The sequence below is a fragment of the Aegilops tauschii genome, chromosome 1 (assembly GCF_002575655.3).
Source record: "Aegilops tauschii subsp. strangulata cultivar AL8/78 chromosome 1, Aet v6.0, whole genome shotgun sequence".
Classification (NCBI taxonomy): Eukaryota; Viridiplantae; Streptophyta; class Magnoliopsida; order Poales; family Poaceae; genus Aegilops; species Aegilops tauschii.
In genome coordinates this window covers 245,130,941-245,707,656 of record NC_053035.3, presented here as the reverse complement: position 1 = coordinate 245,707,656, position 576,716 = coordinate 245,130,941, and the positions used below count along the sequence as shown (strand labels likewise).

At 44.5% G+C, this 576,716-nt stretch overlaps 1 protein-coding gene across 1 annotated transcript; it reads right to left on the bottom strand.

The window, feature by feature from the left end:
• Positions 1 to 379,442: 379,442 nt before the first annotated feature.
• On the bottom strand, positions 379,443 to 381,170 carry LOC109734614 (remorin). The gene is made up of 5 exons (XM_020293817.4): positions 380,554 to 381,170; positions 380,417 to 380,461; positions 380,224 to 380,311; positions 379,963 to 380,044; positions 379,443 to 379,862 (listed from the first exon to the last, which is right to left on the bottom strand). Exons 1-5 carry the CDS (start codon positions 380,672 to 380,674, stop codon positions 379,665 to 379,667), a joined length of 534 nt encoding a protein of 177 aa, XP_020149406.1. The 5' UTR covers positions 380,675 to 381,170; the 3' UTR covers positions 379,443 to 379,664.
• Positions 381,171 to 576,716: the final 195,546 nt, after the last annotated feature.

The window sequence follows — 576,716 nt, the reverse complement described above, 5'->3', positions numbered from 1 at the left end:
GTTGTTTCTTGGAGTTCTTGGAGTCTCTGGAGTGCGTTCTTGAGCTTTTTGGCCTTTTGGGAACTGCTGGACAATACAACGCCACGGTCACAACAGAACGAGCTGCACGAAAATTCACCACAGTGAGGCATAGACCGAAACCTAGCTTGCTTCGCGGATTCGCGGCGGCAGGGACGGCGACCGGCGTCGGGCCGTGGGCGCGTGTCGACCGGTGCTGCTGCTGCGCCGCTGGCGGGTGGCCGGTCGGGCGGTCGGCGGTCATCCTCACATCCTGTTGGAGGCTTGGAGCTCTCGCCTTTGACTCGAGGTCTGAGCCTCTCGGCCTCTCGCCTCTTTATGTTGATAACCGGAGTAGTCCTAGTGTAAATTGAGCTAGCTCTAGTGTTAATGCGTATGCATATTACTGGTTGCTCTTGTTGCGCTGTCAGGTGAAAGCAGTTCTCCTGTAATCCCGAGTTTCAGTCATATGGTTCTGAACTTCTGATATTAGCATATATGCTTTCTTCTGAACTGGGTGGATGTTGGTTGGCATATAGTATGAGTAGTTCTTATCTTCCTTTTTAAATTCCTTTGAAGTGGTGCTCTGTACTGACCAATGATGATACTAGTTATTTGCTACTGCTCCTAATGCTCTAGTAGAAGAGGCTGCTGAAGGGCACACTCAAGAACAGGGGACTGCTCCAGAACAAGAAGCATGTGCAAGTCTGGTGTAGACAAACAAGGTAATTACCATGTATGTTTTCGACATTTTCATAGTTGTTACAATATGTGAATTTGCAATGTTTGCATTACACTTAAATTGTGAGCTTTGCGCAGAATTTTTTTTAGTGGCACCCCCCGTGGTGTAATCCTAGATCCGCCACTGTACAGAGTGATTTGACATGCCGCCTGAAAGTACTAGTTGTGAATATTGGATATCTGTAGCATTACATTTTGAACCTAATTTTGGTCTGCTAACTCTAGCTTGCTTTTCCATGTTAATCAGAATGTGGTGAATGTTTGTAATAAAAAACATGTCACTCCTTGAGTGACAGCTTTTATGGGGTGTAGAAAAGAATGACTAAAGAAAATGCACTTTGTAGATGTTCTATATGTCGTGGAACTTTGACCCTACCATTTTTTTGACATGGTATCTTGGAGTGTCTATTTTGTACATATAATATATTGTACGATTCTACAGCTGTTATTAGTAATTCTGTTATAGAGTATCTTGGTGTATTCGAGGGTGGTTTTTGAAATCCTATTGATAATATTTTTCAAGGAACTCGAGGCAAATGTCCCGGTTTCGAAGAAGCAGAAAATGAAGAAGTAAGTTGTCTAACCATTTGATCTGTCTTGGTTTGCTTGACTCTAATTGTGTAGCTTTTGCATCAATTCATTTGGATCCAATGTTGCCTCGTGTAAAGAATAAACCATGTATCTTGCTTCAGCTTTTATTTTTGAACTAGGACAAAATATTCTAAGAGAACTTCCACATTCACTCATGGAAATGTATGATAATAAAGTATGCTGTATCATTGGTTTCAGACATCTGGACGAGAAGAAAAAGAAGTGCAAGGCTGGTAAGGTCGAGACCCATCTTGAATTCCCTGGACGTGAAAAGGTTAAATTTGGTGAAGTTGTCGAAGCTCCACCAAAGTTATCATTCCCAAAGGTGCCTTCTCTACTCAAAACCTTTTATGTTATTAGATTTGGTCGGATTCATATGAAGGGTTGACTGAACTTTTGAAGGACGCCCCATATACTTCAGTGCTTGTATGTTTGTCTTAGATTCTTATGGTCTGATCTCTACCAATATGAATTTGTCTGTTGGCATTTGTTGTTACCAAATGGATCACTTTTCAGCCATTTAGAAATGAGAAGTTGACTTCTTGTAAATGTGAATTTGGTGTACAGGATTTGACAACAAAAAATAATGTTATATGATGAATGAATGATATTTTTAACAACCAAGGTGATGTTTGACATTGAGCTTTCTTATTCTTGCAGCACACTGTTAATAGTACTATTTCGTTGAATTGATGCAATTTGCGTACTAACAAGTTTTCACTTTCCCGGCATGGGCGCAGAGGTGATCGACGCTGACAAGCGCGGCCCGGTGGCGCTGTGCTCTTCAACCACTCAGAGTCGGACTTCGACGTGAAGCCCGGTGGCCACGTCGCACAGATGATCGTCCAGGTGATTTCGACGCCGGAGGTCGCCGACGTGGAGGACCTCGACGCCACCGTCCGTGAGAGGGAGGATTCGTGTCCACCGGCATCTGAACTCCTAGCCTTGTAGATACATCTAGAGAGGTGGTCTGTTTAGGTTGGTGGTAGACCACTAGGGAAGGTACCCACCTTACGATGATGGTTGTGTGTGTCTGATGTTAAATGGAATCTTGAGATGGTTGTATGAGTTGGTTTGGTTTGCACTGGCCGTATTACCATTCATGAGTACTACATCTAATTTTTATTTTTTTAATTCCTAAATTGTTAGTAGTAGCGTGGGTCAAAAGTGAGGGCTACTAGTAGTTAGGTTAGTAGTAGCGTGGGTTTTAGGTTAGTAGTAGCGCGGGTGCATACGCGCTACTACTAACTTTTTAGCTGTAGCGTGGGGTAAAAAACGCGCTATTGCTAAAAATTAGATGTAGCGCCGTAGTAGTAGCGCGGGAACCCACGCTACTGGTAGTGTTTTTCCCAGTAGTGTCTGGGACTCCGAACTACCTTCGGTACATCAAAACACATAAACTCATAATATCGATCGTCATCGAACGTTAAGCGTGCGGATCTACGGATTTGAGAACTATGTAGACATAACCGAGACTCATCTCCGGTCAACAACCAATAGCGGAATCAGGATGCTCATATTGGTTCCTACATATTCTACGAAGATCTTTATCGGTCAAACCGCATAACAATATATGTTGTTCCCTTTGTCATCGGTATGTTACTTGCCCGAGATTCGATCATCGGTATCTCAATACCTAGTTCAATCTCGTTACCGGCAAGTCTCTTTACTCGTTTCGTAATGCATCATCCCGTAACTAACTCATTAGTCACATTGTTTGCAAGGCTTATAGTGATGTGCATTACCGAGAGGGCCCAGAGATACCTCTCCGACAATCGGAGTGACAAATCTTAATCTCGATCTATGCCAACTCAACAAACACCATCGGAGACACCCGTAGAGCATCTTTATAATCACCCAGTTACGTTGTGACGTTTGATAGCACACTAAGTGTTCCTCTGGTATTCGGGAGTTGCATAATCTCATAGTCATAGGAACATGTATAAGTCATGAAGAAAGTAATAGCAATAAACTAAACGATCATAGTGCTATGCTAACGCATGGGTCAAGTCAATCACATCATTCTCTAATGATGTGATCCCGTTCATCAAATGACAATTCTTTGTGCATGGCTAGGAAACATAACCATCTTTGAATAACGAGCTAGTCAAGTAGAGGCATACTAGTGACACTCTGTTTGTCTATGTATTCACAGATGTACTAAGTTTTTGGTTAATACAATTCTAGCATGAATAATAAACATTTATCATGATATAAGGAAATATAAATAACAACTTTATTATTGCCTCTAGGGCATATTTCCTTTGGTCTCCCACTTGCACTAGAGTCAATAATCTAGATTACATTGTAATGATTCTAACACCCATGGAGTCTTGGTGCTGAACATGTTTTGCTCGTGAGAGAGGCTTAGTCAACGGGTCTGCAACATTCAGATCCGTATGTATCTTGCAAATCTCGATGTCTCCCTCCTTGACTTGGTCGTGGATGGAATTGAAGCGTCTTTTGATGTGCTTGGTTCTCTTGTGAAATCTGGATTCCTTTGCCAAGGCAATTGCACCAGTGTTGTCACAAAAGATTTTCATTGGACCCGATGCACTAGGTATGACACCTAGATCTGATATGAACTCCTTCATCCAGACTCCTTCATTTGCTGCTTCCGAAGCAGTTATGTACTCCGCTTCACACGTAGATCCCGCCACGACGCTCTGCTTGGAACTGCACCAGCTCCACCATTCAATAAAAATACGTATCCGGTTTGTGACTTAGAGTCATCCGGATTAGTGTCAAATCTTGCATCGACGTAACCGTTTACGATGAGCTCTTTGTCACCTCCATAAACGAGAAACATATCCTTAGTCCTTTTCAGGTATTTCAGGATGTTCTTGACCGCTGTCCAGTGATCCACTCCTGGATTACTTTGGTACCTCCCTGCTAAACTAATAGCAAGGCACACATCAGGTCTGGTACACATCATTGCATACATGATAGAACCTATGGCTGAAGCATAGGGAATGACTTTCATTTTCTCTCTATCTTCTGCAGTGGTCGGGCATTGAGTCTGACTCAACTTCACACCTTGCAACACAGGCAAGAACCCTTTCTTTGCTTGATCCATTTTGAACTTCTTCAAAACTTTATCAAGGTATGTGCTTTGTGAAAGTCCAATTAAGCGTCTTGATCTATCTCTATAGATCTTGATGCCCAATATATAAGCAGCTTCATCGAGGTCTTTCATTGAAAAAATCATATTCAAGTATCCTTTTATGCTATTCAGAAATCCAGTATCATTTCCGATCAACAATATGTCATCTACATATAATATCAGAAATGCTACAGAGCTCCCACTCACTTTCTTGTGAATACAGGCTTCTCCAAAAGTCTGTATAAAACCATACACTTTGATCACACTATCAAAGCGTATATTCCAACTCCGAGATGCTTGCACCAGTCCATAAATGGATCGTGGAGCTTACACACTTTGTTAGCACCTTTTGGATTGACAAAACCTTCTGGTTGCATCATATACAACTCTTCTTTAAGATATCCATTAAGGAATGCAATTTTGACATCCATTTGCCAAAATTCATAATCATAAAATGCGGCAATTGCTAACATGATTCGGACGGACTTAAGCATCGCTACGGGTGAGAAGGTCTCATCATAGTCAACTCCTTGAACTTTTCGAAAACCTTCCACAACAAGTCAGCTTTGTAGATAGTAATATTACCGTCAGCGTCAGTCTTCTTCTTGAAGATCCATCTATTCTCTATGGCTTGCCTATCATCGGGCAAGTCAACCAAAGTCCATACTTTGTTCTCATACATGGATCCCATCTCAGATTTTATGGCCTCAAGCCATTTTGCGGAATCTGGGCTCATCATCGCTACCTCATAGTTCGTAGGTTCATCATGGTCAAGTAACATGACCTCCAGAACAGGATTACCGTACCACTCTGGTGCGGATCTTACTCTGGTTGACCTATGAGGTTCGATAGTAACTTGATCAGAAGTTTCGTGATCATCATCATTAGCTTCCTCACTTACTACTGTAGGAATCATTGGAACTGATTTCTGTGATGAACTACTTTCCAATAAGGGAGGAGGTACTGTTACCTCATCAAGTTCTACTTTCCTCCCACTCACTTCTTTCGATAGAAACTCCTTCTCTAGAAAGGATCCATTCTTAGCAACGAATATCTTGCCTTCGGATCTGTGATAGAAGGTGTACCCAACAGTCTCTTTTGGGTATCCTATGAAGACACATTTCTCCGATTTGGGTTCGAGCTTATCAGGTTGAAGCTTTTTCACATAAGCATCGCAACCCCAAACTTTAAGAAACGACAACTTGGGTTTCTTGCCAAACCACAGTTCACATGGTGTCGTCTCAACGGATTTAGATGGTGCCCTATTTAACGTGAATGCAGCCATCTCTAAAGCATAACCCCAAAACGATAGTGGTAAATCAGTAAGAGACATCATAGATCGCACCATATCTAATAAAGTACGATTACGACGTTCGGACACACCATTACGCTGTGGTGTTCCGGGTGGCATGAGTTGCTAAACTATTCCGCATTGTTTCAAATGAAGACCAAACTCGTAACTCAAATATTCTCCTCCACGATCAGATCGTAGAAACTTTATTTTCTTGTTACGATGATTTTCCACTTCACTCTGAAATTCTTTGAACTTTTCAAATGTTTCAGACTTATGTTTCACCAAGTAGATATACCCATATCTGCTGAAATCATCTGTGAAGGTCAGAAAATAACGATACCCGCCGTGAGCATCAATACTCATCGGACCGCATGCATCAGTATGTATTATTTCCAACAAGTCTGTTGCTCGCTCCATTGTTCCGGAGAACGGAGTTTGAGTCATCTTGCCCATGAGGCATGGTTCGCAAGCATTAAGTGATTCATAATCAAGTGATTCCAAAAGCCCATCAGCATGGAGTTTCTTCATGCGCTTTACACCAATATGACCTAAACGGTAGTGCTACAAATAAGTTGCACTATCATTATTAAACTTATATCTTTTGGCTTCAATACTATGAACATGTGTATCACTACTATCAAGATTTAGTAAAAATAGACCACTCATCAAGGGTGCATGACCATAAAAGATATTATTCATATAAATAGAACAACCATTATTCTTTGATTTAAATGAATAACCATTTCGCATCAAACAAGATCCAGATACAATGTTCATGCTTAACGCTGGCACCAAATAACAATTATTCAGGTCTAAAACTAATCCCGAAGGTAGATGTAGAGGTAGCGTGCCGACGGTGATCACATCGACTTTGGAACCATTTCCCACGCACATCATCACCTCGTCCTTAGCCAATCTTCACTTAATCCGTAGCCCCTATTTCGAGTTGCAAATATTTGCAACAGAACCAGTATCAAATACCCAGGCGCTACTGCGAGCATTAGTAAGGTACACATCAATAACATGTATATCAAATATATCTTTCACTTTGCCATCCTTCTTTTCCGCCAAATACTTGGGGCAGTTCCGCTTCAAGTGACCAGTCCCTTTGCAGTAGAAGCACTCAGTCTCAGGCTTAGGTCCAGACTTGGGCTTCTTCACTTGAGCAGAAACTTTTTTGCCGTTCTCCTTGAAGTTCCCCTTCTTCCCTTTGCCCTTCTTCTTGAAACTGGTGGTCTTATTGACCATCAACACTTGATGCTCCTTCTTGATTTCTACCTCCGCAGCCTTTAGCATTGCGAAGAGCTCGGAAATCATCTTATCCATCCCTTGTATATTATAGTTCATCATGAAGCTCTTGCAGCTTGGTGGCAGTGATTGAAGAACTCTGTCAATGACACTATCAACTGGAAGATTAACTCCCAGCCGAGCCAAGTGATTGTGGTACCCAGACATTCTGAGTATATGCTCACTGACAGAACTATTCTCCTCCATTTTGCAGTTGTAGAACTTATTGGAGACTTCATATCTCTCAATCCGGGCATTTGCTTGAAATATTAACTTCAACTCCTGGAACATCTCATATGCTCCATGACGTTCAAAACGTCATTGAAGTCCCTGTTCTAAGCCATAAAGCATGGCACACTGAACTATCGAGTAGTCATCAGCTTTGTTCTGCCAGGTGTTCACAACATCTGGTGTTGCTCCTGCAGCGGGTTTGGCACCCAACGGTGCTTCCAGGATGTAATTCTTCTATGCAGCAATGAGGATAATCCTCAAGTTACGAACCCAGTCCGTGTAATTGCTACCATCATCTTTCAACTTAGCTTTCTCTAGGAACGCATTAAAATTCAACGAAACAACAACACGGGCCATTTATCTACAACAACATAGACATGCAAAATACTATCAGGTACTAAGTTCATGATAAATTAAAGTTCAATTAATCATATTACTTAAGAACTCCCACTTAGATAGACATCCCTCTAATCTTCTAAGTGATCATGTGATCCATATCAACTAAACCATGTCCGATCATCACGTGAGATGGAGTAGTTTTCAATGGTGAACATCACTATGTTGATCATATCTACTATATGATTCATGCTCGACCTTTCGGTCTCAGTGTTCCGAGGCCATATCTGCATATGCTAGGCTCGTCAAGTTTAACCCGAGTATTCTGCATGTGCAAAATTGGCTTGCACCCGTTGTATGTGAACGTAGAGCTTATCACACCCGATCATCACGTGGTGTCTCGGCACGACGAACTGTAGCAACGGTGCATACTCAGGGAGAACACTTATACCTTGAAATTTAGTGAGAGATCATCTTATAATGCTACCGCCGTACTAAGCAAAATAAGATGCATAAAGGATAAACATCACATGCAATCAATATAAGTGATATGATATGGCCATCATCATCTTGTGCCTTTGATCTCCATCTCCAAAGCACCGTCATGATCACCATTGTCACCGGCTTGACACCTTGATCTCCATCGAAGCATCGTTGTCGTCTCGCCAACTATTGCTTCTACGACTATCGCTACTGCTTAGTGATAAAGTAAAGCAATTACATGGCGATTGCATTTCATACAATAAAGCGACAACCATATGGCTCCTGCCAGTTGCCGTTAACTGTGTTACAAAACATGATCATCTCATACAACAATTTATATAATCACGTCTTGACCATATCACATCACAACATGCCCTGAAAAAACAAGTTAGACGTCCTCTACTTTGTTGTTGCAAGTTTTACGTGGCTGCTACGGGCTTAGCAAGAACCGTTCTTACCTACGCATCAAAACCACAACGATTTTTCGTCAAGTTTGTTGTTTTAACCTTCAACAAGGACCGGGCGTAGTCACACTCGATTCAACTAAAGTTGAAGAAACAGACACCCACTAGCCACCTGTGCGCGAAGCACGTCGGTAGAACCAGTCTCGCGTAAGCGTACGCGTAATGTCGGTTTGAGCCGCTTCATCCAACAATACCGCCGAATCAAAGTATGACATGCTGGTAAGCAGTATGACTATTGTCGCCCACAACTCTTTGTGTTCTACTCGTGCATATAACATCTACGCATAGACCTGGCTCGGACGCCACTGTTGGGGAACGCAGTAATTTCAAAAAAAATCCTACGATCATGCAAGATCTATCTAGGTGATGCATAGCAACGAGAGGGGAGAGTGTTGTCCACGTACCCTTGTAGACTAAAAGCGGAAGCGTTATGACAACGCGGTTGATGTAGTCGTACGTCTTCATGATCCGACCGATCCTAGCACCGAAGGTACGACACCTCCGCGATCTGCACACGTTCAGCTCGGTGACGTCCCACGAACACTAGATCCAGCTGAAAGTGCGTTATATCGACTAGAGGGGGGTGAATAGGCGATTTTTATGAATTCTTCACTGAGAAATTTGCGGGTGAGGAAATTCCTTAGCGAAGAACTACTTGCAGCGGAATAAGTACTCAGAAGTAAACATAACAGAACACAAGCATGGTCATCATGATGAAATGAAGACAAGCACTGAGTAAGCGTAAACACAGGATAAACAGGATGAAGACAAATAGACTGAAGAAATTGAACTGAGGAAATTGAGAAAGTCTTCAGTCAAAGTCTTCAATCACAGATTTGAATAAGTGCACAACACAGTTATGAGGAAATGAAAGAGTTGAGGAAATAGAACCAGTAGGCTTGGTGAAGACAATGATTTGGTAGACCAGTTCCAACTACTGTCTCAGTTGTACATCAGGTTGGAGCGGCTAGGTATTTAAACCTGAGGACACACGGTCCTCACCGTATTCTCCTTGAGCTAAGGTCACACAGACCTCGCCCAATCACTCGTGGTAAGTCTTCAGGTGACTTCCAAACCTTCACAAACTCGGTCACTCGGCGATCCACAATTCCTCTTGAATGCTCTAGACCATGACGCCTAACCGTCTGGAAGAAGCAGAGTCTTAAAAGGTAACAAGCGTCGGATCCACGCATGATCAATCTCTTCAGTGATGCTCAATCAATTTGGGTTTGTAGGTGTTTGGGTTTGGGTTTTCCTCACTCGATGATTTTCGCTCAAAGTCCTCGGAGGATGGGATGCTCTCAAATGACAAGTGTCAGTTTCTCTCGGAGCAGCCAACCAGCTAGTGGTTGTAGGGGCGGCTATTTATAGCCTAGGGAGCAGCCCGACATGATAAGACATAAATGCCCTTCAATGATATGACCGTTAGGTGGGTAGATATTTTGGGACAGCTGGCGCGTACCACATCAACGGTCGGAATTTTAGGCTCAAATTCCTCAGGGCTATCATGTTCCTCACTGTGTAGGCAATCCGCACTGGCGACTTCCTAACTCCTTAGTCAGAACAAATTCCTCAGAGACCAGAAGAACTTCGTCTCTGTCACTGAAGAATATGACTGAACTGTATGAGATTTCCAATGGCTTCACTCGAAGGGATTGGTAGGTGTAGGATTTTGAGTTGAGCATCACATGGAAATTTTTCCTTAGTATTTCCTCGACCCCCTTTAACAGTACGGTGTTTCCTATGACTCAAGAAGGAGAAAATGAAACTACGAAAACAAAAGTCTTCACGCTTCATGTTCCTCGAATGAATACCAAGTCTTCAAGATTACACCAATTTCTTCACTTTCAAAGTCTTCAGAAATCCAAAGTCTTCAGTCGAAGAACTTCATTTTTAGGGGTCGACTTTCTCTGTAAATATCAAACTCCTCATAGACTTATAGACCTGTCTACACTCATAAACACATTAGTCCCTTAACCTATAAGTTTTCAATACACCAAAATCACAAAGGGGCACTAGGTGCACTTACAATCTCCCCCTTTTTGGTGATTGATGACAATATAGGTTAAGTTTTCAACGGGGATAAACATATGAAGTGTAAATACTGATATTGAGGAATTTGATTGCAAGATATAGAAGAACTCCCCCTGAAGATGTGCATAGTGAGGAATTTGCTTTTGAAGCAATGCACACTTGAAGAGTTGAATCATGGAGATCTCCCCCTATATCTTGTAATTCATACACGCATTTGACATAGTATATGAAGAATTTGAAATGCATGATGAAATATGGTGACTGATGTAATTCAGCATGCGTGCATTAACATGAGAGGATTAAGCATGCAGAAAATCACAACAAAAGTATCAGGCCACCATAGAGTTTAAGTTTACAACTCGATCCAGCAAAGTTTCAGAAGAACGAGAGTTGTAACTTAGCAAAAAAAACCCATATATGATAGACCCGCTTGAAGACTAACTCAAATTTCTTCCCCTTTGTCATCGAATGACCAAAAGGATCGAAAATGAGGACTAACGCCCCTGAAGAATATCAAGTTGATGAAGGAGCGCCAGCGTTGTTGGGGTCGTTTGTTGATGTAGGGCCTGCCGCAGTGTCGTCCAAGTCTTCATGCTCATCGGTTTCATGCGATGAAGAATAGGAGCTGGCCACCAAGGAAGGAACCTTGACTTTCTTGTATTTCTTTGGTGGAGGTGCAGACCAGTCAAAGTCTTCCTTGAGACCCATGTTCTTCAGATCTTCTTCACCATATACATGTGACAGAATAGCCCAGGTGCGATCGAAGACTTCATGGAGGTAGTAATGGTTTTTCTTCACTGCATTATGAGTAGCAGTCATGTTGTGAAGAATTGAACCAAACTGACGCTTAACCCATTTATGGTTTCGATCCAACTTCTGGTGAAGACTTAGCAGAAGCTCACGGTCAGTCATCACACGAGGAGCAGTAGCTTGAGGATTTGGCTTGGATGCATGGGCAGCAGAATCATGAGTGGCAGAGTCATCATTGGTGGAATAAGATGCAGCCTTGCGAAATTGACCATCCAATGGACGAATGCCTTCATCTATAACAGCTGGTGCCTTGCCCATTTCATCAGCTGAGGAATAGGTCCACTTGAGGACTTCAATTGGGGGCAAGTAGCTGAGGTGATTCTGAAAATCAGCCTTGTAGTTGAGTGAAGACCTTGTTCTGAGGAATCTCATGATCCAGGGAGCATAAGGCTTCAGCTCAAACGGAGAAAGTGCAACATTTGTCAGAGTCCTCATGAAGAAATCGTGATAATTAACAGGAATGCCATGAATGATGTTGAAAACCAGATTCTTCATGATGCCGACAATTTCCTCATTAGATGAGTCGTGGCCTTTGATTGGACTCATAGTCTTCGTCAGAATGCGATAGACTGTCCTTGGTACATACTGCAATTCCTTCACGAGGAATTTTGTCCTTGAGGCTTGACCAGGTTTCAATGGCTTCATCAGCACTTGCATATAGTGATCAGTAAGCTCAGGCTCTTGGTACATGCAACGAGCTCCTTCAGGTGGAGGACTGACGGGCAGGGCGTGAAGTAATTCAGAGGCCAGTGCTTTGTAGTGAGTGTTTTCGGTCATCCAATCCAAAACCCAGGAGTTCACATCGTCAGCATCTCCTGTGATGTGCAATGTTGCGTAAAATTGAAGAATGAGTTCTTCATTCCAATCAACTATGTCTGTGCAAAAGTTGAGGAGGCCTGTGTCATGAAGCACACTGAGGACAGGTGTGAAGCATGGCAGTGATTCCATGTCCACATGAGGAATATGCTCGTGGTCGAAGACTTTGTCCTTGTTGAAGAGCACTGAGGAATAGAAGTTGGCCTGGCTGGCGGTCCAGAAGCGCTTCCTTCTAAGACGAGCAGAATCGTAGGGATTGTAGTCAGTGAAGAACACGTGCTCGCCGAAGAAATCATCAGCCTTGAATTTCTGCTTCATTGAGAATGGATCCTTTGGCTTGGGTTGAGGAGTGTCAGTCAATTGCATTATCACCTCAGGAATCGCAATCTCAGGTTCTTCAGGCTGAGGAATTTCAGCTTCTACTCCAGTGACAGCCTGGGTCTTCAATTCTTCATTTAAATTTTCTTCAGCACTAGTGGCTTGAATTTCTTCATGGACAGACGGTGTGGCATGTGGTTCATCAGATCCCATTTGAACTGTAGTTACTGGGGACTGAGGAATTTGTTGCAATGGTGTGAAGAGTGGAGAGTTGGGGTGCTGACTTTCCCAAAAGTCATCATTTAGCACGGGTGTGGTACATCCAATGTCCACACCTTCATCTTCCATTTCTTCAACACCGGCCTCTTCAGCAGTAAACTAAGGCATAGGCGAGGAGACAACTGGTGTTGAAGGGATTTCATCCACTTCAATTTCTTCATCCATCTGCTCTGACGAAGTAGCAGAAGAATTTTCTTCATCGGATTCGCTAGGAATCACATATTCTTCATCATAAGGAACAATGTCCTTTGATGGCATGGTTGAGATAGGAACAGCATCAATGGGGTTTGCAAATGAGCTGGTCAGAGACTTCATCTTCTTCGGAGCTGAAGAATCTGATGAAGTTGATGCCTTCCTTTTCTTCACTGCTGCACGCTCTGCAGCCTTAGTCTTCTTCACATCTGAAGCAGATGGAAGGATCGGAGTTGGGGTAGGCGCAGGAGGAGCAGAGGAATGTGGTTGATTTTCTTTAGGCACAACTAATGCACTTGCCCTGACCTCTTCATTTTCTTCAGGCGCACCACTAGTGGATGCCCTGGCAATTTCATCAGCGGCTGGAATGCAGTCATTAGCCCTGGAACTCACATTTTCTTCAGCAGCCTGAATGTCATCAGCGGTGCTGGCATGTTCTTCAGTCGGCTGAGCAGGTGCTTCAGCCTGAGGAATTTCTTGTTGCAATGGAGCAGCAACATTTGGAGTGAACTTTTCCGTCAGCTTCACAAAACGGACTTTGGCTCCAAGCCAGTCAGCGTGGTATACATCAAATTCATCACTGAGTTTCTTGATCTTAGATTGAATGTTGACAAGTTCTTCAGTTGTCATAGAGACAACGTGTTTCTTCAGAAAACGCTCCTTCTTGTACTGCGCTTTCTTGATCTGCCTGGCCTTTTCAAATTTCCATTTTTCTTCTTGTATGAAGGCAGTCAACATATGACTTTGGCCAGGAGTCAACTTGAAATCAGGCATAGGAGTGTTTGGGTCCTTGTGCCAGAGGTCAATGTAGTCGAGGATCAACTTTGGATCCAAAAGCAGTGGCACATTTGTGCCCTTGGCTCTAGCGGCCCTGACTTGCCTATCCCTGATGATTTCGGCAAGTTCCTCATCATCAGCTTCGTCTTCATCCGACGACACTTGGAAGGCGACCTGCTTTTTGTGAGGACTTGGGCGCGAACCTCGTCCAGTAGTGGCCTTTGTCTTCAGCAGAGAGGGTCCCGTTGAAGAATTTGGTGCAGCTGATGAACTAGCAGAAGCTCCTGAGGCAATAGAGATGCCTATCGTCCTTTAGCACGTGGAAAGATGCACAGGTGCAGAGGATTTGGTCGGAGCAGCTGAGGACTTTGGCGGAGGAGCTGGGGATTTGGGAGGAGCAGGAGCAGCGTGAGGAATTGGCCGTGAGGGCTTTGAGGATTCTGGCCGTGAGGGCATTGCTGAGGTACTTGGCCATGAGGGCATTGAAGAAGAAGCACTTGGCTTGTGAGCAGGCTTCTTTGACATGGCCTTCTTAGGCTTGATAGAGGCCTCAGCAGCAGCAGCAGCAGAGTCTTCGTTGAATTTCCTCACAGCTTCCTTAGCCTGTTTGGCCAACTTGGCCTGGCGCTTGGCCCATTCTTCAGGATAGTCCTCACCGCGCTTGAGGCTGGTGGGATCAGCTATTTGGCCAGGTGCCAATGGAGGTCTTGAGCATGGAGGGGTAACAGCGAATTTCTTCATGTATTTGGGAGTAACATATCTGTACTCCCTCCACTCTCTTGCCCATCTCCTCTCTATCTTCTGAATGCGCACCTTGCGCTGATTTTTATCTTCCTCAGGGGGTGTGTAGTACCCAGCATAGATGTCCTCAGGGATTTCAAAAGCAGTGTTGACCTCAGGCCTCTTTCCTCCTTTCTGTGGTTATTTCCATCAGCCATTTTCTTCAGCTGAGGAATTTGAACAATGGAATTCTCTGAAGATGTATGCAACTTTTCTTCGAGGAACGCTGCAAATGAGTTAAGTTGATGAGAACCTAGTGATTCAGCAGCGGACATGAGTACCTATGAACAGAGTATAGTTGTGAGGAATTTGGAGAGGTCATATGCGTTCTCAGAAGGTTTTGTAAAAACAACAAGTTTGAGGAATTTGACCAGATGAGTCTTGAAGAATTTCACTAAGGTTCTTTGTCTTAGGTTCCAGAGTTGTACAGATAAAAAATCCACACAATTGAGGAATCTTGAAGAAAAACATAGCTTAGAGAAATGAATCAAGAACAGATGACATGTGACGTGTTTAGTGTGTGAAGAATTTGAAGAATAAACACCTTTGAAGATTTTGTAGGAATTATTTGAATCAAAGAGGGCAGTAAAAGTAACTTTTAATTACCCTGGACGAAGAACACGACAAACTAGGATGTGGAGATGTGAAGTTCGTCAGTGCAGATCTTCCACGCCCTAACTTGGCGGAGGAAGACAGCTACGGCGGCGGCAGAGTGAAGAAATCCGCGGCCGGCGCGAGTACGACGGCGACGAGGTCGAGGCAGTGAAGCTCTTCCTCACCGGCGACGATGAAGTAGCGGCTGCGCTAGGGTTTGAGAAGCTCGAGCTGGAGAGAGGTCGAGCGGAGTAAAGGAAGTGAGGAAGGGGAGGGGGGTATTTATAGCCACGGTGAAAAACTGTTCGCCCGAAGAATTTGGATGAACGTGCCCCTGACGCTTCTCATTCGCTTGACATGTGTCACCCACGTACTGAGAAGTGGAGATCGTGGGTGAATAGATAAGTATTTCGTGGGATGCAGAACGGTTTGAGTGGCAAAGCCGAAAGTATGGATAAGATAAGTTTTAACGTTCCGTTCGCAAATTCTTCAGCTGACAAGGACAAAGTGAAGATTTTGAACGAGTTTCAAATAGAACGCACATGAAGAATTTGTGAATAGATTGGGTTGAGTTTAGCATAGAGGGGGTAGGGTCCGATCACATTCACTTAGCAAAAAAAACAACTTAAAGAATTAACCATAAGTGAATGCTGTAGAGGACATAAACTCATATATATATATGTATATATATATATAGTCAATGAAGAAAAAAGACAGAAACAGTGAAGACAATGCAAAGTTGAAGAATATGAACAACTCAGGAATTTCAACACTAAAGAAAAAAAACTCAAATTGAGATTTTCAACTTTTGGTGGTGGCGTGACCCACCGTATAAGAATGATGATTTCAGACACCGCGTACAATTGTCGTAGGGTTCTGAGAATCAAATTCTTCGTTAATCTCTTCACACTTAGAGTGTTATTTTTCATTGATTGAAGAAAAAATGTTTCTTCATGTGTTGCACATCTAAGTCATCAATTTTGCATAAGTGTTAGGATGAGTGTCCTTTTCAAAGAATATTCAAAGATTCTAAGATATTTAGCTCACACCACAACTTGCTAAATCTCTTCTCATCCAAGGGCTTTGTGAAGATATCGGCTAGCTGTTCTTCAGTCTTCACATGCTCAATAGAGATGTCGCCCTTCAACACATGATTGCGAAGAAAATGATGACGAATCTAAATGTGCTTTGTCTTCGAGTGCTGAACTGAGTTGTGAGCAATCTTGATGGCACTCTCATTGTCACAGTAGAGAGGCACATTCTTCACGTTGACGCCGTAGTCCTTGAGAGTTTGCTTCATCCACAGAAATTGAGCACAGCAAGAACCAGCAGCAATGTACTCAGCTTCAGCAGTAGACAGTGATACGCAGTTCTGTTTCTTCGAGGACCAACAGACCAAAGATCTTCCGAGGAAATGGCATGTGCCAGATGTTGACTTGCGGTCCACACGATCACCAGCATAGTCAGAGTCAGAATATCCAATGAGATCAAAAGCCGAGCCCTTGGGGTACCATAATCCAAGTGTTGGTGTGTGAGCTAGATATCGAAGAATATGCTTCACAGCCTTATGGTGTAATTCCTTCGGTGTAGCTTGAAATCGGGCACACATGAAAACACTAAGCATAATATCTGGCCTAGATGCACATAAATACAATAAAGAACCAATCATGGAGCGGTATACCTTATGATCGAAGTCAATACCATTTTCATCAGTGCACAGATGGCCATTTGTGGGCATAGGAATTTTGACGCCTTTGCAATCTTGCATGCCGAATTTCCTCAGTACATCCTTGAGGTATTTCTCCTGAGATATGAATATGCCATTGCGCTGTTGAGGAATTTCAAGACCTAAGAAGAATTTCAATTCTCCCATCATAGACATTTGATATTCTTCACTCATCATATAGGCAAATTCATCACTATAATGTTGGTCAGTACAACCAAAGATAATATCATCAACATATATTTGGCACACAAACAATTCACCATCATAAGATTTAGTGAAAAAAGTAGGGTCGAGTGAACCGGGTTTGAAGCCTTTCTTCATGAGGAATTCCTTCAAAGTATCATACCACGCCCGAGGGGCCTGCTTGAGGCCATAGAGGGCCTTATTGAGTTTGAAGACTTTGTCAGGATTCTTTGGATCTTCAAAACCTGGGGGTTGAGCAACATATACTTCTTCCTCAAGCTTACCATTGAGGAATGCACTTTTCACATCCATTTGATATAGAGTGATATCATGATGGTTAGCATAAGCAAGTAATATGCGAATAGCCTCATGTCTAGCAACGGGTGCAAAAGTTTCATCGAAATCAATTCCTTCAACCTGTGTGTAGCCTTGAGCTACAAGCCGTGCCTTATTCCTCACCACAAGGCCATTTTCATCTTGCTTTTTGCGGTAGATCCACTTTGTGCCAATGATATTGTGCTTGCGAGGATCTGGACGTTTGACCAGTTCCCAGATGTTGTTGAGCTCGAACTGAGGTAATTCTTCTTGCATAGCTTGAATCAACTCAGGCTCCATAAATGCTTCATCTACCTTACTGGGCTTTGTGATAGAGACAAAAGCAAAGTGCCCACAAAAGTTAGACAAATGGGAAGCTTTTGACCGTGTGAGAGGACCTGGTGCTTCAATGTCATCGATGATCTTTTCAACTTGCACTTCTCTTGCAACGCGAGGATGAGCTGGTTGTCGTCGAGGAATTTGATCATCATTTTCTTCAGCACCATTTTCTTCAGGTGCATTAGCTCGACGTTCTTCACGTTTTGGAATGAATTCTTCAGCAGATTCTTCGGTAGGAATGACATCCTCAGTAGCCTTGAACTTGATAGTTTCCTCAGGTGTTGGTTCATCTATCACAGAAGGTAGGTGCTCTCTTTGCGAGCCATTAGTTTCATCGAACCGCACATCTACAGTTTCAACAACCTTGTGAAGAACATTGTTGAAGACTCTGTAGGTGTGCGAGTCCTTTCCGTAACCAAGCACAAAACCTACATGTGCTTTCGGTGCAAATTTGGAGTTGTGATGAGGATCTCTAATCCAACATTTAGCACCGAAGACTTTGAAATAACTCACATTGGGTTTCTTGTCAGTGAGGAGTTCATAGGCAGTCTTCTTGAAGAATTTGTGAAGATATACTATGTTGATGATGTGGCAAGCAATATCAATTGCATCAATCCAGAAACGACGAGGCGTTTTGTATTCATCAAGCATAGTGCGAGCCATCTCAGCAAGAGTCCTATTCTTGCGCTCCACGATGCCATTCTGCTGAGGAGTATAAGGAGCAGATAACTCATGAGTAATACCAAGTTCATCAAGATAGTCATCAAGACCAGAATTCTTGAACTCAGTTCCATTGTCACTTCTGATGTGCTTGATCTTCACACCAAAGTTGGTTGAAGCCCTCGAGGAAGATCGTTTGAAGACTTCCTGCACTTCATGTTTGTAAGTAACAATGTGTACCCATGTGTAACGAGAGTAATCATCAACAATAACAAAGCCATATGAGATGCATCATTTGAAACTGCAGAATAATGATTAGGACCAAAGAGATCCATGTGAAGCAATTCAAATGGTCGAGTAGTAGTCATGATAGTCTTCGCTGGATGCTTAGCCTTTGTCATCTTTCCAGCTTCACAGGCTCCGCATAAGTGATCCTTGAGGAATTTGACATTCTCAATGCCAATGACATGCTTCTTCTTAGCAAGCGTGTGCAAATTCCTCATGCCTGCATGACCAAGTCATCGATGCCAGAGCCAGCCTTATGAAGCTTTTGCAAGTAGGCACACGGCTGGTTGTGGTCCTGTAGAGAAATCAACAATATACAAGTCTCCTCTCCTAAAGCCTTCGAAGACTTTGGAATTGTCAGCTTCCATAACCACAACACAATGATACTTGCCAAAGACAACAACCATATCAAGATCGCAAAGCATTGAGACAGACATGAGGTTGTATCCTAAGGACTCGACAAGCATGACTTTGTCCATGTGTCGATCCTTTGAGATCGCAACCTTACGTAGACCCAATACCTGACTTTTGCCTTTGTCATCGAAGATGATATGCTTCAGATGCAATGGAGATAAGGGAGCATCCATCAATAGATTCTTGTCACCAGTCATGTGATTTGTACATCCACTATCGAGGACCCACTCAGTGGCTTTGGGTTGATCATCCTGCAGATGAATTAGTGCAGCTTACGAACTCATATACTTCATCAGTGAAGAATATGTCATCAATTCATCCGATCAATTTCATCAAGTAATAGAACAGATAAAGCAGTATGAGGACGTGAGAAATGAAAGTTCATTTCTTCATGATTAGCCTGCGTCCTTTCAGGCATTTTTCAGGTCTCCAGCAAATTCTTCAGACGTTCACGCACGTCTGGAGACCTGACCCTGGAGAAGAGATTAGTTCTTTTTCTTCACCACCCACATCTTAAGGGGTGGCAAAGAGTTCATCACTCTGCGAGCTTCATATGAGAAAGGTGGCATAGAAGCCAATCCATTTCGTTTCACATAAGAGGAGTTAGGGTAAGCATATGAATAAGCAGAGAAATTCTTCGAGGACTTATGAACATAATGATTAGAAGAATAATGCTCATATTCATAGCCCTTAGCTCTTCCCTGCGAAATATAGTTGTTAGCACGATGATATTCATATGACGACTTTGATCCTTTTGAGGAATTCAGTCCGTATGAGGACTTGGATCCATATGAAGAATTTGATCCATATGAATAATTTGATCCGGGGTTCCTATTTTTCACAGGTGGTGTCATGAGGACATTCACCTGGAGACTTTCAAGGCACCTTTTGGGAACCCGGATTTTCTTCATAGGGGAACCGTTCCTCAGTTAGTGTTGTAAGTGCATCTAGTGCCCCTTAGTGATTTTGGTGTATTGAAGACTTATAGGTTAAGGGACTAATGTGTTTATGAGTGTACACAGGTCTATAAGTCTATGAGGAGTTTGATATTTACAGAGAAAGTCGACCCCTAAAAATGAAGTTCTTCGACTGAAGACTTCGGATTTCTGAAGACTTTCTAAAGACTTTGAAAGTGAAGAAATTGGTGTAACCTTGAAGACTTGGTATTCATTCGAGGAACATGAAGCGTGAAGACTTTTGTTTTTGTAGTTTCATTTTCTCTTTCTTGAGTCATAGGAAACACCGTACTGTTAAAGGGGGTCGAAGAAATACTAAGGAAAATTTTCCATGTGATGCTCAACTCAAAATCCTACACCTACCAATCCCTTCGAGTGAAACCATTGGAAATCTCATATAGTTCAGTCATATTCTTCAGTGACAGAGATGAAGTTCTTCTGGTCTCTGAGGAATTTGTTCTAACTGAGGAGTTAGGAATTCGCCAGTGCTGATTGCCTACACAGTGAGGAACATGATAGCCCTGAGGAATTTGAGCCTAAAATTCCGACCGTTGCTGTGCTACGCGCCAGCTGTCCCAAAATATCTACCCACCTAACGGTCATATCAATGAAGGGCATTTATGTCTTATCATGTCGGGCTGCTCCCTAGGCTATAAATAGCCGCCCCTACAACCATTAGCTGGTTGACTGCTCCGAGAGAAACTGACACTTGTCATTTGAGAGCATCCCATCCTCCGAGGACTTTGAGCGAAAATCATTGAGTGAGGAAAACCGAAACCCAAACACCTACAAACCCAAAGTGATTGAGCATCACTGAAGAGATTGATCCTGCGTGGATCCGACGCTTGTTACCTTTGAAGACTGTGCTTCTTCCAGACGGTTAGGCGTCATGGTCTAGAGCATTCAAGAGGAATTGTGGATCGCCGAGTGACCGAGTTTGTGAAGGTTTGGAAGTCACCTGAAGACTTACCACGAGTGATTGGGTGAGGTCTATGTGACCTTAGCTCAAGGAGAATACAGTGAGCACTGTGTGTCCTCAGGTTTAAATACCTAGCCGCTCCAACCAGATGTACAACTGAGACATCAGTTGGAACTGGTCTACCAAATCATTGTCTTCACCAAGCTTACTGGTTCTATTTCCTCAACTCTTTCATTTCCTCATTACAGTTGTTGTGTGCTTGTTCATATCTGTGTTTGAAGACTTTGACTGAAGACTTTCTCAATTTCCTCAGTTCAATTTCTTCAGTCTGTTTGTCTTCATCCTGTTTTATCCTATGTTTACGCTTTTTGTACTATGTGCTTGTCTTCATTTCATCATGATGACCATGCTTGTGTTCTGTTATGTTTACTTCTGAGTACTTATTCCGCTGCAAGTAGTTCTTCGCTAAGGAATTTCCTCACCCGCAAATTCCTCAGTGAAGAATTCATAAAAATCGCCTATTCACCCCCCTCTAGTCGATATAACGCACTTTCAATTGGTATCAGAGCATGGTACTCCCTTGTTCTGTGTGATTTTGGTTTAACCGCCTCGAGTTTTAGTTATGTCGACCATAGGTATGATCAAGGTCTCTGCTGGGTGTCCTACCTTCGATGGGACGGACTACCCCTACTGGAAGAATAAGATGCGAATGCATCTTGAGGCAATTGATAATGATCTCTGGTATGTTGTGGAAAATGGTGTTCCCTCAGTCACACCTTCTCCGAATGCTGCTGATGTGAAGAGATTCAAGCAACTCGATTCTCAAGCGAAGAATATCATATGTGGCCATCTGAGCAAAGGACAGTATGGAAGAGTGAGTGCTTTGGAAACTGCTAAGCTTATCTGGGATAGGCTATCCAAAGTGAATGAAGGAGTCTCAACACAACGTGACTCTCAAGTTGATGTTCTTCGCAATCTCTTCAACCGCTTCAAAAGACTCGACAATGAAAATGTTCAACAAACCTTCGATCGCCTCACTGACATCTCAAATGAGCTTCAAGCACTTGGTGCCACTGACATCACCGACCATGAGGTGGTGAAGAAATTGCTGAGATCGCTTGATTCCTCATTTGATACTCTGGCATTGATGATGAAAGAACATGCTGATTACAAGTCACTTGATCCCGCTGATATCCTCGAGAGGCTAAATACTCATGAGTTCCAGCTTGCCGAAAAGAGAGATCTCTATGGTTCGAGCTATGGCAGATCACGTGCACTGAAGGCCAAGGCAGTTTCTGAGTCTGAAGATGAAGACTCTAGCAGCAGCCTTGGTGATCCTAAAGAACTAAGCCATGAACTAGCAGTGCTCGTGAAGAAATTCTAGAAGTTCTCAAGACGTGGTCACTTTGGAAGACCCTCAAGGAGCAATGATTCCTCGTCCAGTGACTACAAGAAGAGGCTTTGTCACAACTGCAAGAAACCTGGACACTACATTCAAGATTGTCCTCAGTGGGAAAAGGAATCAAAGAAGAAGAAATACAAGGATTACAGTTCTGATGATGCAAAGAAAAAGAAGAAATCCTCAAAGTCTTCTACATCAAAATCCTCAAAGTCTTCATCTCACAAGAAGAGCAGCTCCAAGAATGCTCGGGCATTCATTGGCAAAGAAATGGACTCTGAGGCTCAATCTGAAGAAAATGAGGAAGAGGAGGCGTCTGAGGAGTCCGAATCCGGTGTGGCGAGCCTAGCTCTCGCTACTGCATTTGTCAGCAAGTCTATGTTGAACTCTGAAGAAAATGACCTCACCAACAAGGCTGATGAAGACAATGATGACTACGCTCCCACCTGTTGCTTCATGGCAAAGGGTGCCAAGGTACTCAAATATACCTCCTCTGAATCAAGAGAGAATGAATATGATGAAAACCTCAAGCCCAGCTATTCTAAACTGGCCAAAATTGCTGTGAAACAATAAAGGGCTTTTGAAAAGGTTCAAAACATGCTAGACAAAAGTGATGATATGTTGGGTGAAGAAATGGATCGCACTAAAACCTTGACTGAAAATCTTCAGAGACTTCAGACTAGGTTTGACAACCTTCAAGGTCATCATAACACTCTCTTATCTGATCATGAGAAGCTTTCTTATGAATTTCTTCAAAGAAAGCAAGATCTTGAGAAGCTAAGAGTGAGTTATGAAGATCTTTAGAAGGAGCGCGATTCATTACTTGCTCAACAAATCAGCGCTTCTCAGAAGAATTTGTTCCTGTTTGAAATGCATTGAACGTGAATCTACTAATTCTTCACCTGAATGTTCAAATGCTTCTAATGTTACAAATTCTTCACCTGCCTCTGCTATCACTAATTCTTCATCTGAGGACATTGCTAGTATCACTGATGATGCAGGGCTGAAGGAATTGTACATGACAAGCATGCACAAAAGCCTCAAAGGGCATCAAACTCTTTGTGATGTGCTTAAAAAGCAGATCCTCAACAAGAACCCTAGGAAAGAGGGTATTGCCTTTGAGAGGAAATTCAATGCTGATGGTACATATTGGAAGCCTGAGCAGTACCCCAAAACCTCATGGGTTGCTGCAAAGGGACCTCCAATTGATCCATCTAATCTATCTGGCTTTACATGTGAATCTTCTCATTCTTCTGATGAGTCATTTGACTCCAACTATAAACTGTTCAAAAATCAGAATGGTGAAGTATTTGCTAGATATGTTGGCACTAACTGCAGGAACGGTTCCCCTATGAAGAAAATCTGGGTTCCCAAAAGGTGCCTTGAAAGTCTTCAGGTGAATGTCCTCATGACACCACCTGTGAAGAATAGGAACCCCAGATCAAATTCTTCATATGGACCAAATTCTTCATATGGATCCAAGTCCTCATACGGATCGAATTCCTCACGTGGATCATATTCCTCAAAAGGATCAAAGTCCTCATATGAATATCATCGTGCTAACAACTCTGTTTCGCAGGGAAGAGCTAAGGGCTATGAATATGAGCATTATTCCTCTAATCATTATGTTCATAAGTCCTCGAAGAATTTCTCTGCTTATTCATATGCTTAGCGTAACTCCTCTTATGTGAAACGAAATGGATTGGCTTCTATGCCACCTTTCTCGTATGGAGCTCGCAGAGTGATGAACTCTTTGCCACCCCTTCAGATGTGGGTGGTGAAGAAAAATAACTAATCTCTTCTGCAGGGTCAGGTCTCCAGACGTGCGTGAACGTCTGAAGAATTTGCTGGAGACCTGAAAAATGCCTGAAAGGACGCAGGCTAATCATGAAGAAATGAACTTTCATTTCTCACGTCCTCATACTGCTTTATCTGTTCAATTACTTGATGAAATTGATCTGATGAATTGATGTCATATTCTTCATTGATGAAGTATATGAGTTTGTAAGCTGCACTAATTCATCTGCAGGATGATCAACCCAAAGCCACTGAGTGGGTCCTCGATAGTGGATGTACAAATCACATGACTGGTGACAAGAATCTATTGATGGATGCTCCCTTATCTCCATCGCATCTGAAGCATATCATCTTCGCTGACAAAGACAAAAGTCAGGTATTGGGTCTAGGTAAGGTTGCGATCTCAAAGGATCGACACGTGGACTAGTCATGCTTGTCGAGTCTTAGGATACAACCTCATGTCTGTCTCAATGCTTTGCGATCTTGATATGGTTGTTGTCTTTGGCAAGTATTGTTGTGTTGTGATCATGGAAGCTGACAATTCCAAAGTCTTCGAAGGCTTTAGGAGAGGAGACTTGTATATTGTTGATTTCTCTACAGGACCACAACCAGCCGTGTGCCTACTTGCAAAAGCTTCAGAAGGCTGGCTCTGGCATCAACGACTTGGTCATGCAGGCATGAGGAATTTGCACACGCTTGCGAAGAAGAAGCATGTCATTGGCATTGAAAATGTCAAATTCCTCAAGGATCACTTATGCGGAGCCTGTGAAGCTGGAAAGATGACAAAGGCTAAGCATCCATCGAAGACTATCATGAACACTACTCGACCATTTGAATTACTTCACATGGATCTCTTCGGTCCTAAACATTATTCTGCAGTTTCAAATGATGCATCTCAATATGGCTTTGTTATTGTTGATGATTACTCTCGTTACACATGGGTACACATTGTTACTTACAAACATGAAGTGCAGGAAGTCTTCAAACGATTTTCCTCGAGGGCTTCAACCAACTTTGGTGTGAAGATCAAGCACATCAAAAGTGACAATAGAACTGAGTTCAAGAACTCTGGTCTTGATGACTATCTTGATGAACTTGGTATTACTCATGAGTTATCTGCTCCTTATACTCCTCAGCAGAATGGCGTCGTGGAGCGCAAGAACAGGACTCTTGCTGAGATGGCTCGCACTATGCTTGATGAATACAAAACGCCTCGTCGTTTCTGGATTGATGCAATTGATACTGCTTGCCACATCATCAACATAGTGTATCTTCACAAATTCTTCAAGAAGACTGCCTATGAACTCCTCACTGACAAGAAACCCAATGTGAGTTATTTCAAAGTCTTCGGTGCTAAATGTTAGATTAGAGATCCTCATCACAACTCCAAATTTGCACCGAAAGCACATGAAGGTTTTATGCTTGGTTACGGAAAGGACTCGCACACCTACAGAGTCTTCAACAACGTTCTTCACAAGGTTGTTGAAACTGTAGATGCGCGGTTCGATGAAACTAATGGCTCACAAAGAGAGCACCTACCTTCTGTGATAGATGAACCAACATCTGAGGAAACTATCAAGTTCAAGGCTACTGAGGATGTCATTCCTACGGAAGAATCTGCTGAAGAATTCATTCCAGAACGTGAAGAACATCGAGCTAATGCACATGAAGAAAATGGTGCTAAAGAAAATGCTGATCAAATTCCTCGACGACAACCAACTCATCCTCGCGTTGCAAGAGAATTGCAAGTTGAAAAGATCATCGATGACATTGAAGCACCATGTCCTCTCACACGCTCAAAAGCTTCCCATTTGTCTAACTTTTGTGGGCACTTTGCTTTTGCCTCTATCACAGAGCCCACTAAGGTAGATGAAGCATTTATGAAGCCCGAGTGGATTCAAGCTATGCAAGAAGAATTACATCAGTTCGAGCTCAACCACGTCTAGGAACTGGTCAAACGTCCAGATCCTCGCAAGCACAATATCATTGGCACAAAGTGGATCTACCGCAACAAGCAAGATGAAAATGGCCTTGTGGTTTTGAAGATCCAAAGAATCCTGACAAAGTCTTCAAACTCAATAAGGCCCTCTATGGCCTCAAGCAGGCCCCTTGGGCGTGGTATGATACTTTGAAGGAATTCCTCATGAAGGAAGGCTTCAAACCCGGTTCACTCGACCCGACTCTTTTCACTAAATCTTATGATGGTGAACTGTTTGTGTGCCAAATATATGTTGATGATATTATCTTTGGCTGTACTGACCAACGTTATAGTGATGAATTTGCCTATATGATGAGTGAAGAATATCAAATGTCTATGATGGGAGAATTGAAATTCTTCTTAGGTCTTCAAATTCGTCAACAGCGCAATGGCATATTCATATCTCATGAGAAATACCTCAAGGATGTACTGAGGAAATTCGGCATGCAAGATTGCAAAGGCGTCAAAATTCCTATGCCCACAAATGGCCATCTGTGCACTGATGAAAATGGTATTGACTTCGATCATAAGGTATACCGCTCCATGATTGGTTCTTTATTGTATTTATGTGCATCTAGGCTAGATATTATGCTTAGTGTTTGGATGTGTGCCCGATTTCAAGCTACACCGAAGGAATCACACCATAAGGCTGTGAAGCATATTCTTCGATATCTAGCTCACACACCAACACTTGGATTATGGTACCCCAAGGGCTCGGCTTTTGATCTCATTGGATATTCTGAATCTGACTATGCTGGTGATCGTGTGGACCGCAAGTCAACATCTGGCACATCCATTTCCTCGGACGATCTTTGGTCTGTTGGTCCTCGAAGAAACAGAACTGCGTATCACTGTCTACTGCTGAAGCTGAGTACATTGCTGCTGGTTCTTGCTGTGCTCAATTTCTGTGGATGAAGCAAACTCTCAAGGACTACGGCGTCAACGTGAAGAATGTGCCTCTCTACTGTGACAATGAGAGTGCCATCAAGATTGCTCACAACTCAGTTCAGCACTCGAAGACAAAGCACATTCAGATTCGTCATCATTTTCTTCGCAATCATGTGTTGAAGGGCGACATCTCTATTGAGCATGTGAAGACTGAAGAACAGCTAGCCGATATCTTCACAAAGCCCTTGGATGAGAAGAGATTTAGCAAGTTGTGGTGTGAGCTAAATATCTTAGAATCTTTGAATATTCTTTGAAAAGGACACTCATCCTAACACTTATGCAAAATTGATGACTTAGATGTGCAACACATGAAGAAACATTTTTTCTTCAATCAATGAAAAATAACACTCTAAGTGTGAAGAGATTAACGAAGAATTTGATTCTCAGAACCCTACGACAATTGTACGCGGTGTCTGAAATCATCATTCTTATACGGTGGGTCACGCCACCACCAAAAGTTGAAAATCTTCGATTTGGTTTTTCCTCAGTGTTGAAATTCCTCAGTTGTTCATGTTCTTCAACTTTGCATTGTCTTCACTGTTTCCGTCGTTTTTCTTCATTGGATATATATATATATATATGAGTTTATGTCCTCTACAACATTCACTTATGGCTAATTTTTCAAGTTGGTTTTTCTGCTTAGTGAATGTGATCGGAACCTTCCCCCTCTATGCTAAACTCAACCCAATCTATTCACAAATTCTTCATGTGCGTTCTATTTGAAACTCGTTCAAAATCTTCACTGTGTCCTTGTCAGCTGAACAATTTGCGAACGGAATGTTAAAACTTATCTAATCCAAAACTTTCGGCTTTGCCGCTCAAACCGTTCCGCATTCCACGAAATACTTATCTATTCACCCACGATCTCCACTTCTCAGTACATGGGTGACACATGTCAAGCGAATGAGAAGGGTCAGGGGCACGTTCGTCCAAATTCTTCAGGCAAACAGTTTTTCACCGTGGCTACAAATACCCCCTCCCCTTCCTCACTTCTCTTTTACTCCGCTCGATCTCACTCCCGCTCAAGCTTCTCAAACCCTAGCACCGCCGCTACTTCATTGTCGCCGGTGAGGGAGAGCTTCACTGCCTCGACCTCGTCGCCGTCATACTCGCGCCGGCCACGGATTTCTTCACTCCGCCGCCGCCGTAGCTGTCTTCCTCTGCCGAGTTAGGGTGTGGAAGATCTGCACTGACGAACTTCACGTCTCCACTTCCCAGTTCGTCGTGTTCTTTGTCTAGGTTAATTAAAAGTTACTTTTACTGCCCTCTGTAATTCAAATGATTTCTACAAAATCCTCAAAGGTGTTTATTCTTCAAATTCTTCACACACTAAACACCTCACATGTCATCTGTTCTTTATCCATTTCTCTAAGCTATATTTTTCTTCAAGATTCCTCAATTGTGTGGATCTTCGATCTATGCAACTCTGGAACCTAAGACAAAGAACACTTAGTGAAATTCTTCAAGACTCATCTGGTCAAATTCCTCAAACTTGTTCTTTTTACAAAACATTCTAAGAACGCATATGACCTCTCCAAATTCCTCGCAACTATACTCTGTTCACAGGTACTCATCTCCGCTGCTGAATCACTAGGTTCTCATCAACTTAACTCATTTGCAGCGTTCCTCGAAGAAAAGTTGCATACATCTTCAGAGAATTCCATTGTTCAAATTCCTCATCTGAAGAAAATGGCTAATGGAAAGAAGCCACAGAAGGGAGGAAAAAGGCCTGAGGTCAATACTGCTTTTGAGATCCCTGATGATATATACAAGGATTATTGCACTCCTGATGAGGCCAAGTTTGGTAAGGAGGACAAAAATCAGCGCAAAGTGCGCATCCAAAGGATAGAGAGGAGATGGGCAAGAGAGTGGAGGAAGTACCCAAGTACATGAAGAAATTCGCTGTTACCCCTCCATGCTCAAGACCTCCATTGGCACCTGGCCAAATAGCTGATCCCACCAGCCTCAAGCGCAGTGAGGACTATCCTGAAGAATGGGCCAAGCGCCAGGCCAAGTTGGCCAAACAGGCTAAGGAAGCAGTGAGGAAATTCAACGAAGACTCTGCTGCTGCTGCTGCTGAGGCCTTTGTCAAGCCTAAGAAGGCCATGTCAAATAAGCCTGCTCACAAGCCAAGTGCTTCTTCTTCAATGCCCTCACGGCCAAGTACCTCAGCAATGCCCTCACGGCCAGAATCCTCAAAGCCCTCACGGCCAATTCCTCACGCTCCTCCTGCTCCTCCAAAATCCTCAGCTCCTCCGCCAAAGTCCTCAGCTGCTCCGACCAAATCCTCTGCACCCGTGCATCTTGCCACGTGCCAAAGGACTACAGGCATCTCTATTGCCTCAGGAGCTTCTGCTAGTTTCTCAGCTGCACCAAATTCTTCAACGGGACCCTCTCTGCTGAAGACAAAGGCCACTGCTGGACGAGGTTCGCGCCCAAGTCCTCACAAAAGGCAGGTCGCCTTCCATGTGTCGTCTGATGAAGACGAAGCTGATGATGAGGAACTTGCCGAAATCATCAGAGAGAGGCAGGTCAGGGCCGCTAGAGCCAAGGGCACAAATGTGCCTCTGCTTTTGGATCCAAAGTTGATCCTCGACTACATTGATCTCTGGCACAAGGACCCAAACACTCCTATGCCTGATTTCAAGTTGACTCCTGGCCAAAGTCATATGCTGACTGCCTTCATACAAGAAGAAAAATGGAAATTTGAAAAGGCCAGGCAGATCAAGAAAGCGCAGTACAAGAAGGAGCGTTTTCTGAAGAAACACATTGTCTCTATGGCAACTGAAGAACTTGTCAACATTCAATCTGAGATCAAGAAACTCAGTGATGAATTTGATGTATACCACGCTGACTGGCTTGGAGCCAAAGTCCGTTTTGTGAAGATAACAGAAAAGTTCACTCCAAATGTTGCTGCTCCATTGCAACAAGAAATTCCTCAGGCTGAAGCATCTGCTCAGCCGACTGAAGAACATGCCAGCACCGCTGATGACATTCAGGGTGCTGAAGAAAATGTGAGTTCCTGGGCTGATGACTGCATTCCAGCCGCTGATGAAATTGCCACGGCATCCACTAGTGGTGCGTCTGAAGAAAATGAAGAGGTCAGGGCAACTGCATCAGTTGTGCCTGAAGAAAATCAACCATATTCCTCTGCTCCTCCTGCGCCTACCCCAACTCCGATCCTTCCATCTGCTTCAGATGTGAAGAAGACTAAGGCTGCAGAGCGTGCAGCAGTGAAGAAAAGGAAGGCATCAACTTCATCAGATTCTTCAGCTCCGAAGAATATGAAGTCTCTGACCAGCTCATTTGCAAACCCCATTGATATTGTTCCTATCTCAACCATGCCATCAAAGGACATTGTTCCTTATGATGAAGAATATGTGATTCCTAGCGAATCTGATGAAGAAAATCCTTTTGCTGCTTCGTTAGAGCAGATGGATGAAGAAATTGAAGTGGATGAAATCCTTCAACACTAGTTGTCTCCTCGCCTATGCCTCAGTTTACTGCTGAAGAGGCCGGCGTTGAAGAAATGGAAGATGAAGATGTGGACATTGGCTGTACCACACCCGTGCTAAAGGATGACTTTTGGGAAAGTCAGCACCCCAACTCTCCACTCTTCACACCATTGCAACAAATTCCTCAGTCCCCGGTAACTACAGTTCAAATGGGATCTGATGAACCACATGCCACACCGTCTGTCCATGAAGAAATTCAAGCCACTAGTGCTGAAGAAATAAATGAAGAATTGAAGACCCAGGCTGTCACTGGAGTAGAAGCTGAAATTCCTCAGCCTGAAGAACATGAGATTGTGATTCCTGAGGTGATAATGCAATTGACTGACACTCCTCAGCCCAAGCCAAAGGATCCATTCTCAAAGAAGCAAAAATTCAAGGCTGATGATTTCTTCGGCGAGCACGTGTTCTTCACTGACTACAATCCCTACGATTCTGCTCGTCTTAGAAGGAAGCGCTTTTGGACCACCAGCCAGGCCAACTTCTATTCCTCAGTGCTCTTCAACAAGGACAAAGTCTTCGACCACGAGCATATTCCTCATGTGGACATGGAATCACTGCCATGCTTCACACCTGTCCTCAGTGTGCTTCATGACACAGGCCTCCTCAACTTTTGCACAGACATAGTTGATTGGAATGAAGAACTCATTCTTCAATTCTACACAACATTGCACATCACAGGAGATGCTGACGATGTGTACTCCTGGGTTTTGGACTGGATGACCGAAAACACTCACTACAAAGCACCGGCCTCTGAATTACTTCACGCTCTGCCCATCAGTCCTCCACCTGAAGGAGCTCGTTGCATGTACCAAGAGCATGAGCTTACTGATCACTATATGCAAGTGCTGATGAAGCCATTGAAACTTGGTCAAGCCTCAAGGACAAAATTCCTCGTAAAGGAATTGCAGTATGTACCAAGGACAGTCTATCGCATTCTAACGAAGACTATGAGTCCAATCAAAGGCCACGACTCATCTGATGAGGAAATTGTCGGCATCATGAAGAAACTGGTTTTCAACATCATTCATGGCATTCATGTCAATTATCACGATTTCTTCATGAGGACTCTGGCAAATGTTGCACTTTCTCCGTTTGAGCTGAAGCCTTATGCTCCCTGTATCATGAGATTCCTTAGAACAAGGTCTTCACTCAACTACAAGGCTGATTTTCAGAATCACCTTAGCTACTTGCCCCCAATTGAAGTCCTCAAGCGGACCTATTTCTCAGCTGACGAAAAGGGCAAGGCACCAGCTGTTATAGATGAAGGCATTCGTCCATTGGATGGTCAATTTTGCAAGGCTGCATCTTATTCCACCAATGATGACTCTGCCACTCATGATTCTGCTGCCCATGCATCCAAGCCAAATCCTCAAGCTACTGCTCCTCGTGTGATGACTCACCGTGAGCTTCTACTAAGTCTTCACCAGAAGGTGGATCGAAAACCATAAATGGGTTAAGCGTCAGTTTGGTTCAATTCTTCACAACATGACTGCTACTCATAATGCAGTGAAGAAAAATCATTACTACCTCCATGAAGTCTTCGATCGCACTTGGGCTATTCTGTCACATGTATATGGTGAAGAAGATCTGAAGAACATGGGTCTCAAGGAAGACTTTGACTGGTCTGCACCTCCACCGAAGAAATACAAGAAAGTCAAGGTTCCTTCCTTAGTGGCCAGCTCCTATTCTTCACCGCGCGAAACCGATGAGCATGAAGACTTGGATGACACTGCGGCAGGCCCTACATCAACAAACGACCCCAACAACGCTGGCGCTCCTTCATCAACTTGATATTCTTCAGGGGCGTTAGTCCTCATTTTTGATCCTTTTGGTCATTCGATGACAAAGGGGGATAAATTTGAGTTAGTCTTCAAGCAGGTCTATCATATATGGGCCTTTTTTGCTAAGTTACAACTCTCGTTCTTCTGAAACTTTGCTGGATCGAGTTGTAAACTTAAACTCTATGGTGGCCTGATACTTTTGCTGTGATTTTCTGCATGCTTTTTCCTCGCATGTTAATGCACGCATGCTTAATTACATCAGTCACCATATTTCATCATGCATTTCAAATTCTTCATATACTATGTCAAATGTGTGTATGAATTACAAGATATAGGGGGAGATCTCCATGATTCAACTCTTCAAGTGTGCATTGCTTCAAAAGCAAATTCCTCACTATGCACATCTTCAGGGGGAGTTCTTATATATCTTGCAATCAAATTCCTCAATATCAGTATTTACACTTCATATGTTTATCCCCGTTGAAAACTTAACCTATATTGTCATCAATCACCAAAAAGGGGGAGATTGTAAGTGCACCTAGTGCCCCTTTGTGATTTTGGTGTATTGAAAACTTATAGGTTAAGGGACTAATGTGTTTATGAGTGTAGGCAGGTCTATAAGTCTATGAGGAGTTTGATATTTACAGAGAAAGTCGACCCCTAAAAATGAAGTTCTTCGACTGAAGACTTTGGATTTCTGAAGACTTTCTGAAGACTTTGAAAGTGAAGAAATTGGTGTAACCTTGAAGACTTGGTATTCATTTGAGGAACATGAAGCGTGAAGAATTTTGTTTTCGTAGTTTCATTTTCTCTTTCTTTAGTTATAGGAAACACCGTACTGTTAAAGGGGGTCGAGGAAATACTAAGGAAAAATTTCCATGTGATGCTCAACTCAAAATCCTACACCTACCAATCCCTTCGAGTGAAGCCATTGGAAATCTCATACAGTTTAGTCATATTCTTCAGTGACAGAGACGAAGTTCTTCTGGTCTCTGAGGAATTTGTTCTGACTGAGGAGTTAGGAAGTCGCCAGTGCGGATTGCCTACACAGTGAGGAACATGATAGCCCTGAGGAATTTGAGCCTAAAATTCCGACCATTGATGTGGTACGCGCCAGCTGTCCCAAAATATCTACCCACCTAACGGTCATATCATTGAAGGACATTTATGTCTTATCATGTCGGGCTGCTCCCTAGGCTATAAATAGCCGCCCCTACAACCACTAGCTGGTTGGCTGCTCCGAGAGAAACTGACACTTGTCATTTGAGAGCATCCCATCCTTCGAGGACTTTGAGCGAAAATCATCGAGTGAGGAAAACCCAAACCCAAACACCTACAAACCCAAAGTGATTGAGCATCACTAAAGAGATTGATCCTGCGTGCATTCGACGCTTGTTACCTTTGAAGACTGTGCTTCTTCTAGACGGTTAGGCGTCATGGTCTAGGGCATCCAAGAGGAATTGTGGATCGCCGAGTGACCGAGTTTGTGAAGGTTTGGAAATCACCTAAAGACTTACCACGAGTGATTGGGTGAGTTCTGTGTGACCTTAGCTCAAGGAGAATACGGTGAGGACTGTGTGTCCTCAGGTTTAAATACCTAGCCGCTCCAACCAGATGTACAACTGAGACAGCAGTTGGAACTGGTCTACCAAATCATTGTCTTTACCAAGCTTACTAGTTCTATTTCCTCAACTCTTTCATTTCCTCATTACAGTTGTTATGTGCTTGTTCATATCTATGTTTGAAGACTTTGACTGAAGACTTTCTCAATTTCCTCAATTCAATTTCTTCAGTCTGTTTGTCTTCATCCTGTTTTATCCTGTGTTTACGCTTTTTGTACTCTGTGCTTGTCTTCATTTCATCATGATGACCATGCTTGTGTTCTGTTATGTTTACTTCTGAGTACTTATTACGCTGCAAGTAGTTCTTCGCTAAGGAATTTCCTCACCCGCAAATTCCTTAGTGAAGAATTCATAAATATCGCCTATTCACCCCCCTCTAGTCGATATAACGCACTTTCAAGTGCCAACATATCTAGAAAATACTTCACCATTCTGATTTTTGAACAGTTGATAGTTGGATTCAAATGACTCATCAGAAGAATGAGAAGATTCACATGTAAAGCCAGATAGATTAGATGGATCAACTGGAGGTCCCTTTGCAGCAACCCATGAGGTTTTGGGGTACTGCTCAGGCTTCCAATATGTACCATCAGCATTGAATTTCCTCTCAAAGGCAATACCCTCTTTCCTAGGGTTTCTGTTGAGGATCTGATTTTTAAGCACATCACAGAGAGTCTGATGCCCTTTGAGGCTTTTGTACATGCCTGTCATGTACAATTCCTTTAGCCCTGCATCGTTAGTGATACTAGCAATGTCCTCAGATGAGGAATTAGTGATAGCAGAGGCAAGTGAGGAATTTGTAACATTTGAAGCATTTGAACATTCAGGTGAAGAATTAGTAGATTCATGTTCAATGCATTTCAAACATGGAGGAACAAATTCTTCCTGAGAAGCGCTGATTTGTTGAGCAAGTAATGAATCGCGCTCCTTCTGAAGATCTTCATAACTCACTCTTAGCTTTTCAAGATCTTGCTTTCTTTGAAGAAATTCATAAGAAAGCTTTTCATGATCAGATAAGAGAGTGTTATGATGACCTTGAAGGTTGTCAAATCTAGTCTGAAGTCTTTAAAGATTTTCAGTCAAGGTTTTAGTGCGATCCATTTCTTCTCCCAACATATCATCACTTTTGTCTAACATGTTTTGAACCTTTTCAAAAGCCCTTTGTTGTTTCACAGCAATTTTGGCCAGTTTAGAATAGCTGGGCTTGAGGTTTTCATCAGATTCATTCTCACTTGATTCAGAGGAGGTATAGTTGAGTACCTTGGCACCCTTTGCCATAAGCAATAGGTGGGAGCGTAGTCATCATTGTCTTCATCAGCCTTGTTGGTGTGGTCATTTTCTTCAGAGTTGAAGATAGACTTGCTGACAAATGCAGTAGCGAGAGCTAGGCCCGCCACACCGGATTCAGACTCCTCAGATGCCTCCTCTTCCTCATTTTCTTCAGATTCAGCCTCAGAGTCCATTTCCTTGCCAATGAATGCCCGAGCCTTCTTGGAGCTGCTCTTCTTGTGAGATGAAGACTTTGAGGATTTTGATGCAGAAGACTTTGAGGATTTCTTCTTTTTCTTCGCATCATCAGAACTGTAATCCTTGTATTTCTTCTTCTTTGATTCCTTTTCCCACTGAGGACAATCTTGAATGTAGTGTCCAGGTTTCTTGCATTTGTGACAAAGCCTCTTCTTGTAGTCACTGGACGAGGAATCATTGCTCCTTGAGGGTCTTCCAAAGCGACCACGTCTTGAGAACTTCTGGAATTTCTTCACGAGGAGTGCTAGTTCATGGCTCAGTTCTTCAGGATCACCAAGGCTGCTGCTAGAGTCTTCATCTTCAGACTCAGAAACTGCCTTGGCCTTCAGTGCACGTGATCTGCCATAGCTCGAACCATAGGGATCTCTCTTTTCAGTAAGCTGGAACTCATGAGTATTTAGCCTCTCGAGGATATCAGCGGGATCAAGTGACTTGTAATCAGCACGTTCTTGTATCATCAATGCCAGAGTATCAAATGAGGAATCAAACGATCTCAGCAATTTCTTCACCACCTCATGGTCGGTGATGTCAGTGGCACCAAGTGCTTGAAGCTCATTTGAGATGTCAGTGAGGCGATCGAAGGTTTGTTGAACATTTTCATTGTCGAGTCTTTTGAAGCGGTTGAAGAGATTGCGAAGAATGTCAACTTGAGAGTCACGCTGTGTTGAGACTCCTTCATTCACTTTGGACGGCCTATCCCAGATAAGCTTAGCAGTTTCCAAAGCACTTACTCTTCCATACTGTCCTTTGCTCAGATGGCCACATATGATATTCTTTGCTTGAGAATCGAGTTGCTTGAATCTCTTCACATCAGCAGCATTCAGAGAAGGTGTGACTGAGGGAACACCATTTTCCACAACATACCAGAGATCGTTATCAATTGCCTCAAGATGCATTCACATCTTATTCTTCCAGTAGGGGTAGTCCGTCCCATCGAAGGTAGGACACCCAGCAGAGACCTTGATCATACCTGCGGTCGACATAACTAAAACTCCAGGCGGTTAAACCAAAATCACACAAAACAAGGGAGTACCTTGCTCTGATACCAATTGAAAGTGCGTTATATCGACTAGAGGGGGGTGAATAGGCGATTTTTATGAATTCTTCACTCAGGAATTTGCGGGTGAGGAAATTCCTTAGCGAAGAACTACTTGAAGCGGAATAAGTACTCAGAAGTAAACATAACAGAACACAAGCATGGTCATCATGATGAAATGAAGACAAGCACATAGTACAAAAAGCGTAAACACAGGATAAAACAGGATGAAGACAAACAGACTGAAGAAATTGAACTGAGGAAATTGAGAAAGTCTTCAGTCAAAGTCTTCAAACACAGATATGAACAAGCACACAACAACTGTAATGAGGAAATGAAAGAGTTGAGGAAATAGAACCAGTAAGCTTGGTGAAGACAATGATTTGGTAGACCAGTTCCAACTGCTGTCTCAGTTGTACATCTGGTTGGAGCGGCTAGAGATTTAAACCTAAGGACACACAGTCCTCACTGTATTCTCCTTGAGCTAAGGTCACACAGACCTCGCCCAATCACTCGTGGTAAGTCTTTAGGTGATTTCCAAACCTTCACAAACTCAATCACTCGGCGATCCACAATTCCTCTTGAATGCTCTAGACCATGACGCCTAACCGTCTGGAAGAAGCACAGTCTTCAAAGGTAACAAGCGTCGGATCCGCGCAGGATCAATCTCTTCAGTGATGCTCAATCACTTTGGGTTTGTAGGTGTTTGGGTTTGGGTTTTCTCACTCAATGATTTTAGGCTCAAATTCCTCAGGGCTATCATGTTCCTCACTGTGTAGGCAATCCGCACTGGCGAATTCCTAACTCCTCAGTCAGAACAAATTCCTCAGAGACCAGAAGAACTTCGTCTCTGTCACTGAAGAATATGACTGAACTGTATGAGATTTCCAATGGCTTCACTCGAAGGGATTGGTAGGTGTAGGATTTTGAGTTGAGCATCACATGGAAATTTTTCCTTAGTATTTCCTCGACCCCCTTTAACAGTACGGTGTTTCCTATGACTCAAGAAAGAGAAAATGAAACTACGAAAACAAAAGTCTTCACACTTCATGTTCCTCGAATGAATACCAAGTCTTCAAGGTTACACCAATTTCTTCACTTTCAAAGTCTTCAGAAAGTCTTCAGTCGAAGAACTTCATTTTAAGGGGTCGACTTTCTCTATGAATATCAAACTCCTCATAGACTTATAGACCTGTGTACACTCATAAACACATTAGTCCCTTAACCTATAAGTCTTCAATACACCAAAATCACTAAGGGGCACTAGATGCACTTACACCAGCTGAGGTCGAGGGAGAGTTTCGTCAGCACGACGGCGTGATGATGGTGATGATGAAGTTACCGTCGCAGGGCTTCGCCTAAGCACTATGACCGAGGTGGAAATCTGTGGAGGGGGGCACCGCACACGGCTAAACAATCAACTTGTGTGTCTTGGGTGCCCCCTCCCCCGTATAAAAAGGAGTGGAGGAGTGTAGGGCCGGCCCTCTCATGGCGCGCCCAAGGGGGGAGTCCTACTCCCAGTAGGAGTAGGTTCCCCCCCTTCCCTAGTTGGAGTAGGAGAAGAAGGAAGAGGGAGAGGGAGAGAAGGAAAGGGGGCCGGCACCCCTCCCAATTCGCACTGGGCTTGGGGGGGGGGGGCGCCCCCACCTTGGCTGCCTCCTCCTCTCTTCCACCATGGCCCATTAAGGCCCATTAACTCCTTGGGGGGTTCCGGTAACCCCCCGGTACTCCGATACATGCCCAAACTTATCCGAAACCATGCCGGTGTCCAAACATAGCCTTCCAATATATCAATCTTTATGTCTTGACCATTTCGAGACTCCTCGTCATGTCCGTGATCACATCCGGGACTCCGAACTACCTTCGGTACATCAAAACACATAAACTCATAATACCGATCGTCATCGAACGTTAAGCGTGCGGACCCTACGGGTTCGAGAACTATGTAGACATGACCGAGACTCATCTCCGGTCAATAACCAATAGCGGAACCTGGATGCTCATATTGGTTCCTACATATTCTACGAAGATCTTTATCGGTCAAACTGCATAACAATATATGTTGTTCCCTTTGTCATCGGTATCTTACTTGCCCGAGATTCGATCATCGGTATCTCAATACCTAGTTCAATCTCATTACCGGCAAGTCTCTTTACTCGTTCCATAATGCATCATCCCGTAACTAACTCATTAGTCACATTGCTTGCAAGGCTTATAGTGATGTGCATTACCGAGAGGGCCCAGAGATACCTCTCCGACAATCGGAGTGACAAATCCTAATCTCGATCTATGCCAACTCAACAAACACCATCGGAGACACCTGTAGAGCATCTTTATAATCACCCAGTTACGTTGTAACATTTGATAGCATACTAAGTGTTCCTCCAGTATTTAGGAGTTGCATAATCTCATAGTCATAGGAACATGTATAAGTCATGAAGAAAGCAATAGCAATAAATTGAACGATCATAGTGCTATGCTAACGGATGGGTCAAGTCAATCAAATCATTCTCTAATGATGTGATTCCGTTCATCAAATGACAACTCTTTGTCCATGGCTAGGAAACATAACCATCTTTGATTAACGAGCTAGTCAAGTAGAGGCATACTAGTGACACTCTGTTTTCTATGTATTCCCACATGTACTAAGTTTCCGGTTAATACAATTCTAGCATGAATAATAAACATTTATCATGATATAAGGAAATATAAATAACAACTTTATTATTGCGTCTAGGGCATATTTCCTTCAGGGAACGACAGTGGAGGTAGGCTTGACGCCGAAGAGCGGGCACACGACCGGGGTGAGCACGGCGGCGCCGAAGAGGGTTCTGCTGTGGATCTAGGGGAGGGGGGAGCCGGCGAAGTAGATTGGGTGGATTAGTTGAGTGAAGCATGGGCGGACGGGGGGGTGGGGTGTTGGCAGCCTAGGTGAAAAGGGTGAAAAATATCCCCGGTCGCCGCACGCATGGAATGGCCTATGCAAACAGTTGCCTTTAAGTGCTCATGTGCACAAACAAAATAATTCCATTTGAAATGAAGACGTACTAATTTTGAAATGAAGACGTGAGTTCATCATTTCGCCTCTAAATTTTCCCACGTAAACCAATCACAATTTTACCATGCGTTTGATTTGCTGCGCATTTCAGGTCTCGTGTGCTATATGTAAGACATTTTTTGGCATTTACTGTGCATGTTGGCATATAAATCAATTCCTAGCCGGACTGCATTTCCTGTCGAAAGGGATGAGGATTGCCGTTCGATCTGGGAGCATCCAACGGTGCAGACGTACGATCCGTGGGGTTTGGAATCTGGCCAATCAGAACGCATGACTCAGATCACGCGCGCAACGAGGGGGGGGGGCATCGGCCATGGTTTGGTAGGCACACGACTTTCGTGTGTGAACCATGTGCTATTTGAAAATAATAATTGGAAGGGGATATTTGAAAACATGTACATGTGTTGTCGAAAGGGATGAGGATCGCCGTTCGATCAAGGAGAATCCAACGATGCAGACGTACGATCCGTAGGGTTTGGGTTCTGGCCAATCAGAAAGCACGACTCAGATCGCGCGCGTGGCAGAGGGGTGGGGGGGGGGTGCATCGGCCACGGTTTAGTGGACACACGGCTTTCGTGAGTGAACCATGTGCTCTTTTAAAACATCTACATTACCTAACATCATATTTTTGTTCGAATGAAAACATGAGTTCATCGTTTCGCCTCCAATTTTTTTCCACGGCAAGAAATCACGAGTATAGTGGAGAGTGTCATATACTAGTATCATGAATATACAATATATATGATACTAGTGTATGATACTACCTTTAATTAATTATAGCGCATAGTATAATACATAGAGTATAGTATCATATATAGATCATATTTATTGCCATGCATGACACAAATTAGTATCACATTTAACATGATACGGTATCTACCTATATGTTACTCTAACCCTCTTTATATATATTTAATTCTTTGCCACATCAGAATACTTGCTATTTCCAAGTGCATGACATCGTCGGCTATGATACCACCACTATGGCCAGCCTTATATAGTGGGGAGTATCATATACTATATATATATATAGTATCATGCATATGATACTAGTGTATGATACTACGTACGTACCTTCATAGTGCATATATAGTATCATAGAGTAGTAATAGCTCCCTCTGTAAACTAATATAAGAGCGTTTATATTACTAAAATAGTGACCTAAATGCTCTTATATTAGTTTACGGAGGGAGTATATATCATAGATGACCGTATTTATGGCCATGCATGACACAAAGTAGTATAGCATTTATTATATATATATGTTATGGTATCTACCTATGTTACTGCTTCTTTGCCACACATCATCATATTTTCTATTCCCGAGTGCATGATACCGGCTATGATACCCCCACTATGGCCACCCTAATAAGGCTGGTCGTAATATGAGAGAATCAAGTGGTATGATGCATGCCAACTAGACTTTTTGGATGATGTGGCACACAGTTAAATGATGAAAGAGAGGGTGTGGTATCATATCATGATACCGTATCATATTAAATGTTGTACTAATTTGTGTCATGCATGGTAATTAATAAGGAACCTAAGATACTAACTTATGATACTATGCATGCGCGCATTACGGAGGTATCTCTCTCCTCATGAACTTATTGCCACATAAGCAAGTTTGCTAAGTTGGAGTCGATGTTACTGCTGAAGTTACTCCCACTGTGGCTAGTCTGATACTAGCTAGTCGTCTATGATATACTAGCTACCTCTCTAAGAGCATGGTTAATAATACAGCCAAGGGTCGGCTATAAGAAGTTGCCATGTCATATACAGCCAACCTCTCAGCGGGCATGTACAATAATAAGTTTTATATACGCACTAGTTTATCAATAGTCGGCCCACCTTACATCCTCACAAAGTGTCTTGGGTCTCGTGTTGCAACTGTCTCTACTAAGAAAGATCCCGCTTCTCTTCTCTTTCCTCCAACTAATGAGCACATATATATTATTCTATTCCTTATAGCCTGCTTAGACTACCCACAGTGGGAGTAACATATATAGGTAGTAACATCACACGTATCTAGATAAAATAGATGATGTGGCAAGCAATAAATGAAGAAAGAGAGGAAAGTGGTAACATAGCTAGTTAGACTGGCCACAATGGGTAGTAACATAAACTAGTAACATGCACATGTTACTAGTCTATGTTACTACCTCTATAGTGGGGAGTAACATATGTGTGTGGTAACATGCAACACTTCATTTATTAGGCTATAGACTCATTTTGCCTTGATATGTGTGATGTTACTCATACTACTAGTAAGACATCTTCCAATGCAGAGGTGCTTAGATGAGGTGCTAAGTGCATTAAATACCTTAGCAACTCAAATCCCCAATGCATATGTGCTTAACTTATTGTTGCTAAGCACACTTTATTTAATGAGTTGGCACCTAAAGTCTTTCATGCATTGGTCAAATTATTTCATTTAAGTGGTTTGCCTAGGTTCTCGTGCTTGGCATTGGTTCTTCCTGGTGTCACCAAAATGCTCTCTCCCCTCCTTAAATGTTGTGCCATGTCATTTTTTTCTTATGTGGCATGCTTAGCACCTGTCCACGGTGGAGCACTGGGAAAGGCCTAACTAGCTATGTTACCACTTTCCTCCATTTCTTCATTTATTACTTGCCACATCATCTATTTTATCTAGATATGTGTGATGTTACTACCTATGTTACTCCCACTGTGGGTATCTAGTCTGGCCACAATGGGTAGGAACATAGAATGTTACTAGTCTATGTTACTACCTCTATAGTGGGGAGTAACATATGTGTGGTAACATGCAACACTTCATTTATTAGGCTATAGACTCATTTTGCCTTGATATGTGTGATGTTAATTACTGATACTACTATGTTACCACTTTCCTCCATTTCTTCATTTATTGCTTGCCACATCATTTTTGATCTAGATATGTGTGATGTTACTACCTATGTTACTCCCACTGTGGGTAGTCTTACTAGTAGTATGAGTAGCATCATACATCTCAAGGGAAGATGAGTCTATAGCCTAATAAATGAAGTGTTTCATGTTACTACACATATGTTACTCCCCACTATAGAGGTAGTAACATAGACTAGTAACATTCTATGTTACTACCCATTGTGGCTAGTCTTATGTCACTCTATTATGTACTTGCTCTAATGCATAGTATCATAGAGTAGCTAGTATCATATGTAGTACTTTTTTTGTATTGTCATGCATGACACATAGTAGCATAGCATTTATTATGATACAGTTTCATGATATGATACTTAACCCTCTCTTTCTTCATTTAATTAATTCTATGACAGCTCATCAAAATTGCCTAGTTGGCATTCATGATACTAGCTATGATACCCCCTTACTATCAGCCTAGCAAAGGTGTACAGATCATTTGTGCGTCGCTTTGTGAGTTTTCATCCTTTTGTTTGAGAAGCCGGGAGAAGTTTCAAACATTTCGGCCGCGAGGTGTGGCCACTGGCGTAGGCCTAGTTGGTATTTTAATTACAGGAAATTCAGATGGAGTTCGGACATCATCAAAATCGATGTGTGCCTGTGGCGTCCTCTCACGCCCCCGTGGAAAAAATTTGGTAAAGTTTGGCACAAGTTTTGATGACCTCTCCTTCCAAACCGGAGCATCTCACATGAAGGATCATGGTTTTCCAAAAGGAGACGTGCAATTCAAACTCATGTGGCCGGTGACTTCATCGTTTGGCCTCATAAAAATTTCCATGGTACGCAATCACCATTATACCACGGGTTTGATTTTCTGGCGCATTTCAGGTATCGTTAGCTATATTTAAGACATTTTTTGAGATTAATGTGCATTTTGTGCACAAAAATAAAATTACAACCGGAAATGCATGTGCTGTCGAAAGGGATGAGGATCGTCGTTCGATCTCGGAGCATCCAACGGTGCAGACGTACGATCCGTGGGGTTTGGGTTCTGGCCAATCAGAAAGCACGACATAGATCGTGGGCGGGGTGGCGGGGTTTGGTCGGCACACGGCTTTCATCAACGAACCGTGTGCTATTCGCAAACCAGATTGCATATTTTTGTTCACACATATTGTAGTGAGATCAATTGAGTGTTCTACCTCTATGATATAATAATAATAATAATAATAACAAAAAATAGTTCATATTCATTGCCTGAGCTGACAACATATCAAGGTCAACATATTAACGGTTCTTACATCAACAGAAAACCGGGCATAACTCACAAATTCAGTACACGCGACAGTTCTAAATTGAACGAATTAAGTTGCAGGGTAGGCATAAAGACTAGTCTTACGGCTTAATTCCCATGTACATGGGGGAACTGGGATCATTAAGTTGACCCCGAATGAACTTGGGGTTTTTGATGATTTTACGCTGCTCTATTACACGGGTGCGTGATTCCTTGGTTCGCAACTCATCAAATTCATCGTACTCGTCCTCATTGGCAACATCATCGACACCCAGTACCCTTCTCTTCCCATGCATCGCTAAATGGCCGTTCTTATGCAAGGGGTCTTCCACAAAGAAAATCTGGGTAGCATCTCTGACAAGAATGAATGGGTCCACGTGATATGCCATCGTTATCCTGTTAACACAGGTCTTCCTGTACTCATCAATCCTTACCTGACCAAGAGGGATCCATGCGCACCTGAATAATGCCACCTTAACTTTCACATAGTCAAACTCCCAAATCTCTTTGATGGTTCCATAGTATACCCTTTTATCAGCTTCATTTACAGTCATGCATTCTATTCGAACAGAGCTATTCTGATACGAGGTCTTCTTATCATGTTCCTCAGTGTAGAACATGTATCCATTTATGTCATATGCTTGGTACGTCAACACCGTAGGTGATGGCTTTTGTGCCAACCACGTAGCAATGTCATCGATGGATCCTTGTGCCAAATGATTCTTCAGCCATTCGGCGTACTTCTTAGTGTGCTCCTTCATTTCCACTTCTGATGAAGGCACCATTGGTAAGAAGCTTTGGCGTATCTCCGCCAAGTGTTCTTCGGCATAAGCGATGAGAACTGGGCTGTTAAGCAGTACCGTCAAATGGGCTTTCTCTGCCAATTCTCCGGGTGCAGCCATTTGCGTGCCAGCAAGGACCGGCTTACCTTTCAGCCTTCCCTCGTGGCGAGAGAGGGGCAAACCTGTAGGTCTTTGTTTCATGTATTCGGTGCAAAACTCAACCACCTCCCCCGCGGTATAACCTTGTAGGATGCTTGCCTCTGGATGGTTTCGGTTTCGCCAAAAGCGCTTCAGTATTCCCATGAACCGCTCGAAGGGATACATGTTGCGAAGAAACACAGGACCGCAATACTTTATCTCGTCGACAAGGTGCACAGTGAGATGGACCATGACATCAAAGAATGACGGTGGGAAAAACATCTCTAGGTTGGACAATATTCTTGCAATATCATCTTGCATATGATACAACTCTTCAGGATTTACAACTTTCGGCCATAGTTGGTTGAAGAACTCACAGAGGTCAATGAGTGTGTTTCTTATATCTTTGTCCATCGGATTCCTGATGGCCACCGGGAGGATTTGTGTCAACATTACGTGGCAATCATGTGACTTCATGTGTCCCAACTTCATTTTACCTGAGCTCACATCCATGAGATTTCTGATGTTTGCGCAGTAGGAAGAGGGTGTCTTAACTGACAACAAATAGGTGAAGAACTGTGTTGCTTCTTTTGTACTGAAATTGTAACTCTGGCGAGCTTTGATGAATTTGTCATCATCTTCTGCTTCACTCTTGCGTTGTGATTGACCAGCAAGCATATCGAGCCGTGAACCGTCACCATCCTTTATTTTAACTTTAATCTTGAGCAGAGTACCAAGGATGCTTTCACATACGTTCTTCTCTACGTGCATGACATCGATGCAGTGACGTACATGTAGAATCTCCCAGTAAGGTAATTTCCAGAACACCGATTTCTTCTTAAACACTTGATCCTTGGGTGTTAGTTTCACCGTCAAAGGGTGGTTCTTGCCAAGCACAACATTATTTTTTTAGCCATGTTGTGGACCACCTCCCCGTCATAGGGTCTTGGGGCCGCTCCTGCCTCTATCGTATGCTACCTCTTGAGCATGCGTTGGTTTTCCCTTGAAGAGGAAATGGTGATGCAGCAAAGTAGCATAAGTATTTTCCTCAGTTTTTGAGAACCAAGGTATCAATCCAGTAGGAGGTTACACGCAAGTCACCTTGTACCTGCACAAACAAATAAGAACCTTGCAACCAACGCGATAAAGGGGTTGTCAATCCCTTCACGGCCACTTGCAATAGTGAGATCTGATAGAGATAATAAGATAAATATTTTTGGTATTTTTATGATATAGATTGGAAAGTAAAGATTGCAAAATAAACGGCAGCAGAAATAGCAAATTGATAGGAAAATAATATGATGAAAGATAGACCCGGGGGCCATAGGTTTCACTAGTGGCTTCTCTCAAGATAGCAAATTCTATGGTGGGTGAACAAATTACTGTCGAGCAATTGATAGAAAATCGCATAGTTATGAGAATATCTAGGCATGATCATGTATATAGGCATCACGTCTGCGACAAGTAGACCAAAACAATTCTGCATCTACTACTATTACTCCACACATCGACCGCTATCCAGCATGCATCTAGAGTATTAAGTTCATAAGAACAGAGTAACACATTAGGTAAGATGACATGATGTAGAGGGATAACTCAAGCAATATGATATAAGCCCCATCTTTTTATCCTTGATGGCAACAATACAATACGTGCCTTGCTGCCCCTGCTATCACTGGGAAAGGACACCGCAAGATTGAACCCAAAGCTAAGCACTTCTCCCATTGCAAGAAAGATCAATCTAGTAGGCCAAACCAAACTGATAATTCGAAGAGACTTGCAAAGATATCAAATCATACATATAAGAATTCAGAGAAGAACCAAATATTGTTCATAGATAATCTTGATCATAAACCCACAATTCATCAGATCTTTACAAACACACCGCAAAAAGAATTACATCGAATAGATCTCGAAGAGAATCGAGGAGAACTTTGTATTGAGATCCAAAGAGAGAGAAGAAGCCATCTAGCTAATAACTATGGACCCGAAGGTCTGTGGTAAACTACTCACACATCATCGGAGAGGCTATGGTGTTGATGTAGAAGCCCTCCGTGATCGATTCCCCCTCTGGCGGAGCACCGGAAAAGGCCCCAAGATGGGATCTCACGGGTATAGAAGGTTGCGGTGGTGGAAATAGGGTTTCGTGGTGCTCTCGGATGTTTTCAGGGTATATGAGTATATATAGGCGAAGGAAGTAGGTCGGTGGAGCCACGAGGGTGGGGGGTGCGCCTACCCCCCGTGGGCGCACCTCCCTACCTCATGGCTGCCTCGTTGCTTCCTTGACGTCCACTCCAAGTCTCCTGGAGTGCGTTTGTTCCAAAAATAACTCTCCTGAAGGTTTCATTCCGTTTGATTCCGTTCTATATTCCTTTTCTACAAAACACTGAAATAGGCAAAAAAAACATCAATTTGCACTGGGCCTTCGGTTAATAGGTTAGTCCCAAAAATAATATAAAAGTGCATAATAAAGCCCATTAAACATCCAAAACAGATAATAGAATACCATGGAACAATAAAAAATTATAGATACGTTGGAGACGTATCAAGCATCCCCAATCTTAATTCTTGCTCGTCCTCGAGTAGGAAAATGATAAAAACAGAATTTTTGATGTGGAATGCTACCTAGCATAATTCTCAATGTAATTTTATTTATTGTGGCATGAATGTTCAGATCCGAAAGGTTCAAGATAAAAGTTTAATATTGACATAAAAATAATAATACTTCAAGCATACTAACAAAGCAATCATGTCTTCTCAAAATAACATGGCCAAAGAAAGTTATCCCTACAAAATCATATAGTCTGGTTATGCTCTATCTTCATCACACAAAATATTTAAATCATGCACAACCCCAATGACAAGCCAAGCAATTGTTTCATACTTTTGATGTTCTCAAACTTTTTCAATCTTCACGCAATACATGAGCGTGAGCCATGGACATAGCACTATATGTGGAATAGAAGGGTGGTTGTGGAGAAGACAAAAAGGAGAAGATAGTCTCACATCAACTAGGCGTATCAACGGGCTATGGAGATGCCCATCAATAGATATCAATGTGAGTGAGTAGGGATTGCCATGCAACGGATGCACTAGAGCTATAAGTGTATGAAAGCTCAACAAAAGAAACTAAGTGGGTGTGCATCCAACTCGCTTGCTCACGAATTCCTAGGGCATTTTGAGGAAGCCCATCATTGGAATATACAAGCCAAGTTCTATAATGTAAAATTCCCACTAGTATATGAAAGTGACAACATAGGAGACTCTCTATCATGAAGATCCTGGTGCTACTTTGAAGCACAAGTGTGGTAAAAGGATAGTAACATTGTCCCTTCTCTCTTTTTCTCTATTTTTTTTATTTGGCCCTCTCTTTTTTCCCTTTTTTTATATGACCTCTTTTTTTTTTCTTTTTTTTCACCGGAGTCTCATCCCGACTTGTGGGGGAATCATAGTCTCCATCATCCTTTCCTCACTTGGGACAATGCTCTAATAATAATGATCATCACACTTTTATTTACTTACAACTCAAAATTACAACTCAATACTTAGAACAAAATATGACTCTATGTGAATGCCTCTGGCGGTGTACCGGGATATGCAATGAATCAAGAGTGACATGTATGAATGAATTATGAAGGTGGGTTTGCCACAAATATGATATCAACTACATGATCGTGCAAAGCAATATGACAATGATGAAACGTGTCATAACAAACGGAACGGTGGTAAGTTGCATGGCAATATATCTCGGAATGGCTAGGAAATGCCATGATAGGTAGATATGGTGGCTGTTTTGAGGAAGGTATATGGTGAGTGTATGATACCGGCGAAAGGTGCGCGGTATTAGAGAGGCTAGCAATGGTGGAAGGGTGAGAGTGCGTATAATCCATGGACTCAACATTAGTCATAAAGAACTCACATACTTATTGCAAAAATCTATTAGTTATTGAAATGAAGTACTACGCGCATGCTCCTAGGGGTATATATTGGTAGGAAAAGACCATCGCATCCCCGACCGCCACTCATAAGGAAGACAATCAATAAATAAATTATGCTCCGACTTCATCACATAACGGTTCACCATACGTGCATGCTACGGGAATCACAAACTTTAGAATAAGTATTTCTCAAATTCACAACTACTCAACTAGCATGACTCTAATATCACCATCTTCATATCTCAAAACAATTATCAAGTATCAAACTTCTCATAGTATTCGATGCACTTTATTTAATAGTTTTTATTATACCTATCTTGGATGTTCATCATATTAGGACTAATTTTATAGCCAAAGCAAATTACCATGCTGTTCTATAGGACTCTCAAAACAATATAAGTTAAGCATGAGAGATCAATAATTTCTATAAAATAAAACCACCACCGTGCTCTAAAAGATATAAGTGAAGTACTGGAGCAAAATTATCTAGCTCAAAAGATATAAGTGAAGCACAAAGAGTATTCTAATAAATTCCGATTCATGTGTGTCTCCCCAAAAGGTGTGTACAGCAAGGATGATTGTGGTAAACTAAAAAGCAAAGACTCAAATCATACAAGACGCTCCAAGCAAAACACATATCATGTGGTGAATAAAAATATAGCCTCAAGTAAAGTTACCGATAGACGAAGACGAAAGAGGGGATGCCTTCCGGGGTATCCCCAAGCTTAGGCTTTTGGTTGTCCTCGAATTTGACCTTGGGGTGCCTTGGGCATCCCCAAGATTTGGCTCTTGCCACTCCTTATTCCATAATCCATCAAATCTTTACCCAAAAACTTGAAAACTTCACAACACAAAACTCAACAGGAAATCTCATGAGCTCTGTTAGTATAAGAAAACAAATCACCACTTTAAGGTACTGTAATGAACTCATTATTTATTTATATTGGTGTTAATACTACTGTATTCCAACTTCTCTATGGTTCATACCCCCCGATACTATCCATAGATTCATTAAAATAAGCAAACAACACATGAAAAACAGAATCTGTCAAAAACAGAACAGTCTGTAGTAATCTGTATCAAACGTATACTTATGTAACTCCAAAAATTCTGAAATAAATTGGTGGACGTGATTAACTTGTCTATTAATCATCTGCAAAAAGAATCAACCTAAAATCACTCTCCAGTAAAAATGGCAGCTAATCTCGTGAGCGCTAAAGTTTCTGTTTTTTACAGCAAGATCATAAAGACTTCACCCAAGTCTTCCCAAAGGTTCTACTTGGCACAAACACTAATTTAAAACATAAAACCACATCTAAACAGAAGCTAGATGAATTATTTATACTAAACATAAACAAAAAGCAAGAAACAAAAATAAAATCGGGTTGCCTCCCAACAAGCGCTATCGTTTAACGCCCCTAGCTAGGCATGATAATTTTGATGATGCTCACATGAAAGACAAGAATTGAAGCACAAAGAGAGCATCATATAGCATATGAAAAACACATCTAAGTCTAACATACTACCTATGCATAGGCATCTTATAGGCAAATAAATTATCAAGACAAGCAAAAACTAGCATATGCAAGAAAGAAGTGAGAAACAATAACAATCTCAACATAACGAGAGGTAATTTAGTAACATGAAAATTTTTACAACCATATTTTCCTCTCTCATAATAATTATATGTGGGATTATATTCAAACTCAACAATATAGCTCTCACATAAAATTTTCTCTACATGATCCACATGCATGCAAAGTTGACACTCTTCCAAAATAGTGGGAATATCATTAACTAAAGTCATGACCTCTCTAAACCCACTTTTATCAAAAACTTCATAAGATTGAACATTATCCAAATATGTGGGATCCAAAGTTGACACTATTACAAACCCACTTTCAGTATTATTGCAAACATTATTATCAATCTCATATTCATCATGAGGCTTAAATAAATTTTCAAGATCATAAGAAGAATCACCCCAATCATGATCATTGCAACAAGTAGAGGATATAGCAAAACTAGCATCCCCAAGCTTAGGATTTTGCATATTATTAGCACAACTGACATTAATAGAATTTATAATACCATCATTGCAATCATGCTTTTCATCGAAGGAACTATCAAGTATGGGTGCAATAGCAACGATCTCATGTTTAACATAAGGAACTATAGCAAATTCATCTTCATAAATATTGGCATCATGGACACAAGAATAGAAAGCATCATGTTCAACAAGGGATATTTCAATCAAATCATCGGAATCATAATTATCTATAGATTCATGCATATCATTATTTTCTTCCAAAGCAACGGTCACTCTCTCAATAAATTCTTTGACATAGACATTATGAGCATAGTTTTCATAGCAATATTTAAGTATGTCAAAATTTTCAAATTCATAGAGAGTATATCATACTTTTCAATCAAAGAAGCAACTTCATAAGCACCCTTAAAAGCAACAAATTCTTCAATTTGTTCGATATCATAGTAACTATAAACACCCTTTGCATAAGAAGATAAGATTTCATTATCATTAAACCCACATAGGTAGGGAAGGTGTTTTTTAGGGTTCTTAGAGCAACAAGTAAAATCATAAATTTCACAAAGATTCCAAGCATAACACAGCAATATGTTTATTTGATCCCATAAGAGTCTCCCCTTTTCAGACAAACGGCGACACACAAAATGAGCATGCTCATCTAAAGATTTCCCATCAACTAGGCTAGTTGGGATTTCAGCACGAGCGCATAAGGATCGAAGATGATCCAAGTAGAACACTTTAAGTGGATCCATATCAATAGATTTTTAGCAGGCAAAGATGCAAGCAAATAGAAGGCACATGGAAACACTAACAAAGATACATACGGGAAGAAGGCAAAGAAAAGGCAAAGGTGAAGTGGGGGAGAGGAAAACGAGAGGCAAATGGCAAATAATGTAATGCGAGGGATAAGAGTTTGTGATGGGTACTTGGTATGTCTTGACTTGAGCGTAGATCTCCCCGGCAACGGTGCCAGAAATGGCTAGTTGCTGGGAGATCGAATCTTGACTTGACTTGGCGTAAGCCTCCCCAGCAACGGCGCCAAAAATCCTTCTTGCTACCTCTTGAGCACTGCGTTGGTTTTCCCTTGAAGAGGAAAGGGTGATGCAGCAAAGTAGCATAAGTATTTCCCCCAGTTTTTGAGAACCAAGGTATCAATCCAGTAGGAGGCCACGCACGAGTCCCTCGCACCTACACAAACAAATAAATCCTCGCAACCAACGCGATAAGGGGGTGTCAATCCCTACACGGTCACTTACGAGAGTGAGATCTGATAGATATGATAAGATAATATTTTTGGTATTTTTATGATAAAGATGCAAAGTAAAATAGAAGCAAAATAAAAGGCAACGGAAATAGCTTGTTGATGGGAGATTAATATGATGGAAAATAGACCCGGGGGCCATAGGTTTCACTAGTGGCTTCTCCCAAGAGCATAAGTATTACGGTGGGTGAACAAATTACTGTTGAGCAATTGACAGAATTGAGCATAGTTATGAGAATATCTAGGTATGCTCATGTATATAGGCATCACGTCCGAGACAAGTAGACCGACTCCTGCCTGCATCTACTACTATTACTCCACACATCGACCGCTATCCAGCATGCATCTAGAGTATTAAGTTCATAAGAACAGAGTAACGCTTTAAGCAAGATGACATGATGTAGAGGGATAAACTCATGCAATATGATATAAACCCCATCTTGTTATCCTCGATGGCAACAATACATTACGTGCCTTGCTGCCCCTACTGTCACTGGGAAAGGACACCGCAAGATTGAACCCAAAGCTAAGCACTTCTCCCATTGCAAGAAAGATCAATCTAGTAGGCCAAACCAAACTGATAGTTCAAAGAGACTTGCAAAGATAACCAATCATACATAAAAGAATTCAGATAAGATTCAAATATTGTTCATAGATAAACTTGATCATAAACCCACAATTCACCGGTCTCAACAAACACACCGCAAAAGAAGATTACATCGAATAGATCTCCACGAGAGAGGGGGAGAACATTGTATTGAGATCCAAAAAGAGAGAAGAAGCCATCTAGCTAATAACTATGGACCCGAAGGTCTGAGGTAAACTACTCACACATCATCGGAGAGGCTATGGTGTTGATGTAGAAGCCCTCCGTGATCGATGCCCCCTCCGGCGGAGCTCCGGAACAGGCCCCAAGATGGGATCTCACGGGTACAGAAAGTTGCGGCGGTGGAATTAGGTTTTGGCTCCGTATCTGGTAGTTTGGGGGTACGTAGGTATATATAGGAGGAAGGAGTACATCGGTGGAGCAACAGGGGGCCCACGAGGGTGGAGGGCGCGCCTGGGGGGGGGGGGGGTAGGCGCGCCCCCTACCTCGTGCCCTCCTGGTTGATGTCTTGACGTAGGGTCCAAGTCCTCTGGATCACGTTCGTTCCGAAAATCACGTTCCCGAAGGTTTCATTTCGTTTGGACTGTTTGATATTCTTTTTCTGCGAAACTCTGAAATAGGCAAAAAACAGCAATTCTGGGCTGGGCCTCTGGTTAATAGGTTAGTCCCAAAAATAATATAAAAGTGTATAATAAAGCCCAATAATGTCCAAAACAGAATATAATATAGCATGGAACAATAAAAAACTATAGATACGTTGGAGACGTATCAAGCATCCCCAAGCTTAATTCCTGCTCGTCCTCGAGTAGGTAAATGATAAAAACAGATTTTTTTATGTGGAATGCTACTTGGCATAATTTCAATATAATTCTTCTTATTGTGGCATGAATGTTCAGATTTGATATGATTCAAGATAAAAGTTTAATGTTGACATAAAAACAATAATACTTCAAGCATACTAACTAAGCAATTATGTCTTATCAAAATAACATAGCCAAAGCAAGTTATCCCTACAAAATCATATAGTCTGGCTATGCTCCATCTTCCCCACACAAAATATTCATATCATGTACGACCCCGGTTTTGGCCAAGCAATTGGTTCATACTTTTAACGCGCTTCAGTCTTTTCAACTCTTACACAATACATGAGCGCAAGCCATGGATATAGCACTATGGTGGAATAAGGTATAATGGTAGGGGTTATGTGGGAAGACAAAAAAGGAGAAAGTGTCACATCAATGAGGCTAATCAACGGGCTATGGAGATGCCCATCAATTGATGTTAATGCGAGGAGTAGGGATTGCCATGCAACGGATGCACTAGAGCTATAAGTGTATGAAAGCTCAAAAAGAAACTAAGTGGGTGTCCATCCAACTTGCTTGCTCACGAAGACCTCGGGCATTTGAGGAAGCCCATCATTGGAATATACAAGCCAAGTTCTATAATAAAATTTCCCACTAGTATATGAAAGTGACAAAATGAGAGACTCTCTATTATGAAGATCACGGTGCTACTTTGAAGCACAAGTGTGGTAAAAGGATAGTAACATTGTCCCTTCTCTCTTTTTCTCTCATCATTTTTTTCTTCTTTTTTTTTTCTTTGGACCTTTTCTCTTTTTTATGGCCTCTTTTTTTATTTAGTCCGGAGTCTCATCCCGACTTGTGGGGGAATCATAGTCTCCATCATCCTTTCCTCACTTGGGACAATGCTCTAATAATGATGATCATCACACTTTTATTTACTTACAACTCATGAATTACAACTCAATACTTAGAACAAAATATGACTCTATATGAATGCCTCCGGCGGTGTACCGGGATATGCAATGAACCAAGAGCGACATGTATGAAAGAATTATGAACGGTGGCTTTGCCACAAATACAATGTCAACTACATGATCATGCAAAGCAATATGACAATAATGGAGTATGTCATGATAAATGAAACGGTGGAAAGTTGCATGGCAATGTATCTCGGAATGGCTATGGAAATGCCGTGATAGGTAGGTATGGTGGCTGTTTTGAGGAAGATATAAGGAGGTTTATGTGTGATAGAGCATATCATATCACGGGGTTTGGATGCACCAGCGAAGTTTGCACCAACTCTCAAGGTGAGAAAGGGCAATGCGCGGTACCGAAGAGGCTAGAAAATTGCGGAAAGGTAAGTGTGCGTATAATCCATGGACTCACATTAGTCATAAAGAACTCATATACTTATTGCAAAAATTTATTAGCCCTCGAAGCAAAGTACTACTACACATGCTCCTAGGGGAAGGTTGGTAGGAGTTAACCATCGCGCGATCCCGACCGCCACACAAAGGAAGACAATCAACAAATACTTCATGCTCCGACTTCGTTACATAACGGTTCACCATATGTGCATGCTACGAGAATCACAAACTCCAACACATGTATTTTTCAATTCCACAATTACTCAACTAGCACAACTATGATATTACTACCTTTATATCTCAAAACAATTATCAAGCATCAAATTTCTCATGATATTAATTAAAGAAAATTGCCATGCTATTTTAAGACTCTCAAAATAGTATAAGTGAAGCATGAGAGATCAATAGTTTCTATAAAACAAATCCACCACCGTGCTCTAAAGGATATAAGTGAAGCACTAGAGCAAAAACTATATAGCTCAAAAAATATAAGTGAAGCACATAGAGTATTCTAATAAATTCCGAATCAAGTGTGACTCTCTCAAAAGGTGTGTACAGCAAGGATGACTGTGGTAAACCAACAAATAAAGACTCAAATAATACAAGACGCTCCAAGCAAAACACATATCATGTGGTGAATAAAAAATAGCTCCAAGTAAAGTTACCTATGAAAGTAGACGAAAGAGGGGATGCCTTCCGGGGCATCCCAAGCTTTGGCTTTTAGGTGTCCTTAGATTATCTTGGGGTTCCATGGGCATCCCCAAGCTTAGTCTCTTGCCACTCCTTGTTCCATAATCCATCAAATCTTTCACCCAAAACTTGAAAACTTCACAACACAAAACTCAGCAGAAAATCTCGTAAGCTCGGTTAGCGAAAGAAAACAAAAGACCACTTCAAGGTACTGTAATGAACTCATTCTTTACTTATATTGGTGTTAAACCTACTGTATTCCAACTTCTCTATGGTTTATAAACTATTTTACTAGCCATAGATTCACCAAAATAAGCAAACAACACACGAAAAACAGAATCTGTCAAAAAACAGAACAGTCTGTAGTAATATGTAACTAACACAAACTTCTGGAACTCCAAAAATTCAGAAAAAATAGGACGACCTAGACAATTTGTTTTTTGATCAGCAGAAATTGGAATCAATATTTTATCACATTCTGGTGATTTTTAACAATTATTTTCGTGAACAGAAAGTTTCTGGAATTTACAGCAAGATCAAATAACTATCATCCAAGAAGATCCTATAGGTTAAACTTGGCACAAACACTAATTAAAACATAAAAACACATCTAACCAGAGGCTAGATCAAATATTTGTTCCTAAACAGAAGCAAAAAGCAAAAGACTAAAAATAAAATTGGGTTGCCTCCCAACAAGCGCTATCGTTTAACGCCCCTAGCTAGGCATAAAAGCAAGGATAGATCTAGGTATTGCCATCTTTGGTAAGCAATCCATAAGTGGCTCTCATAATAGATTCATAAGGTAATTTTATTTTCTTTCTAGGGAAGTGTTCCTTGCCTTTCTTTAATGGACATTGGAATCTAATATTCCCTTCCTTCATATCAATAATTGCACCAATCATTCTAAGGAAAGGTCTACCAAGAATAATAGGACATGAAGGATTGCAATCTATGTCAAGAACAATAAAGTCTACGGTCACATAGTTCCTATTTGTAACAATAAGAACATCATTAATTCTTCCCATAGGTTTCTTAATAGTGGAATCCACAAGGTGCAAGTTTAAAGAGCAATCATCAAATTCACGGAAACCTAATAAATCACATAAAGTTTTTGGAATTGTGGAAACACTAGCACCCAAATCACACAAAGCATAGCATTCATGATCTTTAATTTTAATTTTAATAGTAGGTTCCCACTCATCATAAAGTTTTCTAGGGATAGAAACTTCCAACTCAAGTTTTTCTTCGTAAGATTGCATCAAAGCATCAACGATATGTTTGGTAAAGGCTTTATTTTGACTATAAGCATGAGGAGAATTTAGCACGGATTGCAATAAGGAAATACAATCTATCAAAGAGCAATTATCATAATTAAATTCCTTGAAATCCAAAATAGTGGGTTCATTAATATCTAATGTTTTGATCTCTTCAATCCCACTTTTATCAATTTTAGCATCAAGATCTAAAAACTTCGCATTTCTGGAATGCCTTCTAGGTAAAGGTGGATCATATTCAGTCCCATCATTATCAAGATTCATATTGAAAAACAAAGATTTAATAGGGGACACATCAATAACTTTTAGATCTTCATCTTTATTTTCATAGAAATTTGAAGAACACGCTTTCACAAAGCAATCTCTCTTAGCACGCATCCTAGCGGTTCTTTCTTTGCACTCATCAATGGAAATTCTCATGGCTTTGAGAGACTCATTGATATCATGCTTAGGAGGAATAGATCTAAATTTTAAAGAATCAACATCAAGAGAAATTCTATCAACGTTCCTAGCCAATTCATCAACTTTAAGCAATTTTTCTTCAAGCAAAGCATTGAAATTCTTTTGCGAATTCATAAATTCCTTAACACTAGTCTCAAATTCAGAAGGCATCTTATTAAAGTTTCCATAAGAATTGTTGTAGGAATTACCATAATTATTAGAGGAATTACTAGGATAAGGCCTAGGATTAAAGTTTCCTCTATACGCGTTGTTACCAAAATTATTCCTACCAACAAAATTCACATCCATAGGTTCATTATTATTCTCAATCAAACTAGACAAAGGCATATCATTAGGATCAGAAGAAACACCCTTAGTAGCAAATAATTTCATAAGTTCATCCATCTTTCCACTCAAAACATTAATTTCTTCTATCGCATGCACTTTTTTATTAGTGGATCTTTCAGTGTGCCATTGAGAATAATTAACCATAATATTATCTAGGAGTTTAGTAGCTTCTCCTAAAGTGATTTCCATAAAAGTGCCTCCTGCGGCCGAATCTAAAAGATTTCTAGAAGCAAAATTCAATCCGGCATAATTTTTTTGTATAATCATCCACAAATTCAAACCATGCGTAGGGCAATTACGTATCATTAATTTCATCCTCTCCCAAGCTTGTGAAACATGTTCATGATCAAGTTGCTTAAAATTCATAATATCGTTTCTAAGAGAGATGATCTTAGCGGGAGGAAAATATTTAGAGATAAAAGCATCTTTGCACTTATTCGAAGAATCAATACTATTTTTAGGCAAATATGAAAACCAAGCTTTAGCACGATCTCTAAGCGAAAAAGGAAATAGCTTCAATTTAATAATATCATTGTCCACATCTTTCTTCTTTTGCATATCACACAAATCAACGAAGCTATTTAGATGGGTAGCGGCATCTTCACTAGGAAGGCCGGCGAATTGATCTTTCATGACAAGATTCAACAAAGCAGCATTGATTTCACAAGATTCAGTATCGGTAAGAGGAGCAATACGAGTGCTAAGAAAATCATTGTTGTTGGTATTGGTGAAGTCACACAACTTAGCATTATATTGAGCCATCGTGACAAACAAGCAATCCAACGCACGAGCAAACAAGAAGCGAGCGAAAAAGGCGAACTGAAAAGAAAGGGCGAATAAAACGACAAGGGTGAAGTGGGGGAGAGGAAACCGAGAGGCAAATGGCAAATAATGTAATGCGGGAGATAAGGGTTTGTGATGGGTACTTGGTATGTTGACTTTTACGTAGACTCCCCGACAACGGCGCCAAAAATCCTTCTTGCTACCTCTTGAGCACTGCGTTGGTTTTCCCTTGAAGAGGAAAGGGTGATGCAGCAAAGTAGCGTAAGTATTTCCCTCAGTTTTTGAGAACCAAGGTATCAATCCAGTAGGAGGCCACACACGAGTCCCTCGCACCTACACAAACAAATAAATCCTCGCAACCAACGTGATAAGGGGTTGTCAATCCCTACACGGTCACTTACGAGAGTGAGATCTGATAGATATGATAAGATAATATTTTTGGTATTTTTATGATGAAGATGCAAAGTAAAATAGAAGCGAAATAAAAGGCAACGGAAATAGCTTGTTGATGGGAGATTAATATGATGGAAAATAGACCCGGGGGCCATAGTGTGACGACCGGATGATTAGACTACAGTAATTCCCTACAAATGATGCCATGTCACCTCAGTTACTGTTGATAATCTCGCGTTAGTTCGAAACCAGTTTGTATTCAAATTCAAAATCAAGCAAACAATAAAAGTTTTCAAATGTCAAAACTAAAATGTTCTAAAAGTGACAAATAAATCATATGTAATATTGGTGGAGGAACCAAGTCTTTATAAAATGTTTAAATGCACTAAACTAATTAAATTAGTAGCTAAAACCATTAATTAAATGCCTTTTGTATTTTGTAAAATATTAAACTATATTATTTTGGGATGAAACTTTTTGTGGTTGTGACATAATTTGTAACAACAATTTAGGTGCCACTTTGGTATTTTATTGAAACTAAAATAAATTGGAAGTTAAAAGAAAACAGAAAATAAAATAAATAAAAAAGATAAAGATAAAACAAAAAAACAAAAGGAACCCCCCTCACTGGGCTACGGCCCAGCAGGCCACCAGGCTGTCTGGCTGGCCCAACTGGCCACCCACTCCCCCATAACCCCCCGCTAGCCTGGAACCCTAACCGACACCCCACTCCCCCCTCGGTCCACTCCTCCCTCTCCCCCCGATCTGGATCGGGGGTAACCGGCCCCGACACCGCCACCCGTCGCCCCCATCGCTACGCCGCCGACTGCTGCCATGCTCCGCGCGCCCACCTGCGCTGTCGTCTCGCATGGCCACCACCTCCACCCCGAGCGTCCGCATGTGGCCCGCACCCCGCTATCCCCACGTTGGACACCGCCGCGTCGTCGTCGTCAGTGCATCCCCGTCGCACCTCGCCGCCCCGTCGTCGCCGGTGCTCCCCGTTGCCTGCCTCTTTGTCTACCTCCCCGCTGGACTACATCGCCCCTCGCCGCTGCCCGAAGGCCTCCCCATCGCCGGACCACCCGCCGTCGCTGCTCGTCGCCACCGCCTAGAGCTCCTCTGCCTCGTCTATCGCCCCTTCCTCGTCTCCCCCTCGACGGCTCCACCGAGCCACGCCGATCCCCTGCCCGCCAATGCCGGTGAGGGCCACGCCCTCCCCTTTCTCCCCTGTCCTACACGCGCACCGGCGCCGTCCTTCGTCGCGCCAGCGCGTGCTCACCGCGTCTTTAGCCGCGCCCGATGACCCTCCTGCGGCTCTCTGCACCCCGCGCGTGCCCGCAACCGCCGCGTGTGGCCGTCCCTGCCCGACTGCGCTCCGCGCCGCACCGGGCGCGTCCTGTGCTCCCCTGCCGCGGTGCACGCAAACGGGCGCCCACGCCCGCACGCCCGGCACCCGCCCCGGTTTGGCCTGGGCCTATGACATCCAGGCCCCATGCCCTGGAAAACAAAAAGAAAAGAAAAGAATTAAAATATAATTGATTAATTAGTGAATTAATTAGGCTTAATTAAACTAACCACCTAATTAGATTAATTAATCTGTTTAGTTAAACTAATTGAACTTAGTTATCTAATGTGTCTATGACATAGGGACCCACTAGTCAGGTTGACCAGTCAACAGTCAAACTTTGACTGCTGACTGGGCTGCTGACTCAGCCCCTTGTCCCCACCAGTCAGCCACATTGTACACCTCTGGGTACACTTAGGTGTACCCATAGCATTTAACATTTAATTTTCGAATTAAAATAATTTAGAAAATGAATTAAAACTTTAAAAATTAATATAAAATAATCCGTAGTTCGGATGAGAAAACTTTGTACATGAAAGTTGCTCAGAACGACGAGACGAATCCGGATACGCGGCCCGTTCGTCCGCCACACATCCCTAGCATAGCAAAGACGCAACTTTCCCCCTCCGGTTCATTTGTGTGAAAACGCGAAACACCGGGGATACTTTCCCGGATGTTTCCCCCTTTCGCCGGTATCACCTACTACCGCGTTAGGGCACACCTAACACCGCTCATTGTCATGTCATGCATCGTCATGCTTATGTTTGCATTGCATTTACTGTTTCTTCCCCCTCTTCTCTCCGGTATACTACGAGACCGACGCTGCTACTGCCCAGTTCGACTACGGAGTTGACGACCCCTCCTTCTTGCCAGAGCAACCAGGCAAGCCCCCCCCCTTGATCACCAGATATCGCCTATTCTTCTCTATACTGCTTGCATTAGAGTAGTGTAGCATGTTACTGCTTTCGGTTAATCCTATTCTGCTGCATAGCCTGTCATTGTTGCTACAGTTGTTACCCTTACCTGCTATCCTACTGCTTAGTATAGGATGCTAGTGTTCCATCAGTGGCCCTACACTCTTGTCCGTCTGCCATGCTATACTACTGGGCCGTGATCACTTCGGGAGGTGATCATGGGTATATACTATATACTTTATATACATGACACATGTGGTGACTAAAGTCGGGTCAACTCGTTGAGTACCCGCAAGTGATTCTGATGAGGGGGCTGAAAGGACAGTTGGCTCCATCCCGGTAGAGGTGGGCCTGGGTTCCTGACGGCCCTCGACTGTTACTTTGTGGCGGAGCGACAGGGCAGGTTGAGACCACCTAGGAGAGAGGTGGGCCTGGCCCTGGTCGGTGTCCGCGGATACTTAAAAATAACACGCTTAACGAGTTCTTGGTATTTGATCCGAGTCTGGCCATTTGGTCTATACGCACTAACCAACTACGCGGGAACAGTTATGCGCACTCGACGTCGTGGTATCAGCCGAAGCCTTCGTGACGTCAGCGACTGAGCGGCGCGCGCCGGATTGGAACGTAAGCCTGCTCTTGTATTAAGGGGGCTAGTTCTGCTTCCGGCCGCGTACGCAACGTGCAGGTGTGCAATGGGCAATGGGCCCAGACCCCTGCACGCATAGGATTTAGACCGGCGTGCTGACCTCTCTGTTGTGCCTAGGTAGGGCTGCGACGTGTTGATCTTCCGCGGCCGGGCATGACCCAGAAAAGTGTGTCCGGCCAAATGGGATCGAGCGTGTTGGGTTATGTGGTGCACCCCTGCAGGGAAGTTTATCTATTCGAATAGCCGTGTCCCTCGGTAAAAGGATGACCCGGAGTTGTACCTTGACCTTATGACAACTAGAACCGGATACTTAATAAAACACACCCTTCCAAGTGCCAGATATAACCCGGTGATCGTTCTCTAACAGGGCGACGAGGAGGGGATCGCCGGGTAGGTTTATGCTATGCGATGCTACTTGGTGAACTTACATCTACTCTCTGTTGGGGAACGTAGTAATTTCAAAAAATTTCCTACGCACACGCAAGATCATGGTGATGCATAGCAACGAGAGGGAAGAGTGTTGTCCACGTACCCTCGTAGACCGAAAGCGGAAGTGTTAACACAACGCGGTTGATGTAGTCGTACGTCTTCATGATCCGACCGATCAAGTACCGAACGCACGGCACCTCCGAGTTCAACACATGTTCAGCTCGATGACGTCCCTCGAACTCCGATCCAGCCGAGTGTTGAGGGAGAGTTTCGTCAGCACGACGGCGTGGTGACGATGATGATGTTCTACCGATGCAGGGCTTCGCCTAAGCACCGCTACGATATTATCGAGGTGTAATATGGTGGAGGGGGGCACCGCACACGGCTAAGAGATCAATGATCCATTGTTGTGTCTTTGGGGTGCCCCCTGCCCCCGTATATAAAGGATCAAAGGGGGGAGGTGCGGCCAGCCTTGGGGCGCGCCAGGAGGAGTCCTACTCCCACCGGGAGTAGGACTCCCCCCTCTTCCTAGTTGGATTAGGACTTGGGAGGGGGGAAAGAGGAGAGGGAGAAGAAGGAAGGGGGGCTGCCCCCCTTCTCCTTGTCCTATTCGGACTAGGGGGAGGGGCGCGCGGCCCAGCCCTAGCCGCCTCTCCTCTCTTCCACCTAGGCCCACTAAGGCCCATTATGTTGCCGGGGGTCCGGTAACCTCCACGTACTCTAGAAAAATCCCGATTTCACCCGGAACACTTCCGATATCCAAACATAGGCTTCCAATATATCAATCTTTATGTCTCGACCATTTCGAGACTCCTCGTCATGTCCGTGATCACATCTGGGACTCCGAACAACCTTCGGTACATCAAAACATATAAACTCATAATATAACTGTCATCGAAACGTTAAGTGTGCGGACCCTACGGGTTCGAGAACTATGTAGACATGACCGAGACACGTCTGCGGTTAATAACCAATAGCGGAACCTGGATGCTCATATTGGCTCCCACATATTCTATGAAGATCTTTATCGGTCAGACCGCATAACAACATATGTTGTTCCCTTTGTCATCGGTATGTTACTTGCCCGAGATTCGATCGTCGATATCTCAATACCTAGTTCAATCTCATTTCCGGCAAGTCTCTTTACTTGTTCCGTAATACATCATCTCGCAACAAACTCATTAGTTGCAATGCTTGCAAGGCTTAAGTGATGTGCATTACCGAGAGGGCCCAGAGATACCTCTCCGACAATCGGAGTGACAAATCCTAATCTCGAAATACGCCAACCCAACAAGTACCTTCGGAGACACCTGTAGAGCACCTTTATAATCACCCAGTTACGTTGTGACGTTTGGTAGCACACAAAGTGTTCCTCCGGTAAACGGGAGTTGCATAATCTCATAGTCATAGGAACATGTATAAGTCATGAAGACAGCAATAGCAACATACTAAATGATCGAGTGCTAAGCTAATGAAATGGGTCAAGTCAATCACATCATTCTCCTAATGATGTGATCCCGTTAATCAAATGACAACTCATGTCAATGGCTAGGAAACATAACCATCTTTGATCAACGAGCTAGTCAATTAGAGGCATACTAGTTACACTCTGTTTGTCTATGTATTCACACAAGTATTATGTGTCCGGTTAATACAATTCTAGCATGAATAATAAACATTTATCATGATATAAGGAAATAAATAATAACTTTATTATTGCCTCTAGGGCATATTTCCTTCAGTCTCCCACTTGCACTAGAGTCAATAATCTAGATTACACAGTAATGATTCTTACACCCATGGAGCCTTGGTGCTGATCATGTTTTGCTCGTGGAAGAGGCTTAGTCAACGGGTCTGCAACATTCAGATCCGTATGTATCTTGCAAATTTTTATGTCTCCCACCTGGACTAAATCCCGGATGGAATTGAAGCGTCTTTTGATGTGCTTGGTTCTCTTGTGAAATCTGGATTCCTTTGCTAAGGCAATTGCACCAGTATTGTCACAAAAGATTTTCATTGGACCCGATGCACTAGGTATGACACCTAGATCGGATATGAACTCCTTCATTTGCTGCTTCCGAAGCAGCTATGTACTCCGCTTCATACGTAGATCCTGCCACGACGCTTTGTTTAGAACTGCACCAACTGACAGCTCCACCATTCAATGTAAGCACGTATCCGGTTTGCGATTCAGAATCGTCCAGATCAGTGTCAAAGCTTGCATCGACGTAACCATTTATGATGAGCTCTTTGTCACCTCCATAAACGAGAAACATATCCTTAGTCCTTTTCAGGTATTTCAGGATGTTCTTGACCGCTGTCCAGTGATCCACTCCTGGATTACTTTGGTACCTTCCTGCCAGACTTATAGCAAGGCACACATCAGGTCTGGTACACAGCATTGCATACATGATAGAGCCTATGGCTGAAGCATAGGGAACATCTTTCATCTTCTCTCTATCTTCTGAAGTGGTCGGGCATTGAGTCTTACTCAACTTCACACCTTGTAACACAGGCAAGAACCCTTTCTTTGCTTGATCCATTTTGAACTTCTTCAAAACTTTTTCAAGGTATGTGCTTTGTGAAAGTCCAATTAAGCCTCTTGATCTATCTCTATAGATCTTGATGCCCAATATATACGTAGCTTCACCGAGGTCTTTCATTGAAAAACTCTTATTCAAGTATCCCTTTATGCTATCCAGAAGTTCTATATCATTTCCAATCAGCAATATGTCATCCACATATAATATCAGAAATGCTACAGAGCTCCCACTCACTTTCTTGTAAATACAGGCTTCTCCAAAAGTCTGTATAAAACCAAATGCTTTGATCACACTATCAAAGCGTTTATTCCAACTCCGAGAGGCTTGCACCAGTCCATAAATGGATCGCTGGAGCTTGCACGCTTTGTTAGCTCCCTTTGGATCGACAAAACCTTCCGGTTGCATCATATACAACTCTTCTTCCAGAAATCCATTCAGGAATGAAGTTTTGACATCCATTTGCCAAATTTCATAATCATAAAATGCGGCAATTGCTAACATGATTCGGACAGACTTAAGCATCGCTACGGGTGAGAAGGTCTCATCGTAGTCAATCCCTTGAACTTGTCGAAAACCTTTCGCAACAAGTCGAGCTTTATAGACAGTAACATTACCGTCAGCGTCAGTCTTCTTCTTGAAGATCCATTTATTTTAAATGGCTTGCCGATCATCGGGCAAGTCAACCAAAGTCCATACTTTGTTCTCATACATGGATCCCATCTCGGATTTCATGGCCTCAAGCCATTTTGCGGAATCTGGGCTCATCATCGCTTCTTCATAGTTTGTAGGTTCGTCATGGTCTAGTAACATAACCTCCAGAACAGGATTACCGTACCACTCTGGTGCGGATCTTACTCTGGTTGACCTACGAGGTTCAGTAACAACTTTATCTGAAGTTCCATGATCATCATCATTAACTTCCTCACTAATTGGTGTAGGCGTCACAGGAACCGGTTTTTGTGATGAACTATTTTCCAATAAGGGAGCAGGTACTGTTACCTCATCAAGTTCTACTTTCCTCCCACTCACTTCTTTCGAGAGAAACTCCTTCTCTAGAAAGGATCCATGCTTAGCAACGAATGTCTTGCCTTCGGATCTGTGATAGAAGGTGTACCCAACAGTCTCCTTTGGGTATCCTATGAAGACACATTTCTCCGATTTAGGTTCGAGCTTATCAGGTTGAAGCTTCTTCACATAAGCATCGCAGCCCCAAACTTTAAGAAACGACAACTTTGGGTTCTTGCCAAACCACAGTTCATAAGGCGTCGTCCCAACGGATTTGGATGGTGCCCTATTTAACGTGAATGCAGCCGTCTCTAAAGCATAACCCCAAAACGATAGCGGTAAATCAGTAAGAGACATCATAGATCGCACCATATCTAGTAAAGTACGATTATGACGTTCGTACACACCATTACGCCGTGGTGTTCCGGGTGGCGTGAGTTGCGAAACTATTCCACATTGTTTCAAATGTAGACCAAACTCGTAACTCAAATATTCTCCTCCACTATCTGATCGTAGATACTTTATTTTCTTGTTACGATGATTTTCAACTTCACTCTGAAATTCTTTGAACTTTTCAAATGTTTCAGACTTATGTTTCATTAAGTAGATATGCCCATATCTGCTTAAATCATCTGTGAAGGTGAGAAATAACGATATCCGCCATGAGCCTCAATATTCATCGGACCACATACATCTGTATGTATGATTTCCAACAAATCTGTTGCTCTCTCCATAGTTCCGGAGAACAGCGTTTTAGTCATCTTGCCATGAGGCACGGTTCGCAAGTACCAAGTGATTCATAATCAAGTGATTCCAAAAGTCCATCAGTATGGAGTTTCTTCATGCGCTTTACACCGATATGACCTAAACGGCAGTGCCACAAATAAGTTGCACTATCATTATCAACTCTGCATCTTTTGGCTTCGACATTATGAATATGTGTATCACTACTATCGAGATTCATTAAAAATAGACCACTCTTCAAGGGTGCATGACCATAAAAGATATTACTCATATAAACAGAACAACCATTATTCCCTGATTTAAATGAATAACCGTCTCGCATCAAACAAGATCCAGATATAATGTTCATGCTCAACGCTGGCACCAAATAACAATTATTTAGGTCTAATACTAATCCCGAAGGTAGATGTAGAGGTAGCGTGCCGACGGCGATCACATCGACTTTGGAACCGTTTCCCACGCGCATCGTCACGTCGTCCTTGGCCAGTGTTCGCTTAATCCGTAGTCCCTGTTTCGAGTTGCAAATTTTAGCAACAGAACCAGTATCAAATACCCAGGTGCTACTACGAGCTCTAGTAAGGTACACATCAATAACATGTATATCACATATACCTTTGTTCACCTTGCCATCCTTCTTATCCGCCAAATACTTGGGGCAGTTCCGTTTCCAGTGACCAGTCTGCTTGCAGTAGAAGCACCCAGTCTCAGGCTTAGGTCCAGACTTGGGTTTCTTCTCCTGAACAGCAACTTGCTTGCTGTTCTTCTTGAAGTTCCCCTTCTTCTTCCCTTTGCCCTTTTTCTTGAAACTAGTGGTCTTATTGACCATCAACACTTGATGCTCCTTTTTTGATTTCTACCTCCGCAGCCTTTAGCATTGCGAAGAGCTCGGGAATCGTCTTATCCATCCCTTGCATGTTATAGTTCATCACGAAGCTCTTGTAGCTTGGTGGCAGTGATTGAAGAATTCTGTCAATGACGCTATCATCCGGAAGATTAACTCCCAGTTGAATCAAGTGATTGTTATACCCAGACATTTTGAGTATATGCTCACTGACATAACTATTCTCTTCCATCTTGCAGCTGTAGAACTTATTGGAGACTTCATATCTCTCAATCCGGGCATTTGCTTGAAATATTAACTTCAACTCCTGGAACATCTCATATGCTCCATGACGTTCAAAACGCCGTTGAAGACCCGGTTCTAAGCCGTAAAGCATGGCACACTGAACTATCGAGTAGTCATCAGCTTTGCTCTGCCAGACGTTCATAACATCTGGTGTTGCTCCTGCAGCAGGCCTGGCACCCAGCGGTGTTTCCAGGACGTAATTCTTCTGTGCAGCAATGAGGATAATCCTCAAGTTACGGACCCAGTCCGTGTAATTGCTACCATCATCTTTCAACTTTGCTTTCTCAAGGAACGCATTAAAATTCAACGGAACAACAGCACGGGCCATCTATCTACAATCAACATAGACAAGCAAGATACTATCAGGTACTAAGTTCATGATAAATTTAAGTTCAATTAATCATATTACTTAAGAACTCCCACTTAGATAGACATCCCTCTAATCATCTAAGTGATCACGTGATCCAAATCAACTAAACCATAACCGATCATCACGTGAAATGGAGTAGTTTTCAATGGTGAACATCACTATGTTGATCATATCTATTATATGATTCACGCTCGACCTTTCGGTCTCAGTGTTCCGAGGCCATATCTGCATATGCTAGGCTCGTCAAGTTTAACCTGTGTATTCTGCGTGTGCAAAACTGGCTTGCACCCGTTGTAGATGGACGTAGAGCTTATCACACCTGATCATCACGTGGTGTCTGGGCACGACGAACTTTGGCAATGGTGCATACTCAGGGAGAACACTTTTATCTTGAAATTTAGTGAGAGATCATCTTATAATGCTACCGTCAATCAAAGCAAGATAAGATGCATAAAAGATAAACATCACATGCAATCAATATAAGTGATATGATATGGCCATCATCATCTTGTGCTTGGGATCTCCATCTCCGAAGCACCGTCATGATCCCCATCGTCACCGGCGCGACACCTTGATCTCCTTCGTGGCATCGTTGTCGTCTCGCCAACTATTGCTTCTACGACTATCGCTACCGCTTAGTGATAAAATAAAGCAATTACCTGGCGATTGCATTGCATACAATAAAGCGACAACCATATGGCTCCTGCCAGTTGCCGATAACTCGGCTACCAAACATGATCATCTCATACAATAAAATATAGCATCATGTCTTGACCATATCACATCACAACATGCCCTGCAAAAACAAGTTAGACGTCCTCTACTTTGTTGTTGCAAGTTTTACGTGGCTGGTACTAGGCTTAGCAAGAACCGTTCTTACCTACGCATCAAAACTACAATGATAGTTTGTCAAGTTGGTGCTATTTTAACCTTCGCAAGGACCGGGCGTAGCCACACTAAGTTCAACTAAAGTTGGAGAAACTGACACCCGCCAGCCACCTCTGTGCAAAGCACGTCGGAAGAACCAGTCTCGCGTAAGCGTACGCGTAATGTCGGTCCGGGCCGCTTCATCCAACAATACCGCCGAACCAAAGTATGACATGCTAGTAAGCAGTATGACTTATATCGCCCACAACTCACTTGTGTTCTACTCGTGCATATGACATCTACGCATAAAACCAGGCTCGGATGCCACTGTTGGGGAACGTAGTAATTTCAAAAAAAATCCTACGCACACACAAGATCATGGTGATGCATAGCAACGAGAGGGGAGAGTGTTGTCCACGCACCCTCATAGACCGAAAGCGGAAGCGTTAACACAACGCGGTTGATGTAGTCGTACGTCTTCACGATCCGACCGATCAAGTACCAAACGCACGGCACCTCCGAGTTCAGCACACGTTCAGCTCGATGACGTCCCTCGAACTCTGATCCAGCCGAGTGTTGAGGGAGAATTTCGTCAGCACGACGGCGTGGTGACGATGATGATGTTCTACCGACGCAGGGCTTCGCCTAAGCACCGCTACGATATTATCGAGGTGTAATATGGTGGAGGGGGGCACCGCACACGGCTAAGAGATCAATGATCAATTGTTGTGTCTTTGGGGTGCCCCCTGCCCCCGTATATAAAGGATCAAAGGGGGGAGGTGCGGCCAGCCTTGGGGCGCACCAAGAGGAGTCCTACTCCCACCGGGAGTAGGACTCCCCCCTTTTCCTAGTTGGATTAGGACTTGGGAGGGGGGAAATAGGAGAGGGAGAAGAAGGAAGGGGGGGGGGGGGCGCCGCCCCTTCTCCTTGTCCTATTCGGACTAGGGGGGAGGGGCGTGCGGCCCAGCCCTAGCCGCCTCTCCTCTCTTCCACCTAGGCCCACTAAGGCCCATTATGTTGCCGGGGGGTTCCGGTAACCTCCCGGTACTCCGGAAAAATCCCGATTTCACCCGGAACACTTCCGATATCCAAACATAGGCTTCCAATATATCAATCTTTATGTCTCGACCATTTCGAGACTCCTCGTCATGTCCGTGATCACATCCGGGACTCCGAACAACCTTCGGTACATCAAAACATATAAACTCATAATATAACTGTCATCGAAACATTAAGCGTGCGGACCCTACGGGTTCGAGAACTATGTAGACATGACCGATACACGTCTCCGGTCAATAACCAATAGCGGAACCTGGATGCTCATATTGGCTCCCACATATTCTACGAAGATCTTTATCGGTCAGACCGCATAACAACATACGTTGTTCCCTTTGTCATCGGTATGTTACTTGCCCGAGATTCGATCGTCGGTATCTCAATACCTAGTTCAATGTCGTTTCCGGCAAGTCTCTTTACTCGTTCCGTAATACATCATCTCGCAACAAACTCATTAGTTGCAATGCTTGCAAGGCTTAAGTGATGTGCATTACCGACAGGGCCCAGAGATACCTCTCCGACAATCGGAGTGACAAATCCTAATCTCGAAATACGCCAACCCAACAAGTACCTTCGGAGACACCTGTAGAGCACCTTTATAATCACCCAGTTATGTTGTGACATTTGGTAGCACACAAAGTGTTCCTCCGGTAAACGGGAGTTGCATAATCTCATAGTCATAGGAACATGTATAAGTCATGAAGAAAGCAATAGCAACATACTAAATGATCGAGTGCTAAGCTAATGAAATGGGTCAAGTCAATCACATCATTCTCCTAATGATGTGATCCCGTTAATCAAATGACAACTCATGTCAATGGCTAGGAAACATAACCATCTTTGATCAACGAGCTAGTCAATTAGAGGCATACTAGTGACACTCTGTTTGTCTATGTATTCACACAAGTATTATGTTTCCGGTTAATACAATTCTAGCATGAATAATAAACATTTATCATGATATAAGGAAATAAATAATAACTTTATTATTGCCTCTAGGGCATATTTCCTTCACTCTCTTCTACGTGCTGCAAGATGGAGGTGGCCTGAAGCGTAGCCTTCGACAGGATTAGCTATCCCCCGCTTATTCTGGCATTCTGCAGTTCAGTCCACCGATATGGCCCTTTACACATATACCCATGCATATGTAGTGTAGCTCCTTGCTTGCGAGTACTTTGGATGAGTACTCATGGTTGCTTTTCTCCCTCTTTTCCCCTTTTCCTTTCTACCTGGTTGTCGCAACCAGATGCCGGAGCCCAGGAGCTAGACGCCACCGTCGACGACGACTCCTACTACACCGGAGGTGCGTACTACTACGTGCAGCCCGCTGACGACGACCAGGAGTAGTTTAGGAGGATCCCAGGAGGAGGCCTGCGCCTCTTTCGATCTGTATACCAGTTTGTGCTAGCCTTCTTAAGGCAAACTTGTTTAACTTATGTCTGTACTCAGATATGTTGCTTCCGCTGACTCGTCTATGATCGAGCACTTGTATTCGAGGCCTCGAGGCCCCTGGCTTGTATTCTGATGCTTGTATGACTTATTTATGTTGTAGAGTTGTGTTGTGATATCTTCCCGTGAGTCCCTGATCTTGATCATACACATTTGCGTGCATGATTAGTGTATGATTGAATCGGGGCGCCACAAGTTGGTATCAGAGCCAACTGCCTGTAGGAATCCCCCTTCCAAACTCCTTGGCCGAAGTTGAGTCTAGTCAGTGAAAACTGTTTTACTAACATGGCTGTGTGGCTTACGGGCCCACGTCGCCATTGGGTGGTATTAGGATCTTTTACTCCTCGATCTTTACTCTGGGACTCTGATCTCTCTCCTATTCGGGTTAAATGAATTTTGCTAAATCTAACATTAGGATCTCGTTATCACTTTCACCCGGAGCCCCTTATTACTGATGATCGTCTGCTGCACGTGAAGACCCTGAAGACACTCTCCGCTGTTAACCCGAGAACTTGTGTTCATCGCTTTTGCAATTCCCTTCCATCGATAAACTCCTATGGATAACCACGTATACTCGCCATTCACACAATGTTTCCCAGTTGATCTTGTTATTACAAGGTACCCCGAAATTCTCTCTGTTGTTCCGAGAATCCTTTGAGCTTACTGCCTTCCTTTTCTTTGTCACCTGAATACCCCTACAGATAATTCTCGCACTTACCGAGTATCCGCTCATCCCCAGTTGATTCAAGTATTTCACAAAAGTGTTCAAAATACCATTCGATCTTCCGAAAATCCTCAGGAGCCTTTTTGCTCTTGAAATTCTTGCTTACTTGCATTATGATTAATCTTAAGTCTAGTAATCTTGTTGACATCCATTGTCATTATCATTTTGAGTCCGTTAATTCAATTTGTTGCGAATGCTCTCAATCCTCAAACAGATCCTATAATTCATCCTTCCGACTCAGACGTCATTTTAAACATGAGCTGGTTCTCGCCAATCAAATTGTCGTCGATTGTGCCCCTAAGTCTATTGAACTTATTCATCCTTGATCAGAGCGTCTGCTTCTGATCCTTCGCTTTGTAAATCATAATTCCTTTACAATTGAGCTCTAAGTTATTCAGTTGTTTCTATAATCCAATGTCTTTGCATTGATTCTTCCTCTGGTTGCGTGCCGATACTCACATCAGATCCTTTTGTGGACCACCAGATCCTTTGTTGGATTTTATCCGACAATGTCCTTCATATTCAATAACCTTGTGAGCCTTTCCTAGGATACATAATGTCTTTGCAAAATTGTATCCTCTACGTTCTCAACCATGCTCTGCTTTTGAGCTAGTGATAATTACTCTCGAAGTTTGCGGTATATGTTCCTAAGAGGCCTCGATGGGTTGGACATATGCTTTCTCTAATCTGTGTGAACCCGGAAACTACTACGGGTCATACTCTACTGGTGTTATGTCAGATAAAATTTCAACACACAACTTCGTTGAAGGCGAGAAGTGAATGAAAGGTTATGCATTAAAGAAGTGGGAGTCGACCTTGAACTTTGTGTTCATGCCCATGGAAACGATGTAAATCTTATCATGGAAGCTTCTCGTAAAATAGTTACCCCCTTGTTATAAGTTCTTGTATCCGTGGTTTGATCATTTACAAATGTGGTTCTGACCATACTGTTCCCCTTGATTCAATTTCTCAGACAAGTTAAACCACTTGTCCTCTGCAGATCATTGCACCTGTCCAACCTTTACTTTGATCTATCGTCGAGTATTACCCCCTGGTATCTCAAGATAAACACAAAACATCATAACTTCTTATGAGTTCTTCATCAAGTACTACATTCTCACTGATTCCAATTTTTCATGGGCTCTCAGTTATTAAACACTCAAAGACACCGATAACTGAACCGAGTCCGCACTACGGTTCAACAACTTTAGTAATCTTCTTTACTTACGAGTTTGTACCCAAACACGTCATTCCTAGCCTGATTGGCTATATCATTATCGTGCTAAATTTTAAACTGTGCCACCCGGTCCTTCTTCCCGGAGCACAACTTTCGCCGGTGAGCAAAGCTTACGTCGATCTTCCCCATAATACCATTTCACCTTGAGCAGCAAGCTTGATTTCGAATTTGTGTCATACCCGTGGTTCCAATATCCTTTCGCTTCATCATTCCTTTGACTTGATGTCATCGCCAATCGATTACATCTTCATGAAATCTCTCGACAAATGTGTCATGATCATCATCGGCATTCTGAGCTCTTCCAGGATAGCAATTGAATTCATGATGAGAAATACCATCCTTGCCCCCGATGATTTGTGCTATCATTGACCACTTTATTGCCTTCCGTTCAACACAAACTTGTTCGTGTTTTGTGTTGTACTTTGAGTTCCTTGCTATCCAGCTTATGTTGTGTTCTACCTTTGAGTATTACCACCTTTTATGTCAAGAATGTCGTGGGAATTTTACCACCTCTTGAGAATTCTTGATACAAGTGATACTTCTCACCATCACCATTCCTTCTTGGTCCCCGTGTTGTTTCCAACCGAAGAAAAACCGACAGTTGAACTTGGATGTGTGATTTTAAAACTTCTAGCGACCCTATTGCTTTGAAGTTAATGGTCGACATTTCATTCTTAGACCATTGGTTATCGAATCACCATTCTAAACATTGATCATGCTACATAGGCCCATATTTTGGGTGCACCTTTTCAACCAATGTTTAATTGTGTATGGTTTCCTCGAGCATACATCATTATATCATTTGATCTGACAAATTTTATCTACTTGTTCGTATACTGGTGGGAATCCATCTTTTGGAAATATCAATTCATTGCCGCTGAGTTCATCAGCCACCTCCTCATCCTCTCCTTGGTTTAATGATGAACTCATGATTCGGAATTTGCTTCCATAGTTCATTTCCTGAGAATCTTACAATGTCATCTCGTCACTTTGTGATGCACCTTTTCTTCTCAGACATCCTGAGTCTGAGGTATCCTGACACCAATCAGATCTAAATCTCGGTCAGATATGATGGTTGGGACATATTTCCAAGAGTTATAACATTGGTCCTTATATATCGGTAAGGTGATGTCATGCCTAGCACACCTGGCCGGAGGATCTATTGTTTTCAGTTTCCTATTTAGCAAGGTTAACCATTCTTCCATGAGGAAATCGTAAGACTTATTCTATATGTTGTTCCTGATGAATCCTTTGTGTATCCAAGTTCGATCTTTGCTTGAAGACCATGTCAATACTATCTCGAAGCATGTCTGTGGTACTCCGATTTTCAATAAGAACATTTGAACCACAATGCTAAACTTTTCTTTATCAATTATCCAAACACCGTTGTATGGGTAATGTCATGATATTTCTCTCCCCTCTCCTAAAGGGTTTTCTATGTTATATCCTATCATGGATATCATGCTCTGCTTGTCCTTGGGAAGGATATACCCCTGAACTATGTGTTTAAACACATTTTCCTTTCCATTGTTCTGTTTAATCTGATAATCATATTTTCCTTTCCATTGTTTGGTTTAACCTTTCTTGTGATCTATATGATCTAAGTAGTAATATTCTCCTGCTTATGTAAACTCGGTGTACAATTCTGTCAGCAAGACCCTGTTACTATTGTTGATGACATTCCGGTAGCCACCGATGGACGAGAACTTGCTATTGGTCCGCCTCGTTCAACGAGTAGGAAAATAGTTCTCTTCGCCCCTCGCCCTTGGTACCGACGTTGTTGCCGACATAATTGACAGGCTACCCTTTGACATGCCTTGCTGTCATGACCGAGCAAGATGTCACCGCTCCTTCTACTTTTAACCCACATGGTGGGCCCATAACCCACAGTTCCATAGGATCGAAACCCGACTCTCCTGTACATCCCTGTTTTGAAGTTATCCCTTGCGCTTCGTTTCATATGTAATTTGCGAGCCACCTTCCTAGTGATCAATTCTGGTATCAGACACAATACTTATTCCCGTTGCTCTAAACCCCTTTCACACTCTGTTTCAGGCAATGAACGATTGCCTATCCGCTTGAAACTTCTTATTGCACCGTCTTACTTTGCTCTCGATGTGTTTCATTTGTTCAACTCGAGAGATACTCATAGGTCCATTTTTCTGGAATACCCACCCTTTATTCTTTCGTAAGTATGATGGAGTTTTCGAAGGAAGGATGCCGACTTCATCATGATGACATGAAGCAGAGAAATGGAGACATCAACATAATGGATCGACCTCTTCGAAGAGAGCAACCAAGACCGAGAAGACACGATAGAATTTCGTAGCCAAATCTTCCCCCCTTAGTCTACCTCTTAAATCTCGGGACGAGATTTCTTGTAGTGGAGGAGAATTGTGACGCCTGGATGATTAGACTACAGTAATTCCCTACTAATGATGCCATGTCACCTTAGTTACTGTTGATAATCTCGCGTTAGTTCGAAACCAGTTGGTATTCAAAATCAAGCAAACAATAAAAGTTTTCAAATGTCAAAACTAAAATGTTCTAAAAGTGACAAATAAATCATATGTAATATTGGTGGAGGAACCAAGTCTTTATAAAATGATTAAATGCACTAAACTATTTAAATCAGTAGCTAAAACCATTAATTAAATGCCTTTTGTATTTTGTAAAATAGTAAACTATATTATTTTGGGATGAAACTTTTTGTGGTTGTGACATAATTTGTAACAACAATTTAGGTGCCACTTTGGTATTTTATTGAAACTAAAATAAATTGGAAGTTAAAAGAAAACAGAAAATAAAATAAATAAAAAAGATAAAGATAAAACAAAAAAAACAAAAGGAACCCTCCCTCACTGGGCTACGGCCCAGCAGGCTACCAGGCTGTCTGGCTGGCCCAACTAGCCACCCACTCCCCCCATAACCCCCCCGCTAGCCTGGAACCCTAACCGACACCCCACTCCCCCCTCGGTCCACTCCTCCCTCTCCCCCCGATCTGGATCGTGGGTAACCGGCCCCGACACTGCCACCCGTCGCCCCCATTGCTACGCCGCCGACTGCTGCCATGCTCCGCGCGCCCACCTGCGCTGTCGTCCCGCACGGCCACCACCTCCACCCCGAGCGTCCGCATGTGGCCCGCACCCCGCTATCCCCATGTTGGACACTGTCGCGTCGTCGTCGTCTTCAGTGCATCCCCGTTGCACCTCGCCGCCCCGTCGTCGCCGGTGCTCCCCGTCGCCCGCCTCTTCGGCTGCCTCCCTGTTGGACTACATCGCCCCTCGCCGCTGCCCGAAGGCCTCCCCATCGCCGGACCACCCGCCGTCGCTGCTCGTCGCCACCGCCTGGAGCTCCCCTGCCTCGTCTATCGCCCCTTCCTCGTCTCCCCCTCGACGGCTCCATCGAGCCACGCCGATCCCCTGCCCGCCAACGCCGGTGAGGGCCACGCCCTCCCCTTTCTCCCCTGTCCTGCACGCACACCGGCGCCGTCCTTCGTCACGCCAGCGCGTGCTCACCGCGTCTTTAGCCGCGCCCGGTGACCCCCCCAGCGGCTCTCTGCACCCCACGCGTGCCCGCAACCGCCGCGTGTGGCCGTCCCTGCCCGACTGCGCTCCGCGCCGCACCGGGCGTGTCCGGTGCTCCCCTGCCGCGATGCACGCAAACGGGCACCCACGCCCACACGCCCGGCACCCGCCCCGGTTTGGCCTGGGCCTATGACAGCCAGGCCCCACGCCCTGGAAAACAAAAAGAAAAGAATTAAAATATAATTGATTAATTAGTAATTAATCAGGCTTAATTAAACTAACCACCTAATTAGATTAATTAATCTGTTTAGTTAAACTAATTGAACTTAGTTATCTAATGTGTCTATGACATGGGGACCCACTGGTCAGGTTGACCAGTCAACAGTCAAACATTGGCTGCTGACTGGGCTGCTGATTCAGCCCCTTGTCCCCACCAGTCAGCCACATTGTACACCTCTAGGTACACTTAGGTGTACCCATAGCATTTAACATTTAATTTTTGAATTAAAATAATTTAGAAAATGAATTAAAACTTTAAAAATTAATATAAAATAATCCGTAGTTCGGATGAGAAAACTTTGTACATGAAAGTTGCTCAGAACGACGAGACGAATCCGGATACGCAGCCCGTTCGTCCGCCACACATCCCTAGCATAGCAAAGATGCAACTTTCCCCCTCCGGTTCATCTGTACGAAAACGCGAAACACCGGGGATACTTTGCCGGATGTTTCCCCCTTTCGCCGGTATCACCTACTACCGCGTTAGGGCACACCTAACACCGCTCATTATCATGTCATGCATCGTCATGCTTATGTTTGCATTGCATTTACTATTTCTTCCCCCTCTTCTCTCCGGTAGACTACGAGACCGACGCTGCTGCTGCCCAGTTCGACTACGGAGTTGACGACCCCTCCTTCTTGCCAGAGCAACCAGGCAAGCCCCCCCTTGATCACCAGATATTGCCTATTCTTCTCTATACTGCTTGCATTAGAGTAGTGTAGCATGTTACTGCTTTCGGCTAATCCTATTCTGCTGCATAGCCTGTCATTGTTGCTACAGTTGTTACCCTTACCTGCTATCCTACTGCTTAGTATAGGATGCTAGTGTTCCATTAGTGGCCCTACACTCTTGTCCGTCTGCCATGCTATACTACTGGGACGTGATCACTTCGGGAGGTGATCACGGGTATATACTATATACTTTATATACATGACACATGTGGTGACTAAAGTCGGGTCAGCTCGTTGAGTACCCGCAAGTGATTCTAATGAGGGGCCTGAAAGGACAGGTGGCTCCATCCCGGTAGAGGTGGGCCTGGGTTCCTGACGGCCCCCGACTGTTACTTTGTGGCGGAGCGACAGGGCAGGTTGAGACCACCTAGGAGAGAGGTGGGCCTAGCCCTGGTTGGCATCCGCGGATACTTAAAAATAACACGCTTAACGAGTTCTTGGTATTTGATCTGAGTCTGGCCATTTGGTCTATACGCACTAACCAACTACGCGGGAACAGTTATGGGCACTCGACGTCGTGTCATCAGCCGAAGCCTTCGTGACGTCAGCGACTGAGCGGCGCGCGCCGGATTGGAACGTAAGCCTGCTCTTGTATTAAGGGGGCTAGTTCTGCTTCCGGCCGCGTACGCAACATGCAGGTGTGCAATGGGCGATGGGCCCAGATCCCTGCGCGCATAAGATTTAGACCGGCGTGCTGGCCTCTGCGTTGTGCCTAGGTAGGGCTACGACGTGTTGATCTTCCGCGGCCGGGCATGACCCAGAAAAGTGTGTCCGGCCAAATGGGATCGAGCGTGTTGGGCTATGTGGTGCACCCCTGCAGGGAAGTTTATCTATTCGAATAGCCGTGTCCCTCGGTAAAAGGATGACCCGGAGTTGTACCTTGACCTTATGACAACTAGAACCGGATACTTAATAAAACACACCCTTCCAAGTGCCAGATATAACCCGATGATCGCTCTCTAATAGGGCGACGAGGAGGGGACCGCCGGGTAGGTTTATGCTATGCGATGCTACTTGGTGAACTTACCATCTACTCTCTTCTACATGCTGCAAGATGGAGGTGGCCTGAAGCGTAGCCTTCGACAGGATTAGCTATGCCCCTCATATTCTGGCATTCTGCAGTTCAGTCCACCGACATGGCCCTTTACATATATACCCATGCATATGTAGTGTAGTTCCTTGCTTGCGAGTACTTTGGATGAGTAATCATGGTTGCTTTTCTCCCTCTTTTCCCCTTTTCCTTTCTACCTGGTTGTCGCAACCAGATACCGGAGCCCAGGAGCTAGACGCCACCGTCGACGACGACTCCTACTACACCGGAGGTGCCTACTACTACGTGCAGCCCGCTGACGACGACCAGGAGTAGTTTAGGAGGATCCCAGGCAGGAGGCCTGCGTCTCTTTTGATCTGTATCCCAGTTTGTGCTAGCCTTCTTAAGGCAAACTTGTTTAACTTATGTGTGTACTCAGATATTGTTGCTTCCGCTCACTCGTCTATGATCGACCACTTGTATTCGAGCCCTCGAGGCCCCTGGCTTGTATTATGATGCTTGTATGACTTATTTATGTTGTAGAGTTGTGTTGTGATATCTTCCCGTGAGTCCCTGATCTTGATCGTACACATTTGCGTGCATGATTAGTGTACGATTCAATCGGGGGCGCCACATATATGTTTCACTAGTGGCTTCTCCCAAGAGCATAAGTATTACGGTGGGTGAACAAATTACTGTTGAGCAATTGACAAAATTGAGCATAGTTATGAGAATATCTAGGTATGATCATGTATATAGGCATCACGTCCGAGACAAGTAGACCGACTCCTGCCTGCATCTACTACTTTTACTCCACACATCGACCGCTATCCAGCATGCATCTAGAGTATTAAATTCATAAGAACAGAGTAACGCTTTAAGCAAGATGACATGATGTAGAGGGATAAACTCATGCAATATGATATAAACCCCATCTTGTTATCCTCGATGGCAACAATACAATACGTGCCTTGCTGCCCCTACTGTCACTGGGAAAGGACACCACAAGATTGAACCCAAAGCTAAGCACTTCTCCCATTGCAAGAAAGATCAATCTAGTAGGCCAAACCAAACTGATAGTTTGAAGAGACTTGCAAAGATAACCAATCATACATAAAAGAATTCAGAGAAGATTCAGATATTGTTCATAGATAAACTTGATCATAAACCCACAATTCATCGGTCTCAACAAACACACCACAAAAGAAGATTACATCGAATAGATCTCCACGAGAGAGGGGGAGAACATTGTATTGAGATCCAAAAAGAGAGAAGAAGCCATCCAGCTAATAACTATGGACCCGAAGGTCTGAGGTAAACTACTCACACATCATCGGAGAGGCTATGGTGTTGATGTAGAAGCCCTCCGTGATCGATGCCCCTCCGACGGAGCTCCGGAACAGGCCCCGAGATGGGATCTCACGGGTACAGAAAGTTGCGGCAGTGGAATTAGGTTTTTGGCTCCATATCTGGTAGTTTGGGGGTACGTAGGTATATATAGGAGGAAGGAGTACGTCGGTGGAGCAACAGGGGCCCCACGAGGGTGGAGGGCACGCCTGGGGGGGGGGGGTAGGCGCGCCCCCCTACCTCGTGCCCTCCTGGTTGATGTCTTGACGTAGGGTCCAAGTCCTCTGGATCACGTTCGTTCCGAAAATCATGTTCCCGAAGGTTTCATTCCGTTTGGACTCCGTTTGATATTCTTTTTTCGAAACTCTAAATAGGCAAAAAAAACAGCAATTCTGGGCTGGGCCTCCGGTTAATAGTTTAGTCCCAAAAATAATATAAAAGTGTATAATAAAGCCCAATAATGTCCAAAGCAGAATATAATATAGCATGGAACACTAAAAAATTATAGATACGTTGGAGACGTATCACTACCTCTTGAGCATGCGTTGGTTTTCCCTTGAAGAGGAAAGGGTGATGCAGCAAAGTAGCGTAAGTATTTCCCTCAGTTTTTGAGAACCAAGGTATCCATCCAGCAGGAAGTTACACGCAAGTCGCCTTGTACCTGCACAAACAAATAAGAACCTTGCAACCAACGCGATAAAGGGGTTGTCAATCCCTTCACGGCCACTTGCAAAAGTGAGATCTGATAGAGATAATAGGATAAATATTTTTAGTATTTTTATGATATAGATTGGAAAGTAAAGATTGCAAAATAAACGGCAGCAGAAATAGCAAATTGATGGGAAAATAATATGATGAAAGATAGACCCGGTGGCCATAATATGATGAAAGATAGACCCGGTGGCCATAGGTTTTAGTAGTGGCTTCTCTCAAGATAGCAAATTCTACGGTGGGTGAACAAATTACTGTCGAGCAATTGATAGAAAAGCGCATAGTTATGAGAATATCTAGGCATGATCATGTATATACGCATCACGTCCGCGACAAGTAGACCGAAACGATTCTGCATCTACTACTATTACTCCACACATCGACCGCTATCCAGCATGCATCTAGAGTATTAAGTTCATAAGAACAGAGTAACGCATTAGGCAAGATGACATGATGTAGAGGGATAAACTCAAGCAATATGATATAAACCCCATCTTTTTATCCTCGATGGCAACAATACAATACGTGCCTTGCTGCCCCTGCAGTCACTGGGAAAGGACACCGCAAGATTGAACCCAAAGCTAAGCACTTCTCCCATTGCAAGAAAGATCAATCTAGTAGGCCAAACGAAACTGAGAATTCGAAGAGACTTGAAAAGATATCAAATCATACATATAAGAATTCAGAGAATAACCAAATATTGTTCACAGATAATCTTGATCATAAACCCACAATTCATCAGATCTCGGCAAACACACCGCAAAAAGAATTACATCGAATAGATCTCCAAGAGAATCGAGGAGAACTTTGTATTGAGATCCAAAGAGAGAGAAGAAGCCATCTAGCTAATAACTATGGACCCGAAGGTCTGTGGTAAACTACTCACACATCATCGGAGAGGCTATGGTGTTGATGTAGAAGCCCTTCGTGATCGATTCCCCCTCTGGCAGAGCGCCGGAAAAGGCCCCAAGATGGGATCTCATGGGTACAGAAGGTTGTGGCGGTGGAAATAGGGTTTCGTGGTGCTCTCGGATGTTTTCAGGGTATATGAGTATATATAGGCGAAGGAAGTAGGTCGGTGGAGCCACGAGGGGCCCACGAGGGTGGGGGGCGCGCCTACCCCCCTGGGCGCGCCTCCCTACCTCGTGGCCGCCTCGTTGCTTCCTTGACGTCCACTCCAAGTCTCCTGGATTGCATTTGTACCAAAAATAACTCTCCCAAAGGTTTCATTCCGTTTGGATTCCGTTTGATATTCCTTTTCTGTGAAACACTAAAATAGGCAAAAAAAACAACAATTTGCACTGGGCCTACGGTTAATAGGTTAGTCCCAAAAATAATATAAAAGTGCATAATAAAGCCCATTAAACATCCAAAACAGATAATATAATAGCATGGAACAATAAAAAATTATAGATGCGTTGGAGACGTATCACCGTACCATCAAATTCAGCTTTCATCTTTCGGTATGGGTGAGTTTTTGTAAGAACCTATGATGACGCAGATACACTATTTTGCGCGAGTTGGGAAGTCTTCTGCTAGCTATCCTATCCATGCATGTGACACACCCTACATCTCCCCTGTTTTCTGCCCTGATGTGTTGCCTAATGCCGGCATATCTTGAATGGTGTGCACCAGCATCGCACGTAGATCAAAAATCTCCTTTCTGTAAGCATCATAACATTTTACAGCAGACGCATCTATCCACACTGTCAGCAGTTCTTCTACCAGTAGCTGAAAGTATATGTCGATGTCATTTCCAGGTTGCTTCGGGCCTTGGATAATCATTGACATCATAATGTATTTTTTCTTCATACCCAACCAAGGAGCTAGGTTATATATGCACAGAAGCACTGGCCATGTGCTGTGATTGGTGCTCATATCGCCAAAAGGATTCATCCCGTCAGTACACTCCCCGAGCCTTATACTTCTAGGATCCTTGGCAAAATTTTCAAACTTTTTGTCGATTAATTCCCACTGAGCCCCATCTTTTGGGTGCCTCATAAACCTATCCGCAATTCGCTCATCATGATGCCACCACAACCTCTTTGCCTCTCTAGGGTTTGCAAACAAACGCCTCAACCTTGGAACTAAAGGCAAGTACCAAACAACCTTGAACGGGATTCTTGTCTTGATCTCGTCGCCCAATTTGTACTTGTCCTTTGCTCTCCTGCGCTTGTATCGTGCATGCTTGCATGTGGGACATGCACGCAAATCTTTGTACTCACCACGGTACATGATACGTCTCCAACGTATCTACTTTTCCAAACACTTTTGCCCTTGTTTTGGACTCTAACTTGCATGATTTGAATGAAGCTAACCTGGACTGACGCTATTTTCAGCAGAACTGCCATGTTGTTATTTTTGTGCAGAAATAAAAGTTCTCGGAATGACCTAAAAATCCACGGAGACATGTTTTGGAATTAATTAAAAATATTGGCGAAAGAATCAGCATCAGGGGGTCCACACCTTGTCCACGAGGGTGAAGGGCGCGCCCCCCTTGGGGCGCGCCCCCTGCCTCGTGGCTCCCCTGGGACTCCACCGACCTCAACTCCAACTCCATATATTCACTTTCCGAGAGAAAAAAATCATAGAGAAGGATTCATCGCGTTTTACGATACGGAGCCGCTGCCAAGCCCTAATATTCCTCAGGAGGGCTGATCTGGAGTCCGTTCGGGGCTCCGGAGAGGGGAATCCGTTGCCATCATCATCATCAACCATCCTCCATCACCAATTTCATGATGCTCACCGCCGTGCCTGAGTAATCCCATCGTAGGCTTGCTGGACGGTGATGGGTTGGATGAGATTTACCATGTAATCGAGTTAGTTTTGTTAGGGTTTGATCCCTAATATCCATTATGTTCTAAGATTGATGTTGCTATGACTTTGCTATGCTTAATGCTTGTCACTAGGGCCCGAGTGCCATGATTACAGATCTGAACCTATTGCGTTTTCATGAATATATGTGAGTTCTTGATCCTATCTTGCAAGTCAATAGTCACCAACTATGTGTTATGATCCGGCAACCCCGAAGTGACAATAATCAGGACCACTCCCGGTGATGACCGTAGTTTGAGGAGTTCATGTATTCACTAAGTGTTAATGCTTTGGTCCGGTACTCTATTAAAAGGAGGCCTTAATATCCCTTAGTTTCCAATAGGACCCCGCTGTCACGGGAGGGTAGGACAAAAGATGTCATGCAAGTTCTCTTCCATAAGCATGTATGACTATATTCGGAATACATGCCTACATTACATAGATGAACTGGAGCTAGTTCTGTGTCACCCTATGTTTTAACTGTTGCATGAGGAATCGCATCCGACATAATTATCCATCATTGATCCATTTCCTACGAGCTTTTCACATATTGATCTTTGCTTAGTTACTTTTCCGTTGCCACTGTTACGACTGCTACAAAAACTACTGCTGTTACTTTTGCCACTGTTACCGTTACTTCCATAGTACTTTGCTACTAAATATTTTGCTGCAGATATTAAGTCTTTTAGGTGTGGTTGAATTGACAAATCAACTGCTAATACTTCAGAATATTCTTTGGCTCCCCTTGTGTCGAATCAATAAATTTGGGTTGAATACTCTACCCTCGAAAACTGTTGCGATCCCCTATACTTGTGGGTTATCAAGACAATTTTCTGGTTGTGTGCGTAGTCCCCAGGATATGATTTATTACTTCTCTGCTAAATATTTCCCCGCTCATAAGAAACAAGCTGCCTTAAGGGAAACATATAATTTGTGCAAATTGAAGAAGAGAGTCTCCCACAAGCTTGGGGGGGGGGGGTTCTCCGATTACTTAATGCTTTGCCTGATTATCCTTTCAAGAAAAATGAAATACTTGATATCTTTTATAATGGACTAACCGATGCTTCCAGAGACCACCTGGATAGTTATGCTGGTTGTGTTTTCAGGGAATGAACTGTTGAGCAAGCTGAATTGCTATTGAATAATATATTGAGTAATGATAATGATTGGACACTTCCTGAACCAACTCCTAAGCCAACTCCGAAGAAAAGGGGTATTCTATTTCTCAGTCCTGAAGATATGCAAGAGGCAAAGAAATCTATGAAAGAAAAGGGTATTAAAGCTGAAGATGTTAAGAATTTACCACCTATTGAAGAAATACATGGTCTTAATAACCCGACACAGGTAGTAAAGGTAAATTCTCTCTATAGATTTGATGAAGCTGATATTCCTCGTAATAAGCCTACTAGCCAATGCTTGGATGAGTTTGATAATTTTATTGTTAAACAAGAAAACTTCAATGCTTATGTTGGTAGACAATTTAAATGTAATGCTTATATGGTTGAACACTTGAGTGATTATATGTCTAGAGTTAAAGGTGACCTTAAACTTATTAGTAAACATGCTTCTATGGTTACCACTCAGGTAGAACAAGTTCTTAAAGCACAAGATGATTTGCTGAATGAATTAAATAATAAGAAAAATGATAATGCTGTTAGAGTTATGGCTAGAGGGGGTAGAATGACTCAGGAACCTTTGTATCCTGAGGGACACCCTAAGAGAGTTGAGCAAGATTCTCAGAGACCTAATGTTGATGCACCTAGTCCTTCTAAGAAGAAGAACAATAAAAATGATAGGACTTTGCAAGCCTCTAGTGAACCTGTTGTTGACACACTTGCGAATCCTAATGATATTTCTATTTCTGATGCTGAAACACAATCTGGTAATGAACATGAACCTAGTGATAATGATGATGTTCATGTTAATTGTCAACCTAGCAATAACAATGATGTAGAGATTGAACCTGCTTTTGATCTTGATAACCCACAATCAAAGAATCAACGTTATGATAAGAGAGACTTCGTTGCTAGGAAGCACGGTAAAGAAAGTGAACCATGGGTTCAGAAACCCATGCCTTTTCCTCCTAAACCATCCAAGAAAAGGGATGATGAGGATTTTGAGCGCTTTGCTGAAATGATTAGACCTATCTTTTTGCGTATGCGTTTGACTGACATGCTTAAAATGAATCCTTATGCTAAGTATACAAACAATATTGTTACAAATAAAAGAAAGATACCGGAAGTTGAAATTTCCACCATGCTTGCGAATTATACTTTTAAAGGTGGAATGCCAAAGAAACTAGGAGATCCAGGAGTACCAACTATACCATGCTCCATTAAAAGAAACTATGTTAAAATAGATTTATGTGATCTTGGAGCCGGTGTTAGTGTTATGCCTCTCTCTTTATATCGTAGACTTGATTTGAATAAGTTGACACCTACTAAAATATCTTTGCGAATGGCCGATAAATCAACTGCTATACCTGTCAGTATTTGTGAGGATGTGCCTGTTGTGGTTGCAAACGTTACTATTTTAACGGACTTTTTTTTTTGAAGGAGAACGACAGTGGGAGAGGCTCCCACTGACTTTGTATTACTCACAAAGGAACAATTACATATGTGTTACAAAGGGTTTTGTGCCCCCCCGGCCATGCTAGCTATCCACGGTCTTAGTTGCCCAAGTTTACAATGTAAGTAGACAGGAAAGGATGAAGATCCTCCCAGCAGTTATGTGTTAGCAGCTCTAAGAGATGCTTGAATCTAGCTAGCCATGCTCCATGGGAGTGCTGAATCCCTCTAAAGTGTTGATTCTTTCTCTCCATCCAAAGACTCCAAGCAGCCAAGAGAAAGATATCCATGAAAGAGAGGTTGTCTCCAATTACCCCTACCTCCATGCAAAAGAGCCAGTCTGTTGTCAGCTATCGGCCATGTCACTCCAACTACATCCCAGCAGTGTTGACTAAAGGGGCAATTGAAGAACAGATGTTCCACCGTTTCCTCTGGAGGGTTTTGACAGAACATGCATGCATAGTTGCCCCCCACGACAACAAAATGTCTGCGTTTGAGCATATTCCTGGTATTCAGACGATCAACTAGGAGTAGCCACCCAAACATCTTGAATTTGATCGGGCTTTTAGCTTTCCAGAGCCATCCAAACGCCTCATCTGCCACAACCTGTTTGTAGCAGTGATTATATAACTTCTTGGACGAAAAACGCCCAAGCAAGCATTCCCAGACATCACAGTTATCGGCGGCCAGCCGATTTTGCGGCAACCCCTCCTGGATCTCTTTGATTTCTTCTCTCGCCTGGGTCGAGAGAGGTAGACTAAAAATCGTGGATGGGTCAGTTGCAGTAAGAACCTTAGCAATGGAGTCGTCCTCATTCAAACAAAATGAAAAGCCTCGTGGGTATATTTTAACGAACTTTGTTATTCTTGATATTCCCAAGGACGATAGTATGTCGATTATCCTTGGTAGACCCTTTTTGAATACTGTAGGGGCTGTTATTGATTGCAACAAAGGCAATGTCACTTTTCATGTTAATGGTAATGAGCATACGGTACACTTTCCGAGGAAACAACCTCAAGTCCACCGTATCAATTCTATTGCAAAAATTTCAACGATTACTACTGGAGGTTTTGAATTCCCTCTTCCTACTGTCAAGAAGAAATATGATATTCTTATTGTTGGGGACATGCATATCCCCATTAAGGTAACCTAGTGTTATTCAAAAATTCTCCCGTTTCATGTTATTCGGAAAGAGTTTGTTAACAAGACTTCATCAACCTTGTTAGTGGATTCCTTTTGATGAGTACGAGATGGATGAAGTTAGAAAGCACAATTCTCTGTACCCTCCTTTTACTTTCTGTTGTTTAGATTAAATAAAGCAAAAATAGTATTTTCTGTCTATTTTCTGAATTATCCTTGTAGTAAAAATACCCCGAAAATAAAAGTTCTCGAAATGTCTTGAAAATGAAATATGAGTTTTTGTAGAATATTTAAGAATTTCTGGCACTGAGAACACACCGGGGGGCCAACCATTTGGCCACGAGGGCACAGGGCGCGCCCACCCCCTGGGGCGCGCCCACTGCCTCGTGGGCCCCACATGGACCCCCTCTAGTTATTCCAGCACCCACTCACTTCGTCTTCCTCTAGAAAAAAATCCTCCCATAGCTCAAACCCGTGTTCTAGCTCATCTTGCTACCATTTTCGATCTCTTTGCTCAAAGCTCCATTGGCCAAACTATTTTGGGGGATTGTTCTTCTGCGAGGAGGTTTAAATTTACATCCTCGCGCAATTCTCTGAAGGAAATATGCCCTAGAGGCAATAATAAAGTTATTATTTATTTCCTCATATCATGATAAATGTTTATTATTCATGCTAGAATTGTATTAACCGGAAACATAATACATGTGTGAATACATAGACAAACATAGTGTCACTAGTATGCCTCTACTTGACTAGCTCGTTAATCGAAGATGGTTGAGTTTCCTAGCCATGGACATGAGTTGTCATTTGATTAACAGGATCACATCATTAGGAGAATGATGTGATTGACTTGACCCATTCCGTTAGCTTAGCACTCGATCGTTTAGTATGTTGCTATTGCTTTCTTCATGACTTATACATGTTCCTATGACTATGAGATTATGCAACTCCCGTTTACTGGAGGAACACTCTGTGTGCTACCAAACGTCACAACGTAATTGGGTGATTATAAAGGTGCTCTACAGGTGTCTCCGAAGGTACTTTTTGAGTTGGCGTATTTCTAGATTAGATTTGTCACTCCGATTGTCGGAGAGGTATCTCTGGGCCCTCTCGGTAATGCACATCACTATAGCCTTGCAAGCAATGTGACTAATGAGTTAGTTGCGAGATGATGCATTACGGAACGAGTAAAGAGACTTGCCGGTAACGAGATTGAACTAGGTATTGAGATACCGACGATCGAATCTCGGGCAAGTAACATACCAATGACAAAGGGAACAACGTATGTTGTTATGCGGTTTGACCGATAAAGATCTTCATAGAATATGTAGGAGCCAATATGAACATCCAAGTTCCGCTATTGGTTATTGACCGGAGACGTGTCTCGGTCATGTGTACATAGTTCTCGAACTCGTAGGGTCCGCACGCTTAAAGTTTGGCGACGATCGGTATTATGAGTTTTTGTGTTTTGATGTACCGAAGGTATTTCGGAGTCCCGGATATGATCACGGACATGACGAGGAGTCTCGAAATGGTCGAGATGTAAAGATCGATATATTGGACGACTATATTCGGACACCGGAAGTGTTCCGAGTGGTTTCAGAGAAAAAACCGGAGTACCGGGGGGTTACCGGAACCCCCCGGGGAGTTAATTGGGCCTTATGGGCCTTAGTGGGAGAAGAGGAGGGGCGGCCAGGGCAGCCGCGTGCCCCCTCCCCCTCTAGTCCGAATTGGACAAGGAGGGGGGCGCCCCCCTTTTTCCTTCTCCTCCTCTCTCCCTTCCTTCCCTCTCCTACTCCAACAAGGAAAAGGAGGAGTCCTACTCCCGGTGGGAGTAGGACTCCCCCCTTGGCGCACCCTCCTCCTGGCCAGCCGCCTCCCCCTTGCTCATTTACATACGGGGGCAGGGGGCACCTCTAGACACACAAGTTGATCTATTGATCTATTCCAGCCGTGTGCGTAGCCCCCCTCCACCATATTCCACCTCGGTCATATCGTAGCGGTGCTTAGGCGAAGCCCTGCGTCGGTAGCAACATCATCACCGTCATCACGCCGTCGTGCTGACGGAACTCTCCCGTGAAGCTCTGCTGGATCGGAGTTCGCGGGACGTCATCGAGCTGAACGTGTGCTGAACTCGGAGGTGTCGTACGTTCGGTACTTGGATCGGTCGGATCGTGAAGACGTACGACTACATCAACCGCGTTGTGCTACCGCTACCGCTTTCGGTCTACGAGGGTACGTGGACAACACTATCCCCTCTCATTGCTATGCATCACCATGATCCTGTGTGCGCATAGGATTTTTTTTGAAATTACTACGTTCCCCAATAGTGGTATCCGAGCCAGGTTTTATGCGTAGATGTTATATGCACGAGTAGAACACAAGTGAGTTGTGGGCGATACAAGTCATACTGCTTACCAGCATGTCATACCTTGGTTCGGCGGTATTGTTGGATGAAGCGGCCCAGACCGACATTACGCGTACGCTTACGCGAGACTGGTTCTACCGACGTGCTTTGCACACAGGTGGCTGGCGGGTGTCAGTTTCTCCAACTTTAGTTGAACCGAGTGTGGCTACGCCTGGTCCTTGAGAAGGTTAAAACAACACTAACTTGACGAACTATCGTTGTGGTTTTGATGCGTAGGTAAGAACGGTTCTTGCTCAGCCCGTAGCAGCCACGTAAAACTTGCAACAACAAAGTAGAGGACGTCTAACTTGTTTTTGCAGGGCATGATGTGATGTGATATGGTCAAGACATGATGCTATATTTTATTGTATGAGATGATCATGTTTTGTAACCGAGTTATCGGCAACTGGCAGGAGCCATATGGTTGTCGCTTTATTGTATGCAATGCAATCGCCCTGTAATGCTTTACTTTATCACTAAGCGGTAGCGATAGTCGTAGAATCATAAGTTGGCGAGACGACAACGATGCTACGATGGAGATCAAGGTGTCGCGCCGATGACGATGGTGATCATGACGGTGCTTCGGAGATGGAGATCACAAGCACAAGATGATGATGGCCATATCATATCACCTATATTGATTGCATGTGATGTTTATCCTTTATGCATCTTCTTTTGCTTTTATTGATGGTAGCATTATAAGATGATCTCGCACTAAATTTCAAGATAAAAGTGTTCTCCCTGAGTATGCACCGTTGCCAAAGTTCGTTGTGCTGAGACACAACGTGATGGTCGGGTGTGATAAGCTCTACGTTCATCTACAACGGGTGCAAGCCAGTTTTGCACACGCAGAATACTAGGGTTAAAATTGACGAGCCTAGCATATGCAGATATGGCCTCGGAACACTGAGACCGAAATGTCGAGCGTGAATCATATAGTAGATATGATCAACATAGTGATGTTCACCATTGAAAACTACTCCATTTCACGTGATGATCGGACATGGTTTAGTTGATTTGGATCACGTGATCACTTAGATGATTAGAGGGATGTCTATCTAAGTGGGAGTTCTTAAGTAATATGATTAATTGAACTTAAATTTATCATGAACTTAGTACCTGATAGTATTTTGCTTGTCTATGTTGATTCTAGATAGATGGCCCGTGCTGTTGTTCCGTTGAATTTTAATGCGTTCCTTGAGAAAGCAAAGTTGAAAGATGATGGTAGCAATTACACGGACTTGGTCCGTAACTTGAGGATTATCCTCATTGCTGCACAGAAGAATTACGTCCTGGAAGCACCGCTGGGTGCCAGGCCTGCTGCAGATGCAACTGACGACGTTAAGAACGTCTGGCAGAGCAAAGCTGATGACTACTCGATAGTTTAGTGTGCCATGCTTTACGGCTTAGAACCGGGACTTCAACGACGTTTTGAACGTCATGGAGCATATGAGATGTTCCAGAATTGAAGTTAATATTTCAAGCAAATGCCCGGATTGAGAGATATGAAATCTCCAATAAGTTCTACAGCTGCAAGATGGAGGAGAATAGTTCTGTCAGTGAACATATACTCAAAATGTCTGGGTATAACAATCACTTGATTCAATTGGGAGTTAATCTTCCGGATGATAGTGTCATTGACAGAATTCTTCAATCACTGCCACCAAGCTACAAGAGCTTCGTGATGAACTATAATATGCAAGGGATGGATAAGACAATTCCCGAGCTCTTCGCAATGCTAAAGGCTGCGGACGTAGAAATCAAGAAGGAGCATCAAGTGTTGATGGTCAACAAGACCACTAGTTTCAAGAAAAAGGGTAAAGGGAAGAAGAAGGGGAACTTCAAGAAGAACGACAAACAAGTTGCTACTCAAGAGAAGAAACCCAAATCTGGACCTAAGCCTGAGACTGAGTGCTTCTACTACAAGCAGACTGGTCACTGGAAGCGGAACTGCCCCAAGTATTTGGCGGATAAGAAGGATGGCAAGGTGAACAAAGGTATATGTGATATACATGTTATTGTTGTGTACCTTACTAGAGCTTGCAGTAGCACCTGGGTATTTGATACTGGTTCTGTTGCTAATATTTGCAACTCGAAACAGGGACTACGGATTAAGCGAAGACTGGCTAAGGGCGAGGTGACGATGCGCGTGGGAAATGGTTCCAAAGTCGTTGTGATCGCCGTCGACACGCTACCTCTACATCTACCTTCGGGATTAGTTTTAGACCTAAATAATTGTTATTTGGTGCCAGCGTTAAGCATGAACATTATATATGGATCTTGTTTGATGCGAGACGGTTATTCATTTAAATCTGAGAATAATGGTTGTTCTATTTATATGAGTAATATCTTTTATGGTCATGCACCCTTGAAAAGTGGTCTATTTTTGTTGAATCTCGATAGTAGTCATACACATATTCATAATGTTGAAGCCAAAAGATGCAGAGTTGATAATGATAGTGTGACGCCCGGGTAATTGAGCTACAGTAAAACCCTGCTAATGATGCCACGTCACCACGATCACTGTTGCTAATCTCACATCACTTCATAACCGATCAAAATTCTAATTTGAAATAGGGGCCAACAACACAATTTTTGAAACATTAAAACTAAAATGTTCATCATGTGGCCAATAATCCCAAACTAGTTTTGATGGTGGAACCAACCTTTTGCAAAGTGTTTAAATGCCCTGAACTAATTAAAAACAATGGCTAAAATAATAATTTATTTGCTTTTGAAAATATAAAAATATTAAACTAAATAGTTTTGGGTCCAAACTAGGTTTGGCAGTGGCCTACTTTGATAATACTAATTTAGGTGCTAACTTGGTAATTTAAAGAAACTAAACTAACAAAAGTAAAATAAAAGAAAATAGTAAAAAAGGAAAAGGAACAAAAACAGAAAACAAACAAACAAAAAAACAAAAGACCCCCCCCCCCCCGCTGGGCCTCTTGGCCCAGCTGGCCACCCCACGCGGCCCAGCCGGCCGGATAACCCCACTCCTATACCCAAACCCTAGTGCACATCCCCTCCCCTCGATCTCCCACGATCCCCTCTCTCCCTCGGTCGCTCCTCCCCCCTCTCCCGATCCCATCTGGATCGGGCCAACCGCCCCGCACTCGCCCGACACCGCATCGACGCCACCTCGCCACGACTTCGCCCCGCCGTACCCGGCCGCGGTCGTCGCTGCTCCCGGCGAGCCGCCCCACGCTGCCGCCACCAACGGGCCCCCCCTTGCTGGTCCGCATCATTCTAGATCGAGGCAACCGCCTCGACCTTGCCGCCGGACACCGCTCGCCGGAGCCGCTCCGCGTCGCCTCGCCTCCTCACCTCTCCCTCGTCGGCTTCGTCGAGCCTCGCCGCCCCGTCCGCGACCATGCCGGCGCCGCTTCCCCGCCGGACTGCGTCGTCCTCACCCCCGCCGCGCCGGACTGCCCCATCCCCGCCTCTCCTTCGTCGGTCCTCCCCGCGCCTCGCCGCCCTCTTCTCTTCAACGGGGGTGAGCTCCCCGTCGGGCCCCGTCCGTCTTCCCCCCTCCGTCCCAACGCCGTGGCCGCGCTCCCTCGCCGCAGACCGCGCTCACCGCGAGCCCCTGCGCCCGCCGTGTCCGTACCCCCACCCTCGCTCGCGAGCTCCGCCACTGCCGCTCGTCCGCGCGACCGCTTCTCTGCAGCCGTCACGGTCGTGCTCACCGCCGGCGACTTCGGCAGCCTTGGCACGAACCGTGGGCACCACCCCACTCGCCTCTCTGGGGGCGTTCTAACATGCCTAGCCGCGTGCCCTCCCGACGCTGGAGTTGGCTGGACGGCCAACGCCACCGTGCTCCAGCTAACCGCCGGCCTAACCGGCTTAATTAGGGCGCTAATCACCTTTCCCCTCTCACTATCAAGCGGGCCCCGCCCCAGAACAGTTTATAAAAAAGAGAGACAAAATAATAATAATAATATAATTAGTTAATTAATTAATTAGTTAACTAAGTTAATTAACTTAATTAATTGTGATTAATTAACCTAACCATTTAACTAATCTAGTTAATCCTGATTAGTTAGTCTCAATCTATGACAAACGGGACCCACCCGCCAGCTTGACTGGTCAAAGGTCAAAGCTGACCGCTAATGTCATGCTAACGTCATAAATGCGTTAGAATTAAATTAATTCTATTAATTCTAGAAAATGATTAAACCCTTTTTAAATTAATATAAAATAAATCGTAGCTCGGATGGAAAAAACTTTGTACATGAAAGTTGCTCAGAACGACGAGACGAATCCGGATACGTAGCCCGTTCATCCGCCACACATCCCTAGCATAACGAACATGCAACTTTCCCCCTCCGATTCATCTCTCCGAAAACGCGAAACACCAGGGATACTTTCCCGGATGTTTCCTCCCTTCGTCGGTATCACCTCCTACTGCGTTAGGGCATACCTAGCACCGTGTATTGCCTCGTTATGTTTTGTGATGCTTTGTTTGCTCTGTATTTACTGTTTCTTCCCCCTCTTCTTCCCCGGTAGACCCCGAGACCGACGCTGATGCCACCGAGTACGACTACATCACCGACGACCCCTCCTTCTCGTCTGAGCAACCAGGCAAGCCCCCCCTGATCACCAGATATCGCCTATTCTTCTCTATACAGCTTGCATTAGAGTAGTGTAGCATGTTACTGCTTTCGGTTAATCCTATTCTGTTGCATAGCCTTTCATTGTTGCTACAGTTGTTACCCTTACCTGCTATCCTACTGCTTAGTATAGGATGCTAGTGTTCCATCATTGGCCCTACACTCTTGTCCGTCTGCCATGCTATACTACTGGGCCGTGACAACTTTGGGAGGTGATCACGGATATATACTATATACTTTATATACATGACGCAAGTGATTCTGATGAGGGGGCTGAAAGGACAGGTGGCTCCATCCCGGTAGAGGTGGGCCTGGGTTCCTGACGGCCCCCGACTGTTACTTTGTGGCGGAGCGACAGGGCAGGTTGAGACCACCTAGGAGAGAGGTGGGCCTGGCCCTGGTCGGCGTTCGCGGATACTTAACACGCTTAACGAGATCTTGGTATTTGATCTGAGTCTGGCCATTTGGTCTATACGCACTAACCAACTACGTGGGAACAGTTATGGGCACTCGACGTCGTGGTACCAGCCGAAGCCTTCGTGATGTCAGCGATGGAGCGGCGTGCGCCGGATTGGACTGGAACGCCTGCTAGGCTAGGTCTGCTTCCGGCCGCCCTCGCAACGTGCAGGTGTGCACTGGGCGATGGGCCCAGACCCCTGCGCCATAGGATTTAGACCGGCGTGCTGACCTCTCTGTTGTGCCTAGGTAGGGCTGCGACTTGTTGATCTTCCGCGGCCGGGCATGACCCAAAAAAGTGTGTCCGGCCAAATGGGATCGAGCGTGTTGGGTTATGTGGTGCACCCCTGCAGGGAAGTTTATCTATTCGAATAGCCGCGTCCCTCGGTAAAAGGACGACCGAGAGTTGTACCTTGACCTTATGACAACTAGAACCGGATACTTAATAAAACACACCCTTCCAAGTACCGGATATAACCCGGTGATCACTCTCTAACAGGGCGACGAGGAGGGGATCGCCGGGTAGGATTATGCTATGCGACGCTACTTGGTGAACTTACCATCTACTCTCTTCTACATGCTGCAAGATGGAGGTGGCCAGAAGCATAGTCTTCGACATGATTAGCTATCCCCCTCTTATTCTAGCATTCTGCAGTTCGGTCCACCGTTATGGCCCTTTACACATATACCCATGCATATGTAGTGTAGCTCCTTGCTTGCGAGTACTTTGGATGAGTACTCACGGTTGCTTTCTCCCTCTTTCTCCCCCTTTCCCTTCTACCTGGTTGTCGCAACCAGATGCCGGAGCCCAGGAGCCAGACGCCACCGTCGACGACGACTCCTACCACCCCGGAGGTGCCTACTACTACGTTCAGGCTGCTGACGACGACCAGGAGTAGTTTAGGAGGATCCCAGGCAGGAGGCCTGCGCCTCTTTCGATCTGTATCCCAGTTTGTGCTAGCCTTCTTAAGGCAAACTTGTTTAACTTATGTCTGTACTCAGATATTGTTGCTTCTGCTAACTCGTCTATGATCGAGCACTTGTATTCGAGCCCTCGAGGCCCCTGGCTTGTATTATGATGCTTGTATGACTTATTTTATTTTTAGAGTTGTGTTGTGATATCTTCCCATGAGTCCCTGATCTTGATCGTACATGTTTGCGTGTATGATTAGTGTATGATTGAATCGGGGGCGTCACAAGTTGGTATCAGAGCCAACTGCCTATAGGAATCCCTTCCACACTCCTTGGCCGAAGTCGAGTCTAGTCATTGCAAAACTTTTACTAACATGGCTGTGCGGCTTACGGGCCCACGTCGCCATTGGGTGGTATTAGGATCTTTTACTCCTCGGTCTTTACTCTGGGACTCTGAGCTCTCTTCTATTCGGGTTAAATGATTTTGCTAAAAACAAAACTAACTTTAGGTTCTCGAAAGTACTTTCTCCCGGAGAGTCCCTCACTTCAGATGATCGCCTGCTGCACTAGAAGATTCCGGAGTTACCCTGTGATGTTCTCTCGAGACTTTGTGCCCCTCGTTTTTGCAATTCCCTATCACCGAAATATCCCTATGGATAAATACATACATATGTCGTTCTTACTTTTGTTCCCAGTTGATCTTGTCATTACAAGATACCCTGAAATTCCCTCTATTGATCCGTGAATACTTTGTGCCTACTGCCTTGCAGTTCCTGCCACATGAATACCCTCTACGGATGATTCCTCGCACTTACCGAGTATCCGCTCTTCCCCCGTTGTTTATATGATTTACAAGACACATTGAAATACTATCTGATCTTTTGATAATCCTCTGCCCGCTATTACTCGGCAAATACTTGTCTGCTTGCATTATGGTTGCGTTCCATATGACTAGCAATATTCATTAGTATCCTTTGTCATTATCATTAGAGTCCCTTGATTCAATATGTTGCGAATTCTCGCAGTCCTCAATCAGATCCTAGAATTCATCCTTCCGGCTCAGACGTCATATTAAACATGAGTTGGATCTCGACCAATGAAATTGCCATCGATTGTACCCTTAAGCCTACTCGACCTATCCATCCTTGATCAGAGTGTTTGCTTCTGATCCCTTGATTTGGAGCTCATAATTCCTTTGCATTGGAGCTTTGAATTAGTCGGTTGTTTTGATAATCCGATCTCCTTGCTTTCTTTCTTCTGCTGGTTGAGTACCGATGCTCACATCAGGTCTCTTGTGGACCACCAGAACCTTTATGGGATTTTATCCGACGACGTCCTTCATATTCAATAACTTTGTGAGTATTTTCTCGGATACATAATGCCTTTGGTAAATTGTATCCTCTGCTTTGTCAACCATGCTCTACTTTTGAGCTAGTGATAATTACTCTCGAAGCTTGTGGCATATGTTTCTAAGTTGCCCTGATGGGTTGAACCTATGCCTTCGTTAATCTGTGTGAACCCGAAAGTTTTCCAAGGTTCATACTCCTCTGGTAATTCACCAGGTAGGTCTTTGCACTCAAATTATTTTTAATAGAGCAGTGAATGAAAGGTTATGCATTGCAGAAGTGGGAGTCGACCTTGAAAATTTGTGTTCATGCCCACGGACACGATGTGGAACTTATCATGAAAGCTTCTTGCAAGAATATTTAATCATTCGAATAATTCTTCTGGTGTAGTAAATTGGATACCTTGCAGTTATGGTTTCAACCATTCTAACCTTACTCAATACATCTGAAAGGAAACCATTCCATTGCCTCGTCTATCATGACAAGATTAAAGTATCTGCTATTGCAAGTCTACACTCCAGTTCAGTTTCTATGCTGATCTTCCCTTGAGTAGTACCCTCAAGTATCTCGAGAATACCACAGAACTACATAACTTCTTGTGAGTTCTTCATCAACTAATATTCTGGCCGATTCCATTTTTCCAACGGGTTCTGAGTTGTTAGAACCCCTCAAGGACACCGACAACTGAATCGACTTCGCACTGCGATTCAACAACTCTAAGTAATTTTCATTGCTTACGAGTTTAATAAATCTTCAAGTCATTCCCTAGCCTGATCGGCTATATCATTATTGTGCTAAATTTTAACCGTGCTACCTAGTCCTTCTGTCCGGAGCACAATTTTCGACGATGAGCTAACCTTACGTCGATCTTCCTCCTCATATAATTTTGCCTTAAAAACAGCAAGCTTGATTTTGAGTTTGTGTCGTATCTGTGGCTCCAATAATCTTTTGTTGCATCAGTCCTTTTGCGTGATGCAGTCGTTGTTCAATTGCTTCTTCGTGGATCCTCTCGACAACAAATTGTCGTGATCATCATCAACATTTTGACTCCTTCCAGGATATCAATGGAATTCTAGATGATAAGTGCCATCCTCGTTCCTTAGTAATTTGAGTTACCATCAACACCATCCTTACCTTCCTTTCATCACAAACTTGTTCATGTTATGGATGCAACTTGCTATCCAGCTTGTATTATGATCTACCTTGTAGTATTACTGCGTTTTTGTCAAGGATGTGGTGAGAATCTCACCACCTCTTGAGAATTCTCGATATAAGTGATACTTCACCATCACCATTCTTTTCTTGGTCCCCGTGTTGTTTCTAACCGGAAAACCGACAATTGAACTATGCTGTGCGACTTCAAAATTCTAGCAACCCTATTGCTTTGAAGTTAATGGTCGACATTTCATTCTTAGACCATTGGCTATTGAATCACCATTCTGACATTGGTCGTGCAACCCAGCCCATATTTCGGGTGCACCTTTCAACCAATGTTTAACTATGTATGTTTCCCTCGAGCATACATCATTATATCATTTGATCTGACTAATGTTATCTCCTTGTTCACATAATTGTGGAAATCCATCTTTTGGAAATCTCAATGGATTGTCGCTGAGTCAATCAGTCACCTCCTCACCTCTCCTTGATTTAATGATGAACCCTTGTTCGGAACTCGCTTCCATAATTCATCTCCGAGAATCTTCGATGTCGTTTCGACAATTTGTGTTGCACCTTTCTTCTCAGGCATCCCGAGTCTGAGTTATCCTGACACCAATCAGATCTGAATCTCGGTCAGATATGATGGTCGGAACATATTTCCAAGAGTTATAACATTGGTCTATTTATGACCCGGTAAGGTGATGTCATGCCTAACACACCTGGCCGGAGGACCTATTGTTATAAGTTTTCCTTTTTAGCAAGGTTAGCTATTCTTCCATGAGGAAATTGTAAGACTTACTCTATAAGTTGTTCCTGATGGATCCTTTGTGTATCCATAGCCTGATCTTACCTAATGACCATGTCAATGCTATCTCGAAGCATGTCTGTGGTACTCCGATCTTCAATAAAAACATTTGAAGCACAATGCTAAATTTTCGTTATCAATTATTCAAACACCGTTGTTTGGGTAATGTCATGAACTTCCTCTTCCCTAACCTAAATGGTTCTCTTCTAACCATTGTCCTTGGGAAGGATATACCCCGAAAAATGTGTGTATACACATTTTCCTTTCCATTGTTCTGTTTAAACCTGATAATCATTTTTCCTTTCGATTGGTTTGTTTAAACCTTCTTGTGATCTATATAATGTAAGCAGTAATATTTCCCTGCTTATGTAAACACCTGGTTGTACCACTCTGTCAGTAAGACCCTGTTACTATTGTTGATGACATCCCGGTAGCCACCGATGGACGAGAACTTTGCCTATTGGTCCACCTCGTTTCAACGAGCGTGAAAATGGTTCTCTTCGTCCCTCGCCCTTGGTACCGACGTTGTTGCCGACATAATCGACAGGCTACCCTCTGACCTGCCTTGCTATCATGACCATGCAAGATGTCACCGCTCTTTCTACTTTTAACCCACATGGTGGGCACATAACCCACAGTTCCACATGATCGAAACCTGACTCTCCTGTACACCCCCTGTTTCCATAGTTGTTCCTCGCGCGTGACCTCGTATGTAATTCACGAGCCACCTTCCTAGTGACCTATACTGGTATCAGACGCAATACTTATTCTTGTTGCTCTGAACCCCTTTTCACACTCTGTTTCACGCAACGAACGATTGCCTGCCTGCTCAAAACTCCCCATGATACCTCCTTACTTTGCTCTCGATATTTTCTTAAAGTTTCAATTTGAGAGTTACTTTCTGCCACCTTCCTCGATGTTATCAACCAGATAGTCAACCTTGCATAGGTCCGTTCTTCCGGAATACCCACCCTTTATTCTTTCGTTAGTATGATGGAGTTCCTGAAGGAAGGACGACAACTTCATCATGATGACCTGAAGGAGAGAAATGAAGACATCAACATAGTGGATTGACCTCTTCGAGAAAAGCAACCAAGACCGAGAAGATCCGTTAGAATTTCGTAACCAAACTTTCCCCCTTACTCTACCTCTTAAATCTCGGGGCGAGATTTCTTGTAGTGGAGGAGAATTGTGACGCCCGGGTAATTGAGCTACAGTAAAACCCTGCTAATGATGCCACGTCACCACGATCACTGTTGCTAATCTCACATCACTTCATAACCGATCAAAATTCTAATTTGAAATAGGGGCCAACAACACAATTTTTGAAACATTAAAACTAAAATGTTCATCATGTGGCCAATAATCCCTAACTAGTTTTGATGGTGGAACCAACCTTTTACAAAATGTTTAAATGCCCTGAACTAATCAAAAACAATGGCTAAAATAATCATTTATTTGCTTTTGAAAATATAAAAATATTAAACTAAATAATATTGGGTCCAAACTAGGTTTGGCAGTGGCCTACTTTGATAATACTAATTTAGGTGCTAACTTGGTAATTTAAAGAAACTAAACTAACAAAAGTAAAATAAAAGAAAACAGTAAAAAATAAAAAATAAAAAGGAACAAAAAAAAAACAAAAAAAAAACAAAAGACCCCGCGCTGGGCCTCTTGGCCCAGCTGGCCACCCACGCGGCCCAGCCGGCCCACCCCGGCCGGATAACCCCACTCCTATACCCAAACCCTAGCGCACATCCCCTCCCCTCGATCTCCCACGATCCCCTCTCTCCCTCGGTCACTCCTCCCCCTCTCCCGATCCCATCAGGATCGGGCCAACCGCCCCACACTCGCCCGACACCGCATCGGCGCCACCTCGCCACGACTTCGCCCCGCCGTACCCGGCCGCGGTCGTCGCTGCTCCCGGCGAGCCGCCCCGCGCCGCCGCCACCGACGCCCCCCCTTGCTGGCCCGATTCGTTCTAGATCGAGGCAACCGCCTCGACCTCGCCGCCGGACACCGCTCGCCGGAGCCGCTCCGCGTTGCCTCGCCTCCTCACCTCTCCCTCGTCGGCTTCGTCGAGCCTCACCGCCCCGTCCGCGACCATGCCGGCGCCGCCTCCTCGCCAGACTGCGTCGTCCTCACCCCCGCCACGCTGGACTGCCCCATCCCCGCCTCTCCTTCGTCGGTCCTTCCCGTGCCTCGCCGCCCTCTTCTCTTCAACGGGAGTGAGCTCCCCGTCGGGCCCCGTCCGTCTTCCCCTCCGTCAAAACGCCGTGGCCGGGCTCGCTCGCCGTAGACCGCGCTCACCGCGAGCCCCTGCGCCCGCCGTGTCCGTACCCCCACCCTCGCTCGCGAGCTCCGCCACTGTCGCTCGTCCGCGCGGCTGCTTCTCTGCAGCCGTCGCGGTCGTGCTCACCGCCGGCAACTTCGGCGGCCTTGGCACGAACCGTCGGCACTACCCCACTCGCCTCTCTGGGGGCGTTCTAACATGCCTAGCCGCGCGCCCTCCCGACGCTGGAGTTGGCCGGACGGCCAACGCCGCCGTGCTCCAGCTAACCGCCGGCCTAACCGGCTTAATTAGGGCGCTAATGACCTTTCCCCTCTCACTGTCAAGCGGGCCCCGCCCCAGAACAGTTTATAAAAAAAGAGAGACAAAATAATAATAATAATATAATATAATTAATTAATTAGTTAACTAAGTTAATTAACTTAATTAATTGTGATTAATTAACCTAACCATTTAACTAATCCAGTTAATCCTGATTAGTTAGTCTCATTCTATGACAAACGGGATCCACCCGCCAGCTTGACTGGTCAAAGGTCAAAGCTGACCGCTGATGTCATGCTGACGTCATAAATGCGTTAGAATTAAATTAATTCTATTAATTCTAGAAAATGATTAAACCCTTTTTAAATTAATATAAAATAAACCGTAGCTCGGATGGAAAAAACTTTGTACATGAAAGTTGCTCAGAACGACGAGACGAATCCGGATACGTAGCCCGTTCATCCGCCACACATCCCTAGCATAGAGAACATGCAACTTTCCCCCTCCGATTCATCTGTCCGAAAACGCGAAACACCGGGGATACTTTCCCGGATGTTTCCTCCCTTCGTCGGTATCACCTCCTACTGCGTTAGGGCATACCTAGCACAGTGTATTGCCTCGTTATGTTTTGTGATGCTTTGTTTGCTCCGTATTTACTGTTTCTTCCCCCTCTTCTTCCCCGGTAGACCCCGAGACCGGCGCTGATGCCACCGAGTACGACTACATCACCGACGACCCCTCCTTCTCGTCTGAGCAACCAGGCAAGCCCCCCTGATCACCAGATATCGCCTATTCTTCTCTATACAGCTTGCATTAGAGTAGTGTAGCATGTTACTGCTTTCGGTTAATCCTATTCTGCTGCATAGCCTGTCATTGTTGCTACAGTTGTTACCCTTACCTGCTATCCTACTGCTTAGTATAGGATGCTAGTGTTCCATCATTGGCCCTACACTCTTGTCCGTCTGCCATGCTATACTACTGGGCCGTGATCACTTCCGGAGGTGATTACGGGTATATACTATATACTTTATATACATGACACATGTGATGACTAAAGTCGGGTCAGCTCGTTGAGTACCCGCAAGTGATTCTGATGAGGGGGCTGAAAGGACAGGTGGCTCCATCCCGGTAGAGGTGGGCCTGGGTTCCTGACGGCCCCCGACTGTTACTTTGTGGCGGAGCGACAAGGCAGGTTGAGACCACCTAGGAGAGAGGTGGGCCTGGCCCTGGTCGGCGTTCGCGGATACTTCACACGCTTACCGAGATCTTGGTATTTGATCTGAGTCTGGCCATTTGGTCTATACGCACTAACCAACTACGCGGGAATAGTTATGGGCACTCGACGTCGTGGTATCAGCCGAAGCCTTCGTGACGTCAGCGACGGAGTGGCGCACGCCGGATTGGACTGGAACGCCTGCTAGGCTAGGTCTGCTTCCGGCCGCCCTCGCAACGTGCAGGTGTGCAATGGGCAATGGGCCCAGACCCCTGCGCCATAGGATTTAGACCGGCGTGCTGACCTCTCTGTTGTGCCTAGGTAGGGCTGCGATGTGTTGATCTTCCGCGGCCGGGCATGACCCAGAAAAGTGTGTCCGGCCAAATGGGATCGAGCGTGTTGGGTTATGTGGTGCACCCCTGCAGGGAAGTTTATCTATTCAAATAGCGGTGTCCCTCGGTAAAAGGACGACCCGGAGTTGTACCTTGACCTTATGACAACTAGAACCGGATACTTAATAAAACACCCCCTTCCAAGTACCAAATATAACCCGGTGATCGCTCTCTAACAGGGTGACGAGGACGGGATCGCCAGGTAGGATTATGCTATGCGATGCTACTTGGTGAACTTACCATCTACTCTCTTCTACATGCTGCAAGATGGAGGTGGCCAGAGGCGTAGTCTTCGACAAGATTAGCTATCCCCCTCTTATTCTGGCATTCTGCAGTTTAGTCCACCGTTATGGCCCTTTACACATATACCCATGCATATGTAGTGTAGCTCCTTGCTTGCGAGTACTTTGGATGAGTACTCACGGTTGCTTTCTCCCTCTTTTCCCCCTTTCCCTTCGACCTGGTTGTCGCAACCAGATGCCGGAGCCCAGGAGCCAGACGCCACCGTCGACGACGACTCCTACTACCCCGGAGGTGCCTACTACTACGTTCAGGCCGCTCACGACGACCAGGAGTAGTTTAGGAGGATCCCGGGCAGGAGGCCTGCACCTCTTTCGATCTGTTTCCCAGTTTGTGCTAGCCTTCTTAAGGCAAACTAGTTTAACTATGTCTGTACTCAGATATTGTTGCTTCCGCTGACTCGTCTATGATCGAGCACTTGTATTCGAGCCCTCGAGGCCCCTAGCTTGTATTATGATGCTTGTATGACTTATTTTATTTTTAGAGTTGTGTTGTGATATCTTCCCGTGTGTCCCTGATCTTGATCGTACACGTTTGCATGTATGATTAGTGTATGATTGAATCGGGGGCTTCACAGATAGTGTAACTTATTTGTGGCACTGCCGTTTGGGTCATAATTGTGTAAAGCGCATGAAGAAACTCCATACTGATAGACTTTTGGAATCACTTGGTACTTGCGAACCATGCCTTATGGGCAAGATGACTAAAACGCCGTTCTCCGGAACAATGGAGCGAGCAACAGATTTGTTGGAGATCATACATACTGATGTATGTGGTACGAATGTTGAGGCTAGTGGTGGGTATCATTATTTTCTCACCTTCACAGATGATTTGAGCAGATATGGGTATATCTACTTAATGAAACATAAGTCTGAAACATTTGAAAAGTTCAAAGAATTTCAGAGTGAAGTGGAAAATCATCGTAACAAGAAAATAAAGTTTCTACGATCTGATCGTGGAGGAGAATATTTGAGTTACGAGCTTGGTCTACATTTGAAACAATGCGGAATAGTTTGGCAACTCACGCCACCCGGAACACCACAACGTAATGGTGTGTACGAACGTTGTAATCGTACTTTACTAGATATGGTGCGATCTATGATGTCTCTTACTGATTTACCGCTATCGTTTTGGAGTTATGCTTTAGAGACGGCTGCATTCACGTTAAATAGGGCACCATCGAAATCCGTTGAGATGACGCCTTATGAACTGTGGTTTGGCAAGAAACCAAAGTTGTCGTTTCTTAAAGTTTGGGGCTGCGATGCTTATGTGGAAAAGCTTCAACCTGATAAGCTCGAACCCAAATCGGAGAAATGTGTCTTCATAGGATACCCAAAGGAAACTGTTGGGTACACCTTCTATCACAGATCCAAAGGCAAGACATTCGTTGCTAAGAATGGATCCTTTCTAGAGAAGGAGTTTCACTCGAAAGAAGTGAGTGGGAGGAAAGTAGAACTTGATGAGGTAACTGTACCTGCTCCCTTAATGGAAAGTAGTTCATCACAGAAACCGGTTCCTGTGACACCTACACCAATTAGTGAGGAAGCTAATGATATTGATCATGAAACTTCAGATCAAGTTACTACTGAACCTCGTAGGTCAACCAGAGTAAGATCCGCACCAGAGTGGTACGGTAATCCTATTCTGGAGGTCATGTTACTTGACCAAGGCAAACCTACGAACTATGAAGAAGCGATGGTGAGCCCAGATTGCGCAAAATGGCTTGAGGCCATGAAATCTGAGATGGGATCCATGTATGAGAACAAAGTGTGGACTTTGGTTGACTTGCCCGATGATCGGCAAGCCATTGAGAATAAATGGATCTTCAAGAAGAAGACTGACGCTGACGGTAATGTTACTGTCTATAAAGCTCGACTTGTTGCGAAAGGTTTTCGACAAGTTCAAGGGATTGACTACGATGATACTTTCTCACCCGTAGCGATGCTTAAGTCTGTCCGAATCTTGTTAGCAATTGCCTCATTTTATGATTATGAAATTTGGCAAATGGATGTAAAAACTACATTCCTGAATGGATTTCTGGAAGAAGAGTTGTATATGATGCAACGAGAAGGTTTTGTCGATCCAAGGGGAGCTAAGAAAGTGTGCAAGCTCCAGTGATCCATTTATGGACTGGTGCAAGCCTCTCGGAGTTGGAATAAACGTTTTGATAGTGTGATCAAAGCATATGGTTTTATACAGACTTTTGGAGAAGCCTGTATTTACAAGAAAGTGAGTGGGAGCTCTGTAGCATTTCTGATATTATATGTGGATGACATATTGCTAATTGGAAATGATATAGAATTTCTGGATAGCATAAAAGGATACTTGAATAAGAGTTTTTCAATGAAAGACCTCGGTGAAGCTGCTTACATATTAGGCATCAAGATCTATAGAGATAGATCAAGACGCTTGATAGGACTTTCACAAAGCACATACCTTGACAAAGTTTTGAAGAAGTTCAAAATGGATCAAGCAAAGAAAGGGTTCTTGCCTGTGTTACAAGGTGTGAAGTTGAGTCAGACTCAATGCCCGACCACTGCAGAAGATAGAGAGAAAATGAAAGATGTTCCCTATGCTTCAGCAATAGGCTCTATCATGTATGCAATGCTGTGTACTAGACCTGATGTGTGTCTTGCTATTAGCCTAGCAGGGAGGTACCATAGTAATCCAGGAGTGGATCACTAGACAACGGTCAAGAACATCCTGAAATACCTGAAAAGGACTAAGGATATGTTTCTCATTTATGGAGGTGACAAAGAGCTAGTCATAAATGGTTACGTTGATGCAAGCTTTGACACTGATCCGGACGATTCTAAATCACAAACCGGATACGTATTTAGATTGAACGATGGAGCTGTCAGTTGGTGCAGTTCTAAACAAAGCGTCATGGTGGGATCTACATGTGAAGCGGAGTACATAGCTTCACCATTGAGGTAACCTAGTGTTATTCGAAAATTCTCCCATTTCATGTTATTCGGAAAGAGTTTGTTAACAAGACTTGATCAACCTTGTTAGTGGATTCCTTTTGATGAGCACGAGATGGATGAAGTTAGAAATCACAATTCTCTGTACCCTCCTTTTATGTTCTGTTATTTAGATTAAATAAAGCAAAAATAGTATTTTCTGTCTATTTTCTGAATTATCCTTGCAGTAAAAATACCCCAAAAATAAAAGTTCTCGAAATGTCCTGAAAATGAAATATGAGTTTTTGTAGAATATTTAAGAATTTCTGACACTGAGAACACACCGGGGGGCCCGCCATTTGGCCACGAGGGCACAGGGCGCGCCCACCCCCTGGGGCGCGCCGCCTGCCTTGTGGGCCCCACATGGACCCCTCTAGTTATTCCAGCACCCACTCACTTCGTCTTCCTCTAGAAAAAAATCCTCCCATAGCTCAAACCCGTGTTCTAGCTCATCTTGCTACCATTTTCAATCTCTTTGCTCAAAGCTCCATTCACAAAACTGTTTTGGGGGATTGTTCTTTGGTATGTGACTCCTCCAAAGGTCCAATTAGTTTTTGTTCTAGTGCTTTATTTATTGCAAATTTTTGCTGCCAAGGTGACCCTATTCGTGAGCTTGCATGTCAAATTTATATGGTCAATAGTAGTTTTAATGCATGATATAGCCTCTAGGCACCTGTGGGAGTAGTTGCTATCAATCTTGTTGAGTTTGGTTCACTTTTATTTTGAGTCACTAAAATTTCAGAGAAAGAAAAATGCATAGGAAAATGTACCAAGGTGGTTCCTCAAGGAAGCAAGGACCAAGGCTCGCGATATGTGAGCCAGACAATGAACCACCGAGGGAAGCTCAAGTGCGGCCTTGTGAATGGACGTCAGGGGAGTTTATGGTCCAGGCAGGCATCAAGGATGAATTTGACGCGTATGTGCGTAATGCTGATCTTGAGGACTTCGTGTCAAATAAGTGCCTACAGTACCACTACCTAACTGATTCCTCTGCGAGGAGGTTTAAATTTACATCCTCGCGCAATTCTATGAAGGAAATATGCCCTAGAGGCAATAATAAAGTTATTATTTATTTCCCCATATCATGATAAATGTTTATTGTTCATGCTAGAATTGTATTAACCGGAAACATAATACATGTGTGAATACATAGACCAACATAGTGTCACTAGTATGCCTCTACTTGACTAGCTCGTTAATCGAAGATGGTTGAGTTTCCTAGCCATGGACATGAGTTGCATTTGATTAACGGGATCACATCATTAGGAGAATGATGTGATTGACTTGACCCATTCCGTTAGCTTAGCACTCGGTCGTTTAGTATGTTTCTATTGCTTTCTTCATGACTTATACATGTTCCTATGACTATGAGATTATGCAACTCCCGTTTACCGGAGGAACACTTTGTGTGCTACCAAACGTCACAACGTATCTGGATGATTATAAAGGTGCTCTACAGGTGTCTCCGAAGGTACTTGTTGAGTTGGCGTATTTCGAGATTAGGATTTGTCACTCCGATTGTCGGAGAGGTATCTCTGGGCCTCTCGGTAATGCACATCACTATAAGCCTTGCAAGCGATGTGACTAATGAGTTTGTTGCGAGATGATGCATTACGGAACGAGTAAAGAGACTTGCCGGTAACGAGATTTAACTAGGTATTGAGATACCGACGATCGAATGTCGGGCAAGTAACGTACCGATGACAAAGGGAACAACATATGTTGTTATGCGGTTTGACCGATAAAGATCTTCGTAGAATATGTAGGAGCCAATATGAGCATCTAGGTTCCGCTATTGGTTATTGACCGGATACGTGTCTCAGTCATGTCTACATAGTTCTCGAACCCGAGGGTCCGCATGCTTAAAGTTTGGTGACGATCGGTATTATGAGTTTTTGTGTTTTGATGTACCGAAGGTAGTTCGGAGTCCCGGATATGATCACGGACATGACGAGGAGTCTCGAAATGGTCGAGAGGTAAAGATTGATAGATTGGACGACTATATTCGGATACCAGAAGTGTTCCGAGTGGTTTCGGAGAAAAACCGGAGTACCGGGGGGTTACCGGAACCCCCCGGGGAGTTAATTGGGCCTTAGTGGGAGAAGAGGAGGGGCGGCCAGGGGAGCCGCGCGCCCCTCCCCCTCTAGTCCGAATTGGACAGGGAGGGGGGCGGCGCCCCCCTTTTTCCTTCTCCTCCTCTCTCCCTTCCTTCCCTCTCCTACTCCAACAAGGAAAAGGAGGAGTCCTACTCCCGGTGGGAGTAGGACTCCCCCTTGGCGCGCCCTCCTCCTGGCCGGCCGCCTCCCCCTTGCTCCTTTATATACGGGGCAAGGGGCACCTCTAGACACACAAGTTGATCTGTTGATCTATTCCAGCCGTGTGCGGTGCCCCCCTCCACCATATTGCACCTCGGTCATATCGTAGCGGTGCTTAGGCGAAGCCCTGCGTCGGTAGCAACATCATCACCGTCATCACGCCGTCGTGCTGATGTAACTCTCCCGTGAAGCTCTGCTGGATCGGAGTTCGCGGGACGTCATCGAGCTGAACGTGTGCTGAACTCGGAGGTGTCGTACGTTCGGTACTTGGATCGGTCGGATCGTGAAGACGTATGACTACATCAACCGCGTTGTGCTAACGCTTCCGCTTTCGGTCTACGAGGGTATGTGGACAACACTCTCCCCTCTCGTTGCTATGCATCACCATGATCCTGTGTGTGCGTAGGAATTTTTTTGAAATTACTACGTTCCACAACATTCTCACACTGTTTTATTTGATCTTTATGATAAATCATATACCATGGACCTAGAATATTTTAATACTGCTTGTAAACTCCCGCAGTGGGGCAATGTTAGTGAATCTCGCAAATCTAAATATAAAGACTTTCTTGCTAGTATCACTGTGGGGGAATCTAGGGAAATCACACAAGCTACCATATGGAGCATTCATTTCCCTTCCATACATTATTTTGCTCTCTTTATAGGTAGATGCATTAACGGTAAAGATGAGGCTTGTCACTTGTGCGTTCCAGATCTTAGTGTCCTCAAGAGTGCGGTATTAGGTGATAAACAATATAACTTGAGGGCCATTGTTGCATGAAGGTTGCATCTTAACGGTACAAGTGGAGATTTGTTTGGTGGAATTTATGCAACTCGTGTAGCTAATTATCTTGGTGTACCCATACATGGAAATGATATGGAGTTGCCTCCTGCTTATCTAGATTATAGTGCTATGGTTCGCCATCAGTTTCTTGAGAGGAATGAACAGTTCTTCTAGTACCGACTAATCTTTGACAGACAGCGCACTGTCCATGTTGCCCTCCCTGCTCCTACTTTCTTTAACTTTCAGGCAAAAAGGAGATATGTTATAACCAAGGAGGAGGCGAATGAGTATAAGAGGAAGACGAAGGCAGCTCGCCTCCAAGCTGCAGCTCTTCAGGCAGTAGCTGCTACATCTCAGTACAACCCCAGCTACGACTTTGGATATCCGCCAGGCCAGCAGTGGCCATAGACCAACTTAGGCATAAAAGCCTAAGCTTGTGGCAGTACGTATTTCTCACTGACATTAGATTCATGATCACACACTCATTCTAGTTGTCGGTTCTCATACTTTTTCATTGTACTATCCATGCTAGTTTATTTTATTTTCTAAGCCTTCTTCTTGTGTGTTCGAAAAACCTTAAGAAAAACCAAAAAAAATTAGTTGTAGCTTTTAGCTAGTTTACTTTCTATGCCTGTAGTAGTAGTAATTAAAAGAAAACCCAAAAAGATTTCTCGTTCTTCTTTTGCTCGTTGGGAGCTTTCCCATGTAAATAGTTTTATTTCTTTTCTTATTCTTTGGGGGTCGAGAGGAGAAGACCATGATGAAAATGTTGAGTGGCTCTCATATGCATTATTGTTGATTTAACCAAGAGCCCATATTACCTTGTCTTCTCCCTTGTATTAAATGCTTGCAGATTCCAGCTTAGTCCAATGCACGTGCACTATTATTATTATTATCCACATCATCCGGTCGTGCGAGTGAAAGGAAATAATGACGATATATGATGGACTGAGTGAGATGAGAGAAGCTGGTATGAACACGACCTATCTTGTTTTTGTAAATATGATTAGTTCATTGTTCCTGATTCAACCTATTATGAATGAAACATGTTTGCAATGACAATTAGAGATTATAGTTGCTCATGCCATGCTTAATTAGCTAGGAGTTTATAATGGTTTACCTTGCGTGCCAACATGCTACTAAAATGGCTGTGATGTAGTATGATAGGGTGGTATCCTCCTTTGAACGATTCGAGTGGCTTGACTTGGCACATGTTCACGCATGTAGTTGAAACAAAATCAACATAGCCTCCACGATATTTATGTTCATGGTGATTTATATCCTACTCATGCTTGCACTCATTGTTGATTAATCTTAATGCATGTTCATGACTGTTGTCGCTCTCTAGTTGGTCGGTTCCTAGTCTCTTTCTAGCCTTCACTTGTACTAAGCGGGAATACTTCTTGTGCATCCACTTCCATAAACCCCGAAGTTATTCCATATGAGTCCACCATACCTTCCTATATGCGGTATTTACCTGTCGTTCCAAGTAAATTTGTATGTGCCTGATACGTCTCCAACGTATCTATAATTTATGAAGTATTCATTCTATTATATCATCTGTTTTGGATGTTTATGGGCCTTACTAAACACTTTTATATTATTTTTTGGGACTAACCTATTAACCGGAGGCCCAGCCCAAATTGCTGTTTTCTTGCCTATTTCAGTGTTTCAGAGAAAAAGAATATCAAACGGAGTGCAAACGGAATGAAACCTTCGGGAGAGTTATTTTTGGAACGGAAGCAATCCAGGAGACTTGGAGTAGACGTCAGGGAAGCTTCGAGGAAGCCACGAGGCAGGGAGGCGCGCCCTACCCCCTGGACGCGCCCCCACCCTCGTGGGCCCCTCGTGGCTCCCCTGACCGACTTCTTTCGCCTATATATGTCCATGTACCCTAAAAACATCGGGGAACAGAATAGATCGGGAGTTCCGCCGCCGCAAGCCTCTGTAGCCACCAAAAACCAATCGGGACCCTGTTCCGGCACCCTGCCGGAGTGGGGATCCCTCACCGGTGGCCATCTTCATCATCCCGGCGCTCTCCATGACGAGGAGGGACTAGTTCACCCTCGGGGCTGAGGGTATGTACCAGTAGCTATGTGTTTGATCTCTCTCTCTCTCGTGTTCTTGAGGTGATACGATCTTGATGTATCGCGAGCTTTGCTATTATAGTTGGATCTTATGATGTTTCTCCCCCTCTATTCTCTTGCAATCGATTGAGTTTTTCCTTTGAAGTTATCTTATCGGATTGAGTCTTTAAGGATTTGAGACACTTGATGTATGTCTTGCATGTGCGTATCTGTGGTGACAATGGGATATCACGTGATTCACTTGATGTATGTTTTGGTGATCAACTTGCGGGTTCCGTAACATTGTGAACTTATGCATAGGGGTTGGCACACGTTTTCGTCTTGACTCTCTGGTAGAAACTTTGGGGCACTCTTTGAAGTACTTTGTGTCTTAAGGTGACATTGGAGTATCTAGGTGACATTAGGGTTTTGGTTGATTTGTGTCTTAAGGTGTTATTCTAGTACGAACTCTATGATAGATCGAACGGAAAGAATAGCTTCATGTTATTTGACTACAGACTCTTGAATAGATCGATCAGAAAGGATAACTTTGAGGTGGTTTCGTACCCTACCACAATCTCTTCGTTTGTTCTCCGCTATTAGTGACTTTGGAGTGACTCTTTGTTGCATGTTGAGGGATAGTTATATGATCCAATTATGTTATTATTGTTGAGAGAACTTGCACTAGTGAAAGTATGAACCCTAGGCCTTGTTTCCTATCATTGAAATACCGTTTACGCTCACTTTTATCATTAGTTAGCTTGCTGTTTTTATACTTTCAGATTACAAAAACCTATATCGACCATCCATATTGCACTTGTATACCATCTCTTCGCCGAACTAGTCCACCTATACAATTTACCATTGTATTGGGTGTGTTGGGGACACAAGAGACTCTTTGTTATTTGGTTGCAGGGTTGTTTGAGAGAGACCATCTTCATCCTACGCCTCCCACGGATTGATAAACCTTAGGTCATCCACTTGAGGGAAATTTGCTACTGTCCTACAAACCTCTGCACTTGGAGGCCCAACAACGTCTACAAGAAGAAGGTTGTGTAGTAGACATCAAGCTCTTTTCTGGCGCCGTTGCCGGGGAGGTGAGTGCTTGAAGGTATATCTTTAGATCTTGCAATCGAATCTTTTAGTTTCTTGTTTTATCACTAGTTTGGTTTATAAAAGAAAATTACAAAAAATGGAATTGAGGGTGCCTCATATGCTTCATATTTTTAATGTCTTCCATGAAAATAAGGATTCCGATAATTGTGCTCAATTGCTAGAGGAAGAATGCATTAGAATGTTTGGCACTAAATCTTTGTATGATGATCATGATTGCAATGTTGTTAGTATGAATTCTTTGAATACCCATGATGCTAATGATATTCAAAGCCACAAGCTTGGGGATGGTATGTTTGATGAAGATGATATGTTTAGTCCCCTAAGTTTTGATGAGCAAATTTATTATGATGAAAGCATGCCTCCTATTTATGATGATTATTGTGATGACATGTATGCTATTAAGAATAAAGATAACCCTGAAACTTGTCATCATGATTTTAATTTTCAATTGGATTATGCGTCACATGATAGTTATTTTGTTGAGTTTGCTCCCACTACTATTCATGAGAAGAAGTTTGCTTATGTGGAGAGTAATAAAAACTCTATGCTTGTGCATCATGAAAATAATGCTTTATGTGATGGTTATATTGTTGAATTCATTCATGATGCTACTGAAAATTATTATGAGGGAGGAATATATGCTTGTAGGAATTGCAATAATATCAAGTTTCCTCTCTATGTGCTTAAAGTTTTAAAGTTATGCTTGTTTTGCCTTCCTATGCTAGTTGATTATTGTTCCCATAAGTTGTTTGCTCACAAAATCCCTATGCATAGGAAGTGGGTTAGACTTAAATGTGCTAGTCATATTCTTCATGATGCTCTCTTTATGTTTCAATTCTTATCTTTTATGTGAGCATCATTGAAATCATCATGCCTAGCTAGGGGCGTTAAACGTTAGCGCTTGTTGTGAGGCAACCCAATTTTATTTTTGTTCCTTGCTTTTTGCTCCTGTTTAGCAATAAATAAGTCATCTAGCCTCTGGTTATATGTGGTTTTATGTTTTAATTAGTGTTTGTGCCAAGTAGAACCTTTGGGAAGACTTGGGTGAAGTCTTTATGACCATGCTTAAAAAAAACAGAAACTTTAGCGCTTACGAGATTAGCTGCCATTTTTTTACTGGAGAGTGATTTTGGGTTGATTATTTTTGCAGATGATTAATAGATAAATTCATCAGGTCCAACAATTTGTTTCATTATTTTTAGAGTTCCATAAGTATATGTTTGATACAGATTACTACAGACTGTTCTGTTTTTGACAGATTCTGTTTTCTATGTGTTGTTTGCTTATTTTGATGAATCTATGAGTAGTATCGGAGGGTATGAACCATAGAGAAGTTGGAATACAGTAGATATTACACCAATATGAATTTAGAATGAGTTCACAACAGTACCTAAGTGGTGGTTTTATTTTCTTATACTAACGGAGCTTACGAGTTTTCTGTTGAGTTTTGTGTTGTGAAGTTTTCAAGTTTTGGGTAAAGATTCGATGGACTATGGAATAAGGAGTGGCAAGAGCCTAAGCTTGGGGGTTCCCAAGGGACCCCAAGGTAATATTCAAGGACAACCAAGAGCCTAAGATTGGGGATGCCCCGGATGGCATCCCCTCTTTTGTCTTCGTTTATCGGTAACTTTACTTGGAGCTATATTTTTATTCACCACATGATATGTGTTTTGCTTGGAGCGTCAATTTATTTTGTTAGGATTTGCTTGCTGTTATTTAGAATGATGTTTTGCATCTTTTATTTCAATAAAAGTGGCATTGATAGCCTTTACTATGCTTATTTTACAAGTCTACATGTTGCTGTTTGAAAACAGAAAGTTCATCGCTGTTGCAAAAATTCCCTAGAAAAGTCAGAATGTGATAAAATATTGAAACCTTTTGCATAATAAGGTATGATAAATTTACTACAGTGGGAATTTTCTTTCATAATTTTTGGAGCTAGGGAAGTATGGATCTTGCTGCATTCTTTACAGACTGTCCTGTTTAGGCAGATTGCTGTTATGTTTGCATTGTTTGCATATGTTTGCTTCTTTAATGATTCTATTGAGGATAGGACTACTAAATATGCAGAGGCATTTAGTATGCAATGTTGAATAATAATTTTAGTGATTTTCTACAGTATAGTATGATAAGGTTTTTGGATTGGTTTATACTAACTTATCTCACGAGTCCTCGTTGAGTTTTGTGTGGATGAAGCTTTTGAGATTTAGGGAGACCGTGATATGAGAGGAATTAAGGAGACACAAAGTTCAAAATTGGGGATGCCCAAGGCATCCCAAGATAATATTTCAAGAAGTCTCAAGCTTCTAAGCTTGGGGATGCCCCGGTTGGCATCCCACCTTTCTTCTTTGACAACTATCGGTTAGTATCGTTGATCCTAAGTTTTTGCTTCTTCAGATGATGTTTGCTATTCTTAGATGTCATTTTATTTTGTTTTTCTTGCTTTTTGAATAAAGTATCAAGATCTGAAACTATTAAATGGGAGAGTCTTCACATAGCTAAATAATTATTTAACTACTCATTGATCTTCACTTATATCTTTCGGAGTAGTTTGTTATTCATTCACGTACTTCACATATATCCTATGAGTAAATAGTTGAATGATTTGAATATCATAAATCTGAAATTATATATGTTTCATATGATTATCCCATGGGGAGTAATGACTTCGCATATAAGAAGTAGAGGTGGTAAATTTGTTGAAGTTTAGCAAACATTGTATTGGTCACTTGAACAATTCATGAAAGAATATTGAGGGAAGAGAGATTTCACATATAAATATACTATCTTGGACATCTTTTGTAATTGTGAGCACTCATTAAAATATGACATGCTAAAAGGTTGATGTTGGACAAGGAAGACAACGTAATGGGTTATGTTTTCTTATATCTTAAATAAAGTATATTGTCATGGATCATCCAACATGTTGAGCTTGCCTTTCTCCCTCATGCTAGCCAATTCTTTGCACCAAGTAGTGATACTACTTGTGCTTCCAAACATCCCTTAAACCAGTATTGCCATGAGAGTCCACCATACCTACCTATGGATTGAGTAAGATCCTTCAAGTAAGTTGTCATCGGTGCATGCAATACAAATTGCTTTCTAAATATGTATGATCTATTAGTGTGGAGAAAATAAGCTTTATACGATCTTGTGATGTGGAAGCAATAAAAGCGACAGACTGCATAATAAAGGTCCCTATCACAAGTGGCAATATAAAGTGACGTTCTTTCGCATTAAGATTTTGTGCATCGAACTATAAAAGCGCATGACAACTCTGCTTCCCTCTGTGAAGGGCCTATCTTTTATTCTTGTCTTATACCTTATGAAAGAGTCATGGTGATCTTCACCTTTCCTTTTTACATTTTATCCTTTGGCAAGCACATTGTGTTGGAAAGATCCTGATATATATATATATCCAATTGGATGTAAGGCATCATGAACTATTATTGTTGACATTACCCTTGAGGTAAAAGGTTGGGAGGCGAATCTATAAGACCCTATCTTTCTCTGTGTCTGATTAAAACTTTGAACCCATAAATATCGCGTGAGTGTTAGAAATTGTGGAAGACTAAATGATAGTTGAGTATGTGAAGTTTGCTGAATCAAAGCTCTGACATAGACCCTTCCTGAAAATAATATGAATTGCAATGGTTTGATGACTAATAACACGGTTTGTTAGTTTTCAAGAAAGTTTATGATCTATACTTTAACATGTGAATAGTTTGTTACTTGATCATGAAAAGTTTTATGAGATGAGCTACTGTTATGACATATGATGATGCTAGAAAAGGTGATTGAAATTATCATTGATCAAACTTGTGCACCTGCTAGCATTCACACTTCATAAATTATTTCTTTGACCATTTACCTACTCTAGGACGAGCAGGAATTAAGCTTGGGGATGCTGATACGTCTCCAATGTATCTATAATTTATGAAGTATTCATGCTATTATATCATCTGTTTTGGATGTTTATGGGCCTTACTAAACACTTTTATATTATTTTTTGGGACTAACCTATTAACCGGAGGCCCAACCCAAATTGCTGTTTTCTTGCCTATTTCAGTGTTTCGAAGAAAAGGAATATCAAACGGAGTCCAAACGGAATGAAACCTTCGGGAGAGTTATTTTTGGAACGGAAGCAATCCAGGAGACTTGGAGTAGGCGTCATGGAAGCTTCGAGGAGGCCATGAGGCAGCGAGACGCGCCCTACCCCCTGGGCGCGCCCCCACCCTCGTGGGCCCCTCATGGCTCCCCTGACCGACTTCTTTCGCCTATATATGTCCATATACCCTAAAAACATCGGGGAACATAATAGATCGGGAATTCCGCCGCCGCAAGCCTCTGTAGCCACCAAAAACCAATCGGGACCCTGTTCCGGCACCCTGCCGGAGGGGGGATCCCTCACCGGTGGCCATCTTCACCATCCCGGCGCTCTCCATGACGAGGAGGGACTAGTTCACCCTCGGGGCTGAGGGTATGTACCAGTAGCTATGTTTTTGATCTCTCTCTCTCTCTCGTGTTCTTGAGGTGATACGATCTTGATGTATCGCGAGCTTTGCTATTATAGTTGGATCTTATGATGTTTCTCCCCCTCTACTCTCTTGTAATGGATTGAGTTTTCCCTTTGAAGTTATCTTATCGGATTGAGTCTTTAAGGATTTGAGAACACTTGATGTATGTCTTGCATGTGCGTATCTGTGGTGACAATGGGATATCACGTGATTCACTTGATGTATGTTTTGGTGATCAACTTGCGGGTTCTGTAACATTGTGAACTTATGCATAGGGGTTGGCACACGTTTTCGTTTTGACTCTCCGGTAGAAACTTTGGGGCACTCTTTGAAGTACTTTGTGTTGGTTTGAATAGATGAATCTGAGATTGTGTGATGCATATCGTATAATCATACCCACGGATACTTGAGGTGACATTGGAGTATCTAGGTGACATTAGGGTTTTCGTTGATTTGTGTCTTAAGGTGTTATTCTAGTACGAACTCTATGATAGATCGAACGGAAAGAATAGCTTCATGTTATTTGACTACGGACTCTTGAATAGTGTGACGCCCCCGATTCAATCGTACACTAATCATGCACGCAAACGTGTACGATCAAGATCAGGGACTCACGGGAAGATATCACAACACAACTCTAAAACATAAATAAGTCATACAAGCATCATAATACAAGCCACGGGCCTCGAGGGCTCGAATACAAGTGCTCGATCATAGACGAGTCAGCGGAAGCAACAATATCTGAGTACAGACATAAGTTAAACAAGTTTGCCTTAAGAAGGCTAGCACACACGGGGATACAGATCGAAAGAGGCGCAGGCCTCCTGCCTAGGATCCTCCTAACTACTCCTGGTCATCGTCAGCGGGCTGCACGTAGTAGTAGGCACCTCCGGGGTAGTAGGAGTCATCGTTGACGGTGGCGTCTGGCTCCTGGGCTCCAGCATCTGGTTGCGACAACCAGGTAGAAAGGAAAGGGGGAAAAGAGGGAGAAAAGCAACCGTGAGTACTCATCCAAAGTACTCGCAAGCAAGGAGCTATACTACATATGCATGGGTATATGTGTAAAGGGCCATATCGGTGGACTGAACTGCAGAATGCCAGAATAAGAGGGGGATAGCTAATCCTGTCGAAGACTACGCTTCTGGCAGCCTTCATCTTGCAGCATGTAGAAGAGAGTAGATTGAAGTCCTCCAAGTAGCATCGCATAGCATAATCCTACCCGGTGATCCCCTCCTCGTCGCCCTGTTAGAGAGCAATCACCGGGTTATATCTGGCACTTGGAAGGGTGTGTTTTATTAAGTATCCAGTTCTAGTTGTCATAAGGTCAAGGTACAACTCCGGGTCGTCCTTTTACCGAGGGACACGGCTATTCGAATAGATAAACTTCAATGCAGGGATGCACCACATAACCCAACACGCTCGATCCCATTTGGCCGGACACACTTTCCTGGGTCATGCCCGGCCTCGGAAGATCAACACGTCGCAGCCCCACCTAGTCTCAACAGAGAGGTCAGCACGCCGGTCTAAATCCTATGCGCGGAGGGGTCTGGGCCCATCGCCCATTGCACACCTACACGTTGCGTACGCGGCCGGAAGCAGACCTAGCCCCCTTAATACAAGCGCGAGCTTACGGTCCAATGCGGCGCGCGCCACTCAGTCGCTGACGTCAAAAAGAGCTTCGGCTGATACCACGACGCCGAGTGCCCATAACTGTTCCCGCGTAGTTGGTTAGTGCGTATAGACCAAATGGCCAGACTCGGATCAAATACCAAGATCTCGTTAAGCGTGTTAAGTATCTGCGAACGCCGACCAGGGCCAGGCCCACCTCTCTCCTAGGTGATCTCAACCTGCCCTGTTGCTCCGCCACAAAGTAACAGTCGGGGGCCATCAGGAACCCAGGCCCACCTCTACCGGGATGGAGCCACCTGTCCTTTCAGCCCCCTCATCAGAACCACTTGCGGGTACTCAACGAGCTGACCCGACTTTAGTCACCACATGTGTCATGTATATAAAGTATATAGTATATACCCGTGATCACCTCCCGAAGTGATCACGGCCCACTAGTATAGCATGGCAGACGGACAAGAGTGTAGGGCCACTGATGGAACACTAGCATCCTATACTAAGCATGTAGGATTGCGGGTAAAGGTAACAACAGTAGTAGCAAAGACAGGCTATGCATCAGAATAGGATTAATCGGAAAGCAGTAATATGCTACACTACTCTAATGCAAGCAGTATAGAGAAGAATAGGCGATATCTGGTGATCAAGGGGGGGCTTGCCTGGTTGCTCTGCAGACAAAAAAGGACCCTCGAAGGTGAAGTAGTCGATCACTAGTTCAACCGCGGTCTCGGGGTCTACCGGAAAGAAGTAACGAAGGGGGAACACAATAAATAACAGAGCAATCAAAGCATCACAAAGCATAACATGGCAATACGCGGTGCTAGGAATGACCTAACGCAGTATTAGGTGCTACCGGCGAAGGGGGGAAACATCTGGGAAAGTATTCCCGGTGTTTCGCGTTTTCGGGCAGATGATCCGGAGGAAAAAAGTTGCATGTTCACTATGCTAGGGACATGTGGCGAACGAACGGACCACGTATTCGGATTCGTCTCGTCGTTCTGAGCAACTTTCATATATAAAATATTTTAATCTGACTTACGGTTTATTTTCTATTAATTTTCAAAGTTTTAAATCATTTTCTATAATTTTCTTATTTGTTTTTTTATTTCGAAAATCAGCAGTTAAAAACTGGGTGCACCCGGTGTAGTGCACCAGAGGTGCACCAGTGAAGCTGACCAGTGGGTCCCTGTTGACTTGGGTCAACTGCCCAGTCAGCTGGTCAAGTGGGCCAGTTGACTAGTCAACTAGGGCCGCGGGGCCCATTGTCAGTGGCATAGGGGGGCACGCCCCGCCACATCAGCATGGGATGCGTGGGTGCATCTGCAGCGGGCGCTGGCGGCTGAAGGTGGCTCGGGGAGCGGCGGCCGGCGGCTGTGGAGGCCACCAGCGAGCTGCCCACGTTCGCGCGCGTCTGGAGGGGAGAACGGGGGCCGCCGGGTTGCCGGTAGGTGGACGACGGCGTCGCCGTTCGAGGAGGTAGCGGGGGCAGTGGCCGGCGCTGGCGCAGGGGGCAGCAAGCGGCGCGGGGTGCAGGGGAGGGCTGCCGCGGCCGCAGGGGCGAGGCGCGCCCCGGGCGTGCGCGAGCTTGAGGGAAAGCAGCAGGGGGGTGGCCGGAGCTGGGGCTGCCGGAGTAGGCGCCGACGATGGGTGAAGCGAACGCCGGCATTCGGGTGAAGAAGGAATGACAACAGCAGCACGCAAACGAGCGGAGTAAGGAGCTAGCGAGGGCCTACGCGTCGCGGCAAGGCTACGGTCGCGCGTGCATGGCCATTCGGTCATGGAGCTACGCCGGTGACCAAAGGAGGCGGCGCGCGCTCGGCCACGATGGAGACGACGGCTACGGCCACGGACCTACGAGGGGAAGAGGGCGGAGGGGACGGGGAGCTCACAACGGGCCTGTAGGTGTGCACAGCGTGCTCATGGGAGGCTCGGTGTGACCGGAATTCCACGGCAGCGACGATGGAGGTCCCAGGTTGAAGAAGGGGTCGTCGGCGTCGATGCAGGCGCTCCAGACGGGCGCTAGGTGGCGGAGTCGAAGCAGAGGACGGTGGAGGTGCTGCAGGGCTGGTCGGAGGTACTCGGGGAAGGCGGTGGCCGCGACTACGCGGCGGCCATGGCCACAGTGGCGCTCGGCAAGGAGGGGGTCGAGCGGCGTCTCAGAGAGAAGGGGAAGGGGAAGAGAGGGGAGTGGGGGAGCTACGGTTCAATAGAGGGGGCAGCGGGGTATCCTTATCCATGCTCAGGGCCGACGGATGGTCGACGCGTGGAGATCGGCGCGGGAACGGACGCGCGAGCTCCAGCGCGATGGGGAGGAGCAGAAGGTTGAAGAAGGGCCGAGCGACTTGGGCTAGGCCGTACTGTGCCGGGCAGGCCGTTAGGTGCACAGTGCACTTCGGCCTTTTACTTTCTTTTCTCTTACCTTTTGAATTCTGTGTTTTCTTTTATTTATTACTGTTATAAATTTTATTTAAAAGCAAATGACTTCTATGAAATATGAAACTTGGCCCATATTTAGAGATGCACATATTTACAGTGCCACCAAGTTTGGGAATGAGTTAAAGTAGTTAGCATTTTTTGATAAATTAAAAAGCAATTAAAATATTGTTTTGGCCCCTGTTTTAGTTATTTAGGGTATTTTAATATTTTATTAAAAGTTGGTTTCACCATCACAATTACCTATGATTTATCCGATACCTTTAGAACATTTTAGTTTCAATGTTTGAAAACGTTTGTCGTTTGCCTTTATTTTAAACTGGATCTCCGAATCGGTTTTGAACTAACGCGAGATTAACAACAGCAACTGAGGTGATGTGGCATCATCAGCAGAGGTTTACTGTAGCTTAATTATCCGGGCGTCACAAATAGATCGATCAGAAAGGATAACTTTGAGGTGGTTTCGTACCCTACAATCATCTCTTCGTTTGTTCTCCGCTATTAGTGACTTTGGAGTGACTCTTTGTTGCATGTTGAGGGATAGTTATATGATCCAATTATGTTATTATGGTTGAGAGAACTTGCACTAGTGAAAGTAAGAACCCTAGGCCTTGTTTCCTATCATTACAATACCGTTTACGCTCACTTTTATCATTAGTTACCTTGCTGTTTTTATATTTTCAGATTAGAAAAACCTATATCTACCATCCATATTGCACTTGTATCACCATCTCTTCGCCGAACTAGTGCACCTATACAATTTACCATTGTATTGGGTGTGTTGGGGACACAAGAGACTCTTTGTTATTTGGTTGCAGGGTTGTTTGAGAGAGACCATCTTCATCCTACGCCTCCCACGGATTGATAAACCTTAGGTCATCCACTTGAGGGAAATTTGCTACTGTCTTACAAACCTCCGCACTTGGAGGCCCAACAACGTCTACAAGAAGAAGGTTGCGTAGTAGACATCAGTGCCAAACTCTAAACCTTCAAATGAAATTCTGTTTTGTATGCTCGAATAGCTCATGTATCAACTAGGGCTGTCTATATCTTCCATGTTAGGTGGGTTATTCTCACGATGAGTGGACTCCGCTCATCACTCACGAGAAAATGACCGGTAACTGGGATGCCCAGTCCCATGCTCAAATCAAATCAAAATAATTGCAAGCAAAACTCCCCCAGGATTGTTGTTAGTTGGACGACACCCGTTGTTTCGGGCAAGCCATGGATTGATGTTTGTTGGTGGTGGGGGAGTATAAACTTTACCATTCTGTTTGGGAACCGCCTATAATGTGTGTAGCATGGAAGATATCGAGATCTCTTGGTTGTTATGTTGACAATGAAAGTATGCCACTCAAAATATTATTTATCTCTGTTTCGAAACTCGAGCTCTGGCACCTCTGCAAATCCCTGCTTCCCTCTACGAAGGGCCTATCTATTTACTTTTATGTTGAGTCATCATCCTCTTATTAAAAAGCACCAGTTGGAGAGCACCGCTGTCATTCGCATTCAATGCTATACATTGAGTATGACTGTGAGTAGATCTCTTTTACCATGAATTACAATGTCTAGTCAGTCCTTGATCTTCAGGGGTGCTCTGCATTTATGTTTTGCGGTCTCAGAAAGGGCCAGCGAGATACCATCTTGTTATATCATGTTATGATTCTTTTGAGAAAGTGTTGTCATCTGAGATTTATTATTATTGCTCGCTAGTTGATTACGCCATTGATATGAGTAAACATGAGACCTAAATGTTATTGTGAATATGGTTAGTTCATAATCTTAGCTGAAAACTTGAATGCTGGCTTTACATATTTGCAACAACAAGATCAAATGGAGTTTGTAAAAGTTTTTCTTTATCACTTTCAGTTTGTCAACTGAATTGCTTGAGGACAAGCAAAGATTTAAGCTTGGGGGAGTTGATACACTAGTACAGCGAGCTCCTAAACAAACGGTTTTTAACCCCTTTCCGCGACGACATTTGGAACCGTCGCCAAGTGAGTGTCGGCGATAGGGGGTCCTTCCCACACGACGCAGAAACCGTCAGGGATATGCCCTCCTGGCACACACGTTGGGCAAAATGAGGTCGTGTGCGACCGACGAGCGCTCAAATATGGAAATACGTACAGTAGAGCTAAAAAAATACAATTATACAGCGAAATTATTTCTGGTCGCAAGTATGCCGGTGTACGAAAGTAGGGGCTCTCTTTTATACCCCTTTACTTGTGCATGGGCAGTCAGAGCCACACCTGCGGCCACACCTAGCAGGGCAGAAGAGGGGAGCAGAAATACAAGACTACCAGAGCAGCGCCAAGACAGAGGCGCAAGAAGGTCAAGCAACAAGATGGGCTTTCCCCCAGCAAGACCCTTGTCGGGGCGGCCTACGCAGCCCCGGCAAGAGTCTTGCCGGGGCAGCTCACCCAACGCCAGCATCTCAGCCACCCTTGAAGCCTGAGGGTTCCGACACCATCGACAACATTCGAACCAAGGCTCGGGAAGCACCTGCATGGTGGCATGCAAATCTTTGTGAAGACAAAGAGCTTACGAAGCCCAGATGAGAACTAGAAGGCAAGACAACCGCGAGGCTCCTTGCCGAGGATGCCCACGAGGAGGGCACCTTGCCGAAGGTACCCGCAAGGCCCCGGCAAGGCTCTTGCCGAGGGCGCTCACAAGGCCCCGGCAAGACTCTTGCCGAGAATATCCACAGGACCGCGGCAAGGCCTTGCCGCCCCATCGCCGCCCCAGCTCAGCGACCGACCCACCAACTAAAGCAAGTACCCACGTGGCAGTACGTGGCTCCTAATCCAACTAGTCAAGAACCTGCGTGGTGGCATGCAGATCTTTGTGAAGACCCTACCACCATGCCAGCTCAGCAGCCTGCCAGCCTACATGGCGCTGCATGCCTCGTTGGTCTGGACGCGTGTCGGAGCAAGGCGGAGCGGCGACGGACGGGATGGGCCTCGTTACCATCCCCGATAAAGCAAGTGGATGATGTCTACTACGCAACCTTCTTCTTGTAGACGTTGTTGGGCCTCCAAGTGCAGAGGTTTGTAGGACAGTAGCAAATTTTCCTCAAGTGGGTGACCTAAGGTTTATCAATCCGTGGGAGGCGTAGGATGAAGATGGTCTCTCTCAAACAACCCTGCAACCAAATAACAAAGAGTCTCTTGTGTCCCCAACACACCCAATACAATGGTAAATTGTATAGGTGCACTAGTTCGGCAAAGAGATGGTGACACACTTGCAATATGGATGGTAGATATATGTTTTTGTAATATGAAAATATAAAAACAGCAAGGTAACTAATAATAAAAGTGAGCACGAACGGTATTGCAATGTGTAGAAACAAGGCCTAGGGTTCATACTTTCACTAGTGCAAGTTCTCTCAACAATAATAACATAATTGGATCATATAACTATCCCTCAACATGCAACAAAGAGTCACTCCGAACTCACTAATAGCGGAGAACAAACGAAGAGATTATTGTAGGGTACGAAACCACCTCAAAGTTAATCCTTTCTGATCGATCTATTCAAGAGTCCGTAGTAAAATAACACGAAGCTATTCTTTCCGTTCGATCTATCCTAGAGTTCGTACTAGAATAACACCTTAAGACACAAATCAACCAAAACCCTAATGTCACCTAGATACTCCAATGTCACCTCAAGTATCCGCGGGTATGATTATACGATATGCATCACACAATCTTAGATTCATCTATTCAACCAACACAAAAAACTTCATAGAGTGCCCCAAAGTTTCTACCGCAGAGTCAAGACGAAAACGTGTGCCAACCCCTATGCATAAGTTCAAAAGGTCACTGAACCCGCAAGTTGATCACCAAAACATACATCAAGTGAATCAATAGAATACCCCATTGTCACCACGGGTATGCCATGCAAGACATACATCAAGTGTTCTCAAATCCTTAAAGACTCAATCCGATAAGATAACTTCCAAGGGAAAACTCAATCCATTACAAGAGAGTAGAGGGGGAGAAACATCATAAGATCCAACTATAATAGCAAAGCTCGCGGTACATCAAGATCGTGCAAAATCAAGAACACGAGAGAGAGAGAGAGATCAAACATATAGCTACTGGCACATACCCTCAGCCCCGAGGGTGAACTACTCCCTCCTTGTGATGGAGGGCGCCGAGATGATGAAGATGGCCACCGGTGAGGGATTCCACCCTCCGGCAGGGTGCCGGAACGGGTCTAGATTGGTTTTCGGTGGCTACAGAGGCTTGCGGCGGCGAAACTCCCGATATGGGTTTTCTTTCGGGGGTTTCTATATTTATAGGATTTTTGGCATTGGGAACAAGTCAGGGGGGTCTCCGAGGCGGCCACGAGGTAGGGGGCGCGCCCAGGGGGGTAGGGCGCGCCCCCCGCCCTCGTGGAGTGCCTCGGGACTCTTCTGGCCCATCTCCGATACTCTGTGGGCTTCTTTTGGTCCGAACATAATCTCCGTCAATTTTCAGGTCAATTGGACTCCGTTTGGTTTTCCTTTTCTGCGATACTCAAAAACAAGGAGAAAATAGAAACTGCACTGGGCTCTAGGTTAATAGGTTAGTCCCAAAAATCATATAAAATAGCATATAAATGCAGATAAAACATCCTAGATGGATAATATAATAGCATGGAACAATCAAAAATTATAGATACGTTGGAGACGTATCAGTGGACACCTAAGTAGCGCATTTAATGCGCTTTGTCCTGTAATGATAGGCGATAAGCTTGTACTCTGTACATACCTTTCCACCTCCTGTGTGCCACTGTGGCAACCCCTTTGACTATAAAAGGAGGCCCGATGCGTACTGAGGGAGGATTCAGATCTTTTGGACTAGACACACCCTGTAGCTAGTTCAAGAACTCAAGAACACTCAAATATACACCAAAGAAGGACAAGGGTATTACGCATCCTCGCGGCCCGAACCTAGGCAAATCTCGCTGTGCTAGCTACTAGACCCGCTCTTTGCACAACCCCGCGCCCGCCAACCGTAGAAGGGATTCCCGTGATCCCATAGGTGTCGTTTCCCACCGACATCTTTGGTGTGCCAGGTAGGGGGCGCAGTTGTGAGAATCCGGCCTAGCAGTTAGTACAACAGTTCTTCATCACCATGGCTCCCCAACACATCCAATACAATGGTAAATTGTATAGGTGCACTAGTTCGGCGAAGAGATGGTGATACAAGTGCAATATGGATGGTAGATATAGGTTTTTGTAATCTGAAAATATAAAAACAGCAAGGTAACTAATAATAAAAGTGAGCACAAACGGTATTGCAATGTGTAGAAACAAGGCCTAGGGTTCATACTTTCACTAGTGCAAGTTCTCTCAACAATAATAACATAATTGGATCATATAAATATCCCCCAACATGCAACAAAGAGTCACTCCAAAGTCACTAATAGCGGAGAACAAACGAAGAGATGATTGTAGGGTACGAAACCACCTCAAAGTTATCCTTTCTGATCGATCTATTTAAGAGTCCGTAGTAAAATACATCAAGATCGTGCAAAATCAAGGACACGAGAGAGAGAGAGAGAGAGAGAGAGAGAGAGAGATCAAACATATAGCTACTGGCACATACCCTCAGCCCCGAGGGTGAACTACTCCCTCCTTGTGATGGAGGGCGCCGAGATGATGAAGATGGCCACCGGTGAGGGATTCCACCCTCCGGCAGGTTGCCGGAACGGGTCTAGATTGGTTTTCGGTGGCTACAGAGGCTTGCGGCGGCGGAACTCCCGATCTAGATTTCTTTTCGGGGGTTTCTATATTTATAAGGATTTTTGGCGTCGGGAACAAGTCAGGGGGGTCTCCGAGGCGGCCACGAGGTAGGGGGCGCACCCAGAGGGGTAGGGCGCGCCCCCTCCCTCGTGGTTGCCTCGGGACTCTTCTGGCCCATCTCTGATACTCCGTCGGCTTCTTCTGGTCCAAAAATAATCTCCGTCAATTTTCAGGTCAATTGGACTCCGTTTGGTTTTCCTTTTCTGCGATACTCAAAAACAAGGAAAAAACGGAAACTGGCACTGGGCTCTAGGTTAATAGGTTAGTCACAAAAATCATATAAAATAGCATATAAATGCACATAAAACATCCTAGATGGATAATATAATAGCATGGAACAATAAAAAATTATAGATACATTGGAGACGTATCAGCATCCCCAAGCTTAATTCCTGCTCGTCCTCGAGTAGGTAAATGATAAAAACAGAATTTTTGATGTGGAATGCTACCTGACATATTTATCAATGCAATCTTCTCTATTGTGGCAAGAATATTAAGATCCATAAGATTCAAGACAAAAGTTTATTATTGACGTGAAAACAATAATACTTCAAGCATACTAACCAAGCAATTATGTCTTATCAAAATAAAATAGCCAAAGAAAGCTCATCCCTACAAAATCATATAGTATGGCTATGCTCTATCTTCATCACACAAAATATTTAAATCATGCACAACCCCAATGACAAGCCAAGCAATTGTTTCATACTTTTGATGTTCTCAAACTTTTTCAACTTTCACGCAATACATGAGCGTGAGCCATGGACATAGCACTATAGGTAGAATAGAATGGTGGTTGTCGAGAAGACAAAAAGGAGAAGATAGTCTCACATCAACTAGGCGTATCAACGGGCTATGGAGATGCCCATCAATAGATATCAATGTGAGTGAGTAGGGATTTCCATGCAACGGATGCACTAGAGCTATAAGTGTATGAAAGCTCAACATAAGAAACTAAGTGGGTGTGCATCCAACTCGCTTGCTCACGAAGACCTAGGGCAATTTGAGGAAGCCCATCATTGGAATATACAAGCCAAGTTCTATAATGTAAAATTCCCACCAGTATATGAAAGACACAACATAGGAGACTCTCTATCATGAAGATCATGGGGCTACTTTGAAGCACAAGTGTGGTAAAGGGGTAGTAGCATTGCCCCTTCTCTCTTTTTCTCTCATTTTTTTTGTTTTTTTGTTTTTTTGGTTGGCTTCTTTGGCCTCTTTTATTTTTTTTCGTCCGGAGTCTCATCCCGACTTATGGGGGAATCATAGTATCCATCATCCTTTCCTCACATGGGACAATGCTCTAATTATGAAGATCATCACACTTTTATTTACTTACAACTCAAGAATTACAACTCGATACTAAGAACAAATATGACTCTATGTGAATGCCTCCGGTGGTGTACCGAGATATGCAATGAATCAAGAGTGACATGTATGAATGATGAATGGTGGCCTTGCCACAAATACAATGTCAACTACATGATCATGCAAAGCAATATGACAATGATGAAGCGTGTCATAATAAATAGAACGGTGGAAAGTTGCATGGCAATATATCTCGGAATGGCTATGGAAATGCCATAATAGGTAGGTATGGTGGCTGTTTTGAGGAAGGTATATGGTGGGTATATGATACCGGCGAAAGTTGCGCGGTATTAGAGAGGCTAGCAATGGTGGAAGGGTGAGAGTGCGTATAATCCATGGACTCAACATTAGTCATAAAGAACTCATATACTTATTGCAAAAATCTATTAGTTACCGAAACGATGTACTACACGCATGCTCCTAGGGGGATAGATTGGTAGGAAAAGACCATCGCTCGTCCCCGACCGCCACTCATAAGGAAGACAATCAATAAATAAATCATGCTCCGACTTCATCACATAGCGGTTCACCATACGTGCATGCTATGGGAATCACAAACTTTAACACAAGTATCTCTCAAATTCACAACTACTCAACTAGCATGACTCTAATATCAGCATCTTCATATCTCAAAACAATCATAAGGAATCAAACTTCTCATAGTATTCAATGCACTTCATATGAAAGTTTTTATTATATCCCTCTTGGATGCCCATCATATTAGGACTAAATTCATAACCAAAGCAAATTACCATGCTGTTTAAGACTCTCAAAATAATATAAGTGAAGCATGAGAGTTCATCTATTTCTTCAAAATAAAACCACCGCCGTGCTCTAAAAAGATATAAGTGAAGCACTAGAGGAAATGACAAACTACTCCAAAAGATATAAGTGAAGATCAATGAGTAGTCGAATAATTATGAAACTATGTGAAGACTCTCTAAAATTTAAGAATTTTAGATCTTGGTAGTTTATTCAAACAGCAAGCAAAACAAAATAAAATAAAATGACGCTCCAAGCAAAAAACATATCATGTGGTGAATAAAAATATAGCTCCAAGTAAAGTTACCGATGAACGAAGACGAAAGAGGGGATGCCATTCGGGGCATCCCCAAGCTTAGGCTCTTGCCACTCCTTATTCCATAGTCAATCGAATCTTTACCCAAAACTTGAAAACTTCACAACACAAAACTCAACAGAAAACTCGTAAGCTCCGTTAGTATAAGAAAATAAATCACCACTTAGGTACTGTTCTGAACTCATTCTAAATTGATATTGGTGTAATATCTACTTTATTACAACTTCTCTATGGTTCATACCCTCCGATACTACTCATAGATTCATCAAAATAAGCATACAACACATAGAAAAAAGAATCTGTTAAAAAGAGAACAGTCTGTAGTAATCTGTATCATTCGAATACTTCTGTAACTCCAAAAATTCTGGAATAAATTGGTGGACCTGAGGAATTTGTCTATTAATCATATGCTAAAAGAATCAACCTAAAAGAACACTTCAGTAAAAAATGGCAGCTAATCTCGTGAGCGCTAAAGTTTCTGTTTTTTACAGCAAGATCATAAAGACTTCACCCAAGTCTTCCCAAAGGTTCTACTTGTCACAAACACAAATTAAAACATTAAAACACATCTAAACAGATGCTAGATGAATTATTTATTACTAAACAGGATCAAAAGTCAAAGAACAAAAAAAATTGGGTTGCCTCCCAACAAGCGCTATTTTTTAACGCCCCTAGCTAGGCATGATGATTTCAATGATGCTCACATAAAAGATAAGAATTGAAACATAAAGAGAGCATCATGAATAATATGACTAGCACATTTAAGTCTAACCCACCTCCTATGCATAGGGATTTTGTGAGCAAACAACTTATGGGAACAATAATCAACTAGCATAGGAAGGCAAAACAAGCATAACTTCAAAACTTTAAGCACATAGAGAGGAAACTTGATATTATTGCAATATGTGGAAGCATATGATCCTCTCTCATAATAATTTTCAGTAGAATCATCAATTAATTAAACTATATAACCATCACATGAAGCATTCTTTCATGATCCACTTGCATAGAAATTTTACTACTCTCCACATAAGCAAACTTCTTCTCATGAATAGTAGTGGGAGCAAACTCAACAAAATAACTATCATGTGAAGCATAATCCAATTGAAAATTAAAATCATGATGACAAGTTTCATGGTTATCTTTATTCTTTTTAGCATACGTGTCATCACAATAATCATTATAAATAGGAGGCATGCTTTCATCATAATAATTTTCTCATCAAAACTTGGGGGACTAAACATATCATCTTCATCAAACGTAGCATCCCCAAGCTTGTGGCTTTGCATATCATTAGCATCATGGGTATTCAAGGAATTCATACTAACAACATTGCAATCATGCTCATCATTCAAAGATTTAGTGCCAAACATTTTAATGCATTCTTCTTCTAACATTTTGGCACAATTATCGGAATCCTTATTTTCATGAAAGATATTAAAAAGATGAAGCATATGAGGCACCCTCAATCCCATTTTTAGTTTTCTTTTATAAACTAAACTAGTGATAAAACAAGAAACTAAAAGATTTGATTGCAAGATCTCAAGATATTGTTGGAAATATGCCCTAGAGGCAATAATAAATGGTTATTATTATATTTCTTTGATCATGATTATTGTCTATTGTTCATGCTATAATTGTATTATCCGGAAATCGTAATACATGTGTGAATACATAGACCACAAGGTGTCCCTAGTAAGCCTTTAGTTGACTAGCTCGTTGATCAACAGATAGTCATGGTTTCCTGACTATGGACATTGGATGTCGTTGATAACGGGATCACATCATTAGGAGAATGATGTGATGGACAAGACCCAATCCTAAGCATAGCATAAACGATCGTGTAGTCTCGTTTGCTAGAGCTTTTCCAATGTCAAGTATCTTTTCCTTAGACCATGAGATCGTGCAACTCCCGGATACCGTAGGAGTGCTTTGGGTGCACCAAACGTCACAACGTAACTGGGTGACTATAAAGGTACACTACGGGTATCTCCGAAAGTGTTTGTTGGGTTGGCACAGATCGAGACTGGGATTTGTCACTCCGTATGACGGAGAGGTTTCTCTGGGCCCACTCGGTAATGCATCATCATGATGAGCTCAATGTGACTAAGGCATTAGTCACGGGATCATGCATTGCGGTACGAGTAAAGAGACTTGCCGGTAACGAGATTGAACAAGGTATTGGGATACCGACGATCGAATCTCGGGCAAGTAACATACCGATTGACAAAGGGAATTGTATACGGGATTGATTGAATCCTCGACATCGTGGTTCATCCGATGAGTTCATCGTGGAACATGTGGGAGCCAACATGGGTATCCAGATCCCGCTGTTGGTTATTGACCGGAGAGGCGTCTCGGTCATGTCTGCATGTCTCCCGAACCCGTAGGGTCTACACACTTAAGGTTCGGTGACGCTAGGGTTGTAGAGATATGAGTATGCGGAAACCCGAAAGTTGTTCGGAGTCCCGGATGAGATCCCGGACGTCACGAGGAGTTCCGGAATGGTCCGGAGGTGAAGAATTATATATAGGAAGTCCAGTTTCGGCCACCGGGAAAGTTTCGGGGGTTATCAGTATTGTACCGGGACCACCGGAAGGGTCCCGGGGGTCCACCGGTTGGGGCCACCTATCCCGGAGGGCCCCATGGGCTGAAGTGGGAAGGGAACCAGCCCATAGTGGGCTGGGGCGCCCCCATGGGCCTCCCCCCTGCGCCTAGGGTTGGAAACCCTAGGGTGGGGGGGGGCCCACTTGACTTGGGGGGTAAGTTACCCCCCTGGCCGCCGCCCCCATCCAGATGGGATCCTGGCGGGCGCCCCCCCCCTCCCAGGGGGCCTATATAAAGGGGGGGAGGGAGGGCAGCAACATAACAGCCTTGGGCGCCTCCCTCATCCCCTGCTACACCTCTCCCTCTCGCAGAAGCTCGGCGAAGCCCTGCCGAGACCCGCTACATCCACCACCACGCCGTCGTGCTGCTGGATCTCCGTCAACCTCTCCTTCCCTTGCTGGATCAAGAAGGAGGAGACTTCGCTGCACCATACGTGTGTTGAACGCGGAGGTGCCATCCGTTCGGCACTCGGTCATCGGTGATTTGAATCACGACGAGTACGACTCCGTCATCCACGTTCGTTGGAACGCTTCCGCTCGCGATCTACAAGGGTATGTAGATGCACTCCTTTCCCCTCATTGCTAGTATACTCCATAGATGGATCTTGGTGAGCGTAGGAAAATTTTAAAATTCTGCTACGATTCCCAACAGTGGTATCAGAGCCAGGCCTATGCGTAGTTACTATGCACGAGTAGAACACAAAGCAGTTGTGGGCGTTGATGTTGCCAATTCTTCTTGCCGCTACTAGTCGTATCTTGTTTCGGCGGCATTGTAGGATGAAGCGGCCCGGACCGACCTTACACGTACGCTTACGTGAGACAGGTTCCACCGACTGACATGCACTAGTTGCATAAGGTGGCTAGCGGGTGTCTGTCTCTCCTACTTTAGTCGGAACGGATTCGATGAAAAGGGTCCTTATGAAGGGTAAATAGAAATTGGCAAATCACATTGTGGTCATACGTAGGTAAGAAACGTTCTTGCTAGAAACCTACAAGCCACATAAAAACTTGCATCTACAATTAGAGGACGTCTAACTTGTTTTTGCAGCATGGGTTATGTGATGTGATATGGCCAGAAGATGTGATGAATGATATATGTGATGTATGAGATGATCATATTCTTGTAATAGGAATCACGACTTGCATGTCAATGAGTATGACAACCGGCAGGAGCCATAGGAGTTGTCTTTATTATTTGTATGACCTGCGTGTCATTGAATAACGCCATGTAAATTACTTTACTTTGTTGCTAAACGCGTTAGCCATAGAAGTAGAAGTAATCGTTGGTGTGACGACTTCATGAAGACACAATGATGGAGATCATGATGATGGAGATCATGGTGTCATGCCGGTGACGAAGATGATCATGGTGCCCCGAAGATGGAGATCAAAGGAGCATAATGATATTGGCCATATCATGTCACTATTTGATTGCATGTGATGTTTATCATGTTTTTGCATCTTATTTGCTTAGAACGACGGTAGTAAGTAAGATGATCCCTTATGATAATTTCAAGAAAGTGTTCACCCTAACTGTGCACCGTTGCGAAGGTTCGTTTTTTCGAAGCACCACGTGATGATCGGGTGTGATAGATTCTAACATTCGCATACAACGGGTGTTGACGAGCCTAGCATGTACAGACATGGCCTCGGAACACACGCAATACACTTAGGTTAACTTGACGAGCCTAGCATGTACATACATGGCCTCGGAACACGGAGGACCGAAAGGTCGAGCATGAGTCGTATAGAAGATACGATCAACATGGAGATGTTCACCGATCTTGACTAGTCCGTCTCACGTGATGATCAGACACGGCCTAGTTAACTCGGATCATGTTACACTTAGATGACTAGAGGGATATCTATCTGAGTGGGAGTTCATTGAATAATTTGATTAGATGAACTTAATTATCATGAACTTAGTCTAAAATCTTTACACTATGTCTTGTAGATCAAATGGCCCACGTTGTCCTCAATTTCAACGCGTTCCTAGAGAAAACCAAGCTGAAAGATGATGGCAGCAACTATACGGACTGGGTCTGGAACCTGAGGATCATCCTCATAGCAGCCAAGAAAGATTATGTCCTAGAAGCACCGCTAGGTGAAGCACCAATCCCAGAGAACCAAGACGTTATGAACGCTTGGCAGCAGCGTGCTGATGATTACTCCCTCGTTCAGTGCGGCATGCTTTACAGCTTAGAACCGGGTCTCCAAAAGCGTTTTGAGAAACATGGAGCATATGAGATGTTCGAGGAGCTGAAAATGGTTTTCCAAGCTCATGCCCGGGTCGAGAGATATGAAGTCTCCGACAAGTTCTTCAGCTGTAAAACGGAGGAGAATAGTTCTGTTAGTGAGCACATACTCAGAATGTCTGGGTTGCACAACCGCTTGTCTCAGCTGGGAGTTAATCTCCCGGATGATGCGGTCATTGACAGAATCCTTCAGTCGCTTCCACCAAGCTACAAGAGCTTTGTGATGAACTTCAATATGCAGGGGATGGAAAAGACCATTCCCGAAGTATATTCAATGCTGAAATCAGCGGAGGTGGAGATCAGAAAAGAACATCAAGTGTTGATGGTGAATAAAACCACTAAGTTCAAGAAGGGCAAGGGTAAGAAGAACTTCAAGAAGGACGGCAAGGGAGTTGCCGCGCCCGGTAAGCCAGTTACTGGGAAGAAGTCAAAGAATGGACCCAAGCCTGAAACTGAGTGCTTTTATTGCAAGGGAAGTGGTCACTGGAAGCGGAACTGCCCCAAATACTTAGCGGACAAGAAGGCCGGCAACGCAAAAGGTATATGTGATATACATGTAATTGATGTGTACCTTACCAGTACTCGTAGTAGCTCCTGGGTATTTGATACCGGTGCGGTTGCTCATATTTGTAACTCAAAACAGGAACTACGGAATAAACGGAGACTGGCGAAGGACGAGGTGACGATGCGCGTCGGGAATGGTTCCAAGGTCGATGTGATCTCCGTCGGCACGCTACCTCTGCATCTACCTACGGGATTAGTTTTAAACCTCAATAATTGTTATTTAGTGCCAGCTTTGAGCATGAACATTGTATCTAGATCTCGTTTAATTCGAGATGGCTACTCATTTAAATCCGAGAATAATGGTTGTTCTATTTATATGAGAGATATGTTTTATGGTCATGCCCCGCTGGTTAATTTTTTATTCTTGATGAATCTCGAACGTGATGTTACACATATTCATAGTGTGAATACCAAAAGATGTAAAGTTGATAACGATAGTCCCACATACTTGTGGCACTGCCGCCTTGGTCACATTGGTGTCAAGCGCATGAAGAAGCTCCATGCAGATGGACTTTTGGAGTCTCTTGATTACGAATCATTTGACACGTGCAAACCATGCCTCATGGGTAAGATGACCAAGACTCCGTTCTCCTGAACAATGGAGCGAGCAACCAACTTGTTGGAAATCATACATACCGATGTGTGCGGTCCAATGAGTGTTGAGGCTCGCGGAGGATATCGTTATGTTCTCACTCTCACTGATGACTTAAGTAGATATGGGTATGTCTACCTAATGAAACACAAGTCTGAAACCTTTGAAAAGTTCAAGGAATTTCAGAGTGAAGTTGAGAATCAACGTGACAGGAAAATAAAATTCTTACGATCAGATCGTGGTGGAGAATATTTAAGTCACGAGTTTGGTACACACTTAAGGAAATGTGGAATCGTTTCACAACTCACGCCGCCTGGAACACCTCAGCGAAACGGTGTGTCCGAACATCGTAATCGCACTCTATTGGATATGGTGCGATCTATGATGTCTCTTACCGATTTACCGCTCTCATTTTGGGGCTATGCTTTAGAGACTGCCGCATTCACTTTAAATAGGGCTCCGTCGAAATCCGTTGAGACGACACCGTATGAATTATGGTTTGGGAAGAAACCTAAGCTGTCGTTTCTAAAAGTTTGGGGATGCGATGCTTATGTCAAGAAAGTTCAACCTGAAAAGCTCGAACCCAAGTCGGAGAAATGCGTCTTCATAGGATACCCTAAGGAAACTATTGGGTATACCTTCTACCTCAGATCCGAAGGTAAGACCTTCGTTGCCAAGAACGGGTCCTTTCTGGAGAAAGAGTTTCTCTCGAAGGAAGTAAGTGGGAGGAAAGTGGAACTTGATGAGGTGATAGTCACCCCTTCCGTACCGGAAAGTAGCACAGCGCGGGAAGATGTTCCTGTGGTGCCTACACCGACTGGGGAGGAAGTTAATGATGATGATCATGAAGCTTCGGATCAAGTTACTACTGAACTTCGTAGGTCCACAAGGACACGTTCCGCACCAGAGTGGTACGGCAACCCTGTCCTGGAAATCATGTTGTTAGACAACGGTGAACCTTCGAACTATGAAGAAGCGATGGCGGGCCCGGATTCCGACAAATGGCTAGAAGCCATGAAATCCGAGATAGGATCCATGTATGAAAACGAAGTATGGACTTTGACTGACTTGCCCGATGATCGGCGAGCCATAGAAAACAAATGGATCTTTAAGAAGAAGACAGACGCGGATGGTAATGTGACCATCTACAAGGCTCGACTTGTCGCTAAGGGTTATCGACAAGTTCAAGGGGTTGACTACGATGAGACTTTCTCACCCGTAGCGAAGCTGAAGTCCGTCCGAATCATGTTAGCAATTGCCGCATACTATGATTATGAGATATGGCAGATGGACGTCAAAACGGCATTCCTTAACGGCTTCCTTAAGGAAGAGTTGTATATGATGCAGCCAGAAGGTTTTGTCGATCCTAAGAATGCTAACAAAGTATGCAAGCTCCAGCGCTCAATCTATGGGCTGGTGCAAGCATCTCGGAGTTGGAACATTCGCTTTGATGAGATGATCAAAGCGTTTGGGGTTTACACAGACTTATGGAGAAGCCTGTGTTTACAAGAAAGTGAGTGGGAGCTCTGTAGCATTTCTCATATTATATGTGGATGACATACTATTGATGGGAAATGATATAGAATTCTTGGAAAGTATAAAGGCCTATTTGAATAAGTGTTTTTCAATGAAGGACCTTGGAGAAGCTGCTTATATATTAGGAATCAAGATCTATAGAGATAGATCAAGACGCCTCATTGGTCTTTCACAGAGTACATACCTTGACAAGATATTGAAGAAGTTCAATATAGATCAGTCCAAGAAGGGGTTCTTGCCTGTATTGCAAGGTGTGCAATTGAGCACGGCTCAATGCCCGACCACGGCAGAAGATAGAGAAAAGATGAGTGTCATCCCCTATGCCTCGGCCATAGGGTCTATTATGTATGCCATGCTGTGTACCAGACCTGATGTAAACCTTGCCGTAAGTTTGGTAGGAAGGTACCAAAGTAATCCCGGCATGGAACACTGGACAGCGGTCAAGAATATCCTGAAGTACCTGAAGAGGACTAAGGATATGTTTCTCGTTTATGGAGGTGACGAAGAGCTCGTCGTAAAGGATTACGTCGACGCTAGCTTCGACACAGATCTGGATGACTCGAAGTCACCAACCGGATACGTGTATATTTTGAATGGAGGAGCAGTAAGCTGGTGCAGTTGCAAGCAAATCGTCGTGGCGGGATCTACATGTGAAGCGGAGTGCATGGCGGCCTCGGAGGCAGCACAGGAAGCAGTCTGGATGAAGGAGTTCATTACCGACCTAGGGGTGATTCCCAATGCGTCGGGCCCGATGACTCTCTTCTGTGACAACACTGGAGCCATTGCCCTTGTGAAGGAGCCCAGGTTTCACAGGAAGACCAGGCATATCAAGCGTCGCTTCAACTCCATTCGTGAAAGTGTTCAAAATGGAGACATAGATATTTGTAAAGTACATACGGACCTGAATGTAGCAGATCCGTTGACTAAACCTCTCCCTAGGGAAAAACATGATCAACACCAGGACGCAATGGGTGTTCGATTCATCACAATGTAACTAGATTATTGACTCTAGTGAAAGTGGGAGACTGTTGGAAATATGCCCTAGAGGCAATAATAAATGGTTATTATTATATTTCTTTGTTCATGATTATTGTCTATTGTTCATGCTATAATTGTATTATCCGGAAATCGTAATACATGTGTGAATACATAGACCACAAGGTGTCCCTAGTAAGCCTCTAGTTGACTAGCTCGTTGATCAACAGATAGTCATGGTTTCCTGACTATGGACATTGGATGTCGTTGATAACGGGATCACATCATTAGGAGAATGATGTGATGGACAAGACCCAATCCTAAGCATAGCATAAAAGATCGTGTAGTTTCGTTTGCTAGAGCTTTTCCAATGTCAAGTATCTTTTCCTTAGACCATGAGATCGTGCAACTCCCGGATACCGTAGGAGTGCTTTGGGTGCACCAAACGTCACAACGTAACTGGGTGACTATAAAGGAACACTACGGGTATCTCCGAAAGTGTTTGTTGGGTTGGCACGGATCGAGACTGAGATTTGTCACTCCGTATGACGGAGAGGTTTCTCTGGGCCCACTCGGTAATGCATCATCATGATGAGCTCAATGTGACTAAGGCGTTAGTCACGAGATCATGCATTGCGGTACGAGTAAAGAGACTTGCCGGTAACGAGATTGAACAAGGTATTGGGATACCGACGATCGAATCTCGGGCAAGTAACATACCGATTGACAAAGGGAATTGTATACGGGATTGATTGAATCCTCAACATCGTGGTTCATCTGATGAGATCATCGTGGAACATGTGGGAGCCAACATGGGTATCCAGATCCCGCTGTTGGTTATTGACCGGAGAGGCGTCTCGGTCATGTCTGCATGTCTCCCAAACCCGTAGGGTCTACACACTTAAGGTTCGGTGACGCTATGGTTGTAGAGATATGAGTATGCAGAAACCGGAAAGTTGTTCGGAGTCCCGGATGAGATCCCGGACGTCATGAGGAGTTCCGGAATGGTCCGGAGGTGAAGAATTATATATAGGAAGTCCAGTTTCGGCCACCGGGAAAGTTTCGGGGGTTGTCGGTATTGTACCGGGACCACCGGAAGGGTCCCGGGGGTCCACCGGGTGGGGCCACCTGTCCCGGAGGGCCCGATGGGCTGAAGTGGGAAGGGAACCAGCCCATAGTGGGCTGGGGCGCCCCCCATGGGTCTCCCCCCTGCGCCTAGGGTTGGAAACCCTAGGGTGGGGCGGGCGCCCACTTGACTTGGGGGGTAAGTTACCCCCCTGGCCGCCGCCCCCCCATCCAGATGGGATCCTGGCCGCCGCCCCCCCTCCCAGGGGGCCTATATAAAGGGGGGGAGGGAGGGCAGCAACATAATAGCCTTGGGCGCCTCCCTCATCCCCTGCTACACCTCTCCCTCTCGCAGAAGCTCGGCGAAGCCCTGCCGAGACCCGCTACATCCACCACCACGCCGTCGTGCTGCTGGATCTCCATCAACCTCTCCTTCCCTTGCTGGATCAAGAAGGAGGAGACGTCGCTGCACCGTACGTGTGTTGAACACGGAGGTGCCGTCCGTTCGGCACTCGGTCATCGGTGATTTGAATCATGGCGAGTACGACTCCGTCATCCACGTTCATTGGAACGCTTCCGCTCGCGATCTACAATGGTATGCAGATGCACTCCTTTCCCCTCGTTGCTAGTATACTCCATAGATGGATCTTGGTGAGCGTAGGAAAATTTTAAAATTCTGCTACGATTCCCAACAGATATACCTTCAAGCACTAACCTCCCCGGCAACGGCGCCAGAAATTTCTTAGTTGACGGGGTGTTAGTGCCGTTTACCTAGCCTCCCCAGCAACGACGCGAGAAATTGCTTGACGTCAACTATGCAACCTTCTTCTTGTAGACGTTGTTGGGCCTCCAAGTGCAGAGGTTTGTAGGACAGTAGCAAATTTCCCTCAAGTGCATGACCTAAGGTTTATCAATCCGTGGGAGGCGTAGGATGAAGATGGTCTCTCTCAAACAACCCTGCAACCAAATAACAAAGAGTCTCTTGTGTCCCCAACACACCCAATACAATGGTAAATTGTATAGGTGCACTAGTTCGGCAAAGAGATGGTGACACACTTGCAATATGGATGGTAGATATATGTTTTTGTAATATGAAAATATAAAAACAGCAAGGTAACTAATAATAAAAGTGAGCACGAATGGTATTGCAATGTGTAGAAACAAGGCCTAGGGTTCATACTTTCACTAGTGCAAGTTCTCTCAACAATAATAACATAATTGGATCATATAACTATCCCTCAACATGCAACAAAGAGTCACTCCAAACTCACTAATAGCGGAGAACAAACGAAGAGATTATTGTAGGGTACGAAACCACCTCAAAGTTAATCCTTTCTGATCGATCTATTCAAGAGTCCGTAGTAAAATAACACGAAGCTATTCTTTCCGTTCGATCTATCCTAGAGTTCGTACTAGAATAACACCTTAAGACACAAATCAACCAAAACCCTAATGTCACCTAGATACTCCAATGTCACCTCAAGTATCCGCGGGTATGATTATACGATATGCATCACACAATCTTAGATTCATCTATTCAACCAACACAAAAAACTTCATAGAGTGCCCCAAAGTTTCTACCGCAGAGTCAAGACGAAAACGTGTGCCAACCCCTATGCATAAGTTCAAAAGGTCACTGAACCCGCAAGTTGATCACCAAAACATACATCAAGTGAATCAATAGAATACCCCATTGTCACCACGGGTATGCCATGCAAGACATACATCAAGTGTTCTCAAATCCTTAAAGACTCAATCCGATAAGATAACTTCCAAGGGAAAACTCAATCCATTACAAGAGAGTAGAGGGGGAGAAACATCATAAGATCCAACTATAATAGCAAAGCTCGCGGTACATCAAGATCATGCAAAATCAAGAACACGAGAGAGAGAGAGATCAAACATATAGCTACTGGCACATACCCTCAGCCCCGAGGGTGAACTACTCCCTCCTTGTGATGGAGGGCGCCGAGATGATGAAGATGGCCACCGGTGAGGGATTCCACCCTCCGGCAGGGTGCCGGAACGGGTCTAGATTGGTTTTCGGTGGCTACAGAGGCTTGCGGCGGCGAAACTCCCGATATGGGTTTTCTTTCGGGGGTTTCTATATTTATAGGATTTTTGGCATTGGGAACAAGTCAGGGGGGTCTCCGAGGCGGCCACGAGGTAGGGGGCGCGCCCAGGGGGGTAGGGCACGCCCCCCGCCCTCGTGGAGTGCCTCGGGACTCTTCTGGCCCATCTCCGATACTCTGTGGGCTTCTTTTGGTCCGAACATAATCTCCGTCAATTTTCAGGTCAATTGGACTCCGTTTGGTTTTCCTTTTCTGCGATACTCAAAAACAAGGAGAAAATAGAAACTGCACTGGGCTCTAGGTTAATAGGTTAGTCCCAAAAATCATATAAAATAGCATATAAATGCAGATAAAACATCCTAGATGGATAATATAATAGCATGGAACAATCAAAAATTATAGATACGTTGGAGACGTATCAGTGGACACCTAAGTAGCGCATTTAATGCGCTTTGTCCTGTAATGATAGGCGATAAGCTTGTACTCTGTACATACCTTTCCACCTCCTGTGTGCCACTGTGGCAACCCCTTTGACTATAAAAGGAGGCCCGATGCGTACTGAGGGAGGATTCAGATCTTTTGGACTAGACACACCCTGTAGCTAGTTCAAGAACTCAAGAACACTCAAATATACACCAAAGAAGGACTAGGGTATTACGCATCCTCGCGGCCCGAACCTGGGCAAATCTCGCTGTGCTAGCTACTAGACCTGCTCTTTGCACAACCCCGCGCCCGCCAACCGTAGAAAGGATTCCCGTGATCCTATAGGTGTCGTTTCCCACCGACATCTTTGGCGTGCCAGGTAGGGGGCGCAGTTGTGAGAATCCGGCCTAGCAGTTAGTACAACAGTTCTTCATCACCATGGCTCCCAAGAAGAAGACGATCACCGCGATCGGTTCATGTGGAACCAAGCCGCCCGTACCACTACGGGCGGGCGACGAGGCGGTCGCGGATGAAAGCCGAGGCGCGGCCTGTGGCCACCCACGACGTTCTGACAGCCAGAGCCTGGCGAGCGGCGCCGTCCGCGCACGAGACGACGAGCCGCGCACCTCTAATCCAAAGGCGGAGCCATGCCCCCCGCAGGCGGCGCGGGGCCCTCCAAAGGCTCCGTCGTGCCGCATACAGGTGGCACGGCGACCTCCAAGACGCCTACTTTGGCGCCCGCAACGCGCTCTTCCCAAGCTGTGCACGATGAGCAGCACCACCACGCTACTGACCCCGGGCGCCGCCGCGGGAAGAGTCATGTGCACCACTCACGGGACGCACCAGACCAGCATGCACGCCAAGACGCTGGCGAAAATGGCGCACAGCCGCAAGGCCGTGATAGAGCTCCTTCTAACGTGGTTAGGAGTCGGAGCGCGTCACGGTCTACGTAGCTTTCGCCGCCACCCACACCAGCAGAAGCTTTGGCGCGCGCGCAGTTGCTCCTCGACTTCCCTCCTACTGCGGAAAAGCTCGATGAGTGGAGAGCCACCATCCGGAGCCTCGTCAGCATCGCCAACAAAGATGAGCCGCGACCAGCTGGGCCCTCAGGCCGACGCTCTGTCGAGCCACCGCATGACAGTGGTGGGAGGACCGGAGGTGCTGCAGCCACGGTGCACTCTCCTCCTCCACGCCAGTTACCACGGGTGCCGGTCCGTCGGGACGACGCTTGTGATAACATTTCCATAGCGTGGTCCGACCCACGGACTCACCTCGATCAGTGCCAAGTTCTTCAGGAACAAGCCCACAAAGATGCTCGAACCACCATCGAGCGCCGGCGCGAGGCGCGCCATCAGTCAGATAGGCGGGCAGGGCCTACTATGGACCACCCAGCACCGGGAGGCTCTGGTGGCCTACCTTATGAGGTGGGTTGCCCAGCCTTTACCCGTGAGCTGCGGCAGTTCCAGTGGCCCACTCACCGCACGTTCAAGCCTGGCGTCGGCGAGAAGTACAACGCCAAGACTCACCCGTCAGAGTTCCTTAGCATCTACACCATCGCGATGCAAGCTGCCGGAGCTCGCGACGACAAGGTGCCTGCCAATTACTTCCCTTTGGCACTTAAACCCAACGTCATGTCATGGTTGATGCACTTGCCAGTGGATTCTATTTCTTCTTGCTCGGATTTGTGCCATGAGTTTGTTGGTGCCTTTATGGGAGGCCACCAAGCTCATGGCCAGGCAAGCGATTTGCATATCATCCCCCAGAAAGAAGGCGAAAACCTACGCAAGTACATATAGAGGTTCAGCCGAGTGCAATACAACATCCCGGATGTTCATCCCGCCGCTATCATCAGCGCATTCCATCAGAATGTGCATAACTGTAAGATGCGTGAAGAGCTGGCGATGAACAAGGTCAAGGATGTGGCGGAACTCTATGTTCTAGCCAATAGATGTGCTCGGGCTAAAGAGGGGAGGAAGTACCCCGGTGAAGACGCCGGTGTGGAAACCGACTCCTCAGGCGAAGACGCCGTCGCCCCGACAAAGAAGGGTCGACGCCGCAACAGCAAGCGCAAGGGCAAGGCCGTGCTTGCCGTCGAGGGATCCGATGATGCCGGCCCTGCCAAGAAGACCAAGGCAGACGACCCCAGCAAGGAAGTTGCCGGGTGTGCCGCCTGCCGGGCCTTGGCGGCGGTCGACAAGCCAGGAGGCTTAGACAAGTAGTACTGCAAGATCCATCGCACCAAGGGCCACGATCTCCAGAACTGCCAACAAGTCGAGCAGCTCGCAGAGAAGCAAAAAGCCGAATATGGAAGACGAGACAAGGAGAAGGGCCAGGATGGTGCTGAGGGATTCGGCAAGAAGCATGGTGGCTAAGCTGGCCGCCGCAGCAAAGATAATCAACAAGAAAGGCCCGCTCTAGGCTGCAACAAGAAGCAGGAAGACGACGATCGTGACGAGGACGACGAGTCCGGCGAGCATGAGTTCCAGAAAGCCACAGAGGCCATGTGCGTCGACGGTGGCGCCTCGCTGCACACCTCCCACCGCCAGCTCAAGCAGTGGGCGCGTGAGATCACAGCAGCAGAACCATCGCTCAATGCTCAAAGGCCACTAAAGTGGTCCAGCACGCCTATCATTTTTGACACCGAGGATCACCCTGATCGCACAACTGTGGTCGGGTGTTTGCCGTTGTTGGTCTCACCAACAATACGCAACCTCAAGGTGACAAAAATGATGGTTGACGGCGGGGCCGGTCTGAACTTGATCTCGCCTGTTGTGATCAAAAGGCTGCAGATTCCTGATGGAGACCTCGAAGAGACGGGCACGTTTCAAGGGGTCAATCAGGGAAGAAGTCAGCCAAAGGGTAAGGTCACGCTGCCCGTTACATTTGGAGGCAAGCTGAACTATTGGACAGAGGATTGTTTTTGATGTTGCCGAGATCCCCTTGCCCTACAACGGGATTCTCGGCCGCCCAGCACTAGCCAAATTCATGGCGGCGTCACATTACGCTTACAACACGCTGAAGATGCTTGGGCCGATGACCATCATCATCGGCCCCTCCGACAAGAAAGACGCGCTGATCTGCGCCGACCAACTCTACCGGGAGGCAGTTGCAGCAACTGCCGCTAAGGCACTTGCTCCTGCCGCTGAAGCCCCGGGAGGGAAGAAGACCGACAAGACCTCTCGCACCCACTCGGGCAAGCACACCTCTTCGGAGTGCTGTGCTCCCGTCGAGGACCAGGACGAGGACGTGCCAGAGAGCTCCACCGGCAAGAGCAAGACATCCAGAGCTGCACCACCAGAGACCAAGAAGGCGTCCATCAAGGAGGATGGCACGGGAGGGGCTTTCACCATAAGCTCCACCCTCGACAGCAAATAGGAAGGCGCGCTCGTCACCTTCCTGCAGGCGAATGTCGATGTGTTTGCATGGCAAGCAGCCGACATCCCCGGTGCTCCCAGGGAGGTGATTGAGCACCATCTTGCTGTCTGCCCTCATGCGCGACCCATTAAGCACAAGGTCAGGAAGCAAGCTTTGGAACGACAAGAGTTCATCATAGAAGAGATCTGGAAGTTGGAAGCGGCAGGCTTGGTCAGGGGAGTGGTCCACCCGACGTGGTTGGCCAATCCGGTGGTGGTGCGCAAGGCGAATGGGAAGTGGAGGCCGTGTATTGATTACACAGACATCAATAAGGCTTGTCCAAAGGATCCTTTCCCTTTGACGCGCATCGACCAGATTGTGGACTCCACGGCCGGGTGTGATTTGGTGTCATTCCTTGACGCTTACTCAGGATACCACCAGATTTTCATGACAAGAGAAGACGAAGAAAAGACCGTGTTTATCACCTGGTACATATTGTTTTATACGAATGCCTTTCGGGTTGAAGAGCGCTGGTTCAACGTTTGCAAGAGCAGTCCAAATTGGTTTTGAGCCTCAGCTACATAGAAATATGGAAGCCTATATGGATGACATAGTGGTCAAAACCAAGGACAGGGTGACACTATACAAGACTTAGAAGAAACATTTGCCAACCTGCGCAAGATCAACCTCAAGCTGAACCCTGAGAGGTGCGTCTTTGATGTTCCATCCGGCAAGCTGATACGTCTCCGTCGTATCTACTTTTCCAAACACTTTTGCCCTTGTTTTGGACTCTAACTTGCATGATTGAATGGAACTAACCCGGACTGACGCTGTTTTCAGCAGAATTGCCATGGTGTTATTTATGTGCAGAAACAAAAGTTTTCGGAATGACCTAAAACTTCACGGAGATTATTTTTGGAAATAATAAAAAATAATGGCGAAAGAATCAATGCCAGGGGGCCCACACCCTTTCCACGAGGGTGGGGGGGGGGCGCGCCCCCTGCCTCGTGGGCCCCTTGGAGCTCCACCAACCTCAACTCCAACTCCATATATTCGTGTTCGGGGAGAAAAAAATCAGAGATAAGGATTCATTGTGTTTTACGATACGAAGCCGCCACCAAGACCTAAACTCTCTCAGGAGGGCTGATCTGGAGTCCGTTCGGGGCTCCGGAGAGGGGAATCCGTCGCCATCGTCATCATCGACCATCCTCCATCACCAATTTCATGATGCTCACCGCCGTGCGTGAGTAATTCCATCGTAGGCTTGCTGGAAGGTGATGGATTGGATGAGATTTATCATGTAATCGAGTTAGTTTTGTTAGGGTTTGATCCCTAGTATCCACTGTGTTTTGAGATTGATGTTGCTATGCTTAATGCTTGTCACTAGGGCCTGAGTGCCATGATTTCAGATCTGAACCTATTATGTTTTCATGAATATATGTGAGTTCTTGATCCTATCTTGCAAGTCTATATTCACCTACTAAGTGTTATGATCCGCAACCCCGAAGTGACAATAATCGGGACCACTCCCGGTGATGACCGTAGTTTGAGGAGTTCATGTATTCACTATGTGTTAATGCTTTGGTCCGGTACTCTATTAAAAGGAGGCCTTAATATCCCTTAGTTTCCGCTAGGACCCCGCTGCCACAGGAGGGTAGGACAAAAGATGTCATGCAAGTTCTTTTCCATAAGCACGTATGACTATATTCGAAATACATGCCTACATTACATTGATGAATTGGAGCTAGTTCTGTGTCACCCTATGTTATGACTGTTACATGATGAACCACATCCGGCATAATTCTCCATCACCGATCCAATGCCTCCGAGCTTTTCACATATTGTTCTTTGCTCATTTACTTTTCCGTTGCTACTGTTACAATCACTACAAAACCCAAAAATATTACTTTTGCTATCGTTACCGTTACTTCCATATTACTTTGCTACTAAATACTTTGCTGGAGATACTAAGTTATCCAGGTGTGGTTGAATTGACAACTCAACTGCTAATACTTGAGAATATTCTTTGGCTCCCCTTGTGTCGAATCAATAAATTTGGGTTGAATAATCTACCCTCAAAAACTGTTGCGATCCCCTATACTTGTGGGTTATCAAGACTATTTTCTGGCGCCGTTGCCGGGGAGCATAGCTCTATTCTTTGAGTCACTTGGGATTTATATCTGCTGGTCACTATGAAGAACTTGAAAGACGCGAAAACAAAAATTTATCCCTCAACTACGAGGGGAGGTAAGGAACTGCCATCTAGCTCTGCACTTGATTCACCTTCTGTTTTGAGTAACCTTGCGACACCTAAACCTGCTTCTGCTATTCATTCTGATATGTCGCATGTTATTGATGATGCCACTTCTGCTATGCATGATACTTATGATGAAACTACTTCTATGCTTTATACTACTGTGCCACTTGGTGAATTTCTTGATGAACAACTTGCTAGGGCAAGAGAGAATGAAATTATTGAAACTGATAATATTGATGAAAGTGATGATGAAGGCTCTCCCAATAAATATGAATTGCCTGTTGTGCCTGAGGGCTATGTTATGGATGAAGAAACTACTAGAGACTTTCTTGCTTGCAATGATAGAAGTGATCTTAAGAAATTATTAGCTAAGCTGAAACAAAAAAAATCTGAATGCTAGAATGAAATATGATCCTGCTTATGCTACTTCACCTATCTTTGTTACTGATAAGGATTATGAATTCTCTGTTGATCCTGATATAATTACTTTGGGTGAATCTGATCCTTTCTATGGCTATGAATCTGAAACTGTTGTGGCACATCTTACTAAATTAAATGATATAGCAACCCTATTTACTAATGATGAGAGAACTCGCTACTTTTATATCCTTAAAATATTTCCATTCTCATTAAAGGGTGATGCTAAGATATGGTTTAATTCTCTTGATCCTGGTTGTGTGCGTAGTCCCCAGGATATGATTTATTACTTCTCTGCTAAATATTTCCCTGCTCATAAGAAACAAGATGCTTTAAGGGAAATATATAATTTTGTGCAAATTGAAGAAGAGAGTCTCCCGCAAGCTTGGGGGAGGCTTCTCCAATTACTTAATGCTTTGCCTGACCATCCTCTTAAGAAAAATGAAATACTTGATATCTTTTATGATGGACTAATCGATGCTTCCAGAGACCACCTGGATAGTTGTGCTGGTTCTGTTTTCAGGGAAAGAACACCAGATGAAGCTGAAATTCTATTAAATAATATGTTGACAAATGAAAAAAATTGGACACTTCCTGAGCCAGCTCCTGAGCCTATTCCTAAACCAACTCCGAAGAAGAGGGGTGTTCTATTTCTTAGTCCTGAAGATATGCAAGAGGCAAAGAAATCTATGAAAGAAAAGGGTATTAAAGCTGAAGATGTTAAGAATTTACCTCCTATTGAAGTAATGCATGGTCTTAATTTACCGCCTGTTGAAGAAACATATGATCTTAATCCATTACCTATTGAACAAACTCATGGTCTTGATAACCCGACACAGGTAGTAAAGGTAAATTCTCTCTATAGATTTGATGAAGGTGATATTCCTCGTTATAAGTCTGCTAGACAATGCTTAGATGAGTTTGACAATTTTATTGTTAAACAAGAAACTTCAATGCTTATATTGGTAGACAATTGAAATACAATTCCGATACGCTTGAACACTTGGGTGATTATATGTCTAGAGTTAAGGGTGAACCTAAACTCATTAGTAAACATGCTTCTATGGTTACCACTCAAGTGGAACAAGTACTTAAAGCTCAAAATGATTTGCTTAATGAATTAAATAATAAGAATAATGACTATGCTATTAGTGTGGCTACTAGAACTGGTAAAATGACTCAGGAACCTTTGTATCCTGAAGGCCATCCTAAGAGAATTGAGCAAGATTCTCAGAGAAATAATATAGATGCACCTAGTCCTTCTAAAAAGAAGAAAAAGAAAAATGATAGGACTTTGCATACTTCTAGTGAACCTATTGCTGAACCACCTGAGAATCCAAATGATATTTCTATTTCTGATGCTGAAACACAATCTGGTAATGAACATGAACCTAGTGATAATGTTAATTATGATGTTCAACCTAGCAATGATAATGATGTAGAAATTGAACCTGCTATTGATCTTGATAACCCACAATCAAAGAATCAACGTTATGATAAGAGAGACTTTGTTGCTAGGAAACACGGTAAAGAAAGAGAACCATGGGTTCAGAAACCCATGCCTTTTCCTCCCAAACCATCCAAGAAAAAGGATGATGAGGATTTTGAGCGCTTTGCTGAAATGATTAGACCTATCTTCTTGCGTATGCGATTAACTGATATGCTCAAAATGAATCCTTATGCCAAGTATATGAAAGAAATTGTTACAAATAAAAGAAAGATACTGGAAGCTAAAATTTCCACCATGCTTGCTAATTACACTTTCAAGGGTGGAATACCTAAGAAACTAGGAGATCCAGGAGTACCAACTATACCATGCCCCATTAAAAGAAACTATGTTAAAACTGCTTTATGTGATCTTGGAGCCGATGATAGTATTATGCCTCTCTCTTTATATCGTAGACTTGACTTGAATAAGTGGACACCTACTGAAATATCTTTGCAAATGGATGATAAATCAACTGCTATACCTGTCGGTATTTGTGAGGATGTGCCTGTTGTAGTTGCAAACGTTACTATTTTAACGGACTTTGTCATTCTTGACATTCCCAAGGACGATAGCATGTCTATTATTCTTGGAAGACCCTTTTTGAATACTGCAGGGGCTGTTATTGATTGCAACAAAGGCAATGTCACTTTTCATGTTAATCGTAATGAGCATACGGTATACTATCCGAGGAAACAACCTCAAGTTCATAGTATCAATTCTATTGGAAAAGTTCCATCGATTATTTTTGGAGGTTTTGAATTTCCTCTTCCTACTGTCAAAAAGATATATGATATTCTTATTATTGGGGATGTGCATATCCCCGTTGAGGTAACATAGTGTTATTCGAAATTTCTCCGGTTCCATGTTATTCAGAATGAGTTTGTTAACAAGACTTGATCAACCTTGTTAGTGGATTCCTTGTGATGAGCATGAGATGGATGAAACTAGAAAGCACAACCTTCTGTACCCTTCTTTTACTTTCTGTTATTTAGTTGAAATAAATTAAAATTAGTATTTTCTGTCTGTTTTCTGAATTACCCGTGCAATATAAAAATACACCAAAAATAAAAGTTCTCCAAATGCCCTGCCAATTTAATATTATTTTTTCTGGAATATTTGAGAATATCTGGCACTGAGAACACAGCAGGGGGAGCAAGCACTTGGGCACGAGGGTCCAGGGCACGCCCACCCCCTGGGCGCCCCCCCCGCCTCGTGGGCCCATGGTGGCTCCCCTCCACTTATTCCTGCACCCACACACTTCTTCTTCCTCCCAAAAAAATCACCATCCAGCTCAAGCACGAGTTTGTGACGCCCCCGATTCGACCGTACACTAATCATACATGCAAATGTGTACGATCAAGATCAGGGACTCACAGGAAGATATCACAACACAACTCTAGACAGAAATAAAATAATACAAGCTTTATATTACAAGCTAGGGGCCTCGAGGGCTCGAATACAAGCTCGATACACAAGAGTCAGCGGAAGGAACAATATCTGAGTACAGACATAAGTTAAACAAGGATGCCTTAAGAAGGCTAGCAGAAAAGCAACAACGATCGAAGAGGCAAGGCCTCGTGCCTGGGACCTCCTAACTACTCCTGGTCATCGGCGGTCTCCACGTAGTAGTATCCGTCGGCGGTGGCATCTAGCTCCAGGGATCCGCCATCTGGTTGAATCAACCGGAGAGAAGAAAGAAGGGAGAAAAGGGGTAGCAAAGCAACCGTGCGTACTCATCCAAAGTACTCGCAAGCATCAGATCTATACTAAGTATGCATTGGTATCAAATGGAAGGTTTGTATCTATGGACTGAACTACAGAATGCCAGAATAGAGGGGGAAGGCCTAGCCTATCGAAGACTAGCATCTTCAAGTAGCTCCAAGCATCTTGCAGCATGTAGAAGAGTAAAGAATATTAGTTTAATATTTAACAAACATGTTGTAGAACAAACGCCCAGAGATCCTTCCTCGACTCCCTGCGAGAAAGCAATCTCGGAGCCACATATCCATCACATATCTCAAGTATCAATTTCTAGTTATATAAGATCAGGATATAAGTCTGAACGTCCATTACCGTGGACACGGTATTCGAATATATATCTTCCCTGCAGGGGTGCACCACGTTACCCAACACGCTCAATCACTCTGGCCGGACACACCTTTCTAGGGTCAATGCCCGGCCTCGGAAGATCAACATGTCGCAGCCCTACCTAGGCTCAGCAGAGAGGTCCCCGCCGGTCTACATCCTAAGCACTCCGGGGTCTTGGGCCCATCGCCCGCAGCACTTCGGGTCGTTGTGTGCAGGGTGGATACCAGCACCGCCTCGGATGGCCAGCACGATCCGACCGTGCCACAATGCTGAACCGGACGTCTGACAAAGCTTCGGCTGATACTGCGACGTCGAGGCCCATAACTATTCTCGCGTGGTGGTTAGTGCGTAAAGGCTAAAGGCCAACTCAGAACAAATACCCAAACCTGTTAGTGCATTATTAAAAGAAGTGACGGCTGTCGGGACAAGTCCAGAGCTATCACCCCCTCCCGGATGATACCGCTAAACAGCCAGCTGCCACCGTAACAACTCCTCGGGTGCTCTCCGGGCCGCCCAACTTTCACCAATGTGTCAAGTAAAGTCAAGGTAACCGTGTGTCCAGACATCAAGGGGAAAACCCGAGGAATCACCGCCGGTGGATTCCACTCAATGTAATCATCAAGGTGAACGTAAGAGGGACCACCCTCGAGGTTCACACTTGAGGTGTTGCACGACAGAGCCGTATCAGGAATGGTGAAAGAGGAAATCACCCTCGATGACCACGACCGAATAGCTACACTACAGAATTATTATCAGGAGTGCGTTATGAGGGATCACTCTCGGCACTCGATAGTAGCTCTGCAGAGTCGAGCAACTAAAGGGGCGTGATGTGAGGTGAGGTGCCAGGCTCTGGTCATCGATCACGTTGATCGAGTCATCGAAGATGAAGCAGGGGCAACAAGGACAAGGTGGAGGTCACTGATGGATCAGTATCCAACCTATACTAAGTAGTTTAGGATAAGCAGGTAGGTAACAATAGCAGGTACAAAAGCAGGCTATGCATCAGAATAGGAGCAATCAATAACAGTAGCAAAATCTAATGCAAGCATGAGAGAATGGAATGTGAGATATCGGGATGATCAAAGGGGGGGCTTGCCTGGAAGCTCCGCTGAAAGGGAAGAAGGGTTGTCGTCGACGTAGTCGATCACAGGGGCATCAACAGCGGTCTCGGGGTCTACCGGAGAGAAGAGGGGGAAAACACAGTAAATACAGATCAAACAAGTGCAATACTAAGCATGACAAGCCAACAAGCAACGCTAGGGGTGTTCTAACGCGGTGTTACACGGTACCGGCGAAGGGGGATAACGTCCGAAAAGTTTTCCCGAAGTTAGGCATTTTTGGACAGATGAAACGGAGGGGAAAGGTTGCATGTTCGCTATGCTAGGGATGTGTGACAGATGAACGGACTGCGTATTCGGACTCGTCACATTTTTCTGAGCAACTTTCATGTATAAAACTTTTTCATCCGAGTTACGAATTATTTTCTATGATTTTTCAAAGATTTAAGCAATTTCCTGAATTTACTATTAATTCGAAATAAATAGCTAAATGGTATGTGCACCCAGATCTGTGTACATAGAGGTGCACCAGAGGGTGACAAGCGGGTCCAAGGGGTCCCAGTTGACCACTCAACGTTTGACTGGTCAATAGGGGGTGGGGCCCCCTGTCATACACACATTTACCTAACTACTGATTAAATTAACTAATCTAGTTCATTAGTTTAACTAATATTAATTAATTAAGTTAATTAATCATTTAACTAATTAATTAATTAATTAATTTTAGTAATATATATTTTTGTATTACTTTTTTACAGGGCTGGGGCCCACCTGGCATTGGGCCAGAGGCCATAGCAGGCGCTGCCTATCGGGCAAGAGGGCGTGGGCGCCCGCCCAAACACACGGGCGAGGCCGTGGCCGGCGATGGCCACCAGGGCACGGCGGGGCGCCGGCAGCCCGCACAGGTGCGGGGCGAGGCCGTGGCCCGGCGCCGGCGACGAGCTCGGGTGGGGCGAGGCCGAGCGCACGGCAGGGCTAGCGAGCCAGGGCCGGCGCGGGCGGGAGCAGCGCGGGGAGTGGACGCGGGTAGGGGAGCGAGCCGCGGTGGGGCTGCAGCAGCGGGAGGCCACAGGCGGCTTCGGAGGTGGGTAGAAGCAGGGGCCGGTGCGCGCGGGCGTGAGTGTCGGGCGACCGTGTCGGGCGGGACGTGGGGCGGCGACAGCGTAGCGGGGTCGTAGCTACCCGCCAGCGGGCGCGCGCAGGGCGCAGTTGGCCAGAAGGAGGCGGCCAGGCGCAGGCGTTGACGCGCGGGAGCGGGTGCATGGGTCGTGGGGAAGGGGCCAGAGGCGCGCAGGACATGCGGCGAGCGCGGTGCGGGGGCGGAGCGGACGGCGTGCGAGCGCGCGCGGGAGGAGAGCTCCGGCCACGGCGGACTAAGGAGCCGAAGCTCGCAGGTAGCATTGCTATGGCGACGAGGGAAAGGGGGAGCGAGTGGTGCTCACCATGTGGACGCACAGAGGTCCCTCGAGGGTTTAGTAGCGCAGGGCTCAACGTAGACGGGAGGGGGCGATTGCCGTCGGGGAGGCGAGCTTGGAGCCGAAGACGTGGTGCCTCCCCAGCTCCAGTGGGTCTATGCAGGGGACAGAGTCGAGGCCTGTGAAGCTCCGAGACGCGTCGTGCGGGACGGGGAGCGATGGTCGCCACGGCGGACGACGGCGGCGGCGACAGGAGGCGCTTGGGTGGAGATGAGCGAGGGGAAAGGGAGGAGTGGATCTGGGAAGGGGGCGCCGAGGAGGAGAGAGGGGAGTGGGGCGAGTGGGGCAGGGGGACGAGGGGGTCGAGGTGTCGGAGGATCTTATCCCCTCGCCGATGACGCTGGCTAGCCGGTCGGGTGGCGACCGCGACCGAGCGGTCGGTCGAGCAGTAGAAGGTGACCGAGGGTGGGGGTTGGGCGGCTGGGCTGAGGCCTGCCACTATGGACCGAGGTCCAGGGCAGTGAGGGGGAGGGGGCTTTTTATTCCTTTCATTTTCTTTGTTTTTACTATTTTCTTTTCTGCTTTGCTTTTATTTTTAGTAGTAAACTAGTTTTATAAAACACAGAACTTGGTCCATAATTAGCATTGCATATTTATACACTGCCAAAAATGGTTGGGGTAATAATTGAATTCATTTGATTTTTTTTAACAAAAGTAATAAGACTAATATGGTTGTTTTAGTCACTGTTATATTCACAAAAGGGCATCTAAATACTTTACAAAAGTGTTAGGTCAGCACCATAATTGGTTATGGAATATTTGCCACACTTTGAACATTTATATTTGCATGTTTGAGGAATTAGAATTCTGGGCTTTAATTTAAATTTGAGTTTGAACTAAGATTTGGATCAAGCGAGGATTAGCAACAGTAATGTGATGACCTGGCATCATTAGCAGGGGTTTACTGTAGCTTAATTATCCGGGCGTCACAATTCTCCTCCACTACAAGAAATCTCGTCCTGAGATTTAGGAGGTAGACGGAAACAAAGCGGGGTATTCATCACGGAGACGATCCTCGTGTTCCCATGTGGCTTCATCTTCAGAAGGATTTGACCACTGAACTTTTAGAAATTTGATAGTCCTTTGACGGGTGCGACGTCCAACTTGATCGAGAACGCCGATCGGATGCTCTCTGTAAGTGAGATCATCTTGCAGGGGGTGAGCTATAGAAGCTAAGTGGTTGTTGCAATAAGACTTGCAACACAGGGCATTGGCCATGATAACAACCTGCCAGGGGTATAAAAATACGTAGTCATGGTCTGTGATTGTTTCCGAACATCGCTGCTTTCGGGGATCCAGATCCAGCTGAGTAAACAAATACTTCAGACTTTGATGATCAGTGTAGATCTCGCAACGATTACCAAAAAGGAAATGCTGCCACAACTTTAGTGCTAATTTAACTACCTCAAGTCCAAGGTCATGGACTAGGTAGTTCTTTTGGAAAGGCATCTTCGAATTTACAAACGGCTGGAGCGTTTTCAATTCTCGCAAGAGGAGAAGCGTTTAGTGCATTCAAGGAATAAATCCGTGATTCGGCATTTCGAACAAGATGAGCATGGTGGCTTACTATCTCCTTTGATGGATGTAGTAGATGGACGGTTTTAGTGGCGCAAATGATAGAAGCAGTATGTGCTTCCAACCATTCCATTTCCAGAATGAGCTCAATATTGGATGACTTCAAAATAATGGGGAAACAAGGAATTCCAACCCTTCAAGCTCAACGGGAACGTTACGACTAACCATGATGGTTCGACATTGGCCCGCAGAAGGTAGCTTGGAATTCCGGCCAAGTGATGGTGGTTCCAACAGGTAAGGAACGATTGTGGCTGTCCCACCATTAAGCAGCGGGACCTTTCAGGTAATAAGCCACAAAGGTGACATAGTTGGAAGGGGATACATCAGCAGACGCCAGCTCGAAAGTGATGTCACAAAGCCAGTCATCAGCATCAAGGGGCTAAGTTGAGCTGTAGTAGATGACAGGGTTGAGACGCACAAAGTCTTGCAGAGTCACTGGGGCGGGTTGCTGATTCATAATGAGATACGAAAACTGAGCCATGACTCCTGCCATGAATTGACGATTCAGCATCAAACTGTCGTATCATTCCGGCCATGTATTCAGGAGGTGGTGGACTGTTGCCACCATGGCCACGACAAGCGGGTCTACCCATCCTGCTTAAATGCAACATGGGGCAGTTCAGTGAGGGGTGGAGCAAGTGTATGGAGTCATCCATGATGTAAATTGAAAAGTGAGCAAAGGCGCAGTATGTAGAAAGCAGTAGTCATTGAAGACACACCATTACATATGCGGGGCCAATTACACGATATTCATATGAGTTCGCACAAGAGAAACATCATAGACATACTAGGCGGCACGCATGCACACGATGTACGGATGCAACAACGAGACATAGCAAAGACTACATCAGCGTTGGGGAAAACCTCTGGAGCGAGGGTTTGCAAGTGACGATGCAGGGTGCCCTCGATATGAGGATCCTGCCGTCAGTGAACATTGTCAAGTAGAACTTGGCCCTCAATTCAAGAAAGGCGTAATACAAATATCCGGATGGATGTGATCAAGAGATCCTAAGGTTATAGTTAGCAAAATCATTTGAACCGAATAGAAGAGAGATCAGAGCCCCAGAGTATAGACGAGGAGTAAAAGATCCTAATACCACCCAATGGCGACGTGGGCCCGTAAGCCGCACATCAATGTTAGTAAATCAATTTTTCAAAGACTAGACTCAACTTCGGCCAAGGAGTTGGAAAGGGGGTTCCTACAGGCAGTCGGCTCTGATACCAACTTGTGACGCCCCCGATTCGACCGTACACTAATCATACACGCAAATGTGTACGATCAAGATCAGGGACTCACGGGAAGATATCACAACACAACTCTAGACATAAATAAAATAATACAAGCTTTATATTACAAGCCAGGGGCCTCGAGGGCTCGAATACAAGCTCGATACACAAGAGTCAGCGGAAGCAACAATATCTGAGTACAGACATAAGTTAAACAAGGATGCCTTAAGAAGGCTAGCACAAAAGCAACAACGATCGAAGAGGCAAGGCCTCCTGCCTGGGACCTCCTAACTACTCTTGGTCGTCAGCGGTCTCCACGTAGTAGTATCCGTCAGCGGTGGCATCTGGCTCCAGGGATCCGCCATCTGGTTGCATCAACCGGAAAGAAGAAAGTAGGGAGAAAAGGGGTAGCAAAGCAACCGTGAGTACTCATCCAAAGTACTCGCAAGCATCAGATCTATACTAAGTATGCATTGGTATCAAATGGAAGGTTTGTATCTATGGACTGAACTACATAATGCCAGAATAGAGGGGGAAGGCCTAGCCTATCAAAGACTAGCATCTTCAAGCAACTCCAAGCATCTTGCAGCATGTAGAAGAGTAAAGAATAGCAGTTTAATATTTAACAAACATGTTGTAGAACCAACGCCTAGAGATCCTTCCTCGACTCCCTGCGAGAAAGCAATCTCGGAGCCACATATCCATCACATATCTCAAGTATCCATTTCTAGTTATATAAGATCAGGATATAAGTCTGAACGTCCATTACCATGGACACGGTATTCGAATATATATCTTCCCTACAGGGGTGCACTACGTTACCCAACACGCTCAAGCACTCTGGCCGGACACACCTTTCTGGGGTCAATGCCCGGCCTCGAAAGATCAACATGTCGCAGCCCTACCTAGGCTCAGCAGAGAGGTCCCCGCCGGTCTACATCCTAAGCACTCCGGGGTCTTGGGCCCATCGCCCGCAGCACTCCAGGTCGTTGTGTGCTGGGTGGATACCAGCACCGCCTCGGATGGCTAGCACGATCCGACCATGCGACAATGCTGAAATGGACGTCTGACAAATATTCGGCTGATACTGCGATGTCGATGCCCATAACTATTCTCGCGTGGTGGTTAGTGTGTAAAGGCCAAAGGCAAACTCAGAACAAATAACCAAACCTGTTAGTGCATTATTAAAAGAAGTGACGGATGTCGGGATCACCCCCTTCCGGATGATACCGCTAAACAGCCAGCCGCCACCGTAACAACTCCTCGGGTGCTCTCCGGGCCCGCCTGACTTTCTTCAATGTCTCAAGTGAAGTCAAGGTAACCGTGTGTCCAGACATCAAGGGGAAAACCCGAGGAATCACCCCCGGTGGATTCCACTCAATGTAATCATCAAGGTGAACGTAAGATGGACCACCCTCGAGGTTCACAATTGAGGTGTTGCACGACAGAGCCGTATCGGGAATGGTGAAAGAGGAAATCACCCTCGATGACCACGACCGAATAGCTACACTACAGAATTATTATCAGGAGTGCGTTATGAGGGATCAACCTCGACACTCGATAGTAGCTCTGCAGAGTCGCGCAACTAAAGGGGTGTGATGTGAGGTGAGGTGTCAGGCTCTGGTCATCGATCACGTTGATCGAGTCGTCGAAGATGAAGCAGGGGCAACAAGGACAAGGTGGAGGTCACTGATGGATCACTATCCAACCTATACTAAGCAGTTTAGGATAAGCAGGTAGGTAACAATAGCAGGTACAAAAGCAGGCTATGCATCAGAATAGGAGCAATCAATAATAGTAGCAAAATCTAATGCAAGCATGAGAGAATGGAACGGGCGATACCGGGATGATCAAAGGGGGGGCTTGCCTGGAAGCTTCGCTGAAAGGGGAGAAGGGTCGTTGTCGACGTAGTCGATCACAGGTGCATCAGCAGCGGTCTCGGGGTCTACCGGAGAGAAGAGGGGGAAAACACAGTAAATACAGAGCAAACAAGTGCAATACTAAACATGACAAGCCAACAAGCAGTGCTAGGGGTGTTCTAACGCGGAGTTACACGGTACCGGCGACGGGGGATAACGTCCGAAAAGTTTTCCCGGAGTTAGGCATTTTCGGACAGATGAAACGAAGGGGAAAGGTTGCATGTTCGCTATGCTAGGGATGTGTGACAGATGAACGGACTGCGTATTCGGACTCGTCACATTTTTCAGAGCAACTTTCATGTATAAAACTTTTTCATCCGAGTTACGAATTATTTTCTATGATTTTTCAAAGATTTAAGCAATTTCCTGAATTTACTATTAATTCGAAATAAATAGCTAAATGGTATGTGCTCCCAGATCTGTGTACATAGAGGTGCACCAGAGGGTGACAAGCGGGTTCAGGGGGTCCCAGTTGACCAGTCAACGTTTGACAGGTCAACAGGGGGTGGGGCCCCCTGTCATACACACATTTACCTAACTACTGATTAAATTAACTAATCTAGTTCATTAGTTTACCTAAGATTAATTAATTAAGTTAATTAATCATTTAACTAACTAATTAATTAATTAATTTTATTAATATTTATTTTTGTTTTACTTTTTTTTACAGGGCTGGGGCCCACCTGGCATTGGGCCAGAGGCCATAGCGGGCGCTGGCTATCGGGCAAGAGGGCGTGGGCGTGGGCGCCCGCCCAAACACACGGGCGAGGCCGTGGCCGGCGATGGCCACCAGGGCACGGCGGGGCGCCGACAGCCCGCACAGGTGCGGGGCGAGGCCGTGGCCTGACGCCGGCAACGAACTCGGGCGGGGCGAGGCCGAGCGCACGGCAGGGCTAGCGAGCCAGGGCGGGAGCAGCGCGACAGTGCGCGGGGAGCGGACGCGGGTAGGGGAGCGAGCCGGGCGGGGCTGCAGCAGTGGGAGGCCACAGGGCGGCTACGGAGGCGGGTAGAAGCAGGGGCCGGTGCGCGCGGGCGTGAGTGTCGGGCGGCCGACGCGGGCGGGACGTGGGGCGGCGACGGTGTAGCGTGGTCATAGCTACCCGCGGGCGGGCGTGCGCAGAGCGCAGTTGGCCAGAAGGAGGTCGCCAGGCGCAGACAGTGACGTGCGGGGAGCGGGCGCATGGGTCGCGGGGAAGGGGCCATAGGCGCGCAGGATGTGCGGCAATCGAGGTGCGGGGGCGGAGCGGACGACGTGCGAGCGCGCGCGGGAGGAGAGCTCCGGCCACGGCGGATTGCGGAGCCGAAGCTCGCAGGTAGCGGTGCTATGGCGACGAGGGAAAGGGGGAGCGGGTGGTGCTCGCCGTGTGGACGCACGGAGGTCCCTCGGGGGCTTAGTAGCGCAGGGCTCGACGTAGACAGGAAGGGGCGGTGGCCGTCGGGGAGGCGAGCTTGGAGCCGAAGACGTGGTGCCTCCCCAGCAACAGTGGGTCGATGCAGGGGACAGAGTCGAGGCATGTGAAGCTCCGAGACGCATCGTGCAGGACGGGGAGTGATGGTCGCCGCGGCGGACGACGGCGGCGGCGACAGGAGGCGCTTGGGTGGAGAAGAGCGAGGGGAAAGGGAGGAGTGGATTTGGGAAGGAGGCGCCAAGGAGGATAGAGGGGAGTGGGGCGAGTGGGGTAGGGGGACGAGGGGGTCGAGGTGTCGGGGGATCTTATCCCCTCGCCGACGACGCCGGCGAGCCGGTCGGGTGGCGACCGCGACCGAGCGGTCGGTCGAGCAGTAGAAGGCGACCGAGGGTGGGGGTTGGGCGGCTGGGCTGAGGCCTGCCACTGTGGACTGAGGCCCAGGGCAGTGAGGGGGAGGGGGCTTTTTATTCCTTTTATTTTCTTTGTTTTTACTATTTTCTTTTCTGCTTTGCTTTTATTTTTAGTAGTAAAGTAGTTTTATAAAACATAGAACTTGGTCCATAATTAGCATTGCATATTTATACACTGCCAAAAATGGTTGGGGTAATAATTGAATTCATTTGATTTTTTTAACAAAAGTAATAAGACTAATGTGGTTGTTTTAGTCACTGTTATATTCAGAAAGGGCATCTAAATACTTTACAAAAGTGTTAGGTCAGCACCATAATTGATTATGGAATATTTGCCACACTTTGAACATTTATATTTGCATGTTTGAGGAATTTGAATTCTGGGCTTTAATTTAAATTTGAGTTTGAACTAAGATTTGGATCAAGCGAGGATTAGCAACAGTAATGTGATGATCTGGCATCATTAGCAGGGGTTTACTGTAGCTTAATTATCCAGGCGTGACAATTCTCCTCCACTACAAGAAATCTCGTCCCGAGATTTAGGAGGTAGACGGAAACAAAGCGGGGTATTCATCATGGAGACGATCCTCGCGTTCCCATGTTGCTTCATCTTCAGAAGGATTTGACCACTGAACTTTTAGAAATTTGATAGTCCTTTGACGGGTGCGACGTCCAACTTGATCGAGAATGCCGGTCGGATGCTCTCTGTAAGTGAGATCATCTTGCAGGGGTGAGCAATAGAAGCTAAGTTGTTGTTGCAATAAGACTTGCAACACAGGGCATCGGCCATGATAACAACCTGGCAGGGGTATAAAAATACGTAGTCACGGTCTGTGATTGTTTCCAAACATCGCTGCTTTCGGGGATCCAAATCCAACTGAGTAAACAAATACTTCAGACTTTGATGATCAGTGTAGATCTCGCAACGATTACCAAAAAGAAAATGCTGCCACAACTTTAGTGCTAATTTAACTGCCTCAAGTCCAAGGTCATGGACTAGGTAGTTCTTTTGGAATGGCATCTTCGAATTTACAAACGGCTGGAGCATTTTCAATTCTCGCAAGAGGAGAAGTGTTTAATGCATTCAAGGAATAAATCCGTGATTCGGCATTTCGAACAAGATGAGCATGGTGGCTTACTATCTCCTTTGATGGATGTAGTAGATGGATGGTTTTAGTGGCGCAAATGATAGAAGCAGTATGTGCTTCCAACCATTCCATTTCCAGAATGAGCTCAATACTGGATGACTTCAAAATAATGGGGAAACAAGGAATTCCAACCCTTCAAGCTCAACGGGAACGTTACGACTAACCATGATGGTTCGACATTGGCCCGCAGAAGGTAGCTTGGAATTCCGGCCAAGTGATGGTGGTTCCAACAGGTAAGGAACGATTGTGGCTGTCCCACCATTAAGCAGCGGGACCTTTCAGGTAATAAGCCACAAAGGTGACATAGTTGGAAGGGGATACATCAGCAGACGCCAGCTCGAAAGTGATGTCACAAAGCCAGTCATCAGCATCAAGGGGCTAAGTTGAGCTGTAGTAGATGACAGGGTTGAGACGCACAAAGTCTTGCAGAGTCACTGGGGCGGGTTGCTGATTCATAATGAGATACGAAAACTGAGCCATGACTCCTGCCATGAATTGACGATTCAGCATCAAACTGTCGTATCATTCCGGCCATGTATTCAGGAGGTGGTGGACTGTTGCCACCATGGCCACGACAAGCGGGTCTACCCATCCTGCTTAAATGCAACATGGGGCAGTTCAGTGAGGGGTGGAGCAAGTGTATGGAGTCATCCATGATGTAAATTGAAAAGTGAGCAAAGGCGCAGTATGTAGAAAGCAGTAGTCATTGAAGACACACCATTACATATGCGGGGCCAATTACACGATATTCATATGAGTTCGCACAAGAGAAACATCATAGACATACTAGGCGGCACGCATGCACACGATGTACGGATGCAACAACGAGACATAGCAAAGACTACATCAGCGTTGGGGAAAACCTCTGGAGCGAGGGTTTGCAAGTGACGATGCAGGGTGCCCTCGATATGAGGATCCTGCCGTCAGTGAACATTGTCAAGTAGAACTTGGCCCTCAATTCAAGAAAGGCGTAATACAAATATCCGGATGGATGTGATCAAGAGATCCTAAGGTTATAGTTAGCAAAATCATTTGAACCGAATAGAAGAGAGATCAGAGCCCCAGAGTATAGACGAGGAGTAAAAGATCCTAATACCACCCAATGGCGACGTGGGCCCGTAACCGCACAGCCATGTTAGTAAATCAGTTTTTCAAAGACTAGACTCAACTTCGGCCAAGGAGTTGGAAAGGGGGGTTCCTACAGGCAGTCGGCTCTGATACCAACTTGTGACGCCCCCGATTCTACCGCACACTAATCATACACGCAAATGTGTACGATCAAGATCAGGGACTCACGGGAAGATATCACAACACAACTCTAGACACAAATAAAATAATACAAGCTTTATATTACAAGCCAGGGCCTCGAGGGCTCGAATACAAGCTCGATACACAAGAGTCAGCGGAAGCAACAATATCTGAGTACAGACATAAGTTAAACAAGGATGCCTTAAGAAGGCTAGCACAAAAGCAACAACTATCGAAGAGGCAAGGCCTCCTGCCTTGGACCTCCTAACTACTCCTGGTCGTCGGCGGTCTCCACGTAGTAGTATCCGTCAGCGGTGGCATCTGGCTCCAGGGATCCGCCATCTGGTTGCATCAACCGGAAAGAAGAAAGAAGGGAGAAAAGGGGTAGCAAAGCAACCGTGAGTACTCATCCAAAGTACTCGCAAGCATCAGATCTATACTAAGTATGCATTGGTATCAAATGGAAGGTTTGTATCTATGGACTGAACTACATAATGCCAGATTAGAGGGGGAAGGCCTAGCCTATTAAAGACTAGCATCTTCAAGCAGCTCCAAGCATCTTGCAGCATGTAGAAGAGTAAAGAATAGTAGTTTAATATTTAACAAACATGTTGTAGAACCAACGCCCAGAGATCCCTCCTCGACTCCCTGCGAGAAAGCAATCTCGGAGCCACATATCCATCACATATCTCAAGTATCCATTTCTAGTTATATAAGATCAGGATATAAGTCTGAACGTCCATTACCGTGGACACGGTATTCGAATATATATCTTCCCTGCAGGGGTGCACCACGTTACCCAACATGCTCAATCACTCTGACCGGACACACCTTTCTGGGGTCAATGCCCGGCCTCGAAAGATCAACATGTCGCAGCCCTACCTAGGCTCAGCAGAGAGGTCCCCACCGGTCTACATCCTAAGCACTCCGGGGTCTTGGGCCCATCGCCCGCAACACTCCGGGTTGTTGTGTGCAGGGTGGATACCAGCACTGCCTTGGATGGCCAGCACGATCCGACCGTACCACAATGCTGAAACGGACGTCTGACAAAGCTTCGGCTCATACTGCGACATCGAGGCCCATAACTATTCTCGCATGGTGGTTAGTGCGTAAAGGCCAAAGGCCAACTCAGAACAAATAACCAAACCTGTTAGTGCATTATTAAAAGAAGTGACGGATGTCGGGACAAGTCCGGAGCTATCACCCCCTCCCAGATGATACCGCTAAACAGCCAGCCGCCACCGTAACAACTCCTCGGGTGCTCTCCGGGCCCGCCCGACTTTCACCAATGTCTCAAGTAAAGTCAAGGTAACCGTGTGTCCTGACATCAAGGGGAAAACCCGAGGAATCACCCCCGGTGGATTCCACTCAATGTAATCATCAAGGTGGACGTAAGAGGGAGCAACCTCGAGGTTCACACTTGAGGTGTTGCACGACAGAGCCGTATCGGGAATGGTGAAAGAGGAAATCACCCTCGATGACCACGACCGAATAGCTACAGTCCAGAATTATTATCAGGAGTGCGTTATGAGGGATCACCCTCGGCACTCGATAGTAGCTCTGCAGACTTGAGCAACTAAAGGGGCGTGATGTGAGGTGAGGTGTCAGGCTCTAGTCATCGATCACGTTAATCGAGTCGTCGAAGATGAAGCAGGGGCAACAAGGACAAGGTGGAGGTCACTGATGGATCACTATCCAACCTATACTAAGTAGTTTAGGATAAGCAGGTAGGTAACAATAGTAGGTACAAAAGCAGGCTATGCATCAGAATAGGAGCAATCAATAACAGTAGCAAAATCTAATGCAAGCATGAGAGAATGGAATGGTCGATATCGGGATGATCAAAGGGGGGCTTGCCTGGAAGCTCCGCTGAAAGGGAAGAAGGGTCGTCGTCGACATAGTCGATCACAGGGGCATCTGCAGCGGTCTCGGGGTCTACCGGAGAGAAGAGGGGGGAAACATAGTAAATACAGAGCAAACAAGTGCAATACTAAGCATGACAAGCCAACAAGCAGCGCTAGGGGTGTTCTAACGCGGAGTTACACGGTACCGGCGAAGGGGGATAATGTCCGAAATTTTTTCCCGGAGTTAGGCATTTTCGGACAAATGAAACGGAGGGGAAAGGTTGCATGTTTGCTATTCTAGGGATGCGTGACAGATGAACGGACTGCGTATTCGGACTCATCACATTTTTCTGAGCAACTTTCATGTATAAAACTTTTTCATCCGAGTTACGAATTATTTTCTATGATTTTTCAAAGATTTAAGCAATTTCCTGAATTTACTATTAATTCGAAATAAATAGCTAAATGGTATGTGCACCCAGATCTGTGTACATAGAGGTGCACCAGAGGGTGACAAGCGGGTTCAGGGGGTCCCAGTTGACCAGTCAACGTTTGACTGGTCAACAGGGGGTGGGGCCCCTGTCATACACACATTTACCTAACTACTAATTAAATTAACTAATATAGTTCATTAGTTTAACTAAGATTAATTAATTAAGTTAATTAATCATTTAACTAATTAATTAATTAATTTTAGTATTATATATTTTTGTATTACTTTTTTTTACAAGGCTGGGGCCCACCTGGCATTGGGCCAGAGGCCATAGCGGGCGTTGGCTATCGGGCAAGAGGGCGTGGGCGTGGGCGCCCGCCCGAACACACGGGCGAGGCCGTGGCCGGCGATGGCCACCAGGGCGCGGCGGGGCGCCGGCAGCCCGCACAGGTGCGGGGCGAGGCCGTGGCCCGGCGTCGGCGACGAGCTCTGGTGGGGCGAGGCCGTGGCCCGGCGCCGGCGACGAGCTCTGGTGGGGCGAGGCCGAGCGCACGGCAGGGCTAGCGAGCCAGGGCCGGCGCGGGCGGGAGCAGCGCGGCAGTGCACGGGGAGCGGACGCGGGTAGGTGAGCGAGCCGCAGCGGGGCTGCAGCGGCAGGAGGCCATAGGGCGGTTGCGAAGGCGGGTAGAAGCAGGGGCCGGTGCGCGCGGGCGTGAGTGTCGGGCGGCCGACGCGGGCGGGACGTGGGGCGGCGACGGCGTAGCGGGGCCGTAGCTACCTGCGGGCGGGCGAGCGCAGCGCGTAGTTGGCCAGAAGGAGGCGGCCAGGCGCATGCAGTGATGTGCGGGAGCGGGCGCATGGGTCGCGGGGAAGGGGCCAGAGGCGCGTAGGACGCACGGCGAGCGCGGTGCGGGGGCGGAGCGGACGGCGTGCGAGCGCGCGTGGGAGGATAGCTCCTGCCACCGCGGACTGCGGAGCCGAAGCTCGCAGGTAGCGGTGCTACGGCGACGAGGGAAAGGGGGAGCGGGTGGTGCTCACCGTGTGGACGCACGGAGGTCCCTCGGGGGCTTAGTAGCGCCGGGCTCGACGTAGACAGGAGGCGGTGGTGGCCGTCGGGGAGGCGAGCTTGGAGCCGAAGACGTGGTGCCTTCCCAGCTCCAGTGGGTCGATGCACGGGACAGAGTCGAGGCCTGTGAAGCTCCGAGACGCATCGTGAAGGACGGGGAGCGATGGTCGCCGCGGCGGACGACGGCGGCGGCGACAGGAGGCGCTTGGGTGGAGAAGAGCGAGGGGAAAGGGAGGAGTGGATCTGGGAAGGGGCGCCGAGGAGGAGAGAGGGGAGTGGGGCAGGGGACGAGGGGGGAGAGGCGTCGGGGGATCTTATCCCCTCGCCGACGACGCCGGCGAGCCGGTCGGTTGGTGACCGCGACCGAGCGGTCGGTCGAGCAGTAGAAGGCGACCGAGGGTGGGGGTTGGGCGGGTGGGCTGAGGCCTGCCACTATGGACTGAGGCCCAGGGCAGTGAGGGGGAGGGGGCTTTTTATTCCTTTTATTTTCTTTGTTTTTACTATTTTCTTTTCTGCTTTCCTTTTTTTAGTAGTAAACTAGTTTTATAAAACATAGAACTTGGTCCATAATTAGCATTGCATATTTATACACTGCCAAAAATGGTTGGGGTAATAATTGAATTCATTTGATTTTTTCAACAAAAGTAATAAGACTAATGTGGTTGTTTTAGTCACTGTTATATTCACAAAAGGGCATCTAAATACTTTAGAAAAGTGTTAGGTCAGCACCATAATTGGTTATGGAATATTTGCCACACTTTGAACATTTATATTTGCATGTTTGAGGAATTTGAATTCTAGGCTTTAATTTAAATTTGAGTTTGAACTAAGATTTGGATCAAGCGAGGATTAGCAACAGTAATGTGATGACCTGGCATCATTAGCAGGGGTTTACTGTAGCTTAATTATCTGGGCATCACAGAGCTCTAGCTCATTTTGCTGCGATTTTCGATCTCCTTGCTCAAAGCACCTCTCACAAAACTGCTTTGGGGGATTGTTCCTTGGTATGTGAGTCCTCCATTGGTCCAATTAGTTTTTGTTCTAGTGCTTTATTCATTGCAAATTTGTGCTGCTTAGGTGACCATGTTCTTGAGCTTGCATGTCAAATTTATATGGTTCCAAGTAGTTCTAATGCATGATATAGGTTCTAGGCACTTGTAGGAGTAGTTGCTATCAATTTTGTTGAGCTTGGTTCACTTTTATTTGTGGTTACTAAAAATTTCAGAAATTTTTCAGAGGAAGAAATATGTTTAGGAAAATGTACCAAGGTGGTTCTTCAAGGAAGCAAGGACCCAGGCTTGCAATGCGTGATGCTGATGATGAGCCACCAAGGGAGGCTCCCGTGCGGCCGTGTGAATGGCCTTCAGAGGACTTCATGGATCAAGCAGGAATTAAGGAAGAATTTAACGCATATTTGCGTAACGCTGATCTTGTGAGCTTTGAGGCAGAAAAGTGCCGCTAGTACCACTATCTCACTAGTTCCTTTGTGAGGAGGTTTGAATTTTCATCTTCATGCAATTCTCAAACTGTCCTGTTTGATCTTTATGAAAATTCTTATACTATGGACTTAGAGGATTTTACCACTGCTTGCAAACTTCCACAATGGGGTAGTGCTAGTGAACCTCGCAAATCTGAATTTAAAGATTTTCTTGCTAGTATAACTGTGGGGGAATCTAGAGACATAGCACAAGCTACCATAGGGAGCATCCATTTTCCTGCTATACATTATTTTGCTCTCTTCGTAGGTAGGTGCATAAATGGTAAGGATGAAGCATGTCATATGTGTGTCCCTGACCTCGGTGTTCTTAGGAGTGCTGTGTTAGGAGATAAGCATTATAATTTGGGAGCCATTGTTGCACGTAGGTTGCATCATAATAGATCTAATGGAGATTTCTTTGGTGGAATTTATACAACCCGTATAGCTAATTTTCTTGGTGTAGCCATACGTGAGGATCATATTGAGTTGCCTCCTGCTTATTTGGATCATGAGGCTATGGTTCTTCATCATTTTGTTGGGAGGAACGATCAGTTCCTCCAGTAGCGACTAATCTTTGACAGACGACGCACCTATCACGCTTGCTTCTACTTTCTTTGACTTTCAGGCAAAAGGGAGATATTTTATAACCAGAGAGGAGGCGGAAGAGTATAAGAGGAGGGCTGAGATAGCTCGCCTCCAGGCTGCAGCCCATGATGTAATGACCGCTGCATCTCAGTACGACCCCAACTAAAACTTTGAATATCCGCCAGGCCATCCGTGGCAATAGACCAACTTATGCCAAAAGCCTAAGCTTGGGGGAATACGTATTTCCCACCGACATTACATTTATGTTCACACACTCATTGCTAGATGTCGGTGCTCATACTTTTTCACTGTAATATCCATGCTAGTCTATTTTTCCTTTTTATGCTTTCTTCTTGTGTGTTTGATAAACCTTAAGAAAACCAAAAAAAATAGTAGTAGTAGCTTTTAGCTAGTTTACTTTCTTGCGGTAGTAGTAATAATTAAAAAGAAAACCCAAAAAGATTTCCCGTTCTTCTTTTGCTTGTTGGGAGCTTTCCCGTGTAAATAGTTTTATTTCTTTTCTTTTCTTTGGGGGTCGATAGGAGAAGACCATGATTAAATTGTTGAAGTGGCTCTTATTTGCATTATTGTTGATTTAACCAAGAGCCCATATGCCTTGTCTTCTCCTGTTTATTGAATGCTCGCAGATTCCAGCTTAGTCCAATGCACGTGCACTATTATTATTATTCACATCGTTCGGTCGTGCAAGTGAAAGGCAATTATGACGATATATGATGGACTGATTGAGGTGGGAGAAGCCGGTATGAACTCGACCTCTCTTGTTTTGGTAAATATGATTAGTTCATCGTTCCTGATTCAACCTATTATGAATAAACATGTTTGCAATGACAATTAGAGATTATAGTTGCTTATGCCATGCTTAATTAGCTAGGAGCTTATAATGGTTTACCTTGCGTGCCAACATGCTATTAAGATGGTTGTGATGTGGTATGATGGGGTGGTATCCTCCTTTGAATGATTCAAGTGACTTGACTTGGCACATGTTCACACATGTAGTTGAAACAAATCAACATAGCCTTCACGACATTTATGTTCATGGTGGATTATATCCTACTCATGCTTGCACTCAATGTTTATTAATTTTAATGCATGTTCATGACTATTGTCGCTCTCTAGTTGGTCGCTTCCCAGTCTTTTTCTAGCCTTCACTTGTACTAAGCGGGAATACTGCTTGTGCATCCAATCCCATAAACCCCAAAGTTGTGCCATATGAGTCCACTATACCTTCCTATATGCTGTATCTACCTGCCGTTCCAAGTAAATTTGTATGTGAACTCTAAACCTTCAAATGAAATTCTATTTTATATGCTCAAATAGCTCATGTATCAACTAGGGCTGTCCGTATCTTCCATGCTAGGCGGGTTATTCTCAAGAGGAGTGGACTCCGCTCCTCACTCACGAGAAAATGGCTGGTCACCGGGATGCCCGGTCCCATGCTTTATGCAAATCAAATCAAATTAATTGCAAACAAAACTCCCCCAGGGCTCTTGTTAGTTGGAGGCACTCGTTGTTTCGAGCAAGCCATGGATTGATGCTTGTTGGTGGAGGGGGAGTATAAACTTTACCATTCTGTTTGGGAACCGCCTATAATGTGTGTAGCATGGAATATATCGCCATCTCTCGGTTGTTATGTTGACAATGAAAGTATGCCACTCAAAATATTATTTATCTCTGCTTTAAAATCGAGCTCTGGCACCTCTACAAATCCCTGCTTTCCTCTGCGAAGGGCCTATCTATTTACTTTTATGTTGAGTCATCACCCTCTTATTAAAAAGCACCAGCTGGAGAGCACCGCTGTCATTTGCATCCATTACTATTAATTTATATTGGGTATGACTATGACTGGATCTCTTTTACCATGAATTACAATGTTTAGTCAGTCCTTGATCTTTAAAGGTGCTCTTCATTTATGTTTTGCGGTCTCAGAAAGGGCTAGCGAGATACCATCTTGTTATATCATATCAGGATTGTTTTGAGAAAGTGTTGTCATTCGAGATTTATTATTATTGCTCGCTAGTTGATTATGCCATTGACATGAGTAAACATGAGACCTAAATGTTATTTTGAATATGGTTAGTTCATAATCTTTGCTGAAAACATGAATGCTGGCTTTACATATTTACAACAACAAGAGCAAACAGAGTTTGTAAAAGTTTTTCTTTATCACTTTCAGTTTGTCAACTGAATTGCTTGAGGACAAGCAAAGGTTTAAGCTTGGGGGAGTTCACTACAGGAAACAGCTACTTTGCCGTCTGCCATGGCGGACGGCAAAGGCTCGAAAGGCGGACGGCAAAGACCTTTGCCGTCAGCCGCGGACGGCAAAAGGCTCCGGCAAAGAAGGCTACGGTAAACAGCTGCTTTGCCGTCTGCTTCCTGGTGGCGGACGGCAAAGGCTCTTTGCCGTCTGCGGCGGACGGCAAAGAGGGCGGACGGCAATATTTGCGCTGTCAGTCCGTTAAGTGGCTAACGGCAGACCTTTGCCGTCCGCCGCAGACGGCAAAGAGCCTTTGGTCTTTGCCGTCCGCCTTATGATGTCATCTACACGTCACTAGATGGCAGGTTCTTTGCCGTCTGCCACTGTAGGCAAACTGACCAGGTTCTTTGCCGTCTACCACGGACGGCAAAGTCTTTGCCGTCTGCCACTGTAGGCAAACTGACCAAATGGGTCAGCTCCCAGGAAGCACAGTTGGTTGCCACGTGGCTTCTTTGCCGTCCGCGGCAGACGGCAAAGGCTCTTTGCCGTCGGTGGCAGACGGCAAAGAGCCTGCATATTGTCTGTTTTTTCTATTTTTTGTTAAATCCCACAATTTGCACAGAAAATATATATGACATATAGATATATTTCACAAGCATTCATCACATAAACAAGTTCATACATCATTTCATACATAAACAAGGTCCATCCATCATTTCATACATAAACAAGTTCCATCCATCATTTCATACATAAAGAAGTTCCATCCATACATAAAGTAGCACTCCATAGCTAAGGTGACTAGAATGAGAAGACAAGAATGAGAAGACAAGAAGAAGAAGAGTAGAACAAGCACTCCATCCAGCACATAATGAAATCTGCAAAATGGCAAAATTAGAAAGTTAGAATTGGATCGTTTTTGAGGTAACTAAGGTGAAATGGATCGTTTTTGAGGTAACTAAGGTGAAATGGATCTTTTTTAGCTCACTTAGGTCAAATGGATCGTTTTTGAGCTAACTTAGTTGAAATGGATCGGTTTTGAGCTAACTTTGTTGAAATGGATCATTTTTGAGCTAATTTAGTTGAAATGGATCATTTTCAGCTAACTTAGGTGAAATGGATCATTTAAGAGCTAATTTAGGTGAAATGGATCGTTTTTTAGCTCACTTAGGTCAAATGGATCGTTTATGAGCTAAATTAGTTGAAATGGATCGTTTATGAGATAACCTAGGTAAGATGGGTCATTTTGGAGTTAACGTAGGTGAAATGGGCCATTTTAAAGCTAACGTAGGTAAAATGGATCATTTAGGAGCTAATCTAGGTAAAATGGGTCATTTTTGAGCTAACTTGGATGAACTGCATCATTTATAAGCTAACCTAGGTAAAATGGGTCATTTTGGAGGAAAATAAGCTAACTCTAGGTCATTATGGTAAGCATATTGGAGGAAATAAAGCTAAGTCTAGGTCTTTATGCATTTGTTAAGCAAAACACTACAGAAACTTACCGTGATCAGGGAGATGTAGGAGCGGGGTGGCTAGTGCCGCTACCTGGAGAAGGATCGTGCGATGCGTTTCTGGAGTTAAGCTGCAACAAAGATCATTTCCAATGTCTCGTTAGCATTACGACACTCAAATGTTAAGACTACCAACTAATGTCCATTCAAACTAAACTCACCGTGCTCCTAGGAGCAATCACTGGCATCGGCGGAGCGGGCTGACCGGACTTCTCGCACACAGACTGCACATTTGGTTTTCAGAACAGAGTCATACTAGTTAGTAATGAGACTCAAATGTTAAGACTAGCAAGTAATCTGCAGAAAAACTTACCACAAGGAGCTCGTACATGGCCCTTGCCTGCATGTCATTCCGTGCCCTCTCCTCCTCCATCATCTTTCTCGTCCTCTCCTCCATCTCCCGCTGCCTCTCCGCCGCCTCCGCCAGAAGTTTCTCCGTTCTATCTCTCTCAGTCTGTATAGCAGCCTGCAACACCACTCACATGACCATTTGTAATCATTGATGGAAGCGCACACAATGTAATGGAGAAAGATAGCTGAGTACGTATCACTAACCTTGATGGCGAGTTGCACTGGCCGTTCACGAGGCCTTATCTCAGGAGCGGAGCTCGACTGGCGCGCCTTGATCTCCGGGAGAGTGCTAGGACAACGGATAAGTCCATCTCCAATGGCTATGGAGCCATGGGACCTCCCGCCACCAGATATCATCACCAGCTCTGGATCAATGGGACCCTGGCTCGGGTTAAAGTCCTCCCCTTTCCTCGCCTTCCCCTCATCTCTATATCTCACGAGCTTGTTGTGGGAGGAGATGTTGGTGAAGTTGTTTGCATCATCGAGGTCAGACTGAGAGAAAGCCTTGACTTTCTTGTAAGAGCCAGTGTGGGCCATGGCATACAGGTCGTACACCTCTGGCACCTTATCCGCCTTATTGTGGCGTGCCTGAAAGAGAGAAACAATGAAAATTAGTAACTAAAGGGCTCAAGCTAGCATGATGAATGAATTGCATGAATCATGAAGCAAACCACATACCCAGTTGCGCCCGAACTGATATAAGTTGGAGCTGCCTTGATGGTGTGGCACACCTTCCATTTGGGCACGTTTTTCCTTGGCCTGGTTGTGGAGGGCTAGCCATTCTTGTGAGCACCACTCATCGACCAACACCTCCCAACAATCCATCCGATCCGCACACCATCTCGGAGGCGCCTAAGTTAGCAAATAGAAACTTGAGCGCTACGGCTAAGAATTACTAAATGAAGGAACTTAAGTAGAAGGCCTTAAGAATTACCTTCATGTACTGCTCCTTACTCAGGAACTTATTGCGGCACGCCGGCTTGGTCTTCTTGATACCACGCAAGGCGTAGTAGTCTCGAACAGCCTGCACCCGAGCCTCGTGCCGTAAGTTCTGGAGTAGGCGCTTGCAGACGTTCTCGATAACATTTGCGCACTCCTCCTCGTATCCCTCCTCACACCTGTAGAATGTCTGCAATCAAATGAGACAATATTGATTAGTACAATTAATAACTAGCTAGTTGAAGATTTTGAAATGTGTAAAGGAGAAATTACCCAGAACGTCCTGATCACCATGTCTGCCCTCGTGTCGCACACGACACCGTCGATAATGACATCCGGCGGGGCCGGGGCAGCCACGTAGTGCTCCCAGCTCAACCCAAGCTCTGGAAGCCGACCCTCACCAGGCAACGTGAAAAACCCTGGGAAGTTTTGCCGGCAAAGAACTCCAAGGACGGAGTTGGGCCGGCGGACACTATGATGGTGGTCCCAACCCCTGCAGCATGACAAGGCCAACGCATTAGTTATTTGAAGAAACGTGAATGCAGAAGGTACAAAAATATTAAATGCACTTACGTACCTCTCCCCATCAGGGAAGATCAACCACCTCTGCTCGCGGGTCGCCGGCACGGATGGGAGCCGTGTAGCACCACGCTGGTAGACGGTGCCACCCTCCTCCTCAAGATCAGTCGGCTCCCCGCCATCATCAGCATGGCCACTCGGCTCCTCGGGCTGATCCGGCCAGGTACCCCATCCGGACGTGTGCTCCTCCGGGGTCTCGTGGGCCGAACTCTCGTGGGCCGAAGGCCAGTCGACCCGAGGCTCGTGGGCCCAAGACCCGTGGACCGGAGGCTCGTGGACCGGAGTCCGTGTAGCCTCCTCCTCGGACGAGTCCACCCTAGCAGTCACGTGCTCGGGTGAAACAGCTGGGGGTGGCGGCGAGGAAGGCTCCCTAGCAGTCACCCTACCTCTTCTCCCGCGACCACGTGCCCCACCTCCTCTCTTCCTACCTCGTCCCCTGCTGGGCACCGCGGTGGACGAAGAAGGGCCCGGCGGTGTGGACATACTGTCCAGCAACGCTCGGCGAAGAGGTACGTCTGGAATCGAAGACCTCAGACCACGCGCCGAGGAAGAAGGGGCCTTGGCGCGCTCCCGACCAGCGCCCACCATCTTTCAATACCTGCCATGACAAACAGTAAACGAAATTAGTACAACATAAAAAAAAGACCGACATGAATAATAATATGTGTATCACTTAAGTGTATCATCATCAAGTACAACATTAAAAAATTTAATACCTGACACTACTAATAATCTCGATCAGTATCATCAATAAATGCATAATCATCATCATCACTATAATCAATGACGGGCTCATAGGGTTCAGTGGCATCAACATGTGCAAGGCCACCTTGACGTAATCGGTCAAGCAATGACAGGTCATCCGCAGCAGTAACCTCTTCTTGTTCCGGCTCTTCTTGTTCCTCCTCTGGGGTGATGTCGGATTCACTGTCGCTGTCTACTTCAATGTTTTGGGGTGAAGTATAGCGGTTCTTGAAACGCTTTTTGGAAAGACGTGTCTCTTGGAACAATTCTCCTTCATATGTGTCTGGGTTAATGTGAGGTTCATAATCCTCTTCCTTTGGGGGAGATAGTCTAGCACGTGGCGGCACTTCATAAACGACATCCCAACCTTTCAGATTTGGATTAGTTTGGCAGGCCCACGGTAGATAGAATACTTGGGTCGCCTGTTGAGCCGTAATATAGACATCAGGAACATCTAAATGGGTGCTTTGGTTGATTTCAACTAGCCCTATATGTTCATGAGTTCTTCTAGTCTCCTTCGGCTGAAACCAATAACATTTGAAGACTACGACATTCGGTGGGTTTTCACCATAGAATAGAAGTTCATAAATTGCTTCAACTCTCCCATAATACTCGGTACCTCCTTCGCCGATAGCAGATACACAACAATTTGTAGACTTTCGGTCGGCCATAGATAGCTCTTTGCCATAGGTACGAAAGCGATACCCGTTGATGTCGTATTTGTCAAATGAACGGACCTTATAGTCAAAACCATTAGCGACTTGTCTCAATTCGGCGTCCATAGACTCTGAATTAGCCTACAAGTTTAATATGAAAGGATTGTTGCATTACGCACAAATTAGCGAATGAAACCGGGATAGCCGCCTACAAATTAGCCTACAAGTCTAATAGAAATTACCGTTTGTTTGAACCAAGAGATGAAACCGGGATAGCCGCCACCTTGCTTTGCGAGAAGCTCATACTCTTCGACAGAATCCTTTTGGATCACCGCTCCATACGAGAATAAGGCGACGTATTGACTGTATGAAATATCCAGGAATAAGAGCAGTTCAAAGGAAATAGAAGTTGCAAAACTATGTACCGAGAACTTACTCGATGTACGGCCGCACTTCTACCAGGTTGTTGAAGATATACAACGAAATGGTCCGCCATTGTTCGTTATCCAAAGATACTGGATTTGAAACACTGGCTGGTGCGAGATTCCCTTTGAATAGGCTGAGGTTGGATCCACCCTTTTTAGGGTCGTCAGCATTGTACCGAGGCTTCGGATTATGCAAATGACGATTTTTGGCTTCGTAGTGTGCTGTCACGAAGTTTGCCGCCTCCTCAGTGATGAATGCCTCAGCCATCGATGCTTCAATTCTACGTTTATTTTTACATTTTTGTCGAAGCGTCTTCTGCATCCTCTCAGTTGGGTAGCACCAACGATTTTGCACGGGCCCCCCCAATCTTGCCTCGGTCGGGAGATGCAAAATCAAATGTTGCATTGGATTAAAGAAGCCCGGTGGAAAGATCTTCTCTAACTTGCAGATCAACTCCGGCGCCAACTCTTCCATTTCTTCTAGCACGCTAGGCGATAGTTCTTTCGCACAAAGAACACGGAAGAAATAGCTGAGTTCTGCCAGTACTAGCCATTCATCCTCAGGGATGAAGCCACGCAACATCACCGGCATTACCCGCTCAATCCATATGTGCCAATCATGACTCTTGAGACCAAATATCTTCAATTTATCAAGACTGGCTCCCCTCTGTAGATTCGCTGCATACCCATCGGGGAACATCAACTGTATTGGGCTGCCGTCATACCAAACACACTGAACCCATCCGTGCTGATGCCGACTCGAGGATGCCTCGGACGTTTTGAAGACTCCAACATTTCATTGAAGGCCTTTGCAGATTCCTCCATCTCCTCGTCCGAATCCCGAGCATCATCAAAGTCTTGCACCATGTTTTCCATACCGGTACCATGCTCGTCGGTGCGACGACGATCCACCTCAGCTCGGTCACGTTGGGCAGACTCACCATGAAATATCCACACCGTATAATCGGGCGTAAAACCACTCTTCTGCAGGTGTTTGCCCATTTCAGCCTCTGTCCTCTTTTCCCAATTGCCGCACCGTAAACAGGGGCACCAGGTTTTCCTCTGGCCATTTGCAAATGCGGCTCGCACAAACCCCTTGGTTTTTGTGAACCATTCAGTGCTCCATTTGTTCTGACCAGTGTGACCGGTGTACATCCACGCACGATCACTCATCTTGACTTTCAGAGCTACTAGACACACAACAAATATATATATATAATTCACCATGTATGTATTCATCAGTTGATCTACTTTGTCAATTTTATTACGTCCATGCAACCTACACTCTAATAGGTAATGATAGGTCCTAATCCCACCCGAGTATGTTTAGATTGGGTTCATTTTCCCATGCTATGCCCCGGATCCTACGCAAAATTTCGGCAGCACCTCCCCGCTGTTCTCCTGATACACGTCTCTGCAATAAACAGAGAGGATGTGTACCCGGAGAACAACAGGGGAGGCACTGACGAAATTTATGCGTCGGATCCGGAGCAAAGCATATGGGAAAACGAACCCAATCTAAACATACTCGGGCTGTCCATGGATAGCGTTGGACAATTCGAAAGAATCAAGGTTATAAATATGCAAATGCATGCATATTTATAACTATGACGCTTTCGAACGGGAGACACATATTGGTTACGCATACTGATGATTCAAGACACATATATATCTAGCTATCAAGTTTCATCGGAATAGATCAAATAATTAATGGGGGAGGAGGACATGTCATTTCTACTCACCCACGAACGAAGGGGCAGAGCTCGTCAAACGCACGGCGAGGTCGTCGAACACCAAACCTCGCAGCGATGAAACAACTGCACATTTAAAACTACCCGATCAACACAATTATATATGATGTTTTTCATAACAAAATCGAAAGATATATGACCTAACTAATAATTCACAAATATATGACCCCGTCGGCTTCTGGAAGGCCAAAGAACACCTTTTCAGGGTCGGGGTCTCGGGGTCGGGGTGTCGGGTCGGGGTGCCGGGTCGGGGTCGGGGTGCCGTGTCGGTGTCGGGGTCGGGGTGTCGGGTCAGGCTCGGGGTCGGGGTGTCGGGGTCGGGGTCGAGGTCGGGGTCGGGGTCTCGGGGTCGGGGTGTCGGGGTGTCGGGGGTGTCGTGTCGGGGGTCGGGGTGTCGTGTCGGTCTCGGGGTGCCGTGTCGGGGTCGGGGTGTCGTGTCGGTCTCGGGGTGCCGTGTCGGGGTCGGGGTCTCGGGGTCGGGGTGTCGGGTCGGGGTGCCGGGTCCGGGTCGGGGTGCCGTGTCGGTGTCGGGGTCGGGGTGTCGGGTCAGGCTCGGGGTCGGGGTGTCGGGGTCGGGGTCGGGGTCGGGGTCTCGGGGTCGGGGTGTCGGGGGTGTCGTGTCGGGGGTCGGGGTGTCGTGTCGGTGTCGGGGGTCGGGGTGCCGGGTCGGGGTCGGGGTGCCATGTCGGTGTCGGGGTCGGGGTGTCGGGTCAGGCTCGGGGTCGGGGTGTCGGGGTCGGGGTCGGGGTCGGGTTCTCGGGGTCGGGGTGTCGGGGGTGTCGTGTCGGGGGTCGGGGTGTCGTGTAGGTGTCGGGGTGCCGTGTCGGTGTCGGGGTGCCGTGTCGGGGTCGGGGTGCTGTTTCGGGGTCGGGGTGTCTCCTCCTCCTCCTCCTCCTCGTCTTCTTCTTCTTCTTCTTCTTCTTCTTCTTCTTCTTCTTTCTCCTCCTCCTCCTCCTCCTCCTCTTCTTCTTCTTCTTCTTCTTCTTCTTCTTCTTCTTCTTCTTCTTCTTCTTCTTCTTCTTCTTCTTCTTCTTCTTCTTCTTCTTCTTCTTCTTCTTCTTCTCCTTCTCCTTCTCCTTCTCCTCCTCCTCCTCCTCCTCCTCCTCCTCCTCTTCTTCTTCTTCTTCTTCTTCTTCTTCTTCCCCCTTCTACTTAACCTAAACCTAAACTAACCTAAACTAAAAACCTAAACTAATTAAAACTAAACTATTTAAACTAATTAAACCTAAACTTAAACAGAAAAAAAAACAGAAAAAAAACAAACAAACAGAAAAAAAGGGAGGAGGGGCTCACTGTGGGGGAGGGCCGGGGCGGGGCCGGCGACGGAGGGCCGGGGCGGGGCGGCGGGGGCCCGGCCGGCGGGGGGCCGGGGCGGGGCGGCGGGGGCCCGGCCGGCGGGGGGCCGGGGCGGGGCGGTGGAGGAGGCGGGGCGGCGGGGGCCCGGCCGGCGGGGGGCCGGGGCGGCGGGGGGGATGGGGGCGGGGGGCCGGGGCGGGGCAGTGGAGGAGGCGGCGGGGGGCCGTGGCGGCGGTGGGGCACGGGGCGGCGGTGGGGCGCGGGGCGGCGGGGGGCCGGGGCGGGGGGGGGGGGCGACGGGGCGACGGGGCGGTGGGGCGGCGGGGAGCCGGGGCGGCGGGGCGACGGGGCGGCGGGGGCGACGGGGCGGCGGCGGCGGCGGCGGGGTGGGAGGAGAAGGGCGAGGCGAGGACGAAGTGAGTAACGGGCGGGGGGTACCTGCCGTTAGGCAAGTGCCCTCTTTGCCGTCCGCCAGCCTTTGCCGTCCGCCTTTCTGCCTCTTTGCCGTCCGCTAGCGGACGGCAAAGAGGTGGGCCGTTAGGATTTTTTCAAACGAGCGGGGGGTGGGGGCCACCACACTCTTTGCCGTCCGCTGGCAGACGGCAAAGACCTGGCAGATGGCAAAGAGCTTCTTTGCCGTCAGCCTTTTCTTTGCCGTCTGTTTATGTGTAGCTGATGGCAAAGAGCTTCTGTGCCGTCAGCTAGCAGACGGCAAAGATCTGGCAGATGGCAAATTAGCTGATTCCAGTAGTGGTTGATACATCTCCGTCGTATCTACTTTTCCAAACACTTTTGCCCTTGTTTTGGACTCTAACTTGCATGATTTGAATGGAACTAAACCGGAATGACGCTGTTTTCAGCAGAATTGCCATGGTGTTATTTATGTGCAGAAACAAAAGTTTTCGGAATGACCTGAAACTTCATGGAGATTATTTTTGGAAATAATAAAAAATACTGGCGAAAGAATCAAGGCCAGGGGGACCACACCCTTTCCACGAGGGTGGGGGCGCGCCTGCCCCCCTGGGCGCCCCCTGCCTCGTGGGCCCCCTGGAGCTCCACCGACCTCAACTCCAACTCCATATATTCGTGTTCGGGGAGAAAAAAAATCAAAGAGAAGGATTCATCGTGTTTTACGATACGGAGCCACCGGCAAGCCCTAAACTCTCTCGGGAGGGCTGATCTGGAGTCCGTTCGAGGCTCCGGAGAGGGGAATCCATCGCCATCGTCATCATCAACCATCCTCCATCACCAATTTCATGATGCTCACCGCCGTGCGTGAGTAATTCCATCGTAGGCTTGCTGGACGGTGATGGGTTGGATGAGATTTATCATGCAATCGAGTTAGTTTTGTTAGGGTTTGATCCCTAATATCCACTATGTTCTGAGATTAATGTTGCTATGACTTTGCTATGCTTATTGCTTGTCACTAGGGTCCGAGTGCCATGATTTCAGATCTGAACCTATTATGTTTTCATGAATATATGTGAGTTCTTTATCCTATCTTGCAAGTCTATAGTCACCTACTATGTGTTATGATCCGGCAACCCCGAAGTGACAATAATCGGGACCACTCCCGGTGATGACCGTAGTTTGAGGAGTTCATGTATTCACTATGTGTTAATGCTTTGGTCCGGTACTCTATTAAAAGGAGGCCTTAATATCCCTTAGTTTCCGCTAGGACCCCGCTGCCACGGGAGGGTAGGACAAAAGATGTCATGCAAGTTCTTTTCCATAAGCATGTATGACTATATTCGGAATACATGCCTGCGTTACATTGATGAATTGGAGCTAGTTCTGTGTCACCCTATGTTATGACTGTTACATGATGAACCACATCCAGCATAATTCTCCATCACCGATCCAATGCCTACGAGCTTTTCACATATTGTTCTTTGCTTATTTACTTTTCCGTTGCTGCTGTTACAATCACTACAAAACCCAAAAATATTACTTTTGCTATCGTTACCGTTACTCCCATATTACTTTGCTACTAAATACTTTTCTGCAGATACTAAGTTATCCAGGTGTGGTTGAATTGACAACTCAACTGCTAATACTTGAGAATATTCTTTTGGCTCCCCATGTGTCGAATCAACAAATTTGAGTTGAATACTCTACCCTCGAAAACTGTTGCGATCCCCTATACTTGTGGGTTATGACAAGCTTCTCGGGTTCTTTGTGTCACAGCGCGGGATCGAGGTGAATCCCGACAAGATCAAAGCGATTGAGCAGATTGAGGCGCCAAGGTGAGTCAAGGATGTGCGTCGGCTTGCTGGCCGTGTCGCTGCCTTGAGCAGGTTTATCTCCAAATCCCCTGAGCGCGCCCTTCCCTTTTTCAAAATCTTGAAAAAGGCGGGCCCAATGGAGTGGACCCCAGAGGCCGAAGCAGCGCTGCAAGATTTGAAGAAATACCTCTCCTCTACGCCAATACTGGATGCACCTAAACCACAAGAGCCGTTGCTACTATATCTAGCGGAAACAAATCAAGTGGTCAGTGCTGCACTAGTAGCACAGAGGGAGGTCGATGCGGAAGTGGTAGCAATGGCAGAGCTGACAGATGGCGAGGCAAGGCGCCCGACAGAATCTGACGCCACTGGGGCAGAGGCGGCACAACCAAATAAAGTGGTGCAGAAGAAGAAGATGATGCAGCACCCAGTTTACTTTGTCAGCTCCCTCTTCCAGGGGGCTAGATCAAGGTTCTCCGGCATGCAGAAATTGCTCTTCGGCCTCCTTATGGCCTCGAGGAAGCTGCGTCATTACTTCCAAGCACACGAGATCACCGTCGTCACCCGCCTCCCCTTGCAACGGATCTTGCATAACCCAGATGCAACCGGAAGGATTGTGGAATGGGCCTTGGAACTGTTGAGCTTTGGTCTTAGGTTTGAGAGTACTTCGACGATCCAAAGCAGAGTCTTGGCAGAGTTCATTGCAGAATGGACCGCAACACCCGACGAAGAAGTTCAAGAGACTACTCTCCCCGACAAGGAAACAAGTCGCAACTGGATTATGTACTTTGATGGGGCCTTCTCGTTGCAAGGCGCCGGTGCCGGTGTGCTGCTTGTCGCACCCACCGGAGAGCACCTCAAGTATGTAGTCCAGATGCAGTTTCCCTGGGAAAGGTCAACAAATAACATTGCAGAGTACGAGGGAGCTTGCCGGTCTCAGGATCGCGGCAGACCTGCGAATCAAGAAGCTCATCGTCAGGCGTGATTCACAGCTTGTCGTCAAGCAAGTCAACAAGGATTACCAGAGCCCGTTGATGGAGGCATACGTAGACGAAGTGAGGAAGTTGGAGGAGTGTTTTGACGGTATACAAGCAGAGCATGTTCCCCGAGCGGAGAACGGCATCACCGACTACTTGTCGAAACGCGCTGCCCTCAAACTGCCTATGGGACCAGGTACCTTTGTGCTTCGATTAACTCAGCCATCCGTTGAACCATCGACAGAGCAGAACGAGCGGAGGAAATCAGGCCCCAGCAAGTACTTTCCCGCCGAGCTCCCAGGAGCCGCCGGCAAAGATGTTGCTGAGGACGCTGAGCCTGCCATGGGGCAACAGACTCCGACAGGGCGCCAAGCCCTGGCCGTGGAGACAACCGCTCCCATGGCAGAAGAGATGCCTTTAGTCCTTGCCGTCGAGCCTCAGGCTCCGGCACGGGCACAGCATATCGTTCGATTTCTCCAAACCGGGGAGCTCCCTGAGGAGCAGGAAGAAGTGGAGAAAGTAGCCCGTTGGTCTGCCACGTATCAGTTCGTCGACGATGTTTTGTACAGGAAGGACCAAACGGCGTGAAATTGAAGTGCATTCCCCAGGAGGATGGACTGGAGCTGTTGGCTGAGATACACGGAGGTATATGTGGCTCCCACATAGGGTCGCGAGCCCTTGCCGGCAAGGCATTCCGGCAAGGTTTCTTCTGGCCCACTACCCTCCAGGATGCAACGGCACTAGTAACCAAGTGTGAAGCGTGTCAGTTCCATTCGAAGAAGCTTCATCAACCAGATCAAGCTCTCCAAACAATCCCTCTTTCCTGGCCATTCTCGGTCTGGGGGCTCGACATGCTGGGCCCCTTTCCCTGTGCTGTCGGGGGCTTTGAATACTTGTACTTTGCAATCGACAAGTTCACAAAGTGGCCGGAGGTGGAAGCGGTGAGAAAGGTGACATCACAATCAGCCATCAAATTCTTCAAAGGGCTATTCTGTCGTTTTGGTGTGCCAAACAGAGTCATCACCGACAACGGCATGCAGTTCACAAGCCGCACCTTCATGCAATACATTCAAGACCTCGGCAGCAAGGTCTGTTTTGCTTCTGTGGCACATCCATGGAGCAACGGCCAGGTAGAGAGGGCAAATGCGGAAGTACTGCGAGGCCTCCGGACAAAGACTTTTGACAGGCTACACAAGTGCGGAAGACGTTGGATTGATGAATTGCCGACGGTTCTTTGGTCAATCAGAACGACACCAAATCGAGCCACTGGCCAGACACCCTTCTCCCTCGTTTACGGGGCAGAAGCAGTTCTCCCCACAGAACTCACATACGGGTCACCCCGAGTGCTCGCTTATGATGAGCTTGAGCAAGAGCGATTGCGGCAAGTGTTGGGGAATGTAGTAATTTCAAAAATTTCCTACGCACACGCAAGATCATGGTGATGCATAGCAACGAGAGGGAAGAGTGTGTCCACGTACCCTTGTAGACCGAAAGCGGAAGCGTTAGCACAACGCGGTTGATGTAGTCGTACGTCTTCACGATCCGACCGATCAAGTACCGAACGCACGACACCTCCGAGTTCTGCACATGTTCAACTCGATGACGTCCCTCGAACTCTGATCCAGCCGAGCTTTGAGGGAGAGTTCTGTCTGCACGACGGCGTGGTGACGATGATGATGTTCTACTGACGCAGGGCTTCGCCTAAGCACAGCTACGATATAACCGAGGTGGATTATGGTGGAGGGGGGCACCGCACACGGCTAAGAGATCAAGAGATCAATTGTTGTGTCTCCAACAGGTGCCCCCCTCCCCGTATATAAAGGAGTGGAGGAGGGGGAGGGCCGGCCCTCTCTATGGCGCGCCCTAGGAGGAGTCCTACTCCCACCGGGAGTAGGATTCCCCCCTTCCAAGTAGTAGGAGTAGGAGTCAAGGAAAGGGGAGAGAGAAGAGAAGGAAGGAGGGGCGCAGCCCCTCCCCCTAGTCCAATTCTGACTAGGCCTTGGGGGCAAGCAGCCTCTCCTCTCTCTTCCCCCCTAAAGCCCAATAAGGCCCATATACTCCCCGGCGAATTCCCGTAACTCTCCGGTACTTCGAAAAATACCCGAATCACTCGGAACCTTTCCGATGTCCGAATATAGTCGTCCAATATATCGATCTTTACATCTCGACCATTTCGAGACTCCTCGTCATGTCCCCGATCTCATCCGGGACTCCGAAGTACCTTCGGTACATCAAAGCACATAAACTCATAATATAACCGTCATTGAACTTTAAGCGTGCGGACCCTACAGGTTCGAGAACAATGTAGACATGACCGAGAAACGTCTCCGGTCAATAACCAATAGCGGAACCTGGATGCTCATATTGGCTCCCACATATTCTACGAAGATCTTTATTGGTCAAACCGCATAACAACATACGTTGTTCCCTTTCTTATCGGTATGTTACTTGCCCAAGATTCGATCGTCGGTATCTCAATACCTAGTTCAATCTCATTACCGGCAAGTCTCTTTACTCGTTCCGTAATACATCATCCCGCAACTAACTCACTAGTTACAATGCTTGCAAGGCTTATAGTGATGTGCATTACTGAGTGGGCCCAAAGATACCTCTCCGACAATCGGAGTGACAAATCCTAATCTCAAAATACGCCAACCCAACAAGTACCTTTGGAGACACCTGTAGAGCACCTTTATAATCACCGAGTTACGTTGTGACGTTTGGTAGCACACAAAGTGTTCCTCCGGTAAACGGGAGTTGCATAATCTCATAGTCATAGGAACATGTATAAGTCATGAAGAAAGCGATAGCAACATACTAAACGATCAATAGCTAAGCTAACGGAATGGGTCAAGTCAATCACATCATTCTCCTAATGATGTGATCCCGTTATTCAAATGACAACTCATGTCTATGGTTAGGAAACATAACCATCTTTAATTAACGAGCTAGTCAAGTAGAGGCATACTAGTGACACTCTGTTTGTCTATGTATTCACACATGTATTATGTTTCCGGTTAATACAATTCTAGCATGAATAATAAACATTTATCATGATATAAGGAAATAAATAATAACTTTATTATTGCCTCTAGGGCATATTTCCTTCAGCCAGATGACGCAACACTCCTCGAGGAAGATCGTCTTCGGGCGGCTGTGCGAGCAGCGCGCTACCAGCAAGCCTTGCGCCACTACCATAGCTGCAAGGTTCATGCGCGAAGCTTTGAGGAAGGAGACCTTGTTCTTCGGCACGTTCAGTTGGCCAAGAATTCCAACAAGTTGACGCCAAAGTGGGAGGCCCTTATCGGGTAATACGAGTCACCAGGCCTGGCGCAGTCCGCCTGGAGACCGAAGATGGTATTCCAGTGAGCAACTCCTGGAACACCGAACATCGAACATCTTCGCAAGTTTTACCCATAAGGCGCGGTTGCCGGGCTCCTCGGCAGACCACTCTTTGTACAAGCTTTGCTAGCGAGGCATGTAACCCTTTGTACAAAGCCAGGCGCAGACCCTGAGCATAAATAAATGAAGCACTGGTGCCCTAAGTTTTAGCATGCATGCTAGGTTGAGTCTCTCTCTCTGTTAGGGTTGATAGTGCTTAGCGGTGACTAACCCCTAGCATAGAGGTCGAGCATGCGTCTCTCTGTTCCTTTCCGTCCTCTTTTGTTTGCAGGAAGCATGGACATTTCCGCTGAGCTGTTTGGAAGAAAGAGAACAGGCTGACGCTCCGACCCCGGCAAGCCAAGGTTGCCGGGGGCTGCAGATCCAAAGATCCGACCACGGCAAGTCAGGGTTGCCGGGGGCTGCGAAATCAGATAAGTCTTTCTTCCCCCACTCTATATTTCCGTATGAAACTTGAACGTACGAGACTTCGCTCACTCTTATACCATCTTGCTCCCTCTTTCCCGTGCCCCAAAAAAACCTTACTTTGGGCCGGAACTTGGTCGTAGGGCGGTGGGAAGGGAACGAGCGAAGAGCCTAATCCTACTTTGCCCCTACCTCCGCCAAGGGCGTGAGTGTAGTCGAGCTATAGAGCAGGAAGACGACAATGTCTGTTGCCGGGTTACAATGTTTATCTTAAGATAACGAGGATTCATTCCTTGGTATGGGCCTCGCCCACGCACAAACAAAACCCGGCAAACACCCTTCTCTTCATTAATACGTTGTTAACAAGTACAATCATACGGAATGCATACATGAGCAAGGGGGGTTACAAGGTTTAAATCTGACTAAGGCCCGTAGGCTTAAAAACAAAAAAATAAGATAAGGTGCCCGTAATCCCTTTCTTGCCCCTCTCCTCAGGAAATGGAACAAGATGGCAAAAGGGCAATAGGAGCGCCTAGGCGAGGTACGAGTAGCAGAAGACACCAAAAGAACATCCCGACAGCCGTCCAGAAGAGGGCTGGTGATGATGGTGCCGGGAGAAGAGCCGAAAGATGAGGCAGCGGGCCGGCAATACGCGATGAAGGCATCGGTGCCGCGTACTCCGACTTGACGGCCCGCCACCCACCTTCTTCATCTTCTCCGGCCTTCCCACACCAGCCGCCCAAGGAGGCAACCCCGAGAAGTTCAAGGAGCTGGCGATGTAGATGATGGTGCTGCCGGCATCACCCAGGGACGATATGTCCGACGCCTAGTCGGACCCGTCATCCTCCCGCCCGCTGCCCTCGTCGCTGTTGTCGCTATCCCCCGGTCACTGTCGCTCGAGGAGGAGCTTTTGTCATTAGTTGAGCTCTCCGCACAGCACCCTAGCCTGTACCCCGAGCGCCCGAAGACCTTGACGGAGAGCAGGTCGCTCTCCGCTAACTTGAAGCAGAGGACGTGCCCCTTCATCAAGCAGTGGGCACACGCGAAGCTTTTCCAAACCCGATGGAGGAACATCACATGAGGGGCGGGGAACCTTGTGTTCGCCCACATGTCGCCATTGCAATACCCCTTCATGTGAAGCCTCAACCTCGGTGGCTGGTCGACCTCCAGCACCCTCGCAAATGCTTCAGGGAGACGAAGGCGGCTGCGCGGCGGCTCGCGCAGTTTCAGAATGAACTCCAGCGTCGTGTCCCCGACATGGCCGCTCGACGAAGCAGGAGGGGACGGCAGAGGAGATGGAGACGGAGATGACGACGATGCAGGCGTCCCCCTTCCACTCCCGCCTCTGCCTCGACCGCCTCACCGACCGCGGACCCGGCCGGCGCCTCTGCCTTGGGCATGACCTTCGCCCTGAGCGCTCGGCTCTTCCTTGACCGCCGCGGCTCTCTAGCGGGAGGAAGACCTGGTCGCCTCCGCGGAAGGACAACCCCGACCATGCCCTCTCACCATGACAAGGGGAAGAAAGGGATCAGAGTAGAAGAAGATGGATGCAGGAGAACGCTGCCCTATCCCTTTTTATAGGGGGACGAGGTCGAGCAAGCCTGAAGGTGACCGCCCCAATCAGCCAATCCGGCCGCCGAAGGCACAAGGAGACAGGACCAACCTGCTGCCCCAATCAGCGGCGCCCGGCCCCCCGCCCCGGCGTTAAAGCCCATGCCTTCTGTGTCCACCGCCTGCCCTTCCCGACGCATGGAGGACACGTGGCGGGCGAGCCAGGACTCAGATGGCAAGTGGAACGGCCGTTTCACTCCCCGTGATCATGGGGCGCGGGTGCCATAATGGCCACGACCCGAGTCCACTTAGTAAATGAGCCGCGCCCCTGCGGCTTCCTCTATTTTTTATGGGGAAGGCGCGGACCGCCTCTTTACCATTTACCATGATGTGACACATGAGGGCAGCAACCGCCCCACACATGACCCCCACGTCACGCACGACCCCCACATCGCGCATTCAACGCGGCTCGTGGGGAAGCGCAACCAGCGGAGAAGTTACTGCGATAAAACTTCGCACCGCATGCCCGCGCACCGTTCTGGGCCCAGCCCAACAACGTGTTGCGCTTATGTGTGGCCCAGGCCCGGGGGCTCCTGTCGGTGTACAAAAGTAGGGGCTCTCTTTTATACCCCTTTACTTGTGCACGGGCAGTCAGAGTCGCACCTGCGGCCACACTTAGCAGGGCAGAGGAGGGAAGCAGAAATACAAGACTACCAGAGCAGCGCCAAGACAGAGGCGCAAGAAGGTCAAGAAACAAGATGGGCTTTCCCCCGGCAAGACCCTTGCCGGGGCAGCTCACCCAACGCCAGCATCTCAGCCACCCTTGAAGCCTGAGGGTTCGGACACCATCGACAACGTTGGAACCAAGGCTCGGGAAGCACCTGCATGGTGGCAAGCAGATCTTTGTGAAGACAAAGAGCCTACAAAGCCCAGATGAGAACCAGAAGGCAAGACAACCGCGAGGCTCCTTGCCGAGGATACCCACGAGGCCCCGGCAAGGCTCCTTGCCGAGGACACCCGCAAGGCCCCGGCAAGGCTCTTGCCGAGGGCGCTCGCCAGGCCCCGGCAAGGCTCTTGCCGAGGGCGCTCACAAGGCCCCGGCAAGACTCTTGCCGAGAATATCCACAAGACCGCGGCAAGGCCTTGCCACCCCATCGCCACCCCAGCTTAGGGACCGACCCACCAACTAAAGCAAGTACCCACGTGGCAGTACGTGGCTCCTAATCCAACTAGTCAAGCACCTGCGTGGTGGCATGCAGATCTTTGTGAAGACCCTACCACCATGCCAGCTCAGCAACCTGCCAGCCTACATGGTGTTGCATGCCTCGTTGGTCTGGACGCGTGTCGGAGCAAGGCGGAGCGTCTACGGACGGGATGGGCCTCGTTACCATCCCCGATAAAGCAAGTGGACACCTAAGTAGCGCATTTAATGCACTTTGTCCTGTAATGACAGACAATAAGCTTGTACTCTGTATATACCTTTCCACCTCCCGTGTGCCACTGTGGCAACCCCTTTGACTATAAAAGGAGGCCCGAGGCGTACTGAGGGAGGATTCGGATCTTTTGGACTAGACACGCCCCGTAGCTAGTTCAAGAACTCAAGAACACTCAAATATACACCAAAGCAGGACTAGGGTATTACGCATCCTCGCGGCCCGAACCTGGGTAAATCTCGCTGTGCTAGCTACTAGACCCGCTCTTTGCACAACTCCGCGCCTGCCAACCGTAGAAGGGATTCCCGTGATCCCATAGGTGTCGTTTCCCACCGACAAAGTACATCCGACACAGTCAGTCCCCGCTAAACGTTTTCGTTCGTATGTACATCCCACACAGTCGCTCCAAGGAAAACGTTTCCGTTCACAGGTACATCACACACAATTTTCCCGTTAAATCGATATATCACACACGGTCCATGGAAGAAACTGTGTGGCAAAGGCTGTCCATCACACATAGTTTTCATGTGGTAAACGTTTGCGCAAGGTGGCCTAACGCAAACAGTTTTCAAGAGAAAGTCATGTGTGATTTTTCATTGATCCAACATGGTTTATTCCTAGAAACTGTGTGCGTTGCCTGAGGTCATCGCCCATGGTATTTTTTCAACAACCGTTTGCAATAGCAAAACCCAATTAGCAGGCTAATTATCCGATTATTCATAATCCTTTTATTAATCTAATTGATAGTTCATATTAAGCACACAATATATTTCATTTTCATAATTTAAATACATCAGAGTACAACATCATATAGCTACAGCACTCAGCTACCCCAATACACAACTACACCAGGACCAAGTTTCACATGCAACATCTATAACCTTTCGAAATTAGCATCATAGACGGTACATAGACAGATGTATCTCATCTGGAAAACTGCTGAAGCAGAAGGCGAATATTGAGCCTTCATTGATGTTGAAGGTCTTTGTAACTTTAGGCCAGTGCCTGTGGATGATTGACCGTCCATACTTCATCCTCTTCAGGAACACTTCAATATTGAACCGTGGGTGTTGTATGAATACCTTCCTCGCCTCCTGACCATACAGGTGGGCGGTAATCATCAGTGAACTGCTTTGGAAAGGCCCGAAAACAAGGATGTGCATAAATATCTTCTCTATATTGGAAATGGGGCAAAGGAATAAAAAAGGCAAGGTATAATAGTTAGTACCATCCTGTAGTGAACTGATGTCTTCTTCATTGTGCAGACAAAGATCTTGTTGTTTTTTGTTGCTAGTTTCTTTATCCTAACAATCTTTCTGAGTTTCTTGGCTTGACTGATATTCATGGACAACTCATTTCCCCATATGCAAAAAGGGTCGAACAGTGGGTCAAAACCTCTAACAGCAGGACCTACATGTGCAAGACCAAATTGTTAAAAACCTAAATATTAGAATGGTTCCTGCAATTGCACAATAATGTGCTATTAGACAACGGACCATGCACGTGCTAACCTCGATTGTAAACCTCAGTGCTTCCCATTGTTTCCCTGCAACACATATAAGGTAGTTAGTCATCATGTTAAGTAAAGGTTCGCATGCTATCAGTAAAATATGTTGATGAAAAATAATCACATTGCAGATTCATCAGATTAATTGAAGCCACACTGAAAACCCATTTATCCAAACCAAGCATGATTAAGAACTAGGAAATATAACACTTGTATATGTTTCTCATGTATTAAGTGCAGCCAAATTCGATTTATTCCTCACATGCACAACAATACAAAATTCTACCCACGACAATTGGACATCGCATTGCAGAATTGAACCAAGCAGTTAACTTAACACCACAACAAATGAACCAAACATTAACTAAGCACCACATTTCACAATATAGCATACTCCTAATAGAAGATTAGGCAGTTAACCAAACAGTTAACTACAGCCAATTGTAGCAATTGTATTTGTTTCTCATGTATTTACTACAGCCAAATTCAATTTATTCCTCACATTGTATACAATAACAGAATGCACCCACAATTTTGTAAAGATAAATTCGATTTATTTCTCACATGAAAGACAATACAAAATTGCAGCCTGAAGAATTGAACATCACATTTGCAGAATTGAACCAAAGAGTTAACTGAAGACGACAACTAATTAACAAAATAGTTAATAAGTGAGCACTACACTGCACGACATATAGAACATATACACTAGAGCAACAGGTTGCATGGTAAAATTAGATAGCACAATTCACTAGAATTTGTGAAGGAAAGGCAGGAGCAGCACACGCAACGGGTAAACTGAGCATGCTTAACCGGCGTAGCTAGCAAATGGCAAGGTGCTCCTTCAAGATCTGGGGGTCGGCACGAATGGCAGCCATCGCAACCTCATCCGCGCGTGCGGCCGCGATTTGCTTCTCCGCTGCCAAATGCTCCTTGAGGTCTTGGCTATACTGCGTGCACCATGGCTTAGGCCGGCGCTTATTTGGTGGAGGGGTCGGTGATTTGGTTGGAAGGTGTCACGCTCGCACTGTCGGTAGGGGCATGTGGGATGTGGAAGGAGGAGGAGGATGGGGGTCAGGTGTGGATTACCTGCCTGGATAGGGGAGGCCGAGGAGCATGAAGGAGGGTCGCCGGCGAGGAGGCGGCGGCGCTGCAAGCAAGGAGTGAAGGTTTCAACTTGCAAAGGAAGGCGGAAAGAGGGGAAATGTGGCTTTTGGTAAGGGGGAGGGGGCGAGGAGGTAGATATTTCCGCGGAAGCCGAAAATTTGGAATCTCTTCAGCCAAGAAGCTGGCGCGCAAAGTGTCATCAGGCACGGTCCCTTATTCAGAACTGTGTACGATACGCGAACATAACAAACGGTTCAGATAGCTTAACCCGTGTGTGTTGAGTTTGAATGTCAAAATTTTGGTTCGAATTTCCCTGGTTACAGTGGTCATCCACGTCATTGCATAATTTGGGTACACAAAGGAGACTAACTGTGTGCGATCTACTTGATTTATAGTACTATACACCGATGGTGCTCCAAGATATTTTGTGCTGCATCTCACACGGTTGGTGATAATAACCTGTGTGCGATCTACTTGATTTATCGTCTTGATCATTTGAACTACGTAATGGGGTCACAACTACAAAGGATGGTGTTTGAATTGTTAGAACTTTTATCTGCAGTAAACATGCAACTATAGGTGTGTCATCAAAAAAATTGGAATTATTCAGGGTTCGTTTGTACATTTTTATACATTAACTTGGTTTTCTAGGCATTTTGTGTGCATAATTCAAATTTGAACAACATGCACATGCTCCTGTGCATATAAACTTATTGAAAAATCAAATATGTGTCCTTGGTTGCATGCTTAGGTCCCATGCAAGAAATGTGAATGAATTTCAAACACCCTGCCACCGTCACTCGGCCGCAAACATTGAGATACCTGGTTTTTAAATTCTAGTAAATCCAAAACTCATCTGAAATTCATGAAACTTGGCATGCTATCATGTAGAGGCATCAACATGCTGTGGTAAAAAATTTGTCCCATTTGGGGAAGGTTTGGGTATAAGCCTCTCACAAACCAAAGCTTCTCACAACAAGCGTGATGGTTTCAGTAGGGAACGTGCCACCTTTGGGGACGAAACGATATCCATTGCCTCTTATTTCTTTCAAAAAAATTCGAGTGTCAACATAGAACAACAAGAGTGTTGTGTTCAATTTTGGAATTTTCGGGGTTCATTTGGACATTTTTATGCATTAACTGAGTTTTCAATGCATTTATGTGCATAATTCAAATTTGAACTACATGCACATACTCCAGTGCATATAAATTGGTTGAAAAATCAAATTTGTGTCCTTGGGTGCATGCTTAGGTCCCATGCAAGAAATGGGAATTAATTTCAAACACCAGGGCACCGTTGATTGCCAGCAAAACATTGAGATGCCTGGTTTTTAAATTCTTGTAAATCCAAAACTCGTCTGAAATTCATGAAACTTGGCATGCTATCATGGAGTGGCATCAACATGTCGTGGTACAAATTTTGTCCCATTTGGGGCAGGTTTGGGTATATGCTTCTCACAAACCGGAGCTTCTCACAACAAGCATGATGGTTTTCGGTAGGGAACGTCCCACCTTTGGGGACGAAACGACATCCATTGCCTCTTATTGCTTTCAATTTTTTCTCGTGTCTACATAGAACAACAGGAGTGTTGTGTGAATTTTTGTGATTTTTTGGGGTTCGTTTGGACATTTTTATGCATTAACTGAGTTTTCAATGCATTTATGTGCATCATTCAAATTTGAACTACATGCACATGCTCCAATGCATATAAATTGGCTGAAAAATCAAATATGTGTCCTTGGGTGCATGCTTAGGTCCCATGCAAGAAATGGGAATGAATTTCAAACACAAGGGCACCGTTGATTGCCGGCAAAACATTGAGATGCCTGGGTTTTAAATTCTAGTAAATCCAAAACTCATCTAAAATCCATGAAACTTGGCATGCTATCATGGAGCGGCATCAACATGCCGTGGTACAAATTTTGTCCCATTTGGGGCAGGTTTGGGTATATGCTTCTCACAAACTGGAGCTTCTCACAACAAGCATGATGGTTTTCGGTAAGGAACGTCCCACCTTTGGGGACGAAACAATATCCATTTCCTCTTATTCCTTTCAATTTTTTTTCTCGTGTCAACATAGAACAACAGGAGTGTTGTGTGAATTTTTGTGATTTTTCGGGGTTCGTTTGGACATTTTTATGCATTAACTAAGTTTTCAATGCATTTATGTGCATAATTCAAATTTGAACTACATGCACGTGCTCCAGTGCATATAAATTGGTAGAAAAATCAAATCTGTGTCCTTGGGTGCATGCTTAGGTCCCATGAAAGAAATGGGAATGAATTTCAAACACCAGGGCACCGTTAATTGCCGGCAAGAGATGCCTGGTTTTTAAATTCTACTAAATCCAAGAATCGTCTGAAATTCATGAAACTTGGCATGCTATCATGGAGCGGCATCAACATGCCGTGGTACAAATTTTGTCCCATTTGGGGCAGGTTTGTGTATATGCTTCTCACAAACCGGAGCTTCTCACAACAAGCATGATGGTTTTTGGTAGGGAACGTCCCACCTTTGGGGACGAAACGATATCCATTGCCTCTTATTGCTTTCAATTTTTTCCTCATGTCAACATAGAACAATAGGAGTGTTGTGTGAATTTTTGTGATTTTTCGGAGTTTGTTTGGACATTTTTATGCATTAACTGAGTTTTCAATGCATTTATGTGCATAATTCAAATTTGAATGCACATGGTCCAGTGCATATAATTTGGTTAAAAAATCAAATCTGTGTCCTTGGGTGCATGCTTAGGTCCCATGCAAGAAATGGGAATGAATTTCAAACACCAGGGCACCGTTGATTGCCGGCAAAACATTGAGATGCCTGATTTTTAAATTCTAGTAAATCCAAAACTCGTCTGAAATTCATGAAACTTGGCATGCTATCATGGAGCGGCATCAACATGCCGTGGTACAAATTTTGTCCCATTTGGGGCAGGTTTGGGTATATGCTTCTCACAAACTGGAGCTTCTCACAACAAGCATGATGGTTTTCGGTAAGGAACGTCCCACCTTTGGGGACGAAACGATATCCATTTCCTCTTATTGCTTTCAATTTTTTTTTCTCGTGTCAGCATAGAACAAGAGGAGTGTTGTTTGAATTTTTGTGATTTTTCGGGGTTCGTTTGGACATTTTTATGCATTAACTGAGTTTTCAATGCATTTATGTGCATAATTCAAATTTGAACTACATGCACGTGCTCCAGTGCATATAAATTGGTAGAAAAATCAAATCTGTGTCCTTGGGCGCATGCTTAGGTCCCATGAAAGAAATGGGAATGAATTTCAAACAACAGGGCACCGTTAATTGCCGGCAAGAGATGCCTGGTTTTTAAATTCTACTAAATCCAAGAATCGTCTGAAATTCATGAAACTTGGCATGCTATCATGGAGCGGCATCAACATGCCGTGGTACAAATTTTGTCCCATTTGGGGCAGGTTTGTGTATATGCTTCTCACAAACCGGAGCTTCTCACAACAAGCATGATGGTTTTTGGTAGGGAACGTCCCACCTTTGGGGACGAAACGATATCCATTGCCTCTTATTGCTTTCAATTTTTTCCTCATGTCAACATAGAACAATAGGAGTGTTGTGTGAATTTTTGTGATTTTTCGGAGTTTGTTTGGACATTTTTATGCATTAACTGAGTTTTCAATGCATTTATGTGCATAATTCAAATTTGAATGCACATGGTCCAGTGCATATAATTTGGTTAAAAAATCAAATCTGTGTCCTTGGGTGCATGCTTAGGTCCCATGCAAGAAATGGGAATGAATTTCAAACACCAGGGCACCGTTGATTGCCGGCAAAACATTGAGATGCCTGATTTTTAAATTCTAGTAAATCCAAAACTCGTCTGAAATTCATGAAACTTGGCATGCTATCATGGAGCGGCATCAACATGCCGTGGTACAAATTTTGTCCCATTTGGGGCAGGTTTGGGTATATGCTTCTCACAAACTGGAGCTTCTCACAACAAGCATGATGGTTTTCGGTAAGGAACGTCCCACCTTTGGGGACGAAACGATATCTATTTCCTCTTATTGCTTTCAATTTTTTTTCTCGTGTCAACATAGAACAAGAGGAGTGTTGTTTGAATTTTTGTGATTTTTCGGGGTTCGTTTGGACATTTTTATGCATTAACTGAGTTTTCAATGCATTTATGTGCTTAATTCAAATTTGAACTACATGCACGTGCTCCAGTGCATATAAATTGGTAGAAAAATCAAATCTGTGTCCTTGGGTGCATGCTTAGGTCCCATGAAAGAAATGGGAATGAATTTCAAACACCAGGGCACCGTTAATTGCCGGCAAGAGATGCCTGGTTTTTAAATTCTACTAAATCCAAGAATCGTCTGAAATTCATGAAACTTGGCATGCTATCATGGAGCGGCATCAACATGCCGTGGTACAAATTTTGTCCCATTTGGGGCAGGTTTGTGTATATGCTTCTCACAAACCGGAGCTTCTCACAACAAGCATGATGGTTTTTGGTAGGGAACGTCCCACCTTTGGGGACGAAACGATATCCATTGCCTCTTATTGCTTTCAATTTTTTCCTCATGTCAACATAGAACAATAGGAGTGTTGTGTGAATTTTTGTGATTTTTCGGAGTTTGTTTGGACATTTTTATGCATTAACTGAGTTTTCAATGCATTTATGTGCATAATTCAAATTTGAACGCACATGTTCCAGTGCATATAATTTGGTTAAAAAATCAAATCTGTGTCCTTGGGTGCATGCTTAGGTCCCATGCAAGAAATGGGAATGAATTTCAAACACCAGGGCACCGTTGATTGCCGGCAAAACATTGAGATGCCTGATTTTTAAATTCTAGTAAATCCAAAACTCGTTTGAAATTCATGAAACTTGGCATGCTATCATGGAGCGGCATCAACATGTCGTGGTACAAATTTTGTCCCATTTGGGGCAGGTTTGGGTATATGCTTCTCACAAACCGGAGCTTGTCACAACATGCATGATGGTTTTCGGTAGGGAACATCCCACCTTTGGGGACGAAACGATATCCATTGCCTCTTATTGCTTTCAATTTTTTTCTCGTGTCAAAATAGAACAACATTAGTGTTGTGTGAATTTTTGTGATTTTTCGGGGTTCGTTTGGACATTTTTATGCATTAACTGAGTTTTCAATGCATTTATGTGCATAATTCAAATTTGAACTACATGCACATGCTCCAGTGCATATAAGTTGGTTGAAAATCCAAATCTGTGTCCTTGGGTGCATGCTTAGGTCGCATGCAAGAAATGGGAATGAATTTAAAACACCTGGGCACCATTGATTGCCGGCAAAACATTGAGGTGCCTGGTTTTTAAATTCTAGTAAATCCAAAACTCGTCTGAAATTCATGAAACTTGGCATGCTATCATGGAGCGGCATCAACATGCCGTGGTACAAATTTTGTCCCATTTGGGGCAGGTTTGGGTATATCCTTCTCACAAACTGGAGCTTCTCACAACAAGCATGATGGTTTTCGGTAGGGAACGTCCCACCTTTGGGGATGAAACGATATCCAATGCCTCTTATTGCTTTCAATTTTTTTCTCGTGTCAACATAGAACAAAAGGAGTGTCGTGTGAATTTTTGTGATTTTTTGGGGTTCGTTTGGACATTTTTATGCATTAGTTGAGTTTTCAATGCATTTATGTGCACAATTCAAATTTGAACTACATGCACATGCTCCTGTGCATATAAATTGGCAGAAAAATCAAATCTGTGTCCTTGGGTGCATGCTTAGGTCCCATGCAAGAAATGGGAATGAATTTCAAACACCAAGGCACCGCTGATTGCCGGCAAAACATTGAGATGCCTGGTTTTAAATTCTAGTAAATCCAAAACTCGTCTGAAATTCATGAAACTTGGCATGCTATCATGGATTTGTCCCATTTGGGGCAGGTTTGGGTATATGCTTCTCACAAACCGGAGCTTCTCACAACAAGCATGATGGTTTTCGGTAGGGAACGTCCCACCTTTGGGGACGAAACGATATCCATTGCCTCTTATTGCTTTCAATTTTTTTCTCGTGTCAACATAGAACAATAGGAGTGTTGTGTGAATTTTTGTATTTTTGCAGTGTTCGTTTGGACATTTTTATGCATTAACTGAGTTTTCAATGCATTTATGTGCATAATTCAAATTTGAACTACATGCACATGCTCCAGTGCATATAAATTGGTTGAAAAATCAAATATGTGTCCTTGGGTGCATGCTTAGATCCCATGCAAGAAATGGGAATGAATTTCAAACACCAGGGCACCGTTGATTGCCGGCAAAACATTGAGATGCCTGGTTTTTAAATTCTAGTAAATCCAAAATTCTGTTAACCATTGACGTGACACCACGTGTCCTGGTTTTAATGGTTGTGGGAGGTGCCGTGCAAACAGCTGCTTGACCTTGACTGAATGGGACGTGTGCGAGCGCCGCCCGGTGCGCAGGCTGATCGAGAGGCGTGCAAGCTGTCCTCGAGTGCGCAAGCTCACGAGGAAGCATGCAAGATGTATGATGTGCGGGCTCACTAGGAAGCGAGCCCTTTGACTTCCATGGCCGCCCGCCTTGCTCGCATCCTCTCCATTAATGGCGCCCAAGCCATAGTTTAATTCGCTTTTTAAATATAAAACACTCATCACAAATGTTTTAATTAGAACACCCGTATACGAACCGACAGCTTCCCCAGGAAGCCAAGAGAAAATGTGCCGAGCAGGATTTCTGCAGCTCTTGATCGCAAACGATTTAGATAGAACACCCGTATGCAAAGTGAGAGCGCAGGATTTGTTCATCCCTTCCACGCAAACGGTTGTTTTGGATGACCCGTGTGCAACCACATACAAACAATTTGGTAAGATTTGCATCTGTCATATTGGGTATGTTGCCATTTGTCAAACTGAAAAGATTTACATTTTTTGATCTAGTAATGTTGCCATTTGTTAATCCTTGTAACACTGTGATTTGTCAAAATATGCAGCTAGAAATCATTAGCACTATGTAATTTTTGCAACTAAAATTCAGTAATTAAGCATAGATTTCATTCATAGATTAAGCAGTCGTTCTTAATTTATACAAACAGTTCAACTCGACAGCTGAACCGACCAAACTTCTCCCCAAATATTGCCAACCACGTACTGAAATAGCTAGTTCAACTATATATACTAGCTAATTTTAAGTACGTTGTACAGTTCGACCACACATCTATAGTCAGATGAACTGAAAAAAATAGCCCCTAAATACTACTACCACGGAGGGGCTTTGTGCTACTTCCGGCAGCCTCTCCTCTGCCGAGCGTGCTCAGTAAGAGGCATAGAGGAGGAGGAGCCTACCGATGAGGTAGAATAATGCAATATGGTGCCTGCCGCTGCTGCACGTTCAGCGACGCTCGCCAGCTCGAACGCCCACTGCGGCTCCAGACGATCCCTCTCGAAGCGGCCAGACACACACGTTTGTTTAATTTGATTATGCAATCATGTCCTTATAGGTGTGTGTGTGTCTATATATATATATATATATATATATATATATATATATATATATATATATATATATGTTGTTGTTGTTCTGTATGCAATCCCATCACACAACACACATGTCTTATTAGCAGCAACCGTGCGTGTTATTATCGGTCTTCACACACATTTCTGATTATAGACCTGTTTGCCGCGTATAACACACATCTTGCTAAGTTGAAACGTTTCTGTTCTCATGTCTCAACACAAACAGTTCATCCGAGTGAACCGCATGCCGTATATCGCACACACCTTGATCTGGCTGACCGTTTCTTTTGTGTCGCCTAATCACAAACAGTTCATCCGAGTCAACCGTATGCTGTGTATCGCACACGCCTTCATCTGGCTCCCCGTTTCTTTTGTTCCTCCTCGTCGCAAACAGTTAACTGAACTAAACCGTATACCCTTCATCGAACACGCAACTAAAACCTGAACCGTGTTTGATGCATCCATCATCACAAACATTTTACACAGTTCTAACGGTTTTCATACAACACCGTTTGCGATTATTGCATCGCACATAGTTTCTCGAAGGGTCTCTGATCGTAGTGTCGCGTTAGCAGCATCCTGCAGTAGTGATACGTCTCCAACGTATCTAATTCTGCAAACACTTTTGCCCTTGTTTTGGACTCTAACTTGCATGATTTGGATGAAACTAACCTGGACTGACACTGTTTTCAGTAGAATTGTCATGGTGTTATTTTTGTGCAGAAATAAAAGTTCTCGGAATGACCTGAAAATCCACGGAGATAAATTTTGGAATTAATCAAAAATATTGGTGAAATAATCAGCATCAGGGGACAGGGGGCCCACACCCTGTCCACGAGGATGAAGGGCGTGCCCCCCTGGGGCGCGCCCCCTGCTCGTGGCCCCCCTGGGACTCCACCGATCTCAACCCCAACTCCATATATTCACTTTCGGAGAGAAAAAAAATCAAGAGAAGGATTCATCGTATTTTACGATACGGAGCCGCCGCCAAGCCCTAATCTTCCTCGGGAGGGCTGATCTGGAGTCCGTTCGGGGCTCCGGAGAGGGGAATCCGTCACCATCGTCATCATCAACCATCCTCCATCATCAATTTCATGATGCTCACCGCCGTGCGTGAGTAATCCCATCGTAGGCTTGCTGGACGATGATGGGTTGGATGAGATTTACCATGTAATCGAGTTAGTTTTGTTAGGGTTTGATACCTAGTATCCATTATGTTCTAAGATTGATGTTGTTATGAGTTTGCTATGCTTAATGCTTGTCACTAGGGACCGAGCCCCATGATTTCAGATCTGAACTATTATGTTGTCATGAATATATGTGAGTTCTTGATCCTATCTTGCAAGTCAATAGTCACCTACTATGTGTTATGATCCGACAACCCCGAAGTGAAAATAATCGGGACCACTCTCGGTGATGACCGTAGTTTGAGGAGTTCATGTATTCACTAAGTGTTAATGCTTTGGTTCGATACTCTATTAAAAGGAGGCCTTAATATCCCTTAGTTTCCAATAGGACCCCGCTGCCACGGGAGGGTAGGACAAAATATGTCATGCAAGTTCTTTTCCATAAGCACGTATGACTATATTCGAAATACATGCCTGCATTACATTGATGAACTGGAGCTAGTTCTGTGTCACCCTATGTTATAACTGTTGCATGAGGAATCGCATCCAACATAATTATCCATCATTGATCCATTGCCTACGAGCTTTTCACATATTGATCTTTGCTTAGTTACTTTTCCGTTGCCACTGTTACGATTGCTAAAAAAACTACTACTGTTACTTTTGCCACCGATACCGTTACTTCCATACTACTTTGCTACTAAATATTTTGCTGTAGATATTAAGTCTTTCAGGTGTGGTTGAATTGACAACTCAACTGCTAATACTTGAGAATATTCTTTGGCTCCCCTTGTGTCGAATCAATAAATTTGGGTTGAATACTCTACCCTAAAAAACTGTTGTGATCCCCTATACTTGTGGGTTATCAGTACAATATACAACCATTCACACAAGCTTGTATCTTATGTACTTCAAGTTCCAATGGGAAAACAATTTTCTTCGCTTCATTCGTGCTTCTGGGGAGCACATTATCTTCCGGAAGAATATCTTTGAAAAGTCCTAAGATCTCTATCAAGCCCTTGTTTGATAGACCGTTTGCTGCTTTAAATCTGAGAAGCGCCAGGGTGGCACTCAACCTGGAATATTTCTTTTTGCAACCTGGATACAATTCTTTCTTGGAGTCCGCATCAATGGTTGGCAGATCCTTGTACCCAATCATATCCTTTTCTGGGCCCTCGAAATCTGCAATCATAGCAGCCAAATCTGGCATATCAAGATCGTCGTCATCTGCGATGACGTCTTGGTTTTCCAGTGGGCGTTTTGGCATTCTGGTGTTCCATTGGTAGCTTGACGCCTCTGCCCTGATGTTAGATTCAACATCCATGTGACAGTGATCGGGGTTTGGCATCTCGCTGCCCTGGGTATCTTCACCCATGACATCCTCTTCACCGTGTCTGGTCCAACGTGTATATCCATCCATGAATCCCCTAGAGACTAAGTGCATCTGGACATCTGCAACTTCATGTGACTTTGTATTGGCACAATCAGTACATGGACACAGGATGTAATACGCATCACCAATTCTTCTCTTTGTACTTTCAGCCAAATTCATGAACTCTGTCACGCCACTGATAAAATCTGCGGTTTTCCGATTCTTCATCCATTGAGATCGTTCCATCTGCAGCACACAAATGGTAATTAAAAACAAAACAAAAACATTAATACACGAATTAACTGCTGCCCAAAGATGCGTGCATAAATCACAAGGTTTTATTTTAATAATTACTGAGGGTGCTCCATGTTGTTGTCCAGACGTGCAATGACAAAAATTAATGGCTAGTCAATTTACACGTTGAGTACTAGTAGAACACTACACTTAGGAATTGAATACCTGAATTAAGACACTCACGAAAAGAATACCTTAATTAATTAGCCGCACGACGACCTCCACCCAGCAGACAGACAACCGCGATGCGGCGGCACGCCGAGACAGCAGGGTCGAGGAGCAAAGCTTAGTGCGGCTGCCACCTGAAGTTTGACCTCCACTATCCCGCCATCGACCGTGATGGATGTGCTCGAATCACGCCGCCGCCGACCTCGATGGTTGAGCTCCTCCTATCTCCCGCCGCAGACTAAGGATTGACCTCCTATGACGCCGCAACCGCCCACCGACCGAGGATTGACCTCTTCTCCGGTAGCCGCTGCCTCGGCCGCCGCCGCTATCTCTATATGCATAGCGGCTGTTTTTTTCTTTTTGACGGATATCCGCGGAGCGGCTGTTTTTTCTTTTTGACGGATATCCGCGGAGCGGCTGTTTACACGGTATCTCATCGTAACTCAATTATATGGACATGGTAGTACATCCCATACGGTTATGTAACGGCAACCGTGTCTAACCTATGTTGTCTTCTCACACGGTTTGGTGCGGAAATCGTGTGTGATGTTGTAATACCTAACACAAATGAAATGTACAAACAGTGTGCTGTATACAACATATATATAGTGCCATTATAGTTCCCGACCATTAGCTTATCTCCACAGTTTCCCCATTTCCCCCAAATCCCTACACAGCCTCCAAATTCCCTCGCGTGGCGCTGACATAGGGGGAATGCAGACGAGTGGTGCTGATGGTTTCGGTGTGGCTGCTCTTGCTCGTATCGCCGCCACGACGGCGGTCGCCGTCGAGCACTTGCCTAAGGTCATCAGAAGGCAGGTGTACTACTGATCTGAATCGTCCTGTCAGGTTCCAATCTATCCCGATCTTTTTTAGCATGTCCAAAGTATAGATCCTTGCTGAATCCATCCTGACTGCCCCCCCCAGGAAAGCGATCTGTCGCCGGATCCGGAGCTTGACTCCAGACTCCCGCAACACGAGTTCGACTCTGAGTTTTGCGCCACCGAGAAGTACTAAAACCTGAGTTGTGTGCACGGGCACACTCTCGCTCGACGTGTATGCACGGAGGGATTCGACATTGGCAGGCGGTTTCTCAGTTGCCCCTTAGAGGTTAGTGCTAATTAAGTTCATCATTTTACTTCAGTTAATGCCACCGCTCATCCAGAATACTATTTAACATTGGCAGGGATATGAGGCTTGTGCCTTTGTTAACTGGCTGGATGAAGAATGGCATGGCAGGGCTCAGAGTGTTATCACCAAGCTCGCAGAAGATAACGTAAAGCTAAAGAAGAAACTGGCTCATCTGGAATGTACAATCAGTACAATGAAGCAAGAAAGAATCAATCACAGTCAATAGATGAAAGCAAGAGACAAGAAGGAACCAGCATGTGTAGTTGGGGTTGTCGCATTAGCCATGTTCTAAGCGCTGTTTGCAATGATGATTAGGGGTTTTGTTTGACAGTATTGCTAAAGCACATCTAGATGTGCTCTAAGTAATGCACATCTAGGTCATATGCCATTGATGTTACGCGAAGTTTCATGCAGATATTTTTCTTTGTCTTTTTTCTTTTCCTTTCTAGTTTGATTATTACTGGCTTTATCAATAAGATGAGCTCAATGTATTGCTTGCCAACTGTCCTACTCCGTTCGTACCGGTACCGGTGCATAATCCCAAAACCCGTTCCTTGTTTTTGTTCTGAAAAAGGAAACCAACCAAATAGCCAATAGGAGTCCTGCGCAACCCCGGGAATTTGTAGCGACTGGGTACAAATAATTGCGGTTGATTATATCAGCGGTTAGATAATACGTCAACCCCCGCTTCAATCCCCACTTCAATTGGCAGTTCCTCTTCTCTGCATACCCCGCTTAAGTGTCCACCATCTTCATCGTCCCCGGTAGGCCGCACTACACACTGGCACACACTCTGCAACCATGTCGAGCGATAACGAGGACGATGGTTCGGCCAGCAGTCTGGTGCCCGATGATAGGTCAACATCGGAATCATCCCGCTCGTCTTCCATGAGTCCGGCGTCGAGCCCAGACCTCGATTATATCTAGTTCATGGAAGGGACGCCGCCTCCGGAATCGTCAGACGACAACCAGACGGACGAGGAGCCGTCGGAGGACGAAGAAGAGGACGACGATGATGATGAGGAGGAATGGTCGAATGAGTAGGATGACAACAATGACAGCAACGGCGATGACGACGGCGGTGGTGATGAAAAGCGAACGGTCAGCGGCAAGAAGCGTCCTCACCAAGACGATGTCGCGGGGCCATCCAACAAGAACAACAAGAAGAAGAAGGAATAAATTAAGCAGACTATATATATATATATCTCTATTTATCCTGTCAATCTCATCGCAGACAGTTAGTAACATGTATTCGACAGAGATATTCTACATTATCGCCAACAGGTTGGTTTGTTGAATTGTGTGCACTGACAAGCACACAATTCACAAAAAATACCATATGGGCTGTCTATAATGATCGCACACCTACCGACCTGTTTGCCGGGTATCACACACATCTTGTTACGCCGAATCGTTTGTGTTCACCTCACTCATCGCAAACGGTTCATCGGAGTGAACTGTATGCCGTATATCGCACACACCTTGATCTGGCTGCCCATTTCTGTTGTTCTGTCTCATCGCAAATAGTTCGTACAGATAACCCGTATGCCCCTCATCGCACACGCAACTAAAATCTGAACCGTGTTTGATGTATCATTCATCGCAAACGTTTTGCATATTTTTCGACGGTTTTTTACATCACTGTTTGCGATTAATGCATCACACACAGTTTCGTCAAAGGGTCTCTGGTCGTAGTGTCGCATTAGCAGCATCCTGCAGTAGTGACATGTGTGTGTTAGCAAGATCATTTGTGTGTCGCTTTGCGAGTTTTCATTCATTGTGCGAGAAACGGGAAAAAACTTCAAACAGTTCGGCTGCAGGGTGCGGCCAGAGGCGTAGGCCTTGTTGGTATTTTAATTTCAGGAAATGCATATAGAGTCCGGAAAATAACGAAAATCATTGTGTCACTGTCGCGTGCTCTCACAATCGCATGGAAATTTTTTGGTAAAGTTTGGCACAAGTTTGGTGCTCGCACCTTCCATACCGGAGCATCTCACAAGAAGGATCATAGTTTCCAAAAGGAGATGCGGCACTTCAGACTACAAATTGTCAGTTACTAGTTACATCGTTCTGGCCCATTTCAGGTCGTCTGCTATGTTTAAGTCATTCTTTGCACTTACCTTGCATTGCATTTTAGTGCATATAATTAATTAAAGTCAAAAACCCTACTACAACTACATGTGGGTGTTTTAGTTAGGCTATATATACTTAGGCTACTTGATGTCTACTACGCAACTTTATTCTTGTACACACGTGTTGGGCCTCCAAGCGCAGAGTTTTGTAGGACGGTAGCAATTTTCCCTCAAGTGGATGACCTAAGGTTTATCAATCCATGAGAGGTGTAGGATGAAGATGGTCTCTCTGAAACGACCCTGCAACCAAATACAAGAAATCTCTTATGTCCCCAACACACCCAATACAATGGCAAATTGTATAGGTGCACTAGTTCGGCGAAGAGGTGGTGATAAAAATGTAATATTGATGGCCGAAATATATTTTTATAATCTGAATAAATAAAAATAGCAAGGTAGAAAATAGTAAATAGGCACAAAAACGGTATTGCAATGCTTAAAAACAAGGCCTAGGGTCCGTACTTTCACTAGTGCAATCTCTCAACAGTGCTAACATAGTTGGATCATATGATTATCCCTCGAAGTACAATAAAGAATCACTCCCGAGTTCCTATTAGCGGAGAATAAAATATAGGAATTGTTTGTAGGGTACGAAGCCAACTCAAAGCTATTCTTTCCGTTCGATCTATTCAAGAGTTCATACTAAAATAACACAAAGCTATTGTTTCCGTTCGATCTATCCTAGAGTTCGTACTAGAATAACACCAAAGCAAATTCATATTCATATTACTCAATCCACACAAAGAACTACAAGGAGACCCTAAAGTGTCTATCAGATAAAAGATAATAAAAACGTCCATCAACTCCTATGCATAGATTAACCCAATATCACCGCAAGAATCCACAAGTTGAGTGCCATAACGTATATCAAGTGAATCAATAAGATACCCCATTGTCACCTCAAGTATTCATACCGCAAGACATACATCATGTGATCTCAAATCTGAACATTCAATCCGACATGACAAAACTTCAAAGGGTAAAGATTCAATGCATCACAACAAGAGTATAGAGGGGAGAAACATCATATGATCTGACTATATTAACAAAGCCCATGATATAGACCACGAGAGAGAGAGATTAAACACATAGCTACTGGTACAAACCCTCAGCCCCGAGGGTGGACTACTCCCTCCTCATCGTGGTGGCCGCCGGGATGATGAAGATGGCCACCAGAGATGATTCCCCCCTCCGGCAGGGTGCCGGAACGGGTCTAGATTGGTTTTCGGTGCCTACGGAGCCCTGCGGCGGCGGAACTTCTGATCTAGGTTAATCCCAGGGGTTTCGGAATATTTGGGAATTTATAGTGCAAAGAGGGGGTGCGGGAGGCCACCGAGGTGGGCACAACCCACCTATGCGCGTTAGTGGGGCCTGGCGCGCCCTGGTGGGTTGTGCCCCCCTCGGGGCACCCCCCAGGTGCTGCTCTGGCCCATCGAGAGTCTTCTGGCCCATAAAAAATCCAGAAAAAGTTTCGCGGTGTTTGGACTCCGTTTGATATTGATTTTCTGCGATGTAAAAAAACATGCAAAAACAGCAACTGGCACTTGGCACTATGTCAATAGTTTAGTCCCAAAAATGATATAAAATGACTATAAAATGATTATAAAACATCTAAGAATGATAAAATAACAGCATGAATACTTCATAAATTATAGATACGTTGGAGAGGTATCACTACTCATAGTGTGGAGAGTGTCATATACTAGTATCATGCATATATATGTATGTATATATATATATATGATACTAGTGTATGATACTATCTTTAATTAATTATAGCGCATAGTATAATACATAGAGTATAGTATCATAGATCATATTTGTTGCCATGCATGACACAAATTAGCATCGCATTTAACATGAGACGGTATCTACCTATATGTTACTCTAACCCTCTCTATATATATTTAATTCTTTGCCACATCAGCATACTTGCTATTTCCGAGTGCATGATATCGTCGGCTATGATACCACCACTATGGCCAGCCTTATATAGTGGGGAGTATCATGTACTATATATAGTATCATGCATATGATACTGGTGTATGATACTACGTACGTACCTTCATAGTGCATATATAGTATCATAGAGTAGTATATATCATAGATGACCGTATTTATGGCCATGCATGACACAAAGTAGTATAGCATTTATTATATATGTTACGATATCTACCTATGTTACTGCTTCTTTGCCACATCATCATATTTGCTATTCCCGAGTGCATGATACCGGCTATGATACCCCCACTATGGCCACCCTAAGGCTGGTCGTAATATGGGAGTATCAAGCGGTATCATGCATGCCAACTAGACTTTTTGGATGATGTGGCACACAGTTAAATGAGGAAAGAAAGGGTGTGGTATCATATCATGATACCGTATCATATTAAATGTTGATCTACTCTGTGTCATGCATGGAAATTAATAAGGCAACCTAAGATACTAACTTATGATACTATGCATGCGCGCATTACGGAGGTACTACCGATCATATACTAGTATCATGCATATATACTCCCTCCTTTCCGGTTTATAGGCTTATCTCAAAATTTTAGTTTTTCCATTTTATAAGGCTCAATTTGGTTGTTCCCCATCACATGTTCAGATTCCAAGGTGCATTAAATCATTACATGCAAGTATTAAGATAAAATTGACCAATGCATGTACTTTATGCATGCATGTATTGCAATTAATACATTGGTAAACATAATTTTTTGAGGAAAACAAAAGCATTAATTGGGTGTTTTTGCAAACTACAAAAAGTATTCCACCACTCACCATCTATCTTGGTTGGTGAGATTTTTGAATTGAGCCCTATAAACCGAAAAGGAGGGAGTATGATACTAGCTAGTCTATGATATACTAGCTACCTCACTAAGAGCATGGTTAATAATACAGCCAACTGTCAGTTATAAGAAGTTGCCATGTCATATACAGCCAACCTCTTAGCGGGCATGTACAATAATAAGTTTTAAATACGTACTAGTTTATCAATAGTTGGCCCACCTTACATCCTCACAAAGTGTCTTGGGTCTCGTGTTGCAGCTGGCTCTACTAACCAAGAGCCCACTTCTCTTCTCTCTCCTCTTCTCTTTCCTCCAACTAATAAGCACATATATATTATTCTATTCCTTATAGCCTGCTTATGTCACTCTATTGTACTTGCTCTAAGACTAGCCATAATGGAGAGTAACATACACTAGTAACATACACATATCCCTAGACTATGTTACTACCTTCATAGTGGGTAGTAACATAAGTATGGTAACATGCAAAACCTCATTTATTAGGTTATAGACTCATATTGCATTGGACATGTGATGTTACAGTAACTAGCTAAGTTACTCAAACTACCTCTCTCCTCATTAACTCGTTGCCACATAAGCAAATTTGCTGAGTTGGACTCGATGTTACTGCTGAAGTTACTCCCACTATGGCTAGTCTAATGCATAGTATCATAGAGTAGTATCATGTAGTACTTTACTTATTGTCATGCACGACACATAGTAGCATAGCATTTATTATGATACGGTTTCATGATATGATACTTAACCCTCTCTTTCTTCATTTAATTCTATGATAGCTCATCAAAATTGCCTAGTTGGCATGCATGATACTAGCTATGATACCCCCTTACTATCAGCCTAGCAAAGAAGGTGTACAGATCCTTTGTGCGTCGCTTTGTGATTTTTCATCCGTTTGTTCAAGAAGCGGGGAGAAGTTTCAAACATTTCGGCCGCGAGGTGTGATACGTCTCCAACGTATCTATAATTTTTGATTGTTCCATGCTATTATATTATCTGTTTTGGATGTTTAATGGGCTTTACTAAGCACTTTTATATTATTTTTGGGAGTAACCTATTAACCGAAGGCCGAGTGCAAATTGCTGTTTTCCTATTTAAGTGTTTCGCAGAAAAGGAATATCAAACGGAGTCCAAACGGAATGAAACCTTCAGGAGAGTTATTTTTGGAACAAACGTGATCCAGAGGACTTGGAGTTGACGTCAAGAAAGAATCGAGGAGGCCACAAGGTAGGGAGGTGCGCCTGCCCCCTGGGCGCGCCCCACCCTTGTGGGCCCCTCGCAGCTCCACCGACCTACTTCTTCCTCCTATATATATCCATATACGCCAAAAACATCCAGGAGCACCACAAAACCCTATTTCCACCGCCGCAACCTTCTATACCCGTGAGATCCCATCTTGGGGCCTTTTCCGGCGCTCCTCCGGAGGGGGAATCGATCACGGAGGGCTTCTACATCAACACCATAGCCTCTCCGATGATGTGTGAGTAGTTTACCACAGACCTTCGGGTCCATAGTTATTAGCTATATGGCTTCTTCTCTCTCTTTGGATCTCAATACAAAGTTCTCCTCGATCTTCTTGGAGATCTATTCGATGTAATTCTTTTTGCAGTGTGTTTGTCGAGATCCGAGGAATTGTGGGTTTATGATCAAGATTATCTATGAACAATATTTGAATCTTCTCTGAATTCTTTTATGTACGATTGGTTATCTTTGCAAGTCTCTTCGAATTATCAGTTTGGTTTGGCCTACTAGATTGATCTTTCTTGCAATGGGAGAAGTGCTTAGCTTTGGGTTCAATCTTGCAGTGTCCTTTCCCAGTGACAGCAGGGGCAGCAAGGCACGTATTGTATTGTTACCATCGAGGATAAAAAGATGGGGTTTATATCATATTTCTTGAGTTTATCCCTCTACATCATGTCATCTTGCCTAATGCGTTACTCCGTTCTTATGAACTTAATACTCTAGATGCATGCTGGATAGCGGTCGATGTGTGGAGTAATAGTAGTAGATGCAGAATCGTTTCGGTCTACTTGTCGCGGACGTGATGCCTATATACATGATCATGCCTAGATATTCTCATAATTATGCACTTTTCTATCAATTGCTCGACAGTAATTTGTTCACCCACCGTAATACTTATGCTATCTTGAGAGAAGCCACTAGTGAAACCTATGGCCCCGGGGTCTATTTTCCATCATATAAGTTTCCAATCTATGTTTACTTTGCATTCTTTACTTTCAGTTTATATCATAAAAATACCAAAAATATTTATCTTATTATCTCTATCAGATCTCACTTTTGCAGGTGGCCGTGAAGGGATTGACAACCCCTTTATCACGTTGGTTGCAAGGTCCTTATTTGTTTGTGCAGGTATAAGGCGACTTGTGTGTAACCTCCTACTGTATTGATACCTTGGTTCTGAAAAACTGAGGGAAATACTAATGCTACTTTGCTGCATCACCCTTTCCTTTTCAAGGGAAAACCAACACAGTGCTCAAGAGGTAGCAAGAAGGATTTCTAGCGCCGTTGCCTGGGAGGCTTACGCCAAGTCAAGTCAAGATTTGAACTCCCAGCATCTAGCCATCTCTGGCGCAATTGCCAAGTCAAGTCAAGACATACCAAGTACCCATCACAACTCTTATCCCTCGCATTACATTATTTGCCATTCGCCTCTCGTTTTCCTCTCCCCCACTTCACCCTTGCCGTTTTATTCGCCCTCTTTTCCGTTTGCTTTTTCTTCGCTTCTTCTTGTGTGCTTGTGTGTTGGATCGTTTGTTACGATGGCTCAAGACAATACTAAATTGTGTGACTTTTCCAATACCAACAATAATGATTTTCTTAGCACTCCGATTCCTACTCTTACCGATGCTGAATCTTGTGAAATTAATGCTGCTTTGTTGAATCTTGTCATGAAAGATTAATTCTCTGGCCTTCCTAGTGAAGATGCCGCTACACATCTAAACAACTTTATTGATTTGTGTGAAATGCAAAAGAAGAAAGACATGGATAATGATACTGTTAAATTGAAGCTATTTCTGTTTTCGCTTAGAGATCGTGCTAAAACTTGGTTTTCGTATTTGCCTAAAAATAGTATTGATTCATGGAAGAAGTGCAAAGATGCTTTTATCTCTAAGTATTTTCCTCCAGCTAAGATCATCTCTCTTAGAAACGATATTATGAATTTTAAGCAACTTGATCATGAGCATGTTGCACAATCTTGGGAGAGGATGAAATTAATGATACGTAATTGTCCTACACATGGATTGAATTTATGGATGATTATACAAAAATTTTATGCCGGATTGAATTTTGCTTCTAGAAATCTTTTAGATTCGGCCGCGGGAGGCACTTTTATGGAAATCACTTTAGGAGAAGCTACTAAACTCCTAGATAATATTATGGTTAATTATTCTCAATGGCACACCGAAAGATCTACTAGTGAAAAGGTTCATGCGATAGAAGAGATTAATGTTTTGAGTGGAAAGATGGATGAACTTATGAAGTTGTTTGCTAATAAGAGTGCTCCTATTGATCCTAATGATATGCCTTTGTCTACTTTGATTGAGAATAATAATGAATCTATGGATGTGAATTTTGTTGGTAGGAACATTTTTGGTAACAACGCTTATAGAGGAAACTTTAATCCTAGGCCGTATCCTAGTAATTCCTCTATTAATTATGGTAATTCCTACAACAACTCTTATGGAAATTTTAATAAGATGCCCTCTTATTTTGAGACTAGTGTCAAAGAATTTATGATTTCTCAAAAGAATTTTAATGCTTTGCTTGAAGAGAAATTGCCTAAGATTGATGAGTTGGCTAGGAACGTGGATAGAATTTCTCTCGATGTTGATTCTTTGAAACTTAGATCTATTCCTCCTAAGCATGATATCAATGAGTCTTTCAAAGCCATGAGAATTTCCATTGATGAGTGCAAAGAAAGAACCGCTAGGATGCGTGCTAAAAAGATTGCTTTGTAAAAGCGTGTTCTTCTAGTTTTCATGATAATAGGGATGAAGATCTAAAAGTTATTGATGTTTCCCATGTTAAATCTTTGTTTTTCAATATGAATCTTGATAATGATGGGACTGGAGATGAGTCAACTTTGGTTAAAAGGCGTCCCGATGATTCGGAGTTTTTAGGTCTTGATGAAAAATTGGTAAAAGTGGGATTGAAGAGGTCAAAACTTTACATAGCAATGAACCCACTATTTTGGAGTTTAAGGAATTTAATTATGATAATTGTTCTTTAATAGATTGTAGTTCCTTGTTTCAATCCGTGTTAAATTCTCCTCATGCTTATAGTCAAAATAAAGCTTTTACCAAACATATCGTTGATGCTTTAATGCAATCTTATGAAGAAAAGCTTGAATTGGAAGTTTCTATCCCTAGAAAACTTTATGATGAGTGGGAACCTACTATTAAAATTAATATTAAAGATCATGAATGCTATGCTTTATGTGATTTGGGTGCTAGTGTTTCCACGATTCCAAAAACTTTGTGTGATGTGTTAGGTTTCCGTGAATTTGATGATTGTTCTTTAAACTTGCACCTTGCGGATTCCACCATTAAGAAACCTATGGGAAGAATTAATGATGTTCTTATTGTTGCAAATAGGAATTATGTGCCCATAGATTTCATTGTTCTTGATATAGATTGCAATCCTACATGTCCTATTATTCTTGGTAGACCTTTCCTTACAACGATCGGTGCAATTATTGATATGAAAGAAGGAAATATTAGATTCCAATTTCTGTTAAGGTAAGGCATGGAACACTTTCCTAGAAATAAAATAAAATTACCTTATGAATCTATTATGAGAGCCACTTATGGATTGCATACCAAAGATGACAAAACCTAGATCTATTCTTGCCTTTATGCCTAGGTAGGGGCGTTAAACGATAGCGCTTGTTGGGAGGCAACTCAATTTTATTTTTGTTTCTTGCTTTTTGGTTATGTTTAGTAATAAATAATTCATCTAGCTTCTGGTTAGATGTGGTTTTATGTTTTTATTAGTGTTTGTGCCAAGTAGAACCTTTGGGAAGACTTGGGTGAAGTCTTTTTAATCTTGCTGTAAAAAACAGAAACTTTAGCGCTCACGCGATTAGCTACAACTTTTTACTGGAGAGTACTATTTAGTTGATTCTTTTTGCAGATGATTAATAGACAAATTCCTCACGTCCGGCAATTTATTCTAGAATTTTTGGAGTTACAGAAGTATACGTTTGATATACATTACTACAGACCACTACTAGAAAAAGGCATGCTAGGGGCGCACCTGTTTTGCCTACTAATGGCGCACTACAGGTGCACCACTAGCACCACGCCATTAGAATTTTTTACTAATGGCGCACTTATAGTGCGTCATTAGTATACCAGATACTAATGGTGCACCAGGCAGTGCGCTATTAGTATAGCCCATGGTGCGCCATTACTATCTGACTTAGTAATGGCGCACCACATAGAAGTGCGCCATTAGTAACAATTTTTTTTCAAATATTTTTTCAGAATATTTTTTCAATTGTTTTTCTTTTTTTCTTAATCTCGTGTCACTATGGCTTAATCTCGGGTCAATATGCTTAATCTCAAGTCAAATCACACTAAGTGGTCAAACTTCCCAGAAGGTCACCCATCCTCACACTACTGCAGCCCGAGCACATCCTCACACTACTCCAGCCCGAGCACGCTTAACTTCACAGTTCTATCCAACCCCAGCACCACCTCACTTAACAGGCACTTGTTGATATATCTACCATATCAATCCTATTAAACCTTGTTGATGTCTAGGACTTTGTTCATGTTCATGAGTATGATGAAATTTTGAAAAATATTTCAAACTTCCCGGTCATATTACGTATCATTTTTTGAAAAAAAATTCAACACCAATTTTTTTTCTGTTACTAGTGGCGCACCTAGCAAACGGTGCGCCACTAGTAAGTTTGAATTTTTTTGCCTCTAGATCTTGAAAGCCCCGTAACTTTTTTCTGTTAGGTTTTTGAGGACTTTGAAAATGTTTAACGGGGTTCCCCCTAGTTAAATTCGGATGTAATTTTCGACTAGATGATTTTTCATATAAAAAACTTTTTAATCCGAGTTCGTATGCAAAAGTTATGCCCATTTTACAAATTCCAGAGAGATTTTGCAAATAAAGTCGAAATTCATATTTGTAAATTTCCCAACAACTAGACCACATATCACATGGGAAACTTATTTTCTTTTATTTTTTTGACATTTCCATCATTTTCTTTTATTTTTTTTAAAACTGAAAAGGCGGTTCAGGGGGTGCATTCGGTGGAATTTTTGGGTCGAGTTAGTAATGGTGCACCGTGGGAGTGGTGCGCCATTACTCAGTGGTGCGCCATTACTAGTTCAACTAGTAATGGCGCACCACTCCCACGGTGCGCCATTACTAGTTTTGAAAAAAAAATAAAAAAAATTGAAAAAAATTTACTAGTGGCGCACCGTGGATGTGGTGCGCCATTACTAGTTTAACTAGTAATGGCGCACTATCCCCTGGTGCGCCATTACTAGTTTTGAAAAAAAAATTGAAAATTTTTTACTAGTGGCGCACCGTGGATGTGGTGCGGCATTACTAGTTTAACTAGTAATGGCGCACTATCCCCTGGTGCGCCATTAATAGTTTTGAAAAAAATAAAAAAAATTATTACTAGTGGCGCACCAACACATGGTGCGCCATTAGTATATAGTAGTGGCGCACCACATGTCTGGTGCGCCATTAGTGACCATATCATCTATAGCCCTTTTCCTAGTAGTGGACTGTTCTGTTTTTGAAAGATTCTGTTTTTCGTGTGTTGTTTGCTTATTTTGATGAATCTATGGCTAGTATCGGAGGGTATGAACCATAGAGAAGTTGGAATACATTAGGTTTAACACCGACATAAATAAAGAATGAGTTCATTACAGTACCTTACGGTGGTGATTTGTTTTCTTATACTAACGGAGCCCATAAGATTTTCTGTTAAGTTTTGTGTTGTGAAGTTTTCAAGTTTTGGGTAAAGATTTGATGGATTATGGAATAAGGAGTGTCAAGAGCCTAAGCTTGGGGATGCCCAAGGTACCCCAAGGTAAAATTCAAGGAAAACCAAAAGCCTAAGCTTGGGGATGCCCCGGAAGGCATCCCCTCTTTTGTCTTCGTCTATCGGTAACTTTACTTGAGGCTATATTTTTATTCACCACATGATATGTGTTTTGCTTGGAGCGTCTTGTACGATTTGAGTCTTTGATTTTTAGTTTACCACAGTCATCCTTGCTGTACACACCTTTTGGGAGAGACACACATGAATCGGAATTTATTAGAATGCTCTATGTGCTTCACTTATATCCTTTGAGCTAGATAATTTTGCTCTAGTGCTTCACTTAAATCTTTTAGAGCACGGTGGTGGTTTTATTTTATAGAAATTATTGATCTCTCATGCTTCACTTATATTATTTTGAGAGTCTTTTAGAACAACATGGTAGTTTGCTTTGGCTATAAAATTAGTCCTAATATGATGAGCATCCAAGATGGGTATAATAAAAACTATCATATAAAGTGCATTGAATACTATGAGAAGGTTGATACTTGATAATTGTTTTGAGATATGAAGATGGTGATATTAGAGTAATGCTAGTTGAGTAGTTGTGAATTTGAGAAATACTTGTTCTAAAGTTTGTGATTCCCGTAGCATGCACGTATGGTGAACCGTTCTGTGATGAAGTCGGAGCATGGTTTATTTATTGATTGTCTTCCTTACGAGTGGCGGTCAGGGATGAGCGATGGTCTTTTCCTACCAATCTATCCCCCTAGGAGCATGCGTGTAGTACTTCGTTTCGATAACTAATAGATTTTTGCAATAAGTATGTGAGTTCTTTATGACTAATGTTGAGTCCATGGATTATACGCACTCTCACCCTTCCACCATTGCTAGCCTCTCTAATACCGCACACTTTTCGCCGGTATCATACACCCACCATATACCTTCCTCAAAACAGCCACCATACCTACCTATTATGGCATTTCCATAGCCATTTCCGAGATATATTGCCATGCAACTTACCACCGTTCCGTTTATTATGACACGCTTCATCATTTTCATATTGCTTTGCATGATCATGTAGTGGACATCGTATTTGTGGAAAAGCCATCATTCATAATTCTTTCATACATGTCACTCTTGATTCATTGCATATCCCGGTACACCGCCGGAGGCATTCACATAGAGTCATATTTTGTTCTAAGTATTGAGTTGTAATTTTTGAGTTGTAAGTAAATAAAAGTGTGATGATCATCATTATTAGAGCATTGTCCCAAGTGAGGAAAGGATGATGGAGACTATGATTCCCCCACAAGTCGGGATGAAACTCCGGACGAAAAGAAAAAAAATAGGCCAAAAAAGAGAAAAAGGCCCAAATAAAAAAATGAGAGAAAAGGAGAGAAGGGACAGTGTTACTATCCTTTTACCACACTTGTGCTTCAAAGTAGCTCCATGATCTTCATGATAGAGAGTCTCCTATGTTGTCACTTTCATATACTAGTGGGAATTTTACATTATAGAACTTGGCTTGTATATTCCAATGATGGCCTTCCTCAAAATGCCCTAGGTCTTCGTGAGCAAGCGAGTTGGATGCACACCCACTTAGTTTCTTTTGTTGAGCTTTCGTACACTTATAGCTCTAGTGCATCCGCTGCATGGAAATCCCTACTCACTCACACTGATATCTATTGATGGGCATCTCCATAGCCCATTGATACGCCTAGTTGATGTCAGACTATCTTCTCCTTTATTGTCTTCTCCACAACCACCATTCTATTCCACATATAGTGCTATATCCATGGCTCACGCTCATGTATTGCATGAAGATTGAAAAAGTTTGAGAACATCAAAAGTATGAAAAAATTGCTTGGCTTGTCATTGGGGTTGTGCATGGTTAAATACTTTGTGTGATGAAGATAGAGCATAGCCAGACTATATGATTTTGTAGGGATAACTTTCTTTGGCCATGTTATTTTGAGAAGACATGATTGCTTTGTTAGTATGCTTGAAGTATTATTATTTTCATGTCAATATTAAACTTTTGTCTTGAATCTTTCGGATCTGAACATTCATGCCACAATAAAGGAAATTACATTGAGAAATATGCTAGGTAGCATTCCACATCAAATATTCTGTTTTTATCATTTACCCACTCGAGGACGAGCAGGAATTAAGCTTGGGGATGCTTGATACGTCTCCAACGTATCTATAATTTTTGATTGTTCCATGCTATTATATTATCTATTTTGGATGTTTAATGGGCTTTACTAAGCACTTTTATATTATTTTTGGGACTATCCTATTAACCGAAGGCCCTGTGCAAATTGCTGTTTTTTTTGCCTGTTTCAGTGTTTTGCAGAAAAGGAATATCAAACGGAGTCCAAACGGAATGAAACCTTCGGGAGAGTTATTTTTGGAACAAACATGATCCAGAGGACTTGGAGTGGACGTCAAGAAAGAATCAAGGAGGCCACGAGGCAGGGAGGCACGCTTGCCCCCCTGGGCGCGCCCCCACCCTCGTGGGCCCCTCGTAGCTCCACCGACCTACTTCTTCCTCCTATATATATCCATATACCCCGAAAACATCCAGGAGCACCACAAAACCCTATTTCCACCGCCGCAACCTTCTGTACCTGTGAGATCCCATCTTGGGGCCTTTTCCGGCGCTCCGCCGGAGGGGGAATCGATCATGGAGGGCTTCTACATCAACACCATGGACTCTCCGATGATGTGTGAGTAGTTTACCACAGACCTTCGGGTCCATAGTTATTAGCTAGATGGCTTCTTCTCTCTCTTTGGATCTCAATACAAAGTTCTCCTCGATCTTCTTGGAGATCTATTCGATGTAATTGTAGCGACCAGACCTCAAATGGTCTGTGCTGCTATGCACCAGTGTCATCCCTGGATCAGTAATGCTGAGACGCACAGTACAAATGGAGGATTTATAACAGAGTAGCAATCACACACTTATTACATCGAATATCTCCGAAGAGAAAATAAGTATGATAAATATGGCTTAAGGCCATCTAAATACGATAACATCGGAAGACTTGGAAGATAAGCGAGTCCATCAACTCCAACGGCATCACTGAGTATAAGACCACGACCTAAGGCACCTTACTCGTCGTCTGAAAAGTCTGCAACATGAAATGTTGCAGCCCGAAACGGGTCAGCACATGGAATATGCTGGCAATGTAACACATAGAGAATAATGAACATAATAATGCTATACTACATGCATGTATGACTGGTGGAAAGCTCTATGGTTACAGTTTTGCGAAAAGCCAATTTTTCCCTGCTGCAAAGGAATAAATTTTATTTAACTATCATGGTGGTTGTTGAACATTGAGATGGTTGACAGCATCTCAATCCCAGTTAAGATTCATCATTAAACCCAACAAAATTAATTAAAGTAACATGATGAGATTCACATGATAATCCAAGTACTAGATACTCAAGTTGTCCATAACCGGGGACACGGCTAACCATGATTAGTTTGTACACTCTCCAGAGGTTTGTGCACTTTTCCCCACAAGACTCGATCGCCTCCGCTTGATTCTCGCACTACATGATGTTTGAGAAACGGATGACCGAGACACAGTCTTTCAGAAGTGTTTGCACCTTACGTATGGGTAGACAGTTACACCTACTTTCCCCTACATCTGCTAGTCTACCACTGTAAGAGTTCACACAACTTAATCAACTATGCTAGAGCCCATAATAGCTTGCGGCTGCACACAGAAGTTTCTAGCACGAAGAATCTTATGATCCCTTTGAACCTGGGTGGCGGCCCAAAAAAACAGGCAATCCTGGAATACGCAGGTTCCTCAATCCACCCAGATGTGAGTTTTAGTTGCCACCTTAAGTAAACCATTAATTAACAATCACACATCTGTCATGAAATCTCTCAAAACCCAATCCACGTCTACGAGCATAGCATGGCAATATAATAGCAACGTAGAAGTAAGTCCCAAGGGTTTGATAATAAAACAGGTAATAGGTACTACCTCAACTACTTCCCAATTCCCACAGTTTAATTAGATCCTAATCATGCAATATTTGAGTAATAGATCTAATGCAATAAAACTGGGTATGGAAAGGTATGATCAAAGTGTTACTTGCCTTGCTGATGATCCGCGAAACCTAGCGATTCGAAGTAACAAGCGGCGGACTCCGGGTACTCTATCGCAAACAAACAAGCAAACAATAAGTACTCATCTAATGCACAGGTAAAACTCGAATGAAGGATCCAACCAGAAAGTTCAACTTAAGAACTCCAGTTTGCAAAAAGAATCAACTCGAACGAAGCAACGAAAGTCAAACGGCGAAAGAAACAAGCTTCGTTTACTAATCTGGATCTAGGTCAAATTTTACAGTAGCAAAAACTTGTTTGAGTAGGTTAAACGGAAAGTGAATTTCGAGACGAAACTCTAGGCGCTTGAATCACGTGATTCCGATAAACGAGCGAGAAGTTAAACGAAAACGAAGATCCGATCAGAAATCGAGATCTGAAATAATCGGGAAAAATCCGACGAAAAAGAAAAACTGACGAACGGTTAAACAACGGACGTTCGTTGATAGAGAAAATCCGACGAACACGTTCGTTGAAACGAACGGGTCGGTGAACATTCACAAAATAATAAAACCGAAGAAACTAAACCCATCTAGGTTTTTTTTAAACGAACGGTTTTTTTTCAGAAAACCGGCAAACGGCATCGGGACGATACCTTGTCGGGACGGGCTCCGGCGAGGTCGGCGGGCTCCGGCGGGGTCCGTTGAAGGGGCGGCGAGGGGCGGCGGGCTTGGGGTGGCGAGGGGGCGACGAACGGCGCCGGCCTTCGGGCGTCAGGGCTTCGGCTCCGGCGGGCTCGGCTCGGGGCGGGTGCGGGTACGGGGTGAAGGGGGGCGGCGGTATATAAGGAGAGGGGAAGCCTGCTTGGAGGAGGGGAAAGGTGGCGGCGGCGGCGTCCGAGCCGGACACGGCGGCGGCGGGCGGCTTGCGCGCGGAGGAGACGCGGGGATGGGCCGGCGGCTTGGCTGGGCCTCGGCCCGGTCGGGCGCGGTGCGAATTTTTTTTTGAAACATTCCGCCAAGAAAAATTCATAGAAAAATAAATAAAAATCCAAAAAAGATAAAACAAATTTTCGCCGTCTAGTTAAAATAATTAGAATAGGGTGAACATTTTTTTTGACACAAAAATGCAGTTTTGAAAACGTGCAATTTTTTAATGCAATTAAAATTGCAAATCAAATCCGAATAAAATCCAATAAATGATTTTAATATTTTTCCTCCAATATTTCAATTGTTTTGGAGAAGTCATATTTTATCCTCTCATTAAATTTTAAATGAAATATTTTTCCGGAGAGAAAAATAATTAAAACCAAAATCCTCGTTTTATTATTTGATGAAAATCAAATATGAAAAATTCGGGAAAATCCCCAACTCTCTCCGAGGGTCCTTGAGTTGCTTAGGATTTATCGAGGATTTGCCAGAAATGCAAAAAAAAATATGATATGCAATGATGATCTATGTATAACATTCCAAATTGAAAATTTGGGACCTTTTTGTGGTGTGTTTGTCGAGATCCGATGAATTGTGGGTTTATGATCAAGATTATCTATGAACAATATTTGAATCTTCTCTCAATTATTTTATGTATTATTGGTTATCTTTACAAGTCTCTTCGAATTATTAGTTTGGTTTGGCCTACTAGATTGATCTTTCTTGCAATGGGAGAAGTGCTTAGCTTTGGGTTCAATCTTGCGGTGTCCTTTCCAAGTGACAGCAGGGGCAGCAAGGCACGTATTGTATTGTTACCATCGAGGATAAAAAGATGGGGTTTATATCATATTGCTTGAGTTTATCCCTCTACATCATGTCATCTTTCCTAATGCGTTACTCCGTTCTTATGAACTTAATACTCTAGATGCATGCTGGATAGCGGTCGATGTGTGGAGTAATAGTAGTAGATGCAGAATCGTTTCGGTCTACTTGTCGCAGACGTGATGCCTATATACATGATGATGCCTAGATATTCTCATAATTATGCACTTTTCTATCAATTGCTCGACAGTAATTTGTTCACCCACCGTAATACTTATGCTCTCTTGAGAGAAGCCACTAGTGAAACCTACGGCCCCCGGGTCTATTTTCCATCATATAAGTTTCCAATCTATTTTTATTTTGCATTCTTTACTTTCAGTTTATATCATAAAAATACCAAAAACATTTATCTTATTATCTCTATCAGATCTCACTTTTGCAAATGGCCGTGAAGGGATTGACAACCCCTTTGTCACGTTGGTTGCAAGGTTCTTATTTGTTTGTGTAGGTATAAGGCGACTTGTGTGTAACCTCCTACTGGATTGATACCTTGGTTGTCAAAAACTGAGGGAAATACTTACGCTACTTTGCTGCATCACCCTTTCCTCTTCAAGGGAAAACCAACGCAGTGCTCAAGAGGTAGCAAGGTGCGGCCACTGGCGTAGGCCTAGTTGGTATTTTAATTACACGAAATTCAGATGGAGTTCGGACTCATGAAAATCGATGTGTGCCCGTGGCGTGCTCCACGACCCTGTGGAAAAACATTGGTAAAGTTTGGCAAAGTTTTGATGACCGCTCCTTCCAAACCGGAGCATCTCACATGAAGGATCATGGTTTCCAAAAGGAGATGTGTCAATTCAAACTTCTGTGGCCGGTGACTTCATCAATTGGCCTCATAAAAATTCCCATGGTACGCAATCACCATTCTACCACGGGTTTGATTTTCTGGTGCATTTCAGGTATCGCTAGCTATATTTAAGACATTTTTTGAGATTAACGTGCATTTTGTGCATAAAAATAAAATTACAACCAGAACTGCATGTGCCGTCGAAAGGGATGAGGATCGCTGTTCGATCTGGGAGCATCCAATGGTGCAAACGTACGATCCGTGGTGTTTGGGTTCTGGCCAATCAGAAAGCACGACTTAGATTGTGGGTGGGGTTTTGTCGGCACACGGCTTTCATCAATGAACCGTGTGCTATTCGCAAACCAGATTACATATTTTTGTTCACACATACTGTAGTGAGATCAATTGAGTGTGCTACCTCTATGATATAATAATATAATAATAACAAAAAACAGTTCATATTCATTGCCTGAGCTGACAACATATGAAGGTCAACATATTAACGGTTCTTACATCAACTGAAACTGGGCATAACTCACAAATTCAGTACACGCGACCGTTCTAAATTGAACGAATTAAGTTGCAGGATAGGCATAAAGACTAGTCTTACGGCTTAATTCCCATGTACATGGGGGAACTGGGATCGTTACGTTGACCCCGAATGAACTTGGGTTTTCTGATGATTTTACGCTTCTCTGTTACACCGGTGCGTGATCCCTTGGCTAGCAACTCATCAAATTCATCAAATTCATCGTATTCGTCCTCATCCGCAACATCGTCGACACCCGGTACCCTTCTCTTTCCATGCATCACTACATGGCAGTTCTTATGCAAGGGGTCTTCCACAAAGAAAATCTGGGTAGCATCGCTGGCAAGAATGAATGGCTCCGCGTGATATGCCATCGTTGTCCTGTTAACACAGGTCTTCTTGTACTCATCAATCCTTACCTGACTAATAGGGATCCATGCGCACCTGAATAATGCCACCTTAACTTTCACATAGTCAAGCTCCCAAATCTCTTTGATGGTTCCATAGTATACCCTTTTATCAGCTTCATTTACAGTCATGCATTCTATTCGAACAGAGTTGTTCTGGTATGAGGTCTTCTGATCATGTTCCTCAGTGTAGAACGTGTATCCATTTATGTCATATGCTTGGTACGTCAACACCGTAGGCGATGGCTTTTGTGCCAACCACGTAGCAGTGTCATCGATGGATCCTTGTGCCAAACGTTTCTTCAGCCATTTGGCGTAGTTCTTAGTGTGCTCCTTCATCTCTACATCTGATGAAGGCACCATTGGTAAGAAGCTTTGGCGTATCTCCGCCAAGTGTTCTTCGGCATAAGCGCTGAGAACTGGGCTGTTAAGCAGCACCGTCAAATGGGCTTTCTCTGCCAATTCTCCTGGTGCAGCCATTTGCGTGCCAGCAAGGACCGGCTTACCTTTCAGCCTTCCCTCGTGGCGAGAGAGGGGCAAACCTATAGGTCTTTGTTTCATGTATTCGGTGCAAAACTCAACCACCTCCTCCGCGGTATAACCTTGTAGGATGCTTGCCTCTGGATGGTTTCGGTTCCGACAAAAGCGCTTCAGTATTCCCATGAACCACTCGAAGGGATACATGTTGCAAAGAAACACAGGACCACAATACTCTATCTCGTCGACAAGGTGCACAGTGAGATGGACCATGACATCAATGAATGAAAGTGGGAAAAACATCTCTAGGTTGGACAATATTCTTGCAATATCATCTTGCATATGATCCAACTCTTTAGGATCTACAACTTTCTGCCATAGTTGGTTGAAGAAATCATAGAGGTCAATGAGTGTGTTACTTATATCTTTGTCCATCAGATTCCTGATGGCCATCGGGAGGATTTGTGTCAACATTACGTGGCAATCATGTGAATTCATGTGTCCCAACTTCATTTTACCTGATCTCACATCCACGAGTCTTCTGATGTTTGCGCAGTAGGAAGAGGGTGTCTTAACTGACAACAAATAGGGGAAGAAGTGTGTTGCTTCTTTTGTACTGAAATTGTAACTCTTGCGAGCTTTGATGAATTTGTCATCATCTTCTGCTTCACTCCTGCATTTTTATTGATCAGCAAGCATATCGAGCCGTGAACCGTCACTATCCTTTCTTTTACCTTTAATCTTGAGCGGAGTACCAAGGATGCTTTCACATACGTTCTTCTCTTCGTGCATGCCATCGATGCAGTGATGTACACGTAGAATCTCCCAGTAAGGTAATTCCCAGAGCACCGATTTCTTCTTAAACACTTGACCCTTGGGTGTTTGTTTCACTGTCAAAGGGTGGTTCTTGCCAAGCACAACATTAATTTTTTAGCCATCTTGTGGACCACCTCCCCTTCATAGGGTCTTGGGCCCACACCTGCCTCTGTTGTACCATCAAATTCAGCTTTCATCTTTCGGTACGGGTGAGTTTTCCGTAAGAACCTACGATGACGCAAATACACAGTTTTGTGCGAGTTGGGAAGTCTTCTGCTAGTTGTCCTATCCATGCATGTGACACACCCTAAATCTCCCTTTTGTTTTCTGCCATGATGTGTTGCCTAATGCCGGCATATCTTGAATGATGTGCACCAGCATCGCATGTAGATTGAAAATCTCCTTTCTGTAAGCATCATAACATTTACAGCAGGCGTATCTATCCACACTGTCAGCAGTTCTTCTACCAGTAGCTGAAAGTAAATGTCGATGTCATTTCCAGGTTGCTTCGGGCCTTGGATAATCATTGACATCATAATGTATTTTTTTTTCATACACAACCAAGGAGCTAGGTTGTATATGCACAGAAGCACCGGCCATGTGCTGTGATTGGTGCTCATACCGCCAAAAGGATTCATCCCGTCAGTACACTCCCCAAGACTTATACTTCTAGGATCCTTGTCAAAGTCTACATACTTGTTGTCGATTAATTCCCACTGAGCCCCATCTTTCGGGTGCCTCGTAAACTTATCCGCAATTCGCTCATCATGATGCCACCGCAACCTCTTTGCCTCTCTAGGGTTTGCAAACAAACGCCTCAACCTTGGAATTAAAGGCAAGTACCAAACAACCTTGAACGGGATTCCTGTCTTGATCTCGTCGTCCAATTTGTACTTGTCCTTTGTTCTCCTGTGCTTGTATCGTGCATGCTTGCATGTGGGACAGGCACACAAATCTTTGTACTCACCACGGTATAATATACAATCATTCAAATAAGCGTGTATCTTCTGTACTTCAAGTTCCAATGGGCAAACAATTTTCTTCGCTTCATTCATGCTTCTGGGGAGCACATTATCTTTCGGAAGAATTTCTTTGAAAAGACCTAACATCTCTGTGAAGCCCTTGTTTGATAGACTGTTTGCTGCCTTAAATCTGAGAAGCGCCAGGGTGGCCCTCAACTTGGAATATTTCTTTTTGCAACCCGGATACAATTCTTTCTTGGAGTCCGCATCAATGGTTGGCAGATCCTTGTACCCAATCATACCCTTTTTTGGGCCCTCGAAATCTGCAATCATAGCAGCAAAATCTGGCATATCAAGACCGTCGTCATCTGCGTCGGTGTCTTGGTTTCCAGTGGGTGTTTAACACGTCTCCAACGTATCTATAATTTATGAAGTATTCATGCTGTTATATTATCATTCTTGGGTGTTTTACAATCATTTTAGCAACTTTATATCATTTTTTGGGACTAACCTATTGACCTAGTGCCTAGTGCCAGTAGCTGTTTTTGCTTGTTTTTTACATCGCAGGAAATCAATATGTAACGGAGTCCAAACACCACGAAACTTTTTGGAGATTTTTTATGGACCAGACACCCAGGATGGGCTAGAGCAGCACCTGGGGGGTGCCCCGAGGGGGGCACAACCCACCAGGGCGCGCCTTGGTGGCCCAGGAACAGCCAGGTGGGTTGTTCCCACCTCGGTGGCCTCCCACACCCCCTCTTTACCCTATAAATTTGCAAATATTCCAAAAACCCTCGGGGTTAACCTAGATCAGAAGTTCCGCCACCGCAAGACTCTGTCGCCACCGAAAACCTCTAGGCCCCGTTCCGGCACCCTGCCGGAGGTGGGAATCATCTCCAGTGGCCATCTTCATCATCCCGGCGACCCCCACGATGAGGAGGGAGTAGTCCACCCTCGGGGCTGAGGGTTTGTACCAGTAGCTATGTGTTTAATCTCTCTCTCTCTCTCGTGTTCTTGAGATGTCATGATCTTGATGTATCGCGGGTTTTGTTAATATAGTCGGATCATATGGTGTTTTCCCCTCTCTATCTTGTTGTGATGATTGAGTTTTTCCCTTTTCAGATTTTGTTGTTATCGGATTGAGTAATTTTATGGATTTGAGAACACTTGATATATGTCTTGCAATTGAATACTCATGGTGACAATGGGGTATCGTATTGATTCACTTCATATATGTTTTGGCACTCAACTCGAGAATTCCTGAGGTGACATTGGGGTAATCTATGCATAGGGGTTGATGCACGTTCTTGTCTTTGTTTCTCCAGTAGAAATCTTGGGGCACTCTTTGAAGTTCTTTGTGTTGGATTGAATATTATGAATCTGAATTTGCTTTGGTGTTATTTTAGTACGTACTCTTGGTTAGATCGATCAGAAAGAATAGCTTCATGTTATTTTAGTACAAACTCTAGGATAGATTGATTGGAAAGAATAGCACTGAGGTGGTTTCGTACCCTACAAACAATTCGATCTTATGTTCCACGCTAGATAGGAACTTTGGAGTGATTCTTCGTTGCACTTTGAGGGGTGGTTATATGATCCAATTATATTAGCATTGTTGAGAGGTTGCACTAGCGAAAGTACGGACCCTAGGCCTCATTTTCAAGCATTGCAATACCGTTTTTGTGCCCATTTACTATTTGCTACCTTGCTGTTTTTATTTATTCAGATTATAAAAATATATTTCTACCATTCATATTACACTTTTATCACCATCTCTTCGCTGAACTAGTGCACCTATACAATTTGCCATTGTATTGGGTGTGTTGGGGACACAAGAGATTTCTTGTATTTGGTTGCGGGGTCATTTGAGAGAGACCATCTTCATCCTACACCTCTCACGGATTGATAAACCTTAGGTCATCCACTTGAGGGAAAATTGCTACTGTCCTACAAAACTCTGCGCTTGGAGGCCCAGCACGTGTCTACAAGAATAAAGTTGCGTAGTAGACATCAAGCTCTTTTCTGGCGCCGTTGCCGGGGAGGTGAGTGCTTGAAGGTATATCTTTAGATCTTGCAATCGAATCTTTTAGTTTCTTGTTTTATCACTATTTTGGTTTATAAAAGAAAACTACAAAAAAATGGAATTGAGGTTGCATCATATTATTGATCATCTTTATAATATCTTTCTTGAAAATGATGTTTCGGAAAATTATGCTCAGTTGTTAGAAGAAGAAGTCATTAAAATGTTTGGCACCAAATATTTGAACGATGAGCATGATGGCAATGTTGTTAGTATGAATTCTTTGAATATCCATGATGCTAATGATATGCAAAGCCAAAAGCTTGGGGATGCTATATTTGATGAAGATGATATTTTTAGTCCCCCAAGCTTTGATAAGAAAATTTATTATGATGAGTGCATGCCTCCTATTTATGATGATTATATTGATGAAAGTGGATTTGGAGAGGTCATGACTTTATTTAATGATGAGTCCACTATTTTGGAAGAGGTTGCATTTGATTATGACAACAAAGTTCCTATATATGATTATTATGGTGATGGCATGTATGCTATAAGAATAATGATATCCATGAAACTTGTCATCATGATTTTAATTCTCACTCTCATGATAGTTATTTCGTTGAATTTGCTCCCACTACTATTGATGAGAATAAATTTGCTTATGTGGGGAGTAACAAAAATTTTATGCTTGTGGATCATGAAAAGAATGCTTTATGTGATAGATATATTGTTGAATTCATTCATGATGCTACTGAAAATTATTATGAGGGAGGAACATATGCTTGTAGGAATTGCAATAATATCAAGTTTCCTCTCTATGTGTTGAAAATCTTGAAGTTATGTTTGTTTTCCCTTCCTATGCTAGTTGATTCTTGTTCCCATAAATTGTTTGCTCACAAAATACCTATGCATAGGAAGTGGGTTAGACTTAAATGTGCTTGCCATGTGATTCATGATGCTCTTGTTATGTTTCAATTCTTATCTTTTATGTGAGCATCATTGAAATCATCATGCCTAGCTAAAAGGCATTAAAGAAAAGCACTTGTTGGGAGACAACCCAACACTTTTACATACTATTTTTGTGTGTTCACATGATTAGGCTACTGTATTGATCATGTTTTATTGCTTTTGTTTCAATGAAGTGCCAAGTAAAGCCTTTGGGATCATGTTGGGTGATAGTTGATTTGGTCTTGCTGAAAAACAGAAACTTTTGCGCTCACGAAAATAATTCTCATTTTTAACAGAAGAGTGCTTTTGAGTTGATTCTTTTTGCAGAAGATTAATAGACAAATTGCCCAGGTTTTCCTAAATTTTCAGAATTTTTGGAGTAGCAGAAGTTTGGTTGGAGTACAGATTACTACAAACTGTTCTGTTTTTGACAAATTCTATTTTCAATGCATAGCTTGCTTGTTTTCTAGTTTCTATGGCTTATATTGCTCAATATAAACTATGGAAATGATATGCTACAGTAGGAATTATTTGGAAACAATTATGAATCTTGTCTTTGACAGTACCAAAGTGAAATGGTTTGCTCTTTATCATACTAACCTATCTCACGAAGTTCCGTTAAGTTTTGTGTGATGAAGTTTTCAAGTTTTGGGTGAGATGTCGATATGAGGAGAATAAGGAGTGACAAGACACTAAGCTTGGGGATGCCCAAGGCACCCCAAGGTAATATTCAAGGAAGATCCAAGCAACTAAGCTTGGGGATGCCCCTCTTTCATCTTGTAGCGACCAGACCTCAAATGGTCTGTTCTGCTGTGCACCAGTGTCATCCCTGGATCAGTAATGCTGACACGCACAGTACAAATGGAGGATTTATAACAGAGTAGCAATCACACACTTATTACATCGAATATCTCCGAAGAGATTAAGTATGATAAACATGGCTTAAGGCCATCTAAAATGATAACAGCGGAAGACTTGGAAGATAAGTGAGTCCATCAACTCCAGCGGCATCACTGAGTATAAGACCACGACCTAAGGCACCTTACTCATCGTCTGAAAAGTCTGCAACATGAAACGTTGCAGCCCGAAAACGAGTCAGCACATAGAATATGCTGGCAATGTAACACATAGAGAATAATGAACAATAACACTGCTATACTACATGCATATATGGCTCGTGGAAAGCTCTATGGTTACAGTTTTGCGAAAAGCCAATTTTATCCTACTTCAAAGGAATAAATTTTATTTAACTATCATGGTGGTTGTGAAACATTGAGATGGTTGACAGCATCTCAATCCCAATTAAAAAGTCATCAATAACCCAACAAAATTAATTAGAAGTAACATAGTGATGAGATTCACATGATAATCCAAGTACTAGATACTCAAGTTGTCCATAACCGGGGACACGGCTAACCATGATTAGTTTGTACACTCTGCAGAGGTTTGTGCACTTTTCCCCACAAGACTTGATCTCCTCCGTTGGATTACTCGCACTACATGGTGTTTGAGTAACGGATGACCAAGACACAGTCTTTCAGAAGTGTTTGCACCTTACGTATGGGTAGACAGTTACACCTACTTTCCCCTACATCTGCTAGTCTACCACTGTAAGAGTCCACACAACTTAGTCAACTATGCTAGAGCCCATAATAGCTTGCGACTGCACATGGAAGTTTCTAGCATGAATAATCTCATGATCCCTTTGAACCTGGGTGGCGGTCCAAAAGAAAAACAGGCAATCCTGGAATACCCAGGTACCTCAATCCACTCAGATGTGAGTTTAAGTTGCCACCTTAAGTAAACCATTAATTAACAATCTCACATCTGTCATGAATTTCACTCAAACCCAATCCACGTCTACGAGCATAGCATGGCAATAATAAAAGCAACGTAGAAGTAACTCCCAAGGGTTTGATAAGAAAACAGGTAATAGGTTCTACCTCAACTACTTCCCAATACCCACAATTTAATTAGATCCTAATCATGCAAGTGTTTGAGGAAAACAGATCTAATGCAATAAAAACTGGGTATGAACGGGATATGATCAAAGTGTTACTTGCCTTGCTGATGATCCGCAAAACCTAGCGATTCGAAGTAACAAGCGGCACACTCCGGGTACTCTATCGCAAACAAACAAGCATACAATCAGTACTCATCTAATGCACAGGTAAAACTCGAATGAAAGATCCAACCAGAAAGTCCAACTTAAGAACTCCGGTTTGCAAAAATAATCCACTCGAAAGAAGCAACGAAAGTCAAACAGCGAAAGAAAGAAACTTCATTTACTAATCTGGATCTATGTCAAATTTTACTGTAGCAAAAACTTGTTTGAGTAGGTTAAACGGAAAGAGGATTTCGAGACGAAACTCTAGGCGCTTGAATCGCCTGATTCCGATAAACGAGCGAGAAGTTAAACAGATTCGAAAATTCGATCAGAAATCGAATCTGAGAAAATAACGAGAAAACTCCCACGAAAAAGAAAAACGGACGAACGGTTAAAGAACGGACGTTCGTTAACAGAGAAAAACCGACGAACGCGTTCGTCGAAACGAACGGTTCGGTTAACGCTCGTAAAATAATAAAACCGAAAAAAACCGATCTACGGTTTTTTTATAAAAAAACGAAAACCGGCAAAGTCAACGGGCGGCGGCAGTACCTCGTCGGGCTCCGGCGAGGGGCTCCGGCGGGGCGGCGAACTCGGGTGGCGGGGTGCGGGGCTCGGCGAGGGGCGGGCGAGGCGAGGGCGGCGGCTCCCGGCGGCGGCGGCGGCGGGGCGTGTTGCGGGCGGCGGCGGCGCTCGGCGGTGAGGGCTCCGGCGGCGGCGGTGGTGAGAGAAAGAGAGGGGGTATTTAAGGAAGGGGGGTCCGGTGCCTTGGGGAGGGGGCAAGGGCGGCGGGCGGCGTAGCCGGCCGGGACTCGGGCGGCGATCCCGTCTCCGGGGCAGAGACGACGGGGCGGCGGGGCTGGGCCGTCGGCTGGCCCTTTGGCCCAGTCGGCGCAGGCGGATTTTTTTTTAAAATAAGTTCCGCGAAAAAATTACGTAGAAAAATAAATAAAAATCAGAAAAATATGAAATAAATTTTCCCCGTCTAGTTAGAAAATCTAGAATAGGGTTATCATTTTTTTAAATTCAAAATAAATATTTTGAAAACATGCAATATTTTTAATGCACTAAAAATTGCAAATAACATCCAAATAATGATTTTAACATTTTTCCTCCAGTATTTCAATTGTTTTGGAGAAGTCATATTTTCTCCTCTCGTTTATTTAAAATGAAATATTTTTCCGGAGAGAAAAATAATTTAAACCAAAATCCTCGTCTTATTATTTGATGAAAATCAAATTTGAAAATTCGAGAAAATCCCCAACTCTCTCCGAGGGTCCTTGAGTTGCTTAGGATTTATCGAGGATTTGTCAAAATGCAATAAAACATGATATGCAATGATGATCTATGTATAACATTCCAAATTGGAAATTTGGGATGTTACAAACCTACCCCCCTTAAGATGAATCTCGCCCTCGAGATTCGGGTTGGCTAGAAAACAGGTGAGAGTGGTCTTTCCGTAGATCTTCCTCTCGCTTCCAGGTGGCTTCGTCCTCCGTGTGGTGGCTCCACTGAACTTTGCAAAACTTGATAACCTTGCTGCGGGTAACTCGGCTGGCATACTCGAGAATCTTAACTGGTTTCTCCTCATAAGTCAAATCACTTTCCAGCTGAATCGCTTCCAGTGGCACAGTATCTCTCAGTGGTATCTCAGCCATCTCTGCGTGGCACTTCTTCAACTACGAAACGTGAAATACATCATGTACTCCAGACAATCCTTCGGGCAATTCCAACTTGTAAGCAACTTCTCCCATACGTTCCACAACTCTGTATGGTCCGATAAAACGGGGCGCTAACTTTTCCTTAACTCCGAAGCGCTTCACTCCTCGAAGGGGTGATACTCGAAGATACACTCTGTCTCCGACTTCGTGAATGGTCTCCTTTCGTTTAGAATCAGCATAACTCTTCTCTCTGGACTGGGCTACCTTGAGCCTATCGCGAATCAACCTTACTTTCTGTTCAGACTCCTTAATCAAATCTGGTCCAAACAACTGACGGTCTCCAACTTCGTCCCATAACAACGGTGTTCTACACCTCCTTCCGTACAAGGCTTCGAAAGGGGCCATCTTCAAACTGGTTTGATAACTGTTGTTATAAGAAAAGTCCGCATATGGCAAATTGTCGTCCCAACTAGATCCATAATCTAGTGCACATGCTCTCAACATGTCCTCCAAAATCTGGTTGACTCTCTCGGTCTGTCCATCTGTCTACGGGTGAAATGCTGTACTAAATTCCAGCCTGGTTCCCAATGTTTCATGTAACTGCTTCCAAAAATTTGAGGTAAATTCGGTTCCTCTGTCTGATACAATGGTCCTCGGAACTACATGCAAACATACGATCCTGGTCATGTATATCTTTGCCAATTTAGCACTGGTGTAAGTGGTCTTCACTGGAATGAAATGAGCCACTTTCGTCAAACGGTCGACTACAGCCCATATCGAGTCATAGCCTGAACGAGTCCTGGGTAATCCCGTGATAAAATCCATGCCTATTTTATCCCACTTCCATTCGGGTATCGGCAATGGCTGTAGCAATCCTGCTGGCTTCTGATGCTCTGCCTTCACTCTCTGACATACATCACAAACTGCTACATACTCTGCAATATCCTTCTTCATTCCGGTCCACCAGAAAGTATTCTTCAAATCCAAATACATCTTGGTATTCCCTGGGTGAATCGAGTACGGTGAATCATGAGCTTCCTGCAAAATCAACTTCCTGATCTCCGGATCATTTGGCACATTTACGCGGTCCTCGAACCATAAGGTATCGTGCTCATCCTCACGAAATCCCTTGGCTTTTCCTTTGCTCATCTTCTTCTTTATCTCTTCAATCTCCTTGTCTGTCTTCTGAGCTTCTCTGATCCTTTCCATCAAGGTAGACTGAATCTCCAATGTCGCTAAATAGCCTCTTGGGACTATCTCCAAACATAGCTCGCGTAGGTCCTCGGCTAACTCCTGAGGTAACTCTCCTGTCATGAGGGTGTTGACATGACTCTTGTGGCTCAACGCGTGTGCTACTATGTTAGCCTTTCCAGGGTGATAATGCAATCTCATATCATAATCCTTAATGAGCTCCAACCATCTCCTCTGTCTGAGATTTAACTCCTTCTGCGTGAAAATGTACTTCAAACTCTTGTGATCCGTGTACACCTCACAATGGTTTCCGATGAGAAAATGTCTCCATGTCTTCAATGCATGCACCACGGCTGCTAACTCCAAATCATGCGTAGCATAATTCTTCTCATGGGGTTTAAGTTGTCGTGAAGCATATGACACAACTCTTCCTTCCTGCAAAAGCACTGCTCCAAGTCCTCGACGAGAAGCGTCGCAATAAACTTCATAATCCTTGCGTTGATCTGGCAGAATCAACACTGGTGATGTAACCAATCGTTTCTTCAACTCTTGGAAACTAGCTTCACATTCCTCAGTCCAATTGAATTTGGTGTCCTTCTTCAATAGCTCAGTCATGGGCTTAGCAATCCTTGGGAAATTCTCGATGAATCTCCGGTAGTATCTTGCAAGTCCAAGAAAACTCTGGATTTCTCCAACTGTCGTGGGTGATTCCCAACTTGTCACTGTGTCAACCTTGGCAGGGTCTACTGCTATTCCTTCTCCAGAAATAACATGTCCAAGGAATCCAACTTCCTTCAACCAAAACTCACATTTGCTGAACTTGGCATATAACTGGTGTTCTCTGAGCTTCTCAAGTACCAATCGCAAATGCTCCTCATGCTCTTCTTCATCCTTGGAAAAGATTAAAATATCATCAATGAACACCACGACGAACTTATCCAAAAACTCCATAAACACTTTGTTCATCAGGTTCATGAAATAGGCAGGTGCGTTAGTCAGTCGAAGTGACATAACGGTATACTCATACAATCCATATCTGGTGGTAAATGCCGTCTTGGGTATATCCTGCTCTCGAATCTTTAACTGATGGTATCCTGATCGTAGATCGATCTTGGAAAATACCTTAGCTCCTTGTAGGCGGTCAAACAAATCATTGATCATCGGCAGTGGGTACTTCTTTTTGATGGTCACTTCATTCAATCCTCGGTAATCAACAACCATCCTCAGCGATCCATCTTTCTTCTCCACTAGAAGTACTGGTGATCCCCAAGGTGACGAACTTGGGCGAATATATCCTTTATCCAGTAACTCCTTGATTTGCTTCTTAATTTCCTCCAAATCCTTTGCGGGCATCCTGTACGGTTTCTTAGATATTGGCCCTGTGCCTGGCAAAAGTTCAATCAAGAACTCAATGTCTCTATCCAGTGGCATGCCTGGCAACTCTTCTGGAAATACATCCGGATAATCTTTCACCACTGGTACTTCCTCCTGTACAACTCCTGATAAGGAATTTACTTGAGTCCTCTTCGGCATATGTCGAGATACATACTTGATCCTTTTTCCTTCCGGGGTGGTAAGCAAAATCGTCTTGCTGGCACAATTGATGTTTCCTCCATACAACGATAGCCAATCCATTCCCAAAATCACATCCAAACCTTGCGATTCCAAAACAATGAGGTCTGAGGGGAAAACATGCCTACCAATGGCCAATGGTATCTGAAAACATCCTTGGGTGGCCATATACTCTGCTCCTGGCGAGGTTACTAACATAGGGTTTCTGAGAACTTTGGTGGACATCTTAAACTTATTCACGAATCCCCTTGATATGTATGAATGCGATGCACCAGTATCGAAAAGAACAGTTGCAGTAAATGACTTAACCAAAACTTACCTATTACTGCATCAGGCTGAGCTTCAACCTCCTCCACGCTCACGTGGTTCACGTGTCCTTTGTTGAACGGGTTCGGCTTCTTCCCAGAGCTTCCATTGCCATTTCCATTTTGGGCTTCAGGACATTCATTGGCATAATGTCCATTCTTCTGGCACTTAAAGCAAGTGACTTGGCTCAGGTCCCTCTTGGCTGGGGTAGATGGGTTGGTGCGGTTCTGTCCGTTGCTTCCTCCATTCCCATTACCATTCTTGGAGCCATTATGGTTGTGCGAACTACCTCCTCCATGGGTATGCTGAAACTGTCCTCCCGGCTTCGGGGTAAAACGGGGCTTCTGCTAAGCTCCTGAATTATACTTCCCTTGTCCATACTTCCTCTTACGATTTTCAATCTGCTGTTGCTTCCCTTCAATCATGAGAGCTCTATCTACCAGCTCCTGGTAGTTTTTGAAGGTTGCTACCATCAACTGCATACTCAGTTCATCATTCAGTCCTTCCATAAACTTCTCCTGCTTGGCAGCATCTGTAGCAACGTCATCTGGTGCATAACATGCTAACTTACTGAATTCCTCCACATACTGGCCTACGGTGCGTCCTCCTTGGCGTAGGTTACGAAACTCACGCTTCTTCATATCCATAGCTCCTGCTGAAACATGAGCTGTACGAAAAGCTTGCTGAAACTGGTCCCATGTGACAGTGTCAATAGGGTGCGTGGCTGTATAATTCTCCCACCATGATGCAGCGGGTCCATCAAGCTGATGTGCAGCAAAACGCACTCTTTCCGCATCTGTGCATCCTGCAGTGGTCAACTCCCTTCCAACTTTGCGGAGCCAATCATCTGCAACAATCGGCTCGGTGCTACTGGAAAACACCGGCGGGTTTAGCCTCAGGAAACGGGCTAAGTGATCAACAGGTGGTGGTGGCGGTGGGTTGTTGTTGTTGTTTTTGCCTTGGTTCTGAACTAACACTTGCATCAGGGCATTCTGTTGCTGAATCAACTGGGTGATCTCTGGCGGGAAAACAAATCCGGTGTCGCGTCTCGGAGGCATCTGATAGGTTTAGAAAAGATGAGAGTTAAGAATAGAATGAGGTCTAGAGAGAAAACACTACCCAATGCTCATGAGACAAATTCAATCAACATCACTCAATCAATCAAACAAGGCAAAACAATCGATCTAACTAGCGTTACAAAGTGCTTGAACTATACTATTAAATGGGGGGAAAACTACTACTGATATGGTGGTCTACTAAAAATTCTGATCCGTTGAAGACTCCATGATGTCTGCTCCAGCTTCATCAATCCATTCGTCTTCACTTGGTTCCGAGTCGGTGTTGTCGATGATGATGTAGTTATCCGGACAAGTGCATTCATCGACTTCTGCTTTTGGCACTGGATTTCCCATGAATACTCCAATCTTATTCTCCAGGTCATCAATCTTCCCTACTAGTGCGTTGATTTCCTCCAAATAATCTTCGCGTGTAGCCTTGAGTTCTTCTTGGAGTTCCTTGATCTTCGTTAATGCCTTCTTCAGTTCTTCCTTGTCCGTGCACATCTGATTCTCCTGGCGTCGAATATGTTGGTTTTGCTCCTGGATGAAAGCTGCAATTGATCTATCCTTCTTGGTTCTGATCATCTCCCATTGCGCGTCTCGACGTCCACAAATCTGATAAACTGTATCCTTAAGCTCCTGGTGGTAGACTTCTCCAATGCGTCCCATGGCGATGTGTGCGGCCATGCTCTTCCCTAAACTCCAAGTTGGTGCTTCGAAAACCAATCTTATGGGTTCAGTAATTGGCACAAACGTCCTTCCTGGGATGATAACTTGGATCTTCCAGCTCTCCTCTTCAGGTAATGTGGCGTTGTAGGTTCCGGTGATGCTTGGTATTCCTATGTTCAAGTACTTGGTGACTTCCTTCAAATGTCGACCAAACGGCATGTCTTCATCTGGTTGCATGAACTTTCTCCTTGCATTCGCCATTCCTAAAAGAGTAGAAAGTGGAGAGGGGTCAGAAATGAGAAGAGAGAAGCTTTCTAGGGCTTAAGCTTAGTGGTCGTGTCCTACAGTCAGTGTGTGCTCTGATACCAACTTTGTAGCGACCAGACCTCAAATGGTCTGTGCTGCTGTGCACCAGTGTCATCCCTGGATCAGTAATGCTGACACGCACAGTACAAATGGAGGATTTATAACAGAGTAGCAATCACACACTTATTACATCGAATATCTCCGAAGAGATTAAGTATGATAAACATGGCTTAAGGCCATCTAAAACGATAACAACGGAAGACTTGGAAGATAAGTGAGTCCATCAACTCCAGCGGCATCACTGAGTATAAGACCACGACCTAAGGCACCTTACTCGTCGTCTGAAAAGTCTGCAACATGAAACGTTGCAGCCCGAAAACGGGTCAGCACATAGAATATGCTGGCAATGTAACACATAGAGAATAATGAACAATAACACTGCTATACTACATGCATATATGGCTCGTGGAAAGCTCTATGGTTACAGTTTTGCGAAAAGCCAATTTTATCCTACTTCAAAGGAATAAATTTTATTTAACTATCATGGTGGTTGTGAAACATTGAGATGGTTGACAGCATCTCAATCCCAATTAAAAAGTCATCAATAACCCAACAAAATTAATTAGAAGTAACATAGTGATGAGATTCACATGATAATCCAAGTACTAGATACTCAAGTTGTCCATAACCGGGGACACGGCTAACCATGATTAGTTTGTACACTCTGCAGAGGTTTGTGCACTTTCCCCCACAAGACTTGATCTCCTCCGTTGGATTACTCGCACTACATGGTGTTTGAGTAACGGATGACCAAGACACAGTCTTCCAGAAGTGTTTGCACCTTACGTATGGGTAGACCGTTACACCTACTTTCCCCTACATCTGCTAGTCTACCACTGTAAGAGTTCACACAACTTAGTCAACTATGCTAGAGCCCATAATACCTTGCGGCTGCACACGGAAGTTTCTAGCATGAATAATCTCATGATCCCTTTGAACCTGGGTGGCGGTCCAAAAGAAAAACAGGCAATCCTGGAATACCCAGGTACCTCAATCCACTCAGATGTGAGTTTAAGTTGCCACCTTAAGTAAACCATTAATTAACAATCTCACATTTGTCATGAATTTCACTCAAACCCAATCCACGTCTACGAGCATAGCATGGCAATAATAAAAGCAACGTAGAAGTAACTCCCAAGGGTTTGATAAGAAAACAGGTAATAGGTTCTACCTCAACTACTTCCCAATACTCACAATTTAATTAGATCCTAATCATGCAAGTGTTTGAGGAAAACAGATCTAATGCAATAAAAACTGGGTATGAACGGGATATGATCAAAGTGTTACTTGCCTTGCTGATGATCCGCAAAACCTAGCGATTCGAAGTAACAAGCGGCACACTCCGGGTACTCTATCGCAAACAAACAAGCATACAATCAGTACTCATCTAATGCACAGGTAAAACTCGAATGAAAGATCCAACCAGAAAGTCCAACTTAAGAACTCCGGTTTGCAAAAAGAATCCACTCGAAAGAAGCAACGAAAGTCAAACAGCGAAAGAAAGAAACTTCGTTTACTAATCTGGATCTATGTCAAATTTTACTATAGCAAAAACTTGTTTGAGTAGGTTAAACGGAAAGAGAATTTCGAGACGAAACTCTAGGCGCTTGAATCGCCTGATTCCGATAAACGAGCGAGAAGTTAAACAGATTCGAAAATTCGATCAGAAATCGAATCTGAGAAAATAACGAGAAAACTCCGACGAAAAAGAAAAACGGACGAACGGTTAAAGAACGGACGTTCGTTAACAGAGAAAAACCGACGAACGCGTTCGTCGAAACGAACGGTTCGGTGAACGCTCGTAAAATAATAAAACCGAAAAAAACCGATCTAGGGTTTTAAAAAAAACGAAAATCGGCAAAGTCGACGGGCGGCGGCAGTACCTCGTCGGGCTCCGGCGAGGGGCTCCGGCGGGGCGGCGAACTCGGGCGGCGGGGTGCGGGGCTCGGCGAGGGGCGGGCGAGGCGAGGGCGGCGGCTCCCGGCGGCGGCGGCGGCGGGGCGTGTTGCGGGCGGCGGCGGCGCTCGGCGGTGAGGGCTCCGGCGGCGGCGGTGGTGAGAGAAAGAGAGGGGGGTATTTAAGGAGGGGGGTCCGGTGCCTTGGGGAGGGGGCAAGGGCGGCGGGCGGCGTAGCCAGCCGGGACTCGGGCGGCGATCCCGTCTCCGGGGCGGCGGGGCTGGGCCGTCGGCTCGCCCTTTGGCCCAGTCGGCGCGCGGTCGGATTTTTTTTTAAATAATTTCTGCGAAAAAATTACGTAGAAAAATAAATAAAAATCAGAAAAATATGAAATAAATTTTCCCCGTCTAGTTAAAAAATCTAGAATAGGGTGAACATTTTTTTAAATTCAAAATAAATATTTTGAAAACATGCAATATTTTTAATGCACTAAAAATTGCAAATAACATCCAAATAAATTCCAAATAATGATTTTAACATTTTTCCTCCAGTATTTCAATTGTTTTGGAGAAGTCATATTTTCTCCTCTCGTTTATTTAAAATGAAATATTTTTCCGGAGAGAAAAATAATTTAAACCAAAATCCTCGTCTTATTATTTGATGAAAATCAAATTTGAAAATTCGAGAAAATCCCCAACTCTCTCCGAGGGTCCTTGAGTTGCTTAGGATTTATCGAGGATTTGTCAAAATGCAATAAAACATGATATGCAATGATGATCTATGTATAACATTCCAAATTGGAAATTTGGGATGTTACACATCTCCAACATTATCGGTAACCTCACTTGGAGCTATGTTTTCATTCGTCACATGATATGTGTTTTGCTTGGAGCGTCAATTTATTTTGTTAGGATTTGCTTTCTGTTATTTAGAATACTGTTTCGCATCTTTTATTTCAATAAAAGTGGCATTGATAGCCTTTACTATGCTTATTTTACAAGTCTACATGTTGCTGTTTGAAAACAGAAAGTTTACCACTGTTGCAAAAATTCCCTAGAAAATTCAGAATGCGATAAAATGTTGAAATTTTTTGCAAAATAAGCTTTGATAAATTTTATGCAGTGTGGTATATTTTTATAACTTTTGGAGTTAGGGCAGTATTGATAATCTTGCATTCTTTACAGATTGTACTGTTTTGGCAGATTGCTGTTATGTTTGCATTGTTTGCATATGTTTGCTTGTTTAATGATTCTATTTGAGGATATGTGTATTAAATATGCAGAGGCATTTAGTATTCGATGTTGAATAATAATTTTAGTGATTTGCTACAGTAGAGAATGATAAGGTTTTTGCATTGGTTTATACTAACTTATCTCACGAGTTCTTGTTGAGTTTTGTGTGGATGAAGCTTTTGTGATTTAGGAAAATCGTGATATAAAAGGAATTAAGGAGACACAAAAGCTCAAGGTTGGGGATGCCCAAGGCACCCCAAGATAATATTTCAAGAAGTCTCAAGCATCTAAGCTTGGGGATGCCCCGATAGGCATCCCACCTTTCTTCATCAACAATTGTCGGTTAGTATTGGTTGAGCCTAAGTTTTTGCTTCCCCACATGATGTGTGCTATTCTTAGAATGTCATTTTATTTTGTTTTGCTTGTTGTTTTAATAAAATACTCATATTTGAGAGTTTTAAAATAAAATAGAGTCCTCAAATAGTTGCCAGGGAGGCTAGGTAAGCGGCATTCACATCCCGTCAACGAAGCACTCTTCTATGGAATTGCTCTAGTGCTTCACTTATATCTTTTGGAGCACGGTGTGCTTTAGTATTTTTGAAGAAATTCTCTCTTGCTTCACTTAAATTAATTTGAGAGAAAGAAATATTATGCTCATGATCTTCACTTATATCTTTTTGGAGTAGTTTGTCATTTACTCTTGTGCTTCACTTATATCCTATGAGTAAATTGTTGAATGAATTAAATATCATGAAGTTGAAATCATACCATGCCTAGTGGTAGCTTCACATTGGGTTTAGAAAGTGAAATCTTTTGAGGCTTGACAATCACAATATTGGTCATACAAGCAATTCACGAATAATTAGTATAAGGAAGAGAACTTTCACATGCAATTACCCTATCTTGGAAAATCTTTTGTGACTGTGAGTCCCCGTCAAAATATTATATGCCAAAATTGTTGACGTTGGACAAGGAAGAGAACGTAATGGTTTATGTTTGTTCATATTCACATAGAAGTTATATTGTCATAGATCCTTCAACATGTGGTGCTTGCCCCCCATCTTTGCTAGCCAAAAATTCCGCACCAAGTAGAGATACTACTTGTGCATCCAAAAACCTTTAAACCCAAATCTTATTTTCAAGAGTCCACCATACCTACCTAAGGATTGAGCAAGATCCTTCAAGTAAGTTGTCATCGGTGCAATAAGGCAATAAAAATTGCTTCTAAAAGTGTTAGATCATTTAGTGTAAGAGAAAATTGAGCGTTGTACGAACTTGTGATGGCAAAGAATAAAAGCGTCAGACTGGATAATAAAGGTTGCTATCATAAGGGGCAATATAACGTGACGTTGCTTTTCACTAAGGGGTTGAGCATACAAACAAATAAGCGCATGGCAACCTCTGCTTCCCTCTGCGAAGGGCCTATCTTTTACTTTTCAGTATTTACTTTTATGCAAAGAGTCAAAGTTTTTCTCTCTATTCCTTTTTATTTTTCTCTTTTGGCAAGCATCATGTGGTGAGGAAAGATCTAGGCACATACATCCAGTTGAATATGGGTAGCATGAGTTATTATTGTTGACATCACCCTTCAGGTGAATACGTTGGGAGGCAAAACAACAAGCCCCTATCTTTCTATGTGTCCGGTTGAAACGTTTTGCTCATGTGTATGCGGTGAGTGTTAGCAATCATAGAAGACTATAAGATGGTTGAGTATGTGGAGTTCTTACTTAAACTCCATTGAATAAGTTGAACTGCAATTGCTTGGTGACTAAGAACATAGGTTGTTGAGTTTCAAGAGAATTCATTGTCTGAACCTTAACATGTGAATTGGTTGCTACTTTAACATGAGAAGTTTAATGAGAAAAGAATTGCTATTATGATGCTAGGAAAAGTGACTAAAATTGTCATTGATTAAACCTATGCACTTTGCTAGCATTCACACTTCATAAATTATTCCTTTTATCATTTACCTACTCGAGGACGAGTAGGAATTACGATTGGGGATGCTGACACGTCTCCAACGCATCTATAATTTATGAAGTATTCATGCTGTTATATTATCATTCTTGGGTGTTTTACAATCATTTGATAGCAACTTTATATCATTTTTTGGAACTAACCTATTGACCTAGTGCCTAGTGCCAGTTGTTGTTTTTGCTTGTTTTTTACATCGCAGGAAATCAATATCAAACGGAGTCCAAACACCGCGAAACTTTTGAGATTTTTTATGGATCAGAACACCTAGGATGGGCCAGAGCAGCACCTGGGGGGTGCCCCGAGGGGGGAACAACCCACCAGGGTGCGTCTGGGGGCCCAGGCGCGGCCAAGTGGGTTGTGCCCACCTCGGTGGCCTCCCGCACCCCCTCTTTACCCTATAAATTCACAAATATTCTAAAAACCCTCTGGGTTAACCTAGATCAGAAGTGATGCTGCCACAAGGCTCTGTAGCCACCGAAAACCAATCTAGACCCTGTTCTGGCACCCTGTCATAGGGGGGAATCATCTCCGGTGGCCATCTTCATCATCCCGACGGCCACCACGATGAGGAGGGAGTAGTCCACCCTCGGGGCTGAGGGTTTGTACCAGTAGCTATGTGTTTAATCTCTCTCTCTCTCTCTCTTGTGTTCTTGAGATGTCATGATCTTGATGTATCGCGGGCTTTGTTACTATAGTTGGATCATATGGTGTTTTCCCCTCTCTATCTTGTTGTGATGAATTGAGTTTTTCCCTTTGAGATTTCGTTGTTATCGGATTGAATTCTTTTATGGATTTGAGAACACTTGATATATGTCTTGCAATTGAATACTCGTGGTGACAATGGGGTATCGTATTGATTCACTTGATATATGTTTTGGCACTCAACTCACGGATTCCCGAGGTGACATTGGGGTAATCTATGCATAGGGGTTGATGCACGTTCTTGTCTTTGTTTCTCCGGTAGAAATCTTGGGGCACTCTTTGAAGTTCTTTGTGTTGGATTGAATATTATGAATCTGAATTTGCTTTGGTGTTATTTTAGTACGTACTCTTGGTTAGATCGATCGGAGAGAATAGCTTCATGTTATTTTAGTATGAACTCTAGGATAGATTGATCGGAAAGAATAGCTTTGAGGTGGTTTCGTACCCTACAAATAATTCCGTCTTATGTTCTCCGCTAGATAGGAACTTTGGAGTGATTCTTCGTTGCACTTTGAGGGGTGGTTATATGATCCAATTATATTAGCATTGTTGAGAGGTTGCACTAGTGAAAGTACGGACCCTAGGCCTCATTTTCAAGCATTGCAATACCGTTTTTGTGCCCCGTTTACTATTTGCTACCTTGCTGTTTTTATTTATTCAGATTATAAAAATATATTTCTACCATTCATATTACACTTTTATCACCATCTCTTCGTCGAACTAGTGCACATATACAATTTGCCATTGTATTGGGTATGTTGGGGACACAAGAGATTTCTTGTATTTGGTTGCAGGGTCGTTTGCGAGAGACCATCTTCATCCTACACCTCTCACGGATTGATAAACCTTAGGTCATCCACTTGAGGGAAAATTGCTACTATCCTACAAAACTCTGCGCTTGGAGGCCCAACACGTGTCTACAAGAATAAAGTTGCATAGTAGACATCAGCGTTTCGGCTTTCCGGTGTTCCATTGGTAGCTTGATGCCTCTGCCCTGATGTTAGATTCAACATCCACGTGACACTGATCGGGGTTTGGCATCTCGCTGCCCTGTGTATCTTCATCCGTGACCTCCTCTTCACCGTGTCTGGTCCAACGTGTATATCCATCCATGAATCCCCTAGAGACTAAGTGCAACTAGACATCTGCAACTTCATGTGACTCTGTGTTGGCACAATCAGTACATGGACATAGGATGTAATCCGCATCACCAATTCTCCTCTTTCTACTTTCAGCCAAATTCATGAACTCTGTCATGCCACTGATAAAGTCTGCGGTTTTCTGATTCTTCATCCATCGAGATCGTTCCATCTACAGCACACGAATGGTAATTAAAAACAAAACAACTACATTAATACACATATTAACTGCTGCCCAAAGATGCGTGCATAAATCACAAGGTTTTATTTTCATAATTACTGAGGGCGCTCCATGTTGTTATCCAGACGTGCAATGACAAAAAATAGTGGCCAGTCAATTTACACGCAGAGTACTAGTACAACACTACCCTTAGGATTTGAATACCTTAATTAAGCCACTCATGAAAAGAATACCTTAATTAAGACACTCATGAAAATAATACCTTAATTAATTAGCCGCGCGGCGACCTCTAGCCAGCAGACAGAGAAGCGATGCGGTGGCACACCAAGACAGCAGGGTCGAGGAGCAAAGCTTAGTGCGGCTGCCGCCTGAAGTTCGACCTCCACTATCCCGCCATCGACCTCGATGGATGTACTCGAATCACGTCACCGCCGACCTCGATGGTTGAGCTCCTCCTATCTCCCACCGTAGACCGAGGATTGACCTCCTATGACGCCGCCACTGCCCACCGACCAAGGGTTGACCTCTTCTCCGGTAGCCGCTGCCTAGGCCGCCACCGCCATCTCTATATGCAGAGCGGCTATTTTTACGGATATCCGCAGAGCGGCTGTTTACACGGTATCACTGTAACTCAATTATATGGACAGGGTAGTACATCACATACGGTTATGTAACAACAACCGTGTCTAACCTACGTTGTCTTCTCACACGGTTTGGTGCAGAAATCGTGTGTGGCGTTGTAATACCTAACACAAACGACATGTATAAACAGTGTGTCGTATACAACATATAGTGCCATAAGTAGTTCCCGACAGTTGGCTTATCCCCACAGTTTCCCCATTTCCCCCAAATCCCTACATAGCCTCCAAATTCCCTCGTGTGGCACTGACATTGGGGGAATGCGGACGAGTGGTGCTGATGGTTTCGGTGCAGCTGCTCCCGGTCGTATCGCTGCCATGACGGCGGTCGCCTCCGAGCACTTGCCTAAGGTCATCAGAAGGCAGGTGTACTACGGATCCAAACCATCCCGTCAGGTTCCAATCTATCCCGATCTTTTTTAGCATGTCCAAAGTATAGCTCCTTGCTGAATCCGTCCTGAATGACACCCCTGCCCCCTAGGAAAGCGATCTGCCGCCGGATCCGGAGCATGACTCTAGACTCCCGCAACACGAGTTCGACTTCGAGTTTTGCACCACCGAGAAGTACCAAAAGCCGAGTTGTGTGCACGGGCACACTCCCGCTCGACGTGTATGCACGGAGGGATTTGACATTGGCAGGCGGTTTCTCAGTTGCCCCTTAGAGGTTAGTGGCTGATGACCCACAAGTATAGGGGATCAATTGTAGCTCTTTTCGATAAGTGAGAGTGTCGAACCCAATGAGGAGCAGAAGGAAATGACAAGTAGTTTTCAGTAAGGTAATGTCTACAAGTGCTGAAATTATAAGTAGCGGAGTAGTTTGATAGCAAGATAATTTGTAATGAGCAAGTAACAATAGTAGTAATAAAAGTGCAGCAAGGTAGCCCCATCCTTTTGAAGCAAAGGACAGGCCAAAACGGTCTCTTATGATAAGCAAAGCGTTCTTGAGGGTACACGGGAATTTCCTCTAGTCACTTTCATCATGTTGGTTCGATTTGTGTTCGCTACTTTGATAATTTGATATGTGGGTGGACCGGTGCTTAGGTTCTGTTCTTACTTGAACAAACCTCCTACTTATGATTAACCCTCCCGCAAGCATCCGCAACTACGAGAAAAGCATTAGGAATAAATTCTAACCATAGCCTTAAACTTTTGGATCCAATCGGTCCCTTACGGAATAGCGCATAAACTTGGGTTTAGGTTTCTGTCACTCTCGCAACCCACCATCTAATTGCTACTCCACAATGCATTCCCTGAGGCCCAAATATGGTGAAGTGTCATGTAGTCGACGTTCACATGACACAACTAAGGGAATCACAACATACATACTATCAAAATATCTAACACATCTCAAGTTCACATGATTACTTGCAACATGATTTCTCGCGTGACCTCGAGAACAAAAGTAACTACTCACAAATGATAAACATGCTCATGATCAGAGGAGTATTAAATAACATATTGGATCTAAACATATAATCTTCCACCAAATAATCCATATAGTAATCAACTACAAGATGTAATCAACACTACTAGTCACCCACATGCACCAATCTATAGTTCCAGTAACAAGATTGAACACAAGAGATGAACTAGGGTTTGAGATGAGATGGTGATGTTGAGATGTTGATGGAGATAGCCCTCCCCAAGATGGGAGAGTTGTTGGTGATGATGAGGACGATGACTTCCCCCTCCGGGAGGGAAGTTCCCCCGGCGGAATCGCTCCGCCAGAGGGTAAAAGTGCTCCTGCCCAAGTTCTGCCTCGAGGCGGTGGCGCTTCGTCCCAAAAGTCATCTCCTTCTTTTTTCTAGGTCAAAACGACCTATATACCAGAAGATGGGCACCGGAGGTGGGCCGAGGAGGGCACAACCCACCAAGGCGCGCCTGGGGGCCCTGGCACGCCCAGGTGGGTTGTGCCCACCTGGTGGGCCCCTCAGGTAGTTATTTGCCCCAATAATTCTTATATATTCCATAAAAAATCTCCTTGAGGTTTCAGCTCATTTGGAGTTGTGCAGAATAGGTAGCCTGGCGTAGCTTTTTCAGGTCCAGATTTCCAGCTGCCGGAATTCTCCCTCTTGGTGTGTACCTTGTAAATTATGAGAGGAAAGGCATTAGAATTACTCCAAAAAGCATTATTATGGATAAAAACATTATAAATAACAGTAAGAAAACATGATGCAAAATGGACGTATCAACTCCCCCAAGCTTAGACCTCGCTTGTCCTCAAGCTAAAACCGAAATCGAAAAACATGTCCACATGCTTTGAGAGAAAGGTGTCGATAAAAAACAAAATACAGACATAGAAGCATCATGTTGATTATTATAACAGCAACAAAACTAAACATAGGACTTCTATCATAGAGCTTTTATCATATACTTCTCATGAATAAGTAATAGTTCATCACACAATCGAAGTATAAAGCAAAAACTCTATTAGAAACCAACAAACTATGTTCTCAGTCAACTTTGCAACTACAATTCTGTTAGGGGACGCAGTATTTCAAAAAAAAATTACCTACGATCACGCAAGATCTATCTAGGAGATGCATAGCAATGAGCGGGGGAGAGTGTGTCCACGTACCCTCGCAGACCGAAAGGGGAAGTGTTTAGTAACGCGGTTGATGTAGTCGAACGTCTTCGCGATCCAACCAATCCAAGCACCGAACGTACGACACCTCTGTGTTCCGCACATGTTCAACACGATGATGCCCCACGAGCTCGTGATCCAGTTAAGGACGAGGGAGAGTTCCGTCAGCACGACGGCGTGGCGACGGTGATGATGATGTTACCAGCGCAGGGCTTCGCCTAAGCACTACGACGATATGACCGAGGTGTGTAACTGTGGAGGGGGGCACCGCACATGGCTAAGAGAAGACTGGGTGTGCCTTTGGGGTGCCCCCTCCCACGTATATAAAGGAGGGGGAGGAGGAGGCTGGCCCTAGAGGGGGCGCGCCAAAGGGGGGAGTCCTACTTGGACTCCCGGTCCAAGTAGGATTTGGCCCCCCTCCTTCCTTTCTACGGAGGGGGGAAAGGGGGAAGGAGAGGAGGAGAAGAGGGAAAGGGGGGTGGCCCCCCTCCCCTTCCTATTCGGACTCCACTTGGGGGGGGGGCGCCTCCCCCTTGTGGGCTGTCCCATCTTCTCTCACGTGGCCCATAAGGCCCGTAATTTCCCCCGGGGGGTTCCGGTAACCTCCTCGTACTCCGAAAAAATGCCCGAATCACTCGGAACCATTCCGATGTCCGAATGCAACCTTCCAATATATGAATCTTTACCTCTTGACCATTTCGAGACTCCTTGTCATGTCCGTGATCTCATCCGGGACTCCAAACAATCTTCGCTCATCAAATCACATAACTCATAATACAAATCGTCATCGAACGTTAAGCGTGCGGACCCTACGGGTTTGAGAACTATGTAGACATGCCCGAGACACATCTCCGGTCAATAACCAATAGCGGAACCTGGATGCTCATATTGGTTCCTACATATTCTACGAAGATCTTTATCGGTCAAACCGCATAACAACATACATTGTTCCCTTTGTCATTGGTATGTTACTTGCCCGAGATTCGACCGTCGGTATCTCAATACCTAGTTCAATCTTGTTACCGGCAAGTCTCTTTACTCGTTCTGTAATGCATCATCCCATGACTAACTCATTAGTAACATTGCTTGCAAGGCTCGTAGTGATGTGCATTACCGAGAGGGCCAGAGATACCTCTCCGATACACGGAGTGACAAATCCTAATCTCGATCTATGCCAACCCAACAAACACCTTCGGAGACACCTGTAGAGCATCTTTATGATCACCCAGTTACGTTGTGACGTTTGATAGCACACAAGGTGTTCCTCCGGTATTCGGGAGATGCATAATCTCATAGTCAGAAGAATATGTATATGTCATGAAGAAAGCAATAGCAATAAAACTTAAAGATCATTATGCTAAGCTAACGGATGGGTCTTGTCCATCACATCATTCTCCTAATGATGTGACCCCGTTCATCAAATGACAACACATGTCTATGGTCAGGAAACTTAACCATCTTTGATTAAGGAGCTAGTCAAGTAGAGGCATACTAGGGACACTTTGTTTTGTCTATGTATGCACATATGTATCAAATTTCCGGTAAATAAAATTCTAGCATGAATAATAAACATTTATCATGATATAAGGAAATATAAATAACATCTTTATTATTGCCTCTAGTGCATATTTCCTTCAAATTCATCATCTTTTCAGGAAGGGTCACGAGTCGGAGCCTTTAGGCAAGTCCACATACTCAACCATCATATAGTCTTCTATGATTTCTAACACTCACCTTGTACCCATGAGCAAAACATTTCAATCGGACACATAGAAAGATAGGGGCTTAAAGTTTCGCCTCCCAACATATTCACCTCAAGGGTGATGTCAACAATAATAACTCATGCTATCTATATTCAACTGGACTTATGTGCCTAGATCTTTCCTCACCACATGATGCTTGCCAAAGGAGAAAAATAAAAAGGAATAGAAGAAAAACTTTGACTCTTTGCATAAAAGTAAATACATAAAAGTAAAAGATAGGCCCTTCGCAGGAAGAAGTTATTTATTTGTAGCTCAACCCCTTAGTGCAAAAGAACATCACGTTACATTGCCCCTTATGATAGCAACCTTTATTATGCAGTCTGTCGCTTTTATTCTTCACCATCACAAGTTCGTGGAACGCTCAATTTTCTCTTACACTAAATGATCTCACACTTTTAGAAGCAATTTTTATTGCCTTTTTGCACCGATGACAACTTACTTGAGGGATCTTGCTCAATCCCTAGGTAGGTATGGTGGACACTTGAAAATAAGATTTGGGTTTAAAAGGTTTTTGGATGCACAAGTAGTATCTCTACTTAGTGCGGAATTTTTGGCTAGCAAAGATAAGGGGGCAAGCACCACATGTTAAAGGATCTATGAAAATATGACTTCTATGTGAATATAAACAAACATAAATCATTACGTTGTCTTCCTTACGGTGATAGCACACAAGGTGTTCCTCCAGTATTCGGGAGTTGCATAATCTCATAGCCAGAGGAATATGTATAAGTCATGAAGAAAGCAATAGCAATAAAACTTAACAATCATTATGCTAAGCTAGCGGATGGGTCTTGTCCATTACATCATTCTCCTAATGATGTGATCTCGTTCATCAAATGACAACACATGTCTATGGTCAGGAAACTTAACCATCTTTGATTAACAAGCTAGTCAAGTAAAGGTATACTAGGGACACTTTGTTTTGTCTATGTATTCACACATGTATCAAATTTCCGGTTAATACGATTCTAACATGAATAATAAACATTTATCATGATATAAGGAAATATAAATAATATTTTTATTATTGCCTCTAGGGCATATTTCCTTCAGTCTCCCACTTGCACTAGAGTCAATAGTCTAGTTCACATCACCAATAGTTCACATCGCCGTGTGACTAATACCCAAAGGGTTTAGTCAATAATCTAGTTCACATCGCCATGTGATTAACACCCAAAGAGTACTAAGGTGTTATCATGTTTTGCTTGTGAGAGAAGTTTAGTCAACGGGTCTGCCACATTCAGATCCGTATGTATTTTGCAAATTTCTATGTCTACAATGCTCTACACGGAGCTACTCTAGTTAATTGCTCCCACTTTCAATATGTATCCAGATTGAGACTTAGAGTCATCTGGATCAGTGTCAAAGCTTGCATCAACGTAACCCTTTATGACAAACTTTTTGTCACCTCCATAACCGAGAAACATATCCTTATTCCACTAAGGATAATTTTGACCGTTGTCCAGTGATCCACTCCTGGATCACTATTGTACCCTCTTGCCAAACTCATGGTGAGGAACACAATAGGTCTGGTACATAGCATAGCATACTTTATAGGACCTATGACTGAGGCACAGGGAATGACTTTTCATTCTCTTTCTATTTTCTGTCGTGGTCGAGTTTTGAGTCTTTACTCAACTTCACACCTTGCAACACAGCCAAGAACTCATTCTTTGACTGTTCCATTTTGTCAAAATCTTGTCAAGGTATGTACTCATTGAAAAACTAATCAAGCGTCTTGATCTATCTCTATAGATCTTGATGCTCAATATGTAAGCAGCTTCACCAGGGTGTTCCTTTGAAAAACTCCTTTCAAACACTCCTTTATGCTTTCCAAAAAATTCTACATTATTTCCAATCAACAATATATCATCCACATATACTTATCAGAAAAGTTGTAGTGCTCCCACTCACTTTCTTGTAAATACAGGCTTCTCCAAAAGTCTGTATAAAATCATATGCTTTGATCACACAATCAAAGCGTATATTTCAACTCCGAGAGGCTTGCACCAGTCCATAAATGGATCGCTGGAGCTTGTACACTTTGTTAGCACCTTTACGATTGACAAAACCTTCTTTTTGCATCATATACAACTCTTCTATAAGAAATCCATTAAGGAATGCAGTTTTGACATCCATTTGCCAGATTTCATAAAATGCGGCAATTGCTAACTGAAAGCACAAGTGCTCCCTGGGTGATATTGGTAATTAATGTCAACATATCTCTTGTTGGACTAATACTTTCATCTAGTATATTTCAGATAAGTCCAACAATGGAGTGGCATGGACTAGAGGATGTGGAACCCCTTGAAGATGATGAGGACAAAGGATTGGCTCAAGCTCAAAGCTCAGGACTCTACATTTTCTATTTTAGTGATCCAAGATCACATTGAGTCCATAGGAAAGCCAATACTATTAAGAGGGGATGAGGTGTTGCTTAATGGCTTGCTTGCTCAAAGTGCTTAGTGATATGCTCCAAAGCCCTCAATCACTTTCTCACATCCACATATGTCCCAAACCAAAAGTCAAACTCGGCCCCACCGAAATTCTCTATCCGACGCCACTGAGTTCATTTGACATAGCCACTGCCAGAAACCCTAATCAACTCGGTCTCACTGATAGGGATCTCAGTATCACCGAGATGGGATTGCAAACTCTCTGTTGCCTATTGCAATAATTTCGGTCTCACCGAAATATGCAATCGGTCCCACCGAGATTGCAATGCAAACTCTCTGTCACCCTTTCGTAACGTTTCGGTCCAACCGAGATGAGCGAATCGGTCCCACCGAGTTTTCCTGACCAACTCTCTGTTTGTCTATTACCAAAATCGGTCCCACCGAGTTTGTGTAATCGGTCTCACTGAGATTACGTTATGCCCTAACCCTAATGACATCGGTCCCACCAAAAACCCTAACGGTCACATTATGAACCAAATCGGTCCGACCGAGTTTCATGATTCGGTCCCACCGAGTTTGGTAAATTGTGTGTAACGGTTAGATTTTGTGTGGAGGCTATATATACCCCTCCACCCACTCTTCATTCATGGAGAGAGCCATCAGAACATGCCTACACTTCCAACCTATATTTTCTGAGAGAGAACCACCTACACTTGTGTTGAGGTCAAGATATTCCATTCCAACCACATAAATCATGATCTCTAGCCTTCCCCAAGTTGCTTTCCACTCAAATCATCTTTCCATCAAATCCAGTCCTATGAGAGAGAGTTGAGTGTTGGGGAGACTATCATTTGAAGCACAAGAGCAAGGAGTTCATCATCAACACACCATTCGTTACCTCTTGGAGAGTGGTTTCTCCTAGATTGGTTAGGTGTCACTTGGGAGCCTCCGTCAAGATTGTGGAGTTGAACCAAGGAGTTTGTAAGGGCAAGGAGATCGTCTACTTCGTGAAGATCTACCCGAGTGAGGCAAGTCCTTCGTGGGCGACAGCCATGGTGGGATAGACAAGGTTGCTTCTTTGTGGACCCTTCGTGGGTGGAGCCCTCCGTGGACTCACGCAACCGTTACCCTTCATGGGTTAAAGTCTCCGTCAACGTGGATGTACGATAGCACCACCTATCGGAACCATGGATAAAAAATCTCCGTGTCTCCAAATTGCGTTTGCACACTCCAATCCCATCCCTTTACATTCTTGCAACTTGCATGCTTTACTTTCCGCTGCTCATATACTCTTGTCATGCTTGCTTGATATGTATTGTGAATGTTTAAACTTGTGCCAAAACTCCACTTCAACTTAAAGAAATTAAAAACTACAACTTTTCTTACTTAGAGTCTATTCACCCCCACTCTAGACACCTCTCGATCCTTTCAATTAGTATCAGAGCTTTGGTTTCCATTGCTTTGGTTTAATCACCATTGGATGCAGATGGATGAGTCTACGTTGGGGAGTCTTAGATGTAGAGTGCCTATTCTTGATGGAGAGTTCTTTCATGAGTGGAAAAAATGAGATGCTTGAGATTTTCAATGAATATCATTTGAACAAGTACATTACTAGCCCTTGTGCACCTCATGTTGATCCTTTGCATCCTACCCTTGATGAGTCTATTGACATGATCCACAACCTTAGAACTGTTAATCTTATCACTAGAGGCTCGCCTAGAAACTTGATTGGATGTTTGCCTACTCTTGATTGTGCCTACACTATATGGAGATTTCTTGAGGAAAGATTTCCAAACTATTCCTTGCAAAACTTAGATGAAATTCTTCATAAGTCTATTGCCTTGAGTAAGATGAATTCTAGTGATCCTAAATATGGTGATTGTCTATTTGAGCTTACCAATCTCATGCGTGCCAAAGGGGATGTTGGAATCATTAGCAATATCATATCTGAAGCTATTAGAATTCATAAAGATGACTATTGTGATGATCATTTATCTAATGAATTACCCTCTCTAGGAATTGATCAACTACAAGACGATGTTGAACATGGATACTATGATGAGGATGATGATAGTGACTATGATCTTGACGATGCGATGAGACACTTTGGTCTAATGGCTAATCTTCGCGGCTACATGGCTGGAGGAAAGGAATGGGTCCTTGATAGTGGATGTACTGATCATATGATGTTTCGTGAGCTTGCTGAAAACGACGACCCTCGAAAGTATGTCACTTTTGGTGATAACTCAAACGGTAAGGTGGTTGGCCTCGGTAAGGTGGCCATCTCACATGATAGCTCCATACAAAACGTCATGCTCGTTGAATCTTTTGGGTACAATTTACTTTCTGTATCTAGACTTGCTGATTTCGGTTTCGATGTCCTATTTACTGAAGTAGATTGCCAAGTGTTTCGAAGATACAATCATAAAATGGTCTTTACCGGTATACGTAGAGGTGATCTTTACATTGTTGATTTCACTAAAAAGGCTCAACCTAGAACTTGCTTAATTGCTAAATCCTCTAAAGGCTGGTTGTGGCATAGAAGGCTAGGTCATGTGGGCATGCGAAATCATGATAAGCTTATTAAAGGTGATCATATCCTTGGCGTAAAATATGTTATATTTGACAAGGATAGACTTTGTAGTGCTTGTCAAGCAGGAAAACAAGTTGGAGGGAGTCACCCCGTGAAAAACATCATGACCACGAGAAGACCGCTTGAGCTACTTCACATGGATCTCTTTGGTCCCAATGCCTACAAGAGTCTCGGTGGTAACTCATTTGGTCTAGTCATAGTCAATGATTTTTCAAGATTTACGTGGGTGTTCTTTCTTGATGATAAATCGCAGGTCCAAAAGATCTTCAAAAACTTCGCTAAGAAGGCCCAAAATCAATTTGAAGTGAATATCAAGAAGGTTCGGAGCGACAACGGAATGGAGTTCAAGAACGCAAATGTGGATACCTTTCTTGACGAAGAGGGGATTTCACACGAGTTCTCGGCTACGTACACACCTCAACAAAATGGAGTTGTTGAGAGGAAGAACCGGACTCTTATTGAGATGGCAAGAACGATGCTTGATGAGTACAAGACCCCAAAACACTTTTGGGCGGAAGCGGTTGAGACAGCTTGCCATGCAACAAATCGCTTGTATCTTCACAAGCTACTCGGCAAGACGGCATACGAGCTCCTCACTGGTTTCCTACTTGGTTATGGCTCAAACTCTCACACTTACCGTGTCTACAACAATTTCACCCGAAAGGTTGAAGAGACGGTAGATGTGAAGTTTGACGAATCTAACGGCTCGCAAGTAGAGAATTGCCAATTGATGTAGGAGACAAAGACCCTTTGGAAGCAATCCAAGACTTGTCTATTGGCAAGGTTCATCCAACGGAGGTGAAGGAGAGTACCTCGTATGTCCAAGTGGAAGCTTCTACCTCACAACAAGGTGAACCAAGAGTTGATACGGAAGCATCCACTAGTGGGACAGACCAAGACGAAGAAAACGAGGAAGTACACCAAGATGAACATCAACAACCTCCTTCTCCACCACGAAAAGAGAATGACAACGTCAACAATGAAGAAGGCCAAGAAGAAGAACAAGATGAACATGATGTTCCACCCCGAGCCAAGCAAAAGCTCCCACGAGTTCGAGCAAGATTCGCCAAAGACCATCCCGTCGAGCAAATCTACAATGATATCCAAACCGGGAGAATCACTCGCTCTAAAACTCATTTGGCTAACTTTTGTGAAAATTATTCATTCATCTCTAGCATTGAACCTACGAAGGTTGAAGAAGCATTAGAAGATCCAGATTGGATAAACGCCATGCATGAAGAGCTACACAACTTTGAGAGAAATCAGGTGTGGACATTGGTCGAGAAGCCCGACAACAACCACAACATCATCGGTACCAAATGGGTGTTTCGAAACAAGCAAGATGAAGATGGACAAGTAGTTCACAACAAATCACATCTCGTCGCCCAAGGCTACACTCAAGTCGAAGGTATGGACTATGGTGAGACATATTCCCTCGTTGCTAGACTTGAGTCCATTCCTATATTACTTGCTTATGCTAATCACCATGATATCACATTGTACCAAATGGACATTAAAAGTGCTTTTCTAAATGGTGAAATAGAGGAGGAAGTTTATGTTAAGCAACCTCCCGGCTTTGTCAATCCTAAGAAACCTAATCATGTATACAAACTTCACAAAGCTCTTTATGGTCTTAAACAAGCTCCTATAACATGGTATAAATGCTTGACCAAGTTCCTTATTGAAAAAGGCTTTGAAATTGGAAAAATAGATTCTACTCTTTTTACTAAAAGGGTTAATGGAGAACTATTTGTGTGCCAAATTTATGTTGATGATATTATATTTGGTTCGACTAACCCTCATTTTAGTGAGAAGTTTGGAAAGCTAATGTCGGAGAAGTTTGAGATGTCTATGATGAGTGAACTCAAATTCTTTCTTGGTTTGCAAATCAAGCAAACTAAGGAAGGTACCTTTGTTTCTCAAACAAAGTACACCAAGGACTTATTCAAGAAGTTCAATATGCAAGAATGCAAAGGTATGACTACACCCATGCTTACTAGTGGACATCTTGATTTGACCAAAGATGGTGAACCGGTTGATCAAAAGGTTTACCGCTCCATGATTGGTTCATTGTTATATCTATGTGCCTCTCGTCCCGATATTATGCTAAGTGTGTGCATGTGTGCACGATATCAAGCGGCCCCTAAAGAATGTCATCTTAAGGCTGTGAAAAGGATAGTGAGATACTTAATACACACACAGAATTTTGGCATTTGGTATCCTAAGAGGTCTTCTTTCGATCTTGTTGGTTACTCCGATTCGGACTATGCCGGGGACAAGGTTGATAGAAAGTCCACTTCGAGTACATGTCAATTTCTTGGTAGATCTCTTGTGTCTTGGTCCTTCAAGAAACAAAACTCGGTATCCTTATCCACCGCCGAAGGGAATACATTGCCGCCGGTTCATGTTGTGCTCAATTACTTTGGATGACCCAAACTCTTAAGGATTATGGGATATATGTGAAACATGTTCCATTGCTTTGTGACAATGAGAGTGCTATTAAGATTGCTCACAATCCCGTGCAACATTCTCGAACTAAGCATATTGAAGTTCGTCATCATTTCATTCGAGATCATGTTGCTAAAGGAGACATTGATCTTAAGCATGTTCGTACCGATAAGCAATTGGCGGATATATTCACCAAACCGCTTGATGAGAAAGTCTTTTGCCGTTTGAGAGGTGAATTGAACATCATTGATGCTTCAAACTTGGAGTAGGAACTCCATTTGGATACATGCAAGGCATGACCCTTTGACTAATCCTTGATATTTCTTTCATGTTGCTACTTATATGTCTTGGATATATTTGCACCCTTGCATGCTATCTAACCCTTGTAGGTACTTGGATGAATCTAAATCTATGAGATTGCAACCCACTCACATCTTGAGCAATTTCTACATCACCAAGTCTCTACATAATGGTGGTTGAAGACAAGGAAGCACGAAACCCTTCAAACATATCCTTTGACAAATTCTATATTAAGGTTTATGACTGTCATTTTGGATATACAAGTGCTCTTCCTTGCAAGACTAACCCATATAGGTAGATGAACACAAATTCGAAGTGGTGCTCCCAACTCTTGATGAGCTACATCAACCTTGAGCAACCCACACAAGTTCAACTACATGATCAAGATCAACACCACCACCCAAGGTATGTTATTCCATCTTAGAGAAGCTTTACTCCAAGTCATGGGTCAAAGCAACTCAACAAGATGTGAATACATCAAATGCTTAAACAAAAAATGGTAACCCCATTTTGAGCTTAAACGATGAGTATGACCTATGATCAAGTGATCTCACTTGACTCCTAAGTCAATATACTCTAACATAGGTGACTTTGTCACCGCCCAATTCTAGATGAAGTTCTCTAGTGTTTCTTTGAGTTTTTGCATTTTGTCCTTTTGCATATTTGTTTCCCCTTTCAAAAAAAACTTCTTCTAGACTTTCTTTTCTTTGTTCTGTTCTGCATTCCCTGCATCCAATTCTTTGCAAATATTTCAGCTAATTCCTTGCAAATCCTTGTGAGATTTTATTTGCCTAGTGAGCTGAGGTGACAAGTGTTTTATCTGCGATGAACTCGGTCACACCGGTTTGTTGTTGTCGGTCCAACCGAACCCTTTTCGGTGCAACCGAAGCACACAACTCGGTGCCACCGATTTCACTACAGGAAAGACAACTTGCCACTTGTTCCTGCATTCTTTTTGCTCCAGCTCCACTCAATGATTCTTGTCCTCTACCAGCATCACATTTGACTTGTTGCTTTGTTGTGTGACTCAAGGACCAAACCCATTTGTAACAAAATCCAGAAGAACCCTTCTTGGAAATTGATGTCAAAGAGGGGAGAGAGAGATCACATCAAAGCTTAATCATTTCTATAGGGAGAGAGAATACTCAGGGGGAGAGAGTTCTTCAATGAGAAAGAAGTATCACATCAAAGACCCCAGATGCTTGGTGTTCAAGAGGAGAGAAGTCACATGTCTTTAAGAGGGGAAAGACATGTTCATATTTGATTGTTTGCATTTAGCTATGTTTCTTTTCTTTGCTCTAATTTTCTGTTCCCTATCTTCTCCCAGTATCCCATGCTAGATTCAGGGGGAGCAAGACATCTAAGGGAAGGAAATCCTTGAATTCATTGCACATCTTTACCTTTGGGGACATGTCTATATCCATTGGGGTACTCAGTACTCACTCTGTACATGTCATCCCAATCTTGGTACTCTTGTGGTTCCTTTTGTTTGCTCTGGCTAGTAGATGTATCTGTGTTATCTAACCTTGTTTACTCAGGTTCATCCCTTTCTAAGCCAACTCAAGACCACAAGGTAAGTATATGCATCACACTCATGTGCATGAGGATATCTTGCTGATGTGCATACTGTTTGCAAGGACTCATGAGCATGAAGGTACATTTCCCATATTCACACCATTTGCTCTGATGCATATAGCCAAGATACATGTAACTCATTGCTTGCTCTGTCATGATTATGCACTCATATGCTCTTCTGTTCCATATTCACATGATTGCATACATGTAGGGGGAGCCTATGCATGTTACATGTCTTTCCAAAGCTTTACTTGTTATTCTCTATATCTTTATCTAAAGCTTTGATGTATGTTGTCATCAATTACCAAAAAGGGGGAGATTGAAAGCACAAGTGCTCCCTGGGTGATTTTGGTAATTAATGTCAACATATCTCTTGTTGGACTAATACCTTCATCTAGTATATTTCAGATAAGTCCAACAATGGAGTGGCATGGACTAGAGTATGTGGAACCCCTTGAAGATGCCGAGGACAAAGGATTGGCTCAAGCTCAAAGCTTAGGACTCTACATTTTCTATTTTAGTGATCCAAGATCACATTGAGTCCATAGGAAAGCCAATACTATTAAGAGGGGATGAGGTGTTGCTTAATGGCTTGCTTGCTCAAAGTGCTTAGTGATATGCTCCAAAGCCCTCAACCACTTTCTCACATCCACATATGTCCCAAACCAAAATTCAAACTCGGCCCCATCGAAATTCTCTATCCGGCGCCACCGAGTTCATTTGACATAGCCACTGCCAGAAACCCTAATCAATTCGGTCTCACCGATAGGGATCTCGGTATCACCGAGATGGGATTGCAAACTCTCTGTTGCCTATTGCAATAATTTTGGTCTCACCGAAATATGCAATCGGTCTATAACGCCCACGATGCGGCTATATCTCCCACGTGTCGAGGCACGACTTAGAGGCATAACTGCATAGTGGTTTTGTCGCAAGAAGGGTCATCTTCACACAATCCTATGTAATGAACAAGAATGGGATAAAGAGTTGGCTTACAATCGCCACTTCACACAATACATAAATATAAATCATACATCATCCAAAATACAAACATATAGACCGACTACGGTCAAGATCCAAATGAAAATAATACAACCCCAAATGCTAGATCCCCGATCGTCCCAACTGGGCTCCACTACTGATCATCAGGAAAAGACACATAGTAACGACCACGTTCCTCGTCGAACTCCCACTTGAGATCGACCCCATCATCTGCACTGGCATCGTCGCCACCTGCAACTGTTTTGGTAGAATCTGTGAGTCACGAGGACTCAGCAATCTCACACCCGCGAGATCAAGACTATTTAAGCTTATAGGAAAGGATGGTGTAATGAGGTGGAGCTACAGCGGCAATAAGCATATATGGTGGCTAACGTACGCAAAAGAGAGCGAGAAGAGAAGCAACGGAACGGTCGTCATCTAGCAATGACCAAGAAGTGATCCTGAACTCCTACTTACGTCATACATAACACAGACCGTGTTCACTTTCCGGACTCCGCCGAGAAGAGATCATCACGGCTACACACGCAGTTGATGTATTTTAATTGGGTCAAGTGACAAGTTCTCTACAACCGGACATTAACAAATTCCCATCTGCCTCATAACCGCGGGCACGGCTTTCGAAAGATAAATACCCTGCAGGGGTGTCCCAACTTAGCCCATCATAAGATCTCATGGTCAACGAAGGATAAACCTTCTCCCGGAAAGACCCGATCAGTCTCGGAATCCTGGTTTACAAGACATTTCGACAATGGTAAAACAAGACCAGCAAAGCCACCCGAATGTGCCGACAAATCCTGATAGGAGCTGCACATATCTCGTTCTCAGGGCACACCGGATGGGCAAGACGTTGGGTTGGCATAGACCCTGGTTGCCCAGGGGGCGCCGGACATCGCCCAGTTTGGGCCAGCACTCGAAGGAGCACTGGTCCGGGGGTTTAAAATGAAGATGACCCTTGGGCTCGCGAAAACCCGGGGGAAAAGGCTTAGGTGGCAAATGGTAAAACCAAGGTTGGGCCTTGCTGGAGGAGTTTTATTCAAGGCGAACTGTCAAGGGGGTCCCATAAATCACCCGACCGCGTAAGGAACGCAAACTCAAGGAACATAATCCCGGTATAACAGAAACTAAGGCGGCAAGAATGGAACAAAACACCAGGCATAAGGCCGAGCCTTCCACCCTTTACCAAATATATATAGATGCATTAATTAAATAGGAGATATTGTGATATCCCAACATATCCATGTTCTGACATAGAACAAACTTCAACTTCACCTGCAACTAGCAACGCTATAAGAAGGGCTGAGCAAAAGCGGTAAGTTAGCCAAACAACGGTTTGCTAGGAAAGGATGGTTAGGGGCTGACATTGCAATATGGGAGGCATGATATAGCAAGTGATAGGTAGCGTAGCATGGCAATAGAGCGAACAACTAGCAAAGCAAAGATAGAAGTGATTTCGAGGGGTGGTCATCTTGCCTGCAAGGTTCTCAGAGTTGTCGAAAGCTTGATCCTCGTAAGCGCACTCAACAGGTTCCTCGTTCATGAACTCGTCTCCCGGCTCTACCCAAGACAAGAACACAATCAAAGGAACCACAATCAATCACGAGGAATGCACAAGCAACATGATGCAAAACATGTATGAATGCAAGATATGATTTGCGATGCATATGCGTGCTCCGGAAGGAAAATGATGAACAAGGCAGTAACTTGGCAAACCAAGCATGCCACTGGAAATATGAGATGATTTCGGTCAAAATCGATATAAAGATCACCGGAAACGGATGCACGGTTTGCAAATGGCAAGCAAAACAAGAATGACACGAAACTGCGATTAACAGCATGATAGCACTTAAAATGCAACAAGCAACAATGCTACAGCACTCCAACATAGCAACAAAGCATATGACAGTAATCTACAGGATATGCTTGACAAAATATGAACACTGAGCTACGGCTAGATCACAACATATCAAGCTCAAACAAGCATGGCAAAAGTGCAAAAGTTAACAGGATCACAGACTTAGTGAAAAACTGGACATGGCAGAAAACAGCATCAGGTAGCAATGTTCAGAGCACAAAATCAACATGCTACAGGAACTTAACATAGCAAAACAAGGCATCGAAGTATTCTACTAAATGCATATGACGAAAGTCCCTTACTGACCATAAGCCAAAAAGGACCAGAAGATATGATGGCAAGCATGTAAACATAGCAAGTTTCGTTATCAGGTTTCAGACTTAGCAGAAAACAGAGCATGGCAGAAACAATAATATGAAGGCATGTTTGTGAGCTTGATGCACTCACCACAAAACAATGTATGACAAAACAAGCATACCTACAGTAAGATGGAAAGTTTATGAAGCTATCCATGGCAAGAACAAAAGCATAGCATGGATGGATCAACTACAATAAGCTTGGCAAAATTGCATATCATGCTAAGAATCTGCCAGAAATATTTTATAGCAAAAGTAGAGTAAGATTGAGTCATGCCATGGCACTCCATAATTGCAAACAAGGACAGTAATGGATCAATTATAACTATAGCTACAAAACATCCTTACTGAATATCTCCAAAATATGCATGGATCTCTCTGTAGCATTAAGTCTACATGGCAACAAAATAACAGCAGACAAGGACTCAGAGAAATCACTGTCCCTGAAATCAGAAACATTACGGAGCCTACTTTGCATGCTTGTGCTAGTCACCACAGAGATCACAAAAATACATGGCATACACCCTTTGAACATGGCATGGCATACAACAAAACACATGTAGAGCTCATGCCCATAAGATGCTTAGACTTAATGATACAAAAATGACAAATCTCCAAGTTCTAATAAGAACCAGCAGATAACAACAACTAGCCCTCTTCCAACAGAGATTTGGGCATCAAGATGACCTCTAATGAACATGGTGCAATTGAACAAAATGAAGAACATCACGAGACGAACAATTTGACATATTACACGCGCGAAACGGATCTACATGCAAGGAGTTATGAAATTATGAACAGAGGCACTTGCTGACAAAAATCAAAAGACGGGAAATTTAGAGGGGGGCTCGGGGTCAACCTTGCTACAGTACCCAGATCCGATCGGCGAGAGCTCGGGCTCGGGTGCTCGCCGGGGCGGCGGTGCGGCTCGCCGGCAGGAGGAGAGGAGAGGCCGAAGAGGAGGCGAGGCGACGACGGGGAGGGGCGCCGGCGACGGGGTGGCGTCCGCGGCGGCGAACGGCGGCGGGGATGCGGTGGTGCGGCGAGGCGGCGCGGCGGAGGAGAGGCTCGCCGGCGGGCGGCGGTCGCCGGGCGAGGGGCGGCGCCGGCGGGCGGAGCCGCGGGCGGGGAGCGGGCCGAGGGGGCCGGCCACGGGCCCGGCGGGCCGGCGCGGTGGAGGAGGTCCGCGGGACAGGTGGCGGCTCGCGAGTGGCTGGAGGTGGCGGCGGCTTTGTCCGGCCGGCGCGGCGCGAGGGAAATTGCTAGGGTTCGTCTGCGAATGTAATTTCGGGGATGCTCTTTTATAGCTAGAGGGAGCTAGGAGGCTCCAAATGAGGTGCGGTTTTCGCCCACACGATCGTGATCGAACGACCTAGAGAATGGAAGAGAGTTTGGTGGGTTTTGGGCTGGTTTTTAGGGGGGTTTTGCTGGACATACAAATGGACTTTGCGGATGCCTGGTTAACCGTTGGAGTACCAAACGACCTCCAAATGGAACGAAACTTGACTGGTGGTCTCCGGGTGGTAAACTAGGGCCACTTGACTAGCCTCGGTCCATTCCGAGAATGTTTGACACCCGCACATGAGAGAAAACAAGAGGGCTGCACCGGAGGAGATAGGAGCGCCGGATTGCAAAACGGACAACGGGGAAAAAGCTCGGATGCATGAGACGAACACGTATGCAAATGCAATGCACATGATGACATGATATGAAATGCATGACATGAACAAAATGCAAAATGAAAGACAAAATCCAACCACGGAGGGAATATCATAACACATAGCCGAAAATGGCAAGAGTCGGAGTTACAAATATGGAAAGTTACATCCGGGGTGTTACACGGTCCCACCGAGATAGCAATGCAAACTCTCTGTCACCCTTTCGTAACGTTTCGGTCCAACCGAGATGAGCGAATCGGTCCCACCGAGTTTGCCTGACCAACTCTCTGTTTGTTTATTACCAAAATCGGTCTCACCGAGTTTGTGTAATCGGTCTCACCAAGATTACATTATGCCCTAACCCTAATGACATCAGTCCCACCGAGTTGACATGTCGGCCCCACCGAAAACCCTAACGGTCACATTATGAACCAAATCGGTCCGACCGAGTTTCATGATTCGGTCCCACCGAGTTTGGTAAATTGTGTGTAACGGTTAGATTTTGTGTGGAGGCTATATATACCCCTCCACCCACTCTTCATTCGTGGAGAGAGCCATCAGAACATGCCTACACTTCCAACCTATATTTTCTGAGAGGGAACCACCTACACTTGTGCTGAGGTCAAGATATTCCATTACAACCACATAAATCTTGATCTCTACCCTTCCCCAAGTTGCTTTCCACTCAAATCATCTTTCCACCAAGTCCAATCCTATGAGAGAGAGTTGAGTGTTGGGTAGACTATCATTTGAAGAACAAGAGCAAGGAGTTCATCATCAACACACCATTTGTTACCTTTTGGAGAGTGGTGCCTCCTAGATTGGTTAGGTGTCACTTGGGGGCCTCCGTCAAGATTGTGGAGTTGAACCAAGGAGTTTGTAAGGGCAAGGAGATCGCCTACTTCGTGAAGATCTACCCGAGTGAGGCAAGTCCTTCGTGGGCGACGGCCATGGTGGGATAGACAAGGTTGCTTCTTTGTGGACCCTTCGTGGGCGGAGCCCTCCGTGGACTCGCGCAACCGTTACCCTTCGTGGGTTGAAGTCTCCATCAACGTGGATGTACGATAGCACCACCTATTGGAACCACGGATAAAAAATCTCCGTGTCTCCAAATTGCGTTTGCATACTCCAATCCCATCCATTTACATTCTTGCAACTTGCATGCTTTACTTTCCACTGCTTATATACTCTTGTCATGCTTGCTTGATATGTATTGTGAATGTTTAAACTTGTGCCAAAACTCTACTTCAACTTAAAGAAATTAAAAACTGCAACTTTTCTTACTTAGAGTCTGTTCACCCTCCCTCTAGACACCTCTTCTCGATCCTTTCACTAACATGATTCGGACAGACTTAAGCATCGCTACGAGTGAGAAAATCTCATCATAGTCAATACCTTGAACTTGTCAAAAACGTTTTTGCGACAATTCAAGCTTTGTAGATAGTAACACTACTATCAGCGTCCGTCTTCCTCTTGAAGATCCATTTATTCTCAATGGCTTGCCGATCATCGGGCAAGTCAACCAAAGTCCACACTTTGTTCTTCATACATGGATCCCATCTTAGATTTCATGGTCTCAAGCCATTTGCGGAATCTGGGCTCATCATCGCCTCCTCATAGTTCAAAGGTTCGTCATGGTCTAGTAACATGACTTCCAGAACAGGATTACCGTACCACTCTGGTGCGGAACGTACTCTGGTTGACCTATGAGGTTCGGTAGTAACTTGATCTGAAGTTTCATAATCATCATTATTAACTTCCTCACTAATTGGTGTAGGCATCACTAGAACTGATTTCTGTGATGAACTACTCTCCAACTCGAGAGAAGGTACAATTACCTCATCAAGTTCTACTTTCCTCCCACTCACTTCTTTCGAGAGAAACTCCTTCTCTAGAAAGGACCCATTCTCATCAACAAAGATCTTGCCTTTGGATCTGTGATAGAAGGTGTACCCAACAGTTTCTTTTGGGTATCCTATGAAGGCACACTTCTCCGATTTGGGTTCGAGCTTATCAGGCTGAAGTTTTTTTCACATAAGCATTGCAACCCCAAACTTTAAGAAACGACAACTTAGGTTTCTTGCTAAACCATAGTTCATACGGTGTCATCTCAACGGATTAGACGGTGCCCAATTTAACGTGAATGCAGCTGTCTCTAATGCATAACCCCAAAACGATAGTGGTCAATCAGTAAGAGACATCATAGATCGCACCATATCTAATAAAGTACGGTTACGACGTTCGGACGCACCATTACTCCGTGGTGTTCCAGGTGGCATGAGTTGTGAAACTATTCCACATTGTTTTTAAATGAAGGCCAAACTCGTAACTCAAATATTTGCCTCCGCGATCAGATCATAGACACCTTATTTTCTTGTTACGATGATTCTTAACTTCACTCTGAATTTCTTTGAACTTTTCAAATGTTTCAGACTTGTGTTTCATTAAGTAGATATACCCATATCTGCTTAAATCATCTGTGAAGGTCAGAAAATAACGATACCCGCCGCGAGCCTCAACACTCATCAGACCGCATACATCAGTATGTATTATTTCCAATAAGTCAATGGCTCGCTCCATTGTTCCGGAGAACGGAGTTTCAGTCATCTTGCCCATGAGGCATGATTCGCAAGCATCAAGCGATTCATAATCAAGTGATTCCAAAAGTCCATCAGCATGGAGTTTCTTCATGCGATTTACACCAATATGACCTAAACGACAGTGCCACAAATAAGTTGCACTATCATCATTAACTTTGTATCTTTTGGCATCAATATTATGAATATGTGTATCACTATGATTGAGATTCAATAAACCATTTATATTAAGTGTCTGACCATATAAGGTTTTATTCATGTAAATAGAACAACAATTATTCTTTGACTTAAATGAATAAACGTATTGCAATAAACATGATCCAATCATATTCATGCTCAACGCAAACACCAAATAACATTTATTTTAGGTTCAACACTAATCCCAAAGGTAAAAGGAGTGTGCGATGGTGATCTTATCAACCTTGGAATCATTTCCAGTACACATCATCACCTTGTCCTTAACTATTCTCTGTTTATCTTGCAACTCCTGTTTTCGAGTTACTACTCTTAGCAACTGAACTAGTATCAAATACCGAGGGGTTGCTATGAACACTAGTAAAGTACACATCAATAACTTGTATATCAAATATACCTTTGTTCACTTTGCCATCCTTCTTATCCGCCAAGTATCTAGGGCAGTTCCACTTTTAGTGACCATTTCCTTTGCAGTAAAAGCACTCTGTTTCAGGTTTGGGTCTAGCTTTGGGCTTCTTCATGGGAGTGGCAACTTGCTTGCCATTCTTCTTGAAGTTCCCTTTCTTTTCCTTTGCCCTTTTACTTGAAACTAGTGGTCTTGTCAACCATCAACACTTGATGCTTTTTCTTGATTTCTACCTTCGCTGATTTCGGTATCGCGAAGAGCTCGGGAATCATTTTCGTTATCCCTTGCATATTAAAGTTCATCACGAAGTTCTAGTAGCTTGGTGATAGTGACTAGAGAACACTATCAATCACTATATTATCTGGAAGATTAACTCCCACTTGATTCAAGCGATTGTAGTGCCCAGACATTATGAACACATGCTCACTAGGTGAGCTATTCTCCTCCATCTTGTAGGCAAAGTACTTGTCAGAGGTCTCACACCTCTCGACATGGGCATGAGTCTGAAATACAAATTTCAACTCTTGGAACATCTCATATGCTCCATGGCGTTCAAAACATTTTTGAAGTCCCGGTTCTAAGCCGTAAAGCATGGTGCACTAAACTATCAAGTAGTCATCATACCGAGCTTGCAAAATGTTCATAACGTTTGCATCTGCTCCTGCAATAGGTTCGTCACCTAGTGGTGCATCATGGACATAATTCTTCTGTGCAGCAATGAGGATAATCCTCAGATCACGGACCCAGTCCGCATCATTGATACTATCATCTTTCAACTTAGTTTTCTCTAGGAACATATCAAAAATAAACGGGGAGCTACATCGCAAGCTATTGATCTACAACATAGATATGCAAATACTATCAGGACTAAGTTCATGATAAATTTATGTTCAATTAATCAAATTACTTAAGAACTCCCACTTAGATAGACATCCCTCTAGTCATGTAAATGATCACGTGATCCATATCAACTAAACCATGTCCGGTCATCACGCGAGATGGAGTAGTTTTCAATGGTGAATATCACTATGTTGATCATATCTACTATATGATTCACTTCGACCTTTCGGTCTCAGTGTTCCGAGGCCATATCTGCATATGCTAGGCTCGTCAAGTTTAACCCGAGTATTCTGCGTGTGCAAAACTGGCTTGCACCCGTTGTATGTGAACGTAGAGCTTATCACACCCGATCATCACGTGGTGTCTCGGCACGACGAACTGTAGCAACGGTGCATACTCAGGGAGAACACCTGTACCTTGAAATTTTGTGAGGGATCATCTTATAATGCTACCGCCGTACTAAGCAAAGTAAGATGCATAAAGGATAAACATCACATGCAATCAAAATAAGTGATATGATATGGCCATCATCATCTTGTTCCTTTGATCTCCATCTCCAAAGCACCGTCATGATCACCATTGTCACCGGCTTGACACCTTGATCTCCATCGTAGCATCGTTGTCGTCTCGCCAACTATTGCTTCTACGACTATCGCCACCGCTTAGTGATAAAGTAAAGCAATTACATGGCGATTGCATTTCATACAATAAAGCGACAACCATAAGGCTCCTGCCAGTTCCCGATAACTTCTACAAAACATGATCACCTGATACAACAATTTATATATCATCACGTCTTGACCATATCACATCACAACATGCCCTGCAAAAACAAGTTAGACGGCCTCTACTTTCTTTGTTGCAAGTTTTACGTGGCTGCTACAGGCTTCTAGCAAGAACCGTTCTTACCTACGCAATAAACCACAACGATTTTTTGTCAAGTGTGCTGTTTTAACCTTCAACAAGGACCGGGCGTAGTCAAACTCGATTCAACAAAAGTTGGAGAAATAGACACCCGCCAGCCACCTGTGTGCAAAGCACGTCGGTAGAACCAGTCTCAGGAACGTGGTCATGTAATGTTGGTCCGGGCCGCTTCATCCAACAATACCGCCAAATCAAAGTAAGATGTTGCTGGTAAGTAGTATGACTATTATCGCCCACAACTCATTGTGTTCTACTCGTGCATATAACATCTACGCATAGACCTGACTCTGATGCCACTGTTAGGGAAAGCAGTATTTCAAAAATTTTACCTACGATCATGCAAGATCTATCTAGGAGATGCATAGCAACGAGCGGGGGAGAGTGTGTCCACGTACCCTCGTAGACCAAAATCGGAAGCGTTTAGTAACGCGGTTGATGTAGTCGAACGTCTTCGCGATCCAACCGATCCAAGCACCGAACGTACGGCACCTCCGTGTTCAACACACGTTCAACATGATGATGCACCTCGAGCTCTTGATCCAGTTGAGGACGAGGGAGAGTTCTGTCAGCACGACGGCGTGGCGACGGTGATGATGATGTTACCGGCGCAGGGCTTCGCCTAAGCACTACGACGATATGACCGAGGTGTGTAACTGTGGAGGGGAGCACCGCACATGGCTAACAGAAGACTGGGTGTGCCTTTGGGGTGCCCCTCCCATGTATATAAAGGAGGGGGGAGGAGGCTAGCCCTAGCGGGGGCGCGCCAAAGGGGGGAGTCCTACTTGGACTCCCGGTCTAAGTAGGATTCGGCTCCCTCCTTCCTTTCTACGGAGGGGGAAAAGGGGGAAGGAGAGGAGGGGAAGAGGGAAAGGGGGGTCACGCCCCCTCCCTTCCTATTCGGACTCCACTTGGGGGGGGGGCGCCTCCCCCTTGTGGGCTGTCCCCTCTTCTCTCCTGTGGCCCATAAGGCCCATAATTTCCCCCGGGGGTTCCGGTAACCTCCCGGTACTCTGAAAAAATGCACGAATCACTCGGAACCATTCTGATGTCCGAATGCAACCTTCCAATATATGAATCTTTACCTCTCGACCATTTTGAGACTCCTCGTCATGTCCGTGATCCCATCCGGGACTCCGAACAGTCTTCGGTCATCAAATCACATAACTCATAATATAAATCGTCATCAAACGTTAAGCGTGCGGACCCTGCGGGTTTGAGAACTATGTAGACATGCCCGAGACACATCTCCGGTCAATAACCAGTAGCGGTACCTGGATGCTCATATTTGTTCCTACATATTCTACGGAGATCTTTATCGGTCAAACCGCATAACAACATACGTTGTTCCCTTTGTCATTGGTATGTTACTTGCCCGATATTCGATCGTCCGTATCATCATACCTAGTTCAATCTCGTTACCGGCAAGTCTCTTTACTCGTTTCGTAATGCATCATCCCGTGACTAACTCATTAGTCACATTGCTTGCAAGGCTCATAGTGATGTGCATTAGCGAGAGGGCCCAGAGATACCTATCCGATACACGGAGTGACAAATCCTAATCTCGATCTATGCCAACCCAACAAACACCTTCGGAGACACCTGTAGAGCATCTTTATGATCACCCAGTTACGTTGTGACGTTTGATAGCACACAAGGTGTTCCTCCGGCATTCGGGAGTTGCATAATCTCATAGTCTGAGGAATATGTATAAGTCATGAAGAAAGCAATAGCAATAAAACTTAACGATCATTATGCTAAGCTAACGGATGGGTCTTGTCCATCACATCATTCTCCTAATGATGTGATCCCGTTCATCAAATGACAACACATGTCTATGGTCAGGAAACTTAACCATATTAACGAGCTAGTCAAGTAGAGGCATACTAGGGACACTTTGTTTTGTTCATGTATTCACACATGTATCAAATTTCTGGTTAATACAATTCTAGCATGAATAATAAACATTTATCATGATATAAGGAAATATGTGCCCTCTCGAGACACTTAACCATATTAACATCTTTATTATTGCCTCTAGGGCATATTTCCTTCAAATTCATCATCTTTTCAGGAAGGGTCACGAGCCGGAGCCTTTAGGCAAGTCCACATACTCAACCATCATATAGTCTTCTATGATTGCTAACACTCACCTTGTACCCGTGAGCAAGACGTTTCAATCGGACACATAGAAAGATAGGGGCTTAAAGTTTTGCCTCCCAACATATTCACCTCAAGGGTGATGTCAACAATAATAACTCATGCTATCTATATTCAATTGGACATATGTGCCTAGATCTTTCCTCACCACATGATGGTTGCCAAAGGAGAAAAATAAAAAGGAATAGAAGAAAAACTTTGACTCTTTGCATAAAAGTAAATGATAGGCCCTTCGCAGAGGGAAGCAGTTATTTGTTTGTATGCTCAACCCCCTAGTGCAAAAGAACATCATGTTACATTGCCCCTTGTGATAGCGACCTTTATTATGGAGTCTGTCGCTTTTATTCTTCACCATCACAAGTTCGTGCAATGCTCAATTTTCTCTTACACTAAATGATCTCACACTTTTAGAAGCAATTTTTATTGCCTTTTTGCACCGATGACAACTTACTTGAGGGATCTTGCTCAATCCCTAGGTAGGTATGGTGGACACTTGAAAATAAGATTCGGGTTTAAAAGGTTTTTGGATGCGCAAGTAGTATCTCTACTTAGTGCGGAATTTTTGGCTAGCAAAGATAGGGGGAAAGCACCACATGTTAAAGGATCTATGACAATATGACTTCTATGTGAATATAAACAAACATAAATCATTACATTGTCTTCCTTGTCCAATGCCAACAATTTTGGCATATAATATTTTGATGAGGGCTCACAATCACAAAAGATTTCTAGGATAGTATATTTATATGTGAATCTTCTCTTCCCTTATTAATTCTTTCATGAGTTGCATCATTGACTAATGCTATGTTTGTCAATCTCTAATAAAATTTTCTACTTATACTTTTCCTTATGTGGTGCCATCACTTACCATAGGATTAGTATATAATATTATTGATTTTTTTCTTTCCTTTCATTTATTTCCTTTCCCTTTCTCTTTCTTTATTTCTTTTCTTTTATTTGCAATATGGAAATAAAGAAAGCAAAAACTCAAACTAAACTTTGTTCTATAACTTGTGCATGATTACAAGGATAGATCACTAAGGAAACTCTCGAATAAGAAAGGATCGAACTAAACTTTAATTCATCTAATGCAAGAGATCGAACTAAAATAAGTAAAAGCAATAAGATAGTGGGATGATACAATACCGGGGCACCTCCCCCAAGCTTGGCGGAAGCCAGTGGGAGTGCCCATACCCGATACTCAATTCTCTTTGGTGGTGAAGAAGATGATGGTGATGAAGGAGAGATCTTGCCCTCGGATTTCCATGGCACTGGTCCACCATCATAAGAGGAGGAGTGAGTCTCACGGGTCCTGCAACTAGTAGCCAAACTCATACCTTTGAACCTCGCCTCATATTCAAAGACTTGGTTTTGGAGGTCATAGAACTGGCTTTGGAGGAAGTTGATTTGCTCGTTGAGGGTGAAGACGATGTCCTTCATGGGCTTGCCATCCACCTTGAGATCACGGGAAAGGTCCATGATCATGAGGTGATTGGCATTGAGCCCACGCTCCACCATCCCCTTGCACCGGAAGACTTCCCGCTCCATGGCTTCAAGCCTGGCCTCCACGGTTCCCGTGCCCTTGGGACCTTGCTCATCGCGGATGTACACCACCCCCTCATGCATCTGGATGGTTTGAGGGTGTTGCACCACCTCCCGCGGATAAGGGTTGTTGATGTTCTTGAAGAACTTGTCCTTGGAGGAGCTTGAAGAGGCCATGGTAGATGGGATCTGATAGAATACAACAAGGGAAAAGAGAATAAAGGATTTCTTCGCGATACGGTGACTAACAGGTTCGGGAAGTATATATAAATTTTTATCTTGGAGGACAAGCATACGGGAGAAAAACGGAGTATGGAAGGTGTCCCAGGTGGGCACAACCCACCTGCGCGCGAGGCGCCCTGGTGTATTGTGCCCTCTAGGGGACGCTTCCTGGAAGTTTCTTTATTGCCAAAATTCTTAAATATTCCAAAACTAATAAAAAATATTTTTGCGGATTTTTCGGAGTCCGTTTACTTACCGTATCACGTACCTCCTTATTTTCATGATTCTGGAGTGTTCCGGAAGGACTCTTTTATGTGCTCTTCAGTGTCAAAGTTTGGATAATATTACTTTCAACATTAATGGTACCTGAGATATAATGCTTTATTCGTTGCCCATTGATAACCTTCGGGTTAGTACCTTCGGGATTATTTATTTTGATGGCTCCAGACCGGTAAACCTCCTTGATGACATATGGGCCTTCCCATTTTGAGAGGAGTTTTCCTGTAGAGATTCTAAAACGAGAGTTGTACAAAAGAACATATTCTCCAATTTTAAACTCACGCTTTTGGATTCTTTTGTCATGCCATCTTTTAACTTTTTCTTTGAATAATTTTTCATTTTCATAAACTTGGGTTCTCCACTCATCTAGAGAGCTAATATCAAATAACCACTTTTCACCAGCAAGTTTGAAATCATAGTTGAGCTCTTTGATGGCCCAATATGCTTTATGTTCTAACTCAAGAGGCAAATGACAAGCTTTTCCATAAACCATTTTATATGGAGACATACCCATATGATTTTTATATGATGTTCTATAAGCCCAAAGTGCATCATCTAATTTCTTAGATAAATTATTCCAGGACCTATTACCAGTCTTTGGCAAAATTAATTTTATTTCTTATTACTAAGTTCAACTTGACCACTAGACTGAGGATGATAGGGTGATGCAATCTATGGTTAACATCATACTTGGCAAGCATTTTACGGAAAGCACCATGAATAAAGTGTGAACCACCATCACTCATTAAATATCTAGGGACTCCAAACCTTGGAAAATTAACTTCCTTAAGCATTTTAATAGAGGTGTTGTGATCAGCACTACTAGTTGGAATAGCTTCTACCCATTTGGTAACATAATCAACAGCAACCAAAATATGTGTATACCCATTAGAGGAAGGAAAAGGTCCCATATAATCAAATCCTCAAACATCAAATGGTTCAACAACAAGTGAATAATTCATAGGCATTTCTTGACGCTTACCTATATTACCTATTCTTTGACATTCATCACAAGATAAGACGAACTTACGGGCATCCTTGAAGAGAGTAGGCCAATAAAATCCAGACTTCAATACCTTATGAGCAGTTCTATCTCCAGCATGATGCCCTCCATAAACTTAGGAGTGACATTTCTGTAGGATTTGCCCTATTCATGCTCAGGTACACAACGTCTAATAATACCATCTACTCCTTCTTTATAAAGATGTGCACTGGTGCGCATCGGTCCTAAACAAACGGTTTCTAACCCCTTTCCGCGACGGCATTTGGAACCGTCGCCAAGTGAGTGTGTGCGATAGGGTGTCCTTCCCACACGACCCAGAAATCGTCGGGGATAGGCCCTCCTGGGACCCAGGCTGGGGCCGTGTGCGATCGGGCGAGGCATCAAAACCCAATCATTTCCGTAGGTATGTACATCCCACACAGTAATCCAAGAGAATCATTTCCGTAGGTATGTACATCCCACATGGTAATCCAAGAAAATCATTTCCGTAGGTATGTACATCCCACACGGTGAATCCCAGAAAAACATTTCCGTTCGTATGTATATCACACACAGTCAATCCAAGGAATACGTTTCCGTTCTTATGTACATCCCACACAGTCAATCCAGGGAAAATGTTTCCGTTCGGACGTACATCCCACACAGTTTTATGTGTAGGCTCGTGTCTGGAAGGTGTAACTATCACACATGGTCTTCCTTGGTTAACTGTTTGCTTTTATCAACTATATCACACATGATTTGATAAATAAAATGGTGTGGCATTGGGCTATCCATCGCAAGCCCTTTTACTGCTAGAACCGTTTGCAAAGATCCACGGCACATTTAGCAGGTTTATTAGTTTACAATTAATAATTCCAGTATTACGCAAATTCACATTTCATATCGAACAGCTGTTTGCCAATTTCATATCAGGCACATAAATGTATTATAATATCACAGTACGGTAGCTACATGAAAACATCACAGTACAACATATAGCTAGTTCAACTTCATAAGAACAATATATTCATTTCCCTAATCGAGATCATCCAGGCTCACCTTATCCACCTCTGCTTTCAGTTCAGTAAGAACCCGTTTTGCATGGGCCAACTGGGAAAGTGCCTCCTCCTTCGCCAACACCATCTTAGCAAAGTCTGATTTAAAAAATCTAAGCTCATTCTACACCTTCAACTTTTTATCCCGCATCTTGAAATATGCTTTAGCGTTGACAAGACTTTCTCTAAGCCTACGTGTGTTCTCTTCCTCATACATGCTCCAGAGCTTTGTTAGGCACATCTTCAAAGACTGTGGCCACTCTTGATCAACCCACTCCAAGTAAGAACACTTCCGTTCATCCTATAATATTTAAAACTAGATCAGTAACAATTGTAGGGGAAATGGGTTTATAGCAACATAGAAAATCACCAATGCTTATTTTGAAAAACTGAAGAAACATGTTAATTATGACATATCTTCTCAAAAAGATCAATGTGCAAATGAAATAATTGGTACTGAGACAACAACCAAATTCCGGAACATCAGGAGCTATAATTAACTACAACGACGCTACAAGTTCTTACTCATGTACAATAAATAACAAATTGAACATTTTATGAGGAAGGTAAATATAACTGCAACAACATAGCGACAGTGTTTGGATGATAGCAAATTGATACTAACAGGTGTGTACATGCACAAATTTAGTAACATAGAACTAATATCACTAAGGCCGTCCACTATGTATGCCAAAACTGGGGTAAAGACAACTGTTGCTACATCTCGCACCCGTGCCCTGCACTGGCGAGCCGATGCAGCGGAAAAAAAATCAGGGACCCGGACTCCGGAGCACGTAGTTGCTCCGATGCCCAGTTCCTTCGTGCCATAAAGATTTAGTATTTTACTGCTTGGCTGCTCGGATGTGTGGACCAAAGTTGGCTGCACAAACTGCTGAAGCGGTGCCAAATAATTTCCTAATGGCACCGCTGATGAGATGGCAACAATTCAAGATACTAGGTACAAACTGTGACACTGTCTTAGGATGCATTTGGTTGAAGGTGTGGTATGAATGGGTTGGGACCGTGACAGTGTCTGAATCACATGTAACAAATGATTTGTAACAACGAAAGAGGGTCTAACCTTCTCTGCACATGCCAGAAACTTCCTCCCACTGTCCACAGAATCAAACGCAACTAGCTTCACGCATGGAGATTGATGGTTTCAACGAGCAGATAGATCTTCAGCCACCCCGCTCCATTCGTTGCCACTGATGGTCTTAGGGAGCTACAAGAGGAAGAAACGACTCAAATCGACCTCCCGGTAAAAATCCTTCATTCTAAGTCATAGCCCGAGAGAGAGAAGAAGTCGCCGGAGGAGGAACCGCTGGAGATGTCTTTGAAGAAGACCATGGTGACCCCAACGGTAGGATGCGAGACGGCGAGAGCGAGGAAGCGGCTATAGCTTAGCAAGGAAGGAAGGAGGAAATATGGGAAATGTGACTTAAGGTCGGGTAGAAAAGGGGGTGGGGAAGGGGGGAAGGGGGGCGGGGGTAGATATTTTGGCGGTAGGCCAAAATTTTGGAAATGTGGAGGGAAACTTTGCGCGCGGTGCCGGCGGACATTCACTTTGAACGATTGTGTGCATCGCAAATGATTCTTCTGCTTTACGCGCATGGGATGAGTTTGATAATTCAAATTTTGGTCTCAAGGCATGGGCTCATTCACTTTGAACGCGCGCGGTGCCGCCGGACCATTCACTTTGAACGATTGTGTGCATCGCAAATGATTCTTCTGCTTTACGCGCATGGGATGAGTTTGATAATTCAAATTTTGGTGGAAATTTCCCCGGGTACGTCATTGTATAATTTAACATCGCTTGCTAATTTGGGCACACAAAAGAGCGTACAGCAGACAGACCACACTTACTGAATCGAGCAATTTTAGTAATTACACAGAGCCAGTTGACCTAAACATTGCTCTAACAAAAGACCAACATTAAAAACAAAGCCTAAGTACGCATAATTAAAAATCCACCGCCGCACCGGCCTATGCATCGCTGGTGTGAGATGAGACGTCAATGACTTGTCCTGGCGACATGCCGCCGTTGGTGGACTCCGCGTCCCCCCTGCTGAAGTCGACCGCGTCCTCGTCCTCGTCCTCGGCGCCGCCCTCAAGGTTGTAGTACTCGTAGTAGTGGCTGTGCCAGAACTTTTGTTGGTACTCCACCACCGATTCCTCGACGGACAGACTCTTCTCTACCTCGACCTCGGCCACGCGCAACTCCTCCTCCCGGCGCTCCTCGATCTCCACCGCCTCCTGCATCTCCAGCTCCCGCTCGGCGACCTCATGAGGAAGCAGGTGCTCCATGGCCACCGCCGCCTTTTCAGACGTGCGTTGCATGCTGGAGTCTAAGGTGGCCTGGAATATCTTGGCGTGTGCATCCTCGATCTTGTCGTGGATGGCTTCGACCCGGGCCAGGGCGACATCAGCGGCACGGACGGCAGCTTGAGCGCTCTCGGCGTTTGCAGCCGCCGCTGCAGCTACCCTCTCGGCGGAAGCGGCTGCGCTCAATGCGGATGCGGTGACACTCTCGGCGCAGGCGGCGGTGCTTGGGGGGGACGCGACCATCGTACGGGCCTTCACGAAGCGTTTCCACGGCGTCATCTTTGCAAGAAGGGGGTGCGGGAATGGGGATCGGGATTCGTGGATTCGGGGTTTGCCGGCACTAGAGCAGACGAGCCGGCGAAGCTTAAGGAGGGAGACTTAAATAGACCCAGATATTATCATCGCAAACGGTTCCTAGAAAACAACTGTGTGTTATGTTGTAGATATTTTATATTAGTTGTGAAAGATGAATTTGGAATAAAGTGCCAACGGATGGTGTTTTAAATGAACGAGAATTTTTGTAGTACTAATACAGCTGTCATGTCAAATTTTGGAAAATTTCAGGGGTCATTTGACCTTGTAAGACATTTAAGTGATTTTCTAGCCATTTAATGACCGTAATTGAAATTTGAACTACATGTACATGCAACAGCTAAGCATAACGGTTTGAAAACTCATATTTCGTGTACTTGTGTGCGATTTAATTCCATGTGCAGTAAATTGGAAGGAATTTTCAAACATTTTGGTCTAACAGCTATGACACAATTAAGCATGGAGTGACATTGCATTTTAATTCCAAAAAAAATCAGAAACACATGAAACCTTAGTTGATCTAATGTCATGCCACCAAGATGATGTGGTAAAAAATTGGCATGTTTGACCAAAGTTTGGACACACACCCCTCACTAATCGGAGCAACTCACTAGAAGGCTCGTGGTTCCGAGAGGGAACAATGCATGTTTGATGACGAACGGGAGATAGCTTCCTCATACGGCCATCAATTTTTTTTTCTACGTCTAATGTGCACTACTAGAACTATAATGTGAAATTTTTGAAAATTCTAGGGGTCATTTGACCTTTTAAAGACATTTAAGTGATTTTCTAGCCATTTAATGACCGTAATTCAAATTTGAACTACATCTACACGGAATGCCTAACCAAAACAGTTTGAAAAATCATATTTGTGTACTTGTGTGCGAGTTAATTCCATGTGCAGTAAACTAGAAGGAATTTTCAAACATATTTGTATCACGACATGGACACATATGCATGAATACGTATGCATGGAGTGGCATGGCATTTTAATTCCACAAAAAAATCAGAAACTCATGAAACCTTGGTTGATGTAATGTCATGCCACCAAGATGATGTGGTAAAGAAATTGGCATGTTTGACGAAAGTTTGGACACACACCCCTCACAAACCGGAGCAACTCGCTAGAAGGTTCGTGGTTCCGAGAGGGAACAATGCATGTTTGATGACGAACGGGAGATAGCTTCCTTGTACGGCCTTCAAATTTTTTCTACGTCTAACATGCACTCCTACAACTGTAATGTGAAATTTTGGAAAATTCTAGGGGTCATTTGACCTTTGAAAGACATTTAAGGGATTTTCTAACCATTTAATGACCGTAATTCAAATTTGAACTACATCTACATGCAACGCCTAACCAAAACGGTTGGAAAAATCATATATGTGTACTTGTGTGTGAGTTAATTCCATGTGCAGTAAATTAGAAGGAATTTTCAAACATATTGGTCTCACGACATGGACACATGCGTACGTATGCAAGGAGTGACATGGAATTTTAATTCAAAAAATAGAAAAATGATCAGAAACACATGAAACCTTGGTTGATGTAATGTCATGATACCAAGATGATGTGGTAAAGAAATTGGCATGTTTGACGAACGTATGGACACACACCCCTCACAAACCGGAGCAACTCGCTAGAAGGTTCGTGGTTCCGAGAGGGAACAATGCATGTTTGATGACGAACGGGAGATAGCTTCGTCTTACTGCCTTCATATTTTTTTCTACGTCTAACGTGCACTACTACAACTGTAATGTGAAATTTTGGAAAATTCTAGGGGTCATTTGACCTTTGAAAGACATTTAAGTGATTTTCTAACCATTTAAGGACCCTAATTCAAATTTGAACTACATCCACATGCAACGCCTAACCAAAACGGTTGGAAAAATCTTATATATGTACTTGTGTGCCAGTTAATTCCACGTGCAGTAAATTAGAAGGAATTTTCAAACATATTGGTCCCACGACATGGACACATGCATACGTATGCATGGAGTGACATCGCATTTTAATTCAAAAAATAGAAAAATGATCAGAAACACATGAAACCTTGGTTGATGTAATGTCATGCCACCAAGATGATGTGGTAAAAAAATTGGCATGTTTGACGAATGTTTGGACACACACCCCTCACAAACCAGAGCAACTCGCTAGAAGGCTCGTGGTTCCGAGAGGGAACAATGCATGTTTGATGACGAACGGGAGATTAGCTTCCTCATACGGCCTTCAATTTTTTTTCTACGTCTAATGTGCACTACTACAACTGTAATGTGAATTTTTTTGAAAATTCTAGGGGTCATTTGACCTTTTAAAGACATTTAAGTGATTTTCTAGCCATTTAATGACCGTAATTCTAATTTGAACTACGTTTACATGCAATGCCTAACCAAAACGGTTTGAAAAATCATATTTGTGTACTTGTGTGCGAGTTAATTCCATGTGCAGTAAATTAAGGAATTTTCAAACATATTTGTATCACGACATGGAAACATATGCATGGAGTGGCATGTCATTTTAATTCCACAAAAAAATCAGAAACTCATGAAACCTTGGTTGATGTAATGTCATGCCACCAAGATGATGGGGTAAAGAAATTGGCATGTTTGACGAAAGTTTGGACACACACCCCTCACAAACCGGAGCAACTTGCTAGAAGGTTCGTGTTTCCGAGAGGGAACAATTAATGCATATTTGATGACGAACGGGAGATAGCTTCCTGTTACGGCCTTCAAATTGTTTTCTACGTCTAACATGCACTACTACAACTGTAATGTGAAATTTTGGAAAATTCTAGGGGTCATTTGACCTTTTAAAGACATTTAAGTGATTTTCTAACCATTTAAAGACTGTAATTCAAATTTGAACTACATCTACATGTTACGCCTAACCAAAACGGTTTGAAAAGTCATATATGTGTACTTGTGTGCGAGTTAATTCTATGTGCAGTAAATTAGGAGGAATTTTCAAACATATTGGTCTCACGACATGAACACATGCATACGTAAGCATGGAGTGACATGGCATTTTAATTCAAAAAAAAGAAAAATGATCAGAAACACATGAAACCTTGGTTGATGTAATGTCATTCCACAAAGATGATGTGGTAAAAAAATTGGCATGTTTGACGAACGCTTGGACACCCCCCCTCACAAACCGGAGCAACTCGCTAGAAGGTTCGTGGTTCCGAGAGGGAACAATGCATGTTTGATGATGAATGGGAGATAGCTTCCTCTTACGGCCTTCAAATTTTTTCCTACGTTTAACGTGCACTAATACAACTGTCATGTGAAAATTTGGTAAATTTCAGGGGTCTTTTGACCTTTAAAGACATTTAAGTGATTTTCTAACCATTTATTGACCGTAATTCAAATTTGAACTACATCTACATGCAATGCCTAACCATAACGGTTTGAAAAATCATATTTTTGTGTACTTGTGGGCGAGTTAGTTCCATGTGCAGTAAATTAGAAGGAATTTTCAACCATATTGGTGTCAAGGCATGGGCACATGCATGGAGTGCATGCCCTTGCATTTTAATTCCAAAAAAGTTCAAAAATGATCAGAAAAACATGAAACCTTGCTTGATTAAATGTCACGCCACCAAGATGATGTGGTAAAGAAATTGGCATGTTTGACGAACGTTTGGACACACGCCCCTCACGAACCGGAGCAACTCGCTAGAAGGTTCGTGGTTCCGAGAGGGAACATTGCATGTTTGATGACGAACAGGAGATAGGTTCCTCTTACGGCCTTAAAAAAATTTCTACGTCTAACGTGCACTACTAGAACTATAATGTGAAATTTTGGAAAATTCTTGGGGTCATTTGACCTGCTAAAGACATTTAAGTGATTTTCTTACCATTTAATGACCGTAATTCAAATTTGAACTACATCTACATGCAACGCCTAACCAAAACGGTTGGAAAAATCTTATATGTGTACTTGTGTGCGAGTTAATTTCATGTGCAGTAAATTAGAAAGAATTTTCAAACATAGTGGTCTCCCGACATGGACACATGCAGACGTATGCATAGAGTGACATGGCATTTTAATTCAAAAAAATAGAAAAATGATCAGAAACACATGAAACCTTGGTTGATGTAATGTCCTCCCACCAAGATGATGTGGTAAAAAAATTGGCATGTTTGACGAATGTTTGGACACACCCCCCTCACAAACCGGAGCAACTCGCCTTAAGGTTCGTGGTTCCAAGAGGGAACAATGCATGTTTGATGACGAACGGGAGATAGCTTCCTCTTACGGCCATCAAATTTTTTCCTACGTTTAACGTGCACTAATACAGCTGTCATGTGAATTTGGTAAATTTCAGGGGTCATTTGAGCTTTTAAAGACATTTAAGTGATTTTCTAACCATTTATTGACCGTAAGTCAAATCTGAACTACATCTACATGCAACACCTAACCATAACGGTTTGAAAAATCATATTTTTGTGTACTTGTGCGCGAGTTAATTCCATGTGCAGTAAATTAGAAGGAATTTTCAAACATATTGGTCTCGCGACATGGACACATGCATACGTATCCATGGAGTGACATGGCATTTTAATTCAAAAAAAAGAAAAATGATCCGAAACACATGAAACCTTGGTTGATATAATGTCATGCCACCAAGATGATGTGGTATAGAAATTGGCATGTTTGACGAAAGTTTGGACACACGCCCCTCACAAACCGGAGCAACTCGCTAGAAGGTTCGTGGTTCCGAGAGGGAACAATGCATGTTTGATGATGAACGGGAGATAGCTTCCTCTTACGGCCTTCAAAGTTTTTCTACGTCTAACGTGCACTACTACAACTGTAATGTGCAATTTTGGAAAAATCTAGGGGTCATTTGACCTTTTAAAGACATTTAAGTGATTTTCTAACCATTTAATGACCGTAATTCAAATTTGAACTACATCTACATGCAACGCCTAACCAAAACGGTTGGAAAAATCTTATATGTGTACTTATGTGCGAGTTAATTCCATGTGCAGTAAATTAGAAGGAATTTTCAAACATATTGGTCTCACGACATGGACACATGCATACGTATGCATGGAGTGACATGGCATTTTAATTCAAAAAAATAGAAAAATGATCAGAAACACATGAAACCTTGGTTGATGTAATGTCATGCCACCAAGATGATGTGGTAAAAAAATTGGCATGTTTGACGAACGTTTGACACCCCCCCCCCCCTCACAAACCGGAGCAACTCGCCTTAAGGTTCGTGGTTCCGAGAGGGAACAATGCATGTTTGATGACGAACGGGAGATAGCTTCCTCTTACGGTCTTCAAATTTTTTCCTACGATTAACGTGCACTAATACAACTGTCATGTGAAATGTTGGTAAATTTCAGGGGTAATTTGACCTTTCAAAGACATTTAAGTGATTTTCTAACCATTTATTGACCGTAATTCAAATTTGAACTACATCTACATGCAACACCTAACCATAACGGTTTGAAAAATCATATTTTTGTGTACTTGTGCGCGAGTTAATTCCATGTGCAGTAAATTAGAAGGAATTTTCAAACATATTGGTGTCAAGGCATGGGCACATGCATGGAGTGCATGCCATGGCATTTTAATTCCAAAAAATTAAAAAATGATCAGAAAAACATGAAACCTTGCTTGATTTAATGTCATCCGCCAAGATGATGTGGTAAAGAAATTGGCATGTTTGACGAAAGTTTGGACACACACCCCTAAAAAACCGGAGCAATTCGGTACAAGGTTCGTGGTTCCGAGTGGGAACAATGCATGTTTGATGACGAACGGGAGATAGCTTCCTCTTACGGCCTTCAATTTTTTCTACGTCTAACATGCACTAATACAACTGTAATGTGAAATTTTGGAAAATTCTAGGGGTCATTTGACCTTTTAAAGACATTTAAGTGATTTTCTAACCATTTAATGACCGTAATTCAAATTTGAACTACATCTACATGCAACGCCTAACCAAAACGGTTTCAAAAATCATATGTGTGTACTTGTGTGCGAGTTAATTCCATGTCCAGTAAATTAGAAGGAATTTTCAAACATATTGGTCTCACGACATGGACACATGCATAAGTATGCATGGAGTGACATGGCATTTTAATTCAAAAAAATAGAAAAATGATCAGAAACACATGAAACCTTGGTTGATGTAATGGCATGCCACCAAGATGATGTGGTAAAGAAATTGGCATGTTTGACGAACGTTTGGACACACGCCCCTCACAAACCGGAGCAACTCGCTAGAAGGTTCGTGGTTCCGAGAGGGAACAATGCATGTTTGATGACGAACGGGAGATAGGTTCCTCTTACGGCCTTAAAAAAAATTCTACGTCTAACGTGCACTACTACAACTGTAATGTGAAATTTTCGAAAATTCTTGGGGTCATTTGACCTGCTAAAGATATTTAAGTGATTTTCTAACCATTTAATGACCGTAATTCAAATTTGAACCACATCTACATGCAACGCCTAACCAAAACAGTTGGAAAAACCTTATATGTGTACTTGTGTGCGAGTTAATTTCAAGTGCAGTAAATTAGAAAGAATTTTCAAACATAGTGGTCTCACGACATGGACACATGCAGACGTATGCATAGAGTGACATGGCATTTTAATTCAAAAAAAATAGAAAAATGATCAGAAACACATGAAACCTTGGTTGATGTAATGTCATGCCACCAAGATGATGTGGTAAAAAAATTGGCATGTTTGACGAATGTTTGGACACACCCCCCTCACAAACCGGAGCAACTCGCCTTAAGGTTCGTGGTTCCGAGAGGGAACAATGCATGTTTGATGACGAACGGGAGATAGCTTCCTCTTACGGCAATCAAATTTTTTCCTACGTTTAACGTGCACTAATAGAACTGTCATGTGAAAATTTGGTAAATTTCAGGGGTCATTTGAGCTTTTAAAGACATTTAAGTGATTTTATAACCATTTATTGACCGTAATTCAAATTTGAACTACATCTACATGCAACACCTAACCATAACGGTTTGAAAAATCATATTTTTGTGTACTTGTGCGCGAGTTAATTCCATGTGCAGTAAATTAGATGGAATTTTCAAACATATTGGTCTCGCGACATGGACACATGCATACGTATGCATGGAGTGACATGGCATTTTAATTCAAAAAAAAGAAAAATGATCAGAAACACATGAAACCTTGGTTGATATAAGGTCATGCCACCAAGATGATGTGGTATAGAAATTGGCATGTTTGACGAACGTTTGGACACACGCCCCTCACAAACCGGAGAAACTTGCTAGAAGGTTCGTGGTTCCGAGAGGGAACAATGCATGTTTGATGACGAACGGGAGATAGCTTCCTCTTACGGCCTTCAAAGTTTTTCTACATCTAACGTGCACTACTACAACTGTAATGTGCAATTTTGGCAAAAATCTAGGGGTCATTTGTCCTTTTAAAGACATTTAAGTGATTTTCTAACCATTTAATGACCGTAATTCAAATTTGAACAACATCTACATGCAACGCCTAACCAAAACGGTTGGAAAAATCTTATATGTGTACTTGTGTGCGAGTTAATTCCATGTGCAGTAAATTAGAAGGAATTTTCAAACATATTGGTCTCACGACATGGACACATGCATACGTATGCATGGAGTGACATGGCATTTTAATTTAAAAAAATAGAAAAATGATCAGAAACAAATGAAACCTTGGTTGATGTAATGTCATGCCACCAAGATGATGTGGTAAAAAAATTGGCATGTTTGACGAACGTTTGGACACACCCCCCTCACAAACCGGAGCAACTCTCCTTAAGGTTCGTGGTTCCGAGAGGGAACAATGCATGTTTGATGACGAACGGGAGATAGCTTCCTCTTACGGCCTTCAAATTTTTCCTACGATTAACGTGCACTAATACAACTATCATGTGAAAAATTGGTAAATTTCACGGGTAATTTGACCTTTCAAAGACATTTAAGTGATTTTCTAACCATTTATTGACCGTAATTCAAATTTGAACTACATCTACATGCAACACCTAACCATAACGGTTTGAAAAATCATATTTTTGTGTACTTGTGCGCGAGTTAATTCCATGTGCAGTAAATTAGAAGGAATTTTCAAACATATTGGTGTGAAGGCATGGGCACATGCATGGAGTGCATGCCATGGCATTTTAATTCCAAAAAATTAAAAAATGATCAGAAAAACATGAAACCTTGCTTGATTTAATGTCATCCACCAAGATGATGTGGTAAAGAAATTGGCATGTTTGACGAAAGTTTGGACACACACCCCTCAAAAACCGGAGCAATTCGGTACAAGGTTCGTGGTTCCGAGTGGGAACAATGCATGTTTGATGACGAACGGGAGATAGCTTCCTCTTACGGCCTTCAATTTTTTTCTACGTCTAACGTGCACTAATACAACTGTAATGTGAAATTTTGGAAAATTCTAGGGGTCATTTGACCTTTTAAAGACATTTAAGTGATTTTCTAACCATTTAATGACCGTAATTCAAATTTGAACTACATCTACATGCAACGCCTAACCAAAACGGTTTGAAAAATCATATGTGTCTACTTGTGTGCGAGTTAATTCCATGTCCAGTAAATTAGAAGGAATTTTCAAACATATTGGTCTCACGACATGGACACATGCATATGTATGCATGGAGTGACATGGCATTTTAATTCAAAAAAATAGGAAAATGATCAGAAACACATGAAACCTTGGTTGATGTAATGTCATGCCACCAAGATTATGTGGTAAAGAAATTGGCATGTTTGACGAACGTTTGGACACACGCCCCTCACAAACCGGAGCAACTCGCTAGAAGGTTCGTGGTTCCGAGAGGGAACAATGCATGTTTGATGACGAACGGGAGATAGGTTCCTCTTACGGCCTTAAAAAAATTTCTACGTCTAACGTGCACTACTACAACTATAATGTGAATTTTTGGAAAATTCTTGGGGTCATTTGACCTGCTAAAGACAATTAAGTGATTTTCTAACCATTTAATGACCGTAATTCAAATTTGAACTACATCTACATGCAACGCCTAACCAAAACGGTTGGAAAAATCTTATATGTGTACTTGTGTGCGAGTTAATTTCATGTACAAGAAATTAGAAAGAATTTTCAAACATAGTGGTCTCACGACATGGACACATGCATACGTATGCATAGAGTGACATGGCATTTTAATTCAAAAAAATAGAAAAATGATCAGAAACACATGAAACCTTGGTTGATGTAATATCATGCCACCAAGATGATGTGGTAAAAAAATTGGCATGTTTGACGAACGTTTGGACCCACCCCCGTCACAAACCGGAGCAACTCGCCTTAAGGTTCATGGTTCCGAGAGGGAACAATGCATGTTTGATGACGGACGGGAGATAGCTTCCTCTTACGGCCTTCAAATTTTTTCCTACGTTTAACGTGCACTAATACAACTGTCATGTTAAAATTTCGTAAATTTCAGGGGTCATTTGACCTTTTAAAGACATTTAAGTGATTTTCTAACCATTTATTGACCGTAATTCAAATTTGAACTACATCTACATGCAACACCTAACCATAACGGTTTGAAAAATCATATTTTTGTGTACTTGTGCGCGAGTTAATTCCATGTGCAGTAAATTAGAAGGAATTTTCAAACATATTGGTGTCAAGGCATGGGTACATGCATGGAGTGCATGCCATGGCATTTTAATTCCAAAAAATTAAAAAACGATCAGAAAAACATGAAACCTTGCTTGATTTAATGTCATCCACCAAGATGATGTGGTAAAGAAGTTGGCATGTTTGACGAAAGTTTGGACACACACCCCTCAAAAACCGGAGCAACTCGGTAGAAGGTTCGTGGTTTCGAGTGGGAACAATGCATGTTTGATGATGAACGGGAGATAGCTTCCACTTACGGCCTTCAAATTGTTTCTACTATAATGTGAAATTTTGGAAAATTCTAGGGGTCATTTGACATTTTAAAGATATTTAAGTGATTTTCTAACCATTTAATGACCGTAATTCAAATTTGAACTACATCTACATGCAACGCCTAACCAAAACGATTTGAAAAATCATATCTGTGTACTTGTGTGCGAGTTAATTCCATGTGCAGTAAATTAGAAGGAATTTTCAAACATATTGGTCTGACGACATGGACACATGTATACGTATGCATGGAGTGACATGGCATTTTAATTCAAAAAAAAATAGAAAAATGATCAGAAACACATGAAACCTTGGTTGATGTAATGTCATGCCACCAAGATAATGTGGTAAAGAAATCGGCATGTTTGACGAACGTTTGGACACACGCCCCTCACAAACCGGAGCAACTCGGTAGAAGGTTCGTGGTTCCGAGAGGGAACAATGCATGTTTGATGATGAACGGGAGATACCTTCCTCTTACGGCCTTCAAATATTTTCCTACGTTTAACTTACAACTGTCATGTGAAAATTTGGTAAATTTCAGGGGTCATTTGACCTTCTAAAGTGATTTTCTAACCATTTAATGACCATAATTCAAATTTGAACTACATCTACATGCAACGCCTAACCAAAACGGTTTGAAAATTCATATTATTGTGTACTTGTGTGCGAATTAATTCCATGTGTAGTAAATTATAAGGAAATTTCAAACATATTGGTGTCAAGGCATGGGCACATGCATGGAGTGAATGCCATGGCATTTTAATTCAATTAAAAAATGATCAGAAAAACATGAAACCTTGCTTGATTTAATGTCATGCCACCAAGAAGATGTGGTCAAAAAATTGGCCTGTTTGACGAAAGTTTGGACACACACCCCTCATAAACCGGAGCAACTCACTAGAAGGTTTGTGGTTCCGAGAGGGAACAATGCATGTTTGCTGACGGACAGGAGATAGCTTCTTCTTACGACCTTCAATTTTTTTCCTATGTTTAACATGCACTAATACAACTATCATGTGAAAGTTTGGAAATTTTCAGGGGTCATTTGACCTTTAAAGACATTTAAGTGATTTTCTAACCATTTAATGACCGTAATTCAAATTTGAACTACATCTACATGCAACGCCTAACCAAAACGGTTTGAAAGATCATATTTTCGTGTACTTGTGTGCGAGTTAAAAAATCATCAGACGATGTAAATATCTTGTGTTCAAAAAACAAAATGTAAAGATCTGGCAAGACAACCGGACCCCACACGATTGGCACTCTATCTCGCGGCTCGAGGTTTGGTAGGTGCTTGGCGGGGATCATTAATTAGACACGGTTCTGTATTGGGAACCGTCAGCTATTATGTTCACACACAGATTTGCTGCGGGAATTGTGTGTAATTCAAACTATAGTACTCGTAAATTCCTGCGACCGGCGTGTGTACTGTCCCCGTCGATCTAGATTCCGGCCGCCAATGAATACTACCTTGCTCAAGTCGTCCCGCCTGCATTCTTATCTACATCCTCCCCTCGCTCGCCCTCTCTCTCTCAAATCTCTGCCATGGCGCCGCCGGTCTGCCCACGCGCCGACGAGGAGTCGCCGCCCCCCCGAGGACGCTCACTCTATTAGCAGCGACGAGGACCCCTACGCGCCGCCTGACGAGGTTGCGCCGGACCCCCCAACTTTGGATTGGTTTTGGGGCCAGTACAATCTTTGTCTGTGGAAGTCGCTGCCGCCGGCTGAGAAACCTAGGCAAGTGGCATTCAAGAAGGAGATGGCGGAGGAGGAAGCCCGGTACCAGGCGGCCTGTGAAGCCCGTGATGCCGCCTGGAAAAAGGAGACGGCGGAGCTTTGGGGGCGGGCGCGTTGTCGTGCCGAGGAGGTGTATGAAGACGGGTACTTTGTGAGGAAGGTCATAGGCGCTGGCCGCCTCGTCGCTGCGTGGAGGTGGGCCGATAAGCTCCAGCGTGCCACCGACGAGGAGCTCCGGTGGGCGCCCAACGAAATGGCAAGATCGGCCGCGCGCGTCCGCCAGCAAGAGGCAGATCAGTACGTCAAGCGCTGCGAGGTGGAGGAGTCGGAGTACTGCCTCAGCACTGGGAAGACGCCGCGCACCAGGGAGCTGCTGGCGAGGGGGTGCCGGAATACCGGCCCAAGAGGGATTATTAGTTTTAGTATTGTTCGTTTTCAATTTTATGCATTGTACCTAGTATTTAAGTATCATCACGTATATGTGATGATATTTTATATATATATATATATATATATATATATATATATATATTCTGTGATGATCTAATGAACAATTAATATATATATTATGAATTCCATTTTTTATTTGTTTTTGTATACTAATTTGAATCTAGCTTTTATCATCCACATATACATAATGGAAAACGTATATACACACATTGAACCAGAACATATAAGAACGGAAAACAGAGTACACACATTGAAACAGAGCAATAAATAGAGCAATACTATGATTGCTGTGAATACATAGCTATCCACGTCGAAACGACTTTTCAAAATATAACGAGTCCATGAGACCTTGACCAGCAGCCCTTGCCTAGGGTAGCTCTTGGCTCTGCCTGAACTCGTGCAGGCATTCTTCCAAGCGGTTGACACGCTCGCGGTACATCTGGAGCGCGATATCGAACTAAAGTTGGCTATTTCATCGGAGATCACCAGCTCGAGGATGCGACGGCCATGTTCGTCTACTGCGCCTTGGTGGACACCTGGGCCAAGGAGGCGGTCGAGCCTATGGACCAGCGTGTTGGTATCCAGCGTGCCGCGGACAAGGTGAACGGCAGCACCCATGCGAACGGCACGGCGGCGTCCGGTGCAAGTACAGCACGGCCGGCCTCTGGTGCAAGTACGACGCTGAGGGCCTCTGGCCACTCCTGGCGAGGAATGGGTGTACTGACAGTATGTGTACCCAGCTGTGACGCCGTGTCGACAGCAGGCAAGCGCCGCTTGATCCGCTCTTGCTGTGCGGCACGCCGCTCGCTCTGCAGTGCTCCAACGGTCTCGTCATGTAGCGAGCTCAGCCTATCGGCACGGACACGCCTAGCTTGCTCTGCGGTGCGCCATGGATCATGTTGTGCGGTGAGCTGCAGCCTGTCAGCGCTGACATGCCTACCTTGATCCGCGGCGCTCAAGCGCCATGCGCCAAAGGTCTGCTCAACCCTGGCGATGACGCGCATCATGGTGTCATCCATCGCGTTGCTAGGGAGCGCCTCGGCCTCGACGGGCCGTGGCGCCTGCTTGTTTTCCTCGTCGACGAGGTTGATGGCAGAGGCAGCGCTTTGGTGGGTTGGCATGCTTGGAAAAGGTGGATGTGCTACAGGCTGCGCTTGTCGCCTCCGTGCGTCGCGCGCCTCCTATGCGCAATATAGCAGGGTGGCAGGAAACAGGTGAGGAAATGGCTGGAAACGGTGGCGTGTTCATAAAATGCCATCAATTAATGGAAACTTAGCATCGAGCTAGCGCAAGAAGTAGATGATGATCAGATGAACCCGGACCACACTAGGGAACCCGTTGGTGATGAATTCATCAATCCCAAATGGTCGAATACTAGCAAGTGTTTGCCCACAACACACACGGCCTATTCCATCACAAATAGGTCGGATGGATCAACTGTATGCCACGTATCGCACATTGTCAAAAAGTAATGCGGTAGACCGTCTTTAACATGTGTTAAAAAAACAAGGACCTCGAGGTTAAATTAACTGAGGGAATCGGGCATTTCGGTCATTTGACCGAAATGACCCATCCCATCACCTAATTTAACATCGACACAACTTCCCATCCAGTCACCCATCCGATGGCTGCTCCAACCTGAGCACACTTAACTTGATAGTTTTCTTACATGAGCTACTGGTGGAACAGCTGGTCCTTGCTGATAGGAATGCCTCTTCACATCCTTATGGCGTATCCGGATGACCGCCCGTCCCACAATGGCCAATAGATGTTGTGTAGATAGAGCATATCACATACGTCTTATTAGAAGCAATCGTCTGCGTTATTATCGGTCTTCGCACACATTTCTGATTACAGACTTGTTTGCCGCGTATCACACACATCTTGTTATATTGAACCGTTTCTGTTCTCTTGCCTAATCACAAACAGTTCATCCGAGTGAACCGTATGCTGTACATCGCACACACCTTGATCGGGCTGACCGTTTCTTTTGTGTTGCCTAATCACACACAGTTCATCCCAGTGAACCGTATGCTGTATATCGCACACGCCTTCATCTGGTTGCCCGTTTCTTTTGTTCCTCTTCATCGCAAACAGTTAATTGAGCTGAACCGTATGCCCTGCATCGCACACGCAACTAAAATCTGAACCGTGTTTGATGGCTCTGCCATCACAAACGTTTTGCACCTTTTTTGACGGTTATTTTACACCACCTTTTGCGATTATGGCATCGCACACAGTTTCGTCGAAGGGTCTCTGATCGTAGTGTCGCGTTAGCAGCATCCTGCAGTAGTGGTGGGTCATCCCAAATGTAATGTCTTAAATCATAGAAGAATTTTTTTTCTTTTGTTGGTAAGTAAAGCTAGGTGGTAAGTATTTAGCAATAATGTAATTAGCATAATCAGCATACCACAGAGTACTATGAGCAACATTTATTGCAGCTAAATGCTCATCAGGAAAACTATCATCAATAGGTAGTGGGTCATTAGGCAAATTTTCAAGCCTAGACAAATTATCAGCTACTAGGTTCTCAGCTCCTTTTCTATCAATAATATGTAAATCAAATTCTTGTAATAAGAGAACCCATCGAATAAGTCTAGGTTTAGCATCCTTCTTTTCCATAAGATATTTAATAGCAGCATGCTCTATGTGAACAGTTACTTTGGAATCAACAATATAAGGTCTAAATTTATCACAAGCAAACACCACTACTAAGAATTCTTTTTCAGTAGTATCATAATTTCTTTGAGCACTGTCTAGAGTTTTACTAGCATAATGAATAACATTCAATTTCTTATCAACTCTTTGTCCTAGAATAGCACCAACAGCATAATCACTAGCATCACACATAATTTCAAAAGGCAAGTTCCAATCAGGTGGTTGAACAATAGGTGCAGAAATTAAGGCTTTCTTGAGTGTCTCAAAGGCTTCTAAACAATCATCATCAAAAACAAAGGGAATACACTTTTGCAAGAGACTAGTGAGAGGCCTAGAAATTTTAGAGAAGTCTTTGATAAATCAACTATAGAAACCAGCATGACCTAGGAAACTACGAATACCTTTTATATCTTTAGGACATGGCATTTTATCAATTGCATCAACCTTAGCTTGGTCTACTTCAATAACTCTTTTAGAAATTTTATGACCCAAGACAATGCCTTCCTTAACCATAAAGTGGCACTTCTCCCAATTCAAGACAAGATTTGTTTGTTCACATCTTTGCAAAACTCGCTCAAGATTGCTTAAACAATCATCAAAAGACTTCCCATAAACAGAAAAGTCATCCATGAAACCTCAACAATATTTTCGCTAAAGTTAGAGAATATAGCAGTCATACATCTTTGAAAGGTAGCAAGTGCATTACATAAATCGAAAGGCATACGTCTATAAGCATAGGTTCCAAAGGGACAAGTAAAAGTGGTCTTTTCTTGATCAGGTCGAGAAATAGGTATTTTTGAAAAGCCAGAATGTCCATCAAGGAAGCAAAAGTGTGTGTGCTTAGATAATCTTTCGAGCATTTGATCAATAAAAGGCAGAGGGTAATGATCTTTTCTAGTTGCTTTATTTAATTTTCTAAAATCAATAACCATTCTATAGCCTGTAACAATTCTTTGTGTAAGAAGTTCATTCTTATCATTAGGAACAACAGTTATACATCCTTTCTTAGGAACACAATGAACATGACTTACCCATCTACTATCAGCTATAGGATAGATTATACCTGCTTCCAAAAGTTTTAATATTTCCGTTCTTACCACTTCTTTCATTTTCGGATTTAACCGGCATTGGTGATCAACAACGGGTTTAGTATCAGGTTCCATATTAATTTTGTGCTGACATAGAGTGGGACTAATGCCCTTTAAATCATCAAGAGTATATCCAATAGCAGCCCGGTGCTTCCTTACAACTTTCAATAATCTTTCTTCTTCATGTTCTGAAAGGTTAGCACTAATAATAACATGATATATCTTGTTTTCATCAAGATAAGCATATTTCAAAGTGTCTGGCAATTGTTTTAATTCAAACACAGGATCACCTTTAGGTGGAGGAGGACCTCCTAGAGTTTCAATAGGCAAATTATGTTTAAGCAGAGGATGTTGTTCAAAGAAAATTTTATCTATTTCATTTCTTTCATGCATATGTAAATCATTTTCATGATCTAGCAAATATTGTTCTAAAGGATCAGCAAGTGGAATAGCAATAGAAGCAAGACCAATTAATTCATCCTTACTAGGCAATTCTTTTTCATGAAGATTTCTACTAAACTTGAAAAAATTAAACTCATGAGACTCATCACCAAAGCTAACACCAGCAGTTTGTTTCTTACGGTATCTTAGCATTAATTGTATTGAAGAAAGGTCTACCAAAGATAATGGGACAAAAGTCATCTTGTGGGGAACCAAGAACAAGAAAAACAATAGGGTATTTTATTTTCCCACACAAGACTTCAACATCTCTAACAATCCCAATTGGTGATATGGTGTCTCTATTAGCAAGTTTAATAGTAACGTCTATGTCTTCTAACTCTGCAGGTGCTATGTCTTTCATAATTTCTTGATATAAAGTGTAAGGAATAGCACTCAAACTAGAACCCATGTCACATAAACCATGATAACAGTGATCTCCTATTTTAACTGAGATGACAGGCATGCCAACAATAGGTCTATGTTCATCCTTTCTATCAGGTTTGGCAATTCTAACAGCTTCCTCACAGAAGTAAATAACATGCCCATCTATATCTTCTTCTAGGAGATCTTTAACCATAGCAATACTAGGTTCAACTTTAATTTGTTCATTAGGTTTAGGTGTTCTAATGTAACTTTTATTAACCACAGTTGAAACTTTAGCATGTTCCTTTATCCTAACAGGGGAAGGTGGTTTCTCAATATAAGCAGAGGGAACAACTGGATCAACATTATAAAGTATAGTTTCTTCTTTAATTGGTACCAGTTCTTTAATTTCTTCTTTAATAGGTGGGTGATATTTAAACCACTTCTCTTTAGGGAGTTCAACATGAGTAGCAACTGATTCACAAAAGGAGGCAACTATCTCAGATTCAAGTCCATATTTAGTGCTAAACTTTTGAAAAACATCGGTATCCATAAAAGATTTAACACAATCATATTTAATTTTTATACCTGACTCTTTACCTTCATCAAGCTCCCAATCTTCAGAGTTGCGTTTAATTCTTTCCAAAAGATCCCACCGGAATTCAATAGTCTTCTTCATAAAAGAACCAACACAAGATGTGTCAAGCATGGTTTGATCATTACGAGAAAGCCGAGCATAAAAATTTTGGAAAATAATTTCTCTTGAGAGCTCATGATTGGGGCATGAATATAACATTGACTTAAGCCTCCCCCAAGCTAGAGCGATAATTTCTCCTTCATGAGGCCAAAAATTATATATATAATTCCGAACACGATGAACTAGATGCATAGGATAATTTTTTTGGTGGAACTCCAATTTCAAACGATTCCAATTCCATGATCCAATATCATCGCATATCCTATACCATGCTAATTCTTTTCCCTTCAAATATAAAGGGAAAACCTTTTTCATAACTTGATCCTTGGGTAAACCAGCAAGCTTGAACAATCCACAAATTTGTTCTACATATATCAAGTGCATATCATGATGTTTGGTTCCATCTCCTGCATAAGGATTAGCTAGCAGTTGTTCTATCATACCCGAAGGAATTTCATGTTCAATATTTTCAGTAGGTGCAGTAGGTTGAGGGGTAACTAATTGTGGTTCCGGACAAGGTGAAGATACCCCTAACAAACCCCTCAAAGGATTGTTTTCCATAGTAACAAGTAACAATAAATTTCAACACACTATATAAATGTTTCCTTACCAAATTCCACTTACCAAAGACGCTTCACTCCCCGGCAACGGTGCCAGAAAATAGCCTTGATGACCCACAAGTATAGGGAATCAATTTTAGCTCTTTTCGATAAGTAAGAGTGTCGAACCCAATGAGGAGCAGAAGGAAATGACAAGTAGTTTTCAGTAAGGTAATGTCTGTAAGTGCTGTAATTGTAAGTAGCGGAGTAGTTTGACAGCAAGATCATTTTTAACGAGCAAGTAACAATAGTAGTAATAAAAGTGCAGCAAGGTAGGCCAATACTTTTGAGGCAAAGGACAGGCCAAAATGGTCTCTTACGATAAGAAAAGCGTTCTTGAGGGTACACGGGAATTTCATGTAGTCACTTTCCTCATGTTGGTTCAATTTGTGTTTGCTACTTTGATAATTTGATATGTGGGTGGACCGGTGCTTAGGTGTTGTTCTTACTTGAACAAACCTCCAACTTATGATTAACCCTCCCACAAACATCTGCAACTATGAGAAAAGTATTAAGAATAAATTCTAACCATAGCATTAAACTTTTGGATCCAATCGGTCCCTTACGGAATAGCGCATAAACTGGGGTTTAAGTTTCCGTCACTCTCACAACCCACCATCTAATTGCTACTCCACAATGCATTCCCTTAGGCCCAAATATGGTGAAGTGTCATGTAGTCGACGTTCACATGACACCACTAAGGGCATCACAACATACATACTATCAAAATATCTAACACATATCAAGTTCACATTATTACTTGCAACATGATTTCTCCCGTGACCTCAAGAACAAAAGTAACTACTCACAAATGATAAACATGCTCATGATCAGGGGAGTATTAAATAGCATATTGGATCTGAACATATAATCTTCCACCAAATAAACCATATAGTAATCAACTACAAGATGTAATCAACACTACTAGTCACCCACAAGCACCAATCTATAGTTCCGGTAACAAGATTGAACACAAGAGATGAACTGGGGTTTCAGATGAGATGGTTCCGTTGAAGATGTTGATGGGGATAGCCCTCCCCAAGATGGGAGAGTTGTTGGTGATGATGAGGACGATGATTTCCCCCTCCGGGAGGGAAGTTCCCCCGGCGGAATCGCTCCGCTGGAGGGCAAAAGTACTCCTGCCCAAGTTCCGCCTCGAGACGGCGGCGCTTCGTCCCGAAAGTCATCTCCTTATTTTTTCTATGTCAAAACGACCTATATAATAGAAGATGGGCACCGGAGGTGGGCCGAGGAGGGCACAACCCACCAGGGCGCGCCCAGGTGGGTTGTGCCCACCTGGTGGGCCCTCTCGGATAGTTATTTGCTCCAGTAATTCTTATATATTCCATAAAAAATCTCCATGAGGTTTCAGCTCATTTGGAGTTGTGCAGAATAGGTAGCCTGGAGTAGCTTTTTCAGGTCCAGATTTCCAGCTACCGGAATTCTCCCTCTTGGTGTGTACATTGTAAATTATGAGAGAAAATGCATTAGAATTACTCTAAAAAGCATTATTATGGAAAAACATTATAAATAATAGTAAGAAAACATGATGCAAAATGGACATATCAGTGCTAAGTTCATCATTTTACTTCAGTTAATGCCACCGCTCATCCTGAATACTATTTAACATTGGCAGGGATATGAGGCTTGTGCCTTTTTAACTGGCTGGATGAAGAATAGCATGGCAAGGCTCGGAGTGTTATCACCAAGCTCACAGAAGATAACGTAAAGCTGAAGAAGAAACTGGCTGATGTGGAATGTACAATTAGGACGATGAAGCAAGAAAGAATCAATCACAGGCAACAGATGAAAGCAAGAGACAAGAAGGAACTAGCATGTGTAGTTCTGGTTGTCGCATTAGCCATGTTCTATGCGCTGTTTGCAATGATGATTAGTGGTTTTGTTTGACAGTATTGCTAAAGCACATCTAGATGTGCTCTAAGTAATGCACATCTAGGTCTGATGCCATTGATGTTACGCGAAGATTCGTCCAGATATTTTCCTTTGTCTTTTTTCTTTTGCTTTGTAGTTTGATTATTACCAGCTTGATCAATAAGAAGAGCTCAATGTATTGCTTGCCAACTGTCCTAGTCTGTTTGTATCGGTACCCCTTGCATAATCCCAAAACTCGTTCCTTCTTTTTGTCCTGAAAAAATAAACTAGCCAATAGGAGTCCTGCGCAACCCCGGGAATTTGGAGCGACTGGGTACAAATAATTGCGGTTGATTATATCAGCTGTTAGATAATATGTCAACCCCCGCTTCAATTGGCATTTCCTCTTGTCTGCATACCCCGCTTAAGTGTCCACCATCTTCATCGTCCCCAGCAAGCTGCGCTACACACTGGCACACACTCTGCAGCCATGTCGAGCGATAGCGTGGACGACAGTTTGGCCAGCAGTCTGGCGCCCTATGATAGGTCAACATCGGAATCATCCCGCTCGTCTTCCATGAGTCCGGCATCGAGCCCAGACCTCGATTATATCTGGATTATGGAAGGGATGCCGCCTCCGGAGTCGTCAGACGACAACCAGATGGACGAGGAGCCATCGGAGGACGGAGACGAGGATGACGATGATGATGAGGAGGAATGGTCAAACAAGGAGGAGGAGGACGACGGCAGCAACAACGATGACGATGGCGGCGGTGATGAAAAGCCAATCGTCAGCGACAAGAAGCGTCCTCGCCAAGACAATGTCGCGGGGCCATCCAATAACAACAATAAGAAGGACTAAATTAAGCAGTGATACGTCCATTTTGCATCATGCATTTATATCGATATTTATTGCATTACGGGCTGTTATTACACATTATGTCACAATACTTATGCCTTTTCTCTCTTATTTGACAAGGTTTATATGAAGAGGGAGAATGCCGACAGCTGGAATTGTGGGCTGGAAAAGGAGAAAATATTAGAGACCTATTATGTACAACTCCAAAAGTCCTGAAACTTCACGGAAGTCAGTTTTGGAATAAATAAAAAATATTGGGCGAAGAAAGCACCAGAGGGGGGCCACCCACCGTCCACGAGGATGGGGGCGTGCCCTACCCCCCTGGGCGCGCCCCCTGCCTCGTGGGCCCCCTGGCAGGCCTCCGGTGCCCATCTTCTGCTATATGAAGTCTTCCGCCCTGGAAAAAATCATAAGGAAGCTTTCAGGATGAAGCACCGCCGCCACGAGGCGGAACCTGGCGAAACCAATCTAGCGCTCCGACGGAGCTGTTCTGCCGGGGAAACATCCCTCCGGGAGGGGGAAATCGTCACCATCGTCATCACCATCGATCCTCTCATCGGGAGGGGGTCAATCTCCATCAACATCTTCACCAGCACCATCTCCTCTAAAACCCTAGTTCATCTCTTGTATCCAATCTTTGTCTCAAAACCTTAGATTGGTACATGTGGGTTGCTAGTAGTGTTGATAACTCCTTGTAGTTGATGCTAGTTGGTTTATTTGGTGGAAGATCATATGCTCAAATCCTTTATGCATATTAATACCCCTCTGATTATGAACATGAATATGATTTGTGAGTAGTTACATTTGTTCCCGAGGACATGGGAGAAGTCTTGCTATAAGTAGTCATGTGAATTTGGTATTCGTTTGATATTTTGATGAGATGTATGTTGTCTTTCCTCTAGTGGTGTTATGTGAACGTCGACTAAATGACACTTCACCATTGTTTGGGCCTAGAGGAAGGCATTGGGAAGTAATAAGTAGATGATGGGTTGCTAGAGTGATAGAAGCTTAAACCCTAGTTTATGCGTTGCTTCGTAAGGGGCTGATTTGGATCCATATGTTTCATGCTATGGTTAGGTTTACCTTAATACTTCTTTTGTAGTTGTGGATGCTTGCAATAGGGGTTAATCATAAGTGGGATGCTTGTCCAAGGAAGGGAAGCACCCAAGCACCGGTCCACCCACATATAAATTATCAAAGTAACGAACGTGAATCATATGAGCGTGATGAAAACTAGCTTGACGATAATTCCCATGTGTCCTCGGGAGCGTTCTCCTTTATATAAGAGTTTGTCCAGGCTTGTCCTTTTCTACAAAAAGGATTGGGCCATCTTGCTGCACCTTATTTACTTTTATTACTTGTTACCCGTTACAAATTACCTTATCACAAAACTATCTGTTACCGATAATTTCAGTGCTTGCAGAGAATACCTTACTGAAAACCGCTTGTCATTTCCTTCTGCTCCTCGTTGGGTTCGACACTCTTACTTATCAAAAGGACTATGATAGATCCCCTTCTATCTATAATGATTGCACACAATTCTGATTACCGACCTGTTTGCCGGGTATCACACACATCTTGTTACGCCGAATCGTTTGTGTTCACCTCGATCATCGCAAACAGTTCATCGGAGCGAACTGTATGCCGTATATCACACACACATTGATATGGCTGCCTGTTTCTGTTGGTCTGTCTAATCGCAAACAGTTCGTATGGATGAACCGTATGCTCAGCATCGCACACGCAACTAAAATCTGAACAGTGTTTGATGTGCCCGCCATCGCAAACGGTTTGCACCTTTTTTGACGGTTATTTTACACCATCGTTTGCGATTATTGCATCGCACACAGTTTCATCGAAGTGTCCCTGATCGTAGTGTCGCGTTAGCAGCATCCTGCAGTAGTGGCTAGCTCTAATTAATCAACTAGGGCCAAGGAAAACTAGAACTAGATCAACTAGAGGAGGCTCCAAAACTTGTGTCATCATAGGGTGGAAATCCTCTAGTATATATAGGTTTAGGGGAGAGGAGGGGGCATCCATGGTGTTGTAAATATGCCCTAGAGGCAATAATAAATTGGTTATTATCATATTTCCCGTTCATGATAAATGTTTATTATTCATGCTAGAATTGTATTGATCAAAAACTTAAATACATGTGTGAATACATAAACTACACTGTGCCCCTAGTTAACCTCTACCAGACTAGCTCGTCAATCAAAGATGGTTAAGGTTTCCAAACCATGGACATGAGTTGTCATTTGATAACGGGGTTACATCATTAGGAGAATGATGCGATGGACAGACCCAACCGTAAGCTTAGCATCAGATCATTTAGTTATTTGCTACAACTTTCTTCATGTCAAGTATCAGTTCCTTAGACCATGAGATCATGCCGCTCCTAGATACCGGAGGAATGCCTTGTGTGCTATCAAACTTCACTTCATAAATTGGGTGATCATAAAGGTGCTCTATAGGTATCTTTGAAGGTGTTTGTTGGGTTGCATGGATCGAGACTGGGATTTGTTGCTTTGTGTGACGGAGAGATATCTCTGGGCCCTCTCGTTAATCCAACATCATAAGAAGCTTCATGTGACTAATGAGTTTAGTCACGGGATCTTGTATTACGGAACAACTAAAGATACGTGTCAGTAACGGGAGTGAACTAGGTATGGAGATACCGATGATTGAATCTCAGAAAAGTAACATATCGCCGAACAAAGGGAATTGCATACGGGATTGACTGAATCCTTGACATCATGGTTCAACTGATAAAGATCTTCATTGAATATGTAGGAATCAATATGTGCATCTAGGTCCCGCTATTGGTTATTGACCGGAGAGGAGTCTCGGCCATGTCTACTTGATTCTCGAACCCGCAGGGTCGCATGCTTAACGTTCGGTAGCGCTAGGGTAGTATTGAGATATTAGTAGCGAAAAGTCCGAAGGTTGTTTGGAGTCCCATATGGGATCCAGGACATTATGAGGAGCTCTGAAATGGCCCAGAGGTAAAGATTCATATATGCAAAGTTGTTATCAGGGTTCCGAAAAAAAGTTTGAGCTTTTCGGTATTATACCGGGAAGGTTCTAGAAGGCTCCGGAGTGGGGCCCACCTGCATGGGGGACCCACATGACCGTGGGTAGTGGGTAAAGTCCCCACACCCCTGGTCTCGGCGCACCAAGATCCTCCCTTAAAATGAATAGTATCATATCCCAAAGGGATAAGATCAGGATCCCTAAAAAGGGAGATAGCGATCGGTGGGGAAGGAAAGGAGGGATTTCCTTCCCCCCCCCCTTTGGCCAATGACCCTAGGGTCTTGGAGGGCAAGCCACCAGCCCCCTCCACATCTATATAAAGGTGGGGAGGCATTGGGGGCAGCCCCCCTTGGACCCTTGCATGTTACCTCTCCCAACTCCTCGCATGTTTCACCAGTACGGGCTTGGCGAAGCCCTGCCGAAATTCCGCTGCCACCACCACCACGCTGTCGTGTTGGTACCGATGTCATCTACCTCCTCTCCCTCGCTTGCTGGATCAAGAAGCAGAGAATGTGGCTGAGCCATACGTGTGCTAAACTCGGAGGTGCCTCATGTGCGGTCTATATATCGGATTGGATCGTGAAGAGTACGACTACATGAACCGCGTTATGACGCTAAAGCTTTCTGTCTACAAGGGTATGTAGACACACTCCCCTCTCGTAGCTTTGCATCTCCATTGATAGATCTTGGGTGTTTGTAGGATTTTTTTATTTTCATACAATGTTCCCCATCACATGGTGCGCATGCCTGGGGGGGTTGTACTCCCACCCCTAGTAGGATTCGGCCTCCTATAGTGCCAAAGGGGGGCACCTCCATATTGGGCCCTTGTGGCTAAATTCCTTCTCCACCTCTTGGCATTATTAGGCCCATTGATATTAAATTAAATATATATTGATTCTAAACATTTTCAGATCATTATATATATATAATTTAACATCCCCGGAAACATTTTCCACATATATATAATTAATAGGTAATATCCGGTATTATCCGATATTCACCGAAACCCTTCCGATGACCCTGAAACGCTTCCGGAACCTCTCGGGACTATTTCGGATATTAATGAAACAATTCCACAAATATATTCTCATTACTCCCATACCGGTAACACTCAGGAGATCGTGATTACCTTAAGCTTGTGACCCCGTTGGTTTGGTAAACCATAGACATGATCAGAACCCCTCCGTTCAATGACCTATAGCGGACCCGTGAACATCCATATCGGTCCTTATGATTACACAAATGATATTTGAGTGAACCTTGGTTATCATGTGATGTTCCCTTTGCTTCAGATACTTTACAAAACCCGGTGTGCATCGGTATCCTCCTGAGTCATCACCATGCTCACTATACCGTTGCTCCCGTTACCGGTTTTCTTCTTCTTTCTCGTTAACATGTTCCGGCATCCCTGTGACGTAGTCACCTGTGTATGTCTAGACGATGATGGATGTCGTCACACTGAGAGGGCCCTAAGAATATATCTCCATCATCGGAGGAGAAAATCCCACTCTCGAGTTATCCGGTCACTTATCAAACTTTTTGGTGAACCTGGAAGTTGTTGTTATGACCACCTTATTACAAATGACGTTTGAGCAACCCCAAAGCCCACCGTATGGTAGGAAGTGACCGAGACACTCTCGTGGTCTGAGGAACTAAAACACATGCTAACACTCTGTGTTATAACAAATGTTTTCAGACGATATAATCACAAAGTATAACAGACAAGTTTGAGTCGATTCAATATGATCGTTCTTCTAGCGTCATACCCTCAATGTTGTTTTATTACAATCGTTACACTTAACGATATCCTAAGATATGGAAAACATGATCACCAACAACACTTGAGTCAGTCTTAGAGGCGAGACCGAACCAATTGTTTAACCATTTATCATTTTACACGTGCATATGATTCCATTGAATGCATATTTCAGGACCATAGCAATTATAGCATGAAATATAAATTCTTAATTATGAATAATGGAAATATAATAATACAATATTATTGCCTCTAGGGCGTATTTCCAATATGGTCGGGCTAAAAATTTGAGAGGTGGTTGATATAGGAATTCTGCGGCCGGTGAACGATTGGATCTCCCATTGATGCCCAAGCTGATCGCTGGACTCCCCGCCCCAATCTCATCCAGATTCCCATCCAGATTTGACAGGGCTTTGGTATATCAAAGATTGCCTGATATTGCTTTATCAAAATGCGGTGAAATTTTACAGGGTTGTTATAGACTCAATTTTGCACAATTCCACCGAAGCAATCGTCAAAGCGACGCTCGAGGAGGTGGGGACGGCGAACACGAATCTATTGTCCAGAAAAAATGCACGATCACATGAGGACAAATTCGACGTTGAGCCCTGATGACCCACAAGTATAAGGGATAAATTGTGGCTCTATTAGATAAGTAAGAGTGTCGAACCCAGGGAGGAGCAGAAGGAAATGACAAGTAGTTTTCAGTAAGGTAATGTCTGCAAGTGTTGAAATTGTAAGTAACGGAGTAGTTTGATAGCAAGATAATTTGTAACGCGCAAGTAACGATAGTAGTAACAAAAGTGCAGCAAGGTAGCCCAATCCTGTTGAGGCAAAGGACATGCCAAAACAGACTCTTATGATAAGCAAAGCGTTCTTGAGGGTACACGGGAATTTCATCTAGTCACTTTCATCATGTTGGTTCGATTTGTGTTCGCTACTTTGATAATTTGATATGTGGGTGGACCGATGCTTTGATAATTTGATATCATCGCATAGCCTATACCATGCTAATGCTTTTCCCTTCAAAGATAAAGGGAAAACATTTTTCATAACTTGATCCCTGGGTAAACCTGCAAGCTTGAACAATCCACAAATTTGTTCTACATATATCAAGTGCATATCATGATGTTTGGTTCCGTCTCCTGCATAAGGATTAGCTAGCAGTTGCTCTATCATACCCCAAGGAATTTCATATTCAATATTTTCAGTAGGTGCAGTAGGTTGATGGGTAACTAATTGTGGTTCCGGACGAGGTGAAGATACCGCTAACAAACCCCTCAAAGGATTGTTTTCCATAGTAACAAGTAACAATAAATTTCAGCACACTATATAAATGTTTGCTTACCAAAGGCGCTTCACTCCCCGGCAACAGTGCAAGAAAATAGCCTTGATGACCCACAAGTATAGGGGATCAATTGTAGCTCTTTTAGATAAGAAACAGTGTCGAACCCAATGAGGAGCAGAAGGAAATGACAAGTAGTTTTCAGTAAGGTAATGTCTGCAAGTGCTAAAATTGTAAGTAGCGGAGTAGTTTGATAGCAAGATCATTTTTAACGAGCAAGTAACAATAGTAGTAATAAAAGTGCCACAAGGTAGGCCAATCCTTTTGAGGCAAAGGATAGGCCAAAACGGTCTCTTATGATAAGCAAAGCGTTCTTGAGGGTACACGGGAATTTCATGTAGTCACTTTCCTCATGTTGGTTCGATTTGTGTTCGCTACTTTGATAATTTGATATGTGGGTGGACCGGTGTTTAGGTGCTGTTCTTACTTGAACAAACCTCCTACTTATGATTAGCCCTCCCACAAGCATCCGCAACTACGAGAAAAGTATTAAGAATAAATTCTAACCATATCATTAAACTTTTGGATCCAATCGGTCCCTTACGGAATAGCGCATAAACTGGGGTTTATGTTTCTGTCACTCTCACAACCCACCATCTAATTGCTACTCCAAAATGCATTCCCTTTGGCCCAAATATGGTGAAGTGTCATGTAGTCGACGTTCACATGACACCACTAAGGGAATCACAACATACATACTATCAAAATATCTAACACATATCAAGTTCACATGATTACTTGCAACATGATTTCTCCCGTGACCTCAAGAACAAAAGTGACTACTCACAAATGATAAACATGCTCCTGATTAGAGGAGTACTGAATAGCATATTGGATCTGAACATATAATCTTCCACCAAATAAACCATGTAGTAATCAACTATAAGATGTAATCAACACTACTAGTCACCCACAAGCACCAATCTATAGTTCCGGTAACAAGATTGAACACAAGAGATGAACTAGGGTTTGAGATGAGATGGTGCCGTTGAAGATGTTGATGGAGATTCGCCTCCCCAAGATGGGAGACTTATTGGTGATGATGATGATTTCCCCCTCCGGGAGGGAAGTTCCCCCGGCGGAATCGCTCCGCCGGAGGGCAAAAGTGCTCCTGCCCAAGTTCCGCCTCGAGGCGGCGGCGCTTCGTCCCGAAAGTATTCCTCTTTTTTTTAGGTCAAAACGACCTATATACCAGAAGATGGGCACCGGAGGTGGGCCGAGGAGGCCACTCCCCCATGGCGCGCTAGGGGGGCCTAGCACGCCAGGTGGGTTGTGCCCCCCTGGTGGCCCCCCTCTGGTAGATATTTGTTCCAGTAATTCTTAGTTATTCCATAAAAAATTCCCGTGAAGTTTCAGCTTGGTTGGAGTTGTGCAGAATAGGTAGCGTGATGTAGCTTTTTCAGGTCCAGATTTCCAGCTGCCAGAATTCTCCCTCTTAACGTGTACCATGCAAATTATGAGAGAAAAGGCATTAGAATTACTCCAAAAAGCATTATTATGGGTAAAAACATTATAAATAACATTAAGAAAACATGATGCAAAATGGACGTATCAACTCCCCCAAAATTAGACCTCGCTTGTGCTCAAGCGAAAACCGAAATCGAAAAACATGTCCACATGCTTTGAGAGAGAGGTGTCAATAAAAACAAAATACAGACATAGAAGCATCATGTTGATTATTATAACAGCAACAAAATTAAACATAGGACTTTTATCATAGAACTTTTATCATATACTTCTCATGAATAAGTAATAGTTCATCACACAATCGAAGTATAAAGCAAAAACTCTATTAGAAACCAACAAACTATGTTCTCAGTCAACTTTGCAACTACAATTCATCATCTTTTCAGGAAGGGTCATGTATCAGAGCCTTTAGGCAAGTCCACATACTCAACCATCATATAGTCTTCTATGATTGCTAACACTCACCTCGTACCCATGAGCAAAATGTTTCAACCGGACACATAGAAAGATAGGGGCTTATAGTTTCACCTCCCAACATACTCACCTCAAGGGTGATGTCAACAATAATAACTCATGCTATCTATATTCAACTGGACATATGTGCCTAGATCTTTCGTCACCACATGATGCTTACCAAAGGAGAAAAATAAAAGGGATAGAAGGAAAACTTTGACTCTTTGCATAAAAGTAAATACATAAAAGTAAAAGATAGGCTCTTCGCAGAGGGAAGCTGAGGTTGCCATGCACTTATTTGTTTGTATGCTCAATCCCTTAGTGCAAGAGAACGTCACGTTACATTGCCCCTTGTGATAGCGACCTTTATTATGCAGTCTGTCGCTTTTATTCTTCACCATCACAAGTTCGTGCAACGCTCAATTTTCTCTTATACTAAATGATCTCACACTTTTAGAAGCAATTTTTATTGCCGTTTTGCACCGATGACAACTTACTTGAGGGATGTTGCTCAATCCCTAGGTAGGTATGGTGGAAACTTGAAAGTAAGATCTGGGTTTAAGGGTTTTTGGGTGCACAGGTAGTATCTCTACTTAGTGCGGAATTTTTGGCTAGCAAAGATAGGGGCAAGCACCACATGTTGAAGGATCTCTGACAATATGACTTCTATGTGAATAGAAACAAACATAAACCATTAAGTTGTCATCCTTGTCCAATGTCAACAATTGTGGCATATAATATTTTGATGAGGGCTCACAATCACAAAAGATTTCTAGGATAGTATATTTATATGTGAATCTTCTCTTCCCTTATAAATTCTTTCATGAGTTGCATCATTGACTAATGCTATGTTTGTCAACCTCTAATAAAATTTTCTACTTATACTTTTCCTTATGTGGTGCCATCACCTACGATAAGATTAGTATATAATATTTTATTTATCTATTTCTTTTCTTTATTTTTTTCCTTTCTCTTTTCCTTTCTTTATTTCTCTTATTTTATTTGCAACATGAAAGTGAAGAAAGCAAAAACTCAAACTAAACTTTATTATATAACTTGCACACGATTACAAGGATAGATCGCTAAGCAAACTCTCAAAGAAGAAAGGATCAAACTAAACTTTTATTCATTTAATGCAAAAGATTGAACTAAAATAAGTAAAAGTAATAAGATAGTGGGATGATACGATACCGGGGCACCACCCCCAAGCTTGGCGGAAGCCAAGGGGAGTGCCCATACCCGATACTCAGTTCTCTTTTGGTGGTGAAGAAGATGAAGGAGGTGATGAAGCGATCCTATCCTTAAGGATCAAGCGGTTCTCCAGCCGACGGATGACGCTCCGGAGATGGATCTGACACCCCCGATTCAATCGTACACTAATCATATACGCAAATGTGTACGATCAGGATCAGGGACTCATGGGAAGATATCACAACACAACTCTAGACACAAATTAAAATAATACAAGCCTTATATTACAAGCCAGGGGCCTCGAGGGCTCGAATATATCAGCTCGAAAACACAAGGGTCAGCGGAAGCAACAATATCTGAGTACAGACATAAGTTAGAGTTTGCCTTAAGAAGGCTAGCACAAAAGAAACATCGATCGAAAAGGCAAGGCCTCTTGCCTGGGAGCCTCCTAACTACTCCTGGTTGTCGGCGGCCTCCACGTAGTAGTAGGCACCCTCAGTGTATTAGCAGTCGTCGTCGAAGGTGGCGTCTGGATCCTGGGCTCCACCATCTGGTTGCAGCATCCGGGAAGAATGGAAAGAGGTGGAAAAAGGGGAGAAAAGCAACCGTGAGTACTCATCCAAAGTACTCGCAAGCAAGGATCTATACTACATGTGCATCGTCTGAATGAAATGGGCTGTATCTGTGGACTGGACTACAGAATGCCAGAAGAGAAGGGGGAAAGCCTAGCCTATCGAAGACTGGCATCTTCAAGCGTCTTGCAGCATCAGAAAAGAGATAAGAGTAGCATAAAGTAAAGTAGTAGTAGTGTTATCAACCTCGGCCAGAGATCCTTTCTCGACTCCCTGCGAGAAAGCAATCCCAGAGCCATACTATCTAGTTATCACCTCAAGTATCCAATTCTAGTTGTATCGATCGGGATACAACTCCAAGTGTCCGTTACCGTAGGACAGGCTATCGAGAAATGTTTTCTTCCCTGCAGGGGTGCACCAACTTACCCACCACGCTCGATTAACTCCGGCCGGACACACTTTCCTGGGTCATGCCCGGCCTCGGCCACAATACGCCGCAACCCGACCTAGGCTTAATAGAGAGGTCAGCACGCCAGACTAAACCTATGCCCCCAGGGGTCATGGGCCATCGCCCCGGGAACTCCTACACGTTGCGAACGCGGCCGGTGAGCAGACCTAGCTACCTCCTTCAAAAAGGCAGGTGCTTACCAGTCCAACCCGGCACGCGCCGCTCAGTCGTTGACGTCTATTAAGCTTCGGCTGATGCATATGACGTAGAACGCCCATACTATGCCCTCGTGATGGTTAGTGCTATCAGGACAGAGCCCCCTCGGATCAAATATCCAAACCGTAGTGGATTAGGAACGCGCGGTAATGAGACTCACGAAAGATGTGACCCCGTTGGCCCGTCTCCAGGACTTGCGTCAAGGGCTAAGAATGCCCGGCCATGCCTCGTATTCAACTCTCGGGTACCCTCCAGGTCAACCTGTCTCCACATCACTCGCGGGTACCCCTCAGGTTCGACCCGCCTTTCCAAGTAACAGTTGTAAAGTCCAAGTATCCGTGTGTCCAAACATCAATGGGAAAACCAGAGGAATCACCCCCGGTGAATTCCACTCGATGTAATCATCAAGGTGAACGTAAGAGGATCCACCCTCGAGGTTCAAACTTGAGGGGTTGCACGACAGAGCCGTACCGGAAGTGGTTAAGGAGGAAATCACCCTCGATGACCATGATCGGATAGCTACACTACAGAGATCTCATCAGGAGTGATGTATGAGGTTCCACCCTCGGCACTCGATGGTAACTCTGCAGAATCGAGCACCAAAAGGGAAAGTGATGTGCGGTGCCGGGGCCTGGTCTCCGATCCCGTTGATCGGGTCTTCGATGATGAAGCAGGGGTAACAAGGACAAGGTGGGGGTCACTGATGGATCACTAACCAATCTATACTAAGCAGTTTAGGATAAGCAGCTAGGTAACAATAAGCAGGTTACAAAAGCAGGCTATGCATCAGAATAGGAGCAAACTATAACAGTAGCAAAATTTAATGCAAGCATGAGAGAATGGAATGGGCGATATCGGGATGATCAAAGGGGGGGCTTGCCTAGAAGCTCTGCTGAAAAGGAAGAAGTGTCGTCGTCGACGTAGTCGATCACAGGGGCAGCATCGCTCTCAGGGTCTACCGGAGAGAAGAGGGGGAAGAAACAATAAATATAAAGCAAACAAAGCATCATAAAGCATAACATGGCAATACACAGCGCTAGGAGCGTTCTAACATAGTGCTGCACGATACAGGTGAAGGGGGAATTCAACCGGGAAGGTATTCCCGGTTCCGGACCTGTGTCAGTTAGATGACCGGAGGGGGAATGTTCCATGTTTAGATAGTTAGAGGCATCTGACAGGTAAACGGACCGCGTATTCGGATTCGTCTCGTCATTCTGAGCAACTTTCATATAGAAAACATTTTCATCCGAGCTACGGTTTAATTTCTACGAATTTTCAAAGATTTTAGCATTTTCTGGAATTAATACTAATTCGAAAATAATGATTAAATTCTACGTGCATACACAAAGTGTACACAGCAAAGCAGCATAGAAGCTGATAGTGGGCCCCGTTGGCTGCCCAGCCAATAGTCAACGTTGACCCGTTGACTGGTCAACAAAGTCAAAGGGGCCCACATGTCATCTGGCCGCAGTCACTGACGGCTAGGCCCAGTCAAAGGCCACGTCAGCAGTGTCAAAGCTGACGCGTGGGCCCATAGTTATTAATCTAATCCTACTAGAAAATTAAACAGAGTTTACTTAACGGTGGATGATGTCTACTACACAACCTTCTTCTTGTAGACGTTGTTGGGCCTCCAAGTGCAGAGGTTTGTAGGACAGTAGCAAATTTCCCTCAAGTGGATGACCTAAGGTTTATCAATCCGTGGGAGGTGTAGGATGAAGATGGTCTCTCTGAAACAACCCTGCAACCAAATAACAGTGAGTCTCTTGTGTCCCCAACACACCCAATACAATGGTAAATTGTATAGGTGCACTAGTTCGGCGAAGAGATGGTGATACAAGTGCAATATGGATAGTAGATATAGGTTTTTGTAATCTGAAAAGATAAAAACAGCAAGGTAACTAATGATAAAAGTGAGCGTAAACGGTATTGCAATGCTAGGAAACAAGGCCTAGGGTTCATACTTTCACTAGTGCAAGTTCTCTCAACAATAATAACATAGTTGGATCACATAACTATCCCTCAACATGCAACAAAGAGTCACTCCAAAGTCACTAATAGCGGAGAACAAATGGAGAGATAATTGTAGGGTACGAAACCACCTCAAAGTTATTCTTTCGGATCGATCTATTCAAGAGTCCGTACTAGAATAACACCTTAAGACACATATCAACCAAAACCCTACTGTCACCTAGATACTCCAATGTCACCTCAAGTATCCGTAGGTATGATCATACAATATGCATCACACAATCTCAGATTCATCTATTCAACCAACACAAAGTACTTCAAAGAGTGCCCCAAAGTTTCTACCGGAGAGTCAAGAGGAAAACGTGTGCCAACCCCTATGCATAAGTTCACGAGGTCACGGAACCTGCAAGTTGGTCACCAAAACATACATCAAGTGAATCACGTGATATCCCATTGTCACCACAGATACGCACATGCAAGACATACATCAAGTGTTCAGAAATCCTTAAAGACTCAATCCGATAAGATAACTTCAAAGGGAAAACTCAATCCATTACAAGAGAGTAGAGGGGGAGAAACATCATAAGATCCAACTATAATAGCAAAGCTCACGATACATCAAGATCGTACCACCTCAAGAACACGAGAGAGAGAGAGATCAAACACATAGCTACTGGTACATACCCTCGGCCCCGAGGGTGAACTACTCCCTCCTCGTCATGGAGAGCGCCGGGATGATGAAGATGGCCACCGGTGAGGGATCCCCCCTCCGGCAGGGTGCCGGAACAGGATCCCGATTGGTTTTTGGTGGCTACAGAGGCTTGCGGCGGCGGAACTCCCGATCTATTTTGTTCCCCAATTTTTTAGGGTATATGGATATATATAGGCGAAAGAAGTCGGTCAGGGGAGCCACGAGGGGCCCACGAGGGTGGGGGCGCGCCCAGGGGGGCAGGCGCGCCTCCCTGCCTCGTGGCCACCTCGTTGCTTCCCTGACGTACACTCCAAGTCTCCTGGATCATGTTTGTTCCGAAAATCACGTTCCCGAAGGTTTCATTCCGTTTGGACTCCGTTTGATATTCTTTTTCTGTGAAACACTGAAATAGGCAAAAAAACAGCAATTTGGGTTGGGCCTCCGGTTAATAGGTTAGTCCCAAAAATAATATAAAAGTGTATAATAAAGCCCGTTAAACATCCAAAACAGAATATATTATAGCATGGAACAATCAAAAATTATAGATACATTGGAGACGTATCAATGGAGGCCGGTTGTCATTCTCACCAGGCTATCCTAATTAGCATCATTAGCGCCTAATCACGTCGGACACGTCAGCGCCGCCGGAGTTACACCGGCGACGACCCAACCGACGACGAAACTTCACCGCGCAGGTGCCACAGGGCACCAAAACGCGCGCGGTTTGCGGCTACAGCTAGCTGTTGATGCGGCGCATCCGATGGAGAAAGCAGCAGGGGCGGGGGATGGCCAGAGTGGCACCGGCGACAAGCCATGGCGGCGGTGGTGTTCGGGCCTCGTTCGAAACATGGAAGGTGCAGCCTAGGGGTGCGGTTGGGGCTGCGACTGGGTGCTGCGCGCGTCCTGGAGCAAGCCAATGACTTGCGCTGGGGCTCGGGAGCGCGTACGGCGCGCGGGCAGCGGCCATGGCGGGCGGCGGAGCTCTCGGTCGATCTTCGGAATCGGTGAAATGGCACATGCGCGAGCGATCTAAGAGGCCCAGCCACACCACAGAAGTGCCCTGAGCATGGCGGTGGGCTCTGGTGACCACGACAGCTACCACAGCGTCGGCGACGAGTTCAACAACGGAGCAAAGCTCCGGCAATGTCACGGCGGTGTCGACCGCAAGCTACGGCGAAAAGCAGGCGTCCAGAGGGAGAGGAAGAGAGGGGAATGCTCACCGAGCGGCTAAGAGAAGCCCTCAGCAGGTTAGGAGCAGCAGAGCTGAGCGGATCGGCAGCGGCGGTGCATCGGGATCCGATGAGGAAGAAGGCGGCTTGCCGGCGATGCAGGGCTCCTCGTCCCTCGTACATGGTCGAGGAAGAAGTGGCCGACGTCGGTGAGCCCAGAGGACGAGATGAAGAGACGAATGGGGCGCAGTGGTCGCGTGGATGACGGAGAACGGCGGCGATGGCGCTCGGGTGTCGATGGGGAACGACGGGGAGAGGAAGTGAGCGCCTGATGGATCTGGTGGGGAGAGGGAGAGGCGGAGAGGACGAGGGGGGAGTGGGAGAAGGTCCCGAGGCACCGGGGGCGTGGAGGCCTTATCCTCCCCTCGACGCCGGCGAGGAGGTCCGGTGGCGACCGCGCCCTGTAGCAGCGCACGACCGAGGAACAGGAAGGGGCACGGTGCGGGGAGCTAGGCCGGCTGGGCTGGCCAGGCTGGTTGAGGTCCAGGGGAGGCAAGGGGGGGGGGGCGTTGTCTCTCTCACCTCTTCTATTTCTTTTAGTTTTTTCTTTTTTAAGCATCAGTTTCAAATAGCTTAGGCCATTTAAACACTTTTTAAAAAAGTAGGTTCACCACAAATATTCATTATGGATGATTTGGCACAAGATGAACATTTTAGTTTTCATGTTTGAGCATTTTGAATTTCACTCATAATTTGAAATTGAATTCAACTCGAATTTGAAAGAGAGAAGAGACAATGATGATCAAACACTTGTTTAGCAAAATGATTAACTTGACCCCAGGGGTTACTGTAGCATCATTACACCGGGGTGTTACAACTCTCCTCCTCTAAAAGAAATTCTCGTCCCGAGAATTAAGAGGTAGAAGGGAAGAGACCGGGGTATTCAACCCGGAGGTTATCTTCGCATTCCCAAGTGGCTTCATCTTTAGTATGATTCGACCATTGCACCTTGAGGAACTTGGTAACCTTCTGGTGGGTTCGACGTTCAGCTTCTTCAAGGATGCATATCGGATGCTCTTTGTATGTGAGATCATCTTGAACTTCAATCAATTCCGGATCCACTTCACGTTCCGGATCCTTGAAGCATCAACGAAGTTGCGACACGTGGAAGACGTCATGGACGTGAGAGAACTGAGGTGGCAACTCCAGTTGATAAGCCACTAGTCCACGACGGGCCAGAATGCGGAAAGGACCAATGTATCGCGGAGCTAGCTTGCCCTTGACTCCGAATCGATGGGTGCCTCTCAAAGGAGTGACACGCAGATAAGCTTGTTCATCAGGTTGATAAGTTGAACCCAGTGTTTACGATCATAATTGCTCTTCTGACGGGACTGGGCCGCCTTGAGATTATCCCGGACAATACGAACCTGCTCTTCAGCTTGTTGAATAATGTCCGGACCAATGAGTGCTCGTTCCCCAGTTTCTGACCAATTCAGAGGGGTTCGGCACTTACGTCCATATAGAACTTCGAAGGGTGCCATTTTCAAGCTGGCTTGATAACTGTTGTTATAAGAGAACTCCGGATAAGGGAGAGATTCTTCCCACTTCTTGCCGAAAGAAATAACGAAAGCCCGAAGCATGTCTTCAAGAATTTGATTGAATCTTTCGACTTGGCCTTGGGATTGGGGATGATAAGCAGTGCTCCAGGTAATATGAGTTCCCATTGCCTCTTGGAAACTATCCCAAAACTTAGAAGTGAATATACTGCCGCGGTCTGAACTGATCTCCTTCGGAATGCCATGGAGTGACACAATTCCGGAGATATACAAGTTTGCTAATTTACTAGCAATGATTGTCTCTTTGACTGGCAGAAAGTGAGCAACCTTCGAGAATTGGTCGATGACGACAAAGATAGCATCGTTACCTTTCTGAGACTTGGGAAGGCCAGTAACGAAGTCCATCTGAATCTTATCCCACTTCCATTCAGGAATCAGAAGCGGTTGCAGAAGTCCAGCCGGTTTCTGATGTTCTCCTTTGACGCGACGGCAAACGTCACATTCTTCGATATATCGAGCAATGTCTTGCTTCAATTTAGACCACCAGTACTTCTGACAGATGTCTAGATACATCTTCGTACTTCCTGGATGAATAGAGAGAGCGGTGTCATGCACTTCTTTCATCACCTTCTCTGTCATAAGCTCAAATCAGGGTACCACAATGCGATCTCTGAAGTATAAGGTTCCATCCTCACCAAGTGAGAAATCTCTGGATTTCTCTAAGGGAAGAACCTTTTTCATCAAATCAATGTGAGCATCTTTGGCTTGAGCAGACTTAATTGCTTTCAGAAGAGTTGGTTCCAGTACAAGATTATTCAGTGAACCCTGTGGAACTAGTTGAAGGTTCAACTTGCAAAGATCTTCATAAAGGCGGGGTTGAGCTTTATGAACCATGTGGTTATTGCAATAAGACTTGCGGCTCAAGGCATCGGCCATTACATTAGCCTTGCTAGGGGTATAGGATATACCGCAGTTGTAGTCAGCAATGGCTTCCATCCATCGCTGCTGACGGAGGTTCAGATCTGGCTGAGTAAACAGGTACTTCAGACTCTGATGATCGGTGAAGATCTCACAACGATTACCGAGAAGGTACTGTCGCCATAGCTTCAATGCATAGATAACCGCAACAAGCTCAAGGTCATGAACTGGGTAGTTCCCTTCGTGAGGACGCACTTGACGGGAGGCATAAGCAATCACCCCGCACTCTTGCATTAGGACACAACGTAATCCTTGACGTGAAGCGTCACAATAGATGACGAAGTCCTTGCGAGAATCAGGGGGAGCAAGCACTGGGGCAGAAGTCAGTTTGTCCTTGAGTGTCTGGAAACTTCCCTGACACTTTTCAGTCCAATCAAACTTAATGCCTTTGTGTAGCAGATTGGTCAGTAGCTTGGCGATCTTGGAGAAGTTCTCGACAAAGCGTCGATAATAGCTGGCTAGTCCGAGAAAGCTTCTGACTTGCTTGACAGTCTTCGGAGGGGTCCAGTCAAGAATAGCCTGAACTCGCTCTAGGTGGACGACAATACCATCCTTGGAGATGACATGACCAAGGTAGGTGACTTCGGGTAACTAGAATTCGCACTTGGAATACTTGGCATAAAGTTGATGTTCTCGAAGCTTCTCTATAACAAGTCGAAGATGTTCAGCATGTTCTTCTTTGTTCTTCGAATATACCAGGATATCATCCAGATAGATTACGACAAACTTGTCGAGGTAATCCATGAATATGTAGATCATCAGACAGGAGAATGTGGCTGGAGCATTGGTCAAGCCAAAAGACATGACAGTGTACTCATATGAGCCATATTGAGTAACGAAGGCGGTCTTGGGAATATCCTCTTCACGAACACGGATCTGGTGGTAACCCAACCTCAAGTCGAGTTTAGAGAATATGGATGAACCAGCCAGTTGATCATACAGATCATTGATCCGAGGAAGGGGATATTTGTTCTGAATTGTAGCTTGGTTGATAGGACGGTACGCTTGGACCAAACGATTCGTTCCATCCTTCTTCTTCACAAAGATAGAAGGTGCTCCCCAAGCAGAGGAACTTGGACGAATGAAACCACTGCGAAGAGATTTTTCGATTTCCTCCTTAAGTTCAAGGAGTTCATGAGGCGGCATCTTGTAGGGCCGTTTGGCAATAGGAACGGTGGCTGGTTTCAAGTCGATGACGAACTCGACAGCCCGGGCAGGGGGTATTCCTGGAAGTTCTTCTGGAAAGATATCTAGGAAGTCGCAAACAACTGGAATCTTTTCAATTCCCTCAAGAGGTGCTGCATTCAATGCATTCAGGAGATAGAGTCGGGCTTCGGCATTTTGAACCAGACGAGCATTGTAGCTTACTATCTCATCTGAAGGGTGTAGAAGGTGGACGGTTTTAGTGGCGCAAACAATAGAAGCCGTATGTCCTTTCAACCAATCCATTCCCAGAATGAGGTCAATATTGGAAGACCTCAGAATAATGGGGGAGGCAAAAAATTCCAACCCTTCGATTTCAACTGAAACGTTGTGGCTAACCATGGAGGTTTGGCATTGGCCCGCAGGGTTTTTTACCACTAGTGGAGTGTGCATCTCTAAATATTTAATGCCATGCATGAATGCAACATCTTTTGATATGAAAGAATCTGATGCTCCTGAATCGAATAAAACAGAAGCCGGTACTGAATTAACGAGAAGAGTACCCATCATAGTGGCAGGCTGGTCTTGAGCTTCATTCAGATCAATATGATTAGCCTGACCACGACCATAAGGTCTGGCATTGTTGTTATGGGACTGATTGTTATGACCAGTTGAAGGCAGAGCCAGCTGGCTCTTTTTCTGATTGCACTCTTTGGCAAGGTGACCTGGACGGCCACATCTGAAGCACAGACCATCATTGGGATTGGGAGCAGGAGCTTGGGGTGGTACAACTCGAAGAGGTTGCCTCTGCGGTGGAGGAGGCAGACGAGGTGCATCATACGACTGTCTTGGTGCAGGTGCAGTTGGACGATACATGCTGTGGGGAATCCAGATCCGACGCTTCTGTGCTGACGGCCCCGAAGATGAGCCAGCGTCACGGCTGCGCCTGAGGGATCCCTGGTGTTCCTGAAGACCAGTCTCAACCTGAATAGCCTTGTTCACTATGGTGGCGAAATCAGCAAAGTCATGAACGAGCAGTGCTAGCTTGATATCCGGGTGAAGTCCGTCATGAAACTTATCTTGCTTATGAGCATCCGTTGCAATGTCTTCTTCGGCATAACGTGACAAGTCCAGGAATTCCCGCTGATAAGCATCTACAGACTTGTTGCCTTGGGTGAGGTTGCGGAACTCGCGCTTCTTCTTGTCCATGATCCCTTGAGGAATGAAGCGGGCACGGAAAGCGGCTTGGAAATCCGGCCAAGTGATGACCGTTCCAACAGGTAGGGTATGCCTGTGGCTGTCCCACCATTGAGCAGCAGGACCCTTTAGAAAGAATGATGCAAAGGTGACATAGCTAGCAAGGGCCACACTAGCAGACTCCATTTCATACGTGATGTCGCGGAGCCAGTCATCAGCATCAAGGGGCTGAGTTGAGTTGCGGTAAATAGTTGGGTTGAGGCGCATGAAGTCCTGCAGAGTTACTGGGGTTGGCTGTTGATTCATGTTCGGATGAGGAAACTGAGCCATCATTCCTTCCATGAACTAGCGGTTCAGCTCAAATTGTTGCATCATTCCAGCAAAGAATTTGGGCGGTGGTGGATCGTTGGCACCACGGCCACGACCAGCGGGTCTAACCATCCTCCTAACATGTAACAGGGGGTAGTTCAGCATTGAGCATTTGCAAAGACAAGGATCATTCATGATGAAACATGCATAATGAAAGAGGTACGATGGATACCACTTCGTGGTCAACACGACAGTGTGTGTACTATTCAGAATACTATTCTAAGGAATAACTATGGCTTATCCAACTTTTGGGTGAATGTGGTCACGGGATCCAAATGTTAGAGTTAGTAAATTCGTTTTACCCGAATGGAAGAGAGATCAGAGTCCCAGAGTATAGACGAGGAGTAAAAGATCCTAATACCACCCAATGGTGACATGGGCCCGTAAGACACACAGCCATGTTAGTAAAAATTTTGTAGTGCCTAGACTCGACTTCGGCCAAGGAGTTGGAAAGGGGGCTACCTACAGGCAGTCGGCTCTGATACCAACTTGTGACGCCCCCGAATCAATCGTACACTAATCATACACGCAAATGTGTACGATCAAGATCAGGGACTCACGGGAAGATATCACAACACAACTCTAGACACAAATTAAAATAATACAAGCCTTATATTATAAGCCAGCGGCCTCGAGGGCTCGAATATATCAGCTCGAAAACACAAGGGTCAGCGGAAGTAACAATATCTAAGTACAGACATAAGTTAGACAAGTTTGCCTTAAGAAGGCTAGCACAAAAGAAACATCGATCGAAAAGGCAAGGCCTCCTGCCTGGGAGCCTCCTAACTACTCCTGGTCGTCGGCAGCCTCCACATAGTAGTAGGCACCCTCAGTGTATTAGCAGTCATCGTCGAAGGTGGCGTCTGGATCCTGGGCTCCACCATCTGGTTGCAGCATCCGGGAAGAATGGCAAGAGGTGGAAAAAGGGGAGAAAAGCAACCATGAGTACTCATCCAAAGTACGCGCAAGCAAGGATCTATACTACATATGCATCGTACAATGAAATGGGCTGTATCTGTGGTCTGGACTGCAGAATGCCAAAAGAGAAGGGGGAAAGCCTAGCCTATCGAAGACTAGCATCTTCAAGCGTCTTGCAGCATCAGAAGAGAGATAAGAGTAGCATAAAGTAAAGTAGTAGTAGTGTTATCAACTTCGGCAAGAGATCCTTTCTCGACTCCCTGTGAGAAAGCAATCCCAGAGCCATACTATCTAGTTATCACCTCAAGTATCCAGTTCTAGTTGTATCGATCGAGATACAACTCCAAGTGTCCGTTACCATCGGATAGGCTATCGATAGATGTTTTCTTCCCTGCAGGGGTGCACCAACTTACCCACCACGCTCGATTAACTCCGGCCAGACACACTTTCCTGGGTCATGCCCGGCCTCGGCCAAACAATACGCCGCAACCCGGCCTAGGCTTAATAGAGAGGTCAGCACGCCGGACTAAACCTATGCCCCCAGGGGTCATGGGCCATCGCCCCAGGAACTCCTGCACGTTGCAAACGCGGCCGGTGAGCAGACCTAGCTACCTCCTTCAAAAAGGCAGGTGCTTACCAGTCCAACCCGGCGCGCAACTCAGTCGCTGACGTCTATTAAGCTTCGGCTGATGCATACGACGTAGAACGCCCATACAATGCCCACGTGATGGTTAGTGCTATCAGGCCAGAGGCCCCTCGGATCAAATATCCAAACCGTAGTGGATTAGGAATGCGCGGTAACAAGCAGAGACTCACGAAAGATGTGACCCCGTTGCCCCCTCTCGAGGACTTGCAGCAAGGGCTAAGAATGCCCGGTCACGCCTCGTATTCAACTCTCGGGTACCCTCTAGGTCAACCCGTCTCAAAATCACTCGCGGGTACCCCTCAGGGTCGACCCTCCTTTCCAAGTAACAGTTGAAAAGTCCAAGTATCCGTGTGTCCACACATCAAGGGGAAAACCCGAGGAATCACCCCCGGTGAATTCCACTCGATGTAATCATCAAGGTGAACGTAAGGATCCACCCTCGAGGTTCACACTTGAGGGGTTGCACGACAAAGCCGTATCGGAAGTGGTTAAGGAGGAAATCACCCTCGATGACCACGACCGGATGGCTACACTACAGAGTTCTCATCAGGAGTGATGTATGAGGTTCCACCCTCAGCACTCGATGGTAACTCTGCAGAGTCGAGCAACAAAAGGGAAAGTGATGTGCGGTGCCGGGGCCTGGTCTTCGATCCCATTGATTGGGTCTTCGATGATGAAGCAAGGGCAACAAGGACAAGGTGGGGGTCACTGATGGATCACTAACCAACCTATACTAAGCAGTTTAGGATAAGCAGGTAGGTAACAATAAGCAGGTTACAAAAGCAGGCTATGCATCAGAATAGGAGCAAACAATAACAGTAGCAAAATCTAATGCAAGCATGAGAGAATGGAATGGGCGATATCGGGATGATCAAAGGGGGGGCTTGCCTGGAAGCTCTGCTGAAAAGGAAGAAGTGTCGTCGACGACGTAGTTGATCACAGGGGCAGCATCAGTCTCGGGGTCTACCGGAGAGAAGAGAGGGAAGAAACAATAAATATAAAGCAAACAAAGCATCATAAAGCATAACATGGCAATACGTAGCGCTAGGAGCGTTCTAACGTAGTGCTGCACGATACAGGTGAAGGGGGAATTCAACCGGGAAGGTATTAACGGTTCCGGACCTGTGTCAGACAGATGATCGGAGGGGGAATGTTCCATGTTCAGATAGTTAGAGGCATCTGACAGGTAAACGGACCGCGTATTCGGATTCGTCTCGTCGTTCTGAGCAACTTTCATATAGAAAACATTTTCATCCGAGCTACGGTTTAATTTCTACGAATTTTCAATGATTTTAGCATTTTCTGGAATTAATACTAATTCGAAAATAAAGATTAAATTGCTATGTGCATACACAAAGTGTACATAGCAAAGAAGCATAGAAGCTGACAGTGGGCCCTGTTGGCTACCCAGCCAGCAGTCAATGTTGACCCGTTTACTAGTCAACGAAGTCAAAGGGGCCCACATGTCATCTGGCCGCAGTCACTGACGGCTGGGCCGAGTCAAAGGCCACGTCAGCAGAGTCAAAGCTGACGCGTGGGCCCACAGTTATTAATCTAATCCTACGAGAAAATTAAACAGAGTTTACTGAACGGTGGAGCCCGGTTGTCATTCTCACCAGGCTATCCTAATTAGCGTCATTAGCGCCTAATCACGTCAGACACGTCAGCGCCGCCGGAGTTTCGCCGGCGACGACCCAATTGACGACGGAACTTCACCGCGCGGGCGCCGCAGGGCACCAAAACGCGCGCGGTTTACGGCTATAGCTAGCTCTTGATGCACCGCATCCGATGGAGCAAGCAGCTGGTGCGGGGGATGGCCGGAGTGGCGCCGGCGACAAGCCGTGGCGGCGATGGTGTTCGGGCCTAGTTTGAAACGTGGCAGGAGCGGCCTAGGGGTGCGGTTGGGGCTGCGACTGGGTGTTGCGCGCCTCCTGGAGCACGCCAGTGACTTGCGCTGGGGCTTAGGAGCGCGTACGGCGCGCGGGCGGCGGCCATGGCGGGCGGCGAAGCTCTCGGTTGATCTTCGGAATCGGTGAAACGGCACGTGCGCGAGCGATCTAAGAGGCCTGACTGCACCACAAAAGTGCCCTGAGCGGCGGCGGCCATGGCGGTGGGCTCGGGTGACCATGGCAGCTACCACAACACCGGCAACGAGTTCAAAAGTGGAGCAAAGCTCCGGCAATGGCACAGCGGCATTGACCGTAAGCTATGGTGAAAAGCAGGCGGCCAGAGGGAGAGGAAGAAAGGGAAATGCTCACCGAGCGGCTAAGAAAAGCCCTCGACAGGTTAGGAGCAGCAGAGCGGAGCGGATCGGTGGCGGTGGTGCGTCGGGACCCGAGGAGCAAGAAGGCGTCTTGCCGGCGATGCAGGGCTCCTCGTCCCTCGTACGTGGTCGAGGAAGAAGTGGCCGACGTCGGCGAGCCCAGAGGACGATACGGAGAGACGAATGGGGCGCAGTGGTCACGTGGACGACGGAGAATGGCGGCGATGGCGCTCGGGCATCGATGGGGAACGAGGGGGAGAGGAAGTGAGTGCCTGATGGATCTGGTGGGGAGAGGGAGAGGCGGAGAGGACGAGGGGGGAGTGGGAGAAGGGCCCAGGCGCCGGGGGCGTGGAGGTCTTATCCTCCCCTCGACGCCGGTGAGGGGGTCCGGTGGTGACCGCGCCCTGTAGCGGCGCGCGACCGATGAACAAGAAGGGGCGCGGTGCGGGGAGCTGGGCCGGCCAGGCTGGTTGTGGTCCAGGGGGCGCTGTCTCTCTCACATCTTCTTTTTCTTTTAGTTTTTCTTTTTTTAAGAATCAGTTTCAAATAGCTTAGGCCATTTAAACACTTTTAAAAAAAGTAGGTTCACCACAAATATTCATTATGGATCATTTTGCACAAGATGAACATTTTAGTTTTCATGTTTGAGCATTTTGAATTTCACTCATAATTTGAAATTGAATTCAACTGGAATTTGAAAGAGAGAGGAGACAATGATGATCAAACACTTGTTTAGAAAAATGATTAACTTAACCCCAGGGTTTACTGTAGCATCATTACACTGGGGTGTTACAATGGATGATATGCCCTTGATGCGGAATATTTTCGCGAGTAAGATACTTATTCTGTATGCAAACTATTTTAATGACGCGAAAAGCCTCAATCTCAGCAGCAGTAAGATAAGCCTCAATCTTAAGGATATCCTCTTGCTCCTCCTCGGCCAACAGCTCTTGTGCTGCCACCAGGGGTGTATCTAAGGTAGCTTTGTTGCCCTTGTCTCCCTTGGTGGCGTCCATGGGCTCCTCCTGCTTCGTCTCGATCTTCATCAGCCAAGCATCTTCTTCCATATTGTTGGAGGAGCAAGAAGACATGATGCCTGGCCTGATAAATCTGACCGGAAACAACAAGAAAAGGGAACAGAGGATTTCTCCGCGTTATGGTGATCAACAGGTTTGGGAAGTATATATAGATTTTTTTTATCTTGGAGGACAAGTATATGGTAGAAAAACGGGGTCCGGAAGGTGTCCCAGGTGGGCACAACCCACGTGGGCGCGCCAGGCAAGCCTGGCGCACCCTGGTGTATTGTGCCCACCAGGGTACGGTTCTAGGAAGTTTCTTATTCCTAAAATTCATAAATATTCCAAAACTGATAAAAAATATTTTTGCGGATTTTTCGGAGTCTGTTTACTTACTGTATCACGTACCTCCTTGTTTTCACGATTCTGGAGTGTTCCGGAAGGACTCTTTGATGTGCTCTTCCAGTGTCAAAGTTTGGATAATATTACTTTCAACATTAATAGGCGTACCTGAGATATAATGCTTTATTCATTGCCAGTTGACAATCTTCGGGTTAGTACCTTCAGAATTATTTATGTTGATGGCTCCAGACCGGTAAACCTCCTCGATGACGTATGGGCCTTCCCATATTGAGAGGAGTTTTCCTGCAAAGAATCTAAAACGAGAGTTGTACAAAAGAACATATTCTCCAACTTTAAACTCACGCTTTTGAATTCTTTTGTCATGCCACCTTTTAACTTTTTCTTTAAATAATTTTGCATTTTCATAAGCTTAGGTTCTCCATTCATCTAGAGAGCTAATATCAAATAACCTCTTTTCACCAGCAAGTTTGAAGTCATAGTTGAGCTCTTTAACTACCCAATATGCTTTATGTTCTAACTCAAGAGGCAAATGACAAGCTTTTCCATAAGCCATTTTAGATGGAGACATACCCATAGGATTTTTATAAGCTCTTCTATAAGCCCAAGGTGCATCATCTAATTTCTTAGACCAATTCTTCCTAGACCTATTAACAATCTTTTGCAAAATTAATTTTATTTCTCTATTGCTAAGTTCAACTTGACCACTAGACTAAGGATGACAGGGTGATGCAATTCTATTGTTAACACCATACTTAGCAAGCATCTTACGGAAAGCACCATGAATAAAGTGTGAACCACCATCAGTCATTAAATATCTAGGAACTCCAAACCTTGGGAAAATAACTTCCTTAAGCATTTTAATAGAGGTGTTATGATCAACACTACTAGTTGGAATAGCTTCTACCCACTTAGTAACATAATCAACAGCAACCAAAATATGTGTATACCCATTAGAGGAAGGAAAGGTCCCATGTAACCAAATCCTCAAACATCAAATGGTTCAACATCAAGTGAATAAGTCATAGGAATTTCTTGACGCTTACCGATATTACCTATTCTTGGACATTCGGCACAAGATGAGACAAACTTACAAGCATCCTTGAAGAGAGTAGGCCAATAAAATCCAGGCTGCAATAACTTGTGAGCAGTTCTATCTCCAGCATGATGCCCTCCATAAGCCTCAGAGTGACATTTCTGTAGGATTTGTCCCTGTTCATGCTCAGGTACACAACGTCTAATAATACCATATACTCCTTTATAAAGATGTGGGTCATCCCAAAAGTAATGTCTTAAATCATAGAAGAATTTTTTCTTTTGTTGGTATGTAAAACTAGGTGGTAAATATTTAGCAACAATGTAATTAGCATAATTAGCATCCCAAGGAGTACTATGAGAAACATTTATTGAAGCTAACTGCTCATGAGGAAAACTATCATCAATAGGTAGTGGGTCATCAAACACATTTTCAAGCCTAGACAAGTTATAAGCTACTGGGTTCTCAGCTCCTTTTCTATCAACGATATGTAAATCAAATTCTTGCAACAAGAGAACCCATCGAATAAGTCTAGGTTTAGCATCTTTCTTTTCCATAAGATATTTAATATGAGCATGGTGTATGCGAACAATTACTTTTGAATCAACAATATAAGGTCTAAATTTATCACAAGCAAACACCACTGCTAAAAATTCTTTTTCATTAGTAGCATAATTTCATTGAGCACTGTCTAGAGTTTTACTAGCATAATGAATAACATTAAATTTCTTATCAACTCTTTGTCCTAGAACAGCACCAACAACATAATCACTAGCATCACACCAAATTTCAAAAGGCAAGTTCCAATCAGGTGGTTGAACAATAGGTGCAGAAATTAAGGCTTTCTTGAGTGTTTCAAAGGCTTCTAAATAATCATCATCAAAAACAAAAGGAACATCCTTCTGCAAGAGACTAGTAAGAGGCCTAAATTTTTTAGAAAATACTTTGATAAATCTCCTATAGAAACCAACATGACCTAGGAAATTACGAATACCTTTTATATCTTTAGGACATGGTATTTTCTCAATTGCATCAACCTTAGCTTGGTCCACTTCAATACCTCTTTCAGAAATATTATGACCCAAAACAATGCCTTCATTAACCATAAAGTGGCACTTCTCCCAATTCAAGACAAGATTTGTTTGTTCACATCTCTGCAAAACTCCCTTAAGATTGCTTAAACAATCATCAAAAGACTTCCCATAAACAAAAAAGTCATCCATGAAAACTTCAACAATCTTTTCACAAAAGTCAGAGAATATAGCAGTCATACATCTTTGAAAGGTAGGAGGTGCATGACAACCCACAAGAATAGGGGATCGCAACAGTTTTCGAGGGTAGAGTATTCAACCCAAATTTATTGATTCGACACAAGGGGAGCTAAAGAATATTCTCAAGTATTAGCAGTTGAGTTGTCAATTCAACCACACCTATAAGACTTAATATCTGCAGCAAAATATTTAGTAGCAAAGTAGTATGGAAGTAACGGTAACGTGGCAAAAGCAACAGTAGTAGTTTTGTAGTAATTGTAACAGTGGCAACGAAAAAGTAACTAAGCAAAGATCAATATGTGAAAAGCTCGTAGGCAATGGATCAATGATGGATAATTATGTCGGATGTGATTCCTCATGCAACAGTTCTAACATAGGGTGACACAGAACTAGCTCCAGTTCATCAATGTAATGTAGGCATGTATTTCGAATATAGTCATACGTGCTTATGGAAAAGAACTTGCATGACATCTTTTGTCCTACCCTCCCGTGGCAGCGGGGTCCTATTGGAAACTAAGGGATATTAAGGCCTCCTTTAAATAGAGTACCGGACCAAAGCATTAAAACTTAGTGAATACACGAACTCCTCAAACTACGGTCATCACCGGGAATAGTCTCGATTATTATCACTTCGGGATTGCCGGATCATAAGACATAGTAGGTGACTATTGACTTGCAAGATAGGATCAAGAACTCACATATATTCATCAAAACATAATAGGTTCAATCCGAAATCATGGCACTCGGGCCCTGGTGACAAGCATTACGCATAGCAAAGTCATAGCAACATCAATCTCAGAACATAATGGATACTAGGGATCAAACCCTAACAAAACTAACTCGATTACATGATAAATCTCATCCAACCCAACACCGTCCAGCAAGCCTACGATGGAATTACTCACGCACGGCGGTGAGCATCATGAAATTGGTGATGGAGGAAGGTTGATGATGATGATGGTGACGGATTCCCCTCTCCGGAGCCCCGAACGGACTCCAGATCAGCCCTCCCGAGAGAGATTAGGGCTTGGCGGCGGCTCCGTATCGTAAAACGTGATGAATCCTTCTCTGCGATTTTTTTTCACCCCGAACGTTAATATATAGAGTTGGAGTTGAGGTCGATGGAGCCTTAGGGGGCCCACGAGGTAGCGGGCGCGCCCCAGCGGGGTGGGCGCGCCCTCCACCCTCGTGGATAGGGCATGGGCCCCTTGGTGTTGATTCTTTCGCCAGTATTTTTTATTAATTCCCAAAATATTCTCCGTGAAGTTTCAGGTCATTCCGAGAACTTTTATTTCTGCACAAAAATAACACCATGGCAATTCTGCTGAAAACAGCGTCAGTCCGGGTTAGTTCCATTCAAATCATGCAAGTTAGAGTCCAAAACAAGGGCAAAAGTGTTTGGAAAAGTAGATATGTTGGAGACGTATCAACTCCCCCAAGCTCAAACCTTTGCTTGTCCTCAAGCAATTCAGTTGACAAACTGAAAGTGATAAAGAAAAACTTTTACAAACTCTGTTTGCTCTTGTTGTTGTAAATATGTAAAGCCAGCATTCAGGTTTTCAGCAAAGATTATGAACTAACCGTCGTTGTCAAAACCGGCGGATCTCGGGTAGGGGTCCCGAACTGTGTGTCTAAGGTCGATGGTAACAGGAGACGGGGGACACGATGTTTACCCAGGTCCGGGCCCTCTCTATGGAGGTAATACCCTACTTCCTGCTTGATTGATCTTGATGAATATGAGTATTACAAGAGTAGATCTACCACGAGATCATAATGGCTAAAACCCTAGAAGTCTAGCCTGTATGACTATGATTATTATTCTTGCCTCTACGGACTAACCCCTCTGGTTTATATAGACACCGAAGGGGACTAGGGTTATAGAAAGTCGGTTACAGAGAAAGGAATCTTCATATCAGGACGCCAAGCTTGCTTTCCACGCCAAGGAGAGTCCTATCCGGACACGGGAGAGATTCTTCGGTCTTGTATCTTCACAGCCCATCAGTCTGGCCCACGTATCATAGTCCGGACGCCCGAGGACCCCTTAGTCCAGGACTCCCTTAGTAGCCCCAGAACCAGGCTTCAATGACGATGTGTCCGGCGCGCAAATTGTCTTCGGCATTGCAAGGCGGGTTCCATCTCCGAATACTCCAACACAGTCTTTGGACACAACGACCGTGTCCGGCTCAGAAAAATGAGCACCACGCACAACTGCAGAGAGCATAATATTTCACGAGTCTAATCTGCTGAAAACTTTTGGTAACGTGATACCACGTCATCACCCGGTTATTATATTGAACTATTTTTTAGCCTGTCGTTCCACGTCCCGAGACGCGGTTTCATTGGCACGTCTTGTCGAAGCAGAGATCGTGTCCCCTTATTGCGGGATCCTTATCAACACAGGCGTGGGTATTCCAACCGTCCGGTTGGCATGATTCCTTAAGAATAGGCAGGTTTTAAGGCTTAGGAGGAGGCGTTCGATATTCATTGCCTCTATAAAGGGGCTAAGACCCGTCTTGCTTCTTCTCGCCAACCCTTTCCTCGACTTCTCCAACCTCGAGCTCCAGCACCCCAGGTTCAATTTAATTGCTTCGAGCTTCCCAGTCATGTCCGGACCCAGCCCTCAAGGTCGGTGGGTGGCTTCCTCTGTCACAGAGGAGGATGTCGCGAAGCTCCGGGCGGCAAGATACCTGACCGCGGAAATCCCCCACAGGCTTCCTGCTCAAGGGCAGATTATTTCTACTCCCAGATCCAGCGAGAGGGTCGTGTTTATCTCCCACTTCCTCCGAGGGCTAGGGTTCGCTCTCCACCCCTTTGTTCGAGGGCTCATGTTCTATTACAGGCAAGATTTTCACGATCTAACTCCGGACTCCTTCCTTCATGTCTCGGCATTCATTATCATGTGTGAGGCCTTCCTCCGTATTCCCCCACACTTCGGCTTGTGGCTTAAGACCTTTAATGTGAAGCCGAAGGTAGTCGATGGGAAACAAGCAGAGTGCGGTGGTGCTACAGTGAGCAAACTCATCAACACTCCTTGGCTAAAAGGATCCTTCACAGAATCTTCCGACTTATGGTAGCGGGAGTGGTTTTACATCACTGAACCCCGTGGTACCAAGTGGGCAGCTATACCTGCGTTCTGATCTGGCCCTCCAATTCGGCTCGCATCATGGGTCAATAAGGGGTTGGACTGGGGATCAATCGATGAAGTGCAGACTCTACAGAGCCGCATACGGAGTCTCCTTGAGAAGAACACCGAACTCATCGACGTGATTAAAGTAATGTTAGTCCGTCGGGTCCTCCCGTGCCAGCGACAACCACTCCGTATGTGGGAGTTCAATCCAGAAGGACCACGAACCCTTCAGCACTTCTTCGGCACGACGCACAGAGGAATGTGGAAGTTATTTTTCGGGACACGAAAACAGTGGCCGGATACTACAGAGGACATCGGCCTTGACTACAACCATCCGGATACCTCGGTAAGCACTCGACTTCCGAACACAGCTTAGCTAAACATCTCATAATAAGATACCGAGAAAACCATCTTCTTCCAGGGTTGGATAAAGAAGGCGGAGCGAATCAGGTGTTCGGCCCCCCTCCCTGAAGACTCAGCTAGTCCAGTGCTAACAAGGATGCTGGTCCTGGCGCCATACCAGGTGCCGATGAAAGAGGATAATAAGGAGAGCGGGGGAGCCAAAGGTAGCCTCGAAGGTACACCAAACACTGTGTCCGGGGAGATTAAGGCTCCCTTTTCCGAAGACAAAAGAGAAGGAGAAGCTTACATCCTTTCTCCTCATGGTAAGAAAAGGGCCGCCTCACAAGATTGGGAGGTAAAGGCTCCTAAGCGAGGCAAGACGCCCTTATCAGGCAGTTCGGGCTCAGAAGGCGACGTTGTCGCACAGTTCCTCCATGAGGACAAGCCTTCAGCCGAATCGTAAGTGAACAAAGGTGTCTTAAACATATCCCGTTCCTCTTCCTGTTACAAGGGTGACATCTAAAATACATGTTTTGCAGTCCGACACACAGTCCTCCTCAACAATCCTCCTCTTCAAGGAATCTTCTTCCGGAGATGATGGAAAGCGAGATGCCTCCACAAGCTTCCTCGCCCAACAGAGCAGACGACATTGAGGTGTCGTCCCAGAGGATCTCTCCCGATCAACAGAGGATAATGGAGGCAACGCCCCAAGGTGAAACTTTGGCCGCCCGGGGTCTGGGTTGTGTGGTCCCTATGGGGACTAACAATAAAGGCTCCAGACTATCCAGTTTACAGCCGGAGACGACTCTAGGGTCAAGCAAACACATCCTTTCAAAGGGAGTCCATGCTCCCACAGCTGCTTCCACGAATCCGGAGGCGCCGGATACACTGATGGACATGTTGCGATATTCGTCGTCTCAGAGGAACATCGTACCTTGATGGGTACGGTGGTTGAGAGGATTCTGTCCGCAAAAAGCGGATTGAATGAAGCTTTCATGAGCCTGCTAAGAGGCCTCGAGGTACGTAATGTTATATTTTCTATTGTTCTATACACGCAAAATGCACCGATGTATAGATAGTAGCCCCTGAGACTCTGGTTGGCGTCCAAAGGGAGGCAATAAGAGGATCGAAAAAGATGCGCACAGGAAATAACCTAATGAATTGGAACACAGGCTGTTACCTCCATGACGACCGCCCACGCTATAGAGGTTGCAGGTCTGAAGCAAAAAACTTGATGTGGCGGATGACGACATCACGCTTATTAACAGGCGACTCGATGAGGCGCAAGGTATGTTTTTGGGGCGGTCAGTGTATGTATGTATAATAACGTGAGCACGAAGCTAGAATTATATTCTGAGACATACGTATCTGCAGATAGTGCTGCCGCGGTGGAGACCCTTCGGGCTGAACTTGCCCGAGCCAAGGAGCAAGCCCGGATAAGTAATGTGGCTGCCGAAAAGGCAGCTGATGAGTTAAAAGCTGGACAGGCTGCTCAGCGCCTTTGTGAGGAGAGAATGTCTACTATGGCGCGCAAGCTAAAGGAAGCCACTGTCCGGTGCGGCTTCCTCGAGAGAGATATCAAAGCCAAAGCGGTCGATCTCGACAAGGCCTTACAAGAGGTGAGAGAAGCACGATCTGAGTCTAGAGCGGCTAGGGAAGAGATCCGGCAAGCTGGGAACGGCCGGTAAGCCTTTCTTATTACAGACTAAATTCGGCGATCCGAAGTATTCCCCGCTTAATCAAATGTGGAGCTCTCCAGACGCATTCTTGGACTTGCCGAAGAGCGCCTCCGATGCGGCGCGGTTTTATGAAGCGCAAGAAGGGTATGCAATGGAGAAGCTTTTCTGGTCACAATTCGGCACGGCAAAGCGCCTGCTGTTGCTGAACGAACAGATGGCCTAGTGGGCCGAGCTCCACAAGATATTCGGTTCTGCCATGATGGATGTCGTGGTCCGGCTGTGGCCAACTGAGCCTATTCCGAATAGTTATTTCAGTTTGGTGCAGCGACTTGTCGATGCGGTGCCGCGTATCGACGCCATCAAGCGGTCAACATGCATTGAAGGTGCACAGATGGCCTTTGCCCGCGTCAAGACGTACTAGGCGAAGATGAAGGCCGCCGATATTGCAGCGAAAAGTCCACCCAAGGGCAAGGAGCATCACACGCCAGAGCATTATTTCGAGGATGTCTTAGAGGGTGCCCACTTGATAGAGGATCAGTGCTCGAAAGATATGATATTCGAGTGAAATGTATTGAGATTGTAAAAACAATATTGTGATATTTTAAGGCTATGCCTAGATGTTTTGGCTCCTCCTGTGCGGCCTTTTTTTGCATAATCTGAAAGTTTTCCAGTCGTCAACTTCAGCCCCCTCGCATAAATACGGGGGTGTTCGGAAAAGCACTAACCACTCTTGACCCAACGTCTTGGTCCGTGAAGGAGGTCTCAATGCGGCGAACTAGGCAATCGGACTATAGGGCTTTAACACTTTCACTTAGCCATAGGAGTTTGACGGTGGGTCTACGATATAGCCCCTGGTATGTACGCAGTTATCCGAATACGGTGTGTTACATGGGTGACCTTAAGAACGGCCCTTCGTGTAATACGGAAGGAATCGCGAAAGATTCTAGTAAGTCATCGAGTGGTTGACCAGCTCTCGACGCATCATGACAGTCAGTTTTCGGCTTTCTCTACTGAGGTGCTCATTCGGATAAACCGGGACACAATCGCAGTAGTTCTCCCTTTACTACCCTAGCCGATATAGCGGAGCGTAAGGTAGTAAGCACAGGAGCCGGGCAACCCAACTATTGATTCGGAGTTGGTGCATATAAGGCCAAACTCGTGACGCCGAAGTGTGCTATAAAGCTGTTCGGACTTTGTCGGCAACTCATTTGTTCCCATATCAAGCCCCTGGCAATCTGTGCCGAGGTGCGAGTGTGAAACAACCGGAAAAAAATTAGCTCTTAGAAAAAGCGAATACTGGATATGGATTATGTTTACTAGAACCTGATTGATATGTCAATTGCCATTTTACGAATAATAACGCCACGGCCCAGGCTATATGACATGTCGGTGGTCGAAGGCTGAGGGAGAAGGCACTTTACAGACTCGAAATAGAGAGTGTGGTCTACACAAAATTATTTGGACCTCCTGTCGCACGTCTGCGTCGCCTTTGCCTCGGTGAAAGGATTCCTTAACAGGCATAACCTTTGGGTAAGTGTATGAAGCCGAACTCTGAAAGAGTCTGTGAGATGACCAGTGTTTGAGCCACCTGTGATAAAACATAAAAATGGTTAGAAAAGAAAAGAATGAAGTGGGAGTGCTTGTAGGCTTGTCCGTATTGTGCCTCCGCCGATGACCAGGGTATTTTAAGTACATAATTATGTATGTGCGGTGTAAACTTCGCGTGTGTGTAAGGCAAACGACGGAGGCCGAACTGCTAATCCAGCTCTGAGATTGATTGGTTCCATTTAATAGAGACTGGCGGCTTAAGGGCCTATGAGTTATGTGGCTTGATGAGGCCGCTTTTTACTTCGGCTGTAATAGCCGTAGTATGGTCCTCTGTACGGAGGGAGTGTTCCGTATTTCCATTTACTGTTATGACGCCACGTGTGTCGGTGTCAAAACCGGCGGATCTCGGGTAGGGGGTCCCGAACTGTGCGTCTAGGATCGATGGTAACAGGAGACGGGGCACACGGTGTTTACCCAGGTTCGGGCCCTCTCTATTGAGGTAATACCCTACTTCCTGCTTGATTGATCTTGATGAATACGAGTATTACAAGAGTTGATCTACCACGAGATCGTAATGGCTAAACCCTAGAAGTCTAGCCTATGTGAATATGATAATGTCTGTATCCTTTCCGGACTAACCCCTCCGGTTTATATAGACACCGGGGGGTCTAGGGTTTACATGGAGTCGGTTACATAAGAAGGAATCTTCATAGTTGGTTGCCAAGCTTGCCTTCCACGCCAAGGAGAGTCCAATCCGGACACGAGTACGGTCTTCGGTCTTCATGTCTTCACAGCCCGTCAGTCCGGCCCATGGATAACAGGCCGGACGCCCGAGGACCCCTTAATCCGGGACTCCCTCAGTAGTCCCCTGAACCAGTCTTCAATAGCGAGGTGTTCGACACACATATTGTCTTCGGCATTGCAAGGCGGGTTCCTCCTTCGATGATCTCCAAGTAATGTATTCGGCCACTGATCCAATGTCGCCTCCTCGGCTTCTGCATGTTTAAATAATCTTCGTCCTCCACGTGTCGAGCGAATGTGGAAAGTCAGGGTATTTTTGCGAATAACACCCCGTCTACGCAAGGAAGAGCCCCTATTTAAAGAGATTGGATCCTAGATCCATTCAGCGCTATGCAGAAGAAATCCCCAGAGACTGCTTAGGAGAAACCATTCCAGCATGGCTAGCGTTCCCAGCTCCTCCGCTCATCCCGGCCCAGAGAAAGGCGAGTGGGAGAGGTGTTCTGTGTCTCATAGCCAATTGACGAAGTTGCAAACGCGGGGACTCCTTCCCCCTGCAGATCTAGTCCCTGTTCGAACAGGGCTAGCTTCCTTCAATGAGGGGACTCAGGCAGAGGACTTCCCCAATCCGTCCGGTGGAGAGCGAGTGTGTTTTGTCCCCTACCTGCTAAGAGGCGTTGGATTTCCAATCCATCCGTTCCTCCGAGGGCTTCTGGAGTACTACGGCCTCCAGCTGCACAACTTCACTCCGGCCTCTATTCTGCACATTGCGGGTTACGTCACTTTGTGCGAACTATTCCTGGGCGTCGAGGCTCATTTCAAGTTGTGGAGGAAGTTGTTTTGTCTCGTCCCGTGCAATCACGAAGGGTCAATATTTGAAGTGGGCGGAGCCGAAGTATGGCGCGTCGCCGATACCGGATATCCATCTGGCACACCAAGGAAGGCACCTGATGAATGGCCCTCCGAATGGTTCTATATTGAGGACGTCCCGCTTCCCGACCCGGTTCGAAAGGGTCTTCCTGAATTTGCGGGCGTCCCGCTAAAGAAACGCCACAGTTGGCGTCCCGGAGCCTTGAAGAAGAAGACAAGGCGGAGGTTCGTCAGCTGATGAGCAAGATAAAAGAGCTCGCTCAGTCCGGGCTCACAGTAATCGAGGTTATGGCGATCTCCATAGCGTGAGGGGTTCAGCCGCTCCAATATAGAGGGCTTCCAATGTGGCACTACAATGGGGAGGATGACGCCTCTCGCTGCGGCCGGAAGGGTCCGGATACCCCTGCCGCTTTGGCTAAGATATTAGTCGAACTTTTCAAAGGGGAGGAAAAGGAATTTCTTCGCATCAAACTCAGAGACAGGTACTCTATGTATAACCCTCCCAGTTGGGTAAGGCCCAACCCTCTGTTTTTACTCCTTCCATCTCCGAATTGCCTTTGATAAATTTCTAGTTTGTTTGCTTATGACAGCACTGGCGAAAGGTCACCGAGGGATTTCATAGTCCCGCCCCGCAGCCGGAGGACCACAACCGGGAGCTTGATCCCGGGTTTGAAGAGGATCCGGATATATTTGTGGTGCTCGCGGAGGGGGTGTTTTACCAGACGAGCTATGATGGCACAGAAGTGGCCATCATCGCCGACTACCCTGGTCTTCTTCATGCTTCACAGGTAAGTAATCAAGAAACACCTTCTCTGAAAGGGTGCTCTTACTCTGCCTCACCCACCGCATTGTCGCCCGTTCTACAGGGGAGGCGTTTAACGATACCGAGGAAATCGGTTCCTGCGCCGGGCAGGCCTTCGAAGAGGAGGGCCGGTGAAGGCACCGCCGGGCCTTCATCGAGGAGGTACGGATAAATATATTTTTCAGTGGCCATATCCGACTGTGACCTGTGCGCCTATTTGATTACAGGAAAAAGGTTTGCCGAACTGTGTCCGGGGTCCGGCCGGCCACGCTCCCAACAACCAAGATTTAGATCCAGTCGGGGAGACGGGGGCCGATGTAGGAACAAAGCCAGACTGCCCTTCGGCCGAGGGTTCGGACAATATGTCTGTTACCAACTAGGAAGTAGAGAGCGCCATGAATCATCGGCACTGCAGGGCTGTTTTACGAGACCCGAAGTTCTCAGATGAGGCATTTAATGCCTTTAGCTCGGGTGACGCATACATCCGAGTTGCTCGAGATGGGCTTAGAAAAGCCATGAGGCAATATCTGACAGATGTGCAGGTAAGTTTACTTTGTCAAAAAAGGATAGCCATATACTCGTAGCCCCCGAGACTGAAAGAAGTTGGCACAACTGATTTAAGGATCGTTGAACAACCAGGTCCTCGCAGAGAAGAATGATCTACTAGCCCAAGAGCTGGAGCAGTGTCGGGCGCAGCTAAGAGCTGCTACCGCCGAACTGGGAGACTTGAAGAAATCATCCTCTGGTATTGTTCCTTTCCACCAAGGAACAATAATTGTGTACCCACTGCGCTAATGCTGCTGCTGATAATAGGGCCGTCTGATCAACTTGAAGAGAAGCTGAAGGTCGCCCAAGAGGGAGAGAAAGAGGCGAAAAGGCAACACGCCACAGGCGAGCGTGTGCTGACCCGTGTCAGAGATGAGAAAAACAAGCTACAGGATTCCAACACTGCATTGGGTGAAGAGTTGAAAGATGTTCGAGCCCAACTAGCCGCTTCCGTGAAAGAGAACAAAGAACTGCGGGGCGGTATCTTCAGTATGTGTCCGAACTATTTGTGAATTAGCTCAGAGATAAATGGGACTGATATAGTCATGTTTGCAGGTGTACTGACGGGCCGTCCTGAAGAGGAGGCGTCCGGAAGTGCACGAGCATGCTCGGCTAGCCATGCGGAGTGTGGCTAAGGCCTTATGGCCATCTGACTCCCCTCCAGGAAGTATGGAGGAGCTTGTAGAGCTGTTCAAGGGAGCACGGCGGCGTATCCGACTATGGAAGATATCGGCCTGCCGAGAGGGTGCGTGGGAAGCCTGGGCCATGGTGAAAACGCGATATACCAAGCCTGACCCGAATCACATGGCCAGGGTCGGACCACTAGGGTTAAATGGGGAAGAAATTCCCGTTAGTTTAGTATATGACCAAGTAGAGGTGGCCGCAAAATATTCCCAACAGGATTGTAAGCTAGACTGCCTGTTAGATGGTATAGAGGAGGAAGTGTTTGAGTCCAAGTGACTATGTACTTTCCTCACCATGTGGAATTCTAGCTGAATTGTATATCATTTGTCATGGCGGACCTTTTCGCTTCAACCTCCGGACCCGAAGGTGCAGAGTGTTACCAAATACCGTCACGGCCGAACAGGCCGGGGTATGCGTGGAAAACTAAGCGTAGGGGTCATAGTTGCTTGAACAGACAAGTTGTATCTGGCTAGTTATGTTATATTACATTGAGATTGTAAGAAACATCTTCCAGGGAGAATAGTTCCGTTAAGGGTTAATTTCCCTGGGTGTGAATGCATTAGTAGACATGTCCGAATTGTGATGTAAAAATCACAGTGTGTATAGCTTCTGGGGGTTCACAATAGAGTGAGTGCAAAGAATATTTTTCATCCACCGACCGAATATTCCCTTAAGAACGCTAGCTTTCGGCTTCACCCAGTCTGAGGTACACATCCGGATGACCCGGCAGTAACAATCGCAGAGGTGCTCCCTTTACCACCTAGCCGAACAATCGGGAACGTAGGGGTAAGCACAGGAGCCAGGCAACCCAGCTTGGCCAAAACTTAAGTCATATTGTTGCATATAATGGTGAAGAAAAGACACACGGGAAAAACGCGTATGTATGATGAGCTTGACGCTTGGCAAATAATGTTAACAAGCTTCTGTTCAAGAAGCCCCAAGGTATAGTGGACGTACATATGTAAAGATGTGTACGTCAATGGTGTTTGGTCGAGCCGTATGAGAGCTTTAAAGCGAAAAAATAAAGGTGGAAAAGAGAGAAAAAGTAATGGAAACTACAGGGGAGAAGGGGACGAACAAAGAATTCGGCGCTAGGCATAAAACCTTCTGAGTCTGGCCGCGTTCCAGGGGTTCGGCTCGAGGCGATTGTCTGATGCATCACGAAGACGGTACGCTCCGCCAATAAGAACTTTGTCAATTATGAAGGGACCCTCCCATTTGGGCTTGAGCTTGTCCTTTTTCTTCTCCGGCAGGCGTAGAACGAGGTCACCAACATTGTAAGTCTTGGCCCGTACTTCTCTGCTTTGGTATCTTCGAGCCTGCTGTTGATAGAATGCTGAACGGGCTTTTGCGACATCACGTTCCTCCTCCAGGGCATCTAGGCTGTCCTGCCGATCGAGCTCGGATTCTCTCTCTTCATACATACGCACTTGACGTGAGTCGTGAATAATATCGCAGGGCAATACGGCCTCTGCGCCATACACCATGAAGAAAGGTGTGTATCCGGTAGTATGGTTGGGCGTGGTCCGCAGCCCCCAGAGTATGGAGTCGAGCTCCTCGACCCAGTGCTTGTCTGATTCTTTCAAAGGCCGCACTAGCCTGGGTTTGATGCCGCTCATACTAAGACCATTGGCTCGCTCGACTTGACCGTTTGTTTGCGGGTGGTAGATAGAGGAGTAATCGAGCTTAATGCCCAGATTGGCACACCAGGTTTTCACCTCATCGGCTGTGAAATTGGAACCATTATCAGTGATGATGCTGTGCGGGACACCATAACGGTGCACCACATCGGATATAAATGCAATCACCGGTCCGGACTCGGCCGTTTTAACTGGTCTAGCCTCTATCCACTTGGTGAATTTGTCCACCATGACTAGCAGATATTTTTTCTTATGGCTTCCCCCTTTAAGGGGTCCAACCATGTCCAAGCCCTAGACCGCAAAGGGCCATGTAATGGGGATTGTTTGTAGGGTGGTTGGGGGCATATGGCTTTGGTTGGCGAGAGTTGGCGTCCTACGCAGCGCTGGACGAGGTCCTGTGCGTCTGCTCAAGCCGTAGGCCAATAAAATCATGTCCGGAAGGCCTTGCTGACAAGTGCCCGGGCTGCGGCGTGGTGTCCACCGGGACCAGGGTGAATTTCCGCTAACAGTTGCCGCCCTTCTTCTTCGGAGATACATCTTTGAAGTACTCCGGTAGTGCTTTTCTTGTAGAGCTCTCCATCGTGGACCTTGAAGGCCTTCGAACGCCTGACAATGCGGCGAGCCTCATTCTGGTCGTCGGGAAGCTCTTTCCTATCAATGTAGGCCAAGAAGGGTTCGGTCCATGGTGCAATGACTGCCATGATGAGATGGGCCGATGGTGTTATTTCGGTGGCTGAGCCCCCGGCACTATCTGTATGTTCGGGATTTGAGGTTGTGTTCGGATCTGAACTGTGGTTGCCGCCCTCCCCTTGCCACACCACGGATGGCTTGAAGAGCCTTTCCAGGAAGATGTTAGGTGGGACGGGGTCGCGCTTAGCGCCGATGCGAGCCAGGACGTCCGCTGCTTGATTGCTTTCTCGGGCAACGTGGTGAAATTCAAGTCCTTCGAACCGAGCCGACATTTTTAATACGACATTGCGATAAGCTGTCATCTTTGGATCCTTGGCGTCAAAGTCGCCATTTATTTGAGATATCGCCAAGTTCGAGTCCCCGAGCACCTCCAGGAATTGTATGCCCATGGATGTGGCCATCCGAAGACCATGCAGTAGGGCCTCGTATTCGGTTGCGTTGTTGGAGTCTGTGTATAATATCTGGAGTACATACTGGACGACGTCTCCAGTAGGGGATGTTAATACGACTCCCGCTCCTAGTCCTGCCAACATTTTGGAGCCATCAAAATACATGACCCAATTTGAGTATGCGCCGTACTCTTTAGGGAGTTCGGCCTCTGTCCATTCGGCGACGAAGTCGACCAGCACTTGAGATTTGATGGCTCGATGCGGCTTGTATGTTATGTCGAATGGAAGTAGCTCTATGGCCCATTTGGCGATACGTCCCGTGGCATCACAGTTGTTTATTATGTCATTGAGTGGGACCTCGGAAGCCACCGTGATTGAACACTCTTGGAAGTAGTGCTGTAGCTTGCGGGATGCCATGAAAACCGCTTATGCTATCTTTTGGTAGTGGGGGTACCGAGATTTGCATGGTGTGAGGAAAGTGGATACATAGTATACTTGCTTTTGAAGTTGGAATTTGTGTCCGTCCTATTCTCGTTCGACGACGAGCACGGCGCTCACCACTTGATGTGTTGCCGATATGTATAGCAACATGGGTTCACCTGCGTTTGGTGCGGCCAGGACTGGATTGCTTGCTAGGAGGGTCTTTATTTCCTCCAGTCCGGCAGTCGCCGCGTTTGTCCATTCGAAGTTATCCGTGCGCCGTCAGAGGCGATAGAGTGGTAGTGCCTTTTCTCCTAGTTTGGAGATAAAGCGGCTTAGTGCTGCCACGCATCCTGCCAGTTTTCGGACCTGTTTGAGGTCTGTTGGTGTAGCTAACTGTGACAGAGCTCGGATTTTAGCCGGATTTGCTTCGATTCCTCTATTGGAAACTATGACGCCCAGCAGTTTTCCAGTGGGGACGCCGAAGACACACTTCTCCGGGTTGAGCTTAATGTCATATGCCCGGAGGTTGTCAAACGTAAGATGTAAGTCGTCTATTAGTGTTTCGACATGCCTAGTCTTAATGACGACGTCATCAATGTAAGCTTCTACCGTTTTGCCGATCTGTTTCTCCAGGCATGTTTGGATCATGCGTTGGTATGTCGCGCCGGCGTTCTTGAGGCCGAAGGGCATAGTATTGAAGCAGAATGGCCCGTATGGGGTAATAAATGATGTTGCAGCTTGATCGGATTCCTTCATTTTGATTTGATGGTATCCGGAATATGCATCGAGGAAACACATTGAGTCGTGTCCTCCGATGGCATCAATGATTTGATCAATGCGGGGAAGGGGAAAAGGATCCTTAGGGCAAGCCTTGTTGAGATCCTTGAAATCGACACATAGGCGCCGGGATTTATCTTTCTTTGGTACCATCACCAGGCTTGCCAGCCAGTCCGGATGCTTGATTTCTCTAATGAATCCGGCCTCGATGAGCTTCGCCAGCTCCTCCCCCATGGCTTGTCGCTTGGGTTCGGAAAAGCGCCGCAGTGTTTGCTTGACTGGTTTAAATCCCTTTAATATGTTGAGGCTATGTTCGGCCAACTTGCGTGGGATCCCTGGCATATCTGAAGGGTGCCAGGCGAATATGTCCCAGTTTTCGCGCAGGAACTCTCGTAGTGCGGCGTCAACTGTTGGTGTCAGTTGAGGTCCGATAGATGCTGTCTTCTTGGGGTCCATTGGGTGGACCTGGAATTTGACTATTTCTTCTGCTGGTTTGAATGAGGTAGATTTGGGGCGTTTGTCGAGGATCACATCGTCCCTGTCCACTGTGGAGCGTAGTGCAGTTAATTCTTCGGCCGCGAGGGCTTCGGATAGCGCTTCCATGGCCAGGAATGCAGTTTTGTTTTCAGCGCGGAGTGCTATGTATGGATCACTGACGAGAGTGATTATACCGTTTGGTCCGAGCATTTTGAGCTTCATATATCCGTAGTGAGGTATAGCTTGGAAGTGTGTAAAAGCATCCCGCCCCAACAAGGCGTGATATCCGCTGCGGAAAGGGGCCACTTGGAAGGTTATTTCTTCGGACCGATAGTTCTCCGGCGTGCCGAATACCACGTCAAGTGTGATTTTGCCCGCGCACCGCGCCTCCCGACTAGGAATAATTTCCTGGAAGGTTGTGTTACTTTGTTTGATGCGGCTCCTGTCTATTTCCATTTTATGGAGTGTGTCCTCATAAATGAGATTTAGTCCGCTGTCGCCATCCATGAGGACCTTGGTGAGTCGAAACCCATCCACGATGGGGCTGAGGACTAACGCGGCTGGTGCTCGTACTGTTCTGTACTTTGGTTCGTCACCGGCGTTGAATGTTATAGCCGTGTCGTTCCATGGGTTTATTACAGCAATTTGGCAGACTTCGTCGAGCTCGCGAAGTGCCCTTTTGCGCTTGTTATTTGAAGCGAATGTCTCAAAGACTGTCAATACTCTTGGGTCGTCGTCTTCTGGGGGGTACTGTTCCGGGGCGTCCTTTATAAGGATGTCCTCGCCGCTCTTGGCTACCTGTCGTAGTATCCAACATGCTCTAGGGCTGTGGGTTGCCACGGTATCTGTTGTTGTATGTATTTTGCATGGGCCATCGAGCCACCCCTCCAGAACGGTGCCGTGCCGTATAGCGGCTTTGTGTTTTTTGACTGTTGGACTGGGCGTGCCACGAGGGTACGCCCTTTTTGCCTGTAGGGGGAGTTGGGTTGGGGCTGGTGGTTCCCAGCGAGCTGCCCGAGTTTCCCAGGCGCTCTCCATCGCACAGTACTTTTGTACGATGGTTGCTAAGTCAGCGAATTCCAGTATGCGGCGGCGATTGATGGGGTTGAGGATTCCTTCGTCCGCGCAATTTTTGCAGAACGCTGATATTGCGTCCTCGTCACGACAATCTTTTACCTTGTCCTTGACAAGGAGGAATCTGGCCCAGAAGTGGTGGACCTTTTCCTGACACTGATGTTTTATGCTCATGAGAGCCTCTATGTCCGGGTGGGTGGGTAGAATTAAATCTGAACCCCGACCTAACCGATTTTCCGGAATCTGACGACCTTCCGGACTGGACAGTCCAGGCTCCGGAATATCTTCTGATTGTTTGGGACCGCCGTCCGATGCTATGTTCGAAGGGCTGGTTGCATCCTTTCGCGGGTGAGTATCCAGCAATCCATGAACGGCGATCTGAACATAGTCCGTCTTTGATATAGAAGAAGACTCGCCGTCCTGCTCCGCGACTACCGCAATCTGGTGGGTGACCGGTGGAGTTTCGGTTTCTCCCTGATCGGTTTTAGGCCCGATCTGATCGTAATCGGTGGCGATTCCCAATGCGGCGATGCGATCTAGGAGCTCATTTAAGGACGAAAACTCAACCGGATCCATCTGCTTGGAGTGCTCGGAGTTGATGCGAAGGGGATTTTCGATGGCCCGAGAGGTCATCGTCGGCTCCGCGGCCAAACGGGCGATTATAGTAAAGTCGCCCAGCTGAAGGGTTTGGCCTGGGGCCAGAACTACCCCAGCAGTAATGTTGTCTTTAATGACAAGGCGAGCCATCGAGCCTTTCATCGACGACATAACGGAACTCTCAATGAAAGCACCAATGTCGGTGTCAAAACCGGCGGATCTCGGGTAGGGGGTCCCGAACTATGCGTCTAGGATCGATGGTAACAAGAGATGGGGGACACGGTGTTTACCCAGGTTAGGGCCCTCTCTATGGAGGTAATACCCTACTTCCTGCTTGATTGATCTTGATGAATATGAGTAAATGGCTAAACCCTAGAAGTCTAGCCTATGTGAATATGGTAATGTCTGTATCCTTTCCGGACTAACCCCTCCGGTTTATATAGACACCGGGGGGATCTAGGGTTTACATGGAGTCGGTTACATAAGAAGGAATCTTCATAGTTGGTCGCCAAACTTTCCTTCCACGCCAAGGAGAGTCCAATCCGGACACGAGTACGGTCTTCGGTCTTCATGTCTTCACAGCCCGTCAGTCCGGCCCATGGATAACAGGCCGGATGCCCAAGGACCCCTTAATCCGGGACTCCCTCAGCATGGACCGGGCATTTTAAGTTTTGCGTGAGCGTAGAGTGGGACCGCATTAAAATGAGCAAAAGCGGTATGCCCTAGAAGTGCATGGTAGCTACCGTGGAGCGGGGCAATATCAAAGGTCAAGCCCTTGCTTCGGAAGTTGCTCGGCGAACCAAAAATGACTTCCAGTGTGATGGAGCCCGTGCAGTGAGCTTCTATGCCGAGTACTGCTCCCTTGAGGATAGTTGAGGTGGGCTTGATTGTTGAAGGACCAATGCCCATTTTGCAGACAGTGTCTTGGTAGAGTAGATTAAGACTACTGCCGCCGTCCATAAGGACTTTCGTGAGATGGAACCCATCGATAATTGGATCAATGATCAGGGCTGCCAAACCTTCGGGACGGATATGACTAAATTTTGGGGGGACCAGCTCTATGGCGTATGCGTCCTGCGGTACGCGCCTGCGCTCCCCTGTAGGGGTGTGCGTCAAGTATACCATGTTTATAGTTTTCACTTCGGGGGGAAATTGCTTCTGAACCCCGGTATTCGGCTGGCGAGTCTCTTCGTCATCACTGTCACTGGGCGGCCCCTTCCCCTTATGTTCGGCATTAAGCTTGCCGGCTTGTTTGAAGACCCAACAACTTCTGTCAGTGTGAGTAGCTGGTTTATCTGGGGTGCCATGAATCTGGCAGGGCCGATCCAGTATCTTGTCTAGGTTGGATGGTCCGTCTCTATTTGCCTTGAATGGCTTTTTCCGTTGACCCGGCTTGGAGCCGCTGAACCCAGTGTTACCCGCCATGTCTTGCGTTATTTCATTGTTACTGCAACGCTTGTGTTTATTGCATCGTGGCTTGCCGTTGCCGTCTCGGACTTTGAAAGTGCCCGGATCGCTGGTGCTGGTGCTTCTACGAGCGAGCCAGCTGTCTTCTCCCGTGCAAAAGCGGGTCATTAGAGCGGTAAGGGCTACCATGGATTTTGGTTTTTCTTGACCGAGGTGGCGGGCGAGCCACTCATCCCAGATGCTGTGTTTGAAGGCCGCGAGGGCTTCGGCGTCTGGATAATCGACAATTTGGTTCTTTTTAATTAAGAATCTAGTCCAGAGCTTCCTGGCTAACTCTCCGGGCTGTTGGATAATGTGACTTAAGTCATCGGCATGTGTCGGCCGGACATATGTACCTTGGAAGTTATCGCGAAAGGCGTCTTCCAGGTCTTCCCAGCTGCCAACGGAGTTCTCTGGAAGGCTGTTTAGCCAGTGTCGTGCTGGTCCCTTTAGTTTTAGTGGGAGATATTTGATGGCATGGAGATCATCACCGCGGGCCATGTGGATATGGAGAAGAAACTCCTCAATCCGTACCGCAGGATCTGTTGTTCCATCATCTGATTCGATATTCATGGGTTTAAACCCTTCTGGGAATTCGTGCTCCATTACTTCGTTGGTGAAGCAGAGTGGGTGTGCGGCGCCTCTATATCGGGCGGCGGCATGACATAGCTTGGATGGAGTCCGTCTGCGGTTCTCGGCCCGGGCGTAAATATGATTGTTGCGTCCAGCTAGGTAGCCATTGTCGCGCATTGGGGCACGTTCCCGTGATCCATAGATCGATCTGTTCTGACCTGCTCTACTGTCCAAGTCCTGTCGCGGGTCATATGTATGTCCCCGAGCTGTTTTATCTCTGCCTTTATGGTGAGGTGGGGCGGGCTGGTGTTCGGCGTGAGTTGCCGCTTTGTCCCGACCACGTGGTGGTCGGTCGGCCGCATTGCACGATGATGGTACGGGCTCCAGCGCCTCATCATCGAACTGAGGTAGCAATTTGCGCTGGAGGTAACTTTTGGCTGGGCGCTTAAGGCCGTATTCCTCGGCTGTGAGGACATCAGTCCATCTATCGTTGAGCAGATCTAGATCAGCTTGAATCTGCTGCTGCTTCTTTTTCAGGCTCCTTGCAGTGGCTATTAGCCGGCGCTTAAAGCACTCCTGCTCGAGAGGTTCCTCAGGCATGATAAAATCTTCGTTGCCGAGGCTCACCTCATCCTCGGAGAGCGGAAGATAATTACTGTCCTTCGAGTCTTCGTGTGTGGCTTGTTCGTCAGGGCTAACTTGCCCATCTTCCCGATCATCCTGCTCGGCAGTTTGCTCGTCGGGGTCTTCTCTGTCTTCGGCACCGTCCGGAGTGTTATCGTCTCCTATGCCAGTGTTGCTGTCTTTGCTGCGGCGTGATTTAGAGCGGTGCCGCTGACGCCGGCGCTTTGGTTGTATCTTAGGAGGTTTATCCTCAACCGGATCTTCCTTGTCATCGCCGCTATTCTCTTTTGATGCATCTACCATGTATACGTCATATGAGGAGGTGTCCGTCCATCATCTGGTGAACGGCGGGTTTTCGGCCTGCTCCTCTCCAGCATCGTCGTCCATACCGTCAATGTCTTCGAAGCCATAATTGAGCATCTCGGTTAAGTCTTCGACAGTGGCTATTAAGTGGGCGGGGGTGGGAAGCGAAATTCTCCATCATCAGCCTCCAGTTCGAACGGATATAATTCGGCTGTGACTCCCCCGCTAAGGAGAGTGTTCTTAATGAGTTTAGCACATCGCCTAAAGGCGAGTGCCGAAAGATGTCCGCGGAGCTGAATTTGACGATCGATGCCTGATCAAGCTCGACATGTGCTACCTCTTGAGCACTGCGTTGGTTTTCCCTTGAAGAGGAAAGGGTGATGCAACAAAGTGGCTTAAGTATTTCCCTCAGTTTTTGAGAACCAAGGTATCAATCCAGTAGGAGGCCACGCACGAGTCCCTTGCACCTACACAAACAAATAAATCCTTGCAACCAACACGATAAGGGGTTGTCAATCCCTACACGGTCACTTACGATAGTGAGATCTGATAGATATGATAAGATAATATTTTTGGTATTTTTAGATAAAGATGCAAAGTAAAGAAAGTCAAATAAAAATGGCAAAAGAAATAGCTAAGTGTTGGAAGATTAATATGATGGAAAATAGAACCAGGGGCCATAGGTTTCACTCGTGGCTTCTCTCGAGAGCATAAGTATCTGCGGTAGATGAACAAATTACTGTTGAGCAATTGACAGAATTGAGCATAGTTATGAGAATATCTAGGTATGGTCATGTATATAGGCATCACGTCCGAGACAAGTAGACCGACTCCTACCTGCATCTACTACTATTACTCCACACATCGACCGCTATCCAGCATGCATCTAGAGTATTAAGTTCATAAGAACAGAGTAACGCCTTAAGCAAGATGACATGATGTAGAGGGATAAACTCATGCAATATGATAAAAACCTCATCTTGTTATCCTCGATGGCAACAATACTATACGTGCCTTGCTGCCCCTACTGTCACTGGGAAAGGACACCACAAGATTGAACCCAAAGCTAAGCACTTCTCCCATTGCAAGAATGATCAATCTAGTAGGCCAAACCAAACTGATAATTCGAAGAGACTTGCAAAGATAACCAATCATACATAAAAGAATTCAGAAGATTCAAATATTGTTCATAGATAAACTTGATCATAAACCCACAATTCATCGGTGTCAACAAACACACCGCAAAAGAAGATTACATCGAATAGATCTCCACAAGAGAGGGGGAGAACATTGTATTGAGATCCAAAAAGAGAGAGGAAGCCATCTAGCTAATAACTATGGACCCGAAGGTCTGAGGTAAACTACTCACACTTCATCAGAGAGGCTATGGTGTTGATGTAGAAGCCCTCCATGACCGATGCCCCCTCCGGCGGAGCTCCGGAACAGGCCCCAAGATGGGATCTCACGGGTACAGAAGGTCGCGGCGCTGGAATTAGGTTTTTGGCTCCGTATCTGGTAGTTTGGGGGTACGTAGGCATATATAGGAGGAAGGAGTACGTCGGTGGAGCAACATGGGGCCCACGAGGGTGGAGGGCGCGCCCAGGGGGGTAGGCGTACCCCCTACCTCGTGGCTTCCTGGTAGCTTTCTTGACGTAGGGTCCAAGTCCTCTGGATCACGTTCATTCCGAAAATCACGTTCCCGAAGGTTTCATTCCGTTTGGACTCCGTTTGATATTCTTTTTGTGCGAAACTCTGAAATAGGCAAAAAACAGCAATTCTGGGCTGGGCCTCCGGTTAATAGGTTAGTCCCAAAAATAATATAAAAGTGTATAATAAAGCCCAATAATGTCCAAAACAGAAGATAATATAGCATGGAGCAATCAAAAATTATAGATACGTTGGAGACGTATCAAGCATCCCCAAGCTTAATTCCTGCTCGTCCTCGAGTAGGTAAATGATAGAAACAGAATTTTTGATGTGGAATGCTACTTGGCATAATCTCAATGTAATTCTTCTTAATTGTGGTATGAATATTCAGATCCGAAAGATTCAAGATAAAAGTTCAATATTGACATAAAAATAATAACACTTCAAGCATACTAACTAAGCAATTATGTCTTCTCAAAATAACATGGCCAAAGAAAGTTCATCCCTACAAAATCATATAGTATAGTCATGCTCCATTTTCGTCACACAAGAATGCTCTCATCATGCACAACCCCGATGACAAGCCAAGCAATTGTTTCATACTTTAGTAATCTCAAACTTTTTCAACCTTCACGCAATACATGAGCGTGAGCCATGGATATAGCACTATGGGTGGAATAGAATATGATGATGGGGGTTATGTGGAGAAGACAAAAAAGGAGAAAGTCTCACATCAACGAGGCTAATCAATGAGCTATGGAGATGCCCATCGATTGATGTTAATGCAAGGAGTAGGGATTGCCATGCAACGGATGCACTAGAGCTATAAATATATGAAAGCTCAACAAAAGAACTGAGTGGGTGTGCATCCAACTTGCTTGCTCAAGAAGACCTATGGCACTTGAGGAGGCCCATTGTTGGAATATACAAGCCAAGTTCTATAATGAAAAATTCCCACTAGTATATGAAAGTGACAAAACAAGAGACTCTCTATCATGAAGATTATGGTGCTACTTTGAAGCACAAGTGTGGTAAAAGGATAGTAATATTGTCCCTTCTCTCTTTTTCTCTCATTTTTTGGGCCTTCTTTTTTTATGGCCTTTTTTTTATTCCTCACTTGGGACAATGCTCTAGAAAATGATGATCATCACACTTCTATTTATTTACAACTCAATGATTACAACTCGATACTAGAACAAAGTATGACTCTATATAAATGCCTGCGGCGGTGTACCCGGATATGCAATGAACCAAGAGTGACATGTATGAAAGAATTATGAACGGTGGCTTTGCCACAAATACTATGTCAACTACATGATCATGCAAAGCAATGTGACAATGATGAACGTGTCATGATAAACGGAATGGTGGAAAGTTGCATGGCAATATATCTCGGAATGGCTATGGAAATGCCATAATAGGTAGGTATGGTGGCTGTTTTGAGGAAGATATAAGGAGGTTTATGTGTGAAAGAGTGTATCATATCACGGGGTTTGGATGCACCGGCGAAGTTTGCACCAACTCTCAATGTGAGAAAGGGCAATGCATGGTACCGAAGAGGCTAGCAATGGTGGAAAGCTGAGAGTGCGCATGATCCATGGACTCAACATTAGTCATAAAGAACTCACATACTTATTGCAAAAATCTACAGGTCATCAAAAACCAAGCACTACGCGCATGCTCCTAGGGGGATAGATTGGTAGGAAAATACCATCGCTCGTCCCCGACCGCCACTTATAAGGAGGACAATCAAAGAACACCTCATGTTTCAAATTTGTTACATAACGTTTACCATACGTGCATGCTACGGGACTTGCAAACTTCAACACAAGTATTTCTCAAATTCACCACTACTCAACTAGCACAACTTTAATATCACTACCTCCATGTCTCAAAACAATCATCAAGCATCAAACTTCTCTTAGTATTCAACACACTCATAAGAAAGTTTTTACTAATCTTGAATACCTAGCATATTAGGATTATTTAAGCAAATTACCATGCTATTTAATACTCTCAAAATAATCTAAGTGAAGCATGAGAGATCAATAGTTTCTATAAAACAAATCCACCACCGTGCTCTAAAAGATATAAGTGAAGTACTAGAGCAAAAACTATATAACTCAAAAGATATAAGTGAAGCACATAGATTATTCTAATAATTTCTGAATCTTGTGTGTCTCTCTCAAAAGGTGTGTACAGAAAATATGAATGTGGTAAACTAAAAAATAAAGACTCAAATAATACAGGACGCTCCAAGCGAAACACATATCATGTGGTGAATAAAAATATAGCTCCAAGTAAAGTTACCGATGGAAGTAGACGAAAGAGGGGATGCCTTCCGGGGCATCCCCAAGCTTTGGCTTTTAGGTGTCCTTAGATTATCTTGGGGGGTGCCATGGTCATCCCCAATCTTAGGCTCTTGCCACTCCTTGTTCCATAATCCATCAAATCTTTCACCCAAAACTTGAAAACTTCACAACACAAAACTCAGCAGAAAATCTCGTGAGCTCCGTTAGCGAAAGAAAACAAAAGACCACTTCAAGGTACTGTAATGAACTCATTATTTATTTATATTGGTGTTAAACCTACCGTATTCCAACTTCTCTATGGTTTATAAACTATTTTACTAGCCATAGATTCATCAAAATAAGCAAACAACACACGAAAAACAGAATCTGTCAAAAACAGAACAGTCTGTAGTAATCTGTAACTAACGCAAACTTCTGGAACTCCAAAAAAATCAGCAAAAATAGGACGACCTAGACAATTTGTTTGTTGATCATAAGCAATTGGAATCAATATTTTATCATGCTCTGGTGATTTTTAACAATTATTTTCGTGAACAGAAAGTTTCTGGAATTTTCTGCAATATCAAATAACTATCATCCAAGAAGATCCTATAGGTTTAACTTGGCACAAACACTAATTAAAACATAAAAACACATCTAACCAGAGGCTAGAACAAATATTTATTCCTAAACAGAAGCAAAAAGCAAAAAAACTAAGAATAAAATTGGGTTGCCTCCCAACAAGCGTTATCGTTTAACGCCCCTAGCTAGGCATAAAATCAAGGATAGATCTAGGTATTGCCATCTTTGGTTTTAGGGAAGAAAAGAGCAAACTTGTTATCTATGGAATTAATCTTTCTATTTTGATAAAGCACATGGCTATTGATGGTAGAAGAAAGATTAAGCACGTTGCGGAAATTTGCATCTAGGCTAGCTTTTATCTCTTTAATAGATTCATTTTGGTAGGAGAGCAAAAGAGACGTGGATTCAACTTTCTCATTCATGGGATGCCCAAATATAGTTTTCATCTTTTCATAGGTATCTATGGGGTCCCCTTCAAGAAAACCCTCTTCAAAAATAGAATCTAAAACTTGTTTGAACAAAGCGGGCAACCCAACATAAAAGCTTTTCAGATAAACCTCAATTTGATATTGGGGTACATAGCTAGCCCGGATCCTTAACAACCTATCCCAAGCATCTTTCAAAGATTCATCGAGTAAATAACGAAAAATTCCAGAATCATCTTCATCAAAATTATTAGGACTCTCATTAACAACTCCGGTAGGTTTTTCCATAGTATTATTTATGAGTTTAGATAGAATAGAAGGATTGTCCAAAGCACTAAAGCTCGGGAGAGAACCCCCAACTCTTTTTGGTTCCGACATGGCGAAGGAAGGCGAGCAAGAAAGAGAGGGCGAATAAAACGACAAGGGTGAAGTGGGGGAGAGGAAAATGAGAGGCAAATGGCAAATAATGTAATGCGGGAGATAAGGGTTTGTGATGGGTACTTGGTATGTTGACTTTTGCGTAGACCTCCCCGACAACGGCGCCAGAAATCCTTCTTGCTACCTCTTGAGCACTGCGTTGGTTTTCCCTTGAAGAGGAAAGGGTGATGCAGCAAAGTAGCGTAAGTATTTCCCTCAGTTTTTGAGAACCAAGGTATCAATCCAGTAGGAGGCCACGCACGAGTCCCTCGCACCTACACAAACAAATAAATCCTCGCAACCAACGCGATAAGGGGTTGTCAATCCCTACACGGTCACTTACGAGAGTGAGATCTGATAGATATAATAAGATAATATTTTTGGTATGAAAGTAAAGAAAGTAAAATAAAAACGACGAAAGAAATAGCTAAGTGTTGGAAGATTAATATGATGGAAAATAGACCCGGGGCCATAGGTTTCACTAGTGGCTTCTCTCGAGAGCATAAGTATTTACGGTGGGTGAACAAATTACTGTTGAGCAATTGACAGAATTGAGCATAGTTATGAGAATATCTAGGTATGATCATGTATATAGGAATCACGTCCAAGACAAGTAGACCGACTCCTGCCTGCATCTACTACTATTACTCCACACATCGACCGCTATCCAGCATGCATCTAGAGTATTAAGTTCATAAGAACAGAGTAACGCCTTAAGCAAGATGACATGATGTAGAGGGATAAACTCATGCAATATGATAAAAAAAAACCCCATCTTGTTATCCTCGATGGCAACAACAATATACGTGCCTTGCTGCCCCTATTGTCACTGGGAAAGGACACCGCAAGATTGAACCCAAAGCTAAGCACTTCTCCCATTGCAAGAATGATCAATCTAGTAGGCCAAACCAAACTGATAATTCGAAGAGACTTGCAAAGATAACCAATCATACATAAAAGAATTCAGAAGATTCAAATATTGTTCATAGATAAACTTGATCATAAACCCACAATTCATCGGTCTCAACAAACACACCACAAAAGAAGATTACATCGAATAGATCTCCACAAGAGAGGGGGAGAACATTGTATTGAGATCCAAAAAGAGAGAGGAAGCCATCTAGCTAATAACTATGGACCCGAAGGTCTGAGGTAAACTACTTACACTTCATCGGAGAGCCTATGGTGTTGATGTAGAAGCCCTCCGTGATCGATGCCCCCTCTGGTGGAGCTCCGGAACAGGCGCCAAGATGGGATCTCATGGGTACAGAAGGTTGCGGCGGTGGAATTAAGTTTTTGGCTCCGTATCTGGTAGTTTGGGGGTACGTAGGTATATATAGGAGGAAGGAGTACGTCGGTGGAGAAACATGGGGTCCACGAGGGTGGAGGGCGCCCCCCCCCTACCTCGTGGCTTCCTGGTAGCTTTCTTGACGTAGGGTCCAAGTCCTCTCGATCACGTTCGTTCCGAAAGTCAAGTTCCCGAAGGTTTCATTCCATTTGGACTCCTTTTGATATTCTTTTTCTGCGAAACTCTGAAATAGGCAAAAAAACAGCAATTCTGGGCTGGGCCTCCGGTTAATAGGTTAGTCCCAAAAATAATATAAAAGTGTATAATAAAGCCCAATAATGTCCAAAACAGAAGATAATATAGCATGGAGCAATCAAAAATTATAGATACGTTGGAGACGTATCAACGTGCGCGGACGCACATGGTTCGGAACTTGTAGCCGGAAACAGGTCCGAGGTTCCGGTGAAACAGATCCCACTTGAGGTAGGGTCTATGTGCGGCTCCGACGCCGTTGAGTCTGCGGCTTCTGTGGAGGGGTTGAACCTCCCATCCTCGGATGGCGCAATCTGCTCCGGATCTAGGGCCAGGGCAGTTACAGGCGCTATCTCCTAGGCATGGTCCGATGACAGATTTAAGTCATGTTCATCGTGGTGACAGGGAGGGGCCGCCGTGGTCTCGAATCCGTCAAAGATCAATTCTCCGCGGATATCCATGACGTAGTTCAAGCTTCCAAATCTGACCTGACGGCCAGGGGCGTAGCTATTGATCTGCTCTAGATGGCCAAGCGAGTTGGCCAGCAGTGCGAAACCGCCGAATACGAAGATCTGTCCGGGGAGGAAGGTTTCTCCCTGGACAACATTGTTGTAGATGATTGACGGGGCCATTGAACCTCTTGATGACGACGCAGCGGAACTCTCAATGAAAGCACCAATGCCGGTTTCAAAACCGGCGGATCTCGGGTAGGGGGTCCCGAACTGTGCGTCTAAGATCGATGGTAACAGGAGACGGGGGACACGATGTTTACCCAGGTCCGGGACCTCTCTATGGAGGTAATACCCTACTTCCTGCTTGATTGATGTTGATGAATATGAGTATTACAAGAGTAGATCTGCCACGAGATCGTAATGGCTAAAACCCTAGAAGTCTAGCCTGTATGACTATGATTATTACTCTTGCCTCTATGGACTAACCCCTCTGGTTTATGTAGACACCGGAGGGGACTAGGGTTATACAAAGTCGGTTATAGAGAAAGGAATCTTCATATCAGGATGCCAAGCTTGCTTTCCACGCCAAGGAGAGTCCTATCCGGACACGGGAGAGAGTCTTCGGTCTTGTATCTTCACAGCCCATCAGTCTGGCCCACGTATCATAGTCCGGACGCCCGAGGACCCCTTAGTCCAGGACACCCTCACTAACCATATTCACAATAACACTTAGGTCTCATGTTTACTCATATAAATGGCATAATCAACTAGCGAGCAATAATAGTAAATCTCGGATGACAACACTTTCTCAAAACAATCATAATATGATATAACAAGATGGTATCTCGCTAGCCCTTTCTGAGACCGCAAAACATAAATGCAGAGCACCCCTGAATATCAAGGACTGACTAAACATTATAATTCACGGTAAAAGAGATCCAGTCGCAGTCATACTCAATGTAAACTAATAGTAATGCATGCAAATGACAGCGGTGCTCTCCAGCTGGTGCTTTTTAATAAGAGGGTGATGACTCAACATAAAAGTAAATAGATAGGCCCTTCGCAGAGGGAAGCAGGGATTTGTAGAGGTGCCAGAGCTCAAGTTTTGAAACAGAGATAAATAATATTTTGAGTGGTATACTTTCATTGTCAACATAACAACCAAGAGATCTCGATATCTTCCATGCTACACACATTATAGGCGGTTCCCAAGCAGAATGGTAAAGTTTATACTCCCCCACCACCAACAAGCATCAATCCATGGCTTGCCCGAAACAACGGGTGCCTCCAACTAACAACAGTCCTGGGGGAATTTTGTTTGCAATTATTTTGATTTAAGCATGGGACTGGGCATCCCGGTACCAGCCATTTTCTCGTGAATGAGGAGCGGAGTCCACTCCTCGTGAGAATAACCCACCTAGCATGGAAGATATAGACAACCCTAGTTGATACATGAGCTATTCGAGCATACAAAACAGAATTTCATTTGAAGGTTTAGAGTTTGGCACATACAAATTTACTTGGAACGACAGGTAGATACCGCATATAGGAAGGTATGCTGGACTCATATGGAATAACTTTGGGGTTTATGGAAGTGGATGCACAAGCAGTATTCCCGCTTAGTACAAGTGAAGGCTAGAAAGAGACTGGGAAGCGACCAACTAGAGAGCGCCAACAGTCATGAACATGCATTAAAATTAATCAACACCGAGTGCAAGCATGAGTAGGATATAATTCACCATGAACATAAATATCATGGAGGCTATGTTGATTTTGTTTCAACTACATGCGTGAACATGTGCCAAGTCAAGCCACTGGAATCGTTCAAAGGAGGATACCACCCTATCATACCACATCACAACCATCTTAATAGCATGTTGGCACGCAAGGTAAACCATTATAAACTCCTAGCAAATTAAGCATGGCATGAGAAACTATAATCTCTAATTGTCATTGCAAACATGTTTCATTCATCATAGGCTGAATCAGGAACGATGAACTAATCATATTTACAAAAATAAGATAGGTCGAGTTCATACCAGCTTCTCTCATCTCAATCGGTCCATCATATATCGTCATTATTGCCTTTCACTCGCACGACCGAATGTTGTGGAGAATAATAATGGTGGTGCACGTGCATTGGACTAAGCTGGAATCTGCAAGCATTTAATACAAGCAAGAAGACAAGGTTAATATGGGCTCTTGGTTAAATCAACAATAATGCATATGAGAGCCACTCAACATTTTCATCATGGTCTTCTCCTCTCGACCCCCAAAGAACAAGAAAAGAAATAAAACTATTTACACGGGAAAGTTCCCAACAAGCAAAAGAAGAACGAGAAATCTTTTTGGGTTTTCTTTTAGTTACTACTACTACAAGCATGGAAAGTAAACTAGCTAAAAGCTACAACTAATTTTTTGTTTTTCTTAAGGTTTTTCAAACACACAAGAAAAATACTTAGAAAAGAAAATAAACTAGCATGGATAGTACAATGAAAAAGTATGAGCACCGACAACTAGAATGAGTGTGTGAACATGAATGTAATGTCGGTGAGAAATACGTACTCCCCCAAGCTTAGGCTTTTGGCCTAAGTTGGTCTATGGCCATGGCTGGCCTGGCGGATATCCAAAGTTGTAAATGGGGTCGTACTGAGATGCAGCGGCTACTGCCTGACGTGCTGCAGCTTGGAGGCGAGCTGCCTCCGTCCTCCTTTCGTATTCGTTCGCCTCCTCCCTGGTTATAACATATCTCCTTTTTGCCTGAAAGTCAAAGAAAGTAGCAGCAGGGAGAGCAATATGGACAGTGCGACGTCTGTCAAAGATTAGTCGGTACTGGAGGAACTGTTCATTCCTCTCAACAAACTGATGGTGAATCATAGCATTATAATCTAGATAAGCAGGCGGTAACTCCATATCATTTTCATGTATGGGTACATCAAGATAATTAGCTACACGAATTGTATAAATTCCACCAAACAAATCTCCACTCATACCGTTAAGATGCAACCTTCGTGCAACAATAGCCCCCAAGTTATATTGTTTATCACCTAATACCGCACTTTTGAGGACACAAAGATCTGGAACGCACATGTGACAAGCCTCATCTTTACCGTTAATGCATCTACCTATAAAGAGAGCAAAATAATGTATGGAAGGAAAATAAATGCTCCCTATGGTAGCTTGTGTGATTTCTCTAGATTCCCCCACAGTGATACTAGCAAGAAAATCTTTATATTCAGATTTGCTAGGTTCACTAACATTACCCAACTGCGTGAGTTTACTAGTAGCATTAAAATCTTCTAGGTCCATGGTATATGACTTATCATATAGATCAAATAAAACAGTGTGAGAATTGCGCGAAGATGTAAATTTAAACCTTCTCACAAAGGAATTAGTTAGGTAGTGGTATTGCAGGCACTTATCTGACACGAAGCCCTCAAGATCAGCATTACGCGCATACGCGTCAAATTCTTCCTTGATGCATGCTCGGACCATAAACTCCTCTGACGGCCATTCGCAAGGCCGCACTTGAGCTTCCCTCGGTGGTTCATCGTCCGGCTCACGTATCGCGAGCCTTGGTCCTTGCTTCCTTGAGGAACCACCTTGGTATATTTTCCTAAACATATTTCTTCCTCTCAAAAATTTCTGAAATTTTTAGTGACCCAAAAATAAAAGTGAACCAAACTCAACAAGATTGATAGCATCTACTCCCACAAATGCCTAGAGGCTATATCATGCATTAAAACTACTTTTGACCATATAAATTTGACATGCAAGCTCAAGAACAGGGTCACCTAAGCAGCAAAAATTTGCAATAAATAAAGCACTAGAACAAAAACTAATTGGACCATTGGAGGAGTCACATACCGAAGAACAATCCCCCAAAACAGTTTTGTGAATGGAGCTTTGAGCAAGGAGATCGAAAATGGCAGCAAGATGAGCTAGAACACGGGTTTGAGCTATGGGAGGATTTTTTCTGGAGGAAGACGAAGTGAGTGGATGCTGGAATAAGTGGAGGGGGACCATGTGGGGTCCACGAGGTAGGGGGCGCGCCCCAGGGGTGGGCGTGCCCTGGACCCTCATGGCCAGGTGGTGGCTCCCCCTAGTGTGTTCGCACTGCCAGATATTCTTAAATATTCTACAAAAAATCATATTTCATTTTCAGGAAATTTGGAGAAGTTTTATTTTCGGGGTATTTTTTTATTGCAAGGATAATTCAGAAAACAGACAGAAAATACTATTTTTCGCTTTATTTAATCTAAATAACAGAAAGTAAAAGGAGGGTACAGAAAGTTGTGCTTTCTAACTTCATCCACCTCATGCTCATCAAAAGGAATCCATTAACAAGGTTGATCAAGTCTTGTTAACAAAATCTTTCCGAATAACATGAAACCCGAGAATTTTCGAATAACACTAGGTTACCTCAACGGGGATATGCATGTCCCCAACAATAGAATATCATATTTCTTCTTGACAGTAGGAAGAGGAAATTCAAAACCTCTAATAGTAATAGTTGAAATTTTTCCAATAGAATTGATACTATGGACTTGAGGTTGTTTTCTCGGAAAGTGTACCGTATGCTCATTACCATTAACATGAAACGTGACATTGCCTTTGTTGCAATCAATAACAGCCCCTGTAGTATTCAAAAAGGGTCTACCGAGGATAATTGACATACTATCATCCTTGGGAATATCAAGAATAATAAAGTCCGTTAAAATAGTAACGTTTGCAACCACAACAGGCACATCCTCACAAATACCGACAGGTATAACAGTTGATTTATCGACCATTTGCAAAGATATTTCAGTAGGTGTCAACTTATTCAAATCAAGTCTACGATATAAAGAGAGAGGCATAACACTAACACCGGCTCCAAGATCACATAACGCAGTTTTAACATAGTTTCTCTTAATGGAGCATGGCATAGTTGGTACTCCGGGGTCTCCTAGTTTCTTTGGTATTCCACCTTTAAAAGTATAATTGGCAAGCATGGTGGAAATTTCAGCTTCCGGTATCTTTCTTTTATTTGTAACAATATCTTTCATATACTTAGCATAAGGATTCACTTTAAGCATATCAGTCAAACGCATACGCAAAAAGATAGGTCTAATCATTTCAGCAAAGCGCTCAAAATCCTCATCATCCTTTTTCTTGGATGGTTTAGGAGGAAAGCGCGTGGGTTTCTGAACCCATGGTTCTCTTTCTTTACCGTGCTTCCTAGCAACGAAGTCTCTCTTATCATAACGTTGATTCTTTGATTGTGGGTTATCAAGATCAACAATAGGTTCAATCTCTACATCATTGTTATTACTAGGTTGAGCATCAACATGAACATCATCATTAACATTATCACTAGGTTCATGTTCATTACCAGATTGTGTTTTAGCATCAGAAATAGAAATATCATTGGGATTCTCAGGTGTGTCAACAATAGGTTCACTAGAAGTATGCAAAGTCCTATAATTTTTCTTTTTCTTATTCTTAGAAGGACTAGGTGCATCAACATTAATTCTCTGAGAATCTTGCTCAATTCTCTTAGGGTGGCCCTTAGGATACAAAGGTTCCTGAGTCATTCTACCCCCTCTAGTCACAACTCTAACAGCATTATCATTTTTCTTATTATTTAATTCATTGAGCAAATCATTCTGAGCTTTAAGCACTTGTTCTACTTGAGTGGTAACCATAGAAGCATGTTTGCTAATAAGTTTAAGTTCACCTTTAACGCTAGACATATAATCACTCAAGTGTTCAATCATATAAGCATTTCGTTTCAAATGTCTACCACCATAAGCATTGAAGTTTTCTTGTTTAACTATAAAATTATCAAACTCATCTAAGCATTGGCTAGCAAACTTATAACGAGGAATATCACCTTCATCAAATCTATAGAGAGAATTTACCTTTACTACCTGTGTCGGGTTATCAAGACCATGTATTTCTTCAATAGGTGGTAAATTCTTAACATCTTCAGCTTTAATACCCTTTTCTATCATAGATTTCTTTGCCTCTTGCATATCTTCAGGACTGAGAAATAGAATACCCCTTTTCTTCGGAGTTGGCTTAGGAATTGGTTCAGGAAGTGTCCAATCATTATCATTACTCAATATATTATTCAATAGCAATTCAGCTTGCTCAGCAGTTCTTTCCCTGAAAACACAACTAGCACAACTGTCCAGGTGGTCTCTGGAAGCATCGGTTAGTCCATTATAAAAGATATCAAGTATTTCATTTTTCTTGAGAGGATGATCAGGCAAAGCATTAAGTAATCGGAGAAGCCTCCCCCAAGCTTGTGGGAGACTCTCTTCTTCAATTTGCACAAAATTATATATTTCCCTTAAGGCAACTTGTTTCTTATGAGCGGGAAATATTTAGCAGAGAAGTAATAAATCACATCCTGGGGACTACGCACACAACCAGGAGCAAGAGAATTAAACCATGTTTTAGCATCACCCTTTAATGAGAACGGAAATAACTTAAGGATAAAGTAGTAACGATTTTTTTCTCATTGGTGAATAGGGTGGCTATGTCATTTAATTTAGTAAGATGTACCACAACAGTTTCAGATTCATAGCCATAAAAAGGATCAGATTCAACCAAAGTAATTAACTCAGGATCGACAGAGAAATCATAATCCTTATCAGAAATATAGATAGGTGAAGTAGCAAAAGCAGGGTCATATTTATTTGTAGCATTCAAAGACTTTTCTTTAAGCTTAACTAACAGTTTCTTAAGATCATATCTATCTTTGCAAGCAAAAAAGTCTCTAGCAGTTTCTTCATCCATAACATAACCCTCAGGCACATCAGGCAATTCATATCTAGGGTGAGAATCTTCATCATCACTTTCATCAATATTATCAGTTTCAATAATTTCATTCTCTCTAACCCTAGCAAGTTGTTCATCGAGAAATTCACCTAATGGCACAGTATCGTTAAGCATAGAAGTAGTTTCATCATAAGCATCATGCATAACAGAAGTGGCATCATCAATAACATGCGACATATCAGAATCAATAGCGGGTGTAGGTGTCGCCAATTTACTCATAACAGAAGGTGAATCAAGTGCAGAGCTAGATGCCAGTTCCTTACCTCCCCTCATAGTTGAGGGATAAATCTTGGTTTTTTCGTCTTTCAAGTTTGATATGTCTCCGTCGTATCTATAATTTTTGATTGTTTCATGCCAATATTCTACAACTTTCATATACTTTTGGCAACTTTTTATACTATTTTTGGGACTAACATATTGATCCAGTGCCCAGTGCCAGTTCCTGTTTGTTGCATGTTTTTTTTTGCAAAAAATCCATATCAAACGGAGTCCAAACGGGATAAAACCTGACGGAGATTTTTTTTGGAATATATGTGATTTTTGGGAAGAAGAATCAATGTGATACGATGCCCGAGGGGGCCACGAGGCAGGGGGGCGCGCCCCAGGGGGTCAGGCGCACCCTGGGCCCTCGTGGCCACCCCGTAAGGCGGTTGGAGCCCTTCTTTCGCCACAAGAAAGCTAATATCCGGATAGAGATCATGTCCAAAATTCAGCCCAATCGGAGTTACGGATCTCCGCTTATAAAAGAAACGGTGAAAGGGCAGAATCAGGAAATGCAGAAACAGAGAGAGACAGAGAGACAGATCCAATCTCGGAGGGGATCTCGCCCCTCCCATGCCATGGAGACCAAGGACCAGAGGGGAAACCCTTCCCCCATCTAGGGAGAAGGTCAAGGAAGAAGAAGAAGAAGAAGGGAGACTCTCTCCCCCTCTCTTCCGGTGGCGTCGGAACGCCGCCGGGGCCATCATCATCACCGCCATCTACACCAACAACTTCATCGCCATCATCACCAACTCTTCCCCCCTCTATGCAGCGGTGTAACCCCTCTTTTACCCGCTGTAATCTCTACTTAAACATGGTGCTCAACGCTATATATTATTTCCCAATGATGTATGCCTATCCTAGGATGTTTGAGTAGATCCGTTTTGTCCTATGGGTTAATTGATGATCGTGATTGGTTTGAGTTGCATGTTTTATTATTGGCGCTGTCCTATGGTGCTCTCTGTGTCGCGCAAGCATGAGGGATCCCCGCTGTAGGGTTTCCAATATGTTCATGATTTGCTTATGGTGGGTGGTGGGAGTGACAGAAACACATACCCGATTAAGTAGGTTGTTTGCGTATGGGATAAAGGGGAATTGATACTTTAATGCTATGGTTGGGTTTTACCTTAATGATCTTTAGTAGTTGCAGATGCTTGCTAGAGTTCCAATCATAAGTGCATATGATCCAAGAAGAGAAAGTATGTTAGCTTATGCCTCTCCCTCAAATAAAATTGCAATAATGATTACCGGTCTAGTTATCGATTGCCTAGGGACAAATAACTTTCTCGTGACAAAAAGCTCTTTACTAAAACTAATTTAGTTGTGTCTTTGTCTAAACAACCCCTAGTTTTTATTTACGTGCTCTTTATATTCTTGCAAACCTATCCAACAACACCTACAATGTACTTCTAGTTTCATACTTGTTCTAGGTAAAGCGAACGTTAAGCGTGCGTAGAGTTGTATCGGTGATCGATAGAACTTGAGGGAATATTTGTTCTACCTTTAGCTCCTCGTTGGGTTTGACACTCTTACTTATCAAAATTGGCTACAATTAATCCCCTATACTTGTGGGTTATCAAGACCTTTTTCTGGCGCCGTTGCCGGGGAGTCATAGCGTGGGGTGAATATTCTCGTGTGTGCTTATTTGCTTTATCACTAAGTAGTTTTTATTTGCTGTTCCAAGTTGTTCTCTATCTTTAGTTATGGATATGGAACACGAAATACCAAAAAAATTAGGTGTACTTGCTACTCATGGAGATGGGGAACCTCCTAAAACCCTCGATGCTCATTATGTGAAAGATATTATGTACTACTTTGATAATCCTAAGAAAACCCCATTCAACTTAGTAATGGGAGACACGTTGGATCAACGTGAATACTATAGGGATTATCGCGTGACTCAAAAAGGGAAACTATTATGGGATCAAATTCATATGTTGCATTGGTATGCTCGGGAACTATGCTTGAGATATGATTATACTTGTTGCTCTAGGATGAAGGCTCCACACCTTCCCTTTTCATGAAAATTTAATGATGATAAAACCTTGGCTTCTTATGCTAATGGTATATATGATTACTATGATGTGGAACAAATAGAAGAATTCATTGCTTTTAAGGGTGCTTATGAAATTGAATCTTTGTTTAAAGAGTGTGAAATTTTTTAGATGATTCAGTTTATAGACCTGAAAATTTAGCTATCCTTAAATATTTCTATGAGAATTATGGATTCAATTCCGATATTGATGATTTTATTGAGAGAGTCTCCGCTGTCCAAGAAGAGACTAATATTTTGCAGGAGTCTATGGAAGAAGAAATTGATGAAACTGTGAGCTCATTGGATGAAAAAGATGATGAGGAGAGCGAAGAACAAAAGGAGGAAGAACGAATTAGCTACCCATGCCCACCTTCTAATGAGAGTAGCCGTCCAACTCATACGTTGTTTAATTTCCCTTCGTGCTTACCGAAGGATGATTGCTATGATAACTATTATGATCCCGTTGATTCTTTTGAAATATCCCTTTTTGATGATGCTTGCTATGCTTGTGGCCAAGATGCCAATATGAATTATTCTTATGGAGATGAAATTGCTATAGTTCCTTATGTTAAACATGAAATTGTTGCTATTGCACCCACACATGATAGTCCTATTATCTTTTTGAATTCTCCCGACTACACTATATCGGAGAAGTTTGTCCTTATTAAGGATTATATTGATGGGTTGCCTTTTACCGCTACACATGATGATTTTGATAGATATAATATGCATGTGCTTGCTGCTCCTACTTGCAATTATTATGAGAGGAACTATATCTCCACCTCTCTATGTTTCCCACATGATAAAATTGCAAGAAACTGTTTATACTATGCATTGGCCTTTACTATGTGTGCATGAATTGTTCTTTTATGACATGCCGATGCATAGGAAGAGAGTTAGACTTCGTCGTTGCATGATATATGTTACTTTGTGCTCACTAATAAATCACAAATCATTGTTAATTAACATTGGCTTTGATATACCTAGGGATCCGGGTGGATCCATTACTTGAGCACTATATGCCTAGCTTAATGGCTTTAAAGAAAGCGCTGCCAGGGAGACAACCCTGAAGTTTTAGAGAGTCATTTATTTCTGTTGTGTGCTTTTATAAAGTTTAAAAACAAAAAAATAAAGAGGGTAACCTAAAACTTTTTCAAAAAGAAAAGCGAAAGTGAGAAAGACGAGCATTGTTAAAGTGGGAGCTAGCCTTGAACTTTGTTCATGCTCACGGAAACTTTGTGAATCTTGATTGCAGAAACTTTTCAACAAAAATAATTATCCCCTTGTAAAATTCCATTGTATTATAAAAATAATGTGCCAAGGTTTGCCTTTAGGATGTTTTAGATTACTTGTTGGTTTGTGCGGTGCAGAACAGAAACTTTGGCTGTAGTGCGCGATTTTAAATTTTTTACTAGAACGTCAAACGGTTCTGAAACTTTTTGCACTGTCTTTATATACAAATTGTTTATTTTTCCTAATTTTTGCATAATTGTTGGAGTACCATAAGTATGGTGAATGTTCATATTACTACAGACTGTCCTGTTTAAGACAGATTCTGTTTTTGATGCATAGTTTGCTTGTTTTGATGAAACTATCGATTCCTATCGGTGGATTAAGCCATGGAAAAGTTATATTACAGTAGCTACAATTCAAAAACAAAATATGAATTGGTTTGCAACAGTACTTAGAGTAGTGATTTGCTTTATTATACTAACTGATCTTACCGAGCTTTCTGTTGAGTTTTATGTGGATGAAGTGTTCGAAGATCGAGGAGGTCTCGATGTGAGGAGAAGGAGGAGAGGCAAGAGCTCAAGCTTGGGGATGCCCAAGGCACCCCAAGTAAATATTCAAGGAGACTCAAGTGTCTAAGCTTGGGTATGCCCCGGAAGGCATCCCATCTTTCTTCAACAAGTATCGGTATGTTTTCGGATTCGTTTCGTTCTTGCGATATGTGCAAATCTTGGAGCGTCTTTTGCATTTAGTTTTCACTTTTCTTTTATGCACCATGCTGGTATGAGATAGTCCTTGGTTGATTTATAGAATGCTCATTGCACTTCACTTATATCTTTTGAGTATGGCTTTATAAAATGCTTCATGTGCTTCACTTATACCATTTGAAGTTTGGATTGCCTGTTTCTCTTCACATAGAAAACCGCCATTTGTAGAATGCTCTTTTACTTCACTTATATTTGTTAGAGCGTGGGCATATCTTTTGTAGAAATAATTAAACTCTCTTGCTTCACTTATATCTATTTAGAGAGTTGACAGGAATTGGTCATTCACATGGTTAGTCATAAAATCCTACATAAAACTTGTAGATCACTGAATATGATATGTTTGATTCCTTGCAATAGTTTTGCGATATAAAGATTGTGATATTAGAGTCATGCTAGTGGGTAGTTGTGGATTGTAGAAATACTTGTGTTGAAGTTTGTGATTCCTGTAGCATGCACGTATGGTGAACCGTTATGTAACAAAGTTGGAGCATGAGGTATTTATTGATTGTCTTCCTTATGAGTGGCGGTCGGGGACGAGCGATGGTCTTTTCCTACCAATCTATCCCCCTAGGAGCATGCGTAGTACTTTTTTTCAATGACTAATAGATTTTTGCAATAAGTATGTGAGTTCTTTATGACTAATGTTGAGTCCATGGATTATACGCACACTCACCCTTCCATCATTGCTAGCCTCTTCGGTACCGTGCATTGCCCTTTCTCACCTCGAGATTTGGTGCAAACTTCGCTGGTGCATCCAAACCCCGTGATATGATACGCTCTATCACACATAAGCCTCATTATATCTTCCTCAAAACAGCCACCATACCTACCTATCATGGCATTTCCATAGCCATTCCGAGATATATTGCCATGCAACTTCCATCATCATCATATACATGACTTGAGCATTTATTGTCATATTGCTTTGCATGATCATAAGATAGCTAGCATGATGTTTTCATGGCTTGTCCGTTTTTTGATGTCATTGCTACGCTAGATCATTGCACATCCCGGTACACCGCCGGAGGCGTTCATATAGAGTCATACCTTTGTTCTAGTATCGAGTTGTAATATTGAGTTCTAAGTAAATAAAAGTGTGTGATCATCATTATTAGAGCATTGCCCCAAGAAAAAAAAGGGAGAGGCCAAAGAAGCCTAAATAAAAAAAGGGGGCCAAGGAAGCCCGCCAAAAAAACAAAAAAGGGGGCAATGTTACTATTCTTTTACCACACTTGTGCTTCAAAGTAGCACCATGTTCTTCATATAGAGAGTCTCTTGAGTTATCACTTTCATATACTAGTGGGAATTTTCATTATAGAACTTGGCTTGTATATTCCGATGATGGGCTTCCTGAAATGCCCGAGGTCTTCATGAGCAAGCAAGTTGGATGCACCCCCACTTAGTTTTCAGTTTGAGCTTTCATATACTTATAGCTCTAGTGCATCCGTTGCATGGCAATCCCTACTCCTTGCATTGACATCAATTGATGGGCATCTCCATAGCCCGTTGATTAGCCGCGTCGATGTGAGACTTTCTCCCTTTTTTGTCTTCTCCATACAACCTCCACCATCATATTCTATTCCACCTATAGTGCTATGTCCATGGCTCACGCTCATGTATTGCGTGAAAGTTGAAAAGGTTTGAGAACATCAAAAGTATGAAACAATTGCTTGGATTGTCATCGGGGTTGTGCATGATGTGAATATTTTGTGTGGTAAAGATGGAGCATAGCTAGACCATATGATTTTGTAGGGATAAATTTCTTTGGCCATGTTATTTTGAAAAGACATGATTGATTTATTAGTATGCTTGAAGTATTATTGTCTTAATGTCAAATGATAGACTATTGCTTTGAATCACTCGTGTCTTCATATTCATGCCATGATTAGACTACATGATCAAGATTATGCTAGGTAGCATTCCACATCAAAAAATATCTTTTTTATCATTTACCTACTCGAGGAAGAGCAGGAATTAAGCTTGGGGATGCTGATACGTCTCCGTGGTATCTATAATTTTTGATTGTTCCATGCCAATATTCTACAACTTTCATATACTTTTGGCAACTTTTTATACTATTTTTGGGACTAACATATTGATCCAGTGCCCGGTGCAAGTTCCTGTTTGTTGCATGTTTTTTGTTTCGCAGAAAATCCATATCAAACGGAGTCCAAACGGGATAAAAACTGACGGAGATTTTTTTTGGAATATATGTGATTTTTGGGAAGAAGAATCAACGCGATACGATGCCTGAGGGGGCCACGAGGCAGGGGGCGCGCCCTGGGCCCTCGTGGCCACCCCATAAGGCGGTTTGACCCCTTCTTTCGCCGCAAGAAAGCTAATATCCGGATAGAGATCGTGTCCAAAATTCAGCCCAATCGGAGTTACGGATCTCCGGTTATAAAAGAAACGGTGAAAGGGGTCAGGAAACATAGAAACAGAGAGAGACAGAGAGACAGATCCAATCTCGGAGGGGCTCTCGCCCCTCCCATGCCATGGAGACCAAGGACCAGAGGGGAAACCCTTCTCCCATCTAGGGAGAAGGTCAAGGAAGAAGAAGAAGAAGAAGAAGAAGGGGGACTCTCTCGCCCTCTCTTCCGGCGGCGCCGGAACGCCGCCGGGGCCATCATCATCACCGCCATCTACACCAACAACTTCACCGCCATCAGCACCAACTCTTCCCCCCTCTATGCAGCGGTGTAACCCCTCTTTTACCCGCTGTAATCTCTACTTAAACATGGTGCTCAACGCTATATATTATTTCCCAATGATGTATGGCTATCCTATGATGTTTGAGTAGATCCGTTTTGTCCTATGGGTTAATTGATGATCGTGATTGGTTTGAGTTGCATGTTTTATTATTGGTGATGTCCTATGGTGCTCTCCGTGTCGCGCAAGCGTGAGGGATCCCCGCTGTAGGGTTTGCAATATGTTCATGATTTGCTTATGGTGGGTGGCGTGAGTGACAGAAGCACAGACCCGAGTAAGTAGGTTGTTTGCGTATGGGTTAAAGGGGACTTGATACTTTAATGCTATAGTTGGGTTTTACCTTAATGATCTTTAGTAGTTGCAGATGCTTGCTAGAGTTCCAATCATAAGTGCATATGATCCAAGAAGAGAAAGTATGTTATCTTATGCCTCTCCCTCAAATAAAATTGCAATAATGATTACCGGTCTAGTTATCGATTGCCTAGGGACAAATAACTTTCTCATGACAAAAAGCTCTTTACTAAAACTAATTTAGTTGTGTCTTTCTCTAAACAGCCCCTAGTTTTTATTTACATGCTCTTTATATTCTTGCAAACCTATCCAACAACACCTACAAAGTACTTCTAGTTTCATACTTGTTCTAGGTAAAGCGAACGTTAAGCGTGCGTAGAGTTGTATCGGTGGTCGATAGAACTTGAGGGAATATTTGTTCTACCTTTAGCTCCTCGTTGGGTTCAACACTCTTACTTATAGAAAGAGGCTACAATTGATCCCCTATACTTGTGGGTTATCAAAGTTCCTCATAGTGATCAACAGATATAAATCCCGAGTGACTCAAAGAATAGAGCTATGCTCCCCGGCAACGGCGCCAGAAAATAGTCTTTATAACCCACAAGTATAGGGGATCGCAACAGTTTTCGAGGGTAGAGTATTCAACCCAAATTTATTGATTCGACACAATGGGATCCAAAGAATATTCTCAAGTATCAGCAGTTGAGTTGCCAATTCAACCACACCTGTAAGACTAAATATCTGTAGCAAAATATTTAGTAGCAAAGTAGTATGGAAGTAACGGTAACGTGGCAAAAGTAACAGTAGTAGTTTTTGTAGTAATTGTAACAGTGGCAACGAAAAGTAACTAAGCAAAGATCAATATGTGAAAAGCTCGTAGGCAATGGATCAGTGATGGATAATTATGTCGGATGCGATTCCTCATGCAACAGTTATAACATAGAGTGACATAGAACTAGCTCCAGTTCATCAATGTAATGTAGACATGTATTCTGAATATAGTCATACATGCTTATGGAAAAGAACTTGCATGACATATTTTGTCCTACCCTCCCGTGGCAGCGGGGTCCTATTGGAAACTAAGGGATATTAAGGCCTCCTTTTAATAGAGTACCGGACCAAAGCATTAACACTTAGTGAATACACGAACTCCTCAAACTACGGTCATCACCGGGAATAGTCCCGATTATTGTCACTTCGGGGTTGCCGGATCATAACACATAGTTGGTGACTATTGACTTGCAAGATAGGATCAAGAACTCACATATATTCATGAAAACATAATAGGTTCAATCTGAAATCATGGCACTCGGGCCCTAGTAACAAGCATTAAGCATACGAAAGTCATAGCAACATCAATCTCAGAACATAATGGATACTAGGGATCAAACCCTAACAAAACTAACTTGATTACATGATAAATCTCATCCAACCCATCACCGTCCAGCAAGCCTACGATGGAATTACTCACGCACGACAGTGAGCATCATGAAATTGGTGATGGAGGAAGGTTGATGATGACGATGGCGACGGATTCCCCTCTCCGGAGCCCCGAACGGACTCCAGATCAGCCCTCCCGAGAGAGATTAGGGCTTGGTGGCGGCTCCATATCGTAAAACGCGATGAATCATTCTCTGCGATTTTTTTCTCCCTGAACGTGAATATATAGAGTTGGAGTTGAGGTCAATGGAGCCTCAGGGGGCCCACGAGGCAGCGGGGCGCACCCGGGGGGGTGGGCGCGCCCTCCACCCTCGTGGACAGGGTGTGGGCCCCCTGGTGTTGATTCTTTCGCCAGTATTTTCTATTAATTCCAAAAATATTCTCCGTGAAGTTTCAGGTCATTCTGAGAGCTTTTATTTCTGCACAAAAATAACACCATGGCAATTCTGCTGAAAACAGCGTTAGTCCGAGTTAGTTCCATTCAAATCATGCAAGTTAGAGTCCAAAACAAGGGCAAAAGTGTTTGGAAAAGTAGATATGTTGGAGACGTATCAGTGCATTACATAAACCAAAGGGCATACGTCTATAGGCATAGGTTCCAAAGGGACAAGTAAAAGTGGTCTTTTCTTGATCAGGTTGAGAAACAGGTATTTGTGAGAAGCCAGAATATCCATCAAGGAAGCAAAAGTGTGTGCGCTGAGATAATCTTTCAAGCATTTGATCAATAAAAGGCAAAGGGTAATGATCTTTTCTAGTTGCTTTATTTAATTTTCTAAAATCAATTACCATTCTATAGCCTGTGACAATTCTTTGTGGAATAAGTTCATTCTTATCATTAGGAACAACAGTAATACCTCCTTTCTTAGGAACACAATGAACAGGGCTTACCCATCTACTATCAACTATAGGATAGATTATACCTGCTTCCAGAAGTTTTAAGATTTCCGTTCTTACCACTTCCTTCATTTTTGGATTCAACCGACATTGGTGAGCAACAACGGGTTTAGCATCAGGTTCCATATTAATTTTGTGCTGACATAGAGTGGGACTAATGCCCTTTAAATCATCAAGAGTATATCCAATAGCAGCCCAGTGCTTCCTTAGAACTTTCAATAATCTTTCTTCTTCATGTTCTGAAAGATTAGCACTAATAATAACAGGATATATCTTCTTTGCATCAAGATAAGCATATTTCAAAGTGTCTGGCAATTGTTTTAATTCAAACACAGAATCACCTTTAGGTGGAGGAGGACCTCCTAGAGTTTCAATAGGCAAATTGTGTTTAAGCAGAGGACGTTGTTCAAAGAAAAAATTATCTATTTCATTTCTTTCATGCATATGTAAATCATTTACATGGTCTAGCAAATATTGTTCTAAAGGATCAGTAGGTGGAACAACAATAGAAGCAAGACCAATTAATTCATCCTTACTAGGCAATGCTTTTTCATGAAGATTTCTACTAAACTTGGAAAAATTAAACTCATGAGACTCATCACCAAATCTAACACCAACAGTTTGTATCTTACAATCTATCTTAGCATTAACTGTATTCAGGAAAGGTCTACCAAAGATAATGGGACAAAACTCATCTTGTGGGGAACCAAGAACAAGAAAATCAGTAGGGTATTTTATTTTCCCACACAAGACTTCAACATCTCTAACAATCCCAAATGGTGATATGGTGTCTCTATTAGCAAGTTTAATAGTAACATTTATGTCTTCTAACTCTGCAGGTGCTATGTCTTTCATAATTTCTTGATATAAAGTGTAAGGAATAGCACTCACACTAGCACCCATGTCACATAAACCATGATAACAATGATATCCTATTTTAACTGAGATGACAGGCATGCCAACAATAGGTCTATGTTTATCCTTTTTATCAGGTTTGGCAATTCTAGCAGCTTCCTCACAGAAGTAAATAACATGCCCATCTATATCTTCTTCTAGGAGATCTTTAACCATAGCAATACTAGGTTCAACTTTAATTTGTTCATCAGGTTTAGGTGTTCTAATGTAGCTTTTATTAACCATAGTTGAAACTTTAGCATGTTCCTTTATCCTAACAGGGGAAGGTGGTTTCTCAATATAAGCAGAGGGAACAACTGGATCAACATTATAAAGTATAGTTTCTTCTTTAATTGGTATCGGTTCTTTAATTTCTGCTTTAATAGGTGGGTGATATTTAAACCACTTCTCTTTAGGGAGTTCAACATGAGTAGCAAATGATTCACAAAAGGAGGCTACTATCTCAGAGTCAAGTCCATACTTAGTGCTAAACATTTGAAAAGCATCGGTATCCATAAAAGATTTAACACAATCATATTTAATTATAATACCTGACACTTTACCTTCGTCGAGTTCCCAATTTTCAGAGTTGCGTTTAATTCTTTCCAAAAGATCCCACCGGAATTCAATAGTCTTCTTCATAAAGGAACCAGCACAAGAAGTATCAAGCATGGTTTGATCGTTACGAGAAAGCCGAGCATAAAATTCTGGATAATAATTTCTCTTGAGAGCTCATGATTGGGGCATGAATATAACATTGACTTAAGCCTCCCCCAAGCTAGAGCGATACTTTCTCCTTCACGAGGCCAATTTTTTAATATATAATTCCGATCACGATGAACTTGATGCATAGGATAAAGTTTTTGGTGGAACTCCAATTTCAAATGATTTCAATTCCATGATCCAATATGATCGCATAGCCTATACCATGCCAATGCTTTTCCCTTCAAAGATAAAGGGAAAACCTTTTTCATAACTTGATCCCTGGGTAAACCCGCAAGCTCAAACAATCCACAAATTTGTTCCACATATATCAAGTGCGCATATCAGAATGTTCGGTTCCATCTCCTCATAAGAATTAGCTAGCAGTTGTTCTATCATACCCGAAGGAATTTCATATTCAATATTTTCAGTAGGTGCAGTAGGCTGAGGGGTAATTAATTGTGGTTCCGGACGAGGTGAAGATACCCCGAACAAACCCCTCAAAGGATTGTTTTCCATAATAACAAGTGACAATAAATTTCAGCACACTATATAAATGTTTCCTTACCAAATTCCACTTACACAAGGCGCTTCACTCCCCGGCAACGGCGCCAGAAAATAGCCTTGATGACCCACAAGTATAGGGGATAATTTTTGCTCTTTTCGATAAGTAAGAGTGTCGAACCCAACGAGGAGCAGAAGGAAATGACAAGTAGTTTTCAGTAAGGTAATGTCTGCAAGTGCTGAAATTGTAAGTAACGGAGTAGTTTGATAGCAAGATAATTTATAACGAGCAAGTAACGATAGTAGTAAAAAAGTGCAGCAAGGTAGCCCAATCCTTTTGAGGCAAAGGACAGGCCAAAACGGTCTCTTATGATAAGCAAAGCGTTCTTGAGGGTACACGGGAATTTCATATAGTCACTTTCATCATGTTGGTTCGATTTGTGTTCGCTACTTTGATAATTTGATATGTGGGTGGACCGGTGCTTAGGTGTTGTTCTTACTTGAACAAACCTACTACTTATGATTAACCCTCCCGCAAGCATCCTCAAGTACGAGAAAAGTATTAAGAATAAATTCTAACCATAGCATTAAACTTTGGGGTCCAATCGGTCCCTTACGGAATAGCACATAAGCTGGGGTTTAAGTTTCTGTCACTCTCGCAACCCACCATCTAATTGCTTCTCCACAATGCATTCCCTTAGGCCCAAATATGGGGAAGTATCATGTAGTCGACGTTCACATGACACCACTAAGGGAATCACAACATACATACTATCAAAATATCGAACACATATCAAGTTCACATGATTACTTGCAACATGATTTCTCCCGTGACCTCAAGAACAAAAGTGACTACTCACAAATGATAAACATGCTCCTGATTAGAGGATTACTAAATAGCATATTGGATCTGAACATATAATCTTCCACCAAATAAACCATATAGCAATCAACTACAAGATGTAATCAACACTACTAGTCACCCACAAGCACCAATCTATAGTTCCGGTAACAAGATTGAACACAAGAGATGAACTAGGGTTTGAGATGAGATGGTGCTTTTGAACATGTTGATGGAGATTGCCCTCCCCAAGATGGGAGAGTTGTTGGTGATGATGATGACGATGATTTCCCTCTCCGGGAGGGAAGTTCCCGCGACGGAATCGCTCCGCCGGAGGGCAAAAGTGTTCCTGCCCAAGTTCCGCCTCGAGGTGGCAGCGCTTCGTCCCGAAAGTCCTCCTCTTATTTTTTTTCTAGGTCAAAACGACCTATATACCAGAAGATGGGCACCGGAGGTGGGCCGAGGAGGCCACAATCCCCCCTGGCGCGCCCAGGTGGGTTGTGCCGCCTGGTGGCCCCCCTCTAGTAGATATTTGTTCCAGTTGTTATTTATTCCATAAAAAATCCCCGTGAAGTTTCAGCTTGTTTGGAGTTGTGCAGAATAGGTAGCCTCACGTAGCTTTTTCAGGTCCAGATTTCCAGCTGCCAGAATTCTCCCTCTTGCTATATACCTTGCAAATTATGAGAGAAAAGGCATTAGAATTACTCCAAAAAGCATTATTATGGGTAAAAACATTATAAATAACAGTAAGAAAACATGATGCAAAATGGACGTATCAAGCCCCCGAGCTCCATGGATGATTATTTCCGTCATCTCAGTTGAGATTTGAGTTTGATGATGAAGGCACATGTACGATCTTCACGATCCAACATGGAGCATAGTCCTCGGTCCAGTCGAGGTGACTAGTCGACCCGGCGACGAAGATGCCGACGTCGACAATGAATTTCCATTCCGGCGCGTAGATCCCGCCGGAGCCGATCTAAAATCCCATGGAACCGCGGCGACAACCAATAAGGACCTGTATGGTCCACCAATGTCGGTGCTAAATCCGGCATATCTTGAGGTAGGGGTCCTAAGCTAGGCGTCTTGGAGCGATGGTAACATGGACACATGATTTTTCCCAGGTTCGGGCTCTCTCGAGGAGATAATCCCCAACGTCCTGCTTTTGATTGTATTGATATGGGGTATCGCATAGAGTACATGTATCTACAACGAGATTGTTGTAATGAATATGAGATGTCATCTATTGAATAGCATGACCTCAGTTTATGTAATGCACCAGAGACCTAGGGTTTAGAAGAGTGGATTCTTCCTAGTATACGTCATGGGCTACCCGGTGTCCCATTAGTGAACCGCCATGGGGGTCCTCGTCCCGACCCACCTAGTCGGGAGACGACATGGTGAGTACCCACTAGTCCAGGACTCCATCACTAGTGACAACAACAAAGTACATGTCCTTTCCACTTTTTGTTTGCGATAGCTTACTTGCAAGGTTGAACCCAACTATCGTACACACCCCCTCTTGGAGATCAATCTTCAAACTTGGCCTAAGAAAGAAGAATAGATCGGAGAGCATATATGAATAAGAATTGTGCAACAAAGACACCAAATAGATCTCGAAAGGATTCATGGATAGATCTGATTATAAAGTGGCAATTCATCATGTCTCAACAAACACGACAACAAATTATATTAGATGGATCACGATCATGTATGGCAGCTCATGGAGAGACAACCGCCTACCTACTTCTACAAACTCATAGGACAAAGAAAACTACTCACGAACAATCAAGATGGGCTTCAAGTTGATGGAGATGGCCACCATGAAGAATTCCCCCTCCGACAGAATACCGAAAAGGCCTCCAGATTGGATCTTTATGAAACAGAGATGTGCGATGGTGGAAACAATAGGATGATAAATCCCCAAAAGGCTTCAGAAGTGTATAAAGGCACAGAGACCAGGAGTCGGTTGATCGGAGGTCCAGGGGACCACATGGCCCCATCACACGCCTCCTTGGCGCATGGAGGGGGCGCATGGGGCATGTGGATGCCCCTGGCCTATGTTGGTGCTCCCTAGAAGCTTCTGGACTTAAAACTTGGATTTTTAGCCTGATAAATTTGATTTTGCTGAAAATAAAAAAAGTAGAAAACAACAACTCACAATAAGCACTGAATTAATAGGTTGGTCCTGAAAAATAGTATAAATTGATGCAAAATGATATAAACATGACATGAAACAATCAAAAAAGTATAAATACATCTAAGACGTATCAAACATACTTATAAGTGTCATCAAATTTGCATTGTTACCTTATCAGCTATTGATGAGTGTCTTTTTTTTCTGGACATGCAGAAGATATGCATGTCAATACATTAAGGTAGAAAGAGAGACTGCCACAACGGTCACATTTGGTCAATGTCATGTGATAAAGTTAACAATTTCTTAACTGAAATGATTTTTTTCCTGTGCATTAATGATCAATCTAACATTTGTATGTTTACATTTTTATTATTATCCCATGAATTTTTTTCGAACCATGCAGGAGAACTGCATGTGATCATTATAGAAGAAAAAGAAACAAGTACAAAGTCCTAAGCAACGTACAGAAAAAGCGACCAAAACAAGATGAAGACAAGGGGCAACCCACAGAGTTATACAAACAAGGATTCAAAGCACCTAGCCGTTGCCTTAAACCATTCAAAAGCATCACCCTTGATGAGGTTTACCAAGGTTTCCATCGGGACCGACTTGTCCTCAATCACTCTCTTATTACGCTCTTTCCAAACGGACCAAACGACCAACATGATAGCAGTATTGAGCCTCTTCTTGTGTTGCGCTGAGACACCCTCCCTTTCCAAGGTCCACCATTCAATGAAGGTCCTACCGATTGAAGGAGCCACCGCCAAAAGACCGAGCCAGTTTAAGACACTATTCCAAAGGATATTAATGACCGCACAACCAGTAAGAAGGTGATCAACGTCTTCAAAACGGCTGTGGCAGAAAACACATGAGTCATTATGTGGAAGACCATGTTTCGCACATCGATCTGCAGTCCAAATCCTCTTACAGTCACCCAACCAAATGAAAGGGCCCAAGATTTCCAAATAGCATTGGCCAAGGTGCAAACAGGAAGCCCCTCAAAGAAAGACAAGATGTCGACTTAGAGGAGAAACGACCAGTTCGCTCGAGGGACCATTTCCACATGTCAGCATGATCATGGTCAATCTAGACCTCCTGAATGGCCTCCCACAAATTTAGAAGTTGGAGGAATTTATCAATCGTGAGTGGAGCTTTAAAATCTGTTAGCCACCGACCTCCCATCATAGCATAAGCGACCGTTCTCTTTGATCTAATGTGTTCCGGGACAGATTCAATTATGTCAGGTGCAATAGAGGTAAGGGGAATGCCATCCAACCAAGCATCATACCAAAAGACTGTGTTTTCACCATTTCCGAGAGTCACCTTGGCTGCAACTTAAATTTCTCCAATACGATGCTAGGAAGTGGCACTCCCAGATAACTCCATGGCTTGTCAATTTCCACACGGGCGGTCCAAGCCTGCTTCATTTTCATGGCCAAGATCATGCCCATCAACCTAGTCACACCAAGACCACCATCTTCTCTGGGTCTGCAAACCATTTCCTACTTAACAGGACAATGACCTCCAATGACTTCTTCAGCACCCCTACGAAGAAAAGCAGGACATATCTTGTCAATTGCCTTCAGGACCCATGGAGGAGGATCAAGTGAGAGGAGATGAAAAATGACAATGGAGGTGAGTACTGACTGAATAAGCACCAAACGACCACTCTGAGTTAGCATAGCAGCCCTCCAAGATGTGAGCCTCTCCCTTAGAATGTCAAGAAGCCTCTGAAAATCCTCATTTCTCGCCTTCTTACAATTTAATGGCAGGCCAAGATAGGTTATTGGCATATGGGCGAGCTTGCAGCCAACAAGATTGCAGCAAATAGTTGCAAAGAAATCATCACAATTGATTGGAGATATGGAGCTCTTGATAAGATTGCAGCTCATCCCTGAGGCACCTCTAAACACCTCCAACAAAGTTACGACCACCTGAACATCGGCCGGTGAAGCACGAAGGAAAACAATAACATCATCGACGTAAATCGAAAGCCTTTGAGACACCGTGTCAGGAGGGAAAGCAGATAAGAGATTCATGCTGTCAGCTTTGGCCATCAATAATTGACAACATCCATAGCTAGAATGAAAATCATAGGAGAAAGAGCATCTCCCTGCCTAAGACCACGACCATGCCAAATCTGGGGACCCAGAGCTCCATTAAGAAGAATTCTTGAGGATGCCAAAGATAAAATAATGGCGATCCAGACCCTCCACCTCGGCCCAAATCCTTTTGCTCTCAAAATATCCATGAGGTAAGGCCAGGCCGCTGAGTCAAATGCTCTAGCCATGTCCAATTTTAGCATGAAGCTGCTGCACCCTTTTGACTTCAGTAATTTGGCAGTTCCATTTACAAGCTGAAAATTATCATGAATGGATCAGTTTTGAAGGAAAGCACCCTAGTAGTTGCTCACCAATTTGACAAGCTTAGGAGCGAGGCCCCTTGCAAGAACTTTTGAGAAGATCTTAGTGAAGCTGTGAACTAGACTTATGGGTCGATAATCCGTCGCCTCCGAGGCACCTTGCCGCTTGGGCAGTAAAACAAGAAAAGCGTTGTTTAACTCTGCAAAAGCTTGACCATCAAGTTGAAACAAATTATTGAAAGCATCTACCATATCTTGCTTAAGGAGCGACCAACACTTAACATAGAAACCCATTTGTGAAACCATCAGGTCTAGGAGCCTTTTCTTTCGGCATGTCCTTAATGGCCTCAAATATTTCTTCTTCCGTGAAGGCCTCCTCAAGATGATTTAGATCAAAACTTTTCATCCTAAGGTAATCCCAATTGAGATCATGAGCTCTCTCAGCAGGACAACCTATTCTTTCTTTAAAATTTTCAAAGAGAATTGCTTCTATATCCTCATGTTTGGTGTATATATTCTGGCCTTCCTTTATATTTGCAATAATTTTTTTCTTCTTCTATGGCTGGCATGCAAGTGAAAAAAGGATGTGTTTGCATCACGGCTTCGAGATAATTAATCCTAGACTGTTGTCGAGCCATGGTCCTCTCCACCGAACATAGCCCAAGAATCTTTTTCTTCGGCTCTCTATGAAGCCATCTCTCCCCCAAATTAAGACAACGAGAATCCTCAGCTTGGTCCAGGAATCCAATTATTGTTTTGGCCCAAACAATCTGCTCCTTAATGTTTCCATAAGATTTGGCGCTCCAACTTTGAAGGGCTTTTGTTGTATTTTTGAGCTTCTGGCTACCTCATCAGAGGGTTAACAATATTGCGCAAGGCAGGATCCGACCAAGCAGAAGCAACCACCTGCAAAAAACCATCCTGGGAGAGCCAACAAGATTCAAAACGGAACCTATGGTGTCTCACAACATTGTGGACAGTGGCCAGAGGAAGCGGACAATGGTCTGAAACACTTGAAGAAATGCCTTGCAAAAAGCAATCCGAAAATAGATCATGCCATTCAACGGAGCTTAACATACGGTCAATCTTGCTTAGCACCGTGTTCTCCTGATCATTTGTCCATGTGTAAGCACGACCATTTAGCACAATGTCATGTAGCATGAGGTCATTAACGACTTTCCTGAATTTACCAATCATTCGGCGATTCAGATTGTGATTGTTTTTGTCCTCCACGCTCAAAATTAAATTAAAGTCATGTGACAAAAGCTAGGGACCTTGAGCACTCATGCGAATGGTTCGCAATTTTATCTGGTTCATCTTGGGGGCCACAGACGGAGCTCATCCAAAAAGGAGGCGAGGAAGCGCGTGTGAATTGAACTGGTACAGAGAATTCCCGAATAGCAATTGCTCTCCCATGAAGAGAAGAAGAATCTCATGCTATAAGAATTCCTCCACGAGTTCCATTAGCCGGCGGAAAAGCAAACCCATCCAGCCTCGGACCCATGCATTGAGCAACTAGAAAGGCATCAAAATCTGAGATTTTTGTTTCTTGAAGACACACAATAGAAGCACGAGAAGCAATGACCATCTCGCATACTGCAACACGCCAGACCTTATCATTGAGACCCCTAACGTTCCAGCATAGAATATTTTGATTTGAACAATCCATAGAAATTCTACTTTAAAACAACCAGGAGCGACTGAGAAACAAAAGAGGTTACACTGCTACATCCCATGAAATGCACAGGCATTAAGCTAGTTAAGACAGAAAAAGAGTTGTGATTTACAAGAGGGCTGCCACAAGGCCACAAACGGCCGCATTTGGTCAACTAGGTGATTTCCCCTGCTGAAATTTAAAAATCAATTTTGGATGATTTATGTATGAAAGAAATGACCTAAGTCAAAACTTATTATTTTCCCAAGCAAGTGTGTGTGTACGCTAGACCATTGCAGTTGCAATAATTAAATTGGGGTATGCATGTGGTACAAAATAGTGTTAGTGGATGATGATCAAAATAGTATTAGTGGATGATGACGTGGCACATTTGGTGATGCGGAGAGCTTCATGTTGAGAGAATTAGAGTTAGTGAATATCAACTATATAGGATGTCATGTGATCAAGTTAGCAATTTGTTAACACAATTATTATTATTTTCTCCGTTCTTGCTGGGACATCATTAAGCAAGACCTCTGCGACGTCTTCGACAAGCTATATTCTCTCAATGGCCAGGCTTTCCAGCGGCTCAACGAGGCACTAATCACTCTGCTGCCAAAAAAGCCCAACGCGGCTACGCTCTTCGACTATCACCCTATAAGCCTCATCCACCTTGTGGCAAAGCTCTTCGCCAAGGTCCTATCACTTCGCCTTGCTCCACGGCTTGGGGAGCTCGTTTCCGCCAACCAAAGCGCCTTCATCGCCGGGGGAAGCGTCCATGACAACTTCCTTCTCGTCCAGCAGACGGCACGACGTCTACACCAACTCAAATAGCCTCGCGTCCTCCTCAAGCTTGATATCGCTCGAGCGTTCGACTCGGTCTCCTGGCCCTTCCTTCTCTAGGTCCTCCAACATTTAGGCTTCGGCCCACGGTGGCGCGAGTGGGTATCCATCCTCATATCCACAGCTTCTATGCGAGTCTTGATCAACGGCACCCCAGGCCTGCCTATTGCCCATTGCAAAGGCGTTCGGCAAGGAGATCCTATTTCCCCGATACTTTTCGTCTTGGTGATTGATGCCCTGAACACCCTCCTTCAGCACGCCGTGGCATCCGGCGTACTCAAACGGCTCACTCACCGCCACACGGCTTTCATCTCCCTCTTCGCGAATGATGTGGTTATCCGCCACCCTGATACCTCTGAGCTAACCACAGCCAGCAAGCTCCTGGACCTCTTTGGGGACGTCTCTGGTCTTCGCACAAACTTTGGCAAGTGCTTGGCTGTCCCTATTCAGTGCACTACCCCCGTTGTGGATACCATTGGCACGGCCCTGGCGTGCCCGACTGCCTCCTTCCCGTCCAACTACTTAGGCCTCCCCCTCTCCCTTCGGAAGGTCCCCCCTTCCACCTGATGCCCCTCATTGAGAAGCTCCTCCGCAAGCTCGCCACTTGGAAGGCAACGCTTCTTTCACACGGCGAGCGCCTGGCCCTGGTCCGACAGGTGCTATCTGCTATGCCTGTGCATATCCTCCTCGCCATGGCGCTTTCTCCCCTGATCCTCAAGAAGGCCAATACAATCATCAGAGATTTTCTTTGGCATGGCCGGAAGGATGCCCGCGCCGGCTCCTGCCTCGTTAGTTGGGCGCATGTTTGCCGCCCGCTGGAGCTCAGTGGCCTTGGCATCCGGGACCTGCACTGCGTTGGGATGTCCCTCCGAGTTCGCTGGCTGTGGCTGCAGGCCACTGATCGTACGCGCCCTTGGTCGCATCTTCCGCTACCTCCCGATCCTCAAGTGCTTCAGTTTTTTCAGGCATCGACGTCGTGGACTGTGCGCGACAGCACCTCCTGCAGATTTTAGGTCGACCCGTGGCTGGAGGGCAGCTCCATCTCGTCCCTTGCCCCGGCGCTGACAGCCCTTGTCCCGGCCAGGAGGCGGCGCACACGTACGGTGGCCACGACTCTCCTGAACCACACTTGGATTGCGGACATCCAAGGATCGCTTGGGCCGACCGCCGTCCTTGAGTATGTGGACATCTGACGGTGACTGCAGCACGTCGCGCTCTCCTCGCAGCCAGACGCTATTCATTGGCGCTGGACTGCGAATGGCATCTATTCGGCTTCATCCTGCTATTCGGCCTTGTTTGAGGGATCCATGGCCTCCGAGCATTGGCGTCTCGCGTGGAAGTTTGGTGCTACTCTGTCGGTGAAATTCTTCCTGTACCTGGCCTCTTTAAACCTGCTGGTCTGCCGACAGGCTCGCCCGTCGGGGCCCACCACACGTGCCGACCTGCGTCTTCTGCATGCAGGAGCCCGAGACCCTTCATCACATCCTCGTGGGCTGCGTCTTCGCGAGAGTCACCTGGCACGAGGTGCTCTTCTGGTGTCGAACGACGGCACAACCACTAGATGGCTCTTCGACCTTCTTCTTCTGGCTGTCCACCGCCCTCTGTACCATACCGGCCGGCGCTCGCCGTGGCCTCACTACCATGGCCGGCCTCACGGCCTGGACAATTTGGCGTTATCGCAACTCAGTCATCTTCGACAAGATCACTCCCGCCACATCAACTGTCGTTGATGCTATCAAGGAAGAGGCTCGCTCCTGGGCAAATGCCGGAGCCAAAGGACTGAAAGATTTTATCCCTGTAACCTGACATTGTAAGCGAGGTTGAGCATCGTCTTCTCTGTCTGCTCACTTGATCGCCACGGACACGCCTTCCGGTGTACGTGAACGTGGCATGACTCTGTATGTTATTTCCCTTTATCAATGCAAAGATACGCTCTTAAGCGTATTCCCGAAAAAAAATTATTTTCGAATCCCTTAACACACGAGAATGATTCTGAATGCGGGTTAATTGCTTTCAACCAGTATCAGATACTGTTATAGTGTTGTGTGCACGAAAAGACTACTCCATCTTTATACAGTATACACCCAAGTATCCCACAAAATAATCACAAATTACATCACGACGCAATTGATGATACCATACAAACTAAGATCACTCCCAGAGATAAATACACAAGTGATGCAATGGGCAGCACACATTGCAACGGTCAAACAGAGAGAAGCTGAAGATGAAGCGAAGAGGACTGTCTCCAAGCCGCGGCTATCTATCCCCTGCCGAAGAGCAGCTTCTTCGGCGCCTCACCCTTGGCGCGGTACTTGGCGGCGGTCTCCTCCGCCGCGACGATCTCCTCGCCGCGCCGCGCTTCCGCCGCGGCACGCTTCTCCTCCGCCTCTTTGTGCACCGTCGCGGCGCTGTTCTTGAGCTTCTCCACGCAGCGCGCCTTCTTCTTCTCCAGCTGCTCCTGCATGTACGTAGGTGCCCCCACAACGTTTCGTGCCAATCAGTAATAGCTTGTGTCCTACTAATGGCGTCGCCTATGGTAAGTGGGAGCTCAAACTTACTTGCATCTTCTTGAGCTCGGCTTCCAGTTCCGCGGCCTTGGAGTTCTCCCACGAGGTGATGTCCGCCAGCAACTTCACGGCCCTGCGTGACACGAGAAAGTAAAAAAAAAAAGAGGGCTTAAATGAGAGACACGAGGTGATGAAGCACTGAATTCTGAGTGCAACGGAAGTTAAAATCTGAATGCGGATAAAAATGGAGCCATCTCGGTGAATATCATTGGTGGTGGTTACTCGTGAAAATTTAGAGAACGGGAGACTCACTTGTTCTCGGCTTTGGCCTTCTCGTTCTCCTCCCATGCCTTGATCAGCGAAATCCTCTTCTCGGTCGCGACCCTCGTGAGCAGAGCATCTGAAGAAGTGGCAGAGTTGCACATCAGTTTTTTTTTAATTAACCAACTGCTCAGAGCCTCAGATGTATGGTTGATTTCCGACTTGGACGAGGAAGACCCAGTACCTCGTTCGTGTGAGCCCCCTGTAGCTGCAGGCTTCTCGGCGTCATCTGAAGGAAAGAAACATGAAAAGGGTTAGCACCACTGACCTGACCATGTAGTTGCCCGCCGCTAACCATGCAACATGCATCAATCAACGTACTCTCGGCGACAACCAGGGCCTTAGACTCCTCCGGCGACGGAACCGCCGCCTTCTCGTCCGCGACGTCCTCGGTCGGCTCCGGCGCGGGTGGCGCCACATCCTGCTTCGCTTCCTCCGCCATCTGATCAACCTCGCAACGAGTCGATCAAGATATTTTAGCAAGACACGGAGTCAGAGGAGCCCAGAGTACAGTCTTGTTTGTGCTGGTCGGACGTGGTGGCTGGCAAACTAAAGCCAACGCAAGAGTACTATATGCAGCGGCCGCAGGAAGAGAGAGGGGAGACCCTAAAAAAAGAGAGAGGGGAGAGCACAGCACATCGATCAACCACTTTAACGGGCGAGGTTGGCTGGATGTAGTGTACAGATTGATTGGTCCAGATTAGGTGGCGCGCCTTCTCTCGCTCTTTTACGTCCCGGCTGCTGTGTTTTTCACAACAGACGTCACTTGCCCGCGTGCACGATTGATCTTTCACAGGTCGGCCACCACGGGTCACAAAACGGCCGGATATCGTACGCTTGCCAGGGAGGCGGCCCAAGCCGTTCGTGGTGGCTGGCAGGCACTTTGGAGACCCATTCAGACATACAAACACAAGTGCAGATGGACACGCGACAGGCGCGGTGGTTTGCAGTCGACGGCCGATAGATGACACCTGCCGGCGCGTCGTGTTCGTGCGTGGATGGGCAGCGAAATGGACGAGGCGTGTCGCGGAGTTTAACTTCGAGATCACGAAATGGTTTCTTTCTGGCCGGCGACGGCGATGTCGCGGGCACGACGACGGGGACGGACAGCGACTTGGAGGGGAGCTAGCTGCCCGGACGGGAGATATGTTTATCCGGCAAGAGACGTGCCCACGTTCGCACCGCTGGCGCTGGGGATCAGGGTGGATTCCTTCGTGCGTCGGCCTAATCTGTCGCCGTCTTATTTATGGACGATGAATCTATATATATCTCTATCGCCATTAAACTACTGGCGATTAGTTTAAAGATGGTCCGGATGTGTTCCGTGGACGCTGTGCAAAGGGCTCCACGTACATCTCTGGCAGAACGGAGCTGCAATGATTTGGCAGAAAGATGAGATGTGTAGTCTTCTCGCTGCCTAGCTCATCATCCATCAACAAAGATAATCATGCCTTCATCATCGTCATTACTCATTAAGTGGACTAATCTTAACGAAATGTCATGTGTCGAAGCTAGCTGGATTTTTCCACTTCTGTAAAGATCTCGTGCAGTTCAGTTTGCCCCGGCGGTATTTGATTGTCTCAGCAGTTATAGGCGAGCTGCTGCGATGCTAACGTATGCACGGCTGGACATATGGTCCGCTGACCCAACTTCGTTTCCGAAATTGAGTTTTTTTTTAAAGAAGAAGAAGAGAATTGCCCAGTTAATTTAAAAAAAAATCTACAAAAACGAAGTACGGATTAACCACTCACATGACAAAAAACCCGACAACCGCACAGTCGGCCCCTGCCAAACTCTCTGAATGCACAACATCCACAAACGCCAACATTGCTACTACGCAAAGTGAATCCTCACAAGAACACCTTGACACAAGACATCGTGCATCTCCCAATCCAAGAGGACAGGTCGAGAGACCGAAGATCATCCATCAAGCAACCAGAAACGCCTTACGTATGACGCCACTCTTGCCTTTGCCTACCTTCTATTTGCCCCTTATTGGTGTCCCCGTCAGGAGGCAAGCAATCGCCTGCCCAAACCAGGTCAAGCAACCTCCACACTAGCGAACAAGTCACAAAGTTTCTTCGCGAAGAGAGTATCTGGATTTGGAGTAGGTGCCAACACAATTGGCTCAATGGCGATGCCACTCGATGGTCGCAGATGAGGGAAGGGCAGCAACACCTAAAACTCGCGTGCTCCATGACTAACGCCTGATGCCCAATGGACTTAGGCGAGCGAGAGATCGCGCCGTCCAAATCACTACTCTCCTTGGCATCAGGTATCTGGCTCGAGTTCAGAGGTGATGTTGGCGGCAAAGCCACATTCGAGATCTCGGGAGGGTCTACCTGCAGTTGCTTGACGAACAAAGGCAGAACCAGGCCCCCAGACAACTCCCGAAACTCAGGCGCATGATCTGTAGCACCAGAGTCACAACCACATCATTGTCAAGTCCCTCAGAGGCTAACGACGATGAGTTGGCCCTGGCACTAGGGGAGAAACGACCAGGAAGCTCATCTCCCCTCTCAACCTCAAAGCTGCCATCGGCCACAACCAAAGGGCGCAACACATGAGTAGTCGGCAACACAGGCGCCACCAGGGAGAGCCCGCCCAGTGCAACCTCATCTCGCTCCATGAAGTTCTCCATTCGCAACATCCATCATTTCATGGAGTCAACGACACCACGCAGAGGACGTGCCGTTTTCTCAAGCTGAAAGGAAGCCATACCTACGAGCTCAGAACATAGCTGCTCGGCCTGCCTCTCCGAAGTAGGATGCATCGAGATATCCGTGGAGGCCATAGAGCCAGCAGGAGCAGAAATGATCGATGCCCAAGAATCATGACCAAATGTCTTCGAGAGGAGCAGGGCTTCTTTCTGGACCTTTTAAGGAGATGGAGCTTGTTGGTGCCCAACGTCGACACAGTAGGACTTCCCAAGAAGCTGAGAGGACGCCAGGCATTGCGGCACTCATGCGCTCGATGACCGTTCTCAAGGCACCGATAACACCTAAAAGGATCTCGACAATCTGCTGCATGGTGTCCAGGAAAGACACATCTGCAACATCTACCATGAAGCCAAGTGGGGATGGGACAGTGAGCCAAAGTAGGGGCTAGTGATGCCTGGAGTTGCACGTTGCGCTGCGGCAGCACCTTCTACCAACCTCCGTGCGAATCCGCATCACACGCCATGCCCTGTTGAGCAGCTGAAACTGAGGATTTGGCAGCCCGTGGCGGCGGCCATGGGGCCAGCTCATCATCATCATCCTCGTCTTCTTCGTTGTCGGTAAGAGCGTGATACGTCCATTTTGCACCATGCTTTTATATTGATATTTATTGCATTGTGGCCTATTATTACACATTATGGTACAATAATTATGCATTTCTCTCTTATTTTACAAGGTTTACATGAAGAGGGAGAATGCCAGCAGCTGGAATTCTGGACCGGAAAGAGTGCAAATCTGAGAGACCTATTCTGCACAACTCCAAAAGTCCTGAAAATTTATGGAGAATTATTTTGGAATATATAAAAAATATTGGGTGAAGAAAATACCAGAGGGGACCCACCAGGAGGCCACAAGCCTGGGGGGCGCGCCCCTAGGGCTTGTGGGCCCCTGGCAGGCCTCCGGTGCCCATCTTCTGCTATAGGATGTCTTTTGACCTGGAAAAAACCAGAAGGAAGCTTTCGGGACGAAGCGCCGCCATCTCGAGGCGGGACCTGGGCAGAAACAATCTAGGGCTCCGGCGGAGCTATTCTGCCGGGGAAACTTCTCTCCCGGAGGGGAAAATCTTCGTCATCGTAATCACCAAAGATCCTCTCATTAAGACGGGGTCAATCTCCATCAACATCTTCACCAGCACCATCTCCTCTCAAACCCTAGTTCATCTCTTGTATCCGATCTTTGTCTCAAAACCTCAGATTGGTACCTGTGGGTTGCTGGTGTTGATTACTCCTTGGAGTTGATGGTGGTTAGTTTATTCGGTGGAAGATCATATGTTCAGATCCTTAATGAGTTGCAAACCCCTCTGATTATGAACATGAATATGCTTTGTGAGTAGTTACGTTTGTTCCTGAGGACATCGGAGAAGTCTTGTTATAAGTAATCATGTGAGTTTGGTATTCTTTCGATATTTTGAGTAGATGTATGTTGTCTTTCCTCTAGTGGTGTTATGTGAACGTCGACTACATGACACTTCACCATGATTTGGGCCTAGGGGAAGGCATTGGGAAGTAATAAGTAGATGATGTGTTGCTAGAGTGACAGAAGCTTAAACCCTAGTTTATGCGTTGCTTCGTAAGGGGCTGATTTGGATCCACACGTTTCATGCTATGGTTAGATCTATCTTAATTCTTCTTTCGTAGTTGCGGATGCTTGCGAGAGGGATTAATCATAAGTGGGAGGCTTGTCCAATTAAGGGAAGCACCCAAGCACCGGTCCACCCACATATCAAATTATCAAAGTAACGAACGCGAATCATATGAGCATGATTAAAACTAACTTGATAATAATTCCCATGTGTCCTCGGGAGCGCTTTGCTTTATATAAGAGTTTGTCCAGGCTTGTCCTTTGCTTCAAAAAGGATTGGGCCACCTTGCTGCACCTTAGTTACACTTGTTACTTGTTACCCGCTACGAATTATCTTATCACACAACTATCTGTTACCGATAATTTCAGTGCTTGCAGACAATACTTTGCTGAAATCCGCTTGTCATTTCCTTCTGCTCCTCGTTGGGTTCGACACTCTTACTTACGAAAGGACTACGATAGATCCCCTATACTTGTGGGTCATCAAGACTCTTTTCTGGCGCCATTGCCGGGGAGTGAAGCGCCTTTGGTAACTGGAATTTGGTAAGGAAACATTTATATTACGTGCTGAAATTTACTGTCACTTGTCAGTATGGAAAATAATCCTTTGAGGGGCTTGTTTGGGGTATCTTCACCCCGATCGGTAGAGCAGGAAGTTGGTCCTCAACCTACTGAACCTACTGAAAGTGCTAGTTATCGACTAGAGGGGGTGAATAGGCGATTTTTATGAAAGTCTTCAAAACACGAGGTCTTTGAAGACAAACAGTAGAAATGAACCTATTGATATGCCGCGGAAGGTAGACTACACTAGACAAGCAATAGTCAAGTAAGCAATGATGTGAAAGCACGAAGACTATCAGCAACTAGGTAGTATGAATCATGATGGAAGATGGTATGAAGCCAAACAGTAAACAGACTTCACTTAGTGAAGTCAATCAGATCATACAGGCAAGCAATGACTTCACGAAGAAAAATGGTAAAGTAAAGGGAAGTGAAGGATAGAACCAGTTGCTTGGGGAAGACAAGGATTTGGTAGACCAGTTCCAGTTGCTGTGACAACTGTACGTCTGGTTAGGGAGGCTGAGATTTAACTCAGAAGACCTCGTCTTCACCTTATTCCCCTTGACAGACAACTGTAATGGTTAGGGAGGCTGAGATTTAACTCAGAAGACCCTAGTCCTCGCCCAATCACTCTGGTAAGTCTTCAAGGTAGACAACCAAACCTTCACAGACTTCGTTCACCGGCGATCCACAGTGACTCTTGATGCTCAGAACGCGACGCCTAACAGGCTGGAGGATTCACAGTCCTCAAGTGTAACAAGTCTTCAGGTCACGCGGACAAAAAGACTTCAGTGATGCCTAGCACTCTTTGGCTTTGGGTGTTTTGGGCTTTTTCCTCGCAAGGATCTCTCTCTCAAATGCTTCGGAGGTGGGTTGCTCTCAATCGACAAAAGTCGTGCACTAACTTTGAGCAGCCACCAATTTATGGTGTAGGGGGTGGGCTATTTATAGCCAGGAGGCAACCCGACCTGATTTGTCCGAAATGACCCTGGGTCACTAAGGAACCGACATGTGTCCAACGGTCGGATTTCAAACACATGCGGCAACTTGACTTGGACTACAAGTAAAGCTGACTCATCCAGCTCTGGATAAGATTTGCTCTCATTGTCTTCACTCGAAGACATAGGATTTGGTTGAGCATCACTTCAGTCACTCTGGCTTTGTTCACTTGGACCCCACTTAACAGTACGGTGGTTTCTATGACTCAACAAAGAAGAAAAGGAAATTACGAAACAACTATGTCTTCGCACTCCATAGTCTTCACATGAATGTCTTCTCATGTCATAATCTTCACTGTGAATGTCTTCACAGCCCACCATTGTCTTCAATGTCTTCACACATTTTTAGGGGTCATCTCTGGTAGGTAAACCGAATCAATAAGGGACTACTACCTGTGTTATCCTGCAATTCTCACAAACACATTAGTCCCTTAACCAAGTTTGTCGTCAATACTCCAAAACCAACTAGGGGTGGCACTAGATGCACTTACAATCTCCCCCTTTTTGGTGATTGGTGACAAACTGGTTGAAGTTTTCAATGGGGATAAAAGTATGTGAAAGTAAAGGATTAAGGCATTGTCTTCATAAGTTGCAGAAGGCTTCCCTGAAGATGTGCATATAAGTAGTTCGCTTTTGAATGCAAATGCACATGGCAGGTTTTGCTTTGTGGAGATCATCTTCAACTTGCGAAGACAATTCATCATGCATATAAATAGATAACGAAGATAATGACATGCATAATGAGAAATGGGCGTCTGTAGAATGACTTCATGCAGAATTTATCATCGCATCACAAAGTAGCAGCAAAAGGTAGCAGACGACCATCAAGTTTAAGTGTTACAACATAAAACCAAATGGTTTCAAAACGAGAGTTGTAAAAGCTTAGCAAAAATAATAATGCAACCACCCATATGGACCCGCTTGAAGACTATCAACTCATATACTTCTCCCCCTTTTGTCAGTAAGGACCAAAAAGGTTTGAAGACATAGAGTATCTACTCGTTCCCAGCTGGAGTAGATGATGGAGCAGGGTCAACATTGGAGTTTGGTGGTGCAGACGGGCCTGACACAGAATCTTGATGCAGTGCAGCCAAAGTCAGTGAAGTGGCGTCGTCTTCTTCATCGACGACCCTCGCAACAACAGTTGCAGCTGAATACGAATATTCAGATTCTTCAATAGATGGAGTGCAATGCCATCTTGCATTTGGTGGAGGCCTGGAGTCAAACTTGAAGTTCTCTGTGAAGCCATCTTCGCGAAGATCTTCTTCAGGGCAGAGCATTGTGAGGCTCTTTCAGGACCGCCGATAGGCTTCATGTGCAGCAAATGAGTTCTTGGTGGCCAAGTTGCGAATGCGATTAACATCCACCAAGAGACTTTGCATCTGATGCTTCAGCCAGTCATGATGACTATCCTGCTTTTGATGTAAAGCCACCAGAAGCTCACGGTCATTGAGGACACGGGGACGCTTCTGAGGCCTTTGAGCTATTGTGCTGGCAGTGGCTTCAGTATTAGCACGGTGTGGCACTCTCATGTTTCCAGCCAAAGGATAAGCAGGTGTTGCAGCATTGGGCACAAGAATCCCTTCAATTGGCTGCGTGAAGCTTTGAAATTCAGCATTCTAAAGGTGGAGGGGCTTCTTGGCAGGCTCGGGGTAGATGGCTTCAATAGACATATCAACTTCAGGCAGAAAGACGGCATGGTTGCGCGCTGAAGGCTGATAGTCAGTGGTAGAATGAAGCTTAATCAAGCGCATCACCCATGGAGCATAGAATTTCAGACCAAACAGATCAATCCCAGAAACAGCAAGTTGTCTGATGAAGAAATCTTGAGTATTGAATCTGATGCCATTGATGATATAGAATACCAAACTATTCATAGCGCCTTCAAGTTTAACTTCAGAAGAATATCCTTTGATAGGCCAGAGAGTACACCTCAGAATATGGTACACTGTGCGTGGCAAGTACTCAAGGCCCTTGACAAAGAATTCCTTTGGATATTCGGCGTCTTGGGGCAATGGATTCATCATGCTGAGCATTTGACTCATGTTTGGCTCTGGCTTCTAAAAAATGCTCTGCAGCTCATTCTGATGAAGTTGACAACCAGGTTCATATAACTCACCTAGAGTGGGCAGGGAAGTAAGCTCGATGATATCCTGAGCTTTGGCTTCATGATGGACATCACCTGTCATCCACTCAAGGACCCAAGTCTTCGGATCCCTATTGTAGCCTCGAATATGTAGAGTGGCGTAGAACTGCATCAGAAGCTCTTCAGTCCAATGTTCCTTGTCAGTCACAAAGGGCAGAAGTCCAACATCCCTAAAGCAGTCAAGGGCTTCCTCAAGACATGGCATCCCACCATAGCATCACAATCCAGACGTTGGTGCGGGTAAATCCGGTCTTGGTTGTAGAGGATGCACGAGTAATAGCTTCGGTGCTGATGGCTCCAAAACCTGTCTGAGAAGATCTTGGGCTTCGTGTAAGGGTTCTTAGAGCTGTCAAAGAATGTATTGTGCTCTCTGAAGCTGTGCATGCTGAAAGAGCCATGTGTTGTAGCAGCACTTGGAAGCCTTGGCAGCCTAGGCTTTGGCTTCTGAACTTGAGGCCTCTGCTCCACATGATAATCATACTGTGGCCCGGGAGCAGTGGGTGGAACCATAATCGGCCATCTGACAGTGAAAATCTCACCTTCACGATTGAATGCATGTTCCATGGTATGGGGCCTTGGAGGAGGAACGACGCCATCCGAGATGATAGACGTCACGGTGGCTTCAGCATTCACATTAGCTTCAGGCTCCACATTGTCTTCAGCCATGACTGAGTCATTGACTCCAGTGGCAACGTTGGTGGCAGCCTCATTGTTTTCAATCTCCATCTATTCAAGGACTGGAGGGTCGGACACAATCACATTCTCTTCATGAATGACTGGGGTTGTGGCTTCTCTTTCTTCTTCGGCTGATGCAGCCAGAATGTCTTCAGCAGTCTTGGCTTCAGACTCTGAGGCAGTAGCAGAGGGAGTGGCTTCAGGAAACACTTGACGTGCTACTAAGCTAGTGTGTTGCGCTTCTCCTTCTGGAATGCTCGACATGGAGACCTGTGGCCTAAGGCCTTTGCGAAGCCTGCGAAATGCTGGCGACGCCTTTGAAGAGGGAGTGGTCTACTCCATGTAGTTGTCGTCGCCAAGCACCGGAGTGGTGACTTGAGGTGGTGGTGTTCTTGGTGCCTCGTCTTGCAGAGGGGTATCTTGTTGTTGTCGCTCAGCCCATGAGTCATCTTGAGCAATTGGCGTCAATGGACGACCAATGCTAATGAGTTCACTACTCGTGAGAGCAGGCGATGATACCGACTGGGGCTGGAGCTGAGGAAGGACTACATCATCATGCACATTGTCTTTGTGACCAATGTCTTCAGCTGTGTTGTGGTCAACAACTGGAACTTCTTCACTTTCTGAAGCCTTTGTGGAAGCAGGCTCATGGATCACTAGGCGACGTTCGCGGTTGGAGGCAGGGAGAGCAACTGAAATGGGTTCAATGTTGAGGGGCTTTGTGGCAGCAGCACGCTCTTTCTTTGAAGACTTTGAAGCCTTTGTCTTCAATTTCTTCTTGGAGGGAGCATCATCAGAGGTGTCTTTGTGCTTCCTCTTCCTGGCTTCGACTTCAGCTTGCCTTGTCTTCTTCGGCTCTGAAGCTGCTGAGGTGACCTTTGGCTTCGAGCCAGTCATACTGGCAGGGAAGACAATGCTCGGTACTTCCTACCGTTGAGCTTCGGATTGGGCCTCAGCAGACTTCTTCTTCTGCTTGGCAGCCATCCCGGGGTCGATGCCTGGACGCCCAAGAGCCTTTCGCTTCTCAGCTTCATTATGCGCTTGAACACATTTTTGTGCATAGTACTTCATGCGCTCCCATGAGCCTTTGGCTTGTTCACACTTCTTGTGGAATTCAGCCTTGAGATCATGCAACATCTTCTTGAAGATTTGCACATCAGCCACACTGAGCTTGGCCATGTTCTTCTTGAAATGCGCCTTCTCATGATCAATCTTGTTCTTGAGCTCGACGATTTTCTGAGCCAAGGCCAATTCATTGGCAATGGCTCCGTGAAATGTGACGCTGATGTCCACGGGCAGCTGCAGGTCATCTACACTGATGCTTTGGTCATCAAACCATTCATCGATGAAGTTGTTCAAGATATCAACATCAAAGAGGGGCAGATCATTGAAGATCTCTGCCTCTTGCTTGCTCTTTATTAGCATCTCTAGAGCTTCATCACCAAGATCTTCATTACTAGACAGATCAATGGTGTCTTCCTCGTTGCGCAAAACGGCAGCATGAGTCAGGTCATGCCCAGAAATCTTCTTGGGCTTCTTGGTCTTCTTGGTCCTCTTGGAGACACGAGACAAATCTTCAGACTGCACACTGGGTTCAGGAGGTGCATCTTTCAAGGGCTTCATAGGCGAAGCTGTTGGTGCAGCAAAGGGCTTCGAAGCTTTTGTCTTCTTTTTCTTCTGCTTCGGTGGTGCTGGCGCATCTTCAGAGTCTGCATCATCAGTAGATTGATCCACCGTGGCCCTCTGAGCAGCAATGTGAGAGAGAAGCCCATCGAAACTATTGAAGGGGTTGATGACATTGGGATTGGCTTCACGTGTGCCATCTAACCTTGGAGCAGATGGACCAGGGTTGAAGTTGAGTCTGAGATCCTTCTTGTTCTTCGCAGCTGACTCCTTTGCGAACTGGTAGCTGCGCTTGAACAGATTATCGTCACGACACCATAATAAGGATGATGGATCGGCATTCTCAGGCTTCGGTCCTTGGACCATGCAAGGATAGAAGCCTTGGGCAATAGCTTCAGGCTTCGTCTTGGGTTGCAGATTCTTGTAAAGAATATCGCCCCATGGGCGCTTGATGGCATTCTTCTCAGCATATTCAGCAGTGACGAAGTTGTAGTTGAACCACTATTCTACCCAATATCTTCGGATCCATTGGATTCGGGTCTTGCGCTGATTGTAGTTCTCCTCTGGATCGGTCTTGTCCATCTCATACAGATTCAGAGGCAGATCTATATTGGGGAACGCAGTAATTTCAAAAAAATTCCTACGCACACGCAAGATCATGGTGATGCATAGCAACGAGAGGGAAGAGTGTTGTCCACGTACCCTCGTAGACCGTAAGCGGAAGTGTTATGACAACGCGGTTGATGTAGTCGTACGTCTTCACGATCTGACCGATCCTAGTACCGAAAGTACGGCACCTCCGCGATCTGCACACGTTCAACTCGGTGACGTCCCACGAACTCTCGATCCAGCTGAGTGTCGAGGGAGAGCTTCGTCAGCACGACGGCGTGATGATGGTGATGATGAAGCTACCGGCGCAGGGTGAGGGAGTCCTGGACTAGGGGGTCCTCGGGCGTCCGGCCTGTTATCCATGGGCCGGACTGATGGGCCGTGAAGACATGAAGGCCGAAGACTGTACCCGTGTCTGGATTGGACTCTACACTGCGTGGAAGGCAAGCTTGGCGACCAACTATGAAGATTCCTTCTTATGTAACCGACTCTATGTAAACCCTAGATCCTCCTCCCGGTGTCTATATAAACCGGAGGGGTTAGTCTGGAAAGGATATTCATGATCATAGTCATATAGGCTAGACTTCTAGGGTTTAGCCATTACAATCTCGTGGTAGATCAACTCTTGTAACACTCATATCCATCAAGATCAATCAAGCAGGAAGTAGGGTATTACCTCCATAGAGAGGGCCCGAACCTGGGTAAACATCGTGTCCCCGTCTCCTGTTACCATCGATCCTAGACGCACAGTTCGGGACCCCCTACCCGAGATCCGCCGGTTTTGACACCGACATTGGTGCTTTCATTGAGAGTTCCACTGTGCCGTCGACAAAAGGTTCGATGGCCCCTTCAATCGTCGATAATGACGTTGTCCAAGGAGGAATCTTCCTCCCCGGACAGATTGTTGTGTTCGGCGGCTTCGTACTGCGGGCCAACTCGCTTGGCCATCTGGAGCAGGTCGATAGCTACGCCCCTGGCCATCAGGTCAGATTTGGAAGCTTGAACTACGTCGCGGATATCCGTGGAGACTTGATCTTCAATGGATTCGAGACCGCGGCGATCGCTCCCCCTCACTCCGATGAACATGACTTAAATTTGTCATCGGATCACATCCAGGAGATGGTTCTTGTTGCTGCAACGGCCTTAGAACCAGAGCAGATCGTGCCATTCAAAGCCATAGAGTCCGCGGCGTTGGAGCCGCACACGGACTCAACGCCCTGCAATATTTGTGTCAACGGAACTTCGGACTCGTCTCTGGCTATAAGTTCCGGACCGTGTACGCCTGCGGACACCGAGCTAGATCGGTTATCGATCTTTGAATTCAGCGCCACAGACGTTTTCTAGCACTCACCTTTGGGTGATGTGCTGAACTCTTTACAGAATTTGTCCTTGGAGAAGGACTCGTAGCCGAACTATGTTCGGTTCGTGTTAGATGCTGATGATGGGGAATTTTGCTTCCCACCCGCCACCCACTTCATAGCTACCATCGAGGACTTAGCCGACGAGCTCGATTATGGCTCCGAAGACATCGACGGTATGGACGATGTTGCCGACAAGGAGCAAGGCCAAGACCCGCCATCCACTGGACGTTGGACGGCCACATCTTCGTACGACGTGTACATGGTTGATACACCTAAAGGATCTGGCGACGACAAAGAAGAGCCAGATGCGAATAAACCCTCTGAGACACAGTCCAAGCGCCGACGCCCTAAACTCCGCTCCAAGCCTCGTCGCTCAAAAGATGGCAACACTGGCACCAGAGAAAATAGTACTCCGGGCGACGCCGAAAACAATGAAGACCCTGTTGGAGCTGTATCCGAACAGGAGGAGCAAGACAATGAGCAAGTTAACCCTGATAAATAGGCCATGCCCAATGACCCGTATGATGATAGTTATCGTCCACCCTCCGAGGATGATGAGAGTCTTGGCAATGAGGACTTCATCGTTCCTGAGGCACCCCTCGAGCAGGAGCGCTTTAAGCGCCAGCTCATAGCTACTGCAAGAAGCCTAAAGAAAAAGCAGCAGCAGCTCCAAGCAGTTCAAGACCTACTCATCGATAGATGGACCGATGTCCTGGCAGCCGAGGAATACGGCCTCAAGCGCCTAGCCAAGACTTACCCAAAACGCAGGCTGCTACCTCAATTCGATGAGGAGGCGCCAGATCCCATACCTCCCTCATGCAATGCGGACCGACCACCACACGGTCGGGATAGTGTGGCAGACCGACCACCCCGCGGTCGGGATAAAACGGAAACTCATGCCGAACAATAGCCCGCCCCACCGCCTCGCAAACACAGGGACAGACCAGCTCGGGACCATACATACGACCTTCCGCAGGAATTGGATAGTAGAGCAGGACACACCAGATCAATCTACGGATCGCGAGGACGCTTCCCTACTCGGGATGACAGCTACCTATTCGGACGTGACAAACTTAATCACACCCGGGCCGATAACCGCAGACGGACATCATCGGAGGTGCGCCATGACGCGGCCCGCTATAGAAGAGCTGCACACCCCCTCTGCTTCACAGATGAGGTGCTGGATCACGAATTCCCTGAGGGGGTTCAAGCCCGTCCATATTGAATCATACGACAGAACAACCGATCCCGCAGTGTGGATCGAAGATTTTATTCTCCACATCCACATGGCCCATGGAGACGACCTCGACGCCATCAAATACCTCCCACTAAAACTCAAAGGACCAGCTCGACACTGGCTAAATAGCCTGCCTGAAAACTCCATCGGCAGCTGGGAGGACTTGGAAGAAGCCTTCCTTGACGACTTCCAAGGAACATATGTCCAGCCATCCGATGCCGATGACTTAAGCCACATAGTTCAACAATCAGGAGAATCAGCCAGAAAATTCTGGACTAGGTTCCTAACCAAAAAGAACCAGATCGTTGACTGTCCGGATGCCTAAGCCCTAGCAGCCTTTAAACACAGCATCCGTGACGAATGGCTAGCACACCACCTCGGCCAAGAAAAGCCGAGGTCCATGGCAGCCCTCACGGCACTTATGACCCGCTTTTGCGCGGGAGAGGATAGTTGGCTGGCCCGCAGTACAAACACACCCAACGAAGCAGGCCCCTCCGAGGCCAGAAACAGCACCGACAAGCTCTGGCGCAACAGACACAAACGCCAAAGTAATGGCGATAACACCGATGACACTACAGTTCATGCCGGATTCAGTGGCTCCAAGTCCAGCCAGCGAAAGAAGCCCTATAAAAGGATCGGCGGAGGACCATCCAGCTTGGACCGCATACTTGATCGTCCGTGCCAGATACATGGCACCCCAGACAAACCGGCCAACCATACTAACAGAGATTGCCGGGTCTTTAAGCAAGCCAGCAGGGTAAATAGCGGAAACAAGGAAGGGGAATCGCAGAGCGAGGACGATGACGAGGAGCCCCGGCAGCCGAACACTGGAGGGCATAAGAAATTCCCGCCTCAAGTCAAAACGGTGAACATGATATACGCTACACACATCCCCAAAAGGGAGCGCAAGCGCGCACTCAGGGACGTCTATCCGGTAGAGCCAGTCGCCCCAAAATTCAACCCATGGTCGTCATTCCTGATCACCTTTGATCGACGAGATCATCCAACTAGTATCCGACATGGCGGTTCGGCCGCATTGGTACTCGACCCAATTATCGACAGATTTCATATGACACGAGTCCTAATGGACGGTGGCAGCAGCCTCAACCTGCTCTATCAGGATATAGCACGCAAAATGGGCATTAATCCCTCACGAATCAAGCCCACGATAACTACCTTTAAAGGAGTCATACCAGGCGTACAGGCCCGTTGTACGGGATCAATCACGCTGGAGGTGGTCTTCGGTTCACCGGCTAACTTCTGAAGCAAAGAGCTACTCTTTGATATCGTCCCCTTCCGCAGCGGCTACCACGCACTGCTCGGACGAACCGCGTTTGCTAGATTCTACGCGGTGCCACATTATGCTTATCTCAAGCTCAAGATGCCCGGTCCACGCGGCGTCATTACAGTAAATGGAAACACGGAATGTTCCCTTCGCACAGAGGAGCACATCGCAGCCCTAGCAACAGAAGTACAGAGCGGCCTTCTAAAGCGGCATCATAATCCGGCCGCCGAGCCCCTGGACATCGTTAAGAAGGTCCGGACTACACTGCAACAGGGCAGCTCGGTTCGTCAAGAGCTGAATTAATAATTCGGCCTCCATCCCAACCCCGATGAGGAAATGGCATTCATACCGCGCGTACATAACTACGCACTCAAAACCTCATGGGTACTGACGGAGGCATAACCTTGCTCGCGATCCACAGTGCGGCTCGACCGACCCGGGGATTCGCACGCCTTTACTTTTTCTTTTTTTATTACGGGTTTTTTCTCTTTTCGAGGTCTATGCGGATGACCCGCTTGCAGAACACACCAAGGAGGCAAGGAGCTCTGGCATACAAGGGAATCCCCAGGTGGTCTCTACTAAACAATTGCCACACTTGTTTTACATACCCGCACGCAGCTCGCCCTTGGTTGCGGCATGTTAAATAGCTTTACTTGCTTATCGCATTACTTGCACAAAGTACGCCTCGACGTACTAATTACATCACAATAGTGAGAAAATGGTGGCGTCAGCTTATTACTTAATTTTCCTATTTCCCCACCTTTGTATATATTTCTTATCGCACGCGTACACCATGGTATGTATCACTACGCCAGGGGCTTCATTACACCCCGCATTACGGCAATAAAAGTCCGAACACTTTTACAGTATAGTTCGGCACCCCGAACTTATAGCATTATATGCATCGGCTCCGAATCATGTCTTTGGTCAATAGTTGGGTTGCCCGGCTCCTGTGCTTACTACCTTACGTTTCGCTATATCGGCTAGGGTAGTAAAGGGATAACTACTGCGATTGTGTCCCGGTTCTTCCGGACGAGCACCTCAGTAGAGAAAGCCGAAAACTGACTGTCATGATGCAGCGAGAGCCGGTCAGCTGTTCGAGAGGTTCCAAATCGTTAGAGATTTTTTCCGCTTCTTGCGAAGAATCGGTTCCTCCGATTAGGCGTGCACAATGCCCCTAGTTTGGTCTTTCGAATAGCAGGGGCTTCGCCAACTTTCTTAATTGTCAAACTCCTATGGCTCAGTGAGGGCGGTAAAGGCCGCATAGTCTCATTGCCTTGTTCGTTGCGCTAAACACCTCCTTTAAGGACCAGAATGTGGAGTAAAGAGTGTTTAGATTTATCCCGAACACCCCCGTACTACCTACGTGGGGGCAGAAGCCGACGACTGGTCAACCCTCAGATTTCATAAACGGCCGCACAGGAGGTAAAATGTAATTCACAAACATTATAATACATAACATCATTGTTCCATATTACAGGACAGGACAATAAAAATGTTCTCATGGGAATATGACATCCTTCGAACATTGCTCAGCCAGAAGGCGGGACCCCTCTAGGACACCATCAAAATAGAGCTCGGGTCGACGATGCTCCTTGCCCTCCGGCGGCCCCTCGGTCATCAGCTTCTTGGCATCCAGCTTTGCCCAATGCGTCTTGACGCGGGCAAATGCCATGCGCGCACCTTCAATACAGACCGACCGCTTTACGGCTTCGAGCCGCGGATAGGCACTTACAAGCCACATAACAAGACCGAAGTAGCTGCTAGGTATATGCTCGGCAGGCCACAGCCGGACTATCAGGTCCTTCATGGCTAGCTCTGCCGACCTGTGCAGCTCGACCATCTGCTTTAGCTGGTCGATGAAGGGCACCGGATGTTCGGGTCCAAGATATTGGGACCAGAATAGCTTCTCCGTAGACATCCCTTCTTCGGCTCTATAATGCTCGGCAGCATCTGATATACTGTGCGGCAGATCCGTAAACGCCCCTGGAAAACCCGAATTCGGATAAGTACAAGGAACGTTTCTTCTACATACTTGCTTTGCACGGTGAAATACTTACCCGCCGCAATCTTCTTGGCCGCCTGAATTTCCTGGAGGGCGTTCTGGGCTTCGGCTCATGCATCCTGTGCGCTCTGGCGGGCCTTCGCCAGTTTGGACTCTTGCGCCTTACAATCGCGCTCCAAGGACTCAAATCTCTCGATCGCGCCCTGGAGCTGTTGCCGCACCTCGCCAACCTTGGCTTCGTGCTTCTCGCGCACGGCGCGTTCCTTGGCCGCTTTGTCCTCGGCCTCGGCTAACGCCTTTTTGAGGGCCGCCACCTCGTTCATGGCCCCTAATAAAGTTCATGACACTTTAGTCAGCTTGAACAATTTACTCTTCAATATACACGCAGGTTACTGCATACGTTGGCTATCCTCCAGCTGCTTCTTCACGCGGGCGAGCTCTTCCTTGGCCCGCCCCAGTTTCTGCTTCAGTCCGGAGACCTCCACAGTTTGAGCGGTAGCAGCCCGCAACGAGGCCTGCTTTTTCACATAGACACTTCATGTTAGATTCCTGCGAAAATTAATTTTGATCCTCCGTTCGGCTTTTCTTTCCGGACACCAAACAGAGCATCAGGGGCTACTGTCTACGATGTGATGTTCTTCTTACAATTATGTACTCACTTCAAAGCCTGCTAGAAGGCTAGCGCAGGCTTCGGTCAGCCCGTTTTTTACGGACTGAACCTTTTCAATCACCGTACCCATATGGGCACGGTGCTCATCCATAATGGAGGCGCCTTGCAGCGCTTCCAGTAGATGATCCAGCACCTCTGGTTGGACAGAGGACACCGGTAGCACACCCCCTCCTTTTGGGAAGGGCCGTTTGCCGGACTCCGGAGCTGTACAGGTCTTCGGAATGGAATCCGGCTGAGGGTCGAATAGAACTCGGCCCGCACCATCCGTTTCCGTAGGGGCTTTTTCCCCCATGTATCCGGCGGTCCGGGAGTCATCCTGGGGCGCCGCCCTGACGATCTCCGGAGTCTTCCCCCGGTCCGAGGAGGCCCTTTGAGACGCTTCCTCGCTGTCACCCTTGGCCGAAGGGGAGCCAGTGGGCGGCGGTGACATGCGGGCCCTCTCCTTTGGGTCCAGCGAACCTTCTGATGAAGATGGCGGAGAGCCATCGCGCGCCGGACTGCAATAACAAGATTTAATGTATATCAATATTACAAACCAGGAAGGCCAGACGTTTTCGGATTCCGGTACTTACGAGGCGGCCCGAGGCTTGGTCCGGCGAGGTCGCTCCGGACTGCTATCAACATCCCACACGGAGTTATCCACAAGGGAGCCTCTAACCCTCTTAGGCGCTTTCGCCTCCGTATTGGCGGGGGCCGCTCTCTTCTTCCTCCCCACTTCAGGTGGGGAGTCGTTTTCTTCTTCCTCTTCGTCGTCGTCAGCGGACGAAGAGGAAGTCTCGTCTTCGGACATCATGTCCGGAGCGCCTTTTTGGCGAGGTCCCTTCTTGGCCCCTTTGGCCGCTTTCTTGGCCGTCTTCTCTGGCACCTCATAAGGTGCTGGAAAAAGCATTTTCGTCAGTAATGGAAATTCTTGGTCTTCGGGCAGCGGAGCCGGACAGTTAATCTCCTCTGCTACCTTGATCCAGGCCTGAAAACATGGGTAGGAAAGCTTAGGCTTTCTCTCAAAATATGCTAGTAAAGGGTATGCCTTGAAAACATTAAAAGAACTTACCAGGTTAGCCTGGCGTTTTAAGCTAAGCCCGCGATCTTCAGTCGTGGGCGGTGGCGTCTCGCCGGCCTTGAAGAGCACTTTCCATATTTCTTCGTGCGTCGTACCGAAGAGCTCTAATAGCGTCTGGTGCTTGGCCAGATCATATTCCCACAGGTAGCAAGTCCGGCGTTGGCATGGAAGGACTCGACGAATGAGCATGACCTGGATCACGTTGACAAGTTTGATTTTCCTGTCTATCATGTTCTGGACGCACGTCTGGAGCCCGGTCAGCTCGTCCGAGGGACCCTAGGTTAGGCCCCTCTCTTGCCAGGAGGTGAGCCGCATCGGGATTCCGGATCTAAATTCGGGGGCCACCGCCCAGTCGGCGTCGCGCGGCTCGGTGATGTAAAACCACCCCGATTGCCACCCCTTTAGCGTCTCCGCGAATGAACCTTCGGGCCAGGTGACGTTGGGCATCTTGCCCACCATGGCGCCTCCGCACTCTACTTGCTGGCCGTTCACCACCTTCAGTTTTACATTGAAGGTCTTCAGCCATAGGCCGAAATGAGGTGGGATGCGGAGAAAGGCCTCGCACACGACAATGAATGCCGTGATGTTGAGAATGAAGTTGGGGGCCAGGTCATGGAAATCTAGCCCGTAGTAAAACATCAATCCACGGACGAATGGTTGAAGAGGGAACCCCAACCCGCAGACGAAATGTGTAAGAAACACAACCCTCTCGTGGGGCTCTGGAGTAGGGACGATCTGTCCCTTGGCCGGGATTGGATGAGCGATCTCCTTGGCCAGATATCCGGCCTCCCGGAGCTCCTTGATATCCTTCTTCTTGACGGAGGAGGCCATCCACTTGCCTCCAGCTCCGGATCCGGACATATTTGGAGTGCTTTCTCGGACGAGGAAAAGCTAAAGCTTGGGCGCTGGAGCTCAGGGACGGAAGGGCTGAGGAGGAACCGAGGTGTGGGTGAAGAAAGGGAATCCTTATCTCCTTATAAAGGCCATGAATATTGAGCGCCTCCCCACTCGCCTTAAACTCGCCTATTCCCAAGGGCCGTGCAAACAGCACGGTTGGGTCACCCACGCCCGCATTGATGAGAATCCCGCAATAAGGGGACACGATCTCTGCCTCGACAAGACGTGCCATTGGCAACCGCGTCTCGAAACATGGAGTGGCAGACAAGAAACGGTTCGAAATTATGACCGGACAGGCGTGATGTCATGTTGTAAAAAGTTGTCCGCGGATGGAGCTCGTGTAAAAGTATATATTCTCTCTGCGGTTATGTATGGTGTGTATGTGACAGGTCCGGATACTATCATCGCATCCGAAGACTATCTTGGAGTTCGGAAAGGGGAACCCGCCTTGCAATGCCGAAGACAATCTGCGCGCCGGACTCCTCATCATTGAAGCCAGGTTCAGGGGCTATTGAGGGAGTCCTAGACTAGGGGGTCCTCGGGCGTCCGGCCTGTTATCCATGGGCTGGACTGATGGGCTGTGAAGACATGAAGGCCGAAGACTGTACCCGTGTTCGGATTGGACTCTACTTGGCGTGGAAGGCAAGCTTGGCGACCAACTATGAAGATTCCTTCTTATGTAACCAACTCTATGTAAACCCTAGATCCTCCTCCCGGTGTCTATATAAACCGGATGGGTTAGTCCGGAAAGGATATTCATGACCATAGTCATATAGGCTAGACTTCTAGGGTTTAGCCATTACGATCTCGTGGTAGATCAGCTCTTGTAACACTCATATCCATCAAGATCAATCAAGTAGGAAGTAGGGTATTACCTCCACAGAGAGGGCCCGAACCTGGGTAAACATCGTGTCCCCCGTCTCCTGTTACCATCGATCCTAGACGCACAGTTCGGGACCCCCTACCCGAGATCCGTCGGTTTTGACACCGACACAGGGCTTCGCCTAAGCACTGCAACGATATGACTGAGGTGGATTATGGTGGAAGGGGGCACCGCACACGGCTAAGACAATGTCTATTGTTGTGTTCTAGGGTGCCCCCTGCCCCCGTATATAAAGGAGCAAGGGGGAGGCCGGCCGGCCCTTGGGGCGCGGCAAGGAGGGGTGGAGTCCTCCTCCTAGTAGGAGTCGGACTCCCCCTTTCCTAGTCCAACTAGGAGGATGAAGGGGGAAGGAAGGAGAGGGAGAGAGGGAGGGAAAGAGGGGGCGCCGCCCCCTCCTTGTCCAATTCGGACTCCTCAAGAGGGGAGGCCAGCCCTATGGCCCCCTCCTCTCTCTCTCACAAGGCCCATGTTGGCCCATTAGTTCCCCCGGGGGTTCCGATAACCCCCCGACACTCTGATAATTATCCGGTGACCCCCAGAACTCATCCGGTGTCCGAATATAGTCATCCAATATATCAATCTTTATGTATCGACCATTTCGAGACTCCTCGTCATGTTCGTGATCACATCCGGGACTCCAAACTATCTTCGGTACAGCAAAACACATAAAATCATAATACCGATCGTCACCGAACGTTAAGCGTGCGGACCCTACGGGTTCGAGAACTATGTAGACATGACCGAGACACGTCTCCGGTCAATAACCAATAGCGGAACCTAGATGTTCATATTGGCTCCCACATATTCTACGAAGATCTTTATCGGTCAAACCGCATAACGATATACGTTGTTCCCTTTGTCATCGGTATGTTACTTGCCCGAGATTCGATCGTCGGTATCTCAATACCTAGTTCAATCTCGTTACCGGCAAGTCTCTTTACTCGTTCCATAATGCATCATCCCACAACTAACTCATTAGTCACATTGATTGCAAGGCTTATAGTGATGTGCATTACCGAGAGGGCCCAGAGATACCTCTCCGACAATCGGAGTGACAAATCCTAATCTCGATCTATGCCAACTCAACAAGTACCATCGGAGACACCTGTAGAGCACCTTTATAATCACCCAGTTACGTTGTGATGTTTGGTAGTAGACTAAGTGTTCTTCCAGTATTCGGGAGTTGCATAATCTCATAGTCATAGGAACATGTATAAGTCATGAAGCAATATACTAAACGATCAAGTGCTAAGCTAACGGAATGGGTCAAGTCAATCACATCATTCTCTAATGATGTGATCCCGTTAATCAAATGACAACTCATGTCTATGGCTAGGAAACTTAACCATTTTTGATTCAACGAGCTAGTCAAGTAGAGGCATACTAGTGACACTCTGTTTGTCTATGTATTCACACATGTACTAAGTTTCCGGTTAATACAATTCTAGCATGAATAATAAACATTGATCATTATATAAGGAAATATAAATAACAACTTTAGTATTGCCTCTAGGGCATATTTCCTTCAGTCTCCCACTTGCACTAGAGTCAATAATCTAGATTACACAGTAATGATTCTAACACCCATGGAGTCTTGGTGTTGATCATGTTTTCCTCGTGAGAGAGGCTTAGTCAATGGGTCTGCAACATTCAGATCCGTATGTATCTTGCAAATCTCTATGTCTCCCTCCTTGACTTGATCGCGGATGGAATTGAAGCGTCTCTTGATGCGCTTGGTTCTCTTGTGATATCTGGATTCCTTTGCCAAGGCAATTGCACCAGTATTTTCACAAAAGATTTTCATTGGACTCGATGTACTAGGTATGACACCTAGATCGGATATGAACTCCTTCATCCAGACTCCTTCATTTGCTGCTTCCGAAGTAGCTATGTACTCCGCTTCACACATAGATCCCGCCACGACGCTTTGCTTAGAACTGCACCAACTGACAACTCCACCGTTCAATATAAATACGTATCCAGTTTGTGACTTAGAGTCATCCAGATCAGTGTCAAAGCTTGCATCGACGTAACCATTTACGACGAACTCTTTGTCACCTCCATAAACGAGAAACATATCCGTAGTCCTTTTTAGGTATTTCAGGATGTTCTTGACTGCTATCCAGTGAACCACTCCTGGATTACCGGTACCTCCCTGCTAAACTAATAGCAAGGCACACATCAGGTCTGGTACACAGCATTGCATACATGATAGAACCTATGGCCGAAGCATAGGGAATGACTTTCATTTTCTCTCTATCTTCTGCAGTGGTCGGGCATTGAGTCTAACTCAACTTCACACCTTGTAACATAGGCAAGAACCCTTTCTTTGCTTGATCCATTTTAAACTTCGTCAAAACTTTGTCAAGGTATGTGCTCTGTGAAAGTCCAATTAAGTGTCTTGATCTATCTCTATAGATCTTAATGCCCAATATATAAGCAGCTTCACCGAGGTCTTTCATTGAAAAACTCTTATTCAAGTATCCTTTTATGCTATCCTGAAATTCTATATCATTTCCAATCAACAATATGTCATCCACATATAATATTAGAAATGCTACATAGCTCCCACTCACTTTCTTGTAAATACAGGCTTCTCCAAAAGTCTGTATAAAACCATATGCTTTGATCACACTGTCAAAACGTTTATTCCAACTCCAAGATGCTTGCACCAGTCCATAAATGGATCGCTGGAGCTTGCACACTTTGTTAGCATCCTTTGGATCGATAAAACCTTCAGGTTGCATCATATACAACTCTTCTTCCAGAAATCCATTCAGGAATGCAGTCTTTACATCCATTTGCCAAATTTCATAATCATAAAATGCAGCAATTGCTAACATGATTCGGACGGACTTAAGAATCGCTACGGGTGAGAATGTCTCATCGTAGTCAACTCCTTGAACTTGTCGAAAACCTTTCGCAACAAGTCGAGCTTTGTAGACAGTAACATTACCGTCAGCGTCAGTCTTCTTCTTGAAGATCCATTTATTTTCGATGGCTTGCCGATCATCGGGCAAGTCAACCAAAGTCCACACTTTGTTCTCATACATGGATCCCATCTCAGATTTCATGGCCTCAAGCCATTTCGCAGAATCTTGGCTCATCATCGCTTCCTCATAGTTCGTAGGTTCGTCATGGTCAAGTAACATGACCTCCAGAATAGGATTACCGTACCACTCTGGTGCGGACCTTACTCTGGTTGACCTACGAGGTTCGGTAGCAACTTGATCTGAAGTTACATGATCATCAACATTAGCTTCCTCACTAATTGGTGTAGGAATCACAGGAACAGATTTCTGTGATGAACTACTTTCCAATAAGGGAGCAGGTACAGTTACCTCATCAAGTTCTACTTTCCACCCACTCACTTCTTTCGAGAGAAACTCCTTCTCTAGAAAGGATCCATTCTTAGCAACGAATGTCTTGCCTTCGGATCTATGATAGAAGGTGTACCCAACAGTCTCCTTTGGGTATCCTATGAAGACACATTTCTCCAATTTGGGTTCGAGCTTATCAGGTTGAAGCTTTTTCACATAAGCATCGCAGCCCCAAACTTTAAGAAACGACAACTTGGGTTTCTTGCCAAACCACAGTTCATAAGGTGTCGTCTCAACGGATTTAGATGGTGCCCTATTTAACGTGAATGTAGCCGTCTCTAAAGCATAACCCCAAAACGATAGCGGTAAATCAGTAAGAGACATCATAGATTGCACCATATCCAATAAAGTATGATTATGATGTTCGGACACAACCATTACGTTGTGGTGTTTCGGGTGGCGTGAGTTGCGAAACTATTCCGCATTGTTTCAAATGAAGACCAAACCCGTAACTCAGATATTCTCATCCACGATTAGATTGTAGAAACTTTATTTTCTTGTTACGATGATTTTCCACTTCACTCTGAAATTCTTTGAACTTTTCAAATGTTTCAGACTTATGCTTCATCAAGTAGATATACGCATATTTGCTTAAATCATCTGTGAAGGTGAGAAAATAACGATACCCGCCGCGAGCCTCAATATTCATCAGACCACACACATCAGTATGTATGATTTCCAACAAATCTGTTGCTCGCTCCATTGTTTCGGAGAACGGTGTTTTAGTCATCTTGCCCATGAGGCATGGTTCGCAAGTACCAAGTGACTCATAATCAAGTGATTCCAAAATTCCATCAGAATGGAGTTTCTTCATGCGCTTTACACCAATATGACCCAAACGGCAGTGCCACAAATAAGTTGCACTATCATTATCACTCTGCATCTTTTGGCTTCAATATTATGAATATGTGTGTCACTACTATCGAGATTCAACAAAAATAGACCACTCTTCAAGGGTGCATGACCATAAAAGATATTACTCATATAAATAGAACAACCATTATTATCAGATTTAAATTAATAACCGTCTCGCATCAAACAAGATCCACATATAATGTTCATGCTCAACGCTGGCACCAAATAACAATTATTCAGGTCTAAACCTAATCCCGAAGGTAGATGTAGAGGTAGCGTGCCGACTGCGATCACATCGACTTTGGAACCATTTCCCACGCGCATCGTCACCTCGTCCTTAGCCAATCTTCACTTAATACGTAGTCCCTGTTTCGAGTTGCAAATATTAGCAACAGAACCAGTATCAAATACCCAAGCACTACTGCGAGCATTAGTAAGGTACACATCAATAACATGTATATCACATATACCTTTGTTCACCTTGCCATCCTTCTTATCCGCCAAATACTTGGGGCAGTTCTGCTTCCAGTGACCAGTCCCTTTGCAGCAGAAGCACGCAGTCTCAGGCTTAGGTCCAGACTTGGGCTTCTTCACTTGAGCAGCAACTTGCTTGTCGTTCTTCTTGAAGTTCCCCTTCTTCCCTTTACCCTTTTTCTTGAAACTGGTGGTCTTGTTGACCATCAACACTTGATGCTCTTTCTTGATTTCTACCTCCGCAACCTTTAGCATTGCGAAGAGCTCGGGAATTGTCTTATCCATCCCTTGCATGTTATAGTTCATCACGAAGCTCTTGTAGCTTGGTGGCAGTGATTGAAGAATTCTGTCAATGACACTATCATTAGGAAGATTAACTCCCAGTTGAATCAAATGATTATTATACCCAGACATTTTGAGTATATGCTCGCTGACAGAACTATTCTCCTCCATTTTGTAGCTGTAGAACTTATTGGAGACTTCCTATCTCTCAATCTGGGCATTTTCTTGAAATATTAACTTCAACTCCTAGAACATCTCATATGCTCCATGACGTTCAAAACGTCGTTGAAGTCCCGGTTCTAAGCCGTAAAGCATGGCACACTGAACTATCGAGTAGTCATCAGCTTTACTCTCCCAGACGTTCATAACATCTGGCGTTGCTCCTGTAGCGGGTTTGGCACCTAGCAGTGCTTCCAGGACGTAATTCTTCTATGCAGCAATGAGGATAATCCTCAAGTTACGGACCCAGTCCGTGTAGTTGCTACCATCATCTTTCAACTTAGCTTTCTCTAGGAACACATTAAAATTCAACGGAACAACAACATGGGCCATGTATCTACAACAACATAGACATGCAAAATACTATCAGGTACTAAGTTCATGATAAATTAAAGTTCAATTAATCAAATTACTTAAGAACTCCCACTTAGATAGACTTCCTCTAATCATCTAAGTGATCACGTGATCCAAATCAACTAAACCATGTCCGGTCATCACGTGAGATGGAGTAGTTTTCAATGGTGAACATCACTATGTTGATCATATCTACTATATGATTCACGCTCGACCTTTCGGTCTCAGTGTTCCGAGGCCATATCTGCATATGCTAGGCTCGTCAAGTTTAACCCGAGTATTCTGCGTGTGCAAAACTGGCTTGCACCTGTTGTATGTGAACGTAGAGCTTATCACACCCGATCATCACGTGGTGTCTCGGACGACAAACTTTCGCAACGGTGCATACTCAAGAAGAACACTTGTACCTTGAAATTTAGTGAGAGATCATCTTATAATGCTACCATCGAACTAAGCAAAATAAGATGCACAAAGGATAAACATCACATGCAATCAATATAAGTGATATGATATGGCCATCATCATCTTGTGCCTTTGATCTCCATCTCCAAAGCACCGTCATGATCACCATCGTCACCGGCTTGACACCTTGATCTCCATTGAAGCATCGTTGTCGTCTCGCCAACTATTGCTTCTACGACTATCGCTACCGCTTAGTGATAAAGTAAAGCAATTACATGGCGATTGCATTTCATACAATAAAGTGACAACCATATGGCTCCTGCCAGTTGCCGATAACTCCGTTACAAAACATGATCATCTCATACAATAAAATTTAGCATCATGTCTTGACCATATCACATCACAACATGCCCTGCAAAAACAAGTTAGACGTCCTCTACTTTGTTGTTGCAAGTTTTACGTGGCTGCTACGGGCTGAGCAAGAACCGTTCTTACCTACGCATCAAAACCACAATGATTTTCGTCAAGTATGTCCTGTTTTAACCTTCAACAAGGACCGGGTGTAGCCACACTCAATTCAACTAAAGTTGGAGAAACTGACACCCGCCAACCACCTGTGTGCGAAGCACGTTGGTAGAACCAGTCTCGCGTAAGCGTACGCGTAATGTCGGTCTGGGCCGCTTCATCCAACAATACCGCCGAATCAAAGTATGACATGCTGGTAAGCAGTATGACTATTACCGCCCACAACTCACGTGTGTTCTACTCATGCATATAACATCTACGCAAGGACCTGGCTCGGATGCCACTGTTGGGGAACGCAGTAATTTCAAAAAAATTCCTACGCACATGCAAGATCATGGTGATGCATAGCAATGAGAGGGGAGAGTGTAGTCCACGTACCCTCGTAGACCGTAAGTGGAAGCGTTATGACAACACGGTTGATGTAGTCGTACGTCTTCATGATCCGACCGATCCTAGTACCGAAAGTACGGCACCTCAGCGATCTGCACACGTTCAGCTCGGTGACGTCCCACGAACTCTCGATCCAGCTGAGTGTCGAGGGAGAGCTTCGTCAGCACGACAGTGTGATGACGGTGATGATGAAGCTACCGGCGTAGGGCTTCGCCTAAGCACTGCAACGATATGACCGAGGCGGATTATGGTGGAGGGGGCACCGCACACGGCTAAGACAATGTTTGTTGTTGTGTTCTAGGTTGCCCCCTGCCCCCGTATATAAAGGAGCAAGGGGGGAGGCCGGCCAACCCTTGGGGGCGCTAAGGAGGGGAGGAGTCCTCCTCCTAGTAGGAGTAGGACTCCCCCTTTCCTAGTCCAACTAGAAGGAGGAAGGGGGAAGGAAGGAGAGGGAGAGAGGGAGGGAAAGAGGGGGCGCCGCCCCCCTCCTTGTCCAATTCGGACTCCTCAAGGGGGAAGGGCAGCCAGCCCTATGGCCCCCTCCTCTCTCTCTCTCTCACAGGGCCCATGTTGGCCCATTAGTTCCCCCGGGGGTTCCGATATCCCCCCGGCACTCCGATAATTATTCGGTGACCCCCGGAACTCATCCGGTGTCCGAATATAGTCATCCAATATATCAATCTTTATGTCTTGACCATTTCGAGACTCCTCGTCATGTCCGTGATCACATCCGGGACTCTGAACTATCTTCGGTACATCAAAACACATAAACTCATAATACCGATCGTCACCGAACGTTAAGCGTGCGGACTCTACGGGTTCGAGAACTATGTAGACATGACAGAGACACGTCTCCGGTCAATAACCAATAGCAGAACCTGGTTGTTCATATTGGCTCCCACATATCCTACGAAGATCTTTATCAGTCAAACCACATAACGATATACGTTGTTCCCTTTGTCATCGGTATGTTACTTGCCCGAGATTCGATCATCGGTATCTCAATACCTAGTTCAATCTTGTTACCGGCAAGTCTATTTACTCGTTCCATAATGCATCATCCCGCAAGTAACTCATTAGTCACATTGCTTGCAAGGCTTATAGTGATGAGCATTACCGAGAGGGCCCAGAGATACCTCTCCGACAATTGGAGTGACAAATCCTAATCTCGATCTATGCCAACTCAACAAGTACCATCGGAGACACCTGTAGAGCACCTTTATAATCACCCATTTACGTTGTGACATTTGGTAGCACACTAAATGTTCTTCCGGTATTCGGGAGTTGCATAATCTCATAGTCATAGGAACATGTATAAGTCATGAAGAAAGCAATAGCAATATACTAAACGATCAAGTGCTAAGCTAACGGAATGGGTCAAGTCAATCACATCATTCTCTAATGATGTGATCACGTTAATCAAATGACAACTCATGTCTATGGCTAGGAAACTTAACCATCTTTGATTCAACGAGCTAGTCAAGTAGAGGCATACTAGTGACACTCTGTTTGTCTATGTATTCACACATGTACTAAGTTTTCGGTTAATACAATTCTAGCATGAATAATAAACAGTTATCATGATATAAGGAAATATAAATAACAACTTTATTATTGCCTCTAGGGCATATTTCCTTCAATCTAGAGCAGTATTTCCATGGCACTGCCTACCACCTTTCCTTGTTGATTTCTCAGTGGCCATCATGTTCAGACAGATAGGCTTTAGAACAGTGAACAGCTCCTGTCTACTTGTCAAGCAAGAACTGGCTTCAGGGGAGTGAATATGATGCTGTAAGAACTCTGCAAATGAATGCAGGCTATGAGAACCAAGAGATTCTCCCACGGACATGTACCTGTGACAGCATTAGAGACGCGAGGGAAGGGGAAGAGGTCATATGCATTCTCAGAGGATTTAGAAGATAAATCAGTTTGAAGACATTGACCTCATAGAGCGAAGACATTCACTTATTTGAAGAGAGTTGGTACCAGATTTGTACGAATCCAGGAATAAGTACAAGTGAGGAATCTAACTAGTTATGAAGCATAAGTGAACATACTTTGCAAGATATGAGATTAAGAAAGAGACAGATCCATATTTGGAAGTGTAGAAACCACTTTGGGTTGAGGTGGATGGATTTGACGGATCAAAAAGACTGTAAAAAGTGAGATTTATTTACCCTTACGAACTGCTAGACGAGGCAGATGGGAGGCCGAGCATTCCAATCTCCCACGCCCTAACTTGGCGGCGGAAGACACCTACGATGGCGGTGGAGAAGACGAGGTCCGCGGCCGGCGTGAGGACGGCGTCGAAGAAGTCGCGACAGCTAAGCGCTTCGTCTCCGGCGTCGACGCGAGCTAGCGGTGGCGCTAGGGTTTGAGCGAGGTGGAGAGGTGGCAAAGGAGATAATGACCGCGCGGGGTGAGTATTTATAAGGTAAAGGGTTCCACAACGTAATTACATGGGTTCCCCTGGCGGTTCACATCTGATGGACATGTGGCATGCATGCAACTCATTGGAAGTTGTTCCATGTTCCCACGCACGCCTGGTTTGTCGGATGGTCGTTCCGGCTTCTCCGGTATTTAGGCAAAAGAGATATATCATTGAAAGCAATTTTAAATGTGTGTCTCTATATCTTCAGCTGACAAGGACCCAGTGAAGACATTCGACACGTTTCAACATAATGCATATGACTATACATATAGAGTTTGAGGAAGAAGCACAGAAGGGGTTAGGGTCCGATCACATTCACTTAGTTTAGAAAGAATGCAAGTTTGAAGACATAGCTATAAGTGAATGCTGTAGAGGACAGAACACACATATATATAAATATATCAGTATAAGACTAAATCAACATTGCGAAGATAAAACCGTGAAGTCAAATCAATGTTGAAGACAAACCAAATGCGAAGATAATTTTGACGCCAAAAGAAAATCTTCAAGAAAGTTTGGTGGTGGCGTTACCCACCGTATAGGAAGGATCAGACCTAGACACGACGCACAATTATCGTGGCGCTCCGGAGTCAAATTCCGCATTAATGTATTCACACTTAGAGTGTATGTCTTCATTGATTGAACATATACGTTACTTCGTGTGTTGCACATCTAAGTCATCAACATGCATAAGCGTTAGGATGTGTGTCCAATCACAGGACATTTGAGGATTCTAAGATATTTAGCTCACACCGCAACTTGCAAAACCTTTTCTCATCCAAGGGCTTTTTGAAGATATCTGCCAATTGCTCTTCAGTGTTGACGTGAATGATATCAATATCTTCCTTCATGACTTGATCTCTGAGAAAGTGATGACGGATCTGAATGTGCTTTGTCTTCGAGTGCTAAACTGGATTGTTGGCAATCTTGATGGCACTTTCATTATCGCAGTAGAGTGGCACATGCTTCAGGTGGATGCCATAGTCCTTGAGAGTTTGCTTCATCCATAGAAGCTGAGCGCAGCAAGATCCAGCAGCAATGTATTTAGATTCAACAGTGGAGAGGGATACACAGTTCTACTTCTTTGAAGACCAACAGACAAGAGATCGTCCAATAAAGTGACATGTGCCTGATGTGGACTTGCGATCAACCTTGTCACCAGCATAATGAGCATCTGAGAATCCAACTAGATCAAACTCCGAGCCCTTTGGATACCATAATCCTAGTGTTGCGGTGTAAGCCAAATATCGAAGAATTCGCTCCACAACTAAGTGATGCGATTCCTTTGGTGCCGCTTGGAATCAGGCACACATGCAAACGCTAAGCATTATATCAGGCCTAGATGCACATAAGTAGAGTAAAGAACCAATCATGGAGCGGTATACCTTTTGATCGAACTCTTTACCATTGTCGTCAGGGCCCAATTGGCCTTTGGTTGGCATTGGCGTCGTGTACTCATTGCAGTCTTGCATTCCAAACTTCTTCAGGCAATCTTTGAGATATTTTTCTTGTGAAATGAAGATGACATTGCTCTGCTTACGAATTTGAAGACCAAGGAAGAATTTCAGCTCACCCATCATGGACATCTGATATTGCTCTTGCATCATATGCCCAAACTCATCACTGTATCTCTTGTCAGTGCAACCGAAGATAATTTCATCCACATAGATTTGGCATAAAAATAGTTCACCATCATATGTCTTCGTGAAGAGAGTGGGATCTAGAGAACCAGGTTTGAAGCCTTTGCTCTTCATGAAGTCTTTGAGTGTGTCATACCAAGCGCAAGGCGCTTGTTTGAGGCCATACAGTGCCTTGTTGAGCTTGTATACGATGTCAGGATGCTTTGGGTCTTCAAAACCAGGTGGTTGTGCAACATACACTTCTTCTTCAATTTTGCCAATGAGAAAGACACTCTTTACATCCATTTGGTAAAGAAGAATGTTGTTGTGGTTGGCATAGGCTAGCAGTATGCGAATGGCTTCAAGCCTAGCCACAGGAGCAAATGTTTCATCGAAGTCAATCCCTTCAACTTGTGTGTAACCTTGAGCAATGAGACGAACCTTGTTTCTGACAACTTGACCATGCTCATCTTGTTTGTTGCGATAGATCCATTTGCTGCCGATGATATTGTGCTTGCGAGGATCTGGACGCTTTGCAAGCTCCCATACATTGTTCAGCTCGAACTGTTGAAGCTCTTCTTGCATAGCTTGAATCCATTCAGGTTCCATGAAGGCTTCATCAACTTTATTGGGTTCAGATATAGAGACAAATGCGAAGTTCCCACAGAAGTTTGCTAGCTGTGTTGCTTTTGAACGAGTGAGTGGACCAGATGCATTGATGCTATCAATTATCTTCTCAATCTGTATTTCATTTCCAACACGAGGATGACTTGGACGAAGATTCTGCCCTTGCTGATCATGGTCTTCATCTTTAGCATTGACTTCAGGCTGAGCAGTGTCTTCGGGCTAATTAGGTGCAAAAATGATGATTTCCTCTTCATCCTGTGCCTCTGAAGGTATGATTTCTCCAGTACCCATAATCTTGATAGATTCACTTGGTGTAGCTTCATCTAGCACATTTGGCAGGTGCTCTCTTTGCGAGCCGTTAGTCTCATCGAACCACACATCCACATCCACAGTTTCAACCACTTTGTAGTGAAAGAGGCTGAAGACTCTATAGGAGTGTGAATCCTTCCATAACCAAGCATAAAACCTTCATGTGCTTTTGGTGCAAATTTTGAAGTGTGATGCGGATCCTTGATCCAGCACCTAGCACCAAATACTCTGAAATAGCTGACGTTTGGCTTCTTACCAGTCAGGAGCTCATATGATATCTTCTTTAGAAACTTGTGAAGATAAACACGGTTGATGATGTGGCATGCAGTATCAATGGCTTCAGGCCAGAACTTTCTTGGAGTCTTGTACTCATCAAGCATCGTCTGTGCCATCTCAATGAGGGTTCTGTTCTTGCGCTCCATGATGCCATTCTGATGAGGTGCGTATGGAGCTGAGAACTCATGTGTGATGCCCAATGTATCAAGATAAGTGTCAAGGCCAGTGTTCTTGAATTCTGTGCCGTCGCCACTTCTGATGTGCTTGATCTTGATGCCATAGTTGGTCATGGCACGATTGGCGAATCGTCTGAAGACATCCTGCACTTCAGTCTTGTAGAGAAATATGTGCACCCATGTATATCTCGAGTAATCATCAACAATGACGAAGCCATAGAGTCAAGCGGTGGTAGTGAGGGTAGAGTAGTGAGTAGGGCTAAATAAATACATGTGAAGCAGCTCGAAGGGGCGTGTCGTCGTCATGATTGTCTTCGAGGGATGCTTAGCCCGAGTCATCTTTCCAGCTTCGCAGGCACCACATAGATGATCCTTCTTGAACTTGACGCCCTCGATGCCTGTGACATGCTTCTTCTTCGTGAGAGTGTGTAAGTTCCTCATGCCCGCATGCCCTAGCCTCCGATGCCATAGCCAGCACTCTGAAGCTTTTGCTAGAAGACAAACGGACAGCTGTGGTCCTGCGGAGAAATCTACCATATACAGATCGTCTTTTGGACACCCTTTGAAGACTAGAGATTTGTCAGATTCCATAAGCACAAGGCAACGATATTTTCCAAATATCACAATCATGTCCAGATCACAAAGCATTGAGACAGACATTAAGTTGAAACCAAGGGATTCAACAAGCATCACTTTATCCATGTGTTGATCCCTTGAGATTGCAACTCTACCTAGGCCCAATACCTTGCTTTTACCAGTGTCAGCAAATGTGATGTGACATTTGTCAGACGGACGTAGGGTTGAATCCATAAGAAGGCTTCGACAACCAGTCATGTGGTTAGTGCATCCACTGTCCATAATCCACTCAGAAGCCTTTGGTGTCGTACCCTACAGTGCAGTTTGGGGGATAGGCTTCACCAAGGGAAATGTGAAGCATAAGCATTTGACGAACAAGCATATTATCAAAGTTCAGATCCTGGTTAGGGTGGATAGGATGTTTGTCAAGAAATCCTGGGATGAAATACATAGTAAGACCATTTTGGCATTTTATCTTGCGTCCCACAAGATGTTTTAGGTCCCAGCATAAGCATCAGAAGGCTTTGATTTCCGGCTGGAGACCTTTCCCTGCAAAAGAGAGTTAATTTTTCTTAACCACCCACATCTTCAGGGGTGGCTTAGAAGCAATGAGTCTAAGTGCAGCATCTAAGAACTTTGGCTTTGGAGCCCTAGCAAATAGCCTTGCAGGAGGTGAATAATACTCATAAGAATAAGCAGAAAAGTTCTTGGTCTTACGAACATAGCGGTTTGATGAAACACGCTCATATTCATAAGTCTGAGTATGGTTTCCCTACAAAACATTGGCGTTAGGGTGACTCTGGTGAGTCCTCTGTCTGTATGAAGCCTTTGGACCATATGAAGCCTTTGGTCTGGGGTTTGTCTTCTTCCCAGGTGGTGTCATGATGACATTCATAGGAAGCTTCTCAAGACAACTTTTGGGCACCCAGATCTTCTTCAAAGGTGGTCCATTCCTGCAGTTAGTACCAATATACCTGGCAAACACTTCACCATTGTGATTCTTAAACAATTTATAGTTTGCACCAAAGGATTCATCAATGATAACCGGGTTAGCACAAGTGAAGCCAGATAAGGTAGATGGATCCACTGAAGGTTCTGTTCCAGCAACCCATGTGGTTTTGGGGTACTGCTCAGGCTTCCAGTATGAACCATCAACATTCATTTTCCTCTCGAACCCAACACCCTCTCTTTCCTAGGGTTTTAGTTCAGAATCTGTTTCTTGAGGACATCACAGAGTGTCTGATGCCCTTTGAGGCTTTTGTACATCCCTGTTTCAAGCAATGTCTTCAACCTGGCATTCTCTCCAGCAATAGTAGTGGTATCCTCAGTAGAGGGGTTAGTTACCACATCAACAGTTGAAGATATTGCAACAGTCGCAGTAGTAGAACATTCAACAACAGAGACAGCATTATCACGCTCAAGACATTTTAGACATGGTGGCTCAAAACCTTCCTGTGCGGAACTGATCTGTTGAGCACGAGTGACTCGTTCTCCTTTTGAAGATCTTCACGAGTCGCTCTCAGCTTCTCTATCTCTTGCTTCCTTCAAAGATAATCATAGGAAAGCTTCTCATGAGTAGCTGAGAGTGTTTCATGACGACTTTCAAGTTCCTCGTACTTAACGTGAAGATTTTTAATGTCTTCAATTAAGGACTGAGTTAGAGTCATTTCAGCGTCCAACAGGTCATCGCTTTTGTCTAGCAACTTTTGAATATGTTCCATCGCACTTTGTTGTTCAGTTGCAATCTTAGCAAGTGTTTTGTAGCTAGGTTTAGACTCACATTCAGAGTCATCTTCACTAGATGTTTGAAAGTAAGCATCATGTGAGTTTACCTTGGCACCACGTGCCATGAAGCAGTAGGTAGGAGCAGAGTCATCCTCCTCATTAGCATCAGCGTTGGTGACGAGGCCATTGTCTTCAGTGTTGAAGATGGACTTGGCGACATAAGCTGAAGCTAGAGCCAGGCTTGCCACGCCTGAATCGGACTCCTCCTCAGACTCCACCTCCGCCTCCTCAGAAGCAGACTCCTCCTCTGAATCCATCTCCTTGCCAACAAACGCACGAGCCTTGCTGGATGAGCTCTTCTTGTGAGATGAAGACTTTGAAAAAGACTTAGAGGATTTCTTCTTCTTCTTGTCATCTGAATCATATTCTTTGCTCTTCTTCTTCTTGGTCTCATTGTCCCATTGAGGACACTCAGAGATGTAGTGACCTGGTTGCTTGCATTTGTTTCATGTTCTCTTCTTGTGGTCACGAGTACAAGCTTCATCATTTCTTGAGCTGGATCTTGAAGACTTTCTATAGCCTTTCTTCTTGGAGAACTTCTGGAACTTCTTCATGAGCATAGCTAGTTCCTTTCCAATGTCTTCAGGATCACCAGAACTGTAGTCAGATTCTTCTCCAGATGAGGAAACAACCTTTGCTTTCAAAGCCCGGGTTCGACCATAGTTGGGCCATCGATATCTCTCTTCTCAGATAACTGGAACTCATGTGTGTTGGCCTCTCCAGTATGTCAGATGGATCAAGATCTTTGAAGTCAGGACGCTCTAGAATCATCAAGGCCAGGGTGTCAAATGAGCTGTCAAGCGATCTCAGAAGCTTCTTGACGATTTCATGCTTGGTGATCTCAGTGGCGCCAAGTGCGCGAAGCTCATTTGTGATATCAGCGAGGTGATCAAATGTGAGCTGGATATTCTCATTGTCGTTTCTCTTGAAACGGTTGAAGAGGTTGCGAAGAACATCAATCCTTGAATCCCTGTGAGTTGAGACACCTTCGTTGACCTTGGAGAGCCAGTCCCTGACTAGCTTCGCAGTTTCCAGTGCACTCACACGGCCGTACCGTCCTTTGGTCAGATGACCACAGATTCAACCTGGCAATCCAACCCATGGGCGGCCGCGCCCATGGGCACCTGACCCGAATGGGTAGGGTATGGGTCGCCATCTTCCACTACAAAAAAAGACACATCCATGACATTTTGGGCCGCGAAAATCTTTTCTGTCATACTTATGACACTTCTATGACGATAATTGTGACAAAACCCGGCATCATCATAGATGTGGTGGGGTCCTACTTCTATGACAAAAAATCATGACAGAAAATGGGCTTTTCGTCCTGGGTGGGCCGGAGACGCAGCTGCATGACATTCTTTGGGCCGTCCATGACGGAAAAAACCATGGTAGAAGCGAGGGCGCGGAAAAAATCGGGGAGTCCCCGGTTACGGTGGGTAGTCGGGGGCCAAGCGATGCGCGTTTCTCTCGTACGTACGCGCGTGTGTGTGAGGCGTTGGGCTCTAACTGAACCCGAGCGATTGCACAGCAGGCTACGCGTTACTGAACCCGAGCGATCTATCGATGGCTGTTAACTGAACCCGATCGAGCGATTCCTTCGCTACTGCTGCTAACTGAAGCCGATCAATGCTGCCTCTGGATGAACAGTGAGCGTTGCTGGGGGGTTTGGATGAACAGTTCCCGGTGGGGGTGGATGAACAGGACCCCGTGGCCTTGCCTCTGGATGAACAGTGAGCGTTGCTGGGGGGTTTGGATGAACAGTTCCCGGTGGGGGTGGATGAACAGGACCCCGATCGTTCGAGCCGGTTGGGGCTGGATGAACAGGACCACCCCATGGAGGGCAGGATGAACAGTAGACGGTGGAGGGCAGGATGAACAGTAGCCCGTGGAGGGGTGGTTGAACAGGAGCCCGTGGAGAGGGCTGGTTGAACAGTAGCCGGTGGAGTAGCGAGCGGTGGAGGCTGGATGAACAGGAGCCCGTGGAGAGGGCTGGTTGAACAGTAGCCGGTGGAGTAGCGCGCGGTGGAGGCTGGATGAACAGGAGCCGTGGATGAACAGTCGCAGGTGGAGGCTGGAGGAGGTTGACGGTGGATGAACAGTAGCCCGTGGAGGCTGGAGGGGGTCCACGGTGGAGATGAACAGTATCCCGTGGAGTCCCGTTTTGCGGTACGCCACACCCCTCCAGATGAACAGGACCCCCGTTTCGATCGTAGCGCTCCAACACAAGTCCGTTTCCGCCGTTTTGCGGTACGCCACACCCCTCCCGATGAACAGGATCCCGTTTCAAACGTGGCCGGTCGAACACAAGGCCGTTTCATCCGTTCTGCGGTACGCCAGGCCTCGTTTCCATCGACTGTTCCGTCCAAGCCCTCTCGATGAACACGACGACACATTCCGTTCTGACCCAGCCGGTTGGCTCCCCATGAACACGACGACGACGCTGTTTCTCCGTTCTGACCCAGCTATGTACACGAGCCCTGGCCGTATGTATGCGCGAGTAGGCGTTCGAGACCCCGCCCGTATGTACGTACGTGGCCGTATTTACTTTCTTGCACCCTGGCCGCTGTACGTACGTGTACATGGTACGTGCGCGCCTCTACTACGACACGTGCACGCCTCTACATCAACCAGTATGTACTTACACGTTTGCGACCAGAATGACAACGCTACGTACGCTTCGACCAGGTGGGTCCCGACTGTCAGGCACTTCCTTGCCTGCGAAGATGTAGCTGGTGGGTCCCAGCAGTCAGGGGGGCGAATCGTTTTTTTTCAGACGCACTTCCTTGCATGCGAAGATGTAGCTGGTGGGTCCCAGCAGTCAGGGGGAAACGTTTTTTTCGCGAAATACGGTGGCCCGTCCGGTGGGTCCCCGCTGTCAGGTGGAGGAATAATTATTTTGCACGTAATAAGGAGGCACTCCCTTGCTGCGGCCGTGGACCCAGCTGTCAACCTCTTCACGTACAGTCCACATCCGATGGAAGCCGTTCCTTGACCACGTTGACCACGCCGCGCTGAGAGCACCAGGGCGGTGGACGACGGCGAGGCCTAGGAAGGGGACGATGCGGAGCCGGGGAAGACGCGACAGTGGAAGCCCGCGCGGAGAGGAGTACGAGGGTTCACTGGTTCGGCTGCGGTGTGAGGCTACCGTCGCCGCAGGGCCTGGCTAGCAGTGGGAATAGTAGGGGGCGGTGAGGCCTCCACGGCAGCACAGCCGGCCACGGGAGGCAGGAGCATGCGGCACGACCGGCGCTGCTTTGGGCGGCTGGAGCAACAAGACTAGAGGTTGAAGAAGCACTACGGCCGTTGAATGGACATCGTACAGTCACTGGAGCTAGAATCATGCGTATTGACTAAGTTGACAAAGCCCTCCATCCCCGTCAACTTAGTAGGCCCACAAGTCAGCCTGCCACTATACTGGGTCCCAGCTAGCAGGGGGAGTATTCTTTTATTTGTGCGTAATAAGGACGCACTTCCTTGCGTGCTACGATATAGCTGGTGGGTCCGAGCTGTCAGCGGCGGTAACGTTTTTTCGCGGAATACAGAGGCCCTTTCGGTGGGTCCCAGATGTCAGGTGGAGGAATCATTATTTTGCGCGTAATAAGGAGGCATTTCCTTGCGTGCGGCCGTGGACCCAGCTGTCAGCCTCTCCACGTACAGTCCACTTCAGATGCATGTCCGTCGTTGACCACATTGACCAGGCCGCGCCGAGAGCACCAGGGCGGTGGACGACGGCGAGGCCTAGGAAGGGAACGACACGTAGGCAGGAAGAATCGGCAGTTGTTTCCCACGCGTAGGGGAGTACGACTGTACGAGGGTTTACTGGTTCGTCTGCCGTCGCCGGAGAATAACAGCAGGTGTGGGTGAGTAGAGGGATGGCTAGGCCAGCGATGTGAGTATAGTGGGGCGGTGAGCCCTGCGCGGCAGCACCGCCGGCCGCGGGGCGGAGGGAGCAGGCAGTCCCGCCGGCGCTTGTTTGAGCGGCTGGAGCAGGAAGAGCAGAGATTGAAGAAGCACGACGGCCGTTGGATGGACATCCAACAGTCACTGCTTGTGCGTCAACCTTTTTTTAGGAATGCCTCAAATCTGTGGAAAAGAGCATACATCCCATCTGCCATTATTTCTAATAATTTACAGCCCATTTGCTAATTCTTAAGGTTTTTTTGGAGTCCATATTCTTTTTGTTAGCATTACAACCCATATTGTGGCCACGGTTAAAAAATTATACGAAATTTTGCATATTTCGGTGCGGTCCGAACTGTTTTTAATCCCGAAATTTCGAGTCACATTCAAACTGATTTAAAAAATAAATGTATATCAATATAAAATCCAACAAATTGTCCATGCATAAAAATTAATGCAATTTAAAATCTCAAAATGAAAAAAAGAAATTTGAAACTAATTGCTGGTTTGATGTGTTTTAAAAATGTACAGCCCATTTCTCATTACTGATAGGCCATTTTCTCGTCTAGCCGAATGAAGCTCTCCTCGTCTTGAAAGATTTGCAGCCCAACAGGCCTGACAAAGCGACTTACTTGGCAAATCACAAAAAAAACTGTGCTAGCCATTTTCAGAAAGAAAAAAAACTACTGGGCTGGTCTGTGGTAAACATAAAAGAGAAGGCTCTCTAGACAGACCAGAGTGCCCCGCACAGCCCAGTTGACACCCTGCTTCCGTCTCAAAAACAAATTAGATAAATTCCACTCCAATTATGGTGATTCATAAAAATGCCACTGCAATTTCCAAACTTTGAAAAATGCCACTTCAATTTTTGCAAACTTTGGAAAACGCCACTGCAATTTGCAAACTTTGAAAAATGCCACTCCAGACTTCGAAAAATGCCACTGGAAATGGCATGAAATGGCATTTTTCAAAGTTTGGAAATTGCAGTGGCATTTCTCGGAAACACCGGATTTGGAGTGGCATTTAGCAAATTAACCCAAAACAAAAATAATTGGGCGAGCAGCTGGGTCCCTGGTGTCAGCCGCTCGTTGTGCAATTCTCTCATTTATTGACTACGTTGACAATGGCATGGGACCCAGATGTCAGAAATCCATTAGGAGGAGCCATTTTTTTATTGGCTTGAAATAAGGAGGCACTTGCTTGCGTACTTTCATGACTTTGGCGGGTCCCTGTTGTCATCCTCTCCACGTACAATCATCTCCTGATTGTGTATGTGTCAACTTGGTAGGCCCACAAGTCAGCCTCTAAACCCGTGGAGGACAAATACAACCCATTTAAAAAATAACAGCCCATTCCATACGTTCAAACGGAAAGTTCAACATTCAGAGCAAAGTAACAGGTCTGATCCACATATAGAGTACTGAACTTCCACGTTGACAACCATCATAGCCAAGTTAACTATCTACTCCCACTAATACTCTAGTAGCGTACAAGTACTGACTAGACGATGCCGGCCGCCATCTGCGGTACACGCTAAATGCCGGCACCGGCGTCCTCCGCCTCGCCTCGGACTTGCCAGAGGTGCGATAGGGCGCGTTGCTCACGCGCGTTGGCCCTTTCCATGCCGGCGTGGTCCATCGAAGCTTCGGCTTCTAAGCGGGAAATCCACTTGACGAGCTGGTAGTAAAAATCGGCGTCGCGAACGCATGCGTGCCCGACAGCCTCAATGGCTATTTGCCGGGCGCCGGCCTCCACGTAGTCGGCCCAGTTGCGGGCGCTCTGCTCGCGACTCAGAGCGTCGGTGCGCTGCTGCTCCATGTCCCGCTGGCGGCGCAAATCGGCGATACGCTGCTCCTCCGCCAAGCGGTCGCGCTGCAACAACTCATGCTCCTCCGCCAGGCGGTCGCACTCCAACAACTCGTCGATCTCCGCATTGCCATCTAAAGACCGATAGAATGCCTCCTCGCTCCGTCTGCCTTCCGGTGAAAAACCGAACACTAGTTCCGGCGGTGACCGCCTCCGGTATCGCCTATCGCGGACGGGCGGGGGCATGGTGGACGTGGCGAGAGCGAGGATAAGTGGCGAGCGACGGCGAGCCGGTGGGGGCTTATGAGGATAGGGCGAGTTGGGTGATGGTGCCACCGGAGAAGCCCGGGAAACAGTAATTATAGGCGGAAGGTAGGCGAACTAGCGTGTCACGGGAAACGCGACGGTCATCGCGGTCATCGGAATTCAATGCATAACAGGCATGGCTTAGCGTGCCAGCTTGCCGTGGAAAACTAGAAAAACTGAAATTATGACTGTGCCGTCCCGTCCCTTCAGTGGTGCGTCCCGTCCGTGCTGGGTCGCACGCCGGCATGACGGTCAAACGAGTGCACTCGAATCATCTAGATGAGGTACTCCCTCCTTGTCAAAAATGATTCCACCACTCATCATCTACCTTGGTTGGTTATATTTTTGAATTAAGCCCTGCAAACTGGAAAGGAGGTAGTACGTGCGTGATCCGCTATTTATTCGTGTAGGATCGAGTAGGTCGTTTTTTGAATTGAGCCCTGCAAACCGGAAAGGAGGTAGTACGTGCGTGATCCGCTATTTATCCGTGTAGGATCGAGTAGGTCGGATAGTGTACGTGTAGGATCGAGTAGGTCGGATGGTGTACGTGTACGATCGCATTAGCTGATGAACATTCGCTGGGAGATAAGGCATTTGCGAATGTTTTTGCTGGAAGTTTCTTCAGATTCACATGGCATTTTCTTCAGAGCAGCTTGTCAGTTTCTTCAGAGGTAGGCATTTTTATTCAAAAAACTACCACTTCGGATCTTGCGTCGGAACTAAAACTGCCAGGAGCGCATTAGTAGGCTAGCTAGTGATCGATCAGTAACTTGTAAACACTGAGTGAACAAAAATAAGGAACTGTTAGTAACTTGTAAACACTGAGAACACAGAAATAAGGATCATGCTGTGCACAGCAGTAAGAGCCGATTCGTTCAAAATGTTCACACGAGACTCATAGGCCTGGCATTGTAATATGTTCACATTAGTAGCCCAAATTCAAAACCAACTAGTACGATTCCCATACATAAGATCAACATGTTACTGCATCTCAATGATTCACAGATCATATATAAATATGTAGCTCCAAAAGCAAAGATCTAGAAAAAACATCTATTCTTCCTACTAACATGGATGCTTCTCTTGGCCAACATTCAGTACAGACTGAAAGACAAATTTGTTTGTGAAGTCTACAATTCCTCTTGCAAACGTAAGTGGTTTCACCAATAGCTGGAACCATGAGAATGAACCACACATGATGGAGGAACATCCGCTGCAATATGATTTGGTCTTCTCTCGATCACACGGCGAGACTATTTTCGGAATACAAACTTTAGCTTAGGCAAAATGATGCCCATTGTATAATAACACCAAAGCAATGAAGCACCTAGTGTTGGCCAATAAATAGTACAGTACTACTTTTCTGCAGTCCATGAAGTGACTATCCAATCTTTCTGTGTCTATTTTCAAATGGCACTGCATGCAGTGACTATACTATTCTCTTGTGCAGTTCAACCAAAATTGCGGTCACTTTGTGTGTTTGCCAAATAGCAACGGGCAGACATCTTTGTCTGCACTAATATCAAGCAGCTACTAAACATATACCCCACCTTGTATTTTCGGTTTAAACATGTCTCTTCCGCTTAGCATCTGTCATGTTTTGCACTGGACAATTTGATACAGTCATGTTTTGCCCTGGACAATTTCATACTGAATTGATTTACTAGTTCAGAGCAGAAATATAGCGCCTATTCTTCATCAGACTAACGATATCCATGTTCGCAGTGATGGAAGAGGTGAAATCGATACAACCGAAATTGAGCATCCAATCATTGAATCCTGTCCTGCACCTCCAATGTAGGTCCACCCTGCCAATAAATTCACATGCAAACCACTAGTATTACTATCTAATCACAGTACAAAAAGAGTAGCAAGATAGTAGCAAACCATGTACCTTCCTAATGAACAGCACATAGTTCCACCAATTGGATATAAAGGTTTGGAAGAAAACATGCTCCTAATGTTGAACCAGTTGGACTTTTTGTGCAGTTCCACTAAAATCGAGCATCCCTGTTTGCATAGATATTGAAAGTGTGATTACTATAAAAGTGGCACTAGTTGAAGCATAGACTCACAAATATAAGCATTCCAATTTCTTAATGGGAAAAGGTAGCAAGACTATTTCTAACCACCTGTTTGAAGGAATAAATAAGGCAACATCGGCTGATGTCAGAAAGGCATATATAGTTCTTTCTGAAAGAATGACCAATTCCTGACCTTTCCTCTTGTTTTAAGCATATTTTGTGCAGTTCAACTAAAATAAAATGCCGTCACCGCCTTGACAATTCAGTGACACTGTACAAAAGGAAATGACTTAACATTACATCATGATGTCAGGTATGTAGTCGACAGGCATTAGAGACAAACATACAGACCTCCTCCGATAACATAATGAACATTAATTTTAACAAAGGTGTGACTAGCTTTACCGGGATAATTTGAGTGAACTCTACACCCTCTGTTCCTTAATATAAGAAATTTTCGCAGTTCAATTTAAAGTACCCAAACATTCAGTATTTAGAAAAACAGGTAGTAGTTTTCTTGAGCACATATCTGGGAAAGCTTGCCACACTTTATATATGTCCATACGCTAATGCAACACGATTCAAATAGTACAAATATACACTAATCCAGTGGCTAGTGCAACAGTACAGTAGTTATTTTATTACAGGGTACAGTACAATGGTTTTACTGAACAGATTTCCATAAGTTCTACCACTCGAAGATTCTATAAGAATTAACAATACAAAATGTAAAGGTAACAAGTTTCAGCATTGGTATACTAGCTGTGCAAGAGCATTAAACCAAATACAAAAGTCTGAAGGTAACTAGCATTATTAACTAATGACAGTATTAAAAAATTGCAAACCATGTACCTTCAAGGTAGATATCATTTCGAACTCGAGTGGACATAAAAAATTGCTATCCCAATCTTGATAATCGATAAAACATAAAAACTTGATCGAACGAATCAATACAATAGCCAAAGGAGGAGGTGCCCACTCTTGACCTTTCCTCTTGTGTTCATAATTTTTTGTGCAATTTAACCAAAATAAAATGACATCAGCGCCTTGGCATTTTGGTGACACTGTACAAAATAATTGACTTATCTCATGAAAGTGAGGTATGTAATCTATAAGCATTAACAGTGCAAAAATCTGAAGGTAGTAACAAGTTTCATCGTTGGTATACTGGCTGTGCAACAACATTAGAATGCCTTAGCTGAAAAATCTTTAATACGTCCACAATCAACAGCTAACCCTGAAATAATCCAGAGACATTAAATGGAAGTGCTTAAATTTATCGGTGGCATTAGACTGAATGCGGCATTAGTTAAATGTGGCATCACTTTAGCAGTAGCATTGGTTGACTTTACCGCTGGTGTTATACTAACAGCAAAAAAGTGGCTATAAGAGCATGGGAGACCCATTCGGACAGTGGGCGCACCAGTACGATGTACCTCCACGGACGCATAGAGTGGTGAGGGAGGTATGGTTGCCCAGAGCAACAAATATCCAGGCAGCATATGTGGATTACGTCCCATTTTTGTTCTCTTTATCCACCTTTTTCCTATGTGAGGACAACAAACCGATCGACCTGGTCATTCTCTATTGCGTTGTCATGCCTTTCTACCCTTCTTCAACCAAGAGACACGAGACTCGTTCCTTAGCTACTGATTTCCCCCTTTTTAACCTAGATGTGGGTTCGATGCCTACTCTCTTGGACAGTACAGTCTCCCTTCCTTTCCTTATTCAACCCAGACATGGATTAGTCTGCATGAAGTAGGGTTTACTTTAATAGTGCAAATTAAGGTTTTCGTCTGCATGACCAGCAGAGCAGAGGACAGGAAATTGGGAAGATGGTGGAGTGGAAAAAGATCCACATGCAGCGACAGTGGCGGAGCCAGCTCAAGTTTAGAGCCTGGGCAAGATCTAAGTGCTGCCAAATTAATTTGTTTTTGCCGAAACAAAATTCTACGCCCGTGGCAGATGGGGCAATAGAACAAGGGTATGGTTCGAAAAGAGGTAGCATACCTGAGGGTCGGCGGGAAGTGGCTTCGCTCGTGGTCGTCGTCCTCCGCACGCACTACGGCAGCGAGCTAGGGGACGGAGGCCATCCTGCGCGGGCGCTAGGTCTGAGAGGACGGCCTTGTCGTCAGTGCGTGACCTCGCTCGCCGACGACGAGTGCGTCAACACTGCACGTCCTTTTCTTCCCCGGCGGATCTGTGACCACCGGTGAGGAGGGAGAGAGAGGCTGTCTTTTTTAGATCTGGAGAGAGGGTGATAGTGTGAGGAGCAAGTGGGCAGCCCTTAGCAAGAAAGCTCTGAAGCTCCAGCCTATATATATTTTTTATACTACTAGTACTAGAGGTGGAGTAGTGGTAGAGTAGTTTATATTTTCTCTGCAAACAGTACCAGTTAGTCGTGCTTCAAAACTGAACGGCACGCCATTAAAAAAATAAAGTCGAGAAATAATGCGGCACCTCGGGCCAACGCGGCCAGATCGCATTTTGCACGAGAAATTACACACCATGTTTCGTTGACATGTGGTCCCGTTCCAACATGTCAGTGAGACGACGGCGAGTCCTTTTGTACAATTTCCGAAAGGACGTGTAGGCCGGGGCGCCTCTCCGTGTACCGTGGCAAACTGGCAACCGTCCACCGACTCTTCGCCTTTCCCTCTCGATTTGGAACTGCTGTCGCACGCTCTTCCTCCCTCCTCCATTTGCCTTCACCCTTCCTTCTGCCATTGTTCGATCGTCTTCTCCATGGAGGGAACAAGCCGGAAACGACCCCGTTATTCTTGCCCCGATCTAAAAGATGACGTGGTGGGGGAACTCATTGATCGGTGCGACGTCATCACCTCGGCTAGCATGGCAGGTTCGTTCAAGCCCATTCTCGACTCAACTAATAACATCATTACAAGGAACCCAAGGGTCCAGGAGCGGTTTGATCTCCCTTATCTTCTTTGCTATAAGCCTGTTCGCATGGGCGCGGACGACGAAGGCCTCGCCTTGTGCAAGTTGATGCCGCTTGATAATGATACGTGTGATGTCAAGATGCCATCGCTTAAGGGTAAGTCCTGGGCTGGCGCAAATGGAGATTGGGTTGTTTATATTGGGTACAATTGCGAGTGGGAACTTATGAATGTGTACACTCGTCAGTGCATTCCACTTCCAAAAATCTCCGAGTGCCCTGAGGTTGAGCACACAGATGATCTACGTACGTTCAAATACGATCATGGTGACTGTCGTCTACTGAAGATAGCAATTTGTCGAGTTCCCAACTGCTCTTGGAATTACAAGAACTATCAAGTTGTTGTTATCTTCGACAAGCTTGTTGCCGTCCTTCGTGGTTCAACTGGATGGATATTGCTCAAAAATCAGTTTCTATACACGGATGTGTACTGTGATGCAATTGAATACGAGGATCTTGTGTTTGCTGCCACCACTCATCGCACTGTTTTTGCATGGGATCCTCGTAGTTTCGGTATGTTTTTCTTCCACCGTAATTATAATTTTTTCATCCACATGCATACGGGTTAGCAAGTTTGCCTTTACTAATTAACCTTCTTCTTGTGTTTCCAAGGTCCTGTGAACATTCCACCACCTATACTTGAAAATTTTTACAAGCAAGGGGGAGATGACGATGGTGATGATCATGAGCATGATAAGGAGCAGAACTTATATACTCAGTGGCGCCTGGCAACTAATTCTGATGGATCACCTCTTCTTGTCTGTATAAAGTGCACTCAGACTGTTACTACTGAGGAAGTAGGTGTTGTCTCCCATGGTCGCCCTCTCCTGACCTATTCCAACACCCGTTGCATGGTATTCCGGACGGATATTAGTGTGCTAGCACCAACACCTTCTCCCTGGTTCAGTATTGATAGTCTTGGAGCAAACTCGCTCTTCCTTGGACCAAACTATCCAATGATGGTGAAAGGCGATCCAGCTGTTGTTGACACAACGTTACTACCATTTATGAGAAGCAACTGTATCTATACCTCGGACATTTCGGTGGTTCCCTACCCTGGTCCTGATATATGCCGCTTCAGCCTGGATGATCAGTCCTGCGTTGCTCTCGATATTGACAATAGCTGGCCCTTCCCAGAGCACCTATGGTTCAAAGCAAGCGTTTCCAACGCCGAGGATTGGTTGAGTTGAAGTTCATTTCATTGCTTGTTATTTGTTGTGTGATGAAAACTTTAGTATTTTCTAGAATGTTTTGTTGGAAATAATCTATAATCCAACATGTATCCTCGTTGTCGTTGTGTGTTGATGACTATGTAAATATGTATTATATGTGACAAAAATATATATTTAGAAACTACATCCGTGTAGAAATCTAGTGATATACTTTTCATGACATATAACACATATTTAAATCCTCAAATCGATGACCTAGAACTACATGAATGACTTATTCACCTAGACGAAGGTAGTATTTAATGAATGGTACATTTCAGTTGCAAATGCATGTCATAGACTCAATTTATGAATGGTTTTTGAGTCACTTCTTGGAGTGTGAGTACCGTAGTAGTATAGCCAGCATCCGGTTAGTATATGAAGTTGCCACATCGCATAGAGCCAACCTAATATTGGAGTATGCTAGCCCTCCATCGGCGCGCCGCTTCAAATGGCGGAGGAAGTGAGAGGTCGCGTCACCTTGTGTCCAGATCTCAGATGCCATGTGTACCAAATGAATGACTCCAAGTTCGACCACCGTGATGCTAGGTGCGAGCCCAGGAACACTATTGGAGAGACCCCCCTCATAATTTTCCTACATTGGTCGTTTGATTCATAGGATAGAATGCTATAGGATTTTTTCCCTATGTAATCATGTTTTAATTGGCAATCTAGCATCCACTCCAACTTTTGTTTCACTTCCTTTGTTCCTACGAAGAGAGTACTTGCTCTAAATGATGTGCCGCTGCAAGAGCCGCCTATATTTATTAACCATGCTCTAAAAAGGTGGACCAGCTTTGGCTATAGTAGTACTGTACTAGGTTAGTAGGTGACCTTGCGCTTGGCTCTTCTCCTCTTCCGGAAGTCGAACAATAATGATGGTACTACAGTAGTACTTCTGGCAATCTGACACCAAATGAACTGCTGCACGTCCACCGCTTGTAAGCAAAAGTTTCTCCTCGTGCTGCGAGCCACCGCGCACGCGTTGGCGAGGGAGAAGGCGTAGTAAGCAAGCTTCTCGTCGTTCTACGAGTTGACGGGACACATCAAAGTTATTTATTAGTACTCTCTTCAAAAACGGCCGACCACGTCCATGGCTACCATCCCGTGCTCTGTCATTGAGTACGTGCACTATTCACGTGCCATCGAGGAGAAAAAATATTGCATAGTACTAGGTGCCATCGAAGTGCACGACTCACTTACGCACTACATATCTCCATTTTCTTGCATGACACGCCACCTTGATGCTAGATTTCCCGCATGTCATGGAGGCATATAGTATGATTTTGTAAAATGGAGGCATATAGATGTCCCGTGTGTCGGCAAAAGGGTGAACAAAGCTCATTAAACGAAAGAGTGGAAGAACATATATTCCCGACGACCAAGAAGGAGCAACAAACCTCGGGGTGGAGCGTATGCACTAATAATATTTTATATTATTCAGCGATATAAAATCAACCAAATCTCTCCACGTTTGTATACCATTCTATAGTATGAGAATAACTTTGAACGTAAGCCATTGATTCACTCCATCCAATGTTCATAGTTGGAAAATCCAAACAAAACCAAGTATTGGATCAACTCTTTTTTCGAGATCAACTCTTTTAGCACTTACCGCCTGCCCACCTAGCCCACCTATATATCCGCTCACGTGTGATGACCACAGGAGCTATCCACTCAGATTGTATGTTAAAAAAATAAAGGTCGATAACTAATGCGGCACCTCGGGCCAACGCGGCCAGATCGCATTTTGCACGAGAAATTACACACCATGTTTCGTTGACATGTGGCCCCGTTCCAACATGTCAGTGAGACGACGGCGAGTCCTTTTGTACAATTTTCGAAAGGACGTGTAGGCCGGGGCGCCTCTTCGTGTACCATGGCAAACTGGCAACCGTCCATCGACTCTTCGCCTTTCCCTCTCGATTTGGAACTGCTGTCGCACGCTCTTCCTCCCTCCTCCATTTGCCTTCACCCTTCCTTCTGCCATTGTTCGATCGTCTTCTCCATGGAGGGAACAAGCCGGAAACGACCCCGTTATTCTTGCCCCGATCTAAAAGATGATGTGGTGGGGGAACTCATTGATCGGTGCGACATCATCACCTCGGCTAGCATGGCAGGTTCGTTCAGGCCCATTCTCGACTCAACTAATAACATCATTACAAGGAACCCAAGGGTCTAGGAGCGGTTTGATCTCCCCTATCTTCTTCGCCATGACCCTGCTCGCTGGCGAGCGGACAACGGAGACCTTGCCTTGTGCAAGTTGATGCCGCTTGATAATGATACATGTGATGTCAAGATGCCATCGCTTAAGGGTAAGTCCTGGGCTGGCGCAAATGGCTATTGGGTTGTTTATATTGGGTACAATTGCGAGTGGGAACTTGTGAATGTGTATGCTCATCAGCGGATTCCACTTCCAAAAATCTCCGAGTGCCCTGAGGTTGAGCACACAAATGATCTACGTACGTTCAAATAGGATCATGGTGACTGTCGTCTACTGAAGATAGCAATTTGTCGAGTTCCCAACCGCTCTTGGAATTAGAAGAACTATCAAGTTGTTGCTATCTTCGACAAGCTTGTTGCTGTCCTTCGTGGTTCGACTGGATGGATATTGCTCAAAAATCAGTTTCTATACACGGATGTGTACTGTGATGCAATTGAATACGAGGATCTTGTGTTTGCCGCCACCACTCGTGGCACTGTTTTTGCATGGGATCCTTGCAGTTTCGGTACGTTTGTCTTCCACCGTAATTATAATTGTTTCATTCACATGCATGCGAGTTAGCAAGTTTCCCTTCTCTACTAATTAACCTTCTTCTTGTGTTTCCAAGGTCATGTGAACATTCCACCACCTATACTTGAAATTTTTTATAACCAAGTGGGAGATGACGATGGTGATGATCACGAGCATGAGGACGAGGAGGGCCCATATACTCAGTGGCACCTGGCAAATTCCGATGGATCACCCCTTCTTGTCTGTATACAGCCCACTGCTGATGTTACTACTAAGGAAGCAGGTGTTGTCTCCCATGGTTGCACTCTCCGGACCTGTTCCAACACCCGTTGCATGGTATTCGGGATGGATACTACCGTGCTAGCGCCAACACCTTCTCCCTGGTACATTATTGATAGTCTTGGAGAAAACTCGCTCTTCCTTGGACAAAACTATCCAATGATGGTGAAAGCCGATCCAGCTGCTATTGACACAATGTTACTACCATTTATGAGAAGCAATTGTATCTATACGTCGGACATTTCGGTGGTTACCTACCCTGGTCGTGATATAGTAGGCTGCTTCAGCCTGGATGATCAGTCCTGCGTTGGCCTCGAGATTTACAATAGCTGGCCCTTCCGAGAGAATCACTCGTGGTTCAAAGCAAGCGTTTCCTACGCCAAGGATTGGTTGAGTTGAAGTTCATTTCATTGCTTGTTATTTGTTGTGTGATGAAAACTTTAGTATTTATAATGTATCCTCATTGTCGTTGTGGGTTGATGACCTGTTGTATGTAATAAAATGATATGCCTATGATAAACTTACTAAATTTATGAATGGCTATCGAGTCGCTTCTCTGAGTGGGTTCTGCGATGAGGCAAAAAAATATTTCCCGAATACATAATTGTACGTGCATTGCAACAGGTTATCGGATGAGGCCAATCAACAATAGTACGCTATTTGTACTAGCTTCACATGCTGCACTATCTCTACATCTACGTACGTAATACAACAAGTTTTAAACTTGAGACCAGCCACCCATCCTCACAAAGAATACTTTTTAACCTAGCACAGACTCCAAGAAATTTGGCCACAGTGTGAGGTGGGCCATATATTAATGTGTTCGCTGTACGTAACCAGCACCTCGAATCCTCGATACTACTACTATAAGTAGTACTAGGAGTAGTAGGGTGGCATGGGCCAGAACAAGCATTCACGTCCAAGAGTACGGCACACGCCACCAGCACGACTTCCATCTGACACCATATTTCTTGGAGTCCGTGCTACAGCAATCTCTTCAACCTAGTCGTTTCTCTAACTCAGCCATCGCGCGGCGGGTGAGGTGGGGGTTTGCCGATAGTCGGTTTCCTCAACTGCGGTCCCACTTGTAAGGCCAACTCCAACGCACGACCCCCAACGGACCTCCATTTTGCCTGGATTCTGTCCGTTTGGGTAGGGCAATGGGGTCATGTCCGGGCCATTTCTCGGATGCGGTGGTCGTGCACTGAACGCGCGACCGCATCCCGGCCGCGTACATTTTTCTTTGCAAACACATATCTTTTTTTCATCATTGATTTTTTGGTACATGGAAATACATCACCAAAATTTTGACTAGAAAAGCAAGACCAAAGAAAACAAGAACCACAAGAATACATTTTAGAAGATATCCAACTTCCATAACTGCTCCTGTAAGTTGGATTAGTGCCTTCTCGATGCATTCATTGTTGATCTGCGGAGGCTCGATCTTGCGTGCTTCTTTCTTCTTCGAGTGTAAAGAAGTAGACGTGTCTAGCCTCTATTCTATCAACAAGTGCACTAGTCTCATCTCTTGCCTATATGCTAGCTAAAAGTGCTAGAACATCTACTAAATTGCGCTCTATCAATATATCGTTGTACTCTTCTTGCCAATACCAAAACTTGCATCCATTCTACACAATAAAATTTTAAGTTAGCACAACTAGTCTAATCTGAGAGCACAACCGAAGATTTGGTCATGTTCTTCCTCCTTTTGCCGACACGTGGGACATCCAACATCTAGGTCGTGTCATGCAAGAAAATAGAGTGGTAGGTGAAGCCACGTGATGTGCATCTTGGGTTAAACTGTAAATAGAATCTTACTACTCTTGAGTAACTCCAAAAGCGGCCACCGAAGATTTTTATTGGATTTGTTTTTCATCACCAGCACGTCGAGGTGAAAGATGTGCAGGTTCAGTGGGTCCTCTTGCGTTTTCACTGACATGTGGGACCGCATATTAGCAAACAGACGATGGGCTCCGCGCGTCTGCTGGCTGGCTGAGAAGAGAGATAGAGGAGGGCTGAGCACGGACTCCAGGAAATTTGTTCTACGTACTCGATATAGTGGAGTAACCAGCACCTCGATATAGTGGGGTGGCATGGGCCATAACTAGCATTCATGTCTAGCAGTACGGCACACGCCACCCATACGAGTCCCATCCGACACCAATTTTCTTGGAGTTCGTGCTAGCTACAACCATCTCTTCTCCCTCCTGTTTTCTCAGCCATCGCGGGGTGGGCGGGGTGGGGGTTTGCCGATAGTCGGTTTTCTCAACTGCGGTCCCACTTGTAAGTGAAAATGCAACACATCACACATTCCCCCTTCAGCGGCGTGCCGGACAAACCGTGTGGGGGTGCGACGCGAACATGGCATTCTTTTCCTTTTGAACTTGTAACTTGTAAAATTTGGTTCTGCTCCATGGGGCGACCGATAGATAGAAATAACGATTTTCCCTAGAGTAATGAGAAGTTTGGTTCTGGCGCGGTTCGTGCCTGGAGTACGTAGGAAAATTATGAAGTTGATGCGAAAGGTAAGATAGTTACTAGTAGTACCATATACTACTACATGGATTTGACGGAAAGATAAAGATACATACGGATCCATCAACGACATCCTCACGCCCTAGTGCACCGGGTCACCAACCGACGTGTGAGGAGCAGTGGCGTTGGCAGCAAGCTCAACGTGCTTCTAAACAATGCCGTCCAAGGTTTCCCTGCGGTCCAAGAAGGCCAGCGTCCTATCGTCCTCCTCTTGCATGTAGCAGTCATTGTGGATGATTTGCGCGTAGACGTGGGTGATTATGTCGATGGTGTCTTGCTGCGCCAGGCGCTGCGCAGCGAGCGCGACCTCGAGGTGGACATTCTCCGGCGCGACGGCGGGCAGTTGTAGGGCCACCAGTGCGTCGAAGAGGTTGTCACCATAGAGGCCGTTGAGGTTGGCAGGCATCGCAGAGCCTGGGCGCGTGGGCTGGAGGCGTACAACAAGGTCGTCCGCGAGCTTCTTGTCGACGGTGAACTTGTCGAGGAAGCCGACGAGGATCTCGTCGAACAAGGAGATGAAGCTGTCGTCCAAGCGGCCCCTCGCCCTGGTGGCCTCAAGCACTACCTGGAGATGTTCCTCGGTGCTGGGCCGCAGGCCGGCGTCGTGGACCATCTGGCACAGCCGGGTGATGCTCGCGCTCATCGCCTCCATGGGTCTAGCTTCTAGTCAACTGATCTTGTGATTGGAGTGATCACTCTTGCCCTTGGGTGCGTAGGTGCGTAGGATTTCGTAGATTGGACTGGCGGGAGCCTTTATATGAGAAGTGCAGACTGCGTTGAATTCACGTGCGTGTTGGCCATCTACTCCTCGCCCCTCTATTGCACCTGCCTTTGGCTGTATGACAGGTTGGCCAGCCACCCGTTGGACCCACGTGTCATACACCCAAAGGCAGGTGCAGTAAGTCAATGAAGCTGCGTCCCCCTCCGTGCCCGTGCATGCTTTCAATGACTTGAGACTACCAAACATCACATGCGGTGGTTAGTTCATTGCATGTAATCCTATTAAGTAGCAAAAAGACATTAAATTACCTCGCCGATAGGAATAAAACAATACACCCTGTATTTATTTACAGAGGGAGTAGTACATTTTTTGTGACATGCATTACTAGATATTGCTAGTAAAATACTAAATCCAGATGGACGTGGTAGTACTACTAAATCCAGACGGTGGTGCTAGTACTAGTAGTAGTACTACCAATGTAGTAGCACTGTACTACCCGTTGGTCAAATTATTACGTGATGCTCCTCACAGTGAAGTGACAAGACCCTACACCGGAGATGACACCTGAGTATAGGCGCCGTGTTCGGCATACCATAGTCAGCCTCACCATCTACAGTCACTATCATCATGGCTGTAGACCTAGCCTGCTTACAACTAGCCGTGTTCGACATAATTTCCCGTGCGTAGATGCCCGTGCATTGCACGGAAAACCAAGATTGGGGGGTGGACGGTGCCGGCAGCGGCCATCGCGCCAGATTTTTCCATGGCCTTCTAGATGTGGTGGGGAGGAGATAAGGCTGATTGTGAGAGACAAGGAGTTGTTTGTAAATAGGGAACAAGTGCGGGCATCTTTTTGCAAAACCGGAGAAGTTTGGTTTGTATGCGTCAGATCTAGATCCGACGGCTATTGGTGAAAGATGGCAGGCACAACATCATCACCAACTCAGGACCTGTTTGATTCGCAGGATTTTGAAAACGCAGGAATAGGACACGGCAATATTACAAGTTTCAAATTGATATTACAAATGTTAGGAGTAATGCTGCACCTACGAAGAGGGAATTACTAGGAAGTTTACGTAAGAACTTTTGTTACTTTAGGTGGATGCAGCATTATCGTACAAACTAAAATCCACCACCCTGACAAGTCACTAATGGGAAAATAAGTTTTCGAGTCTCTGGCCACTTGATGTTTCAAAAACAAATTCAGCTTCTACGGAGACTTTGTCATTTAGGCTTAGACGCTTGCGGTGATCAGCACGCCATTCATTGTTGCGCCAGAGAACGCCAAACCTCATTACCTTGAGCACACTTGCCTCCAGAACAAAGAACCTGGCCAATTTAATCTCAGATGTGCCGCCTCAGTAGTCGATCAAATCAATTTCTGTAAGATGGAGATCAAGGCATTCGATGAGATTGTTATAGTGCAACACATTTTTCACTTTCGGGTCTTTTTTATCTGCAAAAGAAGAGAACATATTAGAGCAGCTGGCTGTATAAGATTGCCGTGTCATCAAGAGGTACCAATATCATTCGCTCATACGATAGGGTTGGCTGGCTAGTGATATTTTTTCACTCACTCTCTCTCTCTTTCTCTTTCTCTTTCCTCTCATTTACCTAGGAGTACGTGAAGAGCTTGGGCATTTGTTGCCTTCCACTATGTGGCCGATGCCATATTTCGCAAAAGTATGCCACATAATACGCATCGATGTCAAATCAAAAGATTTTGGCACCGCTCTCGCGATGTGAGAGAGTTGGCACCGCTGTGCACACGGACCCACATGTATAAACAAATAATTCAAACCAACAACATCAGCCTCTCACTCTCCCAAACAAGTGTTTTTATTGCCTTAGTCCTCTCTCTCCCACACAAGTGTTTTTTCATTGCGTGAGTTAATTTGGCACCGGAGCAAAGTAGGTGATCCAGATTGGGGCACCAGGTGAGCAATGGAGGGGCATCGATGCCAAATGCATCACAAGTGAATTTGGCACATGTTTTGGCCTACATAGTGGAGGGCCGTTATAGCCCACTTTTGTACTACCTCTTATTTAGTATAAAATTTTGACCATATATTTATGTAAGAAAATGCCAATGCATGTCACTAAAAATTACACCATTTGAAATTATGTTCAAATACGAATCCAACGATATAGTTCTTAGTGACATGCATTAACATTTTGTTAGTTAAATCTATGGTCAAATTTTCATACTACAAAATAGGAAGAGTAAACCAGGACGGAGGTAGTACTTGCTCTTAGGGTAACCATAGAGTTACTGGAGTAGTCTAAGTTACTTTCCACTATGACTAGCCTAGGCTACTATAGCAGTACAACAAAAAAACAATGCAGGTGATCACGTGAGAAAAAATACTAAAAACATTTCTTTCGGTGCAGTGCATAGATGCAGTTTTGAACACTACACTTGTCATCGTAATTTGGGAAAATTACGAAAAATTTGAGCTACATTGTGATTACCGTTTACTAATAGGAAAGAAGTTTCACCTCGATGAGTAGCTTCTCCGTGCATGGAAAGCATGTAAGGAATCCAACAACTTGATCCAGATTGGGGCCGATAGATTTTATTGCCAAGATCTTCACTGTGCGCATAGACTGGGTCAAGCTTGTGGGAATCATTTTCTGGAAGACGGTCGTAAATACATCAAGAAGAAATTTAAAAATGTGAATTTCAAGAAGACGGAGAAGAAGATGAGTGATGTACCTGAACGATTACGGATCCAATAAAGAGTTCGGAGAATTTGGCAGACGAGTGCACCAACGCTGTCAATTTCGGCGCGTCAATGACCCTGATTTTTGTTGGACCTTCTAGATCTGATACAAGCAATCTCTCAAGGAAAGGCGCATTCTCAATGACCATAATGTGGAACAGCTGGAGTGATCTCTTCCCAATTGATGTCTTGTTGCGGGGCCAGCAAGACATATAAATCCATCGGAGATTCGTCGAGGCGATGTGGAGGCTAATGAACCCGTGGATCTGCTCAAACGAAGGTACTCGAGCGCAGTACAGCTGCGGAGCAGGTGCTCCATAGCCTTCTTCGAGATGACAACGTCGAAGAGGTCGAGCTGCTTGAGTTGAGGGAGAAGAAGGGCGGGCGCGGCATTAATCTGGGGAAGATAGCAGGAGCTGAAGCTGGCGCGGGGCAGCGTTGGCGCGAGGCGGAGCACGGACGGCGGCAGAGAGCGACATCGTCCAGCTTGAAAGCTGAGCTCCTCGAGCTGATCTAGGGCGGGGGATAAGAACCACTCATCGAACTTGGGTTGGACCTTGCAGTTGGTACTGAACATGCGGATGTCAAGGCGTCTGGCTGGCCCAGGGTGCGATGAAAGGATCTTGGACACTGCGGCCATGCGTTTGCAATCCCCGTCGCAGAGGCAGCTGTCAACGGTGAGGTTGAGGGGGACGCGGCGCCAGAGGGGGCGCCACCGCCGGGAGAGCAGGGTGGTCCGCACGGCAGATTTGGTGGGGAGGAGGCCGATGATGACGAGCAGCATGTCGTCGGGGAGGCTGCTGATGAAGTCCAGGCTCGCCGGATGCGGTTTTAGCTCGAGCCGCCTCCGCTTGTTGGCTGCCTCGCCGTTCATCTCAACCGGCGGCGACGCCGGTGTACACGTGTGCTGGTGTGTGTTGTGTGCTGGGTGTGCGCGAGTGCGTCCTTCTGTGCATGCCGCCGCGTAGTGGTGAATTGTGCGCGAGTGCGTCCTCCACGCGGAAGAAGTGTGTCCTCAATGCGCCCTCAGTTTACTAGCGTGCGGGGTGCTACCCCGAGTGGTTTCAACTTTGTTTACTTCACCGTGTGTCAGATGGGCCTCTAGTTTACTTATTTTCACCCACTGCCACATGGGCCAGCACACAAAGATACAGAACACGAGCTGACAAGGTAGCATGTGGACTGGTTGACAGGTCAACTAAACAATATACGGAGCTATACGCTGACACAGTGAGCATATAATCCGTCGGTATAGAGTGTTCGTGTGAGAGGGGAGGCCCGTGAGAGATAGTAGAGAGAGAGAGAGAAAGAGCTACTCCCTCCGTTCGATAATGTAGTTCCAACATTTTTTTAAAAGTCAAACTTTTGAAACTTTGACCAAGTTTATAAAGTAATTACTTATATCTACAATACCAAAGATAAATGATAGTATGAAGTAAGTACATGTTGTGATGAATCTAATGATCTTTCCAGATGTAAATGTTTTTCTCCACATATACTTGGTCAAACTTTTTTGAGGTTTGACTTTTCAAAACATCCATATGCTTATGGACGTGAGAGAGTCCCTAACTAGAGAGAGGCAGAGAGAGAAATAGAAAGAGTGAGTGAAAAAAGTGTGTGTGCGTGTGTGAAAGAGACATGGACAACACTCGATAAAAGTCGAGAAAAAACGTGTGTGTCTTATGCAAACATATCACAGATGCATCTTCGACAACGGAAGCAAGGTGAGGAGATAGTGTGTGGTTGTTTGCAACCGAGAGAGCAAGACCCCTAGCACGTGGCCAAGAGGGGTCTGACAAACAAGGGAGAGAGGTCGAGAGAGACGTACGGAGAAAATGCAGACATGGGGAGGAGAGAGTGTATGTTTGTCATAGAGAGATCCCCTGGAGATCATGATGGGACTACATGGGTGGGAGATCGAGTGACAAGGTGTGTGCGCGATAGAAGATACCCCGAGAGATATCGAGATAGACGTATGGATGGAAGGAGACAATACGTGTGTTCCTGATGGCTAGTGAGAGATACTCATACTTAGGGGGGGAGTGCTTGCGCCTATGATGGAGTGAGGGATTATGGTACTTATTAGGGGGGTGCGTGTCACATAGAGAGAGAACAAGGGCGGAGAGTGTTGGATGGGTCTATATCTATAGCGTGAGCGAGACATGTGTATGTGTGAACCAGGGAGATATAAAGTTTGAGAGAGATTGAGGAGCCCCGATAAGGCTGAGTGGTGCGTCAGATAGCTGAGAGGGGGGAAAGAGGTATTCCATCCGCTCGATAATGCAGTGCATGTAACTTTTTTTGAAGTCAAACTTTGGAAACTTTGATCGGGTTTACACAAATGTTATTTATATCTTCAATACCAAAGATACATCATACGAAACTACATCTCATGGTGAATCTAATGGTATATGTTTGCCGTTCCACATGTAATTGTTTTTCTCCACGTACATGGTCAAACTTTGTGATGTTTGACTTCTCAATAAATCAATATGCTATGGATCGAGGAGAGTGCCTAAGTCGAGAGGGATCAAGTGCGTGTGAAGGAGAATGAGTAAGTGTGCAAATAGAGTATGTGTGTGAAAGAGAAAGTGACAACAAACGATAAATTAGAGAGAGAGTGTTTTTTCGTTTCTTAGGCGAACATATCACGCATGCATCTCCGAGATAGAAAAGCGAGGCGAGGAGATACACGAAGATAGCTAGTGTGTGATTGTTTGCAACAGAGAGAGACACCCCTATAGCACATGTCCAATAGAGGTCTAGCCAACAAGGAACAAAGGTCGAGAGGGACACATGGAGAACATGGATGCATGGGGAGGGCGAGAGGCTGTGTTTGTGATAGAGAGACCCCCTTGAGATCGTGAGGGGACTATATGGGTGGGAGATCGAGGGAGGTGCGTGCGCGATAGAAAGATTCCCCGAGAGAAATCGAGATAGACCATGCACATGTTTGTGATGGAGACTAAGATTAGCTAGTCATACATATAGGGGGGGCTGCGTGTGCCTACAATTGAGTGAGAGACCGTCATACTTGGCTAGCTAGGCATGAGATTGTGTGTGTGCACGTGTGAGATGGAGAGAGAACGAGGGAGAGAGATAGAGTTTTAGATGGGCCTATCGAGTGCGAGTGAGATATGCATGTGTATGTGTGACCCAGGTAGATGGAGAGTTTGAGAGAGAGGGGGAAGAGCTCTGAGACGACAAAGTGGTGCGTGAGAGAGTTACAGGCAACGAGCCAAGGAATTTGTGTGCGTACTATGAGTGCACCCAAGATATCTAGCTTGGACTAGAGAATCATACATAGTGTGCGAGAGAGACCTATAGATGGAGTATATATGCATGCGAACTAGAAAGACCCCCCCCCACCCACGCACACACACAAAGAGAGAGAGAGAGATGGAGAGAAAGAGAGGACCAACAAGGTTTGTGTGTTGGATGCGTGCGACAGAATTGAAGATTGTCGGCGAGAGAGAGAGAGAGAGAGAGAGAGAGAGAGAGAGAGAGAGAGCAGGAGTCCAAGAGAGGGGGGGGTCGCGTTTTATGCATTAAAGACTGATATAAACCATGTTTCGATATAAACTTGTATTCAAATATTTAAATTGGGGAACATGTTGTCTGCAATCCACACATGAACGGATATATGCGTATATCAAACAAGTTCATTAATTTGACTTTCAACATGTTCATGGAGTACTATAATACTGTACAACATGCTATTCGATTGAGGTGTTCAATTTTGGATTTAGTTCACTATTTTGACCTGGTGAATGATCTATTTCATTGAATCGAGATATTTCATTTTGGGTTTGATTCCCGTTTTTGAGTGGGTCAACTATTTGTCATACAGTAAATCGCTACCAACGAGCATGTAAAAACACATTACTCCCGAGCATCATCTCTCCATCTAAAAAAGAAGTGGCAAGCTAATATTTCTAAATTTGATTTGAATCGACTTTTTTTAGCTTGATTCAAATCGACTTGGTAAGGTAGACATGGATGCTCGTTCTCCCAAATTTTGAACGAACCGTTAAACATCCTCTGCTCGGTGGAATTCACCCGAGCAAATAAATGGGAGACGCGAAATTACCGTCCTATGTGGGAGATGCATTAATTGGCCCGTTGTGCATCGAGGGTAGGTTTGTAACTTCATCCAAGCGCGCCTTCTCCTCGGCCGAAATGACATGTGCCGAATAATTCATAAACCATGGTCAGCAAAACACGCTCTCCTCGCCCGAAATAGCTCGCGCCCACTATTTCAAAACACGCTCTCCTCGCCCGAAATCGCTCGCGCCCACGATATTTCAAAACATGCCCTCCTCGCCCGAAATCGCTCCCGCCCAATATTTGGGGAGAAGCAAAGTTACTCTACCATCCCCGACCCTCAGTACACAGACCCAAGCTGAGAAGCCTAAAGGCAGGGGTAGAACTGTAACTCCCCCTCACATTTCAGACAAATGCGTCCGTAAAACATGGTTCCACTCCCCTCCCAATTCCCCCCCATTCATACCTCGTGGGCGCCAAATCACCTTCTCCCCGGAAGCTCCCTTCTCCCGAGCCGCGAAACCTCAGCCCCTCCTCCATGGTGCCCCCACCGCACCAATTTCACAGCTGCCCTCCTCCCTAATGCCGGAGACGTTGTCCATTTGCCGTCGTGCACTGGGCCATGTGCCTCTTACTCCGTGCTGCTGGAGCTACCTCGACGACGGCCGCGTGAACCATACCGGAGCCGATTCACCCCCACCGTTGTTCACGGCGCCGGAGCGGCTACAACTTCAGATCCGTCCAGAGTCCCAGTGCTGCTTCCCCGTAGCCGTCGACCGTCGCGACATCGCTGTTTCCCTGCCGCCGGTGGCCACCGCAACCGCGCCGGCCTCACCGACTCGGCAGCTGGACCTACCTACTTTACCATGCCGCCAGATAGGTCGCACCCTCATCTCAAATCACTTTATTTAGCAGTCAGTTGTCTGAATTTTTATTCTGGGCCAATCGATTCCCAATGGGAAGCAGCACCCCTCGAGGCGGCGGAGCTCCTAGGCTGCAGGTTGGCTGGTGTCTAACGTAAGGGTGCGGGGCCACAAGTTCACCGCGGAAGCAGCGCTTAGATGGCTATCTTAGAGTTGCGTGGGTTCAATACTGCCGCCGCCGGATCTGGATGACGGGGAGTCTATATGGATTGGCCCGGGGGGCGCAACGACGGCAGTGCGGTGGGGCGGGGAGCGGGGTTTTGGCCGGGGCCACAGACGGCGGAGGCAAGCTGCTCTGCCATTGGTCGCTGGCTCTTCGGGGAAGATTCCTAACAGTGCCAGCCGGGAGGCACAAGACGGGCATCAAGCCATCTGGCGTAGATCGGACAGTACCAAAATAAAATAAAATCGTGTGACCCCAATTTAGTCTCAGTCAACAGACGTGTGACCACTCTCATACCTTGCTGTTGATCTTGCGCTTGGCAAAAACACTAATTAAAACACAAAACCACATATAAACAGAAGCTAGATGGATTATTTATTCCTAAACATAACCAAAAAGCAAGAAACTAAAATAAAATTGGGTTGCCTCCCAACAAGCGCTATCGTTTAACGCCCTTAGCTAGGCATGATGATTTCAATGATGCTCACATAAAAGATAGGAATTGAAATATAAAGAGAGCATCATGAAGAATATAACTAGCACATTTAATTCTAACCCTCTTCCTATGCATAGGGACTTTGTGAGCAAACAACTTATGGAACAATAATCAACTAGCATAGGAAGGCAAAACAAACATAACTTCAAAACTTTAAGCACATAGAGAGGAAACTTGATATTATTGCAATTCCTACAAGCATATGTTCCTCCCTCATAATAATTTTAAGTAGCATCATGAATGAATTCAACAATATAACCAGCACCTAAAGCATTCTTTTCATGATCTATAAGCATATAATTTTTATTACTCTCCACATAAGCAAATTTATTCTCATGAATAGTAGTGGGAGCAAACTCAACAAAATAACTATCATATGATTGAAAATTAAGATCAAGATGACAAGTTTCATGGTTATCATTATTCTTTATAGCATACGTGTCATCACAATAATCATCATAGATAGGAGGCATGCTTTCATCATAATAAATATTCTCATCAAAACTTGGGGGACTAAACATATCATCTTCATCAAACATAGCATCCCCAAGCTTGTGGCTTTGCATATCATTAGCATCATGGATATTCATAGAATTCATACTAACAACATTGAAATCATGCTCATCATTCTAAGATTTAGTGCCAAACATTTTAATGCATTCTTCTTCTAGCAATTGAGCACAATTTTCCTTTCCATCATTCTCACGAAAGATATTAAAAAGATGAAGCGTATGAGACAAACTCAATTCCATTTTTTTCGTAGTTTTCTTTTATAGACTAAACTAGTGATAAAACAAGAAACAAAAAGATTCGATTGCAAGATCTAAAGATATACCTTCAAGTACTCACCTCCCTGGCAACGGCGCCAGAAAAGAGCTTGATGTCTACTACACAACCTTCTTCTTGTAGACGTTGTTGGGCCTCCAAGTGCAGAGGTTTGTAGGACAGTAGCAAGTTTCCCTCAAGTGGATGACCTAAGGTTTATCAATCCGTGATATCCCATTGTCACCACAGATACGCACGGCAAGACATGCATCAAGTGTTCTCAAATCCTTAAAGACTCAATCCGATAAGATTACTTCAAAGGGAAAACTCAATCCATTACAAGAGAGTAGAGGGGGAGAAGAAACATAAGATCCAACTATAATAGCAAAGCTCGCGGTACATCAAGATCGTGCCAAATCAAGAACATGAGAGAGAGAGAGAGATCAAACACATAGCTACTGGTACATACCCTCAGCCCCGAGGGTGAACTACTCCCTCCTTGTCATGGAGATCGCCGGGATGATGAAGATGGCCATCGGTGAGGGTTCCCCCCTTCGGCAGAGTGCCGGAACAGAGGCTTGCGGCGGCGGAACTCCCGATCTCTTCTGTTGCCCGATCGTTTTAGGGTATATGGGTATATATATGCGGAAGAAGTACGTCAGGGGAGCCACGAGGGGCCCACGAGGGTGGAGGGCGCGCCCAGGGGGGTGGGCGCGCCCCCTGCCTCGTGCCTTCCTCGTTGCTTCCTTGACGTGGACTCCAAGTCTCGCTCGTTGCTTTCCTTCCAAAAATAACTTCTCCAGAAGGTTTCATTCTGTTTCGACTCCATTTGATATTCCTTTTCTTCGGAACATTGAAACAAGGGAAAAAACAGGAACTGGCACTGGGCTCTGGGTCAATAGGTTAGTCCCAAAAATAATATAAAAGTGCATAATAAAGCCCATAAACATCCAAGATGGATAATATAATAGCATGGAACAATAAAAAATTATAGATACGTTGGAGACGTATCAGGTGCTACCTATATAAGTCAATAGAAGAAGTAGTTGGCCAATAGAAATCCTTGGTTCCATGGAAGTGCATGGCCCGGCAGGGAGCAATAAATTAGATAATAAAAAATGAATTACGCCCGATGGGTTCCCGATTGAGTCGGGTAACCCGATGGGTTCGGGCATGGGCATGAGACTCGACCCATGGGTAGGGTCGTGGGTTTATGGCAGACCCGATAAGTGTTCCGGGCATGGGTCTGGTAAAGGTCGACCCGACCAAACCCGACCCGATTGCCAGGTTGACCACAGATGATGTTCTTGGCAGTCGAATCCGGTTGAATGAACCTCTTGACATCAGCAGCGGTGACACCTTCACCGACCTTGGGAACGCCATTGTTGACGATATACCAGAGGTCGACGTGAATGGCTTCAAGATGCATGCGCATCTTATTCTTCCAGTAGGGGTAATCAGTGCCATCGAAGACAGGGCACGCAGCGGAGACCTTGATTATCCCTGCAGTCGACATAGCTAAAACTCCAGGTGGTTAAATGATACGTCTCCAACGTATCTATAATTTTTGATTGTTCCATGCTATTATATAATCTGTTTTGGATGTTTAATGGGCTTTAATATACCTTTTTATATTATTTTTGGGACTAACCAATTAACCGAAGGCCCAGTGCAAATTGCGTTTTTTTGCCTATTTCAGTGTTTCGTCGAAAAGGAATATCAAACGGAATCCAAACGGAACGAAACCTTCGCGAGGATCTTTTTTAGAACAAACGCAATCCAGGAGACCTGGAGTGGAAGTCAAGGAAGCAACAAGGCGGCCACGAGGCAGGAGGGCGCGCCTGGGGGTAGGCGCGCCCGCCACCCTCGTGGGCCCCTCGTAGCTCCACTGACCTACTTCTTTCGCCTATATATACTCTTATACCCTGAAAACATCCAGGGGAGCCTCGAAACCACTTTTCCACCACCGCAACCTTTTGTACCCGTGAGATCCCATCTTGGGGCCTTTTCCGGCGATCTGCCGGAGGGGGATTCGATCACGGAGGGCTTCTACATCAACACCATAGCCTCTCCGATGATGTGTGAGTAGTTTACCACAGACCTTCGGGTCCATAGTTATTAGCTAGATGGCTTCTTCTCTCTCTCTTTGGATCTCAATACAAAGTTCTCCTCGATGTTCTTGGAGATCTATTCGATGTAATACTCTTTTGCGGTGTGTTTGCCGAGATCCGATGAATTGTGGGTTTATGAACATGATTATCTATGAATATTATTTGGTTCTTCTCTGAATTCTTATATGCATGATCTGATATCTTTGCAAGTCTCTTCGAATTATCGGTTTAGTTTGGCCTACTAGATTGATCTTTCTTGCAATGGGAGAAGTGCTTAGCTTTGGGTTCAATCTTGCGGTGCTCGATCCCAGTGACAGAAAGGGAACCGACACGTATTGTATTGTTGCCATCGAGGACAAAAATATGGGGTTTATATCATATTTCTTGAGTTTATCCCTCTACATCATGTCATCTTGCCTAATGCGTTACTCCGTTCTAATGAACTTAATACTCTAGATGCATGCTAGATAGCGGTCGATGTGTGGAGTAATAGTAGTAGATGCAGAATCGTTTTGGTCTACTTGACACGAACGTGATGCCTATATTCATGATCATTGCCTTAGATACCATCATAACTATGCACTTTTCTATCAATTGCTCGGCAGTAATTTGTTCACCCACCATAATATATGCTATCTTGAGAGAAGCCACTAGTGAAACCTATGGCCCCCGGGTCTATTTTACATCATATTAGTTTATCATCAACTTGCCAATTTCTGTCGCCGTTTATTTTGCAATCTTTAGTTTCCAATCTATACAACAAAAATACCAAAAATATTTATCTTATTATCTTTATCAGATCTCACTTTTGCAAGTGGTCGTGAAGGGATTGACAACCCCTTTATCGCGTTGGTTGCAAGGTTCTTGATTGTTTGTGCAGGTACTAGGCGATTTGCGTGTAGTCTCCTACTGGATTGATACCTTGGTTCTCAAAAACTGAGGGAAATACTTATGCTACTTTGCTGCATCACCCTTTCATCTTCAAGGGAAAACCAACGCATGCTCAAGAGGTAGCATTAAACCGAATCACACAGAACAAGGGAGCACCTTGCTCTGATACCAATTGAAAGTGCTAGTTATCGACTAGAGGGGTGGTGAATAGGCGATTTTTATGAAAGTCTTCAAAACACGAGGTCTTTGAAGACAAACAGTAGAAATGAACCTATTGATATGCAGCGGAAGGTAGACTACACTAGACAAGCCATAGTCAAGTAAGCAATGATGTGAAAGCACGAAGACTATCAGCAACTAGGTAGTATGAATCAGGATGGAAGATGGTATGAAGCCAAACAGTAAACAAACTTCAGTCCAGGCTTGTACTTTGCTACAAAAAGGATTGGGCCACCTTGCTGCACCTTCTTTAAACTTGTTACTTGTTACCCGTTACGAGTTATCTTATCATACAACTATCTGTTACCAATAATTTCAATGCTTGCAGACAATACCTTGCTAAAAACCACTTGTCATTTCCTTCTGCTCCTCGTTGGGTTTGACACTCTTACTTATCGAAAGGATTACGATAGATCCCCTATACTTGTGGGTCATCAGGTCGCTCCGAGTCTAGACATGGCGCAGTGCCGACAGGAGCTGAGGACGACGCCGCTTCCACGGGAGTCATGGACAGCGCTTCGGCGGCAGGAGTCCTAGACGACGCTTCAATAGCAGCAGCTGGGGGTGACGGCAGGGCTTCCATAGGAGTCAAGTAGGATGTAGCAGCACTGATAGGAGTCAGGACAACACGCCCACAGCAGCAGTCGAGGTTGACGACGCGACGCTGACAGGAGGAGCATCAACAGAGGCCGGGGAGGGGAGACACCCAAGCGGCAGTGGCGGCGAGGACCTGGCCTAGGGAAGCCGCGAGCTCGGTGGGGAGTGCATACCCATATGTGCCGTCAGAGATGCAGCCACAACCGGCCTTAGTGGTAGCCGCGCGGGACAAACATCCACCAGCGGTTGGGGCGGCCTTGCGGGAGGCCAAGGCAGCCGCGACCCGCACTGCGAGGTGGCCGACCCTGATGGAGCAGCCGACATTGTGGACTCAAACACAGGCGGCTTACTTGGTGGCGGCGCGACGATGCTCGACCTGAAGCCTGCGGGCAGCAGCGTGCCAGCCGGGACACAGGGTGGCGGTTAGGAGGCCGTGCCGACGAGGACCTCGGGGAGCGCTTGCTACTTCTTGAGCTTGTGTTGGTTTTTCCCTTGAAGAGGAAAGGGTGATGCAGCAAAGTAGAGATAAGTATTTCCCTCAGTTTGAGAACCAAGGTTTCAATCCAGTAGGAGACAATGCACAAATCACCGAATACCTGCACAAACAATCAAACAACTTGCACCCAACGCGATAAAGGGGTTGTCAATCCCTTCACGATTACTTGCAAAAGTGAGATCTGATAGAGATAGATAAACGGTAAAGTAAATACTTTTGGTATTTTTGGTTTATAGATCGGAAAGTAAAAGATTGCAAAATAGTAGATCGGCAACTAATATGATGGAAAATAGACCCCGGGGCCATAGGTTTCACTAGAGGCTTCTCTCAAGATAGAAAATAATACGGTGGGTGAACAAATTACTACCAAGCAATTTATAGAAAAGCACAAAGTTATGACGATATCTAAGGCAATTATCATGAATATAGGCATCACGTCCGTGTCAAGAAGACCGAAACGATTCTGCATCTACTACTATTACTCCACACATCGACCACTATCCAAGATGCATCTAGAGTATTAAGTTCATAAAGAACGGAGTAATGCATTAAGCAAGATGACATGATGTAGAGGAATTAACTCAAGCAATATGATGAAAACCCCATCTTTTTATCCTCGATGGAAACAATACAATACGTGCCTTGCTGCCCCTACTGTCACTGGGAAAGGACACCGCAAGATTGAACCCAAAGCTAAGCACTTCTCCCATTGCAAGAAAAACCAATCTAGTTGGCCAAACCAAATCGATAGTTCAGAGGAGATTCAAATAATATTCATAGATAAGCTGATCATAAATCCACAATTCATTAGATCTCGGTAAACACACCGCAAAAGAGTATTACATCGAATAGATCTCCAAGAACATCAAGGAGAACATGGTATTGAGAATTAAAGAGAGAGAAGAAGCCATGTAGCTACTAGATATGGACCCGTAGATATGTGGTAAACTACTCACGCTTCATCGGAAGGGCAATAGAGTTGAAGTAGAAGCCCTCCGTGATCGAATCCCCCTCCGGGAGGGTGCCGAAAAAGGTCCCTAGATGGGATCTCACGGGTACAGAAGGTTGCGGCGGTGGAAAAGTGTTCTCGTGGATGCCTCTGTTGGTTTGGGGATATATATGGGAATATATAGGCGCATAAATTATGTCAGGAAGTGCACAAGGGGCCCACAAGGGTGGGGGCACGCCCTACCCCCTGGGCATGCCCTTCATCCTTGTGGCCGCCTCGTGGCTCCTCCGACTTCATCTCCAAGTCTCCTGGTTGTCTTCTGGTCCAAGAAAAATCATCACGAAGGTTTTATTCCGTTTGGACTCCATTTGGTATTCCTTTTCTGCGAAACTCAAAAACAGGGGGAAAACAGGAACTGGCACTGGGCTCTAGGTTAATAGGTTAGTCCCAAAAATAATACAAAATAGCATATTAATGCATATAAAACATCCAAAACAGATAATATAATAGCATGGAACAATAAAAAATTATTGATACGTTGGACACGTATCAAGCATCCCCAAGTTTAATTCCTTCTCGTCTCGAGTAGGTAAATGATAAAAACATAATTTTTGATGTGGAATGCTACCTAACATATTTATCCATGTAATTTATTTATTGCGGCATGAATGTTCAGATCCGTATGATTCAAAACAAAAGTTTAATATTGACATAAAAACAATAATACTTCAAGCATACTAATGTAGCGACCCGACCCGAATGGATCAAGTCTCTGTGCTTAAGTGTCATCCCTGGATCGGTATGCTGACACACACAGTACTCGAGGATTTATAACAGAGGTAAATCACATGTATAAAGTAACGTAAATACTATTACCTCAATCCAAATAGCGGAAGTAACAAGGTTGTGGATTCCCATCAACACCAACGGCAAAGTTGAGTGTAGAAATCGTAACCCTAACGTATCACTTACTCGTCGTAAGATATCCTGCAACATGAAACGTTGCAGCCCGAAAACGGGTCAGCACATGGAATATGCTGGCAAAATAACACCATAGAGAAATGCTGAACAAGGGCTATCACTACATGCATATATGGCTGGTGGAAAAGCTCTATGGTTATAATGTTTTTGCGAAAAGCCAATTTTTCCCTACTGCAAAGGAATTAATTTTATTTAACTATCATGGTGGTTGTTAAACATTGAGAAGGTACCTCCAACTCAATCCCAATTAAGTAACATCATTAACCCAACAAAATTAATTAAAGTAACATGACTAGATACTCAAGATGTCCATAACCGGGGACACGGCTAACCATGATTAGTTTGTACACTCTGCAGAGGTTTGTGCACTTTTCCCCACAAGACTCGATCGCCTCCGCTTGATTCTCGCACTACATGATGTTTGAGAAACGGATGACCGAGACACAGTCTTTCAGAAGCGTTAACTCTCTACTCTGGGTAGACAATACCACCTACATCCCCTACATCTGCTAGTCTACCTCTTCAAGAGCTCACACAACCTACTCAACTATGCTAGAGCCCATAATAGCTTGTGGCTGCACACGGAAGTTTCTAGCATGAATAATCTCATGATCCCTTTGAGCCTGGGTGGCGGTCCATAGGATGATCACACGGGTACTCCGGGATATCCAAAAAATACAGGCAACACTGGGTTCTCCAGGTGCCTCAATCCACCCAGATGTGAGTTTTAGTTGCCACCTTAAGTAAACCATTAATTAACAATCTCACATCTGTCGTGAATATCTCTCAAACCCAATCCACGTCTACAAGCATAGCATGGCAATATAAGCAAACGTAGAAGTAACTCCCAAGGGTTTGATAATAAAACAGGTGATAGGTACTACCTCATCTACTTCCCAATACCCAATATTTTATTAGATCCTAATCATGCAATGTTTGAGGATTGATCTAATGCAATAAAACTGGGTAGTGAAAAGTATGATCAAAGTGTTACTTGCCTGCAATGTTGATGAAGATGATTCGCACTCAAAACTCTTGATAGATCTACTCATCACACTCCGTCAATCTATCGTAAGCAAGCAATAGCAACCACACATAAGCAATCACTCAAAAGATCGAGAAGAACGAAGAAGATACTTCGGAAAACACCAAAACCAAGCAGTTAACTCTTGCAACATAAAACAATTTCTAACAGTACCAAAATTATGTGAATTTGGCCTTATCAGAAAGTTTAGGTCAAGAGCTTCGCTTTGCAAAAAGAATCAACTCAAACGGAGTTACGGAACTTAAGTTATGAACAAAAGAAGTTTGAATATGAATCTGAACAAATTTCGAAATTTGAAAATTCCAAAAAGTTGACGTGACAGGTTAACTGGATAGGTGAAAACAAGACGAAACTATAGGCGCTGGTTCCATCTAATTTGGATGAACAAGTAAAAAATTATGGCTATTTGAAAAATCAGGGCCAAGCTGTTTTACAGAAGAAAAAAAATAGCTATGGATAAAAGAATTCTAGATCTAACGTATAAATACAGAGAACGAATAAATATACCTTTATAATGTATAGAAAAGACGATTTTGGAGTGTGGAGACAACTTCCAAAAGTCCCGCCGGAGAGGAGAAATATATTTTTAGCTAGTCAAACCAAAATATTGATTTAACCCACAATGGATAATTTTTGGAGGCTATATGGAAATATATTTATAGGTGGAAAAGAGGTTTAGAAGTTAAAGGCTAGGCAATGTGGGACTAAACGTAGACGAACAAATAAAAGAAACGGGGAACTGCATGGGCTAAAAGCACCACGGGCCGGGTCCGCGCGCACGTAAATAGTTTCTTTTTTTTTTTTAAATTGAAAAAAAAACTATGGAGAGAAAAAAAAAGGGGAAGCATTATGGCCGGCTGGGCCTGGCCCATTTAGGAGAGAGAAAAAAACGATGGGACGCCAGATGCTATTATGCAGCGCAAGGGCGATAAATAAATATGGGCCGTACGTACAGTTTTTTATTAGAAACAGAAAGGAAAACTGTATAAAGAAAACAAAAATAAAATTGTACATAGGCATATTATATATCAAAATTTTCAGAAAAATATTTCCTACAGCATGCACATTTTTCTAGCATTAAATAATATCCACAAAAATTCAAATAAATCAAAGAGTGCTACTGCTCTACTAAAATACAATAAAAATCATTTTCAAAATACCAAAATTAATTCAAATTTATTTCTCTCCAATTTTACGTTGTAGGGAATCATGTTACCCTATTTTCCATATATTTTTATTTTGGAGAAAAATAATTTGAATAAAACCCAAATACTCCAAATTGAAAATAATTTCCAAAAGGACTTTAAATTAGATCCTTTTAAACTTCCAACTCATATTTCATAGGTTTTGAAGAAGTCATTTTATCTTCTCTCATGAAAATCATTGAGTTGCTTGAAGTTTCTGAATTGGAAATATTTTCAAATGATATTCAAATATTTTCAACACCCCTTTTCATTTAAATAAATGGAAGAAGTCATGTCATCTTCTCTCGAGGGTTTTATGATGAAAAGAATTTGAATTCATGGAGATCATAAAAGCAAAATGAAAGTTTGGGAAAGTCCTTTTATTCCCTCTCATTTAACTTTTAAAAGATTTCGAATTCACTCACTTTCAATCAATCAATCAAACAATCAATCCAATCTATCTGTTTATTATAACATTCCAAAATTTAGAATTTTGGGATGTTACAAACTACCACCCTTAAAATGAATCTCGTCCTCGAGATTCGGAGAGGCTAGCAAGAAATAGGTTAGGTTTGGGGTCTTCTCAAAATCCATCGATCATCACCGGGGTCTGGGGTGCTACCACCCTTAGAAGCATGGTTACGGTCGCATCAATACTCATATACTCCATCCTTATCCTTGACAGGGTCGGTCTTCTCAGATCTTTAGTATAATTCCTTCTCTGGACTCTTCAGGTAGTGGCATAACCTTTACCAAAATTCTTCTGTCCTTTCATCTTGGTAAGGTTCTTCCATGACTCGGTCTTCTTAGCTGACGGGTCTGGCGCCAAAACTAAACAACTATCGATATCTCATGGTGGTCAACGATTTATGGTTTCTCCTGCAGGAAATGGGTCTGGGTTGATCCTCACCGTATAACCTACGATTGGCAAGAGTTGCCTTGTACAAGGGAAAAAATACTTACACCATTCTAAGGTTCAAGCAAGGTTTGATCGTCGTCTCTCTACTATAGGTAAGTCACTCAGATTTACCATCCCGTATAGCAAAGCGAATAATAAGAGTAAGTCGGTATGGTGATTAATCCATCCCACACCCAAATCATTACCTTGTATATGGTTTAGCGAATCTCGCATTCTAAAACTCGGTCATCCTCACAAGCATTACAGAATTTCTCTTGTCGACGAACCAAGTTCGGATAAATCCATGAATTCTGCAAGCCAAACAAACATCTATCGTTCCTTCCCAACCCTCAGGTTTTGCGTAACTCCTATAAGATCGTTTGTCGATAAAATCGTAACTTCTTCCAGGGTTTTTCCTTCAGCAATAATGTGCTTGCTTCTTGGCAGGTCCTGGGGCCTGCGGGTTATGGCCCATCTCATCACTTGCAAACCTTGAACCCATCATCGGGGCAACTGATCATTATTCCAACATCCAACTTCCTAGTATTCTTAAATCCATCCAATTGTACTGTCTTCCTTCCTTCTATTGGCACCAAACTAAGACATGATTACTCAGACTCATCATGGAATTCCTTTGATCCATATTTCCAACATCATACCTCCTTTATATCCAATAGTACATCATATCTTCATCCTCGGGGAATATCCCACATACCGAGATAAATAAACTTATACTTATGAAGTCCATACTCCACTTCGTGGAACATCATTATCCTTTCCAGGGTCAAGCGTCCTTACAGGGGAATACTGGCCATCTCTGCATGGCACTTCTTCAACTGGGAAACGTGAAACACATCATGAACTCTTGACAGTCCTTCGGGTGACTCCAGCTTGTTGGTCACTTCTCCCATACGCTCCAAAACTCGGTATGGTCCTAAAAATCTTGGGGCTAACTTTCCCTTAACTCCAAATAGTTTAACTCCTCGCAGAGGGAACACACGAAGACATGCTCCGTCTCCAATTTCATAGACTACCTCCTTTACATCCAATAATACTCCATACCCTCATATTCTTGGGGTATCCAACATATCGAGATGAAACTCATACTTATTTTGTTCGAAATCCACTTCGTGGAATATCATTACCTTTTTCCAAGGGTCAAGTTTCCTCACAGGGTACTACCACCTTTAAAATGCACAATCTTCCATAGACCATATTTCTCATATCCTCGAAAATGGTCAAAATCTTTCTTCATAGAGTAACAACTCATAAAATCCAAATCAATACCAATGATGCTAACTTTATTGATTCTCAAATTATTACAATCTCCTGCATTCCATTACATGCCTCAACCCGACACCTCACTAATAAAAGAAATGTCCACACTACTACTACTATTTTTCTCGTTGCACTCAACTATTTATCACAAGTCTCCGTCTCCTTGGGGCATTCTCTGGAAAAGTGCCCTGCTTCATCGCAACGGAAACATATTACTTTTGACATATCTCGAGGTTTCCTTGTGATTATATAGCCTCCTGGGGTCCTCATCTTCCCTTTTGGGCAATCATTGAAGTAGTGTCCTGAATTTTTGCACCTGAAACATGTGATATGACTCAGGTCTCTCTTTGTAGAAATTGGGTTGTTCCTGGGATCCAATCTACTTCTCTTCCTGGACTTTTCCGTTCCAATCAGTGCTTCTATTTCCTGTGGGTCATACTCTACTTCCTCTGTCGAGAATTCTACTAAATCCCCATTCAGAAAATTTTGGGAGATGTGTCCTTCTTCTCCACATGAATAGCATGACTTGGTGTAGGGTTTAATTGGTTCTTCTTTGGGTGTGTCCTCCACCTCTTCCTTCATCACATATTCCTCTAAAATTTCCATGAGGGCTCTTTTCATTGCTTCTTTCTTCTGCTGGACGGTCCTTTGTACCATGGGGTAGATGTGACACTGAGCAGGGTAGTGGGTAGTCCCTTCACACAAGAAACAAGTGATCTGTCTAGTTGGGCATTCTTCAGCTCCTGACGAATCTTTGATGTCTCAAGGTTTTGCTCCTCTAGCTTGGCTACTTTCAGCTTCTGCGTCATGAGTTCTTCACGAAACGCTTCCTTATCAAATACTATTTCCGGCAGGTCCATCTTAACTTCTTGATGTAATACTCCAGATCCTGGTGATACCTCGGTCTAAAGTTAAAACTTCATCTTGCTGATAGGTGCTCCATCAGCCTTCTACCATCCAATCCTTCCATGCATCTGCATGCTTAACTCCGCACGGTGACAATAGCATAAACGGGTAATAACACCATGGTCAGCCGTGTCTATGCCCATGTTACTGCCATGAGCTTTCATTCCATAACTGATATCTCCTGTCTTTGGGTTTTCCTTCAAAACTTTGGATTCTTATGCCCCATGTTCCGGTCTTTCTCCGATACACCTTGATCTCGTGCATTGACGGCTTCCATAGTCTGCCAAGTTCCATAAGGGTAACCTTCCTAGGTCATACACATCTGGCAATTCTTCAGAGCCTTCAATTCTCCCAGTCTTCGGAGTCTTCAACCGTTGTAGTTTCCATTATCATAATGCACGGTAAAATCCTCTTCATTCCGAATGGTCTTAGTTGTCCGATATCTTGTACTTCTTGAAGTGGTCTTATCCGTCGAATCTTCGAGTGGTCCAAAAGGAAAAAGGGTATGGTCTCACTAAAAGGGAATATTTGAATAAGACTCGGAAAAGAAGAGAGGTAAAAGATCTTTTTGAAAAGGAAAGTTTTAGAGAAAATCCTTCCTATGGGCTTGACAGTTTCTAGGGTCACGTCCTACAGTCAATATATGCTCTAATACCATCTTGTAGAGACCCGACCCGAATGGATCAAGTCTCTGTGCTTAAGTGTCATCCCTGGATTGGTATGCTGACACACACAGTACTCGAGGATTTATAACAGAGGTAAATCACATGTATAAAGTAACATAAATACTATTACCTCAATCCAAATAGCGGAAGTAACAAGGTTGTGGATTCCCATCAACACCAACGGCAAAGTTGAGTGTAGAAATCATAACCCTAACGTATCACTTACTCGTCGTAAGATATCCTGCAACATGAAACGTTGCAGCCCAAAAACGGGTCAGCACATGGAATATGCTGGCAAAATAACACCATAGAGAAATGCTGAACAAGGGCTATCACTACATGCATATATGGCTGGTGGAAAAGCTCTATGGTTATAATGTTTTTGCGAAAAGCCAATTTTTCCCTACTGCAAAGGAATTAATTTTATTTAACTATCATGGTGGTTGTTAAACATTGAGAAGGTACCTCCAACTCAATCCCAATTAAGTAACATCATTAACCCAACAAAATTAATTAAAGTAACATGATGAGATCAACGGGATAATCCAAGAACTAGATACTCAAGATGTCCATAACCGGGGACACGGCTAACCATGATTAGTTTGTACACTCTGCAGAGGTTTGTGCACTTTTCCCCACAAGACTCGATCGCCTCCGCTTGATTCTCGCACTACATGATGTTTGAGAAACGGATGACCGAGACACAGTCTTTCAGAAGCGTTAACTCTCTACTCTGGGTAGACAGTACCACCTACATCCCCTACATCTGCTAGTCTACCTCTTCAAGAGCTCACACAACCTACTCAACTATGCTAGAGCCCATAATAGCTTGTGGCTGCACACGGAAGTTTCTAGCATGAATAATCTCATGATCCCTTTGAGCCTGGGTGGCGGTCCATAGGATGATCACACGGGTACTCCGGGATATCCAAAAAATACAGGCAACACTGGGTTCTCCAGGTGCCTCTGTCCACCCAGATATGAGTTTTAGTTGCCACCTTAAGTAAACCATTAATTAACAATCTCACATCTGTCGTGAATATCTCTCAAACCCAATCCACGTCTACAAGCATAGCATGGCAATATAAGCAAACGTAGAAGTAACTCCCAAGGGTTTGATAATAAAACAGGTGATAGGTACTACCTCATCTACTTCCCAATACCCAATATTTTATTAGATCCTAATCATGCAATGTTTGAGGATTGATCTAATGCAATAAAACTGGGTAGTGAAAAGTATGATCAAAGTGTTACTTGCCTGCAATGTTGATGAAGATGATTCGCACTCAAAACTCTTGATAGATCTACTCGTCACACTCCGTCAATCTATCGTAAGCAAGCAATAGCAACCCCACATAAGCAATCACTCAAAAGATCGAGAAGAACGAAGAAGATACTTCGAAAAACACCAAAACCAAGCAATTAACTCTTGCAACATAAAACAATTTCTAACAGTACCAAAATTATGTGAATTTGGCCTTATCAGAAAGTTTAGGTCAAGAGCTTCGCTTTGCAAAAAGAATCAACTCAAACGGAGTTACGGAACTTAAGTTATGAACAAAAGAAGTTTGAATATGAATCTGAACAAATTTCGAAATTTGAAAATTCCAAAAAGTTGACGTGACAGGTTAACTGGATAGGTGAAAACAAGACGAAACTATAGGCGCTGGTTTCATCTAATTTGGATGAACAAGTAAAAAGTTATGGCTATTTGAAAAATCAGGGCAAAGCTGTTTTACAGAAGAAGAAAAAAATAGCTACGGATGAAAGAATTCTAGATCTAACATATAAATACAGAGAACGAATAAATATACCTTTATAAGGTATAGAAAAGACGATTTCGGAGTGTGGAGACAACTTCCAAAAGTCCCGCCGAAGAGGAGAAATATATTTTTAGCTAGTCAAACCAAAATATTGATTTAACCCGCAATGAATAATTTTTGGAGTCTCTATGGATCTATATTTATAGGTGGAAAAGAGGTCTTGAGGTTAAAGGCTAGGCAATGTGGGACTAAACGTAGACGAATAAATAAAATAAACGGGGAACCGCATGGGCTAAAAGCACCACGGGCCGGCTGCGCGCGCACGTACATGGCGCTGCAGTTTTTTTTTTTTTGAAATTGAAAAAAAAACTATGGAGAGAAAAAAAATGGGGAAGCATTATGGCCGGCTGGGCCTGGCCCATTTAGAAGAGAAAAAAACGATGGGACGCCAGATGCTATTATGCAGCGCAAGGGCGATAAATAAATATGGGCCGTACGTACAGTTTTTTAATTAAAAACAGAAAGGAAAACTGTATAAAGAAAACAAAAATAAAATTGTACATAGGCATATTATATATCAAAATTTTCAGAAAAATATTTCCTACAGCATGCGCATTTTTCTAGCATTAAATAAAATCCACAAAAATTCAAATAAATCAAAGAGTGCTACTGCTCTACTAAAATACAATAACAAATCATTTTCAAAATACCAAAATTAATTCAAATTTATTTCTCTCCAATTTTCTGTTGTAGGGAATCATGTTACCCTATTTTCTATGTATTTTTATTTTGGAGAAAAATAATTTGAATAAAACCCAAATACTCCAAATTGAAAATAATTTCCAAAAGGACTTTAAATTAGATCCTTTTAAACTTCCAACTCATATTTCATATGTTTTGAAGAAGTCATTTTATCTTCTCTCATAAAAATCATTGAGTTGCTTGAAGTTTCTGAATTGGAAATATTTTCAAATGATATTCAAATATTTTCAACACCCCTTTTCATTTAAATAAATGGAAGAAGTCATGTCATCTTCTCTCGAGGGTTTTGTGATGAAAAGAATTTGAATTCATGGAGATCATAAAAGCAAAATGAAAGTTTGGGAAAGTCCTTTTATTCCCTCTCATTTAACTTTTAAAAGATTTCGAATTCACTCACTTTCAGTCAATCAATCAAACAATCAATCCAATCTATCTGTTTATTATAACATTCCAAAATTTAGAATTTTGGGATGTTACAACTAAGAAGGCAATTATGTCTTCTCAAAATAACATGGCCAAAAAAAGCTTATCCTACAAAATCATATAGTCTGGCTATACTCCATCTTCATCACACAAAATATTCTAATCATGCGCAACCTCGATGACAAGCCAAGCAATTGTTTCATACTTTTGATGTTCTCAAACCTTTTCAACTTTCACGCAATACATGAGCGTGAGCCATGGACATAGCAATATAGGTGGAATTGAAGGTGGTTGTGGAGAAGATAAAAAGAAGGAGATAGTATCGCATCAACTAGGCATATCAACGGGCTATGGAGATGCCCACCAATACATATCAATGTGAGTGAGTAGGGACTGCCATGTAACGGATGCACTAGAGCTATAAGTTTATGAAAGCTCAAAAAGAAAAACTAAGTGGGTGTGCATCCAACTTGCTTGCTCATGAAGACCTAGGGCAATTTGAGGAAGCCCATCGTTGGAATATACAAGCCAAGTTCTATAATGAAAAATTCCCACTAGTATATGAAAGTGACAAAATAGGAGACTCTCTATCATGAAGATCATGGTGCTACTTTGAAGCGCAAGTGTGGTAAAAGGATAGTAACATTGCCCCTTCTCTCTTTTTTCTTTTCTCTATTTTTTTATTTTTTTGGGCCTTCTTTTTTTGGCCTTTTCTCCTTTTTTTATTTCCTCACATGGGACAATGCTCTAATAATGAAGGTCATCACACTTTTATTTACTTACAACTCAAAATTTTCAACTCGATACTAGAACAAATATGACTCTATATGAATGCCTCCGGCGGTGTACCGGGATGTGCACTGAATCAAGAGCAACATGTATAAAAAATGCTGAATGGTGGCTTTGCCACAAATACGATGTCAACTACATGATCATGCAAAGCAAAATGATAATGGTGATGTGTGTCATAATAAATAGAATGGTGGAAATTTGCATGGCAATATATCTCGAAATGGCTATGGAAATGCCATAATAGGTAGGTATGGTGGCTGTTTTGAGGAAGGTATATGGTGGGTTTATGGCATCGGCGAAAGTTGCGCGGTACTAGAGAGGCTAGCAATGGTGGAAGGGTGAGAGTGCGTATAATCCATGGACTCAACATTAGTCATAAAGAACTCACATACTTATTGCAAAAATCTATTAGTCATCGAAACAAAGTACTATGAGCATGCTCCTAGGGGGATAGATTGGTAGGAAAATACCATCGCTCGTCCCCAACCGCCACTCATAAGGAAGACAATCAAAAAATATCTCATGCTCCAACTTGGTTACATAACGGTTCACCATACATGCATGCTACGAGACTCACAAACCTGAACACAAGTATTTCTCAAATTCACAACTACTCAGTAGCATGACTCTAATATCACCATCTTCATATATCAAAACAATCATAAGGAATCAAACTTCTCATAGTATTCAATGCACTTTATATGAAAGTTTCATTATATCCTCTTGGATGCCTATCATATTAGGACTAAATTTATAACCAAAGCAAATTACCATGCTGTTTAAAGACTCTCAAAATATTATAAGTGAAGCATGAGAGTTCATCAATTTCTATAAAATAAAAGCACTGCCGTGCTCTAAAAAGATATAAGTGAAGCACTAGAGCAAAATTGCCTAGCTCAAAAGATATAAGTGAAGCACATCGAGTATTCTAATAAATCATGATTCATGCGTGTCTCCCTAAAAAGGTGTGTACAGCAAGGATGATTGTGGCAAACTAAAAAGTAAAGACTCAAATCATACAAGACGCTCCAAGCAAAACACATATCATGTGGTGAATAAAAATATAGCCACAAGTAAGGTTACCGGTAGACGAAGACGAAAGAGGGGATGCCTTCTGGGGCATCCCCAAGCTTAGTCTCTTGGTTGTCCTTGAATACTACCTTGGGGTGCCTCGGGCATCCCCAAGCTTAGGCTCTTGCCACTCCTTATTCTATAGTCCATCAAATTCTTACCCAAAACTTGAAAACTTCACAACACAAAACTCAACAGAAAATCTCATAAGCTCCGTTAGTATAAGAAAATAAATCACCACTTTTGGTGCTGTTGTGAACTCATTCTTTATTTATATTGGTGTAATATCTATTGTATTCCAACTTTTCCATGGTTCATACCCCCCGATACTACCCATAGATTCATCAAAATAAGCAAACAACACATAGAAAACAGAATCTGTCAAAAACAGAACAGTGTGTAGCAATCTGGGTATTTAGAATACTTTTGCAAATCCAAAAATTCTGAAAATTAGGACAACCTAAGAAATTTATTTATTAATCTTCTGCAAAAAGAATCAGTATTTTATCACGCTTCTGTTAAAAATGAGAATTCTTTTCCTGAGCGCAAAAGTTTCTGTTTTTCAGCAAGATCAAATCAACTATCACCGTAAGCTATCCCAAAGGTCTTACTTGGCACAAACACTAATTAAAACACAAAACCACATCTAATCAGAGGCTAGATGAATTATTTATTGCAAAACAGAACCTAAAAAGCAAAAACAAAATAAAATTGGGTTGTCTCCCAACAAGCGCTATTGTTTAACGCCCTTAGCTAGGCATAAAACACGAATAGATCTAGGTATTGTCATCTTTGGCATGCAATCCATAAGTAGCTCTCATAATAGATTCATAAGGCAATTTAATTTTATTTCTTGGAAAGTGTTCCATGCCCTTCCTTAACGGAAATTGAAATCTAATTTTTCCTTCTTTTATATCAATAATTGCACCAATCGTTCTAAGGAAATGTCTACCAAGAATAATTGGACATGTAGGATTGCAATCTATATCAAGAACAATGAAATCTACGGGCACATAATTCCTATTTGCAACAATAAGAACATCACTAATCCTTCCCATGGGTTTCTTAATAGTGGAATCCGCAAGATGCAAATTTAAAGAACAATCATCAAATTCATGGAAACCTAACACATCACATAAAGTTTTGGAATCACGGAAACACTAGCACCCAAATCACACAAAGCATGGCACTCATAATCTTTAATATTAATCATAATAGTAGGTTCCCACTCATCATAAAGTTTTCTAGGGATAGAAACTTCCAATTCAAGCTTTTCTTCAAAAGATTACATCATAGCATCAACGATATGTTTAGTAAAAGCTTTGTTTTGATTATAAGCATGAGGAGAATTCAACATGGATTTCAACAAGGAAATACAATCGATTAAAGAAAAATTATCATAATTAAATTCCTTGAAATCCAAAAGAGTGGGTTCATTGCTACCTAAAGTTTTGACCTCTCCAATCCCACTTTTATCAATTTTTGCATCAAGATCTAAAAACTCCAAATTATTAGGACACCTTTTAACTAAAGTTGACTCATATCCAGTCCCATCTTTATCAAGATTTATATTGGAAAACAAAGATTCAATAGGAGTCGCATCAATCGTTTTAAGATCTTCATCATTATTTTCACAAAAACTAGAAGAACACATTTTTACAAACCAATCTTTTTCAGCACGCATCTTAGCGGTTCTTTCTTTGCACTCATCAATGGAAATTCTCATAGCTTTGAGAGAATCATTGATATCATGCTTGGGTGGAATAGATCTAAGCTTCAAAGAATCAACATCAGGAGAAATTCTATCCACGTTCCTAGCCAAATCATCAATCTTAAGCAATTTCTTCAATCAAAGCATTGAATTCTTTTGCGAACTCATAAATTCTTTAACACTATTCTCAAAATCAGAGGGCATATTATTATAATTTCCATAAGAAGTGTTGTAGGAATTACCATAATTATTAGAGGAATTACTAGGAAATGGCCTAGGATTAAAATTACCTCTATACGTGTTATTACCAAAACTGTTCCTACCACTAGTACGCGCCGGTGCTATACAAACGGTTTTTAACCCCTTTCTGCGACGACATTTGGAACCGTCGCCAAGTGAGTGTGGGCGATAGGGGGGTCCTTCCCACATGACCCAGAAATCGTCGGGGATAGGCCCTCCTGGGACACAGGTTGGGGCCGTGTGCGATCGGGCGAGGCATCGAAACCCAATCATTTCCGTAGGTATGTACATCCCACACGGTAATCCGAGAAAAACATTTCCGTAGGTATGTACATCCCAGACGATGAATCCCAGAAAAAACATTTCCGTTCGTATGTATATCACACACAGTCAATCCAAGGAATACGTTTCCGTTCTTATGTACATCCCACACAGTCATCGAGGGAAAACGTTTTCGTTCGTATGTACATCCCACACAGTTTTATGTATACGCTCGTGTGTGAAAGGTGTAACTATCACACACGCTCTGCCTTGGTTAACTGTTTGCTTTCATTAACTACATCACGCACGATTTGATGTAGAAAACTGCGTGGCATTGGGCTATCCATCACAAGCGCTTTTACCGCCAGAACAATTTGCAAAGTTCCATGACCGTCTGTTCTCTTTTTATTTTTGCCTGTAATTTATTATCCGAATTGGAAATTTTGAAATATGAAACGTGCAATTCAAATTCCCAGCACAATGGTTCAACAACGAATCCGTAAATAAAATTACCAGTACACTATGTTCAGTAATTACAGGATTAGGCACCAATTAACTATGATGAACCACAGTATTTAAAGGCGGTAAAGGTGAAGAGGCATGTGTAAATCATTTTGACTGCCGACGGTGTTGAAGAAGCGGAATGCCCATAATGTTCCTTCCTGCATGCCATAGGCACGAACCACTTTTGTCCAACTCCTTATGACGATCGCCCGCCCATCCTTCACCACCATCAGGAAGACTTCTAGAGCATTATCATGGTAGCATGAATTATATACTTTAACCTTAGTTGCCTCCACTCCGGTCATGTAGTTTGCAAGGTAATCATCAGTAAATAGCTTCGGAAACCACTGAAAAGAGAAAAATATCAGATACTGAGGTCTAATAGAGTAACTTGTTGTGGGCAGGGGGAAAAGGCAACACATTACTTACCATCCTAAAGTTCACTGTTGTCTTCGACAAAGTGTAAATAAAGAGCTTAATTCCAATCACCCGTTTCTTTCGCCTAACAATCTTTCTTAGTTTCCACACTTGACGCTTGTTCATGAATATCTCATTGCCCCATACACAAAAGGGATTGAAGCATGGATCAGTACCGCTCATATATGTACCTACAAGCAACCAGTAAATGTTAGAAGCTAAACTGAGATTGCACAAATGATGTAAAATACAACTACCTATGTTCCTAAGTACATTTTTTTCGAGATTTCAATATGAACTACATACGGATGTATATAGAATTATAGATATAGTTTAGATTAGAATCTAGATTCACTCATTTTGCTCCTTATGTAGTCTATATTGGAATCTCTAAAAATACTTATATTTAGGAATAGATGGTGTATAAGACATGGGATGCAGCTAACCTCGACGGCAAACAACAACATCGCCCATTGTAGCCCTATGTAAGTACATGGAAAGCCAATGTTAACTACAATAGGGTTAACATCCACCAAAAATAGCAAATGGTAATAAAACGCCAGCATATGTAGTGATATCTTCATTTCGAAAGAGTAGCACGGTAGCAAAGGGATGGATCAAAAATACAACTGTTAATTGCAACAGGCTTAACAACATCCTAATTCATGTTTTGTAAGTTTGTAGCCATTGAAATACAACTCTTTAAAAATGGATACAATTGTTAATTGCAACAGGCTTAATGGCCATTGAAACCGGTACTGATAAAAATGCAATTGGCAGAGTTAAACATCACAGGGCAGGTGCTGCCAAAGCAGATAATGGCCCAGTTGTCTATAAAAAGGTAGGTAAAATAGCTACAACGTGTTAGGCATGTTTACTACAACATGCTTAATACATCGACCGTACTAAACATAGCCATTAATTGCAACTAGTATTGGTAAGATTGAACTGGTGAGTACATACTTGGTAAGTCCTGAGAGGTAGTTGCTGGGGCACTTCATCTTGGCCAGAGCCCGCCCAAAGTCAGCAGAGGCGGAGGCGAGCTGTTCCTCCGGGTCGAAGCGTGGATCAGTGCCACTGACATGTGTACCTACAGGAAACCAGTAAATGGTAGAAGTTAAACTGCAATTGCACAAATTATGTGAAATACTGTAAGACATGGGATGCAGCTCAGCTCGACGGCAAACAAAAGCATCGGCCGTTATGACCCTGCATAAGTACATGGACAGGCATGTTAAGTACAATAGAGTTAGCATCCACTAAAAATAGCAAATGGGCAGCATCTCTAGTGATATCCTGAGTCATGTATTGTAACTTTGTTGCTGGTATTGGTGAAATTGAGATGTACACGATAATATTTGAACATCACACAGTGTGCAGTACTGAAATAAACAAGGCACTAACATGCTTAATACATCAACCGTACAAATCATAGCCGTTGCAAGTGGTATTGGTAAGTTTTAGCTGGTCAGATCTTACCTGTTAAGTCCTGGGGGGTAGTTGCTAGGGCACTTCATCTGCGCCAGTGCCTGCACCATGTCGGCGGTGGCGAGGTGTTCCTCCGGGTCAACACACGCAGCGGCCATCGTGCCATGGACCGCCACCAGCTCCTGGCAGGGGGGGGGGGGATTTGGAGGCATGAGGATGTTTCGCAGGCGCCATTTAAGCAATCAGGCCGGGGACGTGATAGATATCGGTGGGTTACCTGGCCTGATCCGAGCAGAACGTAGATGTGGTTGAATTTGTGGTTGCGGCGGCGGCGGTTTGAGATGCCGGTAGGGGGAGGCGTGAGGGGGGAGGGATACTGAGGGTGGGGATGTGGTTGGAGGAATAAATTCTAAAATCGCGCGCCTAATGAAAATTTCACTGCGAAACTTGAAACTTGGGCGGGGGAAACACACAACGCAAACGAAGCGCGTAAAATACTCATGTGCGAGAAAAAACAAAGTTGGCAGATCCCGTCTCCAAAAAAATGTACATGTGTACTTGATTTTTTTCGGTCAATGGTACGCCTGGTTTATTAGGAAACGTCGCACAGGTAACTGACTTATTGGTCATTAACACAAAAAAATGCATACGGTTACGGCATAGAAACCGTGTGTTTTGTGATCTTCTAATGATTAACGCAAAAACACACACACGGGCACACATGCTAATCAATGCTCAAAGCCCTCAAAGGATGCTCTTACCGACATTGTACGCTAATACTACAAACTTAAAGGACTACTGGTAATTTGCTCTAATACTACAAACTTAAACTACTTCTCACATGCTGCCATCGGGGCATGCTGGCCAGACTCCGACGTTCTCCTTCCCGGCCTTGTAGGCGGCAGCCCACCGTGCTTTGATCTCTGCCAAGCTCTCCTCACCACGGCGTGCGGCCTATTTTTTCTTACGGCGTGGGACTCTCTTTTCTTGACTGCTTTCTGCCTTTTCTGCTCCTTCTGTGCGGCTTTGGCCGCCTCTAGACCCACCACCCATTAGGCCATGGCAGCCTCAAAGTCCGCCCATGTAACTGTCTGGCCACCGGCGGCGATGAACTCGGCGCGGCGAGATGCCATCGCTTCCTTACCATGTGTGCGGTCGCGGGCGGCAAGGATCGTGGCGCGGCGGGATGCGATCGCTTCCTTACCAGTTACTGTGCACCGTGGTGCCGTGGACGATGCCTGGAGAGAGCTCTGGGACGGAGGGGCCGGGCAGCCGTACAGTGCGGTGGTATTCAAGAGCTCAACGACAAACAACAACAGAAATTTGGTTTCCCTTACAACTTTGCTGTTCATTATCGCACACGGTTCATCTCCGTCGTTGTGCGCTGAGCCTATTGCGTGTTGCGTTATGATTGGCCGGAACCCCAGCCACACGGATCGCGCGTGTGCACTGTAGGATGCGCCGCGATCGAAAGGCAATCCACGTCCCTTACATCACACCCGTGCACCTGTAGCTGGATTGGATTTATATGCGCTAAATTCCTAGAAAATGCACATAATCCGCTAAATATGGTAAATGAGCTTGGAAAAATGCCAAATTTGAACACGGTGATTTGCAGGGTGTATGTTCGTCGTAGAAAAAAAAATCAGGGCAAACAACGAAGAAAATTTGGATTCCCCTTCAATCTTGGGGATTTCCCTCTCGAAAGCATGGAACTTCCTCGGTGATGGTTCGATTTATGAAGGGCGTGCATGACGACATAAGCCAAACCTTCTCAAATTTTTACCAGGGCATGGTGAGTTCATACCATGGTACCATGCCAGACGTCATGTTTTTTAAGCATTTATTTCATTTTTTCTATAGTTGAAACCCAACAAACAAATATTTGTGGTTGACTATTGCCACACATTTCATCGAAATATCTGTCCATTCCCTGTAAAAGGCATGAGAATTTACTAAATGGCATGAGCATGATTTTCTAGGCCGTTCTTGTGGACCCTTTCATGCACCGATTGTTTGAACTTAAATTATGCGCATTAATGCCTAGGAAATGCACATAATCCCCTAAATATGGCAAATGAACCCGGAAAAGTGCCAAATTTGAACACGGTGATTTGCAGGTTGTATGTTCATTATGGAAAAAAACTCATGGACAAAGGACAAAGGAAATTTGGACCCCCTTCAATCTTGGTGATTTTCCCCTCGAAACCATGAAACTTCCTCGGTGATGGTTCAATTTATGAAAGGCGTGCATCACGACATAAGGAAAACATTCTCCAATTTTTACCAGGGCATGGTGAGGCCATACCATGGCACCACGCCAGGGTCATGTTTTCCAACCATGTGTTTTATTTTTTGTATAGTTGTTAACCCAGTAAACGACGCGTTTATGGTTGACTATTGCCACACATTTTCTTGAAATATCTGCCCATTCCTTGTAAAAGGCATGAGAATGTACTAAATAACACGAGCATGATTTTCCAGACCGTTCTTGTGCACCTTTTCATGCACCGATTGTTCGAAATTGAATTATGTCCATTAATGCCTAGAAAATGCACACAATCCCCTAAATATGGTAAATGAGCCCGGGAAAATGTCAAATTTGAACACGTTAAATTTGAGGTGGTATGTTGATCGTTGGAAAAAATTAAATGACAAACTAGGACGGAAATTTGGATTCCCTTCAATCTTGGGGATTTCCCTCTCGAAAGCATGGAACTTCCTCGATGATGGTTCAATTTATGAAGGGTGTGCATGACGACATAAGCCGAACCTTCTCAAATTTTTACCAGGGCATGGTGAGTCATACCATGGCACCATGCCAGGCGTCATGTTTTTAAGCATTTATTTCATTTTTTCTATAGTTGAAAACCCAACAAACAAACATTTATGGTTGACTATTGCCACACATTTCATCGAAATATCTGTCCATTATTCCTTGTAAAAGGCATGAGAATCTATTATATTGTTAAGAGAAGAGGCAAATAAGACATCACGTTTGTCCACACAGCTTAAATTATCTGAACCATTAAGATTAGATATAGGCGGCTCAGATTTTAAGATGCAACATTACATACAAATATTACGTACATGTACTATTTTGAACATATTAGTTTTGTCACGTACATGTTCTTTTCTTTTAGTGGATCACGTATATGTTTGATTATGGAAAAGTGCAACCACAACGTGTGGGAGAAGGATACTTAGAAAAGTACAATGGCATGATCACGTGAACTTTAATCTATTCCGATTAGAGTTTGAACAGGACAATACAAACTGAAACCGGTAGGCATGCTAAACTTGGGCCAACCTGGCATATGGGCCCGGTTCACACCATCTGATCGCCAAAACTTTTAGCGAACAATAGTGACGCAGAAAAAAGATAGGTCGTTAGGATTAGAAGGTTGATACATGCGTCCGGTTGATAGATAGCTCTTGCATCTAAAAAAGACGGTTCACACTCCATCAGATCACCAAAACCTTTAGCGAATAATAGTGACGCGGAAAAAATAGGTCGTTAGGATTAGAAGGCTGATACATATATCCGCTTGATAGATAGCTCTTGAATCTAAAAAAAGATAGCTCTTACCATATTAATAAATGAGGCAAAAAATATATTTATAAGTAATACATTTTATATATGAAATAAAAAATAAGGAGAAAGTATTAGAATTTTTTAAGAATAAATCTGTGTAACATTTATCAGTAGTTAAATTCCAATTGTTTTGTAATATTTATAGTCTTATTAGATGGACTAATAATAGAACTACATTATACAATTCAAAAATCTATTATCTATTTTTTTAAAGACAAATGAGCCACCACATTCGTCCACTGGGGTAAAAATATTTAATTTGTTGATTCTAATTATAACGAGAGAGATTAAAAGTTGAAAACGGTACGCACCATATTAGTCATGTACAAAAAAACTATCATTGGCATGTATACATAAGTCAATTATTTAAAAAAAATAACCTAAAGAAATATGGGCAGGTCATATAGCACGTCATGAATATGCATGCAAGAAAACATTCGGATACTGATATCGTGCATACATCATCATGTCAACACTGAATAGGACGGTGCTTTGCACCGGCCATATAGCACAAGCACGTAAATTAGTCTTGGGTACCCACGACAAAGACTTATTACCAAATGGATTACCATGGGTGCTGCACCAGTGATGTTGTAGCTAGCATGGTAGTTGCCAGTCTCACCGCTCCATGTTTTGGTAATGCTTCTTAAACACCTGCAGGATCCACCACAACATCTGTGGCAGGAGAGATACCCAGCAAGTCATGACATCATGCACCGCACAATCGTGAGGGCCGCATGTCCACCACAAATTTATGAGCCACCTATGTTAATGAGGAAATGAGAAAACAATACTTCGGAGGCATGAGCACTTGAGCTGCCTCTACCAAGTAGTCGCTTCTATACCATCATCAAGAGAAAGTATGCAATAGGTTTATAAATATACATGAAAGTATGCAACCCAGAATCACTTGAAGCAAAGGAGAAGATCACAGAAGCACTCAAAGTTTATATGCATGTATAACTATATAAGAATCACCACTATGCATGTCAATGCTTTATATATGTGCGAGCAGAAGAAAATGATGCTGCTAAAGCACAAAGGTCTTAAGAAACAAATCACACCAAATATTGCTCTAAATAGATGTGTTTTATTTTCCGATGTATGCACAGTTCTGTTGATGACCAAGATGGATCATGTTTTAGATGTATCAGTATGCATGGCATGCATGGATTTGAAAGTAAAGGAAAAGGGGTGGGCATGACTAGAACAAAGAGGAGCTGAAGGCAGTACACATACAAAAACATGACAAACAGCGCACAAAATTTAAATACATGTATAAGAATCGCAATCATTGTGTATCCAAGTGTGCTATTTGTGCCAACGACAATAACACATGAATGATGCAAAAGGGTGTTGTCGAATGTTGTATGTATGCAACACATCAACTAATTTAATATTATTTCAATTGTGTTAAAATTTATAGGATGATAAAAAAACATGGGCGCGATGAGAGAGAGAGAGAGAGTGAGTGAGTGAGAGATTTAGGAAGTTTCCACAATTATCTCCGCATTATAATAATAGGAATAAAAAGCACATGAACCATCAGTAATTTAGATGGGTAAGGAAAAAGGGCAAGCGATAATATTTTTAACAAAACTGTTGCCAACACCAAATCATATCAAACATTTAATACACACAGACACAAAAAAAACTATGGTGAGAGAGAGAGAGGGGGAGAGAGAGTGTGTGTTTTGACAACCTTAGATATCATATATTGATAAATGCAATTGCTAGATGAATGGTCAATCACATATACAATGAGAGTAAAATGAGCATCAAGGAAGCATTTTGAGGCATGCCATATGTACAAATAAAAATATGCATGCATGGTTGATAATGAAACACAAAGATGTTGGGTCTCAAAGAGATCTTTAGGTACAAGTAGGAGCTAAAAATATTATGATACACATACTAAATATTATTACATGTAGCCGTGCAAATGCGCGGGTCACACTACTAGTTTACTAAATGGCACGAGCATGGTTTTCCAGGCTGTTCTTGTGGACCCTTTCATGCACCGATTGTTTGAACTTGAATTATGCGCATTAATGACTAGGAAATGCACATAATCCCCTAAATATGGAAAATGAACCCGGAAAAGTACCAAATTTGAACACGGTGATTTGCAGGTTGTATGTTCATCATAGAAAAAAACGCGTGGACAAAGGACAAAGGAAATTTGGATCCCCCTTCAATCTTGGTGATTTCCCCCTTGAAACCATGAAACTTCCTCGGTGATGGTTCGTTTTATGAAAGGCGTGCATGACGATATTTTTACCAGGGCACGGTGAGGTCATACCATGGCACCACACCAGGCGTCATGTTTTCCAAGCATGTATTTCATTTGTATAGTTGTTAACCCAGTAAATGACGCATTTATGGTTGACTATTGCCACACATTTCCTTGAAATATCTGCCCATTCCTTGTAAAAGGCATGAGAATGTACTAACTAGCACGAGCATGGTTTTCCAGACCGTTCTTGTGCACCTTTTCATGCACCGATTGTTCGAATTTGAATTATGTGCATAATTAATGCCTAGAAAATGCACATAATCCCCTAAATATGGTAAATGAGTTCAGAAAAATGTCAAATTTGAACACGTTGCATTCGTTGGAAAAAAACTGAATGACAAACTAGGACGGAAATTTGGATCCCCCTTCAATCTTGGTGATTTCCCTCTCGAAAGCGTTGAACTTCCTTGGTGATGGTCTGATTTATGAAGGGCGTGCATGATGACATAAATCAAACCTTCTCAGCTTTTAACCAGGGCATGGTGAGGCCATACCATGGCACCATGCTAGTCGTCATGTTTTTCAAGCACATATTTCATTCTTCTATAGTTGCTAACCCAGTAAATGACGCGTTTGTGGTTGGCTATTACCACGCATTCCATTGATATCTCTGCCCATTCCTTGTAAAGGCTTGAGAAATTACTAAATACCACGAGTATGGTTTTTCCAGACCGTTCTTGTGCACCCTTTCATGCACCGATTGTTTGAATTTGAATTATGTGCATTAATGCCTACAAAATGCACATAATCCCCTAAATATTGTAAATGAACCCAGAAAAGTGTCAAATTTGAACACAGTGATTAGCAGGGTTTATGTTCATCGTAGAAAAAAACTCATGGATGAAGGACAAAGGAAATTTGGATTCCCATTCAATCTCGGTGATTTACTATCGCACACGATTTATCTCCGTCGCCTCTGCGAACCGTGTGTGTTCACTCACACATGCAAAAGGAAAAAGAAAACCCTCGCCCATTTCGTCCCCACTCACTCGCCATGGACTCCTCCGCAACTCTGCACCCTAAGCTCGACGACTATTGGCGGCGGGCGTAGGTCGCGCTCCAAACGACACCGGATTTCGCCCCTACCGCTTTCCGCCGCCTATCTGCACCGACATTCTAGACTCTTGTCGACTGGGGTTTTCTGTGGGATTGGGCCGGGGATTTTTCTCATGGAGAAGGTAATCAACTTAATTAGCGAAATATTCACTTATCTCTTATCGCAGTCCGTCCATCGTTGTTAATCAACCGGCGGAAATCGCCATGGAATCATTTTTGTTCTAGCTGATTTGTGGGTGTTCATTCATGTGTCCACAGTGCGAGCACAAATCGGGCAACTGTGGTCATGGCCAGTCGGAAACGAAGTTCTATCTCACCATTCCGGACTACTTGAGGGAGCGCTCGTTATGTTCAATCTCAACCTACCACAGTCGGCATGGCCTAAATTTGTGAACATACACCGTCTGTTGCTACATTATCTATATATTTGCATCAAATCTTTGTTACATTATCTATTTTCAATTCTATATTTTTGTACTTTGCTTTCATCTATATATATGGATCTATTCTATCAGTTACTCCCATATTTCCATATTGCTATGTTATTTCAATATATCTAATTTACGATCTTAATTTTCATTTCAAGCAGTACATCCCTTGCTTTGCAAGAACGGGAGTAGAAGGAAATCTTGGGCTTTACTTTGCTGATGAGTCACAGGATGTCATATTGACAACGCAACATGGATTTACAACGACGGTTAGCGTAAAACTTGATAAAGATGGTCACCCCTATTTTAATGCGGACCTTTGGAGAAAAATGTCTAAGTGTTATGAACTGAAAGCTGGCAATAAAATTCTAGTGCGTGCACCACAGCCTGGTCTAATTAACATGGATGTTTACTTCCCCAACGTCATCAGCCGATCAAAGTCTCATCGAGGTTAGTGTCCTTTCAACTTTCTCCATGCTGTCATATTACTATTTAAGCAACCAATTGATCACTATTTAAGCAACCAATTGTGATATCATATTCTGACTCTGTTCCTAGGCAGTAACAAATTCTATTTACCAATTTATGTGCACTATATATTCTTCTGCCATGTTCTGAATAAATAATACCTGTCCACCTTTTAAGCAGGATAAGTTGGATGCATAGTGAACGATCTGTATGTTACTAAGCGTACCAAATTTCACTGGAAGGACTTGAAGCATGTCATAAACTTTGTTGATAATCTGACAGAGATAGCACAGCGTATGAACGCCTGATTTTGGATGGGATTAATTAGACCTATGGTGCACACACTGAACAAGACCAATTGTGTGCACAAAACGCTGGTAAAAAGTCTTATTTTAATGTTGATGCTCATAAACTATATATATCTTCAACGATATGTTACAATTGTTTTTTATTCTACATGTCAACAGAAATTGCCCCCTATAGCAGTTCCTAGATCGATTTCCCGGTGTGGTCGAATTACACTTGTGCCTGCTAATAACATCAAAGTGATTGCAAGGTACTGCATTTCCCGCAGAAATGGAACCATTCAAATTAACAAGTTCTCGCTTCTCGTGGCAATGCATCCATATTGGAAAATTGGAGACACTGTTCTACTCATGCTCTACCAAGGCACATGAGGGCTCTTCCTTTTCATTGACGAGATGTCGAGTCGCCGTGATCAAGCTGCTTCCAGTGGATAGTTGTGGTTGTTGGCCCTCAGCCTCTTAAAATGTGCTAGTTGTTACTATATATGTTAAGTATGTAGATATGGACCATATGGTTGTTGACCCTTAGCCTCTTAAAATGTGATAGTTGTTACTATGTTAAGTATGTAGATATGGATATGGTTGTCAAAACCGTGTTACGAAGATCCTCCTTTTGTCAAATAGTGTAACCACTATATATATTTTACTCAAATGTTGTTACCCAAGTTCATTAATTTTCATGGAAAGTATTAGTATCATACACAGTTCATTGAGTTTAAGCGTGTGCCCGATGTCCAGAAGGCATTTGCATATTAACTGTCCATATTGCAAATTCACACACATGTTAACATAAGGAAACGTATGTGTAACATACTAATCATCGCACAAAAGTACTCGCAGACGCATCGTGTGCGATACTCTGCCACCGCAAGCAACTAGTTTGCATTTTTTAAAGTTTTTTGTACACACAGAATCGCACACGAAGTAACTGTATTGACCGTCTGTGTTGTAATTTCTCATCGCAAATAGTTCATCCGAGTCGGCTGTTTGCCATGTATCACACACATCTTGTTTACACGACTCGTTTGTGTTCTTTTGGCTCATCGCAAACAGTTCATCCATGTGAACTGTATGCCGCATATCACACACATCTTGTTAAGTTGAACCATTTCTGTTGTGTTCCCTAATCGAAAACAGTTCATCCGAGTTAACCGTATGCCGTATATCACACACACATTGATATGGCTGCCCATTTCTGTTGTTCTACCTCATCGCAAAAAGTTCGAATGGATTAACCGCGTGTCCTGCATCGCACACACATTGTTATGGCTGCCCGTTTCTGTTGTTCTGCCTCATCGCAGACGGTTTGAATGGATTAACCGTGTGTCCTGCATCACATACGCAACTAAAATCTGAACCGTGTTTGATGGCTCTGCCATCACAAACGTTTTGCACCTTTTTTGACGTTTTTTTACACCACCGTTTGCGATTATTGCATCGCACACAGTTTCGGCAAAGGGTCTCTGATCGTAGTGTCGCATTAGCAGTATCCTGCAGTAGTGTACAAACAAAATTCACATCCATAGATTCATTATTATTTTCAATCAAAGTACACAAAGGCATATCGTTGGGATCAATAGAATCACTCTTACTAGCAAATAATTTCATAAGCTCATCCATCTTTCCACTCAAAACATTAATCTCTTCAATCGCATGCACTTTTTTTACTAGTGGAAGATCTTTCGGTATGCCATTGAGAATAATTAACCATAATATTATCTAGGAGTTTAGTAGCTTCTCCTAAATTAATTTCCATAAAAGTACCACCAGCGGCCGAATCTAAAAGATTTCTAAAAGCAAAATTCAATCCGGCATAATTTTTTTGTATAATCATCCACAAATTCAAACCATGAGTAGGGCAATTTCGTATCGTCAATTTCATCCTCTCCCAAGATTGTGCAACAAGTTCAAGATCAAGTTGCTTAAAATTCATAATATCGTTCCTAAGGGAGATGATCTTAGCGGGAGGAAAATACTTGGAAATAAAAGCATCTTTACACTTATTCCATGAATCAATACTATTTTTAGGCAAAGATGAAAACCAAGTTTTAGAACGATCTCGAAGCGAGAACGGAAATAGCTTCAATTTAACAATATCATTATCCACATCTTTTTTCTTTTGCATATCACACAAATCAACAAAATTGTTTAAATGGGAAGCGGCATCTTCACTAGGAAGGCCGGAAAATTGATCTTTCATAACAAGATTCAACAAAGCGGCATTAATTTCACAAGATTCCGCATTAGTAGTGGGAGCAATCGGAGTACTAATAAAATCATTATTATTGGTGTTGGAAAAGTCTCACAATTTGGTATTCACTTGAGCAATCGTGATGAAGCAAGCAATCCAACACACGAGCACACAAAAAGCAAGTGAAGAAGACGAACTGAAGAGGGGCGAAGAAAAGGCAAATAATTTTGAAAATCGTTTTATAAGTCGGGGAGAGAAAAACGAGAGGCGAATGGCGAATAATGTAATGAAAGAGATGAGAGTTTATGATGGGTACTCGGTATGGCTTGTCTTGGCGTAGATCTCCCCGGCAACGGCGCAAGAAATTCTTCCTGCTAATTCTTCCTGCTTCCAAGGTATCAATCCAGTAGAAGACAACACACAAATCACCGAATACCTGCACAAACAATCAAACAACTTACACCCAATGTGATAAAGGGGTTGTCAATCCCTTCACAATTACTTGCAAAAGTGAGATATGATAGAGATAGATAAACGGTAAGGTAAATATTCTTAGTATTTTCGGTTTATAGACCGGAAAGTAAAAGATTGCAAAATAGTAGATCAGAAACTAATATGATGGAAAATAGACCCGGGGGGCACATGTTTCAGGCTTCTCTCAAGATAGAAAACAATACGGTGGGTGAACAAATTATTGCCGAGCAATTGATAGAAAAGCGCAAAGTTATAACGATATCTAAGGCAATGATCATGAATATAAGCATCACGTCCGTATCAAGTAGATCAAAACGATTCTGCATCTACTACTATTACTCCACACATCGACCACTATCTAGCATGCATCTAGAGTATTAAGTTCATAAAGAACGGAGTAACGCATTAAGCAAGATGACATGATGTAGAGGAATTAACTCAAGCAATATGATGAAAACCCCATCTTTTTATCCTTGATGGCAACAATACAATACGTGCCTTGCTGCCCCTACTGTCACTGGGAAAGGACACCGCAAGATTGAACCCAAAGCTAAGCACTTCTCCCATTGCAAGAAAAACCAATGTAGTTGGCCAAGCCAAACCGATAGTTCGAAGAGAATTACAAAGATATCAAATCATGCATAAAAGAATTCAGAGGAGATTAAAATAATATTCATAGATAAGCTTATCATAAATCCACAATTCATCGGAGCTCGGCAAACACACCGCGAAAAAGTATTGCATCGAATAGATCTCCAAGAACATCGAGGAGAACATGGTTTTGAGAATCAAAGAGAGAGAAGAAGCGATCTAGCTACTAGCTATGGACCCGTAGGTCTGTGGTAAACTCACTACAAAAAAAAGACACATTAGTGACATTTTGGGCCGAACAAATTTTTTTCTGTCATGCTTATGACACTTCTATGACGATAATTGTGACAAAACCCGGTATCATCATAGATGTGGTGGGCTCCTACTTCTATGACAAAAAATCATGACAGAAAATGGGCTTTTCGTCCTGGGCGTGCTGGAGACGCAGCTGCATGACATTCTTTGGGCCGTCCATGACGGAAAAACCGTGGTAGAAGCGAGGGCGCGGAAAATATCGGGGAGTTCCCGGTTACGGTGGATGGTCGGGGGCCGAGCGATGCACGTTTCTCTTGTACACGTACGCGCGTGGGTGCAAGGCGTCGGGCTCTAACTGAACCCGAGCGAGGCGTTCGCCTACTGAACCCAAGCGATTGCACTGCAGTCTACGCGTTACGGAACCCGAGCGATTGATCGATGGCTGTTAACTGAACCCGATTGAGTGATTCCTTCGCTACTACTGTTAACTGAAGCTGATCGAACTTGCTGCCTGTTGATGAATAGTGAGCATTGTTGGGGGGCTGGATGAACATTAGCCCATGGAGGGGTGGTTGAACAGGACCCCGTGGAGAGGGCTGGTTGAACAGTATCCGGTGGAGGAGCTCGCGGTGGAGGCTGGATGAACAGGAGCCCGTGGATGTACAGTCGCAGGTGGAGGCTGGAGGAGGTCGACGGTGGATGAACAGTAGCCCGTGGAGGCTGGAGGAGGTCAACGGTGGAGATGAACAGTATCCCGTGGAGGCTGGAGGAGGTCGACGGTGGAGATGAACAGTATCCCGTGGAGTCCCGTTTTGTGGTATGCCACACCCCTCCCGATGAACAGGACCCCCGTTTCGACCGTAGCGCTCCAACACAAGTCCGTTTCCACCGTTTTGCGGTACGCCACACCCCTCTCGATCAACAAGACCCCGTTTCGACCGTAGGATGTCTGTTTCCTCTGTTTTGCGGTACACCAGACCCCTCCCAATGAACAGGATCCCGTTTCGACAGTGGCCGGTCGAACACAAGGCCGTTTCCTCCGTTCTGTGGTATGCTAGGCCTCGTTTCCATCGGCTGTTCCGTCCAAGCCGGTTGGCTCCCGATGAACAGCACGCGTTCCGTTGCCTCCCGATGAACACGACGCATTCCGTTGCCTCCCCATGAACACGAGGACGATGCAGTTTCTCCGTTCCGACCCAGCCATGTACACGAGCCCTGGCCGTACGTATGCGCGAGTAGGCGTTCGAGACCCTGCCCGTATGTACGTACGTGGTCGTATTTACTTTCTTGCACTCTAGCCGCTGTACGTACGTGTACATGCTACGTGCGCGCGTCTACTACGACACGTGCCCTTCCTTACATGGCCATGGTTCATCGCTGCAGCCTACAGACAGAGCGATCATATGTACGTACACGTTCGCGACCAGAATGACAACGCTATGTACGCTTCGACCAGGTGGGTCCCGACTGTCAGGCACTTGCTTGCATGCGAAGATGTGGCTGGTGGGTCCCAGCAGTCAGGGGGGCGAATCATTTTTTTTACCCGTAATATGGATGCACTTCCTTGCGTGCGAAGATGTAGCTGGTGGGTCCCAGCTGTCAGGGGGGGACATTTTTTTGGCGAAATACGGTGGCCCGTCTGGTGGGTCCCTGCTGTTAGGTAGAGGAATAATTATTTTGCGCGTAATAAGGAGGCACTTCCTTGCTGCGGCCGTGGACCCAGCTGTCAGCCTCTCCACGTACAGTACTCTTTCGATGGAAGTCGTTCGTTGACCACATTGACCACCGCGCCAAGAGCACCAGGGCGGTGGACGACGGCGAGGCCTTGGAAGGGGACGACGTGGAGCTGGGGAAGACGTGGCAGTGGATGCCCACGCGGAGGGGAGTACGTGGGTTGACTGCTTCGGCTGCAGTGTGAGGCTGCCGTCGCCAGAGAATAACAGGAGGTGTGGGTGAGTATAGAGGGATGGCATGGCCAGCGGTGGCAGCACAGCCGGACACGGGAGGCAGGAGCAGGCGGCACGGTCGACGCTTGTTTTGGCGGCTGGAGCAAGAAGACCAGAGGTTGAAGAAGCACTACAGCCATTGGATGGACATCGTACGGTCACTGGAGCTAGAATCGTTCATATTGACTAAGTTGACAAAGCCCTCCGTCCGCGTCAACTTAGTAGGCCCACAAGGCAGCCTCCCACTATGGTGGGTCCCAGCTAGCAGGGGGTATTCATTTTTTTGTACGTAATAAGGAAGCACTTCCTTGCGTGCGAAGATATAGCTGGTGGATCCGAGCTGTCAGCAGTAGTATTCATTCTTTTTGGTGTAATAAGGAGGTACTTGCTTGCGTGCGGCCATGGACCATGTGGGTCCCAACTCTCAGCCTCTCCATGTACATCCCTCTTCTGATGTTGTCGTTTGTTGACAACGTTGACCACGCCGTGCCGAGAACACCAACGCGATGGACGATGGCGAGACCCAGGAAGGGAATGACCCGGAGGCGGCGAAGCCACATCAGTGGAGGGATGTGGGTGAGTAGAGGGATGTCCTGGCCAGCGGTGGGAGTAGTAGGGGCGGTGAGGCCTGCGCGGCAGCACAGCCGGCCACGGGAGGCGGGAGCATGCGGTCCCGCCAGCGCTGGATTTGGCGGCTAGAGCAAGAAAATCAGAGATTGAAGAAACACGGCGGCCGTTGGATTGACATCCAACGGTTACGTCTGCTAGAATCGTTTGTTGTCGTATATAATATGTAAAAAATCTTGCATACGCGTCAACTTAATAGGCCCACAAGTCAGACCATTCCCTATTTTTTAATAATTTATATATAGCTCATTGCAACTTCTTATTCAATTTATTGCAGTCCGTTTTTTTGTTGGCCAGGGCGAGGGTTAAAAATTTAAACAAATTTTCGCATATTTCTATGGGTTCCAAACTATTTTTAATACCGAAATGTCGAGCCAGACTTAAAGTACTTTGAAGATATATTTAAATTAGGTTAATCCCAGTGAAATTGGAATCTGAAAATGTGAAAAAATTCAGAAATTATAAAGTAATTGCAATTTGTCATCTATTTTTATATTTACAGCATATTTCATATTACTTTCAAGATTTGCAGGCGTCTTGAAAGAGTTGCAGCCCATCAGGGCGTAGAAAAATAAGTAGACCTAGATTGGGTATTCTTCAGGAAAAATAAACTGGGCTCATTTTCACAAAAAATAGCTGGGCTGGTCATGTGGTGAACATAAAACATAAGCCTAGGCTAGACGGGCCACAGCCCAGTTGAAACCCTGCTCCGTCTCAACAATAACAAAAAAATACTGCTCGAGCAGCTCCGTCCCAGGTGTCAGCCGATCTTGTGCTGTTCTCTTGTCTATTGACTATATACGCTGACAATGCCGTGGGTCCCAGATGTCAGAAAACCACTAGCGGCAAGCATTTTGTTTTTCCATACGCTAACAATGGAGTATATATAACAAAAAATGAGGAACTTCCTTGCGTCCGGCCATGGACATGGTGGGATGTTACTGTCATCCTCTCCACGTACAATCCTCTGCCGATTCCTCTTGTTTGTTGACCATGTTGACAACGCGAGAGGGCGGCGCCGCGGTGAGCACAGCAAATCGCGTGGAGGACGAGGACGAGGCCTCGAATGTCGGCGTTAACGATTTAGGAGATGGTGGGGCGGCGATGCGTGCGCTGAGGCACAGCCAGCCGTGGGAGGCGGAAGCAGGCGGCCCCGTCGGCGCTGGTTTGGTTTTGGCGGCTAGAGGAAGACATGACTGAAGAAACACGACAGACTGTAAAAGCAGCAGAAGTACTTAACAACCTTAACTAAAACCAGCAGGGGCACTTAACAACCATAGCTGAAAGCAGTATGAGTACTTATACAGGTTCAACCGTACACAACACGCCTCGAGCAGTGCTACTTTGTCTACAGTTAACCAAAGGGTGAGGCCGCCAAGCCCCAGGACAAGGCCCAGGCGCCACCCCGCGCATCCACAACCTTATGAAAGTGGCTTCATCTCGCAATGTGGTCAATAAACAAGGTATTCGCTTTAGAGCCATGAAAAAGCAGGAACATAATCTTCTGTCCTATTCTCGAAGACGGACGGGCCTTCATTATTTGAGACCGCCCATGAATAAGTATCTTTTCACCTCCAAGGGGAATGGAGTAGGTCGACATAAACATCATGTTGTGACCAAGCGCAAGTCTGACCCGACCATGGTCACGCATCTGTATAGGAACAATAGAACTAGGCGGTTCCTGTTTCAAGAAGATCACAGCTGTAAAACTATGCATAAGCAAGAGTTTATGAACAACATATATAACAGAAAACATCTCTTACCATAAGTTTCTCAACACAGTTGGACCTGTTCAATGAGTGCAGTAGTGGCACACATATCTCACGTGGCCTTCCACCAATGAAACGCCCCACAAGGACCTCAAGACGATCAATAAGGTGTAGGAACTTGTGGATGTCGTCGAAGTCAACTTCAGTGCCATGAGTAACAACCGAGTTCTTATAGAATAACAAACGAGTAGCCTGCTTAACTCTGAGAAAACCTACACGTGCCACCAATTATAAGAAAATATTAGTTAGAAGTAGCATCTTCGTGAGAGATTCGTTGCTACTTCTAAAGTTAAATTGTGATTAGTTAGACAGAATAGGTGGATTAAGAAGTAATCGAGGCAACAAGAAAGAACCAGATACAAAACTAACATGGATGAACAATTGGAACGACATCGGGGTGGTAGATCGCAATGAAGATGAGACCAGGTTCTGCTATTTCCATCAACATTCGTGCGCCAACTTTCAGTCCGTAACACTTGAGAAAGTTTATCCAAGTTCGGCCATAAAAAAAGCAGCGATCTTCTTGGTTCATGAACCCAACTCGGAACTTATATCCATGGCTTGTCTTCACTGTGACCATTAAACTGGTGTATTCAGTTATGGCAAGGCCGAGCATCTTGAGTACATGTGTTCTGGCAGAGCAAGGAATGCACTGCAGGAAAAATAATATGATTACACAATGTATTCCCTATATCCAAATCTAGAAATAATTTCCTCCTTCACGTCAGTGTTGACAATGGTACCTGTACCTTTTATCCAAATATAGAAATCCAAATTTCCAAATTAGTCGACGGCATGTTCAAAAAACCCCACCCTCCCGGATAGAAAAGAGGATTCTAGGAACATACTGTGCGCGTTTTAAAATCCTGTGTTAGGATGAGAAGGAACAAGTGTGGCGTCTCGCCGAGGGCGCAGAAACCTGTAGGGTCCTCGCACTTTGGGCACTGCAAATGAAACACACTAGATTCAGTAGGAAGAAAAATGCATCAATGGCAGCGGCTGCCATCCTAGGATTACCCGCGACCAAGGGACTTGGATTTATCGGGGATTGATGAAGAATTCGTACCAGGTTCTCCATGAGAAAACCCTATGCAATCGCCGAGCGGGGTTTTCTCTGAACAAGCAGAGGAGGGAGAAGGGGATTTAGGCCCAGTGAAATATTGCCGCTTCGCCCGTCTAGCTTACTGCTAAAGCTGGAAAGGTGGGGGTTTTTGTGATTTGACGGCTCATTGGGCATTACTGCGGTACTACGACCGGGGTGTGTCTACCGTGCAGTTGTGCACTCTAATTTGGTGCATATGGCACGTGGACCCCGTTGCCGGATGCCCCACATATCAGTGAAAGGAAGTAGAAAGACATGAGTAACTAGTTACACATAAATATATTTTTGACACAGATACTCCCTCTGTAAAGAAATATAAAGATCTTTTATATCACAACTTTATACATAAGAAAAATCAAGGGGAATATATATAACATATATAATTATAAAAAAACAGAGTTTTTTTAACACTGTATAGACGAGTTGGTGATGATGGTGTGTCTGCCATCCTGCAATATAGGCCGTCCGATTTATATCTGACGGATAGGAAGGGAACTATGGCAATTTTGCAAAAAGGTACCCACACACCTCTCCACATTTGCAAATAAGGCCTTCCCTCGTTCATCCTTTTCTCTCACAAGATAAAATACTCATACAAATGCATCTTGATGTTACATGCAACACATGGGCATTATGGGGGTTCAGCTAAGAAATACTCAGACATGCTCACGGTTCTGGACTTTGGGCCACATGCCGGTGGGTCTGCATGTTTTTTGTCTACCTCAGGGCTTTTCATATTGCAAGCGATCGGTACAGAGCTGGTTTTAGATGCTGTCGCAAGGCGATTACACAAAATTGAATAAAGCACGACAACTGTTGGAATGAAATCGAACGACAGTTCCTAATCAGCAATCATAGTTGCAATTCTATCAACGATACTTTCATACTACTTATACACACAGGACACGTGTTTCACCATGCCTGAGTATTACATCAATATCTCTCGGAGGATAGATTAGTTCGGCAGTTGCGTGCTGCTACTAAAGAATTTCAAAGTTGATTTGGACCAGCTCTCCTTGCCGAGAAAGTTCGATTTTGACATCATCCCCTACCGCAAGATATGATTTAGATTTGAACCTTGACCATCCTTTAGCATCAATCATCATGCGACCATCCTTTGTACTTACGGTATATTGAGTAGGGTCATTCACACCAAGGCTGCGCATGGTAAAAGAAACTTGGCCACGGTCGCCCGGATTGTTGAACGACTCCCTCGTTGCTCTAGGAATTCTCTGTTTGCAAACAAGAAGACATACACAAACAGTTAGATCAACACAGTGAATCATGTGAAACAACATGAAAAGAAAAAAGAACGAAGAACTTGGGCAGCCAATGCTTACCAAGAAGGTGGACATGTTAGTTTTTGTAAGGACTTTGGTATATGAAGTGTGAACTACAGCCCAGTCTGTTGCCGGTGCAACTGCTGATTCCATTGCCACTGCACGGGCCGGAGCAGATGCAAGTGCAAGTGTTGGTGCAGGTGCCGAAGCCATTGCTGGTGCCCATGCCGGTGCGACTGGTAGTGCCGCTGCTGCTGCCGGAGATGGTGCTCCTTGTAGAGCTGGTGCCAGTGTCGGAGCAAGTGCCGGTGTCGATGCCCGATCCTCCGGTAGATCAGCCTGATCCACTGACACGGTTGGTGCCTAATCCTCAGCTGGATCAGACTGAGCTATTGCCGCTGTCAGTGCTAGAGCAACTGTCGGTGCTCGATCCGTTGCTGAAGGTGGTATCGATGTGCGAGACAGCGGCGATCGTGTCTGGTATGCTATGATCAGCTTTCTAACTTGACTATCCGTGACTGTGATCCAGTCTTTTTCTTCATCTCTTTTAAACGCGAGAAGGACTAATTGTGGCGTGTTTGTTAAACCAAACTGCAGTTCATCATAGGGACTCAGCTTGTACTCAGACAATAGACTGGTCCAATTTTTTCCAGTAATATAAGTGATGGACAGTGCCTTCGTTACTGACATGACATAAGAAGTGAAACCAACAAAAATATCCATCGTAGAGCAAACCAAACAGTTTATTCTGTGATGAATTCACATGGCTAAACCTGCATCGTAAAATTGCAGCAAAAGAAAGAAAACATGACATTAAATCACTAAGATTTAGACAGTAAATCAATAAGATTTACTTGATGTGACATGAGTGAATCCTTACCAGGAAATCACTATGTTGAAGTACTAAACAGAAGATTGATCGCCGAACTACGCGTGGCATGCAGGGCCCCCGCCTACTCCCACAAGCATGACAGTCCAAAGGTCCTGACAAATCGTATGGACCGATCATCCAAGGGACTGGAAATCCTGGTGGGTGCGATAAACCCTGCAATGCATACAGATATTGGAGTGTAACCATAATTGATAAACCGTCCTCACAAAAAAGATGATCTGGATACTTCAAAATATACAGACTAAATTGAGTGGATAGACATTAACATAGACTGTTCTTAGGACTCACCACACACCAAAAGCGGCAGTACTAAAAAATACATGGTTCACAAACACAAATCAAGTACTGAACAATAGTACTTACTACAGACAAGCAAAGTTGCACTAATTAAACTCTATAGACTATTTCTTGCCACCGACCTATGGGATGAACCCCGCATAACTTACTAGGCCATGGACTTCATGAGAGATGTCTACCGGCACCATCACCATGTCGTCAACCTAACCTAACAGAGTGGTCTTTCCACTCATAAACATGACGATGAAGACATGTCGCATCAGATTTGTCGGGAAGCTTTACAAGAACCACACCCTTCGTAATCGAAGGCACGGCCAGGAAATTGTTGTGGTCAAGTACAGCCTCGAGAACACGCCTGACAACAATGCTACAGGAAAACAGTAGTTCAGGACACGTGGCGACAAGGAGACAACAGCTGGATAGTTTAGCAGTAGAACTCATCCTCAGGTCTTCCAGTTCACACGACATGACTTTGAGAACTTCATCTCCACCGACCTGGTTCTAATTCAAACAGAAACCAAATATTTTATTACTACCTCTGTTCAGAAATATAAGATGATTTTTGATATTTTACTCCATATATGACTACATATACGCACAGAAATGAGTGAACAAAGACACTAGAACATGTATTCAAGGCATGAGAGCAGAGGGATTACTTGCAATATCCATAACACAAGTTACTAAGGCAAATATACCCTCTTCAAAGGTAGCATTGATGTACATAAAGTACTTGAAAGTAATCTATAAGAAATCAGTGTCAACCTCCCGCATGTTTTGGTCAAAAGAGGAATTTAGAACCGTCATTTGGCACACAAAAATCACATGCAAGATCACCCAGAAAGTTGTACTACTAGTACTAGTATTGTGTGTTAGATGAAAAAACACGATCAAGATCGAGAAAAAGATCGTCAAGAAGAGATATTACCTGGACTTGCTTAATGAGGGATCCCGGAGAGGGGGGCTTGGACAGGGCGATGGCTTTGAGCTTGTCTGCAGTAGTCTCGGCGGGGTGCTTGCACTTCTTCGTACCACGAGCCTTGATGGTTTTGGCCAGAGCCATAGACATCACTTCGGCCGGTGCTCCAGCGTCCATCAAGAAACTGTCAAATAGAAATAAAAGAAAAGAAACCATAATCACAAACCCAAAAGAAGAACAGAGAGGGAGTTATAGGATCAGTCTCGGGGTTGCAAGACCAGGCCTTGGCCAGAATCAACACCATTGATGCACTCACCTTTCCTTCTTTGGGAGAGAAGAACAATGGTAGAAGCAGGTCGGGATTTTCTTGAAGAAATGAGGAACAAGATGAAGGAGAAGCGAGTTGGGGTAGAGAGGAAGCTGAGAGAGAAGAGTGAAATGATGGTTGCGTCGTCCGTCCAACTTACTGCTGGAAAGGAGGGGGTTTTGTGATTTGACGGCTCATTGGGCATTACTGTGGCGCTTCGATCGGGGAAGTCTACTGTGCAGTTGGGCACTCTACTACGGAGTAATTTAGTGCATGGATGGCGGACCCCGATGCTGGCTGTCCCACATGTCGGCGAAAGTGAGTTGCAAGGTTCCCGTCGACCGTCGAGGAGGATCCGCATGGTAGAGCGAGTCCACTATTTTTCTGAAGAAAAAAAAATGATTACAGGAAGCGTTTCCACTCTTACGACGGAAGAGTGCGAAACACAGTAGCCACTTGAACATACACAGTGCTCCTACTACTAGGCATGTGCAGTGGTTCATACGTTAGTACTACATAATCTTGTTGCTAGTGTAGTAAGATATGACGATAACAAATGATGTTGTGCGCATGTCAGCTATATGAATAGTAATGTAACATAGTACCACTTTTTCGACTGTTCGGTCGAGAATGAACGGTGAGATCAATGTTAACAGAACTAGGTCTATAGCGCACGGAGAGTACGGTGCTACAGTACTCCACGAAACATGAACCATATGAAGCACGACTCAGTGTTAGGCAGGGTGTATGAAGGGTGCACGGGATGGGAGCAAAAGTTCCCTTCTCGACCCACTTTTGGGTGTTTGGCAGAGTGCATGAAGGGTGCATGAATCCACACTAGTAGGTTAACACAAATACACAAAGAGGGAACAACTATATTGAGATGAGAATGCAACCAAACACACCCACACGCTTTGTGCTACGTGACTGATCTGCACCGTCTGAGTTTGTTCCAACGGTCATGTTGCGCCGAGACATGGACATGCCCATGCAGAGGACGCCTAAGCACCACCGAAGTCCCTCTGCTTCTCGAGGCGCACGACGTTGGTGATGCAGGGTGCAATGGCCCGTAGAGCCCGCTCCTGGTCGACGGGAGCCGGCTCATCAAAGACGGCGTCCAATGGTGCGAATCGATTCCGGTGATGGAGCCCTGAGAGGATTCGCCCGGCAACGGTGATGGCAGCCCGCAACCCCTCCTTGTCCAGCTCCACCCCCACCATCGCACGGAGACGGCTCAGCTCCTCGGAGATATAGGTGAAGAAGGAGACCAGGTCAGGAAACCACAACTCATTGAAGTCGACGGGGTGGTCGAACGGGTTTAGCCCGATGGCCGGCATGGTCGCGCTAGCACAACAGTAGGCCTCGCGCAGCCGCAACACGTGCGTGGCAACTTGGTCCACCAAGTGGCTGAGGCGATCCTGGACCTCGTCATGATTGGCCCGCTCGCGCTCCAGCCGGCTCCCCTGACGGCCTATGATATCTCCCGCTTTCTACAGCAACGCCGCCGATGCCTTGAGCATCTTTGTGGTGGACGCCTCCCGCTTTTGAAGCTCCGTCAACTCCCGCACATAACCGAGGAGCATGGCACTCCTCTCCTCCTTGAGCTCACGAAGCTCCACGTCCTTGGCCTTGAGCTCCGCATCCTTGGCCTGGAGCTCCTTTGTCAGGCGCCTCACCTCAGACTCCGTGATCTGCTGCGCCGCCATGGCACCAGGTAGAAGCAATGGGGAGAGGAAGCAAATGGGGCGAAATGGCTGAAAGGTGATGCAATCTATGGGAAGGCGGAGGGAGCCAACCGAGGAGCGGGGAATCTTTTGGTTTTCACCATGGGAAAACACCAGTCGACGACTTCTCACATCAGGGAGCAGTGGGTTTTACAGCTGGAGTCCTCGCGACTAATTACTGCCGCGCCTGCTCCCGTCAATCAAAAATTAAAAATCCTGTCGCGCGTGCCGCACCCAAAGACTAGAGCAACACCACGGTGGATATTTGAATTTACCTGCTGGCAAGGAGATAAAAAAAGGGGTGAAAATACAAATGTGGCGGCAGGCTAGCTAATCGGTCGCACTAGCCCAACTAGCTAGCCACTGTGCTTCACTGATGTACTCGGTGGGAAAGGTGGTCTTTCGTGATTTGACGACTCATTTACTTGCTTCGGTGCTATGACTGAGGAGGACCTAAAAAACGCGCGGCAGGGCATCCCATGTCTTGGCACGGAAGAATATATGCGTGCACCACCCAGGAGGATCCCGAAACTGCGCGGTAGGCTGTGCCACGTCTCGGCACGGAGGAAAAATCTGCGTGTAAAAATATACTGTATATCGGACATAGTAGTACCTATGGTTCGACCTCGGGATCCAGCCAGTCGGTCAAAAACACCCCACTAGCCACACAGCTTCATCATGGTAACGTTGCACGGAGGATAGGTGTGGTTAGCTCCATCTCGACCAGCCACAATGTCTCTTGTTCTAGGCGATTCTTCTATTTTCCAAGCTTTTTTAGTTATAATAACACCACGGCAAGCTAGCGCCGCTCTTCGTGTGTGCCCGTGCGTCTAAAGGTTAGATGATGGAGGGGAGAGAGAGATCGCAGACCTGGGACCCACTAGTAAGTGAGTCAACGGTCATGCACGTGTTGACGAGGCACTCCCTCTACTCTACTCAACGTAATACTGTATAAAATCAAGTTATCGGACAAAGCCAACAACCGTTGTTGTTTCAGGCTATCGACTTACGCTTTGTAGTCCAGGTTGCCAGTTCAAATCTCGTCTTTCAGATTTGTTACTTTTAGGTCCAAATTTGATCAGTGACAAGTGGGACCCCCGTGTGTTGTTCCGATATTTCAGTGTAAGATGGTTTTTTTGAACAAACACTTTGCGCGGTTAGACAAGTAACGGCACGAGTTACACGTATTTTGCAAGTTTATGAACAAAAATGACAGTGGCATAGAATATCACATCCACCCCGCAGCTTAGATCCTATGGTGATATGAGTTTTTACATCGTTGGAACAGAGATCTAATGGCTTGGGAGTAGTCTTTGTAATTATGCGCAATTTCCAAACTCTCCAAGCTTTTTTTTGCAAATAAAACATTCAGGCCTCGTGTGTGCCACTGCATCTTGGATCCAACGGCTCCCCGCTGCTCATATTAGGTGCTCCCCGTAGCTTAATTAGCCGCTACGGTGATACGAGCATCTAGGTCGTATGATTTGTGATCAGATGCCACATGCATAGTACTTGTACTTTCTGCGCAATTCCTAAACTCTCTCAGGCGTATATTGCAAAAACATTCAAACCTCCTACTGTGAGCCGTCAGATCTCCGCGAACTCGTATCACCATAGAATCTACGATGTGGGAGCACCTCATATTCTCCCGTGCGAGAAAACATCAGGTGCTCTCGCAGCTTGGATGGTACGGTGATACGAGCTTCGAGGTCGTTTGATCTGAGATCCAATGGCATCTGAGCAGTCTTTGTGCTTGTAAGCAGTGGCCAAACTCTTTGGGGGCTTTTGTGCAAAAAAACATTCGAACCACCGAGGAGTTGTTGGGTCACAAATCCAACAACTCCGAAGAGCTTGTATCACCAAAGGATCTGAGGTGTGGTAGCACATGATATTCTTACATACAGGAGAATTTGATGTTCTCCTTCATCTTACATGCTACAGTGATACGAGCTTCGAGGTCATTGTATATGGGATCCAAGGGCATCTGAGTATTTTTTGTACAAATTGTGTGCAATTCTCAAACTCATTAAGGTTTCCTGTATAAATATTAAGACATCCTATGAGCTGCTATATCTCAGATCAACAAGCTCCAAGCAACTCATATCAGCATATATCATCTAAGGTGTGGGGGCACATGATATTCTCCCGGGGAGGAGGGGGTGCACAACCAATCGGTGTTTGGGAGGGTGGGGACAAATATAATCTAAACAATCCTAAACAGAGCTTCACAATTTTATCTAGGGTTGAGGGGCTAACCCCCGACAATCTACATAGCTCCCCCTAAACACATCATTTGCATGTACTGTAGTACTAAACTTAATATTCATGTTTCAGTTTCCTGTTCATTTTAAATATTGAATTGAGGACCATGCATGTCATACATTTTAATCCTTTTGTTCCTAAATATTAATCTTTTAGAGATTTCAAATGGGCTGCCACATACGGATGTATATAGACATATTTTAGAGTGTAGATTCACTCATTTTGCTCTGTACGTAGTCACTTGTAGAAATCTCTAAAAGACTAATATTTAGGAATAGAAGGAGTATTTTTGAATTCGTGTCATACATGCATGGTTTCGAAAAATAGATGCACTATACTTATTGGATTGTTGTTGTGTTCGTGTGTGTGTGTGTGTGGTCGTATGCTTGATACATACAAAGTTTTCTCACCACCATACGGTTCATCTTTTCAATTTGAATTTGCAATGAAAAACTTACTAGGGATACCATGAAATGTGAAATCCATGTTGAGATCACTATATCACAAACTCACTCTAATTCAAGAACTCGTCATAAATCAATTACCACGTTGAGATTACTATTTGCAAGGAAAATACAGGCATTGTAATACACATAGATTCGTTTGGCGATTTAAAAGATTCCTTTCATATTCTTTTATTTTGAGGGATCCTTTCGTATTCTCGAATGGTGGGACCCAACGGCGTACCAGCCAGACCTTGGCTCGTGTTGATCCTAAAAAACCGGGCTCGTGTCCTTCTGGTGGCATGCGTGGTATGCACATTAAGCCAACCCCAACCAGTCGAGCCTCCGCGTTTCGAGTCGAAATATCTGGCGGCCAGAATTCCAGCCCTAGGAAATTCCTCTCATGTCCCCGGTCCATAATGACTACCGATGAACAATGGAGGGATGCTTTAGTAACTAGACAACGTTACCTACCGTGACGAGCACGGTTCAATTCCCTCGGCCGCCGCTACCAAGGTCACCCGTCAACTGCATTGCCTAGTACTACTACTATACCAGGATGAGCATAGAATTGAGCCCGTTTGTTCGTGCCTACTGGTACTTGAGTTAATATATCAGGCAATGCACTGGTACGGAGGGATTATCCTTTTACTATGCATATATAACTTGTCTGAAGTCTAACTAAGAAAAATGTTTGACCAAATCCTTTCTTAAGAAATACAACAGGAAAGATGTATCGCTTGAAAATTTATTGCATGATGCAGGTTATGATATCATTTCGAATCCTGGATTTTAAATTTCAGAAAATCCAAAAGTGACCATAAATTCATGAAACTAAGCATGGTCACGTGATATGGCACAAATGTTCCTACGTAATTTTTTTCTTCAATTTGAGACAAGCTGCTTATGAGAAGTTGCACAAATAAAGAGCCAACATATTTTGGAACAAAGACCTATCACATTAAGGCGAACGCTTTCACTATTGAAACTGTGGGCGTTTACGTGCCTCCACGAGTCCCGCTTCTCATCGGCAGGTGCCGTCCGAGCAAGCATGTGAGTCGACGGGAGCCGTGCGAGCAGACCGGTGCGCCGGCTGACAAGGAGGCGTGCGAGCAGACCGCTGCGCAGGCTCACCAGGAGGCGAGCCCTTTGACCAAGCTCCGCTGCCCACCTTCGTCCCAACTGCTCCCACTTTTAATGTCGCCGGCGCCACAGTTTAAAATCAACCCTGCACTACCCAGTATCGCTACAGTCGGATGTGGGGTTCCGGCAAACCCTTAAGGTTCGAACTCTGGGGTGCGCACGAAGTCTTTCCCTCCTACCGATCCACGCCCTAGCTCGCTAAGATCTCACAGACGAACTCGACGAACTCGCAACACAGAAAGCCACGAGATTTATACTGGTTCGGGCCACCGTTGTGGTGTAATACCCTACTCCAGTGTGGTGGTGGTGGATTGCCTCTTGGGCTGATGATGAACAGTACAAGGGGAAGAACATCCTCCTGAGGTTGAGGTGTTCTTGTGCTTGCCGAACTTGTGTGAGTGAGGACTCGATCTCTCTTTTCTCTACTGTGGTAGCTAGCACTACTTATATAGGCCCTGGTCCTCTTCCCAAATATTGAGCGGGAAGGGAGCCAACAACGGCGGGCAACTTTGAAGGGGGACAGCCAGTACAAGCTATCCTGACAAAAGTGGTCTTCGCCTGCGAAAAGCTCTGGTGGTAACGCCGTCTTGGGCTCAACGGTGACCTTCGTCCTGCCGTCCTTCTGGTCTTGGTCTCGTTGCACCGATATGGCAACCTTTGCCTGATGCCTCGGTACTCCTCGCCTGCGCTGGCCTCCTTAGCACCAAAGAGGAAACAAGGACGCTGCGCGCGCTGGCGCCCGCCTAGCGCCGATCGTCATGGCTCACGTTACGAGAGCCTCGTGAGGTTTGCCCCGCCTTGATATCTCCGCTCCTCGTGAGCCCGCCTGGCTAGGCCACTCCTGAGGAGGTCTTGCGTCGTCCACCTCGCGAGGCTTGGCCCCTCGCGAGGGTCTTGAATGCTTTGTTGCTGAAGACGGGCCATACGGCCCGCTAGCTTAGCCACGCCGAGGGCCGCAGGCAGGCAAGTCTGGGGACCCCCGTTCCCAGAACGCCGACAGCTACAATCTTCTCTCTTCCCCTCTAATTCTCCTGTCGTCTACCTCCAACCAGCCTAACCTTGCGGGAAGACACCCCGCCTGTCCCCGCTCCCGTTCTGGCTCCCGTCGCCCCGACTGCACCAACGCCCATCTCTGTGGCATTGATGGGCTGGGAGCCACACATTGTCGCCGAGCTTGATGCCACGGGGTTCCACGAGGTCCCCGCCGACTTTCACGCGCCCATGCACCTACCAGCGCACGCCCGTGCCGGTGCCCGTGTACCTGCCAGCGCATGCGCCTGCGCGTGCACTGACGTGCGCGCCCGTGGCGGTGCCCGTGCACACGAATGTCTCCGCCGCGCCGTTGCCAGCGCCTGTCCCCGCGCGGGTGCCAGTGCCCCCCTCAGCAGCATGGATGGCCGCCGTTGACCGCTTCCTTGCACCAACGCCAGTCGCCTCCTCCCGCCAGTTGACTCGCTCCGGGAGACCGAAGTCCAGAACATTGTGGCCTTCCTTGAAGCTAGGGCCAACGTCAAGGAGTACGCCAACAACAGCGCAAGACGCCGCCGTCACCGTCGCCGTCGGGCCACAAAGCATGGCAGAGGAGCCGCTTCCCACCGCAAGACGGCCCCGCCGCCACCGCGTAATCTAAATTTGCCATGAAAAACGTTCGGATTGCCATGCTTAAAATCTGAATGTTTATCATTTTTGTTTATTTTAGATCGATCGTCGTATGAATGTAAAGTCGGAGTCAGACTGAATGAAATCTATGGTTTGATCGATCGAATGTTCTGCTAGAGCCGTATCAAATTAAATATAAAACATCATCAAGCCACATGTATTCCTCCTCATCCAACGACCTAGACTGCTTCAATGTCGAACGCTCAACATGTTTAGCGCAGTTAATTTCATGCCAAAAATAGTGCTAATCACATAATAACACGCAAAAAATATCCTACTTAATATCCGCATGCACTTAATATACTTCCAAATTAACGTGCATTGCACGTACACATGGACTAGTACTACTTGTACATGAAGCTAGTGCCGTAACTTGTGAACGCGTCCAGATATAGTCAACGACAACATCACCCACGAGTTCTTCGTGTTTGCCCATGCGTCTAAACGCAGAAGGGGAGGAGAGAGAGAGAGCACACATGGAACCCACCAGTAAGTGAAGGCGAATAGTACGTGCTAACGAGCCGGTCCCACTAATGTACTAAAAATAATATTACATGTTATCCATTAAATAGGCTGTGGTAATATAAAAACATTATATGAACAAAGGGGGTACAACAAACATTGTTGTTCTACGTATGTTGCCTATTGACGTGCGGCTTGAAGGCCCTGGTCGCATGTTCGATCCTCGTCCTTTATTTTTTAATTTGTATATGGTTCCAAATTTGTTTCATGACAGGTGGGCCCCTCGGTGTGTAGTTTGTAGCACTTTAATTTGTGGGTCGAAATTTGTTCCATTCCAGGTGGACTATCGGTGTGTAGTTTTGTAGCTTATTTGTAATAATTAAAGAGAACAACGGAGTTTTTTGCAATAATACCATGGTGGGACGTTGCAGGCGAGAAAGGACGTGCGAGTGAGCGATGATCGAGCTAGAGGGAAATCAATTCAGGGAGGTGCGGGGGTTGCAATGGTGTTTGGAGTAGTTGTGGGCCGAATGCTACGAAAATATAATCTAAACCCACCGGAATAAATGCCTACACAAATTAATCCAAGGTTGGAGTCCCCCTCGCAATGTAAATAGCTTCGGTTTTGCGAGGGATGGATAGGTAGCTTCAATGTGTGGAAGATACGGCGTGAGAAAGCGAGGTCAATCGAGAGACATATAGATAGAGAGACCAAGTGAGTGTGGTCCGACATTCATTGAAAAGATATATATGCTCTGGAGAGATATTGTCTGATTGAGCTTTTGGGAAGGGTGAGGGCTGCAAGATAGAGATTGAGAGATGATCCAGTCACAGACATGTAGATATATTTTGTGGATGGGAGAAAGCAAGGTCAATCAATTACATATATAAAGGGAGAGAGACTGAGCGAGTGTGGGTCGTCGTGCAATCGAAAGAGTGAGACGGGTTGGAGAGAGTGACCTAGATAGACAATGTGAGTGAGAGAATATACAATATGAATATGTCGAATTGGGCTCAAACATGGAGATATATCGTTTGTGTCCGAGAAAGAGCGAGGTCAATCGAGACATACAAAGAGAGAGAGAGAGAGAGAGAGAGAGAGAGAGAGAGAGAGAGGGAGGGAGGGAGAGAGAGAGATTGAGCGAGCGTGGCCCACTATGAGGTCGAAACAGTGGGGGCGGCTTGGATGGACTGACCTAGATAAACAATCTGCATGAGAGAGTATAGCGTGTGTCGATCGAGGCCCGAACAGGGAGATATATCATTTGTGTGTGTGAAAGAAAACGAGGTTAATCGAGACTCGGATAAAGAGAGCGAGATTGAACAAGTGTGGCCCGCCGTGCGGAAGAAAAAGTGAGACAGTCTCGAGGGAGGGACCTAGATAGACAACGTGCGTGCGTGTGCACGAGAGGTTAGGGGGCTATATAGGCAATGCATGTATCTAGCAAGAGAGGGTGGGAGGGAGAGAGAGAGCTCAGCATGGGGTGTAATGGTGGGTGTGTGAGGTAAATACATTTGGTAACAGAGTGTAAAAAGGGGGTTGTGTAGTTGAGAGAGTTAGAGATCGAAACATGGAGATAAAGAATGAACGTGTGTTGGAAACCAATAGCTTCTTAATGTGGTTAGGAGAGGAAGATTGACCGATACAGGAAGTATGCAGCGTGTGTGCCGAGGGGGGGGGTGGGGCTAAAAACAACATTTGAATGTAGATAGTACGAGACTTAATATCAATGTTTCAATTCGGTGTACATTGTAAGATTTGAACTGAGGACCATGCATATGGGTAATTATTTTGAATTCCTGACATACTAGGTTTGGAAAAGTTGACATTGACTCGATTGTTGTGCTATTTATTAGGTCATATGTTTGAATCCATCCAAAGTTTTCTCGCTACCATGGTGTTCAACATATACATATGAATTTGTATTAAAAAAGTAGCGTGGATACCGTGAAATGCGAAATCCACGTTAGAATTGGAGATCGCTATGTGACACACACTCTAATTCAAATAACTAATTATGTGACACACACTCTAATCCACGTTAGCGTGGATACCGTGGATACCGTTTCAATTTTTTTTCAAATAACTCCTCATTAATTAATTTATAGTATCTCGTTTCAAATGACTAATTATTTGCAAGGAAAACACGAGCATGCTAATACATACAGATTCCTTTGCAAATGAAAGAAGATTCATTTGCATTCTCAAATGTAGGCGCACTAGGCAGACCAGGGTCGTGTCGTGGTGGTCGCGTGTGTCGTACGGACGCTTAGCACCCAGCCACCCACCCCCTCCCTCCCTCCCCCTTCCCCCAAAAAAATGACGACAAAATAAGTTCGCGCTTCCACATTTTGGATTGTAATATCTGGCGGCCCCAAGCAAAATCTCCCTTCTCCACCGTCCCCTTCCGTGCCCAGATTGCTCAAATCCCTAATTCGCCGCCAACCCAAGCAAAGTTCGAATTGCCCCTCATCTCGTCTCTTTCCCCACCCCGGATGATGACAATGGTCGTGCTTCACCACCGCACCGGAGCTACCTCATCTATGCCCTCGTCAACCGCACCGGGTGGTCCACCGACAACGTCGGCCGCCGCAACCGACGTGCCTCATAGACACCGACTTCCACCGCATCAGGTGCGCTTCACCAACGCCGACTCCCACCTCACCGGGGCTACTTCACCGAGCACATCATCGCACATCCGCACCCCGAGGCCGTTGGGGCTTCACAAATGGTCTCCTCCACCGCATCGTAGCGCTCCGCTTCCACTCAAGATCTGCATCCGTGCGCGTCCAGCAAACGCCAGCGCATCACCCTCAACGGCTCTGAAGTGACCCGCACTCTAGCTAGGCGAGCATGCCCAAACGCCGGCCCGAACTAGGTATCCACACATCACTCCCTTGTGCATTGTTCCAACAATGTTTGGATATCCTTTCACTGCTCTCTTAGCTTACACGCCTATGCAACTCTGACGTTAACTCTTAACTCTTCTGGAGATATCATCTGAAACAAGCAAAACCATTTTTTAGCGAAGCATGATGGTGCTACGGGATCTGGTACACATCCTACACACCCATATAACCTTGTAAGTATCCGACCTCCAGTACAACAGCAAGGTCGATTCCTCTTATTTGATCAACCATTCGCCGTGTCAAAAATGCATTGGGGGATGCAAGGAGCACAAGGCCTGCACATCCAAGCAAGTGGTAACATGGACTTCTACATGGAACATCCCAAGTGCAAGCAGAGCTGCAGTGAGCCTGTACAATGAGCTGGCGTAAGTCCCTGCATTTCATTTAATTCGTACTGGCCTGCGTGTATGATTTGTGTGCAGTGGCGGATCCACGAATTCAAGTTACCAAGGGCGAACATTTAACTAAAAAAATACGAAGGCACTTGCACTCCGGAAATCAACATAACTTGAGAAATGTGAAGCTACATGCACTTTGAAAACCAGCTAATGATCCAAAGTAGTTCAGATTATAAACACTAAATGATGTAAGCACCAAAAAACACAAAATGCAACATGGTGTACAAGGACTACTAACCTGGTCTGTACCTGCTTGAATTATTCGTTCTCTGGTTGACAATATCGAAGTGTAATTGCACCTATAACCAGTGCGCAAATTGCATATCAATATATCTATCCTGCACAAGTATGCCAATAGTTTCAAATAACAGATTAGAAAAGTATTTATGCTACATTGTCGTGATACGGGGACTTTCTGGTAGATGGCCTCGACATTTCCTCAAGCCATGAAAATGTACTATAATTTGCTTGTCATCAATGCCTGCAAATCTCTATGTCTCTCTCAACATAGCAGATCATCATTAGACACTAAATCCTTCAATGGGAGCTTGCAAAATCCTTGCATTAGATCCCTCATTAGACACTATATGTTCATCACCACGAGCATGTAAAATGTTTGCATCAAATCCTTCATTAGCAGTCTATTCATTAGACACTTCAGGCTCAAGAACAACATGAGCTTGTATGTTTGCACCGGAAACTTGATTATATACAACAGATTCAGTCAGTTCGGTATTGATTGGGGGAGTTATAAAATAAGCAGAAATTGGTTTCATTTTCTCATAGATTCCCTACATGAAAGCAGTTTTACAACACCGTCAGGTTTAACTATTGGCCAGAAATTGAACAGTTGAATTAGATATAATCAGGGATGTGATGTACCTGCTCGTTGCACATGCTGCTCTTGCAAGCTGCGACTATCCGTTTGCGCAAGCTTGATGCCATGCCCATACTATCGCTGCTGCCTCCCACACAGGCTACACCCAGGGTTGAATCTTCATATTCTTATCCTTCCATTCGCTTGAAGCCTGGCAACCGCCCTCCAAAGAGGGCGCGAGGAAGTGCTGTGTCGATCTGTCCAGCGGCGGCTAGGTTAGGAGCAAACCAGACTGGAGGCTGGAGCGAACAAATTGGGATTTTTCCTGCTGTCGATCGATATGGGAGGCGCTCGTTTGGGCCGCGAGCCTACTATAGGGCCTGCCTTGCACTTACGTTATTGGCCCATCCAAATTGAAACATTTTTCTTCATTTTTTACATTGCCTGCTCATGCGTTGGGACGAACAAAACTAGCTTGGGCCAACCTGGACGACTCAAACTAGGTGCACACTTTCCAGCCACCCGAGGCGGCCGCCCATACCAGCCCCTATGGTGGCGTCGCCCCTTTTTGCATGTATGATTGGGGTAGTGAAAAATATTACAGTTGCGCTTTTTATTTTCCCACATAATGGTTGAATTGCTTGTTTCTATGAACTGAGTTCGCCAATAATGTGAAGGATGCCAGTCTTTTCATTCTATTATAGATTGCTTAGATCTCGATATGTCAAATGTAATCGCATGAAATATACAGTAAAAGCTAGTGTGATGTGTGTGGCTAAAAATAGCCTGACTACACGTCCTCATATAACATATCAAGGACGCACCATCTTACCAGATTAACCATTCGACTTACCAATGCAGTGTGGGAAGAAAGAAGTATTGGGACTGCGTATCCAAGCAATTGATGCCATGGACTCCTTCGCAGAACCTTGTAAGCGAAAAAGAAGTTGCAGTGTGCCTGTACAAAGAGCTAGCGTAAGTTCAGTTACCCGCTTCTCAGAATTTTAGTTAGCCATTTATTGCAAAATTGTTCAATTACGTTGCTTGGCTTAATTTAGTTTGCTACTGATTACATAATGCCATAGCCTGTTAATCCTATTATAGACTGCGTCTATGTATGTGTTTGATACTCACTGTTAAGAATTACCTGTTTGCCTGAACTTAAATAGCTACTTAAGCACGTAGATAGCTGGTCATATGTACTTCTAGGGTGCAGCAGAATTCACGTGTAATTTACGTTCTGATACCCTATTTGTTTAAATGGTTTGCTGTTATCACTTGTTGCACTAGTAATGTTTGCATGTTCATAGATAGACAACTGTCAGGTTTATATGAGGGACACCGTCTTTTTAACTTATAGATGTGTTGGAATCATTTTGCTTACATCAAAGAAATTTACAGATGTCTGTGTTGCTGGTAAATGGTATCGACTTGTTACTTTAATATGTTGCCAGGAACTTGTTAGTTTTACTAGTTCATGTGTAATAAAATATGTTGCCAAAACTGGTTAGTTTAACTAGTTTGTTGTTAGTTTCTTATGGCTCTTGCAAAACTTTATTTATTGATTGCTAACATTCAAGTTTGCAGGATCCAACTGAAACTCCGTTGGCACAACAGGTATGTTTTCAGAAACTTCCTTATTTATCTGGTTTGCTGCTGTAACTTGTTGCTGTAATCATCTTACCAACTTCAAGTTTTCAGGATCCAATTGGAAGTCCAATTGCATAGCAGGTACATTTTCAAAAATACATTTGTGTAACAGGTTTGCTGCTGTAACTTGTTGCTCCAATCAAGTTACTGACTACTCAACTTTTCAGGATCCAAGAGAAACTCCAATGCCACAACAGGTTCCTTTTGCAAAACTTGTTTGTTTAACTGCTTTGCTGCTGCCACCGGTTGCTCTAATCACGTTACTGGCTACTCAACTTTTTAGGATCCAAGAGAAACTCCAATGCCACAACGGGTACCTTTTGCAAAACTTGTTTGTTTAACTGCTTTGCTGCTGCAACAACCGGTTACAATGATGTTAATAACTACTTTTCAGCATCCAATTGAAACTCTAATTCCTTGTTTGTTTAACTGGTTTGCTGTTATAACTCCCTGTTGAGATGTTTTGCTAACTTCAACTTTTTGGAATCCAATCGGAACATTAATGGCAAAACAGGTTAGCCCAAGATCAAAAAGCGAGGTCCCCATGGACGTTGTATCATCCCACAGCAGTGGCACCGGCCCAATCGTGCATCATGAATTGCCAACTGCTGATGCTCTAGAGGCTAAACTAGTGGTAGAAAGAGATTCTGCTTCTGCACTTAGAGATGACGTTGACATGTTGAGGAAGCAAACAGCACAATCACAAGAAGTACTCAAGACAACCATTAAATATTTGGTAGATTTCAAAACGAAGCAAGCTAAGACTGACCGCATTGTTAAGGTCCTGAAGGAAAAAAGGAACTTACCCACTTGGTAAATCATAGGTGAAATGTTCTTTCCATCATTGAATAACCTTTGTGTTGTTTGTTCATGTAGTCAATCAAACCATTTGTTTTAGAGATCATGTAGCAATTGTTTTTGTTTTTTGGTTTGTAATTTTATTTGAGCTCAACTCTGTATTAATTGATAAGACTCGGAGACATTTCATTTTGATTGTTGTGCCAGACCTACAAATATGCCAATCGGGCTGAATGTGCATTCAACAATAATAGTAGTATAGATGGACCATAAGTGGCACGCATCGGAAAGGGCCAAGATGATGTACTAGCTTCGCTAAAAAAGGATGCTCTTCTAACAAAAAAAATACAGCGGCCTGGCTTATGTATGTTAGTTGATATTATTGATCCATATCTATAAGTGTTTATATGTCTGTTAGTTTTGTACATTCTTGGTTGATTGACTCGTATTTCAATCTTGATACATCGCTTGTGTACATATCTAAATGGGAGTACACATTATGTTGCGTGTGACATTTGAGTTGGACATAAAGTGTTCCAAATATTCGAATTAACCTTAAACTGGATTCTAGCTTCTGAATTCGAGTATCGGAATTTGTAAACCATATTCATATATGACAGTGGAATACATCTTTGTCGTGCTTTTGAAGATATATAAAAACACATAGAATGATTTATAAAGATTCGTATAGGAATACAAAATGGATTCGAATTTAGTTGCCAGGGTAAGCGTGGACGCTTATTGTCCCAAAATTCGAAAGAAGCGGCAAAATGTCCACTCCCACGTCGGCTGCCCGAAGCCAAGTGTTTGGGAGATTGAAATTACTGTCTACCCCTTACACGGACAATCCATCGGGCCGATTTCCACTGCTCTCAATAGGGGTAGGTTAGTAACTTCTATTAGGCGTGACATGACCGCCTCTGAGCCCATTCCAACATGGTGGGCGCCATACATAGGCGGCAAAACACATCTGATTCAAGCTCGTCTGAAAGACCTTGTTTCTCCCTCCATTTCCCCATTCATACATGGTGGGCGGCAAAACAAACTCGACTCGGCCGAAATCGATGTAGGCAAATATTTTCAATAGGGGCAGGTTTGTAACTTCACTCAGACGTGACACAACCGCCCTACCTGTCAGCCCCGTTCATACACCATGAGCGCCAGCCATGGGCGCCAAAACACCCTCTCCTCACCAGAAATCGCTCTGGGCAAATATTGGTGAGATGCGAGATTACCGTCCTATCCCCAACCGACGGGACGTCCAAATTTTAAACGGGGGCTAAGTTCGTAACTTTCCCATATTTCAGACAGGCGCGTCCCAAAAACATGGTTCCCTGTACCTCTCCCTCCATTCTCCCATTCATACACCGTCCGCGCTAGAACACCATCCCCACACCAGCCTCCTCCGTCCGCCACACCATCCATCGCCACCGTCCTCCACCCCATCCATCGCCACCATACTCCACCATGCCGGAGCACCTACCAAGACCGCGTCGTCCACTGCTAGAGATGGACGTTTCTCATCCACGGTGACGGACCAAGAGCGTTGCATCACGTCCTCTCGCTTCATCAGCGCCGTCGTCCTCTTTGCCAGGGCCTCTCACACGACCTTCTCATCCACCGCAACGGGACTTATCCCCCGATGCACCCGTCTACCATCGCAGATCTGCTTCAATGCCACCAACATCCATCGCACCCCCGATGCCTACACGGCGCCGCAAGAGAGGTGGTACTTCATATCTCCTCAACTTTTTGATCTCAACCAGAAAATAGATCGTAACTTGGTTACTGTACTTTCTTTTCAGCTCTTAGAATTTAGTTCTTAGTTCGAAACAAACAATGGATGCTAAATAGCATTACTCCGGTTTGCAGCTCTAAATCTGCCATGGCACAGTCATAATAGGGTTTAATTGATCATGCTTAGGGTTTAATTGATCATGTTGATTCCTGGTGGTTTCTTTAATAGAAATCGGAGGGGAAACCCTCTTTTGGTCAAAAAAATGCTAGCAGAAGAACACTCGGATGTGTGTATATCTACAGGGTGCCCACGGTGGGCCGTGGCCCACCCTGGGATGTTGGGTCGGCCCAGGCCCCAATTCCCTTATGTTCTGCTGCGCGCTTCCGATCTCTACTCGCCCCCAGTCGCCTGCCTCGCTGGCGACTTGCCGTCCCCGGACGGCATGACTCTAGGAGGAGACACCGGACTAACAGGAGGTCAGGAGCCGCTCACCCAACAGCGTCACCGCTGCCCGGGCACGCCGCCTTGCCTACCTTCCCAGTCCGTTCAGGGCTCAGGCGTGCAGCACCCACTAAGCCAACCCAATTTATCCTGGATACGTCCTCAACACTCAGCAGCCACTCCTCACCACCCATTTTCTAATTGATTCATTACTCATCAGGCAGGATTGTCATTAGGGTTTGTTGTGTGCTGAGTGCTACCTACACTTAATGGTTTAGATGTATTTCAGTAATCTGTAGTACCTGTAAAGTTCACAGGGTTTCAAAATTCCGGCCCTAGGAACAGACACTAGTCATTTTGGATTGTTGGTCGTAGTGACATTGACCCAGATAACTACTGCAGGCCAGGTTTGTTGACAATTTTACTTGTCTTTCTTACTCATTCGATATGATATCCAATTATTCACGTCGATTAGTTGCAAACAATAAGTGCTAGACAAACTTCTTGATTCAGATTTTGGACGGTCTCTTACTCCAGTTACAATTCTGCATACTTGTCCTAGTAAGCTCACAAGTAAATGATTGATTCACTACATCTATGCTTGCCTTGTCATATTTATTGTCAATATTCTTTTAGGGTGGACCAACCTGTTTCAAAATACTGGAACCGTAGACATGAGTGCATAGTTTTTCTCTGTGTGATCTCTTCCATCATGTGTGGGCAACGGACACTGCATTGTATAGAAAGAAAGTGTCATTTCCAGCTTTTCTCAATATTCTTTTAGGGTGGACCACCCTGTTTCAAAATACGGGAACCGTAGACATGAGTGAATAGTATTCCTCTGTGTGATCTCTTCCATCATGTGTGGGCAACGAACACTGCATTGTATGGAAAGAAAGTGTCATTTCCAGCTTTTACATAGACTGCAATCTTTTACATGGAATACAATCTGCCTACTTGCTATGTGTCGGACTACCAGCCCTCCACCCTTGAAGCTAAACATTATGCCACTCATAATTTCTTAGTTTATTTGTTCAAATACGAATTTGATATGATTCTAATGTTCCTACTTCAGTTTTGAAATGTATGTTTGCCTGTTATAGATATAAGAGGTTTGTATTTCTGTGTGGTCTGGTCAGCACGGCTGGAGGGTGAACTTTGCATATGCAGGGGTTTATAGGGAGACACTCTTCGAGTTGAATCTGCAATGCATTCCATAGATAATCTGACTACTTTTTATGTTTTCATGAATCTCATATTCTGAATAGCATCATAATGATTATGAGCTTGCGCGCATGAAAAGAATAAAGCAGAACAATGCCATGACTGTCAAACTTGGCATTAAGGGACTGAAATCAAGTATGGATGCAATGCAATACAAATGCTCTCCACCTACAGATTCATGCTCAGAATATGATCCTAACAATGATTCTGAGCTAGAGGGAGACCTAAGTCAATGTAGCTCCCTAGTGGAGGAGTTAGAGGCAGATGCCCTATCTTATTCACCCATCAAGGTGCTTGCTCTATCTTTCCAAGGTTATATTGGTCGCACATATCTTGCAACTGATGCTTTGCATTGCTTCTACTTTGTTGCACTGCCATTAGCTTAGTTTACACATCGTGTATGTGAATACGCCCTGCCTATCCATTTTCAGTACATACTCCATCTGTCATCATACCATATTTATCCATTGAAATGTTGTTCTTATGTATCAGATGTTCAAAAGGAAGAGGGCGATTGCTGATCGCGGAGGAGCACGAGCAAAGTATTTGGAAAAGGTAGTGACACCTGATAAATCAAATAGCCCATTAGGTGTAGTTGCAATATCACCTGACCCACAAAACACCCCAACTCTAGCAGACTCTAGCCATACTACACTGGTCATTTCTGATGCCCCAACTCAGCAGACCCCAACTGCAGCAAACAGTATGATGATGCCAGTTGACATAGCACCAGCTTTACGACGCAAAACCCCCATTCCAGCAAAGAGTACACCAAATCCAGTTGCCAAATCCCTTTTCGAACCAGAGAGAGCCCCAATTGCAGCAAATAGGACCCCTATTCCATTTCTTCCTAGTTTAGAAGACGAAGCTTATATTGTTGTCAGGAACTTTGTGCGCATCTTTCCTTCATGGAAAGATTATACCGCAGACACAGAACAATTTCCAGTCTTCCTCCGCAACTTACGCGTAAGTAATGTACTAATGTTATTCATGGTAATTACTGCATATGTTTCTGCTGACAGAAGACACAAGATTTCATTCTTTTAAATAGGCGAGGACCAAACTAGATTGTAAAGACGAGCAAGGGTTGCGCTTTTCAAGCAGTCGTTGATGAAGTATCGTTCCTACCTGAGGCAAGCGCACTTCGATGGCAAGCCTCTAAACGAAATTTCTGTAAAGTCTCCGCTGCTACATTTATCAGATAGTGACTGGAATAATCTTGTTACACATTTGTCTCGTATGTAGCGTAAGGTACTGTCTATGATATCACATCACAATTTGAACTACATTTCTGCATTTGCCTTAACGTCTCACTTGTACGAAAACTGTTAGCAGAAGAACACTCATTCTCAAGGGACCACGGAATCTCGCAACTATACTGCACACTGCATTGCTCTTGTGAGTACCTCTTGCCCTGTATGACCATACTTACTTTCATGGCTGTTTGATTATGTAGCATCACTGCACATGTTAGCCTCGTGATCGTCCATTTGGTGGACATTATAAGATCCGTATGGACTCTTACATAAATTTAGAATCAACCCAATGCTTTCGAAGAGGTTTAGCTCTGCAGTCCTCTTGTAAGGATTGAACGTCGTTTATCACTGTACTTACATTAACACCTACTCCCTTCGTCCCATAATATAAGAACATTTTGTACAGTACACCAGTGTTCAAAACACTCTTGTAATATGGAAGAGGGATTGGTTCATTGTGTAGCATTTTGCATCTTATCTCCCTCGCCCACCATTTACTAAAAAATATCAGATCTATATTTAATCTTACCAAAAAGTTGAATACACAGACAATGCCAGTGCAGAAGTGTAGCCCATTGCTCTTGTCAGTACATTTTGTCCTGTAACGCTTGTACATCCAGGAATTGGTAGTTGATAATGTAGCATCAATCTGCATCTTATCTTCATTATCCTCTATCCCTTCCAGTATTATCATATCTATAATTACTCTCTACAAAATGTAGAGTACAGGCAATGCTTATGAAGAAGATTCTGTGCTGAAATTCTTGAGTTATCCTTCCCTTGACATGGAGAAGGGCATTATAAAGCCGGTGTTAACTGTTAATGTAAGTCAGTCTTTCTAAAGCCTTTATCCTCAACTGCTGTTTAATTTGCTCATACTCCCTATCGTTTACTGCTGTTTAGCTTGTTGTTTCTATCAAAATGCATGTTCGCAAGAACCATAAGTTCCAAGTTTTACTTCTAAAACCAAATTCCTTATTCATACCATGCACATTACTCAATACTCCCTCTATGTATGCTTGTTTTTGTGGATCTATAATCCAATGTGTGGTGAAGCAGCCCACATTTGCACCTTGTCATCTCCTGTTTTATCTTACTGATGTGAATGATGATATGAACAACATGCCATGCACATTAACCAAAATAGATACAATGATTGTCTTTGCCCTTCATCTATGCTTGTTATGTTGACATGGTAATCCAGTAGTGTGGTGAAGCTCCCCGCATTATGAACAATGCCAAATTATGCTATTGATATTTTGAACTTACTCTTTATTTTCTAATTTGAAATTGGATGGAATTGACAGCACCGTTATCATCTTTGTTTATACACGTGCAAAACCTGTCATCTCTCTGCTTGTTTCAGGGTGATATACCTGATGGCATGCACAAGTTTGCTGAAGGCTGTGAGACAAACCCAACATATATTGCAGTAAAGAAGGCAAAACATCTTGAAGATAGCGAGACAACCCCAAAGTCTTGTCTTGATGAAGTGTTCAAGTTACTTGAGACTAGCAGTCAGACAAGCTCACAGAATTCGCTGTCTGAATCAGTTCGACTTCTTCAGACCCAAGTTCTAGTAGAAAGGCATTCTGCAACTCAACTTCGACTTGAAGTCTTATCTCTAAGAAAGATTGCGGAGAACACCAATGAGAACCTCATTGCTAAACAGCTACACCTGGAAGCTATGACCGACATGCTAGGCCGGTCTCACAGCCTTGCTCAGCAGCTCCCGCGCAAGCCTAACCTTTCTTGAACTGTCTTGGAAGTGGTCTCGTTTTAGTATTATTTTGTTACGCTGCAATGGTGCCCAGTTTTTGTATCTGCTTCTTTGTTGCGCTTTATGATCATTGTTGGCGAACTTCGATGCCCTGTGGATGTAATATACCATAAATCCTTTATTGTATAGTGTAGGTTTATTCTAAGTTACTATGCCGTAATTTCTTTATTGTATAGAGTAGGTTTGTTCTTAATTCCTACTAGTTACTACCATCACTCGCTATCTGAAACAAAATTTGATGTAGTCGACCGGGCCGAAACATTCACCTCTAACGGGCCTGGTTTTTAGTGGGCCACAATTGGGCCGGCCTACATCTTTCTTGGGCCTGAATGGCCATTGGGGCCTTCACACTTTGCGCCAGGCCCACGACTTACTCCGGCCTATATTCGGCCCAAATTTTAGTTGGGCCTTTTGTGGACCCAGCGCTTAGTTTGGCCCATGTAGCGTTGGGCCATTAACAGGCTGAATATTCTGTAGGCCTGTTACGGCCCCGAAGAAACCATGGGCCTTTAGCAGGCCGAAATGCATGTTGGGCCTCAATTTTCACTAGTCGTCGACGGGCCTTCAGCATGCTGAAATGTAGACCGGGCCTTTTTTGGTCCAGTTATATGACGGGCCATTACCGGGCTGAAACATATCTCGGGCCTTAGTTGGCTCACTGATATCATGGGCCTTTAACAAGCCAAAAGCTTAGTGCAGGCATCAACGGGCCGAATTATACGACAGGCCTTTAACAGGCCCAAAGTCACGTTGGGCTGAACTGTTGCCACCTTTATCACGGGCCGTTAGTGGGCTGGATGTTGCGTCGGACCATATATGGCCCATGGGCAGCACGGGCCATTCCCTGGCCGAAAGACACACCGGGCTGAAATGGGCCCATGTCTACATCGGGCCTCTAACAGGCCGAAAGTCACTGGGCCGTAATTGGGCCCAAATATTCGGCGAACAATTAACGGGCCATATCTGGCTTCGGGCCGTGAATGGGCCTTTATTAAACAGGTCGTTATTGGGCTGGCCCACTAGTACCTGATTAAGTACTACGGGCCTTTGACTGGGCCGGCCTTTTTAACCTATATGGGCCTCTGTTAGGCCCTGCCATGTGTCGACGTATCATAGGCGCGTCATGTCCAATGAATGGATGACATCTGTCCCAATGGTGAGCAAACACATGTTTCCTCCGGCCAATGAGAATTTTACACGTGCAAAATCCTCATTGGTCCGGGCTGTTAGCGGGTTATCGGATCCAAAACCGGACCCGATAGCTTAACGGTGACCCGTTACGGTGGATGCCACATGTTGATCACCCTTGACGAAAGCACTTCCATGACGCAGCATTTATCATCATGGAAGTGGACACTTCTGTGATGATAATTTTGGTAATGTCATGGAACACTTCTACGCCAGCACATGTATGACTATCTCAATTCTGTCATAAAATCATCATGGATGTACATGCATGACAGAAAACGTGACCTACTGTGACAAACACGTATCATCATGGAAGTGTATTTTTTGTAGTGACTACTCACGCTTCATCTGAAGGGCAATAGAGTTGATGTAGAAGCCCTCCGTGATCGAATCCCCCTCCGGCAGGGTGCCGAAAAAGGTCCCTAGATGGGATCTCACGGGTACAGAAGGTTGCTGCGGTGGAAAAGTGTTTTGGTGGATGCCTCTATTGGTTTGGGGATATATGGGAATATATAGGCATAGAAATTAAGTCAGGAAGTCAACGAGGAGCCCACAAGGGTGGGGGCGCACCCTCCGTCCTTGTGGCCACCTCGTGGCTCCTCCAACTTCATCTCCAAGTCTCCTAGTTGTCTTCTGGTCCAAGAAAAATCATCGCGAAGGTTTATTCCGTTTGGACTCCGTTTTGTATTCCTTTTCTGCGAAACTCAAAAACAGGGAAAACACAAGAATAGGCACTGGGCTCTGGGTTAATAGGATAGTCCCAAAAATAATATAAAATAGCATATTAATGCATATAAAACATCCAAAACGGATAATATAATAGCATCGAACAATCAAAATTTATAGATACGTTGGAGACGTATCAGCCCTCGAGCTTGCGGGTGCCAGTGGACTAAGCTTCCTCCATGGCCATCGCCACGGACGCATGCTTGGAGCATGGGTCAAGGCGGCCTGGTGTTGGATGGAGCGAAGCTTCGCAGGGGGGAGATGATCCCGGATCCGGTCTCTGCTGAAACAGGGGAGGCCGGAGCGGTAGATCGGGCAGCGCCGCCGCGAGTGTGAGAACCTGTCATGGGTTAGCGCTTTTATACCTGGTTGAAATCGAAATCGAGATTTTTAGGCTTCCATCCGAATGCGGTCGTTGCCATTGGTTCATATGCATGAATCTTGATGCGGGGATATATTGTCATAACGTGAAAGCATTCAATATACCAAACGCCATGTACCCTCCCACGTCGCTTGCGTGGGCGGCGGGGAGGGCGCTCCCACCGCTGCCGCCAGCACTCTCCTCTCCCTCCCTTCTCCCTCGCCACCTCTAGAGGACATAGTCGGGCAAAGTCGGGCTGGAGTCAACGGCGGGGTGTTTCGCCTTCTTGCACAGAGCCTCCACCATGGGGCGGCATGGCTGCACTGGGACACCATGATGGCAAGGGTCGCGATGGTGCGGCGGCGGATCCCCATGACGGCGGCGGCGCTCGGGACCGGGGGCGCACGGCGGGCTTCGAGGTGGCAGATCCTGCAGGCGAGGGGTGGCGGTGGATCGGATCCGCCCCGATGTAGCGTCCGCCTTCACCAGGGGTGCAGGCTGTGGGCAGTGTGTGCCGGTGTCTTCCGCCATGGCGGTGATAGCGTCGACATGGTGGAGGAAGCGGTGTGGTGGCGGTCCTAGTTCTTTTATCACAACATTACAATGATTTGCATGGTTGGTCCTCCTCGATCTGGCCCTCGACGTGTTCCGAAACTGCTTTAGGAGATCTTGCCCAAGGATATCTAGATCAGATAGAATCCAGTCATGTGCGTCCATATCGGCCTACACGGCTCTATGAGGGCATCACGCGAAGCTCTGTTGTTTGTTGACTCCATGGGACGTGTAGGTATCTTGATTTCCATGACGTAGACAATGGTGCATAAAGTCATGGTGGTTGATATTAGAGGATCGGTAAGGCAGAGGGGGTTTCAGAGGCGATGAAGTCAGCTAGGTGTTTGATAACTTTCAGAAGCAGCAGTGACAAGTGGGGGCAGTAGCACTGGAGGATTTCATTTTTGGTGGTGATCCTCGGGTGCCGAGTCATGACTTTCAGGGTGAAAACCTAAGGTCTGACCTTCATTAGTTACGCCTGGAATTTGCCTTGTTGAAGGTATTGTTTTGAGTGCTCGGACTTTCTCTAGGGTGGAAACCTAAGATCTTCGATCGGGCGACGACGACACTTGTTCACTGTTTCCTTCTTGAAGGTGTCGCTTTTGGAGACCTTTTATGTTTTTTGAGTGTTGTATTTGGTGTTGGTTTGTGTCTTGCTGCTGAGAGGAGTTGATCGCTGTGGCGAGGCCTTTGTTTTTTTTCATTCCTTTTTTCTTTTCTTTTCAGGTTGCATGCATCCTAGATGTCTTTGAGCCACCTTGTTGCTGCATAGGTTGGTTGTGATGGTATCTTCACCATATTAATATATTACCTTTTCAAAAAAAGTACCAAGCGTTCGTTGCGAATGAGAGAAACCGAGTGAGCCTTATCTTCTCTCTCACCTTCCCCACCCCACTTTTCTCTTCCCATTTTTTCCTTTCCGCACTCCTAACAGTCTCACTTGTCGGCGAGGTTCTCGGCACTGCAACGATGACCCGCGGATCCCGAGAAGATGTCTAACATGGGGGTGGTGCACGGTATGGCAGGCTCCTAGGGCGCGTGAAATATCGAGGAGATATTCGTGCGCATCTGATGCTAGGGCTCGATGTGCGACGGTGGGGGGGGGAGGGGTCGAGGGGGACGGTTGCCGATGGTGTGGTGTTGAGTCGAAGGCGATGATTGGCGTAGTTCGGGACAAGACAACAAGTGTGTTTCCTTGCGCGACATGACTCTTTTCATGGTTCTGGTGAGTTGCGACGGGGTAAGTCGAGGCTCGTGTCGGCCAGATTCCCTGACGGCCACGTGGCTCATTTGTGTTCCTCTCATAGGACTGATGACCGTGACCGCATTGCCTTCATTGTGGCACGGTTCCCCCTGCTGATGCACTGTGTGGTTCTGATGAGTCAATCCCTCTTTATATGGCTTCCCTCTTTCTGTTCTGGTATCTTTCGACTTCATGCGCACAACCTTATCATGCTCTAATCATCTGGTCTGCACCACTCTAACTTAGTTTTTGTCGCAACTATTTTCCTGATTTGATGTTGCACGCGCCCAACTCCTTGGGTGAGGAGCACGACCGGCATCCCAAGCCGATGAGCTCGACTAGCTTCATCTCAACTTCCCTCACAAGGTTGTGGCCCTGTCCCTCTCCATTGTGAGCCCCCCCTTTTCTAGGGTAGATATTGGGATTGGTAGGTAGCTTGTCCAGTTTTTACCCCATTCCGGTCACCGAGGCTATAATGTTTGTACCACGAATTTAGTAATGTTTTTTTAGATGCAGATCATTAGTTAGTTGTAATTTGCAGAGTGGATGGCAGTTTTTGTAGAGATTATAGTTCACTTGGAGAGTGCTTTGGAAATTGTAGATATTAGTAGCACATATCCTTAGGTGCCATCCTGTTTTTGCACATACTAGGCATTTTCAAGTTGTGTCTTTGCTATGGGACAATTTATCTTACATTCCAGGGCAAGATCTTTCTTTTGCATATAGTTTATTTTGGCAAATTCATGCGCCAAAATTGTCCTGATCTTCATAGCTATTCTTGCCAAGATTGTTATTGTTTAAAAAATACATTTTCCTTAGTTCTCTCTCTCGTTTTTGTTTTCTGGCCTTTCACCGTTTCTTATATTTCCGGAGATCCGTAACTCCAATTGGGCTAAAATTTTAACATGATTTTTTTCTGGATATTAGCTTTCTTGCCGCGAAAGAAGGGCCCCAACTGACTTACGGAGGACTCACAAGGCGCGCCCTGGGGGTAGGGCGTGCCCCCTGAGCTCGTGGCTCCCTCGAGCATCGTCTCGTGTTGATTCTTTTCCCCAAAACCACATATATTCCAAAAAAATCTCCGTAAAATTTTATCGCGTTTGAACTTCGTTTGATTTGGATTTTCTGCGAAACAAAAAACATGCAAAACAAATAGGAACTAGCACTCGGCACTGGATCAATATGTTAGTCCAAGAAAATCATATAAGTTGTTGCAAAAAGTAATAAAATATTGGCATGACGCAATAAAAAATTATTGATACTAGTAGAACGCCCGTGCGTTCCTATGGGCTGCGATGCATATAAATGATCAAAGAAATGATTAAGGTATATACAATGGTTGATATGGCAATCTTAATCATGCTACGTAACCTATAGATGACAAAAAGAATGATGTACAATGGGTAGTCTCTTAATCTTATCTCTATTGTCATAAATGAGGTGAAAGATTTGTTGCTAAGAGATCATCTCTTAAATAAGAGAAGGCAAAGCATTTTCTTTAGTTTGTCTTTCCTTCACCTGATCATTTAAATCCTACATGGCACTGCTTAAGATAACAGCATTGTACGTACAAATTTTTGCGACCAACTACAAACGCACACTTGGGATATGGTAGTCTAATAATGACATACAATACCAACTTATGATCACGAATGTCATGTTGAACTCGCTTATTGTTTAACATGTTCCTCTTACAAGTAGTATATATAGCACCAAGTAACCAAAATCAAGAAACAACACCACTCCTAAAAGAACATATTGTATGCACATACCTGAGACTCAGATATGTTCATTTTCTTGCTCCAGTGAACCAGCCTGCATAATTTCTTCTTGGAATCATTCTTGAAAACATGAGCAATACTTATGCTTCTAAAGGTGAACAGAAGACAACACTGAACACAACTTCGACCAGAAGATGGAATAGTTAGGGAAGAACACAACATCGAGTGGTTGGGAAGGGCGGCGGTTGGGCAGGTCTTGAACCAGACGTCGGCATGGTCCTGGACAGCTGCCAATGAAAAGGATTCTATTAAATGAACAAGTGAAAAGGTCTAGCTTAACTAACAAAACTATAATACCGGAAAAAGGTAAATTATAGAAATTAAGACACTTGAAGAACCTGGAATCAACCTTGGTTTGCAATGTGTTTCATCATTTCTAGCTTTTCATGTTGCCCATTAAAAAGAATAACCTCCATGGAATCTAAACACCCGGGATCCAAGTTTTTGCTATTGATCAATCAACTAATTAGTAATACATGTAATTTATTTTGACCCAACCCTTTTGTCACCCTCTGCGTGAACTTCTTACAGAATGGTTATTCACATAAATATCAACAATTGGTCTGACTTGCGGGCTAGCAGCAATGCAACATGAAGCCTCTGATTGTCCTTTCTGCGGGGAGGATAGTCCAGTATTTCTTGAACAAATCATAGGTGATACATTTGATGGTCCTTATGCTCATATTGGTGTTGCCTTGGAAATTAGCATCCAGTGCAACAATTTAGTGGACCCGCTAGTCTGCGGAGCGATTTAGTTTGGTTATCTAGAAGATGATATAGAAACAAAGTATCAAAAGCCAATCCATCAAATAATTAATTTTAAAACCTCCGCAATCTACAAAACGGACAGAAGTATGAAAATATCATTGAAATATTATCTAACTACAAAATATTATCTATAACAAAATTAACTATCTTAGAATCTTTCAATGGTAATGTACGTACAACAATCTCTATTAGAAAACATCCTACAACATTACTGATATTATTATTTAAGAATACCCCAAGACAGCCCTTAACTCATTATGAAGATGTAACATCCCAAAATTCTAAATTTTGGAATGTTATATTAAATAGATAGATTTGATTGATTGTTTGATTGTGGTGTGGTTGCTTGTGTGAAATTGACTGAAATTCGAAACTTTTTGAAAGTTAAACGAGAGGGAATAAAATGACTTTCCCAAACTTTCATTTTTGCTTTTATGGTCTCCGTGAATTCAAATTCTTTTCAAACATAAAACCCTAGAGAGAAGATGACATGACTTCTTCCATTTAAATAAATGAAAAGGGTTTTTGAAAATATTTGAATTCCATTTGGAAAATATTTCCAATTCTGAAACTTTATCCAACTCAATGATTTTCACGAGAGAAGATGAAATGACTTCTTCAAATTATATGAAATATGAGTTGGAAGTTTTAAAAGAATTAAATTCAAAGTCCCATTGGAATTATTTTCAAATTGGGTTTATTTGGATTTTATTCAAATTATTTTTCTCCAAAAATAAAATATATGGAAAATAGGGTAAAATGATTCCCTACAACATAAAATTGAATAGAAATAAATTTGAAATCATTTTGGTATTTTCAAAATGATTTTTATTGAATTTTAGTAGGGCAGTAGCACTCTTTGAATTATTTGAATTTTTCTCGATTTTATTTGACTTGACAAAAAAATCCACGTTGTAGAAAATCTTTTTCTGAAAATTTTGATATATTATATGCCTATATAATATTTTTATTTATTTTATTTTTATTACTTATGTTTGTCTGGAAAATGTTTATTAAAAAAAAAGAACTCCGCCGACTGGGCCGAAGCCCAGCCAGCCGACCGGCCCAGCGCCGCGTATTCCCCGCGACCGACTCCCGTCGGAGTCCGGCCACCACACGCCTGCGCCGCCGCCCGAATCCGGCTTGGACTCCTCCCGCCGCCGCCATTGCCCCTCCTCCTATAAATCCGGAGCCCCGGGCCCCGATCTCTCTCTCCCTCCTCGCATCGCGCTGCACCCCGCGCCGCATCTCGCTGCCGACATCGACTTTGCTGCCGCCACAGCTTCTCTGCGCTTCACCTCGCCGCCGCCGCGCCCTCGATCCGCCGGATTCGTCACCGTCCCCGCCTGGAGCCGCCGCCGCCCGAAGCCGAAGCCCCGCCACCACTTCGCCGCCCTCACCGAAGCCATCGCCGCCGTCCCCGTCGACCTCCGGTTGCCCCCTAGATCTAATCTCGACCGCCGGATCGAAATCCGACGGCTTCAAATCCTCATGTTTTTTTCCCGAACGTTCTAAGTTGTGAGCGTTCGCTCGTTAGCTTTTGGCAGCGAACGTTTTCGTTCTGTAGGGTTCTGTAGCGAACGTTCGTTCGATAGGATTTTTCTTTTTAATTTCGGCCAGGGACCCATCCGTGAGTATTTTATTTACAGATTAGTCACTGTACTTCAATCGGTCACTACTTTTTGCTCGTTAGTCGGAATCCAACAAAACCAACGCCCACTTCTTCGTTATGATCCCCTCCATCCAGTTAAACAACTTAAACATGTTTTGAAAGTTTTAAAATTTGAATTCAAACAGTTTTGTATTTGAACTTCGTTTGATCGTAACTTGAGTTTTATAACTCCGATTTAGTTGATTCTTTTTGCAAATTAAAGCTCTTGACCTAAAATTTCTGATAAGGCCAAATTCACATAGTTTTGGTACTGTTAGAAATTGTTTTATGTTGCAAGAGTTATTTGCTTGGTTTTGATGTTTTCCGAACTGTCATCTTCGTTCTTTCCGATCTTTTAAGTGATTCCTTATGTGTGGTTACTATTGCTTGCTTACGATAGATTGACCGGAGTGTGACGAGTAGAGCTATTAGGAGTTATCAGTGCGAATCATCTTCATCAACAGTACGAGGCAAGTTCACACTTTGACCATACTTTTCATTACCCAGTTTTTATGCATTAGATTCAACCCTCAAACATTGCATGGTTAGGATTTGATAACATGTGGGTATTGGGAAGTAGTTGTTGAGGTAGGAACCTACTGTCCTTCATTCAAACCTTGGGAGTTACTTCTACGTTATGCTTACTGCTATGCTATGCTCGTAGACGTGGTTTGGTTTTGGGAGAATTCATGGAAGTTGTGAGAGACTATTGTTAACTAAGGTTTAACTTTAGGTGGCTACTTTAATACACATCTGGGTGGATTGGTTGGGGCACCCGGGAGCACCCAGTGGTTTGCCCGGGCACCTGGAGAACCCAGTGCTTGCCCAAGGGAATCCCGGAGTACCCGTGTGATTACCCTATGGAATGCCACCCAGGCTCAAAGGGATCATAAGATTATTCATGCTAGAAACTTCCGTGTGCAGACACAAGCTATTATGGGCTCTAGCATAGTTGAGTATGTTGCATGACCTCTTTCAGTGGTGGGCTAGCAGATGTAGGGGAAAGTAGGTGTAACTGTCCACCCAGAGTAAAGAGTTAGTGCTTGTCAAAGACTATGTCTCGGTCATCCGTTTCTCAAACAACATGTAGTGCGAGAAATCCAACGGAGGAGATCGAGTCTTGTGGGGAAAGTGTGCAAACCTCTGCAGAGTGTACAAACTAGTCATGGTTAGCCGTGTCCCCGGTTATGGACATCTTGAGTATCTGGTTCTTGGATTATCATATGGATCTCATCACTCTAATTTAATTTGTTGGGTTGATAATCACTTTTAATTGGATTGAGTTGGAGGAACCTTCTCAATAATTTTCAACCAACTTTGTAGTTCAATAAAATATATTCCTTTGAAGTAGGGAAAAATTGGCTTTTCGCAAAAACATTATAACCATAGAGCCTCCACCAGCCATATATGCATGTAGTGATAGCTATTATTCATCATTTACTCTATGGTGCCAGTACATTAAATGTACTGACCCTTTGTGGCTGCAACGTCTCATGTTGCAGGAATCTTACGACGAGAAAGTGATATGTTAGGGTTACGATTTCTACACTCAACCTTGCCATTGGTGTTGATGGGAATCCATAACCTTGTTGTTACTTCCGCTATTTGGATTGAGGTAATAGTATTTACGTTACTCTATACATGTGATTTACCTCTGTTATAAATCCTCGAGTACTGTGTGTGTCAGCATACCGATCCAGGGATGACACTTAAGCACAGAGACTTGACCGTCTGAGGTCGGGTCGCTACAAGATGGTATCAGAGCACATCTTGACTGTAGGACGTGGCCCCTAGAAACGGGCAAGCCCATAGGAAAGATTTTCTCTCAAACTTTATTTTTTCAAAAGGATCTTTTACCTCTCTTCTGAGCTCATTCAAATATTCCCTTTTAGTTAGACTATACACCATTCCCCTTTTGACCACACAAAGATTCAACTGATGAGACCACTCCAAGAAGTACAAGATATCGGACAACTAAGACCACTTCGGAATGAAGAGGATTTTTACCGTGCATCATAATAAAGGAAACTACAACGGTTGAAGACTCCGAAGACTAGGAGAATTTGAAGGCTCTGAAGAATTTCTAGATTTGTATGACCTAGGAAGTCTATTCTTATGGAACTTGTTAGACTATTGAAGTTGTCAATTCCCTAGATCAAGGTGTGTCGAAAAAGAACGGAACATGGAGTGTTAATTCCTCAAAGTTTTTGTCAAGAAAACCCCAAGGCAGGAGATATCAACTATGGACTGATAGCTCATGGTAGAGACATGGGCATAAACACGACTAACCATGATGTTATCGCCCGCTTATGCTATTGTCACCGTGCTGAGTTAAGCATGCATTTCTTCGGAAGGATTGGATGGTACAAGGCTGATGGAGCATCTATCAGCAAAGTAAGTATTTCATGAAGGACTTAGGACCCAGAAGCTAAAAGTAGCCAAGCTGGAGGAGCAAAACCTCGAGATACCGGAAATTCATCGGGAACTGAAGGACAGTAGGACCATGGTTCATGCCAAGGATGTTGAAACCCAGAAGTTTGGAACGCAACGCCAGAAATATTAAAGGACGTCACGAGATACTTCGCATCAACAGAGATGATCTGGCAAAAGAACTTGAGAAGGACAAGCACGATCGGAAGAAAGCCTGCGGAGACATGAACAAGACTTAAGAGTTTGGCGACGTTGAAAATTTATTGACCTTTAGAAGACCAAACCCCTGTTACATACCTACGTTAGATGCGGCGTTTGTGAGCTGTCATTTGTTTGATGTTTTTTCGACAGCCACAAAATAAAATTTGTCTCTTCAAAACTTTTGTTTGTATTGTGTGTACCCCTCTCTATCTCTCTTATCTTACCCCAAAACCCATGGACCCAATAGAGGATGAATGGAGATGAACCCATATTTCCTAGACCGATGAGTCAATTGGAGACAGACCGATGGATTCAGAACATGGAGGATCACATGAAGAATAACACTATAGCCGAAAAGGATATGGCCCAGCATGCTCTTCGGTGTTTTGAAAGAGGTGCTGCTACTTGGTGGAGGATGTACCAAACCATCAATGGATGGCAAGGAGTAACCACTTGGAAAGAATTTAAGTTGACTTTGCCAAAGTCTCGGTTTGTGTCCCAGAAATTGAAGCCTTATGGAAATTATATGAAGAAACCTTGTGCATGCAAGCTCTGTGGAGAAATAGGACACAACCATAAAGAACACAAGGATGAATGTACTCATTGTGAAGAAAGTCACCCAGCTGAAGAATGCCCAACTAGGCAGATTACTTGTTTCTTGTGTGAAGGGACTACCCACTACCCTGCTCAGTGTCACATTTACCCCATGGTACAAAGAACCATCCAGCAGAAGAAAGAAGCAATTAAAGGAGCCCTCATGGAAGTTTTAGTAGAACCTATGATGAAGGAAGAGGTGGAGGACACACCCGAAGAAGACCCAATTAAACCCTGCACCAAGTCTTACTATTCATGTGGAGAAGAAGGACACATTTTCCAGAATTGTCTGAAGGGAGATCTAGTAGCATTCCCGACAGAGGAAATAGAGTATGACCCACAGGAAATAGAAGCCCTGATTGGTACGGAAAAGTCTAGGAAGAGAAATAGATTGGATTCCAGGAAAGACCTGAGTCATATCACCTGTTTCAGGTGAAGGAGTCAGGGCACTACTTCAGTAGTTGCCCAAAAAGGAAGCTGAGGGCCCAAGGAGGCTATGGAATCACAAGGAAGCCTCGAGACTTGTCAGAAGTAATATGTTTCCGCTGTAATGAAGCAGGGCACTTTGCCAGAGATTGTCCCAATGAGAAGGAGACTTGTGCTAAATAGTTGTGTCGCAAAAGAAGTATAGTAGCAGAGGGAGCAATTCTTTTATATTGAGGTGTTGAGTTGAGGCATGTAATGGAAATGCAGGAGATTGTAGTAATTCGGGAATCAATAAAGATAGCATCGTTGGTCTGATAGGATTTTATGAGTTGTTACTCTATGAAGAAGGATTTTTACCATTTTCGAGGATATGAGAAATATGGTCTATGCATGAATTGTGCATTCCAAGGGTGGTAGTGCCCTGTGAGGACAGTTGACCCCTGGAAAGGATAATGACATTCCACGGAGTGGACTTTGGACATAGTAAGTACGAGTTTTGTCTCGATATGTGGAACACCCCAAGAATATGAAGGGATGAAGTACTATTGGATATGAAGAAGGTATAATGTTGGTAATATGGAGCAATTGTAACTCCATGATGAGTCTGAGTAATCACATCTTAGTTTGGTACAAATAGAAGGAAGGGAGACAGTACAATTGGATGGATTTAAGAATGCTAGGAAGCTAGATGTTGAAGTAATGATCAGTTGCCCGATGATGAGTTCAAGGATTACAAGTGATGAGATGGGCTGTAACCCACAGGCCCCAGGACTTGCCATGAAGCAAGCACATTCTTGCTGAAGGAAAAACCCTGGAAGAAGATATGACCTTATCGACAGACGATTTTATAGGAGTAATGCAAAACCTGAGAGTTGTGAAGAAACGATAGATTGTTTGTCTGGCTTGCAGAATCAAAGGATTATCCGAACTTGGTTCATCGACAAGAGAAATTCTGCAATGCTTGTGAGGATGACCGAGTGTCAGAGTGCGAGATTCGCTAAACCATATACAAGGTAATGATTTGGGTGCGGGATGGATTGATCACCATACCGACATACTCTTATTATTCGCCTTGCTATATGGGATGGTAAATCTGAGTGACTTACCTATGGTAGAGTGACGACAACCAAAACCTTGTTTAAACCTTAGAATGGTATGACAGTTTTCGCTTGTACAAGGCAGCCGTTGCCAGTCGTAGGCCATACGGTGAGAATGAAGCCCAGACCCATTTCCTGCAGGAGAAACCGTAAATTGTTGACCACCATGAGATATCGATAGTTGTTTAGTATTGGCGCCAGACCCGACAGCTAAGAAGACCCAGTCACAGAAGAACCTTATCAAGATGAAAGGACAGAAGAATTGCGGTGAAGGTTATGCCACTACCGGAAGAGCCCAGAGAAGGAATTATCCTGAAAATCTGAGAAGACCAACACTGTCAAGAATAAGGATGGAGTATATGAGTATTGATGGAACCGTAACAATGCTTCTAAGGGCGATAGCACCCCAGGCCCCCTGTGATGATCGATGGATTTTGAGAAGACCCCAAACCTAACCTATTTCTTTCTAGCCTCTCCGAATCTCGAGGATGAGATTCATTTTAAGGGTGGTAGGTTTGTAACATCCCAAAATTCTAAATTTTGGAATGTTATATTAAATAGATAGATTTGATTGATTGTTTGATTGTGGTGTGGTTGCTTGTGTGAAATTGACTGAAATTCGAAACTTTTTGAATGTTAAACGAGAGGGAATAAAATGACTTTCCCAAACTTTCATTTTTGCTTTTATGATCTCTGTGAATTCAAATTCTTTTCAAATATAAAACCCTAGAGAGAAGATGACATGACTTCTTCCATTTAAATAAATGAAAAGGGTTTTTGAAAATATTTGAATTCCATTTGGAAAATATTTCCAATTCTGAAACTTTATGCAACTCAATGATTTTCACAAGAGAAGGTAAAATGACTTCTTCAAATTATATGAAATATGAGTTGGAAGTTTTAAAAGAATTAAATTCAAAGTCCCATTGGAATTATTTTCAAATTGGGGTTATTTGGATTTTATTCAAATTATTTTTCTCCAAAAATAAAATATATGGAAAATAGGGTTAAATGGTTCCCTACAACAGAAAATTCAAGAGAAATAAATTTGAAATCATTTTGGTATTTTCAAAATGATTTTTATTGGATTTTAGTAGGGCAATAGCACTCTTTGAATTATTTGAATTTTTCTCGATTTTATTTGACTTGACAAAAAATGTCCACGTTGTAGAAAATCTTTTTTTGAAAATTTTGATATATTATATGCCTATATAATATTTTTATTTATTTTATTTTTATTACTTATGTTTGTCTGGAAAATGTTTATTAAAAAAAGAACTCCGCCGACTGGGCCGAAGCCCTGCCAGCCGACCAGCCTAGCGCCGCGTCTTCCCCGCGACCGACTCCCGTCGGAGGCCGGCCGCCACACGCCTGCGCCGCTGCCGCCCGGATCCGGCTTGGACTCCTCCCGCCGCCGCCTTTGCCCCTCCTCCTATAAATCCGGAGCCCCGGGCCCCGATCTCTCTCTCCCTCCTCGCATCGCGCCGCACCCCGCGCCGCATCTCGCCGTCGCCGACTTTGCTGTCGCCGCCGCACTCGTCGTCGTCCCCGCCTGGAGCTGCCGCCGGCCGAAGCCGAAGCCTCGCCGCCCTCACCCGAAGCCGTTGCCGCCGTCGAGTTCGCCGCCGTCGCTGTCGACCTCCGGTAGCCCCTTAGATCTAATCTCGACCACCGGATCGAAATCCGACGGCTTCAAATCCTCATGTTTTTTTTCGAACGTTCTAAGTTGCAACCGTTTGCTCGTTAGCTTTTGGTAGCGAACGTTTTCATTCTGTAGGGTTCTGTAGCGAATGTTCGTCCGATAGGATTTTTCTTTTTCTTTTTAATTTCGGTCGGGGACCCGTCCGTGAGTATTTTATTTACAGATTAGTCCCTGTACTTCAATCGGTCACTACTTTTTGCTCGTTAGTCGGAATCCAACAAAACCAACGCCCACTTCTTTGTTATGATCCCCTCTATCCAGTTAAACAACTTAAACATGTTTTGAAAGTTTTAAAATTTGAATTCAAACAGTTTTGTATTTGAACTTCGTTTGATCGTAAGTTGAGTTTTATAACTCCGATTTAGTTGATTCTTTTTGCAAATTAAAGCTCTTGACCTAAAATTTCTGATAAGGCCAAATTCACATAGTTTTGGTACTATTAGAAATTGTTTTATGTTGCAAGAGTTATTTGCTTGGTTTTGATGTTTTCCGAACTGTCTTCTTCATTCTTTTCGATCTTTTGAGTGATTGCTTATGTGTGGTTACTATTGCTTGCTTACGATAGATTGACCGGAGTGTGACGAGTAGAGCTATCAGGAGTTATGAGTGCGAATCATCTTCATCAACAGTACGAGGCAAGTTCACACTTTGATCATACTTTTCATTACCCAGTTTTTATGCATTAGATTCAACCCTCAAACGTTGCATGGTTAGGATTTGATAACATGTGGGTATTGGGAAGTAGTTGATGAGGTAGGAACCTACTGTCCTGCATTCAAACCTTGGGAGTTACTTCTACGTTATCCTTACTGCTATGCTATGCTCGTAGACGTGGTTTCGTTTTGAGAGAATTCATGGAAGTTGTGAGAGACTCTTGTTAACTAAGGTTTAACTTAAGGTGGCTACTTTAATACACATCTGGGTGGATGATTGGGGCACCCTGGACCACTCAGTGCTTTGCCCGGGCACCTGGAGAACCCAGTGCTTGCCCAAGGGAATCCCGGAGTACCCGTGTGATTACCCTATGGAATGCCACCCAGGCTCAAAGGGATCATAAGATTATTCATGCTAGAAACTTCCGTGTGCAGACACAAGCTATTATGGGCTCTAGCATAGTTGAGTATGTTGCATGACCTCTTTCAGTGGTGGGCTAGCAGATGTAGGGGAAAGTAGGTGTAACTGTCCACCCAGAGTAAAGAGTTAGTGCTTGTCAAAGACTATGTCTCGGTCATCCGTTTCTCAAACAACATGTAGTGCGAGAAATCCAACGGAGGAGATCGAGTCTTGTGGGGAAAGTGCGCAAACCTCTGCAGAGTGTACAAACTAGTCATGGTTAGCCGTGTCCTCGGTTATGGACATCTTAAGTATCTGGTTCTTAGATTATCATATGGATCTCATCACTCTAATTTAATTTGTTGGGTTGATAATCACTTTTAATTGGGATTGAGTTGGAGGAACCTTCTCAATAATTTTCAACCAACTTTGTAGTTCAATAAAATATATTCCTTTGCAGTAGGGAAAAATTGGCATTTCGCAAAAACATTATAACCATAGAGCCTCCACCAGCCATATATGCATGTAGTGATAGCTACTATTCATCATTTGCTCTATGGTGTGAATTTGCCAGTACATTAAATGTACTGACCCTTTGTGGCTGCAACGTCTCATGTTGCAGGAATCTTACGTCGAGTAAGTGATATGTTAGGGTTACGATTTCTACACTCAACCTTGCCGTTGGTGTTGATGGGAATCCACAACCTTGTTGTTACTTCCGCTATTTGGATTGAGGTAATAGTATTTACGTTACTCTATACATGTGACTTACCTCTGTTATAAATCCTCGAGTATTGTGTGTGTCAGCATACCGATCCAGGGATGACACTTAAGCACAGAGACTTGACCGTCTGAGGTCGGGTCGCTACAGATGATTATCGCTAAACATTACTGATATTATTATGTCACTTTTATATAATAAAAGATAGTTTCAAGAAATCAGAAGATGTTTTTTCCTTCAAAAAGCTAAGACAAAACATCTTTTGCAATGGTACTTTTATTTACCAAAGACATAAAATACTCCGGTACTTTTGTCGGTTTCATTTGGATATTAACTAAAAGAATGCACATATTTAACATATATGACCTCACATTTGTGCAGAATCATTCAACAAAATGGTGTTTGAAGGAAGCAAGAACATTTGATCACAATCATGCCTCAACAGCATAAATCACATGATAGAAGACAAAGATCTAGACAAACTTTTTTCTTTCTTTCTTTGGCCTTTCATTTACCATAGAGCAAAAGCACAACCATATGCCAAGAACATACCCAGTACAGAATGATACATGTACATGCATTGCAGGACTTAGGAGCACCATGCCACACTGAACAAGCCTTCAAACCCAGAGTAATCGTCAGAATTTGGAAGAAAACTACCTACGTCCGTTGCCTATATGTACACCAAGGAGTTAATCCGTCAAGCCTGCAGAAACAAAACCAAGATCAGAATAACAACATCAGTCCAGCTTACGTAGAATTTTATCTGCTGGAACATGGTTTCCTTCAACTCTTACTTGCAATTATGATATCATGTAAGGATACAAAACATCTTAATAAGATTGATAGAACACAGAGATCTGAATTATATATATATATATATCCAAAACATGTACCTTATCGTTTGGAATTGTGAGTGTACCACAAACTAAGAGTTCGGCGGCAAGGGATATGTTCGTCAGGAAACGGCGGGATCTAGGAAGATGGACGCCTTGGCGATGGAGCACTAAGGGGCAAGGCATGCCAAGACGGCGGCGAACACGGGTTTATAGAGATTCTCACCTTGTAACCGATCTCCCGCCTCTGCAAGCTTCTCGACCTCTATCTTCGGGATGCATCCTCTTCTTCCCCTCCTCTCCCAGTCATGTGTGTGGTTCACTACAGTATATGCAAGTATGCAGCTGTATGCACAAAATTCAGGTTCAGAACTTATAAATAAAATATTGCATTGCACGTGAACTCAAGAGATAAATATTAGGAATTCTGAAATAGACAAACTTAATTTCTGGTTCAATCAACACACGAATTCAAAGAGGAACGGGAAGAGGGAGAAGTCGGAGTCAGATGAGACAACATGGACCTTGATAACGAATCTCCTGATGGCGACGGTCACGTGAACGATCATGTTCATCTTGCAGATGGTTACCCACTGCAGGTCTTGTGCTCTACCATCAGCAGCTGTCGCAAGCACACGCCGCGCGCCTCGCCACGAGCGGTCAAGCACTGCCGCCCCCACCAGGTAGCCCCACAACATGATGTCACACCCTAAGGCGGACGGGATCGACGACGGCGAGTAGAGTAGGGGGAGGGAGCAGAGCAAGGGAGATGCGGCAGGTAGAAGAAGAAGATAAGATGGAATGAGGTCCAGAATATTCTCAATTCAAACTTGCCTCTCTCACAGCGCACCCGCTCGCTTATATATTGCGGACCATTACAAGGCCCATCGGCCCATACGCACACCTAACACCTGGCCCAACTATGGTAGCTTCAAACGACCTTTCTCCCACTCACCGTCTTGGTTGCTTGGATCGCTCGCGTTGCACTGCTCCCACATGACGACCGCCGTCACCATCGCCACAACTCATCCCACGGTGATGCATCAGATCAGAGGAGGCCCCTGGCACGGAAGAGAGGACTTGGCTGGAGATGGAGGGTCGGGGGGAGAGGATGGGGCGGGGGCGGCGGTGGCATGTGTGTGTGTGGTTTTTGCCCTAGATGGTTCTGCACATGTGAGAGGCGCATGAGAGGGGAGCAGGAACTGAAGGGGTGGGCTAGTTTTTCAGTTCGTGATGTTGAGTAGGCTGGACTAGAGACTGGTTGGGCCAACAAACGGAGGGGAGGTGATCGTGCAGGAGGTGGGAGAAACGAACGAAAATGAACCACGACCTACGTATTGTGACATTAGGAGTAGAGACAATGTAGACATGTCACATGACATGTTTGGAGTTTTTTCACATGCCATTTACCACTTGCCATTACAACTTTTCAAGATGTGTTGCCTGATGGGGAGCGTTGCATGGAAAACAAAAAACTTCCCGCGAAACACCCATGATCTAATCTAGGAGATGCATAGCAATGAGAGGGAGAGTATCTACATACCCTTGTAGACCAAAAGCAGGAGCGTTTATAACGCATTTGATGTAGTCGAAATATCTTCACGATCCAATCTGGTCCAGCACCGCACGAACAGCACCTCCGAGATGTGCACACGTACGGCTCGGTCGATGACATCTCCTCCTTCTTGATCCAACAAGAGAAGGGGAGAGGTAGGTGGGATCTAGGCCAGCAACACGACAGCATGGTGGTGGTGGCGGCGGCAGAGGAGTTTCTACGGGTCTTTGCCAAGCGCTACGTAGGAGGAAGTGGAGGGAGGGCAACTGCCAGGTGAAGGGATGGATGCCCCCTTGCACCACCCCCCCTCTCTCTTTATATGGGCTAGGGGGTAGGGGCGTCCAAGACCCTCCTAGGGTCGGCCACAAGGGAGAAATCCCTTTAAATTTAGAGATAAGATCTTATCTCTAGATTTAACCCTTTAAATTTAGAGATAAGACCTTCTCTCTAGATTTAAATGACATGGGCCTTGGGGGCTAGTGCGGCCAGACCATGTGGGCTATAGCCCCATCCCTCGGTCCATGTGGGTCCTTCCCGGGTCGTTGAGCCCCATAGTGGAACCTCTAGAACCTTCCTGGTACTACACCAAAAAAATTCGAACTTTTCGAGAACCCTGAAAAACACTTTCCATATATAAATCTTTACCCTAATTAGTCTAGCTCTAATTAGTTCAACTAGGATCAAGTAGAACAAAAACTAGAGGAGGCTCCAAACTTGTGTGTCTAAAAGAGCACAAATCGTCAGGTATATATAGGTTGGGAGGGGAGGAGGGGCAGCACACAAGGAGGGAAGGACTCCCTCCTTGGTGTGCCGACCATAGGGTAAGGGGAAACCCTTCCCCGCTCCAATTCGGCCTCCTTCCTTAGGGAAGTGAGGCGCCTCCTCCACTTGGGCCTTGGTGGCCCAAGTTCCTTCCATCACTTGGCCTTTTTTGGCTCATTGATATTAAACTAAATATAAAAGTGTTCTAAATATTTTCAGACCCTTTTATATATAATTTAACATCCCCGGAAATATTTTCCATATATATATATATCAGTAATACCCACTATTACCCGGTACTCTACGAAACCCTTCCGGTGACCCCGAAACGATTTCGGATCCTCTCGGAACTATTATGAATATTAATGAAACAATTCCACAAATATGTTCTCATCACTCCTGTTCTACTAAAACTCGGCAGATCATAATTGCCTTAAGCTTGTGACCTCGTAGGTTCGGTAACTCATAGACATGAACGGAACTGTTTGTTTAATGACCGGCAACGCAACCGTGGATGTCCATATCGATCCCTATGAGCACACGAATGATATTTGAGTGAACCTTTGGTTATCATGTGATGTTCCCTTCGCTTCACGATGCTTCACAAAACCCAGGATGCGTTGCTATCCTCCTCGTTACCGGTTTTGTTCTTCTTTCTCGTTATTGTGTTCCGGCATCCCCGTGACATAGTACATGTGTCTGACAAGACTATGATTGATGTCATCATGCCGAGAGGGCGCTAAGATTATCTCTCCATTGTTGGAGGAGCAAATCCCACTCTCGGGCTATCTAGTCGCTTGTCAAACTTTTCAATGAACCTATAAGTTGTCGTTATGATCACCGTGTTACGGGTGATGTTTGAGCAACCCCAAAGCCCAGCATACGGTAAGAAATGACTACAATACTCTCATGGTCTAAGGAGAAAAATCACACATTAACACTCCATGTTATTGCAATTGATTACAGACGATATTAACTCAATTCATAACATACAAGTTTTGGGTTGATTCAATATGATCATTCTTCCAATATCATAATATCAATATTGTTTTAGCACTATCATTACACTTCACGATATCCTAAGATCCGGAAAACGTGATCACCAACAACACTTGAGCTAGTTCTAGAGGCAAGACTAGGAACCTTTTATCATTCCACATGTGCATGTGAGTTTTCCACCGAATCAGATATTCCAGGATCATAGCAGTTATAGCATAGAATATAACTCTTTAATTATGAAAATGGAAATATAATAATACAAATATTATTGCCTTTAGGGCTTATTTCCAACAATCTCTTGCACTAGAGTCAACAATCTAGTTAGCACTTTTAACTTTTACACGAATGGCAATCCGGTGTCATTCCATGCTTTGCTTGTGGTATAGACTTCATCCTATCGAATCTGACAATCTTTAGATCTGTGTGTATCATTTGCATTTCAATGCATTTTTCATGCTTTCACATAAATTCACAATTTGTGTGAAACTGGCTTTTTATGTATTGAATCACTGGCGGGACTTATGATTCCCTAAACTGAGCTATGGAACCACTATTAAGAAAATTGTTCCATTTGCACAATCATTTAGAAATCATACCAAACTCATAAAAGAACTTTTGATTCTTCACCCTCTATTGTTACTGCTAAAGTGACAATATACTCAGCCTTATGTTGTAGAATTCACCGCAGTAATATTTTGGACCAATTCCAGCTTATTATGTCACCATAAATTCAAATCGAAAATCGCTTGGAGCATCAATGAAGTTTTTATCGAAGTACTACTTAAAATGAGCATGTATTGATGTAACTCCTTACAGCAATCTCTTCATCTTCTTCATATGTGAGACAAATGTCATTAGTATTTAACAACATTTTATTGTTGTCCTATGATCAACAATTTGATCATTCTGATAACTTTACTCACAACTTACTTGGAGTACTGGATATCTGGTTGTTCACATACCAGGAATTTGTAGAAGTGTGATTGAAATCATGTATTTCTCTCATCAGTATTTCAAAATACTGACCCTTGCTTAAAACTCTTTCCATGTGACTTTTCCAAGAAACTCTTCTTGGTATTTTTTTCTTACTAAACTGCTTTAGTATTATGCCAATATGTATTTGGGATAAGCCCGATTAGACACTACTATCTCCATGAATCATTATGCCTAATACCTGGACTATATATTGCCTAATTACTTTATTGAAAAACTAGTTTCAATAAAGTCTTAATATGTGTCAAGAAATTTCCAATCAACAATATGTCATGCACATATAGTGTTTAGAAATATTATGATGCTCCCACATACTTTCTTGTAAATACAAGCACCTTCGCTTTCCTCGATCAAATCAAATTATTTGACCATTTCATCAAGACGAAGTTTCCAACTCCACCATGCTTGCTTCAGATTTGCACACTTACTAGCATCCTCTGGTCTAAGGAGCTACGATACTCTCATGGTCTAAGCAGCAAAATCACACGTCAACACTTTGTGTTATTTCAACTGATTAGAGATGATATTAACTCAATTCATAATAGACAAGTTTTTGGTCGATTCAATATTGCCGTTCTTCCAACGTCATAATCTAAATGTTGTTTTAGGACTATCGATACACTTAACGATATACTAAGATCCAGAAAATGTGATCACCAACAACATTTGAGCTAGTCTTAGAGGCAAGACTAGGAACCTTTAGAGGCAAAACTTTTTCCCTATGGTTTTCCTAGGGTCTACCCCTTCCTCTGGCGACGCCGCCAGAGTCCACACAGTAGCGCCAGATCATCGCTGGTTCTCCTACATCGATCGAAGAAAAGGCTGGCAGGGGTTTCTCATCCAACGCCCGCATGGATCCACCACGCAAACTGTGTGAGGGGGTCACGAGGGAAGGATTGAGATTGAAACAGGAGGATGGGGAGGAACGAGTAGATGGGAGCTCCAGTAGTGGGCATGCTGCCCATCTGGGAGGAGAAACACTGGAGGGGGAGCGAAGGGATGGAACGGAGGATGCAAATCACGTGGATGGGGGCGAGGAGGGAGACTGGAACCAATTCGTCCCTCAACCAGATCTTGAGGACATGTTTGACGGCCTTAATCTGCACGGGGAGGAAGAGGAGGATTTAGATCTATCGGGGGAGGTGGACGAATTGATCAAGGAGGTCCGCTGGCTTGCACTGTTTAGGGTTCATACCATGCGGCCGTTCAGTCATGCGGTGCTCCTGAACTCCATGAGGAACGCATGGTCGTGTGCTCGGGGTGTTACTTTCAATATCAAAGGGCCAAATCTTTTCTTGGCCCAGTGCCACTGTCTAGGGGATTGGAAAGAGGGTTATGGAGGGAGGACCATGGCAGCTCCGAAAAGATCCTGTTGTGTTAGTTGAGTATGATGGATACACTAATGTGGCTGATTATGCTTTGAATATGTACCCTCTATGGACAAGAATTAAGGGGCTACCGGATGGGTTAACAAGGAAGAGAGAGTTGGCAGAGAAGGTGGCAAAGAAAGTAGGGGAGCCACCTTTTTACGGTGGTGGTTAATGAAGGGAAGATCAACCCGTCAAACTTTTTGACGGCGAGAGTTTTTGTCAATGTGAATAATCCTCTAGTTAGATTTGTTCCAGTTACATTAAAGGAGAGGAAGAAGTACCCTGTTAGTTATGAAAAACTGCCAGATTTCTGTTTCTTTTGTGGATGTATGGGACATGTTGTGGAGGAATGTGGAGATGGAATCCATGATCCGGTGACCTGTGAATGGGGTGATTGGTTGCATTGGAACGGTGAGCCGGCTGGTGCAGGTGCTAGGGGTGGTAGAGGAGGAGGCTGGACAAATTCGGGAGTGGGGTGAGGCTCTTTTGGCGGCCCTAAAGGAGGTGGTGGTAGAGGTTGGGGACGCAGAGGGGAGAGGGGAGGAAGAACAAATCCAGGTGGCGGTTGAGGTAGAGGGGACGGTAAAGGTACTGGTTATGAGGATATGGAGAATGGGAAGGAGTTTTTTGAGGGAGAGGTTGGCAAGAGCTCGTAAGAGGCTGATCCAAGGAGATGGCTCGATTAATGTCCAGGTCAACCAGTTCCAAATCTATTGGGAAAAGTGTCCAACACGGTACTACTATTGGAGAACAATCATGAGGAGGGGATACAGGGAGTTGTACTCCTGAACTCCACTCCACGCAAAGATCCCATAGTTAAGAGAAGAAAGCAAGGAAGGGAGGAGTCAGGGACAGATGTTGATATGCAAACTGAGGCGGCCTCCGAGCTGGAGGGCCGTTGGCCCCAATGAATCTAATCAGTTGGAACTGCCGGGGTGGGGGGAATCCCCGGACAGTTCATGAACTAGCGACTTTGGTTAAGTCGCATTCCCCCAGTGTCGTGTTCTTATGTGAAATGAGACAGAAGGAAGCAAAGATGAGAAGAATTCGTGGAAGGCTGGGACTACAAGGTTTTGCCGGTGTAGATTGTGTTGGCATGAGTGGAGGGCTAGCCTTGTACTGGCATGAGTCCTATATAGTAGAAGTAATGGACAAAGATGATCGATATATTGATGCCCTTGTCAGAGTTCAATAGGGGGCCGAGCAGTGGAGAATCACTTGTGTCTATGGTGAACCGCGAGTTGAAAACCGTCATCTCATGTGGGCGAAATTGCTAAACTTGAAAGGAATCAGTGACCATCCATGGCTTGTTGTGGGAGATTTCCATGAATCTCTTTGGGGTTTTGAACATATGTCAGCCACACCAAGGGGAGAACCTCAAATGATAGCTTTTCGAGACACTTTGGAGACATGCGGTCTGATTGACATAGGTTTTGTGGGTACGCCATTCACATATGATAACCAGCGTAGTGGACTTGGTAATGTTTGTGTTCGTCTCGACCGGGCGGTGGCTACTAGTGCATGGTGCAATATGTTTGTGTTTGCTTCTGTGTTGCATGTCCCCTCACCGTGTTCGGATCACGTCGATGTGGTGTTGAAGGGTGCTTGATACATCTCCAACGTATCTATAATTTTTGATTGCTCCATGATATATTATATTCTATTTTGGACATTATTGGGCTTTATTATACACTTTTATATTACTTTTGGGACTAACCTACTAACCGGAGGCCCAGCCCAGAATTGTTGTTTTTTGCCTATTTCAGAGTTTCGTAGAAAAAGAATATCAAACGGAGTCCAAACGGAATGAAACCTTCGGGAACGTGATTTTTGGAACGAACGTGATCCAGAGGACTTGGACCCTACGTCAAGACATCAACCAGGAAGCCACGAGGTAGGGGGCGCGCCTACCCCCTGGGCGCGCCCTCCACCCTCGTGGGCCCCATGTTGCTCCACCGACGTACTTCTTCCTCCTATATATACCTACGTACCCCCAAACTACCAGATACGGAGCCAAAAACCTAATTCCACCACCGCAACCTTCTGTACCCGTGAGATCCCATCTTGGGGCCTGTTCCGGAGCTCCGCCGGAGGGGGCATCGATCACGGAGGGCTTCTACATCAACACCATAGCCTCTCCGATGATGTGTGAGTAGTTTACCTCAGACCTTCGGGTCCATAGTTATTAGCTAGATGGCTTCTTCTCTCTTTTTGGATCTCAATACAATGTTCTCCCCCTCTCTTGTGGAGATCTATTCGATGTAATCTTCTTTTGCGGTGTGTTTGTTGAGACCGATGAATTGTGGGTTTATGATCAAGTTTATCTATGAACAATATTTGAATCTCCTCTGAATTCTTTTATGTATGATTGGTTATCTTTGCAAGTCTGTTCGAATTATCTGTTTGGTTTGGCCTACTAGATTGATCTTTCTTGCAATGGGAGAAGTGCTTAGCTTTGGGTTCAATCTTGCGGTGTCCTTTCCCAGTGACAGTAGGGGCATCAAGGCACGTATTGTATTGTTGCCATCGAGGATAACAAGATGGGGTTTATATCATATTGCATGAATTTATCCCTCTACATCATGTCATCTTGCTTAAAGCGTTACTTTGTTCTTATGAACTTAATACTCTAGATGCATGCTGGATAGCGGTCGATGTTTGGAGTAATAGTAGTAGATGCAGGCAGGAGTCGGTCTACTTGTCTCGGACGTGATGCCTATATACATGATCATACCTAGATATTCTCGTAACTATGCTCAATTTTGTCAATTGCTCAACAGTAATTTGTTCACCCACCGTAAATACTTATGCTCTTGAGAGAAGCCACTAGTGAAACCTATGGCCCCGGGGTCTATTTTCCATCATATTAATCTCCCGACAACAAGCTATTTCTTGCGCCGTTTTTATTTTACTTTCTTTACTTTGCATCTTTATCATAAAAATACCAAAAATATTATCTTATCATATCTATCAGATCTCACTCTCATAAGTGACCGTGTAGGGATTGACAACCCCTTATCGCGTTGGTTGCGAGGATTTATTTGTTTGTGTAGGTGTGAGGGACTCGTGCGTGGCCTCCTACTGGATTGATACCTTGGTTCTAAAAAACTGAGGGAAATACTTACGCTACTTTGCTGCATCACCCTTTCCTCTTCAAGGGAAAACCAACGCAGTGCTCAAGAGTTAGCAAGAAGGATTTCTGGCGCCGTTGCCGGGGAGTCTACGCAAAAGTCAACATACCAAGTACCCATCACAAACCCTTATCTCCCGCATTACATTATTTGCCATTTGCCTCTTGTTTCCCTCTCCCCCACTTCACCCTTGTCGTTTTATTCGCCCTCTCTTTTCCGTTTGCCTCTTTTTGCCCGTCTCTTATTTGCTCGTGTGTTGGATTGCTTGTTTGTCACGATGGCTCAAGATAATACTAAATTGTGTGACTTTACCAATACCAACAACAATGATTTCCTTATCACTCCGATTGCTCCTCTTACCGATACTGAATCTTGTGAAATCATTGCTGCTTTGTTGAATCTTGTCATGAAAGATCAATTCGCCGGCCTTCCTAGTGAAGATGCCGCTACCCATCTAAATAGCTTCGTTGATTTGTGTGATATGCAAAAGAAGAAAGATGTGGATAATGATATTGTTAAATTGAAGCTATTTCCTTTTTCCCTTAGAGATCGTGCTAAAGCTTGGTTTTCGTCTTTGCCTAAAAATAGTATTGATTCCTGGAATATATGAAAAGATGCTTTTATCTCTAAGTATTTTCCTCCCGCTAAGATCATCTCTCTTAGAAACGATATTATGAATTTTAAGCAACTTGATCATGAACATGTTGCACAAGCTTGGGAGAGGATGAAATTAATGATACGAAATTGCCCTACGCATGGTTTGAATTTATGGATGATCATACAAATTTTTTATGCCGGATTGAATTTTGCTTCTAGAAATCTTTTAGATTCGGCCGCGGGAGGCACTTTTATGGAAATCACTTTAGGAGAAGCTACTAAACTCCTAGATAATATTATGGTTAATTATTCTCAATGGCACACTGAAAGATCTACTAGTAAAAAGTGCATGCGATAGAACAAATTAATGTTTTGAGTGGAAAGATGGATGAACTTATGAAATTATTTGCTAATAAGCGTGTTTCTTCTGATCCCAATGATATGCCTTTGTCTACTTTGATTGAGAATAATAATGAATCTATGGATGTGAATTTTGTTGGTACGAATAATTTTGGTAACAACGCGTATAGAGGAAACTTTAATTCTAGGCCTTATCCTAGTAATTCCTCTAATAACTACGGTAATTCCTACAACAATTCTTATGGAAATTTTAATAAGATGCCCTCTGAATTTGAGACTAGTGTTAAGGAGTTTATGAATTCGCAAAAGAATTTCAATGCTTTGCTTGAAGAAAAATTGCTCAAGGTTGACGAATTGGCTAGGAACGTTGATAGAATTTCTCTTGATGTTGATTCTTTGAAACTTAGATCTATTACACCTAAGCATGATATCAATGAGTCTCTCAAAGCCATTAGAATTTCCATTGATGAGTGCAAAGAAAGAACTGCTAGGATGTGTGCTAAGAAAGATTGCTTTGTAAGAGCGTGTTCTTCTAGTTCCTATGAAAATAAAGAAGAAGATCTAAAAGTTATTGATGTGTCCCCTATTAAATCTTTGTTTTTCAATATCAATCTTGATAATGATGGGACTGAATATGATCCACCCTTACCTAGAAGGCGTTCCAAAAATTTGGAGTTTTTAGATCTTGATGCAAAATTTGGAAAAAGTGGGATTGAAGAGATCAAAACTCTAGATACTAATGAACCCACTATTTTGGATTTCAAGGAATTTAATTATGATAATTTCTCTTTGATAGATTGTATTTCCTTGTTGCAATCCGTGCAAAATTCTCCTCATGCTTATAGTCAAACTAAAGCTTTTACTAAACATATCGTTGATGCTTTGATGCAATCTTATGAAGAAAAACTTGAGTTGGAAGTTTCTATCCCTAGAAAACTTTATGATGAGTGGGAACCTACTATTAAAATTAAAATTAAAGATTATGAATGCTATGCTTTGTGTGATTTGGGTGCTAGTGTTTCCACAATTCCAAAAACTTTATGTGATTCATTAGGTTTCCGTGAATTTGATGATTGCTCTTAAACTTGCACCTTGCGGATTCCACAATTAAGAAACCTATGGGAAGAATTAATGATGTTCTTATTGTTGCAAATATGAACTATGTGCCCGTAGATTTTATTGTTCTTGATAAAGATTGCAATCCTTCATGTCCTATTATTCTTGGTAGACCTTTCCTTAGAACGATTGGTGCAATTATTGATATGAAGGAAGGGAATATTAGATTCCAATTTCCTTTAAGGAAAGGCATGGAAAACTTCCCTAGAAAGAAAATAAAATTACCTTATGAATCTATTACGAGAGCCACTTATGGATTGCCTACCAAAGATGGCAATACCTAGATCTTTCCTTGCTGTTATGCCTAGCTAAGGGCGTTAAACGATAGCGTTTGTTGGGAGGCAACCCAATTTTATTTTTAGTTTTTCTTGCTTTTTGCTTCTGTTTAGGAATAAATCTTTGATATAGCCTCTGGTTAGATGTGTTTTTATGTTTTAATTAGTGTTTGTGCCAAGTTTAACCTATAGGATCTTCTTGGATGATAGTTATTTGATCTTGCTGAAAATTCCACAAACTTTCTGTTCACGAAAATAATTGTTAAAAATCACCAGAACGTGATAAAATATTGATTCCAATTGCTGCTGATCAATAAAAAAACTTTCTAGGTCGTCCTATTTTTGCTGAATTTTTGGATTTCCAGAAGTTTGCGTTAGTTACAGATTACTACAGATTGTTCTGTTTTTGACAGATTCTGTTTTTCATGTGTTTTTTTCTTATTTTGATGAGTCTATGGCTAGTAAAATAGTTTATAAACCATAGAGAAGTTGGAATACAGTAGGTTTAACACCCATATAAATAAATAATGAGTTAATTACAGTACCTTGAAGTGGTGTTTTGTTTTCTTTCGCTAACGGAGCTCACCAGAATTTTTGTTAAGTTTTGTGTTGTGAAGTTTTCAAGTTTTGGGTAAAAGATTTGATGGATTATGGAACAAGGAGTGGCAAGAGCCTAAGCTTGGGGATTCCCAAGGCACCCCAAGATAATCTAAGGACACCAAAAAGCCAAAGCTTGGGGATGCCCCGGAAGGCATCCCCTCTTTCGTCTACTTCCATCGGTAACTTTACTTGGAGCTATATTTTTATTCACCACATGATATGTGTTTTGCTTGGAGCGTCTTGTATGATTTGAGTCTTTGATTTTTAGTTTACCACAATCATGTTTGCTGTACACACCTTTTGAGAGAAACACACATGATTCGGAAATTATTAGAATACTCTATGTGCTTCACTTATATCTTTTGGGTTATATAGTTTTTGCTCTCGAACTTCACTTATATCTTTTAGAGCACGGTGGTGGTTTTGTTTTATAGAAACTATTATTCTCTCATGCTTCACTTAGATTATTTTGAGAGTCTTAAATAGCATGGTAATTTTCTTAAATAATCCCAATATGCTAGGTATTCAAGACTAGTAAAAAACTTTCTTATGAGTGTGTTGAATACTAAGAGAAGTTTGATGCTTGATGATTGTTTTGAGACATGGAGGTAGTGATATCAAAGTTGTGCTAGTTGAGTAGTTGTGAATTTGAGAAATACTTGTGTCGAAGTTTGCAAGTCCCGTAGCATGCACGTATGGTAAACGTTATGTAACAAATTTGAAACATGAGGTGTTCTTTGATTGTCCTCCTTATGAGTGGCGGTCGGGGACGAGCGATGGTATTTTCCTACCAATCTATCCCCCTAGGAGCATGCGCGTAGTGCTTGGTTTTTGATGACTTGTAGATTTTTGCAATAAGTATGTGAGTTCTTTATGACTAATGTTGAGTCCATGGATTATACGCACTCTCACCTTTCCACCATTGCTAGCCTCTTCGGTACCGTGCATTGCCCTTTCTCACATTGAGAGTTGGTGCAAACTTCGCCGGTGCATCCAAACCCCGTGATATGATACGCTCTTTCACAAATAAATCTCCTTATATCTTCCTGAAAACAGCCACCATACCTACCTATTATGGCATTCCCATAGCCATTCCGAGATATATTGCCATGCAACTTTCCACCTTTCCGTTTATCATGACACGTTCATCATTGTCATATTGCTTTGCATGATCATGTAGTTGACATAGTATTTGTGGCAAAGCCACCGTTCATAATTTTTCGTACATGTCACTCTTGATTCATTTCATATCCCGGTATACCGCCGGAGGCATTCATATAGAGTCATACTTTGTTCTAGTATCGAGTTGTAATCATTGAGATGTAAATAAATAGAAGTGTGATGATCATCATTCATAGAGCATTGTCCCTAAAAAAAGAGAAAGGCCAAATAAAAAAAGGCCCAAAAAACAAATAAAAAAGGGGCAATGCTACTATCCTTTTTCCACACTTGTGCTTCAAAGTAGCACCATGATTTTCATGATAGAGAGTCTCCTGTTTTGTCACTTTCATATACTAGTGGGAATTTTTAATTATAGAACTTGGCTTGTATATTCCAACAATGGGCCTCCTCAAGTGCCCTAGGTCTTCGTGAGCAAGCAAGTTGGATGCACACCCACTTAGTTTCTTTTGTTGAGCTTTCATATATTTATAGCTCTAGTGCATCCGTTGCATGGCAATCCCTACTCCTTGCATTAACATCAATCCATGGGCATCTCCATAGCTCATTGATTAGCCTCGTTGATGTGAAACTTTCTCCCTTTTTTGTCTTCTCCACATAATCCCCGTCATTATATTCTATTCCACCCATAGTGCTATATCCATGGCTCATGCTCATATATTGCGTCAAAGTTGAAAAAGTTTGAGATTACTAAAGTATGAAACAATTGCTTGGCTTGCCATCGGGGTTGTGCATGATGAGAGAATTCTTGTGTGACGAAAATGGAGCATGACTAAACTATATGATTTTGTAGGGATGAACTTTCTTTGGCCATGTTATTTTGAGAAGACATAATTGCTTAGTTAGTATGCTTGAAGTATTATTCCTTTTATGTCAATATTAAACTTTTATCTTGAATCTTTCGGATTTGAATATTCATACCACAATTAAGAAGAATTACATTGAAATTATGCCAAGTAGCATTCCACATCAAAAATTCTGTTTTTATCATTTACCTACTCGAGGACGAGCAGGAATTAAGCTTGTGGATGCTTGATACGTCTCCAACGTATCTATAATTTTTGATTGCTCCATGCTATATTATATTCTGTTTTGGACACTATTGGGCTTTATTATACACTTTTACATTACTTTTGGGACTAACCTACTAACCGGAGGCCCAGCCCAGACTTGCTGTTTTTTGCCTATTTTAGAGTTTCACAGAAAAAGAATATCAAACGGAGACCAAACGGAATGAAACCTTCGGGAACGTGATTTTCGGAACGAACGTGATCCAGAGGACTTGGACCCTACGTCAAGACATCAACCAGGAAGCCACGAGGTAGGGGGCGCGCCTACCCCCTGGGCGCGCCCTCCACCCTCGTGGGTCCCCTGTTGCTCCACCGACGTACTTCTTCCTCCTATATATACCTACGTACCCCCAAACTACCAGATACGGAGCCAAAAACCTAATTCCACCGCCGCAACCTTCTGTACCCGTGAGATCCCATCTTGGGGACTGTTCCGGAGCTCCGCCGGAGGGGGCATCGATCACGGAGGGCTTCTACATCAACACCATAGCCTCTCCGAAGATGTGTGAGTAGTTTACCTCAGACCTTCGGGTCCATAGTTATTAGCTATATGGCTTCTTCTCTCTTTTTGGATCTCAATACAATGTTGTCCCCCTCTCTTGTGGAGATCTATTCGATGTAATCTTCTTTTGCGGTGTGTTTGTTGAGACCGATGAATTGTGGGTTTATGATCAAGTTTATCTATGAACAATATTTGAATCTCCTCTAAATTCTTTTATGTATGATTGGTTATCTTTGCAAGTCTGTTCGAATTATCAGTTTGGTTTGGCCTACTAGATTGATCTTTCTTGCAATGGGAGAAGTGCTTAGCTTTGGGTTCAATCTTGCGGTGTCCTTTCCCAGTGACAGTAGGGGCAGCAAGGCACGTATTGTATTGTTGCCATCGAGGATAACAAGATGGGGTTTATATCATATTGCATGAATTTATCCCTCTACATCATGTCATCTTGCTTAAAGCGTTACTCTGTTCTTATGAACTTAATACTCTAGATGCATGCTGGATAGCGGTCGATGTGTGGAGTAATAGTAGTAGATGCAAGCAGGAGTCGGTCTACTTGTCTCGGACGTGATGCCTATATACATGATCATACCTAGATATTCTCATAACTATGCTCAATTCTGTCAATTGCTCAACAGTAATTTGTTCACCCACCGTAAATACTTATGCTCTTGAGAGAAGCCACTAGTGAAACCTATGGCCCCGGGGTCTATTTTCCATCATATTAATCTCCCGACAACAAGCTATTTTTGCGCCGTTTTTATTTTACTTTCTTTACTTTGCATCTTTATCATAAAAATACCAAAAATATTATCTTATCATATCTATCAGATCTCACTCTCGTAAGTGACCTTGTAGGGATTGACAATCCCTTATCGCGTTGGTTGCGAGGATTTATTTGTTTGTGTAGGTGCGAGGGAGTCGTGCGTGGCCTCCTACTGGATTGATACCTTGGTTCTCAAAAACTGAGGGAAATACTTACGCTACTTTGCTGCATCACCCTTTCCTCTTCAAGGGAAAACCAACACAGTGCTCAAGAGGTAGCAATGCTCCGGATCCAGGACCGGCGAGGGCAACATCGAGACGTTATGAGATTTTTTTGGGAGAGATATGAGGGTCTGCCTGATGTTATTAAAGAAGCGTGGGAGTCGGTTTGGCTCAGTTGGCAACATGGCTAAGCTGCAGGTCGCCCTTAGCAAAACTATGACGGCGTTGAAATCATGGAGTAGGAAGTTTGGCAACGTGACGCAAGAACTGGCCAAGTCCAGAACCCAGCTGGAAGAGTTGATGAACATGAATGCGGATAGGCAAGACATCCGGAGAGTGACCGATAGGATGAATGAGTTATTGTACCAAGAGGAGATTATTGCAGCGTTCCAGAATCACATGGCTTAAGGAAGGCGATAGAAAAACCAAAAAAATTCAGAACAAGGCTGTTTGGAGGGCTAGGAAGAATAAGATAAGAGAGCTCACCGACAGTATCGGGACAGTAATTCAGATATGGAAGCAATGGGAAAGGTGGCTAATGACTATTTTCACAACATCTTCACGGCTGATCCTACCCTTAATGCAACTCACATTCTGAATTTAATTGAGAACCGAGTCTCTGAGGTTGATAACGAAAGGCTTTGTGCGGCATTTTCCGATAAAGAAATTGCGGACGCCCTCTTTCAGATCGGGCCACTTAAGGCTCCGGGCCCGGATGGTTTTCCGGCCCGCTTTTTCCAGCGTAACTGGGATGTTTTGAAGGGCAGTGTTCTGGCTGCGGTTAAGGAATTTTTTCGGACAGGTATTATGCCGGAAGGAGTGAACTCAACTTCCGTAGTTTTGATTCATAAGATTTCTAACCCTCTCAGAATGTCTAATTATATACCTATCAGCTTATGCAATGTTGTTTACAAGGTGATCTCAAAGTGCCTAGTGAATCGACTTAGGCCGCTGCTAGATGATTTAATTTCTCCGGAGCAAAGTGCTTTCATTCCAGGGAGGATGATTATGGATAATGCATCGGTGGCTTTTGAGTGCTTTCATTACATTAAACAGGAAAAAGATCCAACTAAGAGTTTCTGTGCTTATAAGTTGGACTTGTCCAAAGCATATGATAGGGTTGATTGGGGCTTCTTGAAGCAGATGATGCAAAAGTTGGGTTTCTCTCGCCAATGGGTGGACTGGATAATGGCGTGTGTCACATCAGTGAGGTATTCTGTCAAACTTAATGGAACCCTCTTAGATTCATTTGCACCGTCGTGTGGGCTTTGGCAGGGTGACCCCTTATCACCTCTCTTGTTTTTGCTTGTGGCGGATGGTTTGTATGTGTTGCTGAGGAGCAGAGTTGCTAGTGGTATCATTACTCCTGTCAAGATATGTAGGAGAGCTCCAGGGATATCACACCTATTATTTGCGGATGATACCTTACTTTTCTTTGAAGCGTCTCAGGACCAGGCTTTGGAAGTTAAGAGTGTGCTGGATATTTATGGTATGGCAACGGGCCAAAGTTTAAACTACAGCAAGTGTTCCCTGTTTTGTGGGGAAGCATGTCCAGCTGAGGTACAAGATCAAATTCGGGCTATTCTTCAGGTTACGAAGACTGTTTTTGAGGAGAAATATTTGGGTCTTCCAACACCGGATGGGCGTATGTCAAAAGGGCGGTTCCAAAATCTTCAGACAAGCCTGACCAAGCGTCTAATCCAGTGGGGTGACGGTCTTCTGGCGCAACCTGGGAGGGAGGTTCTTATCAAATCAATAGCACAATCTTTGCCTACTTATATTATGGGAGTTTTCAAGCTACCCTTCTCCTTGTGTGATGACCTGACTCGTATGGTTAGGAACTTCTACTGGGGATCTAAGAAAGGGAAGAGGAAAGTACACTGGAAGGGGTGGGACCATCTACTCCATCCAAAGGATAAAGGTGGTGTTGGTTTCCGGGATTTCAGAATGTTCAACCAGGCTTTGTTGGCTCGACAGGCTTGGAGACTGATTGCGAATCCGGATAGCTTGTGTGCTAGAGTGTTAAAATCAAGGTACTACCCCAGCGGCAAGTTAGAGGACACTGTTTTTTCGAGTAATGCATCTTCCTCTTGGCAGGCCATCAGTCATGGTCTGGACTTGCTAAAAAAAGGTTTACTGTGGCGTGTTGGTAATGGCCGTAGCATCAGGGTATGGAGGGATAGCTGGATCCCTCGGCCGTACTCTTATAAGCCCATCTCGCGGCAAGAGACGTGCAGAATCCGCTTTGTTTCTGAATTGCTGAATGAAAGTGGTGCTTGGAAGTATGATCTCCTATCTAAATACTTTGTGCAGGCTGATGTAGTGGAAATTCTGAAAATAAGGCCGTCACTGAGATTGGATGAAGATATCTTAGCATGGGGGCCAGGAAGATTGGGAGTTTTCTCTGTTAAAACAGCTTACTATCTGGCTTTTGAGGAAGCACATCGAGGCAGTGAGGTCGCATCCAGTTCCAATCCCTCGGGAAGCAGGAGTTGCTGGAAGGATATTTGGTCATGTGGGGTGCCGCCCACTTTAAGTAATTTTGCCTGGCGGCTTGCAACAGATTCTCCTCCAACCTAGAGGAACAAACATAAAATTGGTTTGGAGGTCTCAAGTCTTTGCCCTGTGTGTGCTCTAGAACCAGAGGACAACTTTCATCCGATGCTAAACTGCCCGCTTGCTCATCAGCTGTACACTGCTATGTCCAAGGTTTGGAGTTTACCAGATCAAGAATTTTTTGTGAATACGGGGAAGGAGTGGTTATTTTCCATTGCACATTTGGATTATATCTCTCGTTGCATGGTTCTGATGGTCTTCTGGAGGTGTTGGTTCATCTGGAACAAAGTTACACATAACAAGTCGGCTACGTCGGTTGATGTTTCTGTTAGATTCCTTCGGAGCTATATGGATTCACTAATTGGTATTAAACTGGACTCCTCGATGGACCAGGCCAAGGGGAAGTCGTCCATAACATACATGGCCCCGATCTCACATGTAGCGAAAATACCACCACAACTACCCTGGGTGCAGCCAAAGCCGGGTTGGGTAAAGCTGAATTCAGATGGTTCATGGGGCCAAGATGGTGACGCAGGAGCGGGCATGATTCTGCGCAATGAGCATGGGGAGGTTATTTTTTCTGCTTGCAGGCACCTTCATATCTGTCGAGATGCGCTTGAGGCAAAATTGTGTGCTTGTATGGAGGGTTTATCCCTCGCCCTCCAAAGAAGTGACTCCCCTATTGAAATTGAAATGGATTCAAGCATGACAGTGTCTATAATTCAAGACCCTGGAGTTGATCGTTCTGTCTACTCCTCTATTATAAAGGAAATTAAGTACCTCAGAAGTTTGAGAATGAGTAGTATTTCACATGTCTTTCGTAGCCAAAATAAAGCTAGCGATGGTCTAGCGGGTTTTGCGAGATTAGAAGGTAGAATAGTTACGTGGTTAGGATCTGGGCCAGCTGCGGTTCGTGATCTTGTGCTTGATGGTTGTAAGAACTTATTGATTGAGTAATAAAAGTCTTATGACCGCAAAAAAATACTAGGAACCTTTTATTTAACCATTTATCATTCTCCATGTGCATATGAGTTTTCCAAAAAAGTATTCCAGGATCATAACAGTTATAGCATAGAATATAAACTATTTAATTATGAATACAGAAATATAATAATACAAATATTATTGCCTCTAGGGCATATTTCCAACATTTCCAACAATTAAAAGGCCATGGCATTTTTATTTTTTGCCCATGACAAATTTTCTTTTGTAACCATGGCAAATTTATTTCTACGAACCATGGCATTTTATTGTTTGAACCATCGAAATTCATACTTCATAACATGGCAAAAAAATATGAACCCTGGCAACTTTATTGCTTGCACCATGGCATATTTCTTTTTCAACCATGGCAATTATTTCCTTCTGTTTGGACCATAGCTACTTTTTTGTATTTTAGACCATAGAAAAATTAAAATATGGACCATGGAAATTTTATTTCTATGTCCATGGCATTTTTATTGGTTAAACCATTGTGAATTCCTACTTCATAACATGGCAAAAAAACTATGAACCATGGCAAATTTATTGTTTGCACGATGGCAGATTTTCCTTTTCTACCATGGCAATTTTTCTTTTTATTTGGACCATGGCTACTTATTTGTATTTTAGACCATGGCAAAATTATATGATGGATGATGGCAATTTTATTGTTTGAGCCCTGACATTGATATTTTTTGAACCATGGCAAATTCATACTTCATAAAATGGCAGAAAAAGATAAACCATGGTAACTTTTTTTTGCACCATGGCAGATTTCTTTTTCAACCATGGCAATTATTTATTTTTGTTTGGAACATGGTTACTTTTTTGTATTTTAGACCACGAAAAAATTACATTATGGGCCATGGCAATTTTTATAATTTAAACATGGTAAACTTATTTTGTTTACACCTTCACGTCTACATCACCATGTAAATTTTTATCGCACACACCATTCAAATTTGTTTTTGAAATACGGAAAATTTGTTGAATAGAGCATGCTAAAAAAATGTGCACCATGGCAATTTTGGTAAAATTTCTGATGTGATCATTAGATGCATTATTGTTATTTGCCATGTCTCTAGAGAACTTTTTTTCTTAACTTTCTGGCATGTGGAGTGATTTTTATATACATTTTCCCTTAACAATTTTTAAAATTTCATAGCATTTATAGTATATTCCATCATGGCAACTTTTATTTATTTTTATAAAATTTCATTTTTTTGGATCATTTTATCATTGAAATAATATTAAATCTTATTGGCATATTTTTGTCATGTAGGTATTTTTGAAGGAAATATGCCCTAGAGGCAATAATAAAGTTGTTATTTATATTTCCTTATATCATGATAAATATCTATTATTCATGCTAGAATTGTATTAACCGGAAACTTGATACATGTGTGGATACATAGACAAAACACACTGTCCCTAGTAAGCCTCTACTAGACTAGCTCGTTAATCAAAGATGGTTAAGTTTCCAAACCATAGACATGTGTTGTCATTTGATGAACGGGATCACATCATTAGAGAATGATGTGATGGACAAGGCTCATCCGTTAGCTTAGCATAATGATCATTAAGTTTTATTGCTATTGCCTTCTTCATGACTTATACATATTCCTTTGACTATGAGATTATGCAACTCCCGGATACCAGAGGAATACCTTGTGTGATATCAAACATCACAATGTAACTGGGTGATTATAAAGATTCTCTACAGGTATCTCTGAAGGTTTTTTTTGCGTTGGCATAGATTGAGATTAGGATTTGTCACTCCGAGTATCGGAGAGGTATCTCTGGGCCCTCTCGGTAATGCACATCATAACACTACAAAAAAAGACACATCCGTGACATTTTGGGCCGAACGAAAAAAAATCGGTCATACATATGACACTTCTATGACGATAATTGTGACAAAACCCGGTATCATCATAGATGTGGTGGGCTCCTACTTCTATGACAAAAAATCATGACAGAAAATGGGCTTTTCGTCCTGGGCAGGCCGGAGACGCAGCTGCATGACATTCTTTGGGCCGTCCATGACGGAAAAAACCATGGTAGAAGCGAGGGGGAGGAAAATTTCGGGGAGTTCCCGGTTACGGTGGGAGGTCGGGGGCCGAGCGATGCGCATTTCTCTCATACACGTACGCGCGTGTGTGCGAGGCGTTGGCTCTAACTGAACACGAGCGAGGCGTTGGGCTCTAACTGAACCCGAGCGATTGCACTGCAGGCTACGCGTTACTGAACCCGAGCGATCGATCGATGGCTGTTAACTGAACCCGATCAAGCGATTCCTTCGCTACTACTGCTAACTGAAGCCGATCGATTGGATGAACAGTGAGCGTTGCGGGGGGGGGGGGGGGGTTGGATGAACAGTGAGCGGTGGCGTTGCCTCTGGATGAACAGGACCCCGTGGTGTGGTGGAGGGCTGGATGAACAGTAGACGGTGGAGGGGTGCCCGTGGAGGGGTGCTTGAACAGGACCCCGTGGTGTGGAGGGCTGGATGAACAGTAGACGATGGAGGGGTGCCCGTGGAGGGGTGGTTGAACAGTAGCCGGTGGAGTAGCGCGCGGTGGAGGCTGGATGAACAGGAGCCCGTGGAGGCTGGAGGAGGTCGACGGTAGCCCGTGGAGGCTGGAGGAGGTCGACGGTGGAGATGAACAGTATCCCGTGGAGTCCCATTTTGCGGTACGCCACACCCCTCCCGATGAACAGGACCCCCGTTTCGACCATAGGAGGTCCGTTTCGTCCGTTTTGCGGTACGCCACACCCCTCCCGATCAACAGGACCCCCGTTTCGACTGTAGGAGGTCCGTTTCGTCTGTTTTGCGGTACGCCACACCCCTCCCGATCAACAGGACCCCCGTTTCGACCGTAGGAGGTCCGTTTCCTCCGTTTTGCGGTACGCCACACCCCTCCCGATCAACAGGACCCCCGTTTCGACCGTAGGAGGTCCGTTTCCTCCGTTTTGCGGTACGCCACACCCCTCCCGATCAACAGGACCCCCGTTTCGACCGTAGGAGGTCCGTTTCCTCCGTTTTGTGGTACGCCACACCCCTCCCGATCAATAGGACCCCCGTTTCGACCGTAGGAGGTCCGTTTCCTCCGTTTTGCGGTACGCCACACCCCTCCCGATCAACAACACCCCGTTCCGAACGTAGGAGGTCTGTTTCCTCCGTTTTGCGGTACGCCAGGCCTCGTTTCCATCGCCTGTTCCGTCCAAGCCCTCCCAATGAACACGACCACGCATTCTGTTCCGACCCAGCCGGTTGGCTCCCACACGTTCCGTTGCCTCCCGATGAACACGACGCATTCCGTTGCCTCCCCATGAACACGACGCATTCTGTTGCCTCCCCATGAACACGACGCATTCCGTTGCCTCCCTATGAACATGACGACGACGCTGTTTCTTCGTTCCGACCCAGCCATGTACACGAGCCCTGGCCGTACGTATGCGCGAGTAGGCATTCGAGACCCCGCCCGTATGTACACATACGTGGCCGTATTTTCTTTCTTGCACCCTGGCCGCTGTACGTACGTGTACATGCTACGTGCGCGCCTCTACTACGACACGTACGCGCCTCTATTACGACACGTGCGCGCCTCTACATCCACCAGTATATATGTACGTACACGTTCGCGACCAGAATGACAACGCTACGTACGCTTCGACCAGGTGGGTCCCGACTGTCAGGCACTTCCTTGCGTGCGAAGATGTAGCTGGTGGGTCCCAGCAGTCAGGGGGGCGAATCGTTTTTTTTTTTGCCCGGACACACTTCCTTGCGTGCGAAGATGTAGCTGGTGGGTCCCAGCAGTCAGGGGGCGAATCGTTTTTTTGCCCAGACGCACTTCCTTGCGTGCGAAGATGTAGCTGGTGGGTCCCAGCAGTCAGGGGGAAACGTTTTTTTCGCAAAATACGGTGGCCCGTCCGATGGGTCCCCGCTGTCAGGTGGAGAAATCATTATTTTGCGCGTAATAAGGAGGCACTTCCTTGCTGCGGCCATGGACCCAGCTGTCAGCCTCTCCACGTACAGTCCACGTCCGATGGAAGTCGTTCCTTGACCACGTTGACCACGCCGCGCCGAGAGCACCACGGCGGTGGACGACGGCGAGGACTAGGAAGGGGACGACTCGGAGCCGGGGAAGACGCAGCAGTGGATGCCCACGCGAAGAGGAGTATGAGGGTTCACTGGTTCGGCTGCGGTGTGAGGCTGCTGTCGCCGCAGAATAACAGGGGGTGTGGGTGAGTAGAGGGATGGCCTGGCCAGCGGTGGGAGTAGTAGGGGGCGGTGAGGCCTCCGCGGCATCACAGCCGGCCACGGGAGGCACGAGCACGCGGCACGACCGACGCTGGTTTGGGCGGCTGGAGCAAGAAGACCAGAGGTTGAAGATGCACTACGGCCGTTGGATGAACATGTACGGTAACAGGAGATGGAATTGTTCATATTGACTAAGTTGACAAAGCCCTCTGTCCCCGTCAACTTGGTAGGCCCACAAGTCAGCCTCCCACTATGCTGGGTTCCAGCTGGCAGGGGGAGTATTCATTTTTTTGTGCGTAATAAGGAGGCACTTCCTTGCGTGTGAAGATAGCTGGTGGGTCCGACATGTCAGCGGGGGGCACGTTATTTTCGCGAAATACAGAGGCCCTTCCGGTGGGTCCCAGATGTCAGGTGGAGGAATCATTATTTTGCGCGTAATAAGGAGGCATTTCCTTGTGTGCGGTCGTGGACCCAGCTGTCAACCTCTCCACGCACAGTCTACTTCCGATGGTGTCGTTCGTTGACCACATTGACCACGCCGCGCCGAGCACATCCAAGGTGGTGGACGACGGCGAGGCCCCGGACAGCAACGAGCCCGAGATGGGAAGACGCGGGAGTAGAGTCGCAGACGGAGAGGTGTACGAGGGTTAACTGGTTCTAGTGCGGTGTGGTTCGGCAGTCAGCGGAGAAGAACAGGAGGTGTGGAGGGGTGGAGGGATGGCCTGGCCAACGGTGGAGTAGTGCTTCATACTGAAGCGTGCTAAGCAGAGCTGATAGCAGCAGGAGGCGGGAGGTGGTCCCGGCGGCGCTGGAGGAAGAAGACGAGAGATTGAAGATGGATGCCGGTCGTTGGATGTAAATCCAACGGCTAACATGTTAGAATCATTTGTTGACTAAATTGACAACGACTTGCGTTGGCTTCGACCTATTGGCCCACATTTCAGCCTCCAAAAATGTGGCACGTATTCAACCCATTTTTTCAGAATTTGCAGTCTTTTTTTTGCGCGGTAGAATTTACAGTCAATTTGATCTTTTTTTTGAATTACAGCCATTAGCTGGGCTGGGTGAACAAATAATGTAGCGTCCATGCGGCCCATTTATTTTATTTCCTAAAAAATTATAGGTCATTTGCACTTTCTCGAAATACAAGATTTTGCTGGGCTGATTCTAATTATAATGTTGGGTTGGACCAGCAATGTTATCAAAAAATAAGAAGGGGCTGAGCATTTTGTTATAAATATATTTAAATAATAAGTGATATTATTACATTCGTCCTTAAATCTTACCAAGCTTTTGTACACAATCACTAGGATTTTCGTGCCAAAACAATCCAGGATTTTATTTGTTAAGAAATTATTTTTATAAGTTAATAAGATGTGGGATATTGTTTTCTTACATATGTAAGTATCTGTTAAATATATGATGACAATAAAATTAATATATAATAACATATAAAATAATTTAAATATATGTAATATAGTTAGAAGGGAAACATAAGTTGGACCTGGCGTTCCTATTCTTATATAGAAAAATAGAATAGACCTCTGCATTTTCTTCAAAAAAATACATAAATTGGGCTGCCAAAAATAAAACCTCGGCTGGGAGGTCCATAGGCCGGTCGATACATGACGGCCCTAAGAAAATACAAACAGGCCTATGGACCTCCCATCCGAGGTCGTGGGCTACGCATGTTAAAAACAAAAGCCTAGACGGGGCAGCCCAAAACCACGTCCAACACTTGCCAAAATTTTGTCCCTCGTTTTCTCTGTGTTTCGCACACTCGACATTGTGTGGGCATTTTGACTGTGCATGTTAGAAGAGCGAAAGAGCGGCCCTGGTCTTGGAAGTATTTTTTTGTTGTTTTGCGTATTTTGGGTCAAAGTTTGACCACGTACTGTATTTGACAAGCAAAATGTGAATGCATGTCACCAAAAATTATATCGTTTGGTTCGTACCTGAATGTACTTTCAAATTATATTATTTTTGCAATGTATAACATATATTTTATGTGCGAAAATCATGGTCAATTATGACCCAGAATAAAAGGGAGACTAATGTGGGGTCGCTTTCTTAATTGAAGGGTAAATTGATTTTGATTTTGATCCAGTCACAGCGCGCCGGCCCTCTCATCCAATCCTAAATCGCTGCCGCACGCTCCTCTCCCTCTTCTCCATTGCAAAACCACCTCCTCTCCTCTCCATCATCTCCATTCCAAAACCACCGTCTCGCCTCTCCCTCTTCTGATCTTCTCCATTGCAAAACCACCTCCTCTCCTCTCCATCATCTCCATTCCAAAACCACCGTCTCGCCTCTCCCTCTTCTGATCTTCTCCATTGCAAAACCACCTCCTCTCCTCTCCATCATCTCCATTCCAAAACCACCGTCTCGCCTCTCCCTCTTCTCTTTTGCAAGACCACCGTCTCTCCTCCCATCTTCCAAAGCTAGCACCGGACCACTCAGAAGGACATCTATGGAGAGGATGCAGCAGTGAATCAGGCAGATCGCCGACGGCGACCAGGCAAAGTTAGCCAGGTTGAAGGAGATCCTTAGTTGGTTCGACAATGAGTAGGAGATTTCGAGGATGGTGCGGGCCATGTGGCAATGTATGCGAAAGAGCGAGACGACGGCGGTAGTCACGCCGCAGTCCTCCGAGTTCATCGAGTATCTCCTCTGGGCGATGGAGTAGACAGATTCGCCCGAGGCGACAGTCAGGCGGAGGTGGTGGGCGTACATGTCGAAGGTCGAGCACCCAGAGGATAACAAATCGATCGAGTATGGTGTGCCGTTCGTGAGGGTGCAGAGCCAGCCGGAGCCACAGGAGTATTCGTTCTCCCACCGCAAGAGGAGGCCGGATGGCGCGATGTCGCTTCCCCGCCGTTCTCCACGGTTCCCTCGACGCTTGCCTCGTTTCAATGGCGGCGGTAGGGTTTAAGGTAAGCTTCGCACTAACCTAATCTTCCACCTGCTCGTGCTTACAATCAGTGTGACAGCTAATGAAACTCATGCTTACAATCAGTCTCCAAGTACTACGCCAATCACCCTAAAATAGCTCTGGATCTTTGGGTCAAAGTTCTGACATAGTGTACAAATAAAGAAAAATAGATTGGTGCTTCTTTCAGAAAAGAGTACTCCCTAGAAAACTGCCAATATAAGCTACTAGTATTTGGTTAGATGATTTGCTGCCGAGAAAGATCCGTCCACGGAGAGCGCCACACATCCCACTGGTGGTGGTGGATGCCAATGCGTGCATGCAGCATGGTTGGTGTCGGTAATTTTTACTTGGCACACCTCGCACTCTGCATATATGCCGGTTCCATACGTACATTTGTGCAGTTCCACCAAAATGCAGCTGAATAACCCTGTTTGCACAGATAATGAAAAAGCGTGATTACATTATAGTGGCACTAGTTGATGAAACACACAAAATAAATAGAAGAAAATATTGCGATAGTATCATAGTATGCCATGCTGCGAGGGCGAGATGGGCCCTGCGACGCCTCATACGGTACGCCTCATACTGGACATCGTCCCAAGTCTCCCAAATACACCTTCTGCCAGTGATGAACATCAGTGTACAGCGGTAGTACAAGGAGGCGCCTTGAGACATTCAAATCTCTATTTTTGTACATATCAACTAAAATTAAGCACCCCAGTTTGCAGAAACGCTTAAACATTAACAATGGGACTAGTTGATGAAACATACATTAACAAAGAGAAGCACTTTCTTTATCTACATTGGAAATGAAATTATAGAGATGACACTCGCTCTATTTTAACTGTATTATTACTTCATTTTATCAGTGACACGGGTCGAGCAAGTGGCAAACGAGGTGTACCGTGGATCGCAAGGATGGAGGCCGGGGGTGCTTAGACTGGGATGCTGAAGCTGGCTCTTTCAGTCACCAACATGGATGATTCAATTCATGGGACCTTTTGGTGCAGTTCACCTAAAATGAAGCAATGTCCCGTGAGCTAGCAGCTTCTTCTTCAAAAAAATTTAAGAAAAGGGCTCCAGCCCCGGTTCCATTTCCATCAGAAAACGAAACCCACAGAGCTTCTTCTTCATTAGTTGCAATAAAATTGAGCAACATCAAGGTTGGTTGTGAAGCTCCTGGAATGCTCAACTATAATTTGGATATCATTTGTGCAGTTCAACTAAGATCGAGCGTGAAATGTATATCTCTGTTTGCACAAAAAAGGTGGAAAGGAGGGTGACTAACAAGTGATGAAACATGCATCAAATGAAAAGAAGCATGTTCCTTATCTGAATGGCAATCCTACAAGGACAGTAGCAATTTCTAAAGCACTGGCATTACTAGATATTAGTGTGGGCATTAGGATTAACTATGACAACCGTTAAATACGACATTACTTTGGGCACGGGAGAGTAGGCGGACCAGGACAGTTGGATTTCTAACGAAAAGAACCAACTTATCTTAATGGGAAATTTTAGCAGGACATGTAAAGAAGTGCCATGGATTCATATTGCTGGAGGCATTACATTGAAAACAACATTGGTTTAACGTGTCCTTACTTTTAACAGTGCGACTGCTACATTTTACCAGTGGCATTACATAAGAGTGGCTCGGGGCAACAAACATCAGAGCAGGATATTTGGGTTGGTCCCATTTTTGTTCGGTATAGCCACCTTATACTGTGTGAGGCTAGCAAATCTAGTGCTGGACTTACTCTGTTGACTTGTCCCCCAGTCCCCACTTTCTTTTCTTTTTCAACCAATAGATCGGGTTTATATTGAGTTTGTACTGCATTTCCCTTTATTTCCCTATTAGACCTAGAGACCAGTTGGATAGCCAGTCTCTGCTACTTTTTGCCCCCATTTATTTCCTCTTTCGACCAAGTACTAGATTCAGGTGACAAATCCTCCCCCACCCCCACCCCCTTTCTTCCTTGTTTGAACCAAGTAGTACTAGATTCGAGTGCATGAACTAGTTTTACCTCTTAAACGTAAAAAAAATTAGGTGGTTTTCGAACAGCCGATCTATCCTATCTACGAGGGGGCCTGAGAAATAGTAAAAGATACAAATACAGGGACGTCAGGAGCTCGGGAAGTAGAGCAAGGCCGGTTTCGAAGGAAGTTATACCTGATGGTCACCAGGATGTCGCTAGGTGGGCGACGGGAGGCGGGTCTGCCCACACTACGGCAGTGAGGAAGAAGGGGTCGGAGGCCCTCCCTCGCCTGCGGTGCTTGGGAGAGAACGGCAAGGCAGGCTGATCAGGACGCGCCCAGCACTGGGTAAGAGCCGTCGCGAAGGACGACCGCATGAATGTTGCACCTTCTCACCTTCCCCGGCGGAGAGGATCCGGCTGGATCTGTGACCAGCGGTGAGCAGAGAGAGAGAGAGAGAGAGAGAGTGTGGCCACCACTGTCGTGTTTAGATCTGGAGAGGCCGAGACGGTGTGAAGAGAGCAACACTAGCAAGCAAGCGCGGAGGCTCCTGCCTATATAGTGGAGTAGTACTAGTTTTCTTTTGTCTACCGGAGCCGGCTTGACCTCGTCAATGACTGTCGAGAAGTCTTCATGCACGTGGCCCGGAGGCGCAGTTGTCGTCATTTTGATCTGAAGCGCCGGAGAACATATAACACGAAAAAATGCCACATGACAAGAAATCATAACCTCACTACCCAAAGGAGACAACATGAATCCCGACGGACAAACTAGACGAGGAACAAAGCTCAAATTAAAGATAAACTCGTAGAAAGGGGGTCCGTCAATAGATGTCCTAATTAACATTGCCGGCTTGACCTAGATGGCAGCCGAGTAGTCATTGTTCGTGCATGTGCCCCCAATGACTAGCCCAACTCAGTTGTCGTTGTTTAACCCTCGCAGTGATCCGAAGCACATGACACCTAATTTTGCGAGATGACAAGAAACCTTTTTTTAGATTTCTCACCACAACTACAGCCATGTACAACACAGCATGCACGATATGTACATGATAGCCAATCCAGGCGTGTCTGCTGGAGTCTGGTCACATGCATGGACGAACTGATCTTCCGTGTCTTGCAGGGATCGTCCAGGCACCAACGTAGTACAACACTTCTCTAGTACTATCGCTCGTCTCCCTCTTCTATTAAGTCACCCGACTTGCGGGGTCGGGGAGTGTGCCTATGGTCAGTTCTCAATTGTCGTCCCACATGTGTGTGCAAACGCAATATGACGCGCATTCCATTCGGAGAGCAGCGTGCCAGACCGACCGACTGTCTGGGGTGCGACGCGAACGCGACGGGCGTGCTGTATACTCCGTACATGTGTACCGCCGTTTTCTAGACGCTTTGCTCCATGGCGCGGGCGCAATCCATGGATACAAAATTAGTATACTGTATACTATTTAAAAGTCGAGGACGGGGCTTTTCCTGCGCGGTAGGCGGCGGGGCAATTCCACCTAGTCGGTTCGACAGAGACGCGAGAAGACGAGGGAGTAGGCTGCTACAAACGTAGGGCTGTGTGATTTGACAGCGAGTTACTGCTGGACAGGTGGGGCCCCGTGATTTGACTTGCCATTATCATTTTAACTGCGACGCTACGACCGGCGTGAGTCTCCCGATTCCTGACCACCTCCATACAGGTTCCTCTCCCAATGCTCCACCATGTAGTAGAGGCTGGCTCTTGCATGAGAGCCCACTTCTCCACTTTTTCCTTGCCTCTCTTTCCTCCACATATGCAAAAATGCCATGTAAAGCGCACTATTGTACTTACTTTTACTTGCTCCTACAGGTGCTTAAGCTTGCCACATAGGCATAAAGTCTGATGTGGCAAGTTAATCAAGAAGAGAGAGACTAGTTTGGTGACCCAAGGAAGAAACGGTGATAAGCGCATGTACCTAGGTGAAAAGACAATTTTGAGTCTATAGCTAATTAAATGAAGCAAACTTAGCAACACCATTTCATTGGAAGAGGTCACTCCTTGGCAAATGCAATAAATACTAGTACTCCCTGTGTCCCATAATATAAGAACGTTTTTGGCACTACACTAGTGTCAAAAACGTTCTTATATTATGGGACGGAGGGAGTACGAAGAAAGAGATAGAGAGGAGTAAAAAAATACACTTATAGCCAACCTTGTTGTAGTATGAGTGACTAAGTGATGACTATGTATGACATGCCAACATCAGATAGCCTAACGCCCCGTGTTAAATCTCCAAGGCCGCGACCGCGCGAGCGACGCGACGGTCGTGGTAGGCGCGACCATGATACGGGCTGTTGGCAGCCCTTGGATCTGAGATCAAACGGTCGCATGCTAAGTTGCTGAAAATTTGCAGAATGACCCTCCAGAATAGGATATTCACCCATAGGTCTAGAATCACGCCATGCAACTGTTCGATCTCAGATCCAAGGGCTCTCGAAAGCCCGTATCATGGGAGAATGGAAAGCCACTACCCTGCCGTTCGCACGCTGGCAGTTCGCTCCTACTCGTCCCCGCACGTCCTTCAATACTACGGCGGTTCGCTCCTAGTCGTCCCGTCCATACACATTACGGCAGTTCCACTAATCCTAACCCTCCTCCCAAATCCATGGCGTCCCAAATCTCCACGATCGGCGGTGTGTACAAGGTTAGAACCATCACCGGCGATGAGTTCGACGTCATCTACACCTGTTCTTCCGCGACGGTGAAAGGATGCCTTTCTCGCTTCAAACGCATGTTCGAAGACTCAGATGATGAGTGGATCGCTGGGCTAGATGTTGAGTACACCATAGTCCTGGGACGAGAGAAGGATCTAAAGGACGAAGAGAGGAAGAAGCCCGCCGTGATCCAGGTTTGCGTGCATGACTTATGCTTGGTCTACCACATATGCCATGCCGACATTGAGTGCCAGGATTTTAAGGACTTCCTCGAGAGCAACCTAGTCAAATTCGTTACTATAGACTTTGGTAGCGACAAAGAAGTCCTGCGTCGGATAGGCCTCGTTGTAGGCAACACCTTCGACCTCCAGAAGAATCGGCTGGTGTCCTCTCGTCAGCCTTCAATGCTGACCCTGGCAGGAGCCATGGTTCATCCTTCATACGGTAAACTGGAGAAACCTCCATACATGTTTCATCGTCATGCATGGCAGCGGAATGTACTAGATACAGACCACATCCACTACGCTGCAATGGATGGCTACCTTTGCTTCAATATCTACAAGGGTTGGATGAAGAGCAACAGCCAAGTGTGAGATTCAAGCAAAGAAGTATCGGCCAAGAGGAAGAGGGACAAGGACGAAGTCGAGAACGTGGACGAGGACTCCGAGTAAGGTGGCAGTGTCGTTGCTCATGGTGGCTCTAATGCAGTGTCTATCGGAATAGTTGCAAAGTTTAATTTCAGGTGTTCTTAATTTAATTTGAGGGGTGTGTTATGCTGAGCCCCCAGCAGAACTATGTTATGTTTCTTCTCGTTACTTTAACTCTTAGTACGTACATACTAGTATTTCTTACATTTCATCTTTTAGTTGGTATAGTACTACCACTCGTTTCTTCACATTATATACGTACAATATATATGGCCAACATCATATAGCCAGCAGTTTAGTTGTCAAAGAATTTCAGGGTGCTTAGTTTTGTCAAAGAATTCCAGGATGCTTAGAGGGTGCTTGGATCCAAGGGACTTATTTTAGTCTGACTAAAAATAGTCTCTTTAAGAGGCTAAAGTTCCAAGCACCCCTGACTAAAGAGGGGCTAAAACTAGTCTTGAGACTAAATTTTTTTAGTCAAGGGTACCCCTACTAAAATGTGGATTAGTCCTCTCTCTACGCATTTAACTCCTCTCCTTTAACACAGGCGAGTTCTGGATTGGAGGGTTTGGAGGATAATAAATTCTCATTAACTTGATTTTAGCCTTTTTAGTATTTGGATCCAAGCATGGGTGAGGCTAGCATGTTTTAGTCCCACTACTTTTAGTCATGGGACTAAAACGTATCCAAGCACCCTCTTAGTTTTATTTGAGGGGTGGGTTGTGCTGGACACCATTATTGTGACTAGCCTTTTTAATAGTACTATATGCATAATTTGGCGACGAGCGCTCTCTATATGTACCACCTTTTTTTAATTTCAAGTTTTGCTCCATGGCGCAATCCATCGATACTACTGCTGTACAAAAGTATACATTTTTTAAAAGGCTAGAGGGCGGGGCAGTCTAGCTTGGTCGGTTTCACGAGACGCGAGAGCCTTTGTGATTTGACGGCTCATTACTGCTGGAAGGCGGGGCCTTGTGATTTGACTGCTCGTATAAATGCGCCGACGACCTGATCGAGGAGGAGCAAAGAACCGTGCAGTATACTCAAGTTTTCCACTGGAGTAGTACTGCGATGGAGGAGCACGAAACACGGCAACCCAGTGCCATATGGCGATAAAAAATGATCTAATTTGCTAGTCATCTCATTGTTAGCATTGTTCTATTCATTCCCTCAAAAAACCATTGTTCTATTCATGCCTCGCAGAGAACGTGACACGTGCAGCGAAACACCCGAAGCAAAAGATGAAACACAGGAGCAAAAGAAGAAGGAAGATTATCACCCCAAATGATCTAATTCGCCGCGGAGTCGTAACTGCTTCTTCATCGCCTCCACGACCTCATCTCCTTGCGCGTCTCCTCCGCCATCTTCTTCATTCTGTCCATGACGCAGGATTTCTCGACACGAGCCTTCATCATCTGTTCCACGGCCGCATTACGTACCTTGACAGCAGTCGGGTGCTCGATGCGGAGCTTCGCCAACTCCTCCTTCTGTTCCATGACGAGGGCCTGCAGCATCTTCATCGAGGAACTACTATTCTCATGCAGCTTCTTCCAGCCGGCGTTCTTCTCCTTCAACAGGTCGATCTCGTGGCAGAGCTTCGCCTTGTCCTCCTGAAGTCGCAGGATTTCGCCGGTCACCTTCTTCTCCAAGGCAATGCTCTTCTTCAGCAGCATCACCAAGCCGGCGGTCAACTCCCCCTGCTGATTGAGCTCAGCGGGCATGTCGTCGAGGCTCTCCTTCAGCAACTCCATCAAGCCTTGGATGAACTCCTTCTGCTTATTGAGCTGATCAGGCATGCCGTCGAGGGATAACGACTCCAGCTCCGCCGGCTCGGCATGTTCGCCTCCGCGGCTAGGGCGCTCCTGGGAGCCATCGCCTACCCGTGAGAGATCTTTCGAGGTCTTTGCGTGGCGGCGAGCCCTCTTTGTTTTCTGCAGCCTTGGTTGCCGCTCCCTTGTTACGAGTAGTTCTCGACCTAGAGCTCTGCTCACCGGCCATGGCAACGACGGACGAAGAAGAAGCACTTATGAGAAGGAAAGGTAGAGTAATTTTCGGTTAGGTAGTTCCCCTTTTTATAACCTACTAGCACTAGTACTAATACCTGCATAGTGGGAACACGTTCTGGTTTGGTACGTACTAGTAGGTGTGAGCAGGCTTTCGAATGTGATGGGAACAAGGTAAAGGTTAAATGATGGTTTTAGTTTCGAGGCCCGAAACGGCTCCCGATGAGTTTAGCGGAACATCAATTTCAAGTACTACACTGCTCAAATGCGTAAATATTATGTTACTGTCAAAAATTGGCACAAAATACGAAGGAGACCAATGGAAGTACTAGTAGCAACCCACGAATTAACTACTCGCATGCGCGCAGTGGAGTAATAATGTCTTTCTTCCGCCCTCACGTCCACTCAATTTGCATGCGCTGTATTAATTGACCATCAATGAAGTGAACGACTTTACACGCGTCAAATTATCACATGGGGTGGATCTTGGTACAAAATTGCATCAGCCCGTGTACCCGCGTGTGCGTGCGAGGGAATGAGTGCGTGCGTGGCGTGCGTGCACATCTTCGCTTCGTGTATGTACCGCCAGTATGGCTCAGGGAGGACGAGTACATTCTTCTGGAACCAGCAGCACGTCACTGTGATCAATCCACGCAAAGAGGTCGCGACAACGCCTCCACATGTGCCACGTGGCTTCATGAACTGTAAGAGAGACACTGTGTAGCGTGCCATTGGTATTCTAATTTACGTGTTTTGCACATACTCGAAGTACTAGTAAGGTACACGTGCATTGCACGCATCAGATTTTGCAACCAAATTATGAATAAATACCACACTATAGCATGTAAGCTCTGAGTCATATATGCCTGATGTAGCCCTTCGTTTAATTCTTATAGTTCATCTCATTCAAAATCAATTAGTTTTTATAAAAAAGCTAAGAACGCGGGAATAGGAAAAACATGGGATTATAGTGGAATGTCGTCTTGAATCCTACAAGATTGTACGAGTGTTTGATTGTGCATAGAAAAAACGCGGAATTCTTTCAAAGAGGTTTGAGTGGATGGGTTGTTTCCTATGAAATCTAGTGCAAATGAATCATATGGAAAAATTCCTATGGTTTACAATCCTACGAATCAAACAACCAAGATAGGAAAAATTCCTAATGATTAGAATCCTCCAAAATTCCTTTGAGAATCCTTTGAATCAAAGAAGCCCTTAATCTATTTTATGATTCATGGAATTGTGCTTTGTAAAGCATAAAGTAAAAACAAATAATGGCAATTCAACTAGAAAAAAGTTTGGGCAGTTATGATACGGAAGATTCTAGAACAAAAGAGAACCACTGTTGTTTTGAGGTTTGTGCATTATGCTTAAGTTCAACCATGGAGTCTGCTAGATTGTACATGTGGCAAAATCGGTTGGGGGCTAGAAGATGGTGCGAGGGGCCGAGTGGAGGGAGACTATGAAGGAATGCACAAGTGCAAGATCGATATTTAGAGAGAGGGGGCGAACACGTGCGTTGTTGCGTGCAGTGGCGGAGCCATGAAAAATAAATGAGCTAGGGGGCCAAGCATTGCTAATCCTTTACGAGGAGGGTCAATTCATGAACTTAAACCATTTTTAGCAGCAATTGTCTAATGATCACATTCATATTAGCCTCGATATATAGTGATGAGGGGGGAGGGGGCAGGGCCCTTACTGCCCCCTGTCTTCGCCATTGTGCACGCGTCTGAGAGATGAAGCGGAAGGCATGGATGATGAGAGGGGGACGTTGGATATATAATTAATGTGGGTGTATTAGCTATATATGTTAATCCTATATAGAGAGGTATAGATTGATCGATGTGGACGTGGGAAAGAGGGTGAGACCTCACTGGATATATCGATTGATCGGTTTGTGTGGAAAACTATGAAAGACCTAGCTATATACACACATACATAGAGGAACATCAATCGTTGCGCATGCACGCGTGAGAGATAAAGAATGCCCGATATGATGGAGAGGGGGATGTGTGTGGGTGTGTGCCTTCATGGGAGACCGACCTGAAGAAAAAGATTGCATGCGTGCGATGGATAATGCCGACTGGTAGTGTGTGTGCATGCACGAGAGGAAGTTAGTGGTACAATTATAAAGAGAAGACTACTATGTGGGTGTAAAAGAATAGGTGAGGTCATAATCAATGTAAAGTTGAATTCAACTATTTGAATAAGAGATCCTGATGTTTGAAACCCATGCATGCATGAATATAACGGAGATCTGCGCGGTGTGGTTTGGAAACGAGCATGTTGTAATGTATACACATTGAACAAGGTCAGACTGATTTGAATTTGAGATACCGATGGCAGACATCATTTGGCCACGTCGCATCCGTGCATGGACACACTATTCTAATTGGAGATGATGGGCGGCTTTCGCATCACATATCTATATCTATACCCCTATATATATATTATATTTTATATTTTTTTATATTGTGTGCAGGTAACTTTAACTTTGAAAGATGGTCGTTGGATGAGGCGAATCCGATGGTCCAAAGATGGCAAATTTGAGCACTACTGGCCGTTGGATATCATCTAGATTCCACCAGATTTCGCCACATGTATAATCTAGAAGACTCCATGGTTGAACTTAAGCATAATGCACAAACATCAAAACACAAGCACTTCTTATTTGTTCTAGAATCTTCCATATCAGAATTGCCCAAATGTTTTTCTACATGATTTGCCATTATTTGTTTTTACTTTATGTCTTACGACGCACATTTCCATGAATCTTAAAATAGATTAGCTTTCTTATAAAAACTAGATGATTTTGAATGAAATGAACTATAAGAATTAAACGAACATCTACATCATGCATATATGACTCAAAGCTTGCATGCTATAATGTGGTATTTATTCATAATTTGGTTGCCAAATCTCATGCGTGCAATGCACGTGTACCTTACTCTAGTATAAATGGTGTTTGTGTGTGTGTTGTGCGTGTTGAGGTGAAAATTGTCTCTTTTTTGGTACACGTTAAGCTTGTTCTTCCGAAATTTCAAGCCACGCCTTGTTATGCCGAAAATTCAAGCTAGCGTCTCTGTCTATCGTGCTGCGAAACTCCCGCCTCTTCAACCCGCGCCTTGTTAGCCCGAAATATTCAAGATATATCTTTGTCTCGTTATGCTCCGACAACTCCCTCCATCTCAACCTGCGCCTTGCTATTCCGAAATTACAACGCGCGCGAAAACTCCCACCTCCTGTGAAATCCCGACACGCGAAATGCCCGTGGTACCCCTGAACCGAAAGAACCGCCTCAAATCGCCCACAACCTACTCCGTCCGCCACCCAGCCGGAGCCTCTTCCCCGATGACGTCGTCCACAGCAACACCTCGACGTCCCTCATCCACCATATCGGATGAGGATCCATCGTCGATCTCATCGTCCCGCCGGTTCAGCCACCCCGTCCTCCACCGACAAGGAGCTGCCCCGACGTTCCCCTCGTCTTTCGCGCCACCTCCATTCCCACACAGTCGTCTTCACCTGCACCACCGGAAGAGCATCATCATCACCGTTTCCTCGGATGAAGCTGCGGCCTAATCGGCGCCACCAAAGAGGTTGTACACTAATCGCCGCATTTTCTTCTTGATTCGATCTCACAGTGCTGCCGGCGCTCGGTCCCAAGCCGACACGGCGCGGCTCCATCCACGGCGGCGTCGCCGGCCACTTCCTCCACGGCGTCGCTCCCTCGGCGCGACGTCCACATCAGTAGGAGCTGCTGCTTTAGCTCTCGCTCGCGCTGCTGCTCTGCTCTTGCTCTCGGTCCCCTGCCTGGTCTGCTCTTGCTCGTGCTGCTACTCTCGCTCTTGCTCTTGCTTGCGATGCTGCTCCAATTTAGCTACACTTCAGTCGACTGAATCGACTTTTGGGTCTGTCGATTTTCAGGGGGTGGGGGGGGGGGCTCGCCGGGGTGAAGGAAGAACCAGCCGCAGCGGGGAGGGGGGCTCACCGGAGAGGTACCCCACTATCTATCTTAGGGTTCAGGATGGGGGCGGTGGTCGCCGGCGGTGGCGGGGCGTTGGCGTGGGGATCGCCGGAGAAAAAGCTCGACACGGGGGGCCTAGAGGGATGGCCGGGGCGGCGGTCGACCGGCGGTGGGGAGTGTTTTCGGGGCGGGCGGGGCGGCGCACCGCCGGCCGCGGGCGGCGGGGGGCTGCTGTTTGGCCGGTGGTGGCTGGCGGCTCAGGGGGGTGGAGGTTGAAGATGAACCGCAGGCCCTTGATTTCGTATCCAATGGCTGCAAAATCGACTGACCAGAGATGAAAAAGTCAGTCGACCGACGTGTAGCCTCACCTTGCTAGAGCGTTCCGTTTCGACAGCAAAATTCAGTTTCGACAGTTAAGTTCAGTTTTGACAGTTAAGTTCAGTTTCGACAGTTAAGTTCAGTTTCGACAGTTAAATTCAGTTTCGACAGAGATGAGCGGCTGATGTATTTTACATCTAGCACTTTGTGGTTATGTATTTTACGTCATGTATTGGAGATGCTATTAGAATTCCACTCAGGTTAACGTTGTTCGTTGTCTCTCTTGTCCTGGTTCAGCCTCGGCGTCGTACAACTCACCGGAGCTGCTCCAATGACGAAACCCTCCATCACAGCGGAGCAGTACCTCGGGCTCCATCTCCAGACGCCTAAGATCTTCTTCCCCTCCTCCGACAGCCAAGTCGGCTGGAGCATCCTCACCGGCCAACCCAATCACGCCGAGATCGACATGGCTTCGCCAAAGAGGTTGTACACTTGTTGCATCTCTTTTTTACTCTACATGTTATATATATTGTCCACTGAGCACTCGTAGTAACGGGAAATACGATTATTTTATCCTACTATATGACAAGCAGTGAGGTACCAGGAAACTTAGCTATCCGTGATGGACTCTCTTGAACGCCATCATTATTTATCTCTGCGCGTTTGAGCTGTGCATTTGTCGATGGGCCTGGGAGTTGAGCTAGTATGGCAGTGGCCTGGGTCCAAAGTAATAGAAGTAGCACAAAAACATTTTTTTAGTGTAGGATTTTCCTTGCTCAAGCCTGCCTACTAGAATCGCCAGTGCTTGAAAGGAAAAATGAATGAAAAACATCGGAATTGGAAAGTTTCCTATGGTACTACTTTTCATGAATTTGGTGCAAAGGAATGGAGCAAAGGAAAACTGTAGGATTTGTTCCTTTAGTGTCTCCTTGAAAGAAAAACCGTAGGAATTCTAATTTCCACTTCTCCTCCTTTTCATATTCCTATTCATCAAGCATAAGACTAAGAGATAGTAGCATAATAGAATTATAACCGTACATTTTCTTGTGGTTTGACTTAATCTCACCATGCTTTTTTGCATCCTGTGATCTTCCAATTGTTGTGAATCAAACACCCAGATTGGCAGAAATCTTGTGTTTTTAAATTCTCTATTTTGCACGTGCATTCCTATCCTATTCCTGTCTATTTCCTATCCCTGCATTGTTAGAATCCTCAAATTCAGACAAGCCCTTACTCAATTACTTCTGTTATAGATATGTGTCAAAGAAAACCTTGTGTGGTTTGTCCTGCTCATGCGGCGTTGTGTTCCACCCCAGCTCAGCTGCTCCAACGACGGAAGGGTTCACCACAGCAGGGATCCGCTCTCCAGACTGTCTTTCGCCGCCTCAGATCTTCTTCCCCGCCGCCGGCAGCCACGGCAACTGCATTACCATCATCAACTGAGCAGATGACCTTGAGGACTACACGGGTCCGGAAGAGAGGTCGCACTCTTCCGTGTCTGCTTACGTTATGCGTCGCTTAATATGATGACATGCTACATTATCGTCGTGTTCACCTATTAGACTCCGAGTCAGGTCCAAACTTATGCTAAAACTTGAGTTTTTAAATGGTTGTGGGGTACATATTGGGGCAGCAATCAGTACTATCTGTCTACTATCTGGTTAATCTCCGGTGTCTACTATGAGTTTCATGTTGGGTGCAAACAAACATTAATGGAGCCATTATCTGTATTTTTTAACTAAAGCTATTATCTGCCTGCTATCATTGGTTTTGGGTCTATCCACAGTTTGCTACCATCACTCTGGATTTGTGCATGCACTCCTTACATAATCTCACTATGTTTTATTCCTATGCATGCCAGTTATTGTACACAATGGAACTGATCATGTAGAGCAAAAGAGACGAGCCTTGCGTGGCAATAAAATTTCATGCAGACGTCGTTCCATGGTGGGCGCAAAGGCAGCCCCCCCTCCACCCATTTCGGATCGTAATCAAGAGGAAGATAACTGTTCTGAGGGGGATTCAGAAGGAGAAGACCACTCCAATTTACCCCATGAGGTCTTCGCTCTAATTTGGCATGCTGATGTTGGTAATATCATGCATATGGTGCCTTGCATTGCTTACTGTATACATTAAAGATGTCATCTGCTTAGTTTAGACATGCTTTGTGTCAATGCCATCTGTTTAGTTTCTTTATCGTATATGTGAATCATGCAATGCCATCTTGTCTAGCCAGGCATCATATATGTGAATTTTGCAATGCCACCCTGGTTAGCCAGTCATCTTATATGTGAATTATATCATGCCATCATTTTTTTTATTACGTGTTAAATTTGTCAACAATTTTAGTACATTCAATTACTCTTCCTGTGCATCAGCCATCGGCACGGTCATGGAAAAATCTGGAGTGGAAACAAGGTCTTCAGAGCAGACAATTCTATCTGACGAAGCGCATGTTTTGCTGGTTACCGATAGCTCCTCAGAGGAGGATTCAAAGACAGATGACCAGTCATATTCCCCCCCCCCCCCGAGGTGCATGCCCTAACTTGGCAGGGTTATGTTGCTCATATCGTGCGTATGGTATCTTGCATTGTTATGTCATTTTCTTAGTTTAGACATGCTTTGTGTGAATGCCACCTGTTTAGTGTCTAATTACCATATATGTGAAGTATGCAATGCCATCTTGTTGCAAGACATTATATATGTGAATTATGCAATGTTATCTTGTTGCAAGGCATTATGTATGTGAATTATGCAATGCCATGCTGTTTAGGTAAGCGTCATATATGTGAATTATATCATGCCGTCCTTTTTTTTGTATTTCTCATTGCTTTTGTCGACAATGTTTGTATATTCAACTGCTCTTCCTGTGCATCAGCCATTTGAATTGGTGATGGAGAAATCTGGAGTGAAAACAAGGTCCTTAGAGCAGACAATGCTACCTGCTGAAGCAGATATCTTGTTGGTTACAGATAGCTCTTCAGAGGAGGATTCAGAGGCAGATGACCAGTCCTATTATCCCCCTGAGGTGTATGCTCAAACTTGGCAGGGTTATATTACTCATATAATGCATATGTTGTATTGCAATGCTTAGTTTTTACATCATATACACAATATTGAATGCCATCTCCTTAGTTGACACATCATATATGCGATTGCCCTCTGCTCACTTCCTTATTATATAAATCATATATTTGAATTATGTCATGCCATGATGTTTACATAGACAGCATGTATCTGAATTATGGCATGACAACCCATTTTCTAAAGACATAATATAGTTATATCATCTCATCCTGTTTACATAGTCATCATATTTTAAATTATGTCATTCTATCCGTGAATTATATCATGCCATCATGTTTCCATCAACGGCATGTTTGTGATTTATGGCATGCCAACCACTTTAATAGACACATCGTATAGTTATATCATGTCATCCTGTTTACATAGTCATCATATTTTGAAGTATGTCATTCTATCCTGTTTAGTTAGCCATCATACATGTGAAATTGTGTCATGCTATCCTGTTTAATTAGCCATCATATATGTGAAATTATGTCCTGCTATTCTGTTTGCTTAGACAACATAAATGTGAATTATTTCATGCCCTGTTTTCCTCCCTACTATCCATTGCACCTGTCTATCTTACAATGTCTGTACATTCAATTACTTTTCTTGTTTATCAGCCATTTCAATTGGAGGGAGTGATGGCAGTATCTATGGGAGTAAAACCACAGTCTTCAGAAAAGATCGTGCTACCTGTCGATGCAGATAGAACCACGGTTGTACTTGCCCAAGAACCAGCCCCACCACACATAACCCACACTCATGCAGATTGTACCCCTACCCAGTTGGACAGAGAACCAGCTACACCCCTTCTAACCCCAACCCCAGCAGATAGACACCCAGTTCCCGTTGACACAGCACCGTCTCCACCACAGAGCACCCAAACACGAGCAGTTAGTAAGGCAACTGCAGTGCCCAAATCACGAGGACCACCACTCCGAACCCGAAGTCAACGCTTAAAGCAGAAGAAGGACTGTTCTCAGGTCAGGTTCCGTAGCTATGGTTCATACTACTTTGCTCTTGCATCACTGTATTTACTGATACCAACTAATTTCAAATTTGAAGGATGCAATTGAAACTCCAATGGCGCAACAGGTATGTTTTAAACCTGTTTCTTCAACGTGTTTGGCTGTTTGCTGTTGTAACTTGCTCTATGTTGATTTCAGTTTCAATTGAATAAATAGTTATGTTCTCATGCCATGCACATTACAAGTGTTGTTATTGCCGTGTAGTTTCCCACACTTATATTCTGTCTATGCTGCTTTGTCTTAAATAGATATGATTCGAACTGTATCTATCTTGATTTGGCAACATAAACTAGAATGATATAGACCATACAGTGACCATACTACATAGATATATGTTTGTTTCATGTTGTTATCCTGTCCACCTTACTACTGAACTGGTTTACCAAAATGAGTTTCATATACTACATTGTAAACCTGAGATGTGTTTGTTTGTTTCTCTTTTAGAACACGGATAAAATATTGGAGAAGAGTACCCTATTATGCAATGGTAAAGGAAGTAATGCAGATAAGGTTCAAGATAGTGAGACATCCCTGTTGGTCTCCAAGAAAGCTGATAAAAACTATATTGAAGACACTGAGACAACCCCAAAGTCATGTCTTGATGTAGTGTTCGAGTTACTGGCTACCACTGCTGGCACCAGCTCTTCGAACTCGTTGCCTGAATCAGTTCGGCTTCTTGAGTCTCAACTTCAAGTAGAAAGACATCGATCAGATGTTATGCGACATGAAGCCGAAGGACTAAGGAAGTCCCTGCAAAATTCAGATGCATACTTTCTGGTGCAACAGCAAGCGCTGGAGGACTTAAGCGCCAAACAAGAGAAAGTTAATAAGCTTGCTAAGCATCTTGCCAGCATTATGGGTACCCAGGATATTGTTTCTTGAGCTCTTCTGAACTGGTTTCAGTTCTGGACTTGTTTTGCTGTGGCGTTTATATGCTGCTGTGTTCCCTATATTTGCACTGGTGGCGAACTTTGATGCCCAGTGGATGTAATATGTGTAATAGCCGTGATAGCCTAGTGTAAGTTGCTTGCTTATTTATTTCCTTGTTGTCTTGTTTATTTGTTTGCTTGTAGTCAGTGCAGTTCTTTTTCTGCGGTTTGCTAGTGGCTGCAATAACCTATTTTTTAAAACTAGGCCACAATAACCATGGGCTAATATTTACTGTAGTGACACTGGGCCTCCTACGGGTCGTAGAAACAGTGGGCCTTCTACGGGCCGTATAAACAGTGGGCCTTCTACGGGCCGTAGAAACAGTGGGCCTTCTACGGGCCGTAGAAACAATGGGCCTTCTACGGGCCGTATCATCAATGGGCCTTATACGGGCCGTATGATCGATTGGCCAAACATGGGCCAAACAGACCACATTCTGGCCGTAAACGGGCTAGAGTTGGAATCGTCAGTTCATGGGCCGACCATAACGGGCCATCATTAATAGGCCGTATTTGATGACGCTATGAAAACGGCCCAACGTATTAACGGACCACAAACGGACCGACTGTAACGACGGGCTGAATTTGGCCCACAAGCAGAAAATGACAGTAACGGGCCGTAAGTAAACGAATGCTGGAAAATAGCCCAAGAATAAATGGGCTCTGAGAAGGCCGAAAGATAACATGGGCTGGAAACGGCCCAACGGAATAATGGTCCGTTAATGGGTATAAAGTGTTACACTGTTCATTACGGGCCAGTTTCACCACGGGCCGTTAATGGGTGTAAAGTAATACACTGTTCATTACGGGCCAGTTTCAGCACGGGCCGTTAATAGGCCAAGAGTTACATAGGGCCTCATATGGGCCGAAAGACGTCATGGGCCATACATGGGCCAGAAGTGAAAACGGGCTGGAATCATATTGGATGGCCCAGATGACGCTACTGGGCCTAATTCGAATAGGGCGTAACGGGCCTTGGGTTAGCGGGCTGTAAATGGGCTATATGCGAATAGGCCGTTAACAGGCTTTCCATGGGCCGGCCCGCCAGCTTTTGACCAAGTTAAACGGGCCGGCCTTTTCACAGGAATGGGCCACTGTTGGGCCGTGCCACATGTCGACGTATCATAGGCGCCTTTTGTCCAATGAGTGGATGACATCTGTCCCAGCAATGAGCCGACACGTGTTTCCACCAGCCAATGATGATTTTACACGTGGAAAATCCCCATTGGTCGGGGCTGTTAACGGGTTATCGGATCCAAAACCCGACCCGATAGCTTAACGGAGTTCCGTTATGGTGGATGCCACGTGTCGGTCACCATTGACGAAAGCACTTCTGTGACGCGCGATTTATCGTCATGGAAGTGGACACTTCCGTGATGATAATTTTGGTAATGTCATGGAACACTTCTACGACAGCACAAGTATGACTATCTTGATTCTGTCATAAATTTTTCATGGATGTACATGCATGACAAAAAACACGACCTACTGTGACAAACACGTATCATCACAGAAGTGTATTTTTTTGTAGTGTAATAAGCCTTGCAAGCAATGTGACTAATGAGTTAGTTGCAGGATGATGCATTACGGAATGAGTAAAGAGACTTGCCGGTAACGAGATTGAACTAGGTATGAAGATACCGACGATCAAATCTCGGGCAAGTAACATACTAATGACAAAGGGAAAAACTTATGTTGTCATAACGGTTCGACCGATAAAGATCTTTGTAGAATATGTGGGAGCCAATATGGGCATCCAGGTTCCACTATTGGTTACTGACCGGAGAGGTGTCTCGATCATGTCTACATAGTTCTTGAACCCGTAGGGTCCGCACGCTTAACGTTCGATGACGATTTGTATTATATGAGTTATGTGATTTGGTGACCGGATGTTGTTCGGAGTCCCGGATGAGATCACATACATGACAAGGAGTCTTGAAATGGTCGAGAGGTAAAGGTTGATATATTGGATGATATTATTTGGACACCGGAAGTGTTCCGGAGTGTATCGGGTACATATCGGAGTACCGGGGGGTTACTGGATCCGCCTAGGGGAAGATATGGGCCATATGGGCCATAGGTGGGAGGCACACCAGCCCACAAAGGGGTGGCGCACCCCCCACAGGGAGGGAGTCCGAATAGGACTAGGAGAGGGGGCGGCGCCCCCCTTTCCTTCCTCCTATGGTAAAAGGAAAGGGGGGCCGAATTGGACAAGGAGCCCAAGTAGGATTCCTCCTACTTGGGCGCGCCTAGGGCCGGCCTCCTCCCCCTCCCTCCTTTATATACGTGCGGAGGGGGCGCCTAGAACACACATCAATTTTTCTAAGCCGTGTGCGGCGCCCCCCTCCACAGTTTACGCCTCCGGTCATATTCACGTAGTGCTTAGGCGAAGCCCTGCGCGGATAACTTCTCCATCACCGTCACCATGCCGTCGTGCTGATGGAACTCTCCCTCGACACTTTGCTGGATCAAGAGTTCGAGGGAGGCCATCGAGCTGAACGTGTGCAGAATTCGGAGGTGTCGTACGTTCGGTTCTTGAACGGTCGAAACGTGAAGAAGTTTGACTACATCAACCACGTTAACAAACGCTTCCGCTTTTGGTCTACGAGGGTACGTGGACACACTCTCCCCCTCTTGTTGCTATGCATCTCTGATACGTCTCCGTCGTATCTATATTTTTTTATTGTTCCATGCCAATATTCTACAACTTTCATATACTTTTGGCAACTTTTTATATTATTTTTGGGACTAACATATTGATGCAGTGCCCAGTGCCAGTTCCTGTTTGTTGCATGTTTTATGTTTCGCAGAAACCCCATATCAAACGGAATCCAAACGGGATAAAAACGGACGGATAATATTTTTGGAATATTTGGAAAATTCCGGAAGAAGAATCAACGCGAGACGGTGCCCGAGGTGGCCACGAGGCAGGGGGCGCGCCCCTGACCCTCGTGGGCCACCCGTAAGGCGGTTGTAATCTACTTAGGACGCAAGAAAACTAATTCTCGGAGAAAAATCTAGGCGAAGTTTTCAATCCAATGCGAGTTACGGATCTCCATATATATACGAAACGGTGAAAGGGCACCAGAGGAGAACGCAAAAATAGAGAGAGATAGAGAGACAGATCCAATCTAGGAGGGGCTCTCGCCCCTCCCACGCCATGGAGGCCAGGGACCAGAGGGGAAACCCTTCTCCCATCTAGGGAGGAGGTCAAGGAAGAAGAAGACGAAGGGGCCCCCTCTCCCCTTCTCTTCCGGTGGCGCTGGAACTCTGCCGTGGCCATCATCATCACCGCCATCTTCACCAACAACTTCACCGCCATCATCACCAACTCTTCCCCCCCTCTATGCAGTGGTGTAACCTCTCCCTTACCCGCTGTAATCTCTACTTAAACATGGTGCTCAACGCTATATATTTATTTCCCAATGATGTATGGCTATCCTATGATGTTTGAGTAGATCCATTTTGTCCTATGGGTTATTTGATGATCAAGATTGGTTTGAGTTGCATGTTTTATTATCGGTGCTATCCTATGGTGCTCTCCGTGTCGCGCAAGCGTGAGGGATTCCCGCTGTAGGGTTTGCAATATGTTCATGATTTGCTTATGGTGGGTGGCGTGAGTGACAGAAGCACAGACCCGAGTAAGTAGGTTGTTTGCGTATGGGATAAAGAGGACTTGATGCTTTAATGCTATGGTTGGGTTTTACCTTAATGATCTTTAGTAGTTGCGGATGCTTGCTAGAGTTCCAATCATAAGTGCATATGATCCAAGTAGAGAAAGTATGTTAGCTTATGCCTCTCCCTCAAATAAAATTGCAATAATGATTACTGGTCTAGTTATCGATTGCTTAGGGACAAATAACTTTCTCGTAACAAAAAGCTCTCTACTAAAACTAATTTAGTTGTGTCTTTATCTAAACAGCCCCTACTTTTTATTTACGTGCTCTTTATATTCTTGCAAACCTATCCAACAACACCTACAAAGTACTTCTAGTTTCATACTTGTTCTAGGTAAAGCGAACGTCAAGTGTGCGTAGAGTTGTATCGGTGGTCGATAGAACTTGAGGGAATATTTGTTCTACCTTTAGCTCCTCATTGGGTTCGACACTCTTACTTATCGAAAGAGGCTACAATTGATTCCCTATACTTGTGGGTTATCAAGACCTTTTTCTGGCGCCGTTGCCGGGGAGTCATAGCGTGGGGTGAATATTCTCGTGTGTGCTTGTTTGCTTTATCACCAAGTAATTTTTATTTGCTGTTCTTAGTTGTTTTCTATCTTTAGTTATGGGTAGGAAACGCAAAATACCAAAAAAAAATTAGTTGTACCTACTGAACCAATGGTTGAAGAACCACTCAAAATCTATCACACTCCTGAAGCTTTTTAGTTGGATCATCTTCGATCCCTATGTGCTCGTGCTGAAACCCCAACTAGCTTAGTTGAGGGAAAATCGTTAGATGAGCATGCATGTTATGTGCGACACCGTATATCTGAAAAAGGGAAACTTTTGCTGGGTCAAATTCATCGTTTGCAATGCTATGCTTGGAATTTATGTTATATATATGATTTTACTTGTTGTTCTAAAAACCCTAAGAAACACCTTCCCTACCAATGTGAGTTTAGTGATAATGGAATCGTATCTTCGTATGCTAAGGGTGTTTATAATTACTATGATGTTCAACAAATTGAAGAATTTGTTGCTTTTAAGGGTGCTTATGAAATTGCTTCTTTGATTGAAAAGTATGGTGCTACTCTTTACAAATCTGAAAATTTTGCCATACTTAAATATTGCTATGATAATTATGCTTCTAATGCCTATGTTGAACCATATATTGAGGACTACTTCGCTGTCCAAGAAGAGACTAATATTTTGCAGGGGTCTATGGAAGAAGAAATTGATGAAACTGTGAGCTCATTGGATGAAAAAGATGATGAGGAGAGCGAAGAACAAAAGGAGGAAGAGCGGATTAGCTACCTGTGCCCGCCTTCTAATGAGAGTAACTCTTCAACTCATACATTGTTTAAATTCCCTTTGTGCTTACCGAAGGATGATTGCTATGATGATTGTTATGATCCCGTTGATTCTCTTGAAATATCCCTTTTTGCTGATGCTTGCTATGCTTGTGGCCAAGATGCCAATATGAATGATGCTTATGGAGATGAACTTGCTATAGTTCCTTATGTTAAACATGAAATTGTTGCTATTGCACCCACGCATGATAGTCCTATTATCTTTTTGAATTCTCCCGACTACACTATATCGGAGAAGTTTGATTTTATTAAGGATTATATTGATGGGTTGCTTTTTACCGTAGCACATGATGATTTTGATGAATATAATATGCATGTGCTTGCTGCTCCTACTTGCAATTATTATGAGAGAGGAACTATATCTCCACCTCTCTATGTTTCCAACATGATAAAATTGCAAGAAACTGTTTATACTATGCATTGGCCTTTACTAGGTGTGCATGAATTGTTCTTTTATGACATGCCGATGCATAGGAAGAGAGTTAGACTTCGTCATTGCTTGATATATGTTACTTTGTGCTCACTACTAAATTACAAATCATTGTTAATTAAAATTGGCTTTGATATACCTTGGGATCCGGGTGGATCCATTACTTGAGCACTATATGCCTAGCTTAATGGCTTTAAAGAAAGGGATAATTCCATTTATCCCCCTAACTTGAGCCACCACCTGGCATTTGCCCCTAATTTTCAGGTATGCTCAAAAATACCCTGCTCAAAAATACCCCTCTTCCGTCAAGTCACCTTACAGAAATGCCCTTCTGTGCCGTTACCATCCGGTCAAAGGGGTTTGACCGTTTGGTGAATAGTAAATGGTGAACAGTAAATTCGAAAAAAAATAGCAAAAAAATCAAAAAATTCTGAAATTTTGTGGGATCGAAGATACTCAAGGGAGCAAGGCGCGTGCAAATTTTGGCACAGTTTGGACATTCCAGCAGCTCGTGTCAAACAAAAAACTTTAAAATGTACGTTGTGAGCAGTAAATTCAAAAAAATAGCAAGAAAATTCAAAAAAATATAAAAAATTGGCATCAAAGAGGCTGGGGTGCGCAAGGTGCGTGCAATTTTTTTTCCGTTTCGACACTGTAGGAGCTCGTGGAGAGAAAAAAATTGGCGCAGAAAAAACTTTGAAAAAACGCACTATTTTGTTTTTTTGCTAGAGCACCTCGCATGCCATTTGATCACAAAAATTTGCAAGCCCCTTGTGCACCCAAGCCTCTTTGATGCCAATAAAATTCATATTTTTTTAAATTTCTTGCTTTTTTTTAATTTACTGTCCACAGCGTATAGATTTAAATTTTTTCCTTTCCCACGAGTTCCTGGAATGTCCAAACAACGCAAAAACTTGCACACACCTTGCGCCCTTAAGTATCTTCGATCTCACAAAATTTCAGTTTTTTTTTATTTTTTTGCTATTTTTTCGAATTTACTGTTCCCCATGTTACTATTCACCAAACGGTCAAACCCCTTTAACCGAACGGCAAGGGAATTTCTGTAAGGTGACTTGACGAAAGAGGGGTATTTTTGAGCATACCTGAAAATTAGGGGCAAATGCCAGGTGGTGGCTCAAGTTAGGGGGATAAATGGAATTGTCCCTTAAAGAAAGCGCTGCCAGGGAGACAACCCGGAAGTTTTAGAGAGTCATTTATTTTTGTTGAGTGCTTTCATATAGTTTAAAAACAACAAAAATAAAGAGGGGAACCCAAAACTTTTTCAAAAAGAAAAGCGAAAGTGAGTAAGACGAGCATTGTTGAAGTGGGAGCTAGCCTTGAACTTTGTTAATGCTCAAGGAAACTTTGTGAATCTTGATTACAGAAACTTTTCAATAAAAATAATTATCCCCTTGTACAATTCCATTGTATTATAAAAATAATGTGCCAAGGTTTGCCTTTAGGATGTTTACAATGCTTTTTGGTTTGTACGGTGCAGGACAGAAACTTTGGCTGTAGTGCGCGATTTTTAATTTTTTTACTGGAACGTCAAATGGTTCTTATTCTTTTTGCACTGTCTTTATATACAAATTTTTTATTTTTCCTAATTTTAACAGAATTTTTCAAGTACCATAAGTATGTTTAATGTTCAAATTATTACAAACTGTTCTGTTTTAGACAGATTCTGTTTTTGATGCATAGTTTGCTTGTTTTGATGAAACTATCAATTCATATCAGTGGATTAAGCCATGAAAAAGCTATATTACAGTAGACACAATGCAAAAACCTATGAATTGGTTTGCAACAGTACATAGAGTAGTGATTTGCTTTATTATACTAACGGATCTTACCGAGTTTTCTGTTGAAGTTTTGTGTGGATGAAGTGTTCAATGATCGAGGAGGTCTCGATGTGAGAAGAAGGAAAAGAGGCAAGAGCTCAAGCTTGGGGATGCCCAAGGCACCCCAAATAAATATTCAAGGAGACTCAAGCGTCTAAGCTTGGGGATGCCCTGGAAGGCATCCCCTCTTTCTTCAACAAGTATCGGTATGTTTTCGGATTCGTTTCATTCATGTGATATGTGCAAATCTTGGAGCGTCTTTTGCATTTAGTTTTAACTTTTCTTTCATGCACCATGCTGGTATTAGATAGTCCTTGGTTTATTTATAGAATGCTCTATGCACTTCACTTATATTCTTTGAGTATGGCTTTATAGAATGCTTCATGTGCTTCACTTATATCATTTGAAGTTTGGATTGCCTATTTCTCTTCACTTAGACAACCGCCATTTGTAGAATGCTCTTTTGCTTCACTTATATTTGTTAGAGCGTGGGCATATCTTTTGTATAAATAACTAAACTCTCTTGCTTCACTTATATCTATTTAGAGAGATGACAGGAACTGGTCATTCACATGGTTAGTCATAAAATCCTACATAAAACTTGTAGATCAGTGAATATGATATGTTTGATTCCTTGCAATATTTTGCGATATAAAGATGGTGATATTAGAGTCATGCTAGTGGGTAGTTGTGGATTAGTAGAAATACTTGTGTTGAGGTTTGTGATTCCCGTAGCATGCACGTATGGTGAACCGTTATGTGATGAAGTCGGAGCATGATTTATTTATTTATTGTCTTCCTTATGAGTGGCAGTCGGGGACGAGCGATGGTCTTTTCCTACCAATCTATCCCCCTAGGAGCATGCGCGTAGTAATTTGTTTCGATGACTAATAGATTTTTGCAATAAGTATGTGAGTTCTTTATGACTAATGTTGAGTCCATGGATTATACGCACTCTCACCCTTCCATCATTGCTAGCCTCTTCGGTACCGCGCATTGCCCTTTCTCACCTAGAGAGTTGGTGCAAACTTCGCCGGTGCATCCAAACCCCGTGATACGATACGCTCTGTCACACATAAGCCTCATTATATCTTCCTCAAAACAGCCACCATACCTACCTATCATGGCATTTCCATAGCCATTCCGAGATATATTGCCATGCAACTTCCATCATCATCATATACATGACTTGAGCATTTATTGTCATATTGCTTTGCATGATCGTAAGATAGCTGGCATGATGTTTTCATGGCTTGTCCATTTTTTTATGTCATTGCTATGCTAGATCATTGCACATCCCGGTACACCGCCGGAGGCATTCATATAGAGTCATATCTTTGTTCTAGATATCGGGTTGTAATATTGAGTTGTAAGTAAATAAAAGTGCGATGATCATCATTATTAGAGCATTGCCCCAGTGAGGAAAGGATGATGGAGACTATGATTCCCCCACAAGTCGGGATGAGACTCCGGACTTTATGAAAAATAAAAGAGGCCAAAGAAGCCCAAATAAAAAAAGAGGCCAAAGAAGCCCAACAAAAAAATAAAAAAAGAAAAAAAGAAAAAAATGAGAGAAAAAGAGAGAAGGGGCAATGTTACTATCCTTTTACCACACTTGTGCTTCAGAGTAGCACCATGTTCTTCATAGAGAGAGTATCCTATGCTTTCACTTTCATATACTAGTGGGAATTTTCATTATAGAACTTGGCTTGTATATTCCGATGGTGGGCTTCCTCAAACGCCTGAGGTCTTCATGAGCAAGCAAGTTGGATGCACACCCACTTAGTTTCCAGTTTGAGCTTTCATACACTTATAGCTCTTAGTGCATCCGTTGCATGGCAACCCCTACTCACTCACATTGATATCTATTAATGGGCATCTCCATAGCCCGTTGATACGCCTAGTTGATGTGAGACTTTCTCCTTTTTTGTCTTCTCCACATAACCCCCACAATCATATTCTATTCCACCTATAGTGCTATGTCCATGGCTCACGCTCAGGTATTGCGTGAAAGTTGAAAAGGTTTGAGAACGTCAAAAGTATGAAACAATTGCTTGGCTTGTCATCGGGGTTGTGCATGATGTGAATATTTTGTGTGGTGAAGATGGAGCATAGCCAGACTATATGATTTTGTAGGGATAACTTTCTTTGGCCATGTTATTTTGAAAAGACATGATTGCTTTATTAGTAGGCTTGAAGTATTATTGTTTTTATGTCAAATGATAGACTATTGCTTTGAATCACTCATGTCTTAATATTCATGCCATGATTAGATACATGATCAAGATTATGCTAGGTAGCATTCCACATCAAAAATTATCTTTTTTATCATTTACCTACTCGAGGACGAGTAGGAATTAAGCTTGGGGATGCTGATACATCTTCGTCGTATCTATAATTTTTTATAGTTCCATGCCAATATTCTACAACTTTCATATACTTTTGGCAACTTTTTATATTATTTTTGGGACTAACATATTGATCCAGTGCCCAGTGCCAGTTCCTGTTTGTTGCATGTTTTATGTTTCGCAGAAACCCCATATCAAACGGAATCCAAATGGGATAAAAACAGATGGAGAATATTTTTGGAATATTTGGAAAATTCCAGAAGAAGAATCAACGCGAGACGATGCCCGAGGTGGCCACGAGGCAGGGGGCGCGCCTTCCCCCCTGGGCGCGCCCCTGACCCTCGTGGGCCACCCATAAGGCGGTTGCTGCTCTACTTTGGACACAAGAAAACTAATTTTCGGAGAAACATCTGGGCGAAGGTTTCAATCCAATTGGAGTTACGGATCTCCATATATATATGAAACGGTGAAAGGGCACCAGAGGAGAACGCAAAAACAGAGAGAGACAGAGAGACAGATCCAATCTCGGAGGGGCTCTCGCCCCTCCCGCGCCATGGAGGCCAAGGACCAGAGGGGAAACCCTTCTCCCATCTAGGGAGGAGGTCAAGGAAGAAGAAGACGAAGGGGCCCCCTCTCCCCTTCTCTTCCGGTGGCGCCGGAATGCTGCCGTGGCCATCATCATCACCGCCATCTTCACCAACAACTTCACCGCCATCATCACCAACTCTCCCCCCCTCTATGCAGCGGTGTAACCTCTCTCTTACCCGCTGTAATCTCTACTTAAACATGGTGCTCAACGCTATATATTATTTCCCAATGATGTATGGCTATCCTATGATGTTTGAGTAGATCCGTTTTGTCCTATGGGTTATTTGATGATCAAGATTGGTTTGAGTTGCATGTTTTATTATTGGTGCTATCCTACGGTGTTCTCCGTGTCGCGCAAGCATGAGGGATTCCCGCTGTAGGGTTTGCAATATGTTCATGATTTGCTTATGGTGGGT

Excerpts from the sequence above, each read along its gene's own strand:
- LOC109734614 (XM_020293817.4), bottom strand. The coding sequence starts at position 380,674 with ATGGCGGAGGAAGCGAAGCAGGATGTGGCGCCACCCGCGCCGGAGCCG. Across the intron at positions 380,462-380,553 it reads GGCCCTGGTTGTCGCCGAGA|ATGACGCCGAGAAGCCTGCA; the intron begins GTACGTTGATTG and ends TCTTTCCTTCAG. Across the intron at positions 380,045-380,223 it reads AAGGCCAAAGCCGAGAACAA|GGCCGTGAAGTTGCTGGCGG; the intron begins GTGAGTCTCCCG and ends CGTGTCACGCAG.